Raw genomic sequence first — 576,716 nt, forward strand, 5'->3', positions numbered from 1 at the left:
TACTTTCGTATGCAGAACATTCTAAAAGAGGAAACAATAGAGTAACTTCTTTGCAGGAAGCTAACAAGAAATTACATGAAACTATATAAGAACTCAAAAAGGCCACTAGCAGTGACTCAGGTCTAGTGGGACTGGAAAGTCATATTTAGGGCATTTATGCCATGTGGTTTTTTATTTTGGGGCATCGTTTTTCCATTTATTCCATTTGGCTTAAGATTTCTGGGCATCTCTTTGCCATTTGTTTTATTTGGAGTGTAAATTTTGGCTGGTGATATTTTGGTATGGTTTGGTTATTTTGGTTTGAGCACACAGATTGGCTTCATTGTGCAGATATCTGTACAAACTGCTTGAGCTAAAATAGGAAGTGCTCCTTCTAAGCTTCCACCACCACCCCACACCTAAGAACCCCTTGGGAAAAAATTTTAAATGGCTGGTCAACCTATAGCTTATGATCCAATGACAAAGAGAAATGGCCTAAAAATATTAGATCTTTATTGCCACAAGATGGGAAAATGGACAGACGTTCCCTTATGTTCAGGACTTTTCTCCTATAATCAACAACATGGGGCTGATCAAAATAAGATCCTTACCTCCCAGAAGGACAATTCCTGATAGAACATTTTATTAGTTAGTCTGCTTTTGTTATCAGGGCCAATTTGAGAACTACCTGGTCTAAATTTTGGTTATGAAACTATGATCACAGAAAAATAAAGATTTTTGACAGTGTGGCCACAATATTCTTTAGACTCCAGAGAAAATTGATTAAATTTTTTTGAAATTGTCCTACTAGGAGAATATGTTTTCATCTTCTTGAGCCTTGAGACTATGGCTTTCAGGGACACCTATCTAGACCATCTCTAATTCCTGAAACTGAGAGCGGGAAATAAAAGGAAAAGAAGCCTTCAAAAACGTTTAAAATTCCAACTGTTATTTATAATCTAGTGAGTTTTATATTGTGCTATCTGATGCATAACTAAGTTTGGAAAACAAAGCTGTGAGATCTCTTGTTTTCATTTGGATATATGTATGTCTCAGTATGTGTGTTTGTCTTTGGATATTGTTGCTGATTTTGTAAATGAGCTCTGTTTAATTGGCTTTAAGAAAAGTAAGCACTTACAACTCAAGTAATTCTAAATACAAGAAAAATCAACCTAAATGAATTTTATGTTCACATGAACTGGAAAATATTTAGCATACCTGGTATTAATGTGCTTGTTGATCTTATTAATATAAGGGTCATTAACATTAAGCATAGCATTTTCTTTTTCTTTTTTTTGAAATTTTATTTATTTTTTATTTTTTATTATTTTTTTTCATTTATTTTTAAGCATAGCATTTTCATTGTGCCATGGTTTAATAAAAGTTAAATAAAATCTTGTTATAACAGCAATTATTGAACAGTATCTTCCTCTTACAGAGAAACTAAAGAGATTTTGGAAAATTAATGAATATGTTTGATGCCATCCTGAGATGTTCTCTATAAGGAATCAAATGTTTTTAGAAATTATCACTAGTATTTATGTTCATCAATGTATTGAATGCTAATATAGAGGATAGTTCATGGTTGCTTAAGGAAAGTAGGATGTGTGTTTTTAGTAAACAAAGTATGATGAATGGAATTTCATTTTGTTAAGGGAAAAAGAAGTAGGTTTGACTTACAGATGGCTTTTTCAGTATAGGAGAACAAATTAATAGGTACAGAAAATGATAGGAAAAAAAAAGGTTTATGGAAAGTGGACCCTGAGAAAAGAGTTTTATGCATGTTCAGAAATGACTAAGTTTAAAATAAATGTAATAGAGTAAATTAAAAGTAAGGAGGTGCAAAATGTGAATTTGACTTTTCTCTGTATTAAGAGGACAAGCTTTCTTCAGATGTTGAACTGCCTTTGATAACAGTTTCTTTACCTCTTAAATGATCTATTCCGTATTTGCCTTTCAAATCTTTTATTGTTTCTTTGGCTAAGTGAATCAAATTCTAATGAAACATTTTTTGACCTATAGCTAATTTGGGGATGCTTCAAAGGGCCCCTAAAGCATCCCAAAGCGAGATATTGAACTAATTAAGTTCATCTGGTACATTGAATTGCAGGGAAGTATTGTAAAATGAGTAATAAACATCCTCAGGTTATATAGTATGGTAAATGTTACTAATATAGATATCTTAGAAATTCTATGGAGTTTCTAAAATTCTGATACGTCCTGACAAAATATTATCAGTCATGATTCCAGTTACTATCTTAAAGTGTTGTTACAGCAGTAACCAGATTTCTTTGTCAATTATATTGTAGTCAGATTTTAAACGTGCCTTCTTAAGTCTTTTGTCATTATAGGCAGTAATGGTTATTTATTACTTATTTTAATAAATAAATAATATTGCTTTTGCAAAATGCTTCCTCTTCAAGAAGATTTATAGAAAGAACTTTTTGGATAAACATATGTTTCTTACTTTCAGACCATAATGCTGAACTGGGTAAGAAATTAAATGATTCTAATGGGAAACCTGATGGCTTCATAAAAATTAACAGAAAGATTTAATGAACTGGTGAATATGCTTATAACTTTTATGATTTCTATCTGAAAAAGTTATTGGTTTGAATATATGTTTTCTAGGTGTAAGGAGACCTTCCCCTCAAACTAATTATGACTTATGGTAATTTGGTAAAATTATCCTTTTGTAAGCAAAATAAAACATTTATCTTTTCTCTCTCTCTGATCCCTCTAGAGACTGGGAACTCTTAGATTTCCAGTAGCTTTATCAGATAAATTAGGAAGGCTATCTCACTAACAAGTACAGAAATCTCAAAGAATCTTAGAGCTCCTGAGATGGGAGAAATTCAACTAGATTTATTAAGCAAAATCTGTGATAAGCCCTTGGCATAACTTTCTTTTTTTAAAAATTAATTAATTAATTTATTTATTTTACTTTAAAATATTGTATTGGTTTTGCCATACATTGACTTGAATCCTCCATGGGTGTACATGTGTTCCCCATCCTGAACCCCCCTCCGACCTCCCTCCCCATTCCATCCCTCTGGGTCATCTCAGTGCACCAGGCCCGATGATGATAGGCACCCTGTATCATGCATTGAACCTGGACTGGCGATTCATTTCACATATGATAATTTACATGTTTCAATGCCATTCTCCCATATCATCCCGCCCTCGCCCTCACCCACAGAGTCCAAAAAACTATTCAATACATCTGTCTCTCTTTTGCTGTCTCGCATACAGGGTTATTGTTATCATCTTTCTAAATTCCATATATATGCATTAATATACTGTATTGGTGTTTTTCTTTCCGGCTTACTTCACTCTGTATAATAGGCTCCAGTTTCATCCACCTCATTAGAACTGATTCAAATGTATTCTTTTTAATGGCTGAGTAATATTCCATTGTGTATATGTACCACAGCTTTCTTATCCATTCATCTGCTGATGGACATCTAGGTTGCTTCCATGCCCTGGCTATTATAAACAGTGCTGTGATGAACACTGGGGTACACATGTCTCTTTCAATTCTGGTTTCCTCAGTGTGTATGCTCAGCAGTGGGATTGCTGGGTCATATGGCAGTTCTATTTCCAGTTTTATAAAGAATCTCCACACTGTTCTCCATAGTGGCTGTACTAGTTTGCATTCCCAGCAACAGTGTAAGAGGGTTCCCTTTTCTCCACACCCTCTCCAGCATTTATTGCTTGTAGACTTTTGGATAGCAGCCATTCTGACTGGCGTAAAGTGGTACCTCCTTGTGGTTTTAATTTGCATTTCTCTGATAATGAGTGATGTTGAACATCTTTTCATGTGTTTGTCAGCCATTTGTACATCTTCCTTGGAGAGATGTCTGTTTCGTTCTTTGGCCCATGTTTTGATTGGGTCGTTTATTTTTCTGGAGTTGAGCTGCAGGCATTGCTTGTATATTTTTGAGATTAATTCTTTGTCAGTTGCTTTGTTTGCTATTATTTTCTCCCATTCTGAAGGCTGTCTTTTCACTTTGCTTATAGTTTCCTCTGTTGTGTAGAAGCTTTTAATTTTCATTAGGTCACATTTGTTTATTTTTGCTTTTATTTCCAATATTCTGGGAGGTGGGTCATAGAGGATCTTGCTGTGATTTATGTCGGAGAGTGTTTTGCCTATGTTCTCCTCTAGGAGTTTTATAGTTTCTGGTCTTGCATTTAGATCTTTAATCCATTTTGAGTTTATTTTTGTGTATGGTGTTAGAAAGTGTTCTAGTATCATTCTTTTACAAGTGGTTGACCAGTTTCCCCAGCAGCACTTGTTAAACAGATTGTCTTTTTTTCACTGTATATTCTTGCCTCCTTTGTCAAAGATAAGGTGTCCATAGGTTTGTGGATTTATCTCTGGGCTTTCTATTTTGTTCCATTGATCTATATGTCTGTCTTTGTGCCAGTACCATACTGTCTTGATGACTGTGACTTTGTAGTAGAGTCTGAAGTCAGGCAGGTTGATTCCTCAAATTCCATTCTTCTTCCTCAAGATTACTTTGGCTATTCGAGGTTTTTTGTATTTCCATATAAATTGTGAAATTATTTTTTCTAGTTCTCTGAAAAATACCGTTGGTAACTTGATAGGGATTGCATTGAATCTATAGATTACTTTGGATAGTATACTTATTTTCACTCCATTGATTCTTCTGATCCATGAACACGGTATATTTCTCCATCTGTTTGTGTCCTCTTTGATTTCTTTCACCAGTGTTTTATAGTTTTCTATATAAAGGTCTTTTTTGTTTCTTTAGGTAGATATATTCCTAAGTATTTTATTCTTTATGTTGCAATGGTGAATGGAATTGTTTCCTTAATTTCTTTTTATGTTTTCTCATTGTTAGTGTATAAGAATGCAAGGGATTTCTCTGTGCTAATTTTATATCCTGCAACTTTACTGTATTTGTTGATTAGCTCTAGTAATTTTCTGGCAGAGTCTTTAGGGTTTTCTATGTAGAGGATCATGTCATCTGCAAACAGTGAGAGTTTTACTTATTCTTTTCCAATCTGGATTCCTTTTATTTCTTTTTCTGCTCTGATTGCTGTGGCCAAAACTTTTGGCATAACTTTCCTAGCCTTGAGGGTTTTTTTTTTGTTTGTTTTTTTAAGTTCAGCCTGAGACTCAGCAAAGCAAAAAAAAAAAAAAAAAAAAAAAAAGTCTATAATCAATTATGGCTCTATAAATCATCAGGTCAAATTTATTGAGACCAGACATTTTTCAAAAAAAAGCTAATCTTAATTTGGTTATATTTGGTAAAAATTAGGGTAATCTTAGGGAGAAAAAGATGTTTCAATAAATGTTAAATCCTAGTTTTGTTAATGGGGGTCTGTATCTACTAAGACTCATTTCCTGGTTAGTTCTTTACTATATTAACATAAACTTTAATTGAGTTATTAAAGGACACTCTAAGTTTGTTTCTGAAGTTTATCTTAGTAATGTATCATTGGACAAAGATCAGATCCCTCACAACCTCCAACCAGGACTGGAAAATAATTTAAGGGACTGTCTCCAACCCAAATGGAAAGATTATTTTTTAATCAGAGGAAACTATATTACACCAGGACAAGAGGAAGATATCAGAAGTAGACAGTTTGCCTAAGATGCTGGACCTGATTCATGATAATTTATAATATTTTCTTGACTTATTGGAGCTTCACACACAAATCAAATGTTTTCTATCATGTACACCATCCTATGCTAGTTTTAAAACTCAATCCAATTGTTGGGTTTATGGCTAATTACCTGCATCTAATACTTCTAAATTACCTTGGTGGTTTTCTCTACTCCAAGGCTCTAATTGGATGACCCTTAGGAAATTTATTTTAGAATAATGAGACTTCAGTCCTGTTCTATCTACTCATATTACTAGATGGGACCCTCTCAAATGGCCTATTGATAATACCTGCTCTGGCCTGACCATAGACTCAAATTTTCTTTTCAGGTCACTCAAACTCAGTCAGAATGATGACCTAAGTCTCAATCAAAAGCTGTAACCTCTCATCTGTTTAAAGGAAAACTCCCATAATAATGGGTTGGATCTATATGGTTAGCATCAGTCTGTGGTCATTTAAGCTTTAAGCCCCCCTCGCCCCGCCTTTATCTTGGGAACAAGTAAATTATACTAGAATAATCAACCTAGTAACACTAGGAAATCGGGCTAAGAGTCTTATATAATTTTCCTAAAAATAAAAAATATCAGTACAGAATAGACTAAGTAAAATGACCTAAGAATGTACTGTGGTACACTTAATGTAAGTTCTTGGCTTAATTCCCACTTAAATCTTTAATAATACTGCCAGTGATATTATTTGTATTTGCCAGTTTTACAAGATTGTTGTTTCTTGCAATTACCAAATATGTAACTGAGTCTCCAGTGAAAATAATGATGACTAGGAGACTTGCAGTGGTTGATGAAACATATAGTTCTGTATACAATCAATGATTGTATTAGTGTAACTCGATATGGGAAGATGCAATAAGAGAGAATATTTCCCTGGAAAGAAGACAGGTGTCCAGAGATCTTTAACTATTAAAGACCCAGTCCAGTGATAGCACATTGAGTGGCCTATCAGCAAAACCTTCTCCAGAACTAGAAATGAGCCATCCTAACAATGTGGGATGAAATGGTCATGAAATGCCCCCCAAATTATGGTCAAATTTATGACTATGAGGGGGGCCTTATCAACTACAAATTGGTGCTTGCCAAGGGCATTTACCATTTGTCTCTCTGGAGATTGAATCCTGTGCTGCTGCAACTATTGACCTGCAACATGTCTTGAAGGAAGTTCAGGGTGGAGAACGAGTGCACTTTGTGTTCCTGGTAAACTAGTGGAACGGGTCTTTAGATTGCTAGATATTTCCAGGAACTGCTTTCATAATCACAGTGTTTGTGCCTCCTCATATCTAGAAAAGCACTAAATCCCTGCATGGTGACATCAGCTTCTCACAATTAGCAGAAAACCTTTTGTAAAATAAGTGCCTGATTGCATGAACTCCTTCCTCACCAAAATCACATATATTGACATTCCCCAACTACCTCTTTGGGCCAGTTTCTCAGAGTTATCTGTACTGTCCCCTGGGCTCTGGTCGTCATTTTTTCCCCAAATAAAACTCATGACTCTTACGTTGTGCATATTTTTTTAATCAGCACCTCCTTCTAGAGTATTTTTAATTTCATTAATTGTGTTGTTCATTGCTGTTTGCTTATGTCTTATTTCTTCTAGGTCCTTGTTAAATTAGTTAAAAATTTCTTGCATTTTCTCCATTTTATTTTTGATCTTTTGAAAATTCTTTACTATGTTGTTGTTCAGTCTCTCAGTAGAATCTGACTCTTTGCCTTCCAATGGACTGCAGCATGAGAGACTTCCCTGCCCTTCAGTATCTCCCAGAGTTGCTCAAACTCATGTCCATTGAGTCAGTGATGCCATCCAACCATCTCATCCTCTGTCATCCCCTTCTCTTCCTGCCTTCGATCTTTCCCAGCATCAGGGTCTTTTCCAGTGAGTCAACTTTTCCCATCAGGTGGCCAAAGTATTGGGGCTTCAGCTGCAGCATTAGTTCTTCCAATAAATATTCAGGACTGATTTCCTTTAGGATTGACTGGTTTTATCTCATTGCTGTCCAAAGGGCTCTCAAGAGTCTCCTCCAGCATCACAGTTCTAAGGCATCAATTCTTCAGCACTCAGTCTTTTTTTATGGTCCAGCTCTCACATCTATATATGACTACTGGAACCATAGCTTTGACAATATGGATCTTTGTTGGCAAAGTAATGTCTCTGCTTTTTAATCACTGTCTAGGTTTGTCATAGCTTTTTTTCTGAGGAGCAATCGTCTTTTAATTTCATGGCTGCAGTCACCATCTGCCATGATTTTGGAGACCAAGAATATAAAGTCTGTCACTGTTTCCATTGTCTCCCCATCTCCCCATTGTCTCCGCCATGAAGTGATGGGACCAGATACCATGATCTTAGTTTTCTGAATGTTGAGTTTTAAGACAGGTTTTTCATTTTCCTCTTTCAACTTCATCAAGAGGTTCTTTAATTCCTATTCACTTTCTGCCATAAGGGTGGTGTCATCTGCATATCTGAGGTTATTGACATTTCTCCCAACATTCTTGATTCCAGCTTATGCTTCATCCAGCCAAGCATTTCTCATGATGCACTCTTCTTATAAGTAAATAAGCAGGGTGACAATATGCAGCTTTGATGTACTTCTTTCTCAATTTTGAACCAGTCTGTTGTTCCGTGTCCAGTTCTAACTGTTACTTCTTGACTTGCATACAGGTTTTTCAGGAGGCATGTAAGGTGGTCTGGCATTCTCATCTCTTTAGGAATTTTCCACAATTTGTTGTGAACTATATATGCATATAGATTATTTATTTATATAAATATATTTTATATCATGTATAATTATATGGTTTTTTATTACATATAAATACATATTTATGTTATTTATATGTTTATGTATACATACAAACATATATATCTGTGTGTGTGTATATATATATATATATATATATAGAGAGAGAGAGAGAGAGAGAGAGTTTGTTTTGGTTTGGTGTTTTTAATACCCCAAAGCAAAGATGTTTTTAAACTCTCTAAAAGAAGGAAGTAGATGGCTTAGAATAGCTCTCACTGACAAAAGGGCGGGAAGCAGAGCATTGACTAGATCAATTATCACTCATTGGAAGAAGTTAAGCAAAAAGTGACAAGTTTAAGGAATATGAAAAGTCTTTGTAATGCTGTAACGTGGAAGAAGAGAGACCATATTTGGAGAGGCTAAATGTTCATTACCAGCTGTTGTTGTTCAGTCGCTCAGTCATGTTTGATTCTTTGTGACCCCATGGTCTGCAGCAGCCAGGCTTCCCTGTCCTTCACCATCTCCTGGAGCCTGCTGAAACTCATGTCCATTGAGTCGGTGATGCCATCTCATACTCTGTCATCCACTTCTCTTCCTACCTTCAATCTTTCCCAGCACCAGGGTCTTTTCCAATGAGTCAACTCTTCCCATCAAGTGGCCAAAGTATTGGAGCTTCAGCTTCAGCGTCAGTCCTTCCAATGAATACTCAGAACTAATTTCCTTTAGGATTGACTGGTCTGATCTCCTTGCAGTTCAAGGGACTCTCAAGAGTCTTCAACACCACAGTTCAAAAGCATCAATTCTTCAGTGCTCAGGTTTCTTAATGGTTCAACTCTCACATCCATACATGACTACTGGAAAAACCATAGCTTTGACTGTACGGATCTTTATTTTATTACCAGTAGTCATGTACAAATGTGAGACTTGAACCATAAAGAAGGCTGAGCACTGAAGAATTGATGCTTTCAAATTGAGGGTGCTGGAGAAGACTCTTAAGAGTTCCTTGAACTATGTCCTGGCTATTATAAACAGTGCTGCGATGAACATTGGGGTGCACGTGTCTCTTACAAGGAGGTCAAACCAGTCAATGCCAAAGAAAATCAACCCTGAATATTCATTGGAAGGATTTATGCTGAATGAAACTCCAACAATTTGGCCACACTATGTGAAGAGCTGACTCATTGGAAAAGACCTTGATGCTGGGAAAGATTGAGGGCAGGAGGAAAAGGAGGCAGCATAAGATGAGATGGTTAGATATTATCACCAGCTCAATGACCATGAATTTGAGCAAACTTCTGGAGAGAGTAGAGGACAGAGGAACCTGGTGTGCTGCAGTTCATGGGGTTGCAAAGAGTGGGACACAGCTTAGCAACTCAACAATAACAAATGTTTATTAACTAACTGGTGAGGACTGTGGAGTCTAGGGGATCTGACACATGATTCAGGGTTGTTTGGTGATAAGGCACAGATCCACCTTTGTTTTTACCTAATAGGGGGAAAACTGATTCAGGGACCCCTGAAGGCCAGAAACTGCCGGGAAGTTTAGGACTATACTATCAACATGAGTGGAGGGGGACTTCTGGGATAACTGCGAGTCAGTCACTGGGTAGAAGCATGGTTCAACTCCAAGAAATGTAAGAAGGGGGCTCACCCAAAGGTGGTTGGTGATCCTCACTGAAGGAGGGGCCTCTGGTGGAGCTCTTGAACGGGGTGACTGGGGTGGGACAATCTCAAGGTGACTGAAGTTAAAGAAGGCTGCTGCCCTATGACAAACTCAGCCCAGACCAAAGGTAGTATTCAGGTGTGTGTGTGTGTGTGTGTTTTTTTTTTTTTTAATAGGAACAGGGAGGGAGTCCACCATGCTCAGAGAAAGGAAAGGCCATCATCCACAAATCCCTGACCTCTCTGGGCACTCAGCCCAAGCCTTGGCTGGAAGACTCCTTCATTCTTCCTCCCAGAGCTCCCCTCCTGCACTCCTCTGTGCTGCTCGGGATCAGTCCCTTCATCACAACCCGCACCCTGCCCCACCAGCCCTGTGCTACACCCCTCACACATGCTCCTGGCGCCTCTCTGAGCCATCCCAGAACTGCTTAATCCATATCTTATTCCTACACCCAGCGGGCAAACCCTCTGCCCTCAGCTCAGTGGGGGAGAGAGTCCTTGCAACACTTTCTCCCCTCCCGCAAGCCTTTGCAGCCCACAGTACCAGCAACCCCCACGCTGGGACTACCTGAAAGGGAAGCATCTCCTTCCTTCTCATTAATAATCTAATCGGGGCCCAAGAAAGGTACTCCATAAGGAAGATTCCGGGAAGAGTGCCCCGCATCTCGAGACTGGCCTTCCCCTTCTTCCAAATTCTCTTTGAACACTGGGTAGGACTCATGGCTAGGCCCTTCCGAGATGCTTGGGGTTAAACTTGACAGGCGCTGCGGGATGTGGGGGTTAGGGGTACCCACACCTGCGCACTCTAAGGGGTTCTGACCGTGGCTGTGGAATACAGTATACCGGTAGGGGCCGACGGTCATGATTGGATGACTGTCAGTCTGGGGTGCACAAGAGGCTGGGCCTCAGGGATGCAAAATCACAGCCCTGCGGGGAGGCAGAGAAGCACCGAGGCTGATATCTGAATAAACACGAACAAAGCGAGACGGAGGCACTGCCAGAACAGCCCCCACTCGGCCCGCGAGCGTCACCTCTCAGACTACTGCGTGGCGGCTGACAGGCTCCCGGCCCACCTCTGCCCCGCCCCGGCCTAGTTGCCCTCTCGCGGTTAACCCTTGCGGGCCCGTTTCCTGGAACGGCTGCCCAGCGCCTCCAGCGCGGAAGGAAGGACGCGGGCCCTCCGCCTCCCCCGCGTCCTGAGTAGGCGCCAGGCGTCGGGAACTGACCGTGGTGCTGAGCGCGCAGCTCGGTATCGGGCGTGGCTCCCAGACCTGCCAAGACCGCATACCGCGACACTCCCGGCCTCAGCGGTAAGTCGCCAAAGCCCCGAGGATGTAGGCGTGTGTGGAGTGGGGGAAGGGAGTGATTGGGAAATTTTTGTGCGATTTTCGTGCAATGGGCGGGCTGAATGGAGGAACCAGTGTCTGCACTCTGTCCACTCCCTGGTGCCCAGCGAAGATGATATGGTGTCCGGGAGCGATGATCTGTCTGAGCTAGGGAAGGGAGAAACCTTCTCGCGGATGGGGTCTTGGGAAAGGAAGAGTAAGACTGGAGGCCCATCTTCTCTCCACTGGGCAGGCCAGGAATATCCAGACACTCCCTTATAAAAAGTGGACCAGGACCTTCGGTCTCCAAAGGTCCCTTTGTCTCCCCAACATGAGGGTTGAATGAATTGGTAATGTTCAAAAACAGTGCAGATTCTGTTTCTGCTTTATCCCCAATCTCACACCCACCCCAGAACAGAGACTGTCCCTCCCCACAATGGCCTTCATTCCATCCATATGGAAGGTTTTGGCTTCGACAAGGTAGCCTATTACAGAGATAAACTACTGCTCCATACCTACCTTCTCCACCCCAGTGTCCAAGATGTACCTGGGTGGGGCTTCTCTCAGAAGCCCCTACTGTTATCACCACTCACCCCTTTGTGTTTCATGTTTGTCATTTCCTGGATATTGGGGGGTGGGGCAGGGGAAATCAGGGTAAATAACAAAACTATTAGCCAAATTTTTTGTATTTCCAAACTATTTCTGTTGCATACGTGTAACTCCAATGTTTTTATTTTGCTCCATGAAATACCCAATCATTTTCATGTTCAAAAATGAAAGAAAAGCATAGAATTACCTTACCAAAAAGAAAAGAAAATTCCAGGCAGTTGAGCTAGTTAGTCATAATGTAGAAAAGCAGCAAATGAAATTACTTCATTTTCTAGATTTGCAACAAGTTCACATGCATGTGCATGCTCTGTGTAAGATGCTTCAAGGGGAAGCTTTCACATATGGGAAGTCTCTGCCACCACTTTCTTTCCACTGGACCCTCCTCTGGCTCCTAACTGACCTCTCTGCCCTTTTGCCTCTACTTTACATTCTTATTCACAACTAGAGTGATCTGTTAAAACTAAAAATTGGTCTTATTGGCTGGGAAATAATGGGAGAGTATCTATCAGGTTCTCCCCTAAGAGGGTGTTTAGCCACAGGATAACAAAGCAGAATGTGCATTTTTAAAACTGAGAACCTGGACACATATGGCCTCTGCCCTCAGGAAATGAGAGTGCCAGCACCTGGGTGTCTAGATAAATCCTACTGTGCCCCTGAGAATTATCAAGAAAGACGACTGCTCAGCCTGACTCCAGTTGGGCTGGAGTTGGGTGGTGGATCCTCTGACCACTTAGGGAGCTCCCACCCATGTCACATATGGACTGCAGATTTCCAAAGAGTCAGGATCTGGTAAAGTATCTTAACATGGAAACTGAATGGACTGAACACACACTGAATTTCAGTGAAATAATCTTTATCATGCCTGGTTGAAGTTATTTTCCAGAGTACAGTAAGAAAAAGATTTTTCTAAAACATAAGAAAGGTAACTGCATAATCATAATATCACCAAAATTTCTTGCCATAGAAATTATACTACTTTCAGTTACAATTTTTCTAAGTTTGCATGAGCTATACTTTTGCTTTTAGTCTTCATTTTCATTTTACTTTTCAAATTTTATTACAAAACATATTTATTATTCAATTTTTAGATTTCCCATGAAGGGGAAATTGAGCTGTTGGTTCAAAGAATTTCTATCACAGTTAAGAACACAGGTTTAGTATCAGACAGTCTTGGGTTCAAATCCTAGCTCTGTTGCCACCTGTGTGAGGGCCAATCCATTGACTTTTCTGGACGTTAAATTCTCCTTTGTTAAATGGGGTTACAGCAGTATGTCCCTTATAAGCTTATGGGCTAAGCATTCTTCCTGGTTACCACTATGCTGTGTGGCCCAAAACCCATCAGGGCTGGGCTACAAAGGATTGGGAGAAATAAGAATGGGGTCTGCAGGTACAGGTTGGGAAAGGCTTGGGCACATGCTACATGCTACCCAATAGGAGGCAGAAAGGCAGCTGACCCACTGTCCAGGGTGCTGCCACCAAGAACTGGGGTATAGCCAGAGCCAAGCCTGGGTTCTGCAACTTTCCCTTGCATGGCGCCTGCTCCTTCTGCTCTCTGGTCAAAGCCGCAGGTGTTCCTCTACTGGGGAGGAAGCATTGCTAAGGGGTGGGAATGGGATGGAGGTAGTGACATTTGCCCCTGTGAGCCTCTGCAGTGCCACCTTTGCCACCTTTTCTCATCCTCTTTGGTTTTAATGTTGCCAGTTGGGCTGGGAGGCAGCCCCTCCACCCACCTCCCAGACCTCATGTCAAAGCATTTCTGAGACTCTCCGGAGGGAGCTGGTAAGCCTCTTTGGCAGTGGATGTGAAAGGCATGCATACTGACAGTCACTTGCTTGCACACCTGCTCTAGTCCTTCCTCACAGATTGTGGACTAAGGGAGAGTGAATCTAGGTGTTCCCTATGGAGAACCAAAGAAATCAACCCAAACTCTATAATCTCTCCCTGGTCAAACTGCCAGAAGACCAGCTGGCAGTCCCTTACTGCCAAGGACATGTGGAGACAGTGAGACAGATGGAGCCTGAGAGCTGGATACCTGTGAGGTCCAGCAAGCCAGGATGGAGGGACTGGCTCTAAGGGAGTGCTTTTAAACCCTGCCTTATTTTAGTGTTTTTTTTTTTTTTTTTTTTTTAAGAGTTACATTTTATTCAGTGGGCATTTTTAGGACTTCAAGCCCAGGAGGCAGCATCTCAAGTAATTATTAGAGAGCTGCTCCAAGGAATCGAGAGTGGGAACCAGGTTATATAGAGGATTTGCAACAAGGGGCAGGTGGTATTAATGTCAAATGATTTTGTTAATTAAAGAAAACCAGATATCCCAAGTTAAGGAGTTTAGTGCTTTTCTATATATGGGAAGATGCAAGAGTCTGGGCTCAAAAAATCATTCCTTTGATATGCACCTCAGCTATCTGGGGCCTGTATCCTGTGTTTTCACATCCTGACTGATGACTGTGACATCCTTTGATTACTGACACAGCACTGCCTTCTTTTCATGTGTTCTCATGTGTTTCCAAACTCACACAAAGGTAATACATTTAAGCTAGACCACTGCTTCTCACCCCCAAACCAGCTCTTAGCACAGGTCACTTCCTTCCCTTCATTCACCTCTCATCCTCTCCACTTCAGCTTTCCCTCTTTTATGATCCCCCTAATGGCATGTATCCAGGCCTCAGGCTTCTAGACTGTCTTTCTTTATTCAGTTGCTGAATCCTGGTGTTTCTTCCTTTGAAAGATCTTATGGCTTTACTCTCTTTATCATACTTATAGCTGCAGCCTCCATCTAGACCTTATCTCCTTACACCCGGCCCATTTTAGCTGCCTCTTGTGAGTCCCCTCTGTTCAGAGCCTGTCTCGTGGTTTAGTCCATCCTCCACTCAGACATCAGAAAAATGGTCTCAGATCACCAGATTCATTATGCCATTGCTCCCTCAGAAGACTTCTATAGCTCTTCATTGACTCAGGGTAAGGCCAGACTCCCCAGCTGTGCCAACAATGATCAACTTCTTAACACTCTTACCACCTTCCCACTCTCAATTCCGGGAAGACATCAATAAGCAATTCCAGCATTCTTTCCTATTGAGCTCAGACTGGGCATCAGAAACTTTCTCTGGGTGGCACTCCAGGTCAGTCAGTTAGGCTACACACAGAAGACAACACCTGCCTGCTGCCCCAGCTCATGAGGTGCTTTGATGGCCTGCCTGTCCATTCCTGGTCTCATGCTTGTCTCCTCTCTTTCGCGTTCTGCCACATTGCTGTCTCTCTTCTTCTGCACAAACTCTGTGTGCACCATGGAATGCTTGGTTGTGCCTTGCCTGCCTGCTGGGTACATCAGTCCTGAAGGGCACACATGTGTCTTCCCCTTCCACTGATGACCTATGGCACCCAGCCCTGGAAGCAGATTTCCTTTCAGCTTTGTTGCTTATATGAAGGAAGCAACTTACTTATTGACTTCTCTGCTTCATCCACTCAGAAGGGCCATGATACTCCCGCTAAGGATATGGTGCTATTGGTAGAGTGTAGGGCCTGGATATGAGAGGCTAACTTGCCCAGACAAGCTTTGAAAGGATTCTTGAGTGAGTCACAAGATCACAGTTACAGGAACACCAGACCCTGTCTGCTCTCATTTTGGCTCCAACTCTGTGTCTTTAAGCATGCGACTTAACTTCTCTGAGTATCAGTTGTCTACAAAGGCTGGAGCAGTAAGTGTGGGGATGGGACAGTTCCTATCTCCCCCTTCTCTTGCCTCCACAGAGGATCCAAGCTCAGATGTCAGAGCTCGGCTCCCATGCCTGTGTGAGTGGGGCAGGGGGTGGGGTATGGGGACAGGTTTTCTAGAATCACAAGCCTCCATCCTAGATATTGAGTGTCTCCTGCTTTCCCCCATAGCAGCAGAGACACTGCAGCATGGAGCTGAAGAGAGGAAAGACCTTCATCAAATCTAGCCTGCAGATTGACCATGAGAAACCTCCAGACCCAGCAACGACTGCCCTGACCACAGAGGATGCAATCTCACTGGGAGGGCAGCAGCTACCCCACAGTGAGAGGGGCCCCCAGGTCAGTCCCAGCACCCAAGGATACAACAGATGCTCTGATTGGGAAGCCCAGCCAGACACCAGTGGAGGGCCTGCAGCTCTCTGTGGGGCCACCTTCAAACTGGCTCGGAAGAGCAAGAATCACGACATTGTGCCCAGGGCTGACAGGGCAGCCACGGCTACAGGGCAGTTGGTGGGCAGTGCAAGTTTCCCAGGGCCCCCCAGCAGCCAGCGCATGATTGACTACCGCCACTTTGTGCCCCAGATGCCCTTCGTACCAGCTGTGGCCAAGAGCATGCCAAGGAAGAGGATTTCCCTGAAACGACCCAAGAAGTGCTTTCGTAACCTATTCCACATCCGCAGAAACAAGACTGAGAATTTGCCCTCACGGGCAACCGAGGGGCAGGGCTTGTCTTCTCCCAAGGGCCCATCAGAGACTGGAGGGCAGCAAGGCATAGCCTTCCTCCCCTTGGGCGAGGAACTGGGACTGGATGGCCAGTGCCAGGACCTGTCTGACAGTGAGTTCCTGCCCGACTCTTCCTTTGACCTCTGCAGGGCCCTGTGTGAGGACGTGGCCTCGCTGAAGAGCTTTGACTCACTCACAGGCTGTGGGGAGATCTTTGCAGATGAGAGCTCAGTGCCATCCCTGGAGCTGAACGAGGGCCTGGCAAGCCCTGCCCAGAGATCACAGACCTCTGACAGCAAGACTCCCAGGGGCCCCTTCCAAGGCAGCATAGAGCAGCTGGCATCGCCAGCTCAGAATGAGATGTCTGACTTTGCCAAGTTCTGGGACCATGTGAATCACTCGGTGAGGCAGCAGCAGCACGCCCTGCTAGGCCCGAGGCTGGGAGGCCCCCAGGTGTCAGAAACAGCTCAGCCCAGGCCAGATGCAGCTGGGCTGGCTGAGCTCCCCCTGTGCCCATGCAGGGATCCCCACAGCAGCTCTAAAGCCAGCTCCGTGGACACAGGAACCCCCAAGAGTGAGCGGCCGGAGTCTGTGTCCACGAGCGATGAGGGCTACTATGACTCCTTCTCACCAGGCCTCGAGGAGGATAAGAAGGAGGCCCCAAGCCCAGGCACACCCACAGCCACCTTCCCCCGGGACAGCTACAGTGGAGACGCCCTCTATGAGCTCTTCTATGACCCCGCTGAGGGCCCTGGGAGTCCGAGCCTGGATGATGACTTGTGCGTGTCTGAGAGTCTATCGGGGCCTGCAGTGGGAGCCCCCTTGTCCATGTGCAGCTTCCGTGTTGGGGCAGAGGAGAACCTGGCTCCCGTTCCAGGCCCAGACCTGCTCAACCAGGGCTTCTTGCAGAGCTCTTGGAGGGGCAGAGAGTGCCTGCTGAAGCTCTGTGACACCGAACTGGCCATCACCATGGGCATCATCAACTGGCTCCGCCGGGGCCCGGAGCTCCGCGCCGTGCCTGCCTCAGCTCTCAGAGAGCCGACAGCTCCCTCGGGAGGACTGGTGGAGAAACCAGGAGCTGGCTCTGAGAAGATGGGCCTAGGTCCAGTGAAACTGGATGGCAGGGGGACCCAGGCTTTAGATGCAGGTAGGATCTCTACGAGCTCTGCACCCAACAGGAAGGAGCTGTGGGCATGTTCAAGTCCCAAGGGCCTGCTTGCCGGAGTGAGCAAGGTCCTAGCCGGGGCCACACAGGAGACCAGGTCTTCATCCTGTGATCCCTCTCTGGAGTGTGTGCAGGTCTCTGGGGAACAAGGGACACCAGGCCACCCTGAAGGCTCTTTCTCCTCTGTAGGGTCTGAAGCCACCATGGCAACCAACACATCCAGGAAAAACAAGGTCCCAAACCCATCTGTCTGGCCTGGCTCCCAGGAGCCCAGGCTGCCTAGGAACCTTGGGTGTTTCCAAGGTCCCTGGAGGCCAGGTCCTGGGGGAAGCACCATGGATTCAAAACTCACCCTGACAGACTGTGTGGCCCAGGTGGAAGCCCTACAGATCAACCCAGACTGCCAGTCCCCTGCTGCTCAGCCCCCAAGACAAAACACAGGTAGTGGGCTCTGCGGGAAGCCTCAGGCTGGGGGCCCTGACGTTCTGCAACAGAAACAGCCTAATGGCTTCCCTAACCTGGCTGCCATCTGTAGCCTGCCCTCCCTGGCCAACCCACTCCACATCCCACAGGACCAGAGATGCCCAGGCAGCATTCTGGACCTGAGTCAGCTCAGGGAGGAGCCCGCCACGCTGAATGCCCAGGCCCATGTGTCTATGGAGGGCCGGCCCCTGCAGTTCAACTCAAGGGCTATGGAGCAGGCTGCACAGAGGGGCCAGCTGGACTTGTAGCGTGCCTCTGCCTGGGATCACTTGCCAGGAATCTGGCCCTCACTTCCAACAGCTAGTGAGAGGGGACCTCCCTCTGCAAGTGCCCAGAAACCCACTGCAGCTTTTTGGATCACAAGGGATCCTCTGCAACCAGCAGGAAGTAGGGGCTACCAGGACAGCACAACTGAGCCCCAGCTTTGAAACAGTTTTGCATCCTTGGGATCACATTCAGGAGAGTCTAAGACCTAAATCTCCATCCTTTGTTCCTGATGTGAGGACTGGAGGACCATACTGGGGGGAAGGGAGTGTCAGTATTCAGTCAGGCAGAGTGGGGCATTTTAACATGGAGACATCCGTGCCTAAACCCAACAGCTCTGCCAGAAGCGGTCCTGGGAAGCCCAAGGTCAAGGCCAACTGCAAAGCTGCCAGTGCTCGCAAGATGTTCCTCACTGATTTCCTCACACACACACACAAATGAACTGTCTAAACCCAGGTGTCTAAACATACCTTTGGCCACTTACCATACAGTATGTTGGAGAGAGGAACTCGGGCTTGAAACTTTCGGGGATGGAAACAGTACATATTGTAAAGGGCGCATATTGTGTGGATAAGTCTGAAAAAGAATTGAGAGTAATAAATGTGAGTGAGGAATCTGAGACTTGGGTAGAAGCTTGAGACTGGGGGTTAGCTCAGTAGTGTCTACTTACCCCACCTCCAGAATGAGCAGCCATAACCTGTGGCTGAAGGGCTGAAGGGCCCTGAAGGGCTGCTCTAAGGGAATCAGAAGCAGGACCAGCCATCTTAGCAAGAGCCTTGAACCAGCAGATGCCATGCATTCCTGTGCAACCTTGCCAGGGCCGGCCAGACCCAGGGCACCCTGAACAATGGGTGTTCCCTGTCACAGAACATCCCATACAAACAATGCTTTCACCCAGTTTGCATTCTATAACTGATCTGTGGGTGGCAAGATGGGAAGCTGTCTGATTCTCCACACTGCCATTTTCACAGTCCATGCTGCCAGCATCCTAGCCTCCTCTTGCAGGAAGGCTCAATTTTGAATGAAACTGTATCCCCCAACCCCTCAAAAAAAAAAAAAAATCACAACATTTGCACAGCACCAAACATTCAGAATCACAAAAGGAAAGGTGGCTTATATATCAGGAAGGGCAGGTGTCGGTCTGGCCAGCCTCAGGGCAGCAGACCAACAGCAAGCTCCTTGACAGGGTCCTCTATGATCAGATCCTGCCTCAGGTGCCCTGTTTCGTTGAGGTGCCAGGCTGGGAGAGGGGTAGTATGCTACAGGCAGCTATGAAACTGTTTCTTGAAGAGATGCCAGGGGCCCAGTGATGAGGGAGGAATTCCAGACAGAGGGACGCAGTCTGACCACAGGCTGAGGCCAGTCCCGATTGTCCGAGGCTTTGTTTTCAGGCTGGAACATGCTCCCTGGCTCTCATTAACTGTTACCTGTGGCCTGCTATGGGAGGATGAGGACAGCAAATGGGAGGCTCAAAGGGGCATGACAACGCTCCTGACCAGGCCCATTGAGACAGGACACACGGAAGGCTAGGGCCGGCCTTCCTGGGAAGCCACACTTGACCCTTCCTCCTAGGACGGTCACAGTGACAGTTCTGGGGCCTTGACATGAGCAGCTGATGCATGTCAGCTGCTTTCCTGGCTTCTGACATGGAAACCAAGGCCATGGTGTGGATGTGCCTTGCCCACATCATACTCAGCCAGCATGTGGGGCCTAGTTCTTGGCCGGCCCCACTGTGAACACCCCCTCAAGGCCCCCGCTCCTTCCTTCTTTTGGGACACAGGTGTCTGGGGCCTCTGGGTGCCAGGAGTGCACCTCCCTGTTACCTCATACTGTGCCTGAGCAGAGGGAGTACCCAGTGAATACTGTTGCAAGAATGAAATATCAAAAAGTTGTGCATGGTTTTCTGATTTCTTGCTGCCTGTGGGCCTGGGATCTAGAGAGCAACAGAGTTGGGTTTAACTTGGTTGAACTTCTGACAAAGACTTCCTTGATATGACACAGTGACTCATGGAGATATGGAAGAACCAGCCCAGCCCAGAAGTACTGGGAAGGGTATGAACCAAGGTGGTCTCAGGACTCAGAGGCCATGGCAAAGAGGTTGTACAGTGACCCAACCGCAAGGAAGCAGATATAAAGATCTGGGCCAAGCCTACCTGCCCAGTGGCTCTCAATCTGTGGAGGATCTTAAGCAATGCTGGCACCTCAGAGATTATCATTCAGCAATCTGAGTAGCTGACCCAGCAGTGATCTGCGAGACATCTTGCTGGGAGAGTGAAGGAGCCATGTGATCTTTTTGTGTTCTGTGAGTCAAGGTTCCCTCAGCCCATCTCTCTGTCTGTAACCCACTCTTCAGGCTGCCCTTCCCAGCAAGAGGAATCCAGGCAATGCCAGCCTGATTGGGCTCCACAGGCCTCAGGGGTGTCCTTGAGGCCTCAAGTGTGTCCTTGAAGTGACCCACTGCTAGGAAGAGAGGAACTTTGGGAGTCAGCTCCTGGGACAGGTGTCTAACCCAGGGATGAGTGTGGAAGAGCTCTGCACAGGGCATTTTCAGAACTCTGGTCAATTTCCAGTCCTTCTGTTCACACATGGCTGTAGAAGTTATAGAAAGTTTTTCCCATGTAAAGTCAAGTCCTGAGGAGAAAGTCCAGCTGTCCCCAGCTCTCAGCTGTCCCAGGGTCACATGGTGGTGGGGGCGCTGGGCTTCACCCTGGTGCCTGTGCACTGTGGTTCTGCCCTTCCAACCTGCTGAGGTTGAGTTCAGAAATGGGAGGTGCTGGAAGGGGTCCAGGCAGCCTTGCAGCTGAGCCTGACAGTAGGGTGGCTGGGTGGACCATGAGAGTGGGGAAGTGAGCAGAAGGTGCTGGAAAGGAAAGGGAAGTGAAGTCCAGCACAGGTTGGGGAAGACCCTGCAAATTACATTGGGGGTACTTCTTACGTTTCCTGGCTCTTCATTTTATTTATTTCTTTACTTGCTTATTTATTTTTATGACATGAGGACTGATACACCGAATACAGAACAGTGAAAACTAAGTTTCCTCTAATTCCTCTCTTACCCCTGTTGTTTTGATTCAAGATCAATTTCTATTCACAACAAGCAATCCAAACAATGCCAAGTGCAGAGCCTCAGCTTCCCTGTCCTTCTTGAAATTGCATGTGTCCTCAGACCCTTTCTGTGCCCATGACATAAATACACATGACTTGCACCATTTTTTTTTTACTGCCCACTGTATCATAGACATCTTCCTTGGACTTAGCAGGCATCAGCAGATGCAGGTTCTCCACTCTCTTGAACAGCTTGCACAGCAGTCTCCTGTAGGTGGCAAGTAATTTAGACACTCTGCTGTTGATGGATATTCAAGTTAATTTCCCATTTTAGCTGTTACAAACAATACTGCACTTCTTTTTTGCCTAAATGTTCTCTCTGAAAGTCCTCTTCAAAACTATGAAAGTGAAACTTAACAAGGAAAAGATGCATTTTTTAAAATGACCAGTGAATCCTGCTTCCATATCCCCACCTCAGTGCCGAAGTATCTTAAGGTCCTGGTGTTGTTAATGGCCTGAGCTTCATGCTCATACAAACACACTACATGCTTTCATCTTTGGAAGGGGAGAGGTTGGTTCTTTTGTTATTATGGGTAAGGCCTTGGAATTTGTCATTCTCCTCCTTACAAGAAAAAGGTGGACAAACTAAAAATCCATGATTTTCTTGACCTGTCAGAGAATGAGTCACAGAGCAAATAATTTCTCTGAAGCCTGGAGACACAGGTGCATCCAGAGAATGAGGCAACTGAGACCTGGATCAGAAGCTTCAAGATTATGAAGAACTGGTAGGAGCATTTAGGGAGAAATTTTGACAAATTGCTATGACTGAGTAGAAAGGTATAAGGGGCTTGGCAGTAAATGGGGTGCCCATACATTCATGGCTTTCTTCCAGAAACCATTCTATATTTTCAGGGTGAGGACAAACATCCCCTCATGGGCCTGGAAAAGAGAGAATAGCCTTTGTGAAACCCTCTATATCCTTCTCCTTAATAGGCCTATGTAAAGGGGAGAGACTTCCTAGGCGGGTATTTTGAAGCCTTTTCCAAGCTGAAAGAAGGGAATTCTACCCAATCCCAGATGTTTCCAGCCTTTCTGTCTCACTTAAGAAAAGCATGGACAGATAAAAAGACAGAAAGAAAAGGATAGTTAACCGGAAGAGGATTCCAAAATAAAAACTGGAAATGGTGAACCAGAAGGAACTAGGGTTTCATAAGGCTATACCCCACCCCGGCATCACAGGTCTACAAAAGATTGAGACTGATTACAAGCTTAGAAGATAAGGGCACATTCTCCTGCTTCCAACTAAACCTATCTCCACACTAAAAAGCCTTCAGTAATAAGGACTGTGGATTAAAACTAAAAGAGCTATAAGACAAAGACTCTCACTAAAGATCAGAGCAAAGGGAAGCCACAGAGAAATGAAGGGAAGGAAAAATGAGCCCATTACAGTAATACAAAGCCTCTGGTGCTTATATAAGAAATAAGGAAATAGTCTACCTCTTAGCCAGATTAACAAAACCCCTCATACCAAAAACCTGTATACTTCAGTACCTGTTACCCTATACACTCTCTGACTTTCAGCAGAAAACTATTTGCTAAAGGCAAAAGGAAAGAAAGTCTGGGGAACAAAGATATTGCCAGAACTAGCCACAGGTGTTGGAATTACCACATTAAAGATTATAAAATGAGTGATTAATATGCTAAGAGTTCTAATGAAAAAATAGACAAAATGCAAGAACAGGTGGTAATACAGCTGACAGGAAAAATTCCAAGAAAGAAATCAAAAGAAAATGTTAGACGTCAAAAACACTGTACATTAAATGAAAAATCCCATAAATGAGCTCATCAGTAGACTCACCATAGCTTAGTAAAGAATCTGAGTTTCTGATCTTCCCTGGGGGTCCAGCAGTTAAGAATCCACCTGCTGATGCAGGGGACATGGGTTCACTCCCTGGTTCAGGAAGATTCCACATGCCATGGAGCAAGGAAGCACATGCGTCACAACTGTTGAGCCCTCGCGCTGCTAAAACTACTGAAGCCCATGTGCCCACAGTCCCTGCACCACAAGAGAAGCCCACGCATCACAAGGAAGAGTATCCCCCCCCTCACCGCAACTAGAGGAAGCCTGAGCACAGCAATGGAGAGGCGGTGCAGCCAAAAATACATCAAAATGAACACATTTTAAAATTTAAAAACAACAATAAGAAGAAGAATCTGTGAGTTTTATTAGAAAATACCTGAGAGAAACAAAAATGAGACACAATATACCAAAACTTAAGGGATACAGAGAAAGCAGTGCTAAGAAGAAAATTTATTGCTGCAATGCATATGATAATAAAGAAGAAAGATCTCAATTAATAACCTAACTTTATATTCATAATTTAAGAAACTAGAAAAAGAAGAAAAAACTAACCCAGACCCAGCAGAAAGAAAGAAATAATAAACCTTAGAATGGAGATAAATACAATGCAGAAGAGAAAAAAACAGGAAAAAAGTCATCAAAATCAAAGTTGGTTCTTTGAAAAGATCAACTAAATAAACAAACCTTTAGTTTAGACTGAGACCAAATGAGAGAGAAGACTTAAAAGTATTAAAATCAGAAGTACATAAATGGAGATATTACCAATTTTATAAAAATAAAAAAGATAATAAGAGAATGCTATGAACATTTGTATCAACAAATTACATAATCTAGATGAAATGGACAAATAGCTAGAAATATATATCTATCAGAAATGAACTGTAAAAAATTAAAAACCTGAGTAGAATAGATCTATAACTAGCAAAGAGACTGAGTCAGTAGTTTTTAAAAAACCTCTCAATAACAAAAGGTTCAGGACAAGATGACTTAACTGGTGAATTCCATCAAATGTTCAAGGAAGATTTAACATCAATCACTCTGAAACTCTTCCAAACCTTTGAAGAGATGGGAACAGTTTGTAACTCATTCCATGAGGCCAACACTGCCCTGATACCAAAGCCAGACAAAGACACTACAAGAAAACTACATATCAACATTTCTTATGAATATATGATAAAAAAAATTCTCAATATTAGTGGCAAACTGAATTCAACAGCACAGTAAAAGGATTAAACACACCAAGACCGAGTTTTGTTCCTGAAGTGCAAGGATGGTTCAATATATGATAAACAAAATATGTAATCAGTCAGTCAGTCAGTTCAGTCTCTCAGTCGTGTCCGACACTGCGACCCCATGAATCACAGCATGCCAGGCCTCCCTGTCCATCACCAACTCCGGGAGTTTACTCAAACTCATGTCCATCTAGTCAGTGATGCCATCCAGCCATCTCATCCTCTGTCGTCCCCTTCTCCTCCTGCCCTCAATATTTCCCAGCATCAGGGTCTTTTCCAATGAGTCAACTCTTCGCATCAGGTGGCCAAAGTATTGGAGTTTCAGCTTCATAATCAGTCCTTCCAATGAACACCCAGGACTGATCTCCTTCAGGATGGACTGGTTGATCTCATTGCAGTCCAAGGGACTCTCAAGAGTCTTCTCCAACACCACAGTTCGAAAGCATCAATTCTTTGGCACTCAGCTTTCTTCACAGTCCAACTCTCACATCCATACACGACCACTGGAAAAACCATAGCCTTGACTAGATGGACCTTTGTTGGCAAAGTAATGTCTCTTCTTTTTATTGTGCTATTTAGGTTGGTCATAACTTTCCTTCCAAGGAGTAAACGTCTTTTAATTTCATAGCTGCAATCACCATCTGCAGTGATTTTGGAGCCCCCCCAAAATAAAGTCTGACACTGTTTCCCCATCAGTTTCCCATGAAGTGTTGGGGCCAGATGCCATGATTTTAGTTTTCTGAATGTTGAGCTTTAAGCCAACTTTTTCACTCTCCTCTTTCACTTTCATCAAGAGGCTTTTTAGTTCCTCTTCACTTTCTTCCATAAATTACTAAAGTTGAAGGATAAAAAGTCAACAAATATCAGTTGAAATTTTGAAAATACACTAAAAATGAACAGTCCAAAAAGGAAATCAATAAAATGATTTTTAGCATAAAAATAAAATACTTAGGAATAAATATAACCAAGGAGGCAAAACAATCATACATTGAAAATTATAAAATATTGCTTAAAATTTTTTAAGACACAAATAAGTAGAAAGATAACTTATGTTCATGGACTGGAAGATTTATTAATTTATTTATAGGAATTGAATTGAATCTGTCTTTATTATGAAAAGTATTGCTATTTGAACAATATAAAGCATTCAAATATTTAAACACAGGCTGTTTTCCACTTATTTAGACTCTCTTTAATTTATGTTTTACAGTTTTCATAGGAGAAGCCTTTCACTTTCTTGATTAATTCTGAAATATTTTATGTGATTTAAAAATTTTTATTGGAGTATAGTTGATGTACAACGCTGTGTTAGTTTCAGGCATAGAGCAAAGTGAATAAATTATAAATATGCATAAATTCACCCTGTTTTAGATTCTTTCCCCATATAGGTTAATATGGAATATAGAGTAGAGTTCCCTGTGCTGGGCTGCCTGTGTTATATAGTAGCTTCCCACGAGTTATTTATTTTACACATGGTAGTATATATACGTCAATGCTACTTTTTGCATTCATTACACTCTCTCTTGCTCCTGCTGTGTCCACAAATTCCTTCTCCACATCTGTGTCTCCATTTATTCCCTATAAATAGGTTCATCAGTACCATTTTTCTAGATTCCATATATATGCATTAATATATGATATTTGTTTTTCTAACTTACTTCACTCTGTATAACAGACTCAAATTTGTTCATTTTATGGCTTGAGTAATATTCCATTTGGGGCTTCCTTGGTGGTTCAGTTTTCCATTGCTGTGCTGGGAGAAATATCAATAACCTCAAATTTGCTGATGACACCACCCTTATGGCAGAAAGTGAAGAAGAACTAAAGAGTCTCTTGATGAAAGTGAAAAAGGAGAATAAAAAAGTTGGCTTAAAGCTCAACATTCAGAAAACTAAGATCATGGTATCCAGTCCCATCACTTCATGGGAAATAGATGGGGAAACAGTGGAAACAGTGGCTGACTTTATTTTTGAGGGCTCCAAAATCACTGCAGATGGTGATTGCAGCCATGAAATTAAAAGATGCTTGGAAGGAAAGTTATGACCAACCTAGATAGCACAATAAAAAGAAGAGACATTACTTTGTCAACAAAGGTCCATCTAGTCAAAGCTATGGTTTTTCCAGTGGTCGTGTATGGATGTGAGAGTTGGACTATAAAGAAAGCTGAGCACCGAAAAATTGATGCTTTCGAACTGTGGTGTTGGAGAAGACTCTTGAGAGTCCCTTGGACTGCATGGAGATCCTACCAGTCCATCCTGAAGGAGATCAGTCCTGGGTGTTCATTGGAAGGACTGATGTTGAAGCTGAAACTCCAATACTTTGGCCACCTGATGCGAAGAGTTGACTCATTGGAAAAGACCCTTATTCTGGGAAAGATTGAAGGCAGGAGGAGAAGGGGATGACAGAGGATGAGATGGCTGGATGGCATCACCGACTCGATGGGCATGAGTTTGAGTAAACTCCGGGATTTGGTGATGGACAGGGAGGCCTGGTGTGCTGCGATTCATGGGGTTGCAAAGAGTCGGACATGACTGAGCGACTGAACTGAACTGAACTGAACTGGTGGTTCACTGGTAAAGAATCTGACTGCCAATGGAGGAGATGCAGGTTCAATCCCTGGGTCAAGAAGATCCCCTGGAGAAACAGACGGCAACCCACTCTTGTATTTTTGCCTGGGAAATCCAACGGACAGAGGAGCCTGGTAGGCTACAGTCCATGGGGCTGCAGAAGAGTCAGATGCTACTTTGCAACCAAACAACAAAAACAATATTCCATTATATATATGTACCACACCTTCTTTATCCATTCATTTGTCAGTGGATGTCTAGGTTGCTTCCATGACCTGGCTAATGGAAATAGTGCTGCAATGAACACTGGGGCCATGTGTCTTTTTGAATTGTGGTTTCTCAGGGTGTATGCCTAGAAGTGGGATTCCTGGGTCATTGATAGATTTATTCCTAGTTTTCTAAAGAATCTCCATACTATTCTCCATAGTGGCTATATCAGTTTACATTCCCACCAACCAAAAGGAACCAAAGAGGGTTCCTTTTCCTTCACATCTTCTCCAGCATTTATTAATTGTAGGTTTTTTTGATGATGGCCACTCTGATTGGTATGAGGTGAAACCTCATTGTAGTTTTGATTTGCATTTCTCTAATAACGAGCAATGTTGAACATCTTCTCATGAGTTTGTTAGCCATCTGTATGTCTTCTTTGGAGTAATGTCTGTTTAGGTCTTTTTCCTACTTTTTGATTGGGTTGTTCATTTATTTGATTTAGGCTACATGAGCTACTTATATATTTCGGAGATTAATCCTTTGTCAGTTGCTTCATTTGCAATTATTTTCTCCCATTCTGAGGGCTGTTGCTTTATCTTGGTTATAGTTTCATTTGCTGTGCAAAATCATTTGAGTTTAATTAGGTCCCATTTGGTTGTTTTGTTTTTATTTCCATTACTCTAGGAGGTGGGTTCAAAGAGGTTCTTGCTATATATCTTCTAAAGTGTTCTGCCTATACTTTTCTCTAAGGGTTTTATAGTTTCTGGCCCTACATTTAAGTCTTTAATCCATTTTGAGTTTGCTTTTGTGTATGGTGTTAGGAAGTGTTCTAATTTCATTCTTTTACATGTAGCTGTCCAGTTTTCCAGGCACTAATTATTGAAGAGGCTGTCTTTTTTCCTCTGTATATTCTTGCCTCTTATGTCAGGGGTAAGATCCCCATAGGTGAAAAAGCTTATCTCTCGACTTTCTATCTTATTCCATTAGTCTATATTTCTTTTTTTTTTAATTATTTTTTTTATTAAAGATAATTGCTTTACAGAATTTTGCTGTTTTCTGTCAAATCTCAACATGAATCAGCCATAGGTATACATGTATCCCCTCCCTTCTGAATCTCCCTCCCATCTCCCGCCCCATCCCACCCCTCTAGGTTGATACAGAGCCCCTGTTTGAGTTTCCTGAGCCACACAGCAAATTTCCGTTGGCTAACTATTTTACGTATGGTAATGTAAGTTTCCATGTTTCTCTTTTCATATATCTCAGCCTCTCCCCATGTCCATAAGTCTATTCCCTATGTCTGTTTTTTCATTTTTTCCCTGTAAATAAAATCTCCAGTACCATTTTTCTAGATTCCGTATATATGCATTAGAATACAATGTTTATCTTTCTCTTTCTGACTTACTTCACTCTGCATAATAGGCTCTAGGTTCATCCACCTCATCAAAACTGACTCAAATGCATTCCTTTTTATGACTAATATTACACTGTGTATACGTACCACACTTCTTTATCCATTCATCTGTCGGTGGACATTTAGTTTGCTTCCATGTTCTAGCTATTATAAATAATGCTGCAATGAACAATGGGATACATGTGTCTTTTTCAATTTTGGTTTCCTCAGGGTATATGCCTAGGAGTGGGATTGCTAGGTCATATGGTCGTTTTATTCCTAGTTTTTCAAGGAATCTCCATACCATCTTCCATAGTGGCTGTACCAATTTACATTCCCACCAACAGTGCAAGAGCGTTTCCTTTTCTCTACACCCTCTCCAGCACTTATTGTTTGTAGACTTTTTGAAGATGGCCATTCTGACCAGTGTGAAGTCATTGTAATTTTGATTTTCATTTCTCTAATAATGAGTGATGTTCAGCATCTTTTCATGTGTTTGTTAGCCATCTGTATGTCTTCTTTGGAGAAATGTCTGTTTAGGTCTTTTCCCCACTTTTTGGTTGGGTTGTTTGTTTTTCTGGTATTGAGTTATATGAGCTGCTGTATATTTTGAAAATTAATTTGTTTCATTTGCTTTTATTTTCTCCCATTCTGAGTGTTGTCTTTTCACCTTGCTTTTACTTTCCTTTGCTGTGCAAAAGCTTTTAAGTTTAATCAGGTCCCACTTGTTTACTTTTGCTTTAATTTCCATTACTCTAGGAAGTGGGTCATAGAGCAACTTGCTTGATTTATGTCACCAAGTGTTCTGCCTATTGGTCTATATTTCTGTTGTTGTACTGCTAACATATTGTTTTGATGACTGTAACTTGTAGTATAGTCTGAAGTCAGGTAGGTTAATTCCTCCAGGTCCATTTTTATTTCTCAAGATTGCTTTGGCTACTCAGGGTCTTTTGTTTTTCCATAGAAATTGTAAAATTTTTTGTTCCAGTTTTATGAAAAATGCTGTTGATTTAATAGATATTGCATTGAATCTAAGGACTGCATTGTGTACTATTATTTTTCACAATATTGATTGTTTCAATCCAAAAACATCGTGTATGCCTCCATCTGTTTCTGTCGTCTTTGATTTCTTCACCAATATTTTATAGTTTTTGGCATACAGGTCTTTTGTCTCTTTAGGTAGATTTATTCCTAGGTATTTTATTCTTTTTGTTGAAATGGTGAATGGGAATATTTCCTTAATTTTTTTTTCTGAGTTTTCATTGTTAGTGTATAGGAATGAAAGTGATTTCTGTGTATTAATTTTGTATCCCATGACTTTACTAAATTCATTGATTAGCTCTAGTGAGTTTCTCATGGCATCTTTAGGGTTTTTTGTGTATAGTATCATGTCATCTGCAAACAGAGTTTTAATTCTTCTATTACAATCTGTGTTTCTTTTATTTCTCTTTCTTCATTGATTGCTATGGTTATGAATTCCAAAACTATACTGAATAACAGTAGTGAGAATGAGCATCCTTATCTTGTTCCTGATTTAAGAGGAAATACTTTCAGTTTTTCACCATTGAGAATAATGTTTGCTGTGGGTTTTCCATATGTGGCCTATATTATGTTGAGGTAGTTTCCTTCTATGCCCATTTTCTGGAGTGTTTTATCATAAAATGGTGTTGAATTTTGTCAAAAGGTTTCTCTGAATTTATAGAGATGGTCATATGGTTTTTAAATTTCAATTTGTTAATATGGGTCATCACATTGATTGATTTGTGTATATTGAAGAATCCTTGCATTCCTAGGATGAACCTTACTTGATCATATTATATGTATTCTGCTTGCTAGAATTTTGTTGAGCATTTTTGCTTCTATGTTCTTCAGTGATGTTGGCCTGTAATTTTCTTTGTGTATGTGTGTGTGTGTGTATGTGTGTGTGTGTGTGTGTGTGTGTGATATCTTTGTCTGGTTTTGTTATCAGGGTGATGTTGGCCTCATAAAATCAGTTTGAGAGTTTTCCTCCCTCTAAAATTTTTGGGAGAGTTTCAGCAGGATAGATGTTAGCTCTTCTATAAAAATATGATAGAAATCACCTGTGAAGCCATTTGGACCTAGACTTTTGGAAGACTTTTGATCACAGTTTTTATTTCAGTGCTTGTGACTGATTGGTTCATTTTTTCTATTTCTTTCTTGTTCAGTCTTGGAAGTTTATACTTTTATAAAAATTTGTCCATTGCTTCAATGTTGTCCATTTTATTGGCATTTAGTTGCACATAATACTCTTATGATCTTTTGTATTTCTGCATTGTCTACTATAACTTCTCATTTTTCATTTATAATTTTAATGATTTGAGTTTTATCCTTTTTTTCTTGATGAGTCTGGTTAATAGCTTCTCAAATTTGTTTATCTTCTCAAAGAATCAGTTTTTGGTTTTATTAATCTTTCCTATTCTTTTTTTTAATTTCTGCTTTGATCTTTATATTTCCTTCTACTACCTTTGGGAATTTTGTTCTTCTTTTTCTAGTTGCTTTAGGTGTGAGGTTAGATTGTTTATTTGATATTTTTCTCATTTCTTAAAATAGATTTCTATTGCTATGAACTTCCCTCTAATACTGCTTTTGCTGTGTCCCATAGGTTTTGGGTATTTGTGTTTTCATTGTAATTTGTTTCAAGATATTTTTAATTTCCTCTTTAATTTCTTCAGTGACCTCTTGGTATTTTAGAAGTGTCTTGTTTAGCCTCCATTTTTCTGGGTTTTTAACAAATTTTCTCCTAGAACTCTCATACAATCACATAGCATTTGTGGTACAAAAAACTGCCTGATACCATTTCAATTTTCTTAAATTTACCAAGGCTTGATTTGTGACCCCAAATGTGATCTATCTTAGAGAATGTTCCATGTGCGCTTGAGATAAAGTGCATTCTACTTCTTTTGGGTGGAATGCCTGGTAGATATCAATTAGGTTCATCTGGTTAAATGAGTTGTTTAAGGCTTGCATTTTCTTATTTTCTCTCTGAATGATCTGTCCTTTGGTATGAGTGAGGTATTAAAGTTCCCACTATTATTATGTTACTGTCAATTTCCCCTTTTATAGTTGTTAGTATTTGCCTTATATTTTGATGTACTCTTTTGTTGGGTGCATATATATTTATAATTGTTATATCTACATCTTGGATTGGTCTTTGATCATTATGTAGCATCCTTCCTTGTGTTTCTCAATGGTCTTTATTGTAAAGCCTATTTTATCTGATATGAGTATTGCTACTCACGCTTTCTTTGGATTTCCATTTGCATGGAGTATCTTTTTTCCAGTCACTCATTTACAGTCTGTATGTGTCCCGAGGTCTGAAGTGGGTCTCTTGTAAGCAGCACGTATATGGGTCTAATTTTTGTATCCATTCAGCCAGTCTGTGTCTTTTGGTTGGAACATTTTATCCATTTACATTTAAAGTAATTTTTGATATGTATGATGCTTTTAGTTGTTCAGTTATGTATGATCATATTAACATTTACTTTATTGTTTGGGTTTTTTTTTTTTTTAAAGTCTTTATCTTGTGTTTCTGCTGTGTTTCCTGTCTAGAAAAGTTCCTTTAGCCTTTGTTGTAAACCTTGTTTGGTGGCATTGAATTCTCTTAACTTTTGCCTGTATGTAAAAGTTTGATTGCTTTCTCCAATCTGAATGAGAGCCTTGTTGGGTAAACTCCAGGAGTTGGTGATGGAAAAGGAGGCCTGGTGTGCTGCGATTCATGGGGTTGCAACGAGTCGGACACGACGGAGCGACTGAACTGAACTGAATCTTGGGTGTAGGTTTTTTTCCCCTTTCATCACTTTCAGTATATCTTATCACTTTTTTCTGGCCTGCAGAATTTCTGCTGAAAGCTCAGCTGTCAACCTTATGAGGATTCCCTTTTATGTTATTTGTTGCCTTTTCCTTGATACTTTTAATACTTGTTCTTTGTGTTTAATTTTTGTTAGTTTGCTTAATATGTGTCTTCATGTGTGTCTCTTTGGGTTTATCCTGTATGAGACTCTCTGGGCTTCCTCAACTCTTGTGGCTTTACCATGTTATGGAAGTTTTTCACTAAAATCTCAAGTATTTTCTCAAAATTTTTTTTTTCTCTTCTTCTGGGACCCCTATGATTTGAATATTGGTGCACTTAATGTTGTCCCATGTATCTCTGAGACTCATTACTTTTCTTTTTTCCCCCTTTATTCTGCTCTGCTTCTGTTATTTCCACTATTTTATCTTCCAACTGACTTACCTATTCATCTGCCTTGTTACTCTGCTATTGGTTCCCTCTAGAATATTTTTAATTTCAGTTATTGTGTAGTTTATTGCTGATTGTATATTCTTTGCTTCTTCTTTGTCCTTGTTAAATATCCTCTCAATTCGTGCCTTCATTCTATTTCTCTGTGCCTCCATTTCATTTCCAAGATTTTACATCATATTTACTATCATTACACTGAATTCTTTTTCAGGTATACTGCCTCTGTCCTCTTCATTTGTTTGGTTTTGTGGGGTTTTGCCATTTTCCTTCATCTGCTGCATGTTTCTCTTTTTCATTTTGTTTAATTTACTGTGTTTGTGGTCTCTTTTCTGCAGGCTGCAAGGTCACAGTTCCCTTTACTTGTGGAGTCTACCCTAAGTGTGTGGGGTTTGCCTCGTGCCTTGGGAAGGCTTCCTGCTGAGGAGGGACTGGTGTCTGTGTTCTGGTGGGTAGAGCTGGATCTTGTCTCTTTTCGGGCAGTGCTATGTGCAGTGGTGTGTTTTGGGGTGTTTGTGAGTTTAGTATTGCTTTGGAAACCTTGTCTAATGGGTGAGTTTGTGTTCCTGTTCTGCTAGTTGTTTGGTGTGAGGCATCTAGACCTGTAGCTTGCTGGACTTTGAGTGGAGCCAGGTCTTGGTGTTGAGATGAAGAGCTCTGAGAGAGCTCTTGCCAATGAATATTCCATGAAGTTGGGAGTGATCTAATGATGAACATCCTGGACTCAGACCTCCCACCTCAGAGGTTCAGGTACAACACCTGGCTGGAGCACGAAAACTCCACAAGCCACACAGTATAGAAGAGAAAGAGCAAGAAAGAAGAAGAAAAAAATTGAACAAACACACAAACCAAAAAGGACAGATAAACACCCAAGACAAATGGTAAAAGCAGAGCTTAAAAAACAAAAACACAGAAAGAAACCCACAAATTTACACTCACAAAAAGAAAAGAGAAAAAAGAAAGAATAAAAAGAAGACTCAAAGAAGAGGAGAGCAATCAAACCAAAGAACAAACCCATAAATGAAAACAAACACTAGAAAGTGGAATAGCAAAAATACAAAATCTAAAACATGTGGAAAATGCAATGTAATGAAAAAGCATTTTATAAATAGGAAAAAATAAAATAAGTATATTTACTTAGAATTAAAAGCATAAAAAAGAAAAAAGTAAGTAAAATAATAAATATTAAAGGAAGAATTATAAAAGAGAAACAATAGAATGAAACAAAAAAGAAAAATATACATAGAAAGAGTGATAGTAAGACTATTCTCCTCAGCTGTCAGTGCCCTCACCCACTGTGAGCACCAGTCAATCTACCTACTTAGGAAGTCCTTTAATATTTCTATTAATAGGGAGGTCTCTGGACCTACCGTGGGCACAGTGGGTTCAGCTCAGGCTCATTCAGGTTTTGCCTTATTCCAACTTACCAATCTAATCATATGGACCACAGACTTGTGTAACTCAATGAAACTATGAGCCATGCCCTGTAGGACCACCCAAGATGGATGGGTCATGGTGGAGAGTTCTGACAAAATGTGGTCCACTGGAAAAGGGAATGGCAAACCACTTCAGTATTCTTGCATTGAGAACCCCATGAACAGTATGAAAAGGTAAAAATATAAGACACTGAAAGATGAACTCTCCAGGTTGGTAGGTGCCCAATATGCTACTGGGGATCAGTGGAGAAATAACTCCAGAAAGAATGAAGAGATGGAGCCAAAGCAAAAACAACACCCAGTTTTGGATGTGACTGGTGATGGAAGGAAGGTCCGATGCTGAAAAAAGCAACATTGCATAGGAACCTGGGATGTTAGGTCCATGAATCAAGGCAAATTGGAAGTGGTCAAACAGGAGATGGCAAGAGTGAACGTCGACATTTTAGGAATCAGCGAACTAAAATGGACTGGAATGGGTGAATTTAAATCAGATGACCATTATACTTATTATTGTGGGCAAGACCCCCTTAGAAGAAATGAAGTAGCCATCATAGTCAAAAAAAGAGTCTGAAATACAGCCCTTGGATGCAATCTCAAAAATGACAGAATTATCTCTGTTCATTTCAAACGCAAACCATTCAGTATCATGGTAATCCAAGTCTATGCTCCAATAGTAATGCTGAAGAAGCTGCAGTTTAAAGGCTCCTTGAAGACCTACAAGACCTTTTAGAACTAACATACAAAAAGATGTCCTTTTCATTATAAGGGACTGGAATGCAAAAGTAAGAAGTCAAGAAACACCTGGAGTAACAGGCAAATTTGGTCTTGGACGACAGAATGAAGCAGGGCAAAGGCTAATAGAGTTGCCAAGAGAATGCACTGGTCATAGCAAACACCCTCTTCCAACAACACAAGAGAGGACTCTACACATGGACATCACCAGATGGTCAACTCCAAAACCAGATTGATTATATTCTTTGCAGACAAAGATGGAGAAGCTCTATACGGTCAGCAAAAATAAGACTGGGACCTGACTGTGGCTCAGATCATAAACTCCTTATTGCCAAATTCAGACATAAAATGAAGAAAGTAGGGAAAATCACTAGACCATTCAGATATGAGCTAAATCAAATCCCTAACGATTATACAGTGGAAGTGAGAAATAGATTTAAGGGACTAGATCTGATAGGCAGAGTGCCTGATGAACTATGGATGGAGGTTTTTGACACTGTACAGGAGACAGGGATAAGACCATCCCCATGGAAAAGAAATGCAAGAAAGCAAAATGGCTGTCTGAGGAGGCCTTACAAATAGCTGTGAAAAGAAGAGAAGCAAAAGACAAAGGAGAAAAGGAAAGATATACCCATTTGAATGCAGAGTTCCTAAGAATAGCAAGGAGGACAGGAAAGCCTTCCTCAGCGATCAGTGCAAAGAAAAAGAGGAAAACAATAGAATGGGAAAGACTCGAGAGCTCTTCAAGAAAATTAGAGATACCAAGGGAACATTTCATGCAAAGATGGGCTCAATAAAGGACAGAAATGGTATGGACCTAACAGAAGCAGAAGATATTAACAAGAGATGGCAAGAATACACAGAAGAACTGTCCAAAAAAGATCTTCACGACCCAGATAATCATGATGGTGTGATCACTCACCTAGAGCCAGACATTCTGGAATGTGAAGTCAAGTGGGCCTTAGGAAACATCACTACGAACAAAGCTAGTGGAGGTGATGGAATTCCAGTTGAGCTATTTCAAATCCTGAAAGATGATGCTGTGAACGTGTTGCACTCAATATGCCAGCAAATTTGGAAAACTCAGCAGTGGCCACAGGACTGGAAAAGGTCAGTTGTCATTCCCACCCCTAAGAAAGGTCATTGCAAAGAATGCTCAAACTATCGCATAATTGCACTCATCTCACATGCTAGCAAAGTAATGCTCAAAATTCTCCAAGCCAGGCTTCAGTAGTATGTGAACCATGAACTTCCAGATGTTCAAGCTGGTTTTAGAAAAGGCAGAGGAACCAGAGATCAAATTGCCAACATCTGCTGGGTCATCGAAAAAGCAAGAGAGTTCCAGAAAAACATCTATTTCTGCTTTATTGGCTATGCCAAAGCCTTTGACTGTGTGGATCACAATAAACTGTGAAAATTCTGAAAGAGATGGGAATACCAGACCACCTGACCTGCCTCTTGAGAACCCTGTGTGCAGGTCAGGAAGCAACAGTTAGAACTGGACATGGAACAACAGACTGGTTCCAAATAGGTAAGGAGCAAGTCAAGGCTGTATATTGTCACCCTGCTTATTTAACTTATATGCAGGGTACATCATGAGAAATGCTGGGCTGGAGGAAGCCCAAGCTAGAATCAAGATTGCCGGGAGAAATATCAATAACCTCAGATATGCAGATGACACCACCCTTATGGCAGAAAGTGAAGAAGAACTAAAGAGCCTCTTGATGAAAGTGAAAGAGGACAGTGAAAATGTTGGCTTAAAGCTCAACATTCAGAAAACAAAGATCATGGCATCCGGTCCCATCTCTTCATGGCAAATAGACGGGGAAATAGTGGAAACAGTGGCAGGCTATTTCTTTGGGCTCCAAAATCACTGCAGATCATGATTGCAGCCATGAAATTAAAAGATGCTTGCTCCTTGGAAGAAAAGATATGACCAACCTAGACAGCACATTAAAAAGAAGAGACATTGACAAAAAAGGTCCATCTAGTCAAGGCTATGGTTTTTATAGTAGTCATGTATGGATGTGAGAGTTGGACCATAAAGAAAGCTGAATGCAGAAGAATTGATGCTTTTGAACTGTGGTGTTGGAGAAGACTCTTAAGAATCCCTTGGAAAAAAAAAAAAGAATCCCTTGGACTGCAAGGAGATCAAACCAGTTCATTCTAAGGGAAATCAGTCCTGAATAGTCATTGGAAGGACTGATGTTGCAGCTGAAACTCCAATACTTTGGCCACCTGATGTGAAGATCTGAATCATTTGAAAAGACCCTGATTCTGGGAAAGATTGAAGGCAGGAGGAGAAGGGGACAACATAGGATGAGATGGTTGGATGGCATCACCGACTCAATAGACATGAATTTGAGTAAACTCCAGGAGTTGGTGGTAGGCAGGGAGGCCTGCCGTGCTGCAGTCCATGGGGTCGCAAAGAGTCGGACACGACTGAGGGACTGAACTGAACTGAGCTTATGTTTGCATGCTCAGTCATTTCAGTCATGTCCAACTCTTTGCAACCCTATGGACCATGGCCCGTCAGGCTCCTCTGCCCTTGGGATTTTCTGGGTAAGAATACTGGAGTTGATTGCCATGTCCTCTCCAGGGGATCTTCCTGACCCCGGGATTGAATCCATGTCTCCAACGGCTCCTGCACTGCAGGAGGATTCTTTACTGCTGAGCTACCAGAGAAGCCCCATTCCAGCTTATACTTGCTTTTAGAGTCCACAGTGCCCTCAAAGCCCACAACCTCAAAAGTGGGGACACTCATTTTTTATTCCAATATTCCACAGATGCATGGTTTACCAAGCCAATTGCAAGGATTTAGTCCACTGCTCCTATAGTGGTACTAGCAAACTTCCTTCCTCTCTTTTGGACACATAGCCTTGGTGCTCACTTTTGGTTTTGGTCCCACCTCTGTTTGTGGGCCACCCTCTGTCATCTGTTCCCCATCCAGACAAGAGGGTGTGAAAGCAGTGGCTGATTACAGCTCACTTGCTCAGCTGGGCCAGGGAGAGGGAGGGTTATGGCAGAGACAACTGAGATGTGTGAGGAGTGCCTGCGGTGGCAGAGGCCTGCATGGAGTTGCTACAGCCTATGACGTGTTGTGAATTGGCCCCAGGTTGTGGGTTCCTCAGAAGTGCCAGGCTGCACAGGCCTCCTAAAGGTGTTGGCAGTGATTTGAGTCAGCCCGCAGTTTGGTGGCAGCCCCAGCACCCATCAGACCCATCTCTGGGGTTGGGAACAGCAGCTGCATCTTGCCCCTCTCTGGCAATGTTACAGGCAGATGTGGCAGCTGACATGTCCACCTCTGGGACTGGAGAACACAGCTGTGGCTTGCTGACACTGGTGCAGGTGGAGGCAGCAGCTGGGCTGCCCACCTCCTGGATCAGAGACTGCAGCCACAACTCATCCTACTTCTGACACTTGCAAAGGTGATACCTTGCCACCTGTGAGTGCATGAGGTTAGGGTGTCTGAGAGACAGTAATGTCTTGCCTCTCTGGAAGGTGCAGGTTTTTTCCTGGATTCCTTCAGCTGTGTCATACTAAAACCCTCAGATTTTCTTCACAGCAGTCAGCCCCAGTCCTCTCCCTGGGGTCTGAACTCCAAAGCCTGAGACTCAGTACCCAGCCTTCACCTGCCTCAGCAGTGAGCAGACAAGCATCTCAGGTGGGGAGTGCTGGTCAGCAGTGATCTCTGTACAGAATTCTTTCCACTCTGCTTTCTACATACCTGCCGCTGTGCTATCCTCTGAGGCTCCGAAGCCCCTTCCATCCTTGTCTGTGAGGGCTTTCTGAGTGTGTGCAGAAACTTTACCCCTTCACAGCTTCCTCCCAAACACTGAGGTCCCATCTTGAGTCCTCTGTCTCTTCTCTTTCTTATCTCTTTTACCTTACCCCATTATGTGGAGATTCGCTTGCTTTTTTGGAAGTTTGAGGTCTTCTGCCAGCATCCAGTTCTCTAGGAATTGTTCCAAATGCAGGTATATTTTTTGATGTATTTGTGGTGAGGAAGGTGATCGCTAAGGCTTACTCCCCTATCACCTTGAAGGTCTGGCCTCAGAAAATTTAATATTGCTAAAATGACAGTGCTACCTAAGCAATCTAGAGATTCAATGCAATCCCTATGAAAATCCCAATAGATTCTTTTTTGCAGGAATAGAAAAATCTATCTGGAAATTCACATGGAATCTCGAGGGATGAAAAATACCCAAAAGAATTCTGAGAAAGAACAGTTGGCAAACTCATACTACATAATTTGAAAATTTACTAAAAGGCTCCAGTAAACAAAACAGGTGTTATTGGCATAAGGACAGGCATGTAGATAAATGGAACATAATAGAGCCCAGGGAAAAACCTTCACATATTTGGCACCCTTTGACAGGAACGTCAAAACCATTCAAAGGAGAAAGGACCATCTTTTCCACAAATCATGCTGGAAAAATTGGATACCACAGGCAAAGGTATAAAGGTGGATCTTAACGTTATCAGTTGAGTTCAGTTCAGCTCTTCAGTCATGTCCAACTCTTTGCAACCCCATGAACCTCAGCACGCCAGGCCTCCCTGTCCATCATCAACTCCTGGAGCCTACCCAAACCCATGTCCACTGAGTCGGTGATGCCATGCAACCATCTCATCCTCTGTCATCCCCTTCTCCTCCTGCCTTCAGTCTTTCCCAACATCAGGATCTTTTCAAATGAGTCAGCTCTTCACATCAAGTGGCCAGAGTACTGGAGTTTCAGCTTCAGCATCAGTCCTTCCAATGAACACCCAGGACTGATCTCCTTCAGGATGAACTGGTTGGATCTCCTTGCAGTCCAAGGGACTCTCAAGAGTCTTCTCCAACACCACAGTTCGAAAGCATCAATTCTTCGGTGCTCAGCTTTCTTTATAGTCCAACTCTCACATCCATACACGACCACAGGAAAAACCATAGCCTTGACTAGACGGACCTTTGTTGACAAAGTAATGCCTCTGCTTTTTAATGTGCTATCTAGGTTGGTCATAACTTTCTTTCCAAGGAGTAAGTGTCTTTTAATGTCATGACTGCAGTCACAATCTGCAGTGATTGTGCAGAGCCCTCAAAAATTAAGTCAGCCATTGTTTCCACTGTTTCTCCATCTATTTGACATGAAGAGATGGGACCGGATGCCATGATCTTTGTTTTCTGAATGTTGAGCTTTAAGCCAACTTTTTCACTCTCTTATTTCACTTTCATCCAGAGGCTCTTTAGTTCTTCTTCACTTTCTGCCATAAGAGTGGTGTCATCTGCATATCTGAGGTTATTGATATTTCTCCCAGCAATCTTGATTCCAGCTTGGGCTTCATTCAGCCCAGCATTTCTCATGATGTACTCTGCATGTAAGTTAAATAAGCAGAGTGACAATATACAACCTTGACATACTCCTTTTCCTATTTGGAACCAGTCTGTTGTTCCATGTCCAGTTCTAACTGTTGCTTCCTGACCTGCACATAGGTTTCTCAAGAGGCAGGTCAGGTGGTCTGCTATTCCCATCTCTTTCAGAACTTGCCACAGTTTGTTGTGATCCACACAGTCAAAGGCTTTGGCATAGTCAATAAAGCAGAAATAGATGTTTTTCTGGAACTCTCTTGCTTTTTCGATGACCCAGCAGATGTTGGCAATTTGATCTCTGGCTCCTCTGCCTTTTCTAAAACCAGCTTGAACATCTGGAAGTTCACAGTTCACATACTATTGAAGTGTGGCTTGGAGAATTTTGAGCATTACTTTGCTAGCATGTGAGATGAGTGCAATTGTGCGGTAGTTTGAACATTCTTTGCAATGACCTTTCTTAGGGGTTGGAATGAAAACTGACCTTTTCCAGGCCTGTGGCCACTGCTGGCATATTAAGTGCAACACTTTCACAGCATCATCTTTTAGGATTTGAAATAGCTCAACTGGAATTCCATCACCTCCACTAGCTTTGTTTGTAGTGATGTTTCCTAAGGCCCACTTGGCTTCACATTCCAGGATGTCTGGCTCTAGGTGAGTGATCACACTATCGTGATTATCTGGGTCGTGAAGATCTTTTTTGTACAGTTCTTCTGTGTATTCTTGCCACCTCTTGTTAATATCTTCTGCTTCTGTTAGGTCCATACCATTTCTGTCCTTTATTGAGCATGAAATATTTCCTTTTGCATGAAATATTTCCTTTGCATGAAATATTTCCTTGGTATCTCTAATTTTCTTGAAGAGCTCTCGAGTCTTTCCCATTCTATTGTTTTCGTTTATTTCTTTGTATTAGTCGCTGAGGAAGGCTTTCTTGTCTCTACTTGCTATTCTTTGGAACTCTGCATTCAAATGGGTATATCTTTCCTTTTCTCCTTTGTCTTTTGCTTCTCTTCTTTTCACAGCTATTTGTAAGGCCTCCTCAGACAGCCATTTTGCTTTCTTGCATTTCTTTTTATTGGGGATGGTCTTGCTCCCTGTCTCCTGTACAATGTCACGAACCTCTGTAAATAGTTCATCAGGAACTCTGTGTATCAGATTTAGTCCCTTAATTCTATTTCTCACTTCCACTGTATAATCATAAAGAATTTCATTTAGGTCATACCTGAATGGTTTGATGGTTTTCCCACTTCATTTTAAGTCTGAATTTGGCATTCAGGAGTTCATGATCTGAGCCACAGTCCGCTCCCTGTGTTGTTTTCGCTGACCATATAGAGCTTCTCCATCTTTGTCTGCAAAGAATATAATAAATCTGATTTTGGTGTTAACCTTATACCACACACAAAAATTAATTCAAAAGGAATAAAAGAGAATTGAGTCAATATGGCAGAAGTGTAAGAAGATTTAGAGTTCACCTTTCCCCACATAGTCATCAAAAGTATATCAAGAGGGCTTCTCTGGTTGTATAGTGCTTCAGAATTCCCCTCTCAATTCAGGGCACATGAGTTCCATTCCTGCCCCAGGAAGATGCCACATGCCAAGGAGCAACTAAGCCCACACAGCACAACTACTGCCCATGTGCCAAACCTCCTGAAGCCCACATGTCTAGAACCTGTGCTCTACAGCAAAAGAAGCCACTGCGATGATAACAAACACTACAATGAAGAGTAGGTCCTGCTCACCAAAGCTAGAGAAAGCCCATGTGCAACAGAGACCTGAAACAGCCAAAAACAAACAAATCTTTAAAAAATTAGTGTCTTAAAAAAAGAATGCATCAATAAATGAAACAGCTCTCACAAAGCACCTGCTAAACACTAGCAGAGAACTGGAGACACTTAAAAGGGCAAGAAAGGTCCCCACATAACTGGGTAGGACCAAAGAAAGAAGGGAAAAGGATGAGAAAGGCAAGCAGGCCATAACCCATACCCCAAAGCGGGGAGCTGAAGAAGAGGAGAGATTCCTGCAACCAGGGGAGCCCCTCATCAGCAGACAGATCAGCTCGGACAGAAGGGGAGCTTTGGGGGTTCAGAGGAGAGCAAAGCAACCAGTGGCAGGTAGGACAGACCTGTATAGAAGGTCCAAGCCACAACACTGTGTGTCCCAGCTTGAAAAGTGTGTCCATCAGTGTGGATGGGGGCTGGGTGCTGGAATGTAGGATTTGGAGAGCAGATCCAGGGAGACGACTGGTCTTGGCTCTGAGGAGACAGCCTGAGGGGACAGGAGAGAGGAGCTCCACAACTAGGAATGCTCATGGAGGAAGCCCAGACAGCCACAGAAATGAACCACCATGCTTAAGTTACATGCAAAGGATGGGGCCACCATTGCATTCTCTCTGCCCACGTGCCAGCCCCTGATTCCCAGAGTACTAGGAAGGGCTCCTGGGGTACTAGGAAGTCAGCTCTCTTGAACCTGCAGCTGCTGTCTCCTCCACATGCCCTGTCCCCACTGAAGCTGGCTCTCACATGCCCATGGCTGCCAGCCTTGTGTCTCCCTCCACCCCCGCATTCCCCATCCTGGTCAGGGCTGACTGTCTTGAACATGTTGCCACTGGCTCCCCCCATGTGACCCATCCCCACCATGGAAGGCTCACAGGCTCCAGGAGCACCCTCTGGAGCAGACACCTGTGAGTGGCCCACACACCATGCTTTTATTGCTCAGTCCTGTCTCTTTGTGACCCCATTGACTAGAGCCTGCCAGGCTCCTCTGTCCATGGGATTCTCCAGGCAAGGATACTGGAGTGGGTCGCCATTGCTCTCCTCCAGGGGATCTTCCCAACCCAGGAAATGAATCCAGGTCTCCCGCATTACAGGCAGATTTTTACCATCTGAGCCACCAGAGAAGCCTAAACCTTTTTCTCAAATCCTGTCCCAGCTCCCTTATACCCATTATCCACTTAAGTGAAATTAACTGCTATGAATCTGTCCTGTCCACTCTGTATCTAATACCTAAAAGAGTGCAAGAGATGTTATGAGTGTTCATTAAATATTTGTTCACTGAATGAATGAATGAATGAATGAATATCTTAACAATAAAAGATGGCAGTGAGTTGTGACTGGGACAGAGATAATGGATCTTCTCTCTGAGAAAGATTTTTCTAGGAAGCAATTATATCAGTTAGTCAGTCAGTTCAGTCACTCAGTCGTGTCTGACTCTTTGCGACCCCATGAATCACAGCACGCCAGGCCTCCCTGTCCATCACAAACTCCCAGAGTTTATTCAAACTCATGCAATCGTATACCAATCACCAAAGAAGCTAAAAGTGCATTAAGAAATTTTTGATGAAACTTAATTGATACATTAGGGTATCTGCCTGTCCATAACCCTTTCTGGAGACACACTTATTTCATTTGGGGGTTGGGGACTACAGAGTCTGGGCCATGCACACAATGGTGGAGGTGAAATCACAGCTGAGCCCCAGGGGCCATGCGGCTAAGGAAGAAGAGCTGGAATCTCTCCTCACAGCTATACAAACCTGAGAATTACATCACCACAACCAGCTTTCTTATCTCATTCCCTGTAGAACATCTGAACAGTCATCAAGTGCTCTTGCAGCCAAGATGGGTCTAAGTTTAGCAACTGTGGACTTGTGAGCATGTACACACAGGATCTGAGCTGCCCCCATAGTGCCCACAGCGAGCCCAGATTCATGATTGCTGCAATTCTGGGACCTGACTTTAGTGGATCTATGCTGGTGGCCTGGTGAAAATAGCACCCAAGAGACACCAGGGCCAATTGCTAGCATGCTCATGGTTAAAATGGGGTCAAGAGCAGTGACAACAACAGAGTAACTAAAGAGTACAGGCCATGGGTGAAAGGTGACACATCAGAGCACGCTCACAGGTAAACATTTCTAGAGGAGGAATACTCAGTGACTTCTCTCCAAGTGAGAATGCTCCAATCCCTCCTGCCTCACACCAAAAATCAGAAACACAGCATGGAAACAGATCTGGGGGGAAGATCTCCCCCTCCCCAAAACTAGAGACCAAACCCCACCCCGACAGGGCAGTGAAAACCACAGAGAAAAGGGGAGGTACCACTCAATATGCAGGGCAGAGTCTGGTCACCACAATACCAGTCAAACCCCCTCTCAAGGGGATGATACTCAGTATACGCTAAAAAAAGAGGTGGCAAATATCTATATTAAAAATAGCCCTCACACCCCCAAAATAAATAAAGAAACCCATGCAGGCTACACTGCGAGATTCTCACATAAAAATAACCCTCCAAGACATTCTGAGGGTATGGCAGGAAGAGCCCTCAGAAGATTTAGCACAGGGCTGATGGAGAGAGAGATTCCACTCTTGGAGGGTGCACACAAGGTCTCACATGCACTGGGACCCAGCACAAAGCAGTACCTCCAAAGGAACCTGGGCTAAACCTACCCAGGGGTCTTAGAGGGACTCCTAGGCAGGCAGGAGTTGACTATAGCTTACTACAAGGACAAAGACACTGGTTATCAGAGTCCCCAGGGAAGATTAATTGGCATGATCTCTTCAGGAAGTCCCCATTTCAGCAAGACCCAACCTCATACAACAGCCTACAGGTTCCAGCAAGACAGGAACAAAGCCTTACCCATCAGCAGACAGGTTGCCTCAAGTCCTTCTAAGCTCAAAGTCATCCCCAACACACCGTGTGACCGGGCACTGTTCACCAGAGAGACATGATCTGCCTCTGACCACCAGAGAGCAGGCACCAGTTCTCCACCCGTGAAACCTGTGCAAGCCCCTGGGTCAAACTCACCCACCAGGGGTTAGGCCCCCAAAACCAGAGGAGCTACTATCACACAGCCTGTGAAAAGAAGACCACCAACATAGGAAGTCAGGCAAAATGAGGCAACAGAGAAATGTTGCAGATGAAGGAGCAAGATAAAAACCTGTAAGAACAACTAAATGAAGAGACGATGGGCAACCTATTGAGAAATAATTCATTGTAATGACAGTAAAGATGATCCAAAATCTTGGGAAAAGAATGGAGGCACAGATTGAGAGGATACAAGAAATTCTTAACAATGAGATAAAAGATCTGTAGAAGAAACAAACAAAAATGAACAGAGATAAACAACCAAAGTGAAAAATACACTAGAAGGAATTAATAGCAGAATAACTGAGGCAGAAGAATACATAAGTAACCTGGAAGACAGAATAATGGAAATCAGTGTCACAGAATGGAGTAAAGAAAAAAGAACGTAAAGAAATGAGGACAGTTTAAGAAACCTCTGGGGCAACATTAAAAGCACCAACATTTGCATTATAGAGGCCCCAGAAGGAGAGGAAGAAAAGAAACCTGAGAACATATTTGAGGAGATTATAGTCTGAAACTTCTCTAACATGGGAAAGGAAATAGTCATCCTAGTCCAGTAATCAGAGAGTCTCATGCATACATAAACTCAAGGAGATTTATGTACATACATAAACCCAAGCACCATGTAGATAAACGCAAGAAGAAACACACCAAGACTCATATTAATAAAACTAAAAAAATTAAATTCAAAGAAAAAATATTAAAAGCAACAAATAAAAGGGAATTTCCATAAAGTTACCTGTTATTTTTCAACAGAAACTCTGCACACCAGAAGGGAATGGCACAATATATTTAAAGAGATGAAAGGGAAAAATCTACAGCCAAGAATACTCTACCCAGCAAGGATGTCATTCAGATTCAACAGAGAAATCAAAATCTTTACAGAAGCTAAGAGAGTGTAGCACCACCAAGCCAATTTTACAAATACTAAAGGAATTTCTCTAGGCTGAGGGGACAAAAAAGGCCACAACTAGAAACCAGAAAATCAGAAATGGGAAAGATCACTGGTAAAGGAGACACACTGCAAAAGTAGGAAATTATCCACATATAAATATGTTATCAAAAGCAGAAACCATGAACAGAGGAGAGTACAAAGGCAGGAAATGGAAATTGCATTTGAAATGAAAAGAACAGCAATTTAAAACCATATATATAGTCTGCTACATCAAAACCTCATAGGAACTGCAAATCAAAAACTTACAATAGTTTTTTACACGCAAAAATGTAAAAGCAACTCTAACACAATACTAAAGGTGCTCATAAAAACACAAAAGAAGAGAACAAAAAAGGAAGGGAAGAAAAAAGACCTACAAAAACATACCCCAAACAATTAAAAGAATAGCAATAGGAACATACATATCAATTTACCTTAAAACTAACTGGATTAAATGCTCCAATCAAAAGACACAGACTGGCTTAATGGATAAAGTCACAGACTGGCTTAATGGATACAAAAACAAGATTCATACATATGCTGTCTCAAGAGACCCACTTCAGACCTAGGGACACATGTAGACAGTGAGGGGGTGAAAAAAGATATTCCATACAAATAGAAATGAAAAGAAAGCTAGAGTAGCAAGACTAATATCAGACAAAATAGACTTTAAAATAAAGACCATTAAAAAAATACAAGGAAGGATACTACATAATGATCAAGGGATCAATCCAAGAAGAAGATATAAAAATCTCATATCTTGGATCACTAATCAAACCTCAGTAAATTTAAGAAAATTGAGATAATATCAAGCATCTTCTCTGACCGCAATGCTATGAGAGTAGATATTAATTACAAAGCTAGAGTAGCAATACTAATATCAGACAAAATAGACTTTAAAATAAAGACCGTTAAAAACATACAAGGGAGGATACTACATAATGATCAAGGGATCAATCCAAGAAGAAGATATAAAAATCTCATATCTTGGATCACTAATCAAACCTCAGTAAATTTAAGAAAATTGAGATAATATCAAGCATCTTCTCTGACCACAGTGCTATGAGAGTAGATATTAATTACAAGAAAAAAACTGTAAGAAACACAAACACATGGGGATTAAAGAAAATATTTCTAAATAACCAACAGGTTACTGAAGAAATCAAAAGGGGAATAAAAAACTTCCTAGAAACAAATGACAATGAAAACATGACAACTCAAAACCTACGCGATGCAACAGAAGCAGTTCTAAGGGGGAAGTTTATAGTAATACAATTCTACCTCAAGAACTAAGAAAAACATTGAATAGACAACCAACTATACACCTAAAGTAACTGGAAAAAGAACAACAACAAAAAAACCCCCAAAATTAGTAGAAGGAAAGAAATCATAAAGATATGAGCAGAAATAAATGAAAAAGAAATGAAAGAAACAAAAGTAGAGATTAATAAAACTAAAAGCTGGTTCTTTGATAAGATAAACAAAACTGAAAACCCTCTAGTCAGACTCATCAAGAAAAAAAGAGAGAATAAAATCAACAAAATTAAAAATGAAAAAGGAGAGGTTACAACAGACAATGCAGAAATGCAAAGGATCATGAGATTATTATGACAGCTATATGTCAATAAAATAGATAACCTGGAAGAAATGGACAGATTCTTAGAAATGTTTAATCTTCCAAGACTGAACCATTAAGAAATAGAAATTATGAAGAATTACAAGCACTGAAATTGAAGCTGTGATAAAAAGTCTCCCAAAAAACAAAAGCCCAGGACCAGATGGCTTCACAGGAGAATTCTATCAAACATTTAGAGAAGAGCTAATGCCTATCCTTCTAAAATTCTTTCAAAAAATTGCAGAGGAAGGAAAACTTCCAAATTCATTCTATGAGGCCACCATTACTGTAATACCAAAACCAGACAAAGACAACACAAAAGAAAACCGCAGGCTAATATCATTGATGAATGCAGATGCAAATATCTTGAACAAAATTTTAGGAAAGAGAATTCAGCAACACATCAAAAAGCTCATACACCATGACTAAGTTGGATTTATTCCAGGGATGCAAGGATTCTCCAATATACGTAGATCAGGCAATGTGATATACCATAGTAACAAATTGAAAGATAAAAACCATATGATAATCTCAATAGATGCAGAAAAATCCTTTGACAAAATTCAGCACCCATTTATGATTAAAACTCTTAAAAAATGGGCATGGAAGGAACCCACCTCAACGTATTAAAGAACATATATGATAAGCCTACAGAAAACATTATTCTCAATGGTGAAAAACTGAAAGCATTCCCCCCTAAGATCAGGAACAAGACAAGGGTGTCCACTTTCACTACTGTTATTCAGCATTGTTCTGGAAGTCCTAGCCACAGCAATCAGAGAAGAAAAAGAAATAAAAGGAATCCAGATCAGAAAAGAAAAAGTAAAGGTCTCATTGTTTGCAGATGACATGATACTGTATATAGAAAACCTGAAAGATAGTATCAGAAAATTACTAGAGCTAATCAGTGAATTTAGCAAAGTTGCAGGATACAAAATCAATGCACAGAAATCACTTGTGTTTCTATGTACTAACAATGAAAAATCAGAAAAAACAACTAAGGAATCAATCCCATTCACCGTTGCAACAAAAAGAATTAAACATCTAGGAATAAACTTACCTAAGGAGATGAAAGAACTGTACACAGAAAATTAAAAGACACCAGTGAAAGAAATCAAAGACAACATAAACAGATGGAGAGATATTCCATGTTCTTAGGTAGGAAGAATCAATATTGTGAAGATGACTATACTACCAAATGCAATCTACAGATTTAATGCAATCTCTATCAAATTACCAACGGCATTTTTCACAGAACTAGAACAAAAATTTCACAATTCATATGGAAACAAAAAAGACCCTGAATAGCCAAAGCAGTCTTGAGAAAGAAGAATGGAGCTGGAGGAATCAAGCTTCCTGACTTTAGGTTATACTACAAAACTACAGTCATCAAGACAGTATGGTACTGGCACAGAAACAGAAATACAGTCCAATGGAACAAGATAGAAAGGTCAGGAAAAAACCCATGCAACTATGGGTACCTTATTTAGACAGAGGAGGCAAGAATATACAATGGGGCAAAGATAGCCTCTTCAATAAATGGTGCTGGGAAAACTGGACAGCTACATGTAAAAAAATGAAATAAGAACACTTCCTAACACCATACACAAAGATAAACTCAAAATGGACTAAAGACCTAAATGTAAGACCAGAAACTGTAAAACTTTAAGAGGAAAACATAGACAGAACATTCGATGAGATAAATCAAAGCAAGATGCTCTATGACACACCTCCTAGAGTAATGGAAATAAAAACAAAGGTAAACAAGTGGGACCTGATTAAACTTAAAAGTTTTGCACAGCAAAGGAAAGTATAAGCAAGGTGAAAAGACAACACTCAGAATGGGAGAAAATAAAAGCAAATGAAACAACTGACAAAGGATTAATTTTCAAAATATACAAGCAGCTCATACAGCTCAATACCAGAAAAACAAACAACCCAATCAAAAAGTGGGAAAAAGACCTAAACAGACATTTCTCCAAAGAAGACATACAGATGGCTAACAAACACATGAAAAGATGCTCAACTTTGCTCATCATTAGAGAAATGCAAATCAAAACTTCAATGAGATATCACCTCAGACCAGTCAGAATGGCCCTCATCAAAAACCCTTCAAATAATAAATGCTGGAAATGGTGTGGAGAAAAGGGAACACTCTTGTACTGTTAATGGGAATGTAAATGGATACAGCCACTATGGAAGATGGCATGGAGATTCCTTGAAAAACTAGGAATAAAATGACCATATGACCCAGCAATCCCACTCCTAGGCATATACCCTGAGGAAACCAAAATTGAAAGAGACACATGTATCCCATTGTTCACTGCAGCACTATTTACAATAGCTAGAACATGGAAGCAACCTAGATGTCCATCGACAGATGAATGGATAAAGAAGTTGTGGTACATATACACAATGTAATATTACTCAGTCATAAAAAGGAACACATTTGAGTCAGTTTTAATGAGGTGGATGAAACTAGATCCTATTATACAGAGTGAAGTAAGTCAGAAAGAGAAAGATAAATATTGTATTCTAACACAAATATACGTAATTTAGAAAAATGGTACTTAAAATTTTATTTACACCGCAAGAATGGAGATACAGACATAGAGGATAGACTTACGGACATGGGGAGAGAGGAGGGGAGGGTGAGCTGTATGGAAAGAGTAACATGGAAACTTAAATTACCATATGTAAAATAGATAGCCAATGGGAATTTGCTCTAAGGCTCAGGAAACTCAAACAGGGGCTCTGTATCAACCTAGAGGAGTGGGATGGGGATGGAGGTCAGAGGGAATTTCAAAAAGGAGGGGATATATGTATATCTATGGCTGATTCATGTTGAGGTTTGACAGAAAAATGCAAAATCCTGTAAAGCAATTATCCTTCAACAAAAAATTAATTAATTAAAAAAATGAAAGCTGGTTCTTTGAGAGGATAAAAGAATATTGATTAACTTTTAGCCAGACTCCTACAGAAACAAAGGAGAGGACTCAAATCGACATAATGAGAAATGAAAACAGAGAAGTTACAATGTACACCACAGAAATACAAAAGATTAAGTAATAGATGCCAATAAAATGGACAACCTAGAAGAAATGGATAAATTCTTAGAAAATTATGAACTTTCAAGACTGAACCAGGAAGAGCTGAACATATGAACAGATGGATCAAAAGTAATGAAATTGACACTGTGATTAAAAATCTTCCAACAAACAAAAGTCCAGGACCACATGGCTTCACAGGCTAATTCTATTAAACATTTAGAGACGTGCTAACACCTACTATTCTGAAACTCTTCCCGAAAATTGCAGAGGAAGTTACATTCCCAAGCTCATTCTATTAGGCCCAATAACAGCCTGACATTAAACCAGAGAAGGATATCACAAAAAAGAAAATTACAGGCCAATGGCCCCGATGAACATAGATGCAAGTGTCTTCAACAGAACACTAGCAAGCTGAAACCAACAACACATTAAAAGGGTCATACACCATGATCAAGTGGAATTTATCATAAGGATGGAGGTTTTCTTCAATATATCCAAATCCCTCAGTGTGAATACACCAGATTAACAAGCTGAAGTACAAGCACCATATGATCATCTCGATAGATGCAGGAAAAGCTTTCGGCAAAATTCAATACCCGTTTATGAGATAAGTTATCTTGAAAGCGGGCATAGAAGGAACATGTCTCAACATAATATAGGCCATTTATGGCAAACCCACAGCAGACATCATTCTCAATGGTGAAAAACTGTGACATATCCTCTAAGATCAGGAACAAGATAAGGATGTCCACTTTCTCCACTTTTATTCAATATAGTTTTGGAAGTCTTAACCATAGCTATCAGAGAAAAAAAAGAAGTAAACAGAATTCAAACTGGAAAAGAAAAAGTAAAACTGTCCCTGTTTGCAGATGACATTATGCTGTATATAGAAAATCCTAAAAATGCTATCAGAAAATTACTAGAGCTTGTCAATGAATTTGGTAAAGTTGCAGGATACAAAATTAATACACAGAAACCACTTGCATTTCTATACCTAACAATGAAAGATCAGAAAGAGAAATCAAGGAAACAATCCCATTCACCATTGAAATAAAAGAATAAAATACCTAGGAATAAATCTACCTAAGGAGACAAGAGACCTGTACTCAGAAAACTCTGATAACAATGAAAGATATCAAAGATGACATAAACAGATCGAGAGATATACCATGTTGCTGGATTGGGAGAGTTAATATTTTCAAAATGACTATACTACCCAAAGCAATCTACAGATTTAGTGCAGTCCCTATCAAATTATCAATGGCAGTTTTTGAAGAACGAGGACAAAAAATGTACAAGTTATATGGAAACACAAAAATAGCCAAAGCAGTCTTAAAGAAGGAAAATAAAGCTGGAGGAATCAGACTCCATAACTTCAGACTATACTACAAAGCTACAGTAATCAAAGTTTTTGATACTGGCACAAAAACAGAAATATAAATCAATGGAACCAAATAAAATTCAAAGATAAACCCATGCACCTATGGTTACCTAATCTATGACAAAGGAGGCAAGAATATACACAGGAGAAAAGACCATCTCTTCAATAAGTGGTGCTGGGAAAGCTGGAGAGCTACTTGTAAAAGAATAAAACTAGAATGCTCCCTAACACCATGCACAAAAATAAACTCGAAATGAATTAAAAACCTAAATGTAAAGACAGATACTATTAAACTCTTACAGAAAAACATTGGTAGAACACTCTTTGACATAAATGACAGCAAGATCTTTCTTAATCCACCTCCTAGAGTAATGAAAATCAAACATAAACAAAAGGGACCTAATTTGCTTTGCACAGCAAAAACAGCCACAACTAGAAACAAGAAAATCAGAAATGGGAAAGATCATTGATAAAGGCAGACACACTGTAAAAGTAGGAAATCACCCACATATAAATATGTTATCAAAAGCAGCAACCATGAAAAGAGGAGAGTACAGAGGCAGGAAATGGGAATTGCATTTGAAATTAAAAGAACAGCAACTTAAACAAAGACAACTGTCAGAATGGGAGAAAATACTTGCAAATTAAACAACTGACAAGGGATTAAGATTAATCTCCAAAAATACACAAATAGCTCATGCAGCTCAATATCAAAAAAACAACAACCCTCTTAAAGTGGACAAAAGAACTAAACAGATATTTCTCCAAAGAAGAATTACAGCTGGACCAGAGGCACATGAAAAGATGCTCAACACCGCAAATTATTAGAGAAATGTAAATCAAAACTAGAGTGATGTATCAACTTACACCAGTCAGAATAGCCATCATCAAAAACTTCACAAACAATAAGTGCTACAGAGGATGTGGAGAAAAGAGAAACCTCCTCAGTAGGAGTGTAAGCTGTTATGGAGAGATTTACTTTGATAAATTCTTGGTAAATACCTCCTTAGTAAATTCTTGGTAAATACCTCATTGGTAGGAATATAAATTTGTATGTTCTCATTATGGAGAATAGTATGGAGTTCCTTTAAAAAACTAAAAATAGAGCTGCCATACAATCCAGCAATCCCACTCCTGGGAATATATCCAGAGAAAACCATAATTTGAAGATACATTCACCCAAATATTCATTGCAGCCCTATTTACTGTGGGCAGGACATGGAAGCAACATAAATGTCATCATCAGAGGAAAGGATAAAGAAGATGTGGATCATATATACAATGGAATATTACTCAGCCATTCAAAAGAATGAAATAATATCAATTGCAGCAACATGGATAGATCTAGCAATTGTCATATTGTATGAAGTAAGTCAGACAAAGAAGACAAACATCATATGCTATCACTTATATGTGAGACCAAAAAAAGGTACAAATATATTTATTTGCAAAGCAGAAATAGAGTCACAGATACAGAAAACAAGCTTATGGTTACTGGGAGAAATAGGGGAGTGATCAATTGGGAGATTGGAATTGATGTATACACACTCCTATGTATAAAATAGATAACTAATGAGGACCTACTTCTATGGCACAGGAACTCATCATAACACTCTGTAATGACCTATTTGAAGCTGAAACTCCAATACTTTGGCCACCAATGTGAAGAACTGACTCATTTAAAAAGACCCTGATGCTGGGAAATATTGAGGGCAGGAGGAGAAGGGGACGACAAAGGATGAGATGGCTGGATGGCATCACTGACTCAATGGACATGAGTTTGGGTAGGTTCTGGGAGTTGGTGATGGACAGGGAGGCCTGGCATGCTGCAGTTCATGGGGTCACAAAGAGTCGGACACGACTGAGCGACTGAACTGAATGACCTATTTGGGAAAAGAACACCAAAGGCAGGACAAATACCAAGTACAAATACAAATACACACACACACACACACACACACACACGCACACACACCCCGACAACTGGGCATAGCATATTGAAATTGGGGAAACCAAAGGCAAAGAGAGAAATCTGAAAAAAAACCAGAGGTGACAGAAAGTGGACAACTTAAGTACAGAGAATCAAGTATAAGAATCACCTGAATCTCTCATTAGAAAACCATGAAAGAAATGTCAAAATAAGTTTTTCAGACAAAGAAATTCAGTTCAGTTCAGTTGCTCAGGCGTGTCCAACTCTTTGCGACCCCATGAATCACAGCAGGCCAGACCTCCCTGTCCATCACCAATTCCCAGAGTTTACTCAGACTCATGTTCACTGAGTTGGTGATGCCATCCAGCCATCTCATCCTCTGTCATCCCCTTCTCCTCCTGCCCCCAATCCCTCCCAGCATCAGGGTCTTTTCCAGTAAGTCAACTCTTCACATGAGGTGGTCAAAGTATTGGAGTTTCAGCTTCAGCATCAGTCCTTCCAAAGAACACCCAGGACTGATCTCCTTTAGGATGGACTGGTTGGATCTCCTTGCAGTCCAAGGGACTCTCAAGATTCTTCTCCAACACCACAGTTCAAAAGCATCAATTCTTCAGTGCTCAGCTTTCTTCACAGTCCAACTCTCACATCCATACATGACCACTGGAAAAACCATAGCCTTGACCAGATGGACCTTTGTTGGCAAAGTAATGTCTCTGCTTTTTAATATGCTATATAGGTTGTTCATAACTTTCCTTCCAAGGAGTAAGTGTCTTTTAATTTCATGGCTACAATCACCATCTGCAGTGATTTTGGAGCCCCCCAAAATTAAGTCTGACACTGTCTCCACTGTTTCCCCATCTATTTCCCATGAAGTGATGGGACCGGATGCCATGATCTTAGTTTTCTGAATGTTAAGCTTTAAGCCAACTTTTTCACTCTCCTCTTTCACTTTCATCAAGAGGCTTTTTAGTTCCTCTTCACTTTCTGCCATAAGGGTGGGGTCATCTGCATATCTGACGTTGTTGATATTTCTCCTGGCAATCTTGATTCCAGCTTGTGCTTCTTCCAGCCCAGCATTTCTCATGATGTCCTCTGCATATAAGTTAAATAAGCAGGGTGACAATATACAGCCTTGACGTACTCCTTTTCCTATTTGGAACCAGTCTGTTGTTTCATGTCCAGTTCTAACTGTTGCTTCATGACTGCATACAGGTATCTCAAGGGGCAGGTCAGGTGGTCTGCTATTCCCATCTCTTTCAGAATTTTCCACAGTTAGTTCATTGTGATCCTCACAGTCAAAGGATCTGGCACAGTCAATAAAGCAGAAATAGATGTTTTTCTGGAACTCTCTTGCTTTTTCGATGACCCAGCAGATGTTGGCAATTTGATCTCTGGTTCTTCTGCCTTTTCTAAAACCAGCTTGAACATCTGGAAGTTCACGGTTCACGTATTGCTGAAGCCTGGCTTGGAGAATTTTGAGCATTACTTTACTAGTGTGTGAGATGAGTGCAACTGTGCAGTAGTTTGAGCATCTTTGGGATTGCCTTCCTTTGGGATTGGAATGACAACTGACCTTTTCCAGGCCTGTGGCCATTGCTGAGTTTTCCAAATTTGCTGGCATATGGAGTGCAACACTTTCACAGCATCATCTTTCAGGATTTGAACTAGCTCAACTGGAATTTCATCACACCCACTAGCTTTGTTCATAGTGATGCTTTCTAAGGCCCACTTGACTTCACATTCCAGGATGTCTGGCTCTAGGTGAGTGATCACACCATCGTGATTATCTGGGTCGTGAAGATCTTTTTTGGACAGTTCTTCTGTGTATTCATGCCATCTCTTCTTAATATTTTCTGCTTCTGTTAGATCCATACCATTTCTGTCCTTTATCGAGCCCATCTTTGCATGAAATATTCCCTTGGTATCTCTAATTTTCTTGATAAGATCTCGAGTCTTTCCCATTCTGTTGTTTTCCTCTATTTCTTTGCCTTGATCGCTGAGGAAGGCTTTCTTATCTCTCCTTGCTATTCTTAGGAACTCTGCATTCAAATGGGAATTTCTTTCCTTTTCTCCTTTGCGTTTTGCTTCTCTTCTTTTCACAGCTATTTGTAAGGCCTCCTCAGACAGTCATTTTGCTTTTTTGCATTTCTTTTTGTTGGGGATGGTCTTGATCCCTGTCTCCTGTACAATGTCACGAACCTCCGTCCATAGTTCATCAGGCTGTCTGTCTATCAGATCTAGTCCCTTAAATCTATTTCTCACTTCCACTGTATAGTCATAAGGGATTGGATTTAGGTCATACCTGAATGGTCTAGTGATTTTCCCTACTTTCTTCAATTTAAGTCTGAATTTGGCAATAAGGAGTTCATGATCTGAGCCATAGTCAGCTCCCAGTCTTGTTTTTGCTGACTGAATAGAGCTTCTTCATCTTTGACTGCAAAGAATATAATGAATCTGATTTCGGTGTTGACCATCTGGTGATGTCCATGTGTAGAGTCTTTTCTTGTGTTGTTGGAAGAGGGTATTTGCTATGACTAGTGCGTTCTCTTGGCAAAACTCTATTAACCTTTGCCCCACTTCATTCCGTACTTCAAGGCCAAATTTGCGTGTTACTCCAGGTGTTTCTTGACTTCCTACTTTTGCATTCTAGTCCACTATAATGAAAAGGACATCTTTTTGCAGTGTTAGTTCTAAAAGGTCTTGTAGGTCTTCATAGAGCCGTTCAACTTCAGCTTCTTCAGTGTTACTTGTTGGGGCATGGACCACAGCCTTGTCTAACTCAAATAAACTAAACCATGCTGTGGGGGCCACCCAAGATGGATGGGTCATAGTGGAGAGGTCTGACAGAATGTGGTCCACTGGAGAAGGGAATGGCAAACCACTTCAATATTCTTGCTTTGAGAACCCCATGAACAGTATGAAAAGGCAAAATGATAAGACACTGAAAAATGAACTCCCCAGGTCAGTAGGTGCCCAATATGCTACTGGAGATCAGTGGAGAAATAACTCCAGAAAGAATGAAGAGATGGAGCCAAAACAAAAACAACAGCCAGTTTTGGATGTGACTGGTGATGGAAGCAAGGTCTGATGTTGTAAAGAGCAATACTGCATAGGAACCTGGTCCATGAATCAAGGAAAATTAGAAGTGGTCAAACAGGAGATGGAAAGCGTGAATGTCGACATTCTAGGAATCAGCGAGCTGAAATGGACTGGAATGGGTGAATTTAACTCAGATTACCATTATATGTACTACTGTGGGCAGGAATCCCTTAGAAGAAATGGAGTAGCCATCATGGTCAACAAAAGAGTCCGAAATGCAGTCCTTGGGTGCAATCTCAAAAACGACAGGATGATCTCTGTTCATTTCAAAGGCAAACCATTCAATATCATGGTGATTCATGCCTATGCCTCAACCAGTAATGCTGAAGAAAGAAATTAGCACAGATCAAACACTTGGATCTACATAAAGACACAAACCGGAAAAGGAAGAAATGGTAAAATAAATTATGTTATCTTTGTTACTAATTGATATACAAGATTTACTTAAAACAATAATTGCAGCAACATATTTTGCATTTATGGCATATGAATTTGTCACATGAATAACAGCAATGTCACAAGGCATGGTGGGGGGAAGAATTGAGCAAACTCTCTCATGAGTAGCTGCAGTCCACATGAAACAGTTAATGTGACCTGAAGGTGGACTTAGATTATTTTTAAATGCATATTTTAAACCCCAAGGCAACCACTAGAAAAGCTTTTAAAAGTAGGAATAATATACTAAGATGGAGACACAATTGAATCATATATTTAAAACCAGAGAAGGCATAAAAAGTGGTGGGAATGCTACAAAGAACAAATGCAATGGATATATGCACACTTACAAAAAACAGTAGATTTTCCTTCTCAGCAATCGCTTTAGTTGTGAATACCAGGTGAGAACAAGATCATGAGACTGTAGATAGTAAAACAAAAAGACTCGCATACATACTGCCTACAAGAAACTCACTGTAAGTATAATGACATCTATACCTTAGAAGTAAAAGTATGGAGAAATATATACCATGCTAGCAGTAATGAAAGGAAAATGAGAGCTTGTTAATTTCAGGCAGTCTGATTTTAGAACAAGGAAGACGGTCCGAGATAGTCTTTATATACAGTCATCCCTTGGACTCCATGGGAGATTGGATCCAGGACCACCCCCTTCACACATACACACATAGTGGATACCAAAATGCATGGGTGTTCAAGTCCCTTATATACAGTGGCTTTATACAGTAGGCCTTCCACATCTGTGGGTTCTGCATCTTCAGATTCAATCAAATTTGATCCTCAGTTGGTTGAATCTGCAAATGTGAAACCTATAGGTATGGAGGGCAGTTTGTAAATTATAAGATTCAATTATCTGAGAGGACATGATTCTAATCATATGCCCTTGACAATAGAGCACCATATTGCTGTATCTCACTGTCCACACTGTTTGCTGAATCCAGGATAGGTAAGGCTTGAGCTAAGAGACTGGAAGGAGACTCAAGGAGCCATTGGAACTGCAGACACATTTATTCTCTCCTGGCTGATGCAGTAGCCCTAGCAGAAGATACTCTATATTCTCTCCTCTCATGGCAGACCCAACGGACATAGCCGTGATGCAGCAGTAAATAAGTGCCACCACTTTCTTAGGTGGAGCTCACATATGTGTATAGCACAAAGTAGCCCAGGACGAAGCAAGTACCTCATGACATGCATGCATAGTGCTACAAATGCTCTCAGCTGTTACATAGTCATTATTTACAAAATGTGGGGCAAGAGAGCCTGAATATGCTATCTTGGCAAATTTGCTTTCTCCCCACAAGCATCAAAATACATACAGCAAAAACTAACAGAATTAAAATACTAGAATTGGACACTTCAACACTTCGTTGTCAGTAACTGATATTAATAGATCAAATAGGTAGAAAATCAGCAAGGATATATAGATGACCTATATTGTTGTTGTTTAGCTACCCAGTCGTGTCCAACTCTTTGGGACCCCATGGACTGCAGTACACCAGGCCTTCCTGTCCCTCACCATCTCCAGGAGTTTTCCCAAAGCAGGAGTTTTCATGTTCATTGCATCAGTGATGCTGTCCGGCCATCTCATGCTCTGACACCCTTTTCTTCTGTCTTCTATCTTTCCCAGGGACTTTTCCAATAAGTTGTCTCTGCATTAGATGACCAAAATACTGGAGCTTCAACTTCAGCATCAGTCCTTCCAGTGAATATCCAGAGTTGAGCTCCCTTAAGATTTACTGGTTTGATCTTGCTGTCCAAGAGACTTTCAGGAGTCTCCTCCAGCACCACATATTGAAGGCATCTATTCTTTGGTGTTCTGCCTTCTAACTGTACTATTGATCAACTCGATCTAAGTGACATGTATAGAACACCCCAGCCAACATCCCAGGGCTTCCCAGGTGGCACAGTGGTAAAGAATCTGCTTGCTAGTGCAGGAGGTGCCAGAGACGTGGGTTCAGTCCCAGGGTTGAGAAGATCCCCTGGAGTAGGAAATGGCAACCAGCTCTAGTATTCTTGCCTGGAAAATTTCATAGACAGAAGGGTCACAAAGAGTCAGACATGACTGAGCATGTATGTACATCATCCAACAGCCGAAGGCACATTTTTTATCAAGCACACATGGAACATTCACAAAAATAGATCACACCAGGGCTGTGAAACATTTTAACAAGCTGAAAAGAACAATAATCACACAAAGCGTGTTTCCATAGGGGTACAGGTTAACAACTCAGAGCCCACTGTACATGTTTACTAGGAGTGAACAGATAAGTGAAGGGATGGTAGCTGGCAGATGGTGGGAGCCAGGTCCCCACTGTTAGAGCTGAGGTTACAAATAAGCAAGTAGAGAAGGCTGACAAAAGGATTAGAGTCAGAGACACCAGTATGCACTCATGTTTAGCTTATTGTGGGTGCTCATGGATAAATGTAAAAGTAATTATGTGTGTGTGTATAGATGAACTAATAGTATACATACATATATTTTCTCTCTGTCCATTGAGATAGCAAAGAAGCAAGCACATCTCAGTAGCAAAAAGCACACCCAGCCTCTAGACCTTGTTTCCTAATACTATTTTGGGATAAAAGACTTTTCTTCTCTGGTTCAGTTTAGTTCAGTTTCTCAGTTGTGTCCAACTCTCTGTGACCCCATGGACTGCAGCACACCTGGCTTCCCTGTCCATCACCGACTCCCAGAGCTTGCTCAAACTCATGTCCATCAAGTTGGTGTTGCCATCCAACCATCTCACCTTCTGTTGTCCCCTTCTCCTCCTTACTTCAATCTTTCCCAGCATCAGGGTCTTTTCCAAGGAGTCAATTCTTTGCATTGGGTAGCCAAAGTGTTGGAGATTCAGCTTCAGCTATCAGTCCTTCCAATGAATATTCAGGGTTGATTTCCTTTAGGATTGACTGATTTGATCTCCATGATTAAATTCAAGGTCTGGGGAGAGAATGTACAAAGCCCAGAGCAACATAAAGTAATAAAGGACTCACAAACTCACACACTATGATGCAGTTTTGTCAGGAGGACACAGAAAACCACTGAAAGTGCTCCCAATGGCCAAAGCTGGAGCAAGTTGAGCCACAAAATGGACCATGGGATATTGTGTTATAGCTCAAAGATGTGTGAGCTGTACTTAGGACTTGCTTCTTAAGTCAACTGTGGAAAGAGAGCAAAAAGTAACTTTGCTCCCTATAATATACAGCAATTTCTCCCCACCTATCCACTTTACACACGATAGTGTATATATGTTGATGCTACTTTCTCCATCCATCCCATGCTATCCCTCCCCCATTGTGTCCACAAGTCCATTGTGTACCTCTGTGTCTCCATTCCTTCCCTGCTCATCAGTATCATTTTTCTAGATTCCATATATATGCGTTAATACACTTTATTTGTTTTTCTCTTTCTGATTTACTTCACTCTGCATAACAGGCTCTAGGCTCATCCACCTAGCTAGAACTCATTCAAATTCTTTCTTTGTTATGGCTGTGCAATGGGGGTAAGGGAGGAAGGCTTAAAAGGGAGAGTATGTAATCATGGTTGACTTGCTTTGTTGTATGGAAGAAACCAACACAACATTGTTAAAATTTAAAAAACAACAAAAACTATAAATAAATAAATACAAAAAAGAACTTTCTAGTGGACAAAGCTGGTGAGTATTCTCTTAGCCAGGTGGTCCAGGAGAAATCCTGCTGAGAGCATGCTCCCTTGACAGGAAATGATAAGAACCTACTGATTCTCTGTAATCTCCCTCCCCAAACCCACAAACCCAGTCTAACTACAAGAAAAATATCAGACCAGCCGAAACTGCGGGACACTCTATAAACAGTTGTCAAGATCATCAAAACAGGAAAAGTCTGAGAAACTGCCATAGCCCAGGAGAGACTACGGAGACAGGACAACCAAATGAATGTGGTATCTTGGATGATTCTGGAACAGGAAATGGACATTAAGGAAAGTCTCAGGAAACCTGGATAAAGTATTGCCGGGGTCCAGCCTCGGCAGGATCCAGGGGTACCCTCAGGATGAACGGTGTCGGCGAGAGAAAGAGAGAGAGAGAGAGAGAGAGAGAAAGAGAGTGACCAGATGGGGGGTGCAGCAGAGTCTGGCAATGCTTTATTTTTTACCGTGGCTTTTATACCCTAAATTAGTACATTTCTAAGGGGAAGATAGTTTAACATTACATCAGCTTGTTCTTCACGAAACCAGGGTGTTTTCTGCATACTTCTTTGTTTATGAGGGTCTTGTACATTATCTTCTGGCCTTGGGGCCTATTGACATTTTATGACCTAGGTGAATGCAAAGCTGTTTTCTGTAATCTATTCTTTAATGAACACAAAGGTCAGTCCTTTTGCAGAAGTTATCAGTTAAATTTATCTAAAAGGTTTACGACACAAAGACTGCAGCACCAGTGAGGCAGCCCCTGTTTAGCATTCCTGGTTAAAATGAACAATTCTAAACTCTTACTTTTCTAAATCTTTAACTATAACCACTTTTAGAATAATATTTTTATGTTCTCTAATAGGGCTTCCTCACCCCCCGAAGGGCTCTGTGCCTATTAGGGCCTTTCGTGTGATCAGGTTCTTTATGCTGTTCATGGTTAAGGTGTTGTGAGCAGTCATGTGCATTAGTATGCATTTGCCAAGCAGGCTAGAATGCCAGCAAAGGGGTCTAAATTGAAACACTCCTTTCATCCTGGATAATCTTATAGGATACCACCGTCCGGGGGACACATTGATTAAAGTTCTAAGTTGATTCTGTTTGGAGAGAGGTCGGGGAAGGCCTTCTACCTGTGTCACAGAAATTAGGGAGTAGTCTAATATAGCAAGCATCAGAAAGACAGAGATTATCTTTAATGTGAGCACCAGGGCAGCTTTTCGAAATCCCTGAAATCCTGATCTGCCTTGCTTGTCAGGTCTTCTCCTCATGCCCTTGTCATGGGTGGGATCTCATGTGCTGGCTCCCGGCAAAGTATGAAGTTTAGTTATCAGTGATGTTTAAATATTGGTCAATTAGTTGTTATAAATGTACTATAGTAATATAAGATATTAACATTAAGGAAGCAATGTAAAGCATATATGGGAATTCTCTGTACTATTGTAATTTTTTGCAACTTTTCTGTAAATATGAAACTTCTGAAATAAAAATTTAAATGTACATTTTTAAAAAAGTTAGCACTAGCACCACCACCTTCTGCCCATAAATGACAACAAGGAGTAAATCTGCTGATACTGCTCCTAATTGTGAATACACAGTCCTATTGTAGGCAACGGGCATAATAAATGAGATAATTATTTAATGGAGAAGGCAGACACAATCTCAACTATACTTGTTAGCATGCCCAATGAAGAGACAGTCCTCCTCCTATATAGCACATTTGTGCCATTTAGGTTAGCAAAAACAATATATATATATATATATATATATATATATATATATATATATATATTTTTTTTTACAAATAATGATAGCTCAAGATTCGACACTCACACTTATTGCCAAGGAGATTTCTCTCTTACTTTCTCTGTGTATGTGTGTGTAATTACACCTGTCTTCTGAGAGAAATCATTTATTTCCTATCATACCACTAAGATATCCACCCATATCTTAGTCAGCTCAGGCTTCCATAACAAAAGGCCACAGACTGGCTTAACCACCAAGATTGTATTTTCTCAAGGTTCTGGAAGCTGAGTTGGTTTCTCCTGAGGCCTCTCTTCTTGGCTTGCACTTGACCACCTTCTCACTGTATCCTCATATAGTCTCCCTTCCTTCCTTCTGCATCCCTTATGTCTCTTTGTGTGTCCTAATTTCTTCTTCTTAGAAGGATACCAATCAGGTTATATTAGAAAGTGAAGAAAGTGAAGTCGCTCAGTGGTGTCTGACTCTTTGTGACCCCATGGACACCAGGCTTCTCCGTCCATGGGATTTTCTAGGCAAGAGTACTGGAGTGGGTTGCCATTTCCCTCTCCAGGAAGTCTTCCCAACCCAGGGATCTAACCCAGGTCTCCTGCATTGTAGACAGACGCTTTACCGTCTGAGCCACCAGGGAAGACCAGGTTATATTAAGGTCCACCCAAACAGCCTCATTTTAACTCAATAACCTCTTTAAAGCTCTGTTTCCAAATGCCATCAGATTGCGAAGGGGTTAGAATTTCAACATATGAATTTGGGGAGACAACATTTAGCCCATAGTAGGGCATTGACAGTTGGTGGGTGAGTCTATGGGTGTTTTTTGTTGTGTTGGTTGGTGGTACTCGCATTCCCCACAATGAGATAGAAATGACCAGGCTTTGGCAGCCAACTGGCTCCTCACTTCTAACTGAACAGTGAGCTTGGGAAGAAAGTACTAAAGTCTGGTCTCCTTTTACAATCTGTGGCCAGCATATTGCCTACCTCGAAGAGATATCAGGACTTGGGGCTCAAGGACAGAAAGTCATCCATAAAGGTGGTATTATTTTTTAATGTCATGAGTCAGGGCCTCAGACTCTGCTCTCCACATTCTGCTGCTTCCATCACTTCACATGTGTGGAACAGTCATGAGGATTGAACCACTTGTTGATGGCACAGCCCTGGACTGAGCATTGCTGGTCAGTGGGCAGTCTATCTTCAAAATGTGGCCCATTTTTTGGGTGAAAATCTATTCGTGCCAACCGAACATTTTAAGGTAGAAACCCCAAATTGCTTTTTATCTCAGAGATTTTTAAATAGCTGTGTGTGTGTGTGTGTGTGACTCAGTCATGTCTGTGTCTGCGACACCATGGACTGTAACCTGATAGGCTCCTCTGTTCATGGGATTCTCCAGATAAGAATACTGAAGTGGGTTGCCATTCCCTTTTCTAGGGGATCTTTCTGACCCAGGGATCAAACATGGGTCTCCTGCATTGCAGGCAAATTCTTTACTGTCTGAGTCACTAGGGAAGCTAAATAGCTATAAAGGATATAATTCCCAGTGTATCTTAAAACTTGACATTTAAAAATAAAAAAGTGTATATCATGCTTTCAAATTTATTCATTGGAATCTAAGCACCTTAGCACTTTGGAGACTATCATACAATTTTTCTTTAATGAGCAAGATTTTCTTTAATTTACATTATTTCTTTGCTCATTGAACTTATTTTTTCCATTCCACTTCCTTGACAGAAATTTCTTCTACAGTTTTTTCATTGCTCCCCCATGTCACAGGCATTCTCACACAGATTAGTTATAAAGTAGAAATGTGTGGAAATTAAGAATCTGGGCCCACCAGGGTGAAGAGTGGGAGCCTGGCAGTGCCCCACACTGGTTTGTCAGGTGGCTTCAAGTAAGGCAGCAGAGAAGGCAGGTGATCCCTGGCCTCCTCCCCCACCCCCCCAAGTCACGGATCAAAAAAGCAGGGAGGACAAAAGAAAAGCCAGATGGGGATGATGTCAGGCAGAAATAATCCTGGGAGGAAGGAGGAGGAGAAAGCCATGGTGAAGGTGAAGAACAGCTCAGGCAGTCATGCAGGGTCTTGGACAGAGGGGGGCCCAGAGCCACGCAGGACATGGGGGCTGCCATAGGGGAGATACAGGTGGCAGAAAGGGATAAGAGGAGCCTGGAGACTGAGGGCTCAGGGGACCCTGATGGAGAACAATCAAAAGGAAGGCTCACTTCTAAAGCAGCATCTGTCTGTGCCTCACATATGCACTTGAGTTTGTATTAGCATCTGTATCTTCTATGCATGATGGAGAATGGGAGTTGCATTTTCAAAATGAATTTACTACAAACACAAATTTATTCTTATTTCAAACAAGCAAGGGAGAAAATCCTAGAAGTATTTTTCCTAGCAAGGATGAATATTTATACAATTTATATTTAAAGGAAGGAAACTATAACAAGAACAATGAAGTTATAGTAGGTTAATTATAAGTTGGTGAGCAAATTCAATTTTCTGAGATAAACATGGTAAATAGCTTGGTGTGAGATGAGGCAATTTTCTATAGCAAACATTCTGAGAAATTCAGTTTCCTATAACAATCATATGGGGTCTCAATACAATTTACAGGTCATGGGACGGTATGTCAACTTCATGATGATGAAATGGAAAAAAACATAAAAATTCACCTTAAATAGGTGCTTCACATTATGAACTAATAGTATAGATTTGTTGAAACAGTGCCTGACTTATAAGTACTGTATAAGAGCTACTGAATGAGATAACATAATAAAATGAAATATTTAATTTTTATCAATTGTACCTCTATAGTAACTAGTAAGTATTTCCCAACCTTCTTATTTCATTTCAAAGAATTGGTGTTATCAGCTGAATTGTGATGACAAATGTCCTATGTTGAATCTCTAATCCAGTTATACTATATTTGGAGATAAGGTCTTTAAAAAGATAATTAAGGTAAAATCAGGCTGTTAGAGTAAGTTCTATTGTAAACTGACTGGTATCCTCATAATAAGAGGAAGAGACCAGGCAGTTCCAAAGGAAAAGTCAAATGAAGATAAAACAAGAAGGCGGCTGTGTGTAAGCCATGGAGAGAGGCCTCAGGAGAAACCAAACCTGCAGACATTTCATTCTTAGGTTTCCAGCCTCCAGAACTATGAAAAATAAAATGTTGTTGTTTAAGCCACCGAGTCTGTAATATTTTGTTATGGGAGACTGAGGTGACTAAGGCAGATGGCATTCCCCAAAGCACTCAGTTATCAATTTTTTTCTTTACTCTCTGCTTTTCTCTTTGAGTATTATTATCATCTGTGGGTTTTTTGAGCTTATAATTCTACTCTTTAGTATTTTAACAGCTCTACCAAGTTGATCACTACCTTAAGTATTAAAACTTAATCAATCAGACTTTGCTCCAAATAATTTAGATGGCTTCCACCAATCCTATCTCACTCAAAAGCCTAAACCATGCTGATTTTTTATTTATGTCATTAAAAAGGCAATTAAAAAGAGGCTTCCTGCCACCTGGCTTGTTCCTTAATGGCCAGCTATGGGGGAAAAGGGTGAATGGGGCCCCGAAGCATCAAGAATTAACATGCTATATGGGCCAGGCCACCTTGGACATAGTGGGCGTCAGGTTCTGGCTTCTGGTGGCCATTATTCCTAGTAAGTATGATTGGGAAGCTAGGCTAAAAATAGTACTGTTGAAGGGGGAAGATCAAAATGGCAGGGTAGGAGGGTACTGGGTCACTGACCTTCATTAACACATGAAAATTACAACTACATACAGAAGTACCCTTGCTGAAATTGACCTGGGGACTAGAAGAGCAGCTCTTCTACAACCAAGGCTGAGCCAGTACCAGCTGGGGGGCATTCCTGCACGCAGAAGGGTGTTTAATTCCTGCACCCTCCAGAAGGGTGAAGCCAGCTCCCAGAGTGGTGACTGCCACTGCCTGAGCTCCCCTGACTGTGTGCACTTGGGAGAAGGAGGGTCAGTTCAGTGGTGTGGCACCAGCCCCTCTGGACCTGACCCGACCTCTAACCAAGGCAAGAGACTGAGGGAAGAAGTAAAGCCAGCACAGAAGTGCAGGCCCAAGCACGCAGGCCCCAGCTACTTCTCAACTGCCATCACACTGGAGAGAAACAGCACTGCCTCAGGGCTCCTGCTCCAGCAACTTTGGTTTGACCCCACCCCTATAGGTGGTGATGCCAATAGGCAAGGAAGAAGCCTTGGTAGCAACTGGCTCTGGCTGCAGCCCCTCCAACTCCAGCCCTACCTCCCACCAAGGCAGTAGCTGCCAACACAGTCCAGCTGCGCTCACTTCAGATCTAGCTTTCCTGCTCAAACCACTGGGCACACACAGACTGCATAGCAACACTCCCACACGAGGACACACCTCCAACTGAGATAAATAACAGTTGCACCTGATTTCATAGAGACACAGAGAGTTAAACAAAATGGGAAGACAGAGGAATATGTTTCAAGTGAAAGAAAAAGAAAAAACCCTGGAAAAAACCCTAGTGAAACAGACATAAAAAATTTACCAGATAGAGTTCAAAGAAGTAATGAGAATGCTGGCCGAGCCAGGGAAAACAATAGACAAACTCTGAATTAAATTTTCAGAGAAGTGAAAGATTTTTAGAATCTTAAAATTCTTAAAATTCTAAGATAGTCTTAGAATTTTAAAATGTAAAGAAGAACCAGTCAGAGCTGAAGAAAATAATAACTGAAAGAAAAATATACTAGAGGAAATTAACAACAGACTAGGTGATAAAGAGGGGCTTCCCTGGTAGATCAGTGGTAAAGAATCCACCTGCAATGCAGGAGACACAGGAGATGGGGTTTGATCCCTGGGTCTGGAAGATCCCCTGGAGGAGGGCATGGCAACCTACTCCAGTATTATTGCCCAGAGAATCCTATGGACAGAGGAGCCTGGTGGGTTTGCAAAGAGTCAGACACGACAGAAATGACTGAGCATGCATGAATGCAGTATATGATACATGAAAGCAATAACTTAAGATGAAGAGAGAATTCTAAAGGTAGCAAAAGAAAAACAGTCACATACAAAGGAAACACATGTGGGCATTAGCTATTAATAGTAGATTTTTCAGCAGAAATGTTGCAGGCTAGAAGGGTGTGGCATAATATAGTCAAAGTGCTGAAAGTGAAAAATATAACCAGGATACTCTACCCAGCAAGATATCATTCATAATTGAAGGAGAGACCAAGAACCTTTCAGACAAGCAAAAGTTAAGTTCATAAATAGTAAAGATCTTTCAAGAAGTGCTAAAGGATCTTCTTGAAGTGAGAAAGAAAAGGCTACAATAAGAAACTATAGGAGGGAGGAATCCCACGGGTAAAGGGAAATATATAGTAAAAGCACTTAAATAAGTTCAAACACTTAAATAAGTTAGTACAAAGGTTAAAAGACAAAAGCTGTAAAATCAATATAACTACAATAGACAGTTAAGGAATAGACATGACACTGTAAAATATAACATCAGATGTACATAAAATAAAGTAGAGGTGAGTAAAAAATGTAAAGCAGTTATAATGTGTTTGAAGTGAAATCACTATTACTCTAAAACAAGTAGACATAGTTATAGGTCAGCATAAATGAACTACATGGCAACCACAGATCAGAAACCTACAGAGACAAAAACTACAAACAAAGGAACACAGACATAACACTAAAGTATTTTTCAAGCTGCAAGGAAAGACTAAAAGAAAAAGAAAATAACTGAAAAGAACTATAGAGACAAATTTTTTAAATGGCATCAAGTACATACCCATCAACATTCACTTTAAATATCAATGCACTAATTGCTCTGATCAAAAGACATAAGGTGGCTGACTGAAAACAAACAAACAAGACCCATCTATATGCTGCCTATAAAAGACTCATCAGAGCTAAAGATACCACCAGACTGAAAGTGAAGGGATGGAAAAAGGTATTCCATGCAAGAGAAAATGAATAAAGCTGGGGTAACAACACTCATATCAGACAAAGTCGACTCAAAGCAAAGTCTGTAATTAAGGACACAGAAGGGCAATATATAATGATAAAAGCATCAACATAAAAAGAATATAACGTTCATAAATATATGTGAAGATAATGCTGAAAAACCTAAAAATATAAAGCAAGTATTAACAGGTAAAAAGGGAGAAGTTGACAATAGTACAAGAATAGTAGAAGACTTTCACACTAACTTACACCAATGGATGGATAATCTAGACAAAAAAATCAATAAACACATATGGTCAATTAATCTACAACAAAGTATGCACATATATATATAATTGGGAAAAGACAAGTCACTTCACAGATGGTTCTGGGAAAACTGGACAACTATGTATAAAAGAAAGAAATTTGGACATTTTCTAACTCCATATAAAAAGAAACTCAAAAACAAAGATCTAAATTTAAGACTGAAAACAGTAGAACTCCCAGAAGAAAACAGGCAAATCACTTCTGACGTTGTTCTGTTATGAAGTCATGTCTGACTCTTTGGGACCCCGTGGACTGCAGCACACCAGGCTTCTCTGTCACTATCTCCCAGAGTTTGCTCAAACTCATATCTATGAGTCAGTGATACTATCCAACTATCTCATCCTCTGTTGCTCCCTTCTCCTGCCATCAAGCATTCCCATCATCAGGGTTTTTTCTAATGAGTGGGCTCTTCACATCAAGTGACTGAAGTACTGGAGCTTCAGCTCCACCATCAGTCCTTCCAATGAGTATACAGGGTTGATTTCCTTTAGTATTGACTGGTTTGATTTCCTTTCAGTACAAGGGACTCTCAAGAATCTCCAGAATCACAATTTGAAAGCATCATTACTTCAACATTCAGCCTTCTTTATGGTCCAACTCTCACATTCGAACATGCTGGGGCTGCTAAGTCGCTTCAGTCATGTCCGACTCTGTGCGACCCCACAGATGGCAGCCCACCAGGCTCTCCTGTCCCTGGGATTCTCCAGGCAAGAACACTGGAGTGGGTTACCATTTCCTTCTCCAAAGCGTGGAAGTGAAAAGTGAAAGTGAAGCCACTCAGTCGCGCCCAACTCTTAGCGACCCCATGAACTGCAGCATGCCAGGCATCCCTGTCCATCACCAAATCCCGGAGTCCACCCAAACTCATGTCCATTGAGTCGGTGATGCCATCCAACCATCTCATCCTCTGTCGTCCCCTTCTCCTCCTGCCCTCAATTCCCCCCCCCCCCCCCCAGCATCAAGGTCTTTTCAAATGAGTCAGCTCTTTACATCAGGTGGCCAAAGTATTGGAGTTTCAGCTTCATAATCAGTCCTTCCAATAAACACCCAGGAGTGATCTCTTTAGGATGGACTAGTTGGATCTCTTTGCAGCCCAAGGGACTCTCAAGAGTCTTCTCCAACACCACAGTTGAAAAGGATCAATTCTTCGGTGCCCAGCTTTCTTTATAGTCTAACTCTCACATCCATACATGACCACTGGAAAAACCATAGCCTTGACTAGATGGACCTTTGTTGACAAAGTAATCTCTGTGTTTTAATATGCTGTCTAGGTTGGTCATAACTATCCTTCCAAGGAGTAAGCGTCTTTTAATTTCATGGCTGCAATCACCATCTGCAGTGATTTTGGAGCCCCCCAAAATAAAGTCACCCACTGTTTCCCCATCTATTTCCCATGAAGTGATGGGACCGGATGCCATGATCTTGGTTTTCTGGGTGTTGAACTTTAAGCTAATGTTTTCACTCTCCTCTTTCACTTTCATCAAGAGGCTTTTCAATTCCTCTTCACTTTCTGCCATAAGGGTGGTGTCATCTGCATATCTGACGTTATTGATATTTCTCCTGGCAATCTTGATTCCAGCTTGTGCTTCCTCCAGCCCAGCACTTCTCATGATGTACTCTGCATGTAAGTGAAATAAGCAGGGTGACAATATACAGCCTTGACGTACTCCTTTTCCTATTTGGAACCAGTCTGTTGTTCCATGTCCAGTTCTAACTGTTCTTCCTGACCTGCATACAGGGTTCTCAAGAGGCAGGTCAGGTGGTCTGCTATTCCCATCTCTTTCAGAATTTTCCACAGTTCATTGTGATCCACACAGTCAAAGGCTTTGGCATAGTCAATAAAGCAGAAATACATGTTTTTCTGGAACTCTCTTGCTTTTTTGATGATCCAGTGGATGTTGGCAATTTGATCTCTGTTTCCTCTGCCTTTTCTAAAATCAGCTTGAAAATCTGGAAGTTCATGGCTCATGTATTGCTGAAGCCTGGCTTGGAGAATTTTGAGCATTACTTTACTAGCATGTGAGATGAGTGCAATTGTGTGGTAGTCTGAGCATTCTTTGGGATTGCATTTCTTTGGGATTGGAATGACAACTGTGAGGTTTTTAAAATTTTCATTTATTTATTCATTTTTTAACACCCAAAACATTTTGATTGGGGCATAGCCAATTAAATATGCTGTGGTAGTTTCAGGTGAACAGTGAAGGGACTCAGCCATCCGTATATATGTATCCATTCTCCCCCAACCCCCACTCCCATCCAGTCTGTCACATACTATTGAGCAGATTTCCATGTACTGTACAATAGGTCTGTATTGGCTATCCATTTTAATTACCCCAGTGTGTACATGACCTTCCCAAAGTCCCTAACCATCCCTTCCCTTCAGCAATCTAGTTCATTTTCTAAGTCTGTAACTCTTTCTGCTTTGGGAGCAAATTCGTTTGTATCATTTCTTTTTATATTCCACATATAAGGGATGTCATATGATATTTCTCCTCTGTCTGACTTACTTTGCTCAGTATTACACTCTCTAGGTACATCCATGTTGCTGCAATGGCATTATTTTATTGTTTAATGGCTGAGTAATATTCCATTGCATATATGTACCACTTCTTCTGTATCCATTCCTCTATCATTAGACATTTAGGTTGCTCCCATGTCTTGGGTATTTTAAACAGTGTTGCAATGAACACTCGGGTGCATGTATCTTTTCAGACCATGTTTTTCTCTGGGTATATGGCCAGGAGTGGAATTGCAGGGTCATATGGTAGCTTTACTTTTAGTTTTTTAAGGAACCTCCATACTTGCCGGGGTCCAACCTCAGCAGGATCCAGGGGATACCCTCAGGATGAACGGCGTCGGCGAGAAAAGGAGAAGACACGTGAGACCAGCCTTGATAGGGCCAAGTCTGCGAGGGAGACAGAGAGAAAGAGCGCGCGAGAGAGAATGACCAGACGGGGGTGTTTGCAGGGACTGGCAGAGTCTGGCAATGCTTTATTTTTTACCGTGGCTTTTATACCCTAAATTAGTACATTTCTAAGGGGAAGATAGTTTAACATTACATCAGCTTGTTCTTCACGAAACCAGGGTGTTTTCTGCATACTTCTTTGTTTATGAGGGTCTTGTACATTATCTTCTGGCCTCGGTGCCTATTGACATTTTATGACCTAGGTGAATGCAAAGCTGTTTTCCATAATCTATTCTTTAATGAACACAAAGGTCAGTCCTTTTGCAGAAGTTATCAGTTAAGTTTATCTAAAAGGTTTACCACACAAAGACTCTGCAGCTCCAGTGAGGCAGCCCCTGTTCAGCATTCCTGGTTAAAATTAACAGGTTTAAACTCTTATTTTTCTATCTTTAACTATAACCACTTTTAGAATAATATTTTTATGTTCTCTAACAGGGCTTCCTCAGCCCCGAAGGGCTCTGTATCTATTAGGGCCTTTATGTGGTCAGGTTCTTTATGCTGTTTTATGATTAGGGTATTATAAGCAGTCATGCATATTAGTACCAAGGGCATAAACGCATTTGCCAAACAAACTAAAATACCAGCAAAGGAGTTTAAATTAAAACACTCCTTTCATCCTGGATAATCTCATAAAATACCACCACCGGGAAACTTGTTGATTAAAGTTCTAAATTGATTCTTACCAGGAAAGAGATCAGGGAAGGCCTTCTGCCTGTGTCACAGAAATTAGGGAGTAGTCTATTGAAGCAAGCATCAGAAAGACAGATATCATCTTTAAGGTGAGGGGGCAGCTTTTCAGAATCCCTGAAAACCTGATCCGCCTTGCCCGTCAGGTTTTCTCCCTCATGACCTTGTCATGGGTGGGATCTCGTGTGCTGGCTCCCGGAATCTGCCCCTTTTTTATTTTTTAAGACAGCCAGATGGATCTCAGTCACGAGCTTTTGAGTGCTCTGCTGGAGAGTTCTGACAATGCAAGGAAGGATTATAATGAGAAGTAAAATTAGGGCTGCTATAGTAGCATAACTGAAGATAGTTGATAGGATTTTTTTCCAGTAATAAAGTTAGAAAAGGTATGAAAAAATTCATTAGCAGCTCCTGCAGCAGTAAAGTCCAGGCGGGAATGTTCTAAGGCTTTTATCTGACCGTGAAGCTCTCCAAGATCTAAACTAATGCTGGAGCTATTCCATACACCTGAAATATGATTTTTAATTCTTTCCCAATTGTAATCTGTATCATTTACTTTCAGGGGTGTTACAGAGATCCACTGATAGTCGGCGTGACAGGATAGTGCTAACTTTACCCTTAAAGCCTGCAACTCAGTTCCAATATGCATGACTGCTTCTATTTTTCCTTCTAATTCCCTATCTATAATCTCTTGCATAGCTAGAGCTAAAGAAACATTTTTTTGACATATCATTGACATACTGAACAGTATGTACCTGTTGAGTCAATGATATCGCTGCCAGAGTGACAGAGGTAATTGCTGTTATCAAAGCTGAAATCCCTAGAATAAGTAATCCTACAAACCGTCGGGAATGCATTAAATCTTGTAGTTGTTGCAGAACGGCTAAACTGTAATTGTCATACCAATAGGCATTCACTGTCACGGGCACCATAAGATAAGGTGGGCGTTGCAGCACCACAAAAGAACAAATATTATATTGAGGGGTTAAACAGGATGAGAGCATGCATGGTTCACAGTAGACTATATTGGGTCCACCTGAATAATTCATTTGTATATGAAGTCTTTTTGAATCATTAGTAAACAAAAAAACGCGAGGGGAGGGTAAACAAGCCAGCACAGAATAGGTGGAATCATTTTCTGGCTGAGTTAAAGTAACAATGGAGGTGGCAGCAAGGGCTCTCCAAATTTCTGGTTGCCAAAAGGTTTTGCCCTTAGTAGTATAGGACAACATGGGGGGAACACATTGATTATAATGCCATCTGCTGGGCACCAATGGCCAAGGGAGGGAATCATTTTTCCAATTGCTAAACCTACTGACATGGTCAGAAACAGATCCTAGATTCTGACTTGGACTTGGATTGCTCCAGTCTTGTACTGAATAGTTTCTGCCTCTCGGTATTCTATAATCTATTCTCGAATTATAAGTACAAGATTTTCATACCAGATATCCCAAGCAGTTGTCTATAGTTTTCCATAAGACATCTGAAGGAGCAACATCAATACAATTGGGATATTTTGGTGGAGCATTAAGGAACAAGGATTTATAGGGGTCAAGGACCCCGGGCATATGGGCCTGTAATATCCAAACCAGCCAATCTCCTGTTTTCTCTGAAAATTTTGATGCTGGAGAATCTGTCAGAATTGCTTTCTTGGAGGCTCTAACACACCCCTCCTTAGAGGGAGTGATGAGATCACTTGTATGACTATGGGGGAAGTTAAAGCAAAGGGGAAGATCACCCGTTAATCCCCTAAAAGTATAGTTAAAATTGATGGGGTGTGATCTTTATCATAAGAAGTGTAGGATCCTCCCAAGAGATGAGGCTGGTCTGTGTTGACCCCTATAGGGTCGCTGTTCCAAGTAACTACTTGGAAGGTCAGGGGATCAGGGAAATATGCCCAGTATTTTTTTGAAGTAGAAGAGGTAGCACTTGCCTGACAAGACAATAAAGCAAGCATGGCAATAAAAACCCTTTCGGGAGAGGCTGAAGATCCCTGCAGGGAAGCTATTCCCTGTGCTTGATGACAGAGTGACTTAATTTGTCCCCATGTGAGTATGGAGGCTTGTTGAGTTGCCCGCGCAGGACGTCCTGGTGGTTTCCATTTGTTCTTCTGGGATCTCCACTGCCGGTTGTTTCAGAGTCTGCTGGACCTTCTAGGTGGGCGGTGGAGGCAGGGGCAGAGGAGTGTCCTTCTTCTTTTGCGGTCGAAGCAATGGGGGAACCGGATGTCTGGGGGACTGCGACATGGCGAATCAGTTTGTCCGGGATCCAAATTGGCTACTCAGCACCCTGGGGGAAAATACAAGCACACCCTTGGCCACTGGTTAGTAATGGGTCAGGACCCCTCCATTGTCCTGAAAGAAGGTTTTTCCATTTAACCAGAGGTTTTGTACTCTGCTGCTCTGGACTCCAATGTTGGAGCATTGCAGTAACCCCAAATGAATCAGTGTTTAGATTGTATATCACAAAAAGAGCATGTTGTAGAATCTGGTGAGGGGAACTATACTTAAATTCACCTTTATGTAGTTTTAAAATTTGAGTTTTTAGGGTCTGATGTGCTCTTTCTATGATGGCTTGTCCCTGTGGGTTATGAGGGATACCTGTGCTATGTTTTATATGAAACCTTGTACAACAGTCTTGAAAAGATTTAGAAGTGTAAGCAGGGGCGTTGTCAGTTTTAAGACATTAAGACAGTTAAGACACAAGTCTAACAGTGAGGGGTTATTTTTGGTAGAAGCAGAATGAGCTTTTATATGTACCATAATCTTAAATAACACTTATTTACTTTACTGAAGCATCAAAAGATTTTAAAAACAAATATAAATCACTTAAAGGCAAAGAAATTCATAATTTGTTATTGAAAGATTCATTCTAAGAAAACTTTTTTCTCTTAACATAGAGAGTAGACTAAATTCCAGTCTGTTACCAATTTACCGGATAGCAAACAAACAAAACTTTTCAGTTAATCTTAGAAAAGTCTTTTTTATAAATCTTGAAGAACTAGCAGTATTTTTTTTTTTAAAGGCATGAGAGTGAAACCATACAAGGCATGTTTAAAATCTAATTAAATTGTAATTGACAAAGTAGCCTGGTCATTGTTGTGACTTGTAACACTTTAACGTGATAACTAAAATTATAACTGACAACATTTTACCAGGACATATCAGATTTTCATGGATTTCACATAATTTCTAGGATATCTATATAAGTAACATCAACCATACAATATATCCTGAGAAGATTTATCACTCCTCCAACAATAATTCCCATGCAATTTAACATGTCAAATGAACTCAGGTAGTTTAATAGCTCTTTGGGATGTCTCAGGGGCCCTCTGAAGCATCCCAAAGTCAGCTAGAACTCAAGCTATTTAGGCAGTTTTGTCAATAAATATCAAAAGGGTTTATAGTACTCTGTCAGGTAGAATCATATAGATCACTGTGAAATAATATATTTACTTAGCCGAAGTAAAAAAGAAGATTTCAAAGGTAAACATAGAACAGATCACTTCAAAGGTAAAGATACTTAAAATCCATTATCAAAGGCCGTTCAACATCTCAAGAAAACTTGTATTTATGCACAAAACTCTTCCCTTGGAGTGCACTTTCCATCAAACCTTCTTAATACTTTCTGTACACATTGCTTTGTTCTCCCATCCTAAAACAGCCACCTGTAAGTCAGACTTACTTCCTTTTTTTTTTTTTTTTAATAAAATGTAACTTCATTTTTCATACCTTCTTTACTGAACACACACATCCTACTTTCTTTAAGCAACCAAGAATTTACTTTTATATTAACATTCTATAGATTGGTGAACATAAATACCAGTGATAATTTCTAAAAAAATTCTAGCGAACATCTCAGGATGGCATCAAACATTATTTATTAATAGTCTAAAATCTTTAGTTTCTCTGTAAGTTAGTATTCAGTAATGAATGTTTCAGAATCTTATTTTATTTGGAAATGACCTAGCTATTTAATAAACTTCTGTTATTAGTTTAGCACAACTTTAGAAATTTAAGTTACCAAAATCTAGAGAAACTGTTTAGACAGGCATTTTTAATCTTAATAAAGTTCAAAAGCTCATATCTCATTTACCCCCCCTTTTTTTTTTAAGTTTCTTTACTTGAGGTACTTTCCTTGCTGACAAACTTGTAACAGATATTACAATATAACAATATTTAACTTATAATAAACCTAGGCATAATGAAAATATTTTACTAGATGTTAATTTTTCTAAGACATGTCCATATTAGATAAGTCAACAAACATTAATATCAGGTATTTAATACTGAATATTTCCCAGTTTACCTGAACCTGGAATTTATTGTTTAATTTAGAATTATTTGATTTGTAAGTGCTTACCTTTTTTTTTAAGTCAATTAAATAGAGCTCATTTACCAATTAACCTAAAAAATATCACCCAGAGACAAAGACATACCAAGACATATTTAGACAGACACAGTGTAAGATCTAGCTTCATTTTTTAAGTTTGGTCATGAATTAGATATTACAATATAAAATTTACTAGTTTATAAACAAGTTGAAATAAATAAAAATTTTAAAGGCTTTTTCCCTTTTCCCCTCAGTCTCAGGAGTTAGAGATGGTCTAGATAAGCGTTCCTGAGAGCCCTGGTCTCAAGGCACAGGGAAAGAAAATCAAGTTCTAACAAAAAGCAAAGTGACCATCAAAAATCACAACACAGAACACAGAGTTAAAAAACACACACATAAACACACACACACACACACATAAACCTGGCAGTCCTCATCAGACACTCCCTTAAATACAAGAATACAGTCTCAGAAAACCTTCTATAGAGACACAGAACTTCAGATGTCTTCAAAGATTTTAAGAGGAGGAAAGGAAAAGGAGGAGGAGGCGGGAAAGGGGGGCAAAAGGGGTGGCCTTACAGACGTGTCCCGCCACCTGCAGACACCCAGGCATTACGGGACTTTCCCCTGGGCTTCCAGAGAAGGGAGGACTGGAACTCGGCCCTACCGGAATTCGAGTTCTCTGCCAAGAGGAGGTGATCAGTCTCCAATCCTCAGCTCAAGCTGAGGCCCTTTGACCAAATTCCTGCGTCCAGGACCGGGGGACTAGAAAAACGGGAAGGATAGGAAGGGCTAAGGAGAGGAAAGAGAGAGGGAAGGGGAGAGAGGTCAATAAAGTCTCTTGTTCCTTACCGGTCGGGGCACTCTGGCCAGTTGTCTGCGTCAGGAGGAGACCAGGGACAAAAGGGTCCCAGTTGCAGCCACTGGGTCTGGTCCATTGGCAGGCAAGCTGGCCTCTGAGTACCCCAAGTGGTCAGGATGTCAGTCTCAGTGAAGGAGAGTCCCCACCAGTAGCAGGAAGGGGGACCCCTTCCAGGGCCTGTAACTGGGCTTTTATAAATGAACTGTCCGAGGAGACACATGTGCTGACAAAGCAAGAGATCTCATTGGAAAGAGCACCGGGGTGGAGGGCAGGAGGGTAAGGGAACTCAGGAGAACTGCTCTCTTCTGGAAAACAAGGACATTGCTCTTGGACAAAGGTAGAAAAGGACTGAACACTGGTCTTTTTAACTTTAACTCCTCTGTAGTTAAGGAGTTGCATTATGATTCCAATAAAAAGCTGTCTTTCTTTTGACTCACTGTTACTCATATTTGTTACTAATTAGAAGAAGAAAAAAAGAGAAAAAAAGGAAGAGGCTTAATTTTAGAGAAGAAAGAACCTGAAACGTACCCACCTTTCTTACCCTACCTTTCTTATGTAGGGGGGCCTGTAGCGCCCTAGTGGGGTTCTAAAACCTGAAGCCTACCCACTTTCCTCACCCTACCTATCTTATGCAGGGGGCCCCGCGGCGCCCTAGTGGGGTCCTAGCTGTCCCGAAGACTGAACAATGGGGGGGATTACCTTTGGGTTCCCTGTTCGTGGCGCCACTTGCAGGGGTCCAGCCTTAGCAGGATCCAGGGGATACCCTCAGGATGAACGGCGTCGGCGAGAAAAGGAGAGAGAAGACACGTGAGACCAGCCTTGATAGGGCCAAGTCTGCGAGGGAGACAGAGAGAAAGAGCGCGCGAGAGAGAATGACCAGACGGGGGTGTTTGCAGGGACTGGCAGAGTCTGGCAATGCTTTATTTTTTACCGTGGCTTTTATACCCTAAATTAGTACATTTCTAAGGGGAAGATAGTTTAACATTACATCAGCTTGTTCTTCACGAAACCAGGGTGTTTTCTGCATACTTCTTTGTTTATGAGGGTCTTGTACATTATCTTCTGGCCTCGGTGCCTGTTGACATTTTATGACCTAGGTGAATGCAAAGCTGTTTTCCATAATCTATTCTTTAATGAACACAAAGATCAGTCCTTTTGCAGAAGTTATCAGTTAAGTTTATCTAAAAGGTTTACCACACAAAGACTCTGCAGCTCCAGTGAGGCAGCCCCTGTTTAGCATTCCTGGTTAAAATTAACAGGTTTAAACTCTTATTTTTCTAACTCTTTAACTATAACCACTTTTAGAATAATATTTTTATGTTCTCTAACAGGGCTTCCTCAGCCCCGAAGGGCTCTGTGCCTATTAGGGCCTTTATGTGATCAGGTTCTTTATGCTGTTTTATGATTAGGGTATTATAAGCAGTCATGCATATTAGTACCAAGGGCATAAACGCATTTGCCAAACAAACTAAAATACCAGCAAAGGAGTTTAAATTAAAACACTCCTTTCATCCTGGATAATCTCATAAAATACCACCACCGGGAAACTTGTTGATTAAAGTTCTAAATTGATTCTTACCAGGAAAGAGATCAGGGAAGGCCTTCTGCCTGTGTCACAGAAATTAGGGAGTAGTCTATTGAAGCAAGCATCAGAAAGACAGATATCATCTTTAAGGTGAGCGCTGGGGGCAGCTTTTCAGAATCCCTGAAAACCTGATCCGCCTTGCCCGTCAGGTTTTCTCCCTCATGACCTTGTCATGGGTGGGATCTCGTGTGCCGGCTCCGGCACATACTGTTCTCCATAGTGGCTGTACCAATTTATATTCCCACCAACAGTGCAGGAGAGTTGCTTTCTCTCTAAGCTCTCTCTAGCATTTGTCGTTTGTGGACTCCCACGGATAGTCACATGATTTTTAACAAGGATGTGAAGACTGGTCAACAAGGAAAACCTCTTCAACTAATGGTGATGGAAAAATTGGACATCCACATGCAAAAGAATAAAGATAAATCCTGACCTATACAAATGTTAACATAAAGTGGTTCAAATACCTAAACAAAAGACCTCATGATGTAAAACTCCTAAAAGAAAACATAGGGAGAAACGTTTATGACATTAGATTTGGTGATGATTTCAAATCCTATACCCACGAGGTGGGTGACCCGCACACTGGAGAATAATAATGCCAAAGAAGTTCTCACACTGTTGTGAAAGTTCTGAACCCCACATCAGGCTTCCCAACCTGGAGATCTGACAAAGAGACAGGGAATCTTCAGGGAATCCAGCCTTGAGGGCCAGCGGGATTTGTTTACAGGGCTTTCAGAGGACTGGGGGAAACAAATTCCAGTCTTGGAGAGCACAAACAAAATTTTGTGCACACAAAGACCCAGAGGAATAGAGACCCCACAGGAGACTGAAACAAAACTGCTTGCTAGTGTTGGAGGAACTCCTGTGGAGGTGTGAGTTGGCAGGTGCTCACCACAGGGATGGGGCACTGGAAGGTCCTACTTGGCATAAACCCTCTGGAAGTTCACCATTAACCCTACCATAGAGCCCATAGACCCCAGGGCTGGGTCACCTCCAGCCAAACAACTACCAGGAAGGAGTGTAACCCCACCCATCAGCAGATAATTGGATTAAAGCTTTACTGAGCAAAGCACTGCCCACCAAAGCAAGACCCAGTTTTCCCCATTACCAGTGCCTCCCATCAAGAAGCTTACACAAGCCTCTTAGCCTCATCCATCAGAAGGCTGACAGAAGAAGCAAGAAGCTTCTTCTTCTAAACTAAAACAAAAATAATATTACAGAAAGTTAATCACAATGAAAAAGCAGAAAGTTATGTCCCAGATGAAAGGACAAGATAAAACCCCAGAAAAGCAACTAAATGAAGTGGAGATAGGCAACCTTCCAGAAAAAGAATTTAGAATAATGATAGTGATGATGATCCAGGTTCTTGGGAAAAGAATGGAGGCAAAGAATGAGAAGATGCAAGAAATGTTTACCAAAGACCTAGAAGAAATAAAAAACAAGCAAACAGAGATGAATAATACACTAGAAGGAATCAATAGCAGAATAACTGAGCCTGAAAAATGGATAAATGACCTGGAGGACATGGTGGAATGTCCTCCATGGAGAATGGTGGAAATCACTGACACAGAACAGAGTACAGAAAACAGGCTAAGAAGAAATAAAGACAGTCTAATAGACCTCTGGGACAATATTAAACATACCAACATTCGCATTACAGGGATCCCAGAAGGAGAAGAGAGAGAGAAAGCTGGAATTAGAACTGCCATATGACCCAGCAATCCCACTTCTGGGCATACACACCGAGGAAACCAGATCTGAAAGAGACACGTGCACCCCAATGTTCATTGCAGCACTGTTTATAATAGCCAGGACATGGAAGCAACCTAGATGCCCATCAGCAGACGAATGGATAAAGAAGCTGTGGTACATATACACCATGGAATATTACTCAGCCATTAAAAAGAATTCATTTGAATCAGTTCTAATGAGATGGATGAAACTGGAGCCTATTATACAGAGTGAAGTAAGCCAGAAAGATAAAGACCAATACAGTATACTAACGCATATATATGGAATTTAAGAAGATGGTAACGATAAGTCTATATGCAAAACAGAAAAAGAGACACAGATGTACAGAACAGAATTTTGGACTCTGTGGGAGAAGTCAAGGGTGGGATGTTTTGAGAGAACAGCATCGAAACATGTATATTATCAAGGGTGAAACAGATCACCAGCCCAGGCTGGATGCATGAGACAAGTGCTCGGGCCTGGTGCACTGGGAAGACCCAGAGGGATCGGGTGGAGAGGGAGGTGGGAGGGGGGATCGGGATGGGGAATACATGTAAATCCGTGGCTGATTCATGTCAATGTATGACAAAAACCACTACAATATTGTAAAATAATTAGCCTCCAGCTAATAAAAATAAACGAAAAAAAAAAAAAAAAAAAAAGAGAGAGAGAGAGAAAGGACCTGAGAAAATATTTGAAGAGATAATAGCTGAAAACTTCCCTAACATGGGAAAAGAAGTAGTCAACCAAGTCCAGGACACACAGAGAGTCCCAGGGAGGCTAAACTCAAAGAGGAACACACCAAGACACATAGTAATCAAACTGACAAAAATTAAAGACAGACGAGAAAATATTAAATGCAACTAGGGAAAAATGACAAATAACAGGAAACTCCTATCAGGCTATCAACTGATTTCTCAACAGAAACTTTATAAGCCAAAAGGGAATGGCATGATATATTTAAAGTGATGAAAGGGAAGAACCTACAACCAAGAATACTCTACCCAGCAAGACTCTGCTTCAGATTTGATGGAGAAATCAAAAGCTTTCCAGACAAGCAAAAGTTAAGAGAATTCAGCACCACCAAACCAGCTTTACAACAAATGCTAAAGGAACTTCTCTAGGCAGGAAACACAAGAGGAGGAAAGACCTACAGAAAATAAACCCAAAATAATTAAGAAAACACTAATAGAATTATACATATTAATCATTACCTTAAACATAAATGGATTAAGTGCACCAACCAAAGACATAGACTGGTTGGGTGGATGAAAACATGTGCATGTATGCACCTCCAGTTACCACATCACTCTGCTTGACTCCCCAATTATATGTAATTATTTTATGTTGTTAAGTTAATCATTCTTTCCCATTATGGCTTGCAATTGTAATTATCTTTCTTTTTTTGGTCTGGCTATTGATTGTGAAAATTGATAAACATCTTTTACTATTGTGATTATATAATATCACCCACTTAATACCATTGTATCATGATTGGTCAGCAGAAAAATAGTAGAACTCTATATTACCAAATCTAGGATCTAATAGAAAAACCTGTAATCACTTTTGAAAATCCAGATGCATATCAAAATTATGTTGAAACTTTTTTGAAAAATATAAATGCTCAGATATTGTTTTTTTCTCCAGAGCTCCAAACATATTTCTAATGAGCAGTCATTTTTAAAAACAACTGAACTATGTGATGATCTTTTACTTTTACTTAGCTTCACTTTTTAAATTTCATATTCAGTGCTCCCATTTCATTTAGTTTATGTTCTCCAATTTCTCCATTTCTTTCTTTATGTTCTTTCTCAAGCCTTTATCAAGTGTAGTAGAAAAGAAATAGATAAAATAAAACTTATGAATATTTGCCTAGCTAAAAAATTATGACATTTTTATTTCATTTGTTTGACTTAGTATTAATATAATGCTAGATTTCTAATTAAAAAATAGATATGCAACAAACAACAAAGGTTTACTGTATAGCATAGGGAACTATAGTCAATATCTTATAGTAACCTATGATGGAAAATAATTTCAAAAATAATATATGTGCACTTGTATAACCAAATAACCTTGCTGTGCACCTGAAATATTTTAAGTCAATTACACTTCAATAAAATATACATATATTTTAAAAACTTATTGCATGAAAGGATACAGTCAACAGAGTGAAAGTGCAACCTGCAAATGGGAAAAAATATTTGAAACTTATATATCTTATATTTATATAAAAAGAACCATACAACTCAATAGCAAAAACAAACAATCTGATTTTAAAATGGATGGAGGAATGGAATAAACATTTTTCCAAAAGAAATATACAGATGACAAACAGGTATATGAGAAAGTGGTTGAAATCTAATCATGGGGGAAATGCAAATCAAAACCCCAATATGATATCACCTTACATCCATGGCCATTTTTTGAAAAGGAAATAATGAGAACATTGGTGAAGATATGGAGAAATTGGAATTCTCATACACTGTTGATGAGAATTTTAATGGTGCAGCCAATTTGGAAAGCAGTATGGAAGTTACACAAAAAAATTAAACATGGAATTATCAAATGATCCAACAAACTTCCTTATGGGCATTATCTAAAAGAATTGAAAGCAGGATCTCTAACAGATATTTGCACAACCATATTCATTGCACAGCCTTCCCCAGTGGCTCAGTGTAAAGAATCTGCCTGCAATGCAGGAGCCACAGGAAATGCAGGCTTGATCCTTGGGTGGGGAAGATCCCCTGGAGGAGGGCATGGCAACCCACTCCAGTATTCTCGCCTGGAGAATCCCATAGAAAAAGGAGCCTGGTGGGCTACAGTCCATGGGGTCTCAAAGAATTGGATACAACTGAAGGAACTTAGCTCTCAAGCAGGCATATTCACTACATAGCATTGTTCACCATAGGCAAGAGGAAGCAGCAACTCAATGTCATTTTACAGATAAATGAATGAAGAAAGTGTATTCAGCGATATATATACCACTGATCCTGTTCACAACGCCAATTGTCTCGCTGTTCACACTATTTGCCCTGATCGCTGAACCCAGGGTAGGCAGGCACGATCTAAGAGGCTGGAAGGAGACTTGAGGAGCTGCAGGGATTGCAGACACATGTATTCTCTCCTAGCTGATGCAGCAGCCATAACATAACCTAGCACAACACAAACTCTCTCCTGGCTGGCACAGTGGCCATAACAGTACTTTCTCTGGGTTGATGCAGCAGCTGTAGCAGTAGACTCTCTATATTCTCTCCTCTTGTGTCTGACCCAACGAACACAGCCCTGATGCAGCAGTAATCAGGGCCTTCATGGTGAAGCTCTTACAGACATACTGTAGGAAGTAACCCATGACCAAGTGAGCACCTCGTGACACATATGTGCAGTGCTATAAGTGATCTCAGCTGTTACATAGTCATTATTTACAAAGTATGGGGGGAGAGAGGCTGAACGTGACATCTTGGCCAATGTGCTGTCTCCCCACACTTCACCCCTCTTCAGGGTCTCTCGCCTCACATCCTCTGTGCAGTCCATCTTCTGTGATATTCCCTTGGTGAGTAACACTGACCTTGGGGATTTGCATCTTGCAACAGCAGTAGCTACAGCAACAAATAGTTACATCCCCAATACATAATAAAACCCAACACCAGGTATCACCTGGAACTCATGTTGCAGTCCTTGCCTTCATGGGGCTAGAAGAACCAATCACCACATGTGGAGTGCCTTTATCTTCCATGGCCAAGTCCAGTCCACTGTTTGTCCTTAGAAATCACAGGAAAACCTCCACAGAGGCAGCTCCACCCCTGAGGCTTTTCTATTAAGGATCCACAAAATCCCCCACAGGCATTGGCCCATCCCTTCAAGGAGGGGATATTTGTGGCGCTCACAGCCCACCCACAAAGTTCCAAATGCTTTCACACTGTTCTAAATCTGCAAGAGAGTCTGAGGGTAGTAGTACACCACAGGACACAGCCTATCTTTGCACAAATCAGCCCACAGTTGCATCTGCATAATCCAGAGGAACCAACACATATTCTGATTCTTTGGACACCCGTGCCAGGTCAGGCCCCCCTCTGGGGTCTTCACACTTTCAAAATGACATCTCACATGCATCCCTCTACTTCTCTCAGTAAAGACCCTCAAAACCTCCACAGGTGCCAGGCCCACCCCTGTGTCCCAGAGTCACAAAAGCCAAGTCACCAAGGTTTCCCCTCATCGTCACTTACCACCTCGCTGCCAGAGATGCTGCGTTCTTCATGACCACGGAGCTCTTGCTCTAATGCTAGTATACTTTGCTCTAGTTCTTCCAAATGTCTCATTTGTGTACCAGTGTACCATTGTGTAGGGCACTATACATATTTGCCTTCAAGGCAGTCAGGGAAATCCATGGTGCCAGAAGCAGTCGGTGCCACCGTGTTCAGCAAAGCACCTGTAACACCTTTTCAACGCTCCCTGGCTAACTATCTGCTGCCTCCCAGTCTTCCACCAGAGCCCATGCTGAGAGGATCGCAGCCACAAGATCGCACATGCCATCTGGTGGTCCCTGGCTTCCTCCATTCAGTGGAGCCTCAGGCTCCTCTATCTGCTGGGTATCGTGCCAACTACATCAGTTGTATCGCTGATCCCGTTCACAGTGCCAATTGTCTTGCTGTTCATACCATTCACACTGTTTGTTGAACTCAAGGTAGGCAAGGCTCAAGCTAAGAGCCTGGAAGAAGACTTGAGGAGCTGCAGGAACTACAGATACATTTATTCTTTCCTGGCTGATGCAGCAGCTGTTGCAGCAGCCATAGCAGAACCCAGCACAACACAAACTCTCTCCTGGCTGGCACAGTGGTCACAACAGTACTCTCTCCCCGTTGAAGCAGCAGCTGTAGCAGTAGACATGCTGTATTCTCTCCTCTTGTGGCTGACCCAACAGACACAGCTGTGATGCAGCAGTAATCAGGGCCTTCATGTTGAAGCTCCTACAGGCGAACCACACAAAGTAACCTGTGACTAAGTGAGCACCTCGTGACACGCATGCGCAGTGCTATAAGTGATCTCAATGTTACAGTCATTACTTATGAAACATGGGGCAAGAGAGCCTGAACACACCATCCCGGCTAATTTACTCTCTCCCCACAATGTGTATATTACATTATGGGCATCCCTCGTGGCTCAAATGGTGAAGAATCTGCCTGCAATGCAGGATACCTGAGTTTGAACCCTGGGTCAGGAAGATTCCTTGGAGAAGGGAATAGCTACCCACTCCAGTATTCTGGAGAATTCCATGGACAGAGGAGCCTGGCCATGGAGTTGCAAAGAGTTGGACACAACTGAGCTACTAACACACACACACATTCCATTATATATTAATATATACCAATTCAACCTTTAAAAAGAAGGAAATTTTGGATTAAGGCAGAGATGTATAAGATTACAGTATAGAAGAACATAAGCTCACCTCTTCTTCTGAAAACATCAAAAATAAAACTACAATTAAGTCCTCTATATACAAACCTTCAAGTTGTGAAGTTTCAAAGATGGGAACATGTTCAGAGAAAGGCTGAAAAGAGACAAGAGGAAGAAATAACTGAAAAACTGAAGAGATTCATGATGTAGGAAATAGTAAGGAGATTATCTGAGGAGGCACTGTTAGTTTATGAGACATAGGACCTGACCAGAGAACAGGACAGGAAGATTGCAGTAGCCATTGAGAATGCAATCCAGTGCTACTGTGTCACCAATGATAAGAAGAAAAGAGCTACTACCCAGACGTCACTGGATCATTTTTTCAAGAGTATAGACAGAATTTAATCCATCAAGGAACCAGAACATGTGCCATCAATGTCAAGCATGAGTGAAATTGTAGTCTGCCCTGTGTTTCCCATTGCTGATGATCTTCAGGTCTACCATCTCCCACCCGCTTTTCCTCCTCCAGGCAGTAACTCGATGCCGGCCCCTGAATGCCAGCTGTTGCACTGTACTACTGTACTTTTTAAGGTATTGTAAGAGGGATGGCACCCACTCCAGTGCTCTTGCCTGGAAAGTCCCATGGACAGAGGAGCCTGGCAGGCTACAGTCCATGGGGTGGCAAAGAGTCGGACACGACTGAGCGACTTCACTTCACTTCACTGTAAGATTAAAAAGGTTTTTATTTTTTGTGTGTGTGTTTGTTTTTTTATGTATAATTTGTGTGAAAAGTATTATAAACCTATTACAGTATAGTACTATATAGCTGTGTTAGTCGGGGGCTTAGGCTAACTTTGTTAAATTTATGAACAAATTGGACTTATGAACACATTCTCAAAACAGAGCTCATAAAAACAAACAAACAAACAACAACAAAAAAAAAAACCACAGAGCTCATTTGTATGTAGGGGACTTACTGTAATTACTGAACAACCACTGAAAGAAAACCTGCCAAGAAAGATACTGTACATCCAGAGATAAAGAAGAAACCACAATGAGATGGTAGGAGGGGCACAATCATGATAAAATCAAATCCCATACTCACTGAGTAGACAACACACAAACTGGAAAAAAATTACACCACAGATATTCTCCCAGAGGAGTGAAAGTTCTGAGCTGCCCCATGTCAGAACCCCCAGCCTGGGGTCTGGAAAAAAGAGGTGGAGCTCCCAGGGAATATGGCTAAGAAGGCCAGCAGGGTTTGATTGTAGGAATTCCACAAGACTGGAAGATCAGAAACTCCACTCTTGGAGGTCACACACAGAGTCTGTGCACTATGACACAGAGAAAATAGCCGTGACCTCACAAAAGAGAGGGCCAGACCTGCCTGCTGGTATTGGAGGGGATCCTGCAGAGGTGGTGTGTGGCTCTAGCTCACTGGTGGGACAACGACAGTGGTGGTCCTAGCTCTGGGTAGTGCTCACTGGTGTAAGCCCTCCTGGAGGCTGCCATTTCCTTGCCAGCAGCCTATGGGCTTCAGTGCCAGGACAGCTCAAACCAAGCAGCTCACAGGGCATGAGCGTTGCCCCACTCGCCAACAAGTGGGCTGCTTTGTCTACCTGAGCCTACCTCTGTCTACTAAGCACATGTCTTAACATGGCTCTGCTCATCAGAAGGAGATCCACCTCCATCCACCAGTGGGCAGGCTCCAGTCATTCCCACCAGGAAGCCTGCCCAAGCCTCTTAAACAGCCTCACCCACCAGAGGGCAGACTTTGAAGCAGGAAAAACTATACAGCTCAGCAGCCTGCAGAATAGAGACTGCAATCACAGAAAGGTAAACAAAATATGACAGCAGAGAAATATATGCCAGATGAAAGATCAAGATAAAACCCCGGAAGAAAAACTAACTGAAATGGAAATAGGCTAATAGTAAATACACTAGAAAAAGAATTTAGAGTAGTAACAGTGAAGATGATCCAAGATCTCAGAAAATGAATACAGGCATAGATCCAGAACTTAAAAAATAGCTTAACAAAGACCTGGAAGAACTAAAGAACAAGCAGAGATGAAGAATACAAAAACTGAAATTAAAAATACATTAGAAGGAATCAATAGCAGAATAACTGAGGCAGAAAAACAGATAAGTGACCTGGAAGATACAATGGTGGAAATCACTACCGCGGAACAGAATAAAGAAGAAAGAACAAAAAGTAATGAAGACAGTGTAAGAGACCTCTGGGACAACAATAAACACGCAACATTCATATTATAGGGGTCCCAGAAGAACAGAAAGAGATAGGACCTGAGAAAATATTTAGGAGATAATTGTTGAAAACTTCCCTAACCTAGGAAAGGAAACAGTAACAACTCCAGGAAGCACAGAGTCTCTCAGGCAGGATAAACACAGAAAGGAACATACCAAGAGAATAGTAACCAATTTAACAAAAAATAAAGATAAAGAAAAAATATTAAAAGCAATAGCAAAAATAAAAACAAAATATATAAGGGAATTCCCATAAGGTTTGCTGTTGATGTTCAGTCACTAAGTCATGTCCAGCTCTTCAACCCCTTGAACAGAAGCACTCCAGGCTACTCTGTCCTCCACTATCTCCCTGAATTTACTCAAATTTCTGTCCACTGAGTCAGTGGTGCTATCTAAACATCTTATCCCCTGCCATCCCCTTCCCCTATTGCCTTCAATCTTGCCTACATCAGGGGCTTTTCCAATGAGTAGGCTCCTCGCATCAAGTGGCCAAAGTATTGGAGCTTCAGCTTCAGCATCAGTCCTTTCAATAAATATTCAGGATTGATTTACTTTAGGATTTGACTGGTTTGACCTCCTTGCAGTCCAAGGGATTCTCAAGAGTCTTCTCCAGCACCACAATTCAAAAGCATCAATTCTTCGGTGCTCAGCCTTCTTTATGATCCACTTTGCACATCCATACATGACTACTGGAAAAATCATAGCTTTGACTATATGGACATTTGTTGACAAACTGATGTCTCTGCTTTCAAATATGCTGTCTAGTTTTGTTCTAGCTTTCTTCCAAGGGGCAAGGGTCTTAATTTCATGACTGCAGTCACCATCCGTAGTGATTTTGGATCCCAAGAAAATAAAATCTGTCACTGTTTCCACTTTTTCCCCTAGTATTCATCATGGAGTTATGGGACTGATGGCATGATCTTAGTTTTTAGTGTTGTTTCAAGCCAACTTTTTCATTCTCTTCTTTCACCCTCAACAAGAGTCCCTTTAGTTCCTCTTCACTTTCTGCATTAGAGTGATGTCATCTGCATATCTGAAGTTGTTGATACTTCTCCAGGCAATCTTGATTCTGGCTTGTGATTCATCCAGCCCAGCATTTCACATTATATACTCTGCATAGAAGTCAAATAAGCAAGGTGATAACATATAGCCTTGTCATATTTCTCTCCCAATTTTGAGCCAGTCTGTTGTTCCATATCTGGTTCTAACTATTGCTTCTTGACCTGCATATAGATTTCTAAGGAAAGTAAGGTAGTCTATATTCCCATATCTTTAAGAATTTTCCACAATTTGTTGTGATCCACATAGTCAAAGGCTTTAGTATAGTCAACAAAGCAGAAATAGATGTTTTTCTGGAACTCCTTTGATTCCTTCATGATCCAATGAATGGCAATGTTAGCAATTTGATTTTTCATTCCTCTGCCTCTTTGAAACCCAGTTTGTACTTGATTCATGTACATCTGAAGCCTAGCTTGAAGAATTTTGAGTATAACCTTGCTAGCATGTGAAATGATTGCAACTGCATAGTAGTTTGAACATTCTTTGGCATTGCCTTTCTTTAGGATTGGAATGAAAGCTGAGCTTTTCCAGTGCTGTAGCCACTGCTGAGTTTTCCAAATTTGCTGACATAGCACTTTAACAGCATCAACTATTAGGATTTTAAATATCTCAAATGGAATTCCATTATCTCCACTGACTTTGTGCATAGTAATGTTTCCTAAGGCCCACTTGACTTCATACTCCAGGATATCCAGTTATAGGAGAGTGACCACACCATCATGGTTAACCAGGTCATTAAAAACTTTTTGTATAGTTCTTCTGTTTATTCTTGCCACCTCTTCTTAATCACTTCTGTTCTGTTAGGTCCTTATGGTTTCTGTATTTTATTGTGCTCATCTTTGCATGAAATGTGCCCTTGATATCTCCAGTTCTCTTAAGAGATCTCTAGTCTTCCCATTCTATTGTTTTCCTCTATTTCTTTGCATTGTTCATTGAAGAAGCCTTCTTATCCCTCCTTGTTATTCTCTGGAACTCTGCATTCATTTGAGTATATCTTTCCCTTTCCCCCTTGCCTTTTGCTTCCCTTCTTTCCTCAGCAATTTGTAAAGCCTCCTTAGACAACCATTTTGCCTTCTTGCATTTCTTTTTCTTTGGGATGGTTTTGGCCCCTGCCTCCTATACTATATTATGAACTTGTATCCATAGCACTTCAAGCACTCTGTCTACCAGATCTAATTTCTTGAATTTATTCATCACATCCACTGTACAATCATAAGAACTCGATTTAGGTCACACCTGAATGGTCTAGTGGTTATCCTTTCTTTCTTCAATTTAAGACTGAATTTTTTTCCCTTTATTTTTTTTCCTTTATTATTTTTAATTGAAGGATAATTGCTTTACAGTATTGTGTTGGTTTCTGCCAAACATCAACATGAATCAGCCATAGGTGTACAAATGTCTCCTCCCTCTTAAACCTCCCTCCCACCTCCCTCCCCACCCCACCCTTCTAGGTTATTACAGAGCCCCAGTTTGAGTCTCCTGAGTCATATAGCAAATTCCCATTAGCTATCTATTTTACACATGGTAATGTGTGTTCCCATGTTATTCTCTCCATACATCCCTCTCTGTCCTTCCTCCCCCCTACCATGGCCATAAGTTTGTTCTCTATGCCTGTGTCTCCATTGTTGTTCTACAAATAATTTCATTAGAACCATCTTTCCAGATTCCATATATATGCATTAGTATAATATTTGTTTTTCTCTTTCTGACTTACTTCATTTTGTATACTAGGCTCTAGGTTCATCTACCTCATTAGAACTGACTCAAATATACAAGCAACTCATACAAGTCAATACCATAAAAACAAGCAACCCAATTTAAGGGTGGGAAAAAGACATAAACAGACATTTCTGCAAAGAAGACATACAGATGGCTAACAAACACATGAAAGATTCTCAACATTGCTTATTATTACAGAAATGCAAATCAAAACTACAATGAGATATCACCTCACACTGGTCAGAATGACTATCATCCAAAGTCTACAAACAATAAATACTCAGGAGAGTGTGGAGAGAAAGGAACACTCCTACACTGTTGATGGGAATGTAAATTGCTACAGGCACTATAGAGAATAGTATGAAAGTTCTCTAAGAAAGTAAAAATAAATCTACCTTATGATCCAGTAATCCTGGTCCTGGGCATATATCAGAGGAAAACGTAGATCCAAAAAGATAAATGCACTCTGATATTCATAGCAGTGCTGTTTACAATAGACAAGACACAGAAGCAACCTAAATGTCCATTGACAGATGGATGGATGAGATGGGCATATATACACAGTGGAATGTTACTCAGCCATTAAAAAGAATGGAATAATGCCATTTTCAGTAACATGGATGGATCTAGAGACTGTCATACTAAATGAGGTAAGTCAGACAAAGAAATATCATATAATATAGTTTATATGTGGAATATAAAAAATGGAACAATGGATTGGTTCAAATTTGGGAAAGGAGTACATCAAGGCTGTACACTGTCACTCAGCTTATTTAACTTATATGCAGAGTACATCATAAGAAATGCTGGGCTGGATGAAGCACAAGCTTAAATCAAGATTGCTGGGAACAATATCAGTAACCTCGGATAGGCAGATGACACCACCCTTATGGCAGAAAGTGAAAAGGAACTAAAGGGCCTCTTGATGAAGGTGAAAGAGGAGAGTGAAAAAACTGGCTTAAAACCCACATTCAAAAAACTTTAAAATCATGAAATCTCATCCCATCACTTCATGGCAAATAGAGGGGGAAACAATGGAAACAGTGATAGACTTTATTTTCTTGGGCTCCAAAATCACTTCAGCCATTAAAAGACTCTTGATAGCTATGACAAACCTAGGCAGCATATTAAAAAGCAGAGACATTGCATTGCTGACAAAGGTCCACACAGTCAAAGCTATGGTTTTTCCGGTAGTCATGTATGGATGTGAGAGTTGGACCATAAAGAAAGCTGATCACCAAAGAATTGATGCTTTTGAACTGTGGTGTTGGAGAAGATTCTTGAGAATCCCTTGGACTGCAAGATCAAACCAGTCAATCCTAAAGGAAATCAACCTGAATATACATTGGAAGGATTGATGCTGGAACTGAAGCTCCAATACTTTGGCCACCCGATGTGAAGAGCTGACTCATTGGAAAGACCCTGATACTGGGGGAAATTGAAGGCAGATGGAGAAGGGGAGGATAGAGGACAAGATGATTAGATGGTATCACCAATTCAATGGACATGAGTTTGAGAAAACTCCAGGAGATGGTGAAGGACAGGGCAGTCTGGTGTGTTGCAGTCCATGGGGTTGTAAAGAGTCAGACATGACTAAACAACAACAAAACCACAAAAAAGAAATGTGTCAGTACAAATGAACTGACTTACAAAATAGAAACAGACTTAGAGAACAAACTTATGGTTACCAGGGAGAAGGTTGAGGGGAGAGATAGATTGGGAGTTTGGGATTGACATGTACACACTATTATGTATAAAATAGAAATCCAACAAGGATCTACTTTATAACACAATGAACTTTTCTAGGTATTCTTTTTTTTAAATTTATTTTGATTAGTTGGAGGCTAATTACTTACAATACTGTAGTGGTTTTTGCCATACATTGACATGAATCAGCCACGGATTTACATGTATTCCCCATCCTGATCCCCCCTCCCACCTCCCTCTCCACCCGATCCCTCTGGGTCTTCCCAGTGCACCAGCCCTGAGCACTTGTCTCATGCATCCAGCCTGGGCTGGTGATCTGTTTCACCCTTGATAGTATACTTGTTTCAAATGCTGTTCTCTCAGAACATCCCACTCTCGCCTTCTCCCACAGAGTCCAAAAGTCTGTTCTGTACATCTGTGTCTCTTTTTCTGTTTTGCATATAGGGTTGTCATTACCATCTTCTTAAATTCCACATGTATGCGTTAGTATACTGTATTGGTCTTTATCTTTCTGGCTTACGTCACTCTGTATTATGGGCTCCAGGTTCATCCATCTCATTAGAACTGATTCAAATGAATTCTTTTTAATGACTGAGTAATATTCCATGGTGTATATGTACCGCAGCTTCCTTATCCATTCGTCTGCTGATGGGCATCTAGGTTGCTTCCATGTCCTGGATATTATAAACAGTACTGCGATGAACACTGAGGTACACATGTCTCTTTCAGATCTGGTTTCCTCAGTGTGTATGCCCAGGAGTGGGATTGCTGGGTCATATGGCAGTTCTATTTCCAGTTTTTTAAAGAAATCTCCACACTGTTCTCCATAGCGGCTGTACTAGTTTGCATTCCCACCAACAGTGTAAGAGGGTTCCCTTTTCTCCACACCCTCTCCAGCATTTATTGCTTGTAGACTTTTGGATAGCAGCCATCCTGACTGGCATGTAATGGTACCTCATTGAGGTTTTGATTTGCATTTCTCTGATAATGAGTGATGTTGAGCATCTTTTCATGTGTTTGTTAGCCATTCGTGTGTCTTCTTCAGAGAAATGTCTGTTTAGTTCTTTGGCCCATTTTTTGATTGGGCCATTTATTTTTCTGGAATTGAGCTGCAGGAGTTGTTTGTATATTTTTGAGATTAATCATTTGTCTGTTTCTTCATTTGCTATTATTTTCTCCCATTCTGAAGGCTGTCTTTTCACCTTATTTATACTTTCCTTTGTTGTGCAAAATCTTTTAAGTTTAATTAGGTCCCATTTGTTTATTTTTCCTTTTATTTCCAATATTCTGGGAGGTGGGTCATAGAGGATCTTGCTGTGATTTATGTCGGAGAGTGTTTTGCCTATGTTCTCCTCTAGGAGTTTTATAGTTTCTGGTCTTACATTTAGATCTTTAATCCATTTTGAGTTTATTTTTGTGTATGGTGCTAGAAACTGTTCTAGTTTCATTCTTTTACAAGTGATTGACCAGTTTCCCTAGCACCACTTGCTAAAGAGGTTGTCTTTTTTCCATTGCATATTCTTGCCTCCTTTGTTGAAGATAAGGTGTCCATAGGTAGGTGGATTTATCTCTGGGGTTTCTATTTTGTTCCATTGATCTATATTTCTGTCTTTGTGCCAGTACCATACTGTCTTGATGACTGTGGCTTTGTAGTATAGTCTGAAGTCAGGCAGGTTGATTCCTCCAGTTCCTTTCTTCTTCCTCAAGATTGCTTTGGCTATTCGAGGTTTTTTGTATTTCCATACAAATTGTGAAATTATTTGTTCTAGTTCTGTGAAAAATACCATTGGTAGCTTGATAGGGATTGCATTGAATCTATAGATTGCTTTGGGTAGTACAGTCATTTTCACAATATTGATTCTTCCAAACCATGAACATGGTATATTTCTCCATCTATTTGTGTCCTCTTTGATTCCTTTCATCAGTGTTTTATAGTTTTCTGTATATAGGTCTTTTTTTTTCTTTAGGTAGATATACTCCTAAGTATTTTATTCTTTTTGTTGCAATGGTGAATGGTATTGTTTCCTTAATTTCTCTGTTTTCTCATTGTTAGTGTATAGGAATGCAAAGGACTTCTGTGTGTTAATTTTATATCCTGCAACTTTACTATATTCATTGATTAGCTCTAGTAATTTTCTGGTAGAGTCTTTAGGGTTTTCTATGTAGAGGATCATGTCATCTGCAAACAGTCAGAGTTTTACTTCTTCTTTTCATATCTGGATTCCTTTTATTTCTTTTTCTGCTCTGATTGCTGTGGCCAAAACTCCCAAAACTATGTTGAATGGTAGTCATGAGAGTGGGCACCCTTGTCTTGTTCTTGATTTTAGGGGAAATGCTTTCCATTTTTCACCATTGAGGGTGATGCTTGCTGTGGGTTTGTCATATATAGCTTTTATTATGTTGAGGTATGTTCCTTCTATTTCTGCTTTCTGGAGAGTTTTTATCATAGATGGATGTTGAATTTTGTCAAAGGCTTTTTCTGCATCTATTGAGATAATCATATGGTTTTTATCTTTCATTTTGCTAATGTGGTGTATTACATTGATTGACTTGTGGATATTGAAGAATCCTTGCATTCCTGGGATAAAGCCCACTTGGTCAAGATGTATGATCTTTTAAACATGTTGGATTCTGTTTGCTAGAATTATGTTAAGGATGTTTGCATCTATGTTCATCAGTGATATTGGCCTGTAGTTTTCTTTTTTTTGTGGCATCTTTGTCTGGTTTTGGAACTAGGGTGATGGTGGCCTCATAGAATGAGTTTGGAAGTTTACCTTCTTCTGCAATTTTCTGGAAGAGTTTGAGTAAGATAGGTGTTAGCTCATCTCTAAATTTTTGGTAGAATTCAGCTGTGAAGCCATCTGGTCCTGGGCTTTTGTTTGCTGGAAGATTTCTGATTACAGTTTTGAAATCCGTGCTTGTGATGGGTCTGTTAAGACCTTGTATTTCTTCCTGGCTCAGTTTTGGAAAGCTATACTTTTCTAGAATTTGTCCATTTCTTCCAAGCTGTCCATTTTATTGGCATAGAGCTGCTGGTAGTAGTCTCTTATGATCCTTTGTATTTCAGTGTTGTCTGTTGTGATCTATTTTCATTTCTAATTTTGTTGATTTGGTTCTTCTCCCTTTGTTTCTTAATGAGTCTTGCTAACGGTTTGTCAATTTTGTTTATCTTTTCAAAAGCCAGCTTTTAGCTTGGTTGATTTTTGCTATCGTCTCATTTGTTTACTTTGCATTTATTTCTGCCCTAATTTTTAAGATTTCTTTCCTTCTACTAACCCTGGGGTTCTTCGTTTCTTTCTTCTCTAGTTGCTTTAGGTGTAGAGTTAGGTTATTCATTTGACTTTTTTCTTGTTTCTTGAGGTAAGGCTGTAATGCTATGAACCTTCCCCTCAGCACTGCTTTTACAGTATCCCACAGGTTTTGGGTTGTTGTGGTTTCATTTTCATTCGTTTCTATGCATATTTTGATTTCTTCTATGATTTTTTGGTTATTCAGAAGCGTGTTATTTAGCCTCCATATGTTGGAATTTTTAATAGTTTTTTTCCTGTATTTGAGATCTAGTCTTACTGCATTGTGGTGAGAAAAGATGACTGGAATGATTTCAATTTTTTTGAATTTCCGAAGGCTAGATTTATGGCCCAGGATGTGATCTATTCTGGAGAAGGTTCCATGGGCACTTGAAAAAAAGGTGACATTGATTGTTTTGGGGTGAAATGTCCTATAGATATCAATTAGGTCTAGCTGGTCCATTGTGTCATTTAAAGTTTGTGTTTCCTTGTTAATTTTCTGTTTAGTTGATCTATCTCTAGGTGTGAGTGGGGTATTAAAGTCTCCCACTATTATTGTGTTATTGTTGATTTCCCCTTTCATACTCATTAGCATTTGCCTTACATATTGTGGTGCTCCTATGTTGGGTGCATATATATTTATAATTGTTATATCTTCTTCTTGGACTGGTCTTTTGATCATTATGTAGTGTCCTTATTTGTCTCTTTTCACAGCCTTTATTTTAAACTCTATTTGATCTGATATGAGTATTGCGACTCCTGCTTTCTTTTAGTCTCCATTTGCATGAAATATTTTTTTCCAACTCTTCACTTTCAGTCTGTATGTGTCCCTTGTTTTGAGGTGGGTCTCTTGTAGACAGCATATATAGGGGTCTTGTTTTTGTATCCATTCAGCCACTCTTTGTCTTTTGGTTGGGGCATTCAACCCATTTACATTTAAGGTAATTGTTGATAGGTATGGTCCCATTGCCATTTACTTTGTTGTTTTTGTGTTCACGTTTATACAATCTTACTGTGTTTCCTGTCTAGAGAAGATCCTTTAGCATTTGTTGCAGAGCTGGTTTGGTGGGTCTGAATTCTGTCAGCTTTTGCTTGTCTGTAAAGCTTTTGAATTCTCCTTCATATCTGAATGAGATCCTTGCTGGATACAGTAATCTGGGTTGTAGGTTATTCTCTTTCATTACTTTAAGTATGTCCTGCCATTCCCTTCTGACCTGAAAAGTTTCTATTGATACATCAGCTGTTATCCTTATGGGAATCCCTTTGTGTGTGTTATTTGTTTTTTCTCCCTTGCTGCTTTTAATATTTGTTCTTTGTGTTTGATCTTTGTTAATTTGATTAATATGTGTCTTGGGGTGTTTCACCTTGGGTTAATCCTGTTTGGGACTCTCTGGGTTTCTTGGACTTGGGTGGCTATTTCCTCCCCCATTTTAGGGAAGTTTTCAGCTATTATCTCCTCGAGTATTTTCTCATGGCCTTTCTTTTTGTCTTCTTCTTCTGGGATTCCTATGATTCGAATGTTGGGGCATTTCACATTGTCCCAGAGGTCCCTGAGGTTGTCCTCATTTATTTTGATTCTTTTTTTCTTTTTTCCTCTCTGCTTCATTTATTTTCACCATTTTATCTTCTACCTCACTTATCCTATCTTCTGCCTCCATTATTCTACTGTTGCTTCCCTCCAGAGTGTTTTTGATCTCATTTATTGCATTATTCATTTTTAATTGACTCTTTTTTATTTCTTCTAGGTCCTTGTTAAACATTTTTTGCATCTTCTCAATCCTTGTCTCCAGGCTATTTATGTGTAACTCCATTTTGTTTTCAAGATTTTGTATCATTTTTATTATCATTATTCTAAATTCTTTTTCAGGTAGATTCCCTATCTCCTCCTCTGTTGTTTGGCTTGGTGGGCATTTTTAACATTCCTTTACCTGTTGGGTATTTCTCTGGCTTTTCATCTTGTTTAGATTGCTGTGTTTGGAGTGGCCTTTCTGTATTCTGGTGGTCTGGGGTTCCTTTTTATTGTGGACATTTCTCCCAGTGGGTGGAGTTGGATGATTGTCTTGTCAAGGTTTCTTGGTTAGGGGAGCTTGCGTCGGTGTTCTGGTGTGTGGAACTGGATTTCTTTTCTCTGGAATGCAATGGAGTGTCCAGTAGTGAGTTTTGAGATGGGTCTATGGGTTTGGAGTGACTCTGGGCAGCCTGTATATTGATGCTCAGAGCTATGTTCCTGCATTGCTGGAGAATTTGCGTGGTATGTCTTGCTCTGGAACTTATTGGCTCTTGGGTGGTGGTTGGTTTCAGTGTAGGTATGGAGGCTTTTGGATGATCTGTTATTACTTAATGTTCCCTGTGGTCAGGAGTTCTCTGGTGTTCTCAGGTTTTGGGCTTAAGTCTCCTGCCTCTGGCATTCAGTCTTATTCTTCCAGTAGCCTCAAGGCTTCTCCAACTATACAGCACTGATAATAAAACTTCTAGGTTAATGGTGAAAAGATTCTCCACAGTGAGGGACACTCAGAGAGGTTCACAGAGTTACATGAAGAAGAGGAGAGGGAGGAAGGAGATAGAGATGAGCAGGAGGATAAAAAAGGGGACTCAAGTGGAGAGAGACAGATGTGCACAGTAGTCTGTTCCCTAAGTGTTCTCCACTGCCCAGAACACCCACAGAGATTCACAGAATTGGATTGAGAAAAGAAGGGGGAGGGAGGAAATAGAGGTGATCTGGGGGAGAAAAAGGCGAGTCAAAAGAGGGAGAGAGTAATCATCACACTCCTGAATAAAAATGGGTACTGAATATTGGATTCTTAATTGTCCAAAATTGATATCAAATACTGAAAAACAAAGATTAAAAACCTAGAGTAGAGGTTAGATTCTTAAAAATACAATATGAAAAACAAAAACACAAAAAATTTAAGAAATATATATGAAGTTCACCTTAAAAATAGGGTCTTTTTTTTTTGCAAGGTTACAGTGAAATCAAAATGAAAATTAAGGAGTAACAGAGGAGTAATAGAGGACTTTAAAAGAGAATAAAAGAAAAAAAAAGAAACAAAAAGAAAGAAAAAGCTTTTAATTAAAAAATAGTAAAAATACATGAGAATGAAAATGAAAATTAAGGATTAATAGAGGAGTAATAGAGGACTTTAAAAGAAAATAAAAGAAAAAATTTAATTAAAAAATAGTAAAAATATATGAAAATGAAAATTAAGGACTAATAGAGGAGTACTAGAGGACTTTAAAAGAAAATGAAAATTCAGGAGTAATAGGGGAGTAATACAGAATTTAAAAGAAAATAAGAGAGAAAAAAATTAAAAAAAGGAAAAAAGAAAAGAAAAAAATTTTCTTTTAATTAAAAGAAATTTAAAAAATTTTACTTATAAAATGGCAAAAATACATCTAGGAATTTCTCTGGAGTTGTTGCAGGCAATGTGGGTTCGGTTCAGTTTCAGATAGCTCCTTGTTCCAGCTTACACTTCTCGATATCTATAGGCCCCTTCTGGTGTTAACTACAGGGATTTTAATCTGTTGCTCCTGTCACTTCTGAAGTGGTTCCCTTTGTTTATTTGGCTTCTGTCTGCTGGTCTCTTCAGTGTCTAATTTCTGCCCTGACACAGGCCGGCGGAGGTGGTCTCTTGTTTAGGTTCACTTGTTGAGTCGTGCTGCGGGGAGGGAGGGGCGCTTCAGACAAATATCACTGGCGTGTGTGGGGAGCCCTCGCAGTGTTCTGGCCACACTGGATTTGCCCCCGCTCACGGATGTGTGCTCTCCCCATCTACACTGCTCAGGGTCCCGGCTGCTCTACAGGGAGTGGGCCCTGAGTTGCGTGCGGTTCCAGTTTTCGGGTAATCCACAAAAGCGTGGACTCCGTTGGGCCTGCGTTTTGTGCCTTCCCCGCCCGAGCAGCTCAGGCCTCCAGGAGCTTGACCGGCGCACTCTCCCCGGATGCAGTGCGCCTTATCCCCTCCGCGGTCCCAGCCTCAGTTTCCCTGTGCGCTGGTTGGGTGCGCCTTGTGTCTGTTCTGGGGAGCTCGTCTCTAGCTGCAACCCTCCCGGCAGATGTCAACCATCCAGAATCTCAGGAAGTCTTTGGTTAGAAATTGGGAGCCTGTTTGCAGTTTGGTAGGGGGTGCCATCTCTGGGGCTGAGTTTGCCCCTCCCCCCCCCCACCTCTGGTGGGGAATGGGCCGGTCTGCAGCCGGCTAGCTCTTCTCTGGAATTGCTCAGCCTTTCTTTTGTTCTGTGAACGGCCGGCAGTGTGTTCGGTTAGCATGCTTTTCGCCCGTTAATTCTCTCTCTCTCTCGCTATCCCACAATTTAAGTTGATATCTCACGTTAGCTCTCTCTGATTGCCCTCAGGGCATTTGGGCCTGGTCCTTACCCTAAGCAATGCCGCCTGCTCCTCTCCATTCAGTCCCCACTTGCTGGTGGCGGATGCGAGCACCTGGGGTACTTTTCTGCTGGGAGTTGCTTTTAGGCATGTAATCTGTGGGTTTTATTTATTTTTCCTCCCAGTTAGGTTGCCCTCCGAGATTTGAAAACTTCCCCCAGACCCGCCAGTGAGAGGGTTTCCTGGTGTTTGGAAACTTCCTCTATTACAACTCCCTTCCTGGGATGGGTGTCCATCCCTAGCTCTTTTGTCTCTCTTTTTATCTTTTATATTTTCTCCTACCTCCTTTCGAAGACAATGGGCTGCTTTTCTGGGCGCCTGATGTCCTCTGCTAGCGATCAGAAGTTGTTTTGTGGAGTTTGCTCAGTGTTCAAATGTTCTTTCGATGAATTTGTAGGGGAGAAAGTGGTCTCCCCGTCCTATTCCTCCTTAGCTCCTTCCTCAGTATTCTATAATAATATTAAGTGGAAAAAAATTGGAAAAAGAATAAACATGTTTGTGTATAACTGAATCACTTTGCTGTGCACCTAAAACTAACACATTGTTAATTAATTATACTTCACTATAAAATTTAAAAAAATTTTATGGACTAAAGAAAAATTTTATTTTAAAAAAGGAAAATTTTTCAACCTTTGTCACCTGTGGCTGAGTCATGTCAATGTATGGCAAAAACCACCACAATATTGTAAAGTAACTATCCTCCAATTATAATAAATAAATTAATTTTTTATAAAAGGAAGGAAATTTTGTCGCACACAACAACATGGATGAACTTTGAGGACATTTTGCTAAGTGAAAGAAGCCAGTTGCAAAAAGATAAATACTGTATGAATATATGAGGCCCTTAGAGTAGTTAAATTCATACGAAGTAGAATAATAGTGGCCAGGAGCTGGGAGGAGGGGGAAATGATGAGTTGTTGTTCAATGGGTATAGAGTTTTAGTTTTGCAAGTTGAAAAACTCCTAGAAATTGTTTTCACAATGATATAGATAACAGTAACTGTATGCTTAAAAATGGTTAAGATGATAATTTTAATGGGAATTTTTGTTAACCACAACTTACTTTTTTTAAAAGACCAGGTCTTATATGATCCATTTACATGAAATGTCCAGAATAGGGAAATCCAAAGAGAAAGAAAGTAGATTGGTTACTCCTAGGACTGAGGAGTGGGGTGGGCATTTGGAGAAACAGCTAAAGACTATGGTGTTCTGGAGAGTGGGAAGGAAAGTAAAGGTAGAACTAGACTGTGGTGACAGTTGCAAAACTCCAAGATGAATTATGCGGTTTGTCCATCATATCTCAATAAAGCTGTGTAAAAGGGGTCGGGTGTACAGTGAGACCAGGAAAGGGGTCCATCGGAATGAGGAGGAGGTGGGGAGAGGACAGTGTGAAGAGAGAGAAGAGCTAGGCATAATGTGGTAAGTGCCAGAGACAGTGGAATCTATTAAAAGTAATGTTCACAAATTTTGCTTTTCATGTGTGGTATAATCTAATGTTTGCTTAAAAAACTTCAGTAAAATCTACATTATTTGCATATGCTTTAGGAATTGCATCTGCATGTGTGTTTTGGATGTAATGACTGCTGACTCTGACCCCAGGGAGACCCAGTGATCCTTGTAGCTCCCCCCGACTTAGTACAGCATTTGGCTTGTTGTAGGTACTCAATACTATTAGTTAGTTTGAAGAATGAATAAGTGAATAAATGAAAAAATGAAGTCTCTTAAATTTTCTATGCTGTTCAGTCTGCTTGGAGGAGAGTAGGCTTCCTCTAGCAAGATTAGAACAGAGAATTTGTAGCCTCCCCTCTGCCATGGCACTTTCCTTGCCTGTTTTTCCCAAATTATCTTCTGCTGATTTTCAACAAAGGACTGATGTTACCTTTCTCAGGGGCCTGGCATTCTACTGGGAAGGAAAACCTCTTCATCAAGCACCTATCTGGGCTAAACACCCTGCTAGATGTGTCACCTGTTTCTCTCACTTAATACAATAAACTACACAAAATGAAAACTACTAGGATCTCAATTAAGCGTAAGTGACTTCCCCAAGGTCACACGTGAGTAAGTGGGATATCCAGACATGAACCCGGATCTCCCTGCTCCAGAGCTTTCCCCACCCCTTTAATTTAATGAAAACCTCACATCCTCCAAGGTTCAACGTATTAAAGTCTTTAATTACAGAATTCTAGACGTTGGTGGGTGATGGTAGTGCAGGGAGACTCTTTGTGGCAGTCTTTCTCCTACATGAACCACATCCCATCATGAGTTTCACAGTGAAGACCAGCAGAGGTACTTAGAGCATTCTTTGAATCTGAAAAGCGGGTAGAAGAAAAGATCTGACCTCTGAAGAGGACAGGTCTAGTCAGGCTCTGGGGTAAGGAGCTGAGAGGGAGCGCATGAAATCAGGTCTTACCTACATCCTGACACACCCAACCTCCATCAGCATAAGCTCGCTGCCAAGGAGAGGATGTGGCTGACAATGGTGGTGGAAGCTGACCACACCCGGACAGGGCCAGTCATGAGGGAGAGTGCCTCATGGCACCTCCCTGACCCTGGAACCTGGGATTTGGGCTCCCTTGGTTGGTGCACAGGAAGTCCCCCTTTCCCCCTCCCTTCAAAGCCCCCAGGCTCACTCCCACACCTTGAGAAGCCCTACCCCTCCCACCCACATACATGAGTCACTCTGAAAGAACATTCTGTCATACCCACGTTTATGCGTGTAACAAACTTGCACTCATCTGCCCACCTGTGCACTCTCACACAGAGATGGCTGTGTCCTAGGCATGGATTCATAATTGCAAATAACAAACACCAACTCAGACCATTGGAAGAAAAGTAAAAGTCTGATGGAGCTTGAACATGATGGTACCTGACAGACAATACCTCGTTGGTAGAAGTCCCTGCTTGTGAGGGGAATGCCACTGTAACATGCTTGGGTTAGGCTGGGACCTGAGAAAGAGGAGGAGGGCAGAGAGAAGCAGAAGGCTGAGGCGAGGGCAGCACCGAGCAGACGTCTCCACACCATCCCCAGAAAAAGACCAATACAGTATACTAACGCATATATATGGAATTTAGAAAGATGATAACGATAACCCTATATGCAAAACAGAAAAAGAGACACAGATGTACAGAACAGAATTTTGGACTCTGTGGGAGAAGGCGAGGGTGGGATGTTTTGAGAGAACAGCATCGAAACATGTATATTATCTAGGATGAAACAGATCACCAGCCCAGGCTGGATGCATGAGACAAGTGCTCGGGCCTGGTGCACTGGGAAGACCCAGAGGGATCGGGTGGAGAGGGAAGTGGGAGGGGAGATCGGGATGGGGTACTTGTAAATCCATGGCTGATTCATGTCAATGTATGACAAAAACCACTATAATATTGTAAAGTAATTAGCCTCCAACTAATAAAAATAAATGGAAAAAAAAAAAAAGAAAGAAACTCAAGTCCGACTGTAATTTTCCACTAGATAGGAGAACACCACTCAAGCAAGCGGCGCAGTCCTCCAGTAGATCTTTCTCAACTGCTGCCCCCTCACACACACCCACGTGGACACACCCACTTCTCTGCTTTCAGATGACATCCTGCAAGCCACACTGAGCCTCCATTTCCAACGGGAGTGCATGGGTTCAAAGAAAGATCGAGAGCAGTAGATAAGAATCATAACCCCAAATTTCTAGCCATTTTCTTAAAGATTTGGACCATGTTTCTCCCTGGTGTCGTTCAGCTATCAGCTTTGTTTTGCCCCAAGGGTTTACTCTGATAGCCCTTTTTCTAAGCCCTTGACTTGCTCCCAGTCCCGGCTACTCTCGTACCTGCTGGGGTCCTCCTGAAGTTGATAACCACAGCAAAGCAGCAAGCGCCATTCAGAGCAAACCTGCTCCCCGTGGATCATGCCCGGAGAAGATGCTGGGCAGTTCCTGAAAATAGCAAACACAGACCTACCGTTTGGTCAGCAGTTTTACTCCTGGAGCTATACCCAAGGAAAATGAAAACACATCCTCACAGGAACTTGTACCCAAATGTTCACAGCAGCGTTAGTCAGCATTGCCAAAGGATGGAAATGAGCCGACACCCATCAGCTGAGGAGCACATCAGGAAAACAAGGTGTGCTCAGACACTTGAAAACTACTCAGAAATAAAAAGGAATGACGCTGATGCAAGCTACAAAATAGACACATCTTGAAAACATTATCTAAATGGAAGAAGCCAGTCAGTCACAAAAGACAATATATTGCAGGATTCCATTTATGTGAACTACTCAGAGCTGGCAAATCCAGAGAGAGAGAGAGATAAATCATTGCCAGGAACTGGGGAGAGAAGAGAGAAGTAGTCCATTTGGGAAAGCTGAAAATTAGAGGGTGATGACAATTGCACAACTTTGTGAGTATACTAGAAATACTGACTTGTGCACTTTATTTTTATTTATTTAGTTATTTTTGGTAGTAGAGTCTGGCAAATCTTTATTTTTTTACCGTAGCTTTTATATTCTAAGTTAGTACATTTTTAAGGGGAAGATAGTTTAATATTACATCAGCTTGTCCTACACGAAACCAGGGTGTTTTTTGCATACTACTTTGTGAGAGTCTTGTACATTATCTTCTGGCCTTGGGGCCTATTGACATTTTATGACCTAGGTGAATGCAAAGCTGTTTTCTGTAATCTATTCTTTAATGAACACAAAGGTCAGTCCTTTTGCAGAAGTTATCAGTTAAATTTATCTAAAAGGTTTACCACACAAAGACTCTGCAGCTCCGGTGAGGCAGCCCCTGTTTAGCATTCCTGGTTAAAATGAACAATTCTAAACTCTTATTTTTCTAAATCTTTAACTCTAACCACTTTTAGAATAATATTTTTGTGTTCTCTAATAGGGCTTCCTCACCCCCGAAGGGCTCTGTGCCTATTAGGGCCTTTCGTGTGATCAGGTTCTTTATGCTGTTCATGGTTAAGGTGTTGAGAGCAGTCATGTGCATCAGTACGCATTTGCCAAGCAGGCTAGAATGCCAGCAAAGGGGTCTAAATTGAAACACTCCTTTCATCCTGGATAATCTTATAGAATACCACCGTCCGGGGGACATATTGATTAAAGTTCTAAGTTGATTCTGTTTGGCGGGAGATCGGGGAAGGCCTTCTACCTGTGTCACAGAAATTAGGGAGTAGTCTAATATAGTAAGCATCAAAAAGACAGAGATCATCTTTAAGGTGAGCGCCAGGGCAGCTTTTCGAAATCCCTGAAGTCCTGATCTGCCTTGCTTGTCAGGTCTTCTCATGACCTTGTCATGGGTGGGATCTCGTGTGCTGGCTCCTGGCATCTCCCCCTTTTTTATTTTTTAAGACAGCCAGATGGATCTCAGTCGTGAGCTTCTGAGTGTTCTGCCGGAGAGTTCTTTTAGGGGAGGCTGAAGATTCCTGTAGAGAAGCTATTCTTTGTGCTTGATGGCAGAGTGACTTAATTTGTCCCCATGTGGGTATGGAGGCTTGTTGAGTTGCCTGCTCAGGATGTCTTGGTTGCAGGTCATGAGGCATCTGATCTTCATTCAAAGATAGATTATTTCGGGTTCTCTGTTTGTGGTGCCACTTGCTGGGGTCCAGCCTCAGCAGGATCCAGGGGTACCCTCAGGATGAACGGCGTCAGTGAGAAAAAGAGAGAGAGAGAGAGAGACCAGACTGGGGGTGTGTAGTAGAGTCTGGCTGACTTGTGCACTTTAAAAAGGCAAATTTTATGGATGTGGATTGTGTCTCAGTGAAACTCAGTAAACTCAGTGCTACATATGCACACACAGAATAATACATATAAAGACATATACATGTGTGTGTCTATGTTGGGATCATAGATATTACTAGGCCTTTGGTCTTCTCCATACATAGATTTACTTTATTTACTCCATATATTTAATTTTACTTAATAATATATTTCTCCAATAAGTGAAAATATATGGAAAAATATATGGAAATAATATGTGGAAAATAAATATATGGAGTAAATAAATACTATGTGGAATAGACAAGATCTTCAAAGCACAAATTTGTAATGTCAGTAACTGAGAAGTATAACTAAATGAAATTACTCTACTAGTGCATTGAATCTCTTTGACCCTCACCGAATCTGTTTTTGTAAATCTACAAACTTTTACCATGTACCTAAAGAGGACATATTTTCAATATATGCTATCAGTTGCCTATAAACTGAGGGAAGAAGAGTAAGTATTCAGGGGAAAGGGACAAATAAAATAACTTAAAATAATTTCTAATAATTTAAAATAAATAAGAGAAGGTTCTTGCCATACTGGTGGTACTCTGTGTACCACAGGTTGAGAAGCATGAATGACTCAGTTCCCTGTATCTAAACTGACCAAGAGAAACAAGATGAACCAGGGACAGAAAAAGCAGGTGAAAATTAAATTGCTGTGAGGGAAAAGACTTAAGATACAGAGGAAAAAGAGGGAAAAAAAAAGGGCTTTCCAAACTAATATAACAGAGAGGCAAGAAAATGGAAATTACAGAAGATGATACAATAAGAAGGTAGGATGAGCATTTTATTGGACTAGCAGAAAGAAAGAGGGGGAAATGGGGCCGAAGCAATATTTGAAGAAATAAAGGCAGAATTTACCAAAATTCATTAATAATATGAATCATATTCAGGAAGTTTAATCAGTATGAAGCAGGATAAATAAAAAGAAATTCATATACACATCATAGTGGAACTTAAGAAAACGAAGCAAAGAACAGACATTAAAAGAAAGCAGAAAAAAAATACATAGATGACCTTCAGGAATTAAAGTGACAGATTTCTCAACAGCAGTAGTGAACATGGGAAGCCAGTACAGTGTACTGAAAGAATGTAAGTGTCAACTTGGGATTCTATGCCAGTTAAAAGCATTCTTTTAAGAATGGTAGTGAAATAAAGACATTGTCAGATATATAAAAATAAAAATTCTCCATTAGCAAGCATACACTATAGGAAATTCGGAAATTACTACTTGACAGGAGAAAAATCACCCAAGGTAGAGATGCAGAAAGGAATGAAAGGCAGCGGGAATGGCATGAGTGCATCTGAACGAATACAAACTACGGAAAACAAGAATAGTACTGTCCGAGGCACTTAAAACACGAGGAATTCACATCCATGACAGCAATAGGCACTGTTGGCAGAGATGTAAATGGAGTTTAAGTCCTAAGATCCTTCATTATCTAGGAGGAGAGTAATGTTGTCAGTTAACAGTATGTTCTGATGATTTTAAAAGGTATGTTATAATTTCAGGGTGACAACTAAAAATAAAAATATATATAACAGAAGAAAGAACATAATTTATTACATTAAATGCAAATGGATTAAGTGTTTCAGTTAAAAGACACTAGATTTTTAAAAAGAGAAAACCACTGTATGCTGCTTATAAGAGAGACACCTAAAATCTAACCCAGGGGTTTAAAAAGCTGAAAGTAAGATGGCAGAGTGCATACACCTTGTATTCCTGCTCCAAACCTTGTCTTGTGTGGCGTGCAGAAGTCAGAGGCACTTTGTTAAGACTGGACAGGAGGTCACTTTCATGACAAAGCAGGACCAGGAGCCTCCCCGCTCAGCGTCAGAGCTTTCTAGTGGGAGGTTGATGGCCATGGCCCTGGTTCCATGTCTGTGATCTGCCCCTGGCTGGGCTCTGCTGCCTCCTCCTGTGGGCTTCCAGGGTTGCTGCTGCCTTCTCAGTGACCTGAATGCTAAGCCAGTGCCAGAACAATGCTGCTTCTAGGCTTTGCCCTTCATTCCCTGCAGGAAAGCTGGAAAATTCTGCAGTGTTTGATCTAGGGCTCAGGGAAGTAAACACAGCCTCACACACTCAGAATCAGAATCCACTGATGGGAATGTCTTCGCTACTCTGCAAACATTGTTGGTGCCTCCCTGCCCCATGCAAGCTCCTCATCTCCTATACTGTCCTGGGCATCAGGCCTCTTCACTGACATGCAGAATTGCTGAATGTAAAGAGCCTTAGTAGAAGCTGTCCCAGGCTTCCCATGTGGAGAACACTGGGACTGGTTTTGTAGAAGGAATGACTGAATCCCTCTGGGCAGCAGTAGCAGACCACCTTTGGGCAGTGAAAGGAAAGAGCTCTGCTCCTCTTTTACCTTCTGCTGACACACAACACTCCATGCCAGCCATCCAACATGTGGGATTTTCTAACCAACAACTAACTCTCTGTGGCTCCAGCTGGATGTCTACAATTCAATTCAATTCTGACATCATCTACCTGCAGTTAGTGAGGACTCTGTGCAGGTCAAGGGCTCAGTCCCATAAGACTTTCTCCTGCTTCAGACCTCAATCATAAGTCTGGCTGTCACCTGTGACTCTGATCAAATGTTTGTAAATCAAAGGTTTCTAAGACCTTCTCCTCAAGTTCAACCATTTGCTAGAGTGTCTTCAAGAACTCAGGAAAACAATACTTCCTAGAAACCAGTTTATTACAAAAGGAGACAGCTCAGGAGCAGCCAGGTTGGGGGGCGGGGTGAACAGGATGCAGATGGGAAGGAGAAGGGTGGTCCCCTGCCCTCTCTGGATGCACCAGCCCCAGATGGTTCACCAAACCAGAAACTCCGAACCTCATCCTTCAGTGATTCGTTTTTGGAAACTTCTTTACATAGGCATAATTGATAATGTCTCTGGCCATTGATGATTAATTCAACTTCCAGCTCCTTTCTCCTCCCCAGAGGTCATATAGGTGTTGAACAAATCAATGCACACACTCAACATCACCTTTCCCCATGCACCTCCCAACTGTTTGTGACTGATGTGCTGTCCCAGTTTGAAGATGCAGCAACTGCAAAGTAGGGGGTTGGGACTCGAGGCCAGGGCTGTGTAGCGCTACCAGGTTCTCCCGAGGGACTCTGAGGTCAGGGTCAGGTGTTGAGATGCCTGGTGGTCAGGGCCCAAGGATAGCCTCAGCTCTCCTCTGCCAGTCCTGGAGACACCCAGCCCAGCCCAGAGTGGAGCCACATGTGCTGGGAAAGCCCATGATACAGGCATCCATTCCAGGTAGAAAGCCCCTGAGCTGTATTTATCAGCAAGAACTCAGACTTAAGCAGGGTCCAGAGAAAGGAGGCATACCTTCCAGCAGCCACCCTGTTCCTCACCAGTGCCTGCACATGTGGCAGACCCAGACAAGTGCTAGTGTGAGTGTCTAGGGGCCCAGGAGAACAGCCAGGTGACTTTGGCACTTTCTGACACCTACCCCTGCCGGAACTGCCTGACTGGAGAGCCTGTGGTCACCTGTGGGTCCTGGGCAGAGCAGGCTGGAAATGGGCCCCCAACCCCCAGGCCATCTGATCGACTCTGCTATGCTGCTGGGTGAGTTTGCCCGGCACCTCAGGCTGCTGCTATTTTTTTTTTTTTTTTGCCAAAAGCATCTTCAGTTCCTTAACACTAGGGAAGTAAAGTCATTATGGCTCTTTTCCTCCTCTGCTCAACAGCTGGCAGGCCTGTGCACTCACTGAAAAGCATGTCCAACCCGGAAAAAACAACGTTCTTGCTGGGAGCTGCAGAATGAACAGACCGTGCTGTGGGCAAAAGAAAATGCCCCCCAGCTGGATGCCAACTCTCCTTAGAAGGAAAGGAACCTGGCCTGGGGCCACCACTTATAATGACAAATTTTCTCCCAGAGTCATAAAAGAAAGCACTTTCAGCCTGGAGCTTCAGCTTGAATTTTCCAGAAGCTGAGGAGGCATTTGCCTCTGTGAGTTGGAAAAGGAGCTCTCCAAGAGACAGCGGGCACCAGAAAAAGAGGCCCCTCCACATAGGCTTTTCAACCTGGATCAGTCACCAATTCCAGGCCCTACTGGGGTCTTAGGAGAAAACTGTTACATCAGGTAAAAGTAAGTAATAGTGTGAATATGTGCTAAGTTGCTTCAGTTGTGTCCGACTCTGCAACCCTATGGACTGTAGCCCACCAGGCTCTTCTGTCCTTGGGATTCTCCAGGCAAGAATACTGGAGAGGCTTGCCATGCCCTCCTCCAGGGGATCTTCCCAACCCAGGGACTGAACCCGTGTCTCTTCTGTCTCCTGCATTGGTGGGAGGGTTCTTTACCACTAGCGCCACCTGGGAAGCCCAAGTAATTATGTAGCTAACATATATGGAACATGTTCTTTAGATCCATTGTCTATCTTAATCCTCGCAATTGCCCTATAAGGGGAGTATTACTATTATCCCTGTTTCACAGGGAACTGAAATACAGAGAGGGTTAGCAACTTGCTCCAGGTCTCACAGTAATTATGTGTCTGAGTCGGGCTTGTCAGGCAGCCTTTCACTTCAGGGCTTAGGACTTCCGGGCGCACTGGAGTCTGCTGGGTCTTTCTGGCAGATGTGGGGAGGGGCAGACAGTGACCAGAACCACTTGAGGGGATCAGGACTGGTTTTAGCTGTGTGATCCTGCCTGGTTGAAGCTGGGTGATCAGCATTTGTAAGGCTCTTGTCTGTGCCCCTGGAGTGGAAGCCTAAAGTCAGTGGGTAGGGAGGAAATGTGTGTGCAGGGGGAAAGCAAGGGGAGCAGGAGCCCACTGGAATTTCTGGGACCAGCTGGAACCCAAAGGTCCAATGTGGATGACTGGCATCCTGCGGGCAAAACTGGTGCCCTTCTCCAGGGGAGAACCCTTCTGGCCCAAAGTTAGTAAGGGTCCTGCAGGAGCTGCTGCCCACACCCTGGTGAGCCAGAGGGGATGCCAGCATTTGTGAGAACTTGCACCCTCTGTGAGTGTGAAAAGGGCATGGCACCGCTTTGCTTCCTCATCCCAAATCACACACTGTCTCTGGTGACTATCAAAACACAGATGGCTCCTGTGGTCCATTCACCCTGAAGGCCTTGCTGCACAGGGACCAGTGGCCAGCAGGCATGGGTATACCCCCATGTCCGGGTCTCTTTACGCTAACCTGGGCCTCCTAAACTTGGGTCTCCCCAAGCCCATCTGGGTCACCCCATCCCCCTTGGCCAAACCCAGAACTTGAGCCTTGCTCCCCAGAGAGCTGAAACCCCTCCCCGTCTTTTCTCACTGATCTCCGCTCTCCCCAGGCACTACCACCGTCAGCCACAATTCAAAGGCTCTATGCGTCTCAACTCCTGGAAATCCTAGACAGAAGAAGCCAGCCTCTGCCCCAGGTGGTTGCTCCTTTCCACCTGCAGGGCCAGTCTTGGCACCTGGGAGGATGTTCCAGGGTGGCTGAGTCTGCCCCAGCAGCGGCTCCTGAGATGAGAGCTCAGTTTGGGAGGAAAAGCAAGCCCCGTGCTTCTGAAGGACACACCTGGCTGGGGAGTGGGAGCCCACCTGTGGGCTGGAGGCCCACGGAGGAGGCTGTGGTGGCATGGGGTCAAGATCACCTGTGTGGGGCAGAGGCAGCTGATCAGGACACGTCCACCTCAGCCCCTTCCCCACCTTGACTGGTGTGGCAAAAGGGCCCAATGTATCAGCCTCAGAGGCTGCGGGTGGGGCCAGACAAAGGTGAGCAGGAGCAGCCAGCCTGGTTTCACATGGGATGCCCACTCCTGAGGTGAGGATGGGGAGCTGTGGAGGACACGCTCCTGAATAATATATGGATTGGACCCTGCTCCTTGTTCCTGACACAGAGCTCCTAAATGCCTTGGAATTTCCTGGGTGATAGTAGAGATTTTTCTTCTAATGAAGTGAATCTGAGTGGGCTCCAAGACTGTGCTGCTTATACCAGAAAAGCCAAGCCATGATTAAAAGCTTGGAAGTTTTGGCCCCATCCTGTAGTCTCCCTAGGAGAGAGGGACTGGAAATGGAATTAATATTCAGTCACACCTCCATAAAAATCCCAGAAGTATGGGATTCAGCTTGCATTTCTTGAGTTCTGCCAGCCTTCTAGCAAATCATCCAACCCAAGGAGGGAGCTGTGGGCATGTCAATGTGTAGGCGGTGTGTCAGTACCATGGGGACAGTCTGGTCTTGCAACTGTCCTCTGAAGAGGGAGGGGCAGTTTAGTGAGACTGAGCCCTGCCTATTGGAATGGAATGATGGGTAGATAGTGTCAGAACTTTATTTTTGGGGGCTCCAAAATCACTGCAGATGGTGACTGCAGCCTTGAAATTAAAAGACGCTTACTCCTTGGAAGAAAAGTTATGACCAACCTAGACAGCATATTAAAAATCAGAGATGTTACTTTGCCAACAAAGGTCCATCTAGTCAAGGCTATGGTTTTTCCAATAGTTGTGTAGATGTGAGAGTTGGACTATAAAGACAGCTGAGCGCTGAAGAATTGATGCTTTTGAATTGTGTTGGAGAAGACGCTTGAGCATCCCTAGGACTGTAAAGAGATCCAACCAGCACATCCTAAGGGAAATCAGTCCTGAATATTCATTAGGACTGATGCTGAAGCTGAAACTCCAATACTTTGGCCACCTGATGTGAAGAACTGACTCATTTGAAAAGACCCTGATGCTTGGAAAGATTGAAGGCGGGAGAAGGGGATGACAGAGGATGAGATGGTTGGATGGCATCACCAACTCAATGAACATGAGTTTGAGCAAACTCTGGGAGTTGGTGATGGACAGGGAGGCCTGGTGTGCTGCTGTCCTTGGGGTCGCAAAGAGTCGGACACAGCTGAGCAACTGAACTGAACTGAACTGAGTGTCAAGACTGAATTAAACTGTGGGACACCACCTGGTTTTGCAGAGACTTGCTTGGTATGTGAACACTTACATGCATGGTTCAAAAGTATTTTGACTGTGTGAGTAAAGTTAACACTGGTCCACACTCTGGAAGGTGCCCTTGGCCACCTGATAAGAAAGCAAAGAAGCTCAACATCTACAGTAAGTATTTGTTCACATCTGGTTTAGGGACACTCTCCACACCATGGAGAAGGTGCTGTGGTGAGGGAGAGGTGGGAGGAGTGTGGGGGAAGAATGTAACCACAGTAGGAGGCTGCCCACTGATGAAAGCCTTGGAGCTTCTGATGGGCAGGTCCCTGGGCCATCCTACCCCCAAAGACGTTTGGGGTCTGGCTGTCGAGGGACCAAGGAAACGTCCTCAGTGGACCTTCCCCGGCTGTTCCTGTGAAGGACGTGCAGGAGTCCTGAGGACGGAGTCCTGCTGTCACCTCACGGCCGGGCAGCGGCCACCTGTGGGTCAGCCCATGCCTCCATGCTGGGTGGTGTATGCCTGCCTCACCAGACAAAGCTGTGTGGACTCTGCTGATCAGCCAGCCCCCCGGGATGACTGCCAGGGCACAGTGTCAGGGCCGTGACAAGGTCCAGCACCCAGGGGCCCTATTTCATGTCTGTTCCCTCATGCACTCATTCAGGACCCCCGCCACCTACAGGTCCTGGTGAGAAACCTGATCCCATAGAGGCTGGAGTCTTCCTGAGGCCACAGGAGACTTGGGGTTGAAGCACACACTGACCCCAGCCCTGCCATCCCTTCTGTTCTATCTGGCAGACTTTCCAGTGGTGAGAGGAGAGGACCTACCCTGGGCCTTTCTTCTGGCAGCTTGGTGCCAGCTACCCCCATGCATGCTGAGGCCCCGCCATGCCCCTTGACTTGGCTGCATCCCCAGGGAAGCCCCCTCCTTGTCAGCTGAACCCAGTAAGTTCACAATACAACCCTCATCCTCTCTTCATGCAGTAGAAAGTCAGTCTGACCTGGGAGGTCAGACTCCTACAACAGAGGGGATGATTTTTACTTCTGAGCCTCTGTTCCCTCATCTGTGAAGTGGGTTACTGATGGAGGTCAAGTGCAGCTTGGTATGGGTCTGGGTGCCAGGGAAGGCCAATAGGGCTGGCCCTAACCCTATCTGTGTGGACATGGACAGGTCCCCTAGGGCCATGAGCCAGGGACCATCACACAGCCACATACACAGGACATCCTGAACAACACATAGCATGACCCTCCATGTCATTTCTTCACCCGAGTCTAAAGGTTCTTGTGAACACAGCCTCAACTGTTGCTAAATTGCTGGCATTTTGAAAATTATGTTTTCTGAGTGAGAGAATTGATTCACAAAAGCCCAAATGCACACTGGGCAGAACCTTCTAAATTTCATCTGTTTCCCGCTTTGTGCAGGAGGATGGTTCACCAAGACTTTCAGGTGCACGCCCTCTGTGGTGAGCGGGGTGGGTGGGCCCTCATTCAGTCGTTTTGTTCTGCCTGAGCTCCCATCTAATGTATTGGGATGATTCACACACACACTGCCCCTCTGTAAAGCCATCTCACACAAGTGCATACCCAAGGTGGCTGGCAGCCAGGCACAGCCTGAATTATGAGCTGATTTTCCCTGTGTACCCTGTTGCTAAGAGCAGCCTTGGCCTGGATCCCAGGGGTAGGGACCCAAGTCTGACTTACTGCTGGCCCTGGGCCATGGGGATGGGGAGGGGCCCACCATGTGGTAAGGGTGTGAGGAGAGAGTACTGCTGTGGACTAACCCTGCCTCTGGTGTCTGCCCCACCCATCCCCTGCCCGTGGACCCCAGGGTGGCCTCCAGGGCAGGTGGGCTGCTCAGCTCAAGATTAGCTTCCTGGCCTGGCCCATAAGGACTGGGTTCTGCCGCATAGAGCAGTGGAACCCAGGCCCTTTGCTCCCCAGCAGCACGGTCTTCCTCAAAGGAGGACCCAGTCTCACTCTGTCCACCTATCGTGCCAGGAGTCACTACTATGCAACTGATGCTTCCCTCAGGGCCAGGCTTGCCCCTGAGACAGGAGACAGAGTTTATAGCCTGGGCAGACCCACTGTGGGAGGTAAGGTTGCAGCTCAGAGGACCTAGACTTCTCATTCTGACTTATTCTTGCTCCAATTGAACCTGGGAGTCCTCCTGGTCCTCCTGGAGGAGGCAGAAAGCCCTGCCATGGGAACAAGGCCAATCAGCCTGCAAATGTGGCCACAGCCCTGCTGCAGCCCCAAATCAGCATAGGCTGAGCCTTCTCCGCCCTGGATCAGGTGCCACTCTCAGACCCAGAACCCTAGCCAGGGCCGTATTCAGAGCATGCAGCCCCTGGTCTTCTGAGCCTGAAATAAAAGCCACTTGTTTCCTAGCGGGTACAAGGTGCGCAACTTCATCATGTCTCATGGCCCTTTTCTCCTACGCAGTCATCTCCTTCCTCCACCCCTCTCTCCCCATCAGGCCTGGGAACACTCCCCCCCACCCCTCGCATCTGCTGCACACAAAAGCTCATTCTGGACTCTCTCTTTGAGACCAGGCAGCAGTGGCATCACCCTGGAGACCGGCGCCTTCTGGCCCAACTCCTCCATGCTCTCCTCTGCCCAGTCCAGTCCGCCTGTTGGCTCAACTCAGTCCCAAGTAAGCTCCCAGGCCACAGAAGCCCTGCCTGCGGTCCTCGTCAGCTGCTATGGGTCCTCTCCTGTGAAGCTTGGAGTCTGATGTGTCTCCTGGTCCCTCCAGGGGCCCTGCTGGCCCCAGATCAAGGTCATTTCCCTTGCTGACATTGCTCTGCACTTGCCTTCAGCCCTGTGTTCGGTCCCTTCTCCAATCCTTCCAGGCCTCGAGCTCAGGCCCCTCCCCACACTGTCACCCAGGAGCTGCTCCAAAAACTCACCCCTCTTCCCAAGGCACAGCCCGCACTACATGCCAGGGTACGTGGACACAGATGCACGTGGCAACACCTCTTTGAGGATCATGACACATACGGGTAGTAACATAATTCTGTAATACGTGCAGACACAGTAACACAGGAGCTGGACATGCTGGAGTGACTGGTGCACCCGGCTTTGCAGAGTGACTCAGGCCTCAACAATAGGAGGCAGTAAGCACCCCAAAATGTAGGGGTATAATGCAATCTTTTATTATTACCTTTCCCAGTTCTGGGGGCTGACAGGAACCAGCTAGAGGTTCTTGGTGGGGAAGAAGGAGTGGGGAGGCCAGGCCCAGTGAACGGAGCTGCTCAGGGGAGGGCCTGCCTTGCACACTAAAGATCCCACTTCTCACTGGTGTCATTTATCACCAAAGCAAAAATAAGATGAATCAAATAACACAGGTGTATATAAAGGGAAGAGCCTGGCCCCAGAGGTAACTACTCCTAACAGGTGGGTATAAAAGCTGACTCTGTCTGTCATCCCTTCTTTTATCAATACCCACTCTCCTTGCCAGGTCCTTGGAGGGGACTCCCAGCTCAGTGGAATGCATTTACCTCACCCAAGGCTCGAGGCTTATGCTGACACCTCCACGTACATCCACAGCAGCCCTTGGAGGCAGGTGTAATGATGGTCCCATTTTACAGATGAGGAAACAGAGGCACAGAAGAGTCAAGTAACCTGCCTCAGGGGCTTCCCTGGTGGTGCAGTGGTAAAGAATCTTCCTGCCAATGCAGAAGATACGAGTTTGATCCTTTGGTTGGGAAGATTCCCTGGAAAAGGAAATGGCAACCCACTTCAGCAAATTTGGAAAACTCAGCAATGGCCACAGGACTGGAAAAGGTCAGTTTTCATATCAATCCCAAAGAAAGGCAATGCCAAAGAATGTTGAAACTACTGAACAATTGCACTCATCTCACACATGAGCAAAGTAATGCTCAGAATTCTCCAAGCCAGGCTTCAACAGTATGTGAACCAAGAACTTCCAGATGTTCAAGCTGGATTCAGAAAAGGCAGAGGAACCAGAGATCAAAATTGCCATCTGTTGGATCATAGAACAAGCAAGAGAATTCCAGAAAAACATATACTTCTGCTTCATTGACTATACTAGAGCCTTTGATTGTGTGGATCACAACAAACTGGAAATTCTGAAACAGGTGGGAATACCAGACCACCTTATCTGCCTCCTGAGAAATCTGTATGCAGGTCAAGAAGCAACAGTTAGAACCGGACATGGAACAAAGGACTTGTTCCGAATTGGGAAAGGAGTACATCAAGACTGTATATTGTCACCCTGCTTATTAAACTTTTATGCAGAGTACATCATGAGAAATGCCAGGCTGGATGAAGCACAAGCTGGAATCAAGATTGCTGGGAGAAATATCAATAACCTCAGATGTACAGATGACACCACTCTTATGGCAGAAAGTGAAAAGGAGCTAAAGAGCCTCTTAATGAAAGTGAAAGAGGAGAAAAAGCTGGATTAAAACCCAACATTCAAAAAACTAAGGTCATGGCACCTAGTCCTGTCACTTAATGCAGATAGATGGGGAAACAGTGACAGACTTTATTTTCTTGGGCTCCAAAATCACTGTGGATGGTGACTGCAGCCACGAAATTAAAAGATGCTTGCTTCTTGGAAGAAAGGCTATGACAAGCCTAGATAGTATATTAAAAAGCAGAGAAATTACTTTTCCGACAAAGGTCCTTATAGTCAAATCTATGGTTTTTCCAGTAGTCATGTATGGATGTGGGAGTTGCACCATAAAGAAAGCTGAGCGCTGAAGAATTGATGCTTTTGAACTGTGGTGTTGGAAAAGACTCTTGAGAGTCCATTGGGCTGCAAGGAGATCAAAGCAGTCAATACTAAAGGAAATCAGTCCTGAATATTCATTGGAAGGATTGATGCTGAAGCTGAAGCTCCAATACTTTGGCCACCTGATGTGAAGTGCTGACTCATTTGAAAAGACCCTGGTGCTGGGAAAGATTGACAATAGGAAGAGAAGTGGACGACATAGGATGAGATATTTGGATGGTATCATCAACTTAATGGACATGAGTTTGAGAAGGCTCTGAGTGTTGGTGATGGACAAGGAAGCCTGGTGTGCTGCAGTCTATGGGGTTGCAAAGAGTCGGACACAACTGAGCAACTGAACTGAACTGAACCCACTTCAGTATTCTTACCTGGGAAATGGACAGAGGAGCCTGGCGGGCTACAGTCTATGGGGTCACAAAAGAGTCAGACACGACTTAGCACCTCAGCATCACCAGTAGCAACACCCTGCCTCAAGCCTCACAGCCAGCCTTGGCTGAACCCAGAACTGTGCCTCCAGCAGGACTCCAGGCTACCTCTGACACAGCAGCCAGGGTAGACGGTGCACTTGGGGGGCCCTACACCTGAGGAACCCCACCACAGAGCATCACCAATCAGGATTTGCCTCAGAATCCTGAAGTCATGGCTCCATGTCACACACAGACCTTGGCTACCAGGCCTACCTTCTGACGATCCTGCTCACACACCCACCCTCGCTCTGTCCACTGTCAGCGGCGGTCTTCTCCCTGCTAATATCAGCTGTGACCGTGAGCTGAGAAAAGTCATGCCCAGAGGTGGCACAGGCATCCCACGGCAGTGGCACACACTAGCCCTGCTCCAGAAATTCAGGGGTTGGATGAGGGAAGGTGGTCCCAGACAATGACAGGACAGTTCATCCCAGCACGTGAGGGATGACTGAAGCACAGGACACAAAGAAGAGAAGGGGCAGGAGGAGGTGGAGGGGCAGGAGGGGTTGTGGGCGAGGGTATCCATCCTGCTTCTGAGGCTCCTGCATGCCCATGTTCCAACACACCCCTATCTGCCTTTCATCCCAGCTCAACCCCTTGAAGGCTTTCCTCAGCCTTGACCATCCCTGTGAGCCCCTCCCCACCCAGGGTCAAGTTGTCTTGCGACCCTTAGTAATTTCCCTGAGGATTTGGGGGTCCCTGAGACACATCCACACTGCTCCTGGCTTGAGGGCTCCACCAGCCAAGACAGTAAAAGAAGGCTGCTGTTGTTCCCAATTAAAGACTCTGTGGGCAACTCCTTCCCGCTTTTCCCCTTTGTATTTCTTTTTCTTCTCTTTCACTTTGTAATAAACCATCCACAGTGTCAGCCAAAGACTGCACGGACACATTTCTTTGCAGTTCACAAGCCGTGACTTCAGGGAGCTGCACAGAGGCTTGCTGAGGGTGCTGAAGGCTTGGGGCAGAGCTGGGGGAGGGCAAGTTGGTCATACTCTTGCCAAATTCTCTAGCTGACTGGGTTCAGAATGCCCCCAACCTCACCTGCATTGCATTCAGCCCTGTCCTGGCTCCTGGTGGTGGGGAGCTGGAGGCAGATAGCATCCTGCCAGAGGTGCCCAGGGCCCTGGTCTGTAGCTGAGTCATTTCCCCAGAGATTTACCGCCCAGCTCTGCGGAAAGCATGGCGCAGTCCTGCTGGAGGGCCCGGGCCGGCTCTTTCTGGGACACCAGTGACATTCTGCGTGAGATATGACACAGCTGGTACCCTTCCCTGAAGGGTTCTCCTGAGTGAAGGTCCCTGAGCCAAGCACCAAGCCCTGTCCCTTCTCTCTGAAGAGCCGCTTCCTCCCCAGAAAGGGATATACATGGGTACCCGGAGGCCCCAGGGAGGGTGTGGATTGTTTGTAGGGCAGAAAGAAGCCACTGAGTTGGGCCAGAAGGAACCAGACTTTTGAGACCACTTCAGGGGCCTCGACAGGGAAAGTGGTTGGAGCAGGGCTGAAGCAGTTGGGGTAGCTGGGGAGGGTAGCATTGAGGTGCATTCGGGAGGTGCAGCCCACAGGAAGTGCTGGTAAAGTGAGTTGTAGGGCTTTGGGAAAGGGAGGAGACTGATTTTTTGCCTGATTAAGTAGAGGAGTAAGACTGTTACTCAGTGACACAGGAGGAACCCCAGGGAAGGTGCCATTTGGGCGGTATGGGGAACAAGGATTCAGTTTTGAATGTGTGAAGTTTGGGGTCCAGTCCCAAGGGACAGCAGGGTACCTACCCTCTTGAAGCTCACACCTGGGGGAGATAGAAGATCACAGAGCAGGGATTGTGTGTGTAGGGCAGCTGATGGGGGACCTGAGTTGCAGGGTCATGCGAGTACTCACCCGTGTCCACGCCTGAACCTAGGGAAGAGCAGGATGGCACAGACACTCTCCCAACTGCAGGGAGCCGGCCTGAACGTACAGGCCCCTTACGGCCCTAAGAGAGAACAAAAGGTCTCTCTTTGTCTTGCCACCCCTTCTTGTTAAAGTATAGACTGGCATTTGTCTCCTTCAGGGAAAAAACACACCGGTGACCTTTTGCCTGTTTTTCTGGTGCTGATAAGCTCATCATGCTCGAAACCTGTTTTCCATCTAGATTATGTTCTATTGATGAAGCCTGTTTTCTATCTAATGTTCTATTGATCTTAATCATGTTGGGCGCTAGGGTAATTAATGCTTTACTGATCTTAAGTGTGGGAATTTAAAACATCTGTAGCTCTGCACGTATGCAAACCCTCGATCTATTCTTAGTAACTCCTGTTAGCGTATATACAGGCGTGGTATTCTTCAATAAAGTTGGCGGAGTCAGACGCAAGTGGACTCCATCTCTCTCAACCCCATCTTTCTCTTTCTGAGTCTTATTTTTCCTAGGTACTCTGGTAATTGTGTTCTCGACCAGTTCGTTTGCCGGCAGGCTCCGGCACCAACCTCACGGTGCTTGAGGTCCTGTCCTTGCCAACGCGGCTGCGGGTGTGCGCCCCATCCACCTGCCTTCTCACGGTGCTTACTCCTGTCAGGGTACCTCATATCTGGCCCTGTGCTTGCTGCTTCCAGAGTGTCCCGGCCTTACATGCTCCCCAACTCCCAGCTGCCCTGCGACACAGCAAGCCCCTTCTCCACATGAAGGATCACCTCTCAGCAGGAAACAGGCCCTTCTGCTGCGGTCCACCAAAGCCTGGGTGTCCCTGCCCAGAGATAACTGCACTTCCCCCAGCAGGACGGGGACTCCTGGGTGCAGAGGGATTGAAGCATGGGCTCGATGAGCCCCAGGCCCCTGGCACAGGTCCCCACTCCCAAGGCCCCCTGGAAAATGCTGATCTCAGTAAGCGAGTGTGGGGAGGATTCATTGCTCCTAGAATTGGCAGTCTTGTCTTTGGTGTGGTCCCAATCTGCCACCTGAGGGGTGCTCCGTGCTTGAAGGGCCTCAGAAGCCTTATTTAGGCAGAGCAGGTCCTCCGTGGCAAAGGGAAGCTGCCACGATAGAGAAACACTCGAAGCCTGTTCTTCCCTGACGCTTGCACATACAGTAGCTGCACAGGCCCCTCAATCCCAGGACGGTTGAGAGCACAGAGGCTGGAGCAGCTGCACTCGATGCTCGGCCAGCCTCTGCTTGGATCCACTGCCCAGGGCACCAGTCACAAGCTGACCGCTGGATGGGCAGAGCGGTCCACAGCACCGGCTTCCTGGAGGAGTCCTCTGGCCCTGTCCTCACACCGAGGCTCCCACCTCACCTCCCACCCCTCTCCTACCTGCTGCCTGAGGTACAGATGCTCGGGCTCCTTTGCATGCATCCCCTCTTTAAGGGCCCTCTTTTCCTGGACCTTCATGTGACTGGCTCTGCTCCAGCATTCAGAGAGGTCTTCCTGAGAGCTTCCTCTCCTCCCTCACCCCTGCACCTTTTACCTCAACGGTGCTTAATCCAAGCTGTCATTTTCTATGTGTTGATTTGTTCGCAAGGATCCTCTCATGGTGGCAAAGCAGACTATCTTCAATGCCTGAATCATGCATGCACAAACCAGGTACTCAGTACATATTTCTGGAATACACTTATTTTACTGGGTTGATCTGAAGTGACTATGAACTGTAGACAAGAGTACGGGAAGATCTAGTTCTCCCTCTGAGATGTCTGCAGCCTGGCTGGGGCTTTCAGCGGCCACACAAAGGTGCCGCATGGGAACTGGGGCAGAATCCCTGCCTTTCCCATCCAGCCACATTCACCCCCTCACAGCCACCTTGGAAGGGGCGGGCCATTCTCCCACGCGGGTCAATAAAAAATCCACTGACTTCAGGGCTAATGGGGTTGAGCCATCATGGCGGGAAGATAAGGCAGTGAGGACAACAGCCTTGCAAGCTGGGGCTACCATCAGCCCCATTTCAGGGAGGAGAACACTGAGGCACATGGGCTTGGGTGAGCCGCTCAAGCACACACTGGCTGCAGAGCCAGGCTCTTGGATCCCAGGGCTTCCGCTTTCACCCCAGCCTGGATTCTCCACTGTCCTTACACAGAGCCGCCCATCTTGCACACACGCAGATGTGGTGGGGGCTGGTGGCAGGAGAGCACGGGGAGGCACCGCAGGGCCGTGTGGGGTGGTCCTGAGCAGGAGAGGCCCCACTGCTCGGGTGGGGTGGGGTCAGCCTGCCTTCTCAGACAGGGAAGGAGGAGGTCAGCTGGTGCTGATCTGGGGTGGGGTCCACCCTCAGCCATTGTTTCAGGAGGGTGGTCCACGATGGGGAGCCCAGAGTTTGCAGCTCTGGGCTTGAATCTTGCCTCCATTTTCACTAGGTGTGTGAACTGGGGAAGAGACACGGACACCTGTCTCAGTGGTGCTGTCCTGCCTGGCTGTTACTCTCTGTGCCTCTGTGCCCCTTCCAAGCAGTTGTCCCAGAACAACTCTCAGCCCTGGAAACAGGCTCTACAGGGCCACCTTCTCTGAGACCAAACCCTCATGGGAATCCTTATGGAATGTTCTTTCCAGCTCTGCTGCCCTCAAGGCCATGCCAGGCCAACGTCCAGCAGGGAGCTCTGTGGACACCCTAGCCTAGCTCCCCTGCCCAGAAGCACCTCCTGCCTGAATCTCTAGCCCCTTTCAAAGTTCCTTCTGGGAAGTTTCCCAGAAACCTCAGCCCCATGGCTCACCCCTGCTTTGCTTGGCCACACGGACCCTGGCTGCACCCCAGGCTCCACTCTGGGAGCATCTCTCCCTGACCATCAGTTTCCAGCTGTTCTCAGTGCTACTGGGGACCACACCCCCCCGCCTCCCCTTGCACCCTCACCCAGGTGCTTTATCTCTGGGATGCTGGGTTTCCTCACCTGGTAACACAGAAGCGCAGATGAGTCTCCTCATCGATGTGCCCTTCCATCTGTTCTGTTCATTGCCAAGGAGTGTGCCCACCTTCCCCTGAAGGTTGCTTTCCATTGTCTCCCAGGTACCTCTTCAGTGCAAAGGCACCCAGGAAGTGCGTGTGCCTGGTCACGCCTCTGCCTTTCATGGGGGATAGATGTGAAGAAAGGGATGAGGGGAGTCACAGGGGTCTTAGAGAGACAAGAGGACAGCAAGTTGAGGTAAGAAGCTCTCTGATGGGAGTGGAGTGGTGTGGATTGGGATGCCGCGGTGCCCAAGATCACAGACAAGACGCGTCCTGTCTTTGGAATGATGCTTGTTCACTTCAAGCAGAGGTGGTGAGATCAGGTGTGTGAGCTGCCTGGAATGGAGGAGCCCCTTGTCCTGCAGTTGTGGCACCTGTGGTTGGGGAAAGGCAGGAAGGAATGGGAACGGTGAGGACAGGACAAATCCTTTGCTCAGCCTCCAGGCTCCCATACCCTCTTTCATGCAAAACAGTTCTCCTGGAACCAGGAAGCTCAGGCACCCTCCCAGGGGCTTTGCTGAGTTCCTCACGGGTGTGTCAGCCTCTGCCTGGCTCTGCACTCTTGGCCAGGTGTTCTCCATCTGCGCTCATTGGGAAGTTCTGACATCAAGGTCCACCCTGGCCACAAGCACTCAGCAGGGTGCACCTGCTTCCTTCTCCTGATGGCCCTTGAGGGAAGCTGGAGTGGGCTCCCCTGGGCCTTCTCCAAGGGGATGAGAGGCTTTACTATCCCCACCACCTTGGCCCTCCCATGTGCCAACTTTAGGATCTCAATTCAGTCTGGAGGCCCCTGCAGAGCATTTGACATGATCCCATGACCCCTGGAACATCTGATTCGCAGAGTTGGGTGTGAGAGGGCCAAGGTGGTGGGGGGCAGGAGAACCTCTCTCACCAGCACTGCCTTCCAGGCTAGCCAAGAGAGAACACAAATGCTCCATCGGCCTGGGCTCACCCCTAACAGCTGTGCCTACCTGACTGTCTGAGCTGGCCCTTGGCAGATTTGTACTTATGTTAAGGACCATTTGGTTTCGACTGAGGCCAAAGAATGGAGTCATTTGTTGTCACCCACTCTCCAGCCTTCAGGAGCTCTCTTAAATTCTGTTTCCAATATGTTCTTAATTTGTCCCACATTTGGAGGCAACCGTGCAGGCAGGCCATTCCTACCAAGGCTCACTGAAGCTTCCTGAAGGTTCACTCTCTCCCCCGCTCAGTTCCTTAGAGCAGGCACACTATGGGAGACTCAGGCAACTCTGGACTTTACCTCTTGGGAGCTGATGGAGGCCCAGGGACCTAAAGGCAGAGGCAAGGGCAGGCCAGAGGCTAGGAGAAAATTGCAAGTGGGGCTGCAGCACATTCAGGGAGGGCATTCAGGCACCAGGATCAGCCTCTCCAAACAGGTAGTTTCTCTTGTTGAATGTTAACCACACCTGCTGAGGCTGCCTCTCCTGGCATCCGCCTGTTCCCTGGATCAGCACCCCTTCACCTGCCTACGAATTTGTGACCTACTCCATATTCCTCCTAACACTCCTGTGCTGCCAGACTAGCTGGAGGGAGCAGTTTGTGTCCTTTGTGACCCAGACCCTGACTGGGGCATAGGTCCATCTCTGTGTGCTCCTGGGGACAGAGGAATAAATAGAGTGTGGCAGGGCACACCAAGGGATGCACAGGCTGGTCCCCAGCTGTCTGCCCAAGCCCATCCTCTTCCCTTACCACAGTGCCTCGGCATCTAGTGCGATGTTTTCTCTTTGACCACTCCCCACATTGCTGAACCTGCAGTGTGTGACAGTCTTGAAACTGGAATCACAGAATTTAAACATGGTGAGCTCGGCTAATTAGAAACCTGCTGTGCCCATCCCTCTGCAAATCTAATTGTCTACTTTTAAAAAACAAAAACCAAAACAAAACAGCACAATTTTCAGAGATGTTTTAGGTTCACAGCAAAAATTAGAGGAAGGTACAGAGATTTCCCACATACCCAGCCTCTACACGTGTTCAGTCCCGTTGCTCAGTTGTGTCTGACTCTTCGCGACCCCCTGGTCTGCAGCACACCAGGCTTCCCTGTCCGTCATCAACCCCCGGAGCTTACATGTGTAGCCTCCCCCTTTATGAACATCCACCACCACAGTGGCACAATTATCACAACTGATGTATTTACACAGACACATCATTATCATCTGAAGTTCAGAGTTCACATTAATTAGGGTTCACTCTGGGTGTTTTACATTCTATGGGTTTTGACTAAAGTGTAATGACATGACATACACCGGTCACTAGAGTATCACAGTATTTTCACCATCCTAGATATCCTCTGTGCTCTACCTATTCATCCCCACTTTGTTCTAAACCCCTGGCAACCACTGATCTTTAAACTTTTTGTCTTTTAATAACAAAGGAGCGAGCATACCCTTTAACTCCATAATGCAGTCAAGTACTTCTAAAACTTGTTCTCTGGTGAAAAACTCAGATATGGACATGAGTTTGAGCAAACTCCAGGAGATAGTGAAGGACAGGGAAGCCTAGCCTGCTGCAGTCCGTGAGGTCACAAAGAGTTGGACAAGGCAGAGCAACTGAACAACAACAAATGACCACATCTGACTTATTTCCCCTTGGACTGCTGAGGGATTAAATGCCACAAGCTATGGCAGGGACCTATTCCGAGACTGGGACATGGTAAATGTTTGGTAAATGGAACTACCACAATGGTAATTTGCTAGCTTGGGGTCTGCCCCTCTGATAAGCTATGAAGTTGACTCAGGCCCCACTTCATGGGCCTCTGAATGTCCCAGGACAAGCAACAGCAGTGTCACTTGGGAGCTTGTTAAAATAAATATCCAGGCCCCACCCCAGATCTGCCATCCAGAAACTTTGGGTAGGCCCGGCAGCCTATGTTCTAACACATCCACCAGGTGGTTCTGATGCTTAAGTCTGAGAACCTGCCATCCAAGCATAAAGGTCAGATAACTGTAGACTCTGTGGCCAGCGAGATATGTATTTTCACTGGACCAAGGTGCTAAAGGGGCTTTAGCACCTTAAGGCAACAAAGAAGAGGCAATTAACATTTGCTGAGCACCTCTGAGGGCTTCACTGGTGGCTCAGCTGGTAAAATATCTGCCTGCAATGCATGAGACCTGCCTGGGTTCAATCCCTGGGTCCGGAAGATCCCCTGGAGAAGAAAATGGCAACCCACTCCAATATTCTTGCCTGGAGAATGCCATGGACAGAGGAGCCTGGAGGGCTACAGTCCATGGGGTCGCAAAGAGTCAGGCATGACTGAGCAACTAACACTTTCTTTCTGAGGTTTAACTTCTCCTTTAAATTCCACATAAGGCAGGTCTTCGTCTCCCAAGTTTAAGAAAAGGGCTTAGAAGGGGAGACCGAGATTCTGCAATTCCTTTGCTTCCACCACCAGGAGCCTCAGGGACATCTTCTCACAAGGTCCATGGATCCCAGGAAACAGACAACCAAAACTTTCAGGTGATCTCAAGGCTGCCTCTGCTCCCACACCCCACAAATTCTAGCCTCCACGCTTTCTGCCCTGCTCTGACTGCTCTGAGGATCTGGGAGAAGCAGAGAGAGTTCGGTGTGGGGGGAAAGCACAGTCTGCCAGGCAACACTGGACAGGTACTGCTGACCAGGAATGGCATTCAAGGGGACCAGAAACTGGGTGAGGGGGCAGGCATGGACAGGGGCATGCAAAGCCAGTCTGAGCAGGCGCTAAGCCTCCATGAGACTCATCCCAGAGGTGGTGGGCTTGGAGCAGGACTGTAGTATGACACCCATGAGCCCTTGGCACTTGTATTTCTTTGGGCTCTTCCAGCATAAAATTATTTTTTAAAAAATTATTTTTTACAACTGTAAATCCAGGCTGGATGATGATTCTCAGGTCTTTTCTTTTAATTTGAAGAGAAATTAAAATAAACACATCTGTGTTTGTGCATAGAAATCTTGTGGCCATCTTGGCTAATGGGAGCATGTCTCCTGGGCGGGCCTCATCTCCTTAAAACCCACGAAGAAAACATTCAGGACTTCCCCTTGCTGCTTAGCAGAAGACAGCTCTCCTCTACCCGCTGGCGGATTCTCCATTTGCCTCCTACATGCCGGAGCATATATCTAGAAAGGAGGGGAGCCAGAGTGGGTCCTGGACCCAGAATTTGGGTCTAGGGACTCCAGTCTACACTTGCCTTTCCTCTCACTAGGGGCCTGATCGCCTACGTGTTGCTGAGCGTCTCTGGGATCCAGTTTCTTCAACTGGCAACTGAGAATGCTGGGCAAACGCCCTGAACTTTCTCGAGATCTTCGACGGAAAAGGCCGCCCTCCCCACGGAAGGGCAGGGACTCCACAGGTGAGTCGCAGGTCGCTGGCGCGCGCGCCGCGTAGAATTCGGATACACGCCTCTGTGTGGTGTTTGTGCAGAAGTGCGGAGCGCGTTCTTTCTTATTAAACACTCCCAGGCTCCGGGTCTGCCCGGCTGGCACCGGGCGGGTGGGGGGGGTGCTGCTCCCTGGGGCGCCGAGCCTCGTCGGCGGACAGCTCCGGCGTGTCTGTGGGTCTCGGTCGCGGCAGTGGCCCTGGGGTGCTAGAGCGGCCGGACGCGGGAAGGCGGGGCGTCTGGGCGACGCGGGCGGGACGAGGGCTGGACGGGGCGGGGCGCGCGGCGGCTTTAGCGGAGCCGGACTCCGCCGCGCGGCTCTCGGTGCTGCGAGCGGGCCACCATGCTCAGCGTCGTGCACTTCCTCCGGAGCTTATTTAAGGTGAGACGCGGCATCCCCCTGGCCACTGCGGGCGCTGGGCGCTGGGCGGGGTCTGGGAGCAGAGCTGGTGCACGCCGCTGCGCCCCGAGCTTACCGCTGGGCCCTCCCTGCCGCCCCCAACTTTCTAAAGTGCCGGATTGGGAGAGCGGGGCCGCCCGATTCGGGGAAGGAGAGGTGCCCATCAAAGGTAGGTTGGATGGCAGCCCAAGGTCAGCATTGGTGAGGTGGACGCCCAGTGTCCGGCCTCCCTGGCACCTGCTCACCCTCGACACGCAGGGCACAAGTCAGCCTCGGTTCCTCCGAGCAGGACCGCCGGTTCTGGGAAGGACAGCTTGCGCCGGATCCAGTCATGCCCAGGAAGTCTTTGATATTTTATTACCCAGGCTGAGGGTACCCGAGGTACCCACAGAAAACCAGCGGGGTTGGGGCATCGTTTTGAGAAAGGATGTCTAAGCGGGGGTAGGAGAACGGCAACCTGGGGAGTTTTAGACTTCTGCATGAAGGGCCCCTCTACCCAGGCCGGAATCTCCAGACGACTCATTAGTGCGGTTTCTCTGGGGCGCCCTTACCTTCCATGCCCTGATGGGGACCCCATGGTGAGCAGTTGGCTGCAGATTGCCTAGCTCCACCTCCACAGGTGAGAAACCTGGGACCGTGGTGGGAGGCAGGATGGGGGTGGATTGGCCTGAAACCAACCGCATAAAAAAGAAGAGGCAAAGAATTGTTACCAGAGTGACAGCCCCTCAGTAGGCAGCCAAACGCTGGGGCCTGCCAGAGCCTGGGACTGGCCATGGTGGGAGGAGTTGCTCTACTTGGCTGTGAGACCACTTTCTCCTAGAGTGCAGACCGAAGGGTCCAGGTAAAGTTCTCTGGCTCTGAGAGCCCTGGGGAAAGTGGCGGGATGCCAAATGACCTAGAGCTGCATCTGCAGGAGCCCTGCCCTCAGCCAGTCTGGAAGAGCAGCCTGCATATCAGTTCACACCACTGTGTGTAATTAATGCATACAACATCAGGAGGGGAGAGGGATGGAGCCTTTCAGCAACTTGTATTAGTGAGTGATGTTCTTTGGTGTTCTTTGAAGAACAGGGGAAGGTGGCAGGTGTCAGGGCTATAGCTCTGAACACACAACCCCCTCACCCTCCTTTGCATTCTGATTCTGCTACTGACAAGCTGTACAGTCTTGGTGCAATCACTTAACCATGTTGGTCTTTGTTTTCCTATTTGAAAAGTGTGGACAAGAATCCCACACCTTTCTAGGTGGCTATGAGAGTCTTATTACAAACCATACATGTGTTTTAGAGCACTGAGCCAAGGACCTTGGTCCTTCTCCACCCATGGCAGTGGTCGCAGGCCACCCAGGTGAGGGAACGTTTGCTGGGCAGAATCAGGAGCACAGGAAACAGGCAAGGGTGACTTGGGAGGAGGTCACTGGACCTCCCAGGGCCTTGCCTGCCTGCTGAGTGGAAGCCTCCTAGGAAGGGGGTCCTTTGACTAACTATTGTCATGGGACACACTCTCCTCACATTCCTAGCCTGTCCCCAGCAGCCGCTGCCTACCGTAGTGTCCCCAGAGGTCTTAACACATCTCAGACCTCTCTCTGTGCATACCATGGGAATGAGTAGATGTGCCTCTCAAAGGATGTCCCTTTCTGCTGCCCTGCAGAGCCACCCTTGGGAGGAGCCTTGAATGCCACGGTAGATAGTCCACTTCTGGCTGTGCAGGTATATCTTGCAGAACCACCATATAAAGACCATTCACACATGCTTTTCCTTTAGACACTGGTCATAAGGAATGCCCCACTGGGCCACAGGAGTGGGAAGTAGAGGGAACCACCTCCTGACCTCTCCTGAGCCTGGGCCTGTACTGACCACTTGGTGATAAGTAACTGACTTGGTTATTTGCCTGATCAAGAATGCTGCTCCATCCTAGGGAACTCAGATCACTGGAGTCCCACAGTCAGACTCTGATAATAGAGACACAGTCTCCACCAAGGTCCAGGAGCAAAAACAATCCATCAAACCCCAGTCCCCAGCTGAGACTTCTGTTGGGATTTGTTCCGCTCCAGGCACTGTGGGAACCAACAGGATGTCACAGTCTTGTGACAGAGCCTTACACAGTGCAAGAAGAGCAGAGAACCTGCTCATGGCCTTTGGGATCACCCAGCAAATGAGTTGGAGCAGCAAACCTAAGGAAAAATAAGTTGCTTCAAAAATCCAGACACCTGCCTAGCACTGTGCATCTTTCTTGAGGGTCAGGTGCTGAAGTCCAGCAGCATGTCTTTCACTTTCAAAAGGCTTTCCAAATGTTCCAGACAACTGAATACCTCTGCTGCCTGCCTGGATGTTTCACTCTCTATTTTCATACTATGCATGTGCTCAGTCATATCCTACTCTTTGCAACCCTATGGAAAATAGCCCACCGGGTTCCTCTGTTCTTGGAATTTTCAAGGCAACGATCGATACTGGAGTGGGTTGCCATTTCCTTCTCCAGAGGATTTTCCTGACCCAGGGGCTCATCGCCTGTCTCTTCAGTCTCCTGCACTGGCAGACAGATGTTTGTTTTTGTCACTGTGCCACCTGGGAAGCCTCTCTGTTTTCATTTTTAAATTAATTTTTATTGGAGAATAGAATATTGTGTGAGTTTCCATTGTACAGCAACAGAATCAGCTATATGTATACATATATTCTCTCTTTTTTTGGATTTCCTTCCGATTTAGGTCACCACAGAGAACTGAATAGTTCCTCGAGCTATACAGTATGTTCTTATTAGCTATCTATTTTATACATAGTATCAATAGTATATATCTAAATATGTATATATATGTACATATGTATGTATCAATTCCAATCTCCCAGTTCCTCCCATCCCTCTTTCACTCCTTGTGTCCATATGCTTGTTCTCTATGTCTGTGTCTCTCTTTCTGCTTTGCAAATAAGATTGTACCATTTTTCTTGATTCCACATATGTGCATCAATATATGATATCTGTTTCTCTCTTCTGATCTCACTCTGTATGACAGTCTCGCGGACTCTTTGCCCCACGCTCCAGTCCACATCAGGGTACCTTGCTAATTGCTGCTCTACAAGTCCTATCAGTTTGGTGGTACCATAGATTGGCATGAGGTCTTTAGGAGTAGGAAGGTCAAAGTCTCTGCCCACTAAATTATGGCTCAGAATCAGCAGTGCCCTGAAGCAGGGTGGTGAAGCTCTGCTGCGCCTCTCATAGGGAAAGTGACTGATTTGTGCTGGTCCCCAGATCAGCAGTTGAGACAAGAAACACATATACACACAGGTACACTTTTAGCCAAACCCATGGACAAGGACTGTAAGAACATCTGTTCCATTTAAGGAGATTGCTTGTGGGTCAGGAGACTCCAAACAGTAGAATGTAAAATGGTCTACCAGCGTTTTCAAGACCCCACGCCTTCTGAACAAGCTGAGCTGGGATGTTGAACAGGGCTGCAGTAGGAATTCCCTCTCCTCCACTGTGATTTCTTAGTCACCAGAGGTGAAGTATTGCTTTTGATCCCTGTTTTGGAGGGGCGGGGGTGTTCAGAGGCTTCAGTTAGCCTTTCTTCCCGCAGTGTCTCCACGTCGTGAGTGAAGAAATGGAGGTGGGGTTTCCACCAGGGACTGAGCGTGTCTTTGCCAGCTGAGCACTGTGGAGCTGGGAAAATCTCTGGAGGACAGATTCAGGACTCCAATGGGCTACCATGATGTGGACGCATCGGAAGGCTCCGTTTATGACCTGGCGTGCCTTCCACTTCTCACAGGCCACAGATTCCTATTAGAACGGAGCCAGTGTTCACTAACCTCTGAAATGTCCAGGTGGTTCTCTGTATGGAGCCTTCAGAAAATCATAGTACTACTTGCTTAGTATGCTATTGCAGGTAACCAGCCTCCTCATTGAAGGAATTCTGGGTCTGTCGTCTCAAACCTGGGAGTTAGGCAAGGGACGATGGAGTTTAACCAGTAAATATTTATTGAACATCTACTATCTTCCAGACACTGTTTTAGGCACAGTAAGAACTTTTTTTTTTTTTTTTTTGCATTTTCCCCAAAATATTGTGAATGTGCTCAGTCGTTCAGTCATGTTTGACTCTTTACAACCCCAAGGACTGTATCCCGCCAGGCTCCTCTGACTTTGGGATTTTCCAGGCAAAAATACTGGAGTGAGTTACCTTTTCCTACTCCAGGGTATTGTCCCAATGCAGGGATCAAATCCACATCTCCTGCATCTCCTGCGTTGGCAGGTGGATTCTTTACCACCAGGGAAGCGCTTTCAGTATTACATGAGTCCAGCAGGACCCCATGGGTGTTGCCCATCCATTTCAGTCCTGGTACCCCCAAAGAGCTGTGACATCAGAACATTCATGTTGGCTTCTGGCACTTTAACACTGCTTCTCATCCTCTGTCATCCAATCAGCCACTGCCCCGTCTGCCACCACCAAAGACAGCATTTCTCATCACCGTCACCAGGTGATAAAGAATAGCACTTATGGCAGTTTTCCAAGATGTTGACATTCTCCTTGCCAAAGTAGGTCTCTGTGCCTCTGTGTCTTTTGGCTTTATAGGGGACACACTTAGGGGGTTGTGAGCAGATTGCTCTTGGTAAATCCACCCCAACACTCTGTCCCTTAAGATATTTAGACTCCTTCAAGGAATTTCTTCCTTGTCCATTTCAATTTGAGCCAATATCAAACTGAGGTTTTATGCAAGCAACAGGTCACCTGCTGGAGCACATCTTGGGCCCTGGAGCCAGCTTGCTGCCTCCAGAACGAGCGCCTGCACCCATGTGAACATTATTCCTGACCCACAGAGCTGCTCTTCCCTCCGTGGCCAGACGCTCTTGCAATCCATTCCCATCTGTCTCCCCAGATTTTTGCCAGTGCATATTGGCAAAGTGATAATTTTCTGAAACATGAACCTTTTCCTCCATAGTTTGAGTTGGTAACTGGTTCCCATGGCCATGCTGAGATAAGACTCTGTGTTTTGTTCTGGAGGCAGGGAAGGGGGTGGGGGTGGACATGAGGGGCACAGGCCTCACTTCACAGGGGAAAGTGATCACAGGTTCTTGCAGCAGTCAGAGAGAGGATCAGGGGCTGAGTAGGTTTGTGAATGTCTTAATAGATGGCCATTGCGAAGGCCAGGGGTCTCAGTCTTTTCTGGACGATGCTCTGACTTTCATTCAAGGAACAAGAAAGCAGTCATTCAGCTCACCAATCCACACACTGATAGAATCAGGATGATCTTGGTTCAGGCATATCTCAGTTCTGGGGCTGCAAAAGAGAGGAAATACTTTATGTTCAGTCAGAGAGTCCTGGGAGCTCAGGGGTTTGAGTTTGTTGTCCTCTGTCTTTAGTCTGGCTGGGGCAGTTAGGAATGACAGTCACCCCACAGTGCTGGAGCTCTTCATGCCTTCCCCTCAGTTTTCATAGCAAGGTCACTTTCTCCCCCAAAGTCCCTGGTAGACTTAGACACAGCTGATTGAATTAGGGGTTCACCATGCATGCAGTGAGGTGCTGCAGTTTTGTAACTTAATGCCCAATATATTTTCACTGCCTTTGGCCTAAAATTGATGGATTAACCAATCTTAGCACTTCTCCCCCTGCTCCTTTCTTTAAGGGTCTGTTATCTATAATCACTCTAGTAACAGTTTCTTTATTAGTGAAGGCTCTTGGTGGCAAGACAAAAATGAACTCCAGTTAAGTGGAAAAAGAAAAGGAACTATCCCGTCAAGGTGTGGGTAACTTCCAGGATCCAGCCTGGGCAGGGATCAGGAGAGGTGGGGCATGGTCAGTCCTGCTCAGCAGGCTGACTGCTGAGATGCCTCTGGCGGGGCTGTATCCAGACACTCAGTTCTGCCGCTCCACTCTGAGTGTCTCCACCTCCCCCTTGCAGGCAGTTAGGTCTGTTCTCAGGATCCACTGTCCTGCCTGGAGCTGAGCCCAGGCTGCCCTCTGGAGGGTGGGGACAGAGGAAATCTGCCCCCTTTCTGTTTCCAAGATGGAAGGGTCCCAGTTTCTCAGTTGTCCTAAGAGCCCCTCCTACCTGAGTCAGGACTGCTGTTCAGATGCTGGGTAGGAGAGCAGTAAATGCCCCCATGAAGTTAAGGAGAAGTCCCACCAGGTCTCAGCCTACCAACCTTGGTGGTGAGGGGTGTGTACCCCAGTTCCTAGGGGCATTTACTAGGGAGTCACCCACATGTTTCAGCTCTTCTGGGCAAAGGTCACAATAGGCACCTGAAAGCCACAGAGACTCTACCCCCTGAGAGGTCATGAGAAGGCTGTCCCCTGAGTCCTAAAGAGGCTGGTCCCTTGGGATGACAGAGAGTGAAGTGGGCAGCTCTGGGAATCAGCTGCCTTCCAAGAGACCCTCAGTACCAACCCAGGGCTGCCACTTTCCCATCACCCAGGACTCTGCCATCCTCGGCCACGGTGCTGCTCAGGGGCCTGGTGCTTCCTCTCTGCCCTGGGGCCATCTCTCCCACATTGCCCTTCAAAAGCCTCAGATGTGGCCGGAGGCCAGAGGCCACCTGGGCTTTTGTTCCGGAGCCTCCTTCCACTCCCTCCGCCAACTCAGGGAACATCCCTGACCTCACCAGCTCCTCTCCATCCAGCTGTTCAAAATATACTTCCCAAACACCTCCATATTCTGAGTCCTGCCGTCTCCCTCTGAGATGAAGGCTCTGAGAGGCAGGGCTGGGGTTTGGAGCATAATGTCCTGGGAAATGCCAGCCAAACCTGAGAATGAGTTCACCTGCAGAAGCAACACCTTGGCCAGGTCAGTGTCTCACATGATCCCCTTGTCCAGGGGACCTTAGTTGGCCAACCAGGGCTGTGGGTTCTAGAGACATGCATTCCCACAACCTCCATTGCAAGCTTGGGCCAAGCTCAGCTCAGCTCTCTGGACTCTGGAGGCCTTGTCTCCCCCTGTCTGGGTGCCTGTTCTCCCCTTGGCCACCAGCCAGTCACAGCAGTCCTTTCAGGACCAGCCTGAGACTGCAGCCACTCTTTATAACATCAGGGAGGTACTTTTGGTACGGTCAGGGCTTCCGGGCCCCAAATGTTTTGTCGGCTTCTCCTACCAGATAGAACTGGGCAGTGTCCCAGTGTCCTGAGACGTGCTCGTCTTTCGGAAGTCCTTTCATGGTTTCCTCATCACTGAAATAGGCAATCTCCTCCTTGCCAGTTGTAATACTGTGAGGTTCATTGGCTGCTCTGAGACCCTCCTGGGTAACCAATGTGAGCCGTCTTAGGAGTGGGGGTGGCCTGTGAGGCCTCGCTGCCTCTCATCTGTTGATTCATGTGCCACATTCGAGGAGTAGGGCCCTGCCAAGGGTGCCACCACACCACGCCAGCTGCCACACCTTATCACCTCCTCCAGGAAGTCTTCCTTGATGCTTCCTTCTCTGTGTTGCCTTTGCAGCTCAGCTTCCTTCAGTCTTAGGAGCATACTGAATTATAATTGTCTCTCACTTCTCCATGCACATGTTCATTTAAATATAATTTTACTAAGGATCAACTTACTGTATATTTCTATTTTGTACTGTCCTTAGAAGATTCCATGGCTACACAGTATCATTTCCTTTTTTTCTCTAAGTTCCCAGCTTTTCTGTTTATTCTCATGTATGACATGCCACAGACAATGACAAAAAAACAAGCCATTTCATGCCCCATGTACAACAGGGCTTCCAAGTACTTAGTAATTAATGGATATACTAATTCAAAACTCACCACTCTGGATACTGGGAGGTAGATTCATGAGTGTTCATTTTATTATTATTTCATAGCATATATAAATATATTTTTGCTTTTGTGTATCATATATTGCATGTGTGCATGCCCAGTTGCTCACTTGTGTCCAACGCTTTGTGATCCCATAGACTGTAGCCCGCCAGGCTCCTCTGTCCATGCAATTTTCCAGGCAAGAATACTGGAGTGGATTGCTATTCCCTACCCCAGGGGATCTTCCCTGACCCATGGATTGAACCCGTGTCTCTTGAGTCTCCTGCGTTGGCAGGAGGATTATTTACCACTCTGCCACCTGTGAAGCCTGTGCCACATATTGCATAATTTAAAAATCGACCAGTTAGTAAATCAATCAGTGCAAACAGGAAATAGGAAAAAAAAAAAAATAGAGAAATCCTCTTGTTCTTAATGAACTGTTGTCCATGGAGGATCCAGCATGGGCTGGGGGAGGAGAATGAGAGAAGGACCCCTTCCTCAGTTATCGCCCCTGGGCTGCAGCTGAGCCCTGGATCTCCTGCCTGTCTAGATACCCGAGCACTGCAGGGGGGAGGGTGACATCCAGGACTGGATGGAGCCGTGCTCAGTGGCATCTGATTAAGTAAATGACAGGGACATTATTTTGCAGCATGAGTGACAGGTGAACGGACTGCTTCCTTCATGGCTCAGGCTGATGCAGCCAGGGCCCTGTGTGCCTGACACCCGAGGCTGCAGCTTCCAGCAAAGCTGCGCATCAGAATCACCAGCCACACAAACTGAGTGGGTCAGAATCCAGACCCGGGGCCCAGCCCCAGCTCCTGAGCTTGCAGATGATGCCAGGGCATGGCTAAGCTCAGAAGCACTGCTCTGCAGACCCTGGCGCTGCCTGCACTCCCCACTAGGACAGGGCCATTCTCAGGGATTCTCTGGACTGAAGAGAGCCGAGACCAGACCGCAGGCTTCCCTGTGACCTTCACACCGCTCTAATGTCCCTGAGGGGGGCATATGCTCCCCTGTGGACGGGGTGTGACCAAGGCTGACTCCCAGCAGTTTTCTGCTGTGGATGCCCCCTCCCCAGGCAGCCCCAGTGCTATGGGTGTTCGCATGCACCGTGTGCACCAAACGGGCAGTGTGTCCCTCCTGGAAGCTTTTTGCCATGAGGTGAGGATTTCCTGAGTCTAAGAAGGGACCTTGGAGCAGGGCCTGGGCTGGGAAGATGTACTGTGTGGTGCTGCCCCTCCTCCTGGGCCCCTGGCATTGGTGGTGGGCCTGGGGGCCGGGGCAGCATGGACCAGCTCTCCCATGGGGCTCAGGCACCTTCATGTGAAACTCTTCCACTTCTAGGGATGTTGTGAAAGTTAAATGATAATAAAAGCAGGGAAAAACCTGCAATTACCCAGCATAGATCAAGCTCTCAACCATTCTTACTCACCTCCTGTGCTTTTCCTTGCCCACCTCTGTTTCTCTCCTCAAAACGATTAGTTTTCCTTGTAACCAGTGGAGCTGAATGGAAGCCCATCTCCTGATACACGGTCACATGGGGTTGCTGCTCAGGCAGACGCTACACCAGCCTGCAGCTCCTGACATAGGTACAAGTTGCATTTTCACAGAAGAGCTCGGACCCTATGCCCAGAATAGTTGGTGAAGCCAGTCCTTGGAGAAGCCCAAGTCCTGGAAAGGGGTGTGAATATTGAGCCTTGTGAGAAAGTGGGAAACAACTGAATGGAGGTTTCCTCCATTCAGTGGAGCCATGAAGGAATCCTTGCCTCGGAATACCACTTAGTGAGAGAGGAGGGGGCCGCGGGGACACACCCCAACCATATGGGTTTCCAGAGAATTCTGAGAGTGGCCAGAATGCTGCATGGTTGCATTTATCTAAAATGCCTGTCCATACTCCTGAGTCTCTAGTGACAGAAAGCAGAGCGTGGGACAGGTGGGGACTGGACCTCAGCTGGTGGGGACGTGAGACATCCGTTGTCTTCTCTGGTGATAGTTTCATGGCGTATACCACGTCAGAAACCCTCAAGTCCTACCTCCGATGTGGGCAGTTTACCTCGATAGAGCCAGGGTCTCTCTCTGGGGAAATAGGACTGAAATCTCTTAGCTAGAGCATCTCAAGGCACTCCTCCCTGCTTAAAAATGATCCCCTTTCTCTCTTCACCCCCTTTTTGAGGTGCCATTGGCACAGACTACTGTGGTTTGGGGGCAGTGATGGCCAGTGAGATGGAGGCCTCGTCTGGGATAGAGTCAGGGGATTCTGGTTTTGGCAGTGGAGGTGTCCTTAGATCAAGGGTGCATTGGCTGGGTGTGTCATTTCTGGCTTGTCCTGTAAAAGGTGTAGGGCTTGGGGTGCTTGGTCATCTAGTGCCTCCACCCCGAGAGTCAGGCACTGGGCTCCTGGGAGTGTGGAGTACCTCCCTGCAGCTGTGTGAGGTGATGTTGGTAAGGACTTGCTGCTGGAGTTGGCTTGTAGGTGAGTTTGGAGAGGTTTAAGGAAGCAGGGATGCTGTAAGGAAGCATAAAGAATTCTGTGATTGAGTAATTCAGTAAATCTCACCCGGGGAGGGGAGGTATGACTGGTCTGAGGCTAAACCTGGGATTGATGAAGCAGCAGACATCGCCCAGAATAGCCAGCTGTATGCGCTCCGTGACCTGGAGTGTGTGTTCCGTCTGAGCCCAGGTGTGAACACGGAGGGGCTTTGTCACGACCCCGGAGTGCCTTGCCTGATGCTGTTGCTTCATGACGTTGTTCACACTCCGCAGAAGGACGCTGGGCTCCGCTGTGGCGCCGGGAGGGCTCCTGTGTGTCATGGTCACTGTTGTCCTTCTTGCTTACTGGAAGTGAGCTGGGTGGATATCCAACCCCCGAGAGCTTTATCACAGATGCTTGTCAAGGCCCTTCCTGGTCCCAGTGACCCAACTCTCCTGAGGGTGCCCAGCAGGCATTTGGGAAAAGCCTTGGGGTGATTCTGTGCTTCTGTTGTGGACCATGGCACAGAGCCCGGCTTGTATTCTTGACTTGCTGAGCCCAGCAGAACAGGTGCTCTGAGCCCCTCAGCCCCACCCAGCCAGCTCCAGCCTCCCGAAGCAAGTCCGCCCCTCCCACCCAGGACGCGGGCCTTCCCAGCACTGCCGCTGTCTGCCTGCTGCTCCGTGTGGACCAGGGGGCAGCTAGCGACACTGCCTCTGTCCCAGAGCATCTGCTTCTCACTTGGTGTCTGAGTTCCTCAATTGGGAAAAGCCGGAAGGAGATACGAGAGACCTTGTAAGACAGGAGTTTTCTATCATCACGGTAGACTTGGGGGCACCCCAAATCCTGACTGTGAACAGGGTGATGACTGTGGCTCAGACATCCAAATTCTGTTTCCCTGTAAAATGAGAGTAACAATCTGTCAGATCATGAAAGTCAGTAAGCTCACATTTGTAAAATGTGTGGCCTGTGTACCTTGAATGTAGAAGACTCAGGCCCCTCAGAGGACTAGACGCCAAGGTGGGAGCATGTTTGGTATTCGGTGCCCTTCTGAGGCTGCCTCAGTCTCTCCTCTCTGTGAGTTCTGGAGTTTATAAAATGCCAGGAGAGGATTCATCAGGGAAAACATTGGCTTAGAAAAGACACAGCCTCCACCCTGAGGGTGGTGAGTAAGACGCAGAGGGTGGTGGGACAGGTGGGAGGGCGGCCTGTGCGGCCCCACCCCTGTGCCTGCAGCCTGCTGCCCAGCTCCACCTCCCCTCCTGATCGTCCCAGGGACCATGCAGCCCTCCCCCTCCCCACAGGCCCTCCCCTGGCCTCAGTCTCAGGAACAGGGCTGGAACTGAGCCTCTGGATAGGGCTGGTGTGGCTGGTCACTTCTGGCTGAAGCTGACCAGCCAAATGGACCCCACAGGTGTGCAAAAGGCCATGTGGGAGCAGGGACTCCTCAATGCAATGGGGAAGGAGGCTGGACCCAGGACATTGACGGTCGGCTGGAAGGAGCACTGAGGGCTCAGTGTCCAGGCAGGAGAAGGGCTGAATTTGCAGTTTGATGGAGTTTGCATGAGACAGGAGCTTTCTCCAGGTCACGTGTGCTGCCCGTACCCCCCACCATGTCTCAGGACCACCCTCTGAAGCAGCTGGAAAGGCAGGCTTAGATCCAATCTGAAGGGCCCCAGGCTCTGGCCCACTGTTCTGATTTGATCACAGAAGTGCACCTTATTCATTCCAACTACAGCATTTGCCAAGTCCTTTTTCACCCCAGGCCCTCTGCTTGGGAGACTAAGCCATGAGTGAGACAGAGTCTGGCCATCCAAGCACCTCCAGGAGGTGGTTCTAAATTCTCTTGAGCACCAGGTCAGTAGCTGAAACCTGGGTATGAGGAGATGGGTGGGTTATGTGTGTTGTTGGGACAAAGTCAGACACTGTGCATGGGAGATGTGCCACAGTGAGGCTGCGGGGAGGGTCTGGAGGGGTCGGGGTGCTTGGGCGATCAGGTGCCAGGATGGAGGGCACTGAGCCCTGAGGGGGGGTGCAGTGCCCAAGGGACCTGGCCAGGGACGCTGCCTGGAGGACGGTGGGCCTTTCCTCCAAGAGGCTGAGCAGGCCCTGGACCTCTGATCCACCACCCCAGCCAATGCAAGCTTGGAAAGTTTTTGCCAAGGCACAGGGGTGAGAAAGGAAAGGCAGGCCTGCCAAGTGAGGAGGTACTGCCTGCCTGTGTGTGCCGCAGGCCAGGTGCCAGCCCTCCACGAGGTGGGGGAGGAGAGGGCTGCCGCGAGGCCTCGCCTGCTGCCTGCACCTCTGCCTCCTTGTTCGTAGCCCCAGTGTTTATTTCTGTCTAAAACAGGTCCAGTGCTGGCCCGTGGAGGGGCCCCTGAAGAGGGTGCTGGGATCTGGGGAAGCTCTGGCTTATCGCAGGGGCCTTGGAGAAGACACCCTGTATTCACCCTGTGCCACAGAGAGACAGGATGTGCAGGGAGATGGGTATGTGCCAGTTCTCTGGGTGCTGTTTGCAGAGTCTTCCCCTTTGCTGTTCACAGAGGCACCTCTGACCAGGGCCCCATGTCCAAGCAATAAGGTGGGGGTTTGGCAGCCACACTGCTCACAGGGTCACTCCAAAGGACTGGCCGGGCCACCTTCTTGCCAAGGACCCTGAGGGAGGCTCACCTCAACCTCTCTCTTGAGATGTACTGCAGCAAGTCACCTTTCCTGGAACTTAAGACACACTTCTCAGAAAGCAGCTTGATTCTTCTAAGATCAAGATGCATTTATAATTGATGTGTACATTTAAGAATGATTTCCTCTTCCTCTCGGAAGCTGTCATTGACTTTGTGGCCTCTCAGTTGTAAGTCTCCCACGTGAGCAGGACACACAGTGCATGCGTCTCCGGGGGCCCCAGCCCCGCCCAGCCCGGGAGGCAGAGGCCTTCCGGGAGAGACCTGCACTCCCAGGGCATCCTCAGAGGGACACCTTTCCCAGCATTCCCGGAGAGACCCCACCAGCCCCCGGGCCTGCCCCACGTCTCCCTAGCAGTGAGTGTGATCACCAGGATTTTGCGCCTGATGGACAGAGCAGCGGCCACCTTCTGGCTGAGCTTCCCCTGTGTCCCTCTTTGTGCAGGCAGTCACCTCTCAAGGCACCTCAAGGGAGCAGGCATTTCCGGTGACCCATGTGTGTCTGCCGGAGAGCTGCCGACACAGCCAGTCATCACATTCAAGGACTGTTTTTCTGGGAGCTGGATCTATTCTCCTCCAATGAGGCTGGTTCCAAGACCCACCCCCAGCTTGCCTGTGGCCTCCGACCAGCACTAAATGGCTGCTGATTGGATTCCCAACTCCAGATCCTCCAAATTGGCCACGTTCTTCTCTCCCTCTGGTTCAGCTGCATGTGCCCTAACACAGTAGAACGTGGCCAGTGGGCAGGGGAACAGACTGTAGGGGTGGCAGAGCCTCTAGGAGGGGTGCAGCAGGCAGGCAAGTGTCCCTCCTAACAGCGGCCTCATTTGTAGATGAGTCAACTCGGGTGATAAGCTGTTGGTCCTTTAATGGACCGGAACCTGGTGGTTCTGAGAGTAAGGGAGAGAAAGAGGCTGACATCCCCTGGTTTACGCGGAAAGCCAATAGAGTCCTGTTCTTAGGGCTCGCGCTGCTGCACGTAGGCACCAGGCGCCCTCTCGAGTAGGTGACGGCACCGTGCGCCTTCTCGAGAGGGGCTTAGAAGCCCGGGCAAGAAAGTGAGCTCAGCGGGCCTCCGCGCTCCAAGGAATTAGCCAGAAATAGAGAGAGAGAGAAAGACAGAAAGAAGGAATAGAAAGAAAGAAAGAAAGACACGGGGACCAAACCTCCGATGGAGCAAAGGTGTTTTAATCAACATGGCGTGGGCATATATACTGTCTTACAAGGTGGTTATTCTCAGCAAAGACAAAGATTAAAATTCCAGACTTACAAAACATAAGATGATCCCTATCAAAGAGAGAGTTGCAAATGATCACCTTTTACCATATGGCTCATAAAAAGGAAGAGGGTACTTATCACTGTAATGAGAAATGCCTGGATTCCTCAGCCCCGGGAAAGGTGTGCCTCTCCTCTTAATTCCTGAATATTCAGGAATCAATAAGGGCCGGAGGGTTCCTGACAGATCCAAAACAGCACACAGGAAGCCTCTTGTTAAATGCTTCCTGACAATAAGCAGAGGAGTGAAGGCAGAACAAAACCCAACATTGACGCCCCCATTTTTCTGCCATGCTGGGAAGCCTCCAGCAATCTAGGCTTTCCAGTGAGACCCTGTGTGATGATGTTCTGGGCTACCAGGGCCTCTGCCGTACATGTGCTTCTGTGTCCAATGGAGAAACCCCCCTCCCTGCACAGGCATGGTGTGCTCCAGACCCACCATGAGTCTTGGAGCAACCTAGGACCCCCTTGTGCAGGCCCACCTGGGGCTGCCACATGCACATCCCACTGTGAGAGGTTCTCTCCGTCCCTCTGAGTAGGTCTGTCTCTGAAACTGGAGCAACAACCTGCTGAAGCCCCTGTGCAGGGCTGCAGAGAGGGCAGGAGGAAGTGAGCTCCTCCAGCTTTGTGCAATCTGTAGAGACTGTGGATGTGCAGGTATGTTTGCACATGGAGAAGGCTGGGTACTGACTGAAGCTGGGATGGAACCATCTCCCTGCTTTTCTTCTGTCTGGTGGCCTTGGGTGAGGCAGGGTAGGGGGAGGCATGACCAGAGACATGCAGGTCAGAAAGGACATGAGTTAGGGCTCATCTGTAGATGGTGACAGGCATCACCAGACCGCCCCTCGTGGGCAGTCTGAGCTGGTCCCTGTCTCTTCACTCCAGTGTTGGAGGAGAGCCTGTGAAGACCCCTGGGTCAGCCCTGCCTGGCGTTAGTAAACTGTGTGGTGGTGTTTCTCAGGCAGTTATGTCTTCTCAGGGAAAGGAAGGCTACTCTCTTCCCCAGAAGAGACACAGCCAGGAACCATGGGCAGGAATATACTTTGGCTGGGACCTAGGAGCAGCAGTTCCTTTGTCTCCAGGAGACTTGCTCTGTGGCAGGTGAGGAAGGCCAACCCCACACACCTGCTAGGAAGGAACTGCTGCCAGGCCTTGGGTGGGTGGCCTCACTGCCTCGAAAGAATGAGGCAGCGCAGGCAGGGGCCTGCAGGGAAGCCTCAGGGCAGCAGGTCAGAGGCTGGCTCAGGGTACTCACATGAAGAGACGCAGTCGCATCACCACCATGAACACACAGCCACTGTAACGTCCCGACTACTGCCATTACCGGATCATCTGTGACCCGGAGAACCCACCCTCCCTCTCTGGAGATCCAGTAAGCCTCACACGAGACACCACTAGGTACCAGAGTTGGGGAGTCAGAAAGACCTTTCCAAACTCAACCACCACCACTTAGCAGCCTGGACAAGGAGCTGTTCTGAGCTTCAGTAAGGAAATCTGCAGAGAAAAATAAGAACACCAGCAACATTTTAGGAGGAAACACTGTATATGAGGTACGTGGAGAGCATCTCATGCGTCTCTGCCATCACATGTTATTTTTATCATGTTGTTTAGTTGCTCAGTCGTCTCCGACTCTTTCTGCGACCCCATGGACTGTAGCCCGCCAGGCTTCCCTGTCCATGGGATTTCCCAGGCGAGAACACTGGAGTGGGCTGCTATTTCCTTCTCCAGGGAATCTTCCTGACCCGGGGATTGAATGAATATGTGTCTCCTGTGTTGGTAGGTGGGTTCTTTACCACCGAGCTACCTGGGAAGCCCTGTTTTTATAACAGGGAAGGCAAACAACAGGAGAGACAGTTTTCACTCAGGGGTGTACTGTGCAGCTGCCCTCTGGCAGGCTCAGTGCTAGGGGCTGGAGTCCTAGAGGGGCTGTCATGCTCCCCCTGGGGGAGCCTGGAGTCTAGCAGGAGAGACAGGTAGGCCCATGACAGCAACAAGGGCAACAGCAGCTTCACCTCCACAGCTAGGGATTTGACAGGGAGTGGTGGGTGCTGGAGAACCCAGGAGAGGAAGCACTCAGGGAGAGGCCTGAGGAGCCAGCTGGGTAGGAGGCACTAGTGTGAGGCCCCATGCACTCATATGGATTCCTGATACCCAGGGAAAACTGAAGAGTGAGCAGGGGAGCCTGTGGAGAAGGTGGAACAACGTGCCTGAAGGTAAAGAATCAATGCTGGGGACATCTTAGGAGATGCCCAGGTGTAAGGAGGGACTGGGATAAGTGAGGACGCAGAGCAGGGCCCCGGTGGGCTGAGCCTGGGCGTTCGTATGGGCAGTGGAGAGCCCGGGCGTGACACCAGTTGTGGATGTGCTGAGACCTGAGGCAAGGGCTGGGGGGCACAGGAGCCCACCCCTTCTCAGGGCAGGATGTCCTTGTCCTGCTCAGAGCCCAGGAGCAGGACAGAAGAGGGCTTAGTGGGGAAAGGGTAGAGCCACCGCAGCCAGCAGGACAATATTAGAAGATTCTTTGGTCTCCTGGGCCCAGAGCAAGATCCTCTCCCCTAGGGATCCTGGGCCTGCCACCTGTACATGCCAAGAAGTCTCTCAGGTTTCAGAGAAGAAGCCGTCTCCTTCTGGCAGCCTGACACACCCGGGTTAGGAAACTTCCATTATGGTTCACCTGGCGAGAGCCCACGAGTCGGGTCCCTTGGATTTCCTGGCTTGGCATTTTCCACTAGATACCTCTGCACGGCATCACAAGGGACTCCCTGGCTGCCCCACACCCATCCTAAGGACCAGGCTGGGGTCTTCTGGAGGGAATTCCACACAGGTGCCCACACTCTGATGTTAACAGGCATATGGGTGATAATGAGCCTGTGATGGCAGAAAATTCAGAACAGATGTGAGAGGAAAGAGGGTTGAGCCACCCAATTACATCATGAGTAATTGGGTGGCTTCAGACATAGCACTTGACCTAATTCCATCTTTTCATCTGTAAAACACTGCCTACTTCACAAGCTTATTGTTTGGACTTAGCTACAAGGTGAGATTTGAAGGAGGCATGTAATGCTGACACTTTTCCTTTCCAATCTTCATCACATGACAGACTACAAAGCACAGAGGTCAGCTTTGACTCAACTCTTCCACTGGACACCGTGAGAAAATCATGGTCCAGGGTGGAGCTGCCGAGACATGTGTGGGCTGAACCAGATGTCTGTGAGCATCAACTTTCAGGCCGACAGCTTCTCTCTTCTTCTTGAACTGTCTTGGGTTTCCATGGCACCTTCTGCCTCTCTACAGTGTGAGTGGGGCAGAACTTGAGGAGTGGGCGTGTCAGGAGCACCTTCATTTGCGTCCTCTGTTGTGTACAGGCTACCTGAACCCTAGCAACATCCCAGCCACTGTGGGAATACAGTATGGGTCAGGTGAATTGAGGGCACAGTCATAATAAAATACGATGAAGTCAGCCTTGAAAAATGGAAAGGCTGGTGCCAGAACATCTGAATCCTAGTCCCAGCTTTGCTGTTACCTTTTTGTGTGATTCTGGGCAAGTCACTAAACCTGTGGGACAAGGGGTTTCAGTTCTCTCACCTGTCAAATGCAAACATCCTCTCTCCTGCTCACCTCATGGGTTTTTGTGATGATGCAACTGATGATGCAAGTGGGAATTGCTTGGGAAAAAAATATATCCAATACAAGAGAAATTATTTTAGAAATTATGGGGTATCCAAACAAAATGGTAATAAAATTATGTCATAAAATAATACTTAGGGCCGCCCCCTCAGGATTCCTCTGATCATGCCAGCAGGAAGGGCACCTCCCCTCCCGTCACACAGGCGGTGGCTTCTGCACCCTGGGCGAGCCCGCACACCTGCCTGCACCTGCACCTACACCTACAGGGCTGCTGGCTGCTTACCTGTAGTTGTGGACTGTTGTGTAAAGAGAAGGACTGACCATGTTTACTGAGGAGAAAGGGCAAAAAGAGTGGTTAAATGTACAGGAGAGGGGCAGGGGTTTTCTGAGTGAGAATTGTGAAGATCAGGGTGTCACTGCAGGAACGTTAGTAATACCCAGAGCCTGACACGAGAGGGTGCCTTTGTTTTTGTTTTTTAATTGAAGGTGGGCATGAAGGGCTGCAGCAAGGCTGCTAAGGCAAGTGCATTTATGGGTAGGCTGGAGATAGCGGGTCTTATCTGATGACCTCTTTTCTCAGGAAGAAGGCAAAACCTTCCCCCTGGTGAAGCAGTGTGGGTATATGATGCCTCCTGCAGGGAGACGTGGTTGAGTGCTCTCTGAAGTTCATTGCAGATAATAGTGCTCCAAGGTTTGGTTCTGGACTCAGCATGTGTCTGTAACCACCTGTGTTCATCCCCAGTGACAGTGTAAAAATCTGCTCTTTGGGCTTTCCTGTCCTTTAACATGCTTTCCTCAGCCAGAGGAGTGTATGGCTCCTACATGTGATTTTGTAATAAAGCTTTAATTTTGGAATAGATCTAGCTTCCCAGCTTCCTGGGTGGGTCAGTGGTAAAGTATCTGTCTGCCAAGCAGGAGACTCGGGTACAATCCCTGGGTAGGGAAGATCTCCTGGAGAAGGAAATGGCAACCCACTCAAGTATTCTTGCCTGGGAAAAGAGGAACCTGGAGGGCTACAGTCCATGGAGTTGCAAAGAGCCTGATGTGACTTAGTGACTAAACAACAATTAGGATTATAGAAAAATTGCAACAGTGCAGAATTCATATGTACCCTATACCCAGTCTGCCCTGTTGGTGACATTTTACATGTCTGGTATATTTGTCACAGTGAGTGAATCGATTTTTATAAAGAGTTACTTATATTTTATTTCTTTATTTCCAAACATTCTTGGTACGGCCTTTTCCATTACCTTTGAGCATGGGAAGAATTCTTGTTTACTCATGATTTAGGAACTTGAATCACTCATTTGAATCGTCTCCCTCACTTTTGGGAGTTTCTCTATTTCTTATCTCCTATGGATGTGGGAAAAAGTGCTGTAGAGGAAAATAAATATCAACTGGAATTTTATCAAGTCAATATGACCCTGGTGTCAGTTATATGTGTTTTTTTTTTTTTTTTAAGTGTTATTACCTAGTAAATGCAGTTTGACAGAAATCTTTTTAAGAAAATGGTTTCTTTTCACCTTGCTTATAGTTTCCTTTGTTGTGCAAAAGCTTTTAAGTTTCATTAGGTCCCATTTGTTTATTTTTGCTTTTATTTCCAGTATTCTGGGAGGTGGGTCATAGAGGATCCTGCTGTGATTTATGTCGGAGAGTGTTTTACCTATGTTCTCCTCTAGGAGTTTTATAGTTTCTGGTCTTACATTTAGATCTTTAATCCATTTTGAGTTTATTTTTGTGTATGGTGTTAGAAAGTGTTCGTTTCATTCTTTTACAAGTGGTTGACCAGTTTTTTTTTTTTCTTTAAATATCTGGTAAAAATTACTAAAGAAATTTCCTTTGGGGGAAAAATACTTAGTACTGATTCAATTCCTTTAATAGCATTCACTATTTCTCTTTCTTTTTGAGTTATTTTTGGTAGATTATTTATCTCTATGTGGCTATTAAGTGTGTCCAGAGAGTTAGCTTGGCACTAACAAAAATGGTCTGTTTGTGGGTCTACGTGATTTAATTCTTTGTCTCTATTTGGTTCCCTCAATCTAGTATCCTTATACCGATATCACACTCTCTTGGTTACTATAGCTTTAGTCTCTAAAGTCTTGAAATCCAGTTGCATAGTACCCATTTGTTCTTTTTAAAGACTTTTTAGCTATTCTAGGAAATTTGTATTTCTGTATAAATTTTAGAATCACATTATGATTTCTACAAAAAAGCCTGCTAGAATTTTGTATGGGATTACACTGACTACAGATCTTAGCAATATTGAGTCTAGTTTTGTTAAATTATATTTTTCTGAGGATTTTTCCATTTCATCTAACACTTCAAATTAATTTTCATAAAGTTTCTTAGGAATATTGTTAATGTCTGCAACATGTATGATGACACCCTCCTTCTCATTCCGCATATTTGTTATGTGTACCTTCACTTTTCCTTGACCAATTTTTTTCAGAGGGGTTTGTGAATGTATTAGCTAAGGTATTCCTGGTTTTTGAAACAACAAGCAAAAAATGTGATATTATAATTTATTTCTCTAAATAGGCTTATCTAGTCAGCAGTTGTTTTCCTCTAGGTGATGATTCAGGAACCCAGGCCTTTTCTATATTTCTACCGTCTTCATAACATGGTTTCCAGGATTGCTTTGTTTGCCTGTATAATATTAAAAAATAATATTATAATAAATATAATAAAAATTTTTTTTAAAAAGGTGAAAGAAAGTTAATGGGCCAGGGTTGAGAACATTGCCTGTCACTTTATCTCACATTCCATTAACCAGAACTCAGCTGCAAGGCTATAATATTCAGGCAGTGCTGGGAAACACTACTGAGTTGTGAACCTGGAAAAGAATAGGAATAGGTTTGTACAGCTATCTTATGTATTCTACAGTGATTTTCATCAGCACTTTTGAAAGACTTATTCCTTTGCTGGACCTTGATGTTACACACTGGTCTTCTATCTTATTATTAACAGTTGTCGCTCTCAGCTTTGCTACATTCTTTCTTATCCTTAACTGTATTTTTTTATTCATCTTTCAATTTCTTGAAAAAGATGTTTAATGTATTAGCTTTCAAGCTTTCTTTTATAGTATTTAAGGCTTCAAATTTTCTCCTGAAGTAATGCTTTAGCCACAGCTCATGTTTTCATCTGTGGTATTTTCAGTTTTCATCAGCGGTATTTTCTAATTAATCCAGTTCAAAACATTATCTAATTTTCATTGGTATTCCTTCTCCAATCCTCAAGTTACTTTAAATTGTTACTTACTTTCTAAATATATGGAGATGAGTCTTTATTATTGATTTCTAGTTTAAGTGCATTGGAAGAGAGAATGTACACTGAATTATTTCAACCTTCTGAATTTTATAATTATTATAATATTTTTCTCTACTTTTTGGGGAAGATACACACTCCATTTCCATTCTTTTAATATTTGTCCAAGATTTATAATATGCATATTTAACTTACCAAACTAAGTGATTCAATTTCTTTGTCTTCCTAAGAGGTAATATTGTACAATGATCATTAATTTTTTAACTTTACTTACTTCTTTGATATTGTTATCCTGTATTTTCCTACTATGTTTTCATTTTAACACTACTAGATGTTATTATTGTTATTTTATAGTCCATGTGCAGTTTTATTTACCCATTTATTTGCTACATTTTTTGTTCTTCATTCTTTCTTTCAACTAGAGTTACTCTCCTGTCTGTAAATTATTCTTTAGGTTTTCCTTAATGAGAATCTACTAGGGGTGAATTTTCTCAGGTTTTTGTTTTCTTAAATTGTACATTTTTATTTATTTGTTTTTTAAATTGAAGTTTAGTTAAAATACAATGTTCAGCCAAAGTGATTCAATTATATATATATATATATATATATATATATATATATATATATATTCTTTCACAGACTCTTTTCCATCATAGGTATTACAAGACATTGACTATAAGTCCCTGTTTTATACAGTAGATCCTTGTTGGTTATTCATGTTATGTATAGTAGTGTGAATCTGTTAATCCCAAATTTCTAATTTATCTCTCCCCCTCTTTTCCCCTTAGGTTACCATAAATATGTTTTCTATGTCTGTGAGTTTGCTTGTGTTTTTATAAGTAAGGTCATTTCTTTAAATTCAACATATAAGTGATATCATATGATATTTGTCTTCCTCTCTCTGACTTAATTCCCTTGGTATGATATACTCTAGATTCATCCATTATTACAAATGGCATTATTTCATTCTTTTATGGCTGAGTAATATTCTATTATATATATATTTACATCTTCTTTATCCATTTGTCTGCCGATGGATATGTAGTTTGCTTCCATGTCCTGACAGCTCAGTTGGTAAAGAATCTGCCTGCAGTGCAGGAGACCCCAGTTCAATTCCTGGGTCAGGAAGATCCACTGGAGAAGGGATAGGCTACCCACTCCAGTATTCTTGGGCTTCCCTTGTGGCTCAGCTGGTAAAGAATCTGCCTGCAATGTGGGAGACCTGGGTTAGATCCCTGGGTTGGGAAGATGCCCTGAAGGGAAAGACCACCCTCTCCAGTATTCTGCCTGGAGAATGGACTGTATAGTCCATGGGGTTACAAAGAGTCAGACTTGACTGAGCAACTTTCACTTTCATGTCCTGGCTATTGTAAGTAATGCTGCTATGAACACTGGAACTGTGTATTTTCAAATTAGAATTTTCTTCAGATGTATGCCCAGGAGTGCAATTTCTGGATCACATGCTAGCTCTGTTTTTAGGTTTTTAAGGAACACCCATACTGTCCTCCGTATCAGATATACCAATTTCCATTCCCACCAACAGTGTAGGAAGGTTCCCTTTTTTCTCCACACCCGTTCCAGCATTTATTTGTAGACTTTTGAAGATGGCCATTCCTATTGGTTTGAGATGATACCTCACTGTAGTTTTGATTTGCATTTCTCTAATAATTAGCAATGATGAGCATCTTTGCATGTACTCTTTGGCTATCAGTATGTCTTTCTTGGAGAAACATCTATTTACATCTTCTGCCTATTTTTTAAATTGGGTTGAGTTGTATGAGCTATCTATGTATTTTGGAAATTAAGCCCTTGTCAGTTGCATCATTTTCAAGTATTTTCTCCTACTCCATAGATTTGCCTTTCATTTTGTTGATAGTTTCTCTTGATGTTTAACTAGGTCCCATTTGTTTATTTTTGCTTTTGTTTCCTGTTACTCTAGGAGACAGATCCAGAAATATACTGATGTGATTTATGTCAAAGAGTGTTCAGCCAATTGTTTCCTCTAGTAGTTTTGTGTTATAGTATCCAGTCTTACACTTAGGTCTTTAATCCATTTTGAGTTTCTTTTTGTATATAGTGAGAGAATATTCTAATTTCATTCCTTTACAGGTAGCTGTCCTCCTTTTCAAGATTGTTTTGGCTAATAGGGGTTTTTTGTGTGTCCGTATAAATTAAAAAATTTTTTTCCAGTTCTGTGAAAAATGCCATTGGTAGTTTCATGGTGATTGCATTGAATCTGTGATTGCATTGCCTTGGGTAGTATGGTTATTTTAACAATATTGATTCTTCCAATCCAAGAACAGGTATATCATTCCATCTGTTTGTATGGTCTTCAATTTCTTTCATCAACATCTTATACTTTTCAGAGTACATGATTTGTGCCTCCTTAGGTTGGTTTATTTCTAGGTATTTTATTCTTTTTGATGCAATGGTAAATGGGATAGTTTCTTTATCTTTCTCACATTTCATTGTTAGTGTATACAAAATACAAAATATTTTTGTATATTAATTTTATTCGGCAACTTTGCCAAATTCGTTGATGAGCTCTAGTACCTTTCTAGTGGCATCCTTCCAATTTTCTACATTTAGTGTCATGTCACCTGCAAACAATGGCAGCTTCACTTCTTTCTTTACAATTTTGATTTTAAAGTTATTTTTCTTCTGATTGCTGTGGCTAGGACTTCCTAAAACTATGTTGAATAAAAATGATGAGAGTGGGCATCCTTGTCTTGTTCCTGATCTTAGAGGGAATGTTTCATCTTTTCAACATTGAGTGTGAATTTAGCTGTGTGTTTTCATCTATGGCCTTTATTATGTTCTCCCTATGGCCATTTTTTTGCAGAGTTTTAATCATAAGTGAATGTTGAATTTTACTAAAAGTTTTTCTGCATCTATTGAGATGCTCATGTGGTTTTGATTCTTCAATTTGTCAATGTGGTGTATCATGCTAAATGACTTGGCGGATATTGAAAAATCCTTGTATCCCTAGGATAAATCCCACTTGATCTGGGTGTTTGATTCCTTTAAAGTATTATTAGAGTCAGTTTTCTCATATTTTGTTGAGGATTTTGGTATCTATGGTCACAGTAATATTGGCCTGTAATTTTCTTTTTTATGATATCTTTGTCTAGATTTGGTATCTGGGTGATGGTGGCTTCATGGAGCCAGTTTGAAAGTGTTCTTTCCTCTGCAGTTTCTTGGAATGAGTTCAGAAGGATAAGTGTTAACTCTTCTGTAAATGTTTTATAGAATTTGCCTGTGGAGCTATCTGGTCCTGGATTTTCATTTTTTGGGAGTTTTAAAATTACTGATTCAATTTTAGTATAATTGGCCTTTTCATATTTTCTATTTCTTCCTAATTCTGTCTTGGGAGATTCTACCTTCCTAACTTAACAATTTGTCCATTTCTTCTACGTTGTTCATTTTATTGGTGTATAGTTGCTCATAGTAGTCTCTTATAATCCTTTGTATTTCTGTGATGTTGATTGTAACTTCTCCTTATCCATATCTGATTTTATCATTCTCTCCTTTTATGTTGATGTGTCTGACTAAAAGTTTACCAATTTTGCTTATTTTTTTAAAAAACCAGCTTTTAGTTTTGTTGATTATTGTTCTTTTAGTCTCTATTTCATTTATTTCTGTTCTGGTTGTTATGGCTTCTTCCCTTCTTATACCTTTGAGATTTGTTTGTTCTTCTTTATCCAGTTGCTTTAGGTATAAGGTGAAGTTATTTATTTGAGGTTTATCTTGTTTCCTAAGGTAAGCTTCTCTGGCTATAAACTTTCCTCTTATAGCTGCTTTTCTTGTGTTCCCTATGTTTTGGATCTTTGTGGTTTTGTATTCATTTCTTTCTAGGTATTTTCTATTGATTTGATTTCATCAGTGGTCCATTGGTTATTTAGCTTCCTTGTGTCTGTGTTTTTTTTTTTTCAGTTTCTCCTTGTAGTTGGTTTCCAGTCTCATAGCATTGTGGTTGGAAAAGATGCTTGAAATGATTTGTTTTTTTAAAAAATTTACCAAGCCTTGTTTCGTGACCCAGGATACAATCTATTCTGGAGACTATTCCATGTACACTTGAAGAGTGTGTATTGTGAGGCTTTGGGATCAGTTCAGTCGCTCATACATGTCTGACTCTTTGTGACCTCATGGACTGCAGCATGCCAGGCCTCCCTGTCCATCACCAACTCCCAGAGTTTACTAAAACTCATGTCCAATGAGTTAGTGATGCCATCCAACAATCTCATCCTCTGTCATTCCCTTCTCTTCCCACCTTCAATCTTTCCCAGCATCAGGGTCTTTTCTAGTGAGTCAGTTCTTCATATCAGGTGGCCAAAGTATTGGAGTTTCAACTTAAGCATCAGACCATCCAATGAATATTCAGGACTGATTTCCTTTAGGACAGACTGGTTGGATCTCCTTGGAATCCAAGGGACTCTCAAGAGTCTTCTCCAACATAACAGTTCAAAAGCTTCAATTCTTCAGCACTCAGCTTTCTTTTTTTTTTTTTTTCTCAGCTTTCTTTATACTCCAACTCTCACATCCATACATGACTACTGGAAAAACCATAGCTTTGACTAGGTGGACCTTTTTTTGGCAAAGTAATGTTTCTCTGCTTTAAATATGCTGTCTAGGTTGGCCATAGTTTTTCTTCCAAGGAGCAAGCATCTTTTAATTTCATGGCTGCAGTCACCATCTGCAGTGATTTTGGAGTCTCAAAAAATAAAGTCTGGCACTGTTTCCATTTTTCCCCATCTATTTGCCATGAGGTGATGGGACCAGATGCCATGATCTTAGTTTTCTGAATTTTGAGTTTTAAGTCAACTTTTTTACTCTCCTCTTTCACTTTCATCAAGAGGCTCTTTAGTTCTTCACTTTCTGCCATGAGGGTGGTGTCATCTGCATATCTGAGGATATTGATATTTCTCCCGGCAATCTTGATTCCACCTTGTGTTTCATTCAGCCTGGCATTGTGCATGATGTACTCTGCATATAAGTTAAATAAGCAGGGTGACAATATGCAGCCTTGACGTCCTCCTTTCCCAATTTGGAACCAGTCCATTGTTCCATGTCCAGTTCTAACTGCTTCTTCCTGACCTGCATACAGATTTCTCAGAAAGCGGGTCAGGTGGTCTGGTATTCCCATCTCTTTAAGAATTTTCTAGTTTGTTGTTATCCACACAGTCAAAGGCTTTGGCATAGTCAGTAAAGTAGAAGTAGATGTTTTTCTGGAACTCCCTCACTTTTTCAATGATCCAACGGATGTTGGCAATTTGATTTCTGGTTCCTCTGCCTTTTCTAAATCCAGCTTGAACATCTGGAAGTTCATGGTTCATGTACTGTTGAAGACAGGCGTGGAGAATGTTGAGCATTACTTTGCTAGTATGTGAGATGTGGCATTGCCTTTTTGGGGGGACTGGAATGAAAATTGACCTTTTCCAGTCTTGTGGACACTGCTGAGTTTTCCAAATTTGCTGGCATACTGAGTGCAGCACTTTCACAGCATCATCTTTTAGGTTTTGAAGTAGCTCAACTGGAATTTCCTCCCTCCACTAGCTTTGTTCATAGTGATGTTTCCTAAGGCCCACTTGACTTTGCATTCCAGGATGTCTGGCTCAAGGTGAGTGATCACACCATCATGGTTATCTGGGTCAAGAAGATCTTTTTGTGTAGTTCTTCTGCGTATTCTTGTCACCTCTTCTTAATATCTTCTGCTTCTGTTAGGTCCATACCATTTCTGTCCTTTATTGTGCCCATCTTTGCATGAAATCTTCCCTTGGTATCTCTAATTTTCTTGAAGAGATCTCTAGTTTTTCCCATTCTGTTGTTTTCCTCTATTTCTTTGCATTGATTGCTGAGGAAGGCTTTCTTATCTTTCCTTGCTATTCTTTGGAACTCTGTATTCAAATGGGTATATCTTTCCTTTTCTCCTTTGCATTTAGTTTCTCTTCTTTCCTCAGGTATTTATAAGACCTTCTCAGACAACCATTCTGCCTTTTTCTATTTCTTTTTCTTTGGGATGGTGTTGATAACTGCCTCCTGTACAATGTCATGAACCTCCGTCCATAGTTCTTCAGCAACTCTGTCTATCAGATATAATCCATTGAATCTGTTTGTCACTTCCACTGTATAATCGTAAGAGATTTGATTTAGGTCATACCTGAATTGTGTGGTGATTTTCCCTAATTTCTTCAATTTAAATATGAATTTGGCAATAAGGAGTTCATGATCTGAGCCATAGTCAGCTCCCGGTCTTGTTTTTGCTGACTATATAGAGCTTCTCCTTCTTTGGCTGCAAAGAATATAATCAATCTGATTTTGGTATTGAACATCTGGTGATGTCCATGTGTAGAGTCTACTCTTGTGTTATTGGAAGAGTCTTCTCTTGTTCCCATCAGAACAAGACCCAGTTTCCCCCTCAATCAGTCTCTCCCATCAGGAAGCTTTCATAAGCCTCTTATTTTTAACTATCAGAGGGCAGACAGAATGGAAACTACAATCACAGAAAACTAACCAAACTGATCACATAGACCACAGCCATGTTTAACTCAATGAAACTATGAACCATGCCTTGTAGGGCCACCCAAGATGGACAGGTCATGGTGGAGAGTTCTGACAAAATGTGGTCCACTGGAGAAGGGAATGGCAAACCACTTCAGTATTCTTGCATTGAGAACCTCATGAACAGTATGAAAAGGCAAAAAGATAAGACACTGAAAGATGAACTCCCCAGGCCATAGGTGCCCAATGTGCTACTGGAGATCAGTGGAGAAATAATTCCAGAAAGAATGAAGAGATAGAACCAAAACAAAAACAACACCCAGTTGTGGATGTGGCTGGTGATGGAGACAAAGTCTGCTACTGTAAAGAGAAAAACTGCATAGGAAACCTTGAATGTTAGGTCCATGAATCAAGGTAAATTGGAAGTGGCCAAACAGGAGATGGCAAGAGTGAACATCGACATTTTAAGAATCAGTGAACTAAAGTGGAATGAAATGGCTGAATTTAACTCAGATGACCATTATGTCTACTACTGTGGGCAAGAATCCCTTAGAAGAAATGCAGTAGCCATCATAATCAACAAGAGAGTCTGAAATGCAGTACTTGGGTGCGGTCTTAAAAATGACAGCATGATCTCTGTTGATTTCCAAGGCAAACCATTCAATATCACTGTAATTCAAGTCTATGCCCCGACCAGTAATGCTGAAGAAGCTGAAGTTGAATGGTTCTATGAAGACCTACAAGACCTTCTAGAACTAACACCCCCCCAAAAATGTCCTTTTCATTATAGGGGACTGGAATGCAAAAGTAGGAAGTCAAATACGTGGAGTAACAGGCAAATTTGGTCCTGGAGTACAAAATGAAGTAGAGCAAAGGCTAAAAGATGCTTTGGGATGGAGTGCTTTATAAACATTACTTAAGTTCACTTGATCTAATGTGCCATTTAAGACTTGTGTTTCCTTATTGCTTTTCTGTCTGTATATCTGTCCATTGGGCCTAAGTGGGATGTTAAAGTCCCCCACTATTATTGTGTAACCATCAATTATTTACTTTATGTCTTTTACTATCTGCCTTAAAAATTCAGTATTCCTATGTGGGGAGAATATATATATACAATTGTTATCTTTCATTCTTAGATTGATCTCTTTTGTGTGTGTGTGTGTGTTTTACTTTGTCTTTATTTATTTATTTTTCATTTATATATATTAGTTGAAGGCTAATTACAATATTGTAGTGGTTTTTGCCATACATTGATATGAATCAGCCATGGATTTACATGTGTTCCCCATCCTGAACCCCCTACCCCACCTCCCTCCCCATCCCATCCCTCTGGGTCATCCTAGTTCACCAGCCCTGCGCACTTACCTGAACTGGTGATCTGTTTCACAATTGATAATATACATGTTTCAATGTTATTCTCTCAAAACATCCCACCCTCGCCTTCTCCCACAGAGTCCAAAAGTCTGTTCTGTACATCTGTGTCTCTTTTTCTGTCTTGCATGTAGGGTTATCATTACCATCTTTCTAAATTCCATATATATGCATTAGCATACTGTATTGGTCTTTATCTTTCTGGCTTACTTCACTCTGTATAATGGGCTCCAGTTTCATCCATCTCATTAGAACTGATTCAAATGAATTCTTTTTAATGGCTGAGTAATATTCCATGGTGTATATGTACCACAGCTTCCTTATCCATTCGTCTGCTGATGGGCATCTAGGTTGCTTCCATGTCCTGGCTATTATAAACAGTGCTGCGATGAACATTGGGGTACACACGTCTCTTTCAGTTCTGGTTTCCTCAGTGTGTATGCCCAGGAATGGGATTGCTGGGTCATATGGCAGTTCTATTTCCAGTTTTTTAAGAAATCTCCACACTGTTCTCCATAGCGGCTGTACTAGTTTGCATTCCCACCAACAGTGTAAGAGGGTTCCCTTCTCTCCACACCCTCTCCAGCATTTATTGCTTGTAGACTTTTGGATAGCAGCCATCCTGACTGGCGTGAAATGGTACCTCATTGTGGTTTTGATTTGCATTTCTCTAATAATGAGTGATGTTGAGCATTTTTTCATGTGTTTGTTAGCCATCTGTATGTCTTCTTTGGAGAAATGTCTGTTTAGATTTTAGATCTTTGGCCCATTTTTTGATTGGGTCATTTATTTTTCTGGAATTGAGCTGCAGGAGTTGCTTGTATATTTTGAGATTAATTTTTTTGTCTGTTGCTTCGTTTGCTATTATTTTCTCCCATTTTGAAGGCTGTCTTTTCACCTTGCTTATAGTTTCCTTTGTTGTGCAAGAGCTTTTAAGTTTAATTAGATCCCATTTGTAAATCCACATACCTATGGACACCTTATCTTTGACAAAGGAGGCAAGAATATACAACGGAGAAAAGATAACCTCTTTAACAAGTGGTTCTGGGAAAACTGGTCAACCACTTGTAAAAGAATGAAACCAGAACACTTTCTACTATCATACACAAAAATAACTCAAAATGGATTAAAGATCTAAATGTAAGACCAGAAACTATAAAACTCCTAGAGGAGAACATAGGCAAAACACTCTCTGACATAAATCACAGCAAGAGCCTCTATGACCCACTTCCCAGAATATTAGACTTATCTCTTGATCATTATGTAGGGTCCTTTGTCTCTTGCAACAGTCTATTTTAAGGTCTATTTTGTCTGATACAAGTATTACTACTACTCTGGCTTTCTTTTGATTTCCATTTGTGTGGAATTCCTTTTTCCATCTCCTCACTTTCAGTCTGTGTGTGTCTTTAGATCCAAAGTGAGCCTCTTGTAGAAAGTACATAGACAGATCTTATTTTTGGATCCATTCAGCCAGTCTGTGTCTTTTGGTTTCAACATTTAGTCTGCTTACATTTAAGGTAATTATTGATATGTATGCTTTTATTGCCAGTTTGTTGTTGTTTAGTATTTGTTTTTGTAGGTCTTTCTCCCTTTTTTTCTCTTGCTTTCTTCTCATGATTAAAATAAAATGATTGTCTTGTATGGTAGTTCCTTTTTAAATATTTGTTTGTTGTGGATGCACATTTATTTTGGGTCATTGTTGCTGTGCTTAGGCTTTCTCAAGTTGCGACAAATGGGCACTACTCTTTAGTTGTGGTGGAAGCTTCTCTTTGTTGTGGCTCCTCTTGTTGGAGAGCACAAGCTCTAGGGCACATGGGCTTCAGTATTTGCAGCATATGGGCTCAATAGTTGTGGTTCACAGGCTCCAGAGCTTGGGCTCAATAGTTATGGGAGAAAGGTTTAGTTGCTCTGTGGCATATGGGGTCACCCCAGAGCAGGGATTAAACCAGTGTCCTTTGCATTGCAAGGTGCATTCTTAACCACTGGACTATCAGGGAAACCTTCTTCTCATGATTTGATGACTATTGCTAGTATTATGTTTGGCTTTCTCTATCTTTTCTGTGTGTATATATATTAAAGGTTTCCGGTTTGTGGTTACTTTGAAGTTTTTTTGTATATACACAAATATATATATATATACATATATATATATATATATATACACACACACATATATATATATATATATACATATATATATATATATATATACACACACACATATATATATATATATATATACACACATACACATATATATATATATACACACACACAAATATATACATATAAAAGTTGCTTATTGCTTAATTTAAATTACATTTTAAATACCATGCATTTGTAATATTTTCCTCAGGATTACTGTTTTGATGTCATATTTTATATCTAATTATTTAGTGTATTCCTTAGCTACTTATTATGGATACAGATGATTTTACTACTTTTGTCTTTTAACCTTCCTACCAACTTTTTTGTGGATGAATTTCTTACCTTCATTGTAAGTTTTCCTTTACCAGTGAGCTTTTCCATTTTGTAATGGTCTTGTTTCTTATTGTGGCCTTTTCTTTTTCATTTAAGAAGTTCATTTAATATTGGTTGTAATGCTAGTTTGTGTGTGTGTTTATTTGCTCAGTCATGTATGAGTCTTTGTGGCCCCATGGACTGTAGCCCGCCAAGCTCCTCTGTCCATGGAATTTTCCAGGCAAGAATACTGAAGCAGGTTGCCATTTCCTACTCCAGGGGATCCTCCAAACCCAGGAATTGAGCCCACATCACTTGCGTCTCCTGCATTGGTAGTTCAATTCTTACCACTAGCGCTACTTGGGAAGCCCAAGATGGTTTGGTGGTGCTGAATTCTTTTATATTTTGCTTGTCTATAAAGCTTTTGATTTCTCCACAGCTTCCTTATCCATTCATCTGCTGATGGGCATCTAGGTTGCTTCCATGACCTGGATATTATAAACAGTGCTGCAATGAACATTGGGGTGCACGTGTCTCTTTCAGATCTGGTTTCCTCAGTGTGTATGCCCAGGAATGGGATTGCTGGGTCATATGGCAGTTCTATTTCCAGTTTTTTAAGAAATCTCCACACTGTTCTCCATAGCGGCTGTACTAGTTTGCATTCCCACCAACAGTGTAAGAGGGTTCCCTTTTCTCCACACCCTCTCCAGCATTTATTGCTTGTAGACTTTTGGATAGCAGCCATCCTGACTGGCGTGTAATGGTACCTCATTGTGGTTTTGATTTGCATTTCTCTGATAATGAGTGGTGTTGAGTACCTTTTCATGTGTTTGTTAGCCATCTGTATGTCTTCTTTGGAGAAATGTCTGTTTAGTTCTTTGGCCCATTTTTGAATTGGGTCATTTATTTTTCTGGAATTGAGCTTCAGGAGTTGCTTGTATATTTTTGAGATTAATCCTTTGTCTGTTTCTTCATTTGCTATTATTTTCTCCCATTCTGAGGGCTGTCTTTTCACCTTACTTATAGTTTCCTTTGTAGTGCAAAAGCTTTTAAGTTTCATTAGGTGCCATTTGTTTAGTTTTGCTTTTATTTCCAATATTCTGGGAGGTGGGTCATAGAGGATCTTGCTGTGATTTATGTCGGAGAGTGTTTTGCCTATGTTCTCCTCTAGGAGTTTTATAGTTTCTGGTCTTACATTTAGATCTTTAATCCATTTTGAGTTTATTTTTGTGTATGGTGTTAGAAAGTGTTCTAGTTTCATTCTTTTACAAGTGGTTGACCAGTTTTCCCAGCACCACTTGTTGAAGAGGTTGTCTTTTTTCCATTGTATATCCTTGCCTCCTTTGTCAAAGATAAGGTGTCCATAGGTTCGTGGATTTATCTCTGGGCTTTCTATTCTGTTCCATTGATCTATATTTCTGTCTTTGTGCCAGTACCATACTGTCTTGATGACTGTGGCTTTGTAGTAGAGTCTGAAGTCAGGCAGGTTGATTCCTCCAGTTCCATACAGAGTGAAGTAAGCCAGAAAGATAAAGAACATTACAGCATACTAACGCATATATATGGAATTTAGAAAGATGGTAACGATAACCCTGTATGCAAAACAGAAAGAGAGACACAGAAATACAGAACAGACTATTGAACTCTGTGGGAGAATGTGAGGGTGGGATATTTCAAAAGAACAGCATGTATACTATCTGTGGTGAAACAGATCCCCAGCCCAGGTGGGATGCATGAGACAAGTGCTCGGGCCTGGTGCACTGGGAAGACCCAGAGGAATCGGGTGGAGAGGGAGGTGGGAGGGGGAATCGGGATGGGGAATACGTGTAAATCTATGGCTGATTCATATCAATGTATGACAAACCCAGTGAAATGTTGTGAAGTAATTAGCCTCCAACTAATAAAAAATTAAAAAAAATAAAATAAAGCTTTTGATTTCTCTATAAAATCTGAATGGGAGCCTTGCTAGGTATTCTTGGTTGTATGTTTTTTCTTTTTCATCACTTTAGAGATATAGAGAGGGAGAGATAAACTCCCTTCCAAAATTTCTGATGAAAAATCAGCTAATAGCCTTATGGGAGTTCCCTTCTATGTTATTTGTTTCTTTTCCCCTGCTGCTTTTAGTATTCTCTCTTTATCTTTGATTTTTGTCATTTTAATTACAATGTGTCTTGGTGTGTTCCTCTTTGGGTTAATCCTGTATGGGATTCTCTGCACTTCATGGATTGAGTGATTGTTTTCTTTCCCAGATTAGGGAGTTTTTCAGCTATTACCTGTTCAAGTATTTTCTTGGTCCCCTTCTCTCTCTCTCTTCTCCTTCTGGGACTCCTGTAATGTGAATGTTAGTGTGCATGTGGTTGTCCCAGAGGTCTTTTAAACTGTTTTCATTTCTTTTCATTCTTTTTTCTGTTCAGTGGTAGTGATTTGCACTACACTATCTTCCAACCCATCAGTCTGTTCTGCTGAATCATTTAATCTACTATTGATTTCTTCTAGTGTGTTTTTCATTTCAGTTATTGTATTCTTCATCTCTATTTTGTTGTTCTGTATCTTTTCTAACTCATTGTTAAAATTTTCTAACTTCTCATTCTGTGCACCCATTCTCCTCCCAAGATCTTTGATCATCTTTACAATCATTCAGTTCAGTTCAGTTCAGTTCAGTCACTCAGTCGTGTCCGACTCTTTGCGACCTGTATGCAGGTCAGGAAGCAACAGTTAGAACTGGACATGGAACAACAGACTGGTTCCAAATAGGAAAAGGAATATGTCAAGGCTGTATATTGTCACCCTGCTTATTTCACTTATATGCAGAGTACATCATGAGAAACGCCGGGCTGGAGGAAGCACAAGCTGAAATCCAGATTGCTGGGAGAAATATCAATATCCTCAGATATGCAGATGACATCACCCTCATGGCAGAAAGTGAAGAAGAACTAAAGAGCCTCTTGATGAAAGTGAAAGAGGAGAGTGAAAAAGTTGGCTTAAAGCTCAACATTCAGAAAACTAAGATCATGGCATCTGGTCCCATCACCTCATGGCAAATAGATGGGGGAAAATGGAAACAGTGCCAGACTTTATTTTTTGAGACTCCAAAATCACTGCAGATGGTGTTTGCAGGCATGAAATTAAAAGATGCTTGCTCCTTGGAAGAAAAGCTGTGGCCAACCTAGACAGCATATTAAAAAGCAGAGAAACATTACTTTGCCAAAAAAGGTCCATCTAGTCAAAGCTATGGTTTTTCCAGTAGTCATGTATGGATGTGAGAGTTGGACTATAAAGAAAGCCGAGTGTCGAAGAATTGATGCTTTTGAACTGTGGTGTTGGAGAAGACTCTTGAGAGTCCCTTGGACTGCAAGGCGATGCAATCAGCCCATCTTAAAGTCCTGGGTGTTCATTGGAAGGACTGATGTTGAAGCTGAAACTCCAATACTTTGGCCACCTGATGCGAAGAGCTGACTCATTGGAAAAGACCCTGATGCTGGGAAAGACTGAGGGCAGGAGGAGAAGAGGACGACAGAGGATGAGATGTTTGGATGGCACCATCGACTCGATGGACATGGGTCTGGATTGACTCCGGGAGTTGGTGATGGACAGGGAGGCCCATTACTTCAAACTATGTCTTGGGTAGGTTGCCTATCTGCATTTCACTTCATTCTTCTTCCAGCTTTTTATCTTATTCCTTTATCTGGAACGTGTTCCTCTGTCACCTCATTTTGTCTAAGTTACTATTTGCATGTTCTTTTCTTACTTTTTTTAAAAAACTATTTGCATTTTTATTTATTTGGCAGGCTGTTTATGTTTTTCAACCTTGGAGAAGTGGCCCTTTGTAGAAGGCATCCTGTGCAGCCCAACAATGCTCTCCCTTCTTGTCACCCAAGCTATATGTTCTAGACAGCCCCCCTAAGAAGGGTTAGTGAGCCCTTCCATTATGGTGAACTGATGATGTGGGTGGTCTGATAGGCTTGATTGGCCCCTAGTCTGTTTGCTTGCCAGGTCCTGCCTCATAAGTATGTTGCTGGGTGTTGTTTAGCAGTGCCTGATCATGAGGTGGCTGGCTGCAGAAGCCTAGGGGGCCAGAGGGATAGTGCTGGCTCACTGGTGGGTGGAATCAGGGCCCTGAAGACTCTGGAGCAATTGCCAACCCATTGACAGGTTAAGTCAGATCCTGGAGTTAGTACTAGGCTACTGGGAGGCAGAGCTGATTCCTGCAGGACCCAGGGATCCCAAAGCTCATTTCAGATTGTGGCGGGGGGCAGGTGGGGGTGGGGGTGGTATGGTATTTTGCAACACCGTTGAGTATGGGGTCTTGGGTGTCCCAAAGGTTGTATTGGTCTTCTAGTGGAAAGGACCAGGGCCCAGCTGGTCTCAGGTTAGGGTCTTGCATGTGTTGCAGGATCATGGTTTTCTTACTTCTGGTGTCTGTCTCTGAGTGAATGAGGCTGGTCTAGAGACTTGTACAGTCTTCCTAGAAGGAGGGACCAGCGCATATCCATTGGTGTGTAGAGCTGGGTCTTGGCCCTCTGGTGGGCTGGGCTATGTCTGAGGCAGGAACAGGGAGGGCTGGTGTGTCCATAGAAGGATGCCAGCTTTTTACTCTTTGGGCAACCTGTCTGATGATGGGTGGGTCTGTGTCCCTGACTGGCTAGTTGTTTGGCCTGAGGCACCCCAGCACTAGTGCTTACAGGCTATTGGCAGGCTCTTGGCATTAATGAGCCAAGAGATCATCTGCCAGCAACATCAGTGTTCACATGGCTGAATGTTCCCCACAATGTCTGCCGTAAGTGTCTATGCCCCAGCATGAGTGACAGCTGGCCCCAGCCTTCCCAGGAGATTTTCCAAGACCAAAAAACTCCTATAAATTTATGATTTTTACCCCTGTTCCCACTATGCATGAGATTTTATGTGTGCCATATTAGAGTGAAATCTCTTTTTTTCACCAGTCTTGCAGGACTCCTGCAACTAAGCCCCATTGCTATTCAAAGCCAAATGCTCTGGGTGCTCATGTCACTGGTGTCAGAACCCAGACTGTAAAACTATATGTAGGGCCCCAAATTCTTATTCCTGTGGGAGAACCTCTACAATATAATTATTCTCCAGTTTGTGGGCTCTATTCTGGCTTATGTTATTTCTCTTATCAGTCTAACTCTATAGTTAGTCATTTCCCTTTCTCTGACTGCATTTAAGATGCTCCACTCCCCTTATTTGAAGTTTTTCAGTTTCACTTTGATTTTTCTAGGAGTAGATTTCTCTTCTTATTTATTGAACTTGAGATTTGTTGGATTTCTTAAGTGTATGCATGGGTGTCTTTATCAGTTCTACAAAATTGTCAGCCATTAATTCTGCAAAGGCTTGACTATGCTAAAGCCTTTGACTGTGTGGATCACAACAAACTGTGGAATATTCTTAAAGAGCTAGGAATACCAGACCACCTTATCTGCCTCCTGAGAAACCTGTATGCTGGTCAAGAAGCAACAGTTAGAACTGGACATGGAACAACAGACTAGTTCAAAATTGGAAAAGGAGTACTTCAAGGCTGTATATTGTCATTCTGCTTATTTAACTTATATGCAGAGTACATCATGCAAAATGCTAGGTTGGATGAATTCCAAGCTGGAATCAAGATTGCTGGGAGAAATATCAACAACATCAGATATGCAGATGATAGCACTTTAATGGCAGAAAGTGAAGAGAAACTAAAAAACTTCTTGTTGAAAGTGAAAGACGAGAGTGAAAAAGCTGGCTTAAAACTCACAGTCATAAAAACAAAGATCATGGCATCCGATCACATCACTTTGTGGCAAATAGGTGGGGAAAATATGGAAACAGTGTCAGATTTCATTTTCTTAGGCTCCAAAATCAATGCGGAAGGTGACTGCAGCCACGAAATTAAAAGACACTTGTTCTTTGGAAAGATAGCTTTGACAAACCTACACAGTGTATTAAAAAGCAGAGACATCACTTTGCCAATAAAGGTTCATATAGTCAAAGCTATGGTTTTTCCAGTACAAATGTGAGAGTTGGACCATAAAGAAGGCTGAGTGCCAAAGAATTGACACTTTCAAACTGTGGTGCTGGAGAAGACTTGGAAAGTCCCTTGGACAGCAAGGAGATCAAACCAATCAATCCTAAAGGAAATTAACCCTGAATATTCATTGGAAGGTCTGAAGCTGAAGCTCCAATACTTTGGCCACCTGATGTGAAGAGCTGACTCACTGGAAAAGACCCCGATGCTGGGGAAAATTGAGGGCAAGAGGAGAAGGGGGCAACAGAGGATAAGATAATTGGATGGCATCACTGAACAACAATAATTCTTCAAACCCTATGTCCTTGCCATCATCTTTCCCTTTCCTTTTGGAAATTTGGCTTAAATGTGTGTTATACTTTCTCACATTATCCTTCATGTCTCTCAACCTCTCTGCCATAATTTCCATCATTTTTTCTCTTTGCTGTGTTTTTCTAAATTACTTTTGATTGATTCTCTGATTCATTAGTTTTCTCTTTAGCTATATCTAATTTCTTGTTAAAGCTGTTGAGTTTTTAAATTTTTATTTATTTATTTATTTATGGTTGTGCTGGGTCTTTGTTGCTGCATGCAGGCTTTCTCTAGTTGCAGTGAGTGGGGGCTACTCTTCCTTGCAGGGTGTGGGTTTCTCATTGTGGTGGCTTCTCTTGTTGCAGAGCACAGGTTTTAGGCTCTCAGGCTTCAGTAGTTGCAACATTCAGGCTCAGCAGTTGCAGCACACAGGCTCGAGAGCCCAGGCTCTGTAGTTGCGATGCACAGGCTTAGTTGCTCTTCAGTGTGTGAAATCTTCCTGGACCAGAGATTGAACCTGTGTCCTTTGCATTGGCAGATGGATGCTTAACCACTGGACCACCAGTGAAGTTCAGCTTTTGAGGTTTTGGTTCTTTTTATCATTTATCTTTTAGTTTCAAGGGGTTTTAATTTCTAGGAGTTAATTTCTAGTTTCTTGCTCCCTGTATGTACTTAAGCTTGCCTTTCCCTGGCTGCACAGGTGGTAAAGACTCTGCCTGTAAAGCAGGAGACACAGGTTTGATCCCTGGATTGGGAAGATACCTTGGAGACAGGGCATGGCAACCCAATCCAGTAATCTTGCCTGGAGAATTCCATGGGAGAGAAACCTGGTGGGCTACAGTCCATGGGGTTGCAAAGAGTCAGACATGACTGAGGGACTAACACTTTCACTTTCTTTCACTTTGTTTCTTTAAACATAATAAATGTACTTGTACTTTCTGATGCATTGCATTTGTTGTCTTCTTTAGTCCTCAGTACCATTCTGTGAAATATTATACCTGTCACAGAGATGAGAACACTGAGATGCTTGTTTCAAGGCCTATTGTTTCCTTTTCTACCATCTACTGTCAGCTAGAAACTGAAGCTCAGAGAAATTGCTTTGAACCAGAGAAAAGTCTAGAGTTTTATCCCTCCTGAAGATATATAGAGGAGTTGCATCTGCCTGACAGACCTTCCTTCACATATGAAAAAGAGACAGGGCTATTTTATATGGAATAAGGTTTTGTGGAGCTAAGACTTTTGTCTCCAAGACTCACTGTGTCAAATACATCCCTGTTACTACAGTGCTTAAAACAAGACTCAGTACATATTTGGAGATTACATGATTCAGTGTTCTAGGTACATAGCTGAGATGCAAATATTCTTGCATGAATAAATTAATAAATTACTGGAATAGCAATAACAATGAAAACAGACTCATTCAAGTTGCATTTGCCTGTTGAGTGTTTATCAATATCTGTGTGTAAATAGCTAGATCGATGGTTTACAAGCCAGGGTCAGCTTGCCCCCATGGGCCAGCTGTGTTTTCTGGCCTTCCTAATCTTCCCTGGAGGCTGCTGTGAGCTGAACTTATCAAAAGTACCTAATGCTCTAACTGATAGTAAAAGGCCCTTAACAAATTTTATTTCATTGTTCTATCTTTTATTTCCTATAGAATGAGACACAAAGTCTCAGTTTAAATGCAGTTGGTACAACGGATGTATATGAGCCAACCTGTGTCATGCCATTCAATGATTCATTCATTCATTCAAATGTGTATTGGGCAGCTTCTGTGTATAAGACAGAGTTCTAAGTGCTAGGCAGGCAGGCATGAATAAGGTAGACAAAAACTTTAACTTCACCTGATGTACGTTACCAAAATTATAGCACCATTTAGGACTATTAATCTTGTCCCTTAGGACTATTAACTATTAAGGACTACTAATCTTGGTTGTGCCTCTTTTGCAAGCTTTTACCCATTTTTCCTTATGTCTAGAATCTGGAAATTGCCTACTTTCAATCCCCTTACCTTAGTAAATCAATTTTCCTGGTGTCTTCTGTATTCTATGCAATAGGTATGAACATCTAAGGTCTAAGAAGTCGGTAAGACCTTTGCAGAGTTAGGGCTTGGAAGAACTGTTCCTCATTTGGAGGAAAAAGCTACTTGGATAGATGAAGGAAAGGTGGCAAAATCAGCTTCAGTGCTTCTTCCCACCACAAGAGATGGCCTTGTTGTATTTTAGTACCAGGTTACCTCTCCATCATCCCCCCAGGAGCAGTACACAGACATATACCCTGCCATGCACATCTATGCACAAGTTCTCCTCTTGCATCTCCTGGACTTCTAGCCCCAACCCAAAATGTATGGCCTGTGTAGATTCTGCTGCATCCAAAGTCCACTCCAGACCCAACTCCTCAGGAAGTCCTCTGCAGTCACTGGCCCCAGGCTTTGAGGTCCATGCACCCCGTCTCAGCCTTCTTTCTCACCTTCTAGTGCTCATTCCCTACCCTGCTGCCAGAGTGGATCACCTCAGTCCCAAATGTGTTGGTTTACTTTGCTATTTGAAGGCACTGACTTGCCGGTGAAGGCCAGAGCCCTGAGCAGGGCATGCTTAGCCCTTTGCAGCCTGATTCCTGCCTACTGGTGAACCTTTTTATCATATTTTTTAGTCATTCCCAGTGAATGTTCCAACTGTGCTAATTACTCATAACTTCACACTATGTTTTACAAGTACATTTAAAAATTTTTTATTTTATACTGGAGCGTAGTTGATTAACAATCTTGTGTTAGTTTAAATGATACAAATGAACTTATCTACAGAACAGAAACAGGCTCACAGATTTCGCAAATGAATTTATGGTTACCAGGGAGGAGGGTAGGAAATGAAGGACAGATTGGGAGTTTTGGACTGACATGCAACTACACTTTTTTTTGTTTCTTTTAAAAAATTTTTTAAATTAATTAATTTATTCTAATTGGAGGATAATTTCTTTACAATATTGTGGTGGTTTTTGCTATACAGAGACATGAATCACCCATGGGAGCACATGTGTTTCCCCATCCTGAATGCCCCTCCCACCGCCCTGCCCATACCATCCCTGGGTTGTCCCAGAACACTAGTCTTGAGTGCCCTGCTTCATACATCGAACTTGCACTGGTCATCTATTTTACATATGGTAATATACATGTTTCAATGCTATTCTCTCAAATCATCACACCCTTGACTTCTCCCAAAGTCCAAAAGTCTGTTCTTTACATCTGTGTCTCTTCTGCTGCCTTGCATATAGGCTCATCATTACCATCTTTCTAAATTCCATATATATATATGCATTAATATACTGTATTGATGTTTCTCTTTCTGAGTTACTTCACTCTGCATAACAGGTTCCAGTTTTGTCCACCTCATTAGAACTAACTCAAATGTGTTCTTTTTCATAGCTGAATAATATTCCATTGTGTATATGTACCACAACTTCTTTATCCACTCATCTGCCAATGGACATCTAGGTTGCTTTCATGGCCTATTTATTGTAAACAGTGCTGCAATGAACACTGGGGTAAATGTGTCTCTTTCAATTCTGGTTTCCTCGGTGTGTAGGCACAGCAGTGGGATTGCTGGATCATATGGCAGTTCTATTTCCAGTTTTTTAAGGAATCTCCACACTGTTCTCCATAATGACTGTACCAGTTTGCCTTTCCACCATCAGTGTGAGAGTGCTCCCTTTTCTCCACACCCTCTCCAGCATTTATTGTTTGTTTAATTTTTGATGGCAGCCATTCTGCCCTGCATGAGATATACCTCATTGTGGTTTTGATTTGCATTTCTCTAATAATGAGTGATGTTGAGCATCTTTACATGTGTTTATTAGCCATCTATGTGTATTCTTTGGAGAAATGTCTGTTTAGTTCTTTGGCTCATTTTTTGATTGGCTTGTTCATTATTCTGGTATTAAGCTGCATGAGCTGCATGTATATTTTGGAGATGAATTCTTTGTCAGTTGCTTCATTTCCTATTATTTTCTCCTACTCTGAATGCTGCCTTTAGCCTTGCTTATAGTTTCCCTCATTGTGCAAAAGATTTTAAGTTTAATTAGGTCCCATTTGTTTATTATTGTTTTTATTTCCATTACTCCAGGGAGTGGGTCATAGAGGATCTTGTTGTGATTTATGTCAGAGAGTGTTCTGCCTATGTTTTCCTCTAAGAGTTTTATAGTTTCTGGTCTTACATTTAGATCTTTAATCCACTTTGAGTTTATTTTTATGTATGATGTTAAAAAGTGTTCTAGTTTCATTTTCTTACACGTGGTTGACCAGTTTCCCCAGCACCACTTGTTAAAGAGATTGTATTTTCTCCATTGTATATTTTTGCCTCCTTTGTCAAAGATAATGTATCCATAGGTGCATAGATTCATCTCTGGGCTTTCTATTTTGTTCCATTGATCTATATTTCTTCTTTGTGCCAGTACCATACTGTCTTAATGATTGTAGCTTTGTAGTATAGCCTGAAGTCAGGAATGTAAATTCCCTCAGTTTCATTCTTCTTTCTCAAAATTACTTTGGCTATTCAAGACTTTTTTGTGTTTCCATACAAATTGTGAAATTATTTGTTCTAGTTCTGTGAAAAATACATTGGTAGCTTGATAGGAGTTGTATTGAATCTATAGATTGCTTTGGGTAGTATACTCATTGTCACTATACTGATTCTTCCAATCCATGAACATGATATATTTCTCCATCTATTTGTTTCATCTTCGACTTCTTTCATCAGTGACTTCTTTCATCTTCATATAGGTCTTCTGTTTCTTTAGGTAAATTTATTCCTAACTATTTTATTCTTTTTGTTGCAATGGTGAATAGGATTTATTCCTTAATTTCTCTTTCTGGTTGTTCATTGTTAGTGTACAGGAATGCAGGGGATTTCTGGGTATTAATTTTATATCCTGAAACTTCACTATATTTATTGAGTAGCTCTTGTAATTTTCTGGTAGTATCTTTAAGTGCTACCTTTCTATGTAGAGCATCATGTCATTTGCAAATACTGAGAGTTTTACTTCTTCATTTCCAATCTGGATTCCTTTGTTTCTTTTTCTTCTCTGATTGCTATGACTAGGACTTCCAAAATTATGTTGGATAGTAGTAGTGAGAGTGAACACCCTTGTCTTGTTCCTGATTTTGGAGGATATGCTTTCAATGTTTCTCCATTGAGGAAAATGTTTACTGTGGGTTTGTCATATGTGGCTTTTATATATTGAGATATGTTGTTTCTATGGCTGGTTTCTGGAGAGTTTTTATCATAAATGAGTACTGAATTTTGTCAAAGGCTTTCTCTGCATCTATTGAGATAATCATATGGTATTTATCTTTCAATTTGTTAATATGGTGTATCACATTGATTGATTTGTGAACATTGAAGAATCCTAGCATCCCTGGAATAAACCTACTTGCTCATGATGTATGATCTTTCAAATATGTTGTTGGACTCTGTTTGCTAGAATTTTGTTGAGGATTTTTTCACCTATGTTCATCAGTGATCTTGGCATGTAGTTTGCTTTTTTTGTGGCATCTTTGTCAGGTTTTGGTGTTAGGGTGATGGTGGCCACATAGAATGAGTTTGGGAGTTTACTTTCCTCTACAAATTCCTGGAATTCTTAACTCTTCTCTAAATTTTTGGTAGAATTCCACCTGTGAAGCCATCTGGTCCTGGGCTTTTGTTTGTTGGAAGATTTTTTTATTACAGTTTCAATTTCTGTGCTTGTGATGGGTCTATTAAGATTTTCTGTTTCTTCCTGGTTCAGTTTTGGAAGGTTACACTTTTCTAAGAATTTTTCCATTTCTTCTAAGTTGTCCATTTTATTGGTATGTAATTGCTCATAGTAGTCTCTTATAATCTTTTGTATTTCTGAATTGTCTGTTGTGATTTGTCAATTTTCATTTCTAATTTTATTAATTTGAGTCTTATCCCTTTTTTCTTGAGTCTGGCTAATGATTTGTCTATTTCATTTGTCTTCTCAAAAGAACCAACTTTTAGATTTGTTGATCTTTGCTATAGTCTCTTTCATTTCTTTTTCATTTATTTCTGCTCTGATCTTATCTCTTTCCTTCTACTAATTTTGGGTTGCTTCTGTTCTTATATTTATAGTTGCTTTAGGTGTAAAGTTAGGTTGTTTATTTGATGTTTCTCTAGTTTCTTGAGGTATGCTTGTATTGCTATGAACCTCCCTCTTAGCATTGCTTTTACTGAATCCCATAGGTTTTGGGTTGCTGTGTTTTTATTTTCATTTGTTTCTATCCATATTTTTATTTCCTTTTTTATTTTTTATGTGATCTGTTGGTTATTCAGGAGCATGTTGTTTAGCCTCCATATGTATGTGTTTTTAATAGGTGTTTTCCTGTGGTTGACATCTAATCTTACCTCATTGTGATCAGAAAAGATGCTTGAAGTGATTTCATTTTTTAAAATTTACCAAGGCCAGATTTATGGCCCAGGATGTGATCTATCTTGAAGATGGTTTTCTGTGCACTTGAAAAAAAAAGGTGAAATCCATTGTTTTGGGGTGAAATGCCTTGTTAGACCTAACCCATTGTATCATTTAAATTTTGTGTTTTCTTGCTAATTTTCTGTTTGGTTGATCAATCCATAGGTGTGAGTGGGGTATTAAAGTATCCCACTATCATTGTATTCCTGCTAATTTCCTCTTTCATACTTGTTAGCATTCACCTTCCATACTGAGGTGCTTCTATGTTGGGTGCATATATACTTATAATTGTTATACCTTCTTCTTGGTTTGATCCATTGATCATTATGTAGTGTCCTTCTCTGTCTCTTATCATGGTCTTTATTTCAAAGTCTATTTTATATGATATGAGTATTGTTACTCCTGCTTTCTTTTGGTCTCCATTTGCATGAAGTATATTTTTCCAGCCCCTCACTTTCAGTCTGTATGTGTATGTAGGTTTGAGGTGGGTCTCTTATAGACAGCATATATAGGGGTCTTGTTTTTATATACATTTGGCCAGTGTCAATCATTTTTCCTTTTCATACTGTTCATGGGGTTCTCAAGGCAAGAATACTGAAGTGGTTTGCCATTCCCTTCTCCAGTGGACCACATTCTGTCAGACCTCTCCACCATGACCCATCCATCTTGGGTGGCTCCACACAGCATGGCTTAGTTTCATTGACTTAGACAAGGCTGTGGTCCTGTGATCAGATTGGCTAGTTTTCTGTGATTATGGTTTTAGTGTGTCTGCCTTCCGATGCCCTCTCACAACACCTACTGTCTTACTTGGGTTTCTCTTACCTTGCACATGGGGTGTCTCTTCACAGCTGCTGCAGCAAAGCACAGCCGCTGCTCCTTACCTTGGATGAGGGGTATCTCCTCACCGCCACCCCTCCTGACCTTGAACGTGGAGTAGATCCTCTCGGCCTTCCTGCACCTGTGCAGCCGCCGCTCCTTGGACGTGGGGTAGCTCCTCTTGGCCACCGCCCCTGATGTCGGGCGTGGGGTGGCTCCTCTTGGCCGCTGCCCCTGACCTCGGGCATGGGGTGGCTCCTCTTGGCCGCTGCCCCTGACCTCGGGAGTTGGGTAGCTCCTCTTGGCCACTGCCCCTGACCACGGATGTGGGGTAGCTCTTCTTAGCCACCACCCCTGACCTTGGGCGAGGGGTAGCTCCTCTCAGTCATGCTTCGGGTGAGGTCCGTCACAGCCACTGTGCTAAGATACTGAAAGAGGAACTCCCCAGGTTGGTAGGTGCCCAATATGCTACTGGAGATCAGTGGAGAAATAACTCCAGAAAGAATGAAGGGATGGAGCCAAAGCAAAAACAATACCCAGTTGTGGATGTGACTGGTGATAGGAGCAAAGTCCGATGCTGTAAAGAGCAATATTGCATAGGAACCTGGAATGTTAGCTCCATGAGTCAAGGCAAATTGGAAGTGGTCAAACAGGAGATGGCAAGAGTGAATGTCGACATTCTAGGAATCAGCAAACTAAAATGGACTGGAATGGGTGAATTTAACTCAGATGACCATTATATCTACTACTGTGGTCAGGAATCCCTTAGAAGAAATGGAGTAGCCATCATGGTCAACAAAAGAGTCCAAAATGCAGTACTTGGATGCAATCTTAAAAACAACAGAATGATCGCTTGTTTGTTTCCAAGGCAAACCATTCAATATCACGGTAATCCAAGCTTATGCCCCTACCAGTAATGCTGAAGAAGCTGAAATTGAATGGTTCTATGAAGACCTACACGACCTTTTAGAACTAACACCCAAAAAAGATGTCCTTTTCATTATGGGGGACTGGAATGCAAAAGTAGGAAGTCAAGAACACATGGAGTAACAGGCAAATTTGGCCTTGGAGTACAGGATGAAGCAGGGCAAAGGCTAATAGAGTTTTGCCAAGAGAACACACTGGTCATAGCAAACACCCTCTTCCAACAAGACAAGAGAAGACTCTATACATGGACATCACCAGATGGTCAACATTGAAATCAGATTGATTATATTCTTTGCAGCCAAAGATGGAGAAGCTCTATACAGTCAGCAAAAACATGACCGGGAGCTGACTGTGGCTCAGATCATGAAGTCCTTATTGCCAAATTCAGACTTAAACTGAAGAAAGTAAGGAAAACCACTAGACCATTCAGGTATGACCTAAATCAAATCCCTTATGAATATACAGTGGAAGTGAGAAATAGATTTAAGGGACTAGATCTGGTAAAAAGAGTGCCTGATGACCTATGGATGGAGTTTCGTGACATTGTACAGGAGACAGGGAGCAAAACCATCCCCATGGAAAAGAAATGCAAAAAGGCAAAATGGTTGTCTGAGGAGGTCTTACAAACAGCTGTGGAAAGAGGAGAAATGAAAAGCAAAAGGGAAAAGGAAAGATATTCCCATTTGAATGCAGAGTTCCAAAGAATAGCAAGGGGAGATAAGAAAGCCTTCCTCAGCGATCAATGCAAAGAAATAGAGGAAAACAACAGAATGGGAAAGACTAGAGATCTCTTCAAGAAAATTAGAGATACCAAGGGAACATTTCATGCAAAGATGGATTGACAAAGGACAGAAATTGTATGGACCTAACAGAAGCAGAAGATATTAAGAAGAGGTGGCAAGAATACACAGAAGAACTGTACAAAAAAGATCTTCATGACCCAGAAAATCACGATGGTGTGATCACTCACCTAGAGGCAGATATCCTGGAATGTGAAGTCAAGTGGGCCTTAGAAAGCATCATTATGAACAAAGCTAGTGGAGGTGATGGAATTCCAGTTCAGCTATTTTAAATCCTGAAAGATGATGCTGTGACAGAAAGCTGTGAAAGCGCTGCACTCAGTATGCCAGCAAATTTGGAAAATTCAGCAGTGGCCACAGGACTGGAAAAGGTCCGTTTTCATTCCAGTCCCTCAGAAAGGCAATCCCAAAGAATGCTTGAACTACCGCACAATCGCACTCATCTCACATGCTACTAAAGTAATGCTCAAAATTCTCCAAGCCAGGCTTCAGCAATATGTGAACCGTGAACTTCCAGATGTTCAAGCTAGTTTTAAAAAAGGCAGAGGAACCAGAAATCAAATTGCCAATATCCACTAGATCATTCAAAAAGCAAGAGAGTTCCAGAAAAAAATCTATTTCTGCTTTATTGACTATGCCAAAGTCTTTGACTGTGTGGATCACAATAAAGTCTGGAAAATTCCGAAAGAGATGGGAATACCAGACCACTTGACCTGCCTCTTGAGAAATCTATATGCAGGTCAGGAAGCAACAGTTAGAACTGGACATGGAACAACAGACTGGTTTCAAATAGGAAAAGGAGTAGGGCAAGGCTGTATATTGTCACCCTGCTTATTTCACTTATATGCAGAGTACATCATGAGAAACGCTGGGCTGGAAGAAGCATAAGCTGGAATCAAGATTGCCGGGAGAAATATCAATAACCTCAGATATGCAGATGACACCACCCTCATGGCAGAAAGTGAAGAGGAACTAAAAAGCCTCTTGATGAAAGTGAAAGAGGAGAGTGAAAAAGTTGGTTTAAAGCTCAACATTCAGAAAACCAAGATCATGGCATCTGGTCCCATCACTTCATGGCAACTAGATGAGGAAACAGTGGAAACAGTGTCAGACTTTATTTTTTTGGGCTCCAAAATCACTGCAGATGGTGACTGCAGCCATGAAATTAAAAGACGCTTACTCCTTGGAAGGAAAGTTATGACCAACCTAGATAGCATATTAAAAAGCAGAGACATTAGTTTGCCAACAAAGGTCCGTCAAATCTATGGTTTTTCCAGTGGTCATGTATGGATGTGAGAGTTGGACTGTAAATAAAGCCGAGTGCCGAAGAATTGATGCTTTTGAACTGTGGTGTTGGAGAAGACTCTTGAGAGTCCCTTGGACTGCAAGGAGATCCAACCAGTCCTTCCTCAAGGAAATCAGTCCTGGTTGTTCCTTGGAAGGACTGATGCTGAAGCTGAAACTCCAGTACTTTGGCCACCTCATGCAAAGAGTTGACTCATTGGAAAAGACCCTGATTCTGTGAGGGATTGGGGGCAGGAGGAGAAGGGGATGACAGAGGATGAGATGGCTGGATGGCATCACCGACTTGATGGACATGAGTTTGGGTAAACTCCAGGAGTTTGTGATGGACAGGGAGGCATGGCGTGCTGCAATTCATGGGGTCTCAAGAGTTGGACACAACCGAGTGACTGAACTGAACTGAACTGGCCAGTCTCTGTCATTTGGTTGGAACATTCAACCTATTTACACATAAGGTAGTTATTGATAAGGAAGATCCCATTACCATTTACTTTTTTTGGGGGGGTTCATTTTTATAAACCTTTTCTGTGTGTCCTGTCTAGAGAAGATCCTTTAGCATTTGTTGAAGAGCTGGTTTGGTGGTGCTGAATTCTCTGTTTTTGCTTGTCTGTAATGCTTTTGATTTCTCCTTCATATCTGAATGAGATCCTTGATGGTTAGAGTAATCTTGGTTGTGGGTTTTTCTCTTTCATCACTTTAAGTGTGTCTTGCCATTCCCTTCTGGTCTGAAGAGTTTCTATTGAAAAATCAGCAGTTATCTTTATGGGGATCGCCTTGTGTGTTTTCTTGCTTTTCTCTTGCTGCTTTTAATATTTGCTTGCTCTTTGTGTTTAATTTTTGTTAGTTTGATTAATATGTGTCTTGGTGTGCTTGCTTTGGGCTTATCTTGATTGGGACTCTCTGGGTTTCTTGGACCTGGGTGGCTGTTTCATTCCCCATTTTAGGGAAGTTTTTGACTATTATCTCCTGAAGTATTTTCTCGTGCTTTTTTTTTTTTTTTTTGGTCTTCTTCTTCTGGGATACTTATGATTCGAATGTTGGGGTGTTTAACATTGTCCCAGAGGTCTATGAGGTTGTCCTCATTTCTTTTAAGTCTTTTTTCTTTTTTCTTCTCTGCTTCATTTATTTCTACCATTCTATCTTCCACCTCACTTATCCTCTCTTCTGCCTCATTTATTCTACTGTTGGTTACCTCCAGAGTGCTTTCAATTTCAGTTATTGCATTGTTCACCATTGATTGACCCTTTTTTTATTTCTTCTGGGTCCTTATTAAGCATTTCTTGAATCTTCTCACTCCCTGTCTCTAGTCTATTTATCTGTAATGCCATTTTGTTTCCAAGAGTTTTGATCATCTGTACTATCATTATTCTGAATTCTTTTTCGGGTAGACTCCCTATTTCCTCCTCTTTTGTTTGGTTTGTTGGGTTTTTATCATGTTCCTTCACCTGTTGGCTATTTCTCTGCCTTTTAATTATGTTGAGATTGCTGTGCTTGGGGTGCCCTTTCTGCAGGCTGGAAGTTTGTGTTTCCTCTTATTGGTGAAGTCTACTTCCCGTGGGTGGGATTGGACCAGTGGCCTGTCAAGTTTTCCTGGTTCATCAAAATTGTGTGTGTTCTGGTGGGTGGAGCTAGACCTCTCCTCTCTGGTTCAATGGAGTGTCTAATAGTGAGTTTTTGGGTCTCTATGGGTGTGGCATGGCTTTGGGCAGCCCGTCTTTTAATGTTCTGGGTTGTGTTCCTGTTTTGCTGAAGAATTAGCATGGCGTGTCTTGCACTGGAACTTGAGCCTTCTGTGGAGCTTGGTTTCAGTGTAGGTTTGGAGACTTTTGGGTGAGCTTTTGTCTATTGGTGTTCCCTGGAGTCATGAGTTCTCTGATATTCTAAACTCCTGGAGTTAAGCCTTCTTCCTCTGGGTTTCAGTCCTTCTCTTACAGTAGCCTCAAGACTTCTCTATCTGTACAGCACAGATGATAAAACCCTTAGATTAATGGTGAAACAACTCTCTACAGCCAGGAACACTCAGAGAGATTCACAGTTATATAGAGAAGAGAACAGGGAGGAGGAAGATAAGGGTGACCACGAGGAGAAAAGGGAGAGTCAAAAGGGGAGAGAACATTCAAGCCAGCAATGAAATCCCTCAGTGCTCTCCACAGCCAGGAGCACCCAGAGAGATTCACAGAGTTATATAAAAAAGAGAAGAGGGAGGAAGGAGATAGAGGTGACCCAGAGAAGAAAAGGGTGAGTGAAAAGGGGAGAAAACTATCAAACCAGTAATCAAATCCCTAAGTGAAAATAGATATTGAAGATGAGATTCTTAAAGATACAAAATTGATAACAAATATCAAAAAGCATAGATTAAAAACCTAGAATAAAGGTTAGACTCTAAAAAATACAATATAAAAAATACAAAACAAAATTGATCACAAAAATTAAAAAGAAAAAATACATAAAAATATATATATATGGAATTTGTATTTTAAAAGGCAGTTTTTTCTTGAAAGGTTATAGTAGGCTATAAAAATGAAAGTTAAAGGAGTAACGGGTGGAAAGGGAGGTGGGAGGGGGTATCGGGATGGGGAATACATGTAAATCCATGGCTGATTCATGTCAATGTATGACAAAAACCACTACAATATTGTAAAGTAATTAGCCTCCAACTAATAAAAATAAATGGAAAAAAAAGAACTAATTTTTTTAAAAAATTAAAAAGTAATAATGGTAAAAATATATCTAGGAGTTTCTCTGGAGCTGTTATGGGCAGTGTGGGGTCAGTTCAGTGTCAGATAGTTCCTTGTTCCAGCTTGTACTTGTTCTCAAGGTCTATAGTTGCCCCTCAAATGCACAGTCTCAGCATTAACTGCAGGGTTTTAATCCTGTCACCTGTCACGTCCGGGGCGTTCCCCCCTTCTTTGTTTATTTTGGCTTCCTCTATTGCAAGACTCTTCAGTGTCTAATTTCTGCCCTGACACGAGGGGGCGATAGTGGCCACTTATTTAGGCTCACTTGTTCTGCTGTGCTGTGGAGAGGGAGGGACCCTGCAGACAAACAGGGCTGGCACGTGTTGGGGGGTGCTCACAGTGGGTGGACCACACTGGTTTGGCACAGTCCATGGTGGTGTGTCCTTCCTGTGTCCACACTGCTCAGGCTCCAGGGTGCTCTGCAAGGGCACTGTCCCGAGTGGGCCCTGCATTTCCTGCACTTCCCAGTTCTAAGCTGCTCAGGTTCTTAGGCGCTCTACAAAAACAGACCCAGATGGGCTGTGTGTTTTTGCCCTTCCCAGGTCCAAGCTGTTCAGGCAACCAGGTGTCTTCAAGCGCACTGTCTCAGGTGGGCCCTGAATCTTATGTACCTCCCTGGTCCCAGCCACCCAGTTTCCCAGGTGTGCCAAGAGGGCACAGTCCCAGGTGTTCCATGTGTCTCCTCTGGGGACCTCATCTCAGGTTGTGGTACTCCTGGCAGATGTGAACTGCCCAAGATCCCAGGAAGATTTGTGTAGCCACGGGCAGCCTGCTCACAGTTTGCTGGAAGATGCAGTCTCCAGGGCTGAGATTGCAGTGGCCCCTTGCCGTCCTACTCTGGCTGTCGCATACCTGCCTCTCTGCCTCCAGGGATGGGGGGCGTAAATGGCAGCCAACTTGTTCTCCTGTGTTTTTTGCCAGAGGCACAACCTTTCATTCTGTGAGCATGCCAGGGGGCACCATGTGGCATTAGAGTCTTTCACAAGAAATGTCTTTTTTTTTTCTTGGTGATCCCACAGTTTGGGTTGCTGTGTCACGTTAGTTCCCTCAGCTTGTCCTCAGGGTAGTCAAGCCCAGTCCTTACCCTAAGGACCAACAAGGCAGCCCGCACCTCTCTGCCCAGCCCCCACACGTGGCTGGGGAAGGCAAGCATCTGATCGCCACTTCTCTACTGGCGATTGCAGTTGGTGCATATCCTGTGGGGTTTTTCACTCCCCAGTTATGTTGCCAGGTTTGAATAAATTATTGAATTCTGGAGAAGGAATAAATTCCACTTGTCTGTAAACTGTTAGGCAGTGTTTTCTAATAATTCATGCCGTGCCAGCTTTGACTCTTTCTGGCTTTGTTCTGGCTTCTCCCAGAGCTGGTGCAGCACAGGGGACATGTGTCACCTCGGGAACCATAAGGTTGAATGGGGCAGAGCTTCTTAGGCCGCCCATGAGCCAGCGTAGCCTGGGCAGGGTGAGGAGACACAGCTTTGCTCAGTCCCGCAGAGCAGGAGGGTGGAGCTGAGGGAGGAAGGCCTATGCTTCAGGGACTGTGGCCACACCTGGTGAATCAGCCCAACCAGAACAGCCCTACAGAAGCACATGCTGGTGCAACAAATGCCCAGAGGCTCCGTCTAGTCTTCTCAGAGTCCCTTCCTCCCTCCCCAGTCTGGGCATGTTCCCTGGTTCTCTGGAGAAGGCACTCTTCTGGAGGAGGCCACACTTCATTTCACTTGTGCTCCTGGACAGTGGACCTAGCAGGTGAGAAAGGCCACAAACACTTCTAAGAGGCAGCTACTCTTGTGTCTGGGGAGGGACTTTCTGATGAAGTCTGGATGGCAGAGTAGATTTAGAAAGTTTACAAAGTCCTCTTAGTGCTCTCAGGACTCTGTGGATGGCCCTGTCCTGCCTGGATATCAGGGAGGTGTGCCAAGCACAGTCCCCTGGGGCCATGGCAGGGCACAGACACACCCTCTAAGGGTACATCTGACCTGTGCATATAGTGTCAGAAGTTTGAACCTGGGTCTCTGTGTTACAAACTGTGGATATAACAGGTCTGTTTGCTATCGATGTGATTGTGTGTACATGAATGCCTGCTCAATCATGTCCAACTCTTTGTGACCCCATGGACTTGGGCCTGTTTGGCCCCTCTGTTCATGGAATTTTTCAGGCAAGAATATTGGAGCAGGTTGCCATTTCCTATTCCAGGTGATCTTCCTGACCCAAGGATAGAACCCGAGTCTCTTGCATCTCCTGCGTAGGCAAGCAGATTCTTCACCACTGCACCACCTGGGAAGCCCATGGATATGATTACTTTCTATAAAAGCTGTTTATTGAGCTAAACTAAGCTTTAACTTAAACAGAAATGATAGTGTGATGTTTACCCACATGCTTATTTGGGTTCTTTGTCTCAACAGTTGCCCACCCAGGACTTTTGCTTAGTTCTATAATCATAGCAGTCAGGAAAGCCTTCTTCACTTTACATACACCCTGCAGGATGTTTGACTTTTAGAGTTTATGAAGACAAAGGACTATTGAATGAGCTCTGAACCCCTGGGCTGCAAACTCAATCCATTAGTCACTTCCAGTCTTTTTTCAGTGAAGAACCACTGAGACAACTGGAAAGAAAACAGGAGGACAATGCAGGTGAGGGGCAGGGCCCTGTCCACAGAGGTCACCGCTGGGAGGGGGCTTGGGAAAGAGCAGGGATAGAAAGGCAGGCAATTTTCCTATTATTTCATTTCCTTCTGCATTCTTGGCTTTGTTCGCATAATGAAGCATCTATTTGCCTTTCTAAATTTTAGAAAAAGCAACTTTTTCTGGAGGGGAAGAGCTGGTGTGAATCCTTAACAACTCACCTAGTCTGGGTTTTGCCCTGTCCCGATGCCATCTTCTGCAGCTCCCTGCATGGCTTTCCTCCCAGGCAAGGGTGGGCAGGTCCCAGGCTTATTGGCTGACCAAATTCAGTCCCTACACGTGCAGTTGTTCAAGGTCCTTCCCCCCTCCATTAGCTGTTATTGTGTTATTGTTTTCCTGGAGATTTTCCCTAGAGATTATAACTTTTTTTTAAAATAGCTTTTGGGGATATAATTTATACACAAGAGAATTCACCACCTGTAAGTGTACAGTTTGATGAGTTTTGACAAATGTGTACACTTTGCATAGTTATCACTACAGTCATCGCATAGAACCTTTCTCCTTGCAACAGAGCTCCCCGCTGCCCCTTCCTAGTAAATATCCATCTCACCTCCTGTCACTCTTGGTCTCCTTTCATTCTGGACTTTCACATAAATTGAAATGGTAGAGTGTAGAGCCTTTGGTGCCCTGACTTCTTCCACTTAGTACACTGCTTCTGGGAACCAGCCACACATGTGAGCATGAGAAATCTGTTCCTTTGTTGTGGCTGTTCCATCGGGTGTCACTGTTGTTTGCCACACTAGTCCGTGGATATTTGAACTCTTGCTAGTTTGGCTATGAATACTTCTTCTATGAACTTCTGTTACGAATACATTTGTTATGAACACTTGCTTACAAATCTTTATGTAGACATTGTCCTTACCGCCACCTTTTTTTTTAAACCTAAGAAGAGAAGTGCTAGGTCACAGAGTAAGCATTGTTAAACCTTATAAGAAACTGCCAAATGCCATTTTACGTTGCCACCAGCAGTGTGAGAGCTCCGCTTGCTCCAGACCCTTGCCTCACTTGGTATTGTCATTTTTTTTTTAAATTTCAGTCATTCCCATGGGTGTAAAGTGGTATCTCATCATGGTTTTCATTTATATTTCCCTGATTATTAATGATGCTGCATCATTTTGTGTGCTCATTTGCCATCTGTATAATCTTTTTAATGAAGTGTCTCTTAAGACTTTTTGCCCATGGTTTTATTGGGTTATTTGTCTTATCATTGAGCTATAAGAGATCTTTGTATAGTCTGGATACAATTCTTTGTCAAATGTATAGTTTGCAAATATTGTCTTCCAGTCTATGGCTTATTTTTTCATTTCTTTAATAGTGACTTTTAAACAGCAGAAGTTTAAATTTGGATTAGGGTTTCAAATGTTTTGCATCCTATTTTCTTCATTCAAGACCATAAATATTTTGTTATATTTATTTCAAGGAGTTTTATGATTTAGCTCTGACACTTAGATGTATGGTCTATTTTGAGTAAACTTGGTGTATGATATTAGGTGGGGAGTTGTGCATGTTTTGCATTTTGATATATCGTTATGGTTCTAGACCATTTATTTAAAAGACTGCTATTCTTTTTTTACATTGAATTACAGTATTTTGCTTTTCTGTAGTCTCTTCTTTTCAATTATTTTTCACCTAAAGTGCTATAAAATGTAGTACTTCATATAAATGTTAGTAGATGATCTTTTGTTCTTTCTCTTTTACTGTAATACTTGCAATAGCCTCAACTTACCATCACTTGTGTTGCATGGAGCCATCCAACCTGGTGAATGGGAGAGTTTTTATGTAGAGTAGACCCTATTTGTTGGTGTCCAAGCAGAAACTATTCTCCTGGCAGTGATGGTCAATAACCATTACAATATTTGATTGTGCAATGCCCACAACATATGGACTGTGTGTGTATATCAGAAGGAAACTACTCTTCAATGAGTACATACTGTCTTCCAGGTACCTAATTTAATCTTCATAACAACAGCCTGAGATGAGAATCTCATTTTGCAGTTGACAAATAGGAGGCTTAGAGAGAATAATTAACTGACCCATAGCAAATACACATCCGAACTTGGATATAAAGCCTTTTTCTTTCTGTAATGCTGCTTCTATTTTACTGGCAATCTTCACTTTTTTTTTTTTTAAACCATACTAATTGTATGTGCTGCAGTCCATGGGGTCGCAAAGAGTTGGACACAACTGAGCGACTGAACTGATTGACTGAATTGTGTTTGCCAGGGTTCTCCAAAGAAACAGAACCAATAGTATATATGAAGATATATATGAGAGGAGATTTATTATAGGTATTGCTTCATGTGGTTATGGAGGCTGAAAAGCCCCACAATTTGCTGCCTGCAATTGGAGAACCAAGAAAGCCAGTGGTTTAATTCAGTCCAGGTCCAATGGCCCAAGAATCAGGGAGCTGACAGTGTAAATCCCAGAATGAGTCCAAATATCTGAGAACCGGAGTGCCAATATCTGAGGGCAGGAAAAGGCAGATGTCTCAGATCAAGCAGAGAGAGTCAATCGCCCAACCTCTCCCATTTTATTCTATTCAAGCCCTCAACAAGTTGGATATCGCCTGTCCACACTGGTGAGGCCAACCTTATTTACTCAGTCTACCCATTCAAATGCTAATCTCTTCCAGAAATACCCTCACAGATTCATCCAGAAATAATGTTTCACCAGCTATCTGGGCATCCATTAGTCCCCTCAAGTTGATACATAAAATGAACCATCATACTAATGATATTTTAGAACCAAATATCACTTACCAAATGGGGATGCATTTGCAAATGAAGAGAAGCCAGGCCTTGGGGAAGATAGCTTAAGGGTGAGCCTTGGAGACCATGAAGAGCATCTACATCTGGGATTGTCCATGGTCAACAGAGTCCTCAGCTCCGTTTGGGTCTGCACTGGCAGCTACTCTTGCTAGGGCCTGTAAGCTGGTTCAGTGGAATTCAAGTCTGTATGGAAAAACGACAACCATCTTCCAGGGTGGTGGGTAAAATGCCTGGCATGTCAGTCAGTCAGTCAGTTCAGTCACTCAGTTGTGTCCGACTCTTTGCAACCCCATGAATCGCAGCACACCTGGCCTCCCTGTCCATCACAAACTCCCGGAGTTTACTCAAACTCATGCCCATCGAGTCGGTAATGCCATCCAACCATCTCATCCTCTGTCGTCCCCTTCTCCTCCTGCCCCCAATCCCTCCTAGAATCAGGGTCTTTTCTAATGAGTCAACTCTTCGCATGAGGTGGCCAAACTACTGGAGTTTCAGCTTCAGCATCAGTCCTTCCAATGAACACCCAGGACTGATGCCCTTTAGGATGGACTGGTTGGATCTCCTTGCAGTCTGAGGGACTCTCAAGAGTCTTCTCCAACACCATAGTTCAAAAGCATCAATTCTTTGGCGCTCAGGTTTCTTCACAGTCCAACTCTCACATCCATACATGACCACTGGAAAAACCATAGCCTTGACTAGATGGACCTTTGTTGGCAAAGTAATGTCTCTGCTTTTTAATATGCTATCTAGGTTGGTCATAACTTTCCTTCCAAGGAGTAAGCGTCTTTTAATTTCATGGCTGCAATCACCATCTGCAGTGATTTTGGAGCCCCCAAAAATAAAGTCTGACAGTGTTTCCACTGTCTCCCCATCTATTTCCCATGAAGTGATGGTACCAGATGCCATGATCTTGGCTTTCTGAATGTTAAGCTTTAAGCGAACATTTTTACTCTCCTCTTTCACTTTCATCAAGAGGCTTTTTAGTTCCTCTTCACTTTCTGCCATAAGGGTGGTGTCATCTGCATATCTGAGGTTATTGATATTTCTCCCGGCAATCTTGATTCCAGCTTGTGCTTCTTCCAGCCCAGCGCTTCTCATGATGTCCTCTGCATATAAGTTAAATAAGCAGGGTGACAATATACAGCCTTGCCCTACTCCTTTTCCTATTTGGAACCAGTCTGTTGTTCCATGTCCAGTTCTAACTGTTGCTTCCTGACCTGCATACAGGTTTCTCAAGAGACAGGCCAGGTGGTCTGCTATTCCCATCTCCTTCAGAATTTTCCAGAGTTTATTGTGATCCACACAGTCGAAGGCTTTGTTGTAGTCAATAAAGCAGAAATAGATGTTTTTCTGGAACTCTTTTGCTTTTTCAATGATTCAGTGGATATTGGCAATTTGACTTCTGGTTCCTCTGCCTTTTCTAAAACCAGCCTGAACGCCTGGCATGTAGCAGGTGCTAAATCATTGTCAGTCTGATGGTCCTGATCTCCAGGATATAGAAGGAAAGAAGAATATACTGTTGACCCTGAACAACAGAGGCATTAGGGGCACCGACCCTCCAAGCAGTTGAAAATTGAATGTAGCTTCACAGTTGGCCACTCATCCAAGGTTCCAGATCCATGGATTCAACCAACCTTAGTGCATATTTACTGGAAAAGAATTCACGTAGAAGTAGACTTGTGCAATTCGAACTCATGTTGTTCAAGGGTCACCTGTAGTTCCTGTAGGATGTCAGTGAAAGGAAGAATATAAGGTTTGAGGCACCCATAGTGAACCCCATAAATGCCAGCTACCATACCCTAATGTCGCCAGGAGACAAACATTCTTGCAACAGTGTACTTCCTGTGTGCCCTTGAGCATGGCCTTGTATTTTTTAACCAACAGCACACTCAGTAAAACCTGTGTGCCCTTTGCCTCCTGTGAAACAAAGGACAAGCAGTGTTCGGACAAGTGAATTGCAGCAGCTTTGGGCTGGCTGTAGTCTGGAAGCACAGGGCCTCCTGACACCCAAAGGCTTGCTTTCCTGTGTGGTCATGTGGGGACAGGAGGAGACAGTCCGTATGGAGCAACAGTGAAGAACAGTGACCTTGGAAGCAGGGGGTTGGAGACCTGGCCACCCTGCAGACTTGCTAACTTTTCCCCAGCATCACTTGTGTTAGTTTTAGAAAAAGGGTAAAAGGCCCAATATCATTGAATACATACTGTTTGCTGGGCGTTTTACACCTACTATTTCAGTTGATGCTCAAACATGCATACATGGTCTGGCTTGTTTTCCCTCTGTCTTACAGAAAACTGAGGTGCAACCAAGTCAAATGCCTTTCCCACAGACCTACAGTTAGGTGTTAGCTCCTTCTCAAAACAGTCTTTTAATTTTTCTGAAACACCATGCTGCTGCTAATTCAAAATAGGGGATGGTAATAAAACACAGAGTGATTGTAAAGATAGTGAGATAATGAATACACAGATGGCAAACTGTCAGGCACAGCAGACCTGTTTTAACTGTGTTTGTTTTTTTTAGATTTAAGAAACTAAACGAACCACTCTATTAACTGTATGGTGAATGTGCCAGAAGAAACATACAAGTCCAAACAGAACAGAGGATTTTGTGTGTGTATGCTGAGATTAATATTTAAATACCCAAATAGGAAACAAAATACATTTTCTTTTATTTGTAGGGTAGTTGTTTCATTCTATCCACATTTTCCCCCTGTGCTATGGACATAAAAATGTTATTATTATGCCCCCAGGTTAGAGCCCTAGTTGGGCCAGGAACATGGATAGGTCTTCTGAATACTGTCCTGGGTTGAAGGTAAGACGTAGGCATAGCCAAGCCCTCACAGGCGGGCTGATGGGGCCAGAACGCGTTCAAGCGCAGCACACTGTGCTGCATGTTCACACGCCGTCCAGTCCCTCCTGGGGGCCTGGGAACGGGCTTCCCACAGGCATGGGCCAGGATGAAGGAAGTCAAATACTTGCTCAGATCAGGGAGTCTGAGGGGGAAGTACACGTGAACTCTGTATTTGTCTGCATACCCTAGTGCCAGACTCAGAGCCTGGCATGGAATAGAGACTCAATTCTAGAAGGTGAATGAATAAATTGGAAAATGAAGGAAGGAAGAGTAATCATGGAGTTGAGCTTGGGAGAGCTTCATGCAGTGGCAGTACTGGTTAGGTTGATGAGTTGATCTGAGAAGAGGGAGAGGGTGGAGAGGACAGATCCTTCAAGACCAGGACACACATCTGAGAGGAAGGTGGCAGGTGTGAGAGACATGAGAATGACAGGTAGATAGATGGGAAGGAATCTGCTCCTTTCTCTGGATTCAGCTAGAGTCAAGAGTAGGGGAGGATTCTGCAGCTCACACAGTCCATGCTAGGTGGAGCTGGGTTTAGGCAATGGGACTGAAGGATGCTGTGATTGCCTGCGGCTTGCTGTGGGCTCAGTGGTGTGGGAGTGCCCCAGGGAAATCTCCCCCAGCTCTCAACATAAGCATGTACCTCATACTCCTCTCATACAGTGTCTCTGGATTCATAGAACTCTTCACACAGCTTTGTTGCTTGTATTGTAGCTCCTGCAGCTCAGAGCCAGCAAGGGAGTGTCAGAGCTTTGTCACATCCAGAATCTGACTTCTGCCCCAAGACTGCTGCCTTCCTCTTCTGCTTTTAAGCATAAGATTACTTTGGGCTTGCCCAAGTAATCTCTTTATGTTGTTGTCAGCTGATTAGTAATCTTAATTATATCCTGAAAATCCTTTCTATCCTATGAAAGTGAAAGTGAAGTCGCTCAGTCATGTCTGACTCTCTGTGACCATGGACTGTAGCCTGCCAGGCTCCTTCATCCATGGAATTTTCCAGGCAAGAGTACTGGAGTGGGTTGCCATTTCCTTCTCCAGAGGATCTTCCCAACCCAGGGATCAAACCCGGGTTTCCCGCATTGCAGGCAGTCACTTTACCATCTAAGTCACAGAACACATTCATGGACATAATTCCCAAGGCCAAAGCCTGGGGTCAGAATCCTGCTCCCACACTAATGGGGGAATCAGAATTGATAACAAGCAGTTACAACACACTCTAGTGAATGCTACGAGGAGCGTACACACAGTGCTCTGCAGGATGGGGAAAGTCTCTCTAAGTGAAGCAAGGGCAGCTTCCTGGAGGAAAACTGTCTAAACTGAACCTAGTACAGTGGGTGGAATTTAGCAAGAGGGGAAGGTCCCAGGCAGAAAGAATAGCTTGTGTGTTTGGAGTTCATAACTGCCGACCTGTGGAACTCACTGCAGGGAGCCAGAGAGACAAGGGACGGTGGAAAGAAGGTGAGAGCCCCCAGAGTTTCTTAGCATGGGGCTGGAATGCTGAGATCTTCGTTTTAGAAAGCTGTGTGCTGGCACTATGGAAGTGGAGAACATTTATCTAGGGAGGAGGGTGGCACACCAATTTTCGTAACCAGGTAAAGCTGATGATAGCTTGAAAAGTGAAAATGCCAATGGATGGAAGAGAAGTGAATGTGAAATGATTTGAACTTGCGTATGAAAGGCTAACAAGTTACAAGTAAGTCCCAGATTCCTGGCTGGACGACTAAATGTATTATGGTACTATTCATGGAGACTGGAGGAGGAATAGGGCAATGGGAAACATGGGTTCTATTTTAGCAATGTTTAATAGTTTAAGGTGACTATGAGATATTGATTGGTGATTCCTCTACGCAGATCTAGGATAGTGATCAAAGTTTGGGAGTCCTCAGTGAGTGACTGAAATCGCCTTCCAGAACTTCAAGTGTGGGAAGAGCAGAGGACCTGAAAAATGACTTTTAGGTGGTAGGAGGGAGGAAGAGCCCAGCAAAGGGGGAGGAGACAGCAGGCGTGGAAGAGAGAAATCCAGGTGGTGGGAGGGAAAAGAGTGTCAAGTACCTTTGGGAGGTCAGGTGAGATGAAGACCGAAAATGCCCCCTGGGTTTAGCACCAGCTAAGAGTAATTCCACTGGGAGGTGGGTGGGGTCAGGTGACAGGGGTTAAAGACTAACATGTGAGCTAAGTGTTGTAGCAGGAGAGAGTCAAGGCCGAGGAAGCTGGGAGGAGGCTAATTTCATTATTTCCTTTGCAGATGATGCTTTATTATTTTTTTCTAGGGTTTTATTTTAAATGAAAGAACAAAGATTATGCTTCAGTGCTGTTGGGAAGAAGCCAGTGGAAAGGTAAACAGACAGAGAAGACAAGATGAGCAATGGAGTTTGGAGGGCCTAGGTGAGCAGGAGATGGTGTGATCTGGACCATAGACAGGTGGAAGGGAACAGAACTACAATTGCACTAGGAAGGAGAAGGCAGTGTGTAAAACTCCAGGGAAATGTAAAGGATGGGAGACAAAAATTTGAAGGTAATCCTGAGTGACAAGTTTGTAGCGTCTGTGAAGGAGGAGGTGAGAAAGGAAGAGGAGTTGTAATGTGGGAGAGAGAATTCTTGCCTGGAGAATCCCATGGACAGAGGAACCTGGCAGGTTACAGTCAATAAGGTCACATAGATTTGGACATGACGGAAGCAACGTTGCACACACAGTGGAGCAGTGGGCCTGGGCAGAGAGGAGCTCTGAGAAGCCTGTGGAGAATGTGGGAGAGTGCCTGTTGGGGAAATAGATGAGGGTCACAGAGCAGCCGTGAGTGCCCAGGCCTGTGAAGCCCAGCATTCCTGTTCTTCCCACTACATGAAAAATCTTTTTAGTGCAATAGAAAGAGATTTTCAAGGAAGTTTCAATGTAATCCACATAAGCAATATATTTCTCCCTTGCTGTATATTTTAATTAGAGTAAGGGCTGGGGCAAGGAACAACTAATTCCTTTCTCCCTCACCCCCAGGAGACCTTGCCAAAGTGAGCATGGCACTCTTTTCTTTTAGAGGCCTTAGAATCCTTCTCATTTTATTTCTGGTAGCTGTTATCAGTCAATGAGAGCTGAAATATGATGTAAAGTCAAATTTGCTATCCTTGGGTCATTAAGTATCTGGGAGGTGCATTTATTTATTAAAACCAAACAAACATTTCCTAGGCATTGATAATTGTAAGCAATAATATATATTTTATTTGAAATTTGAAAAAATGTAATAATCAGTTCATTCATGAAGATTTGTTTTTAGTACCTTCTATTTGCCAGTCACAGTGCCTTCAGGATTAAAACAATGAACTAGACTAGAAATAGACCTTTTTAGCAAAGAGTTTATTGGGACAGAGTATATATATAATAAATGAAATAACTGTTAAAGACCATTGACAATATAACCAAAATAGATGTCCTACAATGATATATAATTTAGGATATAAGTAGTATAATTTTTATTTGTTTGAAATAAATAAATTCAAAATAATTTTTATATGTTCAAAAGACAAAGATATCAAGTGAGTCTCCTGGTATTTATATTAAATAGTATGGGCTCTGTAGAAAACATAGAATTTGTAAAGAAACTTCATAAAAACATGGTGAATTTTATAGATACCAAAACCAAAAATAGTCTCCTGGTAGAAGGATCAGCCATTGTGGATCCTTCGGGTCAGTCATTCTGACTCAGATTGATTGCTTTCCCACATCTTTAGTGATATTCTGGAATCCTACCATTCACAGGACAGGGGATGGCTCACAGCATTACTAACTCATCACATTAAAAACTATGAATCAGTGCTTGGGCAAAGTGTTTAAAATTCATAGGAATAGAATGTCTCTCCATTTATGTGTCTTCTCTAGTGTACTTCATTCATTCTTGAAAGACAGCCTCACTATAGAATTCTTGGTTGACCATTTTTTTTTCTTTCAGCAATTGAAAAATATCCAATTCCTTCTTGCCTTCATAGGTTTAGATGAGAAATCCACCGTCACTTAGTTTGTGTGGTTACTATAAAAATTGTCATTTCTCTCAAGTTATTTTCAGGATTTTGTCTTTAGTTCAGTTAGGCTGTGATTTGGCATGGAATTCTTTCTGTTTATCCTACTTGGAGTTTTCTCATCTTCCTAATTCTGTTTATGTCTTTTGCCAAATTTGAGACGCTAATCAGCCATTATATCTTTGAATAATTCTTCAGTCCCATGCTCTCTCTCCTCTCCATGTGAGATTCTGATGATGCTCTTTTCATATGATCCCACAGGTTCCCAATACTATTAATATTCTTATTACCTATTTTGTCTCTATTGCTCAGATTGGAAAAATTCTGTTGATCTGTCCTCAAGTTTAATGATTCTATCCTGTGTCATCTCCACTCTATACTGAGCCTATCCAGCAGATTTTTCCTTTCTTTCATTTTATTTTTCAGTTCAATAATTTCTACTTTGGCTCCTTTATTATTACTATTATTATGGCCATCCCTTGTGGCATGAAGCATCTTAGTTCCCTGACCAGGGATCAAACCTGTGTGCCCTGCATTGGGAGCATGAAATCTTACCACTGGATCACCAGGGAAGTCCCAGTTCCTTTTTATTTAAAAAAAAAAAAAAAAAAGATTTTCCTTTTTTTAATATTGTTGAGGGTTTTTTAAATTTTTCATTAGTTTCAAGAAAATTTATAATTGCTTTAATTGAAGCATTTTTATAGTGACTCTAGAATCTTTGTCAAATAATTCTGACATCTGATTCATCTTGGTGTTAGTATCTGTTGATTGTCCTTTCCCATTCTCATGGTGATCTTCTAGTTCTTGATATGACTGGTGATATTCTGTTGCATCCAGGACATTTTAGGTATTATATGACTCTGGATCCAATTTACCTTCTCTTTTTGGCAGGCAGTCTCTAACTGAGCTGCTCTGTTAGGGTAGGCTGGATGTGTCTGTCAGCTTCCTGCTGGGCCTTTCATTCATTCATTTCACCCAGTGAAAATGGAGCCCTGACTGACATTGCCTCCTTGCCTGGAGGTGAGTGGAAGCAGAGTGCTGAGTCATACCACTTTGTTGCTGCAGCGAGGGGTGGAAGCTCAAACTGAAATTTCACACTTAAAGTTTAAAAATGTTTTCCATGAAGATCTTGGGCATATTCTTACATATTTTATTAGGTACTGAAGTATGTTTTTTATTGCTTTTATAAAAAAATAACTTTTTAAAATTATACTTTCTAACTAATCTATGATAGAAACATAGTAGGTAATATGGATCTTATTAACATATAATATATATAGGTTATTAATACATATAATACTTACAGGCTTGCCTAAAAATGCCTTTGGAATTTATATCAGAAAGTATGTAAATTATAATAAACTCATTTCTTCCTTTGCAATTCCTATATATTGTATTGAATCTTTCTGTCTTTTGTATAGGATAGGATCTTTAGTACAATGTTGAAAGTATCATGGCAACCATCGTCTTATTTCTAATTTGAAAAGATATTTTCAGAGGTTAATTGAGTATGATGTCTTCTGTAGACTTTTTAGAATACCCTCCATTAAATCTTGAAGTTTCTTTCCATTTTTATACAAGGAGTAGATGTTGATTATTTCATAGTCTCTTTCTGAATCTATTGAGATAACAGTATGTTTTCTTTCCCCTTTATTTTTGTGGTAAATTTAATCTATTTTTGTGGAAATAATTCCAACAATTGGTCTTGAAATGCTATTTTTTTTTTACATTAGACTTCTTTTGCTAATATTTTGTTTAGAATTTTTGCATTTATATTTGTAGATGAGATTTATGTTTTGTGCTACCCCTGTTGAGTTTTTCTGTCAGCATTATACCATCTTTATTTAAAGAGCTGAGGAACAATCCTTCTTTTTCAGTTCTTTGGTGAGACTGGAATTATGTATTTCTTGATTGTTTGGTAGAATGTTCCTTTAAAACCATCAGGGTGTGGTACTTTCTTTATGGGATGCTTTTTCCTTTTATGAAAGGAATTTAACATGTCACTGAATGCCTTCTTGTTCTCAGTAACTGTACTAGATTCTTATACACGAGCTTGTTAAATATGCACATCAACCCTGTAAGTAATCATCCCTATCATTGGAGATTGAAGAAAGTGAGGTGAAAAGTGTATGCCATTTCTCAGGGTCCCTCAGCCAGAAAGTGATGGACCAGACGTTTGAATCAAAATCCAGATGTCCAAAAAATGTAGTCATTCCTTTCACACATTGCAGAGAGACTTTATAAGAGACAAAGACAACTTGTAGTGTCATCAGATCCTCACAGCCTGGGCTCAGGTCTGAAAAAGTCTTGCTGCAGGCTAGTAGATAGAACCACCTCTGCTTTTACATGTTTAGTTGATAGTGACCCTGTGCATTTCTTAATACTTCTTCCTCTGTTTAGTTTTGGGTGTTAATTATTTTATAAGTGTAACTTTATAGAATTTAATTTTGTAGGTTCACATGCAGTTGTAAGAAATAACAGAGCATTTCCCACAGAAACTTTACCCAGCTTCCCACAATAACAATACTTTATCAATCTATAGTAAAATATTACAACAGGAAATATTCTACTGATCTGGAGCACATCTCCCCAGTGTTACTTGTACTTATTTGTGTTTGTGTGTGTGTATTTTGTTCTATGCAATTTTATCATATGTAGATTAGGGTACTCTCAACCACTGCCAAAACACAGAAGAGTTCCATCACCAAAATATTCTTCATGTTGCCATATAACCACACCCACATTCCTCAAACACTCACTCTTCTCATCCTTAACCACTGACAACCACAGACAAGCTGTTCATTATTTACATGATTTTATAATTGCAGGAATGTTTAACAAATACATTTCTATAGCAGACAACGTTTCGGGTTTAGTTTTGTTCATTGAGAATACTTCTTTGGAGATTTACCCAAAGTATTGCATTTATTAATAGTCCATTCCACATTATGGATGTACCACAATTTACCTGTTCACTTTTTGAAGGATATTTAGGTTGCTTCCAGTTTGGGGTTATTACAAATAATTCTGCTATTAACATTTGTGTACAGATTTTTATGTAACTGCTGGGTCATTTGTTAGTTGCTTGTTTAGTTTTATATTAATAAATATAATTGCCAAGCCATTTTCCCCAGTGACTGTACCATTTTATATTCCCACTAACCATGGATGATTGATCCAATTTCTCTGCATTCTCACCAGCATTTGATGTCACAACTTTTCATTTTAGCTGTTCTGATAAGTTCATCTCATATGCTCATTTCCCATCTGTCTATCACCTTCAATGGAATTTCAGTGCATCTCATTTTCTAACTGAATTCTTTTTGTGCTGTGGGGTTTTGAGTGTTCTGTGCATATTCTTGATACTAGTCCTTTGTCATACACGTGACTTGCAAATATCTTCTCCCTTGTCTGTAGCTTGTCTTTCCATCTTCTTAGCAGAGCCTTCCACAGATCAAAAGTTTTAAATGTTGATGAAATTCAATTCATCAGTTTTTCTTTTTACATATGGGGTTTTTAGTGTCAAATCTAAGAACTATTTGCTTAGCCTTAGAGGCCAAAAATTTGCTCCTACTCTTTTCTAAGGGATTTTTTTCTTTTGCTAAAGGCGTTATATTTTACTTTTTAGTACCTGAATCATTTTTAGTTAAGTTTTCCTGTATTTGTGAAGTTTATGTCAGCTTTGGTTTTTGTAGGTGTTTTGCCTGTGGGTATCCAATTCCAGGATCATTTATTGAGGAAGCTAGTATTCTTCCTTTGAGTTGCTTTGCACATTTGTCAAAAAAACAGTTGGAAATATTTGTGTGGGTCTACTTTTGCTTTAGACTTCCCTGGTGGACCAGTGGTTCAGTGGTAAAGAATCTGCCTACTAATTACAACTGCATATTTGATTCCTGGGTTGGAAAGATTCCCTGGAGAAAGAAATGGCAACACATTCCAGTATTCTTGCCTGGAAAATCCCATGGACAGAGGAGCCTGGTGGGTTATAGTCCATGGGGCCACAAAAGAATTGAACACAACTTAGTGACTAAACAACAATTTTTGGTTTACCTCTTTTGTTCCATTTATGTACATGTCTATTCTTCTGCAATACCACGTACCTTGATTACAGATGCACTATAGTAACCTTATTATAGTGTAGGCTAACTCCTCCCACCTCATTCCTTTTTAAGGCTTTTTCAAAGGCCTATTCTAGGTCCTGTGCCTTTCTATATAAATTTTAGAGTAATTTTGTCTATGTCCAAAAACCTTTGCTGTGATTCTGATAGCACTTATATTAGACCGATAAATAAATCTGGGGGAAAATGACATCATTATTGGACTTCCCTGGTGGCTCAGATGGTAAAGAATCTGCCTGCAATGCAGGAGACCCAGGTTTGATCCCTGGGTTGGGAAGATCCCCTTGAGAAGAGAATGGCCACCTACTCCACTATTCTTGCTTGAGAATTCTATGGACAGAGGAGCTTGGCAGGCTATAGTCATTATTTTATTTAGTCTTTCAATCCATGAACACATTATGTCTCTCCATTTATTTGGGTCTTTGATTTCTTTCATCATCATTTTGTAATTTTCAGAATATAGATGGTTTATATATATTGTTAAGTTTATTGTTAAGTAGTTCACTTTCTCTGGCATAATTATAACTAATATTGTATCTTTAATTTCAGTTTGTACATGTTCACTGTTAATATATAGAAATGTAATTAATTTGGGGGTGTTGAAATTATATGTTGCAATTTTGCTAAACTTACTTATTCATTCTAGAAATGTTTTGTAGATTCTTTGGGATTTTCTAGGAGATGACCGAGCCATTCACAAAAAGGACATTTTTATTTCTTCCTCTCCAGTTTGTATATCTTTGTTTCTTCTTCTTGTTAGTATGTATGTGTGTTGAAGATAGGGGCTAAAATTGGCTAGAGTATCTAGAATTATGTTGAATAGAAGTTGTGAGAGTGGAAATTTTTGCCATAAACCCAATCTTGAAGGTAATGAATTGTTTTCCACTATCAAGTATGATTTTATCTGTAAGTTTTTTATAGACGATTTTGTTAGTCAGTTTTCTCCAGAGGAACAGAGCTAATAGGTTGTATAGAGATATGTATCCAGGGAGATTTATTATAGGAATTGGCTTATGGGGTTATGGAGATGGAGAAGCCACACAGTTTACTGTCTGAGGGCTAGAGAATCAGGAAGGCCAATGGTAGTGTAATTCAGTCTAAGTCTTAAGGCCTGAGAATCTGGGGAGCCAATGGTGTAAACCCCAGAGTCCAAAGGCCTGATAAGTAGGATCTCTGATGTCCATGGGCAGTAGATGATGGACATCTCAGCTCAAAACAGGGAATTAACTGGTCCTTCACTTTTTTATGCTATTCAGTCCCTCAACAGATCAGATCATGCCCGGTGAGAGTAGACGCTTTTTATTCAATCTGTTGAGTCAAATGCTAATCTCTTCCAGACACACCCTCACAGACACAGCCAGAAATAATGTTTTAGCAGATATCTGAGCACTTTCTAACCCAGTCAGGTTGACATATAAAGTTAGTCTTCAAAGTGCTTTTTATCAAGTTGAGGTAATTCTCTGCTATTCCTAATTTCTGGAGAGTTTTTATCATAAATAAGTGTTGAATTTTGTCTAAATACATTTCTCCATCAATTAATATGGTTTATAATTTTTTTAATAGCCTGTTGATATGTTGGTCTATAGTGATTTCTTTTTGAATGTTGACTCAGACTTGCATACCTGGAATAAATCCTTCAGGCTAATGATGTGTGATTCTTTTTTACATATTGCTGAACTCTATTTGATAATATTTTGCTTAGAAATTTTTGCCTCTAAGTTCATGATGATACTAGTCTATAGTTTTTTCTTCTTTTTTTTCATTTATTTTTATTAGTTGGAGGCTAATTATACTTTCTTTGTCTAGGTTGGCATCAAGGTATATGGTCTCATAAAACAATTTGGGAAATTACTTTCTATTCTTGGTTGAGTTTTGGTACTTTGTAATTTTTGAGGAATTGGTCCATTTGTTCAATATTGAGTTTATGAGCCTAAAGTTATCTGTAATATTCTCTTATTATCCCTTTAAGAATTGCAGAATGTATAGCTCCTGTTTCATTCTGGAATTTGGTTTTGTGTGTGTATGCATTCTCTCTATATTTTCATTGGTTTTACTAGACGTTTAGCAATTGATATTTCAAAAAAAAGTTTTTGTCTCATTGAATTTCTTCATTTTTGTCCTGTTTTTAAATTTATTGAATTTTACTTTTAAAATTATATACTTTTGCTTGCTTTGGATTTATTTTGCTCCTATTTTTCCTAGTTTGTTAAGGTAGGAACTTAGAGATTTGAGGATTTTCCTCTTTCTAATATAACAGTCTAGTGCTACAAATTTCTGTCTCAGCACTGTTTTAGCTTTTCATGTGTTGTATTTTCGTTTTCATTCAGTTCTGTGTATTTTTTAAATTTTCCTTGAAACTTTCCTCTGACTCATGGAAATGTGTTTTGTTTTTTTTTCCCCAACTGTTAGAGCATTTTCTTACTTTTCTGTTGTTTATTTCCAGTTGATTCTAATATGGTTAGAGGACACTCTATGATATCAATTGTTTCAAATTTGTTATATTTTGTGACTTAGGAGAGGGTCTGTCTTGGTACATGTTCCACGGGTGTTTAAAAAGAATATGTATGTATTCTACTGAAGTTTTGTGGAATGTCCTAAAAACGTTGATTAAATCTGGTTGACTGATTGTGTTGTTCAATTATTCCACACCTTCGCTTGTTTTTGGTCTAGTAGTTCTATAAACTGCTGATAGTTTTGCAGTCTCCAAGTATAATTATGGATTTTTCTATTTCTTGTTTAAGCTGTGTTTTGGTTTCATGTAGGTTGAAGCTCTGCTGTATGTTGCATATATACTTATTAGTTCTTTCTATTGGATCTCTTTTCTTCATCATTATTAAATTTCATTCTTTACCTCTGATAACTTTTTTTCTCTGAAGTTTACTTTTTCTAGACAGCATATATAGTTGGATCATTTTTATCCACTATGCCAATCTGTCTTTTAAATTTTATATTTAGACTTTTTCCATTAAAATAATCATGGGTATGTAAGGCTTAAATTTGCTACTTTATTTTTTTTAGGATTTATTTATTCTTGGCTGTGGTGGGTCTCTCTTCCTGCATACAGACTTTCTCCAGTTGCGGTGAATGGGATCCACTCTCTAGGTGCGCTGCATGGGCTTCTCACTGTGGTGGCTTCTCTTGTGGAGCACTGGCTCTAGTTTTGGGAGTTGCAACACATGGGCTCAACAGTTGTGGCTCATGAACTCTAAAGCACTGGTTCAGAATTGTGGCCCATGGGCTAAGTCGTTCTGTGGCATGTGTGATCTTCCTGAGCCAGGGATAGAACTGGTGTCCCTTGCTTGCAAGACAAATTCTTAACCACTGGACCACCAGGGAAGCCCTGTTACTTTATTGTTTCCTGTCTCACTGTTTTTCTTCTCTTGCCTTCCTGGGTGTTACTTGAACATTTTACTTATACTGTTTTTGAGTATATCTCTTTATACAGTTTTCTTTAAAACTTACTCTAGATATTACAATATACACATGTTAACAAAAAATTGCATGCAGTATAGATATTTTACCATTTCTAGTGGAGTTGTTGTTCAGTCACTAAGTTGTGTCTGACTCTGCGGCCCCATGGACTACAGCATACCAGACTTCCCTGTCCTTCACTATCTCTGAGATTGTTGAAATTCATGTCCATTGAGTCAATGATGCCACGCAGCCATCTCATCCTCTATCGCTGCCTTCTCCTCCTGCCCTCAATCTTTCCCAGCATCAGGGTCTTTTCCAATGAGTCAGTTCTTGGCATGAGGTGACCAAAGTACGGGAGCTTCAGCGTCAGTCCTTCCAAAAAATATTCAGCCTTGATTTCCTTTAGGATTGACTGGTTTGATCTCCTTGCTGTCCAAGGGATTCTCAAGAGTCTTCTCCAGCACCACAATTCAAAAGCATCGATTTTTTGGTGTTCAGACTTCTTTACGGTACAACTCTCACATCTGTATATGACTACTAGAAAAAACATAGCTTTGAGTATACAGACCTTTGTCAGCAAAATGATGTCTCTGTTTTTTAATATGCTGTCTAAGTTTGTCACAGCTTTTCTTCCAAGCTACTTTTAATTTCATAGCTACAGTCACTGTCCACAGTGATTTTGGAGCCCAAGAAAATAAAATTGCCACTGTTCCTATTTTTTCTTCATCTATTTCCTATGAAGTAATGGGACCAGATGCTATGATCTTAGTTTTTTGAATTTTGAGTTTTAAGCCAGCTTTTTCACTCTCCTCTTTCACCTTCATCAGGAGGCTCTTTAGTTCCTTTTCATTTTCTGCCATTAGGGTAGTATCATCTGCATAGCTGAGGTTGTTGATATTTCTCCCAGCAATCTTGATTCCACCTTGTGCTTCATCCAACTGGCATTTTGCATAATGTACTCTGCATATAAGTTAAATAAGGAGGGTGACAATATTCAGTCTTGACATACTCCTTTCCCAATTTGGAACCAGTCAGTTGTTCCATGTCCATCTCTAACTGTTGCTTCTTGACCTGCATATAGATTTCTCATGAGGCATTTAAGTGATCTGGTATCCCCATCTCTTTAAGATTTTTCCACAGTTTGTTGTGATTCACACAGTGAAAGGCTTTAGCAAAGTCAATGAAGCAGAAGTATATGTTTTTCTGGAATTCTCTTGCTTTTTCTATGACCCACTGAATGTTGACAATTTGATTTCTGGTTCCTCTGCCTTTTCTAAATCCTGCTGATACATCTGGAAGTTCTCGGTTCACAAGCTGTTAAAGCCTGGCTTGAAGGATTTTGAACATTAACTTGCTATCATGTCAAACGAGTGCAATTGTGTGGTAATTTGAACATTCTTTGGCATTGCCCTTCTTTGGGATTGAAATGAAAAATGACCTTTTCCAGTCCTGTGGCCATTGCTGAGTTTTCCAAATTTGCTGGCATATTGAGTGCAGCAGTTTCACAGCATCATTTTTAGGATTTGAAATAGCTCAGCTGGAATTCCATCACCTCTTCTAGCTTTGTTTGTAGTAATGCTTCCTAAGGCCCATTTGACTTCACTCTCCTGCATATCTGGCTCTAGGTGAGTGACCACACCATCGTGGTGATCAGGTCATTAAGACTTTTGTTGTATAGTTCTTCTGTGTGTTCTTAACACCTCTTCTTTTTTTTTTCCAATTATTTTTATTAGTTGGAGGCTAATTACTTCGCAACATTGCAGTGGGTTTTGTCATACATTGACATGAATCAGCCATGGAGTTACATGTATTCCCCATCCCGATCGCCCCTCCCACCTCCTCCCCCCCCACCCGATTCCCCTGGGTCCTCCCAGTGCACCAGGCCCAAGCACCTGTCTCATGCATCCCACCTGGGCCGGTGATCTGTTTCACCATAGATAATATACATGCTGTTCTCTCGAAACATCCCACCCTTGCCTTCTCCCACAGAGTCCAAAAGTCTGTTCTGTACATCTGTGTCTCTTTTTCTGTTTTGCATATAGGGTTATCATTACCATCTTTCTAAATATATATATGTGTTAGTATGCTGTAATGATCTTTATCTTTCTGGCTTATTTCACTCTGTATAATGGGCTCCAGTTTCATCCATCTCATTAGAACTGATTCAAATGAATTCTTTTTAATGGCTGAGTAATATTCCATGGTGTATATGTACCACAGCTTCCTTATCCATTCGTCTGCTGATGGGCATCTAGGTTGCTTCCATGTCCTGGCTATTATAAACAGTGCTGCAATGAACATTGGGGTGCACATGTCTCTTTCAGATCTGGTTTCCTCAGTGTGTATGCCCAAGAGTGGTACTGCTGGGTCATATGGTAGTTCTATTTCCAGTTTTTTAAGAAATCTCCACACTGTTTTCCATAGCGGCTGTACTAGTTTGCATTCCCACCAACAGTGTAAGAGGGTTCCCTTTTCTCCACACCCTCTCCAGCATTTATTGCTTGTAGACTTTTGGATAGCGGCCATCCTGACTGGCATTAACACCTCTTCTTAATCTCTTCTGCTCTCTTAGGTCCTTGCTGTTTCTATCCTTTATTGTGGAGTACTGAAACTTTCTGTTTACATCCTTTTACCAACGAGTCTTTTAAAGTATAATTGTCTCAACTATTTCCTCCATATATACTGAGCACCATAACAGATAAAGGTACAGTTTTTACTTCAACAATCAAGTATGCTTTATTAAATTCATGAGGATAGTCTTTTATATCTACTTCTATTTTTGTCTATTCTGTCATTCTTTCCTTTCTAAAGTTTCAAGTCTTCTTTTATAATCATTTTCTTTTCTTTTGGAGAGTTTAATTTAGACATTATTTTATGATCTGCTAGCAGCAAATTATCTTAATTTTCCCTCACCTGATTCATTACTGAAGGTGTTCAAATGGATATTGAATTTCAGTTAAGTGTTCTTTTGACAGCACTTGAGAAATTCATCACTTTATTCGGCCTCTGTGGTTTCATGTGATGAAAGGCTGTCTTTCAAATTAACTTTCCTTTATAGATAATAGGTGGAAGCTTTCCTCTGGTTGCTTTAAGATTTTTTTTCTTTGGTTTCAATTTGGTTTCAGAAGCTTAATTATGATGTATTTTGGTTGGGTTTCTTTTCATTTTTTCCTATTTATAATTCATTCAGGTTCGTTAATGTATAGTTTGTCTCTTGCCAAATCTGAGAATCATTCAGGCATTATTTGTTTAAAACTATTTCAGTCCTTCCTCTTTCTCCTCTTCTTCCAAGACTTCAATGACATAAATATCCCTGAGTCTATAGTCTGTTTTCTCTGTTATTCAGAATTCTATTAACTTGTTCTCAAGTTTCCTGATTCTATTTTTGTTCCCTTCATTCTGCTGTTTAATCTACATATTCAGTTTTATTTCATTTCAATAAATAAATGGAATTTATTTATTTTATTTCCACTTGTTTCTTTTTATAACCCTTTTTTGATATTTTACAGTTTTTCCATTTGTTTCAAGTATATTTATGGGTATTTGTTGAAGCAGTTTTATGATGGCTGCTTCAAGATCTTTTACAAATTGTTCTGATTCTTCTCAGTAGTTGCATCAACTTAATGTTTTTTCCCACTTAAGTTGTGGCTCTTGGAATGACAAGCACATTTTATTGTATTCCATGCACTCTGGATATTACGTTAAGACACTCTTGATCCTATTTAAATCCCTTTAGCAAGAATTTTCCTTATTTGTGTTTAGTTTGTAGGTCTGGGCTATTTTATTGGCTGCAGTTCCAATGACAATTTAGTTTTCTGAACTTTTGCAATGCTGTTCTGACTGTTTAACTCTTCAGCTTGAGTTCTCCCTTGACCCTTGTTAGTACTGTCTGCAGTGTCCAGAAATGGCTTCTTTGGGCTTCCTGGCTTTGTTAGGTGGGTATAGGCATCCCAACCCATAGAAAAGAGAGTACTCCCCCTGGCTGTTTTCCAATGACCCAGTGCTGGTGGGCTTCTCAGTCCCTCTCTTTGCCATTGCTGTTGATAGAAAGAAGTGCCTACCTGGGCCACGTTGTGCCCCTGGGAAGGGCTGGAACCATGGGGTCTGGGAGGGTCTCTGCTGTTGGGTGGAGGATTGGGAGACACTGGTGCTACGTTGCTTTCTGCTGCTGGGTAGAGGGGCAGAAGAAACCAGCACTGTTGGCATCATCTGTGCAGGCAGAGGGTACACCTGCTCCTGGCAGGGGCTGGTTTGGCTTGCTCAGATTCTGCTGCTGGCAGATTGACCCCTTGTGTTGCTGATGGATGAGGGAAGGGGTGGTCATGGTTTGAGCTACCTGGGATCTGTTGTAGCTACTATTTCAGGCAGGTCAGGATACTGCTGCCGCAAGGATAGATCTTCCTTCTGGGCTTTCCCTTCCTGGAACTTTGGGCAGAGTGTTCTGTGTTTTCTTAGAGTCTGCATTTTTCTATTTGGCATCCATTAATTACAGGACAAAACTAATGGCTAAATTGTTTACATCTTCCCTAAGATTCAGAGCCCATGCTCTGAACCACCTCCTGACCAAATGCCGACACTGCCCTAAAGCTACCTGCCCTAAATCCCCCCCAGGGCCAACCACTCTCTCAGAGCCTGCTGTAGTTATTCAGACTTGCCAGCGCTAAGCTGTTTACCTTGTCTTCTCTTGTTTCTCTTGGAAGCCCCAGTGAAGGCTATATCCTAGACTTTCCCCTTGTTCCTTCTGCCACCTGAGCCACACTGGCGCGTCCCCACAGGCCCTCTGCAGCATGGCGCGCCTCTTCCTCTCAGAGGCTGTACATAGCTAAATCTTTTCTTCAGGGGCATGCGCCTCTCCATGTCATCACTGAGTCACCTCCCTGAGTTAGAGTTCTGTGCATACACGTGAAGTGGAGCAAGCTTTTCTCCCTTCTCTTCTTCCTTCTTCCTTCTCCCTTTTCTTCCTTCTCTCCTGCTCCCCATCTCCTTGCCTCCCTTCATTCCTTCCTTTCTTTTTGCCTGTTGATGGTTCCAGGTTGCCGTTCTCCCTGGTTCCCAGCCCAGAATATTTCAGAGATAAAAAGAAAACTTAGGAACAAACTCTAGACCTTATTTAAATCTTGTGACTTGGCAGCCCTCCTTTGGCACTGCCTGGAAGGGGATAGGGAGTTCCACCTCATTACTGCCAGGAGAGGTTGGGAATCCTGGTTCCCCATTGATGAGATAAAAGCTGTCACCTGAAGAGAAACAAGCACTATATGTTTTTGAGATGACACTGATAGCAATGACTATTGGAAATCAATTAGTATGAAAATACTGATTGAGATTATTCTGCATATCAAGACTTGCAACTAAGCTCTATGGGGAATATAAAGAAGTAATTGACGTGGCCCTTTTTACTGGAGTTGAAGGTCTGTTTGAATGATTAACAGATTTACCTACAATGCATATTATATAAAACAAATCAAATTGTTTCCAAATATTTTTAAATTATAAAGGTAATTAACTAAAGCACTTGATGTGATAAATAATTTTGAAAAAGAAATAATTTTAACTGTAACAAAAACATTGTTCTTTTGTACATTTCATTTTAGAGTTTTTTGTATTTTTAAAATGATTTATAATCATATATTTTAGAAAATTCTAGCTTACATTGTTATATATTTTCTCTACTATTCAGTAGCCTTTATAAATTAGATTTTTAATGGCTGTATAATTTTCTATTGAGTGCATATTGTTTAATTTGATTAATCATTTCCCTATTGTTGAATACAAGCTACTTTCCTTTTAAAATGTTCCAAATAGCACTTCCATTAACATGTCACATTTCAGAGTCTTTCCTTAAGTTGGAATATCTCAAGTGAGATTACTTGGTCAAAATATGACCTTTTTGATTGTTCCTTACACATAATTTTAGCATTCGTTGTACATATTCCCTGAACAACTCTTAGTGGTGATCTATTGGTGATATTCTATTTCCCCCATTCCTTCCACATTTGTTAACTGGAAATTTTCTGTAAGGAAGAGCATTCTATTCTCCCCTGTTTTTTTAATACATTCAGTCACTTATCCATACCAATGTGAGCTTATGGGTATCCTTGGAGTTATAATTCAATAATATGGTTATCGATTTCATTACTTAAATTGTTCCAGATTTCGGGGAAATTCAGTTTAGTTCAGTTCAGTTGTGTCCAACTCTTTGCAACCCCATGGACAGCAGCATGTCAGTCTTCCCTGTCTATCACCAACCCCCAGAGCTTGCTCAAACTCATGTCCATCAAGTCAGTGATACCATCCAACCATCTCATCCTCTGTCATCTGCTTCTCCTCCTGCCGTCAATCTTTCCAAGAATCAGGGTCTTTTCCAGTGAATCTCTTCTTCGCATCAGGTGGCCAAAGTATTGGAGCTTCAGTTCCAGCATCAGTCCTTCCAATGAATATTCAGGACTGATTTCCTTTAGGATTGACTGGTTTGATCTCCTTGCTATCCAAGGGACTTTCAAGAGTCTTCTCCAACACCACAGTTCAAAAGCATCAATTCTTTGGTGATCAGCTTTCTTTATGGTCCAGCTCTCACATCCATGCATGACTACTGGAAAAACCATAGCTTTGATTAGATGGGGTCATGGTGGAGAGTTCTGTCTAAACTTGATCCACTGGAGAATGGAATGGCAAGCCACTTCAGTATTCTTGCCTTGAGAACCCCATCAACAGTATGAAAAGGCAAAAAGATATGACACTGAAAGATGAACTTCCCAAGTCAGTAGGTTCCCAAAATGCTACTGGAGAAGAGTGGAGAAATAACTCCAGAAAGAACAAAGAAGATGGAGCTGAAACAAAAACAAAGACCAGTTGTGGATGTGACTGGTGATAGAAGTAAAGTCTGATGCTGTAAAGAATAATATTGCATAGGAACCTAAAATGTTAGGACCATGAAGCAACATAAATTGAAAGTGGTTAAACAGGAGATGTCAAGGGTGAACATCGACATTTTAGGAGTCAGTGAGCTAAAACGGACTGAAATGGATGAATTTAATTCAGATGACCATTATATCTACTACTGTGGGCAAGAATCCCTTAGAAGAAATGGAGTAGCCCTAATAGCCAACAAAAGAATCCAAAATGCAGTACTTGGGTGTAATCTCAAAAAAGAATGATCTCTGTTCATTTCCCAGGCAAACAATTCAATATCACAGTAATCCAAGTCTATGCCCCAATCACTAATGCTGAAGAAGCTGAAGTTTAATGGTTCTACGAAGACCTACAAGACCTTCTAGAACTGCGTGCGTGCACACACACACACACACACACACACACACACACACACACACAGATGTCCTTTTCATCATAGGGGAATGGAATGCAAAAGTAAGAAGTCAAGAGATACCTGGAATAATAGGCAAGTTTGGCCTTGGAGTACAAAAAGAAGCAGGGCAAAGGCTAACAGTTTTGCCAAGAGAATGCACTGGTCCTAGTAAGCACCCTCATCCAGCAACACAAGAGATGACTCTACACATGGACATCACCAGATGGTCAAAACTGAAATCAGATTGATTATGTTCTTTGCAGCCAAAGATGGAGAAGCGCTATACAGTCAGCAAAAAAAAAAAAAAAAAAAAAAGGAAGCTGACTGTGGCTCATATCATGAACTCCTTATTGCAAAATTCAGATTTAAATTGAAGAAATAGGGAAAACCATTAGACCATTCATGTATGACCTAAATCAAATTCCTTATTATGATACAGTGGAGTGTATATTTATATTTTTAAATGATTTATAATCATACATTATATAAAATTCTAGCCCACATTGTTATGCATTTCCTCTACTATTCAATATCTTTTATAAATTAGATTTTTAATGGCTGTGTAATTTTCTGTTGCATGCATATTGTTTAATTTGATTAAGCATTTCTGTATTGTTGAACACAAGTTACTTTCCTTTTAAAATTTTCCAAATAACACTTCCATGAACATGTCACATTGCAGAATCTTTCCTTAAGCTGGAATCTCTCAAGTGAGATTACTTGGTCAAAGTATGACCCTTTTGATTCTTCCTTATACATAATTTTAGCATTCATTGTAGATGATCCCTGACACAACTCTTACTGGTTACCTATTGGTGATTTTCTATTCCCCCACTTCCATATCCCCAGTGGAAGTGACAAATAGATTCAAGGGCTCTTCAGGCTCTGAGTGCCTGAAGAACTATGGATGGAGGTTCATGACATTATATAGAAGGTGGTGATCAAAACCATCTCCAAGAAGAAGAAATGCAAAAAGGCAAAATGGTTGTCTGAGGAGGCCTTACAAATACCTAAGAAATGAAGAGACGTGAAAGGAAAAAAAGGAAAGATATATCCATCTGAATGCAGAGTTCCAAACAATAGCAAGGAGAGACAAGATAGTCTTCCTAAGTGATCAATGCAAAGAAATAGGGGAAAACAATAGAATGGGAAAGACTAGAGATCTCTTCAAGAAAATTAGAGATACCAAGGGAACATTTCATGCAAAGATGGGCACAATAAAGGACAGAAATGGTATGGCCCTAACAGAAACAGTAGATATTAAGAAGAGGTGGCAAGAATACACAGAAGAACTATTTAAAAAATATCTTAATGACCCAGATAACCACGATGGTGTGATCACTCACCTAGAGCCAGACATCTTGGAATGTGAGGTCAGGTGGGCAGGTTTGGGGTTTGATTCTAAATGTGATCTTGCCCCCTCATGCTGTCTTGTTGGGGGCTTCTCCTTTGCTCTTGGATGTGGGGAAAATTGGCTTCTTAGTAATAAGAACATTACTTAATATGAAGTTATTATATTAAGTAATATATCAGGTCTTTAAACCCATAAGCACCATATTACCTTTAGGTCTTTGTTGATTTCTTTCACTGATTAAAAAGCCATCCTGATGAAATGCCGGTATACAAGTCCTGAATATATTTCATTAGATTTATACCTTAAGGATATAATTTTTGGCTACTATGGTAAATGCTGTTTTTACTTCAAATTCTAATTGCTCACCACTATTGTATAGATTTGCAATTTATTTTGTTTCTTGATCTCAAATATTTCTTCTACCCTAGTCTCTCGTCTTCTAAGATTCCATTTATGCCTCTGTTGGATCATCTTATACTGGCCTTGAATGTTTGGGTTTCCTGTCTCCTCAAATATTGGGCCAGCAGTTTGCTCTGCAACCTCAGCTCTATGATGGCTCCAAAAAAGTTATAAATGTTAAGCTAATTTGGCTTTTTCATTAGAAGAGTGAAATGATGCTCCTTTGGGCTCTTTCATATCAGATCAGAAGGTAAAATGAGAATGCAGTTTTTAAAATGCTAATCTATTCATATGCCTTCATTTATAAATGAGTGTTCTGAGGTGCAAAAAGGGGAAGTAAGCCACCTAAAGTCACCCTGTGGTAGTAGTTTGGCACAAATTCAAGTTCTCATCACAAGGGAAACCACTAAGTTTTTACCTCTCAAAGTTGTCATTAAATGCCCACTTTCCCCTGGGCTACTTTCTCACAACCTGGGGCACTCAGCGGTGCAAGGTTTGGGGGGCATACGAGACACCAGAGTTAACAGAAAAGAAAACCGCATGACTGCAGTGGCTTTCTGACTGCTTTCTCCTAGTAGCTAGGGTTACTTTAAAGTTGCTCATCATGTTGCTCACTGTTTTAAACTACATTGGCTTCCTCTTTGAACTCAGAGTACAGTCCAACTCCTCAATCCACCTATGAGTCCCACAGTACTGGCCTTTGCCTCCCTTTTCCTTCACCATGAGGCCCACTGTTTTTGTTCCCTTGAGCCAAGGTCTCAGGACCTCGGAATCTTCACAAGGCCTGTCTCTCAGCCTGGAACGTTCTCCTCCCCAAGCATCCCCAGGCTAGCCCACTCAGCCTTTATGACTCTGCTTGCTCACCTCCTGGAGAGCCCTTCCTTAACCTCTCATCACCCTGGGCTCTCTGCCTTCCTAACCCTCCTCTTCATTTGTAGTTACATTTGCACATGTTCCTTGCTTGATGTTCATGTGTGTCTTTGGGGGCAGTGATGAGATCTGCTTGGTTTGCCTGGACACCTCCATGCTTCGATGTTATTAAACGACACTGATAACTGTGACACAATGTGTAAGTGAAAACAGAGTTGTGGTGTCAGAGATGAGTACAGGGTAGCAAAAACTTCACTTAGAAGAAATAGAGATTCCAAGTTTAAGCAATATTATATCATACTTGTTTTTCTCTTTCTAATTTACTTCACTCTGTATGAACTCTACTCAATGCTCTGTGGTGACCTAAATGGGATGGAAATCAAAAAAGGGATGTATAGTAATTCGACTACATACACACCTTCAAGTTGTGAACTTTCAAAGATGCAAACATGTGCATGCTAGTTGCTGTACTGTACTAGTGTACTTTTCAAGGTACTGTGGCAGTCGCTCAGTCGTGTCCGACTCTTTGCGACCCCATGGATTACACAGTCCATGGAATTCTCCAGACCAAAATACTGCAGTGGGTAGCTGTTCCCTCCTCCAGGGAATCTTCCCAACCGAGGGATCAAACCCAGGTCTCCTGCATTGCAGGCAGATTCTCTACTAGCTGAGCCTCAAGGTACTGTACTGTCAGAATAAAAATGTTTTCTTTATTTTTTGTATTTGTTTCTTACATATGCATTATTTGTATGAAAATTATCATAAACCTATTACAGTACAATACTAAATATCCAACTGTGTTAGTTAGGTGAAAGTGAATCATGTCCGATTCTTTGTGACCCTAGGGACTATAGCCCACCAGGCTCCTCCATCCATGTGATTTACCAGGCAAGAATACTGGAGTGGGTTGCTATTTCCTTCCCCAGGGGATCCTCCTGACCCAGGGGTCGAACCCGGGTCTCCCACATTGCAGACTGACTCTTTACCATCTGAGCCACCAGGGAAGTTGGGTATGTAAGTTAACTTAGTTGGACTTATGAACACATTGAACTTAGGAATGTGCTCCCAGAACAAAACTTTTCATATATAGGGGACTTACTGTATGTATACATACAAATGATTCACTTAGCTGTACAGCAGAAACGAATTCAACATTGTAAAGCAACTGTGCTGCTGCTAAGTCACTTCAGTCATGTCCCACCAGGCTCCTCTGTCCCTGGGATTCTCCAGGCAAGAATACCAGAGTGGGTTGCCATTTTCTTCTCCAATGCATGAAAACGAAAACAGGTTGGATGCATGAGACAAGTGCTCAGGGCTGGTGTACTGCGATGACCCAGAGGGATGGGATGGGGAGGGAGGTGGGAGGGGGATTCAGGATGGGGAACACCTGTAAATCCATGGCTGATTCATATCACTGTATGGCAAAGACCACTACAATACTGTAAAGTAATTAGCCTCCAACTAATATAAATAAATGAAAAAAATTTAAAAAAAAAAGGAAAGAAAACGAAAACTGAAAGTGAAGTTGCTCAGTCGTGTCCGACTCTTAAAGATCCCATAGACTGTAGCCTACCAGGCTCCTCCATCTGTGGGATTCTCCAGGCAAGAGTACTGGAGTGGGTTGCCATTTCCTTCTCCAAAAGCAACTGTACTCCAATAAAAATTTTAAAAAGAAAAAATGGAGAGCTCTGAGGACTAGTGTTTGCTACTTGTCTGCACAGTGGCCTTCCTCACCAACTCGCCATTTCATACTTCACCTGGTGCCCATGAAAGGTCATTGCTTATATCACAGCTCACATGTACACCCTTGAGACCTTCCACACCCTGTAATCACTCATCATCCTCTGTGTGGACAGTTGTTGTTTATGTCATTAGTGGAACACAGTTCATCCTTGCTCATTGTATATGGCTCATTCTCTTATTGGTTCACAACTGCTCTGCTAGTGAAAACGTTTACATCAGATTGAGACTTGAACCCATGTGCTGGAACTCAAATCCATTCAGAGCCCAGCGTGGGACTTGAACCCATGTGACTGGAACTCGAACCCAGCCAAAACCCTGTTTGGGATTTGAACCCACGTGGCTAGGACTCAAACCCAGCCAAAACCCAGTTTGTGCCTTGAACCCATGTGCTGGGACTCGAACCTAACCAAAACCCATGGTACCTGGTTTCAGGACCTAATGAAGATACGGTTCTTAATGTCTCATCACAGAAAGAATTCCTTGAGAGACAAAGTGATAGGTAAGAAGTGAATTTATTCAGATTCAGAGAGGAGCACACTTCACAGATAGAATGTGGACCATCCCAGAGGGCGAGTGTGGTCGTGAAATATGATGTGCTTGGTTTCGATAGGTTGGGTAATTTCATATGCTGATGAGTGGGAAGATTATTCCAACTATTTTGGGGAAGGGGTGGAGATTTCCAGGAATTGGACAACCACCGACTCCTTGGTCTTTTGACAGTGCCTTAAAACTGTCATGGTGCCTCTCAGTTCAGTCACTCAGTTGTGTCCAACTCTTTGCTGTCAGGAGTGTGTGATTTCCTTGGTTCTGTCTCACAACAAAGATTTGAAATGGCAGACCAGTGTAACAGCTGTTACAGCTCAGAGTTTTATTTAGCAAACAAAGGATAGTACACCCTTGAGGCATGAAGGCAGACTGACCCCAAAGGAGAGACCTCAGTCCGTGGCTTCCTCTTTTTATACATTTTGTCTCCTCCCCCTGAGCCTGCTCTATGCAAAGTGGGCTAGCCAGGAAGGGGGTGTGTTTGTTTCACCTGAGGTTCTCACTCTGGTTCATGGATTTTCCTTTGTTCCATTTTCGTGGGATCTTCCCTTTCTTTTTATTTTAGCCACCTCTATTTTGGACTCATTTTTCCTATTCTAACTACCTAACATTCCCCCCTCAAGAGATGGGAGGCCCAATTCTTTGGGAAAAGGGATGTCGATGTCTTTCTGGCTACTTCTCACTGAGCTAGGATGGCGAGGGGCATTGGGCCTCCCCCTCTTGCTAGTCTTAAGCCTCAGAGTTCTTATAGTGGTGTTCGTCTAAGGATGAGTGATAGATATTCCATGGTCGGGTGTAGTTTTATATATCCTTGTTGAGCTAGCACTGCATTTTGTGGCTTGTTGACCTTGGCAGAGACAAAATGGGTAAACAATTGATAATACCTGGAGCAATCATAAGCAGTATCAATATGGTAATAACAGGGGCTAGTAGGAAAGTGAAAGTTAGTTGCACAGTCGTGTCTGATCCTTTGCAATCCCATGGACTATAGCCCACCAGAACTCCTCTGGAATTCTCCAGGCAGGAGTACTGGAGTGCATTGCCATTTCCTTCTCTAGGGGATCTTTCCAACCCAAGGATTGAAGCCAGGTCTCCTGCATTGCAGGCAGGTTAGTAGGGGCATTAGCCAACTCCAAATTCCCCCTTGCCAGGAGAAAGATCCCCCAAAGAGAGACTGTAGCCACCCCGAGGACTCTCCAGCTCATTCTTTGAGATCCTGTAAGATCTGAATGTTTTTCTTGAGGACTGTGAGACTTTCTTCAACTTGGCTGGAGGTATTTACCCAGAAACGACATGTCTTATTCAAGATGGCTCAAGTCTCTCCTTGTTCAGTGACCAGAAGATCTGTCTCCTGTCTATTTTGGACTACAACCCCTGCCAAGCCAAGTTGGCTCTTTAAAGCTATCCTGAGAGTGCTTATTGCCAGAAGCTTAATTTTGGGGGTGTTCATTAGAGTGGCACTCATTTGTAGTCCTGAATAGGTACCCAAGAGCTGCCAGGGGCTCACAGGCGTATTCAGTGTCCTCATCTGTTTTCTTCCATGGCTTGACCCATGAGTAGTGAATCAAGGAGTCATGCCCTGGTACTTTGACTGCTATTGGGGTAGAAAGTATTACAGAGTAGGGGCCTTTCCATGTGACCTGGAGATGAGCCTTTGGGGACCCACCTTTCCAGACTTTAATTAGGACTTGAGTCCCTGGAATGTATAGTGGTGGCTGTTTAGAATCTTTTGGGTCCTGGTTAACACACCATAAGCATATTTCTTGTTCAAATTGTCCAACAGCCATGGTATAAGACCAGAGGGTCCAAGCCTCTGGATCTAGAAAGAGGTCATTGCCATAAACAAAAGATCTCCAAATAGCATCTCATAAGGGCCAAGACCAAACTATTCTTAGGGGCAACACAAGAGTGGAGGAGTGCTATTGGTAAAACCTCCTTCCATCGGAGGGAGGTCTCCTGGGTTATCTTTTTTATCTTTTTTTTTATATATATAATTTTAAGAACTGGTTGGCTCTTTCTAATTTTCCTGAAGGCTGAGGCCTCCAGGCACGATGGAGGTAAAAAGTAAAAAAGCAAGACAGTTTCAGAAAAAACATCTATTTCTGCTTTATTAACTATGCCAAAGCCTTTGACTGTGTGGATCACAAGAAACTGTGGAAAATTCTGAAAGAGATGGGAATACCAGACCACCTGACCTGCCTCTTGAGAAACCTGTATGCAGGTCAGGAAGCAACAGTTAGAACTGGACATGAAACAACAGACTGGTTCCAAATAGGAAAAGGAGTACGTCAAGGCTGTATATTGTCCCCCTGCTTATTTTACTTATATGCAGAATATATCATGAGAAACACTTGGCTGGAAGAAGCACAAGCTGGAATCAAGATTGCTGGGAGAAATATCAATAACCTCAGATATGCAGATGACACCATCCTCATGGCAAAAAGTGAAGAACTAAAGAGCTCTTGATGAAAATGAAAGAGAAGAGTGGAAAAGTTGGCCTAAAGCTCACATTCAGAAAACTAAGATCATGGCATCTGGTCCCATCACTTCATGGCAAATAAATGGGGAAATAGTAGCTGACTTTACTTTTTTGGGCTCCAGAATCACTGTAGATGGTGACTGCAGCCATGAAATCAAAAGGCACTTACTCCTTGGAAGGAAAGTTATGACCAACCTAGACAGCATATTAAAAAACAGAGACATTACTTTGTCAACAAAAGTCCATCTAGTCAAGGCTATGGTTTTTCCAGTGGTCATGTATGGATGTGAGATTTGGACCGTGATGAAGGCTGAGTGCCAAAAAATTGATGCTTTTGAACTGTGGTGTTGGAGAAGACTCTTGAGAGTCTCTTGGCCTGCAAGGAGATCCAACCAGTCCATCCCAAAGGAGATCAGTCCTGGGTGTTCATTGGAAGCACTGATGCTGAAGCTGAAACTCCAGTAGTTTGGCCACCTCATGTGAAGAGTTGACTCATTGGAAAAGACCCTGATTCTGGGAAAGATTGAGGGCAGGCGGAAAGGGGATGACAGATGATGAGATGGTTGGGTGGCATCACCGACTCAGTGGCCTTGAGTTTGGATGGAGTCCGGGAGTTGGTGATGGACAGGGAGGCCTGGCGTGCTGCAGTCCATGGGGTCGCAAGGAGTCGGACACGACTGAGCGACTGAACTGAACTGTCTGAAAGCTCGAGTCAAGGCTGTGAGCTCAGCCAACTGGGCTGAAGTCCCTGGTGGCAAAGATTAAGCCTCTATCGTCTTGAAATTGGAGACTACTGCATATCTGGCTCTTGTTTTTCCATCTAAGACTAAACTGCTTCCATCAGTATACCAGATTTCCTCAGGATTGGTTAGAGGATCTTCTGACAATCCCTCTAGGGGTTTTGTCCAATGGTTCAAAGTTTCTATGGTATAGTGAAAGGGGAAGAAAGCCCTCAGCAGTAGGCAGGAGGGTAGCTGGGTTAAAAACCTCACAAGGGGTTATAATCAGGCCTGGACTTTCCATCAGCACTACTTGATATCTGAGGACCCTTTGATCAGACATCCATAAATTGCCTCTCCTATTCAGAAGTTGTTTCACTTGGTGACTGGCAAAAAGAGTTTGCCCCAAGAGAGAGTTTTAAAGTCTCTTCTATCAGCTTCTATAGCTGCAAGACTTTGAAGGCAGGGAGACCAAACTTGGGTGGTTGGGTCAAGCCTCTTGGTTAAGTAAACTACTGGCTGGGGCTCAGGTCCCAACCTTTGAGTTAATACTCCCAAGGCTATTCCTTCCTTTTTGTGGACATATAATTGGAATGCTTTTTCTGGGAGCCTGGCAGTCTCAAGGCGGGTGCTTGAGTTAAGACTTGTTTTAATGTAGCCTCTGCCTCCTTTTGGGGAGTTCCCCACATCACTGGGATTGAATCACCCCGGCCCTTTAAGCTTTCATGTAAGGGCTGGGCGATTAGACCATATTTGGGTATCCAAATTCTACAAAACCTGGTTAGCCCCAGGAAAGCTCACAACTGTTTTCAAGTCATGGGGGAAGGCAACTAGAGGATTCCTTGTACTCAGTCAGAGGACAGATTCTTGGACCTGTGAATAATCTGAACTTCTGGGTAAGAGACTTTTGTCTGGATCATCTGTGTCTTTGCATGGGAGACTATCTCCTCTCTGCCAAAAAGTTTAGAACCTGAATCACATGTTCTTGGGCATTTCCCTCATCTGCAGATTAGTAGGTTGTCTATATATTGCAATATTTTTCCATTTGGTCCCAGGTCCAGGTCTAGGAGATCCCAGCTAAGAGCCTGTCCAAACAGGTGGGGGCTATCTCTGAACCCCTGAGGTAATACTTCCCAAGTCTTTTGTTGGTTTTTCTCCTGGAGCCTCCCATAGTTTCTGGTCCCTCCCTATTGGAGAGGGCATAATGGGTTCCTCAGTAGTACCAGGAGCTGTGGGGCTCTAGGGGCTGAAAAGCTTCCCATCATGGGTGGCCCCCAGCTTAGTGAGTACATCTCTTCCCAATAAAGAAGTAGGACACTCAGGGACCACCAAAAACTGGTGGGAAAATTTGTCTGTCCCAGCAACAAAGACATTCTCGGGTGAATCTTTATGTAATTGCTTTTCCTGTAGCACCCAAAATGGTACAGGTTTGGGGGGAGAAGGCTCTGGAGCAGGAGGTCAGGACAGAGTATGTTGCCCCTGTGTTAACCAATTTATTCTCGGATCTACCTTCCAGATTCAGTTACACCCTTGACTCCAGGCCTGTGATGGTTATCTGTGGCAGGTAGGCTGGCTGGAGCAGACTGAACCACTGTGAGGGAAGGCTTGGCACTTGACATTGAGACTTGGGTCCCCAGGGCAGAGTGCCTCCCAGTGTCCCAATTGACGACATTTGTAGCAAGCTGTTTTAGGAGGCGTACCATATTTTGGACACTCTTTGGTCCAATGTCCCACCTGGCTACAGATTAGGCATTCATCTCGCACCTCATTCTTCAAGGACTCGGGGTTTGCCATAGGGCTTCCCAGGAGGGCAGCCAGCACCTGGGTGTGACTTGTCTCTTTCCTTCTCTCCCTTTTCTGGGCTTTGGCCTCCCTCTCCTGTTCTCTGTTATAAAAGGTATTGGTGGCTGTCTGGACCGTCTCTTCTAAAGAGGCAGCAGAGACTTGCTGCTGTAGCTGTCGTAACTTTATCTTTATATCTGATGCACATTGGGGCAGGAATTTGTCCTTTAAAATCACTTATCCCTTGTAAGATTCTAAGTCCAGACTGGTAAACTTCTGGGGGGCCTCTTTTAGCCATTCCAGAAAGGGAATGGGATTCTTGTTAGGCTCCTGAGTTATTGCTGAGATCCGGCACAGCCCCACAATAGGCTTCCTTCCATTTCCATGGGTGGACTTCCTTAGAGGTGAGTCTTTCTGAAGCTTATCCTACCCAGTACTGTTGTAACCTGAGAGTCAAGCATCCCCAGGTCAAGGTGGAGATCCCCAGGCAGGTTAAGGCATGACAACTGCCTGGAGGTTAAATCCCCAGGCAAGTTGAGGCATGTCAGCCTCCCAAGAATTAGGTTCCTGGCAGGTTGAGGCCTGGGTATGTCGATCTCCTGGGACACCTGGGCTGGGGGATCCATGAGCAGGTTGAGGCATGGCAACCTTCCAGGGACCAGATCCCTGGGCAGATAGAGGCAGGTTGACATCCTGGAATCTCCAGGCTAGTGGATTCCTGAGCAGGTTGAGGCGTGGCAACCTCCCAGGGACCAGATCCCTGGGCAGGTCGAGGCAGGTCGACCTCCTGGGATTCCCACTCTGGAATTGGGCATCTCCAAGGTCTCCAGCATGACTAATGCTTGGTCAAATTAAGGGGCTGTAATCTTAGCTCGTTGCCAGCTTGTCTACACCAGATGGGAATAGACACCCCGATGTAAAGCAACCCAAGCCTGTGCCCTGAGACTGGAAACCTGGCAAGTAGCCACAAACCTAATCCTCTTATCACTCTGAGGGAATGTGAGTCACTGATTTTCTCCCCTAGTCCTCCCCTAGTCCCATAGTTCCCCACTCCCCTAGTCCATAAGAGAAACATTTCATTTTCATAGACCACTGTAGGTAATAACAGAAGTATTAACAAAGGAGTGGGTTATCTGCTCCTGTTAGGGGCATTAAAAGTATTTTGTTAATAGGCTGGGTGGAATGAGGTTGCCTACAGACAGGTCAACCAAAACAGAAGTGTGCTTCTTTCTGAATCTGAACAAATGTACCTCTTACCTATCCCTGTGTCTCACAGTTAGACATCAAGAACCTGAGCTCAATAGGTCCTGAAGCCAGGCACCACGGGTTTTGGTCGGGCTCGAGTCCCAGTCAGGCACATCTGAGCGACTAAGCACAGCACAGCACACAGTCCCCGTCATGTGGGTTTGAGTCCCAATCTTAGTTGTGAAAGTTGTGAAAGCACAACTTTCAGAAATGGGAAGATGATGACCTGCCCAATACTTTGTAAACAGTGGCATAGAGAGAGGAGCTGAAGGACAGGAGGAAAAAGCAGTGGGAAGATTGTGCAGAGGAACCCCCTTCATAACCTGCTGGAAAAACTGCTAACTGCCTGACCTGTGCCCACAGTTTTCATTGGCCTGATCCTTGGCACAAAGGAGATTAAGGGCAGAAGAACCCTCACCACCCACTTGGGCAACAGTTATTACTAGGGTGAAAAGGATGCTGTAGCCTTCAGGACACACTGGGGAGTAGCCCCTGCCAGAGTCCATTAGTTGCACCCAGTGCTGCTCGCCTGTTCACAGGGAGTTCAAGGAAACAAGAAATGAGAGACTGGAAAGGAATTAAGATTTTGTTAGCCATATGTCCTTCCAGCCATAGGGACGAGGACCTTCAACTTTAACCAGAGGTCCTCTGGAGTCACGTGAGTTTCTGCCAAGTTTGTTTTTGCTGTCCCAGGTTCAGCATTCTGGGCTTCTCGTCAGTTCCACTGCGCTGGGTTTCCTTCACATTCAATTTCCACAGCAGGAGCTTTTACCACGCTGGGCTTCTGGGCTTGGTGTCCTCCTCACTGGGGCTGAGCTGGGGTTGCTTCAGTCAGGTTTCATCCAAGTCATGGCACCAGATATGTCAGGAGGGTGTGTAATTTCCTGTTATTCCTCACCACAACAAAGATTTGAAGTGGTGGGCCAGTGTTGCAGCTCAGTTACAGCTCAGAGTTTTATTTGGCAAACAAGGGATAGTACACCCTCGAGGCATGAAGGCAGGTCGACCCCAAAGGAGGGACCTCAATCTGTCCTGGCTTCCTCTTTTTAAATGATTTGTCTCCTCCCCACTGTGTCTGCCCTATGCAAATTGGGTTAGCCAGGAAGGAGGTGTGTTTGTTTCACCTGAGGTTCTCACTCTGGTCCATGGATTTTCTTTTGTTCTGTTTTCACTGGCTTTTCCCTTTCTTCATCTTTTGGCCACCACCATTTTGGGCTCCTTTTTCCTATTCTAACTACTTAACATTGTGACCCCATGGACTGCAGCACCCCAGGCTTCCCTGTCTTTCACCATCTCCCAGAACTTGCTCAAATTTATGTCCATTGAGTCAGTGATGCCATCCAACCATCTCATCCTCTGTCATTCCCCTTCTCCTCCCACCTTCAATCTTTCCCAGCATCAAGGTCTTTTCTAATGAGTCAGTTTCCTAATGAGTCTTTTCTATCGGGGCTTCTGGGTGTGTCATTTAGATTGCTGATTGAGATCAAGGTCTAATCAAAGTTGACTTGTTTGCCTTCTTGGACACATTTGATTCTAATCAGTTTATGTTGTGTCCTTGGGTTATGTCATTCTTTCAAAAGCTGTGCCCTTCCCCTTTCCCTCCTATTACTTTAGGAGGGACCTTGTGTTGTGTGTCTCTTACTTAATACAGTTTCTGGCACACAATAGTTTCTAGTAAATGACAACTTCCTAAGTGACTCTGAATCCAGAATTTTGGCAAATGCATCTGTGCTTTGCCAGAAAAATCAAATGAAGCATCAGATAACTACAGGGCCTTTGAAAAATAACTTCTGTTGTATATGGAAACTCAGCCTGACAGTGCAAAATTTGGGCTAGTTAAAGGAAAGGCCAAATGAATTCTGGAAATATTCTAAATGAACATAACAGTACATAATAGTATAACTCCCAGAGTCATATTGTAACTCACATTGACTGCCTGAAAGGATTTTCAGGTAGAAGTTCCTGTCACCTTGTCTAACATATGGTTGAGAGGTACATACTTTGGGTACAATGAGATAGAAAATGCTCAAGTCCTTGAACAGTGTAAGGAATAATACATCCCCTTTGGAACCTTGTCACTGTGAATCATTGACATGGAAACCAGTGCCTTTCAGAGAATAAGAAGATAAACCTGATCAGCTCAGTTTCAAATGTCAGATATTTGTATTTGTAGGGAGTAAGTGAACAAATGTGACTGTGGCAATATGGAAATTTGGTCTGGGTCTTATGATTGCACATTACACAGTCCTCCAGCTTCTTGCCATGTTGCAACACACACCCATGGTTGGACAGTCACTTGGGCTTAAATCAAGGTAGTTTAAACATTCTTTGGCATTGCCCTTCTTTGGGATTGGAATGAAAACTGACCTTTTTGAGTCCTATGGTGACAGCTGAGTTTTCCAAACCTGTTGGCATATTGACTGCGGCACTTTAACAGCATCATCTTTTAGGATTTGAAACAGCTAAGCTGGAATTCCATCACCTCCACTAGCTTTTTTTGTAGTAATGCTTCCTAAGGACCACTTGAATTCACACTTCAGGATGTGTGGCCCTAGGTGAGTGACCACACCATTGTGTTTATCCAGGTTATTAAGACACTTTGGGACAGTTCTGTGTATTCTTCCCACCTTCTTAATCTCTTCTGCTTCTTTTAAGTCCATACCATCTCTGTCTTTTATTGTGCCCATCTTTGCATGAAATGTTTCCTTGATATCTCTAATTTTGTTGAAGAGATCTCTAGTCTTTTCCATTCTATTGTTTTCCTTTATTTCTCTGCATTATTCACTTAAAAAGGTTGTTCAATCTCTCCTTGCTATTCTCAAGAACTCTGCGTTCAGTTGGGCATATTTTTACCTTTCTCCATTACTTCTCTGATCTCTTCTTTCCTCAGCTATTTGTAAAGCCTCCTTAAACAGCTATTTTCCTTTTTGCATTTCTTTTTCTTTGGGATGTTTTTGGTTACCACCTCCTGCGCAGTGTTATGAACTTCCAGCCATAGTTATTCAGGCACCCTGTTTATTAGATATAATCCTTTGAATCTTTTTGTCACTTCCACTATATAATCATGAGATCTGACTTAGGTCATACCTGAGTGGCCTAGCAGTTTTCCCTACTTTCTTCAATTTAACTCTGAGTTTTGTAATAATGACCTCATAATCTGAGCCACAGTCAGCCCCAAGTCTTGTTTTTGCTGACTGTATAGAGCTTCTCCATCTTCAGCTGCAGAGAATATAATCAATCTGATTTTGGTTTTGACCATCTGGTGATGTCCATGTGTAGAGTCTTCTCTTAGGTTGTTGGAAGAGGGTGTTTGCTATGATCAGCGTGTTCTTTTGACAAAATCATTAGCTTTTGCCCTGCTTCAGTTTGTACTCCAAGGCCAAACTTGTCTGTTATCCTGAGTATCTCTTGACTTCCTACTTTTGCATTCCAATCTTGCATGATGAAAAGGACACCTTTTTTGGTATTAGTTCTAGAAGGTCACTTTCATGAAAGTGAAAGTGTTAGTCGCTCAGTCCTGTCCTACTCTTTGCGACCCCATGGACTGCAGCCTGCCAGGCTCCTCTGTCCATGGAATTCTCCAAGCAAGAAGGCTAGAGTTGGTTGCCGTTTTCTTCTCCAGGGGATCTTCCTGACCCAGGGATTGAACCTGAGTCTCCTGCATTGCAGGCAGACTCTTTAATGACTAAGTCATCAGGGGAGTTTCATAGAGCCATTCGATTTCAGCTGCTTTGGCATCAGTGGTAGGAGCGTAGACTTCAATTACTGTGATATTGAATGGTTTGCCTTGGAAATGAATGGGGATCATTCTGTCCTGTTTGAGACTGCACTGAAGTACTGCATTTTGGACTCTTTTGTTGACTATGAGGGCTACTCCATTTCTTCTAAGGGATTCTTGCTCACAGTAGTAGATATAATGGTCATCTGAGTTAAATTCACCCATTCCGGTCCACTTTAGTTCACTGATTCCTAAAATGTCAATGTTCACTGTTGCCACCTCCTGTTTGACCACATCCAGTTTACCTTGATTCATGGAGCTAACATTCCAATTTTCTATGCAATATTGTTCTGTACAGCATAAGACTCCTTTCGCCACCAGACACATCTTCTAATGGGGGTCATTTCTGCCTTGGCTCAGCCTCTTCCTTCTCTCTGGAGCTATTTTTCTCTCCACTCTTCCCCAATAGAATATTAGACACCAACTAACCTGGGAGACTCCTCTTCCAGTTCCATATTTTTTGCCTTTTTGTATTGTTCTTGTGGTTATCAAGGCAAGAATACTGAAGAGGTTTGCCATTCCCTTCTCTAGTGGACCACATTTTGTCAGTACATTTTGCAACACAATTGCATTCATTTCACATGCTAGCAAGTTAATGCTTAGTAACCTTCAAGCTAGGCTTCAACAGTACATGAGCTGAGAACTTCCAGATGTACAAGTGGGGGTTAGGAAAGGCAGAGGAACCAGAGATCAAATTGCCAACATCCACTGGATCATAGAAAAAGCAAGGGAATTCCTGAAAAAAAATCTGCTTCATTGATTACACTAAAGCATTTGACTCTGTGGATCACAACAAGCCAGAAAATTCTTAAAGAGATGGAAATACCAGACCACCTTACCTGACTCCTGAGAAATCTATATGCAGGTCAAGAAGCAGCAATCAGGACTGGACATGGAACAATTGACTGGTTTGAAATTGGGAAAAGAGTACATCAAGGCTGTATATTGTCACCCTACTAATTTAATTTCTATGCAGAATACGTCATGTGAAATGCCTGGCTAGATGAATCACAAGCTGGAATCAAGACTGCCAGGAGAAATATCAACAACCTCAGATATGCAGATGGTACCACTCTAATGGCAGATAGTGAAGAGGAGCTAAAGTGCCTCTTGATGAAAGTCAAAGAGGAGAATGAAAAGCTGGCTCAAAACTCAGCATTCAAAAAATGAAGATCTTGGCATCTGGTCCCATTATTTCATGGCAAATAGATGGGGAAAAAATGGAAGCAATGACAGATTTTATTTTCCTGAGCTCCAAAATCAAGGCAGATGGTGACTGCAGTCACAAAATTAAAAGACTCTTTCTCCTTGGAAGGAAAGTTATGACAAACCTAAACAGCATATTAAAAAGCAGAGACATTACTTTGCTGACAAAGGTCTGTATAGTCAAAGCTATGGTTTTCCAGTAGTCAGGTATGGATGTGAAAGTTGGGCTCTAAAAAAGGCTGAGTGCCAAAGAGTTGAACTGTGGTGCTGGAGAAGGCTTGTCAAAGCTCCTGGGAGAGCGAGCAGATCAAGTCAGTCAATCCTAAAAGAAATCAACCCAGAATATTCATTAGGACTGATGCCCAATACTTTGGCCCTCTGATGCGAAGATCCAACTCATTAGAAAAGGCCTTGATGCTGGGAAAGATTGAAGACAGGAGGAGAAGGGGCTACCAGGGGATGAGATGGTTAGACGGCATCAGCACTGAACTCTTATAAGGACCCTTGTGATTACATTGGGCCCACATAGTTGATTCAGGATTTTCTCCTCAAGATTTTTAATGTAATCACATTAGCAAAGTCCCTCTTTCCCTAGATAGTAACAATCACAAGCCCCAGGGATTATAACATGGGCAATTTTTGGCAAAAGGGGGCATTATTCTTTCTAGAAGAAATGATAGGAAAATGTGACTTTAGGTTGCAAAAACTTTAAAAACTTGAAACACACACACACAAAACATGATCTGAAGAAAATAAATCCATGGATTTGGCTTCATCAAGTTAAAACATTTTGCTTTAAGGAAATGTTAATAAAAAGGCAAGTTGCAGGCTGGAATAAACTATTAATATTTGAAAAACACGTATCCAACAAGAGGTTTACATGTACAATATATACAGAACTCTTACAACTCAATAAGAATGTAATCCAGCTTTCTTGTTATTGGAATACAGTTACTTCACAGTACTGTGTTAGTTTCTGCTCTATAACACCATGAATCAGCCGTATGTATACATATATTCCCTCCCCTCCACCCCATCCTACTCCTGTCGGTCATCACAGATCACCAAGCTGACCGTCCTGTGCTATCCAGCAGCTTCCCATTAGCCATTGTACACATGGCAGTGTTTTCTCAGGGTATATGTCCTGGGTCATATTCCACTTCTATGCTTAGTTTTTTTTAATTTGTTAGTTCTCCACAGTGATTGTATCAATTTATGTTCCCACCAACAATGAAAGAGGGTTCTCTTTTCTCCATACCCTCTGCAACATTTATTGTTTGTAGATTTTTTGATGATGGCCACTCTGGCTGGTGTGAGATGATACCTCATGTATTTTTGATTTGCATTTCTCTAGTAATGAATGATGGTGAGCATCTTTTCATGTACCTCTTGGCCATCTGTATGCCACATTTAGAGAGATGTTTATTTAGGTCTTCCACCCATTTTTTGACTGGATTGTATGTTTGTTTTGTTTTTTATATTGAGTTGTGTGAGCTGGTTGTATATTTTGGAAATTAATCCTTTGTCTGCTTCATTTGCAAACGTCTGCTGCTTCATTTGCAAATATTTTCTCCCATTCTGAGGGTTGTCATTTCATCTTGTTTGTGTTTTCCTTTCCTGTGCAAAAGCTTTTAAGTTTAATTAGGTCCCATTTGTTTATTTTTTCTTATTTTAATTACTCTAGGAGATGGGTTGAAAAAGATCTTGTTGTGGTTTATGCCAAAGAGTATTTTTCTTATGTTTACCTCTAACAGTTTATAGTGTTTGATCTTACATTTAGGTCTTTAATCAATTTTGAGTTTATTTTTGTATATGGTGTTATTTTTATTGTTTGCGCTGTTTGTGCTAGGTTGAGTCTGACTCTTTGTGACTCCGTGGACTGCAGCATGCCAGGCTTTCCTGTTCTTCACTGTCTCCTGGAGTTTGCTCAAATCAATGTCCAATGACTCAGTGATACTATCCAACTATCTCGTCCTCTGTCATCCCCTTCTCCTTTTGTCTTCAATCTTTCCCAGCATCAGGGTCTTTTTCAATGATTTGGCTCTTCACAACAGATGACCAAAGTATTGGAGCTTCAGCATCAGTCCTTCCAATGAATATTCAGGGTTGATTTCTTTTAGGATTGACTGGTTTGATCTCTTTGCAGTCCAAGGGTCTCTCAAGAGTCTTCTCCTGAATCACAATTCAAAGGCATCAATTCTTCAGCACTCAGCCTGCTTTATGGTCCAACTTTCACATCTGTATATGACTACTGGAAAAACCATAGCTTTGACTATGTGGACCTTTGTTGGCAAAGTGATGTCCCTGCTTTTTAACATGCTGTCTAGGTTTGTCATAGCTTTTCTTCCAAAGAGTTTTTAAATTACATGGCTGCCGACCATCTGCAGTGATTTTGGAGCCCAAGAAAATAAAATCTGTCGTTGCTTCCACTTTTTCTTCTTCTATTTGCTATGAATTGATGAGACTGGATGCCATGATCTTAGGTTTTTGAATGTTGAGTTTTGAGCCAGCTTTTTCACTCTCCTCTTCCACCTTCATCAAGAGGCTCTTTAGCTCCTCTTCACTTTCTGCCATTAGAGTGGTATCATCTGCATATCTGAGGTTGTTTCTCCCAGCAATCTTGATTCTGACTTGTAACACATCCAGCCTGGAATTTTGTATGATGTACTCTGCATATAAGATTTGTAGTGTTCTAATTTCATTTTTCACATGTAGCTGTCTGTTTCCCAGGACCACTTATTGGAGAGGCTGTGTTTTCCCCATTGTATATTCTTGCCTCCTTTGTCATACATTAGGTGGCCATATATGTATGGGTTTATCTCTGGGCTTTCTATCCTCTCTCTCTGATCTGTATTTCTGTTTTTGTGCCAGTTCTGTACTGTCTTGATTACTGTACCTTTGTAGTATAGTTTGAAGTTGGGGTGCCTCATCCCTCCAGGTCTATTTTTCTTTCTCAAGCTTACTTTGGCTATTTGGGGTCTTCTGTATTTTCATACAAATTATAAAATTTTTTGCTCTATGTCTATGAAGAATGCCATTGGTGATTTGAGAGGAATTCTGTTGAATCTACAGATTTCTTTGGGTAGTATATTCATTCTCAGTATATTGATTCTTTAAGTCCAAAAAACATGGTATATTTCTTCATCTATTTGTGTCCTCTTTTTTTTTTTTTTATCAACATTTTATAGTTTTCTGAGTACAGTTCTTTTACTTCCTTGATGCATGCATCTTCAGTCGTGTCCAACTCTTTGGGACTCTATTGACGGTAGCCTGCCAGGATCCTCTGTCCATGGAATTTTTCAAGCAAGAATACTTGAGTGAGTTGCCATTCCCCCTTCCAGGGGATGTTCCCATCCCAGGAGTTGAACCCATGTCTCCTGTGTTTCCTATGTCAGCATTCAGGTTCTTTGCCACTGAGCCACCTGGGTAGCCCTTTAGGGAGGCTTATTCCTAGGTATGTTATTCTTTTTGTTGACACGGTAAATGGGATTATTTCTTTAATTTCTCTTTCTGCTCTTTTATTGTTGGTGTATAGGAATACAAGAGATGTCTGTTCATTAATTTTGTATCTTTCAACTTTACCAAATTCAATGATTGGGTCCAATAGTTTTCTAATGGCATCTTTAGGATTTTCGATGTAGGGTAACACATTATCTGGAAGCAGTGGTAGTTTTAGTTCTTCTTTTCCAATTTGTATTCTTTTTGTTTCTTTTTCTTCTCTAGTTGCTGTGGTGAGGACTTCCAAAACTGTTGAATAAGAGTGGTGAGAGTGGATATCCTTGTGTTATTCCTAATCTTAGGGGAAAGACTTTCAGTTTTTCATCACTGAGAATGATATATGCTGTATATTTGTCATATATGGCCTTTATTATATTGAAATAAGTTCCCTCTTTGCCTATTTTCTGGAGAGTTATTATCATGGATAGATGTTGAATTTTGTCAAAGAGCTTTTTTGCATCTATTTAGGTGATCATATAGTTTTTATTGTTTAATTGTTAATATGATGTTTCACATTAGTTGATTTGCATTATTGAAGAATCTTTACATTCCTGGGATAAATCCCACTTGATCATGGTGTATGACGTTTTAATGTGTTGTTATATTTTGTTTGCTAGTATTTTGTTGAGGATTTTTTTTTTGTCTATGTTAATCAGTGATATTGGTCTATTATTTTCTTTTTTAGTGATATCTTTGTCTGGTTTTGATATCAGAGCAATGGTTGTCTTATAGAATGAGTTTGGAGTGTTCCTCCCCCTGCAATTTTTGGAAGAGTTTGGGCGAAAAAGTGTTAGCTCTTCTCTAAATGATAGAATTCACCTCTGAAGCCATCTGGTCCTGGGCTTTTGTTTGTTGAAAGATTTTTACTTATAGTTTCAATTTCACTACTTGTGATTGGTCTGTTTGTATTTTCTAATTCTTCCTGGTTCAGTCTTGGAAGGTTGTACATTTCCAAGAATTTATCCATTTCTGGGTTGTCCATTTTATAGTATAAAATGTTTGTAGTAGTCTCTTATTATCTTCTGTATTTCTGTGGTGACAATTGTGATTTCTCCTTTTTCATTTCTAATTTTATTAATTTGAGTATTCTCCCTTTTTTTCTTGAACAATCTAACTAAACATTTGCCAAGTTCATTTTTCTCAAAGAACCAACTTTTACTGATCTTTGCTATTGTTTTCTTCATTTCTATTTCATTTATTTCTACTTTGATCTTTATAATTTTTTTCCTTCTACTGACATTGGGTTTTCTTTGTTCTTCCTCTAGTTGCTGTAGGTAAGGATACATTGTTTATTTGAGATATTTCTTGTTTCTTAAGGTAATATTTAATTACTGTAAACTTCTTTCTTAGAGCTGCTTTTGCTGCGACCCATAGGTTTTGTGTGTCATGTTTTCATTGTCATTTGTTTCTATGTATTTTTATTTCCTCTCTAATTTCTGCAGTGATTTCTTGGTTGTTTAGCCGTACACTGTTTCACCTTCATGTGTTTGTGTTCTTTAGTTTTTTTTTTTTTTCTGTAACTGATTTCAGATCTACAGCATTGTGGTTGGAAAAGTGCTTGATACAATTTCAATTTTCTTAAATTTTCTGAGTCTTGATTTGTAATCCAAGATGTGATCTATCCTGGAGATTTATATCTAGGATATATAAATAAGTCTTTATACTTCATGAGAACACAGGCCAGTTTTTTTGAAATTGGCAAAAAATCTGAACTGACATTTCACAAAGAAGATGTACAAATTGAAAAAGCATATGAAAAGATGCTCAACATCATATTTCAATGTGAAAGTGAAGTTGCTCAGTCATGTCTGACTCTTTGCAACCCTGTGGACTGTAGCCCACCAGGCTCCTCCGTCCATGGGATTCTCCAGGCAAGAATACTGGGGTGGGTTGCCATTTCCTTCTCCAGGGGATCTTCCTGACCCAGGTATCGGACCCAGGTCTCCCGCATTGCAGGCAGATGCTTTAACCTCTGAGCCACCAGGGAAGCCCAATAGGAAAATGCAGATTGAAACCCCAGTGAGATGCCATTTCATACCCACTAGCATGGTTAAGATTTTCAAAACTGACCATAGCGATGTGGGTGAGAGTGTGGAGCATCTGGACTGTCATATATTGCTGAGGGTGGTGTAAAACAGAATGGAGAACAGTTTGCAGTTTCTTAAGAAATTAAAAATATACCCCTACCATATGGCCTGGTCACTCTGGTTCTCAGTACTAACTCAAGAGAAATGAAAGCACACATACTTATTACAGCTTTATTTGAAAAGCCAAAAACTGGGAACAACTCAAATGTCGCTCAGCAGGTGAGTGGATAAACACATCGTGATATATCTATACAACAGAACACTGCTCAGCAATAAAACAAGTTGTTGACAAATGAAACATACACAAGTCTCAAAATAACTATGCTGAGTGAGAAAAAACAGACAAAAAATACACAGTATGTGATTCTATTAATATGGAATTCTAGAAAATGCAAGCTAATCTATAGTAACAGAAAACAGATAAAGATTCCCTGGGGATGCGGTGAGGGAGGATAAGATGGAGGAATTACAAGCATCATGAGGTAACTTTTAGAAGCAAGAGAAATGTTCATTATCTTGCTTGTGGTCAGGGTTTCACAGATGTATGTAAACACATTAATTATTTACACTTGAAATATATGCAGTTACTTATGTCAATTCTACCTCAATAAAGTTGCAGAAAAGTAGTGAAAGTAGGGAAGAAAGGAAGGAAGAGAAGAAGGAGGCAAAGAAGAAAGGAAGGCAGACAAGCCAGAGTGTTTGATCTGGCAATGCAGAGGTCATTAGGGACCTCTGCCAGCCTGATTTCAGTGAGTGAATGGAGAGACAGCCAGACTGCAGTGAGCAGCAAGCAGGAAACTTCTGATTCTACCACATTGCATTCTATGTATTTCTTAAAATACTCACTGCAACAAAAACACAGAAATAAAGCATACATTCCTTTAAATAAATGGTGTTAAACAAACCATTGTTGAGTTCACATTAAAAAATAAACAAATCCCAAGGAGAAAAAAAGAGAAAGGGAGCTGAAAAGAGTGAAATATGGTGATAGGTAGAAACCCAAATAAATGCTCACTGGTTAAACTCTCTGGTTAAGTGATTGAAATATTGGATCTTAAGAATCCAGCTACACATCAGTTATGGATAAAACACTTAAGGAACATAAAAAGACTGAAAACAAAAGAATGGAAAAATATATACTAGGCAAATGCTAACCCAAAGAAAGTTGGTTAAGTTTATTAGAGAATACAGCCTTTAAAATATAAACCTTTACTAGGGATGAAGAGAGTTGCTGTTCAGTCACTAAGTGGTGTCTGACTCTTTGCAACCAGATGAACTGCAGTGCACCAGGCTTCCCTGTCCTTCACTATCTCCTGGAGCTTCTCAGAGTCATGTCCACTGAGTTGGTGATGCTGTCTAATCATCTCAACCTCTCCCACCCTGTTCTCCTTTTGCCTTCAGTCTTTCCCAGCATTAGAGTCTTATCCAATGAGTCAGCTCTTGCATCTGGCAACCAAAGTACTAGAACTTCAGCATTAATCATTTCAAAGAATATTAAGGGTTAATTTCCTTTAGGATTAATCCATTTGAACTCCTTGTCCAAGGGACTAAGAGTCTTCTCCAGCACCACAATTCAAAAGCATCAATTCTTCAGCCTTCACCTTTCTTTATGGTCCAACTCTCACATCCATATATGACTACTGGAAAAACCACAGCTTAGATTACACAGACTTTTGTAGGCAAAGTGATGTCTCTGCTTTTTAATATACTGTCTAGGTTTATCATAGCTTTCCTTCCAAGGAACAAGCATCTTTTTATTCCATGGCTGCAGTCAGCATCCACAGTGATTTTGGAGTCCACAAAAATAGTCTGTCCCTGCTTCCACCTCTTCCTCTTACTATTTGCCATGAAATGACCAGGCTGGATGCCATGATCTTAGTTTTCTGAATGTTGAGTTTCAAGCCAGCTTTTTCACTCTCCTCTTTCACCCTCATCAAGAGTTTCCTTAGTTCCTCTTCACTTTCTGCCATTAAAGTGGTATCATCTGCATATCTGAGGTTGTTGATATTTCTTTCATGTTGCTATTTCTTCTAGCAATCTTCATTCCGGCTTGTGATTCATCCAGGCCAGCATTTCACATGATGTACTCTGCATAGAAGTTAAATAAGCAGGGTGACAATATACAGCCTTGTCATATTCTTTTCCCAATTTGAACCAGTCCATGTTCCACGTGCAGTTCTAACTGTTGCTTCCTGACCCACATACAGGTTTCTCAGGAGACAGGTAAAGTGGTCTGATACTCCCATCTCTTTAAGAATTTCCCACAGTTTGTTGTGATCCACATAGTCGAAGCTTTTCATAGTCAATGAAGCAGAAATATATATATATATTTTGAATTCTCTTGCTTTCCCTATGATCCAATGAATGTTGGCAATTTGATCTCTGGTTCCTCTACCATTTCTAAATCCAGTTTGTACATCTGGAAGTTCTTGGTTCATGCACTGCTGAAGCATAGCTTGAAGGATTTTGTGCGTAATCTTACTAGTATTTGAAATGAGCATAATTATAAAGTAGTCTGAACATTCTTGAGGCTTTCCTGGTGGCTCAGATAGTAAAGAGTCTGCCTGCAATGTGGGAGGCTCTGGTTTGATCCCTGGGTCAGGAAGATCCTCTGGAGAAGGGAATGGCTACCCAGCCCAGTATTCTTCTCTTGTGAATTCCACGGACAGAGGAGCCTTGGTGGGCTACACGCCACAGGGTCACAAAGAGTCGGAAAAGCCTGAGTCACTTTCACTTTCACTTTCTTTAGCATTGCCCTTCTTTGAGATTGGAATGAAAACTGACATTTTCCAGTCTTATTTAATAGTAAAAAAAAAGCCAGAACTTGTGTATGCATCTACTAACATAACACTGAAACATGTAAAATGAAAGATGACAGAATTAAAGGAGGAAACTGATAAATGCAGCACTGACCTTGAGTGGCCGTGGCCTGCAGCGGCTTGAAATGGGTCTTTGGTTCCCAGCCAGAGACTGAATTCAGGTGGTGGCGGTGAGAGCACTGAATCCTAACAAATTGATCAGTGGTCAGTGACCAGGTCCTGGCCCCTTTGCTTTGCAGAAAAGAATTCCCACAAAGTATTAGGAGGGAAAAAGAGTACATGTGGATAGACACGTGGGCAGGCTCAAAGAGAGAGTCATTGAATCATGTCCTCATGGTAGTTTGAATTACTCTTTTAGGGCATTTCTTCTGGGCTTCCTCTGGCCAATCACTTTGATTTGCCTGGTTCTGAGTCCATATTTGGTGTATCTTAGGAACTTCTCATGTGTGTGTGTTCATCTCTTAGCCAAGATGGATTCCAGTGAAGAGGTTGATGGGTAGGCTGACATCACCTACTATGAGCTGACGACCCCTCCCTTTTTGACCTCCAAGGTGCCTTTCTGCACACATGTAGCCAGGGAGGTCTCCTTGAGTTCAAGAATGAGGAATATGTGGTCTTTCATCTTATCTGGGCAGGGCCTGGCCTCCTCCATCATCCTGCTTTTATAGGGTTTTTTCCACAGGGGAGAAACTCCAGACTGGGGCCCATCTGTCTCCTGTCTCAGCACTACAGTGGGTGAGTTAACCTACTGCTCTTAATAGCAGACGAAAAACTAGTCAAAATGCTGAGGCCTTGACAAGGATTTAACACACAACAAGCCTCATGAGCACTTACTAAACGCTGAATGAACATTAGAGAATATTCGATCATTCCACATACCTGTGGAGCATTTATGAATGGGTGGAGAGTTACAGAACCAAGTCCATTTTTTGTCTCATTTTTGTCTCAAGCCAGAACACTGAGACAGGAGGTTTGCAGCAGGGGAAAATTTATTCCTTTATTTGCAAAGCAGCCAAGTGTGAAGACAGGAGACAAAATCTGGGAAGCCAGGGCCTCTGGATATTTAGGTGCTAAAGAATAAAGCTTAGGGAAAGGTGATTGGAAAAGGTGTGATAATGTCATCATCCTGTACATTGATAACTAAGCTGCCTGTCTCTTCAAGTTCAAAAAGTCACTGAGTGGACACTCCTGCTTGAAGTGTCCGGGGCTCCCATCCAGTCTGAACCAGCTCAGCTTGAGCTAGATGCAGCTGACTCCCAGTTTCCGCAAAACAGTCAGGCAGAAATCTTATTGTTTAGGTTTATTGCCACTGGAAGGACATGCAAGTCTTTTGTAGCAACAATTAAAATAACTTTGATTAATGAACACAGATTACATGTGAAATAGATTTAACTAATGATTACCCATGGTTCAACAGGAACTTGTACTGTGCAAAAAAGCCAATTTCAACTAATTTCCAAGAATCATACAGACAACACTCTGATTACAATGTAACTAAATAGAAATCAGAAACAAAAAGATAACTAAAACATACTTCTAAATAAATTATGCGTCATACAGCAAATCATAATGGAAATTAGAAAACAATAGAATTGCAAGATAATATAATACCACTTATTAATACTAATGGCTTGAGACTGAATTTGTATTTAAAACAGATATTATGTTTTGTCATCAAGTACTTTAAAGTCTGAATGAGAGATGAAGCGTAGAGATAAAATGCAAACTGTTGTTGAGGAGTTTGAGAAGAAATTGGGGCGCTGTGGGAAACGGGGCAGGAATTCTGAGGGAAGCAGGTTTGTTGCAGGTGATGGAAGCAGTGACAGCCAGGAGGGTGGGCGCGGGGCGCTGGAGCCCATTGCAACGCTCATTCTCATCTCCCTGACGTACCGTCTGCCAACCCTTCACCCCTCTGAAGAAACACCCTCTGTGTGCAGCTCTCCAGTTCTTACAGAAGAAAGTCCAGACAGTTCACCCTAGTGTTTGAAGCCTCATAAAGTTATGGAAAGAACACAATCAGGAGGTGCCAGGCCTATGACAAAACAGGGAGGGTTTTTCTGCTTTAAGCAGAAAACATACAAAGTTGATCCACTCGTTATCCCCAGAAAAAAACTCTAAGCTTCAGCAAAAAGAGTACTTTTGCCTGTAAATTCAACTCCCAGACCATTGTCAACTGAAAAATAAACCTGGCCTAAAAGTTGAGAGTTGGGTTTACTCAGCGGAAATTGTGAGGACTTCAAGCCCGGGAGACAGTATCTTGGGTGATTCTGAGGGGGCAGGGAAGGAGTTTATATATAAACGATACAGAAGTTTGCAGCAGGGGCATTGTCTCACTGTCTCTCCCTGTGCACAGCTTGTTGAACCCACGGTAGGCAAGACACGAGTGGGGAAGCGGAAGAAAACTCGGGGTGTCACAGGCACTGCAGATACGTTTCTCCTCTCCTGATGGGCACAGCAGCTGTGGCAGCAGACACACTGCATTCTCGCCTCTCATGGTCAACCCAGTGGACACAGCCATACACAGCCACAGTGGCATCTCAGATCATGCTCATATAGGGCATTGCATGTGCTTGGTACTGTAAATGATCTCAGCTGTTACATAACCACGTATTTACAAAACGGAGGGCAAGAGGAAGAGGCCGTGGGGCCAGGGAGCCTGACCACCACCATCTCTGTTAATTTGCTCTTTCTGAATATTCGGGCGGATAATCTGAATATTAAAAGATCACTGTTAATTAAAGAAAACCAGATCTCACACATCAAGGGATTTACCACTCTTCTATGTAAGGGAAGATGCAAGTATCTGGGCTTACTGAAATCATTTCTTTCATATACATCTCAGCTGTCTGTGGACCAGATTCTGATTATTCACATCCTTAATTCCTCATTTACTGTAAGGGGTGGCAGATATGGCAGATGGCTGCCACTGGTACTTTCTTGCATCCCCCTTAGCTCCTCAGTGCTTACCAGGGAGGAAGTGGCTGATGGCTGCTGGAGGGCTAGTATTACTTTTCCTGGTCTCAGAAATTTACATTTGGAAGACTAGAATCCCTGATAGCTGTGACATACAGGATATGGTAAGAAATATTTCATTTCACACCATCCCTTAGACATAACCTTGAAATTATATGGATTTGTGCTTAGAAATTACGTATTTGAGAATTACTCCTGAATCAACTAAGGAGGAATAAACTTTCTTCATAAGATTTAGAATCTAATATTCAATTGAATAAATGCTTTTTTTTAAAAAAAATTCTTCATATTCAGCATTTATTTGCTTTGTTGTTGTTGTACGTCAGTAGCCAAGTTATGTCTGATTCTGTGAAACCATGAACTGCAGCATGCAAAGCTTCCCTGTCCCTCATCATCTCCCGGAGTTTGCCCAAGTTCATGACCACTGAATCGGTGATGCCATCCAACCATCTCATCCTCTGTTGCCCTTTTCTCCTTCTGCCTTCATCTTTCCCAGAATCAGGGTCTTTTCCAGTGAGTCGGCTCTTCACATCAGGTGGCCAAAGTACTGCAGCCTCAGCTTCAGCATCAGTCCTTCCAATGAGTATTCAGGGTCGATTTCCTTTAAGATTGACTGGTTTGATCTCCTTGCTGTCCAAAAGACTCTCAAGAGTCTTCTCCAACACCGCAGTTCAAAAGCATCAGTTTTTTGGTGCTCTGCCTTCTGGAGTGTAAAGCTCCAGTTCTCACATCTGTACATGACTACTGGAAAGACCATAGCTCTGACTGTATGAACCTTTGTCAGCAAAGTGATGTTTCTGCTTTTTAACACACTGTCTAGGTTTGTCAGAGCTTTCTTGCCAAGAAGCAATCATCTAATTTCATGGTTGAAGTCAGCATCCTCAGTGTTTTTTGAGCTCAAGAAGAGGAAATCTGTCACTGCATCCTCCTTTCCCCTTTCTATTTGCCATGAAGTGATGGGACCAGATGCCATGATCTTAGTTTTTTTTAATACTGAGTTTTAAGTTGGCTTTTTCACTCTCCTCCTTCACCCTCATCAAGAGATTTTTCAGTTCATCTTCACTTTCTGCGATTAGAGTGGTATCATCCGCATATCTGAGGTTGTTGCTATTTCTCCTGGCAATCTTGATTCCAGCTTGTAACTCATTCAGCCTGGAATTTCACATGATGTGCTCTGTGTATAAGTTAAATAAACAGGATGACAATAAACAGCCTTGTCATATTCCTTTCTCAATCTTTAACCAGTCAGTTGTTCCATACAGGAAGCAACAGTTAGAAACTTGCATGGAACAGGTTTCTCCAGAGACAGGTAAGATGGTCTGGTATTCCCATCTTTTTAAGAGTTTTACAGTTTGTTATGGCTTTAGCATAGTCAATGAAACAGGTAGATATTTTTCTGGAATTCCCTTGGTTTCTCTATGATTCAGCAAATGTTGGCAATTTGATCTCTGGTTCCTCTGCCTTTTCTAAACCCAGCTTGAACATCTGGAAGTTCTTGGTTTGTGTAATGCTGAAGTCTAGCATGCAGGGTTTTGAGCACAAGCTTATTAGCATGGGATATGACTGCAACTGTCCAGTGGTTTGAACTCACTTTGGCACTGTCCTTTTTGGTAACTAGGATAAGGATTGACCTTTTCCAGTCCTGTGACTACTGTTGGGTTTTCCAGATTTGCTGACATATTTAATGCAGCACTTTGATAGAAACATGGCTTAGGATTTGAAAAAGCTCTGCTGGAATTCCATCACCTCCACTAGTTTTATTGATAGCAGTGCTTCCTAAGGCCCACTTGACTTCCCACTCCAGAATATCTGGCTCTGGGTGAGTGACCACACCACTGTGGTTATCCAGGTCATTAAGATTTTTTTACACAGTTCTTCTGTGTATTCTTTCCATCTCTTCTTGATCTCTTCTGCATCTGCTAGGTCTTGACCATTTCTGTCCTTTATTGTGCCCATTTTTGAATGAAATATTCCTTTGATATTTCCAGTTTTCTTGAAGAGATCTCTAGTCTTTACCCTTCTGTTGTTTTCCTCCATTTCTTTGCATTGTTCATTGAAGAAGGCCTTCCTGTCTCTCCTTGCTATTCTCTGGAACTCTGCATTTAGTTGGGTATACATTTCCCTTTCTCCCCTGCTTTTCACTTCTCTTCTTTCTTCAGCTATTTGTAAAGCCTACTCTGACAAACACTTTGCCTTCTGGTTTTTCTTTTTCTTTGGGATGGCTTTGTTCGCTGCCTCCTGTACAATATTACAAACCTCTGTCCATAGTTCTTCAGGTGCTGTTTACTAGATTTAATCCCTTGAATTTGTATATTCAAGGGATTATACTTGAGTAATTACTTCCACTGTATATTCATAGGGGATTTGATTTAAGTCATACCTGGCTAGTCTAGTGGGTTTCCCCATTTCTTTAGCTTATACCTGAATTTTGCTATGAAAAGCTGATAATCTGAGCCACAGTCATCTACAGGTCTTGTTTTTGCTGACAGTATACAGCTTCTCTATCTCTGACTACAAAGAATGTAATCAATCTGATTTCAATATTGAACATTTGGTGATGTCCACGTGTAAGGTCATCTCTTTTGTTGTTGAAAAAGGGTGTTTACTATGACCAGTGTGTTCTCTCAGTAGAATTCTCTTAGTCTTTGCCCTGCTTCATTTTGTACTCCAAGGCCAAACTTCCCTGTAACTCCAAGTATCTCTTGCCTTTCTACTTTGGCATTCCAATCCACTGATGAGTAGAACATCTTTTTTTGGTGTTAGTTCTAGGAGGTCTTCTAGGTCTTCACAGAACTGATCAGCTTCAGCTTCTTCTGCATTGGTGAATTCTTCTTCTGCATAAACTTGAATCACAATGATGTTGAATGGTTTGCCTTGGAAACGAACTGAGATCATTCTGTCATTTTTGAGGTTGCACCCAAGTACTGCATTTCTGACTCTTTTGTTGATTATGAAGGTTACTCCATTTCTTCTTCGAGATTCTTGCTCACAGTAGTAGATATAGTGGTCATCTGAATTAAATTCACTCATTCCTGTCCATTTTAGTTACCTGATTCCTAAGATGTCGATGTTCGCTCTTGCCATCTCCTGCTTAATCACATCCAATTTACCTTGATTCACGGACTTAACATTCCAGGTTCCTGTACAATACTCTTCTTACAGCATCGGATTTTGCTTTCATCACCCGACACATCCATGACTGAGCATCGTTTCTGCTTTGGCCCAGCCGCTTCATTGTTTCTGGGACTATTAGTAGCTGTCCTCCTCTCTTCCCCAGTAGCATATCGGGCACCTTCTGACCTGGGGTCTCGTGTTTCCGTGTCATATCTTTTTCCCTTTCTACACAGTTAGTGGTTCTCACAGCAAGTATACTGGGGTGGTTTGTCATTCCCTCTGCCAGTGGACCATGTTTTGTCAGAACTCTCCACTATGACCCGTCCATCTTGGGTGGCCTTGCACGGCATGACTCACAGCTTCATTGAGTTATGCAAGCACCTTTGCTATGACAAAGCAGTGGTCCATGAAGGGGATTTATACACTTTAAGGACTATTAAAGCTGGATTTCCAGTGCTCTTGCATAGACTATACAAGTTTTGTAATCTGGGAGAGTTTGAGTTTATGTGCTCTGTCATATCCGACTCTTTGCTACCCCCATGGACTGTAGCCCACCAGGTTCCTTTGTCTATGGGATTTTTTAGGCAAGAATAATGGAGCAGAATGCCATTTCCTTCTCCAGGGGATCTTCCTGACCCAGGGATCGAACTCATGTCTCCTGTGTTTCCTGCACTGTTGGTGGATTCCTTATCCACTGAGCCACTGGGGAAACCAAGCCCCAATACCAGTTTTGTAACCTGGAAGAGTTTAGAAAATTTTTTATTTTTACTAAGACAGAGTGAGACCTCTTGTCTGAATACCTGGAAGTCAAAGAAAGGCTTGACCCTGATCAAGACCCAGGCAATGTCCAGTAAAGGGATGCTGAGCAGAGGCCAGGGACAGGAATGAGACCTCCAGCATCTTGGCATAGTCTTGGTCATTTGGAATTTGGGATTTTGGAATTCTTCCAAAAGGCCTGAAGCATGTGAATATTGATACCAATATGAGTCTATGAGGTGACATCAAACTATGACAGTGTTGAAAGAACTACTGAAATGCTCTAAAGTCAGGGTGTCCCTTCCCAGTTTAATAACTGGTCATCAAGGTGAGGGAACAGAGGTGCTTTTGAAGGCAGGAGTTACTGAGAAGGAGCCTGTAGCTGCCCCCCTGCCCCCTGTTCAATTCTCTGTTCATGAAGCACAGACTTGCCATTACACAGCCCTCCCTGCTTGCCAACGCATATTCACATCAGACCTTCTTGGCCTTGCCAGGCCGTGGGAAGTCTGTAGGCCAGAGGCTATGTTCCTGATGTACAGTGAGGGGCTTGCCATCTGGAAGCTGGGCCTCTGGAGCAAGTGTCCACAGCAGACTAGGGGGACTTCCTCTCTTGTCTTGGATACCCCAAGGCCACCACAAAGCCCTCCTTCCCAGATGGTTTGATTTTTAATGTTTCTTTTCCTATTCCCAACTCCTTCCTGCTTTGCAACATATTTGAGACTATATGATACTAAATTATCTGATGCTAAGATAGTATCATATTATTTTTTATTTTCTGAATCTACCTTTTAGTTTATATACCTTACACATCACCATCACATTCTTTGGTGTTTGTCTGCTTTTCTCCTCTCAACTGAAGAAGATTAAAAACACATTTATTTTGAGAAACCTGTAATGACAAGTCCTCAGAATATGTACTTAGGAAGGACTGGTTGCATGACTTTTGTACAAAATTTGTGTGAGAGGAGCCTTAGCTGGAAGTGTTTGTCCTGCTCCTGGCCTGGGGAATCTTTGAACATTAGATAACTAAATGCTGGGTAGCATTATCACAAATTTCAAAGTGTTGCTTTGTATATGTAGCATGTATAGTACATGCTACAATCGGGATATGTGGGTGAATCTCTAAAATACTGTGCTGAGAGAAAGAAGCCAGTCCTCAAAGAATACATTCTGCATATTCTGATCATCTGAAACTTTTAGAAAAGGCAAATCTAGATTGTGTGGCAGAAACAGGTCACAGAGAGGAAGAGAGGTGATGAAGAGTGATTGGAGAAGAGCAGGGACATTTCTGGGAAAAGGAAATACTCAGGATTTTTATCATATTGGTAGTTACTGGGTTTTCCAGAAAAATTTGTTCAGGTTTTCAGGTTATGGAAAAATGAAATTTTTGGCCAATCTAATACACGGGCGTATACATTTGTCAAAAAGCTCAAGTTTGTATACTTTTAAGAAGATGCATATAAATGATGTTATAGCAAGTTGATTGAAAAATGTGTAATGAGAGAAGGACAGTATGAAAATACTAGCACCTACTTTTCCTCCTGTTCTCAAAGCTATCTTGGGCATTTATAACATCTTGATACATGACTGCAACTTCAATAATCCTTGTGTGTGTGTGTGTGTGTGTGTTCTCTTGTTCCTTTGGCAGCAGCAAACGTAACTCAGAAAACACTTCTAAGTGAATGAACTTTGACTTTAATCCAGCTGGTTGCATAAGAACTAACAGAACACAAAACAAACATATATTCATTTGCTCTTTCTTGCTGAAATCATGAGGCAGAGATATGCTCCTCACCATGACTCACACATTTTGTTAACTAAACTGCCCATGCTCATTCCACTTATTTTAATTACGGTTGCTCTAACCATGTGCTACACTTTTTCCCTATTGTGTGGGTTTGACTCCATCACTTCTTTTCTGTGTTAATAAAAGGTAGCTTTTCATATTTATCTCTCTTTCAAGGGGCACGTGGGGAACTAATGAGACATTTCTAAGCCTTCTTCCTTCTGACGGAGGCAGGGACAGTGTACGTGTGTACAGATGTCCTTAGGCCTTGTCTCTGATCTTCTCTTCTTGCCCTTCCAGACTGCAGAGCCAAGTGACCTGCCAGGTCATGGTGACATTGAAGATAAGCAGCTCCCCTCTCCTCCCGCAGAACCAGGGGAACAGGAATGGAGCCAGAAAACAGACCACGATGATTCTGAGACACTGTCCCACCAGAGTGAAAGTCAATCAGACACCAAAACTGATCCCTTTGAAAGTGCTTCTGACACAGAGTCCCTGCCTGGTGACCTCCTAGAGGGAATCTGCCTCCCCCCACCCGGCACCTCCGAGGACAGAAAAGCACACAAGGGCTGCTTTGACACCCCAGTGTCTGGAAACCCTCAGGAGCAATATTTGACAGATGTCCCTGGGCTTGACCCAAAGGAGGAAGTAGATCTGTGCCTTGACTTCAAGGAAGAGTCTCACAAGAGTGCATTACCAACCTTTGCTACAGTTGCTGGAGAAGTGAGCGCCATCCCCCAGGAGGACGTGGCTGGCCCAGAGCTAGAGTTGCCCCCAGGCAGGGCTGCTCTCCTTACGCGGGACTGTGCACCAGGGTGTACAGGTAGTTACAGCCCCCCACCAGCAAAGGTGGTGACTGTCCAAGACATCACAGGGTTCTCTGTTCTTTCTCCTCAGAAATCCAGGTCTGAGAGTCATCTGCGCACCCCACTGGTCTGGCCCCTCCTTCTTTGGTGTGCTGAACAGAGCCAGAGCTGGCCGAATATCCACAACAGGGAGAGGGGACGCCCGCTGAATAGCACAGCTCCTCTGGGAGCCAGGACAGGGAAAAAATGTCCTCCAGACCCCACATCGAAGACAGGCTTGCTCTGCTCCCAGTCCAGCTTTGATGCCACCTGCTGGCTTCCTTTAGGGACATCCTGCCTCCTACATGCCAAGTTTCACCATAGTGCCCCAGAAAATACTGATGATGAGGGCAGGGCACTCCCGGGGCACTGCTGTTGGCTCACAAGGACTCTGAACAGGGCCCACTCTGTAGCAGAATTTCCCTTAAGAAACTCTGAGGATCCTTTAGGGCAGAACTTTGTGAAGTTTGGGACCCATCTAAAGGAAGGGACGGAAGCAGAACGGGCTCCAATAACACAAACCCCTCTTCACCCTGTTCCCACCCAGCTGTCTCACGTACTTCCTACTTCCCAAAGGAAGGCTCTTCCTTTGAAGGATCAGTACAAACTCAGGGCTCTGAGCTGGAAAAGGGCCTCTCAAGACATGCCCTCTGAATGTCTTTGGCTGGAAAACCAGTTAGGACAGGATTCTAGGTCCTGCCCAGTCTCTTCATGCCTTACTGCAGAGTTGGTGGGCCTCACCGCAGAGGAAGAGCCAGTGCCAGTAGAGTGCAAGCCCAGACACGGCCCAGAAAGCAGACCAGAGGAGCCCCGAGGCCCTGGCCAGGCACCAGATGCTGAGGACGTGAGTGATGTACAGAAGCATCTTCAGGACATTTCTGCTGAGCCAGGAGACCAAACCAGCAATTACACATCAAAGTATATCCTCAGTGAAAAAAGAAAGCCATCTGCTACGGCCAAGTTCCCACAGCATCCCAGCAAGAGCGGGTCACTGGTGTTGAACAGAGACTGGGGAGTTTGCTCCAGAGGGAGCGATAATTCCTATGCTCCAGAGACGACCCTGAAATCAAGCAGAGCAGACACTTTAAAGGAAGCAGAAGACGTGATTGTTCCAGATCCCAGCTTCACAAAACATGCCTTGCAGGGGTTTTCAGGAGTCGCAGCAGCCAGCATGTCTCACTGCAGCTGTGGGGATGAGGAGTGTGAACAGGGGCACAAGGGTGATACCACACCCTTTGCAGAGGGCCTCCAGACAGAGCCCAAAGCAGACACGTCTTCTAGGGGCACGCTCATCATTATAGCTGTTGAGCAGAAAGGGCTGCAGGCCACCAGGAGGAAAATGGGTCCTCTGCTAAAAACACAGTCCTGTGAATTTCCAGAGGAAAGACCAGGGTCTCCCCACAGTGCTGGAGCGACCCCCTGTGAGTCTCCTCTGGCTGGGAAGCCAAAAACTTGTGGCAATGAGTGTGTTTGTGAGCTGCCAGCAGCCTGCAGCCTGCGAGGTAACGATGGGGCTCTTCGGCAGGTGGCCCAAGCCTCAGAGCTTGGGATAGTTCTGATCCCCCAGGCTGCTTCGGAAGATTGGCCCCCGGGGAGGAAAAAAACGCTTTCCCAGGATCGCGCGGGGGACATGCTGAGCACAGGGGCGCCTATGGAAGAGAGCCAACCTGGGGCCAGCCAGAGGTCCAGGACTCCAGCGGCCAGGGAGGAAGCTGCTGGGGAGCCCGAGGCCTGGGGCCCTCACCCCGCGGGCAGCCGAGGGCCCCCGAGCCCGGAGGAGACGCGAGGGGTGTGCGCAGCAGAGGGCGATGCAGACACCGACAAGCAGCCCGGCGCCCAGGCCCGCGCCGGTAAGAGTGCACTCCAACAGCCCAGACCGCCCCACCAGCTCCGCCACGCATCGCGGGAGCCTGGAAACTTCCTGGCGTTTCCCAAGGTAATCTCCTTCCGAAAAGGCAAGCCCTCTGCCGGCGAGAGCCCGGGAGGGGACCACCCTGGGGGTTCCTCTGGCCTCGAGGAACTGTGCTCCGACCGTCAACCCCCAACGGGCAGCGCGCAGAGCGCCTCGGGCCAGGCTGGGACTCCTTGCAACGCGCACGCCAGCACCTTTCCGGTGATCGGCCTCCAGGGCTCAAGTCAAGGAGTCCCAGGGCTGATGGAAGTGGGCCGCGTGGAGATGCCCAGGGACCTGGGTAGCAGAAGACAGTCCTCAGAAAGGTGCGACGCCAAGAGACTCAAAACTCCAGAGAAAAGACTCAGGGCGAGGTTGGCCTCAGCTCATAAGACCTTTGCACATTTTTTTGAGTCAAGAGTTTTAGAAAAAGAGAACACTGGTGAATGTTCTCCATGTTCTTTCAAGGACCAGAAGGAAAAGGGCAGGTTGCGCCAGAGTTCCTGGCGCACATTTCTGAAAAGCAAAGATGCCCAAGGGCCCAAAAGACCCTCCTTAGTAAGTCTGATTCCAGGACCAGAAATCTTGAATACCCCCAGCCATTTTCCACCAGAGACCAATAGCGACTGTGAGAAGCAGGCGGAACACAAGGAGAGCTGTGTTTTTAGAGATCACTGGACACCGACACATTCCCCCACACCTTTGTCATCCAGCAGTTTGGCTTCTTCAGATAACAGGAGAAAAAGTGAACCAACTATCAAATGTACAAGTACCCGGGAAAGTGGTGAATACCTACCTCTGAGTACCTTTCCTGAAAAGTCTTGGCCTTTGTCACCCACCAGTCCTGGGAGGCAGCAGGCTGGGAGCAGCCACACCCTTCCCTCAGGCTCCACCTGCTACCTGGCACTTGGAAGCCAAAGAGTGCCCTGTAAGCCCCTGAGCCCCAAGCCCCAGAGTCCCAGGCCTGCCCAGCAGGCAGATTTCCACTACCCTGAAAAGGGTAGGGCCATCTCAGTGGTTTCTCTTGGAAGCTACAGCCATGTGGACAACAGCTCAGAGGCCCCTGGAAGCCCCAAGATGTCCCAGGCCTGGATACGCCTCCTACTTTCTCTGCAGGCATTAGACCAGGGTGAGCAGAAGGAAGAGAGCAGGAAAAGAGGCCAGCGTCCCTGTGGCCTAAGCACAGCACCCTCACTCAAGGACCTTCTTGGAAGTGAGGTGAGTTATCTGTGACTCACATCAATCAACTCACATTCTTTCACTTCTTAAGGCAAGAGAAGGAGGGGACCACACAGGACATTTTCCTAAGTGTGGGGAGGGAAGGAGTAGGAAGGCCAGTCTGTCTTCCATGGAGCTTGCCCCACTTACACACACGAGGGTCCCACCAGAACCAACACAGCCAGACTGATCTCTTGAAATTTGGCAAACTAATAAGTGGGAACTGCATTTTGCTGTAATTCTGTGTGGTCTCTGTTTTCCCTATGTAATTCAAGCTATCTGAATTCCCGTTTGTATCAGTGACCTGTTCATAGTCTGGTTATTTTGTATCCGGTGGTTGATGTAGGCTTTTACCTGTCAGCTTTCATTCTTCTCCACTGTGAAATTTTAAAAGGAAATTTTCCAACTTTGTTTTCTAGTGTGTTTATGGGTTTATTTCTGAAATCTAACCTGATCCAGTTTAACTTGTTTGAATATAAGGAGAGATTAGTGGTGCTTCTGAAATTCCTAGTGAAATAAAACGTTCTCTCCCCCAAAGCAAAGGCACCCACCCAGGATAGGGAACAGGTGCTGGGTCAGGCACAAGAAGAGGGATACAGCTTGGGATTTCTCTCGTCAGGCTGCCCTCTGAAGGAGGGAACAGCTTTTTAAAAATCCCAGAAAGAGTAGTGTTGGGACTGTGAAAGCAGACCTCCCTTTTCCTGCCCACTCCTGCACCCATTTACCCTCGCTCTGTTGCTTCTTTAGACAAATAGATGTGATGTCTCTGCGTGCCCAGCACTGTGCTGGTGCAGAAGGGCCAAAGGTTCAGCATTAGCCTCAAGCAGGGCCAAATGCAGCCTCCCACCCCCATGCGCCGCCTCTGGGGTCCTGGTGCGCCCAGCCCTTTAGCAAGCTGGCTGTGGTCTCCCTGCGGCAAGCGTCAGTCACCCTCGATGTGCACCCTTCCCCTGCACTCAGGCGCTCCAGCTTTCCTGTATGTTCTGATTCACAAGCACATGTGGCCTGCTCTCTCCTCCTGTTAAGATACGAAAGAGGAACAGGAACGAACATTTATTCAGCATCTGCTTAGTGTCTGGTCCTTTCCTGGGCACTTGACAATCGTCTCACTGTTTGCTGAATACATGCAGGCTCTCTGGGTGTTTGCTGAGGGCCCCACACCTGCTCCCCCCTTGGACGACACTTCTGTGCGCAAGGACAGCCCGAAGGCCCTGTGTGCTATAACCGACAAGTCTGGGTGCTCACTGCAGCCACCAGGCTCTTTGTGGGCTACTTGGGAGGAGGCGAGCTGGGACTGTGAGCATTCACAGGGCATTCCCAACGCACTGGAATTAGACATTTCGCATTCAAAAGTGAGGACTACCACCTGAAATTACATCACTTTATTCAACATATGTCCTCATCTGTAAAGTGTTAAATATTAGCTTTCAAAGATTTTTTTCCTATTGTTTTGCTTATTTTTAATTATTAGTAAAATCAAAAACAAAGCCAGTACAGATGTAGAAGAGAAAAGGTAACAATTTCCCTTTAAAGCCCCCAGTCACATTCCACAGAAGGAAATAGTGTCAGCAGTCTGATGTATGTTATTGACATTATCTCCACGCATCAACAGGATTTTAAGGAGGGTGGCTGAGCTGGTAAAGAATCTGCCTGCAATGCGGGAGACCTGGGTTTGGTCCCTGGGTTGGGAAGATCCCCTGAAGAAGGGAACAGCTACCCACTCCAGTATTCTGGCCCGGAGAATTCCAGTCCATGGGGTCACAAAGAGTCAGACACGATGAGCATGAGCAACTTTCACTTTCACTTTGGGGAAAAGAGGCAGGTCATACACATATACTATCCTGTAGCTTTCTTGTTTACTTTAATAAAGCAGCAAATACAGACCTCCAGGGGTTTTATATACATTGTTCTCTAGTTGAAACTGGCATGCTATTTCATAGCATCGCTATACTGTATTTAGCTAATTATTTTTCTATTGATTAATATTGAGGTAAAATCAAGTAGTCAGAGTAAAATCAAGTAGCCCAAAAAGATTTTTAGTACCTAAATAATATAATCATAAAACTGATTTAGTAGTGCTGTACATATTAATGTGTATATATGTACACAGTGGGAAACAGCATTCCCTTCAGACTGTCCCTGTGTTATGGGAGGAGCAGATGTGGGGGCTCAGTCATGTCTGACTCTGTGTGACCCTATGGACTGTAGCCCACAAAGCTCTACTGCCCATGAAATTCTCCAGGCAGAAAGACTGGCATGGGTTGCCATTTCCTCCCCCAGGGGATTCTCCCAACCCAGGGATTGACCCAAGTCTCTTGCATCTCCTCCACTGGCAGGTGGATTCTTTACCACTGTGCCGCCTGGGAAGCCCTCAAGTGCGGGAGCCTCAGCAAACTCCCAGACAGCCTGCACGCTGTGATGGCAAAGGACGCAAGAAGGAGTCAGGCATGAAGAGGATGCTGGAAAGATGTGCGTTCATTTTCCTCTTTCTATTTCAAACCTCACAGGAGGAATGAGAACTCACATCCTGTGCATCAGAACGTGTACATGGGAAGGAGAGGGGAGAAAAGCTCTGAAAAGTTTGCTCTCTCTAGCTGAAGCCCTGGGAAACCTTGGGCAGAAACTGAACTTAGAGCTAGAGGTGAGGCTCCATCTAGTGGTTGCTCCTGGGAGAGCAGGCTGTAATTGCAGGAGAAATTTGCAAGGAATCCAGGGGTGTTTCCATTTCTTCATTCCACAGTGCTCTTAAGAAGCAAGAGTTCTCATTTTATTCCAGAACTACCACTGTTAAATCTTCTTCCAGATTTTATTCTGGAACCATATATTTAACATGGTTATGATCATGTCATCTATGTTATTGTTCAGTTGCTCAGTCATGCCTGACTCTGCAACCCCATTGACTGCAGCACGCCAGGCTTCCCTGTCCTTCACCATTTCCTGGAGCTTGCTCAGACTCATGTCCATCAAGTCGATGATGCCATCCAACCATCTCAAACCTCCATCACCCCCTTCTCCTTCTGCCCTCAATCTTTCCCAGAATCAGAGTCTTTTCCAATGAGTCAGCTCTTCACATCAGGTGGTCAAAGTATTGGAGCTTCAGCTTCAATATCAATCCTTCCAATGAATATTCAGGGTTGATTTCCTTTAGGATTGACTGGTTGGATCTCCTTGCAGTCCAAGGGACTCTCAAGAGTCTTCTCCAACACCACAGTTTGAAAGCATCAATTCTTCGGTGCTCAGCCTTCTTTATGGTCCAACTCTCATATCCATACATGACTACAGGAAAAAACATAGCTTTGACTATATGGACCTTTGTCGATAAAGTAATGCCTCTGCTTCTTAATACACTGTCTAGATTTGTCATAACTTTTCTTCCATGTAATCTATAGAGGCTTTAACTTCCTGTGATTTCACATCCTGTAGTTTGTTCCTTTAGAGTTCTTTTAATTTGAGATATGCAGCATCATACATAAAAGCCTAGTGCATAAATGTGTAGACAATATATTGCTGTGAAACAAACATTGAGTAACCTCCACTTGAGTCAGAACACTACAGCCCTTCCTGGTCCAAGAGTCCTTCCTTCCATAGGCTGTGCCAACTTCTATGGTATTCACTTCCTTGCCTCATTATAGTTTTACTGCTTACCTTTGTGCCTCCAAACAATGTAGTTTATTTTTGCCTGTTTTTGAACTTTAAGCACATGCAACCTTATGTGTTCTTTTATTCCTTATCCATTTGATTTACTCTAATTTTGCTAAGACCTGTCCTTGTGCTGTGTGTCAAAAGTTCTTTCATTTTCATCATTAGGTACAATAACTTTGGATCAGCATTCCATGGTGTATGTATCAGTCAGCTGTTGCTGCCAGGAAACTTTGTGCCCAGGTGCCTACTGCATGAGCCTGTGCCTTTCTGTTGGATGTGCCTCCTGGGAGTGAAATGGCTGGGTCATTGGGGTTGCTTATCTTCAGCTTCACTAGCTTTACTAGACACCACCAGATATTCCAAAGTGACTGTGCCCGTTTACACTCACTCCATAAGAGTTTCCTTCTCCCCATAGTCTCATTAGCATTTGCTTGATATTGTTAACCAATTTTAACCATTCTGCTAGGCAGGTAGAGGTAATCTGCATTTCCCCAATGTCTAAAGAGGGCTTCCCAGATGAAACAAATGATAAGGAATTCATCTGCCAATGCAAGAGACGCAAGAGATGCAGTTTCCATTCCTGAGTCAGTAAGATCGCCTGGAGAAGGAAATGGAGAACCACTCAGTATTCTTCCTGGGAAATCTCATGGACAGAAGAGCCTGGTGGGCTACAGTCCATGGGGTTGCAAAGAGTCAGACACAACTGAGCGCTGCACTTAGTGTCTAAAGAGGCTCAGTTCAGTTCAGTCGCTCAGTCATGTCCTACGCTGCAACCCCATGGACTGCAGCATGCCAGGCTTCCCTGTCCATCACCAACTTCTGGGGTTTGCTCAAATTTGTGTCCACCGAGTCAGTGATGCCATCCAACCATCTCATCTTTTGTCATCCCCTTCTCTTCCTGCTTTCAATCTTTCCCATCAGGGTCTTTTCCAATGACTCAGTTCTTTACATCAGGTTGCCAAGGTATTGGAGCTTCAGCTTCATCATCAGTCCTTCCAATGAATACTCAGGACTGATTTCCTTTAGGATGGAGTGGTTGGACCTCCTTGCAGTCCAAGGGACTCTCAAGAGTCTTCTCCAACACCACGGTTCAAAAGCATCAATTCTTTGATGCTCAGCTTTCTTTATGATCCAACTGTCACATCCATACAGGACTACTGGAAAAACCATAGCTTTGACTACACAGACCTTTGTCAGAAAAGTAATGTCTCTGCTTTGTAATATGCTGTCTAGGTTGGTCATAGCTTTTCTTCCAAGGAGCAAGCATCTTTTAATTTCATGGCTGCAGTCACCATCTGCAGTGATTTTGGAGCGCAAGAAAATAAAGTCTGTCACTGTTTCCATTGTTTCCCCACCTATAAGCCATGACGTGATGGGACTGGATGCCATGATCTTAGTTTTTTGAATGTTGAGTTTTAAACCAACTTTTTCACTCTCCTCTTTCACCTTCATCAAGAGGCTATTTAGTTCCTCCTTGCTCTCTGCCATAAGGGTGGAGTCATCTGCATATCTGAGGTTATTGATATTTCTCCCAGCAATCTTGATTTCAGCTTGATTTCATCCAATCTTGATTTCATCCAGCCCAGCGTTTCGCATGATGTACTCTGCATATAAGTTAAACAAGCAGGGTAACAATATATAGCCTTGATGTACTCCTTCCCCAATTTGGAATCAGTTCATTGTTCCATGTCTGCTTCTAAATGTTGCTTCTTGACCTGCATACAGATTTATCAGGAGGCAGGTAAGGTGGTCTGGTAGTTCCATGTCTTAAGAATTTTCCAGTTTGTTGTGATCCACACAATCAAAGGCTTCCATAGTTATTGAAACAAAAGTATATGTTTTTCTGGAATTCTCTTGCTTTTACTCTGATCCAGCAAATGTTGGCAATTTGATCACTGTTTCTTCTGCCTTTTCTAAATCCAGCTTGAACATCTGGAAGTTCTTGGTTCACATACTGTTGAAGCCACACTTGGAGAATTTTGAGTATTACTTTGCTATCATGTGAGAGGAGTGCAATTGTGCGGTAGTTTGAACATTCTTTGGCAGTGTCTTTCTTTGGGATTGTAATGAAAACTGACTTTTTCCGGTCCTGTGGCCACTGCTGAGTTTTCCAAATTTGTGGGCATATTGAGTTAACAGCATCATCTTTTAGGTTTTGAAATACCTCAGCTGGAATTCCATCACCTCCACTAGCTTTGTTCATAGTGATGCTTCCTAAGGCTCACTTGACTTCACACTCCAGGATGCCTGGCTCTGGGTGAGTGATCACACCATCATGGTTGTCTGGGCCATTAAGATCTTTTTTGGATAGTTCTTCTGTGCATTCTTGCCACCTCTTCTTAATATCTTCTGCTTCTGTTAGGTCCATACTGTTTTTGTCCTTTATTGTGCCCATATTTAAACAGTCCATGGAATTCTCCAGGCCAGAATCCTGGTCTGGCTAGTTGTTCCCTTCTCCAGGTGATCTTCCCAACCCAGAGATCAAACCCAGGTCTCCTGAATTGCAGGCAGATTATTTATCAGCTGAGCTATGAGGGACACCAAGTATGCCTATCTTTCTTGTCTCCCGCTTTCTTCCACCTTCTCTGCCTCTGCCACCCCTGAGACAGCAAGACCAACTCCTCCTCTTCCTCCTCCTTGGTCTATTCAAGGCAAAAATAATGAGGATGAAGACTTTGATGATGATCCACTTTCATTTAATAGTAGTAAATATCATCAAATTAAAAGACACTTACTCCTTGCAAGGAAAGTTATGACCAACCTAGATAGCATATTAAAAAGCAGAGACATTACTTTGCCAACAAAGGTCCATCTAGTCAGGGCTATGGTTTTTCCAGTGGTCATGTATGGATGTGAGAGTTGGACTATAAAGAAAGCTGAGTGCTGAAGAATTGATGCTTTTGAACTGTGGTGTTGGAGAGGACTCTTGAGAGTCCCTTGGATTGCCAGGAGATCCAACCAGTCCATCCTAAAGGAGATCAGTCCTGGGTGTTCACTGGAAGGACTGATGCTGAAGCTGAAACTCCAGTACTTTGGCCACGTGATGCGAAGAGTTGACTCATTGGAACACTCTGATGCGGGGAGGGATCAGGGGCAGGAGGAGAAGGGGACGACAGAGGATGAGATGGCTGGATGGCATCACTGACTAGATGGACATGAGTTTGAGTGAACTCTGGGAGTTGGTGATGGACAGGGAGGCCTGGCGTGCTGCGATTCACGGGGTCGCAAAGAGTTGGACACGACTGAGGGACTGAACTGAGCTGAACTTGCATGAAATGTTCCCTTGGTATCTCTAATTGTCATGAAGAGATCTCTAGTCTTTCCCGTTTTATTGTTTTCCTCTTTCTTTGCATTGATCATTTAAGAAGGCCTTCTTATCTCTCCTTGCTATTCTTTGGAACTCTGCATTCAGATGGATATGTCTTTCCTTTTCTTCTTTACCTTTCACTTCTCTTCTTTTCTCAGCCCTTTGTAAGGCCTCCTCAGACAACCATGTTGCTTTTTTGCATTTCTTTTTCTTGAGGATAGTTTGATAACCACCTCCTGTACAGTGTCACAAACCTCCGTGCATAGTTCTTCAGGCACTCTGTCTACCAGAGTTAATCCCTTGAATATATTTGTCACTTCTACTGTATAATTGTAAGGGATCTGATTTAGGTCACACCTGAATGGTCTAGTGGTTTTCCCTACTTTCTTCAATTTAAGTCTGAATTTTGCGATGAGGACTTTATGATCTGAGTCATAGTCAGCTCCCAGTCTTGTTTTTGCTAACTGTATAGAGCTTCTATACACCCTTTAAATGCTTTTTGACCATTTGGATATTCTCTTTGGGGATGTGTCTGACCTAATACCTTGTCCACTTGTCAATGAAGTTGTTTTTTACTTACTGATTATACATATTCTGTATACAACTGCTTTGTTGGTTAAATGTGCCATCAATATGATTTCCCACTCCATGGCTTGTCTTTTTCCTTCTTTGGTTATATCTTTTAATGAACAGAAATTCTAGATTTCATTGTTTTCAAGAGTATCCATCTATTCTTTACCCCCAGGTCATGACTAGAATTCCTTAAATTACCTTTTTAATAAAACTTTCATGGACTTACTGTTTACATTTAGGTCTCTGAGATGTCTACAGCTGACCTTTGTGTTCCATTGACCTTCTGTCCATCCTTGTTAGATGTATATACTGTTGCTGTCCAGGTGACCACATCCTCTCACCGTGTTCTTCTTCAATTTGATAAATATTTGCTGAACACCAACTGTGGACCAGGCAATATCCTAGGCACTATGGATATAGTATTGAAGAGTGTATAAAAAGATCTCTGTCCTCAAGAGAAGGGCAGGAGATGAGAGTGAGTAAGTAATTGAGCAAATAAGATTATTTCAGATATTTAAAAGACTATTAACACTGAGATGTAATTAAGAAATCACAAAGGTTAATGGGCTGGGGCTCCCTTGGCTTAGAAGTCTGAAGTCTGACAGAGCCTCTCCGGTGGCCCTCGCAGGTCCAGTGCAGCTTCTCAGTGATGAGGGAGAGCTTCCTTAACTACAGACAGCCATGTAATTTAGCCCTCCACAGTGTCACCTTACATCTGGGATATTCTAGCATATTTGTGTGTGTGATGGAGAACAGGAGGAAGCAATCCTTGGGAGTAAAAAGGTGCTGTCTGTATGTAGAGATTTTTAATTTCAGGTAGAGGGACAGAGAACTTATGATTCCAGGGAAAGTAAATTTTAGCATCTTATTTATAATCTTATTTTTACATAGATGGGTTTGTGCTCCTGGATAAGGGGGCTTGGAAGGAGACCAAGATCAAGAGGGAGCAAGAAAAGAAATGGGAGCATAAGCTTAATGAATGCTGAGTGGTTTACCTGACCTTCTTCCGTCCTCTTCCCTGACTTGGGTAGCAAGGATCCACAGTGCTATTTCTACTTAGAGATTTTAAGTGAGGGTGGGGGGAGTACAATGTGAACATTTTCTAACCTTGAAAAATCTTTTGTATTCTAAAATTTATATGGAGAAGCACAGACCCTAAAATAGCTAAAATGGTTTTGTAAAAGTAATAAAGTGAGAGGAATCCATCTGCCCGATATTAGTTAGGGCTACTTAATCAATTGTGATATTGGGGTAGTGGTAGACATATAGATCACAAGAAAAGAGTAGAGAACCCCAAAGCAGACATATACACATATACTCAACTGGTTTCTGATGCAAAAACAATTTAGTGGAAGAACAGTAGTCTTTTCAACAAACAGTGTTAAGGTATTTGGACATCCATAGGGGGAAAAACTAAACCTGAACCTCATACTTTATTCAAAAACAATTCAAAATTAATTAATCACATATTTAAATGTAAAACATAACACTATAAGACTTTTAGGAGGAAATCTTTGAGATCTAGAAGATAATAAAGAGTTCTTAGTCACAATACCAAAGTTACATCCATAATGGAAAAAAATAATAAATTGGACTTCATCAAAATCAAAACCTTTTGCTGTACAAAGAAACACTCTGGTAGGAGGATGAAAAGCTAAACCACACATTGGGGAGACTTTATTTGCAAACCACATATCCAACAAAAGAGTAGTTCTAGAATATAAAATCTCAAAATTCAACAGTAAAAATACAAATAATCCAACTAGAAAACAGACAGAAGACATTTAACCAGAGAGTATATACAGATGGCAAATGTGCACATGAAAAGACCGTTAACCAAAAAAGAAATGCAAATTAAAAACGCAATCAGAACATTACAGCATACTAACACATATATATGGAATTTAGAAAGATGGTAACAATAACCCTATATGCAAAACAGAAAAAGAGACACAGAAATACAGAACAGACTTTTGAACTCTGTGGGAGAAGGTGAGGGTGGGATGTTTCAAAAGAACAGCATGTATACTATCTATGGTGAAACAGATCACCAGCCCAGGTGGGATGCATGAGACAAGTGCTCGGGCCTGGTACACTGGGAAGACCCAGAGGAATCGGGTGGAGAGGGAGGTGGGAGGGGGGATCGGGATGGGGAATAAGTGTAGATCTATGGCTGATTCATGTCAATGTATGACAAAACCCACTGAAATGTTGTGAAGTGATTAGCCTCCAACTAATAAAAAAATTAAAAAAAAAAAAACGCAATCAGAATGATTAAAATAAAAATATGTGAGGACCCCAAATACTGGTAAGGATGTAAAGAAACAGTATCTTGCATGTTTCTGGTAGGAATGTGAAACAGTACAGTTACTTTGGAAAGGGGCTGGCAGTGTCTTATGAAACTGAACCTGGGTTTATTGTACGACCCAGCAATTGCACTTGTGTCTTTATCTCAGGAAAATGAAACTTAGTTTACACATAAACTTAATCCATAAGTGTTCATAGTAGCCCTAAACTGGAAACAACCCAGGTATCTTTCTGTGGGTAGATGGTTAACAAAGTGTGGTACATCCGTACCGTGAAATAGTACTATAATATTATACAGTCATAGTAGTATTATAGCATAGTGGTAGTATTCCACAGTATGAATAATAGTGAAATACAACTTCAGTGGTTCTCCAGAGAATTATTGTGAGTAGGAAAAAACCAATACCAAAGAGTTATATACTATAGAAATCCATCCATATAACATTCTTAAAATGAAAAAAATATAGCAATGAAGAATATATTAGTCATTACCAGAGGTTGGAGAGCAGAAGTTGGGTGAGGTTATAAAAGGGCAACCCGAGGATCCTGAAGTGATGACACTGTTCTGTGTCTTGATGTGGTGGTGGATAGTTGAATCTACGCATGGGATAAAACCACATAGAACTAAGTATATAATACCACGCACATACATGCATAATACCACGCACATACATACGCACCACATGCACACACAAGCGCACATACAAATGACTGGAGGAAACAGAATCTCAGTGAGATCTCTGGGTTGTATCAGTGTCTCATCCTGGTTGTGATACTGCACTGTACCATTGTGAGAATCCGTGTACAGAGTACACTGGATCTCTGTAGTATTTGTTACATCTGCATGAGCATCTATAATTATTATATCAAAATTAAAAGTTTAATTAGAGAAAAACATTTATATCATTAGTTTAATGACTACATGGAATTCATTTGTATGTATGCATCCAATTCTTAATCAGTTTTCTACTGTTTTGAACTGTTAGGTTGTTCACAACTTTTTAAATAATTCCACAGTGAACAATCTTGTAAATAAGCTTTCAATTCAGCTCAGTAGCTCAGTTATGTCCGGGTCACTTTGTGACCCCATGGACTGCAGTACGCCAGGCTTCTCTGTCCATCACCAACTCATGGAGCTTACTCAAACACATCCATTGAGTCAGTGACATCATCCAACTATCTCATCCTCTGTCATCCCCTTCTCCTCCTGCCTTTAATCATTGCCAGCATCAGGATCTTTTCAAATGAGTCAGTTCTCCATATCAGGTGGCCAAAGTACTGGGGTTTCAGCTTCAGTGTAAGCTTTAGAAAATGCTTTATTCTCCCTGTTTTTTAGGGTGGGTTTTTTTTTCCTTTTACTTTAAGAAAAGTTATCAAAATTATGCATGCACATAGTTATAAAATAAAATGGCACTTACATTGTGCTTCTCAAAGTTTAAGGTTCATCTAGATCACCTGAGCTCTGCTGGGAGACAGGCTCTGACTAGACGTGCAGGTGGGACCTGACAATGCAGTGCTCACCAGCTCCCGTGTGACAGGGCACTGCTGATCCCCCCACCACGGCCCGACTCGAGAGTAGTGAGGAGTCAGAAGACTTCCTCTGAAAACAAGACAGCCATCTGCTTGTCCCTCCCTCACCCACAGACAATCAAGTTAGATTTCAACAACAATGTTAAACTGCTATTTTGATTTATTATTTAAAATGTTATCTATTAACCTCCAGTTGTGGTCATCATGAAGAATCAGCATCTCAAATTTTTGTCTCCTTTCCATTCCTATTCAAATAATATTATCTTTTTTACTGGTTAAATCAGTTAACAAGTGTTTATATCACCATGGACATGAAAGTATTATTCAATGTAGAGCCAAGTAGTGGATTATAGTGACTTTTTTTTCCTGGAGTTAATAATGACTGCAGTTTTTGCATGTGTGATTTTCTTTGTCTGTCGTTCAATTTAACTCTCCATCAGGTCATCTACAAACCATTTTATAAGTGTTCAAACATGTCAGTATTCTATCAAGTCTCTCCTTTCTTCTGGGGGCTTTCCTCTTGGAAACCTCTGACCTCCTGCTATAATTCCAACGACTTGTTCTCCAGGGATTCTGCATAATTTTCCTCCTGATTTCCTGTTTCTTGAATCCTACATCTATCTTTACTTCTTTATTATGCTCAAAAATATCTTCCTTAAGAAAAAGTACATAGGAGGTATAGACATAGAGTTTTTTGAATGTCTGCAGAAAAACTCCTTTTTTAACTTTCATACTTGATGGATGCTTAGGCTTTATGTAGGATTCTGGGTTGAAATTACTCTTCAAAAACTTCTCTGGAGGTCCAGTGGTTAAGAGCTTCCAATGCAGAGGCTGTGGGTTCAGTCCCTGGTCGAGGAACTAAGATCGCACATGCCATGGCAAGCCAAAAGATAAAATAAAAAGGGAGTAAGAACTAAATTTTTTTTAAAGGTAAAAAAAAAAAAAACCTGAAGACATTTCTTCACTGTGTTCTACCATTGAATGTTGCTGGTGAGAAGGACCATGGCATTTGTGTATGGCTTGGGTTTTTATTTTTAATTTAGAAGTCTTTAAGGGTTTTTCTTTTATCCCTGTTCTTCTGAAATATCTTAGTGATAATCCTGGATGTCAGTTTTTTTTTATCCACTGAGCTCAACATTCATTGTACCCTTTCAGTCTAGACACTCAACCTTTACTATTGGGAAAAAAGATATGTATTATTTACTTGATAATTTCCTTCTCTGCTTTTCCCCTGGAACTCTTGGTAGAGGTTGTAACTTCTTGATAGGGCTCTAATAGTCTTCATATTTCTACATTCTCTCTTCATCTTTGTTTTATTAATTTTTTCGAGAGATTTTACTCATTTATTGCCAGCATTCCTATTGAATTTTTCCATTGTTCTCTAATTTTTTTTTTAATTTTTATTTATTTATTTTTTTGTCATACATTGATATGAATCAGCCATGGATTTACACGTATTCCCCATCCCGATCCCCCCTCCCACCTCCCTCTCCACCCGATTCCTCTGGGTCTTCACAGTGCACAGGCCCGAGCATTTGTCTCATGCATCCCACCTGGGCTGGTGATCTGTTTCACCATAAATAGTATACATGCTGTTCTTTTGAAATATCCCACCCTCACATTCTCCCACAGAGTTCAAAAGTCTGTTCGGTATTTCTGTGTCTCTTTTTCCGTTTTGCATATAGGGTTATCGTTACCTTCTTTCTAAATTCCATATATATGTGTTAGTATGCTGTAATGTTCTTTATCTTTCTGGCTTACTTCACTCTGTATAAGGGGCTCCAGTTTCATCCATCTCATTAGAACTGATTCAAATGAATTCTTTTTAACGGCTGAGTAATATTCCATGGTGTATATGTACCACAGCTTCCTTATCCATTCATCTGCTGATGGGCATCTAGGTTGCTTCCATGTCCTGCCTATTATAAACAGTGCTGCAATGAACATTGGGGTGCACGTGTCTCTTTCAGATCTGGTTTCCTCAGTGTGTATGCCCAGAAGTGGGATTGCTGGGTCATATGGCAGTTCTATTTCCAGTTTTTTAAGGAATCTCCACACTGTTTTCCATAGCGGCTGTACTAGTTTGCATTCCCAGCAACAGTGTAAGAGGGTTCCCTTTTCTCCACACCCTCTCCAGCATTTATTGCTTGTAGACTTTTGGATAGCAGCCATCCTGACTGGCGTGTAATGGTACCTCATTGTGGTTTTGATTTGCATTTCTCTAATAATGAGTGATGTTGAGCATCTTTTCATGTGTTTGTTAGCCATCTGTATGTCTTCTTTGGAGAAATGTCTGTTTAGTTCTTTGGCCCATTTTTTGATTGGGTCATTTATTTTTCTGGAATTGAGCTGCAGGAGTTGCTTGTATATTTTTGAGATTAATCCTTTGTCTGTTTCTTCATTTGCTATTATTTTCTCCCAATCTGAGGGCTGTCTTTTCACCTTACTTATAGTTTCCTTTGTAGTGCAAAAGCTTTTAAGTTTCATTAGGTGCCATTTGTTTAGTTTTGCTTTTATTTCCAATATTCTGGGAGGTGGGTCATAGAGGATCCTGCTGTGATTTATGTCGGAGAGTGTTTTGCCTATGTTCTCCTCTAGGAGTTTTATAGTTTCTGGTCTTTACATTTAGATCTTTAATCCATTTTGAGTTTATTTTTGTGTATGGTGTTAGAAAGTGTTCTAGTTTCATTCTTTTACAAGTGGTTGACCAGTTTTCCCAGCACCACTTGTTAAAGAGGTTGTCTTTTTTCCATTGTATGTCCTTGCCTCCTTTGTCAAAGATAAGGTGTCCATAGGTCCGTGGATTTATCTCTGGGCTTTCTATTCTGTTCCATTGATCTATATTTCTGTCTTTGTGCCAGTACCATACTGTCTTGATGACTGTGGCTTTGTAGTAGAGTCTGAAGTCAGGCAGGTTGATTCCTCCAGTTCCATTCTTCTTTCTCAAGATTACTTTGGCTATTTGAGGTTTTTTGTATTTCCATACAAATTGTGAAATTCTTTGGTCTAGTTCTGTGAAAAATACCGTTGGTAACTTGATAGGGATTGCATTGAATCTATAGATTGCTTTAGGTAGAATAGCCATTTTGACAATATTGATTCTTCCAATCTATGAACACGGTATGTTTCTCCATCTGTTTGTGTCCTCTTTGATTTCTTTCATCAGTGTTTTATAGTTTTCTATGTATAGGTCTTTTGTTTCTTTAGGTAGATATACTCCTAAGTATTTTATTCTTTTTGTTGCAATGGTGAATGGTATTGTTTCTTTAATTTCTCTTTCTGTTTTTTCATTGTTAGTGTATAGGAATGCAAGGGATTTCTGTGTGTTAATTTTATATCCTGCAACTTTACTATATTCATTGATTAGCTCTAGTAATTTTCTGGTAGAGTCTTTAGGGTTTTCTATGTAGAGGATCATGTCATCTGCAAACAGTGAGAGTTTCACTTCTTCTTTTCCTATCTGGATTCCTTTTATTTCGTTTTCTGCTCTGATTGCTGTGGCCAAAACTTCCAACACTATGTTGAATAGTAGTGGTGAGAGTGGGCACCCTTGTCTTGTTCCTGATTTCAGGGGAAATGCTTTCAATTTTTCACCATTGAGGGTAATGCTTGCTGTGGGTTTGTCATATATAGCTTTTATTATGTTGAGGTATGTTCCTTCTATTCCTGCTTTTTGGAGAGTTTTAATCATAAATGAGTGTTGAATTTTGTCAAAGGCTTTCTCTGCATCTATTGAGATAATCATATGATTTTTATCTTTCAATTTGTTAATGTGGTGTATTACATTGATTGATTTGTGGATATTAAAGAATCCTTGCATTCCTGGGATAAAGCCCACTTGGTCATGGTGTATGATTTTTTTTAATATGTTGTTGGATTCTGTTTGCTAGAATTTTGTTAAGGATTTTTGCATCTCTGTTCATCAGTGATATTGGCCTGTAGTTTTCTTTTTTTGTGGCATCTTTGTCTGGTTTTGGAATTAGGGTGATGGTGGCCTCATAGAATGAGTTTGGAAGTTTACCTTCATCTGCAATTTTCTGGAAGAGTTTGAGTAAGATAGGTGTTAGCTCTTCTCTAAATTTTTGGTAGAATTCAGCTGTGAAGCCATCTGGCCCTGGGCTTTTGTTTGCTGGAAGATTTTTGATTACAGTTTCGATTTCCTTGCTTGTGATGGGTCTGTTAAGATCTTCTGTTTCTTCCTGGTTTAGTTTTGGAAAGTTATACTTTTCTAAGAATTTGTCCATTTCATCCAAGTTGTCCATTTTATTGGCATAGAGCTGCTGGTAGTAGTCTCTGATGATCCTTTGTATTTCAGTGTTGTCTGTTGTGATCTCTCCATTTTCATTTCTAATTTTGTTAATTTGGTTCTTCTCTCTTTGTTTCTTAATGAGTCTTGCTAATGGCTTGTCAATTTTGTTTATTTTTTCAAAAAACCAGCTTTTAGCTTTGTTGATTTTTGCTATGGTCTCTTTAGTTTCTTTTGCATTTATTTCTGCCCTGATTTTTAAGATTTCTTTCCTTCTGCTAACCCTGGGGTTCTTCATTTCTTCCTTCTCTAGTTGCTTTAGGTGTAGAGTTAGGTTATTTATTTGGTTTTTTTCTTCTTTCTTGATGTAAGCCTGTAATGCTATGAACCTTGCCCTTAGCACTGCTTTTACAGTGTCCCATAGGTTTTGGGTTGTTGTGTTTTCATTTTCATTCATTTCTATACATATTTTGATTTCTTTTTTGATTTCTTCTATGATTTGTTGGTTATTCAGAAGCGTGTTATTTAGCCTCCATATGTTTGAATTTTTAACAATTTTTTCCTGTAATTGAGATCTAATCTTACTGCACTGTGGTCAGAAAAGATGACTGGAATGATTTCAATTTTTTTGAATTTTCCAAGACCAGATTTATGGCCCAGGATGTGATCTATTCTGGAGAAGGTTCCGTGTGCACTTGAGAAAAAGGTGAAGTTGATTGTTTTGGGGTGAAATGTCCTATAGATATCAATCAGGTCTAGCTGGTCCATTGTGTCATTTAAGGTTTGTGTTTCCTTGTTAATTTTCTGTTTAGTTGATCTATCCATAGTTGTGAGTGGGGTATTAAAGTCTCCCACTATTATTGTGTTACTATTAATTTCCTCTTTCATACTCGTTAGTGTTTGCCGTACATATTGCGGTGCTCCTATGTTGGGTGCATATATATTTATAATTGTTATATCTTCTTCTTGGATTGATCCTTTGATCATTATATAGTGTCCTTCTTTGTCTCTTTTCACATCCTTTATTTGAAAGTCTATTTTATCTGATATGAGTATTGCGACTCCTGCTTTCTTTTGGTCTCCGTTTGCATGAAATATTTTTTTCCAGCCCTTCACTTTTAGTCTGTATGTGTCTCTTGCTTTGAGGTGGGTCTCTTGTAGACAGCATATATATAGGGGTCTTGTTTTTGTATCCATTCAGCCAATCTTTGTCTTTTGGTTGGGGCATTCAACCCATTTACATTTAGGGTAATTATTGATAGGTGTGGTCCCGTTGCCATTTACTTTGTTGTTTTGGGTTCACGTTTATACAACCTTTCCGTGTTTCCTGTCTAGAGAAGATCCTTTAGCATTTGTTGAAGAGCTGGTTTGGTGGTGCTGAATTCTCTCAGCTTTTGCTTGTCTGTAAAGCTTTTGAATTCTCCTTCATATCTGAATGAGATCCTTGCTGGATACAGTAATCTAGGTTGTAGGTTATTCTCTTTCATTACTTTCAGTATGTCCTGCCATTCCCTTCTGGCCTGGAGGGTTTCTACTGATAGATCAGCTGTTATCCTTATGGGGATCCCTTTGTGTGTTATTTGTTGTTTCTCCCTTGTTGCTTTTAATATTTGTTCTTTGTGTTTGATTTTTGTTAATTTGATTAATATGTGTCTTGGGGTGTTTCGCCTTGGGTTTATCCTGTTTGGGACCCTCTGGGCTTCTTGGACTTGGGTGGCTATTTCCTTCCCCATTTTAGGGAAGTTTTCAGCTATTATCTCCTCGAGTATTTTCTCATGGCCTTTCTTTTTGTCTTCTTCTTCTGGAACTCCTATGATTTGAATGTTGGGGCGTTTCACATTGTCCCAGAGGTCCCTGAGGTTGTCCTCATTTCTTTTGATCCTTTTTTTCTTTTTTCCTCTCTGCTTCATTTATTTCCACCATTTTATCTTCTACCTCACTTATCCTATCTTCTGCTTCCGTTAGTCTACTCTTGGTTCCCTCCAAAGTGTTTTTGATCTCATTCATTGCATTATTCATTTTTAATTGACTCTTTTTTATTTCTTCTAGGTCTTTATTAAACATTTCTTGTATCTTTTCAATCTTTGTCTCCAGGCTATTTATCTGTAGCTCCATTTTGTTTTCAAGATTTTGAATCATTTTTATTATCATTATTCTAAATTCTTTTCCAGGTAGATTTTCTGTCTCCTCCTCTTTTGTTTGACTTGGTGGGCATTTTTCATGTTCCTTTACCTGTTGGGTATTTCTTTGCCTTTTCATCTTGTTTAGATTGCTGTGTCTGGAGTGGGCTTTCTGTATTCTGGAGGTCTCTGGTTCCTTTTTATTGTGGAGGATTTACCCCGTGAGTGGGGTTAGACGATTGGCTTGTCAAGGTTTCCTGGTTAGGGAAGCTTGCGTCAGTGTACTAGTGCGTGCAATTTGATTTCTTCTCTTTGGAGAGCAATGGAGTGCCCAGTAATGAGTTTTGAGATGGGTCTATGTGTTAGGTGTGTCCTTGGGCAGCCTGTATGTTGACGTTCACGGCTATTTTCCTGCGTTGCTGGAGAATTTGCGTGGTATGTCTTGCTCTAAAACTTATTGGCTCTTGGGTGGTGGTTGGTTTCAGTGTAGGTATGGAGGCTTTTGGACAGTCACTTATTACTTAAAGTTCCATGTAGTCAGGAGTTTTCTGGTGTTCTCAGGTTTTGGGCTTAAGTCTCCTGCCTCTGGATTTCAGTTTTATTCTTCCTGTAGTCTCAGGACTTCTCCAACTATACAGCACTGATAAGAAAACTTCTAGGCTAATGGTGAAAAGATTCTCCCCCGTTAGTGACACCCAGAGAGGTTCACAGAGTTACATGAAGAAGAGGAGAGGGAGGAGGGAGATAGAGATGAGCAGGAGGAGAAAAAGGGGGACTCAAGAGGAGAGAGACAGATCTACGCAGCTGTCTGTTCCCAGAGTGTTCTCCGTAGCCCAGTCACCTACAAAGATTCACAGAATTGGATTGGGAAGAGAAGGGGAAAGGAGGAAATAGAGGTGTTCTGAGGTAGAAAACAGAGAGTCAAGATTGGGAGAGAATAATCTTCGGTTTAAAAATAGGGCTTCTCTCTCTCTTTTTTTTTTTTTAAGGTTATAGTGTATTGAAAATGAAAATTAAGGAGTAGTAGAGGAGTACTAGAGGACTTTAAAAGAAATAAGAGAAAAAGAAAAATAGAAAATAGAAGAGAAAAAGGAAAGAAAAAAAAAGAAGAAGAAAAAAAAAGGAAAAAGAAAAAAAAAAAAAAAAAGAAAGAAAAAAAAAATTTTTTTTCCCCTAATTAAAAAAATCGTAAAAATCTATGGAAATGAAAGTTAAGGAGTAATGGGGGAGTAATAGGGGATTTTAAAGGAAAATAAAAGAGAAAAAAGAAAAAATAAAAAAAAGAAAAAAAATAATAGAAAAGAAAAAATAAAAAAAGAAAAAAAAAAAGAGAAAAAAGTAAAATTATATCTAGGAGTTTCTCTGGAGCTGTTGCGGTCAGTGTGGGTTCGGCTCAGTTTCAGATAGCGCCTCGTTCCAGCTTACACTTCTCCATATCTACAGGCCCCTTCCGGTGTAGTCGGTGTTTTCTAGACGGATTTTAAACTGTTGCACCAGTCCCTTCTGAGGCGGTTCCCTTTGTTTATTTGGCTTCTGTTTGCCGGTCTCTTCAGAGCCTCATTTCCGCCCTGACACAGGCGGGCGGAGGTGGACTCTTATTCAGGTAGCTAGTTCCGTCGCTCTGCGGGGCAGGGAGGGGCTGGCACTGTGGGGACGGGTTTGCGCCGCGGGGGCGGGCTGGCGCTGCCGGGAGGGGCCGACGCTGCTTTCTCCGTCTGCGCTGCTCAGGCTCTCGGCTGTTCTATATGGAGCGCGCCCCGCGCTGCGCGAGGTTCCAGCGCTCGGGTGTTCCACAAAAGCGCGGAAGGAAAAGCTGCGCCTGCTCTCTGTGCCTTCCCCGTCAGAGCGGTCCAGGCAGCCAGGGGCTTGGTGGGCGCACTCTCCCCAGGTGTGGCGTGCCCACTCCCTTCCGCGGACCCAGTCTCAGTTTCCTCTGGCGCCAGTCGGGTGCGCGCGCCTTCTGCCCTCCGCGTCCCCAGCCCCAGTCCCCGCCCGCGCCGGTCGGGTGCCTGCGCGCTGTGTCTCGCCGCGACCTTCCCCTCCCCGCTGCCTCCTGCCTCCGGCGGGGCTGGGCCGGTCCGCAGCCTGCGAGCTCCAGTCCGCAGCCTGCGAGCTCTTCTCTGGATTTTCTCGGTCTCCTTGTTCTGCGAACGGCCGGCAGTGTGTTCCGGCCGGTTAATTTACTCTCTCTCCTTTGGTCTCCCACAGTTCAAGTTGGCAACTCACAGAAGCTCCCTCCGACTGCCCTCAGGGCACTCAGGCCCGGACCCTACCCCAAGCAATGCCGCCTAAGATTCCCTTCCCGGGACGGATCTCCGTCCTTAGCTCTTTTGTCTCATTTTTAATCTTTTATATTTTGTCCTACCTCCTTTCGAAGATAATGGGCTGCTTTTCTGGGCGCCTGATGACCTCAGCTAGCGATCAGAGGTTGTTTTGCGAAGCTTGCTCTGCGTTCAGTTATTCTTTTGATGAATTTGTAGGAGAGAAAGTGGTCTCCCCGTCCTACTCCTCCGCCATCTTGGCTCCTCCCCCCATTGTTCTCTAATTTTATTTTGTGGTTAAAAAAAGCTTTTTTGATCATATTAATTATACATGCTCCTTTTAAAGAATTGCAACAATACATAAAAAATATGTAGAACATTAAAAACTCCCTGTAGATTAACAGTTAGAATATACAAACAACTCATACAATTTAAGATCAAAGAAACAGACAACCCAATCAAAAAATGGGCAGAAGACCTAAACAGACATTCCTCCCAAGAAGACATACAGATGGCCAACAGACACATGAAAAATGCTCAACATCACTAATTATTAGAGAAATGGAGATCAAAACCACAATGAGGTATCTCTTCACACCAGTCAGAATGGATCATCAATAATAAATGTTGGAGGGGTTTGGGAAAAAGGGAACCCATGTATACTATTGGTGGTAGTGTAAATTGGTATAGCCACTGTGAAGAACAGTAAGGAGGTTCCTTAAAAAACCAAAAATAGAGCTGCCATACAATATAGCAATCCTACTCCTGGGCACATATCTGGAGAAAACTCTAATTTGAAAAGATACATGAGCCCCAGTGTTCATAGCAGCACTATTTACAACAGCCAAGACATGAAAACAACCCAAGGGCCCATCGACAGATGATTGTTTTAAAAAGATATGGTACAGATATACAATGGAATATTATTCAGCCATAAGAAATGAAATATTGTCATTTGATGGATGGACATGGATGGACCTCGAGAATATCATACTAACTGAAGTAAATCAGAGAAAGTAAAGTATTATATGGTTACTTATATGTATAATCTCAAAATGATACAAATGAATATGTATAAAACAGACATGAAAACAGATTATGATTTCCATTATGATTTCCAAATTATGATTACCAAAGTGGAAAGGGAGTTGGGGAAGGATATATTAGGAGCTTGGGATTAACAGATACAAACTACTGTGCATAAAATAAACAACAAGGATTTACTCTGTAGCAGAAGGAACTATATTCAATATCTTGTAATAACCTATAATACAAATAACCTGAGTATATACATATAAAAACATATATATATATAACTGAATCACTTTGCTGTGCTCCTGAAATTAACACAATATTGTAAACCAACTATACTTCAATAATAATTTTTTTTAACTTATTAACTTTTTATTGAAGGTTAATTGTTTTACAGAGTTTTGCTGTTTTCTGTCAAACCTCAACATGAATCAGCCATAGGTGTACATGTATCCCCTCCCTTTTGAACCCCCCTCCCATCTCCCTCCCCATCCCACCCCTCTAGGTTGATACAGAGCCCCTGTTTGAGTTCCCTGAGCCACACAGCAAATTCCCATTGGCTATCCATTTTATGTATGGTAATGTAAGTTTCCATGTTACTCTTTCCATACATTTCACCCTCTCCTCCCCTCTCCCCATGCCCATAAGTCTATTTTCTATGTCTGTTTCTCCACTGATGCCCTGTAAGTAAGTTCTTCAGTTCCATTTTTCTAGATTCCATATATATGTGATAGAATATGGTATTTATCTTTCTATTTCTGACTCACTTCACTCTGTATAATAGGTTCTGCTCAGTAATATTCCATTGTATATATATATACCACAACTTCTTTATTCATTCATCTGTTGATGGACATTTAGGTTGCTTCCATGTTCTAGCTATTGTAAATAGTGCTGCAATGAGCAATGGGATACACGTGTCTCTTTCAATTTTGGTTTCTTCAGGGTATATGCCTAGGAGTGGAATTGCTGAGTCATATGGTCATTTTATTCCTAGTTTTTTAAGGAATCTCCATACCATCTTCCATAGTGGCTGTATAAATTTACATTTCCACCAACAGTATAAGAGTGTTCCCTTTTCTCCACACCCTTCCCAGCATTTATTGTTTGTAGACTCTTTGATGAGGGCCATTCTGACCAGTGTGAGGTGATACCTCATTGTAGTTTTGATTTGCATTTCTCTAGTAATGAGTGATGTTGATCTTTTCATGTGTTTGTTATCCATCTGTATGTCTTCTTTGGAGAAATGTCTGTTTAAGTCTTTTCCCCACTTTTGTTTTCTGTTTTTTTTTTTTTTTAATTTTTTTATTAGTTGGAGGCTAATTACTTCACAACATTTCAGTGGGTTTTGTCATACATTGATATGAATCAGCCATAGATTTACACTTATTCCCCATCCCGATCCCCCCTCCCATCTCCCTCTCCACCCGATTCCTCTGGGTCTTCCCAGTGCACCAGGCCGGAGCACTTGTCTCATGCATCCCACCTGGGCTGGTGATCTGTTTCACCATAGATAGTATACATGCTGTTCTTTTGAAACATCCCACCCTCACCTTCTCCCACAGAGTTCAAAAGTCTGTTCTGTATTTCTGTGTCTCTTTTTCTGTTTTGCATATAGGGTTATCGTTACCATCTTTCTAAATTCCATATATATGTGTTAGTATGCTGTAATGTTCTTTATCTTTCTGGCTTACTTCACTCTGTATAAGGGGCTCCAGTTTCATCCATCTCATTAGGACTGGTTCAAATGAATTCTTTTTGACGGCTGAGTAAAATTCCATGGTGTAAATGTACCACAGCTTCCTTATCCATTCATCTGCTGATGGGCATCTAGGTTGCTTCCTTCTGCACTACAAAAGAAACTATAAGTAAGGTGAAAAGACAGCCGTCAGATTGGGAGAAAATAATAGCAAATGAAGAAACAGACAAAGGATTAATCTCAAAAATATACGAGCAACTCCTGCAGCTCAATTCCAGAAAAATAAATGACCCAATCAAAAATGGGCCAGAGAACTAAACAGACATTTCTCCAAAGAAGACATACAGATGGCTAACAAACACATGAAAAGGTGCACAACATCACTCATTATTAGAGAAATGCAAATCAAAACCACAATGAGGTACCATTACACACCAGTCAGGATGGCTGCTATCCAAAAGTCTACAAGCAATAAATGCTGGAGAGGCTGTGGAGAAAAGGGAACCCTCTTACACTGTTGGTGGGAATGCAAACTAGTACAGCCACTATGGAAAACAGTGTGGAGATTCCTTAAAAAACTGGAAATAGAACTGCCATATGACCCAGCAATACCACTTCTGGGCATACACACTGAGGAAACCAGATCTGAAAGAGACACATGCACCCCAATGTTCATCGCAGCACTGTTTTCCCCACTTTTGATTGGGTTGTTTGTTTTTCTGGTATTGAGTTGTATGAGCTGCTTGTATATTTTGGAAATTAATCCTTTGTCAGTTGTTTCATTTGCTTTTATTTTCTCCCATTCTGAGGGTTGTCTTTTCACCTTGCTTATACTTTCCTTTGTTGTGCAAACACTTTTAAGTTTAATCAGGTCCCACTTGTTTACTTTTGTTTTTATTTCCGTTACTCTAGGAGGTGGGTCATAGAGGATCTTGCTTTGATTTATGTCATCGGGTGTTCTGCCTATGTTTTCCTCTAAGAGTTTTATAGTTTCTGGTCTTACCTTTGGTCTTTAATCCATTTTGAGTTTATCTTTGTGTATGGTGTTAGGAAATGTCCTAATTTCATTCTTTTGCATGTAGCTGTCTAGTTTTCCCAGCACCATTTATTGAAGAGGCTGTCTTTGCCCCATTGTATATTCTTGCCTTCTTTGTCAAAGCTAAGGTACCCATAGGTGCATGGGTTTATTTCTGGGCTTTCTACCTTGTTCCACTGGTCTATATTTCTGTTTTTGTGCCAGTATCATACTGTCTTGTTGGCTGTAGCTTTGTAGTATAACCTGAAGTCAGGCAGGTTGATTCCTCCAGCTCTTCTTTCTCAAGAATGCTTTGGCTAGTTGGAGTCTTTTGTGTTTTCATATGAATTGTGAAATTTTTTGTTCTAGTTGTGTGAAAAATGCCATTGGTAATTTAATAGGGATTGCATTGAATCTGTAGATTGCATTTGATAGTATAGTCATTTTTCACAATATTGATTCTTCCTATGCAGGAACATGGAATATCTCTCCATCTGTTTATGTCATCTTTTATTTCTTTCATCAGTGTCTTATAATTTTCTGTGTACAGTTCTTTCATCTCCTTAGGTAAGATTATTCCTAGATGTTTAATTCTTTTCTTGCAATGGTGAATGGGATTGATTCCTTAATTGCTGTTTCTGGTTTTTCGTTGTTAGTATATAGAAATGCAAGTGATTTCTGTGTATTGCTTTTGTGTCCTGCAACTTTGCTAAATTCACTGATTAGCTCTAGTAATTTTCTGATACTATCTTTAGGGTTTTCTATGTATGGTATCATGTCATCTGCAAACAGTGAGAGCTTTACTTCTTCTTTTCCAAATCCCTTGCATTCCTATATACTAACAATGAAAAAACAGAAAGAGAAATTAAGGAAACAATACCATTCACCATTGCAACAAAAAGAATAAAATACTTAGGAGTATATCTACCTAAAGAAACAAAAGACCTATACATAGAAAACTATAAAACACTGATGAAAGAAATCAAAGAGGACACAAACAGATGGAGAAACATACCGTGTTCATGGATTGGAAGAATCAATATTGTCAAAATGGCTATTCTACCCAAAGCAATCTATAGATTCAATGCAATCCCTATCAAGCTACCAACGGTATTTTTCACAGAACTAGACCAAAGAATTTCACAATTTGTATGGAAATACAAAAAACCTCGAATAGCCAAAGTAATCTTGAGAAAGAAGAATGGAACTGGAGGAATCAACCTGCCTGACTTCAGACTCTACTACAAAGCCACAGTCATCAAGACAGTATGGTACTGGCACAAAGACAGAAATATAGATCAATGGAACAGAATAGAAAGCCCAGAGATAAATCCACGAACCTATGGACACCTTATCTTTGACAAAGGAGGCAAGGATATACAATGGAAAAAAGACAACCTCTTTAACAAGTGGTGCTGGGAAAACTGGTCAACCACTTGTAAAAGAATGAAACTAGAACACTTTCTAACACCATACACAAAAATAAACTCAAAATGGATTAAAGATCTAAATGTAAGACCAGAAACTATAAAACTCCTAGAGGAGAACATAGGCAAAACACTCTCTGACATAAATCACAGCAAGATCCTCTATGACCCACCTCCCAGAATATTGGAAATAAAAGCAAAACTAAACAAATGGGATCTAATGAAACTTAAAAGCTTTTGCACTACAAAGGAAACTATAAGTAAGGTGAAAAGACAGCCGTCAGATTGGGAGAAAATAATAGCAAATGAAGAAACAGACAAAGGATTAATCTCAAAAATATACAAGCAACTCCTGAAGCTCAGTTCCAGAAAAATAAATGACCCAATCAAAAAATGGGCCAAAGAACTAAACAGACATTTCTCCAAAGAAGACATACAGATGGCTAACAAACACATGAAAAGATGCTCAACATCACTCATTATTAGAGAAATGCAAATCAAAACCACAATGAGGTACCATTACACGCCAGTCAGGATGGCTGCTATCCAAAAGACTACAAGCAATAAATGCTGGAGAGGGTGTGGAGAAAAGGGAACCCTCTTACACTGTTGGTGGGAATGCAAACTAGTACAATCAATCTGGATTACTTTTATTTCCTTTCCTTCTCTGATCGCTGTGACTAGGATTTCCAGAACTATGTTGAATAATAGTGGTGAAAGTGGACACCCTTGTCTTTTTCCTGATCTTAGGGGGAATGCTTTCAGTTTTTCACCATCGAGACTAATGTTTGCTGTAGGCTTATCGTATATGGCCTTTACTATGCTGAGGTAGGTTACTTATATGCCCATTTTTAAAAGAGTTTTTAATAATAAATAAGGGCTGATTTTGTCAAAATCTTTTTCTGCATCTATTGGGATGATCATATGGTTTTTGTCTTTCAATTTGTTAATATGGTATATCACATTGTTTGATTTATGTATATTTAAGAATCCTTGCATCCCTGGAATAAACCCAACTTGATCATGGTGTTTGATGTGTTGCTGAATTCTGTTTGCTAAAATGTTGTTGAGCATTTTTGCATCTAGGTTCATCAGTGATACTGGCCTGTAGTTTTCTTTTTTGTGTGTTGTATTTGTCTGGTTTTGGTATCAGGGTGATGGTGGCCTTGTAGAATGAATTTGGAAGTGTTCCTTCCTCTGCAATTTTTTGAAAGAGTTTTAGAAGGATAGGCATTAGCACATCTCTAAATGTTTGATAGAATTCTCCTGTGAAGCCATCTGGTTCTGGGCTTTTGTTTTTTGGGGAGATTTTTTGATCTCAGCTTCAATTTCAGTGCTTGTAATTGGGTTGTTCATAATTTCTATTTCTTCCTGGTTCAGTCTTGAAAGATTGAACTTTTCTAAGAATCTGTCCATTTCTTCCAGGTTATCTATTTTATTGCTATATAGTTGTTCATAATAGTCTCTTGTAGTCCTTTGTATTTCTGCATTGTCTGTTGTAACCTCTCCTTTTCCATTTCTAATTTTGTTGATTTGATTCTTCTCTCTTTTTTTCTTGATGAGTCTGGCTAAGGGTATGTCAGTTTTGTTTATCTTCTCAAAGAACCAGCTTTTAGTTTTATTAATCTTTACTATTGTTTCTGTCATTTCTTTTTCATTTTTTCTGCTCAGATCTTTATGATTTCTTTCCTTCTTCTAATTTTGACGTTTTTTTTCTTCTTCTTTTTCCAGTTGTTTAGGTGTAAGGTTAGGTTGCCTATTTGATGTTTTCCTTGTTTCCTGAGGTAGGATTATATTGCTATAAACTTCCCTCTTGGAACCGCTTTTGCTGCATCACCATAGGTTTTGAGTTGTGTTTTCATTGTCATTTGTTTCTAGCAATTTTTTGATTTCCCCTTTTCTTCAATAACCTGTTGGTTATTTAGAAATCAGTTGTTTAATCTCCATGTGTTTGTGTTTCTTACAGTTTTTTTTCTTGTAATTGATATCTAGTCTCATAGCATTGTGGTTGGAGATGATGCTTGTTACAATTTCAATTTTCTTAAATTTACTGAGGTTTGATTTGTGACCCAAGATGTGGTCTATCTTGGAGAGTATTCCATGTGAACTTGAGAAGAAGGTGTATTCTTCTGCATTTGGATGGAATGTCGTGAAGATATCAGTGAGCTCCATCTCTTCTAACATATCATTTAAGACTTGTGTTTCCTTATCAATTTTCTGTTTTGATGATCTGTCCATTGGTTTCAGAGGGGTATTAAAGTTTCCTACAATTATTGTGTTACTGCTAATTTCTCCTTTTATGTCTGTTAGTGTTTGTCTTATGTATTGTGGTGCTCTTATGCTGGGTGCGTAGATATTTGCAATTGTTATGTCTTCCTCTTGGATTGATGCCTTGATCATTATGTAGTGCCCTTCCTTATCTCTTGTAATCTTCTGTATTTTAAGGTCTATTTTGTTTGATACAAGGATTGCTACTCCAGCTTTCTATTGCTTCCCATTTGCATGGAATATATTTTTCCATCCTCTCACTTTCAGTCTATATGTGTCTTGAGGTCTGAAGTGGGTTTCTTGTAGACAACATATATATGGGTCTTTTTGTATCCATCTAGTCTGTATCTTTTGGTTGGAGCATTTAATCCACTCATTGGTTATTGATATATTTTTGATAGATATATTTTGATATTGATAATTATTGATAGATATATTGATAATTATTGATTATTGATAGATACATTCCTATTGCTATTTTCTAATTGTTTGGGGTTGATTTTGTATATCTTTTTTCTTCTGTTGTATTTCTTGACTATATAAGTCCCTTTAATACTTGTTGTAAAGCTGGTTTGGTGAATTCTCTTAACCTTTGCTTATCTGAAAAGCTTTTTATTTATCCATCAATTTTGAATGAGATCCATGCTGGGTACAGTAATCTTGGGTGTAGATTTTTCCCTTTCAGTACTTTAAATATATGCTGCCATTCCCTTCTGGCTTGCAGAGTTTCTGCTCAAAAATCAGCTGTTAAGCGTATGGGGTTTCCCTTGTAGGGTACTTGTTGCTTCTCCCTTGCTGCTTTTAATATTCTTTCTTTGTGTTTAGTCTTTGTTAGTTTGACTAGTATGTGTCTTGGTGTGTTTCTCCTTGAGTTTATCCTGTATGGGACTCTTTGTGACTCTTGGACTTGAGTGGCTATTTTCTTTTCCATGTTGGGGAAATTTTCAACTATAATTGCTTCAAAATTTTTCTCATACCCTTTCTTTTTCTCTTCTTCTTCTGGGACCCCTATAATGCAACAGTTGGTGCATTTGATATGGTCCCAGAAGTCTCTGAGATTGTCCTCAGCTCTTTTGATTCTTTTTACTTTATTCTGCTCTTCAAAAGTTATTTCCACCATTTTATCTTCCAGCTCACTGATTCGTTCTTCTGCTTCAGATATTCTGCTATTTATTCCTTCTAGAGTATTTTTAATTTCAGTAATTATGTTGTTTGTCTCTGATTGCTTATTCTTTAATTCTTCTATGTCATTGTTAGTTGATTCTTTCATTTCTCCGTTTTATTTTCAAGGTTTTTGATCATCTTTGCTATCATTATTCTGAATTCTTTTTCAGGTAATTTTCCTGTTTCCTCCTCATTTACTTGGACTTCTGTGTTTCTAGTTTGTTCCTTCATTTGTGCAGTATTTATCTGCCTTTTCTTTTTTTCTTTTTTGTTAAGTTATTGTGTTTGAGGTCTCCTTTTCCCAGGCAGGTTGAATTCTTTCTTTCTTTTGATTTCTGCCCTCCTAAGGGTGATCCAGTGGTTTGTGTGAGCTTCACATGCAGTGAGATTTGTGCTGAGTTTTTGTTTGTTTGCCTTTCCTCTGATGGGCAAGGCTGAGTGAGGTGGTCCTCCTGTCTGCTGATGGTTGGGTTTGTATTTTTGTTTTGTTTGTTGTTTAGATGAGGCGTCCTGCACAGGGTGCCATTGATGGTTGGGTGATGCCCGGTCTTGTATTCAAGTGGTTTCCTTTGTGTGAGTTCTCACTATTTGATACTCCCTAGGGTTAGTTCTCTGGTAGTCTATGGTCTTGGAGCCAGTGCTCCCACTCCAAAGGCTCAAGTTTTGATCTCTCGTTCATGCTGTAGGGACTGCAGCAAGGGGTCAGACATGTCCCAGTGTGAGGCAGCTCTTAAAGACTCTCCTTGCTCTTGTTGCCCTCACTTCCTGAAGCAGCCATTTGAACTGGTGGCAGTGGCCAAGCCATTAAGAATGCACAGCTGTATTGTAAACACTCCAGAGGTCCAGTTCTCATCCTCGTCCACCCCATGCAGTCCCTACCCCTTCCTCACTCCTCAGTAATAATTTTTTTAAAAGCCCTGTAATCGTACACTTTTGTGGTAGTCATCCTAACATTTTGGTGGCCATCATTTTGTTCTTCCTTTCATACAAACACGCTTTAACAAAGCCACAAATACAATTTGACATAAACAGGATCTCATTTGTGTTGTGTTATCACAGATGGCCTCCCTGCTGTCCTCCCACCTCAGCATCACTGCACAGTGACCTCCATTAACATGAGCCTGCAAGCTAGTGAAATGCATTCTATATTTTCTCCAAGGTATTATAATCACAAACAGATGCATACATGTGTGTACATGCATACACATCTATACAAACACCTTAGATGCCTTTCCTGTGTCTTATGTTTACCACCTAATAACATTCACATTCATGGAAGTATCTCCACAGTACTTGTAATTCTAAGTAATAACTGCGTAATATTCCATGGTATAATCTCACTTTCCCTGGTGGCTCAGACAGTAAAGTGTCTGTCTGCAATGCGGGAGACTTGGGTTTGATCCCTGGGTCAGGAAGATCACTTGGAGAATGAAATGGCAACCCACTCCAGTATTCTTGCCTGGAAAATCCCATGGACAGAGTAGCCTGGTAGGCTACAGTCCATGGAGTTGCAAAGAGTCAGACAAGACTGAGCAACTTTACTATTCCATGGTATAAGTGTATCAAAATTTATTCATTTCACCTGTGGATAATGACACACTTTGTTTCCAATTACTGGCAGCTACAAATACTGATTTAGAAAACCCCTTTTTATATATTACCATACAGAGTGATACATTTTTGTAAACAGAAACTTAGTAGGGGGATTGCTGATGATTATAAGAATTTCAATAGATTCCACATTGCCTTCCAAAAAGGCTACAATATTTTTGGTAGCTTTTTATATTTCTCCTAACCTCCATGAATAATGAGCATTATAATCTTGTAATTCTTGGTTTTGGTTTGATATTTTTGCTGATGTTTTATATTCTTATTTTGATTCAGTTTTTTTAATACATTTAACTACAATTGCTTTTTCTTACTCCCTCTTGCTCTTTTTTAAACTTTCATTTTTAAATATTTGTAGATCACAGGAAGCTGAAATTTAATACAGAGAGGTTCAGTGTTCCCTTTACCCAGTTCCCCAAAAGTAATATGCTGTGTCACTATAGAATAACATCAAATCCAGGAACGGACACTGAAAGAACATGTGTGTATGTCCCTCTGTACCATTTTATCACATGTGTAGATTCATGTGGCAGCTACCACCAGCCATATACTATTCCACCAGCCTCAGACTGCACTCCTTTGCAGTCAAAACTTCCCTCCCTTTCCATAACCACTTTCAACCACTAATCTGATCTCCATTCTATGATTTTGTCATTCAAAAATATTACCATCTGAAATTTGCTTTTTTCACTCAGCATAAATCCAGTGATTTCCATTGAGTTGTGTGTATCCATTCCTTTTTACTGCTGATTATTATTCCATTGAATGACTTTACCATATTTTCCTTAATCAGTTACCTGTTGAAGGACATTTGGGTCACATCCAGCTTGAGGCTGTCACAAATAAAGCTCCCATGAAGATTTTTGAAGAGGTTTTTTTGGTGGGCAAAGGTTTTCATTCCTCTGGGATAAATGCCCTCCCCCCCCCCACCACATCAGTGTGACTGCTGTGTTGCATGATATGCATATGTTTAGTTTTTTTTTTTAAGTGTCAATTTTTTTCCAGTGTGCTGTACCATTTTACATTCCCACCATCCATATGTGAGAGACCTTGTTTTCAGCATCCTTGCCAACATTTGAAATTTTTAATGTTTTTCACTTTCAGTTCAGTTCAGTTCAGTTTAGTCGCTCAGTCGTGTCCGACTCTTTGTGACCCCATGAACCGCAGCACGCCAGGCCTCCCTGTCCATCACCTACTCCCAGAGTCCACCCAAACCCATGTCCACTGAGTCGGTGATGCCATCCAACCATCTAATCCTCTGTTGCCCCCTTCTCTTCCTGTCCTCAATCTTTCCCAGCATCAGGGTCTTTTCCAATGAGTCAACTCTTCGCATCAGGTGGCCAAAGTATTGGAGTTTCAGCTTCAGCATCAGTCCTTCCAATGAACACCCAGGACTGATCTCCTTTAGGATGGACTGGTTGGATCTCCTTGCAGTCCAAGGGACTCTCAAGAGTCTTCTCCAACACCACAGTTCAAAAGCATCAATTCTTCGGTGCTCAACTTTCTTCACAGTCCAACTCTCACATCCATACATGACCACTGGAAAAACCATAGCCCTGACTAGACAGACCTTTGTTGGCAAACTAATGTCTCTGCTTTTTAGTATGCTGTCTAGGTTGGTCATAACTTTCCTTCCAAGGAGTAAGCATCTTTTAATTTCATGGCTGCAATCACCATCTGCAGTGATTTTGGAGCCCCCCAAAAATAAAGTCTGATACTGTTTCCACTGCTTCCTCATCTATTTGCCATGAAGTGATGGTACCAGATGCCATGATCTTAGTTTTCTGAATGTTAAGCTTTAAGCCAACTTTTTCATTCTCCTCTTTCACTTTCATCAAGAGGCTTTTTAGTTCCTCTTCACTTTCTGCCATAAGGGTGGTGTCATCTGCATATCTGAGGTTATTGATATTTCTCCTGGCAATCTTGATTCCAGCTTGTGCTTCTTCCAGCCCAGCATTTCTCATGATGTACTCTGCATATAAGTGAAATAAGCAGGGTGACAATATACAGCCTTGACGGACTCCTTTTCCTATTTGGAACCAGTCTGTTGTTCCATGTCCATTTCTAACTGTTGCTTCCTGACCTGCATACAGGTTTCTCAAGAGGCAGGTCAGGTGGTCTGGTATTCCCATCTCCTTCAGAATTTTGCACAGTTTATTGTATCCACACAGTCAAAGGCTTTGGCATAGTCAATAAAGCAGAAATACATGTTTTTCTGGAACTCTCTTGCTTTTTCGATAATCCGGTGGATGTTGGCAATTTGATCTCTGGTTCCTCTACCTTTTCTAAAACCAGCTTGCCCCGAGCACTTGTCTCGTGCACTGGGATGACCCAGAGGGATGGGATGGGGAGGGAGGTGGGAGGGGGGTTCAGAATGGGGAACACATGTAAATCCATGGTGATTCATGTCAATGTATGGCAAAAACACTACAATATTGTAAAGTAGTTAGCCTCCAACTAATAAAAATAAATGAAAAAATAAAAAAATAAAATAAAAATAAAACCAGCTTGAACATCTTGGAGTTCATGGTTCATGTATTGCTGAAGCCTGCCTTGGAGAATTTTGAGCATTACTTTACTAGCATGTGAGATGAGTGCAATTGTGCAGTAGTTTGAGCATTCTTTGGGATTGCCTTTCTTTGGGATTGGAATGAAAACGGACCTTTTCCAGTCCTGTGGCCACCACTGAGTTTTCCAAATTTGCTGACGTATTGAGTACAGCACTTTCACAGCATCATCTTTCAAGATTTGAAATAGCTCAACTGGAATTCCATCACCTCCACTAGCTTTGTTCATAGTGATGCTTTCTAAGGCCCACTTGACTTCACATTCCAGGATGTCTGGCTCTAGGTGAGTGATCACACCATCGTGATTTTCTGGGTCGTGAAGATCTTTTTTGTACAGTTCTTCTGTGTATTCTTGCCACCTCTTCTTAATATCTTCTGCTTCTGTTAGGTCCATACCATTTCTGTCCTTTATCGAACCCATCTTTGCATGAAATAATCCCTTGGTAGCTCTAATTTTCTTGAAGAGATCTCTAGTCTTTCCTATTCTATTGTTTTCCTCTATTTCTTTGCATTGATCACTGAGGAAGGCTTTCTTATCTCTCCTGGCTATTCTTTGGAACTCTGCATTCAAATGGGAGTATCTTTCCTTTTCTCCTTTGCTTTTCACTTCTCTTCTTTTTGAAGCTATTTGTAAGGCCTCCTCAGACAACCATTTTGCTTTTTTGCATTTCTTTTCCATGGGGATGGTCTTGATCCCTGTCTCCTGTACAGTGTTATGAACCTCCGTCCATAGTTCATCAGGCACTCTGTCTATCAGGTCTAATCCCTTAAATCTATTTCTCACTTCCACTGTATAATCATAAGGGATTTGATTTAGGTCATCCCTGAATGGTCTAGTGGTTTTCCCTACTTTCTTCAATTTAAGTCTGAATTTGGCAATAAGGTGTTCATGATCCAAGCCACAGTCAGCTCCTGGTCTTGTTTTTGCTGACTGTACAGAGCTTCTCCATCTTTGTCTGCAAAGAATATAATCAATCTGATTTCAGTGTTGACCATCTGGTGATGTCCACGTGTAGAGTCTTCTCTTGTGTTGTTGGAAGAGGATGTTTGCTATGACCAGTGCATTCTCTTGGCAAAACTCTATTAGCCTTTGCCCTGCTTCATTCTGTACTCCAAGGCCAAATTTGCCTGTTACTCCAGGTGTTTCTTGACTTCTTACTTTTGCATTCCAGTCCCCTATAATGAAAAGGACCTCCTTTCTGGGTGTTAGTTCTAAAAGGTCTTGTAGGTCTTCATAGAACCGTTCAACTTCAGCTTCTTCAGCATTACTGGTTGGGGCATAGGCTTGGATTACTGTGATATTGAATGGTTTGCCTTGGAAATGAGCAGAGATCATTCTGTCATTTTTTAGATTGCATCCAAGTACTGCATTTCGGACTCTTGTTGACCATGATGGCTACTCCATTTCTTCTAAGGGATTCCTGCCCACAGTAGTAGATATAATGATCATCTGAGTTAAATGCACCCATTCCAGTCCATTTTAGTTCACTGATTCCTAGAATGTCGATGTTCACTCTTGCCATCTGCTGTTTGACCGCTTCCAATTTGCCTTGATTCATGGACCTAACATTCCAGGTTCCTATGCAATATTGCTCTTCATATCATCGGACCTTGCTTCTATCACCAGTCTCATCCACAACTGGGTATTCTTTTTGCTTTGGCTCCATCCCTTCATTCTTTCTGGAGTTATTTCTCCACTGATCTCCAGTAGCATATTGGGCACCTACCAACCTGGGGAGTTCCTCTTTCAATATTCTATCATTTTGCCTTGTCATACTGTTTATGGGGTTCTTAAGGCAAGAATACTGAAGTGGTTTGCCACTCCCTTTTCCAGTGGACCACATTCTGTCAGACCTCTCCACCATGACCTGTCCATCTTGGGTGGCCCCACATGGCATGGCTTAGTTTCATTGAGTTAGACAAGGCTGTGGTCCTTGTGGTCCTTGTGATCAGACTGGCTAATCTGTGATTATGGTTTTAGTGTATCTGTCCTCTGATGCCCTCTCGCAACACCTACCATCTTACTGGGTTTCTCTTACCTTGGACGTGGGGTATCTCTTTACGGCTGCTCCAGCAAAGCGCAGCTGCTGCTCCTTACCTTGGACAAAGGGTATCTCCTCACGGTCACCCTCCTGACCTTGAACGTGGAGTAGCTCCTCTCAGCCCTCCTGCAACCGTGTTGGATGGGCGTTGCTCCTCTCGGCCTCTGCCCCTGACCTCCGACGAGGGGTAGCTCCTCTCGGCCAGGCTTCTGCACGGTCCGACGCAGCCAGCACGCTTCTGGACTGCACATTGTCTTCCTGACATTTCATTGACGTCCTGGTGGCTCAGACGGTAAAGCGTCTGCCTACAATGCGGAAGACCCGGGTTCAATCTCTGGATTGGGAAGATCTCCTGGAGAAGGGAATGACAACCCACTCCAGTATTCTTGCACCCCCCCCCAAAAAAGGGGGGGGACTCAAAGGTAGGTGTAGTAGTGATCAATTCCCTCAGCTTTTATTTTTCTGGAAATCTTTATCTCTCCTTTATTCTGAAGGATAACTTTTTTGGATAGAGTATTCTTGGTTGGCAGATTTTTACTCTCAACACTTTGCATATATCATCCCACTCTTTTCTGGCATTCAAAGATTCTGTTGAGAAATCCACTAGTAGCCCTATGAGATTCCCTTGTAAGTTACAAGCTTATTTTCTCTTGATTATTTTAAGATTCTCTCTTTGTGTTTGATTTTTGACAGTTTTATTATAATGTGTCTTGGAGAGGTTCTGTTTAAGTAGATTTTGTTTGGTAACCTGTAAGTTTCGTGAGTTAGGTTATCAAAATCTTTCCTCACATTTGGGAAATTCTAAGCCATTACATATTTTATTGTTTAATATTATTTATTTATTTGGCTGCATCTGGACTTAGTTGCAGCATATAGTATCTTTGTTGCATCATGCAGGATCTTTTTCATTGAGGCATACAGACTCTATTTGTGGTGTGTGGGTCAGTAGTTGCAGCACACAAATTTAGTTGCTCAGCAGCATGTGGGATCTTAGTTCCCCAACAAGAAATCAATCCATGTCTCCTGCATGGCAAGGCAGGTTCTTAACTGCTGGACCACCAGGGAAGTCCCAGCCAGAATTCTTTTTCTTGTCATTATAACTTTTAAAATTTACTCTCTTAGCAACTTTCAAAATATGCAATACAGTGTTAACTGTAATTGCCGTGGTGTATAGTACATGCCCCCCTCCCATGGATCACAGCCTTGACATGGTGAATGGGCTTGCATAACTCAATGAAGCTATGAGCCATGCCATGCAGAGCCACCCAAGATGGATGGGTCATAGTGAATAGTTCTGACAAAACAGGGTCCACTGGAGAAGGGAATGGCTACCCACTCAAATATTCTTTTCTGGAGAACCCTTTGGACAGTATGAAAATGCAAAAGGAAAAAAATGACACAGGAATATGAGTCCCTCACATTGGAAGGTGTCCGGTATGCTACTGGGGAAGAGCAGAGGGAAATTACCAAAAGCCCCAGTAAGAATTAAGTGGCTGGGCCAAAAGGAAAATGATGCTCAGCTGTGGCTATGTCTGGTGGTGAAAGTCCAGTGCTGTTAAGGACAATATTACATAAGAACCTGAAATGTTAGGTCCATGAAACAAGGTAAATTGAACCTGGTCATAGCAAGATTGAACATCAACATCTTAGGAATCAGTAAACTAAAATGGACAGGAATGGGTGAATTAAAATCAGAGGATCATTATATCTATTACTTTGAGCAAGAATCATTTAGAATAAATTGAATAGGCCTCATAATCAACAGAAAAATTCAAAATGCAGTACTTAGGTGCAATCTCAAAAATGACAGAATGATCTCAGTTCATTTCCAAGGCAAACCATTAAACATCACAGTAATCCAAGTTTATGCCCCAATCACTGATGTTGAAAAAGCTGAAATTGACTGGTTCTATGAAGTACAACATCTTCTAGAACTAAAACCAAAAAAAAAAAGATGTCCTTTTCATCTTAGGGGATTGGAATGCAAAAGTAGGAAGTCAAGAGATATCTAGAATAACAGGCAAGTTTGGCATTAGAGTACAAAATGAAGCAGGGCAAAGGCTAACAGAGTTTTCCCAGAAGAACACGCTGGTCATAGCAAACGCCCTTTTCCAACAACCTAAGAAATGACTCTACACATGGTCATCACCAGATGGACAATACCAAAATCAGATTGATCATATTCTTTGCAGCCAAAGATGGAGCAGCTCTATACAGTCAGTAAAAACAAGACCTGGAACTGACTGTAGCTCAGTTCATGAGCTCCTTATTGTAAAATTCAGACTTAAATTGAAGAAACTAGTGAAAACCACTGTGCCATTCAGGTATGACCTAAATCAAATCTCTTATTTTATACAGTGGAGATGATGAATAGATTCAGGGGATTAGATCTTGTAGACAGAGTGCCTGAAGAACTATGGACAAAGGTTTGTAACATTGTACAGGAGGCAGTGACCAAAATCTTCCTGAAGAAAAAGAAATGCAACAAGGCAAAATGATTGTCTCAGGAGGCTTTACAAATATCTGAGGAAAGAAGAGAAGTGAAAGGCAAGGAAGAAAGCGAAAGATATACCCAACTGAATGCAGAGTTCCAGAGAATAGCAAGGAGAGATATGAAGGCCTTAAATGAACGATGCAAAGACATAGAGGAAAACAATAGAATGGGAAAGACTAGAGATCTCTTCAGGAAAATTGGAGATATCAAGGGAACATTTCATGCAAAGATGGACACTATAAAGGACAGAAATGGTAAGGACCTAACAAAAGCAAAAGAGATTAAGAAGCAGTGGTAATAATATGCAGAAGAACTATACAAGAAAGGTCTTAAAGACTCAGATAACCACAATGGTGTAGTCATTCCTAGAGCTGGACATCCTAGAGTGTAAAGTCAAGTGGCCTTAGGAAGTCAAGTGCACCATTGGAAGCATTACTTTAAACAAAGCTAGTGGAGGTGACAGAATTCCAGCTGACCTATTTAAAACCCTAAAAGATGATGCTGTTAAAGTGCTGCCCTCAATATGTCAGCAAATTTGGAAATTCAGCGATGGCCACAAGATTGGACAATGTCAGTTTTCATTGCAATGCCAAAGAAGGGCAATGTCAAAGAATGTTCAAACTACCATACAATTATACTCATTTCACATGCTATGCTCAAAATCCTTCAAGCTAGGCTTCAGCAGTACATGTTTGAGAACTTCAAGATTTATAGGCTCTGTTCAAAAGAGGCAGAGGAACCAGAGATCAAATTGCCAACATTCGTTGGATCTGGAGAAAGGAAGAGAGTTCCAGGAAAACATCTACTTTTGCTTCATTGACTACACTAAGGCCTTTGACTGTGTGGATCACAAAAAACTGAAAAGTTCTTAAAGAAATGGGAATATCAGTCCACCTTACCTACCTTCTGAGAAACCTGTGTGTGGGTCAAGTAGCAACAGTTAGAACCCGACATGGTACAACTAACTGGTTCAAAATTGGGAAAGGACTACAATGAGTATATTGTCACCCTGCTAATTTAACTTCTATGCAGAGTACATCATGCAAAATGCTGGGGTGGATGAATCACAAGGTGGAATCAAGATTGCCAGGAGAAATATAAACAACATCAAATATGCAAATGATACCACTCTAAGGGCAAAAAGTGAAGAGAAACTAAGGAGCATCTTGATGAGGATGACAGAGGAAAGTGAAAAAGCTAGCTTGAAATTTATTACTAAAAATACTAAGATCATGGCATCTGGTCCCATCACTTCATGACAAATAGAAGGGGGGATAGTGGAAACAGTGACAGATTTTCTTTTCTTGGGTTCTGAAATCACTGCAGATAGTGACTGCAGCCATGAAATTAAAAGATGCTTGCTCCTTGGAAGGAAAGCTATGACAAACCTAAGACAGCATATTAAAAAGCAGAGACATCACTTTGCCAACAAAGTCCACATAGTCAAATATATGTTTTTTTTTCAGTAGTCATGTGCAGATATGAGAGTTGGACAATAAAGAAGGCTGAGTGCCAAAGGAGGGATGTTCTCAATTTGTGGTACTGGAGAAGACTGCTGAGAGTCCCTCAGACTGCAAGGATATCAAACCAGTCCATCCTAAAGAAAATCAATCCTGAATATTCATTGGAAGGTCTGTTGCTGAACCTGAAGCTCCAATACTTAGACCACCTGATGCAAAGAGTCGACTCATTGGAAAAGACCCTTTTGCTGGGAAAGATTGACGACAAAAGGAGAAGGGTGCGGCAGAGGATGAGATGCTTAGATAGCATCACCAACTCAATGGACATGAATTTGAGCAAACTCTGGAAGATAGTGAAGTAAAGAGGAGCCTTGTGTGCTACAGTCCATTGTGTGGTAAAGAGTCAGACACGACTTACTGACTGAACAACAAAGACAGCATATTACATCCACAAGACTTTTATAACTTGAAGTTTGTACCTTCTAACTCCCTTCACTCCTTTCATGCACCTTCCCATCCCCTACTTCTGGCTACCACCAGTCTTTTCTATGTATCTATGAGCTTTTGTTTTTAGATTCCACATATAAGTGAGATCATAAAATAAATCATAAATCTTTCTATGTCTGACTTACTTTGAAAATAGCCTAATGTACTCAAGGACCATCTATGTTGTCACAAATGGCAAGATTTCATTCTATCTTAAGGCTGAATAATATTCCATTGTATATATACCATATTTTCTTTATCCATTCATCTATCAATAGATTGTTTCTGTATCTTAGCTATTGCAAATAACTCTGCAGTTGAACACAGCAGTGCATGTATCTTTTCAAGTTACTGATTTCATTTTCTTTGAATATCCAAAGGTGGAGTTTCTGGATCAGATTTCTACTTCTAATTAGAAGTTTCTACTTCTAATATTTTGAGGAACTTCTAAACTGTTTTCTGTAGTGGCTGTACAAGTTTACATTTCTACCAACATTGCACATGCGTTCTCTTTTATCCTCATACTCGCCAACACTTGGCACTTCTTGTCTTTTTGATGATTCTAGCAGGTGTGAGATGATATCTCATTGTGCTGTGGATGTGCATTTCCCTGATTATTAGGTCTGTTGAGTGCCTTTTCATGACCTATTGGCCATTTCTATGTCTTCTTTGGAAAAGTGTGTATTCACACCCTACCCCCATCCACTTTTTAATCGAATTGTGATGGGTTTTGTTTTTGTTTTTGAGCTGTGTAAGCTCTATACATTAATATACTTTAGATATTAACCCTTTATTGGATATATTATTTGCAAATACTATCTCACATTGAGTATTGTTACCTTTTCGTATTGTTGACAGTTTCCTTTGTTGTGCAGAAACTTTACTGTTTGATATAATCCCATTTGTAAATTTTTGCTTTTGTTCCTTTGTTTTTGATGTCAAATCCAGAAAAATTCTTCACTACACCCAATGTAAGGAGTTTACTGCCTATGTTTTCTTCTAGGAATTTTATGGTTTCAGGTTGTACATTCAAGCCTTCAATACATTTAAGGTTGATTTTTGTGTATGGTAAAAGATATTCTTTTGCATGTGGATGTCTAGTTCCCAGCACCCTTTATTGAAAACTGTCCTCTTCATCACATATTCTTGGCACCATCATAGATTCTTGGCTCCTCTGTCATAAATTAATTGATTATATATGAGTGAGTTTATTTCTGGGCTTTTTTTCTGTTATACTGATCTATATGTCTGTTTTTATCTCACTATTGTTTTGATTAGAGTACTTCATTATATAGTTTGAAATTAGGAAGCACAATGCCTCCAGCTTTGTCCTTCATTCTCGAAGAATTGCTTTGTCTATTGGGATCTTTTGTGATTCCATACAAAGTTTAGGATTGTTTGTGCTATTTCTGTGGAAAATGTTTTTGGAATTTTAATAGGTATTGCATTGAAACTGTAGATTGCTATAAGTAGTATGGCCATTTTAACAATACTAGCTCCTCTAATCCATGATCATAAAGCATCTTAACATGTGACATTAATCTTCTTTGATTTTGTTCATCACAGTCTTGCAGTTTTCAGTGAACAAGTGTTTTATCTCTTTAGCTATATTTTAATGTATTTTTAATTGGAGGGTAATTGCTTTACAGTGTCATATTGGTTTCTGCCGTACAGCAATGTGAATCAGAAATAAATATGCACATATCTCCCTTGCTCACACCCCCTCCATCTTACCCCTCTAGGTCATCATGGAGTACTAGGCTGGTCTCCTTGTGTTACACAGCAGCTTCCCACTACCTATCTACTTTGTATATGGTAGTGTATATATGTCAATGCTATTCTCTCAATTTGTCCCTCTCCTTCCCCGACTGTGCCCACAAACCCATTCTCTACGTCTGTGTCTCTATTCCTTCCCTGAAAGTAAGTTCATCAGTACAATTTTTCTAGATTCCATATATACACATTAATATATAATATTTGTTTTTCTGTTTCTGACTTACTTCACTCTGTATAACAGGCTTTGGGTTCATCCACTAGAACTGACTCAGATTTGTTCCTTTTAATGGCTGCATAATATTCCATTGTATATATGTGTGTCTGTGTGTGTGTATCTCACAACTTCTTTATCCATTCATCAATCGATGAACATCTACGTTGCTTCCATGTCCTGGCTATTGTAAATAGTTCTGCAATGAACATTGGGATACATGTGTCTTTTTGAATTGTTTTCTCAGGATATATGCCCAGTAGTGAAATTGCTGGATAATACAGGGCTTAAAAGTCTTCAGGTCTAGCAAGTTTCTACCTGTTGCTGTAAAACCAGCTGATTAAGCTTGGGTTCATGGTCTCTTGCAAGGGGCTGTGTTCAGCTCAAGGTCAGACTACAAGATGTCTTGCTTCCATACTCACTAAGGTAGCTGTTAACAGGCCTCAGATCTGTGCTGGCTGTTGACTTGGAGACAGTTTCTTGCCACACGAGCTTCTCCACAGCCCTATTCACAGTATGTCATCTGACTTCTTCCACAGCAAGGGGTCCATGAGAGGCACCCTCAAATGGAAGCTACAACCTTTTTATCACCTAATCTTGGAAATGACATTCCATTACTTCTGCCAAAGTCATTCATTAGAAGTAAGTCACTAAGTCCAGCCTATATTCAAGGGGAAGGGCTCATACAAGGGCCTTCACCAAGGTGGTGAGGTCTTTGGGGCCGTCTTAGAAGCTGCCCACCATACTGGGTGATGCTGGTGGTTTTACAAATACTGCTTGAATTAATAGCCTCAAAACAAAGACTTTTTTACTGAGAAAATCAAAATTCCTTGGTGAGTGAATGGATATATGGCCCTAGTAGCACCCCCAAGGTGGGGAAATGGGGAGGGAGGGGGGCTGTTTTCCATTAAGCTAGTGGAAAAAATAAAGGTGAAATTTTCCAGCCAGGACTCCCTCTAAAGGGCTATAGCCAAGCCATGAAAATGGTAATGTTCCAAAATTCTGATAAAGCAAAAGTTGAGGATCAATCTTTCATTGACAGCATCAGAGGTCCCAGCCAATAACTCACGTACAAGCTGGTAGAAGCCTAGGGGATGGCACATTGGAAAAGTCCAAATTTCTTTTGTTCAAAAATAAGTGATCTCATATCTAGCGGCAGTAACCATGTTCCTGTGGACGCCTCAGCATGAGGGTAGCCTGGCTTCCTTCTGGGCAGCTTTGTGTCATTTACTCACTGAAAGTCTTAGGAGGACAGCTTCTTTATGTACCGTACATAAAATGCACAACAGAGAGTCTTGCATAAAGATATGCTCATTAACTTCCATTCCCTTTGCAAGAACTTTGAGAATTATAAAAGAGCCTAAGGTGCAGTCCTTGCTTAGTTAAGGAGATGTTATTTCCACCTGTAAAACAACAGGAATTCTTACCATGTAGAATTGTGAAAAGGATATGGGATTTAGAATCAGAAGAATACAGCTGACACTTAACAATGCCAGGGTTAATAGCGCCTACTCTCTGCATAGTGGAACATCCAAATATAACTTAACAGTCAGCCCTCCAAACCCACAGTTCCACATCTAGGGATTCAGCCATCCATGGATCCTATACTGCTGTAGCATTTACTATTGAAAATAATCCACAAGTAGATCCAGGCAGTTCAAACTCATGTTGTCCAAGGATCAACTATCTAATTACACACAGAGTTGTGTGAACTTGGGTTATCACTTAAGTTTTCTGAGTTTCTATTACCTTATTTACAGGATAATATGTTTGTGATTTCTAGCTAGAGTGAAGTTGACAGGAGGGATCTAAGTAAAGCACTTTTTAAACTGAGAACAATATTTGGGTACCAAAAATACACCGTGATTCTTTACCTTGGATGCATATTAGAATCACTTGCCAAGCTTTGAAAAGTCCCAATTCCCAGGCTGTACACCAAAACCACTCTGTAGTAATTATGCCTCCACTTCCTCTTCTTTCTCCACGTGTGTGTCTGTGTCTGTGTGTATACGTGAACATACAAAGCCTCTTGAAATAGTTAAGAGAAATTTCACCTTTGTTTCCACCAAATAGTATACACAAAGTACTTGGCGATGACATTCCAAAGTGGGGATGTGAAGGAGGTGTCCACTAGAGTGGGACTGGGGGTGCTCAAAGAACACTTGGGAAGAAAGGTTTCTGCTTCTTTGATTTGAAAGCACAGAGAGATGGTTGTGCAACATGAAGCCAAAGTATTCTGTTAGTGTGGACAAATGTTACTTTGAAATTCAGTTAGGGTTCCTGAGTGGATGACGGCAACCCAGACAAAGTGATGGAAGCATAGGTGCCTAAGGAAGGTGCAGTGTGCCCACGTCTAGTCAATGTCTGTGCTAAGTAAGGAGTAACAAATGCCTGTGCATCTCTGTTCAAATTCTGTTCTCAGGGAGTATTGTTTAGGCAAGAACTTTCTGCCCCAACCACTGACCCTTAAAAAATATTTCTAATGAATTACTTTCAAGACCTAATTCTTTGATCAAGGAGGAAGACTTGATGCTTTGAAATAGTCTTGAAAATAGAAAATTTCAACAGAAACAAGGTTTCTTTTGTTTCTAGTCTTCACATTTTCCAAAATTACTGTGAACAAAGTACTTCACTGCAATCTGTATTTTGGGGATTAACCAAAACATAGAAAGAAACTGAACACAGAAAGAACACTGTGCTCACTCAGTATGTCTCCTCTCTGTTCTCTAGAACCACATGCTGTGGGAAGAACAACCAGGCAAGAAGCCCAGTTGCTTCCAGGGTCTGAAAGCTTTTCACACTGAGCCAGCTCCGGGGCCATTCTCTACTGCTGAGGTGGGGACATGGATTCTTCCCTTCGTTTCTGCAGAAGACGTCCCCCCGGAGACTCCTTCACAACCCATGAGTATCCCTCAGCACTCACACATCAGTTTAGATGACCTGTGGCTGGAGAAGACACAGAGGAGGAAGTTGAAGAAGCAGGCCCAGTTTGAAAGGAAAACGCATGCACACAAAGAAGGAGTCCAAGTAAGCTGCTCACATGCCATAGTCATCGGACGTGACCTGGTACCTCTTCCAATGCAGCAGTTTGCCTTTCCTGCCCCCTTTGCACCTCTGCCCTATACAGTCTGCAGGAGAAACATTGTGTAGTGATGTGTCTGAGAGCCACAGAGGCTGTGGCTCCCCCTTCCCGCTTTGCAGTGTCCACCCCTGTGCAGGTGATGGAGCAGAACTGAAGACGGGGAGGCCTGCCCTTAAGCCCCTCCCATAGTAATGACCATTCAGTGAGGACCCATTCTGTGTCAAACATTGTATTAGACACTGGACAGCATTAGTTCTAATACTCGTAAAGGTGCATGACATTCTGATATAACAATCTCAGTTAAACAAAATTATATAAAGAGAATTAGATTTTTTCTGTAGAGTGACACCATGATTTTTACATGAAATTGTCACCTATTTAAAAATGACTTAATAGTTTATGAAGCATACCTTTTACACAATCCCTACTCTGTTTCTTATTCTTTCCCTTTATAAAATATCAGTTTTTTTTTTATTATCAAGTATTTGTGAAGTACACATCCCTGAGTCTCACATCATCCCTGATATCCACTTTTTAAAAAATTGAGGTGAAATTTACATAACATAAAATGAACCATATTAAAATGTACAATTCAGTGGCATTTAATAGATTCACAAGATTTTTCAGGACTTACCTTTATCTAGTTCCAAGACATTTTTGTCATCTCAGAAAGAAACTTCCCAACTATTAAACAGTCACAGCCAATTTCCCCTCCCCAGACCCTGGCAAGCACTAATCTGATTTTCATTCCTATGGATTTACCTATTACCTATAGATATTTCATGCAAATGGAATTATAATATGTCATCTTTTGTGCCTGACTTCTTTCACTTAGCATAATCTTTTTGAAGTTCTTCTCTGTTGTAGCATACACCAGCACTTGGTTCCATCATGTGGATATGTTTGTTTTTGTTATTCATTCATCCGTTGATTGGCATTAGATTGTCTCCACTTTTTGACTGTTTTAAATAGTGCTGTCAGTAACATCTGTGTATAAGCTTTTGTATGTATACATGTTTTCTGTTCTTTTGGATACATACATAGGAGTGGAATTGTTGGGGCACATGGTAATTCTATGATTAACTTTCTGAGGAACTGCCAGACTTTTCCACACCATTTTATATTTCTATCAACAGTGTAGAGGGTTGCAAGTTCTCCACAGTCTTCCCAACACTTGTTGCTTAGTATTGTGTTATTTTGTTTAAATTATACCATCCTAATGGGTCTGAATGGTACCTAATTGTGGTTTGATTTGTATTTTCTTAGTGACTAATGTTGAGTATATTTTCGTATATTTATTGGCCTTTTGTATGTCTTTTTTTTTTTTTTTTGGAGAAAAGTCTATTCAAGTCCTTTGACCATTTTTTAACTGGGTTATTTTTCTTTGTTGTTCAATTGTCAGAGCTCTTTATGTATGCAGATACTAGACCACATGAAATAAATTATTTACAAATATTTTCTCCCATCTGTAGATTGCCTTTCATTTTCTCAATAGTGTCTACTGTTGCGTGAAAGTATTTAATTCTGATGTAATCCAGTTTATCTAGTTTGTCTTTTGTTGCTTGTGAATTTAGTGTAATGCCTAAGAATCCATTACCAAATCCAAGGTCATGAAAGCTTATTTTTATACTTTCTTTTAAGAGCTTTTATACCTTTTCCTCTTACATTTAGGTTTTGTATTCATTTTGAATTAATTCTTGTGGTTTATGTGAGGTAGGGTTCCAACTTCAAACTTTTCCATGTGGATATCTTGTTGTCTTAGCACCATTTGTTCAATAGACTATTCTTTTCCTCATTAAATGATCCTGACACTCTTGTAGAAAATCAAATGACCTTAGACATATAGGTTTATTCCCAGACTCTCAATTCTATTCGATTGGTCCTTGTATCTGTCCTTCTGGCAGTATCACACTATTTACCATAACTTTCTATTAAGTTTTGAAGTTGGGGTTCGTGAATCCTCTTTGTTATTTTTTAAGATTATTTTGCCTGTTTGCTGTCCCTTGCAATTCCAAATGAATCTTAGGGTCAGCTGTTTCGTTTCTTGGGGGTAAAAAAAATGAAGGCCATTGAGATTTTGGTAAGTTTAAATTGAATCTGTAGATTACTCTGGAGAGTATTACCTTCTTATATATACCAAATTTTTAAATCTATGAACACAGGGTGTTGTTTTATTTTTTAGGTATTATTTAGCTGCTTTTCACAATGTTTTATAATTTTCACTGTACAAGTCTTGCACATCCTTGGTTAAAATATTTCCTATGTATTTTATTCTTCTTATGATATTGCAAATAGAATTGCTTTCTTAATTTCACTTTGGGATTTGTTCATTGCTAGTGTATAGAAATACAATACAATGGATATTTGTGTATTGACCTTGTACATGCAGATTTGCTGACTTTGTTTATTAACTCTGAGTATCTTTGTGTATTATTTAGAAACTTCTATATATAAGATTAAGATACAGATCCTATACATTTTTTTAGAATTTATATCTTTGCATTTAATTTTCTTAGGGAGTTGTAAGCAGCACTGTGTTCTTAATTTTATTTTTCACAAGTTGATTCTTACTATATTAAAACATTACTGACTTCTGTGTGTTTGTACTATAGCCTGTGACCTTGAAGAATTCATTGATTGGTTCCAGAAAAATTTTTTTAAAGACTCCTTGGGATTTTCTATCTAAAGAGTAATATCTTCTATGGGTGAGGACAATTTTATTTTTCATTTCCTAATTTGTATGATTTTTTTTCCCATTGACTTATTGCAATGGCTAGGAATTCCAATACTGTGAATAAGAGTGGGAAAAGTGGATATCCTTGCCTTATTCCCTGTTGTAATAGGATAAATTTCCATTTTTTCACTCTTAAGTATGATGTTAGCTGTAGAACTTTTATAGAATCTTGTTGAGAAATTTCCTCTCTATTCCTAGTTTGGTGAGACTTCTTTTTTAATCATGAATGTGTTAGCTTTTTTTCCAAAGCTTTTTCTGTTGTTTACCGATGTGATCATTTTATGTTTTTATCTTTAACCTCTTGATGTGGTAGATTATCTTAATTTTTTGGTATGTTGAATCAGCCATCTCTACTTGGAATAAATACCACTTGGTTGTGCAGCATATATAGAATGTATAATTTTTATAAAGTCCTTTATTAATTTGTTGATATTTTGTCCAGATCATCTCTATCTAAGTTCACAAGAGATATTGAGCTGGAGTTTTCACTTGTGTTCTATTTTGCCATAGTTTGGGTATCAGGATAATATGAACCTCACAAAATGAGTTGGAAAGTAATTCTCTTTTCCTATATTCTTAAATAGATTGTGTAAAATTGGTTTTCTTTGCTCTGAATTCTACATTAGTATTAATATGATCACTTATTTTTTGGTTAATGTTTACACGTGTCTTTTTTCATCTTTTTACTTCCAACCTGTCATTGATTTGAATTTCTTGTAAGCAGCATTGTTGGATCTTTCTATTTTATCCATTCTGCTCATGTTTGTTTTTTAATTGGTATATTGACAGTTAGCATGTGAAGTGATTATTATATTAGGGCTTAAGTCTGCCAATTTATTACTTGTTTTCTGTTTCTTCTGTTTCCCAATATTCTTTTCTGTCAGGTACATGAACAGTTTTTAGGATTCCATAATAATTTATTTGTAGTATTTTTGAATATATTGTTCTGTATGGTTTTCATAGTGGTTGCTAGAGGAAAATGACCACCCCTCCAGTATCCTTGCCGGGAGAATTCCTTAAACAAGGAGTCTGCCAGGCTCCAGTCCATGGGGTTGCAAAGAGTCGGACATGACTGAGTGACTAACACTACTACATTAAAAGCATTACATACATACATAAGCTATCACAGTCTACTGTTACCAACATTTTACCACTTCCAATGACCTTTAGTAACCTTAGTTCCACTGAGGTTCATTTACTATCCCCACTCAGTCATGTCCAACTCTTTGCGACCCCATGGACTGTAGCCCACCAGGCTCCCCTGTCCATAGGGATTCTCCAGGCAAGAATACTGGAGTGGGTTGCCATGACCTCCTCCAAGATCTTCTCCAGGAGATCTTCCTAACCCAGGGATCAAACCCAGGTCTTCCTCATTGCAGGTGGATTCTTTACCATCTAACCACGAGGGTAGCCCATGAATACTAGAGTGGGTAGCCTATCCTTTCTCCAGAGAATCTTTTCAACCCAGAAATCAAACCAGGGTCTCCTGCATTGCAAGTGGATTCTTTACCAGCTGAGCTACCCACTATTAAAATACAATTCTCTTGTGTTTTCTCTACATACATTTTTTTTGAAGTATAGTTGATTTAAGTCCAATATTATGTTAGCTTCAGGTATACAACACGGTGATTCAATGGTTTTATAGATTACACTCCATATTTAGTTATTATAAAGTAATGACTGTATTTCTCTGTACTGTATATCTTTGTTGCATATTATTTTATACCTAGTATTTTGGTACCTCTTAACCCATTTTTTCCTATCTTCCACCTCCATTCATCCTCTCCCCACTGTTAACCACTGATGTGTTTTCTGTATCTTTGAGTTTTTTGTTTTAGATTCCACATCTAAGTGAAAATATACAGTATCTATCTTTCTCTTTGGGACTTATTTCACTAAGCATAATACCCTCTAAGCCCATCCTCATTGTTGCAAATGGCAAAATTTCATTCTTTTTATGGCTATTATTCTAATATATATATTTACCACATCTTCTTTATTCATCTGTTGATGAACACTGTTTGCTTCCATACCTTGCCAATTTTAAACAGTACTGACATGAACATTGGGGTACATGTATTTTTTTGATTATTTTTTTGTTTTCTTTAGATATACACCCAGTAGTGGAGTTGCTGGATCACAGGGTAGTTTTATTTTTAATTTTTTAAGGAACTTCTGAAAGGTTGTTGCTGACCCATGAAAAGATGCCAGGATTCTTGGCCTCCGGAAGAGAAGAATTCAATCTGGGGCCAGAGACGAGGCTTGATTGCTCAGAGCTTTTGTGCAATAGAGTTTTATTAAAGTATAAAAGGGGTGGAGAAAGCTTCTGACATAGACATCAGAAGGGGGCAGAAAGAGTGCCCCTCACTAGTGTTAGCAATGGAGTTATATACTTTTAATTAGTTATTACAGTGAATCAAAAGTATGTCTGGGGGTTGTAAAGACCTTACTTAGACCCATTCTCATAATTTACATTTTAAGATAACAGGATTGGCCAGGAGGTTTTTTCCAGAGACTGTGCTCAAGCAGGATACATGATTGTTATATAATCCTAAGGAATGTAGAGGAAAAACAAATGTTTGTCTTTTCCTCCTCCTTAAGAATTCCAGACCCCTCTCTCCTTGGGGACCCCCGGACTTCTTATCAACCTGCCTAGGAATTGACTCTCTCACTTCTGTGTGGTTTTCCGTAATGGCTATACCAATTTACATTGCCGCCAAACCTGTATTATGGTGGCCTTTTCTCCACATCCTCACCAACATTTGTTATTTGTTGTCTTTTTGACAACAGCCATTCTGACAGATGTGAGGGGATATCTCACTGTGGTTTTTTAATTAATATTTATTGGAGTATAGTTGATTTACTATGTTGTGTTTATGCTATGCAGCCAAGTGAGTCAGTTATACATACACATGTACCCACTCTTTTTTAGATTCTGTTCCCAAGCAGGTCATTGCAGAGTATTCAATAGAGTTCCCTGTGCTATTCAGTAGGTTCTTATTAGCTCTCTATTCTATATATGTGTTTGCTTATGCTCAGTCATGTCTGACTCTTTGTGACCCCATGGACTGTAGCCAACCAGGCTCCTCTGGCCATAGAACTTTCCAGGCAAGATAACTGGAGCGGATTTCCATTTCATATTGCAGGGGATTTTCCTGACATAGGGATTGAATCCATTTCTCTGGCTTCTCCTGCACTGGCAAGTGGGTGTGTTTTCCACTGTGCACCTGGGAAGCCCATTCTATATATAGCAGTGTGTATATGTCAGTTCCAGTCTCCCCATTCATCCCTCTCTCTTCTTCCCCCTGATAACCACATTTGTTTTCTACATCTATGACTCAACTTCTGTTTTGTAAATATGTTCATTCATAACATTTCTTTAGATTCTATGTATAAGCAGTATCATATACTCGTCTTTGTCTGACTTATTTCACACAGTATGACAAGCTTTAGGTCCATCCATGTTGAAGCAAATGGCATTTTTTAGTTCTTTTATGTCTGAGTAATATTCCACTGTATATATGTACCATCTTCTTTATCCATTTCTCAGCCAATGGACATTTAGGTTGCTTCCATGTCCTGGCTATTGTAAATGGTGCTTCAGTAAACATTGGGGTGCATGTATCATTTTAAATTATGGTTTTCTCCAGATACATGCCCAGGAGTGGGATTGCTGGATCATATACTGACAAAATATGGCAAAATGTGGTCCATTGAAGAAGGGAATGGAAAACCACTTCAGGATTCTTGCCTCGAGTACCCCATGAACAGTATGAAAAGGCAAAAAGATAGGACACTGAAAGATGAACTCCCCAGGTCAGTCGGTGCCCAGTATGCTACTGGAGATCAGTGGAGAAATAACTTCAGAAAAAATGAGGAGATGCAGCCAAAGCAAAAACAATACCCAGTTGTGGATGTGACTGGTGATAGAAGCAAGGTCTGATGCTGTAAAGAGCAATATTGCATAGGAACCTGAAATGTTAGGTCCATTAATCAAAGCAAATTGGAAGTGGTCAAACAGCAGATGGCAAGAGTGAACATCGACATCCTAGGAATCAGAAAACTAAAATGGACTGGAATGGGTGAATTTAACTCAGATGACCATTATATCCACTACTGTGAGCAAGAATCCCTTAGAAGAAATGGACTAGCCATCATAGGCAATAAGAGAGTCTGAGATGCATTACTTGGCTGCAATCTCAAAAATGACAGAATGATCTCTGTTTATTTCCAAGGCAAACCATTCACTATCACAGCAATCCAAGTCTATGCCCCAATGAGTAACACTGAAGAACCTGAAGTTGAACGGTTCTATGAAGACCTACAAGACCTTTTAGAACTAATGCCCAAAAAAGATGTCCTTTTCATTATAGGGGACTGGAATGCAAAAGTAAGAAGTCAAGAAACACCTGGAGTAACAGGCAAATTTGGCCTTGGAGTACAAAATGAAGAAGGGCAAAGGCTAATAGAGTTTTGCCAAGAGAATGCACTGGTCATAGCAAACATTCTCTTCCAACAAGACAAGAGAAGACTCTACACATGGACATCACCAGATGGTCAACAATGAAATCAGATTGATTATATTCTTTGCAGTCAAAGATGGAGAAGCTCTGTACAGTAAGCAAAAATAAGACTGGGAGCTGACTGTGGCTCAGATCATGAACTCCTTATTGCCAAATTCAGACTTATATTGAAGAAAGTAGGAAAAACCACTAGACCAAGCAAGTATGACCATACAGTGGAAGTGAGAAATAGATTTAAGGGACTAGACCTGATAGACAGAGTGCCTAATGAACTATGGATGGAGGTTTGTGACATTGTACAGGAGACAGGGAGCAAGACCATCCCCGAGAAAAAGAAATGCAAGAAAGCAAAATGGCTGTCTGAGGAGGCCTTACAAATAGCTGTGAAAAGAAGAGAAGCAAATATACCCATTTGAAAGGAGAGTTCCAAAGAATAGCAAGGAGAAATAAGAAAGACTTCCTCAGTGATCAGTGCAAAGAAATAGAGGAAAACAATAGAATTGGAAAGACTAGAGATCTCTTCAAGAAAATTTGAGATACCAAGGGAACATTTCATGCAAAGCTGAACTCAATAAAGTAAAGAAATGGTATGGACCTAACAGAAGCAGAGGATATTAAGAAGAGGTGGCAAGAATACACAGATGAACTATATACAAAAAAGATCTTCATGACTCAGATAATCATGATGGTGTAATCACTCACCTAGAGCCAGACATCCTGGAGTGTGATGTCAAGTGGGCCTTAGGAAGCATCACTATGAACAAAGCTAGTGGAGGTGATGGAATTCCAGTTGAGCTATTTCAAATCCTGAAAGATGATGCTGTGAAAGTGCTGTACTCAGTATGCCAGCAAATTTGGAAAACTCAGCAGTGGCCACAGGACTGGAAAAGGTCAGTTTTCATTTCAATCCCAAAGAATGCTCAAACTACTGCACAATTGCACTCATCTCACACGCTAGTAAAGTAATGCTCAAAATGCTCCAAGCCAGGCTTCAATAATTTGTAAATCATGAACTTCCAGATGTTCAAGCCAGATTAAGAATAGGCAGAGGAACCAGAGATCAAATTGCCAACATGTTAGATCATAGAAAAAGAAAGAGTGTTCCAGGAAAATACCCATTTCTGCTTTATTGACTATACCAAAGCCTTTGACTGTGTGGATCACAATAAACTGTGGAAAATTCTGAAAGAGATGGGAACACCAGACCACCTGACCTGCCTCTTGAGAAATCTGTATGCAGGTCAGGAAGCAACAGTTAGAACTGGACATGGAACAACAGACTGATTCCAAATAGGAAAAGGAGTACGTCAAGGCTGTATATTGTCACCCTGCTTATTTCACTTATATGCAGAGTACGTCGTGAGAAATGCTGGGCTGGATGAAGCACAAGCTGGAATCAAGATTTCCAGGAGAAATATCAATAACCTCAGATACGCAGATCTCCCGTTATGGCAGAAAGTGAAGACCTAAAGAGCCTCTTGATGAAAGTGAAAGAGGAGAGTGAAAAAGTTAGCTTAAAGCTCAACATTCAGAAAACTAAGATCACAGCATCCGGTCCCATCACTTCGTGGCAAATAGACAGAGAAACAGAGGAAACAGTGGCAGACTTTGTCATTTTGGGCTCCAAAATCATTGCAGCTGGTGACTGTAGCCATGAAATTAAAAGATGCTTACTCTTTGGAAGAAAAGTTATGGCCAACCTAGATAGCATATTAAAAAGAAGAGACATTACTTTGTCAACAAAGGTCCGTCTAGTCAAGGCTATGGTTTTTCCAGTAGTCATGTATGGATGTGAGAGTTGGACTATGAAGAAAGCTGGGCGCCCAATAATTGATGCTTTTGAACTGTGGTGTTGGAGAAGACTCTTGAGAGTCCCTTGGACTGCAAGGAGATCCAACCAGTCCATCCTAAAGGAAATCACTCCTGAATATTCATTGGAAGGACTGATGTTGAAGCTGAAATGCCAGTACTTTGGCCACCTGATGCAAAGAACTGACTCATTAGAAAAGACCCTGATTTTGGGACAGATTGAAGGTAGGAGGAGAAGGGGACGACAGAGGATGAGATGGTTTGATCGCATCACCGACTCAATGGGCATGAGTTTGAGTGAACTCCGGGAGTTGGTGATGGACAGGGAAGCCTGGCGTGCTGCCCTTTGTGTCCATGGGAACACAAAGAGTCGGACACGACTGAATGACTGAACCGAACTGAACTGTTTTTTCATTTTTTTTTTAAGGCATCGCCATACTGTGTCCATAGTGGCTGTACCAATTTATGCTCCCACCAACAGTGTAGTAGGTCACTGTGGTTTTGAGTTATATTTCACTAGCTATTAGCCATCTTGAGCATATTTTCACGTTCCTTTTGGCCATCTATATGTCATCTTTGGGAAAATGGTTATTCAGGTCCTCTGCCTTTTTTTTAATTGGGTGTTTTGGAGTTTTTTGATACAGAGTTATATGAGATGTTTATGTTTCTTATATAAACTGGTTATCAGACATATCATTTGGAAGCATCTTCTCCCATTCAGTAGGTTGCCTTTTCATTTTATTGATAGTTTCCTTCACTGTGCAAAAGCTTCTAAGTTTGATGAGGTTCCATTTGCTTATTTTGGCTTCCCTGATGGTTTGTGGGTAAAGTATCCATCTGCAATGCAGAAGACAGAGGAGATGCAGATTCAATCCCTAGGTCAGGAAGATCTTCTCAAGTAGGAAATGACAACATACTCCAGTATTTTTGCCTGGAAAATTTCATGGACAGAGGAGCCCGGTGGGCTACATCCATGAGGTTGCAAAGAATCAGAAATGACTGAGGATTCACTACACCCACAAATTCTTGCCTGAGGAGACAAATCATATATATATATGTGTGTATATGTATATATATATATATGTGTGTGTATGTGTATATATGTATATATATGTGTGTGTATATATATGTATATATATAAAATTTCAGTTCAGTCACTCAGTTGTGTCTGACTCTTTGCGACCCCATGGACTGCAGCATGCCGGGCTTCTTGTCCATCACTATTACCTGGAGCTCGCTCAAATTCATACCCATCAAGTTGGTGATGCCACCCAACCATCTCATCCTCTGTCATCTGCTTCTCCTGCTGCCTTCAATCTTTTCCAGGGTCAGGGTCTTTTCCAATGAGTCAGTTCTTTGCACCAGGTGGCCAAAGTATTGGAGCCTCAGCAACAGTCCTTTCAATGAACATTCAAGACTTGATTTCCTTTAGGATGGACTGGTTTGATCTCCTTGCACTCTAAGGGACTCTCAAGAGTCTTATCCAACACCACAATTCAGAAGTATCAATTCTTTGGTGCTCAGCTTTCTTTACAGTCCAACTCTCACATCCATACATGACTATTGGAAAAACTGGAAAAAGCTTTGACTAGACGAACCTTTGTCAGCAAAGTAATGTGTCTACTTTTTAATATGCTGTCTAGATTGGTCATAGCTCTTCTTCCAAGAAGCAGGCGTATTTTAATTTCATGACTACAGTCACCGTCTGCAGTGATTTTGGAGCCCAAGAAAATGAAGTCTGTCACTATTTCCATTGTTTCCCCATCTATTTGCCATGAAGTGATGGGACCAGATGTCATGATCTTAGTTTTTTGAATGTTGAGTTTTAAGCCAGCTTTTTCCCTCTCCTCTTTCACTTTCATCATGAGGCTCTTCCGTCCCTCTTCACTTTCTGCCATAAAGATAGTGTCATCTGCATATCTGAGGTTATTGATATTTCTCCCAGCAATCTTGATTCCAGCTTGTGCTTCATCCAGCCCATCATTTCACATGATGTACTCTGCATAGAAGTTAAATAAGCAGGGTGACAATATACAGCTTTGACTTACTCCTTTTCCTATTTGGAACCAGTCTGTTGTTCCATGTCCAGTTCTAACTGTTGCTTCTTCACCTGCATACATATTTCTCAGGAGACAGATAAGATGGTCTTATATCCCCATGTCTTTAAGAATTTTCCAGTTTGTTGTGATCCACACTGTCAAAGGCTTTGGGGTAGTCAATAAAGCAGGAGTAGATTTCTTTCTGGAACTCTCTTGCTTTTTCTATGATCTAACATGTTGGCAATTTGATGTCTGATTCCTCTGCCTTTTCTAAATCCAGCTTGGAATCCATCTGGAAGTTCTTGGTTCACGTACTGTTGAAGCCTCACTTGGAGAATTTTGAGCTACTTTGCTATTGGTGAGATGAGTGCAATTGTGCTGTAGTTTGAACAGTTTTTGGCATTGCCTTTCTTAGGGATTGGAATGAAACTGGTCTTTTCCAGTCCTGTGGCCACTGCTGAGTTTTCCAAATTTGCAGGCATATTGAGTGCAGCACTTTCACAGCATCATCTTTTAGGATTTGAAATAGCTGAAGTGTAATTCCATCACCTCCACTAGCTTTGTTTGTAGTGATGCTTCCTAAGGCCCACTTTACATCACACTCCAGGATGTCTGGCTCTAGGTGAGTGACCACAAACAATCGTGATTATCTGGGTCATGAAGACCTTTCTTGTATAGTTCTGTGCATTCTTGCCATAGCTGCTTAATATCTTCTGCTTCTGTTAGGTCCATACCATTTCTGTCCTTTTTGAGCCCATCTTTGCATGAAATGTTCCTTTGATATCTCTAATTTTCTTGATGAGATCTCTAGTCTTTCCCATGCTTGCTAAGGCCTATGTCAAAGAATATACTGTCTACATTTTCTTCTAGGAGTTATATACTTTCTGTTCTTATATATAGGTCTTTATCCATTTTGAGTTTATTCTTTATATGGTGTGAAGAAATGTTCTGATCTCATTCTTTTACATGTAGCTGTCCAGTTTTCCCAGCACTGCTTGTTAAAGAGACTTTTTCTCTGTTGCATATTCTTACCTCCTTTGTCATAGATGAATTGACCATATGTACATGGGTTTATTTGTGGGCTCTCTGTGATATTTCATTGATCCACATGTCTGTTTTTGTCAATACCATGCTGCTTTTTTTCTTTTTTACTGTAGCTTTGAAGATTAGTATGAGGTCAGGCAGCATAATACTTCCAACTGTGTTCTTTTCTATCAAGATTGATTTGTCTATTTGGAGACCTTTGTGGTTCCATACAAATTAGGATTATTTATTTGTCTTTCTTCTGTAAAAAATGTTATGGGTACTTTGATAGGCATTGCATTAAGTCTTCAGACTCCTTTGGGTAGTATAGATACTTTAACAATATTACTTCTTCCAGTTCATATATATGTGTGTGTGTGTGTGTGTGTGTGTGTATATATATATATATTTCCATTTTTAATATATTTCCTTTCCATTTATTTGTATCATCTCTAATTTCCTTTATCAATGTCTTATAGTTTTCAAAATATATGTCTTTATCCTCTTTAGTAAATTTATTCTTAGAAATTTTATACTTTTGATGCAATTGTAAATGGTAGTGTTTTCTTGCTTCTCTTTTTCATAATTAATTATTAGGGTATAATAGAAAAGCAGTGAATTTCTGTATATTAATCGTATATCCTGCATCTTTATTGGATTCATCTATTCTAAAATTTTTTGGTGGAGATTTTAAAGTTTTCTATATGTAATATCATGTCATCTGCAAATATGACAGTTTTACTTCTTTCCTTCTAATTTTGGTGCTTTTTTTCCTTATTTGCTATGGCTAATACTTCCTATACTGTGTTAAGTAAAAGTAGTGAGAGTGGGCATTCTTGTCTTGTTCTTTATCCTGAAGGAAAAGATCTCAGGTTTTCCCCATTCAGTATGATGTTAGGTGTGTTAGTCATAAATGGCCTTTATTATCTCAAGAAATTTACCTTTATACCAACTTTGGTAAGTTTTTATCATGAATGGAGACTGAATTTTTGCTAATGCTTTTTCTCCATCTATTGGGAGATTATGTGACTTTTATACTTTATCTTGTTTTTTCTTATAGCCCTGTTGTACAGGAGGCTTTCTGCCAATTTCCAGTTAGTTTTCAGTGGTAATTGTTGCACATGTAGAGGTATTTTTGATGTGTTTGTGGGGGTAGATGAGTTCCACTTCCTCCTACTCTGCCATCTTGATCAAGTCCCTTATCCTTCATTTTGTTAACATGGTGTATAACATTGGTTGATTTGTAGATAGTGAATCATCCTTGCATCCCTGGGATAAGTCCCACTTGATCATGGTGTATCAGTATGATCCTTTGTTATGTAATTTTGAATTTAGTTTGCTAATATTCTGTTGAGGATTTTTCCATCTGTGTTCATCAGAGATGCTGGTCTATAATTTCTAATTTTTGTAGTGTCTTTGTCTGGTTTTGCTTTCAGTGTAATGCTGATCTCATAGAATGAGTTTGGGAATGTGTTATCCTTTCAATATTTTAGAATAGTTTGAGAGTAGATATTAAGTCTTCTATAGATGTTGAAGCTGAAACTCCAATACTTTGGCCACCTATGCAAAGAGCTGACTCATTTGAAAAGACCCTGATGCTGGGAAAGGTTGAAGGCAGGAGGAGAAGGGGACAACAGAGGATGAGATGGTTGGATGGCATCACTGACTCAATGGACATGAGTTTGAGTAAACTCCAGGAGCTGGTGATGGACAGCGAGGCCTGGTGTGCTGCAGTCCATGGGGTCGCAGAGTCGGACACGACTGAGTGACTGAACCGAACTGAAATGTTTGGTAGAAATCCCCAATGGCTCGGCAAATAAAGATTCTGCCTGCAATGCAGGAGACACAAAGGGTACCAGTTCAATCCCTGGGTCGGGAAGATCCCTTGGAGGAAGGAATGGCAACCCACTCCAGTATTCTTGCCTGAAAATTCCCATGGACAGAGGAGCCTGAGGGCTACAGTCCAAAGGGTCCAAAGAGTTGGACACGACTAAATGACTAAGCACACACACACAGAATTCCCCTGTGAAGCCTTCTGGCTTTGGACTTTCATTTGTTGGGAGTTCTTGACTATCAATTCAGTTTCAATACAAATAGTCTGCTGAGATTATCCATTTCTTCCTGACTCAATCTATGAAGATTATGTGTTTCTAGGAATTTATGCATTCCTTCTAGGTTATCCAGTTTGTTGGTATGTAACTGTTCACAGTATTCTCTTATGTTTGTTCATACGTCTCTGATACTGGTTGCAACTTGTCCTCTTTCATTTCTAAGTTAGTGTATTTGGATCCTCTGTCTTTTTTCTTTTTTAAAATATCTATCTATCTATTTATTTTTATTGTGCCAGGTCTTAGTTGTGGCATATGTGATCTTTAGTTGCAGCATCTGGGACCAAGTTCCCTGACCAAGGATTGAACCCAAACTCCCTGTGTGGGGAACACAGAGTCTTAGCCACTGGACCACTAGGAAAGTTCCCTCTTTTTCTTAATGAGCCTGGCTAAAGGCTTATCAATTTTGTTTATCTTTTTAAAAAACCAGCTCTTGCTTTCATTAGTTTTTTCTATTATGGGTTTTTTTTTTTTTATCTCTACTCTGATCTTTTTTATTTCCATCCTTCTGCTGATTTTGGGTTTTGTTTGTTCTTATATTTCTAATTCCTTTACATGGTAGGTTTGGTTATCTATTTGAGATTTCTCTTGTTTCTTGAGGTAAGGCTGTATTGATATAAACTTCCCTCTTGGGAACAGCTTTTGCTGCTTCCCATACACTTTGGAAAGTTGTGTTTTTAATTTTCATTTGTCTCAGGGTGTTCTCTGATTTCCTCTTTAATTTTTCTTGGTTGACTTATTGGGGTTTTAGTACCATGTTGTTTAGTCTCTACATATTTGCATTTTTTCCATTTTTCTTCCTGTAATAGGTTTCTAGTTTCATACCACTGTGATCTGAAAAGATACTTGGTATAATTTATGTCCTCTAAATGCGTTGAGACTTGTTTTGTGGACCAGCATGAGAAAATTCCATGTGCATGTGAAAAGCATGTGCTCTTGAATGGAATGTCCTATAGATATCTATTAAGTCCAATTGATCTAATGTGTTATTTAATGTCATTGTTTCCTTACTGATTTTCTGTTTGATGATGTGTCCATTGGTGTGAGGTGTTAAAGTCTCCTACTATTATTGTATTACTGTCCATTTGTTTCCTTTATGTCTGTTATACAAGACACTGCTATTAACTGTATTTGCCATGCTGCACCTTACATGACTTATTTTATAACTGGAAGCTTGTATCTTTTGGCTCCCTCATCCAGTTTGCCTACCACCTACTCCCTGCCTTTGGCAAGTACACCAGTCTATTTTGTCTCTATTAGCTTGACTTTTCTTTTTTAAGATTTCACATATTCAATACAAGTAAGATCATACATTCTTTTTCTTTCTCGTCTCACCTATTTCACTTTGCATAATGCACTCAAGGTCCACCCATGTAAAATTTTAATTTTAGCTATTGTCTTTTTCATGTCTAATGTTTCCATTGTATTCTATTTTGTATCTATTTTTGTGCTATTATTTTCAATTCATTTCAGAGTGTTCACATGCACTTCTTAGAGCACAGTTATATGAGCTTCTTTAAAATCTTTTACAATTCCAACACTGTGTCCTCTTGGTGCTGGGATTTGTTGATTGAGTTTCTCTTATAAGTTATTGAGATTTTCATAGTTCTCTGTGTATCAAATAATTCTGGGTTGTATCTTAAACATTTGGAATATTACATTATGAGCCTTAGTTTCTATGAAGAATAATAATTAAGTTTTTCAGGTAACTGATCCAGTTTAGGGTAGAAGTTCTTACTGGCCTTTAGGAGCTATATTTCTTATGTCAGTTAAAATTTTCAAGGTGTTTTCAGTGTTATTTTGATAATGTGGATCACTCTGCGGCTAGTCTGAGACTTATAAAATGGTCTACTCCATAATTTTGTTCAAAAATTTTGGTTCTCAGTGATTTTAGTATTCTGTTTAGGGTTTCAGTTCAGTTCAGTTCAGTCACTCAGTCGTGTCCAACTCTTTGTGACCCCATGAATTGCAGCACGCCAGGCCTCCCTGTCCATCATAAACTCCCAGAGTTTACTCAAACTCATGCCCATTGAGTCGGTGATGCCATCCAGCCATCTCATCCTCTGTCGTCCCCTTCTCCTCCTGCCCCCAATCCCTCCCAGCATCAGGTCTTTTCCAATGAGTCAACTCTTTGCATAGGTGGCCAAAGTATTGGAGTTTCAGCTTCAGCATCAGTCCTTCCAATGAACACCCAGGACTTATCTCCTTCAGGATGGACTGGTTGGATCTCCCTGCAGTCCAAGAGACTCTCAAGAGTCTTCTCCAACACTACAGTTCAAAAGCATCAATTTTTTGGTGCTCAGCTTTCTTCACAGTCCAACTCTCACATCCATACATGACCACTGGAAAAACCATAGCCTTGACCAGACATACCTTTGTTGGCAAAGTAATGTCTCTGCTTTTAAATATGCTATCTAGGTTGGTCATAACTTTCCTTACAAGGAGTAAGCGTCTTTTAATTTCATGGCTGCAATCACCATCTGCAGTGATTTTGGAGCCCCAAAAATAAAGTCTGACACTGTTTCCACTGTCTCCCCATCTATTTCCCATGAGGTGATGGGACCAGATGCCATGATCTTAGTTTTCTGAATGTTAAGCTTTAAGCCAACTTTTTCACTCTCTTTCACTTTCATCAAGAGGCTTTTTAGTTCCTCTTCGCTTTCTGCCATAAGGGTGGTGTCATCTGCATATATGAGGTTATTGATATTTCTCCCGGCAATCTTGATTCCAGCTTGTGCTTCTTCCAGCCCAGCATTTCTCATGATGTACTCTGCATGTAAGTGAAATAAGCAGGGTGACAATATACAGCCTTGACGTACTCCTTTTCCTATTTGGAACCAGTCTGTTGTTCCATGTCCAGTTCTAACTGTTGCTTCCTGACCTGCATACAGGTTTCTCAAGAGGCAGGTCAGGTGGTCTGGTATTCCCATCTCTTTCAGAATTTTCCACAATTTATTGTGATCCACACAGTCGAAGGCTTTGGCATAGTCAGTAAAGCAGAAATCGATGTTATTCTGGAACTCTTTTGCTTTTTCGATGATCCAGTTGATATTGGCAATTTGACCTCTGGTTCCTCTGCCTTTTCTAAAACCAGCTTGAACATCTGGAAGTTCTCGGTTCACGTATTGCTGAAGCCTGGCTTGGAAAATTTTAAACATTACTTTACTAGAGTGTGAGATGAGTGCAATTGTGCGGTAGTTTGAGCATTCTTTGGGATTGCCTTTCTTAGGGATTGGAATGAAAACGGACCTTTTCCAGTCCTATGGCCACTCTGAGTTTTCCAAATTTGCTGGCATATTGAGTGCAACACTTTCACAGCATCATCTTTCAGGATTTGAAATAGCTCAACAGGAATTCCATCACATCCACTAGCTTTGTTTGTAGTGATGCTTTCTAAGGCCCACTTGACTTCACATTCCAGGATGTCTGGCTCTAGGTGAGTGATCACCCCTTGTGATTATCTGGGTCATGAAGATCTTTTTTGTACAGTTCTTCTGGTTATTCTTGCCACCTCTTCTTAATATATTCTGCTTCTGTTAGGTCCATACCATTTCTGTCCTTTATTGAGCCCATTTTTGCAAGAAATGTCCCCTTGGTATCTCTAATTTTCTTGAAGAGATCTCTAGTATTTCCCATTCTGTTGTTTTCCTCTATTTCTTTGCATTGATCGCTGAGGAAGGCTTTCTTATCTCTCCTGGCTATTCTTTGGAACTCTGCTTTCAAATGGGAATATCTTTCCTTTTCTCCTTTGCTTTTAGCTTCTCTTCACAGCTATTTGTAAGGCCTCCTCAGACAACCATTTTGCTTTTTTGCATTTCTTTTCCATGGGGATGGTCTTGATCCCTGTCTCCCGTACAATGTCATGAACCTCCATCCATCCATTGTTAGATCCATACAAGGACAGTTTGGCAGTAAGTCCAGGAGTTCATAAACAACTTTATGGTATCATTTTCTTGATCTTTTTCCTTTCTGTATTCTTCCAGACATGTCTTGGCTTTCAGGAGTCCCCCTTTGCCTAAACTTTTTGCTATAAAGCTAGGCTTTCATTTTCCCACTCTGCCTTATCCTTCCTGTAACTATGTCTGCCTCTGGAGCCAAGTGGCAGGAGGACAGAGAGGGAAAAAAGGAATAGGGCTTCTTCCCACATGCTTTTGGGGCTACATTTCTCCTGGTCATAAAGAATCCCCTTCCTCAGAGTTTTAGGGGCCTTCCTGGCCATCACTGCCATACATACTGATATAACAGGATTTCCTGGGAGTCTAGGATGGAAGTAAATGATAACATAGAGGAATTGCCCATTTATTCATATCCTCAGGGTCTCTTTCCCCTTTCTTCAGACTAGAGAGGACTTTTTGGAGTACCTTTGGTCCATAGTCAGTCTTAAGCTGCTTTTGAGGTCAAGAACCACAAACAAAAAAAGGTAACTCACAACAGGATTAACATAGTTTCAAATACTGGCTTTGTACTCCAAACCATAAACTATTATTTATTTATAGCCCTTGGGAAACTGACTTATATGTCCTCCCAAGGTTTTTAGTTGCATTCAAAATGAGGAGATGGAATGAAGTATTATACTCCCTAATCCTTGTTTCTGTATTTATGTTTCTATAAATCACTAAGAGAATTTTCTAAGCGCTGTTTGCTTACTTTGTGTGGAATACAAAAGAAAATGGAACATTTATTTGATTAATACTAAAATTTTAAATAAATTTGATAACTTTATAAAGTAGACAAAATCTGCAGGGACCAAGTTTATTTCTGGATAATGGAATGATAAAGAAAGGGACAATATTCTTGTCCTACCAAGCCCCCATGCAACACTGGTCCTTACTGTCTGAAAGGTAGAGCTATGAGGTGTCAGAGACTTCATTGGGTTGCATTTTAATTAAACACTCCTGCAAGAATATAGCTAAAACAATGTCTTGCTTTGGAGAAATGTCAGGCTGTGTGGGCTGACCAGCTGGCATAATTTGGGGTTTGGAGACCTGCTGACAGTCCTCATTTCACATTGTTGAATGACAATCTATTCTGCCATGGTTGCCACATATGGCTGTACAGATTGCAGACTACTGATTCCAAGAGAAACTTTTCTTTTTCACGGATTTTGAAGTGAATGGCACGTCCCGGAGCTGTGTGCATTTTGGCTGCTTGCTCTGCTCACAGCAAAGTCCTGGGCAATTAGGAAAATCAGAATGTGGCAATGACAGCATGTTATCTCTTTTCTTCATTTACTCTCTGCCTCTTTTCCTTTTCTCCCAGTGTTGGAGGAAGATGATCATTGCCTCTCCAGAGTCTTTGAATCTCCCTGGAAGAAGCCATCCATTCTCGCAGAGTGCCCCAACAGGATTGAACCACATGGGCTGGCCAGAGCCCACACCTGACATTGGTGAGTTACATGACTCTCTCTCTTTTTTTCACACTCCAGTGTCCTGACAAAAAGAACAAGACATGAAATCATGTTGTTGACAGCTGCATTTACTTGTCTGGCAGAAGTAACTTGAGTGTGAGAAATAGATCACTGTCTTTAACACTTTCAATTAGGAAGAGGTTCCTAGTACCCAGATAAAGGAATTCTTGGCTTGAGGGAGATTCCATTATTGAATTCCTAGACCTGGCTCCATTCATTTATTTTGAGCAGAACTACTGACCATCCCTTGACACTTATAATAGAGTATAACTTACAGAAGAAATAATTACAGACAGAGTTATCTAATCCACTGACAAGGCTTGGGTATTTCTCCTTCTCGGGGACAAGGCTCTTGAGTTTTTTGGCAGTCTTTCTGAGTCCTTTTCCCAAGTGAAGTGAAAGTCGCTCAGTCATGTCCAACTCTTTGCAACCCCATGGACTGTAGCCTGCCAGGCTCCTCTGTCCATGGAATTCTCCAGGCAAGAATACTGGAGTGGGTTGCCATGCCCTTCTCCAGGGGATCTTCCCAACCCAGGAATAGAACCCAGGTCTCCTACATTGTTGGCATATTCTTTACCAACTGCCCTTTCCCCAAAAGTGGCAAAAGCATCATATCATCATATCACATATTTGTCCATTAAAGGGCTGATTTTTGTGCCAGAAGGAAACTGGGCCCCAGTGAGAGCCAGGAGTTGGTGATGGACAGGGAGGCCTCGTGTGCTGCAGTCCATGGGGTCGCAAAGAGTCGGACATGACTGAGCAACTGAACTGAACTGAACTGAGAGCCGGGATGCAGCCTCTTCATGTACAACCACCACCATTCCTGAACTGAACCCAGGAACAGCTGGACATGATGAAAATGCCCAAAGCTCTGAGTACAAGGACAGATATTAGATCTCAGGTACAGATAGCATTAGATGGCAACCTTATGGTTTAGAGGCATCCAGCTGACTGAAGGAAGAGGCCAAATATGGTGTGTGCATGCTAAGTCGCTTCAGTCATGTCCGACTCTGTGTGACCCTATGGATGTAGCCCGCCAGGCTCCTCTGTTCATGGGGTTCTCCAGGCAAGAATACTGGAGTGCGTTGCCATGCCCTCTTCCAGGGTATTTTTCTGACACAGGGATCAAACCTGCATCTCTTATGTCTGCTGCATTGGCAGGCAGGTTCTTTACCCACTAGTGCCACCTGGGAAGCCCAAATATGGTGCTTAAAAAGGATAAATAAGAGTAAAAGCCTTAGGCAGGTTTGGAAAAACAAAATGGCTATACATATCAAACATGTACTTTTCTAGACTTGGGGATGGGGACAGGGCAGGTATTCAAGGATGTCTGTAGTTTGATCCTATCAGAGCTAAAACCTGTAGAAAGTCAGTGAGATTTCCAAGTGAGTCCTGATTGTTAGAGCATGTTCTGTGCTGTGCTGATGAGTCTGCTCTGATGCAGACCTGAGACCTGACCTCTGGATCTGACTAAGCGCATACTGGGTGTGGTCCTGCAGGAGCTGGCTACTCAGTTTAGCTACCATGATTGTTTTCCATTACCAAATGTCTGTGCCTATGCTGCATTGTGCTGTGGACTTTTATTCTTCCCCAGATAAGGTTATAATCTCAAATTCACTGTAAGCAAAGTCATGAAAATTGACTTGACAGCTGCTGAAAGAATCCTTAAGTGAAGGGCTGGAAAAAAATATTTCATGCAAACGGAGACCAAAAGAAAGCAGGAGTCGCAATACTCATATCAGATAAAATAGACTTTCAAATAAAGGATGTGAAAAGAGACAAAGAAGGACACTACATAATGATCAAAGGATCAATCAAAGAAGAAGATATAACAATTATCAAAGAAAAAGATAATTCTAACATAAACTCTTCATTAAGTCTTGGAACAGTTTAGAGGCTTATGGAAGGGACAGTAACAGGTAAGCATAGCATTTTTCCTGGGATAATCCTCATTTTGGCTCTTGAAATTAGAACATTTTTACAAATTCATGCTTAATAATCATATTCCTATTATTTTGGGGCCTCATTTGAATTAATTAGCAGATGAATTTATTGCAGAATAAGAGATTTTTAAAAGCTTCAGTGACAAGTCTTACAGCATAGCCATGCCAAGGACACTGCTCTGAAAGTCAGAAGTCAGGGCTCTGGCTTTAGCTGTCTGTCATATAGAGGTGAGAAATTGGGCACACCCCTCCATTTCTCTATCTCATACTTCTTTTTACATAAAAAAGAGTATAAATCCTGTATTCTCCAGATTAATATGAGGGGTAGCTTGGGTCTCTGTAAATATTTAGCTTAGGAAAGCTTTCATTTCTTAAATTATTTCTTCTACTCCAACTTTTCTATTCCAAACTTCTGTGATTTCTTTCTACCCCAGATTCTATCCCTAGAATCTCATTATTTTTATTGTTTTATCCTTTTCCTCTCAGTTCTGAGAGAATATCTCAGTTTTATCTTCAACCTTGTTTTTCTGGTTTACCTCATCTACTGTTCATTGCCTCCATTAATATTTGTGATTCAGTGATGTTTTTAATCTCCAGGCAATCTTTCCAATGTCCTCTTGAAGCTTCTTAAAAACAGAAAGTTGGGAATTTTGTAAAATTTTCTGTTGATGTTTTATAAATCCATTTCCAAGTTCATATGTTTTTCTTTTAACTGGTAACTTTTTTATAGGTGAAATTTCTCTATTTGCTTGTCTTTATAGACATCAGCTTTTCCCCAACAATGGCTAGTTGCCAAGTAGCACTGGTGACACCCTTTCAGAGATTGTTATAGGTTCCTCTTAAAATCCTTCAAGCACAGCTGAAGCAGGAAGTTAAGCTTTCCTATAATGTGTATCACAGGTTCCATCACCCGGAGTGGGGGAGCTTTAAGCAGTCCCAGCGAGATCTTTGCCTCTTTTCAGAACTTAGCTATGTTTCATAGAGTAGTCAAGAATTAGCACGATGTGAGAGCATGCCAGCCTCTGCCCCACAGGCAGGTGCCCAGGATAAAGTCTACTACACCCACTCCTCTCTGAGTGCAATCAGCAGGTCCAGATATGATGCTGTGAGCCCCAACATGATGCATACAGCATCATGTAAAGCCCTCTGCACCCACAGAACATGTGTTGAAAAGACTATTTTCCACTTTGAATGGTCATGGCGCCTGTAGTTGATCATAGATGTTTGGATTTACTCCTGGACTGTCAATTGTATTCCATGATCTATGTCCATTCTTGTACTAGTAACCACACTGTCTTGTTTATATTACTTTGTAGTAATGTTTGAAATCAGGAAGTGGAATCTACTTTCCCCTTCTTTTTCAGGAATGTCTTGGCTCTTTTGAGTCCCTTCCAGTTCCATATGACTTTTAGAATTAGTTCAGTCTCTCAGTCATGTCTGACTCTTTGTGATCCTATGGACTACAGCACTCTAGGCTTCCTGCATTACCAACTCCCAGAGCTTGCTCAAACTCATGTCCATCGAGTTGGTGATGCCATCCAACCATCTCATCCTCTGTCACTCCCCTGTCCTCCCGCCTTCAATCTTTCTGAGCACCAGGGTCTTTTCCAATGAGTCAGTTCTTCATAACAGGTGGCCAACATTTTGGAGTTTCAGCTTTAGCATCAGCCTTTCCAATGAATATTCAGGACTGATTTCCTTTAGGACTGACTGGTTTGATCTCCTTGCAGTCCAAGGGACTCTCAAGATTCTTCTCCAACACCACAGTTCAAAAGCATCAATTCTTTGGGACTCAGCTGTCTTTATGGTCCAACACTCACATCTTTACATGACTACTGGAAAAACCATAGCTTTGACTAGACGGACCTTTGTCAGCAAAATAATGTCTCTGCTTTTTAATATGCTGTCTAGATTGGTCAGAGCTTTTCTTCCAAGGAGTAAGCATCTTTTAATTTCATGGTTGCAGTCACCATCTGCAGTGATTTTGGAGCCCAGGAAAATAGTTTCTCACTGTTTCCAGTGTTTTCTCATCTATTTGCCATGAAGTGATGGGACCAGATGCCATGATCTTAGTTTTTTGAATGTTGACTTTTAAGGCAGCTTTTTCACTCTCCTCTTTCACTTTCATCAAGAGGCTTTTTAGTTCCTCTTCGCTTTCTGCCATAAGGGTAGTGTTATCTGCATATCTGAGGTTATTGATACTTCTCCCGGCAATCTTGATTCCAGCTTGTGCTACATCCAGCCCAGCATTTCTCATAATGTACTCTGCATAGAAGTTAAATAAGCAGTGTGACAGTATACAGCCTTGACGTACTCCTTTCCCAATTTGGAACCAGTCCATTTTTCCATGTCTGGTTCTAACTGTTGCTTCTTGACCTGCATACAGATTTTTCAGGAGGTAGATAAGGTGGTCTGGCATTCCCATCTCTTGAAGAATTTTCCACAGTTTGTTGTAATCCACACAGTCAAAAGCTTTGGTGTAGTCAATAAAGCAGAAATAGGTGTTTTCCTGGAACTCTCTTGCTTTTTCTATGATCCAATGGATGTTGGCAATTTGATCTCTGTTCCTCTGCCTTTTCTAAATCCAGCTTGAACATCTGGAAGTTCTCGATGTTTAGAATCAGGTTATCAATTTCTGCAAAGATATTATTTGGGATTCTGATGAGGATTGCACTGAATCTGCAAATGAGTTTGGGGAGCATTGTCATCTTAACAGTGTTGAGTTTTCTGATCTATGAACATAGGATTTTTTCTCATTTATTTATATCTTTTGTTTCTTTCAATGACAGTGTGTCATTTTCGGAATACAAGTTTGTACTTCCTTTGAAAATTCATTCCTAAGTATTTTATATAATTTTTGATGCTTTGAGAATGAAACTATCTTCTTAATTTCATTTTCAGAACGGTCACTAAAAGTGCATAAAAATACGATTGACTTTTGTATATTGATCTTATATCCTGCAACCTTGCTGAACCTCTTTATTAGTTCTAGATTTTTAATGGATTCCTTAGGATTTTCTACATATAAGATCATGTTATCTATAAGCAGAGACAGTTTTATTTCTTCATTTCCTATCTGAATGGCTTTTTTTCTTGCCTAATTGCCTTGATTAGAACCTGCAGCACAGTACAGTTGAATAAAAGTGGCAAGAATAGATATCCTTGTTTTTTCCTGATTTTAGGGGAAAGCATCCCATCTTCACCCTTAAATAAGATGTTAGCTATAGGTTTTTCATAGATGCCCTTTATTGAGTAAATAAAGTTTCCATATTCCTAGTATGTCAAGTTTTTTATCATGAGATAGTGTTGGATTTTTTTTAAACATTTACCCTTCTGTTGAGATAATCATGCACTTTTTGTTTTTAATTCTGTTGATATGGTATATTACATTAATTTTCAGAGGTTAAACCACCACTGCATTTCTGAGATTAATCTCACTTGGTCAAGACATGTCATTCTCATTATAGTTTGCTGAATTTGGTTTGCTAGTATTTTGTTGAAGATTTTTGTGTCCATATTTATAAAAGATATTGATCTGTAATTTTCTTTTCTTTTAATGTCTTTGGTTTGGACCTCATAAAATAAGTTGAGGAATCTTCCCTCAATCTTCTTTAATAGTTTGTAAAGAACTGGTATTAATTCTTTTTTCAATGTTTGGTAGAATTCAAGGGTGAAGCCACTTGGAGGTGTGGGCTTTTCTTTGTACGCAGTCTTATTACTGGTTCAATCCCTTCATTTGTTATAGAGCTAATCAGATTGTCTATTTTTCTTGAATAAGTTTTGGCATCTTGTGTCTTTTTAGGAATTTGTATATTTCACCTAAGTCATCTAACTGGTTGGTGTACATCAATGTTCATGGTCTTCTTTTATAATTATTTTATTTCTGCAAGGTCAGAAGTTGTATTTTAGTGCTCTGATCTTAGGTAGGTGTATATATGTTTATACTTTTATCTTCTTGATGGATTAACTCTCTTATTGTAATAAAAAGCCCTTCTTTGTCTCCAGCATCTTTTGTTTTAAAGTCTATTTTATCTGATGTCAACAGAGCCACTCCAGCTTAATAAAGCTTCAGATGTATATTAGCTTAATCCATTAAGATAATTAAATATTGTCCTATATAGCTCTACTCCTTTTCTCCTCTTTGTGGAATTATTGTTACACGTATTATATCTATTAATGTTACAAACCCAACAATGCATTGTTAAAATTATTACTCTACCATCTGTCATTATTTTCCTAGCTATTAGAGCTTTGTTCCCACATACCTTCTTTATGCTAATATTAGCAGATATAATCTACATTTATTACATTTCTATTTGTTGTAGGAGGAACAATACTTTAGATACATATTATTTTATACAATCACTTTTTAAATCAGTTAAAGAAAAAAAGGGGAAAAATAACTTATAGTATCTTTTATAAATACATAATTACCTTTACTAGTGCTCTGTTTTTGTTCATGTGCATTTGAATTACCATCGAGGGTAACTTATTTTCAGTCTGAAGAACTTGGGTATTTCTTGTAAGTTTGGTCTCCTAAAACAAGTTTTCTCAGAGTTTACCTGAGAAAGTCTATTTGCATTTGTTTTTGAAAGAACTCTTTGCTGGATATAGAACTTTTGATTGAAAGGCTTTTTTTTTTTTTTTTCTCTTAGTAATTTTATTATTATCGCACTGCCTCTGGCCCTCAGTTTCTGCTGGGAAGTCAGCTGCTAATCTTTCTGGGGTTCCCTTGTAAGTTATATATCATTTTTCTCTTGCTGTTTTCAAGATTTTTCTCCTTGTCTTTTGCTTTCAGCATATTTAGGATGATGTGTCTGTTTGGGGGTGTGTTTCCATTTATCCCACTTAGAATTTTTTGTGCTTCCTAGACACGTTTGTTTTTTGTTTCTCAGTAAATTTTGGAAGCTTTCAACTATTATTTCTTTGAGTTTTTTTTCTCCTTTCTCTCTCTTCTCTTGCTGGTACTCCCATTATCTACTCATGGCTGGGAAAGGAGCACCCTGCCTGGTCCCCACCTTTAAGAAATCCTTCCACCCAACAGTGACAGTGCTAGGGCTAGTCCTTATTTCTCTGAGACTGTGTTCACTTTTTTCACTCTTTTTTCTCTCTGTTCTTCAGTTTGCATAATCTCTATTTATCTCTTCAAGTATGCTACTTCTTTTTTCTGTGATTCAAATCTACTATTGAGACCCTCTGGTGAATTTTTAATTTTAGTTATTGTACTCTTCAACTCTAGAATATCCATTTTCAAAAAATAATTGCTATTTATCTATTGATATTCTCTATTTGCTGCAACATGTGTTTAAAAAACAAATTTCAACTGAGTAAATTTGAAGATCTATTTGCCTTTATTCAATAATTCATAGAAGGGGAAAAAAGTGGAAACAGTGACAGATTTTATTTTCTTGGGCTCCAAAATCACTGTGGACGGTACTGCAGCCATGAAATTAAAAGATGCTTGCTCCTTGGAAGGAAAGCTATGACAAACCTAGACAGCATATTAAAAAGCAGAGACATCGCTTTGCTAACAAAGGCCTCTATAACCAAAACTATGGTTTTTCCACTAGTAACATATAGATGTGAGAACTGAACCATAAAGAAGGCTGAGCCCCAAAGAACCGATGCTTTCAAATTGTGGTGCTGGAGAAGACTCTCAAGAGTCTGTCAGACAGCAAGGTGCTCAAACCAGTCAATCCTAAAGGAAACCAATACTGAAGCTGAAGTTCCAAACTTTGGCCACCTGATGCAAAGAGCCGACTCATTGGAAAAGACCCAGATTCTGGGAAAGATTGAGGGCAGAAGGAGAAGGGGGTGATGGAGGTTTGAGATGGTTGGATGGCATCACCAACTTAATGGACATGAGTTTAAGCAAACTAGGAGATAGTGAAGGATGTGGAAGCCTGGCATGCTGCAGTCCATGGGGTTGGTAAGACCTGGACACACCTTAGCAACCGAACAGCAACAATAATTCATGAGTCAGAATAGCATCCCACCAAACAAGTAGAAAGGAGTTTCTGAGGAACTGGACAAGTTGGAAAGTTTTTATAGGTAGAAAGAGAGTAAGACAAAGAAGTTAAAAGGACAGATTGTTTCAGGCACTCTGTCTATCAGATCTAGTCCCTTAAATCTATTTGTCACTTCCACTGGATAATCATAAGGGGTTTGATTTAGGTAATACCTGCATGGTCTAGTGGTTTTTCCTACTTTCTTCAATATAAGTCTGAATTTGGCAATAAGGAGTTCACGATCTGAGCCACAGTCGGCTCCCGGTCTTGTTTTTGCTGACTGTATAGAGCTTCTCCATCTTCAGCTGCAAAAAGTATAATCAGTCTGATTTTGGTGTTGACCATCTGGTGATGTCCATGTGTAGAGTCTTCTCTAGTATTGCTGGAAGAGGGTGTTTGCTATGACCAGTGCATTCTCTTGGCAAAATTATTAGCATTTCCCCTAGTTCATTTTGTACTCCAAGGCCAAATTTCCCTGTTACTCCAGGTGTTTCTTGACTTCCTACTTTTGCATTCCAGTCCCCTATAATGAAAAGGATGTATTTTTTGGGTGTTAGTTCTAGAAGGTCTTGTACATCTTCATAGAACCATTCAACTTCAGCTTTTTCAGCATTACTGGTTGGGGCATAGACTTGGATCACTGTTATATTGAGTGGTTTGCCTTGCAAATGAACAGAGATCATTCTGCCATTTGTGAGATTGCATCCAAGTACTGCATTTCAGATTCTTTTGTTGACTATGAGGGCTAGTCCATTTCTTCTACAGGATTCTTGCCCACTGGAGTAGATATAATGGTCATCTGAATTAAATTCACCCATTCCAGTCCATTTTAGTTCACTGATTCCTAAAATGTCGATGTCTAAATGTCTAAAGAATTCCTAAAATGTCTCTTTCCATCTCCTGTTTGGCCACTTCCAATTTACCTTGGTTCATGGACCTAACGTTCCAGGTTCCTATGCAATACTGTGTTTTAGAGCATCGTACTACTTCCATCACCGGTCACATCCACAACTGGGTGTTGTTTTTGCTTTGGCTCTGTCTCTTCATTCTTTCTGGAGTTATTTCTCCACTCTTCTCCAGTAGCATATTGGGCACCTATCAACCTGGGGAGTTCATCTTTCACTGTCCTATATTTTTGCCTTCTCATACTGTTCATGGGGTTCTCAAGGCAAGAATACTGAAGTGGTTTGCCATTCCGTTCCCCAGTAGACCATGTTTTGTCAGAACTCTCCACCATGACCCATCTGTTTTGGGTGGTCCTACATGGCATGGCTCATAGTTTCATCGAGTTAGACAAGGCTGTGGTCCATGTGATCGGTTTGGTTAGTTTTCTGTGATTGTGGTTTTCATTCTAGTTGCCTTCTGATTGATAATGATAAGAGGCTTATGGAAGCTTCCTGATTGGGCAGAGACTGACTGAGGTCTTGTTCTGATGGGCAGGGCCATGCTTCATAAATCTTAAATCCAATTTTCATTGATGGGTGGGGCTGTGCTCCCTCCCTGTTGTTTGACCCAGGCCAAACTATGGTGGAGATAATGAAGATAATGGTGACCTCCTTCAAAAGGTCCCATGCACACTGCAGCACTCAGTGCCCCCGACGCTGCAGCAGGCCACTGCTGACCCTCACCTCTGCCGGAGACTCCCGGACACTCAGAGGCAAGTCTGGGTCAGTCTCCTGTGGGGTCACTGCTCCTTTCTCCTGGGTCCTGGTGCACACAAGGTGTTGTCTGTGCCCTCCAAGAGTCTGTTTCCCCAGTCCTGTGTAAGTTCTGGTGGCTCTTTGGTGGGGTTAATGGCGACCTCCTCCAAGAGGGTTTATGCCATACCCAGGTCTGCTGCACCCAGAGCCCTTGCCCCTGTGGCAGACCACAGCTGACCCGTACTACCACAGGAGACACTCAAACATTCAAAGGCAGGACTGGTTCAGTCTCTGTGGGGTCTTCTGGTGTGCACAAGGTTTTGTTTGAGCCATCTGAATGTTTCTGCCAGGTATGGGGTTTGATTTTAAACTGAATTTCACCCCTCCTACCATCTTGCTGGGGCTTCTCCTTTGCCTTTGGACGTGGGTATCTTTTTGGTGGAAGTATCTTTCCTGTCAACAGTTGTTCAGTAGCAAGTTGTAATTTTGGAGTTCTTGCAGGAGAAGATGAACACACATCCTTCTATTCTGCCATCTTGCAAACCTGGAAGGGAAAGGCAAAGGAGAAAAGGAAAGATATACCCATTTGAATGCAGAGTTCCAAAAAATAGCAAGGAGAGATAAGAAAGACTTCCTCAGTGATCAATGCAAAGAAATAGAGGAAAACAGTAGAATGGGAAAGACTAGAGACTCTTCAAGGAAATTAGAGATACCAAGGGAATATTTCATGCAAAGATGGGCACAATAAAGGACAGAAATGGTATGGACCTAACAGAAGCAGAAGATACTAAGAAGAGGTAGCAAGAACAAGATCTTCATGACCCAGATAACCACGATGGTGTGATCACTCACCTAGAGCCAGACATCCTGGAATTCAAAGTCAACTAGGCCTTAGGAAGCATCACTACGAACAAAGCTAGTGGAGGAGATGGAATTCCAGTTAAGCTATTTCAAATCCTAAAAGATGATGCTGTGAAAGTGCTGCACTCAATATGCCCATAAATTTGGGAAACTCAGCAGTGGCCACAGGACTGGAAAAGGTCAGTTTTCATTTGAATCCCAAAGAAAGGTGATGCCAAAGAATGCTCAAACTACCACACAGTTGCACTTATCTCACACGATAGCAAAGTAATGCTCAAAATTCTCCAAGCACGGCATCAACAGTAGATGAACTGTGAACTTCCAGATGTTCAAGCTGGATTTAGAAAAGGCAGAGGAACCAGAGATCAAGTTGCCAACATCTCTTGGATCATCAAAAATGCAAGAGAATTTAAGCAAAACATCTACTTCTTTATTGACTGCGCCAAAGCCTTTGACTATGTGGATTACAACAAGCTGGAAAATTCTTAAAGACATGGGAATACCAGACCACCTTAACTGCCTCCTGAGAAATCTGTATGCAGGTCAAGAAGCAACAGTTAGAACCGGACATGGGACAATGGACTGGTTCCAAATCAGGAAAGGAGTACATCAAGGCTTTATATTGTCACCCTGTTTATTTAACTTATATGCAGAATACATCATGCAAAATGCTGGGCTGGATGAAGCACAGACTAGAATCAAGATTGCCGGGAGAAATATCAGTAACATCAGATATTCAGATGACACCACCTTTATGGCAGAAAGTGAAGAAGAACTAAAGAGTCTCTTGATGAAAGTGAAAGAGGAGAGTAAAAAGTTGGGTTAAAACTCAACATTTAGAAAACTAAGATCATGGCATCCATTCCCATCACTTCATGGCAAATAGATCAGGAAACAATGGAAACAGTGTCAGACTTTATTTTTGGGGGCTCCAAAATCACTGCAGATGGTGACTGCAGTCATGAAATTAAAAGACGCTTGTTCCTTGGGAGGAAAGATATTCTCTAGATTCATCCATGTTGCTACAAATGGCATTATTTCATTCTTTTTCATGATGCAGTAGTATGTATGTGGTATATACACAACGGAATATTTCCCATGGTGGGGGCGGGGCAGCTACATCTCACTGCACCAACTTTTGTCCCTGATGTTCCCGGAACCTCAAGTAGTAAGCCTTAATTTCAGCTGCCATCACCACTGTGGCCTTAGGAAATGTGGATCCCTTTGCAACCAGAACTCAGTGAAGACACTCAACTCTTCCTTAAACAGTAAGTGCAAAGGCCCTCAGGCAGGAAAGAGAGACAGCAAGGAAGCCACCACGGCTGGAGTGCAAAGAGCAAGGGAAAGGAAGTGACGACAGAAAGTGGAGAATAGAGTGGGGAATACACAGGGTCTTGCTGGACTCGCTGATTGTGAGAGAAGCTTCTGAAGGATCTGAATCAGGAGCAGGGCATGATTTATATCTTAATTCAGAGCTCCCTCTCTGGCTGTTCTGTGGAAGTCAACAAACTGAAGCTGTCTTCCAAACACAGCGTGGCAGTGGTAGCAGTAAAGTAAAAGAAACGGGCACCTTGGACACTTATTTTGGAGGGAGAACCCACAGATTTGCTGACAGACTGGGAGGGTGTCTCCTGATCTGTGGCTCATCCCTCCCACAGAAGTTCTTCCTACCCACAAGGGCTAGGTTCACAGGCCTCAACAGGACAACCAAACAAGAACACAGATGGTGACTCTCCTTGCAGAAAGCCTACACTAAAGAGCAAGGGGGAGTCAGAGGAGGGCTGCTCTTTCCAAGGACGGCAAAGAATGGAGGCATGGGTGGGAAGTGTGCATATGGAATGATCAAGGATTCCCAGAGAAGTTGGGGGGGGGGGGGCCCTTCAAGGTGCAGATTTAGCTGAGTCGCCCTGCAATGCCCATCAATTGAACTTCCAAAACACTAGTATTGCCTTCTGTTTGTGCAGAGTTCTATACTCTGTACATAAACGCTGCCATGCCATTGTCCCAGCCCCCTGAGTTGTTAGGGTGGGTATCGTATGAAGAGATAACCCAGGGCCTGTAAGAAGAGGAGATGATATCTATGAAGAGGCAGGATCCCTTATGATACAGACCTAGGCACACACATCGCTTAGGGAAGGAGATAGGCTACAGGAAATCGACCCCAAGTGGAGGGAAGCAGAGAGAATGACCACTTTTCTAGCATTCACCCTACACCAGCTAGTATGCTAGGGCATGACAAGGACCTCTCGTTTCATCCTCACCATCGTTAATACTTATGCTGCTTTACAACCAGCTCCCTAGAGCCTGCAGGACTGGTGAGCCTGGGAATGGGGGCTGTCAGCAGCCCTGCTTAGCCCTTGTCAGTAGATACTGGGACGTCTTCTCACACTTCTCACTGATCGTCACGCTTGTTTGGAGCAGTGGAGGTACCTCACCCTCCCTCTAGACACACTCCAAGACCCTACAGAATGCTCACGGGTGTGTGGCAGCGTTGGAGGAAACGCTCCGTTCTCCAATCCCCGCCTCCGCAACAACAAAATTCGAGAAACCCTAGAATCCTGGGCTCTCGGCTCTATGTCATGTGCTTTGTGACCCATTTTCGTTTGCACCTGTTTCTGGACTTTCCCAGACACTTTCTCAAATTCTTTGGCGTGGACCGTGAGTCTACTTTTGCTGGCAGAGCACCGCCGGCAGACTCCTGCTGGCCCGCTGGCCCGAGGGGCGTCAGTGCCGAACGTTCCCCGCGCACCGCCGCGTGGCAGACCGGGAGAGGAGGGACGCGACTCCACCAAGCGCGCTCCCCGACCCGGCTTGCAGGGCTGAGCGTGGCCTTCTGCCTACGCTCCTGCCCCAGACGGGCAAGGACGCGTTGGATCCTAGAGGGGGTAAAGCCAGCGCCCGCCAGCTCTCCTCACCGCCATGGTTGCGGGGTGTCTGGGACACCTCCTTCCAAGGATGCCCCAGTCCTAAGCCACGCGCGCGAATGCCGGCAGCAGGGCACGGGCCTGCGGGGACCGAGAACTGCCCGGGGCCCAGCGCGCCGCGCCCGCCGCCGCCGCCGCCGCGGCCGCCCCAAGTCTGCGTGCGCGCCTGCGTGAGCGCGTGCTGACCGAGCCCGCGACCCGCACCGGGGTCGGCGCCGCGGCTCAGCGCCCGCCCGGCGGCCGGGAACGGGCGGCGAGCACGGGCGGCGAGCACTTGAGCCGCGTCCTGCCCGGTGGACACCTGGCCTCGCCCGAGCCGCGTGCGCCCCGCGCCCGCTGAGGGTCCCCGCCGCCGCGGCCGCAGAGCCCCAGCGGTTGGCGGCGGCCGGGAGCCTCCTTAGCGGAGCCCCATGATGTCAGCTGGCCCGGAGCGGCGGCCGTGCGGCGGCGGGGATGGGGCCGAGGACGCCGCGCGACCGTCTGCACGCCCCTCGCCCGGTCCGGGCCCTGGCTCGCTGGCCCCGTCGCCCGGCAGCCCCGGCGCCGCCGCGGCCCAGCCGCCCGCGAACCTGTGGCTGGAGCTGGGACCCGCCTGCACGAGAGCGCAGCAATGCCCGAGCGAGTCGAGCGGGCAGACGAGCGGGGACCTCGGCACGAGCAGCAGCAGCGGCGGCGGCAGTAGCGCCGGGCTGTCCCCGGGCTCCGACTCGGACAGCAGCGGCGTGGTGTGCGGGGGCCGCGGCGGCAGCGGGGGCATGCGCGGCGCCCTGTCCCGCTCCTGGAGCCTGGAGAGCCTGCGCTCGGCCACCGCCGGTAAGGGTGCCGCCGCCGCCGCCCCTCGCGCCGCCGCACCCCTTCCGTTCCCCGCGTCAGTCCGTCTAGAGCGCCTTCTCTCCATCCCCCTCGAGACGGTGTCTCCGCCTGCCCTTTCCTCCTGCACTTTTTCTGTTGCTCGTTTCCATCTTCCGGTTCCTTGGTTCCTATTGCTTCGCTCTTCCGAATCCCTCTTTTATCGGGTTTTCTTCTGATTTACCACCACCACCGCCCACCACCCTCGTCCCTTCTTTTAACCACTTCTGTTACAGCTGAGCCTAGTCGGCCCCCTCCCCCCTCGTAGCCAGGCGCGTCCTCAACTCGGAAATCGAGTGTTTACGGTGAGAATAGAATGTGATCCCTTGATGTGCTGTTTCCCTTCTCCAAACGTTCTTGACCAGATGGCACAGGTCTGGCTTTCCGAACTGCAGCTCCTTGGGTTCTGTAAAATAGGAGAGAGGAGAACGCTCTCTGGCTAAGGGTGGACTGGATTCAGTGTGTGTGGTCCTGGCTCCAGGACTGAGGCTCTCCGCCAGAGGAGGGGCTCTCCTCCTGGACCCGCGGAAACTGCGTTTGCCGGAGATGGGATTGCTGTGGTGTCCCCTGGGACTGGTGGGTTCCTCTTAGGGCTCCCTTTCATATCCTAGGGACCGAGTTCTGGGTGCAAATTGATAGGAAGATATTGACCCTAAACATTAATTAAGCAAGGAAGCCCAGAGTGGTGACCCTTGCTTAGTTGTTAAACTATAATCTTTATGTTTTACTTAGAAACATTCAAGTTAGTTTTGAGCCCTTGCAGTGAAAGCTATGAAGGAAGACAGATGCTGCCTGGGAAACGGAGGTGGTGCACCCATTATGCTCCTGGGTGGGGGTTGGGGTGCAGCCTGTGAAAGCCTGGGGCTCCAGATATTCAGGGTTGTCCTGTGGCATCCCCTCCCGCGTCCTTGTCCCGTTCCTGTCCCCACCTTCCTGGATGGAGCACAGGCCAGGTTGAGGAGGAGTAGAGGTTGGCTTGAGTGTAAGAGGACCAAGAATGGCAGATAGAGGGTTTGAACTCTGCTCTAAAATCAGTAGACTTGAAGAAGGATGCCCATTCACCTGCATTGAACACTCCATGACTCTAAATCTGTCTTGTCTCAGAACACACAGGTGAAACTCAGAAAAGTTGAATGACTCAGCTGTTGATGTACCCTCCAACTAAAGGCTTTTCAGAATTCTGCAGCTCTTACTCCCTCCCATTCCAGTTCCCTTGAAACTTTCCTTCCTCTCTGGAGTGCTTAAATAGCCCTCAGTTTAAGAAAATCAAACGAGATCAATACCAAAGGGGAACTTTAAGCAAATTGGCAAATGAACCCTTTCTTCTCTTTGCCCAGATAACTTTCCTTTCACTTCTACAGTCAAGTGAATTACTGTTCCTCCTCAGTAATGGCAGACCTGCCCAAAGAGCCCCTGGAGAGGGGGAAGGTTTGTGTGGAGTGTAGCCCTGGTGGCCCCCAGGGCAGGCGAAAGTCGGATGAATATGGCAGAAGCCTAGGTTTATTAGATACTCCTGAGATCCGTGGACTGTCTGGACTAGGCTGGGAGAACTGAGGCAGCGGGGATGAGCCGAGAGATAACAGCTGTATGTGCATGAAGGTGTAGGGTGGGTGGATATGGGAGAAGGTGGGTGAGGGGAGACAAGGTAAAAGCTAAGGCCCAGAAGGCTTCTCCTCGAGGGGCTCAGAGTTGCCCCTGCAGTGGCAGGGGAGGGTTTAAAGCAACATGATACTGGAAGAGTTGACATGAGAATCCTCAGGCCTTGACTTTCTGCCTTGTTTTGGGAGGCTCTGCATGGGTAGTGCTCTGTACCAGAGGTGTGAAAGGGTACATGAACCCTGTATAGCTGTGGGAGTCTGTGGAATCAGCTCTTAACTGAATTTCTGGAGAGAATTAAGTCCTAATGTCCCTAATGTCCAGAGACACCCATTATATGCAATGAGTGAATTCTATTCTTTTAGAATGGATATAACATCCTTGGTAGCATTCAAATAATTTTGGGGGTATCTGTAGTTCAGTTGAGGAAATCTCATTGGAAAGGCTGCCATAGAGGAGAACTTAATGGGAAAAAGAAAGGGAAGGTACATTTGTTGAGTATCTTCTACATATGCCAGGCATAAGGCTCCATGTTACTTCATTAACCACATAAAAATCCATTGCTCTCCTACAATTCAGATAGAAAAATAGGGTCAGAGAGATGTAGTAACATACTCAAAGTTTCCCAGCTAGGTCATGTTTGACTAGGATAGCTCAGTTGGTAAAGAATCCACCTGCAATGCAGGAGACCCTGGTTCGATTCCTGGGTCAGGGAGATCCCCTGTTGAAGGAAAAGGCTACCCACTCCAGTACTGTTGGGCTTCCCTTGTGGCTCAACTGGTAAAGAAACTGCCTGCAATGCGGGAGACCTGGATTCAATCCTGGATTGGGAAGATCCCCTGGAGAAGGAAAAGGCTACCCACTCCAGTATCCTGGCCTGGAGAACCTCATGGACTGTATAGTCCATGGGGTTGCAAAGAGTTGGACATGACTGAGCGACTTTCGCTTTCAGGCCTGGATTGGTGTGTCTTCTCAGGGGACTCTGCTAGGTTTGAAGTGGAGCCTATGCCAGGCCCAACAGAGAAAAGCAGAATCCTGGGGGAGTTCACACGTTGAAATAATGTCTTGGCTACTTGCCTGGTCACTGTTGTCTTTATTCAACAGCCAGGGCTAGTTTTCTGGGTCCCAGGTACCCCCATTTTCAAAATGAGGAGATTGATATCTAAGGTCTGACTTCTTTTCTAATCAACTCCATGATTCTAGTCAGAGATGTTGATTTAAGGTGGGTTCCTGCTAGTGAGTTGGCATTTATCACATATTGTATTTCTTTTTGAATGGTCTGTGACTCTAAGACAAAGTACAGGTGCATTGCATTGAGCTGTGTTTATTGCTTACGTAAGATTCAGAATTACCAGTAAAAGAGCCTTAGCAAAACCTAAGTATTGGTGTTGTGATTTTTGTGATAGAGAATATTGCTAAACATTTTAAAAGCTGTCAGCAAGAGCCAGAAAGGCTCATAATTGAGACCGGAATTGCAGCTAACCTGCAGGGCAGAACATTAGCAGAAAATCCAGCAGAGAACTGTAGGTAGACATTCTGTGTTTCCAAAGACTTCTTGAATTTTAAATATCCGATCTTGACATTTTCCACTGTAATGTTACTTATCCTGATTTGAAGAAGGCTTTCCTTAAAGGCAAATTTTGAAAATACAACATAGTTGACAGAGTAAAATTTCCATGGCCCTTCTTTCTGCTCCCTGTTCTCATCTCCCCTTAAGCGTCTATAGCCTCTGTAGCCCTCCGCTATGCTATCACACTGCTGTTACTTGGCTGAGGTTTTTAAAATTCCTCTTCTGGATGTTTTGTCTCACAGGCTTAATTCTTAGTTCAGGCTGCTGGGGTTGACAGTTCTTACTACATGTGCTTTTGCATGATTTCTTGGGAGAGAACCCATGCTACATCTGCATTCTTCTTCAAGCCCTGGAGGTGGTTTTCTGGCTCAGAAGGGAATCAGACTCATAAGAAGACTTTGCCTCTCTTACAGTCAGACATTTACTTAACACATCATTTTCCGGGTACAGCACTAGGCACCGGAGATGGCAGACAAATCGTCCAAGGTCATTGCCCTTGAAGGAATCACAGCAGAGAGAGATAGGCAGTGTCAGCTCATTATGATAAGTGCTCTGACCGAAGTTAACACAATGGTTTGATGTACCAGAATCACTCTCAGTAGATAATTCTGTAGAAGGAGTCATAGAACACAGAAGAGTGGTCATACTCATAGTTCTAACATATTACAGTGAGAGGATTCAAATTAAAACCTAGGCAAAATGTACATAGGGCAGAGTTCAGGAGAAATCAGGCACAGGCTTCCAAATACACCCTTTCGTAGAATCCCATGGACAATGCTCGGTTCCCCTAGCAACATGGTGACAACATGTAGGAAGTACTGCCAACCAGGGAAGCTCACCCAAGCCTTGAGGTCTAGGGTTTTCATGTGCAGTCAGTCACTTAGGCATGCAGCATGCGTAAGACCGACCGACCTTATTTAATCTTCAGTCCGTCCCGAGGCCACTAATACAGTGTAGCTCAAGGGCCCTAGCACAATCATATAATTAGTATAAACTATCTGGCATGTTCCAAGGTCCCAGGTATGAAAGACTGCTAGTGGCAGGAATATTTTAAGGACTTAAGAGTCAGTCTTCCAGGAGCCAACTGAAAATCAGTCCTTTCTTCAGAATATGCAAGTCTTGAACATCTTTGTCTTTACAGATAAGGAAGTGCAGAAGCAGTGTGCCAGACCCAACTTATTATGGGGGGCAGAGACAGGGAGGAAGTGGTTTAGAGAGATGTCAGGAGGAGGTATTGCCTGAGACTTATTGCCTGCAAGTGAACTGTGGTGAGGACTAGAAAGAGCTTTGAGGAGAAAAGGCTGGCATAAACAAATGCAGAAAGATGTGGGAAGGAATGTCAGCACCTCAGTCAGGTGCTGACTGAGCACCTGCGCTAGGTACTGTGGCTCAACATGCAGCAATTGCAAATAGTATTGAATGAGGAGCATAGCAAGAGATGAGGCTGGAGCCAAGAAGACCACACTGTGGCTGTGTGCTGGAAAATGTGGACTGACAGTTCTTGGAGCCATGGAAAGGTTTCAAGCAGACAGTTGATATGACCAAATTGCTTGCACACTTTTTTCCATCTTTCAGTATTTTTCTTAAAGTTATACACAGTAAAAGTTACTCTCTTTAGCATATAATGCTGTGAGTTTTGACACATTTAAGCAGCTGTATAACCACCACCACAATCAAAATATAGAACTTTCATCTCTAAAAAACTAGAGCTGCCTCTTTGCAGTCAACCCCTTTGCCCACCTCCAGTTGCTGGCTAGGCTATTCTCTATACAGATGGCTTTGCCTGTTCCAGAATGTCATATAAATGGAGTTATATCATATTTTATTTTTGGTCTGGCTTTTCTCCCTGACATAATGCATAATGCATATGTTTTTGCATGTATCAGGAATTGATTTTCTCCTTTTAATTGCCAAATAATATGCCACTGAATAGATGTACCACAGTTTGCTTATTAGTTCACTAACTGATTGACATTTGGGTTATTTCCAGTTTTTGTCTATAACAAATAAAACTTCTGTGAACATTATTGTATGAGTGTTTCTATGGAGGTAAGTTATGTTTCTCTTGGGTAAATACAGTGGAGTGAATTGTATTTGGTAAATGGTCAGTTCAGTTCAGTTGCTTGGTCATGTCCAACTCTTTACAACCCCATGGACTGCAGCATGCCAGGCTTCCCTGTCCATTACCAACTCCCAGAGCTTGCTCAAACTCGTGTCCATCGAGTCAGTGATGCCATCCAACCATCTCATCCTCTGTCATCCCCTTCTCCCCCTGTCTTCAGTCTTTCTGAGCATCGGGGTCTTTTCTAAGGTGTTAGTTCTTTGCATCAGGTGGCCAAAGTATTGGAGCTTCAGCTTTAGCATCAGCCCTTCCAATGAATATTCAGAACTGATTTCCTTTAGGATTGACTGGTTTGATCTCCTTGCTTTCTAAGGGACTCTCAAGAGTCTTCTCCAAAACCACAGTTCAAATGCATCAATTCTTTAGCACTCAGCTTTCTTTATAGTCCAACTCTCACGTCCGTACATAACTACTGGAAAAATCATAGCTTTGACTAGACAGACTTTTTTCAGCCAGATAATGTCTCTGCTTTTTAATATGCTGTCTAGATTGCTCAGAGCTTTTCTTCCAAAAAGTAGGTGTATTTTAATTTCATGGCTGCAGTCCCCATCCACAGTTATTTTGGAGCCCCAAAAAATAAAGTCTGTCACTGTTTCCATTATTTCCTGATCTATTTGCCATGAAGTGATAGGACTGGATGCCATGGTCTTAATTTTTGAATGTTGAATTTTAAGCTAGTTTTTTCACTCCCCTCTTTCACTTCATCAAGAGGTTCTTCAGTTCCTCTTCACTTTCTGCCATAAGGGTGGTGTCATTTGCATATCTGAGGTTATTGATAGTTCTCCCAGCAGTCTTGATTCCAGCTTGTGCTTCATTCAGCCCAGCATTTCACATGATGAACTCTGCATTTAAGTTAAATAAGCAGGGTAACAACATAAAGCCTTGATGTACTCCTTTCTTGATTTGGAACCAGTCCATTGTTCCATGTCTGGTTCTAACTGTTGCTTCTTGACCTGCATACAGATTTCTCAGGAGGCAGTTAAGGTGGTCTGATATTCCCCTGTCTTTAAGAATTTTCCAGCTTGTGATCCACAGAGTCAAAGGCTTTGGCATAGTCAATAAAGAAGTAGATGTTTTTCTGAAACTCTCTTGCTTTTTCTATGATCCAGCAATTTGATGATGATGGCAACTTGATCTCTGGTTCCTCTGCCTTTTCTAAATCCAGCTTGAACATCTGGAAGTTCTCGGTTAGGGTTAGCCTCCCTTGGAGAATTTTGAGCATTACTTTGCTAGTGTGTGAGATGAGTCCAGTTGTGTGGTAGTTTGAACATTCTTTGGCATTGCCTTTCTTTGGATTGAAATGAAAATGGACCTTTTCCAGTCCTGTGGCCACTGCTGAGTTTTCCAAATTTGTGGGCATATTGAGTGCAGCACTTTCACAGCATCATCTTTTAGGATTTGAAATAGCTTAACTGGAATTCCATCACCTCTTCTAGCTTTGTTCATGGTGTTGCTTCCTAAGGCCCACTTGACTTCGAATTCCAGGATGTCTGGCTCTAGGTGAGTGATCACACCATTGTGGTTATCTGGGTCATGAAGATCTTTTTGGTATAGTTCTTCTGTGTATTATTGCCATCACTTCTTTTTTTTTTTTTTTTGCCATCACTTCTTAATATCTCTGTTTCTGTTAGGTCCATATCATTTCTGTCCTTTATTGAGCCCATCTTTGCATGAAATGTTCCCTTGCCATCCCTGATTTTCTTGAAGAGATCTCTAGTCTTTCCCATTCTATTGTTTTCCTCTGTTTGTTTGCATTGTTCACTTAAAAAGGCTTTCTTATCTCTCCTTGCATTCAGATGGATATATCTCTCTTTTTCTCTTTTGCCTTTCATTTCTCTGCTTTTCTCAGCTGTTTGTAAGGCCTCCTCAGACAACCATTTTTCCTTTTTGCATTTCTTTTCTTGGGGATGGTTTTCATCACTACCTCCTGTACAATGTCACGAACCTCCATCCATAGTTCTTCAGGCACTGTCTATCAGGTCTAATCCCTTGAATCTGTTTGTCACTTCCACTGGATAATCATAAGGGATTTGATTTAGGTCATACCTGATTGGTCTAGTGTTTTTCCCTACTTTCTTTAAGTCTGAATTTTGCAATAAGGAGTTCATGATCTGAGCCACAGTCAGCTCCTGGTCTTGTTTTGGCTAACTATATAGAGCTTCTCCATCTTTGGCTGCAAAGAATATAGTCAGTCTGATTTTGGTGTTGACCATCTGGTGATGTGTATGTATAGAGTCATCTCTTGTGTTGTTGGAAGAGGCAGTTAGTTATGATTAGTGTGTTCTCTTTGCAAAACTCTGTTAGCCTTTGCCCTGCTTCATTTTGTACTCCAAGATCAAACTTGCCTGTTACTCCAGATATCTCTTGACTTCCTACTTTTGCATTCCAGTCCCGTATTATGAAAAGGACATCTTTTTTTGACGTTAGTTCTAGAAGATCTAGTAGGTCATCATAGAACAGTTCAGCTTCTTCAGCATTACTGGTTGGGGCATTAGACTTGGATTACTGTGATATTAAATGGTTTTCCTTGGAAACAAACAGAGATCACTTTTCATTTTTGAACAGAGATTATTTGTTATTTATAAGAAATCCCAAACTTTTTTTCAAAGTAGCTGCCATTGAAGTTTGGCAGTTACCATTGCTCAGAATCTTGTCCATGCTTAGTATTGCGTTTTTTCACTCATTCTGTTAGGTATGTAATGTCTCATTTGGCTTTAATTTGTAGTTTCCTAAAGACTATTGATGTTGAACATTTTTCATATGCTTATTTTCTATATTATGTCTTCTTTGGTGGAAGTACCTGAATCTTTTGCCAGTTTTTCTTATTATTGGGTTTTGAGAGTTCTGTATACTGTGTCCTGAGTACAAGTACTTTGTCAGATATATGATTTGCAAATGTTTCCAGTTGTGGCTTGTATTTTAATTCTCTGATAGTTTCTTTTGCAGAGAAAAAATTTGTAATTTTAATGGAATTTAATTTATAGTTTTTCTTTTATGTATCATACATTCAGTGTTATAGTCAAGAAATCTTGACTGAACTTGAGGATGTGAAGAGTTTTTGCTGTGTTTTCTTCAGGAACATTTTGTAGTTTTACATACTATACTTAGATCTTTGATCCATTTTGAGTTAGCTTTTTAAGATTTGAGATGAAGGTGAAAGTTCTTTTTTTGCATGTGCATGTGCAAACGTTGCAGCACCATTTAGTTCAAAGACTTCTTTCTCCACTGAATTGCCTTTGTACCTTTGCTGAAAACCTGTGTTTTCAGCAAAATCTGTGTTTGTGTCCGAACTCCCTATTCTTTCCCACTGATCTAAGGGTCTGTTCTTTTGCCCATACCACATGATTCTTGATTGTTGTAGCTTTCTAGTATGTGTTAAAATCAGTTATGTAAGAGAGAGAGCTTTGTAAACATTGACTCCATGAAGTCAGCCTTAACTACTTATAGTGTCTGGTTACATTTGACTAAATCAAATCATTTCCAAATATGTCATTCTAGGCAAAGGTTTGATTGCATAGCCAGTGTTCCAGGTATTCCTTCCATTGACAAGGAGGATAGATTCTTATTGAACCTACACAAATAATTATATTGCTTTGAAAATAAGAATACTTAGTAAGAATTTTTAAATTCTGGAGAGGCCAGACAGGGAGAAAAAGATACCATTTACAAATGTTTCTTTTAACTTTACAGACTATACTAAGTGGCAATTTATGAGTTAAAGATAATGTGAGAAGAACAAAAGAGGGTTCTTGTACATCTAAGAGATAGGACATTAAAATGAAAGATCTGATGAGACTTCATAATAATAATGTAATGGACAAGGAAATTTAGTTGTTTCTGCAGTGTACAGAGAAAGATAATGAATTCAATCAAAAAAACCTGAGACATCATAACTATAAACATAATGACTAACTCTATTCTTAAAGAAGGCCATTAACATCACATCTAATTTATTAAAATGGATTAACATTCACAGGGAATCTGTACAGAAGGTGATCTTTACAGAGGACAAAGCTTCAGGATGTAAAAATCCTAACCAAATTATATTATGAATATGGCAAGTATACAGTTAGAATATGCCAAAAATATCTAAATATAGATTCAATAAGTCTGAATCAGGTCTGTATATTAGCATCTGTATATTAATAAACATCAATAAAGCAAAGAACTGAAGAACCTCTTGATGAGGGTGAAAGAGGAAAGTGAAAAAAAACTGGCTTAAAGCTCAGCATTCAAAAAACTGAGATCACGGCATCTGGTCTCATCACTTCACGGCAAACAGAAGGAGAAAAAGTGAAAGCAGTGACAGACTATTTTCTTGTGCTCCAAAATCACTGTGGACAGTGACTGAAGCCACAAAATTAAGACGCTTGCTCCTTGAAAGGAAATGTATGAGAAATCTGGATGGCATATTAAAAAGTAGAGACATCACTTTACTGACAAAGGTCCATATAGTCAAAGCTATGGTTTTTCCAGTAGTTATGTGTGGATGTGAGAGTTACCATAAAGAAGACTGAGCACTGAAGAATTGGTGCTTTTGAACTGTGGTGTCGGAGAAGACTGTTGAGAGTCCCTTGGACATCAAGGAAATCAAACCAGTCAATCCTAAAGGAAAACAACCTGAGTAGTCGTTGGAAGGACTGATGCTGAAACTTCAATACTTTGGTCACTTAAGTGGAAAAGATCCTGATGCTGGGAAAGATGGAAAGCAAAATGAGAAGGGATTGGCATAGAATGAGATGGTTAGATAGCATCACCTACTCAATGGACATGAATGTGAGCAAACTCCAGGAGATAGTGAAGGACAGGGAAGCCTGGTGTGCTACAATCCATGGAGTTGCTAAGAGTCGGATATGACTTAGCAACTGAACAACAATAAAGGGAAAGCCATGGAACTCTTCTGGCTTGATAGCTCTTCCCATTTGACTCATCAGTATCAAGTAGGCCTAAATATATCTCGCACTTGACTTTTTTATAAGGTGAGGGAACAAGTGCATTATGATTTTCCAGGAGCCCTCTGGGAAATCACAAGACAGTTTTAGGTGGAAAAGTCATCATTTAGGATTTAATTTTGGAAACATAAAATATCAAAAATTGTCACAAGATTTGAACACTGATTAAGTTGGATCTGGGTTACCGAGAACGGTACTTGGCTAACTAATAAAATATTTCTAAAATAAACATTATTGTAAAGAGCCTTATCTATTTCCTAACTAAGAAACTTTTGTTTTCTTAAATAATCAAAGTCATAACAAAGTCTACATCAAGCACAAAGGAATGATTTTGATAATACATAGAATCTCTACTTTGTAGGCAGATTACACAGAAAGCAATTAATAACCTTCTACAACCTCTTACTAAGAGCAGACCAGTAGGGAATTCCCTAGTAGTCCAATGGTTAGTACTCCATGCTTCCATTGCTAGGGACCCATGTTAGATCTCTGATCAGAGAACCAAGATTCTGCAGGCCATGTGGTGTGGCCAAAAAAAAATTAGCTGACCAATAATCTTAAGAAATTGTTTTCCTTTTAATAGAACATCAAAATCTTTTTTTATCAGTATAATATTATATACTAAAGTTCCTTTTGAAAATCTTACTTAAAAACTCATCAACTCCTAGTCAGCTTTGACCATGACATAGACTTTCTGTATCTACAGATACAGATGTAGCTCTGCTCTATCTCTTATAGCTGCTGCTGCTGCTAAGTCGCTTCAGTTGTGTCTGGCTCTTCGCGACCCCATAGACGGCAGCCCACCAGGCTCCCCCGTCCCTGGCATTCTCCAGGCAAGAACATTGGAGTGGGTTGCCATTTCCTTCTCCAGTGCATGAAAGTTAAAAGTGAAAGAGAAGAGTACTGGAGTGGGTGGCCATTGCCTTCTCCGCCTCTTATAGCAGAGCTTCTCAAAGTGGAAAAAATGAACACATTGATTAATAGACCTAACTATATGCAGTCTCTCTGTAGCATATAAAAATAAAAAGCAAGAGTACATAATCTTAACTTCTATTTAGTATCAATGATGCAGTATTCTATCTTACTGAAATTATCTAGATACCTTTCCCACTCAACAGTTAACTCCAAGGTTGAGTTACTTAAAGCTGTTAGAAATTATCTTCAAGCTGACATACTTACTGTTGAAAGTTTATCATAAAAATGACTCAGTTTGGGTAGGTACAAATGTACATTTTTTTATAATCTTAAACATTTAGTATATATGATGCTAGCTTATACAATCAGTATGCCCATATATGTTTAGGAAGAACATACCCAAGCAAAATTAAAATTTACAAATATATTATTTAACATGGATAGTTATTTAACACAAAGAAGACATAGCTTTGTTTATTAAACCAAATATTAAGCTAGTCTTATTTGTCAAAAGATTTACCTAAATTTACTTGAAGTGTTTCTTTGTTTCTATGAGAATATCTCTGTTTTTCACATTAAAAATACTTGAGATTCAATTTCCTTAACTTCTGGTAACATTTGGAATATTCAACTTATATAAATATTTCTTTCTAGGCCAATCAGAATAAAGCTTCTTTAAGAGATCTTATAATCTCGATTTCCCTGGTGGTCCAGTGGTGAAAAACCCATCTGCCAATGCAGGGAATGTGAATTCAGTCCCTGGTCCAGGAAGATTCCACATGCCACGGGGCACTGCCCTTACTGAGCCTACACATCTAGAGCCTGTATTCCACAAGGAGAGAAGTCACCTTAATGAGCAGCCTGCGCGCCGCAACTAGAGAGTAGTCCCTACTCCTTGCAACTAGAGTAAGCTCACAAGCAGTGACAAAGACCCAGCACAGCCAAAAATAAAACAGTTTTTAAGAGATTTTATAATCTAATTCTGGGTGCATTTTAAAACATGAATTTAAGTGATCCAGGCTTCCAGACCTGTCATCTAAGCATCTCTCTACCCACCCTCTGTTGTCGGTAGCTCAAAGAACACTGCTGAAAGACTGCAGATGAGAAAGAGAAAGAAGAAATGCCATTTTAAATAAGAATTGTTCTATTTAATCCTCATAACAGTTCTATTTTATAAAGAAAAATGAGAGTCCACAGAGTGTACCAAGTGGTGATCACATCACACAGACGATTGATCAGGTAGCTTGAAATTGATCTCTGGTCTATTGGTTTACCATGTTTCTTCCATTCCATCTGCGTCTCATCTGAAATGCTTATTTGATCTCTTGAGCTGTGAGGAAATTGCTGTGTGACAAGGTTGTCTAAGGCAATTACCGTGAAAGTGAAAGTAGAAACACACATCCCAGAGTGTGGCCTAGATTACAGCACTAGTTGTGAGCAATGTTAAGTGGAAAAGTAACTTTTTCTACTTGTAGCTTACTTCTACAATCCAAAAGATTGTGGATCCCAATCAGATAACTTTGGGGAAGGCAGGTCAAACATCTCAGAGCCTATGATTTTCTTATCTACATTGTAGCACTTTCAAAGTTCATTTGACTCCAGAATGTGTGTGTGTGTGTACGCACACCACACATGTCCATCTGAGGGACACATTTGGGAGATGCTGACCTTGTGCTCACATTTTTCTGCTCCACCTGCACTGTAGGGTGCTCCTAGCCTCCCCTGGGCTCCTATTGCCAGAATGGTTAGATAGTCAGGTGAGAGGTTATAAAAGAGCCTTCTGAATTACACTCACTGATAATCAGCCGATAGTAGTGCCAGCAAATAATTTGTTTTGAGGGGAGAAGGCAGATGAAGGCAGATGTGGAAACATTTCAGAAAGTTTCAGAAAATAATCTGGACAACTCTCTGAATTCATTAGTCTTAACTGAGAACCTGAATTGTGTAAGATACAGTGAAAAAAAAAGTTGGGACCCATAGACTAGAGGCAAGTGATATAAAAGGAGAGATGTAAAAGCTTAAGCAAAAGAAAAGGTGTGGTGTACAAAAGCTGAGACGCAACCTGGCCCAGCAAGAGCCTGGGAGTTAGTCAGTAGTGGGGGTCTGTGAGGGCACTCGCTGCTCTCCTCCATGCCAGCTTCCTTCTCTGTCTGCTGTGGAAAGCAGTGTCTTCCCAGGAAGCCAGCACAATCATAATTGCCTCTATGAGCTGGGCAGACAGATGTTCCAAGAGGTATCTACTGCAAGGGAGCTTCTAGTCTCATTAAAAAGATGCTATTTATACACAGGAAGCCATGAAGACACTGATTGTTAGAAATCACAGCTCAGACAGGACTGCTGAGCCAGTTGAAGTGGAGAGGCTCCCTGAGAGCTGGTGAGATGGGCTCATTGGGGTCTGGGCTGCAACTCTTCTGTGGTCAGACTTCAGAAGGGCTGGTCTGGACTACAGGACAGATCTCAGGACACTGCCCCCCACCCCAGCAATAGAGCCAGACTAATTTGGGGCCCAGCATAACCAACTGTGAGACCTCCTTAGCCACACAGTCCCTTTCAGCAGTGCCTCTGCTTCACATTCAGGCTGCAGCCATCTGCCTAAGAAAACAGGATTGTAAAGGGGCTAGTGTGAGACACAGGTGAAATTGGGGGAAAATAATTGGCAAGAGATGCTTAATAAGTGTCTGCACCTGCTCTCTCTCCCAGAGCCTCTCCTGCTGTGGGCGGTTCAGCGGGAAGAGTACTTCTCTGCACAGGCACCAGGAAAAAGGGGCCTCTTTTAGCCTCTTGTCACCCATCTCACTCAGCAAGCAGACTTTTCTGTGCTTCCTGCATGTCTTCCTTCTGATGTATCTGCCACAGTTCCAGCAGTCCCATGACCCGTGACAGGGATGCAGCCGCCCACATGTGGCCAGGCAGCAAAGGGCTGGGCCAGCCTGGGCACTAACTTGCCTTGTGTTGCTGGTACAGGCCCGTGCCCAGGCCGTCCCAGGCCAGCAGGGAGTCTGTGAGCTGCGTTTCACTGTCCTGGACCCAGGTTCACCTGGGCAGGAGCACAGGGAGGCAGCTCTGGGAAGTCAGAAGGTAGCCCAGCATCTCTGGCTTCCAGAAGAGGCTCCTCAAACAACCCAGTTGATGGTGAATCTCCTTCCACTGTGGAATGACCTCCACGTTTTTAAAATTTATTTTTAATTAATTGAAGGATAATTGCTTTACAATATTGCTTTGGCTTCTGCCATACAGCAACATGAATCCGTCACAGGTACAGATATTTCCCCTCCCTCTTGAACTTTTCTCCCACCTTCCACCCCTTCCCACCCTTCTAGGTTGTTACAGACCCCGTTTTAAGTTCCCTGAGTCAGACAGCAAATTCCCGTTGGCTATCTTTTTACATATGGTGGTGTATGTGTTTCCATGCTACTCTCTCCATTCATCTCACCCTCTCCTTCCTCCCCAGCTCATTTGTCCATAAGTCTGTTCTCTTATGTCTGCATCTGCATTGCTGCCCTGAAAATAGGTTCACCAGAACCATCTTTCTAGATTCCATGTATATGCCTTAATATATGATACTTGTTTTTCTTTTTCTGACTTATTTCACTGTGTATAACAGGCTCTAGATTCATCCACCTTATTAGAACTGATGTTCTAATAAGCGTTCCTTTTTACGGCTGAGTAACATTCCACTGGGGCTTTCCTGGTGGCACAGATGGTGAAGAATCTGCCTGCAATGCGGGAGACCTGGGTTTGATCCCTGGGTTGGGAAGATCTCCTGGAGGAGGGCAGGGCAACCCCCTTGAGTATTCTTGCCTGAAGAATCCCCACAGACAGAGAAGCCTGGAGGGCCACAGTCCATGGGGTCAAAAAGAGTCAGACACAACTGAGTGATCAAGCACAGCATAGCACAACATCCCATTGTATATTCCATGTCCCACAGCTTCTTTATCCATTCATCTGTTAACGGCTATCTAGGTTGCTTCCATATCCTAGCTCTTGTAAATAGTGCTGCAGTGAACATTGCAGTACATGTGTCTTTTTCAATTTTAGTTTCCTCAGGGTATATGCCTAGGAGTGGGATTACTGGGTCATATGGTAGTTTTATTCCTAGTTTTTTAAGGAATCTCCGTACCATCTTCCATAGTGGCTGTATCAATTTACATTCCCACCAACAGTGGAAGAGTGTTCCCCTTTCTCCACACCCTCTCCAGCATTTGTTGTTTGTGGATTTTTTTCTGATGGCCATTCTGACCAGTGTGAGGTGATACCTCACTGTAGTTTTCATTTGCAGACCTCCACATTATTGATGCTGCTCCTCACTGGGTTCCTGGCAGAGCCTGCAGACTCTCGGCAGTGGGCATTAGCTATGTCAAGGCCACATTGACTATGGGATTTTAATGGAAAAGCAGCTTGTGAATGTGGTGATAGATGTGGATTAATGTTCAAAGCATCAAAATTGACCTTTTAGTTTATTTTTAAAGAAATAACCTGTAGGAAGCACTGGGCTTGGGATCTTGGATCTCAACTGTGCCTCTTACTGTGAGGAGCGAGCAAGCAACCTGATTCTCTGCCCTCAGGCTTCTCATTTGTAAAATCAGAACCATAACATGATTCTGAGGATTTTCATGAGAATTAAAGGAAGTAATGTGTGCAAAAGTTACTAATTTATTGCCTAGCACAGAGGAAGTAGATGCTCAATAAATTCATGGAATAAATGATTTAATTCTTGGTAGAAAAACAAGCTGAGTAAATCCTCTGTGGATGAGTAGGTCAGTCTATGCCCCAGTGAGTACCCAGGGAGGCTGGCTGACCCCTGGCAACAGACTCAGCCGAGAGAGGCCAGAGGCAGGCGAGGCTCCTCTCACTCCATGCCCCTGAAGTCCACCCCAGGGGACAGGAAGGACTTCCTTAGGTTAGAGGCTTCCTGTTGGCCTTGGAGGCCAGAACTCCCAGCTCAGGCTGCATCTGAGTAGGCTGTGTTCCATATCTGGAAGCATCTTGGGCTGGAAATTAGTATCACACATGAAGTTATGATACGTGGACTCAAAGAAATGAAATTGGATCTGGAGTTCAGATTTAAAGAATTAGTTTTTATTGATCTTTAGTATTATAAAATTAATATATAATCATTATGGAAATTTTAGAAAAAAAGTCACTTGAAATCTCCCAACCCAGATAACATTTCTATTAACATTATGGTATATATTGGCCAATCTTTATTTTGGGTATAAGCCTTTCATTAACAAGATGAAACTCATAGTATTGTTTCATGACCTGTTCCCCCCGACCACCGCCACACACACACACACACACACACACACACACTATAACATGCTGTGGGCTTCTCTAGATGTTATTAAATATTTCTCAACAATATTATTTTCATGGCTACATGTTAGTCCATTTTATAGACATGTCATGGTATTTTTAGTTAATACATTGTTGTTGAGCATTCAGGTTGTTTACAACTTTTTAGTATGTTAAACTCTTTACTGGGTATCTTTGTAGCCTTTCATCATTATTTTCTTAAGATAAACTTCTAGAATTGTATTTTCTGAGCAAAGCATGTAAAATTTGAAGGTTTCTGATACGCCTGAATTAAATTTTGTGGATCTTTGAAGACGAGATTTGTGTGGCTGTGCTGAGCCTTCGTTGCTGGGCGTGGGCGCTCTGGTCGCAGTGAGTGGGGCCAGTCTCTGGTTATGGTCGTGGGCTTCTCACTGCAGCGGCCTCTCCTGTTGCAGAGCACAGGCTTTAGGCATGTGGGCTTCGGCAGCTGTGGCGCTCGGGCTGATTTGCTCCAAGATACGTGGAATATTTCCAGACCAGGGATCAAACCTGTGTCCCCTGCACTGGCAAGATTCTCAACTGCTGGAGCACAGGGAAGTCCCTTAATTGTGGTTTTATTTGCCATTTAGTGTGAATCCCTAGAACAGGATCATCTTCTATAATTTCAGTAATATAGTAGGCCTGATATATTTGTGTTAGGGAAATATGCTGTATTATAAATAATGTATTTTGTAAAGTAGCAGTAAGCATCAGTGTGATTTAAAAAAATCTGAGAAGAATAAATGTAAAGGAATGGAACAAAATTTCCCACAACCTCTCTTCCCAATTAGATCCATTCTTAACATTTTAGTATTTTTTCTTCCAGATTTTTTTTCTGTGCACTTACACAGGCTGAGATCATCCTATAGTCCCATTTGGTATTTGTGTTGGTATGGTTTGTGTGCAGTGAAATATGCTAGACTTGTCTCCATCAGCTCTCTGCTCCCAGGACACATGTTCTAGCCTCCGTGTTCCTGATACCACACAGCACTGTCATGAGCACCAGGCAGATGCTCATACAAATAAATAGCAAGCACAGTGGATCATTTCCCCTGCATGTTCACCTTTACCTGGGACTTCCTAACTTCTGCGATGTGCTGGGATCCAGTCAGATTTGCAGCTGTGGAGTTTAGAGATGTTAAATTTTGAGGTGAGCTTTTAGAGGTTGACAGATTCAGAAGAAAAAATTATATATAAAATGAATTGATATCATACAGACCTAGTTCAGCCTTCTTCAGTATCTGCTAATACTTAATAAGCAAAGAAAAATTAAATCAGCGTTTCTAGATTTTCCTCTGTTGAGAAAAATATACTGAATAGCCGAGGATTAAACAGCAAGCCTGTTTTGCTTTTAACATTTTTGTATTTTCAGCCTAAACTTTTTGAATCCATTTCTTCTTATTAGTTGAATCTAGAGATGCCGATTTAACTTCTTTGCTTATCAGCAGATACTAAAGAAGGTTTTCTAATGGAGTAGACCTAGCACAGGCTTCAAAGTCATACCTGTTTGAGGTCAAGTCCTGTCTCCAGTCTTTGTGAATTCTTTGGCTCAGGTGCATTATCTAATCTGGAACCTGAAATTTTCTTCTCTCTAGAACAGGATTAATGACACTTAACTGAAATATTGAAAGTAAAGTTCCCAACAGTATTTGGAACATATTAAATGCTTAATCAGCATTTAACTTGCCTTCTGCTTTCCCTAAGTACCATTGTCAGTGGTTATCTAAGACTGAGGCCATCCCCGGAAACACCAACTGTGACCAAGAGCTGTGGGTGGGAAAAACATAGGCAGCTAATCCACATGAATAATGATCTCCAGGTGTTAACTGGTTAAGTTCTTGAACACATTCTTAATAGCAGTTAGTTTTATTTTTTTTTCCTAATGAAAATTGACTGTATTTGAAATTTAGGCTTCTTTCTACTTAGCTCAATTCTGCTTCTTTTCTCTTCAATCTCTGTGGCTGGGAGGGAGAGTATGATTTGTAAACGATTTAAAGAGGTATGTAAAAGGTTTGTGGGCAGTATTTTGGGTATTGTTTTAATTTTTAAAAAATCACCAGTCTGACATTTTACAGAGCAAGATTCCATGATTTCTTTGTTAAAATAAATATTTAATTTCTTATTAGTTTCTTGATGAGTTTACAGCTTTGGACTACAGCTAGCATTTTTTATACTGGTAAAAATAAAATTACAGCTTCCAGTTCTGCAAGATGATGAGCTGAGATAACAAAAACCTCCTGCTATAAACCTTTCAATGTACTGGATAAAATACAACAAAAATTAACTGCACAGCTCAACACATAGGAATGAAAGAGAAGTCTCAGGTGCCAGCACTAGGAGACTCTAAAGACAAGAGTTAATAATATCTTCTGACGCTGGGGCTTCCCAGGTGGTGCTGGTGGTAAAGAATCCACCTGCCAATGCGGGAGATCTAAGAGATGTGGGTTCTGATCCCTGGGTGGGGAAGATCCCCTGGAGTAGGAAATGGCACCCCACTCCAGTATTCTTGCCTGGAAAATTCCATGGCCAGAGGAACTGGCAGGCCCCAGTCATGGCACCACAAAGAGTTAGACACGACTGAGCATAGCCTTCTTCTATTTTTCCCCCTGACACTGCAGCTAATGGGGAGGAGCAGTGCATTTAATGGGAAAATGTAGAAGCTAGAGTTGCGGTCGTCTGCTTGGGAACAGATCAGTCCTTAGACTGATGTGAGGCTGGGAAATGGAACTAAAAACCTTATACAAAACTGAGACTCACTAAGAGGTGTACATCAGGGTGGAAGAGTGGATTTTTTATTATACTCAGTTCTTGCTATCTCTGTTTAGGTTCTGACTGAGGGGGAAAAAAACCTCTCCTTGAGAATGTGAAATATTGGGCCTGTACCATACATGACTCCAAATTTACCTCAGTTCATTGCTGAGACCCTACAAATTGGGAAATCACCTAAAAGTTAGTCCCTGTTTAGTGATAACCCAGGGCATTTGAAAAACATTCATGTATTTAATGAATGTCCAAATAGGAGAAGATAGAATAAGAGAAATATCTGAAAGATGCATAGCTATGAATTTTCCAAAATTCATTAAAGTTTTGAATCCTTAATTCAATAATGACAACACACTACTCATCATAGTGAAACTACAGAACTCTAAAGATGTTGTTGCTGCTGTTTAGTCTCTTAGTCTAGTCTAGTGACTGAGTTTAGTATCTGACTCCTTTGAGACACCATGGAGTGTAGCCTGCCAGGCTTCTCTGTCCATGGGATTTCCCAGGCAAGAATACTGGAGTGGGTTGCCATTTCCTTCTCCAGAGGATCTTCCCGACCCAGGGATTGAACCCAAGTTTCCAGCATTGGCAGGCGGATTCTCCACCACTGAGACACCAGGGAAACCCCTAAAGACAATTGTTCACTCACTCAGTCGTGTCCAGCTCTTTGTGACCTGATGGACTGCAGCACACCAGGCTTCCCTGTCCTTCACTATCTCCCAGAGCTTGCTCAGGCTCATGTATATTGAGTCGGTGATGCCATACAACCATCTCCTCCTCTGTCGTCCCATTCTCCTCCTGACAGCATCTCCTCCTCTTTGCCAGCATCAGGGGCTTTTCCAAAGAGTCGGCTGTTTGCATCAGGTGGACAAATTATTGGAGCTTCAGCTTCAGCATCAGTCCTTCCAGTGAATATTCAAGGTTGATTTCCTTTAGGATTGGCTGGTTGGATCTCCTTGCAGTCCAAGGGACTTTCAAGAGTGTTCTCCAACACCACAGTTCAAAAGCATCAATTCTTCAGCGCTCAACCTTCTTTATGGCCCAACTCTCACATGACTACTGGAAAAAGCATAGCTTTGACTATGCAGATCTTTGGCACAGTATAATGTCTTTGCTTTTTAATATGCTGTCTAGGTTTGTCGTGGTTTTCTTCCAAGGAGCAAGTGTCTTTTATTTATTTTTTTTTTAATTAATTTATTTTAACTGGAGGCTAATTACAGTATTGTAGTGGTTTTGCCATACATTGACATGAATCAGCCATGGGTGTACATGTGTTCCCCATCCTGAACCCCCCCTCCCACCTCCCTCCCCATCCCATCCCTCTGGGTCATCCCAGTGCACCAGCCCTGAGCACCCTGTCTCATGCATCAAACCTGGTTGGGCTATCTGTTTCACATATGATAATATACATGTTTCAATGCTATTCTCTCAAATCATCCCACCCTCACCTTCTCCCACAGAGTCCAAAAGTTTGTTCTTTACATCTGTGTCTCTTTTGCTGTCTCGCGTATAGGGTCATCGTTACCATCTTTCTAAATTCCATATATATGCGTTAATATACTGTATTGTATATTTTTTCCTCCTGACTTACTTCACTCTGTATAATAGGCTCCAGTTTTATCCACCTCATTAGAATTGATTCAAATGTATTCTTTTTAATGGCTGAGTAATATTCCATTGTGTATATGTACCACAGCTTTCTTATCCATTTGTCTGCTGATGGGCATCTAGGTTGCTTCCATGCCCTGGCTATTATAAACAGTGCTGTGATGAACATTGGGGTACACGTGTGTCTTTCAATTCTGGTTTCCTCAGTGTGTATGCCCAGGAGTGGGATTACTGGGTCATATGGCAGTTCTATTTCCAGTTTTTTAAGGAATCTCCACACTGTTCTCCATAGTGTTTGTACTAGTTTGCATTCCCACCAACAGTGTAAGAGGGTTCCCTTTTCTCCACACCCTCTCCAGCATTTATTGTTTGTAGACTTCTGGATAGCAGTCATTCTTACCGGCATGAGATGGTACCTCATTGTGATTTTGATTTGCATTTCTCTGATAATGAGAGATGTTGAGCACCTTTTCATGTGTTTGTTAGCCATCTGTATGTCTTCTTTGGAGAAATGTCTGTTTAGTTCTTTGGCCCACTTTTTGATTGGATCTTTTATTTTTCTGGAATTGAGCTGCAGGAGTTGCTTGTATATTTTTGAGATTAATTCTTTATCAGTTGCTTCACTTGCTGTTTTCTCCCATTCTGAGAGTGTCTTTTTACCTTGCTTATAGTTTCCTTTGTTGTGCAAAAGCTTTTAAGTTTCATTAGGTCCCATTTGTTTATTTTTCCTTTTATTTCCAATATTCTGGGAGGTGGGTCATAGAGGATCCTGCTGTGATTTATGTCAGAGAGTGTTTTGCCTATGTTTTCCTCTAGGAGTTTTATAGTTTCTGGTCTTACGTTTCAATCTTTGATCCATTTTGAGTTTATTTTTGTGCATGGTGTTAGAAAGTGTTCTAGTTTCTTTCTCTTACAAGTGGTTGACCAGTTTTCCCAGCACCACTTGTTAAAGACATTGTCTTTTCTCCATTGTATAGTCTTGTCTCCTTTGTCAAAGATAAGGAGTCCATAGGCGCGTGGATTTATCCCTGGGCTTTCTATTTTGTTCCGTTGATCTATGTTTCTGTCTTTGTGCCAGTACCATACTGTCTTGATGACTGTAGCTTTGTAGTATTGCCTGATGTCAGGCAGGTTGATTTCTCCAGTTCCATTCTTCTTTTTGCTTTGGCTATTCGAGGTTTTTTGTATTTCCATACGAATTGTGAAATTATTTGTTCTAGTTATCTGAAAAATACCGTTGGTAGCTTGATAGGGATTGCATTGAATCTATAGGTTGCTTTGTGTAGTTATTCATTTTCTCTATATTGATTCTTCCAATCCATGAACATAGTTTATTTCTCCATCTATTTGTGTCCTCTTTGATTTCTTTCATCAGTGTTTTATAGGTTTCTATATATAGATCTTTTGTTTCTTTAGGTAGCTTTATTCCTAAGTATTTTATTCTTTTCATTGCAATGGTGAATGATATTGTTTCCTTAATTTCTCTTTCTGTTTTCTCATTGTTAGTGTATAGGAATGCAAGGGCTTTCTATGTGTTACTTTTATATCCTGCAACTTTACTATATTCATTGATTAGCTCTAGTAATTTTCTGGTGGAGGCTTTAGGGTTTTCTATGTAGAGGATCATGTCATCTGCAAACAGTGAGAGTTTTACTTCTTTTCCTATCTGGGTTCCTTTTATTTCTTTTTCTGCTCTGATTGCTGTGGCCAAAACTTCCAAAACTATGTTGAATAGTAGTGGTGAGAGTGGCACCCTTGTCTTCTTCCTGACTTTAGGGGAAATGGTTTCAATTTTTCACCATTGAGGATAATGTTTGCTGTGGGTTTGTCATATATAGCTTTTATTATGTTGAGGTATGTTCCTTCTATGCCTGCTTTCTGGAGGGTTTTTATCGTAAATGGATGTTGAATTTTGTCAAAGGCTTTCTCTGCATCTATTGAGATAATTGTATGGTTTTTATCTTTCAATTTGTTAATGTAGTGTATTACATTGATTGATTTGTGGATATTAAAGAATCCTTGCATCCATGGGATAAAGCCCACTTGGTCATGATGTATGATATTTTTAATATGTTGTTGGATTCTGTTTGCTAGAATTTTGTTAAGGATTTTTGCATCTATGTTCATCAGTGATATTTGTCTGTAGTTGTCTTTTTTTGAAGCATCTTTGTCTGATTTTGGTATTAGGATGATGGTGGCCTCATAGAATGAGTTTGAAAGTTTACCTTCATCTGCAATTTTCTGGAAGAGTTTGAGTAGGACAGGTTTAGCTCTTCTCTAATTTTTTGGTAGAATTCAGCTGTGAAGCCGTTTGGTCCTGGGCTTTTGTTTGCTGGAAGATTTCTGATTACAGCTTGATTTCTGTGCTTGTGATGGGTCTGTTAAGATTTTCTGTTTCCTCCTGGTACAGTTTTGGAAAGTTATACTTTTCTAAGAATCTATCCATTTCTTCCAAGTTGCCCATTTTATTGGTATAGAGTTGCTGACAGTAGTCTCTTATGATCCTTTGTATTTCAGTGTTGTCTGTTGTGATTTCTCTATTTTATTTCTAATTTTGTTGATTTGATTCTTCTCCCTTTGTTTCTTGATGATTCTGGCTAATGGTTTGTCAATTTTATTTATCTTCTCAAAGAACCAGCTTTTAGCTTTGTTGATTTTTGCTATGGTCTCTTTTGTTTCTTTTGCATTTATTTCTGCCCTAATTTCTAAGATTTCTTTCCTTCTACTAACCCTGGGGTTCTTCATTTCTTCCTTTTCTAGTTGCTTTAGGTGTAGAATTAGGTTATTTATTTGACTTTTTTCTTGTTTCTTGAGGTAAGCCTGTATTGCTATGAACCTTCCCCTTAGCACTGCTTTTACAGTGTCCCATAGGTTTTGGGTTGTTGTGTTTTCATTTTCGTTCGTTTCTATGCATATTTTGATTTCTTTTTTTATTTCTTCTGTGATTTGTTGGTTATTCAGAAGCATGTTGTTCAACCTCCATATGTTGGAATTTTTAATAGTTTTTCTCCTATAATTGACATCTAATCTTACTGCATTGTGGTCAGAAAAGATGCTTGGAGTGATTTCCATTTTTTAAAATTTACCAAGGCTAGATTTATGGCCCAGGATGTGCTCTATCCTGAAGAAGTTTCCATGAGCACTTGAGAAAAAGGCGAAATTCATTGTTTTGGGGTGAAGTGTCCTATAGATATCAATTAGGTCTAACTGTTCCATTGTATCATTTAAAGTTTGTGTTTCCTTGTTAATTTTCTGTTTAGTCGATCTATCCATAGGTGTGAGGGTGGTGTTAAAGTCTCCCACTATTATTGTGTTATTTTTAATTTCCCCTTTCATACTTATTAGCATTTTCCTTACATATTGCGGTGCTCCTATGTTGGGTGCATGTATATTTATAATTGTTATGTCGTCTTCTTGGATTGATCCTTTTATCATTATGTAGTGTGTCCTTCTTTGTCTCTTTTCACAACCTTTATTTGAAAGTCTATTTTATCTGATATGAGTATTGCTATTCCTGCTTCCTTTTGGTCTCTATTTGTGTGGAATGTCTTTTCCAGCCCTTCACTTTCATTCTGTATGGCTGCTGTCACCATCTGCCGTGATTTTGGAGCCCAAGAAAATAAAGTCTTTCACTGTTTCCATTGTTTCCCCACTTATATGCTGTGAAGTGATGGGACTAGATGCCATGATCTTAGTTTTTTGAATGTTGAGTTTCAAGCCAGCCTTTTCACTCAACTCTAAAGACAGTGAAGTGAAGTGAAGCCACTCAGTCGTGTTCGACTCTGCGACCCCATGGACTGTAGCCTACCAGGCTCCTCCATCCATGGAATTTTCTAGGCAAGAGTACTGGAGTGGGTTGCCATTTCCTTCTCCAGGGGATCTTCCCAACCCAGGGATTGAACCCAGGTCTCCCACATTTTGGGTAGACGCTTTACCGTCTGAGCCACTAAAGACAGTAGGAGATACTAAAAGCAACCAGAAAGAGAGAGAGAGAAGCCAGATAATCCACCAAAGAACCATATTAGATGGAAAGCCTAGTTGGTAACAGCTTCCCTCATAATTCAGTTGGTGAAGAATCTGCCTGCAATGCAGGAGACCCCAGTTGATTCCTGGGTCAGGAAGATCTGCTGGAGAAGGCTACCCACTCCAGTATTCTTGAGCTTCTCTTGTGGCTCAACAGGTAAACAATCCACCTGCAATGCTGGAGACCTGAGTTCGATCCCTGGGTTGGGAAGATCCCCTGGAGAAGGGAAAGGCTACCCACTCCAGTACTCTGGCCTGGAGAATTCCATGGACTGTATAGTCCATGGGGTCGCAAAGAGTTGAACACACCTGAATGGCTTTCAGTTTCACATAATAACAGTGGAAGCCAGGAAAATAATAACTTCAATAATAACTTCAGAGCACTTCAAAGTGCCAAAAATTCATACCTCAATGAAGCATCATTCAAGAGTGAGATTAAAATAAAGACTTTAAGGCTCATTCTCTTTTCTAATACAAGATTAAGGCAGTATATTTTCCTCTAAGCAGATTAAGTTGCATTCTAGAGATTTTCATATTTTAATTTTCAGTTCAAAATATATTCTAATTTCTGTTGAAATTTCTTCATTGGCCTGTGTGTTATTGAGAAGTGTATTATTAATTTATATATATATATATATATTTCTAATTAGGTTTTTATTCTTAACTTCTGACTTGCATTGGCAGAGAAAAGATCTGCATAATTTCAACCATTTGAAATTTACTGAAATTTTGTTGATTTTCACAGCATTTTCAGTGTTTCATATATACTTGAAAAGAATGTATATTCTGTCTTTATTGGATTCAAGATGTGTCATTTAAGTCTTCTTGCTCTATTTATTTGCTTGCTTTTTTTTAGCTGCAGAGAGAAGCATGCCTAAATCTTCCACTAGAATTTTTAATTTTTCTATTTGTTTACATACTTAGAGGCTGTGTTTTTTAAAGCATACAAATTTAGGTTTGGTTTTCTCTTCCTTAAATAATACCTTTTTGGCATTATTAAATGTTCTTCTTTATCTGTAATAGTGTATACTGCCTTAATGTCTACCTTGATATAAATACAGGTGCATTAGCTTTCTTTTGGTTAGTGTTTGCATGACGCATCATTCTGTTAACCTTTATCTGACTTTAGCTGTATCTCTTAAAAATAGCAAGTGGATTTTTAAAAAATCCAATATGAAAATCTCTCTTTTTTAATTGGTATATTCAATGTGATTAATGATATATCTGGATTTGGATCTTCCATCTTAATAAGTATGCTTCATTTATTCTATTTTGATTTGCTTTTCATTTCTTTTTTGGATTAACTATTTTTTATTTTTCCTTTTTTTAATCTTCTGTTAGCTTGATAGTTATAAACTTTATTAGTTTGTAGTGGTTACCCTAAAGATTATAATTACCACTCTCTTATCAAAGTCTAATAAATAAAATTAATACTCTTAACATCCTCATAGACAATACAAGGACACTAGAATAATCTTCTGCTGACTTGTAGGCCATCATTGTCACATATTTTAATTTTACTTTAATTGTATATTTTTAATCTATGTATTTTTAACTCAGCAAAACACCACTGTTTTGTAGAGTTAGTGTTTGTTTTTATTTTCCCATATATTTACATTTTTCATTGCTCTTCATTTCTTCCTGAACCTCAAGTTTCCTACTTGGATCCTTTTCCTTCTGCCAGAATAAACATGCCAAATATTTTCTTTAAAGTATATCTGCTTGAGACTCTTTCAGTTTTTCTTTGTTAGAAAATGCCTTCCTTTTACTTTAATTCCTTTATTTTCTGCATATAGAAGTTGACATTTCGAAGATATCATTACATTGTGTTCTAGTTCTCATTGTTTTTGTTGAACATCAACTGTTGGTCTAATTTCTGCACATTTACAGTTTTGTTTTATTTTGTTTCTTAATTTTTTGCTGCAACATGGGACTTGTGGGATTTTAGTTCTCCAACCAGGTATTGAACCTGGGCCCACAGCAACAGTACCAAGTCCTAACCACTGAACTGCTAGGGAATTCCCTAATTTCTGCACATTTAAAGTCAATCTATCTCCTCCCCAGCTCCTTATGAGATTTTCTCTTTGCCTTAGATATAGTTTGTTGTTGTTGTTTTTATTTTTTCATTTATTCAGCTTAGAATTCATAGGGCTTCTTGAACTTGTGATTTGTTGTTTGTCACCTATTTTGGAACATTCTCAGCCATTCTTTTCAAACATTTATTGCTTCTAGCATGTTCTCTCTCATATGCTGGAACTTCAGTTACATGTGGGCCTTCTCAGTGAGAAGTGAATTTACTGTGTCTGTTACTATCTCTCTGCTTTCCATCATTTTATCCCTATTTTATTCTCAATATTTTTGTCTGACCTAGTTTCGCTCTTCAGTTGTATCTAACTTTATATTAAACCCATCTATTGAGCCCTTGATTTCAGTTTAAATGTACCATTTGTTTCTTTTTTTTTTATGATCTTAACTCCCTGCTGAAATAGTCAATCTTGCCTTTTATCTCCTTGAACCTATATATTAATTTTAAGATCTGTGTCTTATAACCAGTTTCTGGTTGTAACCAGAAAATAGCCAGTTTCTGGATTGCCTGTGGATTTGTTTCTGTTGAAGTTCTTTCTTTTGTTCATATTGCCTTTCCTTTACATGTGCCTGGTTATATTTATGATGAACAGACTATTTGCAGAATTGTTTATCGAAATAATTTTGGGCTTAGGATGATATACCTTACCCCAAAGGGGATTCATATTTTCTTCTGCCAAGTAACTCTGGGAAGTAGTACTTTGCCTTACCTTAGTCCAGTTTCAAATTATTCAAAGCTGAGCCAAATCCTACAAGGGCCTGTCTACCTAATTTGTCCCCACTCCAAGCATGGAGTCCTTCGAAGTCCCAGCAGAGAAAGTCCCCACCCTCACGCTCTTTGGAGGGCGCTTGCATCCATTTTCTCTCCCTCTAACCTCCTGGGCTCATCAAAAGTATTGTCCCACCCTCCAGCCATTCCTCTGCTTTGTCAAGTGCGATTCAGCACCCCCTTTCCAAGGGAAGGACACCCATAAATACTTAGTTTATTTGCTTGAGCCTGTTCTCTGGATCCTGACCTCTGTGGATAGTTCTCACGTGTCTTAAAGCCTGTATATTATATTTTGTCTAATCTTTCTAACTGTTCTCCATAAGTGGCTTGTGTGGGTTACAGTCACCACCTCCAGAGCAGAAACACCGTATCATTATGTTTTTGAGGTCTACCTGTGCTGCTGTTCTGTTCTCACCATTTTCTATGATTTTGTCTATGATTTTTTGTCACATTTTACCAAGTATTCCATTGATGAATACCCAGATTGCCTTCAACTGGCTACTGCCACAATTGATTCGACAAAAAATATAACATTGAAATGTTTCTTTATAAGCTGTGGCATTTGGGAGAACATATATCCAGGAAGAAATTGTTGGACCATGGAGTATCTGTATTTATCTTAATCTGTATTAATTAAGTGCTGCCAGGATTATTGCATCCCTCCACCAGGAGTATGAGAGTACTATATCCCACACCATCACCAAAACCTGGAAAATACCAGCTTTCTAATTCACCTCAAGTCTAGTGGAAATAAAGTGATCTCATCATTTTAATTTGCATTTATCTGATTCTAATTTTTCAATTTGAGTTTCTACATTTTTCTTATCGATTGCAAGAGTTACTTTTGTATTTAAATGCCACCCTTTGCTGGATACAAATATTGCAAATATAGTCTCAATCTGTCATCTTACTGCAGTCTTATTCATAATGTCTTAATTGATCAATATTGTTGGCTCGCGGAAGAATTGATGCTTTTGACCTGTGGTGTTGAAGAAGACTCTTGAGAGTCCCTTGGACTGCAAGGTGATCCAACCAGTCCATCCTAAAGGAGATCAGTCCTGGGTGTTCATAGGAAGGACTGATGTTGAAGCTGAAACTTCAGTACTTTGGCCACCTGATGCGAAGAGCTGACTCATTGGAAAAGACCCTGATGCTGGGAAAGATTGAGGGCAGGAGAAGAAGGGGACAACAGAGGATGAGATGGCTGGATGGCATCACCGACTCAACGGACATGGGTTTGGGTGGACTCCGGAAGTTGGTGATGGACAGGGATGCCTGGCGTGCTGCGGTTCATGGGTCACAAAGAGTTGGACTCGGCTGAGTGACTGAACTGAACTGAACTATGACTTGTGCTTTGTCCTATTAAGAACTTACTGCCTTATTTCTCTTATATTATAAGCATTTAATTTCATATTTTTATCATTCATTTATGTCTTTAAATCACTTGGAGTCCACTTTTGTATAATGTGCTGCTAGGAACCCAGTTTGATTTTTCTCCATCTAGTAATCCCGTTTTCCCAACACTAGCTATTGACATTCTGCTCTTTCCTTCTTTTTTCATTTCTTTTCATTTCATTTTCATTTTTAATGGACTTCTGTCTTTTATTAGTGTGTTACCAACCAGTCATTTGAGTATTATTCCCCTAGCCTCACTTTCCCCCAAATCCTGTAGCTTTTCTTGCATGATTTTTACATAGCATGGTGATTTTATGTATGTTGCATTATAGTAGAACTACCCTTATTCGGACATTTTCATAATAAAATGAGTTCTTTTTACTTTTTAAATTAATATGTAAAAAGAAATTCTCTATTATTCCAGTTTTGCAAAAAGATTTTTTTATAAGTAAGCATTAAACTTAATGCCTTTAATATACTTTTTCAGAATTGATTGAAATATCTTTTGGTTTGTTCCTCTTTTTGTCTACTATTGTGATGAGCTTCACTGATCAATTATCTAATGTGGAACCATGCTTACCCTTCTGGGTAAACCCTTATTTAAGCATTATGCATTATTTTTAATGCACTCTTATATTGGTGAGTTAATATTTTGTTTAGGATTTTTACATCTACTTTTATAAAGGGGATCTGAACCTGATTTTTTATTATCATGTATTCCTTTATTTGGTTTTTGAATCATAGTATACCAGCCTCAATTGAACAGTTTTTGTTCTTTTTCTACTTACTAGGACAACTTGTATAAGATATGAATTAACTTATTTTTGGCTGTGCCTTGTGGTTTGTGGGATCTTAGTTCCCCCAATAGGGCTTGAGCCTGGACGCTGGTCAGTTGAAGCACAGAGTCTTAACCTCTGGACCACCAAGGAATTCCCTGAATTAACTCTTCTTTAAAAGATTGATAGCCTCCTGTATAAAACCATCCAGGCCAAGAGATTTGGGACAGAAAGGTTTTTTTTTAACCATTTTAATTTCTTAAATTGTGTTTCTTAAATGGCTTGTTCACATTTTCCCATGCCGTTTTATTTACATTTTATCATTTTATTTACATTTTAAGGAATTTATTCATTTTACTTAGGTGTTCAGATTTAAAATTGAATGAGAAACCAAAACTACATACAACCATAAGTAGAGGGAAAAGATACATGCTGTTAAATGGGCAGGAAAGTCAAAGCCAAAAAAGAAACCCTGGTATATAGCAAAAGACAGATAACTTTGATAACATTAAAATATAACACTACTTCAAAAGACTTTCTAGACAGTGTGACTTTTCACAGACTAGGAAGTAGAGCAAGTCACAGACTAGTAAAACTACTTAGAGTATCTTGTAAATGGCAAAGATTGGTGTAAAGAATATATGAAGAACTTCTGAGAGTGGATAAGAGGAAGCTGGGAGTCACCATGACAGTGGGCATATGGTACGAATACACAGTGCTTAATAGAGCACCTAAGTAGTCAGTACACAAGCCCAGCCTCACTGATGACAGGAGGGTCAACAGGAGGACCCCTCTCTCACCCTTCAACTTGGCAGACACCACGTGGGCAGACACCTCAGCACGGATACTGACACATCAAACACATGCACGTGTCAGGTCAGGGTGCTAATGGTTCTGTGGAATTTGACCCAGGCCAGGTTCCATCTTGGCCTATTCCATCCAGACATCCTCACTGCACCCTTCCCCAAGCTCTCAGGTATTGTCATCCCTGACAGCATCCTGCATTCTGGACTTTCCTTGGGTGGAAGGCTTGTTCCTGAGGACCTGGTTAGTCTGTCTTCTTCTCTTGTACACAGTGTCTGAGGATGGCCCAGAGCAAACAGAGAGACCACTGTTCATGATGGCAACTGTGTGTGACAAAAACAAAGGGCTAGAGATGGGCCTTCCTTCATGGGAAGCCACAGTCCTGAAGGACCCCTGCCGAAGGGGGCATGGGACCCACAGCTGAAAGCTGGAATCTAGTGTCAGACACTTGCCAAACGCACATGCATGCCCAGCATGTGTCAGGCTTTGTGTGAGCTGTTGGAATACAGTTAGAAACAAGAAGTTGTTCCTTCACAGAAAGTTTGCCCTAGTTGGGGAAAGACCAGCAAGAGGGAATGTAAAAACACATTACCAAGAGTAATTGCAGAGGGTGATATTCTTAGTATTTCTGTAGAGAGAAGTATGGGATGCTGTGTACATCAAAGAAGGAGAAATCTAACCAGTCTGGGTGTCCCAGAGAACATATGAAAAGCCATAGCTAACATCGTACTTAATGGTGAGAGACTGAAACTTTCCCCTTAAAATCAGGAACAAGGCAAGGATGTTTACACTCACTACTTCTGTTCAACAGTGCTGGAGGTTCTAGCCAGAGCAAATAGGCAAGAAAAAGAAATAAAAGGCATATAGATTGGAAAGGAAGAAGTAAATCTATATTCACAGATGACATCTGTGAAATTTTAAAGAATATACATACAATACACACACACTTAAAGCTAATAAATGAATTCCAGAATATAAGATCAACACACAGAAATGAGTATTTCTGCACACTAGCACTGTACAGTCTGAAAATGAAATTAAGACAATTCCATTTATAATAGCATGAAAAATTAAAATTTTAGAAATGAATTTAACAAAAATAGTGCAAGACTTGTACACTGAAAACTACATCAAAAAATTAAAATTTTAGGAATCAATTTAACAAAAGTCATGCAATACTTGTACACTGAAAACTATAAAACATAACTGAAATAAGACCTAACTAAATGGAAAGACACCCCATGATCAACAGATTTAATATCACCCCTGTTAAAAATCTCAGCTGCAGAAATTGACAAGCTGATCCTGAAATTAATTCATATAGAATTTCAAGGGAACCAGAATAGCCAAATAACCTTGAAAAAGAACAAATACTTCCCAATTTCAAAACATACTACAGAGCTACAAGAATGAAGACAATATAGCACTGGCATAGATAGACATACAGGTTAAAGGAATCAAATAGAGAGTCTAGATATAGCTCCATATATGTATTCTCAATTAATTTTTAGCAAGACTGTTGAGGTCATTCGCTGGATGAAGAAATAGTCTTTCCACAAATGGGATTGAGACAACTGGATATGGACATGCATAAGAATGTAATTAGGCCCTACCTCACACCATATTAAAAAATTAGCTCAAAATGCATCATAGACCTAATATAAGAGCTAAAACTTCAGAACCCTCACTGCACAGGATGAGATGTAGGAGATACGGCTCATAACAGTAGCACAGGAGAAAAGCTGCTAAAAGACTTTAGTTGACATCTGAAGGAGTCAGCAATAGGATGGAGGGACTGAGCAAATGAGGACACTCTTCCCCGTGTTGGACTGAACTATTTGAAGTCTGATAATAGAGCGATTGGTCAGGCCATAACTAGGACATTGCTGATGTGTGTACTATTGATACAGTGTCTGAAAGGCAGAACACCCTGGATGAAGTGTGTTCAGAAGAGTGACCATGCTCACTCGGCCAGATCTGTCCCCTGTGTGTATATAGTAGTGCTGTCTCTTTCCCTAGGAAGTACACAGATACCGACATTACCAGTTCTCTGTATACCATGAAGTGAGCAAGATTGAGAGTCTTTTTGCCTCCCATCTGTGGCAAATTGCCTACTATCTGTTCCTGACGGAAGTCTGAGTTGACCTTTCCACATCAGGTCAATTTCTCTAATCCCTAACATATAGCTATTGCTCTGTCCAAAATAGACTCTAAAGAATCAGCATGCTTGTCCCTACTTGCATGTCTCCACTCATCTACTTAGTAACCTCATTTTGAGTTCCTTCCCCATTCTTTTCTGTCTCTCCAAATTGTACCTACACTTCACTGCTCAGTGAGACCCTCCCCTTCCTCCAAGAACTGTTCGCTGACAGTACCAGCCCTCATCTCTCTCTCTCTCTGGGTTTCTCACAGATCAACCATAACACTCCCACGAGGCCTAGACAGCTTCTGGGACAGAGGTGAGTCAGTCAGTGACATGGGTCTTGGGTCGTGATGAAAGGGCCAGTACCTCTTCCTCATTTCCAGCTTGGCTAGTGTTATTTGTGTTGGCGCCTCACTGTTTCTCATCCATTGATTGTTTCCCTAGGCAGACCGCTCCACCTCCATAGATAATAATAGGAATATGAAGTACACAATTGTAGTTCAAGAATGCCTCGTTCCACTGACTCTTTTATCTGGAAAAGAGGTTGTGTGAATCCAAAACGTGTGCTGAAATCAGGAGCCAAAAATATTTCTCATCAAACAGGTTAATTCCACAAGGCTTTGGAGTCTTTTGTATTTGTAGCCACCTTCTCTGTCTTTGTCTTTCCAAAATTTTCCAAATAAATCTTTCTTCTCCAGTGGGGCGAGGCCCTCTGGATCTTCCTGAGGGTTCAGAGCTCCTCCCACTCCTGATCCTGCCCAGAAGCCTTTCCTCTCCCTTTGTCTATCCAAAACCCCAGCTGAATTTAAGGACAGCCCCAGTGTCTCTCATTCTTGGAAACATCCTCCGCCCACAACACCTCTTCCTTGTTTCTAGTACAAGGGCATGTCTGTAATCCCTTGTCATTTGGATTTACTATCGTATATATTCATCTTGGTTTCTCAGTGGAAATAGCTTGCTCTGGTTGGTTGTGGCTAAACTTCACATCCCCTCCTTCCGCTTATTCTAAGACACAACCTCTCCAACCCTCACTCAGTTCTTTATTTATGAAACAATGGTGATTCCTGTCTTATACTGTCTGTGTGAGGTAAAACAATATATGTTAAAATTCCTGCAGCATCGTAACTTCTCAGTGAATGTTAGTTTAGTGTCTTCCTTCTTGAGCATGAGAACCGTCTCTTGAAATTTCTCTAGTAAGCTCTGCAACTGCTCTAAGCAGAGTTCTGGTCATTGGTGAGACACTCATAAACACTGATTGATGGGATTGCATGGTTCATTGAGTCCCCAGAAGCACTAGGATGAGTTGCCTGTGGGTAGGTGGGTGAAAAAAAAGTCTAAAAAGCACTCTGTCCAGATTGCTGGGTCAGTGAAAGAGACAGCAGCCCAGCAGCCTGCCAGGGTCTGCCATGTCCCAGAGACTCTGATGACGCTGATGTTAAAACTGGGATAATCGCTTTTGAACTCTGAGTTAGCCAGCATTGCCTTGCTTTGGATAGTATGTGACAGCAGTTGCTAGAACGCTACTGAAATGCAGAAACATTGAAGAGAAAATAATATCTGACAACCTAGCCTGAAATTCAAACCTAAGCACAGTTACATATGCATTAGCTGAGAGTTTTCAGATCCATTTTCTGGGAAATTGACTGCTGTGAAATGGATGGGCTTCATTACAAAGAGCTAAAATAACTGGACAATAATGATTTAGAAATATTCATGTAGGGATCCTTTGTAAGGAGTTTTTTGTCAAAATGGGACTTTTTACATCTGAAAGCTTTCAACAAAAGAACATTTTTGGCGGGGGCCATGGAAGTTGCCTGCCTTATCAGTAAAGAGAGGATGTTGCAGCCGTGAAGCCAGCAGCCACTTACAGCCACCCTAACTGTGTACCTTGAGGGGATTCAGGCTGGAGGAAAGCAGGATGCTGGCCCCTGATAGCTGAGGTGCATATCAAAGGAGTGCATATCAATAATCCCAGACTCTTGCATATTCCCATACAAAGAAAAGTGCTAGATTCCTTAACTTGAGATATCTAGCTTTCTTTCATTAATAGTAATCTTTTGATGTTCCTACTATCTGCTTTTTTATTGCCATAATTCCTATGTATCCTGGCTTTTCCCATACCTCTTAGGAGCAGTCCCTCAGAGTGATCAGAAAAGCTGTCTCCCAGGCTTAAGTTCTCAGTATATCCAACGAATAAAATGTAATTCTCAACTTTTAGGTTGCCCTTTTTTTGTTCAGTGGACAAACAGGGCCATCAATGGAAGGGAGCTTCACATAGGGGCTCCCAAAGCCCCCAGGGGGCCAGACCTGCCTGGGGTGGGCAAGGGGCAGAGGATAAGAAATTGAGGAGGCTGGGCAAGCGTGGTGCCAGCTTCTGGTACATCTTTGGAATTATTGTATATCTGTTCATTTTAAAACCACATTCTAAACTGTTTCCATTTTATGATTGTCTTTCCCTCAGAGTGAAAATCAAGGCCCAGGAAGGGAAGGGGGTGAGGAAGCTCACCCAGTGGCAAAGCTGATCCCTCCTCATCACACCCTGAGAGCTGGTATCCATAGTCCTTCCAGGGCCACATCCCAGGTCCTGCTCCCTGCTGTGTGTTTGAGGCTATTTGCACTTGCCAGCCCTGCCTCCCACCCCAGTGTACACAGTGGTCTCTGTCTTACCCATGTCCTTTCAGAGCCCAGGTCCAGATCTCTGTGCTAACTCGAGAATGAAAAATGGTCTGCATCCAGGGGACGTTTCATTTAAGACCTTCTAGAGAGGGCAAGATCAACCCCCTCACAACCTGCCCCCAAACCTGGTGTAGATGTTGTCAACTGAACAAAAAACGCACAAGCTTAAAGTTAAGAGATGTTTTATTTGGTGGACAAAACTGAGGACTTAAGCCCAGAACACAGCACTTCAGATGACTCTGAAAGACTGTTCCTAAGAGGCAAGGGGTCAAGGGTAGAATATATAGGAGTTTTTGCAACAAACCAGTTATAAACACTTCTTTAAGAAATAGCTGGGAACTTTAATGTGAGCTCTAGTCTAGGTATTATTGAACTAATGTTCATTTTCTTACATTTGATCGTGGTACTGTGCTCATCTAGCAGAATGTCATAGCTGTAGATGCATGCTGAGTACTGGGGTGACTGTTATCATGGCCACATCTTACCTTTAAGTGGTTCAGCAAAAACAAAGTGTGTGACAAATGTCACATAGGTGTGGGGAGAGAATGTGTTGGAGAGAGGACTAGAAGGGCATTATTTAAGGTACAGACTCGCTGCTAGGAGATAAGTCCTGGAGATCTAATGCACAGCATAGTAATTATGATAACAATAATGTTGTAAACTTAACAGTTGCTTTATTGCCAAGAGAATGGATCTTAATTATTCTTACCACAAAAAATTATAGTTATGTAATTTGATGTAGGTGTTAGGTAACTCTACAGTGTGGTCAACATATTGCAATATATAAATGTATTAATATCAAATCAACATGTTATACACCTTAAACTTTCACAATATTATGTGTCAATTATATCTCAGCTTAAAAAAAAAAAACAGGGAGACAAAGCAAATGTGGCAAGATCTCTTTTTATACAGCTATAACCTAAGACCCCGGGTCCCCTCTTAGAACTGCCTTGTTAGCAGTTAGGAAGATTTGTGTCCCAGAGGCTGTGGGCTGTGCTGGGCTGGGGAGCTTGTGATACTGAGGAGGAAGGAAAACTACATATCCATAGGTTAGCAGTTTAGCATTTGAAAGATTGAAAAGTTGTATTTCATGAGTCATAGTCACATGCATTAAGAAGGAGTTCTGGGATCTGTCTAATAAAACATTAAGCAAATATCGGACTTCCCTGGTGGTGCAGTGGCTAAGAATCTGCCTGCCAGTGGTCTGGGTCTGATCCCTGGTCTGGGAAGATTCCACATGCCGCAGAGTAACTAAGCCTGTGAGCCACAACTACTGAGCCCATGCTCTAGAGCCCAAGAACCCCAACTACTGAACCCGAGTGCTGCAGCTGCTGAAGCCCACACACTGAGAGCCCATGCTCCGTAACAAACAAGCTGCCACAGTGAGAAGCCCGGGCATCACAGCACAGAGTGGCCCCTGCTCACCACAGCTAGAGAAAGCCGCGTGCAGCGCGAAGACTCGCACAGCCAAAAATAAACACGTTTCTTTAAAAAACGTTAAGCAAATCGCATTTTGTTGAGACTGTTTTGTCTGATTTATACAACTTGAACCTCTTTTTATTATGGGGGGCAAATTTCTTCCTCAGCAGATTGACTGTGAAGGCACAATGGTGGAGCAGTACCACCTGCAAGCCTCAAGGGAGAGAGAATCACAACAGGAGAGTGCAAGAGAATTTAATCCAGATAGTCCTGTGTTCAAAATCTGAGCTCAAGCACTTACTAGGAAAAGCACTGTTCTCTGCCTCCACTTCTCAACTTTCAAGTGAGATTGAATGAAACTTGTTTACTGAGTTGTTAGGAGAATTAAGCAAGATAAATGAAGTAAAATACATAGCTTAATGCCTGCCATTTTATAAACAATCAGTTCTCAGTGGTTTCATTTCTTCTTACATTAATGTCATGAATCATATACATACAGATATGTATATAAGTTAAAATTTGAAAAGTTGAATCTTCGCATGTATGTCTATGTATATGTTCAGAATGTGGATTAGAAAGATACATGCCAAATTATTGATAGTGTTTTATACAGGGACTGTGGTGGGCAGTCTTCCACTATGCATTTTATGTACTCACTGTTTAAAATTTTTCACAATGAAAAGCTGATTTGTTTCATATAAGAGAAAGAAAGAAAAGCTGAACTGTCTTTTAAATGTACTAGAGGTGGGAATGGATTGCCTGCTATTGAAAGAAATCTTGCAATGAATCCTTTTCTAAATCCTTTACTTCTTCTAATCATCTGTAATCAAGACTTTATATGTAGAATTTTTTAGTAAAGTGCCCTAGATTCTGATTGGTAATGGGACTAGGCAGGATGGGAGAACAGAAACTGATTTAAAAATCTGTCCTCAGGGCTCCCCTTGGCTGACCCCACCTTGACCTCCCCACTTTCTTCTAAGAGCATAGCACGTATTGGGCTCTGCTAGGAAGGCCCTGGCTGTGTTATCCAGCCCAGGGGTCCCCTCTTCCATCCCGTGACACTGTTTATGTTTACACTCCTGAGATAAGTAGGCTATGGTAGTTATGTTCATAGAACTAAGGCTAGTCTTTGACTTAGGAGAAGAGTATCACCAAGAAAGCTAAAAGCCATTCTTATTTAACATTAACAACAGTCAAGAACCCCTTCATTATTACTCCTGTCACTCCCCTCATCCCTAATTGAACACTTAAGTTTTTAAGATTTTTTTTATGTAGGCCATTTTTAAAGTCTTTATTTGTTACAATATTGCTTCTGTTTTATGTTTTGGTTTTTTGGCCACAAGGCACGTGGGATCTTAGCTCCCTGATCAGGGATCAAACCTGCACCACCTGCATTGGAAGGCGCAGTCTTAACCAGTGGACCACCAAGGAAGTCCTTTTAGTCTTAATTTTGGAAAACTTTACAACTTTGAGAAAGGCTTTTTCCTGATGCAAAATCAACCTTCCTATAGCTTTTTTCTGTTGTTCATTCTTTGAAGTAATTCAAACAAAATTTTATTCTTCTTAAATGTGCCAGCCTTGCAAATGTCTGAAAATCATTCTCATTTCCACTGTTTTCCAACTCTTCCCTTTGCCAGGGTAACCATCAGTATTTCCTGATGTTCATAGATGTGTCATTATCCTAGCTTCCTTCAACTAGGCGTGGCCATATTTGTCAGAGTTCCTCTTGGAAGTTTGTGGCCAATAGTATTCCAAATGTGTCCTGTTGAGCACAGTGGAACCAACACCTCAGTGGATCATCAAGTATTACATCAAAGATCTGAGTATCCATCTAAAGAAGTTAGGGAAAGAGTAGCAAGTTAAATTCAAAATTAGGTAGAAAGGAGGGAATATTCAATGTGAGAGAAGAAATTAATTAAATGAAAAGCAAATATATGATAGGACAAAAAAAAAATTGTTCCTGTGCAAAGTCTAGTTATTTTTTTAAGTCTGTAGTTGATAAACCTCCGGAAAGAGTAGTGGGAAAGGCTGTTTTAGGTCGTTCCCCAGTGTCATCTGATAGCAATGTTTATATTTTTTTAGTGTCTAGTTGTCTATGGAAGAATTTGTCTGGTAGTAGTTATTCACTATTACAAAGCCCTTGACATAAGTATTTATGGAGTGGTTGAGGGAGATATTTTGACAGTCCCTGTCATGGGAAACTAAGTTTTAATTGGCCTTAAACACCTCTATCTAAGAATAATAGAGGATGGTTACGTCAGAGTGAATGTTACTGTTGTAACAGATTAATTTATTTGCATCTTTAGAATATAGTGAAAGGAAGTTATCATCTTTACAGAGCCCTACATCTTTTCACCTTAAAAATCAAATTCATGTTTGTGTTTTAAAGGCAGATCCAAAATGAACAGTTCTTTTTTAAAAAGTTAAGTTAAGACAGATCTTCCAGAAGGAAAAGAAAAGGGACACGGACAAATCAGTAGATCAGAGGTATGCGTGTGTGTGTGTGTGTGTGTGTGTGTGTGTGTGTGTGTGTGTGTGTGTGTGTGTGTGTGTGTGTGTGTGTGTGTGTGTGTGTGTGTGTGTGTGTGTGTGTGTGTGTGTGTGTGTGTGTGTGTGTGTTAGAAACTTGAAGCCATAGGACTCAGCCTGTGTCTCAATCCTGTTGCCATTTTCTCTGTAACCTGGTGAAGCTCTAGGATACAGCATTCTCTCATGTAAAATGAAGACAAATAACATAGTTCACATGACAGAGGAGTAAATGAAAATATTTTTTGAAGGTGAACCTGAAGGTTTTAGATGATATTCCCTTGATAGTAAAAACAAAACAAGCCAGGCATTTTAGCCCACTTGGTCTTTTCAGCCCTCTTTATCCCACCTTGAACTCCACTTCCCCTTTCCCAATGTATTCTACGTTTCAGCAGGGTGAAAACCCAGACAGACAGGACTTGTATGAGAAATATTTTGACAAGGGTAGGAAAGAAGCCTTTGGCAAATTTATTTCATCTCTCTGAAAGGATATGTTCATTTGAATAGACAGTGTCAGTGTTGATAGGAGGGATGATAGCAGACGAGAAACAAAATGCAATTTCTGGAAAGTCTGGATGTTTTCAGCAATATTTCAGGACTTGAGCCCTGAAGGTCAAGACTTTAGACTTGTGCCTCTGTGTTAACATCTCTGACTAGCATTGCATGCTGTTAATGTCCCCCAGTTCCTATTGACTTCAGTTCTCAAACTGATGTCTCAGATGGGTCAGGAGCCCATGGAAGCTGGAGTGGCTGGGAGTGGAGAGAAAAAGTGAGACCAGATAAGCCATACGCTTTGGGTGCCGTGGTGAGGATTCTGACTCTTCCTCTGAATTAAATGGCAGCCTTTGAAGGTTTTAGGCAGAGGAGTGATGTGATCTGATTGTATTTTACCAAGGGTCACTTTGGTTATTCTGTAGGGAATGATGGACTCAAACAGTGAGACCAGCCAGGAGGCTGTTGGGTCATCCATGGAGGAGAGGCGTTGATGTGACCTGCACCAGGGACAGAAATAAGAAAAGTGGTTGAGTTCTGAATAACAATGTGAACAGAGCTGATAGATTAGGATGTGAGTTGTGAGAGAAAGAGAAGAGTCCAGGAGAACTCCAAGATTTTTTTATTAAAGTATAGTTGATTTACAAGATTGTGTTAGTTTTGGGAGTACAGCAAAATTATTCAATTATGTGTATGTATACATATATATTGTGCTTCCCAAGTGGTGCTAGTGGTAAAGAATCTGCCTGCCAATGCAGGAGATGGAAGAGACATGGATTTAATCCCTGGGTCAAGAAGATCCCCTGGAAGATAGCATGGCAACCCATCCCAGTATTCTTGTCTGGAGAATCCCATGGACAGAGGAGCCTGGAGGGCAACAGTCCACGGGGTTGCAAACAGCTGGACATGACTGAGCGACTGAGCACACACAGTAATTAGAGATGTTGAGCATCTTTTCATGTGGCTAGCCATCTGGATGTCTTCTTTGGAGAAATGTCCATTTAGGTCTTCTACCCATTTTTTGATTGGGTTGTTTGGGTTTTTTTGTTATTGGGTTGTATGAGCTATTTGTATACTTTGGAAATTAAACACTTGTCAGTCGCATCATTTGCAACTATTTTCCCATTCCACGGGTTGTCTTTTTGTTTTGCTTACGGTTTCCTTTGCTGTGCTTACAAATTTTATTAGGTCCTATTTATTTTTGCTTTTATTTCTTTTGTCTTGGGAGACTAACCTAAAAAACATCACTGTGATTTATGTCAGAGAATGTTTTGCCTATGTTCTCTTTTAGGAAGTTTATGGTGTCATGTCTTTTTAAGACATTCTGAGTTTATTTTTGCATGTGGTATAAGGGAGTCCTGACTTCATTGATTTTATATTTATGGCTGTCCAGCTTTTCCAACACCATTTGCCAAAGAGACTTCTCTCCATTGTATATTCCTTTCTCCTTTGTCAAAGATTAATTGATTGTAGGTGTGTGGGTTTATTTCTGGGTTTTCTATTCTGTTCCATTGATCCATGTTTCTGTTTTTCTGTTAATACCATGCTGTTTTGATTGCTGTAACTTTGTAATATTGTCTGAAGTCTGAGAGGGTTATGTCTCTAGCTTGTTCTTTTTCCTTAGGCTTGCTTTGGCAATTCTAGGTCTTTTGTAAATTTCAGGTAAATTTTAGGATTATTTGTTCTAGTTCTTTTAAAAATGTCCTGGGTAATCTGATAGGGATCACATTAAATATGTAGATTGCTTTGGGTAGTATGGACATTTTAACAGTATTAGTTCTTCTAATCCAGGAGCATGGGGTATCTTTCCATTTCTTTGAATTATCTTCAGTTTGCTTTGTCAATGTTTTATAGTTCTCAGCATGTTTTATACTTTTCACCTCCTTAGTCAGATGTATCCTTAAGTATTTTTTATACAGTTATAAAAGGAATTTTATACAATGTAAAAACTTTCCCTTTCTGGTATTTCATTGTTAGTGTCAAGAAATTACAACAGATTTCCATATGTTAATCTTATATCCTGCTACTTTTCTGAGTTAACTTATCAGTTCTAGTGGTTTCTTTGTGGTCTTTAGGTGGCTTAGTCAGTAAAGAGTCTGCCTGAACTGCGGGAGATTTGGGCTCAATCCCTGGGTCAGGAAGATCCCCTGGAAAAGGAAATGGCAACTCACTCCAGGATTCTTGCCTGGAGAATTCCATGGACAGAGGAGGTTTGTGGGCTACAGTCTCCATGGGGTCACAAAGAGTCAGACATGACTGATTAACACACACATATATAGTATCATGTCATCTGCATATAATAACAATTTTACCTCTTCCCTTTGAATTTGGATCACTTTTGTTTCTTTTGCTTGTCTGCTTGCTGTGATGACAACTTCCAATACTATGTTGAATGGAAGTAGTAAGATTAGACAACTTTGTATTTTTCCACATTTTAGTGGGAAGGCTTTCAGCTTTTCAGATTTATGTTGGTTGTGGGTTTGTCATAAGTAGTTTTATTATGCTGAGATGTATTCCCTCTATGCTCACTTTGCTGAGAGTTTTTATCATGAATGAATGCTGAATTTATTATATGCTTTTTCTACATCTGATGAGGTGATCATGTGGTTTTTATCTTTTCTTTTGTCAATGTAGTATATCACATTGACTGATTTGTGTATGTTGGACCATCCTTGTTACGGTGGAATGAATCCAACTTGATCATCGTGTATGATCCTTTTCATGTGTTGTTGCATTTTGTTTGCTGACATTTTGTTGAGAATTTTTGCATTTATATTTTTCAAAGATATTGGCCTGTAATTTTCTTTTTTGGTAGTGTCTTTGGTTTTGGTATCAGGGTGAAAGTGGTTTCATAAAATGACTTTGGGAGTGTTCCCTCCTCTTCAGTCTTTTGGAAGAGTTTGAGAAGGATCTGTGTAAGTTCTTTATAGGGTTATTAGAATTCCCCTGTGAAGCCATATATGGTCCTGAACTTTTGTTTGCAGGGAGTTTTTTCTTTTTTAATTACAGATTCTATTTCACATCTACTGGTCAGTCTCTTCAAATCATCTATTTCTTCTTTGATGGGCTGTATGTTTCTGGAAACTTGTCTCATTCATCTAGATTGTCCAGTCTGTTGGCTTATGATTATTTAGAGTATTCTCTTATTTTTTTTTTTTTGTATCTTTGCAGTCTCTGTTATTTCTCCTCTTTTATCTATTATTTTGTTTATTTGGGTCCCCTCTCTTTTCTTCTCAGTGAGCCTAGCCAGAAGTTTGTTGATTTTGTTTATATTTTCAAAAGCACAGTTCTTGGTTTTATTGATTTTCTTCTATTATCTTTAAATATCTATTTTGTTTATTTTCTCTCTGATCTTTATTAGTCCTTCCTTCTGCTGACTTTGAGTTTTGTTTGTTCTTCTTTTTCTCTTTACCACTCTTTCATGTGGTACCGTAGTTGTTTACTTGATGTTTTTCTTATTTTCTAAGAAGGGCCTGTATCACTATGAACTTCCCTCTTAGGACTGCTTTTGTTGCATCCCATAGACTTTATATGGTTGTGTTTTCATTGTCATTTGTCTCGTTATTTTTTAATTTCCTCTTTGATTTCATCATTGATCCATTGGTTTTTAATAGCATGTTGTTTAGTCTCCATGTAATCATTTTTTTCTCATTTTTCTTTTTGAGGTTAATTACTAGTTTCATGCCATTGTATATGTTTAGGCTTGTTTTATGTTCCTGTATGTTATCTCTCCTAGAGAATGTTTCATGTGTGCTAGAAAAATGTGTGTTCTGTTTTTTTGTGGGGAGGGAGGGATGTGATTCCTGAAGATAATAATTAAATAAAACTGTTCTATTGTGTTGTTTAGGGTGTCTGTTTCCTTATTGATTTTCTATCTGGAAGAACTGTCTATTGATGTCAGTTGGGTGTTACAGTCTTCTATTATTATTGTATTTTCATCGAGTTCTCCTTTTATGTTTGTTAGTATTTGTCTTCTATAAGTCCTCCTATATTGGGTACATATATTTATTTTTTTATTGAAGTGTAGTCTATTTACAGTATTGTATTAGTTTCTAGCATACAGCAAAGTGATTCAGTTTTATATATATACAATATATATTTCATTTTCTTTTCCATTGTAGTTTATTATAAGACAGTGAATATAATTCCCTGTGGTATTAAGTAGGACCTTTTTTAAAAATCCATTTTATGTAGAGTGGTTGGTATCTGCTAATCTCAAACTCCTAATCTGTCCCTCCTCCATTTCCCCTCTGGTAACTATAAGTTTCTTTTCTATGTCTGTGAGTCTGTTTCTGTTTTGTAAATAAGTTCATTTGTATCATTTATATTGGGTGTATATTTGTTAATGAGTATAATATCCTCTTTATATGTTGATCTTTTTGTCACTATATAGTGTCCTTTTTTATCTTTATGGCCTTAGTTTTAAAAGTCTATCTTGTCTGATATGAGTTTTGCTACCCCTACTTTTTTATCATTTCCATTTGCATAAAATATCTTTTTCCATTCCCTCATCTTCAGTCTATGTGTGTCCTTCACCCTAAAGCGGCTTTCCTGTAGGCTGCATATTGTATGTTCTTATTTTACTATACAGTTTCCACTCTATGTATTTGATCAGACAGAGCATTTGGGCCATTGATATTTAAGGCAATTATTGATAGGTATGTTTTTATTGCCACTTTAAACCTTGTTTTCCAGTTGATTTTGTGTTTCTTCTTTGTTCCCTACTTTTTCCTTCTGTGGTTTGGTGGTTTCCTTTTGTATTGTTTGAGTTCTCTTCCAAGGTGTTTTTTTCTGAGCAACTGAAGGAATGCGTCTGTGAGCTGTTGAGATATGGATGCCTGTGAGCTGAGCAGGTGTTGGTGGATGGGCAGCTCTGGGCATGTTAACCTTGAGATGCCCTTCAGACTGAAGAGCAAGCAGGTGGTTGGAACTGTGAGGCAGGAGTTGCAGAGAAAGCTCTAGGCTGGAGAACTTGAGTGAGTCTTCAGCATCCCGACTGAAGACTGGGCAGGAAAGGCGCGGCCTCATGTCACCTGGCACTGCCTGGCAGTGTGGGTCACTGGCTCCAGAGCACATCTTCAGCCACCTAAGGGAAGCTGTTACAATGACCGCAGCACCAGAAGGTCCAAGTCTGCACATGTGGACCCAGAGTGACTGCGGCCAACAGCAGCCAGCTCACACTGACAGTTACACAGTCATAGGCCTCGGAGCACAGAGGCGGAAATACCTTTCACTGTGAAGTCACATATTCACACAGCATAAATCAGGACACATTGCAAGAACACACTTCAATTGATTCTGTGGACAGAACAGTGGAAATGAAATCTACCAATGTTTCATTTACATGTAGAATATGAGAGGCTTATTTATAAACCTACTACATCCTCAAGATCCAGGAAAGACTATTCTGATTCAAGAAACTGTAATCACTGTGAAAAGAATTACCTCAGCAATTACTTGGGACTTACGACTAAATATAATGTTTCAAATATTACATGCTAAACTGACTATTTGGGGGGGGGGGCTCCAAAATCACTGCAGATGGTGATTGCAGCCATGAAATTAAAAGGTGCTTACTCCTTAGAAGGAAAGTTATGACCAACCTAGACAGCATATTACAAAGCAGAGACATTACTTTGTCAACAAAGATCTGTCTAGTCAAGGCTATGGCTTTTCCAGTAGTCATGTATGAATGTGACAGTTGGACTATAAAGAAAGCTGAGCACAGAAGAATTGATGTTTTTGAACTGCAGTGTTGGAAAAGACTCTTGAGAGTCCCTTGGACTGCAAGGAGATCCAACCAGTCCATCCTAAAGGAGATCAGTCCTGGGTGTTCATTGGAAGGGCTAATGTTGAAACTGAAGCTCCAACACTTTTGCCACCTGATGCGAAGACCTGATTCATTTGAAAAGACCGTGATGCTGGGAAAGATTGAGGGCAGGAGAGGAAGGGGATGACAGAGGATGAGATGGTTTGATGGCATCACTGACTCAATGGACATGAGTTTGGGTAAACTCTGGGAGTTGGTGATGGACAGGGAGGCCTGGCGTGCTGCGGTTCATGGGGTCACAAAGAGTCAGACATGACTGAGCAACTGAACTGAACTGAAACTGAAGAATTAACCTCTGAAGGAAGGAGCCTAAAGACACCCACAATAGCAATTATAAAGAAATGATCATCAAATTAGTCTAAACCACAAATTTCCTCAGGTCTCTCCAATCTAGCAATATATGTATCTATAATTGCTATTTAAAAGGTGTGAATATACGTTAGGCAGGATTTTTTAATAACAGGCTAAAGAAAAGCCAGATGAATGTTCTATCTAAGCTAAAGAGAAGTTCAGATCGTCCAAACAAAAAGGTCCAATAGAATGAGGTTAGATGTGAAGACCAGCAAACATTTAGGGGTCCACTGTGCATGGGAAGATGTAGCAACTTTTGAAAAGTTACTTCTACTTGAAATTGGTGCTGGCAAGCTCACCCTCCATGAGTTAAGCGTTAAAGCTTCACATGCTTACATTGTTTAAGGACAACTCACAATGAAACAAAGCCAATTTTATTTTTAATTTTATTTTATCATGGTTAAGCACATTTAACATGTAATCAGATCATGAGCTCCTTAATGCAAAATTCAGTCTTAAATTGAAGAAAGTAGGGAAAACCACTAAGCCATTCAGGTTTGACCTAAATCAAATCCCTTATGATTATATGGTGGAGGTGATGAATAGATTCAAAGGATTAGATCTGGTAGACAGAGTGCCTAAGAACTATGGATGGAAGTTCACAGCATTGTACAGAAGGCAGCAACCAAAACCATCCCAAAGAAAAAGAAATGGAAGAAGGCAAACAGCTGGCTGGCTGAGCAGGCATTACAAATAGCTGAGAAAAGAAGAGAAGCAAAAAAGGCAAGGAAGAAAGGGGAGAATATACCCAACTGAACGCAGAATTCCAGAGAATAGCAAGGAGAGATAAAAAGGACTTCTTAAATGAACAATGCAAAGAAATAGAGGAAAACAATAGAATGGGAAAGACTAGAAATCTCCAAGAAAATTGGAAATATCAAGGGAACATTTCATACATGGATGGGCGCAATAAAGAACAGAAACGGTAAGGACCTAACAGAAGCAGAACAGATGAAGAAGTGGCAAGAATACACAGGTGAACTGTACAAAAAAAGGTCTTAATGACCTGGATAAAAATGATAGTGTGGTCACTCACCTAGAGCCAGACATCCTGGAATGTGAAGTCAAGTGGGCCTTAGGAAGTATTGCTACGACAAAGATAGTGTAGGTGTTGGAATTCCAGCTGAGCTTATTTTAAATCATAAAATACAATGCTGTTAAAGAGCTGCACTCAATATGCCAGCATATTTGGAATACTCAGCAGTGGCCACAGGACTGGAAAAGGTCAGCTTTCATTCCAGTCCAGAAGAAGGGCAATGCCAAAGAATGTTCAAACTACCATACAGTTGCACTCATTTCACATGCTAGCAAGGTTATGCTCAAAATCCTTCAAGCTAGACTTCAGCAGTACATGAACTGAGAATTTCTAGATATACAAGTTGGGTTTAGAAAAGGCAGTGGAACCAGAGATAAAATTGCCAACATTCATTGGATCATAGAGAAAGCAAAGGAGTTCCAGAAAAACATCTACGTCTGCTTCATTGACTACGTTAAAGCCTTTGACTATGTGGATCACAAGAAACTGTGGAAAATTCTTAAAGAGATGGGAATACCAGACTACCTTACCTGCTTCTTGAGAAACCTTTGTGCAGGTCAAGAAGCAACAGTTAGAGGGTGGGGAGGGAGGTGCAAGGGGGTTCACGATGGCTGGGACACATGTACACCTATGGCCGATTCATGTTAATGTATGGTTAAAACCATCAATATTGTAAAGTAATTATCCTCCAATTAAAATTAATTAATTAATGTTTTTAAAAAGAAGCAACAGTTAGAACGGTACATGGAATAACTGACTGGCTCAAAGTTGGGAAAAGAGTACGACAAAACTGTATAATGTCATCCTGCTTATTTAACTTTTATGCAGAGTATATCATGTGAAGTGCCAGCACCCCAGCTTGTAATTCATCCAGCAATGAATCACAAACTGGAATCAAGATTTCCAGGAGAAATATCAGCAACCTCAGATATGCAGAAGATACCACTCTAATGGCAGAAAGTGAAGCGGAAATAAAGAGCTTCTTGATGAAGGTCAAATAGGAGAGTGCAAAAGCTGGCTTGAAACTCAACATTAAAAAAGCTAAAATATGGCATCTGGTCTCATCACTTCATGGCAAATAGAAGAGGGAAAAGTGAAAGCAGTGGCAGATTTTATTTTCTTGGGCTCCAAAATCACTTCAGATAGTGACTGCAGCCAAGAATTTAAAAGACGCTTGCTCCTTAGAAGGAAAACTAGGACAAACCTAGACAGAGTATTAAAAAGCAGAGATATCACTTTGCCGACAGAGGTCCATCTAGACAAAGCTATGGTTTTTTCAGTAGTCATGTACAGATGTGAGGGTTGGATCATAAAGAAGGCTGAGCACTGAAAACTTGATGCTTTCAAATTGTGATTCTGGATAAGACTCTTTAGAGTCCCTTGGACAGCGGTCAAACCAGTCAATCCTAAAGGAAATCAACCCTAAATATTCACTGGAAGGACTGATGCTGAAGCTGAAGCATCAAAACTTTGGCCACTTTGTGTGAAGAGGCGACTTGCTGGAAAAGACCCTGATGCTTGAAAAGATTGAAGGCAAGAGGAGAAGGGGGCAGCAGAGGATGACGTCGTTAGGTAGCATCACCAATTCAATAGACATGAATTAAGTAAACTCTGGGAGATAGTGGAGGACAGAGGAGCCTGGCTTACTACAGCCCATGGGGTCACAAAGAATTGGGCACCACTTAGTGTCTGAACAATAACAACAATGCCCTCCTAACAGAATTTTAAGTGTATCGTTGTTGACTGTAGGTCCAATGCTATTCACAGATCTCAAGAGCTTGTTCATCTTGCTTAACTGGTACTTTATGCCCATTTATTAGTGACTCTTGTTTGCCCCTCCTCCTGGTCACTGGCAACTACATTCCATTCTCTGATTGATTTTAGATAATCAACTATAAGAATCAAATTCTTATAAGTAGAATTATGCAGTTTTTGTCTTTCTGTGACTGATCTAGTTCACTTAGCATAGTTTCCTCAAGTTTCATTTGTATTGTAACATATTGCAAAATTTCATTCATTTTTTAAGATTGAGTCGATCTTTCATTGTATATATATATACCACATTTTCTTTATTCATTCATCTGCTGCTGGACATTTAAGTTATTTCCACATCTCGGTTATTGTTGCAATGAACATGGGAATCTAATACCTTCTTGAGTTCCTGAATTCAACTCTTTTGGATAAATATTCAGAAGTGGAGTTGCTAGGTGATATGGCAGTTCTATTTTAATGTTTCAAGGCTCCTCCATCCTCTTTTCCATAGCAGCTACAGCATTTTGCATTCCCACCAAGAGTATGCTAGAGTTCCAATATCTCCACATCCTCTCCTCTCATCATCTTTTGGTTTGTATATTAGTTTCATAATAACCATGGTGACAGATATGAGGTGATATATTGTTGTGGTTTTGATTTGCATTTCTCTGATGATTAGAGACTCTGAGCATTTTTTTTTCATACTCATTGGCCATTTGTATGACTTTTTTTGGAAAAATATCTATTTAAGTCCTTAGCCCTTTTTTTTTTTTTTTGAGTTTTCAGGCTTTTTGACATTGAGTTGTAGGAGTTCCTTATATATTTTGGAGATTAACCCCTTATCAGATATGTGGTTTGCAAATATTTTCTCCCATTTCATAGCTTATCTTTTCACTCTGTTGATTGTTTCTTTTCTGTGCAGGAGCTTTTTAGTTTGATATAATCCCACTTGTTTATTTTTGGTTTTGTTGCCTATTCTTTTGGTGTCATCCATGAGATCATTGCCAAGACAAATATCATGAAGCTTTTCCCCTATGTTTTCTTCTAGGAGTTTTACTGTTTCAGGTATTATGTATAAGATATTTTGAGTTCATTTTTGTTGTAAGGTATAAGATAAATGTTCGGTTTCATTCTTTTTTATGTGGCTATCCAGTTTTCCTAACATCATATGTTGAGGAATGCATATTGTGTATTCTTAGCACTCTTGTCAAAGATCAGTTAACCATACATGCATAGGTTTATTTCTCGGTTCACTGTTCTGTTCCATTGGTCTATATGTCTTTATTCCAGTACTGCATTGTTTGAAGAACTTCATAATATATTTAAGTCAGGATGTCTGTTCTTTCTTGGCACTGATTTGACTATTTACAATCTTTTGTGCTTCCATGTGAGTTGCAGGGTTGGTTTTTCTTTTTTATTTCTGTAAAATAAAACGCCTAATAAATTTTCATAGAGATTGCATTGAATCTGTATATCACTTTGGGTAGGATAGTACAATAATATTAAATAGTCTAACCTCAGATATGCAGATGACACCACCCTTATGGTAGAAAGTGAAGAACTAAAGAGCCTCTTGATGAAAGTGAAAGAGGAGAGTGAAAAAGTTGGCTTAAAGCTCAACATTCAGAAAACTAAGATCATAGCATCCAGTCCCATCACTTCATGGCAAATAAATGGGGAAACAGTGGAAACAATGGCTGACTTTATTTTTCTGGGCTCCAAAATCACTGCAGATGGTGATTGCAGCCATGAAATTAAAAGGTGCTTACTCCTTGGAAGGAAAATTATGACCAACCTAGACAGCATATTACAAAGCAGAGACATTACTTTGCCAACACAGGTCTGTCTACTCAAGGCTATGGTTTTTCCACTGGTCATGTATGGATGTGAGAGTTGGACTATAAAGAAAGCTGAGCGCAGAATTGATGCTTTTGAACTGTGGTGTTGGAGAAGACTCTTGAGAGTCCCTTGGACTGCAAGGAGATCCAACCAGTTCATCCTAGGGGAGATCAGTCCTGGGTGTTCATTGGAAGGACTGATATTGAAGCTAAAACTCCAATACTTTGGCCACCTGATGTGAAGAGCTGACTCATTTGAAAAGACCCTGATGCTGGGAAAGATTGAAGGCAGGAGGAAAAGGGGATGACAGAGGATGAGATGGTTGGATGGCATCACCGACTCGATTGACATGGGTTTGGGTGGACTCTGGGAGTTTGTGATGGACAGGGAGGCCTGGCGTGCTATGGTCCATGGGGTCGCAAAGAGTCGGACACGACTGACGACTGAACTGAACTGAACTGAATCCCTGAACACAGGATGTCTTTCCGTCTGTGTCTTCTTTTATTTCTCTCTTCAATGTTTTTTTTAATTTATGTTTATTTATTTGGCTGCATCGGGTCTTAGTTGTGGCATCTTTCCTTGCATCATTCAGGATCTTTCGTTGCAGCATCCAGACTCTAGTTGTGACAGGTGGGCTCTGGAGTGTTTGAGCTAAGTAGTTGCCAGACTCAGTCTTAATTGCCACTCAACATATGGGATCTTAGTTACCTGACCAGAGATCGAACCCACACGCCCTGCATTGCAAGATGGATTCTTAACCACCAGACCACCCGGAAAATCCCTGTTTCTGTCTTCAGTGTTTTGGTTTTCAGTAGACAAGTCTTTCACCTCTTTAGTTAAGTTTATTCCTGAATAAGTATTTTATTCTTTTTTGGTGCTACCATAATAAGGATTGTTTTCCTAACTTCCTTTTTCAGAAAGTCTTTGTAAACATGTACAAACACAGCTGATTTTTGTACATTGACATCATATCCTGCAGTTTTATCAAATTCATTTATTACTTCTAACAGTATTTTTATGGAATATTAAGTTTTCTGTATATAAGATCATGTTCAGTTGCAAACAAGGATAGTTTCACTTCTTTCCCAATTTAAATGTCTTTTTTCTCCCCCAATTGCTTTGATTGAGATTTCCATTACTGTATTGAATAGAAGTAGTGAGAGTGGGCATCCTTGTCTTGTTCCTGATCTTAGAGAAAAAACTGTAAATTTTTTGCCATTGAGTATGATGTTGGCTGTGGGATTTTCATACATGGCCTTCATTTTGTTAAATTACTTTCCTTTTATTCCTAGTCTGTTGAGTTTTTTAACCATGAATAGGGTGTTGAATTTTGTCAGACACTTTTCCTGCATCTAATGAGATTATGTGATTTTTAAAAATTTTTTAATTGAAGGATAATTGCTTTACAGAATTTTGTGGTTTTATGTCATACATCAACAAGAATCAGCCTTAGGTACACCCATGTCCCCTCCCTCCCAGAACTCCCTCTCAACTCCCTCCCCACCCCATCCTTCAGCCTGTCACAGAGCCTCTGTCTGAGTTCCCTGAATCACACAGCAAATTCCCATTGGCTATCTGTTTTACAAATGGCATTGTAATCTCTATGTTACTCTCTCCATACCTCTCCCCCCTCCCTCCTCTCCTCCCACCTTGTCCATAGGCCTGTTCTCTATGTCTGTCTCTCCATTGCTGCCCTAAAAATAAATTCATCAGTGCCATCTCTTCAGATTCCATATATATGTGTCAGTATATGATATTTCTATTTCTCTTTCTTTTTTTTTTATATATTTCTCTTTCTTACTTACTCCACTTTGTATAATGGGCTATAATTTGTTCCACCTCATTAGAACAGAATCAAATGCATTCCTCTTTATGGCTGAGTAGTGTTCCATTGTATATATGTACCACAGCTGCTGCTGCTTTTTTATTTTTTTTAATTGTTGGCAGGTAGGAGTGATTTTTTATTTATCTATTTTTTTCATTTATTTTTATTAGTTGGAGGCTAATTACATTACAACATTGTGGTGGTTTTTGCCATACATTGACATGAATCAGCCATGGATTTACATGTGTTCCCCATCCTGATCCCCCCTCCCACCTCCCTCCCCATCCCATTCCTCTGGGTCTTCCCATTGCCCCAGCCCTGAGCACTTATCTCATGCTTCCAACCTGGGCTGGCGATCTGTTTCACACTTGATAGTATACTTGTTTCAATGCTATTCTCTCAGAACATCCCACCCTCGCCTTCTCCCACAGAGTCCAAAAGGCTGTTCTATACATCTGTGTCTCTTTTTCTGTCTTGCATATAGGGTTATCGTTACCATCTTTTTAAATTCCATATGTATGTGTTAGTATACTGTATTGGTGTTTATCTTTCTGGCTTACTTCACTGTGTATAATGGGCTCCAGTTTCATCCATCTCATTAGAACTGATTCAAATGTATTCTTTTTAATGGCTGAGTAATATTCCATTGTGTATATGTACCACAGCTTTCTTATCCATTCATCTGCTGATGGGCATCTAGGTTGCTTCCATGTCCTGCCTATTATAAACAGTGCTGCGATGAACATTGGGGTACACATGTCTCTTTCTGGTTTCCTCAGTGTGTATGCACAGAAGTGGGATTGCTGGGTCATATGGCAGTTCTATTTCCAGTTTTTTAAGAAATCTCCACACTGGTCTCCATAGCAGCTGTACTAGTTTACATTCCCACCAACAGTGTAAGAGGGTTCCCTTTTCTCCACACCCTCTCCAGCATTTATTGCTTGTAGACTTTCAGATAGCAGTCATTCTGACTGGCGTGTAGTGGTACCTCATTGTGGTTTTGATTTGCATTTCTCTGATAATGAGTGATGCTGAGCATCTTTTCATGTGTTTGTTAGCCATCTGTATGTCTTCTTTGGAGAAATGTCTGTTTAGTTCTTTGGCCCATTTTTTGATTGGGTCATTTATTTTTCTGGAATTGAGCTGCAGAAGTTGCTTGTATATTTTTGAGATTAATCCTTTGTTGCTTCATTTGCTATTATTTTCTCCCATTCTGAAGGCTGTCTTTTCACCTTGCTTATAGTTTCCTTTGTTGTGCAAAAGCTTTTAAGTTTCATTAGGTCCCATTTGTTTATTTTTGCTTTTATTTCCAATATTCTGGGAGGTGGGTCATAGAGGATCCTGCTGTGGTTTATGTCAGAGAGTGTTTTGCCTATGTTCTCCTCTAGGAATTTTATAGTTTCTGGTCTTTACATTTAGATCTTTAATCCATTTTGAGTTTATTTTTGTGTATGGTGTTAGAAAGTGTTCTAGTTTCATTCTTTTACAAGTGGTTGACCGGTTTTCCCTCACCACTTGTTAAAGAGGTTGTCTTTTTTCCGTTGTATATTCTTGCCTCCTTTGTCAAAGATAAGGTGTCCATAGGTATGTGGATTTATCTCTGGGCTTCAATTTTGTTCCATTGATCTATATTTCTGTCTTTGTACCAGTACCATACTGTCTTGATGACTGTGGCTTTATAACATAGCCTGAAGTCAGGCAGGTTGATTCCTCCAGTTCCATTCTTCTTTCTCAAGATTGCTTTGGCTATTCGAGGTTTTTTGTATTTCCATACAAGTTGTGAAATTATTTGTTCTAGTTCTGTGAAAAATACCGTTGGTAGCTTGATAGGGATTGCATTGAATCTATAGATTGCTTTGGGTATTATACTCATTTTCACAATATTATTCTTCCAATCCTTGAACACGGTATATTTCTCCATCTATTTGTGTCCTCTTTGATTTCTTTCATCAGTGTTTTATAGTTTTCTATATATAGGTCTTTTATTTCTTTAGGTAGATATACTCCTAAGTATTTTATTCTTTTTGTTGCAGTGTACCACAGCTTCTTTATCCATTCATCTGTCGATAGACATCTAGGTTGCTTCCATGTTCCAGCTACTGTAAATAGTGCTGCAGTGAACATTGGGGTGCATGTGGCTTTTTAAGTTTTGATTTCCTCAGGGTATATGCCTAGGAGTGGGAGTGCTGGGTCGTTTGGTGGTTTTATTCCCAGCTTTTTAAGGAATCTCCATACCATCTTCCATAGTGGCTGTATCAGTTTACATTCCCACCAGCAGTGTAAGAGCATTCCCCTTTCTCCCCACCCTCTCCAGCATTTATTGTTTGTAGACTTTTTGATGATGGCCATTCTGACTGGTGTGATGTGGTATCTCATTGTACTTTTGTTTTACGTTTCTCTAATAATGAGTGATGTTGAGCATCTTTTCATGTGCTTATTAGCCATCTGTATGTCTTTGGAGAAATGTCTCTTCAGGTCCCTTTCCCACTTTTTGATTGGGTTGTTTGCTTTTCTAGTATTGAATTGTATAAGCTGCTTGTATATTTTGGAAATTAATTCTTTATCAGTTGTTTTCCTTGCTAATTGTTTTCTCCCATTCTGAGGGTTGTCTTTTCACTTTGTTTGTAATGCTGTGCAAAAACTTTTAAGTTTAATTAGATCCCACTTGTTTATTTTTGTTTTTATTTCCATTACTCTGGGAGCTGGGTCATAGAAGATCTTGCTTTGATTTAGACATCAAGTGTTCTGCCTATGTTCTTGTCTAAGAGTTTAATAGTTTCTGGTCTTACATTTAGGTCTTTAATCCATTTTGACTTTATCTTTGTGTATGGCATTAGGTAGTGATCTAATTTCATTCTTTTGTACATAGCTGTCCAATTTTCCAAGCACCACTTATTGAAGAGGTGATCTTTGCCCCATTGTATATTCTTGCCTCCTTTGCTAAAAATAAGTTACTCATAGGTAGTATGGGTTTATCTCTGGGTTCTCTGTCTTGTTCCATTGGTCTATATTTCTGTTTTTGTGCCAGTACCATACTGTCTTGATGACTGTAGCTTTGTAGTATAGTCTGAAGTCAGGAAGGTTGATTCCTCCAGCTCCATTCTTTCTCAAGACTGCTTTGGCTATTTGGGATCTTTTGTGTTTCCATATGAATTGTGAAATTTTTTGTCCTGGTTCTGTGAAAAAATCCATTGGTAATTTGATAGGGATCACGTTGAATCTGTAGATTGCATTTGGTAGTATAGTTATTTTCACAATATTGAGTCTTCCTACCCAGGAACATGGAATATCTCTCCATCTGTTTATGTCATTTTTTATTTCTTTCATCAGTGTCTTATGGTTTTCTGTATGCAGGTCTTTTGTTTCCTTAGGTAGGTTTATTCCTAGGTATTTAATTCTTTTTGTTGTAATGGTGAATGATATTGATTCCTTAATTACTCTTTCTGGTTTTTCATTGTTAGTGTGTAGGAGTGCAAGTGATATCTGTATTGACCTTGTATCCCACAACTTTGCTGAATTCACTGATTAGCTCTAGTAATTTTCTGATAGTTTCTTTGGGGTTTTCTATGTGTAGTATCATGCCATCTGCAAACAGTGAGAGTTGCACTTCTTTATGCCCATTTTTTGAAGCGTTTTTACCATAAATGGAAGCTAGATTTTGTCAAAGGCTTTTTTATACATCTATTGAGATGATCATATGGTTTTTATCTTTCAATTTGTTGATATATTGTATCACATTTATTCACTTGCATATATTGAATTCTTGCATCCTTGGAATAAACCTGACTTGATCATGGTGCATGAACTTTTTAGTGTGTTATTGGGTCCTGTTTGCTAGAATTTTGTTGAGGATTTTTGCATCTATATTCATCAGTAATATTGCCTTGTAATTTTCTTTTTTGTGTGTTGTCTTTTCCTGGTTTTGGAATCGGGGTGATTGTGGCCTCATAGAATGAGTTTGGAAGTGTTCCTTCCTCTGCAGTTTTTTGGAAGAGTTTCAGAAAAATACGCCTTAGCTCTTCTCTACATGTCTGTTAGAATTCCCTGTGAAGCCATCTGGCCCTGGGCTTTTATTTTTTGGAAGAGTTTTGATCACTGTTTCAATTGCAGTATTTGTAATTGGGTTGTTCATAATTTCTGTTTCTTCCTGGTTCAGTCTTGGGAGGCTGATGTTTTCTAAGTATCTGTCCATTTCCTCTAGGTTGTCTGTTTTATTAGCATATAGTTGCTCATAATATTCTCTTATGCTTCTTTGTATTTCTGTGTTGTCTGTTCTAACCTCTCCTTTTTCATATCTAATTTGATTGATTTGATTTTTCTCCCTTTTTTTCTTGATGAGTCTGGCTAGTGGTTTGTCAATTTTGTTTATCTTCTCAAAGAACCAGCTTTTAGTTTTATTAATCTTTGCTATTGTTTCCTTCATTTCTTTTTCATTTGTTTCTGCTCTGATTTTTATGATCTGCTGACTTTGGGGGTTTTTTTGTTCTTCTTTTTCCAGCTGCTTTAGATGTAGAGTCAGGCTGTCTCTTTGATGCTTTTCTTGCTTCTTGAGGTGTGATTGTATCCTCAAGATACAAGATAAACCTCCCTCTTAGAACTGCTTTTGCTGAGTCCCATAGGTTTTGTGTCCTCATGTTATCATTGTCATTTGTTTCTAGGAATCTTTTTCTTTTCTTATTTCTTCAGTAACCTCTTTGTTATTTAGTAATGTATTGTTTAATCTCAAAGTTTGTGGGTTTTGCAATTATTTTCCTGTAGTTGATATCTAGTCTCATAGTGTTGTGGTCAGAGAAGATACTTGATACAATTTCAATTTTCTTAAATTTACCGAGGCTTGATTTGTGGCCCAAGATGTGCTCTATCCTGAAAGATGTTCCATGTGTACTTGAGAAGAACGTGTATTCTTCTGCATTTGGATGGAAAGTTCTGAAGTTATCAATTAGGTCCATTTGGTCTAAAGTTTCATTTAAGGTTTGTGTTTCCTTACTGATTCTCTGTAAGGAGATTTTGATAATCTAGCCACTGTTGAAAGTGGGGTGTTAAAGTCCTCTACTATTGTGTTGCTGTTGATTTCTCTTCTTATGCCTGTTAGTGTTTGCCTTATATATTGAGGTGCTCCTATGTTGGGTGCATAGACATTTACAATTGTTATGTCTTCTTCTTGGATTGATTCCTTGATCATTATGTAATACCCTTCTTTGTCTCTTATGATATTTTTATTTTAAAGTCTATTTTATCTGAAATAAGGACTGCTACTCCAGCTTTTTTTTTTTTGGTTTCCATTCTCATAGAATATCTTTTTCCATGCTTTTACTTTTAGTCTTTATGTGCCTCTAGGTCTGAAGTGGGTCTCCTGTAAGCAGCATATGTATGGGTCTTGTTTTTATATCCATTCAGTCAGTCTGTATCTTTTGGTTGGTGCATTTAATCCATTTACATTTAAGGTAATTATTGATACATATGTTCCTACTGGCATTTTCTTGATTGTTTTAAGTTTGTTTTTGTAGGTCTTTCCTCTCTCTTGTGTTTACTGGCTATGTAAGTCTCTTTAGTATCTTTTGCAAGGTTGGTTTGGTGGTGCTGAATTCTCTTAACTTCTGCTTGTCTGTAAAGCTTTTGATTTTTCCATCAATTCTGAATGAGATCTTTGCCAGGTACAGTAATCGTGGTTGTAGGTTTTTCTCTTTCAGTACTTTAAATATATCCTGCCATTCCCTACTGGCCTGCAGAATTTCTGCTGAAAGATCCGCTATTAATTGTCTCATGCATCCAACCTGGACTGGCAATCTGTTTCACACTTGATAATATACATGTTTTGATGCTGGATGGGGAGGGAGGTGGGAGGGGAGTTCAGGATGGGGAACACATGTAAATCCATGGCTGATTCATGTCAATGTATGACAAAAACCACTACAATATTGTAAAGTAATTAGCCTCCAACTAATAAAAATAAATGGAAAAAAAATAAATAAAAATAGGTGAAAATCCTCTTACTTGAAAAACATTTTCGTTTAAAGAAAAAGAATCTTCATTAATTGTATGGATTTTCCCTTGTATTACCTGTTGCTTTTCCCTTGCTGCTTTTAATATTCTTTCTTTGTATAATCTCTGTTAGCTTGATTAATATGTGTCTCAGTGTGTTTCTCTTTGTGTTTAACCTGTAAGGGACTCTCTGTGCTTCTTGACTTAATTGACTGTTTCCTTTCCCATGTTGGGGAAGTTTTCAACTATAATTTCTTCAAAATTTTTCTCAATGCTTTTCTTTTATTCTTCTTCCTCTGGGACCCCTATAACTCGAATGTTGGTGCATTTAATATTGTCCCAAAGGTCTCTGAGGCTTTCCTCAATTCTTTTCATTCCTTTCCCTTTATTCTGCTCTTCACCAGTTATTTCCACCATTTTATAAATGGAAACCCACTCCAGTATCCTTTCCTGGAAAATCTCATGGACAAGAGGAGCCTGGTGGGCTGCAGTCCATGGGGTCGCAAAGAGTCGGGCACAACTGAGTGACTAACACTTACTTACTTATCCTCCAGCTCACTTGTCCATTCCTCTGCCTCAGTTATTCTCCTTTTGGTTCCTTCTAGAGTATTTTTAATTTCAGTAATTGTGTTATTCATCTTTGTTTGCTTATTCTTTATTTCTTCTATATCCTTGGTGATTGTATTAACTATGTTAAATGCTTCTTGCATTTTCTCCATTCTATTTTTAAGTCTTCAGAGCATCTTTACTATCATTATCCTGAATTCTCTTTCAGGGAGATTACTTATTTCCTCTTCGTTTATTTGGTCTTGTGAGTTTCTACCTTGCTTTTTTTTTTTTTTTTTTTACCTTGCTCTTTCATTTGTGCTGTATTTCTCTGTCTTTTCATCTTTTTTTTTTTTTTTCTAGCTTGCTCCACTTGAGGTCTCCTTTTCCCAAGCTTTAGGGTTATATTACTTCTTCTTTTCGATTTTTGCCCTTGGAGGGAAATTTTGGTTGGTGGTTTGTGTTGATTTCTTGTTGGGGGTGACTTGTGCCTGTGTTCTAGTGGGAGGCAATCAAGTAGGTAATTACAGAAATACTGGGACATGTACACATATACACTTCCACACATACAGTTATAACCGAAGCGTTCTAAAGAAAAGAGTACAAGAGATTGACTTGGTGAGCAAGGGAAACCAGAGGTGATATAAACCAGTTGAAAGCAGAGTTAGCTAATGCTCAGTCTGGAAATCTGAGCTTGAGCAGGGGACCAACTGGGGAATATAGCATGGGAAGTGAAGTGAAAGTTGCTCACTCATGTCTGACTCTTTGCAATCCTGTGGGCTACACAGTCTATGGAATTCTCCAGGCCAGAATACTGGAGTGAGTAGCCTTTCCTTTCTTCAGGGGATCTTCACAACCCAGGGATTGAACCCAGGTCTCCTGCATTGCAGGCAGATTCTTTACCAGCTAGCATAGAGAGCTCAGCAATTTAACTTACTTGGTGAAAGAAGAAAGAGTGAAGGAAAAAGGGAGAATAAAAAAAGAGAGAAAGAGAAAATAAAAAGGAGAAGGGAGGGAAGAGAGAAAAGGAAGGGGTGGAGAAGAGTTTTTAAAAATTTTTAAAAGAGAGAGAAAAGTAGAAATAGAAAAACAAAGATGAATAGATGTATGTGGAAAAGATTTGTATATATTCAGGAATAGCTATGGCCAGTAAAAACCAGTAGGAAAAGCAGTTGAATATATCAAAAACAAAATCAAAAAAACTCATCAAGAAAAAAGAAAAAAAAATAAGAAAGAGAGAAAAAAAAGAAAAAAAACTTAAAATGAATTTTTTTCCTTCTTCTTCTAAGGAAAACTCCACAGCAGCACAAAAGGCTAATATGAAAGTGGAAATGTGTAAGGGTAATGAACCGTGTGATTTATAAGAAAAAAAAAATCTTAAAATGAAATTTTTTTTTTTAACAAGGAAAACTCCACAGCACCGTTAAAGGCTGCTGTGAAGGTGGAGATATGTTGGGGGAATAAACAGTGTGATTTATAAGAGAAAGAAAAAAGAAAAAAAAAATTTTAAGTTTCTCAAGGTCATAGTTCTTGGTTGTGGAGTTTGGCCCTGTGGATGGGGTCGGGTTAGTGTCCTGGTTGGCGGAGCTTGTGCCTGTGTTCTGGTTGATGGAGCTGGATCTCCTCTCCCTGAAGGGCAGTGCAGTATCCAGTAGTAGGTTTTGGAGTATCTATGGGTTCAGTATGCCTTTGGGCAGTCGTTTTAGCTTTTGCGGTGTTCAGTTCAGTTCAGTTCAGTCACTCAGTCGTGTCCAACTCTTTGCGACCCCATGAATCACAGCATGCCAGGCCTCCCTGTCCATCACCAACTCCTGGAGTTTACTCAAACTCATGTCCATCGAGTCGGTGATGCTGCTGCTGCTGCTGCTAAGTCACGTCAGTCATGTCCAACTCTGTCTGACCCCATAGACGGCAGCCCACCAGGCTCCCGTCCCTGGGATTTTCCAGGCAAGAATACTGGAGTGGGCCGCCACTTCCTTCTCCAGTGCATGAAAGTGAAAAGTAAAATTGAAGTCGCTCAGTCATGTGTCGGTGATGCTAGGCACGTCTATTTCAGCAGCTGCTTCAAAGTTGCCCTCTCAGCATAAATGCAGTGTCGCCAGCCTCCTACTTGTCCCTGGGATCATTGCTGGGGTTTCTGTTCCCCTGTCCTGCCCTGCACTGCTGGCTGAAACTTGCTAGGTAGGTGCTTGTGTGGATCCTTTTGCATTGCAGCAACTTGTGTGGGCTTCCCTCAGCCCCCAAGCTCACCCCCTGTGTTGCAGGGCTTGCGTGCACTTGACTCAGTTCCTGAGGTCCACCCTCTGTGTCGCAGCCTTGTGAGCACTTGTCTCGGCTTCCGGGGCACACATTCTGCGCCGTGGGGCTTTTGTGCACTTGTTTCAGCTCTCCGAGCTGGCCCCTGTGTCACGGGGCTAGTGTGGAATTGTTTCGGCTCCCCGTGCCTACCCTCTGCCTCATGGGTTTTATGTGCACTTGTTTTGTCTCACCTGCACTCTGTCGCGGGGGTTATTTGATCTTTCAGCTGTCCCAGGAGGGTTGTGTGTGCTACCCAAGTTTGTATGCCTCCCCTCTACCGGCACCCCAGTCCCTCCCTTTGTGACAGCTGTTTGCCCTGTCACACTTGCTACCTGGGCCTGCCCTCTGTGCTGCAAGGGTTGTGCACTCTGGTTGGGTTTGTCTGCTTCGTCACACTCAGCTGGGTTTATATGCCACTCCACTTGGAGGCTTGGGGTCTTCTGTGTCGCCTGGAGGTTGCTTTGTAGAAGTTGTTCCATATCTTGATGAGTTTTTCATGTATTTAGGGGAAGGCTGGCGATCTCCCCATCGTAACTCCTCCACCATCTTCTTCCATCTCCTGTGATCCTGTGATTTTTTTATCCTTTATTATGCTAATGTGTTTTCACATTAATTGATTATCATATGTTGAATCATCTTTGCATCCCAGGGATAAATCCTACTTGGTCATGGTGTTGTTATTGTTCAGTTGCCAAGTCGTTTCCAGCTCTTTGCAACCCCACGGACTGCAGCATGCCAGGTTTCCCTAACCGTCGCCATCTCCTGGAGTTGACCCAAGTTCATGTCCATTGAATTGGTGATGCCATGCAACCATCTCATCCTCTATACCCTCTTTTCTTTCTGCCCTCAGTCTTTTCCATCACCAGGGTCCTTTCCAATGAGTCAGAGGTTTGCATGAGGTAGCCAAAGTATTAGAGCTTCAGCTTCAACATCAGTCCTTCCAATGAATATTCAAGGTTGAGTTCCTTTAGAATTGACTGGTTTGATCTACTTGCTGGCCAAGGGACTCTGAAGAGTCTTCTCCAGCACCACAGTTCAACAGCATCAATTCTTCAGTGCTCTGCCTTCCTTATGGTCTGGCTCTCACATCCATACATGACTACTGGAAAGACCATAACCTTGACTATATGGACCTTTGTTGACAAACTGATGTCTCTGCCTTTTAATACACTGCCTAGGTTTGTCACAGCTTTCCTGCCAAGAAGCAATTATCTTCTAATTTCATGGCTGCAATCACCATCCACAATGATTTTAGAGCCCAAGAAGAGGAAATCTGTCACTGCTTCCACCTTTTCCCCTTCTATTTCCTATAAAGTGATGGGACCACAAGCTGGCTTTTTCACTCTCTTCTTTCACCCTCATCAAGAGGCTCTTCAGTTCCTCTTCTCTTTCTGCCATTAAAGTGGTATCATCTGAATATCTGAGGTTGTTGATATTTCTCCTGACCATCTTAACTCCAGCTTGTAAACCATCCACCCTGGAATTTCACTTGATGTCCAAATTAAATAAACAAGGTGACAAAAAACAGCCTTGTCATACTCCTTTCTCAAATTTGAACCAGCCAGTTGTTCCATATCAGGTTCTAACAGTTGTTTCTTGACCTGAGAAACCAGGTTTCTCAGGAGACAGGTAAGATGGTCTGATATTCCCATCTCTTTAAGAGTCTTCCACAGTTTGTTATGATCCATGATTCTTTCAGTGTGTTGTATTGTGTTGAGGATTTTTGCATCAATATTCACCAGGAATATTGGTCTGTAGTTTTCTTGTCAGAAAAATATGTCTTTGTCTGGTTTTGGAATCAGGGTAGCTGTGGCCAATGAGTTTGGAAGTGTTCTTTCTTCCATTTTTTGGGGTATTTTGAGAAGGGTTGGCATCAGTTCTTTGGGGGGGCAAAGCAGCTTTTAAATACATAAGATTGTCCTATTAAATTTAGCTTTAACAGTTTACATGCTAAAAGGAAATTGTATCATTTTTTAGAAAGTTTTTAAAAGTTTGATTTGTTTACAATAACTGCCCAGAATGGGAGTCTGAACTAGACCTGCCTGCTAGTGTTGGAGGGTCTCTTGTGGAGGTGTGGGTTGGCTGTGGCTTGGACAGGGACAGGGACAAAGGCAGCAGCAATCCTGGAAGGTGCCCCTTGGAGGTCACTGTTAACCCTACCACAAAGCCCAGGGCTAGGCACCTCAGACCAAACAACAGGGGAGGGAGTGCAACCACACCCCTCAGAGGATAATTGAGTTAAAATTTTACTGAACACAGCCCTGCCCACAGAAAAACAGAGCAAGACCCAGTTTTTCCAACTGCCAGTCCCTCCCATCAGGAAGCTTACACAAGCCTCTTAGCCTCATCCATCAGAGAGCAGACAGAAGAAACAAGAAAAACCACAGTCCCACAGCAACTAGAATGATAACTGCCTCACAGAAAGTTAATCAGAATGAAAAAGCAGAAGGTTATGTCCCAGATGAAGGGACAGGATAAAACCCCAGAGAAACAACTAAATGAAGTGGAGACAGGCAACTTTCCAGAAAAAGAATTCGAAATAATGATAGTGAAGATGATCCAGGATCTCAGAAAAACAATGGAGAAGACACAAAAAATGTTTACGAAAGACCTAGAAGAACTAAAGAACAAATAAACAGAGATGAATAACACATTAGAAGGAATCAGTAGCAGAATAACTGAGATAGAAGAATGGATAAGTGACTTGGAAGACAGAATGGTGAAAATCACTGCCACAAAACAGAATATAGAAAAAAGAATGAAACAAAAATGAAGACAGCCTAAGAGACCTCTGGGACAACTTTAAATGCACTAATATTTGCTTTACTGGGGCCTTAGAAGGAGAAGAGAGAGACAAAGGACCCAGAAAAAGATTTGATGAAATAATAACTGAAAACTTTCCTAACATGGAAAAAGAAATTGTCTACTAAGTCAACCAAGAAGCACAGAGTGTCCCAGGTGAGAAAAACCCAAGGAGGAATACAACCGAGACACATAGTAATCAAAATGACAAAAGTTAAAGGTAAAGATAAAATACTAAAAGCAACAAGGGGAAAATGACAACATACAAGGGAACTCCCATAAGGTTATCAGCTGATTCTTTGAGAAACTAACCAGAAGGAATGGCATAATATATTTAAAGTGATGAAAGGGAAGAACCTACAACCAAGAATACTTTATCCAATAAGACTCTGTTTAAGATTTGATGGAGAAATCAAAAGCTTTCCAGACAAGCAAAAGTTAAGAGAATTCAGCACCACCAAACCAGCTTTACAACAAATGCTAAAGAAACTTCTCTAGGCAGGAAAACGTAAGAGAAGGAGAAGACCTACACAAAATAAACCCCAAACAATCAAGAAAATGGTAATAGGATCAAACATATGGATAATTACCTTAAATGTAAATAGATTAAATGCACCAACCAAAAGACATAGATTGGCTGGTTGATGAAAACATGTGCATGTATGCACTTTGACGTACCACATCACTACTGAACCCCCAAAATTGTATGTAATTATTTTATACTGTTAAGTTAATCATGTTTCCATTATGACTTGCAGTTGTAATTATCTTTTATTTTTTGTCTGGCTGTTGATTGTGAAAACTGATAAACATCTCTTACTATTTGATTATGTAACTATTATTCTCTTAATACCATTGTATCATGATTGGTCGATGGAAAAATAATAGAATTCTTTATCACTAAAATTACCATTCATAGTAAAAACTGGAATCATTTTCCAAAATCCAGATGCATACCAGAATTATCTTGGAATTTTCTGAAAAGTCAAATGCCCAGGTATTGCTTTTTTAATCTCTGAATCTCCAGATGTGTTTCTAGTGAGCAGCCATTTTTAAAAACAACCAGACTATATGATGATCTTTTACTTTTATCCAGTTTATTTCATGTTTTCTATTTCATATTCTCCCATTTCATTTAGTCCATGTTTTCCAGTACTTCCATCTCTTCTTTTTGTTGCTGTTCTTTCTCAAGCCTTTATCAAGTATAGCAGAAGAGCTTTTGTATACATTTTATATGCATATAAATAGTATGTAGAATATATGTATTTCAAAAAATGTATGAATTTTTGTCTATCTAAAAAATATGTGACATTTTAATTCCACTTATTTGAATTAATATGAATAGAATGCTAGATTTCTAATTTATACCCTCTCAAATGTTTGATATAGTTCCATGTATTTTGGCATCTAATATTACTACTAAAAGTCTAGAAAGCTTATCATCTTAGTGATTTGTTTTTAAAAATAAATTTTAGGCTTTAAACTTCTAATCCAATTCTGCAAATATAAAGAGATACTGTTGTAAAAAATATAGGAAATTAACATGTGATACAGTATTATTAACTACAGATTTTGTTCAAATTTCACAAAATTTCATGCTAGTGTCCATTATTTGTTTTCATACCTTATTCAATATTCCACACTGTATTTAGTTGCATTGAGCTGCATGCAACAGATTCTGGTAAATTCTGTTTTCATTTTTATTCTGTTACAAGTATTTTCTAATTTTCCTTGTCATTGCTTCTTAGAGACACTCATCATTTAAAAGTTGACATTTAATTTCCAAATACCTGGGTTATTTTAAGTATCTCTGATATTAATTTCTTATTTTGATATCAATTTCTCACTTAAATGCTTTCTTCTCTGCAATCACCCTTTGTGTGTTTTCAGTTTTCTAACTTAGCCAAAGATCTGTCTTGGTAAATGTCACATTGCACTTGAAAATATGTGGGTTATTTTCAAATATCTTTTGATACTGATGTCTAACATAATTCCACAGTGATCAGAGAACAGACTCTGTATGACTTCTGTACCTTTAGACCATGAAATTTTTGCACCTTGTTTTATGTCCCTGTCCAGTGTCTCCTAGTTTATAGTCTATGGAACTTGAATAGAATTTATATCCTACTGTTGTGTGAAAATTGTAATTATGTTGAATTGGTTCATAGTGCTTGTCAGGTCTACTATATCCTTCTACTTTCCTGTATATTCATTTTATTAATTTTTGAGAACTTGATACTGAAACTCCAACTAAAAATCTTAATTTATGTGCTTAAAAAATAATTGTAAGATATTGTGGAAGTACATGTAACTTTGTTCTGTATTTTTCAAGTCTCCTGTAAATGTGTTATCATACTTTAATAATTTAAAAATTAAAAAAGAAAGAGGAAAAAATAAGAAAAAAAAAAAAGAATCCACCTGCTGATGCAGGGGACATGGGTTTGATCCCTGGTCTGGGAAGATTTCGCATGCTGTGGGGCACCTAAGCCCATGTGCTGCGACTAAGCCAACATGCCCTGGAGCCTGTGCTCTGCAACAGGAAAAGCCACCACAAGAGAAGCCTGCGGACCTCGACTAGAGAGCAGCCCCACTTGCTGCAGCTAGAGGAAGCCTACGCACAGCGGCCAAGACCCAGTGCAGCTAAAGAGAGAGACAGGGAGGGAGGAAGAGAGAAAGAAAGAAACTGCAGAGCCTGAAAGGCAAATGTTTTTTAAACATGGGCAGAAGACCTGAATATACATTTTTTCCTAAACATACAGATGGCCAACAGGCACATGGAAGAATGCTTAATGTCATTAATCATCAGAGAAATGCCAATCAAAACCATAATGAGATATCACCTCCTACCTGTCAGAATGGCTATCATGAAAAAGACCACAGATAACAAATGTTGGTGAGAATGTGGAAAAAGAACCCTCTTATACTCTTGGTGGAATGCAAATTGGTGTAGCCACTGTGGAAAGCATTATGGAGGTTCCTCAAAAAACTAAAATTAGATTTACCGTATGATCAATTCCACTGCTAGGTGGAATATCTGAAGAAAAAGAAAACACTAATTCAAAAAGATACATGCAGTTCAATGTTCATAACAGCATTATTTGTAATAGGCAAGATGTAGAAGCAACCTAAGTGTCCATGAATAGATAAAGAAGATGTGGTGTATATATATATGTGTGTGTGTATAGTGTATGTGTGTGTATATATATATATATATATATATGAAATATTACTCATAAAAAAGAATGCTAGAATGCCATTTGCAGTAAGATAGATAGACCTGGTAGGTATTATGCTTAGTGAAATAAAGTCAAAGACAAAACTATATGTTACCACTTGTATGTGGAATCTAAAAAATAAAACAAACAAATGAGCATAATAAAATAGAAGCAGACACACAGATATAGAGAACAAACTAGTGGTTACCAGGGTGAGAGAGGAAGGGGAGGCAAGATAGGGGCAGAGACTTACAAGGTACAAACTACTATGTATAAAATAAATAAGCTGCAGGGATATATTGTACAGCACAGGGAATATAGCCAATATTTTATAATAACTTTAAATGGAGTATAATCTGTAAAATTTTGAATCTGCATATGATATACCTGAAACTAGATCAATATTATAAATCAACAATATCCCACTTATAAAATGTACTGGCACACTTGAAAAAAAATAACTGCCCAGCTAAATCTACCATGAACAATCATGATGTTTAATTTTTTGCACTGAAAATTATTATTAAAGTAATGCATGATATGATTTCATTGCATAGCAGAATATTAAACTGAAAATGAAATTTTTCATTAAAGTATTATGTGACATAATTTCATTATATTATAGAGTATTATATTGATTTACCAAAATTTGTAATTTGCCTTCTTTGGATTTGTATTCCAAAAGTCTGTGATTTAAAATATTATATTGTGGGCTCATTATGTTAAATTAAAAAATCAAAGTCATTACCTAAATTTTCCACTTCACATTTGTTGACCATAAAATAGCATGTATCAAAAATCATGTTTCACTTACAGCTAAAGCATGACATGACACATTTTAAATGTAATTGCTTTTTGAAGTAATTGTAACCGAATAGCATCTTTTATACATGAAGACCTGTAATTGACTGATTTCCCTGGAACTTAATTCTTTGAATAATAGGGAATTGGGGCAGCAAACAGCCACACGTAGCAGGATGGTAGGCCACAGGGAGGCAAGAGGCTATGTGCTCATGGAAGCCAGAAGCTCAGAGGCCCTGGAGAAGTGCAGGCAAGAGGGTGGGCATTTGGGCAGATTTTAATCCTGCTTCTGCTGCTGACTGCCTGTGAGACCTTAGCAAGTGTCTTAACCTCTGTGAGCCTCAAGAATGATCTGTGTAACGTGTCTAATAATACCTGTTTCACAGGTGGACTTGAATCTGATAGGTTAGTAGGCAATACATTATAAATTCTCAGTAAAAGTTATTTTACTCTCACCTGTAGAGAACAGGGAGGCTGGGGAGAACAAAAGATGGTCACAGTCTTTCCTGTGAGAAAACCCTGAGAAATAAGACTTGATGTGCAGAAAGGGTTCAGATTTGATGCCATAGACATTGGAAAGTTTTCTTTGCTGAATGAAAAAGTACTCAGGGGCTTAAAAAAGCAGACTTTGTGCAACCTAAATCCAAAATCTTGAGTTAAGGGGATCTCTGAATATGATATGGGATCCTGGAACAGAAAGTGTATTAAGGGGAAAACTGAGGAAAGTATGAAGTGAAGTGAAAGTCGCTTGGTCGTGTCCAACTCTGCAACCCTATGGACTACACAGTCCGTGGAATTCTCCAGGCTAGAATACTGGAGTTGGTAGCTGTTCCCTTCTCCAGGGGATCTTCCCAACCCAGGGATTGAACCCAGGTCTCCCACATTGCAGGCAGATTCTTTACCAGCTGAGCCACAAGGGAAGCCCAAGAATGTTGGAGTGGGTAGTCTATCTGGTTCTCCAGCAGATCTTCCCAACCCAGAAATTGAACCAGGGTCTCCTGCATTGCAGGCGGATTCTTTACCAACTGAGCTCTCAGGGAAGCCCTGAGGAAATTATAGACTTTAATTAATAATGTATCAATGTTGGTCCATTAATTATTAGTAATGTACCCTATCAATTAAGATCTTAATGAGAGAAACTGGGTGTGAGTTATACAGGAACTCTTTGTACTGTCTGCCTGACTGTTCTGTAAATCTCAGACTTTCTAAAAAGTAAAGCCTACGGACTTCCCTGGCAGGCCAGTGGTTAGGACTCCATGCTTCCACTGCAGGCAAAACAGGTTGGATCTCTAGCTGGGGAACTAAGATCCTGCATGCAACATGGCCAAAAAAATTTTTAAGTATATTAAATATAAAAAGTAAAGTCTATCAAAAAAAATTTTTTTTTTCTTTCATTTAACATGAAAGCTGGGCCAGATAGAGTGGAAGGCAGACAACAGCACTGGGCAGAGGCAGCAGAGCAGACAAGGGCACATGGGGAGAGACCAGTCTCATGCAGAGGACAGACTGGCGTGGGGGGCTGCAGCATCCACTCCCTCTCTCTTCTGGGTCAGACCGGGCTGTCAGTACATATGGAAAGTGGCTCTGCATCTGGTCCCAGCTGAGAGGCAGTGCTAGGCAGCAGGGAGGTTAGGAATGAGTGAATGGACAAATCCCCGTCTGCTTGCTCCCTAAGCAGCAAACACAGACCTTTCCGCCCTTGTCTGAATTGCCATCTGCAGGAACCCTTCATATAGGAGAATCCTTCATATAGGATTTAAATAGACTCAGTCTGGTGAAAACAGCCCAGAGATCTGGGTGATTTGGGGAAAGGAACTTTACCTCCCTGGGCCCCAGCTTCCTCACCTACAGAACTAGGTGCATAGTGTAACCTTCTTTGTTTGTGTCACTGGGATGTGGTGAGAAGCCCAAGATGCTGAAGTATGAGTGTTTACTCTTGTTGCTCAGCATGGGACTACCTAGAGCAACACTGCCTGCACCAACCATCCTCCTGTTGCTGTCCCTTCCTTCCCCTGTTCCTGGAATCCTGGAACTCTTCCATGTCCTTGAACAACCCCTGACTTGCTTCTCGGGCCTGAGGTTGTCCCCGTCACCTAGAACACTCTTCACACTTCCCCAGCCTCTCACACCCCCAGGTAACCCCCAACACAGGGTGGCCAGGACCTCCCACACTTGGGCAGGGGCTCCTGAGCTTGCTGCTTCATCACTTCTTCACTCTTTCTGCCCTGTTTCTGCTGGACTCTGACCTCCAGGAGAGCAGGGTGTGTGTCTGTCTTCTTCACACGAAGTCCTCAGAACCCCTTGTGTGTCTGGAGACACAAACACCGTTGGCACTGAACACTTTTCAGTGAATTCAGAAACAAGCAAAGATGTAATAAGTGGAAGCCCCTAACCAGTGGGTTCTGGGGGAGCGATGAAGGCTGCCAACACCCCCAACATTCTGGCATTCCTGTTTCTACTCTAAGAGTGTGTGCCAGGCCCTTTAGGCTTTCCTAAAGGGGCCTTGGCAGCCACCCCAAAGACTGTCTGCCCTGACTCTGCTGGAGCAGAATTTCCTGAGAATTAGTAAATCACTTTGTTAAGAACTATCTGAGAACAGTGGGTCTCAGGCTTTGAGTCTGCACCAGTTGAGCCCATAGGGGCCCGATCCAAACTTTCTGGGGAGGGGCAAGAAAATGTGTCTCTGACAAGTTCCCAATGGATGCTGATGGCCTGGGACCCACTTTGAGAACTGCTGTTCTCTAGGGCAGCACACAGTAGACTTCCCTCTTTGGAAGAGCCACAGCTTTTCCTTGTAGGTGGAGAGACAGAGGATTGTTTGGATGCCGCAGTCAATGGGTCACAAAGAGTTGGACACGACTGAGCAACTGCGCACACACACGCACACCAGGGTTCTTAGCTGTGTTGCTGTCTAAATGTTCTAAAGTATTAGGTTCCCAGAATGGATCAGACAGCTGGCTTGTCTTCCTACATAAAAATTAAAAATCCAAAATCAAGACTGATTTTGTCTTGACCATGCCATGGTCAACTTATGTTTTGCCTATTAATTTGTTCACTGAAGATGCGTGCAGAGAACAGGACCACACCTTTTAATGCCTTCGTGCACATTAACTGCACATGAACCTCTCATGATGCCTTGCATGTAAAAAGGAGTTTGAATGCATCTCAGAGGACAGAGGACTGTCTGTGTTCCCTGGCTGCTTGCAGACCAGCCAGGGCCTGGGTGTCCTGACTGCCGTCCTGGGTTGGTCCTCCCACTGCCGCCTCCTCTCATACTCCTGTGAACCGCCTCCTACTTCCTTCCTTCACGCAAACACCCACTTTGCTCCAGACCCTGTCCTGAAAGCTGGACATTAGATGATGATAAAAACATGGGGAGACTCATGTCGAAACTGCTTTCTTTTTCTCTCAGGCTGCAAACTTGCTAAATAAGCAATCATTTTGTGAGCTGCTGAGACTCCAGCTAGGACTGGCGAAGAAAGAGCCAAGAAAAGTAGTAACTCTTACAAGGACTCTGTTCTGTTCCCTCAAAGGGATGATTGATTTTTAAATTCTCCTAGAAGAAGGTGTGGCAGTGAGAGAAACAAACTTTGTATCTTTTAAGAAGTATACTTTAGTATTTACAGATTAAATTATATGGTGTCTAGGATTTTTAAATAATGCAGCACTGAGAGAAATCAAAGATCTATGTATGGAGAGAGAGTCCACAGATTGGAGGATTCAGGAGAGTAAAGTGAAAATGAAACTGTTAGTCGCTCAGTCGTGTCCCCATGGACTGTATAGCCCACCCGGTGCCTCTGTCCATGGAACTCTCCAGGCAAAAATACTAGAGTGGGCAGCCGTTCCCTTCTCCAGGAGATCCTCATGACCATTCATCTCCAAACTGATACATGGGTTTGATAACTATTTCTATCAAAATCCCAACAAGTTTTTTTATAAATATAGACAAGATTATTCTAATATTTATACAGGAAGGCAAAGGAACAGAAATAGCTAAAATAGTTCTAAAAAGAGGAATAAAGTAAGAGGAACCACTCTACAAGATTTCAAGGATTATTATACACACAACTACAGAAAACAAGACTGTGTGATATTGGAGAACAAACAAGTAAATTAATGGATCAGAATAGGGAGTCCAGAAATAGTGCCAAACAAGAATAACCCACCAATTCTTAAAGCAGCTTTATTGAGATATAAGCCATATACCATACAACTCACCCTTGTAAAGTATAAAATTCAGTGGTTTTTTGCTATGTTATTAATTTTTTTAATTGTGATACATATATATTTTAAAATTTTCCATTTAATATGTGACATTATTTTCACAATGTGTGCAACCATGATCACTATATATTGCAAAATTTTTTCATCACTCCAGATAGACACTCTGTAACTGAAAGCAACTGTAAGCAACTCCCTGTTTCCGTCTACCTTTGACCCCTGGTAACCACTAACCTATTTTCTGTGGCTAAGAATTTGCCTATTCCAGGTACCTTATATAAATGGGATCATATATGTGTCCTTTTGGGTCTAGATTATTTCACTTAACAGAGTACTTTCCAGGTTCATCCATGTTGTAGTATTATCAGAACATCCTTCCTTTTTATGGCTGAATAATATTTCATTACATGTAAATATCACATTTTGTTTACCCATTTATTTGTTGATGGACGTTTGGATTGTTTCCACCTTTTGACTATTGTGAATAATGCTGCCATCAACATTGGTATTTTAGAATCTGAGTCCCTGATTTTCGTTCTTTTGGGTACATACCTAGAGGTGGGATTGCTAGATCATATGGTAATTCTATGTTTTGCTTTTTTGAGGACCTGCTGAACTCATTTCTACAGCAGCTGCCCTGTATCTTTTTTGAGGAAATGTCTACCCAAGATATTTGCCCATTTTTCCAAGATCAGACAAGATCAGGCACATTCAGGGTGGTATGGCCGTTTTTAATACCCACTTTAAAATCAGTTTGTTGTTGTTTCTGTTGTGGTTCTTTGATTGTAGGAGTTCTTCTATGTATTTCTGGATATTATTCCCTTATCAGATGGATGATTTACAAATATCTTCTCCCATTCAATAGGCTGCCTTTTCACTTTCTTAAAAGTATCCTATATGGTACAGAACTTCAAATTCTTGACATTGTCCAGTTTCTCTATTTTTTGTTGTTGTTCCCTGTGCTTTTGGTGTCATATACAAGAAATAATTTCCACATCCAGTGTCATAAAACCTTTCCTCTGTTTTCTTCAGAGTCTTACAGTTTTAGCTCTTATGTTTAGGTCTTTGATCCATTTTGAGTTAATTTTTGTATATGGTGTTAGATAAAGACCTAACTTCATTATTTTGGATGTGTGTATCCAGTTTCCCAAAACAATTTATTGAAAAGACTGTCATTTTCCTCACTGACTCATCTTGGCACCTTTGTCAAAAATCAATCAACCTTTTAGGTGATGGTTTATTTCTGAGGTCTCTATTCTAGTCTGTTAGACCAATAGAATATATGTCTGTCCTTGTGCCAGTACCACACTGTTTGATTACTGTGTCTTTGTAGTAAGTTTTGAAATCAAGTATTGTGAGCCCTCCAGCTTAATTTTTTCAAGATATTTTTGGTTAGTCAGGGTCCCTTGAGATTCCATATGAATTTTGGAATGAGTTTTTCTACTTCTGTAAAAATGCCATTAGGATTTTATGGAGATTGCATTGAATCTGTAGACTGCTTTCAATAGTACTGTCATCTTAACAATATTAAATCTCTTAATCCATAAATATGGAACGTCTTTCCATTTATTTAGGTTTTCTTTTCATGGTTTTCAGCAATGTTACAATTTTCATTGTACAGATCTTTTACCTTCTTTTACCTAATACTTATTCCTAAGTATTTTATTATTTTCAATGCTACTATAGTGAAATTTGAAATTTTTGTTTCTTTTCAAATTGTTCACTGCAAGTATATAAAAGTAAAACTGATTTTTGTGTGTTGATTTATATCCTGCAACTTTGTTGAATTTATTTATTAGCTTTAAAATATGTTGTGTATCTTTAGAGTTTTCTATATTTAAGATTGTATCATCTATGAGCATAAATAATTTTCTTTGTTGTTTCCAATTTGGATGATTTTTATTTCTTTTTCTTGCCTAGCTGGGCACACCTTGCAACGCTGTGTTGAATATAAGCAGTGAAAGCAGGCAACCTTGTCTTGTTCCTGGTCTTAGGGAAGAGCTTTCAGTTTCTCACTGTTAAGCATGATGTTAGCTATGGATTTTTCACATATGGCCTTTATCATGTTGGGGACATTCCCTTCCCATCCTGTTTTGAATAGGATCATGAAATAGTGTTGAACTTTGTCAGTGCTCTCTCATCAACTGAGATGACCATGTGGGGTGTTTTTTTCCCTTCATTCTCTTACCGTCTTATATTATATTGAATTATTTTAATATGTTAAACCATTCTTGAATTGCCAGAAATATATCCAAATTGGTTAAGATATGTAATTCTTTTAATATATAATCCTTTTTCAGAAGAGTTTGAGAAAGATTAATACTAATTGTTGTTTAAATGTTTGGTAGAATTCACTAGTGAAACTGTCAAATCTTGAGTTTTTCTCTGTTGGGAAGTTTGTGATTCAATTTCCCTGCTTATTATAAGTCTATTCAGATTTTCTATTTCTTCTTGAGTCAATTTTAGTAATATGTTTTTCTAAGAATTTACTCATATAACCCAGTTTATCTAATTTGTTGGCTGATAGTATTATCTTATAATTCTTTTAATTTTTTAAAAATTGATAGTAAAATCCCCACTTGGCAAACAGAATTTTGGCAAAAGTACAGAAGCAGTTCAGTAGAGGAAATATTTTTTTTTCCAGAAATAGTGCTGGAACAGTTGGACATCCATAGGCAATAAAAATGAAATTTCACGTAAATCTCACATTTTATACAAAAAAAAAAAAGCTAAAATGAATCATAGGTTCAAGTGTAAAAAGTAAAACAATAAAGGTTTTAGAAGAAAACATAAGTGAAAATCTTTTGGAACTAAGATTTGGTGAAGTTCCTAGATGTGACTCCAAGAGCATCACCCATAAAAGGAAAAAGTGGTAAATTGAACTTTATCAAAATTTAAAACTTTTGCTCTGTGAAAATCCTTGTTAAGAGGATGAAAAGATAAGCAACAGACTGAGTGAGAGAAAATACCTGCAAACCATATGTCTGACAGAGGACTCATATCTAGAATATATACAGAACCTTCAAATCTCAACATAAAACAATAAACAATACAAATAGAAAATGTACAGAAACATGAAGAAATACTTCATTGGAAAAGATATGTGAATGGCAAATAGGCATATCAAAAGATGTTCAGCACCACTTGCCTTTCGGGAAATGCAAATAAAGACCAAGATGCAATATTGTTAGATGGATAGGTAGCACCACCAACTTGATGGATATGAATGTGAGCAAACTCCAGGAGATAGTGGAGGACAGAGGAGCCTGGCTTGCTACAGTCCATGTGGTCGCATAGCATGACACAACTTAGCAACTGAACAACAACAAGCGATATTATACACCTATCCAAATGCCTGGTAAGGATGCTGGTAAGGATGCTGAGAAACTGGATCTTTCATCCTTTGTAGTGGGAATGTAAAATGGTACAATCACTCTGGAAAATAGTTCAACAGTTTCTTAAAAAAAGAAAAATTTTTTTTCAACTGTTCTATTGATCTCAGCGATGCAGCAGCAAGTGGTGGTGTGAAGCAAGATCTTAATTCCCTGCCCAGTAGTTGAACCTGGGTAGCCTGGATGAGAATCAGGAATCCTAGCCATCAGACCAACATGGGCTAGAGGCTAGAAGCTAGAAGCTATTTTTCCCTGATCTTTGCCCCCAGTGAAAAATGCATTTCTCATGGAGGCAGAAACTGTAAATGCAGTTACAAAGTTTATTATTAGAGATGTAGCACAAGTGGGAGAGCACATAGAGAAACAGTTTTTAGTTAAGACAGAAGCAATGCAGAGATGCACACCCAGAGAGAAAGGGTGTGGACATCTCCGCTTATGAGGAGTGCAGTAAAGAGGTGGTTAGTTATTTATATAGGGCAGTTCTTCCGGGTTGTTGTCTTCCGTCAGGCCAATTATCTGGATTCTTTTTCCACAACTGACCTACCCTGGGACCCTCCCCTGGGGTATGCACACACCCCTCAGCCAAGATAGGCCTTTCAATGAAGGCTTCTGGGAGGAGCAAGGTTCATTATGGCCTGGCATTATCTCTTAACTTTTGACCCACATAATTTGATAGCTCAGTTGGTAAAGAACCCATCTGCAATGCAGGAGGCCTGGGTTCAATCCCTGGGTTGGGAAGATCCCCTGGAGAAGAGAAAGGCTACCCACTCCAGTGTTCTGGCCTGGAGAATTCCATGGACTGTATAGTCCATGGGGTAGCAAAGAGTCGGACACAATCGAGCAATTTTCACTTTTGAACTACAAGGAGCCTCTCTGTGCACATGTAATCTCTCCCTTGTCCCAAGAGAAGGGGGTGTGGAGATCCCTTAATCCTTTGCTCAAATAGGGTTTTTCCCCTCTTTGTCCTTGCCACGACTATTACACTAAAGTGTTTACAAGAGACCAGCACTGGCTGTTTACCCTGTTTCTGTTGTTACTTCCATTTCGGAGGGCAAATAGGAAGCTGATTGTAAATGCCTTAATTGGAGCCCACCTAACTCTTATCTCAAGAAATGCTGTTAGTATCCAGTTTGAAGCCCACTTTTATCCCTCATGAAATGTGAACAGGAGACCAGTTGTAACATCTCACCTGGAGCTCATCTATTTCCTATACCAGTATGACTCAGCAATTGTACTCCTGGGCAATCACATTTATCTCAGAAAATGGAAAACTTATGTCCACCCCAAAACCTATACATGAGAGTTCCCAGTAGCTTTATTTGTAACAGCATAAAATTGAAATGTATGGTTTTGAGAGTTGGACTATACAGAAAGCTGAGCGCTGAAGAATTCATGCTTTTGAACTATGGTGTTGCAGAAGACTCTTGAGAGTCCTTTGGACAGCAGGGAGATCCAACTAGTCCATCCTAAAGGAAATCAGTCCTGAATATTCATTGGAGGAACTGATGCTGAAGGTGAAGCTCCAATACTTTAGCCACCTGATGTGAAGAACTGACTCAATTGAAAAGACGCTGACGCTGGGAAAGATTGAAGGCGGGAGGAGAAGGGGACAACAGAGGATGTGATGGTTGGATGGCATCACCGATTCAATGGACTTGAGTTTGAGTAAACTCTGGGAGTTGGTGATGGACAGGGAGGCCTGATGTGCTGCAGTCCATGGGGTCACAAAGAGTCAGACACGAGTGAGTCACTGAACTGAACTGAACCTGAAAATTGAAAACTACCTGGATGTCTTTCAATGGGTGAATGTTTAAACAAACGTTTACATCTATTGCATGGAGTACTGCTGCTGCTGCTAAGTCACTTCAGTCGTGTCCGACTCTGTGCGACCCCATAGACGGCAGCCCACCAGGCTCCACCGTCTCTGGGATTCTCCAGGCAAGAACACTGGAGTGGGTTGCCATTTCCTTCTCCAATGCATGAAAGTGAAAAGTGAAAGTGAAGTCGCTCAGTCTTGTCCGACTCTTTGCAACCCCATGGACTGCAGCCTACCAGGCTCCTCCGTCCATGGGATTTTCCAGGCAAGAGTACTGGAGTGGATTGCCACTGCCTTCTCCGGCATGGAGTACTAGTAAGCAATAAAAAGGAATGAAGTAAAAATAGAAGCAACCACTTGGATGAATCCCAAGGACATTTGCCTGAGTGAAAAAAGTCAACCTCCCAAGCTTATATAATGGTTGCTGTGGTGGTTACACAAATCTACACAGGTATAAAATGACAGAACAATTTACAGGTCTTATACCATGGGCAATTTCCTGGAGTCATATGAAATATAATCATTGGGGGAAACTGGGTGAAGAGGACACAGGATCGCTCTGCACTAGAGTCTCAACACCCTATACTTTACATTTATTTCAAAATAAGATTTTTTTCGTGCTGTAGAGGAGAAGGTATGACAGACATCCTTGGGTGGACTATAATCTGTTTTAGATATGTATTGTAGTTTAAAAAAAATAGTCCTCATCTTATTTAGAAATATATATTATAATATTTACAGATGAAACCATGTCTTGTCTTGGATCTAGTGAGGAAGCAATGCTAAATGATGGAACATTCATGATGATGAAACAAAACTGCCCACATGTTGAGAATTATCGAAGCTGGGTGATGGGTGTACAAGGTTTCTTATACCATCATGTCTCCCTTTGTACACATTTGAAAGTTTCCATAATAAAACAGTTTTCAAATGAAATAAAAGTTATGAGAGTTCCTTGGGATTCCTGACTGTGTATGTCAGTAAAAGCTCCCTGCTCCCAAGGTGGGCTCAAGACCATTTGGTCTCCAGGCACAGACCTGGGGTTGCTCAGGTCAGTTCAGGACCACATCATTAGCATAACATAAGACACCGTGGTCACATATAGGATATTCCAAGGGTTGTAGGAGCTCTGTGCCAGGAACAGGCTGAACATCAAGCATCTATTTCTTATTATAAATCACAGTATTACAGATTCCAGCCACACACGATAACATAAAAAGCATTTCCAAGTGTGTTAAAAACAAATGTCTAAGTGAAAGTGAAGTCACTCAGTTGTGTCTGGCTGTTTGCAACCCCATGTACTGTAGCCTACCAGACTCCTCCGTCCATGGAATTTTCCAGGCAAGAGTACTGGAGTGGGCTGCCATTTCCTTCTGCAGGGGATCTTCCTGACCCAGGGATCGAACCCAGGTCTCCCACGTTGCAGGCAGACACTTTACTATCTGAGCCACCTGGGAAGCCTAAATGTCTGAAGAAAAATATAAAACATGAAAGGAGAATATCTTTATAACCTTGAGGTAGAAAAGAATTTCCTAAACGCACAAAATATAAACCAGGATTTCCCTGGTGGTGCAGTAGGTAAGAACCCGCCTACCAATGCGGGCGACAGAAGTGCGATCCCTGGTCCAGGAAGAGCCCACATGCCGTGGGGTGTACCAGAGCCTGAGTGCCGTGACTGCTGAGCCCACGCCATGTCGCTGCTGAAGCTTGTGCGCCCTGGAGCCTGTGCTCTGCAACGAGAAGCCACCGCCGTGAGGAGCACGTGCACCGCAACTAGAGCAGCCCTCCTTCAGCAGCGAAGACCCAGCGCAGCCGGAGACAGACACGCAACTGTATGTCCATGCACTAGGAATGAAAGAAATTCTGCAAAATATAAACTATACATGATAACATTGGCAAATTTGTCTATATTAAAATGAAGAACTTCTTGCGAATCCCCTGGAAGTCCAGTGGTTAGGACTCTGAGCTTTCACTGCAGGGGGCCTAGGTTGGATCCCTGATTGGGGAACTAAGATCCCACAAGCCATATGGCATGGCTAAAAAATAAGTAAATAAATAAATAAAGAACTTCTGTTCGTCAAAAATACCTTAAAGAAACAAGGCATTACAAACAGGGAAATTATACTTGTAGCACAGATGGGTGACAAAGATTTAGAATCCAGAATAAAGGGAGGAAAGTATATGTATATAAAACTAGACTCACATAGAAATATATATTTTTACATTAATGATTATATTAAAGATAAAACAACTCAATAGACAGACACTTCACATTAAAGGAAATACAAATAATCCATAAACATAGATGCTCAACTCATTAGTAAGCAGAGAATTTTAAATTAAAATTAAGATCTTAAAATTCTTAAAATTTAAGAATTTTAAATTTAAAAAATTTTAATAAAAATTTTAAATAAAAATTAAGATCCCATCTCATACCCATCAGCCTGTCAAAAATGAAAATGTCCAACAATGCCCATCCCAAGAGTTGGGAGGATGTAGAGTGGTGAGAACATTCATACACACTGTCTGAAGTCTAAACTGGTAGGATGGTTTAGGGAAGAGTGTGGTATACCCAGGACCTAGGGATGTCGCCCCTAGCTGTCTATACCCAGGAGCATGAATTCACACCACAGGTAATGATTTCATCCAACGGGGGCAAAAATCTTAGCTGTTACAATAGTTTGTGATCCTCCAAAGAGCCACAGAACTTTAAAATATACAGTATATTTGTGGTATTTTCTTTGGGGTGAATAGGAAAACAATGTATAAGAGGCTTTTTGGATGGGGACAGTCCCTTGAAAAGGAGTTGGGAAACTGGGAGAAAGTCTGGGGTGTGTGCCCTGGAGGCATGTGGGTCTGCATCACCATCCTCTGTACCAGCGACAGACTGGGAACCGCCGGCTGTCTGCAGCAGTGCAGCCTGCCTGCAAAACTGACAGATACTCACATAGTGCAAGACTGTTCATCAGGGAGACTGAATCAGTCACAGCTCCATGAACTGCTGGGTGAAAAAGCCAATCAGAGAAGAAAAGGTCAAACCATGCAAAACTCAGCAGAAATACATGCCAAAGCAAAGAGAGCCTGGGTATAGTTTTAAAAAAGCTTGAAACACTGGATAATTCTAAAGGAGAGAGTGGGGAGTGGGACTGAAGTGGGATATACAGGAGTGTGAATTCTAAGAGTCTGTATTTTCTTAAACAGGATGATAAATATCAGGATGATAAAAATGTGTTTATTTTATTAATTTTCAAACAATATTTGCATCTGTATACTGTATATTTCTTTGGAGATACACATATTTAATAATCAGTCATTACAGTATGGTACTGGCACAAAGACAGAAATATAGATCAATGGAACAGAATAGAAAGCCCAGAGATAAATCCACGAACCTATGGACACCTTATCTTCGACAAAGGAGGCAAGGATATACAATGGAAAAAAGACAATCTCTTTAACAAGTGGTGCTGGGAAAACTGGTCAGCCACTTGTAAAAGAATGAAACTAGAACACTTTCTAACACCGTACACAAAAATAAACTCAAAATGGATTAAAGATCTAAATGTAAAAACAGAAACTATAAAACTCCTAGAGGAGAACATAGGCAAAACACTCTCTGACATGAATCACAGCAGAATCCTCTATGACCCACGTCCCAGAATATTGGAAATAAAAGCAAAAATAAACAAATGGGACCTAATGAAACTTAAAAGCTTTTGCACAACAAAGGAAACTATAAGCAAGGTGAAAAGACAGCCCTCAGAATGGGAGAAAATAATAGCAAATGAAGAAACAGACAAAGGATTAATCTCAAAAATATACAAGCAACTCCTGCAGCTCAATTCCAGAAAAATAAATGACTCAACCAAAAAATGGGCCAAGGAACTAAACAGACATTTCTCCAAAGAAGACATACAGATGGCTAACAAACACATGAAAAGATGCTCAACATCACTCATTATCAGAGAAATGCAAATCAAAACCACAATGAGGTACCATTACACGCCAGTCAGGATGGCTGCTATCCAAAAGTCTACGAGCAATAAATGCTGGAGAGGGTGTGGAGAAAAGGGAACCCTCTTACACTGTTGGTGGGAATGCAAACTAGTACAGCCACTATGGAGAACAGTGTGGAGATTTCTTAAAAAACTGGAAATAGAACTGCCGTATGACCCAGCAATACCACTCCTGGGCATACACACCGAGGAAACCAGATCTGAAAGAGACACGTGCACCCCAATGTTCATTGCAGCACTGTTTATAATAGCCAGGACATGGAAGCAACCTAGATGCCCATCAGCAGACGAATGGATAAGGAAGCTGTGGTACATATACACCATGGAATATTACTCAGCTGTTAAAAAGAACACATTTGAATCAGTTCTAATGAGATGGATGAAACTGGAGCCCATTATACAGAGTGAAGTAAGCCAGAAAGATAAAGAACATTACAGCATACTAACACATATATATGGAATTTAGGAAGATGGTAATGATAACCCTATATGCAAAACAGAAAAAGAGACACAGAAGTACAGAACAGACTTTTGGACTCTGTGGGAGGAGGTGAGGGTGGGATGTTTCGAGAGAACAGCATCAAAACATGTATGTTATCTATAGTGAAACAGATCACCAGCCCAGGTTGGATGCATGAGACAAGTGCTCGGGCCTGGTGCACTGGGAAGACCCAGAGGGATCGGGTGGAGAGGGAGGTGGGAGTGGGGATCGGGATGGGGAATACATGTAAATCCATGGCTTCTTCATGTCAATGTATGACAAAACCCACTTCAATATTGTAAAGTAATTAGCCTCCAACTAATAAAAATAAATGAAAAAAAAATAAAATAAAGATAAAAAAAATTAGTCATTAGCATTTTTAGGGCTTTATACCATGTATAAAGTATGATAAGGTATATCATCTATATCTGATACACTGGTAAGTGATTTTGAATCTAATTCAACTGGGGGGGTCTTGGGTGTCTTGCCACTGGACATAATTGTGTGTCCTTGTTTATGGAACTGGTGGGGACTGAATGGTAAGTGATGTATAGTGGTGGTGTGAAGTCAACCAGTGCACTCTTTCAGCCAGATTATGTTTTTGCAGCAAGAATGGCTTGAGAATCTGGTTCCCTGACCCCGCCTCTCCTCTCGAAGAAGGACTGTTCATCTCTGAAAGGCGTGTCTCCTTTTCCGTGGGTCCCCTCCCTCGGTCCTCTTTGGCAGCTTCTCTCTCTCCTTCCAGCCCTCCCTGATGGCGCTCTGGACATGGCCCTGCGTGGAGATGAGGCGGGCAGTGAGGAGGACCTGTATGAGGATGGGCACAGCTCCAGCCACCACTACAGCCACACTGGAGGGGGCGGCGAGCAGTTGGCCATCAACGAGGTACAGTCGGGGCTGCGTGGGTGGACAGGGCTGGGACGCGCGACCCGGCCAGGGGAGCACCTCCAGCACGCTCACGCAGGCCCGGACAGCCACAGACTGCGCTCCGAGCAGACGGCAGTGGCACGGTGTGCACGCGTCACAGTTCCAGTCTGTGCCTCTCGCTTTGGAACATGGTGTCCACGAGCGGAGCTTGTCAAATCTGAGGTCCCTCCTCTCTGCCTTCATGGGGCCTTCAGGGAACCCAGAATAGCAGGTGTGGTACCCAGCACCTATGATATAAGCCCGTAATACCATCCTCAATGGAAGATCTGCTTGGGAGGAAGGAGGACAGGGGTTAGCCCCTTAAATGATTTAAAATAGCCATGAAGTAATGATTTCTTCAAAATCCATTATTCATAAGGATTAAGCATCCAAATAAATTGATTTTTCCAATATTTGAAGCCTTTAAGTGCTTCTGATAAGCTATTTTGAGTAGAAGGGGCTCCAAAACGATGTCATCTTAAGCATAATTCACAGAAAATGTTTTGCTTTTCCTTGATGATTCAGCTGCCCTTCTCAGTCCTGGGGCTCAACCGTGGTGGGAGGACGTGTACTGTGGGGGAGAGCCTCCCACCCCTGGATCAGAACTCCTCCCTGCAGTGACCAGACACATAGATTTGAGCAGGTAGCCCTGTGAGCACTGGTTTGTTGAACTGTAAAATAGGATGACCATGTGGTTGCAGGAGGACAGACTGAAATAACAAATGTAAGTAACATGGCATGCAGTAGGTTCTTGGTCTCCAATAATGAGGATGATAATGCGGAAGCAACAGTAAGGTAAAGCTTTCCAGGACTCTGAAAAGGTGTGGGGTTATCTGATTGGCCATCAGCGCTGCCTTGTTACAGCTCTTGTGTCTGCTTTTTATAGCCGTCTCCTATCTGGTGGTGGAATCTGGCCGGTCACATCGTGCTGCTGGCTGGGGACGTGCCTTTTCAACCCTTGACAAATTGTCCACTCTCAGATGCTTTGGATGAGGAAAGCTGAGAGCCAGGAGTGCTCTAGAAGAACAAATAATCTCTGATGTGGGGCAGGAGATGTGGGGCATTTCCATCTACATTTTGATGGAAATGAAGGCAATTTGGACTATGAATTGTATGGGACCTATTTTGACTGCTTAGAGAATTTGTTTCCTGTTTGGTTCAAAGGTCCTGCCTGGCATTTGAGGTTACAGAGTGGACAGGGTGGTGATGTTGTACTTATGTTTAGAACCCTCAGTGCTTCCCAGGTTCTGGTCTTCCCCGGACCCTGTGAGAGCCCCCGGGATGGAGGGGGAGACAGAGGAGGCCCAGGGCGGGCTGCAGAGCCCCTCCAGTGATGCAGTGAGCTGACTCGGGGCAGAGACCGGGCTGCCCTCTCCATGAGACCCACCGGCACGTCCAGACCCTGATGTACAAAGTCCTTCCTGACACTGGCTAGTGGAGGAGCTGCTGCAGGTTATTCTGTCTCAGCCTCTGTTTCCTCAATGTGGGGTAGATGTTGCACCCATGCCCACTGGCATGTCGGAGTCATGGTACCCAGGTGTACTGGATACTCAGGAAAAGCAGTATTTGTTATGATTTGTTGGCAGCATTCACGAGATTCACCTTATCGGGAACTCCAGAGACGTCAGAGTTGAGTCTCCGGGGACAGGCTGGTTCACCCAGCCTTGTGAGGGCAGCGCGTCCTCCTCTGCATCCCCGGCCCCTCTCATGCGCACGGCTCTCACGCGTGTGGCAAGAAGGCTTGCTGGGGCTCGGCGTGGGTTTCAGGCTTGAAATAACAGAAGCCACAGGTGTCAGAGAAAAGTCCACACTAAATAACATCACTTGTATTTTCTAAGAACATATGAGTGTCATGCTCTAAATTGGGACCCTTTTTTATTCCTGGTGACCTAAGAAGGAGTGATCACTCCTCAGTTTCCTAAGCAGGAGGGAACGGAAACCACCTGGGCTGAAGAGCAGGTACATCTCAGGGGACTGTGAAGCCCTTTTGTGTTCTGAGTGTGTGAGGAGTGCGTGTGTGTGACCACAGAAGGGTCTGGATGGGCAGCGTTCGCCTGTGTGTTCTGTGCCTGTGACATTTACTGCGTGTGTGTGTCAGGCAGTGTCCCAGCCTCGGGACAGAGCTGTGCAGAGGATGCAGTCCTGCTCTCAGGGAGCTGACAGTGGGGTGGGGGCAGACAGCGCCCGTCTGTATAGGTGCCTGGCTTTTACTGCATGTGCCCTCGTGGAAGGAGAAGGGGCACAGCGGTGTCTTCTCCCCGTATTTCCTGCACCTGACTTGTGCCTCACACCTCGTGATGGTCCAGTTCGTGCAGGATGAGTTAGTGTCAGGGCCCAGAAGTGTCCCCTCTCGTCACTGTCCCCTCCAGATGCCTGTGACCGGGCCCAGGCCTGGGCCTGCCTGTCTGCCCAATTTCTACCCTCCTCCCATTCTCTCCCTGCCTGTATGGCTTCAGCCATGCCCTGCTGAGCCAGAGACATCCCTGAGGTCAGGCTTGAGGACATTCTTACCCCAGGGATTTTTTTTCTGAAGAGTTGAAGGCTGAAAGTAGGCAATGTCTTTGTAAGACATGGTTCCCTTTTCATTTCAACCCCCACACCAAGTTGTGAGAGAGAACCAGAGGATGGTAGTCACAGCTCCCAGCTAGGAGGCCTGGGATCTCCTGGTGGCCACTCACTGCCCTGCAGACAGCAGTGTCTCCCCTCTGGGCCGGGCCAAGCTGCAATGTGGGATGGCACGCATGGGGAGTGGGGCTTGCCCCCAGCTCTGACCACTTGCTGCATGGAGCTAAGGGCTTTCATGTGTCTGGCTCCCCTCTAAGCACTTGTGTATCGAGCTGCTCTGATGGCCCTGCTCCAGGAGGGCAAGGCAGACTGGGGGCAGCTCGTGGATCATCCTGCTGAAATAAGATGACACCCAGACTAGAGGGCAGACAGACATAAAGCTTGTACTCCAACCTGGGGCTTAAAATGTTTTTTAAGGAGTTTTGCCAATAAGTAAGCCAGCACAGCTTTCCTGACATGACTCAGACAGTAAAGAATCTGCCTGCAATGTGGGAGACCCGGGTTTGATCCCTGGATTGGGAAGATCTCCTGGAGAAGGAACTTGCAATCCACTCCAGTATTCTTGCCTGGAAAATCCCATGGACAGAGGAGCCTGGTGGGCTCCATCCACGAGGTAGAAAAGAGTCAGACACAGCTGAGTGACTAACTCCACACAAGCAGCACTGCAGGTAGGAAGCAGGACTGGCCTGGCCCACAGAGCCACAGAGTCACCAAGGGCAGAAGGTAGTCTGGCCTTCCTGTGGCTCCTAGCACTTATTGGTGGAGCATTTAGAGAACGCCACAGGACTCAAGGCCAGCTTGCGACCACCCCTCCATGGAGGGGGTCTGACCCCCCTCTCTCCAGGAGTTTCTGTCTTCCCCAGTGCCTGTGACCCTGGATATCTGTCCCCAGACCTGACATGGTTCTTGCACCCACTCCGCAGCCCCAGGGAGGAGCCCAGTACTGGTCAGTGCTCTAGGCCTGCAAGTGTCCATGGCCAGCAGCCCAGGGCAGCCTTCCTCTTCCCTCAGCTCCCAAAGCCTTGCCCCCATCTCCACAGCAGTCCTGCCCCCTCACAGACCTGCACACTGATCCACGCCACCAGCCTGGTGGGCCAGGCCCTGCTGCCTCCTCCACTTACCTTCCTCTCCCTGGCTTGGATCCTTCCAGCCCAAACCCCTCGGGGGCCTCGGCCTTTGCTTTCAAGCTTTTTTTGGCTTTGCTTTTGGTCATGAAATACAGAAAGCCTGTTGCTGTTGTCTTTCCTGCCATGTACCCAGATCACCGGGATCTGAAGCCCGGGTGCCCAAGGTTGGGCAGAGGCCACCTCTCAGTCCTCTGTCCTGGCCCAGGTTCAGAGGTTCTTCTCCCACTGAAACTCTGCCGGGCTGCTCAGCTGTGGAGGGGACAGAAACCTCATCCCAGAACTGGGCCAAGACTGAAGTCCTAAAGCATGCCCCCGGAGGCCAGGTAGGTCTTGCAGACCCATAGCACTCGGTACTGCTCTGACCAGCGGCCTGAAGACACACAGCCCTCTGCGCCCTCTTTCCTGGGTGTCTGATGGCTCTAGAACCACAGGGGCAAAATGACCCGGGTCAGAGGTCTGAGCCATTCCCCACCAGAGGCATGGGATTTGGGGTGCAGGGAGCCCCTACCATCCTGGTAAGAGGTTGAGAGAGAAAATCTTGAACCAGTTTTTTTTAAAGAACTGGGCAGGAGCAGAAGACTGTTTTCCCTTACTAGACAGATAGGTAGAGCCAGGCTAAACCTTCAGATCTGCAGGGGGCAGACAGCCCATCTGGATATATCCCAACCCTCCTCTGCCACACCGACAGGTATTTCACCTGTACTGTTCAGCAGGATGGTAATGTCTTCAGGTAACCTCATCTCTCACATGCATGTAGAACTGGCACACACACAGAATCTGAACACACAGTCACCCACAAGGGAACACCCCGCCTCTGCACGTCATCCCACCATGGGTTCCTCCTACTCCAGGAGCCACAGAGCTGAGCCTGGAGCCTGGACACCTCTGCCCACATCTGAGATGCGCTGCAGTTTCCTTGGCCCCCTCAGCTGCAGCCTTCTGACCCATTGGAGGGGCACAGTGACTGTGACAGAGCTCCTCATGTGGATGGAACAAGAGGCTTGTATGTGAGCTCTGAGCCCTGCAAGGTTAAGACTGCAGGCTCTGACTGGGAGGCAATAGAAATCCCTAAGTACTGGACATAGGGTTTTTTTTTTTAAGCTGCTGAATAAAATTGGCCCCTCAAAAGTCAACTCAAAATGGATTAAAGACTTAAATGTAAGACCTGAAACCATTAACCTCCTAGAAGAAAACAAAGGGAAATCTTCTTGGCATTGGTCTAGGCAGTGATTTTTGGATATGACACATTTGAAAAACACAGGACTGCGAAAGCAAAACTAGGTGGGATTGGATTGCATCAAACTAGAAAGCTTTTTGCACAGTAAAAGGAAACCCTCAACAGACTGAAAAGGCAGCCTATGGAATAGGAGAACATATTTGTAAATATAAAGGGTTAATAGGCAAAATCTCTTAAGGGACTCACAACTTAATAGCAAAACAAACAAAAACAAATAACCCAATTTAAAAATGGGCAAAGGGACCTGAATAGACATTTCTTGAAAGAAAATACTCAATGTCACTTGACATTTCAATATCAAGGAAAGGCAAATCGAAACCATAATGAGGTATCACCTCACACATTAGAATGGCTGTTATTAAAAAGACAAAAGACGGTGTTAGGGTGGAGAATAGGAAACCCTTACACACTGATGATGGGAATGTAAATTGGCACAGCTACTTTGGAAAACAGTATGGCGATTCCTCAAAAAATTTAAAATAGAACTATTATATGATCCAACAATCCCATTTCTGGATGTATATCCAAAGGAAATGAAATCAGGATCTCTCAAGAGATATTTGCACTCCCATGTTCACTGCAGCATTATTCACAATAGTCAAGACATGGAAACCTAATACCTAAATATTAGGTATTATACTTAATATCCAGATGAATGGATGGAGAATGTGTGTGTGTGTGTGTGTGTGTGTGTATAATTCAGCCTTAAAAAAGAAGGAAATCCTGCCCTTTGCAACAATGTTAACGACCCCTATGCTACGTGACACGGAAAAACAAATACTGTATAATTTCACTTATATGTGTAATCTAAAAGTCAGACTCATACAATCAGAGTAGAATGGTTGCTAAGGGCTGAGGGGCGGGGGAAGAAATGGGAAGACGTTGGTCAAAGAGTACAAAATTTTAATTATACAAGATGAATAAGTTCTGGGGATCTAATGTACAGCATGATGAGTATAATTAACAATACTGTACTTAAAATCTGCTAAGTAGTTAGCTCTTACGTGTTCTCACCACAGACAAAATGGCACCTCTTTGAGGTGATGGAAATGGTAGTTAATTTGGTTGTGGGGGTAATTTTATAGTGTATGTCTAATATCCAGTCGTGCGCCTTAAATATACACAATCTTTGTCAGTTGTACCTCAGTGAAACTGGGTAGGAGGGTCGGCAGCTGAAGAAGCCAGATGCTCTCTCATAGGAACAAAATGCTGCGCTGATGGGCAAGGTCAGTAAGCAGATGTCCTGAGTCAGGGCCTTCCTGGAGCACCTCAGCATGGATCGCTTTCTATCCAGAATTCAAATTCCTGGGCGAGCTTCTGACAGCAAATTGTCTGACTTTTCAGAGCCGCACTCACTAGTCTGTGAAGTCGGGGTCAAGGACAGTCCTTGGTGTTAGGACTCAGAACCCTTGGCCTCCCGCGCCCCGAGCGCCACCCTGGGCTTCTGTGCGCGCGGCCGGTTAGGAACCGCGACCGCTGAGACCACTAGCGAGGAGGCGCTCCGGACGGAGCTGGGAGCACGCCGGGTCGCCCGGCCCCACCCCCTGCCCCACCCACGCCGGTGCCGGGTGGCTGGGCTGGGGCCGGGGGGAGCTCGGCGCGCGCGGCTAGCGAGAAGCCGGGGCTGGAGAGTGCGGCGGCTCCGCCCCACTCCGGGCGCGCCGGCAGCCCCGCAGCCGCCCTATCGCGGCGGGATCTCGGGGCGCGCGGGGCCGAGAGGCCGGGCGCCATGGCCCGGGCCCCGCAGTCCCGGCGCCGCCCCGCGCCGCCTGGGAGCGTCCTGCGCGCCCTCCTGCGCTGCAACCTGCCCCCCGGCGCCCAGCGCGTGGTCGTCTTCGCCGTCCTGGCACTGCTTGTGCTCATCAACGTCGTGCTGATATTTCTGCTGGCCTTCCGCTGACCGCCGGGGTGAGTGGCGCCGGTGCGCATCTTTCCTGCCGCCCCCAGCCCGCTGTGGCCAGCAGCCCGCGGTGCGGCCGGGGTAGCCCCGCACTGCCGGCCGCCGAGGGGAGGCCTCCGCCGCAAGCCCCGGGTGCTAGGGCCCGTCTGTGTGTGTATCCCCTGGGATGCGGCAGGGTGGGTGACTCAGGGACAAGGTGACACATGTGCCACGTCTGTCGCGCGCGTGTGTGTAAAATGGCGCGTCTGAGTGTGTAACTGAGGATGCAGATGCAGCTGTGGCCGCGGCTATCTGGTTGTCAGGGAACCTTGCACATGTGACCGCTGTGTGAGCAGATCTGGACATGCTTTTCTTTTGGGTTGAGATGTCTGAGGATGAGTGGTTTTCTCTGCTCCTGTTATCTGCAGTTGCTTTCACCATTTTAGGTCTTAAGTGGTCTCAGTCAGCATGCCCCCCAGCAAAGGCACAGCCGCCCCCCACTCTGCGCCTTGCAGGTGGGCATTCTGAACATCCCCACGCCCAGGATGCTTGCGCAGGGGGGCCGTGGGAGCCAAGCCCTGTTCCCAAGACTGTCGGAGTGGAATCCTCCAACAGCCGGCATGCGTGAGACAGTGAGCAGGTGGGGCAGGGTGGGGAGGGTGACGGGTGATTATCAGGGGGCACTTTGAGGCAGAGCCTGGCTTTCCCAGGCCTGTCAAAAAATCTCAGAAGCCCAAAAAGATATCCTGCCCCGTTCCTGGCTTGTCCTAGTCTTGAGGTTGACTCCCCCTCACTGGTACAGTCCCCCACCTGCCCCCACATAAAAACCTCACACCTCAGATGCAGCCTGTGCTCTCCATTACCAGGCCAAGGGTAAGCCCAGACCCTCGCTGCCGGGCCTGCCTAGGTTGAGTTTCGGCTTCAGTGCAGCTGCACTTCAGAGCGACAGGAAGGGCCCCCGTCCAGAAGCACGCCAGTGTTGGCTCTGGTGGCCGCTAGGCTGTCCTGGAGGTAGACTGCATCTTTGACCCCTTGGAGCTACATTTTGTGTTGGTGACATCACACAAATGGTTAATGGTGCTCATCTAAGCACCTCCCATTTGTGGATATACAGGGGAGCTTGGTGATCCAGCTCCCTGTAACTCTGAGCTGATGGGGACCAAGGCACAAGGGAAATGACGGAAGTTGCTCATGGGAACGGCCCAGCAAGGTGCTGGGACTCGAAAGTGACCACCATGGGCCTCTAGGCGACCGATCAGGATGAGTATGGAGTTGTCCATAAAGGTGTCAGGAATCCTGATCTCTCCAGGAAGCCATGCCTCTTTGCCCATAGCTGGAGCCCTTCCAGCTGAGCAGAAAACCACCTGTGGAGAAGCCGCGCCTCTCTGCAAAGACTGGCAAGAGCAGGAAGCACTGGCCACTCAAGAGGGGCTTTTGTTTAGGGCTCATGTGAGGGAATATGGAGACAAGGGGAGATGCCTGACCTGGTTCCTCTGGTGGGAATAACCTAGAGTGTCTGCAGTACTTCCTCCCTGTGTGGGGACCAGTGTGTACAGTTTCTGTGACCTGAGGATGGACAGCATCCACCTGTCACTAGCAGGTTGTTCTGAGATCGGAGTGTAGCATCCCATTAGCCAGCCCATGAAAGTGCACTGGCAGACTTGCGCTGGGGGACTTGCAGGAACAGGGAGTCTCAGAACACTCACTTGTCCGGGATCAAATCTACAAAGCTTAATAAACAAGAAGCTTTGTTCCCTGCCAGATCCAAACTTCAGGTTACCTAAGCAGCTCCAGGGGTGAATCCTCCCCAGTCTCTGTAACTCATCGCTCAAAACATACAAATCTTCCCCAATAGCCTCCATCCTGATGGGCACAGTCACCCATGGTCACTGTCCCTGCACAGGGATGTCCTCCTGCACCCATGTCCACACTGGCTCACCCAAACCACCTTTGAGCCACTTTGCTTCCTCCTGGTCTGGGGCCAGACCCACCAAGACCTGGATGGCAGCCTGCTTGTGCTAACTGCCCAGGCTGAGGCCTGCTCCCAGGCTGCAGCTGGCCAATTCCTCTTGTTTGGCCTCGCCAAGTCCACTTTTCTCATCCTGGCCACACTGCAGCCAGGAGGTTTCTCCCTGCAGGAAAGGACAAACCCATAGTAGGTCTTCTTAGCTGGATGAGTACAGTGGTGTCTTGAGGAGGTCTGTGACCCCCAGGATTCGCCCAGTGCTCTGAGCCCAGGGTCCCTGGGTGGACCACGGAAATGTGCAACCCGTGAAGAGCTGCTGCTATGAGAGTGGGTGTGCCTATAAGCTGTAGATTATTCTGAAAAGTGGTTTCACTGGGGTTTGGAACAGGCTTAAACCCCACCCACCAAAACATAAAGCACCTCATGGTAGTCTCTGAACATGCTTTCTCAGGCCCTACCCTGGAGGCAAGGCCCAGTTTGAATGGGCACCAGTACCTAAGCATCCCTCCCACCTCCCACCCTGTCCCTTTGGGACACTGTGGAGACAGCAAGTGGAACTGAGGTGGAGACAGCCAGTCTTGCCAGTTCCTGTTTTGGTGGGAGGATTACCATGCACACCACCCTAGGAGCACCCAGAGAAGGCCCCCCAATGGGCAGCAGCTCAGAAGAGGAAGCAGCACAGAGGGCCTGTCTGGTGATGCCCAGAGAGCCAGCCCAGGTCCGTGACAATGAGAGCCAACACTTGGTCCTAGTAGAGGGGCATGGACCTCACCTCCTGGGCAGCCCCAGTCCACTCCTCCTCCCGCCCAAAGCTCACAGAGCCGCTTGTCATTCACAGACCAGATACTGAACCCGCGTGACATGAAAGCAGGAGTCAGCCTGATCTCAGGTGGCCTCGGCCTGCAGTGGCTTGAAGCAGGGTTTTGGTTCCCTGCCAGAGACTGAGTTGGGTCACAACAGTTAGACCACGATCAGTGGTCAGTGACAAGGTCCTGGCCCTTCAGCGTTGCAGAACAGGTTTCCCACAAAGAGAGCAATAAGAGAGTAATGAAATAAGTGAAATGTGTGCTGGGAGGAAGGAGAGTCTAGTACGTGTGGGTAGACACACGGGCACAGTCAGTCACACCCTCATGGCAGTTGGAACCACTTTCACGGGGCATTTGTTCCAGGTCTCCTTTGGCCAGTCATTTTGATCTGCCTGGCTCTGAGTCTGTATTTGGAGTATATTGGGACCCTCCCATGTGCCTGCGCATCTCACCGCAGAGGCCTATGGGTAGACTTAGCATCACTCCCCTTTTGACCTCCAAAGAGCTTTCTAGTCAGGAAGGTCTCCTTAACTTCAAGAATGAGAAATGTGTGGTATCTTATCTTTATATGGGCAGGGCTCAGCCTTCTCTCTTTGTCCTGCTGATGGATATTTTGGAGTTCCTGTCCACAGGGAATAAACTCCTAATTGCTCACCCTGGCGGGGGGGCGGGGGCGGTCTCCCTCCTGCCTCAAGCCCGGTGTGAAACAGAGCTCTGAGCACAAGGACTGCCTGGGAGGGGAGCATCCCTCCTGATGTGATTTCTGATCATGTGGGAAAGAGGGACCACACCAGTTATTTCCACAGAGAGAAATCAATGTAGAGAATTATTCAGCAGGTATAAAGTAGCTGACTCAGTCACCACGTGCTCAAGAACAGCCCTGAGGGTTCTGTTACAGAGATGGCAGTTTTACGATGGAGCTTCACCTTTAGAGCTGGGGAATAAAGGGAAACGGCTGCAGTCATTAAGAGGGAGAATCCTGTGGGCTGGAGATCTAGAACTCTGAGGAGAGGTACTGCTCAGCTGGTGCCAGGGGTGCCATGAGACTGGTTCTACAAGCGTTCAAAAAACTCTGCAGACGAGATCCAGCTACTGCAGCGGCTGGGCACTGCCAGACCCAGGGAAAGAGGCATTGCTATTGGTCAGGAGGCTTCAGGCACTGCGTGTCCACAAGAAGCCACTAGGAAGGAGCGAGGCCCCTCTCTCTGCAGCTCTGAGGTCCCCTCCAAGGCCACAGTAGGAGCCCCTGGGCGGGGGAGGGGGGGGGCAGGGAGTACAGCAGAGATGCAGCTGGTAGTGCCCTGGGCCAGCATCCCAGAGCGCAGCAGAGGCACAGGGGGAGCGGAGAGCCAGCAGCTGAATCCCGGCCCAGTGGGGACGGGAGGAACGTGTGCCCTGTGCAGGGCGGGAGCAGCATGCTCACACTCAGATTTGATGGCTCCCCAGGATTCCAATGATGAGTTCACTGCCAGTCTAGACAGTGCATATCTAGGCACATGCCCTGGGCACAGCCCCGTCCCCCTGAGGAGCCTGGGGGAGCCTCCGTCAGTCCCCTCCTCTGTGAACAAGCCAGGATCCCCTCTTTCCAGGGTTGGGGGACAGAGGGCAGAAGGTAGGGGAGCACCTTTACCCTGACACGCCCTCCCCGGCTCTCTCCACAGCTCATTAGCGATGGCAGCGTGGTCTGTGCCGAAGCACTCTGGGACCATGTCACCATGGATGACCAGGAACTGGGCTTCAATGCTGGAGACGTCATCGAAGTGATGGATGCGACCAACAGAGAGTGGTGGTGGGGCCGCGTCGCGGATGGCGAGGGCTGGTTCCCAGCGAGCTTCGTGCGGGTATGGCCCGGCCCCGGCTTCTCTAGGCCCGAGAAGAGCCCACAGCTGGCTCGGAAACGCAAGCTTGAGTGTGCTCTGGGGTCTCAGGTGCTGGAGGTGGATGTCTCACCTGGACTGCAGGCTCAGGGCTGAGTGGGCGTCCCAGGAAGCCCAGCCTGGGAAGTGAGACCCAGCCTTCCTCCTGCGCCACCACTAACTGCACCACAGCCCTGCCCTCTCTCCCAGAGTCCTCAGGGGCCAGAGAAGGATGGGTCAGAGACGATGGGCCCCTCTGGGGGCAGAGGGTCTGCATGTTAGAATACCACTGCCACAGGCAGCTGGGCCTCCCAGGGTTTCCAGAGTGCTGTGCAGACCATCTGCGCAGATCCTGTCAGTTCTGACTTTCACAGCAGTCCTGGACTCTGGGAGCTGTCACCACACCTAGGAAACTGAGACAAGGACAAGCTCAGTCTTTAACCCAGGAGATCACAGGGGGCAAACCCAGACCTAAGGCAGCCTTTGGTCTCTGGGGAGGAAACCCTGGTGCAGCCTCCAAAAGGCAGGTGGAGGGCAGTGGGGAGGGGAGGCCCCAGGCCCTGAGGTTCATTGCTTCTCTTGGCCCAGACCACCTGGGTTAACAGCCCTCTCTGCCCCGAGCCTTTCCTGGTTATAGTGTCAGAGCCAGCAGGGCCACGCCACCTGTCCACTTGCTTCACAGCCCCCAGTAGGCCCAGTGTGAGCAGGTGCTGGTTCAGAACCCCTGTAGTGAGCATCTACACCGTTCTAACGGGAGCCGGGTGCCTTTGGCCCACCATCCCCGTCCCTCTGGGCATTACTCGGGTGATGCGGGATCTTCCTGCCCTGTGCTGCTGTGAGTGCTCCGAGTGTCCACTCCCTGCCGTCAGCGTGTGGGATGCTGGGCGCTGACCCCGGGGGGACTCTGACTGGCTGTGTCGCCTGCAGCTGCGGGTGAACCAGGACGAGCCTGCAGACGATGAGGCGCTGGGGCCTGGGCGCCGAGGGGCTGGGGATGGCGGGGACGCCGAGGCGCAGGGCAGCAGGGACCAGATGCGGACCAACGTCATCAACGAGATCCTCAGCACGGAGCGAGACTACATCAAGCACCTGCGGGACATCTGCGAGGTGAGGCTGGAGGCGGGCGGGCGGGCGGGCTGGCGGGGCGGGGGCCCAGAGGGGGGCCTGACCACTCGCACCCCCAGGGGTACCTCAGGCAGTGCCGCAAGCGGGCAGACATGTTCAGCGAGGAGCAGCTGCGCACCATCTTCGGGAACATCGAGGACATATACCGGTGCCAGAAAGCCTTTGTGAAGGCGCTGGAGCAGAAGTTCAACCGGGAGCGGCCGCACCTGAGCGAGCTGGGCGCCTGCTTCCTGGAGCACGTGAGCACACCGGCCCCGGGCCCAGGCCCCTGCTCTGCCCATCTCTGCTGGGGGCTCGCCCTACCCCACCGGCCCTGGCCCCAACTGCCCTCTCCCTTCTACTCTGTTTTAGAAGTGTCACCGCTTCTGAGGGTCAGCGTGGGGTGAGCCCCAAGGAAGAGAATGCTCCTTGGAGCAGGAGGGCCTCGGCTCTGGCCCTGAAAGGAACTGCCTGGGGCAGAGGCGGGCTGGGCACCCTAAGGATATTCCTAGCAAATTCTGGGCTTCCTCACACAGTAAGCACACTGGAATTTGGGTTGAAGTAATCCTTATTTCCACTCTAAACGCCGGTTGAAATTTAGCCAAGGTTCACTGGACTGGTCTGGGCTAGCTGGACTCATTTTTATCCCTCTCCTGTGGCAGTCACACGAGGCTGAGCAGAAGATGCCTGGCCCAGCCCATCAGGGACGACCCGTGCTCCTTTCTGGCTACCAGCAGTTGGGGTGGGGAGGCCCTGACCCCTCTTGCCAGTAGCGGATGGAGAGCTGAGGAGGGAGACCTCAGGAGCCGGTGGTGTGTCTGGGCACCTGAGCAACTGTGGGATTTGGGTCCATTTATCAACAGGCAGAGTTGTGACGGGGAAATGAGAACTAGGGCAGGTCTAACAAGGCATGCTATCAGCATTACCCAGTGTGACCATCACAGCGGCCTGTCAGGCAGCCAGCTGCTGCCTGAGTTCATGAAGTCCTAGGCTGCTGAATGCCAGACCTGGTCTTCTGGCTCCAGGTAGATGAAAGACACACACAGGGAGTCTCCCGTACGACACACACGCAACACGGATGTCTGTGTCGCGTGGTACTGAAAAAGGAAGACAGTGGCTGTCTTCAGATGTGAAGCCAGAGCTTTGTCAGGAGGAAGCAAAACACTGGGCTGAGAAGAAAGACAGCCTGGAAGGCACAGACATTGGCCCTGGCACCCATTTCATCTCAATCTCCCTCTCTCTCCTTTTTGGCCTTTCTTATTAGTATCATTGATTTCACCTCAGAACCTGGCATACCGTCAGAATATCTGCTGAGAGCCCAGGAGAGAAAGCCAGGTGGCAACAGGCACGTCTGTACCTGAGTTTTCTGGGGTCTTTCATGTCCTTGGGCATGATTCTGCATAGCTTATGCCCAAAGAAGCAGGTAGACAGAGCCTGAATCCCCTGCACTCTCTCCCACCCCTTTCCCAACACTGCCCATGGCCTGGGGGAGCAGGAGACTGTCTTCTCACCCTGAGCTGTGCCTGCAGCAAGCAGACTTCCAGATCTACTCAGAGTACTGCAACAACCACCCCAATGCCTGCGTGGAGCTCTCACGCCTCGCCAAGCTCAGCAAGTATGTGTACTTCTTCGAGGCCTGCCGGCTGCTACAGAAGATGATTGACATCTCCCTGGATGGCTTCCTGCTGACGCCCGTGCAGAAGATCTGCAAGTACCCTCTGCAACTGGCAGAGCTGCTCAAGTACACGCACCCCCAGCACAGGTAGGAGGGTGCTGGGGGAGAGGGGTGGCTCTCCAGGCCTTGGGTCAGCCCATTTGTTGAGGCTCGTAGTGTGCTGGGCAGTGCTGCAGGCACTGGGGCAAGAGCACAAGCTTAAAATATACAACAATCCCTGCCTTCATAAGCTATCCTTGAAGTGAAGGAAGAGGCCATGAATAGGGTATGAAGTTCTGCTCTGTGCCTCGTTTATGGAGAAGATGGGCGTGTGCCCTTGACAAGTGTAGAAGTGGCCCAGGGGCACAGCCCTAGAGGGAAGCAGCTCCACAGGGGCTCCAGCATGTTCCCAGCCCCTCTGCTCTCGATCCAGTAAGCCCTCTGCTGTCTCTGTCTGGCCCCAGGGATTTCAAGGATGTGGAAGCTGCCTTACATGCCATGAAGAATGTGGCCCAGCTCATCAATGAACGGAAACGGAGACTTGAAAACATCGACAAGATTGCTCAGTGGCAAAGCTCTATAGAGGACTGGGAGGTGAGGATCCCATACCTCAGAAAATACCAAAGGGCTTGGCCCTCGCATTAAAACCATGCTTGCCCCTGAGAAATCGTAAGAGGGAGCTGAAGCAGGGAGCCACGCTCCTGGGAACCAGCAAACAGGCTGGTGTCAGGAGGGAGAACTGGGCCTCTGCTGGGCCAGCCGGGCCCGTCGGGCCCGTCTCCAAGGACCAAGCCTCAGGCGCTGCTCCCAGAGGAGGCTTGCTGGCCTCCTTCCTGTTGAAGAGCTCAGGACACGTGTAATATGCCACATGCTCCTCCCAGGGTGCAACCAACCAGCCTCCAGAGACAGGCTGGTCCCCCAAGTTTGAGTTAACTACTGGGGTTCTCAACAGAAGTGATCAGGTTTGCCACAGCATGACCAGAAACAGATTATCTCAGTCAGAGCCTCTCAGTTCTGTTTTCCTGGCATACACAATCCCCTCGCGTGGGCCAGTCTCACCTTTTAGGGCAGCATGGAGGCCTGAACTAATGATGACGTTCCTGACCTGTGCTTTCCACTCTCACTCACCAGCCAAAACATCTATGAAAAAACAGATTCATGGGCCCCACCCTACAAATACGGAATTAGAATTCCTGGGAGTGGGGCTGAGTGCTATGGTTTATGTTTTGTTTTCAGTGTTTGGGTTTTGCTTTCCTGATGATGGGTTCTGAGGCCCAGCCCTGGCTAAGGGTCCCCACAAACTCACTTATCCCAAACTGAACGGCTGCCAACAGCACCTGGCTGTGATTTGCATTTTCCTGGAGGAACCAGACATGGTGCAGCTTCATTTGAAATTGTAATGTCTGATGATGGGACTTAAGGTACACGGAGCTGGAAGAAGACCTCCTTAGCCTCTTAAAAGACTGGCCTTGGAAGTGACTTTCAGCCAAGTTTAATTATCCTCTAAGAGTGGCGCTGTCCAATCAGAGTGCCATGTGAATCACAATAGGGAATTTTATATGTGCAAGTGGCGTAGTTGGTAAAGAATATGCTTGCCAGTGCAGGAGACACAAGAGATATGGGTTCAATCCCTGGGTTGGGAAGATCCCCTGGAGGAGGAAGTGGCAACCCACTCCAGTATTCTTGCCTGGAAAATTCCATGGACAGAGAGGAGCCTGGTGGTCTATGGTCTATGGGGTCGCAAAGAGTCAGACATGACTGAGAGCATGTGTGCACATACAGCCATCTTAAAAGTGAAAAAAAAAAAAAAAAACACAGGTGAAACGAACTTTAACAATGTTTTGTTTAACTCAACATATCTAAAATATCAAGTCAACATATAAAATGTCATTGGTGAAATAGCCACAGTCTTTATTTCATACTAAGTCTTTGAAATCAGATTATCTTTTACTTTGATGACATCTCAATAGGGACCAGCCACAATGCAAATATGCCACTGGCTGCTGTAGGGCCTCACTTAGCAGAGACAAAAACTTATAGGCCAGAGCACCTTTTTATAGGCCAAACCACACCCCCACCCCCCGCAACTTCCTTGGGCTTTAAGAGCAACCCCTCTGGTCTGCTGCAGGCCCTGGCCCAGTGGGGGCCACAGCAGACAAGACCGACAGTGACCACACCAACTCAGCAAGAGGCAGGACGCAGAACCCAGCAGAGCCTTGCTCTAAGCCCCAGGATGGGGGCACTCAGCTCACGGCTCCCCTTGGGTTCCCCAGGGGGAAGATCTCCTGGTCAGGAGCTCGGAACTCATCCACTCGGGGGAGCTGACCCGTGTCACACAGCCACAAGCCAAGAGCCAGCAGAGAATGTTTTTTCTCTTTGACCACCAGCTCATCTACTGTAAGAAGGTACCAGAGTCACTCTCCCCTGCTGGATGGGCCTGTTAGGAGCAGCTGTGGAGGGAGTGAGGCTGAGGGCTGGAAGCAGCTGCCCCAAGAAAACGAGCTGCGCACACACAATTCCTCTCTGCCCGGGGCCCTGTGTACAGGAGGCCCTTCGCTGGTCAGGCCCTTTGGGCCAAAGTCCGGGGCGGGCGGTCTCTACAGAGGGAGCCCAGTGCCCCAGGGACCAGAGGGTGACCCTCACAGTCTGACTGGTGCCCAGTGCTGGTAAGAACACCCTCCTTGCTGATAATGCCCTGTTTGGGCCTCAAGCCAACTCTTCTCTCCCTGCGAAGCTCAGCTTCCCCTCCTGAACCCTGGGATCTTCTGTTCAGCTGCCTCCAGGCCTCCTCTTTGTTTGTTTGTTTTTTCATTTATTTTTATCAGTTGGACGCCAATCACTTCACAACATTTCAGTGGGTTTTGTCATACATTGACATGAATCAGCCATGGAGTTACATGTATTCCCCATCCCGATCCCCTCTCCCACCTCCCTCTCCACCCGATTCCTCTGGGTCTTCCCAGTGCACCAGCCCCGAGCACTTGTCTCATGCATCCAGCCTGGGCTGGTGATCTGTTTCACCATAGATAGTATACTTGTTTCAATGCTGTTCTCTCTGAACATTCCACCCTCGCCTTCTCCCACAGAGTCCAAAAGTCTGTTCTGTACATCTGTGTCTCTTTTTCTGTTTTGCATATAGGGTTATCGTTACCATCTTTCTAAATTCCATATATATGTGTTAGTATACTGTAATGGTCTTCATCTTTCTGGCTTACTTCACTCTGTATAATGGGCTCCAGTTTCATCCATCTCATTAGAACTGATTCAAATGAATTCTTTTTAACGACTGAGTAATATTCCATGGTGTATAGTACCACAGCTTCCTTATCCATTTGTCTGCTGATGGGCATCTAGGTTGCTTCCATGTCCTGGCTATTATAAACAGTCAGGCCTCCTCTTTGCTGCTGGCTTCTAATCCCTCTTGAAAACGGGCCCAAGTGGCCGGGCAGCCTCCCGAGTGCTGGCCCTGGCCCAGTCCTGGCAGACTGCTGTTTTTCTCTGTTGCGCAGGTGGGTCCTGCCTGCTGCCTGTAACCACAGCTGCTCCCCCTGTGAGACTGAGTGTTCAGAGATCCCCAAGCCACTGAGTAACTGTCAACTGAAACAGCGGCTCCTAGCCATGGTTTCAGCACGTGGTTGTGGGCCGAGCCAAGCTTATTGTCTCTCCTGAAAGAACTCTCTGCCGGGGAGGTGGGTGATAGCCCACCGGCCCTTCCAGTCTCAAGGCAGAAAATGAGGCAGGGCCTTAGATGTGCTCAGGAGAGTGGTTTAGGCCAAGGGGCTGGGCCAGGGGCTCACAGTGTCTCTGGCAGGACCTTCTCCGCCGTGATGTGCTCTACTATAAGGGCCGAGTGGACATGGACAGCCTGGAGGTGGTGGACTTGGAGGACGGGAAGGATCGAGAGCTCCACGTGAGCGTCAGGAACGCCTTCCGGCTGCGCTGTGGGCCCTCTGGGGAGAGCCACCTGCTGTGTGCCAAGAAGCCCGAGCAGAAGCAGCGCTGGCTCAAAGCCTTTGCCAGGGAGCGGGAGCAGGTGCGGCTGGACCAAGAGACAGGTGCGAGACCCCACTCAGCCTTGCTCCACTTGAGGGCCCACCCGGCGCTTTTTGCATCCTGGGTGCAGGGAAGTCGACATGACCTTGCAACTGTGAGGCAGGTCTCACACCGGAATACCTCAGGGTTTGTGAGGTTCTGGGACATGTCTTGGTTGCGACCCTCGGTGTGGGTCTGCATGCCTGCTGAGGGTCGCTCCAACATGCTCACATGCACACACTCTAGAGGGCAGGGCCTCTGCTCAGCTGGAGTGGCAGGTGGACACTGGCCTCCAGAAGCCTCCCCCTACCCCACATGAGCACGCCATCCCCCCACTGCATTCCCCTCCTGTCCTTGGTCCTCCGGCCATCACAGCAGGCAGTGACCAGGTGAGTCCTTGATATGGCCAAGAGCCTCCCCTAGAGTGCCAAGAAAGGACAGTAGCCACCAGCCACATTGGTGAGTGGATCAGGCTGAGTCATGGGGGAGGGAAAGGGAGGCACCCAGAGGAGCTCCTCAGAGCATTTCCTCTGCCTGGATGGACAAAGCAGGCAGATTGGTGAGTCCGTGCGGCCTGCTGGGCCCCCAGGCACTGTGGGCTGGGCAGGGCACACACCAATTGTGCTGGTGCCAGAACAAGAGGACCATGGGCAGGCGAGATGGGAAGGCGGTTGTGTTCTCACTGGAAAGCGGGTGTCTCATCTGTGGCCCCCTCCCAGGCTTCTCCATTACCCAGCTGCAGAGGAAGCAGGCCATGCTGAACGCCAGCAAGCAGCAGGCCATCGGGAAGCCCAAAGGTAAGCGGGTGATGGTTCCACCTCCACCCACAGCAGCTCAGCCCAAAGCAGGGCCAGCACCTGGGTCTTCAGAGGTGCCCACTGCCCTTTACAGGTGGGTGTTCCCAAGTTGGTTGAGGGACCACCGATGAGGAAGGCTGCAGTGTAGGTAATTGGTGGACGCTCCTGCTCGCCATCCCCTCAGACCCTTGTGAGCAGCACCATCAGAGCCGGTGCTTTCCAAGGCAGGATTGCTTCCTGGCAGCCAGCCTCGCCAAGGAGCTGACAGCCCGTTCCCACAGACATCACCATGAGAGCAGCTCCACACCCCACACCTTCCAGTCCCCTCTGGTTAGCCCCCTGCAGGCCACGGAGGGCCGCCCAGGCCCTTGGATGTGGACAACCCCAGGGGAAGCAAAGGGGGATGTCTGAAGCAGCCTGGGGATGGCCCATCCCACCCCTGCAGGCTCTGCCCTGTATCGCCTCACTCCTAAGGCACCTCTGACCCCGACTCTTCCCCTGCCAGCCCTCGGCCGACCCTACTACCTGACACGCCAGAAGCACCCGGCCCTCCCCACCAGCCTGCCTCAGCAACAGGTCCTGGCGCTGGCAGAGCCCAAGCGAAAGCCATCCACCTTCTGGCACAGCATCAGCCGGCTGGCACCCTTCCGCAAGTGAGCCCGTGCCCCATCAGTGGCACCATCTGGACCTGCCTGGCCAGGGGGCCTGCAGCTCTTCCTGCCTGAGGCTCACCACATCCGGCCCTCTGTCCATTCTGCAAACTGCAAGTTAGCAGGGCTGAGTGTGGGATCTGCTCAGAACCGCCCACAGGCTGGCGCGTGTGAGAATGGCCGCTGTGGACCCTCTTCGCACATCTGATCATCCCTCCTGCTCCTGTTCTCTCTGGGCAGGAGCCCACCTCTGCCTTCATCACCTGCAGAGCCAGGCTGTGTACCTCTCTGCCCTCCTGTTCTCTTCACAGGCCCCCAGCTGGTGGGCCAGGCAGCCTGCATCCCTTGTGGGTAGGAACCAGGAATTCTGGGCACAAAAACATCTGGCCCAGAGCCCACCTGTTACTTACTCCCAGTCCCTCTGTAGACACTCCTGGCTGCTGGACACCCTCTCTTCACTTGTCATGTGTTTGTTTATAGTGGAAAGAAAACAGAACCATAGTCAACTGAATACTTCTGTCAGGATTTGTAACCAGTCCACCTGCAGCTGTGGGGTGGTTCCAGTCTGGATTTTGTTGTTAAATTCCAACACTAGAGAACTGTTAGTGATATGGAAAGACTGCCTTACCCTGAGTGAGTGAGAAGCCATAAGGACTGAAGTCTGTGCCCAGCGCCCAGGACCGACCCACCCAGGAGCTGGTGGGCACGCAGGTTGGAGGGAAGCCCGCAGCCCGTGGAGGAGGGCCACCCAAGAGTGTGGCCAGGGCCTGGCTTGGGGCAAAGCGCAGAGCCGCCCCTGTGGCCCCTGGGAATTCAGCAGCATGTACAGTCACTCTTGCACTATACCTTCTCCAAGCAGAAACCACATTTAATTTCATAAAGAAACCTGTGAAAAATAACCTGGCTGCCAGCCCTTGTTTTCTGTTGGTGTCTATCCATTTTCTCCTCCCTCCCCGTAACCGCTGCACTTCCAGCCTCTCTTTAGACTACAGGAATCAGCCGGGCCACCCAGGCTTTGATGGAGAGCAGCTCAGTGTTCAGAGGCTCGGGGAAACTAGGAGCTGCCTCAGCACCTCTGTCCCCAGCTGCTTCTAGAGTCTGTTTAGCTGAAGTTATCAGCAGTGTGAGTTTGGGGGACAGGCAGTCTGTTACCTTTCTGGGTCTGAGCTTCCTCTTTGGGGAATTGGGGAAGGATGTGTCTTCTTTCCAAGAGGGCTGAGGCCACAGGACCAGGAGAGGGTGGCTTCTCTCCCCTTCCCCACAGCCCGCCACCTTCACACTTGTACACACTGCCAAGGTCACTGGGGCTGAGCCTGAAACCCCTGGATTTTCTAAGGTGAGAGATGCTACACCACCTCCCATCCAGGCCAAGCCACCTGGAGGCAAACCCTATAAGGAAAAAGCATGAAAATCACAATATGCAACACAAGTCAATCTTTATTGAAAACTGCAGTATTAATACATAACAATTTACAGTAAACGTGCTTTTAAGAATTTTAAATCTGAGCTCATCTACTCATCAGATTGCATAAAAAATTAAAATAGTAAGAATTTACACATAATGGAATTGGCTCAGGATGGATGTTCCATTCCTTTGTATTGATTGACACCTTAGTTCAATGCAAAGGCGGGGGGTGCCTTTAACACTGGAAGACAATGCTGACTTAAGTTTGTAAAAAGTACTAAGAGAATGGTCTAAAAAAACAGTATTCAAAACTCATTAAAAAAAACAACAACAACAACAACCGTTTCCTAGTCAGTAACAGTGGCTCCCTTGGGTCTCCCTTGAGTGGCATCACAGCAACCCCCCAGGAACACAGGAGAGCTGGCCTTCTACTAACCACTGGTCTGCACGAAGACCTACAGGAGACCAACAGGGCTCAGGAGGCCAAGGTCAGACCCTCATCATCTCTCAACACCTGCGTCCTGGAAGCACAGTCTTCCCGTGCTCACTGCAGGTTCCCTGCACAGGGGTGCCAGACTTTCCTGTCTCTGTCCCAAGTGACTGGAGGTTGGTCCTGGGGATTCAGGTAAGATTACAGCAGAGGTTTTCTGTTCTTCAAGTCAATAGGGTAGGGAAAGAGACAAATCCTCTGAAACATCAACTCTGCAACTTTCTACCTGAAAAAGATCAGACCCTCCTCTGCAGCATGTCATCTGCAGGCTCCTTGCAGAAAGCTCAGGCTGAGTACTAAACAGCTCAGGAGAAAAAAACATGCCAACATTTGAAATGTGGTAGACAGGGAGTCACGCTGGCCACCGTTCCCCTATGCCAACCATTCCCCTCTAAAGACACACCCCCTCCTTAGAAAGCACCAAGAGAAGAACCAGAAGCTGTCCCCGCCTCAAGCCCCACATCCTTAAGCCTGCCCTTGCATGGCCAGAGGATGTCAGACAGGTGTCCTGTCCTGTCTGGGAGATGCCCAGGCTGGCAAGAACTGGGGCGTCAAGCCGTTAGCTGCCAGATAGGGAGAAGGTGGCCCAACTGGTCACAGTAATACTGTTTCCATATGTCTGCCAAGTCCAGGTGAAGAAGTCTGGGTCTCCTTCTTTAACAGCAGGCCCCAACATGGATGCATCCAGGGTCAGCTATGCTCTCACCACCCTCTGGCAGGACAGCACTGCGGGACGGGCACACCCCGAGCCCCCAGATCCTCTTCCTGTGTGTGAAGTGCCAACGCCAGCGGAGGGGGAAGCACTGACAGCCCAGTCTGGGAGGGGGGCACACACCGACCAGGTTCCCAGCCCGAGGCTCAGGACCACCCTTGGCTCCTATAAACACTACATTTGCATAGCGCTCAAGAAACAGTCACGTGATGTAACTGGGAGGCCTAGTAACCAAACCAACAAAAATGTTCAGAGAAGATGGAAGATCCTGAAGCGCCTCTGTGCTTGTTACCATGAGTGGCCCTGGCCCTGATGCTGGCCGCACTCCTCAGAGAGAGCAAGCTGATGGGACCGTCACTCATCAGAAAACGTTCAGTCACCCGGCCCAGATCCAAACAAAAGAAACATCTCCTTAACCTTAGAGAAGGGCTGTAGGACAAAATTTTTAAAAAATACCCATGATGGTATCTGTTTACAGAATTAATTCCTTTACTCGCCTGTCTCAATTTCTAAAATAACTGTAATTTAGCTGAAAGACTCTCAAATTAAGAATGTCACATACGAAAAATGCAAAATTTCTCTGAATATACTATTGTGCTTAGGATATCAAATTATGCATTTTATAACAGAAGCTCTATTCCTTAATTTTACTGGAACTAAATGCTGCTAAAATTACAACATATGATAGTTTTGTTACTATTCATTATGTCCAGATTCTCACCTGCTAGACACGCTCTACCTTTCATATTTGATAACTGATGCCCTGACAGTTTCAAAATTGAAAAGATTTCCACACATAGGTATTCCATAATGCAGAAGTATTTGATGAAGTTTCCCAGCTCAACGTCACAAAAGGGAAGTAAGATTTTTTAGAAATTAAAGGGGGCAAAGTATTTTTAAGTTGATGTAAATGGGGAGAAAACACAACCCACTCTTTTTTTTTTTCTCTTAAAAACACCACTTAATTCAGTGCTCATGAAAACACTCAGCCTGTGTGTCTCAGACAATCCTGAAGAAACAGCCTATGTAACTCCTCATAACTTCCTCCTGAATTCAAATGACTCTAACCCGTGTGTGTGTGTGTGTGTGTGTGTGTGTGTGTGTGTGAGAGAGAGAGAGAGAGAGAGAGACTGGGACTTTTAAAAAGTTATACAAAACTCAGTTACTACACTAAACTGGGGAGACCCACTTCTCTACTACTGGATCAGTTCTGCCCTGGAGCCATTAGAACATTACCAACCACCCACTAAACAAAGAGAATAACCAACAAAGAGTTGAAGTGGACATGGTGTGCCTGGGGTAAATAACTGCTGCACACACAGACACACACACACACACACACACACACACAAAGGTGGGTTAAGTGCTCTCCAATTTAAAGTACTTATCAGTAAACATACTATGTTACAGACAGTAGAAATAAATCTTCTGTTTACAATGATCCATGCAAAAATATTCCTAAACTTTTTATAAAATAAAACGTGAAAAAGAAAATTATGATGAATACTTACTATAGAAAATATGGTTACCAAAGGCTGGGCGGTCAGCTGTCCCACTCACCAACCAGGGCTGAATGCCAGCCCAGTGCCAGAGCCCTGACCAGCTGCCAGGGCCGTAAGAAGAGTTAAGGTCCCCTCCCAGCCACGCCCCACAGCACTCGAGACGACGACGGGGTGGGGCAGGGGCACCCCCACCCCCGGCAGGCTGCTGAAAGGCAACAGAGCCTCGCCATCCCCACCTCCTCTGAGGACAGACACACACAACCATCAATACGGGTTGGGCACATTTAAGCAAAAAAAAAAAAAAAAACAAAAAAACATCCTCTTGGCTTCTTATGTACAATATTCAGACTTTAAACACAAAATCCTTTCCATAATAACAGGCAAACCTATTCTGACTGGCAAACATATTTCAATGTTGCCTGGCCCTTTGCTGTCCACACTTGCTTTGTGCCAAGTATCCTCAGCCACAAGAAGAGATGGTCGAAGGGGCTCTCAGATGACAGGCCACAGTCACTCCCCTCACACCTCCCGTACCCATCTCCACAATCCCCTCCAAATGGTCTCAGGACAAGCCCCATCAATTGGGGGGCCCGAAGACAGCTACAGCCCTGCCTCTCTACAAGAAACCATCAGTATCAAACTTTTGTTCCCTTTTAATAGTTCTTAAAATGTACAGCTTTCTTCCTAACACACAGTTGATATCTTTGCCCTTCTCTGTGGGAGGGAGAACAGCAATTCCTACATATGTTTTCAGGTTACTAAAACATTTCTCAGGGGGAAAAAAAAATAGGAGTAACTTTTCCTAAGCTAAATAAAGGAGAGGCCAATACCTCCTCCAACTGTGGCTGTTTCTCTTTCACATATCTTCCATCCCAGGAAAATAATTTAAGCTCTACACAGGACTTTTCCAATAAAGATATAGAAAACATCGTATCCATCTGTAAGTGACTTGTAACAAAAGTTTAGAGAGCATTTAGAGAAAACGGCTTTGCTGTTCTATCACCTACTGTACTGGAACCCTACTCTCGTCTTTCGTGGTAATCCCTAAGAACACCCACATCACACAGACCCCACAAGCCTAAATGGAAAGAAAGCCATTCACCTGACTGCACCCCAAGCAGCGTTGGGCCTCCCCACACTCTCCCCGCGCCTGCAACTCTCTCTCACTGTGGTCAGCGTCAAAGGAACAGATGGCTGGAAAGTCGAAGTCCACGTATCCAACTGGCAACCCACATCAACCCCAAAAGGCTGAAAAATCATCGAAGAGATCTCAGATGCTCTATGAAGAAATTCACTTTAACACTTATAACTTTAAGACTTTGCATACATTACAACAGTGCGTTAGTGATACAAGTTGTAAAATACTTTTCCATTCCTTTGGATTTTGCATATGATGGTTCTGCATCAGTCACTGCAGGTAGATTGAGCAAGCTTTGTTTTTGTGTTTTGTTTTTTTTTAACATGCATTCAACTACATATGATTCAGGATAGATTAATACTCCCTTTTATCGTTACAGTTAGCTAAAAAGTTGCCTGTCAGCCCACCAAACAGGATCTGCTGTAAGACGAACCCAAAGAGTCAGCTGGAGACGGAGGGCGCGGGGACCTGCTGGGCTGGCTGCAGCAGTGTTTAGCTAAGTGTCGAGAGCATTACGAAGAAAGTCCTGGTTGGAGGCACAAGGCCTGCAGCACCAGCTGTGGGACCTCCATGATGTGACTGCACAGCTCCATCCGCAAACCTGAGGGCGGGGAGAAAGACGGACACACAGTCACACACAGCTCCTCCAGCGCCACTGCTCTGAAAAGGAGCTGCTTCCACCGGAGGAGAAGGCAATCCACTACGACAAGAGCGGGCAGCAGCAAAGGAGGTGACTGCCTGGCTTCTGAGGAACTCCCAGTTACAGCTGGGATCCTACTTCCGACAGGAGGCGGGCGGGAGACCAGAGCACAGCCCAGGTAAGGAACATAGTGCAGGGGTCACAGCAAGAACTCAAATGGTCTCCTCTTCCTTCCTTTCTTTGTAGAGTCCCAATAAAGACGAAAAGTTAAACGTGGCACTGCCTACGAATCATCAGGTATCATTTTCCTTATCACTGCTTAAATTGTCATAGATCTCCCTCCCACTCTCCACTTTAAAAGAATGCACTTTAGTCACAAAGCTAGGCCTGGGCTTCATTGGTCACTTACGTTTGCAGGGTGATCACCACTGAGGGGGCACATAGCTGTAGGTGGGCGTTCCTGGGGCCCGATACGTGGGCACAGTGACAGGGTGGGGAGCAACAGGAGTTGGGGAGTGGGCAGTCAGCAGGGTACCTAGAGGGAAGAGCAAGCATCTCAGTGGAGGGCAGCACGCCCCTTGCCCCAGTACCCCCAACAAAGAGCACTCCTGCCCGACCCTCGTGGCAAGGAGAGAGGCAGACAGGAAGGGGGATGGCTGTGACCCACAGTGCTCTCAGAAATCCTGATCATACACAAGTCAAGGCTGTATAAACAGCAAGCTCACTGACGGCACGTTTGCAGAAGCCTCTGTGCCTCCCCTTCACACAAATATACTGAATTATTTCTGCAGATGAGATAATAAAAACAAAACAAAAATATTATTTAGTCTTAAAAAGGAAGGAGATTTGTCACATCCTACAATATGGATGAACCTTGAGGACATTATGCTCAGTGAAATAAACCAGTCACAAAAGACAAACACTGCCTGAGTCCACTTATATGAGGTCCCTAGTGGAGTCAGATGGATGGTACAGAAAGGAGAATGGTGGTTGCCAGGGTCTGGAACAGAGGAAAGGGAGAGGTGCTTGATTTATAGGGCTTCAGTTCTGCAAGATGAAAAGCTCCAGAGATGTGACACAACAGTGTGATAACACCACCGACCTCTACACTTGGAAATGGTTAAGATGGTAATAAACAACTGGGAAGGAGGGAGGGAAGCAGGGAGATTTCCCAACTGTGCAAACTTCTGAGTACCTTAAGCTAAGCTTATTTTCCCTATAAATACAGAAAACTCAGCAGCTATCTGTGTCCACTTATAGCCAAGCACCACCTGAAACCTCACAGCCTCACCCGACAGCTGCTCAGCCCCCTGCTCCCTGCGTGCACCCACACCAGGGCCTGCCAACCCCTCTCTCCATGTGCCTCAAACACTTAGTTTCTATCTGTGCCAGACTCTCCTTGGCCTCTGGGGTAAGTGTGGGAAAACCAAATAAAATAAGAGACTCTGAGCAGAAACATACACGGTATCCTGAACCACCTTCCTCTCTGACATTTTCCTTATGCTCAAGTAAAGTCTACAAAACAAAGAGGAAACCATGTATTTCTTTAAAAATCGCAGCCATGGGCAATCCAGTGTGCTGTGTGTACCTGGCCCCCCTGCACAGGTAACTTACATTCCCACAGGAGGTGACCTCACTCCTAGACATTTAACCAAGCCCTCAGATGCTCCAAGATTCCATGGAGATAGGTCAGTCCAAGCCATGGATCTCTTCTCTCTTTGGTTTATTTTCCTGACCTAGAAGAAGCCTTGGAAATAGTCTACGTGTATGCCAAAGGATTTCTATAAGCAGCTCTCAGCTCTGTGAACACAAGACTGGCTTTCTGCAATTCATGAGAACATCCCCATTAAGACAACCTGGCCTGCACTGGTAGCCCACACCAAAGGGAAGGACCAAGAGGGTCAGACCCCCAGATCACAGAATACCCCCACTTCTGCTCAAGCTTTAACGTGCTCACCACAGGGATTTGGCCACTCCTTGTCCCTACAGCCAGGTACCTCAGTTCATCAAATCTGGAGAGGGCTACCCAGTCATGTCTATGGAAAAGGTACTTGGCTCATGGTTCTAAACCCCACACTCAAACTCAACTGAAGGAGAAGGGAAAAGAAAGGAGAGGAAGTAAAGAAAAAGATAACATGCCATTTCCTCCCAAAGGATCAGATGTCCTTTCACACAACTCTAGCAATGAAAAGTCAAAGCCAAGGGTCAGAGTTCTGATGACCTCTCCCTTCCCCCAGCCCTCAGGCTATTGCAGAGGAGGCACCCCGGGGCCAAGGACTCACCCGCTGACATGGCCATAGTGGTCCCCGCCACCATGCCCATGGTGACCCCGTTGCCTCTTGGCGGAGGGATGGGAGCAGGGTACACCGTTGCTGGCATGCCGTTGGGCTGCACCACTGTGGTGTGGTGGATGACGTGAGGGGGTGCTGCATACAGGGGCTGGGTGTAGTACGTGCCTTGCTGGGGAAAGAAGAGAGACAAATGTCACAGGGTCCCACACTCTGGGTCGGAGCCCCGAGGAGCCAATCCATCCCCACACACAGTGACCAGGAGACCCCTCCTGACACCCACAGCGCACCCCAGGCCTACCTGTGCATACGGGCTCTGCTGGGGGTAGGCACTTCGCACGGGGTACACGGCAGTCTGGTAAGGGTTGGGGGAGGAGGAGTACGGCGGCACTGCCCCGCTGGTGGGGGAACAGGACACTTTGTAAGGTGTGCCAGGAGTGTAACCTGAAACAAAAGTCCAAAGCCTTAATTCAGACCCACACATGACCTGGCCCAGGGAGGGAGCAGGTGTGCGGCAAGGAGCAGGCATACTGGATACCTCCACTACAATCTGGCTGCATTTCTTAAACTTGACGTGCAAGGATGTGTGTGGGGTGGGATGGAGGCAAGGGAGAACATTTGCTGAGTATATATTCACACAGAACAGGAAAGAAACACCCATCTTGTCGGAATATGTATTAGCATGCCATTCCTGGAGCACAATGTGGCATTAAAAGTATGTGTGTCTTTTAAGCCCACCATCTGTTTCTAGAAATTTGCTTAAAGAAGGAAGCACATGAAAAGATGCTCAACACAGCGAGTCTCTGCTGTCACTGTTGATATTCAGTCGCTCAGTCGTGTCCGACTCTTTGCGACCCCATGGACTGTAGCCCTCCAGGCTTCTCTGCCCATGGAATGTCCCAGGCCAAGTATACTGGAGTGGGTTGCCATTCCCTTCTCCAAGGGATCTTCCCAACTCAGGGATCACACCCAGGTCTCCTGCTTGGCAGGCGGAATGTTTACCACTGAGCCCCCTGAGAAGCTCTATCACCACAAGTGTCATTGTTGTTCGATCGCCAAGCTGTGTCAGACTCTGAGCCCCCATGGACTATAGCCCAAGAGGCTCCTCTGTCCAGGCAAATGCCAATCAAAACCGCAATGAGGTATTGCCTCACACCTGTGAAAAAGGCTATTAATAAATTAAGAACATAAATAACAAATGTTGGTGAACATGTGGAGGAAAGGGAATCCTTGTACACAGCTGGTAAGAATGAAAACTGGTGTAGCCCCTAGGACAGTATGGAAGTGTCTTAAAAAACTAAAAACAGACCAACCAAATAAACCAACAATTTCACTGTTGGGTATTGTGCCAAAGAAAATGAAAACACTAATTTGAAAAGATACATGGATCCCAATTTTCATAGCAGAATTATTTACAACTGTCAAGATATGAAAGCAAACTAAGTGTCCATCAACAGATGAAGATGTATTAAATGCACACACACACACACACACACACACATATGCAGGCACACAATGAAGTATTACTCAACCATTAAAAAAAGGATAAAATTTTGTCGTTTGCAACAGCACGGATGGACTTGGAGGGTATGATGTTTAGACAAACTGCATGATATCACTTATATGTGGAATCTTAAAAAATACAAACTAGTGAATACAACTGATAAACCAGACTCACAGATACAGCACCAGTGCCTCACTGGGGAGGAGAGGGAGGAGGGGACAGCATAGCAGAAGGGGACTGCAGAGGTATGAACTGTTGTGTATAAAGTAATCTACAAGGACACACAGGGAATACAGCCAACATTTCACAGTAACTAGAAATGGAATATAACCTTTAAAAATGGTGAATTGTTTCACATTAAAAAAGAAATAAGCATAGATTTAAACAGTCTCAATGGTAAGCATGCTCATCCCCAGTGTTGTTAATTGCAGCAAAAATAAAAGGAAAAACTTGTCAAACAGTAGGGTTTTATGGTAAAGACTCCTGGGTCTAAGGTAGCAGTTGAACACATAATCTTGCCTTTGTCCCCACCCAAAATTACAATAAAGCAGATTAATAAATAAAAAGACATAAAGCCATAAAGATAAGAAGGGAAGAAAAGACATTTTGGAATCTAAAAATCTTAGAACCTTTAAGAAGCAGAAATGGAAAATGACTTAGCAAACTCAGAAAAGCTACACTTTTAGCCAGCAGTGAAGAGGGTCAAGCAGCAGCCTGACAGCAGAAAAGCCCCTCCCCAAGACCTAGACCCCCTGGAGGAGGGCAGGGCAGCCCACACAGTGTTCTTGCCTGGAGAATCCCATGGACAGAGGGGCCAGGTGGGCTACAGTCCATGGGGTAGCAAAGAGTCAGACACACCTGAGCGACCAAGCACACACACACAAGACTTAGAAACTGTCAGCACCTGTTTCCAGGAAGTGATGAAGAACCACAATCTGGAAGACTGGTTGAGAATCTATCTGGTAAGCTGTAAGCCGCCTGGCTCCCCTTCCTTACTCCCCATCCCAACAGAGAACAGTTTTTCTCCAGGGAAGGTAAGAAAGGGTCTCTGAGCTTTTACATTCACAGCAAATTTATTCATACAGACTAAGCCCAACAAAGCTAGTGGATGTGATGGAATTCCAGTTGAGTTATTTCAAATTCTAAAAGATGATGCTGTGAAAGTGCTGCACTCAATATGCCAGCAAATTTGGGAAACTCAGCAGTGGCCACAGAACTGGAAAAGGTCAGTTTTCATTCCAATCCCAAAGAAAGGCAATGCCAAAGACTGCCCAAACTACCGCACAAATGCACTCATCTCAGATACTAGCAAAGTAATACTCAAAATTCTCCAAGTCAGGCTTCAACAGTACGTGAACCGTGAACTTCCAGATGTTGGAGCTGGATTTAGAAAAGGCAAAGGAACCAGAGATTAAATTGCCAACATCCTCTGGATCATCAAAAAAGCAAGAGAGTTCCAGGAAAATATCTACTTCTGTTTTATTGATTATGCCAAAGCCTTTGACTGTGTGGATCACAACAAGCTGTGGAAAATTCTTAGAGATGGAAATACCAGACCACCTGACCTGCCTCCTGAGAAATCTGTATGCAGGACAAGAAGCAATAGTTAGAACTGGACATGGAACAACAGAATGGTTCTAAATCAGGAAAGGAGTATGTCAAGGCTATATATATTGTCACCCTGCTTATTTAACTTATACACAGAGTACATCATGAGGAATGCTGGACTGGATGAAACACAAGCTGGAATCAAGATTGCCAGGAAAAATATCAATAACTTCAGGTATACAGATGACACCAGATAGCAAAAAAGAACTAAAGAGCATCTTGATGAAAGTGAAAGAGAAGAGTGAAAAAGTTGGCTTAAAACTCAACATTCAGAAAACTAAGATCAAGGCATCTGGTCCCATCACTTAATGGCAAACAGATGGGGAAACAGTGACAGGCTTTATTTTTGGGGGCTCCAAAATCACTGCAGATGGTGACTGCAGCCATGAAAACAAAAGACACTTGCTCCTTGGAAGAAAAGTTATGACCAACCTAGACAGCATATTAAAAAGCAGAGACATTACTTTGCCATCAAAGGTCCATCTAGTCAAAGCTGTGGTTTTTCCAGTAGTCATGTATGGATGTGAGAATTGGACAATAAAGAAGGATGAGCACTGAAGAATTGATGTCTTTGAAGTGTGGTGCTGGAGAAGCCTCTTGAGAGTCCCTTGGACTGCAAGGAGATCTAACCAGTCCATCCTAAAGGAAATCAGTCCTGAATATTCATTGGAAGGACTGATGCTGAAGCTAAAGCTCCAATACTTTGGCCACTTGATGCAAAGAACTGACTCACTGGAAAAGATTGAAGGCAGGAGGAGAAGGGGACGACAGAGGACGAGATGGTTGGATGGCATCACCCACTCAATGGACATGAATCTGAGCAAGCTCCGGGGGCTGGTGATGGACAGGGAAGCCTGGCGTGCTGCAGTCCCCATGAGTCACAAAGAGCTGGACAGGACTGAGCGACTGAACTAAACTGAAGCCCATCAGCAAACTGTGGTACAACCAAACAATGAAATACTACTCAACAACCAAAAGGGTAGAAGTGCTGGTACACATATTAATTACATGGGATAGATCTCAAAAAAAGAAAATAAGTAAAAGATGTCAGACAAAGTGACACATGACATGAAACTCCAAGAGAGACCAACATAATCCACACAGAAAACCAGTGAGTGGTACCCAGGGGTCAGAGGGCATGAGGGCAGCTTCCACGGGAACACTCAAGTGCAGTGGTGTCACACTTCTGTGTACAATCTGTACACGTGTCTAAACACACCAAACTCTGCACTTTTAAGGATGGCTCATCTGCAAATTGTATCTCAATAAAAGTGCTTTCTAAAAAGTCTGGGAAACCATTTCTCATTCACAGGAATAGAGCCACTGTTTTGTTCCACTACCTTCTGCTATTTTTCAGGCAACTTCATAATTCCATTTTCCCAAAGCTTTATACCTTTCTCAGCAAAGAACTGTCCCAGGTACCTTTTATAGTCTTCCAGGGAACTGAAATTTTTTCAAGAGAGAGAATTTTGTAAAGACCAAAATAAATGGAAATCCAAAGGCGTAATGCCTGGTGAATCTGGTGGATGAGTCAGCACTTCCCAGTCAAGCTGTAACAATTTTTACCTGGTCATCAGAGAAACGTGTGGTCTTGCATTGTCCTGATGGAAGATCATGCATTTTCTGTTGCCTCGTCCTGGGCACTTTTTGTCAAGTGCTGCTTTCAGCTGGTCTAGCTGGGAGCAGTACGTGTTGGAATTGTTTGGTTTTCTAAAAGGAGTCCGTAACAGAGGACTCCCTTCCAGTCCCACCATACAACATCACCTTCTTTGGATGAAGACCGGCCTTTGGCATACGGTTGGTGATGGTTCATTTCACTTGCCCCACAATCTCTTCCGTTCCACATTACTGTACAGTATCCACTTTTTATTGCCCATCACAATTGTTTTTAAAACAAAAGACGGAATGTTTTCATTATGTTTAAGTAGAGAATCACATGTGGAAATATAGTCAAGAGGTTTTTTATCTTATGTGGGACCCAAACATCAAAGAGATGAACATAACCAAGCTGGTGCAAATGATTGTCAATGCTTGATTCAGATATGTTGGCTGTCTCCTGAGTAGCATGATGTTCATTGCTCTCAATGTCTCAGTTTGACTGCTATCAACTTCCACTGTTAGACCTGGCCATGGAGCACTGTCCACCGAGAAACTACCCTGAAATTTCACAAACCACTTCGGACACATTCGATCAGTCACAGCACCTTTTCCATATACTGCACAAGTCTTTTTTTGCACTTCAGTTGCGTTTTTACCTTTCTTGAAATAATGAAGCACGATATGCCAAAAATGTTGCTTTTTTCCCTACCATCTTCAATAATAAAATGGCTATAGAAAAATTCACCAATTTTGATAAGCTTTTTAAAAAATGTATGCTGATATGATAGCTGTCACAATACAATCTAACAAAATTGTTTTGAATGAAGTTAAAAACAACTAAGTGCTCCTAGAACTTACCTTATGGGGAAACAGAAAAAAAAAAACTTTTTGGCTAACCCAGTATTTTGAAATTCATTAAATATGATATAAGTAAAAACAATGCCAAAATTTGAAGACACCAAGCTTTAATACCAATTCTGGGTTAAAAGAGAGGAGAATAAACAGACTTTCAGGATCTGGAAAAGCAATTTTAAAGACAAGAGCAGTTAAGTCCCTCTCTCTAGCTGCTCACCTAGCAGCATTTAAGAGAGATAAAAAAGGAAAGTGATGGTTTCACAATTATATACATATAAAAATCCATCACACTGAAGCTTTAAATATGTGTACTTAACTGTACATCAATTATACCACAATAAGGTGGCAAAACATTTTCTTTAATTATGAAGAAAACGGTAATTACAAAAGGCACCAACTTCTAACCAAGCAACCATGCACTGACACTCCCAGAAGACGGCTCAGTAACAGCTCCTAATCAGAGAAGGAAATGAGACAGCGGCGCCTGGTGGACGCGTTTGCGACCAGTCACAGATGGAAGCACTGTTATTACGGCAGAGTGGCTATTCACCACCAACACCAGACGCCATGCTCAGGGCCAAGAAGGACCCATCAGAGGAGGTCAGAGCAGGCCCAGCCCCCTCGACGACAAGGCGCTGCCTTCAGGGAAAGAGCACGCTGACAGAGCAGCACTGACACGGCAGACAAAAGTAGGAGCAGGCGGTCTCAAGAGTGGAAGGCTGTGAATGAAGGCAAAGTATGTCTGGACAGCTTCCTCTTCCCATTTCTCAAAACCATGCAGCAGCAACATCCTTGAGTTAATAACTCACAGAACACTGCTAAACGTGGTCCCAACGGCCTGAATTAACAGACCCTCACAGGAGTCTACAAAGCGGCAGACCTGGGTTCGATCCCTGGGTCAGGAAGATTCCCTGGAGAAGGAAATGGCAACCCACTCCAGTACTCTTGCCTAGAAAATCCCATGAATGGAGGAGCCTGGTGCAGGCTACTGTCCATGGGGTCACAAAGAGTCGGACACGACTGAGCGACTTCACTTTCACAGGAGTCACTAAACTTCTATCTGACCAAAAGGATACCAGTTTTTTATAAAAATGTCAATCAAAATAGTCACAGAATTGCATATTTAGAGAACAAGTGCTAAGGCTTCAAACTTGAAAATCACATTCAGAACCTCTGGGGCTAGCAGTTTTCATAGGTTGAAAAGAACCAGCAAGGTGCCCCTTCTTCACTGTACAATTAAAAAATATCCATGACATAGATGTAACAACTGGAAATATAAATACTGACTGTAGTATTTGATATTATTCAAGAATTACTGTTATTTTTCTGGGTGTGTTGATACATATTTTAAATTCATCATTTAAAGATAATATTGTAAAACTGACGACCATGATGTCTTGAGACTGGCTTCAAACAACATAGGGGAAACTGATGGGAATACAGATGGAAAAAAAAACACCTAGAAGCTATTAACTGCTATGGCCAGGGAATGGGCAGGTGGACCCCATACTGTTGTGTACTTGGGTATATTGTAACTGCTGAGGTTACGGTGTGGGTAAGCGGATCATACTGCTGTGTACTTATGTATTTTTGTATTAGAAAATTTTTACAATAAAAGGTTTTTCAAAGTGTTTTACAAAGGTGATGTAAACTTATGGATTAAAACAGATGAGACATAATGAATTCAACTTTTTAAACAAATTCAACATGTAAATTTTGAATAGATCTTGTTTCCAATTTTTTTTTTTAATTTTTGGGACAGCTGGGCAAATTTAAATATGAGCTATCAAATAACTGAGAGAATTACAGCATCTAAGTATGATAATTATTGTGGTCATGTAGTGGAATGTCTTCATTATGTTAAGGGCCATACAGAAGGACAAAAGCCCGAAAGACCAACTCTGATCTTGTTCAGAACACACACGCTCTCTCTCTTTCACACGGTAGATAAAGCACACGTGGCAAAATGGTTAACTGATGAATCTCAGTGCTGGATATTACGGATTCACTATACTGTTCACCCAATTATTCTGCATATTTGAAAATGTTTTGTAGGAACATAAAGTGAAAAAAATAATGCCTTCGGATTGTGGCACACAGCTCAGAGAGGATCTAAGAAAACGTGCCAGGAAACAACAGTCATGCAGGAGCTAAAGGGACAAGGAAGGAAGCGAGCAGAGGTCCACCACTACTAAGAAATGAACACGAAAGCTTGCTGAGCCTTTAAGAAGGCCATTAATTTAGGACAGCATGGTCTTTAGCAATCTAATCTGATTAGCTACAAAAGCAAATAAAGGTAAAATATGCCAATGGTCAATACATACAGCCAACGTTCTATAGAAAGGCACAGCTCTATAGGATGAACTATTTCATAAAAAGAACAGAAAATGGAGAAACTGTTTGAGTAAGTGAAAACGCACAAGCAACACGTCCATGACCTGAAAGAACAATCAGGAGAAAAGAGCCTCTAAAAACCATTCAATATTCAACACTGAACAGTCACAGTTCAACATTCCTAATAAGAAAGTCCATGACCATTCTGTCACTATGCTAACTTCAGCAAGAGCCTGCAGCTTGGACTGAACAGAAAAAGGAAGCTGTTCACCTAAACAAGCCTCAGGGACACAGTATAAAGCAAAGTTCGGAAGATCTAAGTGCACACCCCTCCAGAGTCTGAGCCTCTGACTCAGAAGCACTCCTTCGCCCCACCACACCCACTGAAAAAAGGTGAAGTCCTTTATTTACCACAGTCAACGGTAGGCCAACATAAGATGTCAAGCTTTTTTTTTTAAAAGAGAGGCTAGAGGCCTACTGTGGCAGAGGTCCATCCAGCTGGACTGAGATCTCTTAATCACCTGAAGTGTCCTTTTTAACATCTGCCTCATATGTACAATTTACTGAAGATAAAAGATGACTAACAGTGTACTTAAAATGTGCACATCTCATATGTGTAAATTTCACCTAAAATCAAAACCTAAAAGAACTGTTAACAAATATAAACAATATGCATGCTGAAATAAATGGGGGAAAGTGTATCAATGTCCACAGCTTACTTCAAAACACACGAAAAAACAAGGCACATTTCAGGATGGACGGAGTAAAATGTTTAATTTTAAAAGTTGATTTTAAAGTTTAACTGTAGAACCCTGACAGTCCATTTATCGATGTTCACGGAGTTTTTCCAGCTTTTATGTATATTGGAAAAACAGTCACCCACTATTTCTACTAATTATAACAACAATATATTATCCTACTGCTTATTCTTATAACTGTGAACTATGTCCTAAACCTAGAAATTGATTTTGGTTTTTTGTATGGGCACAAATATTACATCACTTTTTATCCAACACTGGAGACAAATCAATTTCAAGGGATGCAAACATGCCTCTCAATTAAAACCCAATTGTGTGTAGACACATTCCTTTTTCTTTTATACAGCACTAGATTAACTGTGTCACAACAAACAACCTCAACAGGAGTCTTACAAACTTAAAATTAAAAAATACAAATAAACACATATACATCTCATAATATCAATAACAGAAAGGCCTTTGTGAAGTAATTTTTAGATGTGCCAATGACTCAAAATACAAAACCAAATACATTCATTGCTTGGTCTTTCAAAAACAGTAACAGCTTTCCACACGCTCCTTTCCTAGAGATCATTCATAAGGATACCACACCGACAACACACTAATCACAGCCTTGCTCCTCCTCACTCTCAGGAAACACTACCAACAGGCCGACCTTCTCTCTGGGCAGAACTCACGCACAGACAGGACCATGGCTTGCAGACTGCGAACTCTAAGGGACAGAGCTTTTTACTCCGAAACAGATCATTCCCCCACCAAAGTACTGCATACCACACAGATTTCATATACTAACTTTCCAAGAATAAGACATTTACTTAGGAAATATGGAAATTCAGAAACATATAGAACATGTGAGGAGGAAAAACCTGCATCAAACATAGCATCATGAAATCTCAGAACCGGGAGACAGAATACCAGAGACAAGCCCAGCTCAGTCAACCAAGCATCAGAAAGATACTGGGTCTTCCTGGTGGTCCAGTGGTTAAGAATCCACCTGCCGATGCAGGGGACAGGAGTTCAATCTCTGGTCCAGGAAGATCCCACACGTAGAGCAACTAAGCCTATGCGCCACTACCGAACCTGTGCCCTAGAGTCCGTATGCTGCAACTGCTGAAGCCACACCCTGCAGCCTGTGCTTCACAAGAGCAGCCACGGAAATGAGGACCCTGTGCACCACAATGAAGAGCAGCCCCCAATGCCCATGCACAGCAACAAAGGCCTAGTGCAGCCAATAAATAAACTTTTTTAAAAAATATAATGACAAAAAAAAAATATGACATTCTCACACACACACACACAAAAATATACATACATATATATATATATATATATATATATATATATATATAATGACATTCTCAATGGCAGCAACAAAACTGGCAAATAATTCAGCAATGTTCCCAAAATTTTAAGGGGAAATAACTGTTAGCCTAGAATTCTATATCCAGACATACTAACCATTAACTGTGAGTGCAGAATAAATTGTCTTCAGACATGAAAAATCTCAAAACTATGATTTTCCAATATTCTCTTGAGAGATTACTGAACGAAGATCCTCCACTAACACCGAGGAATAAACTAAAAAAGTAGACAAAGAATCAAGTGGAAGGGAAGAGGTGCGAACTCCCTGGGATGATGGAGGAGGAGGAGGACCCAGGGTAAGCCCCAGAGCACAAAGGCCAGAAGATGAGAGAAGGTTTCAAAAAGACATCACCAAGAGGGGAAAACACAAACACCTTACATGGCCTAAAAAGCTGCGAAGAGATTCCACCCCTGGGCGGAAGTTGAGGGTTTAATTAACTAGGTAGTTATAGAATCTAATAAAGGACACTAGGCCCAGGGAAGAAAAAAGCAATTGCAGAAGAAAACAGCCACACACCCACAGTAGTGGTGTGTGACACCACAGTCAGTGTGCGACACTGACACGGTCACAGTAACAGAGAGAGGGTGGGAGCTACTCTCCAGTTGCAGGGCACAGGCTTCTCACCGCAGTGGCTTCTCCTGCTGCAGAGCACAGGCTCTAGGGAGCTTGGGCTTCAGTAGTTACAACATGCGGGCTCAGGATTTACTGCTCCCAGGCTCCAGAGCACAGGCTCAATAGTTGCGGCGCACAGGCTTGGTTGCTTCACAGCAGGTGGGATCTTCCCAGATCAGGGATCGAACCCACGTTCTCCTGCACTGGCAGATGGATTCTCTACCACTGAGTCACCAGGGAAGCCCTATCCATTTTAAATACAGCAATGTGCACATGTCCATCCAAACTCCCTAACTATCCCTTCCCCACATCAACCACAAGTTCAAAGGGAAGCTTAATTTTTAAACAAATCTGGGATCTTACTTCATGGACATAAATCTGAGTTTAAACAGAAAAAAGGCAGCATATCATAAAGCCTTTCCACTTATTTAATATCCCTCTCAAACAAATAGTAAGACCAGTTAAACACTGAAATAAACCAACGGTTTAATCAACCCATTACTTTACTAGGTAGATCTGCACTTACATAACTATTTGCATACTGATCTCAATTTTAAGCTTCTTTCTATTATACTACCAAACTGTCCTCCAAACATGTTTCCCTAATGTATCCACCACCAAGCCATGCATGGAAGCAATCACAGAAGCCTTTGCGTCACTTTTAGCAATGTTTTCATCTTATATGAAGTTAGTTACAGATACTGCTGGCTGTATATGGGAGTAGAAAAGAATCCTGAATGTGTGCCTGAATGTGCCTTGGGAGTACAACCGCGTGTTTGCTGCTAGAATCCTCAAATAACACAGCTGAGGAGACATAATGATGCATTAAATAAATGCCAAAAATGACACGTCTTTCCCAGGAGTGACCAGTCAGGATTTGCGCCGCATCTCGCTAACACAACAGCCTGAACTCCTTCCAATGTATCGTTCTGATTCCAAAAACGGACACTCCTCTCCGGATGCACACGTAGTCGGCCTACTATGCTTGTTCATGAGAATGCAATTAATATCACCCTCATCTCCAGATTCTGAGCAATGGAATCTTTCAGCAAAAGACATGACCTCTCATCGTTAAGGTTCTCTAAACCCTCCCTATGTCGCCCTTGTAAGAAGTAAGACATAAACAGTGTTAGGGCTGCAAAAGTGCTTTAAAGGCCACATACACATACACACTCCATATGCTGCACATCAGCTTTGTCTGAAAATCTGGTGGTGAGAGAACCAGAAGATTGAGAAAGCAGCAGAAATGGAGAAAATTTTCTTTTTTTCACAGTGACAAATTTTGACTTAAGAGATAAGAAAAAAGGAAATTTGAAAATTCAAGCTATAAAAATACTGAGAGGATCTCAGAAAAAGCAGGGACATAGCTGTAGCTCAGACTCCAGTCAGGTGGCTAAAAGCACTCAACGGGACGCTGCTGGGACTTTCAAAGTACCATTTTTTTTGCAAATTTTACACACATCTTTATTCCCAGCATCTCCTAACCATCTGAAGATCTGGCAATGCTGGGCCAGCAGTGTGGCAGTCGACAACCACCCAGCACTCAGCAGGGGACACCCGCTCAAACAAGGCAGGTCCTCTGGGCAGCCACCTTGCCCATCAGGCCCACTAACTCCCACCTGCAGGCCCCAGCTTCTGGGTTAGAGGGACAGCTTGAGAGCAGTCTTGGAAAAGAGGCAAGAAAGGACCCACCTCCCCACAAGAAAGAAGAGGAACGGCAGCTGCTCTGCAGGCTGGCATGAGGAGAAAGCAGTCAGACAGCAGCACCAGCCCCTACACACCAGACTCCCTCTGCAGGCCAAGCAAAGCAGCCTGACCAGCCTCAAATAAACCTGAGGCTCTTTGTGGAAAAGAATAAGAAAAAACTGGAAGCTTTTAGTACATTTTTACATTAACTTGTACCATAGAGAAAATGACTACAAGTGAGCTACACTGGAGAATTCTAGAACAATGACACTTTCTGGAGGCCTGCATGCACGATCACATATAGCAGAAAAACTAGTACTTATACAAAACATAACTTGAATTCATTCCTACCACCATACAGAAAAGTTAGCCTAAAATGGGTCATATATCTAAAAGTAAAATCTAAAACTGTAAAACTTCTAGAAGAAAACTGTTGTGATGTTGCGTTAGGCAAAGATGTCTTAGAAATGATACCAAAATCATGATCAATAAAAGAACAAAATGATAAACTGAACTTAGTTAAATTTTAAACCTCCTTCTCTTTTAAAGATGATGTTGAGGCTGAAAAGAGCCACAGACTATGAAAAAATATTTGCAAATCATATATCTGCTAAAGAACTCTCAAACCCAATAAGAAAACAAACTTAGAAACAGACAGGCAGAAAAAGATGTACACATTTAACCAAAGTCAAACAGGCACATGAAACAAGGTTTAACATCATTAGTCATTAGATAAGTTCAAGTTAAAACTGCATTAACATATCACTACACACTCACTAGCATGTCTAGAATTAAACAGGATGACTACCAAGTACTGGCAAAGACGTAGACGAATTTGCACTCTCCCCTACTGCTGGTGGCAACATACGACGTCACAACCCCTTTGGAAGGCAGTCTGGCAGTGTTACACAGTTAAACATGTACCTGCCTGCCTGAGGCACTTATTCAGAGAAATGAGAGTTCATGTTCATATAAAGAATGTACACAAATAGTCATAGCAGTTTCATCTGTGACAGCCCCAAACTGCAAACAATCCAAACGTTCATCAACTGGTGAACAAATAAACAATTAGTGGTATTTCTGTACAACGGAACAATAATAAGAAATGAACTACTGATATAAACTACAACGTGGATGTCAAAAATTGTCAATGAAAGCCAGCACCCTCCAAAATACATTTTATATGATTCCCTTATACAAAATTTTAGATTAACTACAAGTGATCTGCAGTGAGGGAAAACAGATGAGCTATTTCCTGGAGCCTAGGCAAGGTCACGCAGGGGCAGGAGAAAACTTCTGGGGATGAGGAATGAGTGGACACATGAAACTGAAAGGATGCCATACATCATATTGAGCACCCTCTAAATACATGTAGCTTACTGAGAGTTAGTCATACCTTCAGACGTGGTTTTTAGAAAGTTAAACAAGATGAGATGTCTTACAAAAGGAGACAGTAGCACCATTTAGCTGTTAAAGAACACAGTGAATAGTGACAGGGAAATATACTGCTTTATCCCAGGGAAGGGATGTTCCCTTACAGATCCCAAAAGATGGCACAAAGTAGCAGGTATTCTAGTCCAGGTGTATGAGAAAGAGTGCGAATAAAAGCCATGCAAAAACAAAAGAAAAATATTTTTTTGGAAAGAACAGGTCAGTGTGGCAAAGACCTAGGAATTTTAAGTTGGAGACTCTAGGCTTCACTGTGTCTTAAGAATCACGGGAAATCATACTGCAAACATTACTCTGGTATAAGGCCAAGGAACACGAAGTCAAGGAGAGAAAGCTTGGAAGCAAAAAGACCAAGCCAAGAAGGTCTTTCTTTGGGTGTGAGCTACAATGCGAACTAAGGCAGTAAGAATGGGATTGGAGTGGGAGACATGGGCAGAAGGAAGGAAGAATCTTATGACTATCAAACCAAGAACTCAGGACAAGGACACTGCTGCTCTCTCCTCTTCTGTCAAGTTAACTCTGTGAGGCTACAGGTTCCAAGGGACAAAGATGCACCCCACTAGACTCATGAGGCTGAGCCTTTGGGTCAGAGAGTAGGCCACCACAGTTGCAGCAGAATCATAAAGTCCACTCTGGGTGAATAAAGTCTGGAATGCACCAAAAGCAAAATGAAGGCTCATAAAGGAAAGTCCCATTTAAGAAAAACTATCTTTACAAGGTCCAGATTCAAACAAATTCCACTTTCAACTGTACTGATTTCTAAAATCTGAAAATATTCCTATGGACCTTACACAGAAAATAAGACTTTCTTTTAAAACCATAATCAAAGTGCTAAAGTGCTAGAGAGAGATCAGTTATCTCTAAAAATGTTAGTAACATGGAAATTCTACCCATTAACATGGCAAGATGATCTTTAGTTTCTAGTAATCAACACTATTTCATAAATACATACAAAGTCTGGCATAAATAGTTACTTGTACAAAGCTATGACTGAAATGAAGTTCTGTGTTGTGGAAGGACATCCAAAATGCAATGTACAAGGCTTTAAGTGCAATAAGAATTAAGTTTTTATTGTACTTATCAAGAAGCCTAATCCTATGAACCAAGAAATCAATACAAACCCCAAATTCCAATTCTATAACCACTCTTCCTGAAATTCATCCCCTTTACACTCTCCCACAGTCACATTAACAGAACACTTTTACCACCCAGCACATGTGGGCTTGCATACCTGCTTGGAAGGTAGGATTCGCTCCAGGGTACATGTTGGGGGAGTAGGCAGGAGCTGCTGCTGCATAGCCCACTGGGAAACCAGCTGGAGAAAAATAAAGAACAGTGCAATTTTAGAACCACAGCTCCCAGAGGCCTGCCTGCCCTCACCTTCTTCGCCACGCCTACCGGACTCAGGTCAGGAGCCCAGCAGTGGTGTGGGTGAGCAGCAAGCCGTCTCCAGGGCCCCTTCCTCAGGGCTGTGAGGGGCCACGGCCACAAACACGCCGTTCCAGCCCATGAGCGAATGCCTACAGCTTTCTGTGACTGAAAACACTCGACAGAAACGGAATTAAATGAAGAAGGAAAAACAGAAACCCAAAGTGAAGTAAAAAAAACTCATGCTATTTCTGGCAGTTTTACTCTATAGAGTTTATTCACATAGCTCATTACTTAGCAAGATTAGTAAGAGTGCTAAGAGCTTCATGCACTAAAGAGGCTTGAACCATATACAAGTGTGTATACACATGGAACTGGGAAAAATCCAACCTCACAATCCATTTGCAAGCAACCTGAATTTTATTAATACAAATGAGGGATCCTTAATATGACTGAATTATAACCACTTATCAATCATGTGAACACAAAAGAAATTTCAGTCAAAACCAGAGGGGCCTCAGTTGTCTGCTCTAGGGCCCTCACAGTTCAACTGGACCCAGTTACGAGTCACTGGGGCATTACAGGGCACAGAGTCAAGATCTGCTAGTCTTCACTAATGACACAACTAGTTGTGAGGAGCCATAATCCCTTCAGGAAATTCTAATTTGCAGGGCTCCAATCAACAAGGTTGAGAACCACTGTCCCTTCCTGTTCCTGCCCACTGTTCTGGCCACAAAACTGTCCTCCTGGAAATGCCCCTTGGCAAGCACCATGAACTATCTCCAACATCTACTCTACTTCCTGCTGGCACACAGGGGCTGGAAAGCTAAATATTACATTCTTCTCTTGCAAGAAATTGGAAGTGATCTCAAATCCTAATCACCTCATGAAAACAAAACCTTCAGAATAGCAAAAAATACCATTAGCTGAGTAAAAAAGACAGCTTTTCACAAGAAACATACTTGCAAATTATTTAGACAACGGGAAAATACACTTAATATGCAAATAATTTTTAAAGTTAAAAAAAAAGAGAAAAAGCAATCAACAGAAGACATGAACAGAGAAAACTGCCAACCACACTTCTGACTTCAGACTGGTGCAAATCCAAAAGCAGACAACACACTGCTGGCAAGGCTGTGGGGGAGACTACAGACTCTCACACTTCTGGTAGGAATACAAAGCAGTGGGATTTTTTTCCTACAGAAGAAGGGAAATCAGCAGCACCTTTAAAATTACACTTGCATTAGAAGATGTAGTATATATACTGTGAAATATTATTTGGCCATTAAAAGAATGAAATAATGCCATTTGCAGCAACATGGACAGACCCAGAAGTCGTCATACCAAATGAAGCAAGACAATGACAAGTATCATGTGGTACCTCTTACATGCGAAATAAAAAAAAAATAATATAAATGAACTTATTTACAGAACAGAAACAGACTCACAGACTTAGAGAAGAACTTATGGTAAACAAGAGTAAAGTTGTTGCTATATGTAAAACAGATAACCAACAAGAACCTACTATATAGCACAGAGAACTCAGCTCCATATTCTGTAACAACCTAAATGGGAAAAGATTTTGGAAAAGGATACATGTACATGTATAACTGAATCACTTTGCTGTAGACCTGAAACTAACACAACAATGCTAGTCAACTATATTCCAATATAAAATTAAAAAAAAAAATTTTTTAAAGAATAACAGGAAAAAAATTACATCTGCATGCACTCGCTCCATTTCCACAAACACAATCCACTGCAGTATTACTGGAATAGCAAAATCCTTCAAACAACATATCCATCCAAAGAACTGGCTGAATTAAACTATGAAAACCCCACAACTTGGGAGATGTATGCAGCAGTATTACGTAAAACACAAAGAACAAGGCAAAACTTTGTGAACTGACAGGGAACAATGATTAAGCTGACAAAGCAAAGCGTACACCACCACCTGCACCTCCATTCCAGAAGCCTATTCAGCCTCAAGGAGGAAGGAGGCTGACAGCGCCCCGCAGCAGCACACTCTCGGGCCACTTCTGCCTGCCGGGACCTCCCCGGCCGACGCCACCGCAGGGCTCACCGAGCCAGCTGACGCTGCACACGTGACCACAGTCCTGAGTCCCCCTCCCCAGTGCTGCTTCCACCACCAGATCCTTCACAAGTGTCCTCCACAACAGTGACGTCTGCACACCTAATTCCATCTCAGTGTACAACACCCTTTGTGTAACAGAGGAGAAATTAGAATATATGGACACAGTTGGCCTGGGGGCATGGTATGGCTGAATGTCAATGTGCCCTCCAAAACTTATTTTTTGAAACTCTAATCCCCAGTGTGGTGGTATTTGGAGAAACTCAGTTGTGGTAGTCATTTCACAACATATACATACATTAAATCATCACATACACTTTAAAAAAACCCATGCGGTACAAGCTAAATATATACAATTTTTTCTTATCAATCATACCTCAAATTGGGGGGCAGGGGGAGACAGCAACTGGACCACTTCTACTTTTTAATACACCATGTATTACATTCCATGAAAAAAATACTAGGGATGGTAAGGCACAGGACCATATGTGGGTGAAAAAGATAACAGACCACAGATCCAGAGACTGCAACGTGGTCTTTAAAATCACTCTGTATTTCTCACTTTGAAAACCAGAGCTCAGGCTTGCCCTGAGCTGCTGCAGCCGTTCTGGAGACCTGCGCACAGTGTTTAAGTCTTTGGTCCCTCATCTTGCCCCTGCCCTCCCCCACCCGGGCTTGCTCCACCGTAACGCAAAGTCCAGAGGGGGATCTGGGAGCAGGAGCTGCAGAGGACCTGGCGGAGCTGCAGCAACCCTCCTCCTGAAGTTGCGGGGCGGGGGGGGGGGGTGGGGTGTGCCCTGGGCAAGGTCCCAGGGCTGTACCCACGGGGGTGAGACTCAGTCTCCTAGTCTCCTGACCTTACAGTGGTAGTAACAGTGGACTACTCAGTCATGTCCAACTCTGTGCCACGGACTGTAGCCCACCAGGCTTCTCTGCCCATGGGGTTCTCCAGGCAAGCATACTGGAGTGGATTGCCATTCCCTTCTCCAGAGGAACTTTCCAACCCAGGAATCCAACCCAGTTGGTCTCCTGCATTGCAAGCAGATTCTTTCCCATCTGGGCTACAGGGAAGACTACCTATCTTACAGTAGGTTCCAGTAATATTTAATTGAATCTCAGGCTCTAGGGATTGAAACTGGTCCACAGGCTTGTGGAACCCTTGATTCAGCCAAGACCCTCTGTCCTCCTTCCTCTCTTAGATAAAGTACCAGGGAGGAGGGGACTGAGATGGGACCAGAGGGACCCCTGAAGCGCTGGCCTCAGTTGACTGAAGAAGTCAGGACCCGCACTGTCACAGGTGCCAGAGGCCTCTTAGGGCAGAATCCAGGGGGACAGTCAGGAGGTGGTCCCTGTCTCATCAAGGGAATATTGATCACCAAAGGGGTAGGGAGCAGGCTGATCCTGCTCCCTAAAAAGATGTGCTCCTTCTTCCCCTTGGCGGGTGAGCTTTAAGGCTCCAGTCGCCCCCATCCAGCTCTTTCCAGGTCCGATGCACCTCTGGCAGCCTTGCAAGTCTGGCTTCCAGTTGCAGAACTCCCCAGGCCCCAGGGACAATCTAGGCTGCAGAGATGGTCCCTGCAGGCTCAAGTCTAAGAAGTGTTGCCCCTTCGGTGTGGAAGTGGAGGGAGAAAGGGTGAATGTAGTGGTAAAGAGGGGTGAGTGCCCTAGGAGCCTCTGAGAGAGAAACCCCAGCCCCCTGCAACTACCCATTGATGCTACATGTTTTCAGAGCCTTTTGAGAAGAGGTGCCTCTTCCCTTACTTCTGTGTTGAAAACTATGCAAAACCAACTTTTCATCCTCTTGCTGCTTTGCCAGAATTTTTTTTTTAATGTTGTTCTTGGCTTACTTGGTTTTCAGTTCCCTAAATAGCAGTTTTGAGCTGTCCAAGCTATTTAAAAGTGTTCTCCTTAAATTGAGACTAAACCCTACTCTTTTGGAAAAACTACCTTCACTTCAAAGGAGATATTCTTTTCTTCCCATTCCTTCCTTCCCTGATGGTCCAGCGGCTAAGATTCCGTGCTCCCCATTCAGGGGGCCCAGGTTCTATCCCGGGTGAGAGAACTAGATCCCACACGCTGCACCTAGCAGTCAGCATGCTGTGACTAAAGATCCCACATGCTGCAACTAAGACCTGACACAGCCTAAATAAAAAAAATTTTTTAAATGAAGCCGAAGTCAAACAGCTCGTGAGCACTAAGCAAAATAAACACAAAATAAAATCACATCTAGTCATTTCACAGTAAAAACACAGATACGTTAAAAGCAGCAAGGAAATACTAATTTCAAAGAAACAAAAATGACAGAAACCAGAGGACAACATAACTAACTACCTTTAAACTGCTGAGAGAAAATAACTGCCAACCTAAAATTGTACACTCAGTGTGGCAGGCAAAAAAAAAAAAAAAAAAAAGGAACTCCTCAGACTCCTCAGAAGAAATATCATCAAATCCCTGGAACCTATAAATGCTATTTTATTTGGGAAAAGGTTCTTTGTAGACATAAGCTAAGGATCTCAAGATACTCATCACAGATTACAGGTGGTAGGGGCCTAAACCCAAGTGTCCACACTATGAAACACAGATGAGAAGGAAATGATGTAACCATGAAAACAGAAGCCGGAATGACATGTCCACAAAGCAATCTATGTCAAGGAATGCTGAAAGCCACCAGAGACTTTAAGAAGCAAGAAAGGATTCTCCCCTCCAGCTTCCACAGCCTGTGAGGCCCTGTCACACCTGGATTTTGGCTTCTGGCTCCCACAACTGTGAGAGAATCAATTTCTGTGGTTTTAATAGCAGTCACAGAAAGCCAGTACACTCATCAAAAACAGGCTCAAAAATGAAAGCAAAATAAAAACATTTTCACAAAGAAAATTCACTGCTAGCAGACATGCAGTAAGAGTCGGGTAAGAGGGGGAAACTAAAGGGATTTATCCCAGTAAAAGGAAAATGATCCCAAACAAAAAACACAGATACAGAAAGCAATGAAAATAATAATGTGAGTTAATGTTGACTGCACAAAATAAAAACAGTAATGATACACAAAAGAAGAGAGGGAGCAAAATGTGTTGTAATTGTTAGAGTCATCACTAAATAGTAATTTTTTCAAAAATTAACAGAAGGAAAAATTTAATGTAAAATATTTGGTTAATCCAAAAGAAGAAAAAGAAAGTGGACAAAACAAATTACAGGAGCTATAAATTAGAAAACAATAGTAAGATGGTGTATATGAACCCAATTATTGTCATCCCTCAGTATCCTAGGTTCCAGGACATGATACCCAAAATCTACAGGTATGAAGGACAGTATGTCAGCTATCAGTAACTACAATTAGAAGATGTTCCTTTTTTCCCATTAAATGTAAATTTTAGAAAATTATGGACAAACCTCTCCATCTGCTCGTATTAAAGTATAAGGTAAGGTAAGGTGAAGTCACTCAGTCGTGTCTGACTCTTGAGACCCCACGGACTGTAGCCTACCAGGCTCTTCCATCCAGGGGATTTTCCAGGCAAGAATACTGGAGTGGGTTGCCACTTCCTTCTCCAGAGGATCTGCCCGACCCAGGGATGGAAACCAGGTCTCCCGCATTGTAGGCAGACGCTTTACCGTCTGAGACACCCGGGAAGTCTCATTAAAGTATAAAAGTATAGAATGGTATAAAAGCATAAAATGGTATAAAGGCACTTTCTTTCCTTGTGATGTCTTGCTTTTGGTACTAAAGTTATCCTAGCCTTAAACTTCTACAGGCACATTATTTTGCTGTGTTTAACTCCAATTTCCGTGCAAAATACCTGGAGTGGCTTACTAGTTTCTATACGGAACTTTTGCTGATCCAGAGAGTTTTATCAAAGTCAAGGAGACCAAGATACTAAAAGAAAGGCAAGAGACAGGTATAAAGAAATGAATAAAATAAGAATCAATTATAAAATTTTAAACATTTAAAATTTTAGAAGTTTCCTTTTATATTTAACTTAAAGACCAAAAACAAAAAACCCCTAAAAAAGTACACAGTACTGGTATATGACAGGCAATCAATATTTCATTACATAGTCTATCATGTAATGCTAACACCATCAGGTTTTACCTATTCCCTGATTTCAGATCTACACAGGATTCTCCTCAGCAGATTATCTGGAACTCTGTTTAAACTAGTACAAATACATTAAAGACAAGAGGTCTTACCACTAAATTATCTTTTACCAATTCTAGAAAATCCTGTCACTATTTTCCTTCTAGTCTCTCTACTTAGTCCTTCTGGAGCTTTTAATTCTCCTCTAAACTTCTCACCCTAACACCTCTATTTCTTAACCAGTCTACTTCCCCTCTTCCTTATGCTGCATGCTGGTCCCTCCTTTAGCAGTGTTTTGCCTGCGGTTTAACTGGAATTTTGTTCAAATTCTTTTTTTTTTTTTTCATTTCAGTTCCAGTTGGTTCTTTTTGCTATGATTCTTTCTTTGGCATCTTCAGTTCCTATCAGCACGCTTGTCTGATGTGGTTTCTACCTGACGTTTTACTCCTGCTCTCTATCACGACTGGTGACTCAGGCATGATGCACATCACGGTGTTTATAAGGATTGCGACGTACCAGGCAGAACCGTGTGGGAAGCCCGCCCGACCTGGCCTGCGAACACCTGCCCTCACACAGTTCTGCGTCTGCTGCTGTCAGGGGCTTCAGGGGACAATGCAGCTCAGAGACTATTTTTTTGTTAGTTTCTCAATTTATGGACCCCTTGGAAGGACAAGTGATTCAAAGCAGAACCCAAACATCCTTGAATGGTTACAAATTCTTAAAAAAGACTTCTTCCTTCCCAGAGCACAAGCTGAAATGAACTGCTCCATGGAACCAGTATGGATTGATCTACTTACCTCTCTTATGGGCGTATCACCCTCTGGAGGAATCAGACTGATGAGGGGTCCCACTCCAAATCCCAGCCTTTCAAGAGCGGAGACTTCACTTCTTCCCCCAAAGGGTTGCTAAACCCCACAAAGAACAAATGCCCCTAGGGTAGGCAGATCAACTCAATGGCAAGATACTCTGGTTTTTACGTCACCTTAATACTTAGCTGTAGAAATGTCTTACTTTCTTGCAAAAGTTCAGTGAAACATTTTTGAAATGTTTCTTCAATTTTTCAGGGGTTTTGAGCAACAGGGTTTTAAGAGTATCTGTCCCACCATATTATCTAAATCCAAAATTGTAATATTACATTATTCTTTTCAATTAGGGCAACCATTTGTTATTTTTGACCACCAACTCCTATTCTCCCAAATTTTGCTTCACCCTATTTCAGCCCATGTTTGACTAGTAGGCTTCACTGAGGTGGAGAATGTGGCTCAGGCCTAAATTCATCAGTAGACTCCCCTCCGGATCCAGAGTGCTGGCATGAAGAGAAGAAATCCCACGGGGCTTTCCCACAGAGCCAGATGAAGAGACTCACAGCCAAGGGAGGGGCTGAGCGCCACACAACCACAATCGGGAGAAGTGCGACCTGTGCCTACACCGTGACAACACTGAGGAAGTGAAGCTGAGCACAGGAAGTGAAGAAACCAGACCTGGCCCCTACCCTGGCAGCCGCCAGATCAGGCTCTGACCAAAGCCAGCCCAAGCTCCTGATTTTTCAATTCCATGAACTGACACATTTTCGTCCTTATCTAAGCCACTTGAGCTGGGTCTGTCCATCAAAAGCATTTTTAAAGACATAGAAATGGACCATGTAATTCAAAGTTTAATAATGGAAACAAAATTTTACATGCTTACCTGGATAACCAATTCCTTTGGCATTTGCATAGGGTACCCCAGAAGAACCCGGGCTATAAACAGGATTCATGATTTCAAGAACTAAAAAGGGAAAAAAAGTGATTTAGCCAAGCACTTTTGTTCTCAGGTTTTTCTCCATCACCAGTCTCAAAAAAGCAGGTAGCAAGAGGCCTTTCTCTAATCTGCTATGAAATGCAGAAACAAGGCACTCCATGCTGCTGCTAACCAACAGAGAACAGAAAAGGAATGCCAAAGCCCTAACGGGTGCCCACCAGGACACTGTATGCTTTGCTTTATAACTCTCGAGTCCTTCAGAAGCTAAGGGAAAAAAGCGTTCTCCATGCCCCTGTTTTTCAAAACAGTTAAAAAAAAAATAAACCTATAAATAATCTGAACGTCTTTATTACAGAGAACAGTCTTAACCAGATCTATCCAGCGCATGAAATACCATGCAGCTGCTTTTTTTAAGTGTTTAAAAACACAGGATGATATAACAATAACTGGGTAAAAGGGGAGGGAGTACAATACTTTAATGCAACATGATCCCAAATGTGCACCTACACATACAGGCAAAGTGCACCTCCAGCATAGACAGAAAAAAATCTGGGAGAATAAAGCATGAACCGTGACTGCCTCTAGATGGAGTGGTTTAACGTTCTTCTTGCACCTCTCTCTACTTCTGAAACAACTTATGTTAAATTATATATGTCCTAAAAATAAATAAAATATATGTGTATTTCCTAAAAGAGACAAATTAGCTACAGCACTGCAACTCTACCAACCCAGTCAATGTTCTAGAATTCACAATCTTCTTTGCCTGACAAGTTCAAGAATCTGCACAGCTACAACCATGATTTTATCCCTTCCTCTGAATTTTATCACCCAATGTATTCTTGAAGTGTGGGTTTAATTAAGACTATTCAGTATTCCTTATCCAGTAAGTCAATCACTGACTTACTAGGTAGTAAGGATTAAAGGGATCTTAAATTTAAAAATAAAAACAGCAATGGCGGGGGTGGGGGGGTGGTTATGGGAACTCTGCACTTTCTGCTCAGTTTTGCTCTGAAACCAAAACTGCTCTAAAAAAATAAAGTCTATTTAAAAAGAAAAACAGGCAGTTCTCTGGTGACCTCACCATTAGAATTCTGCGCTTTCACTGCCACGACCCAGGTTCAATCCCTGGCTGAGGAACTGATATTCCACTAGCTACGTAGTGTGGCCAAAAAAAAAAAGAAAAGCATAAAGTGTACATGTATTTGCCAGTGTCTGCCTGCCCCACCACATCCTCAGCTAGAATGTAGACAGGAAACTGGAACTTAGTCCTGTTTGCAGTAGGTCTAGCACCAAAGACAACGACACATAAAAAAAGGTGCCACCACCTGCTGACTTTCTAAAGGTCACATGCACTTCACAGCACTCGGCATCAAACTCCACTGCAAAGGCAAGATACAAAAACACACCGCTCCAAATTTCTACCTCACCTTACTGACTTAGAATAGTTACAACCAAGCAGTTCAGTACACACAAAAGTACACCTGGTCAAGTCCTTAGCCTGTGCGGTAAGTTCTAAAATAGAAACTAATTGGGGATATCAGTGATTGGGACATTCATTACCTAAATAACTGTCTTATTTTTTAACTTCCTAACCAAAAGGCAGAACAAAATTTGACATGACATCCACAACCACAGCTAAGACAGAAATCTAGATCAGCGCTGTCCAGAAGAACAAGGATGAAGATGTTCCCTATCTGTGCTGTCTAGTATAGCATCCATTAGCTATAAATACAAGTAAACAATCAGCGCCTGAAAAATGTGGCTAGGATGAGATTCGATTTTTTACTTAACTTCAGTCTAAATTTAAATAGTCATGTTTGGCTGTAGGCTACCATACTGGACAATGCAAATCTACAGAACAGATTAGAAGGAAACAAGGAGAGCAAAGCATAAGTAGAAGACATGAAAACCAACTGTATTTTACATCACAGTTTAAGAAGAAACAAATTGATAACTTGTCAATCCCCATTAGCTTGCACTTTTAACCCATTCTTGGTGGATCTGCAACATAAGATGTGGAGATTTTTCACATATTTCATCTACTTCTCTGGCACAACTATCATTTCTAGAGAAGTGAATACTTTTCAATACTCTGTTTCTTCTGTGCCAGGATCTAATTTCCTTTTCTTAACTGAGTAAGTAAAGCACTACACAGAGGCCACAGAGGGAGAAAAGACAAGTCACAGTCCCTATTCTGAGTTCACCACCTAGAAAAGTGCGGTCCCACAGAACTTTCTGTGAAGATGGAAATGTCTGCTCCGTCCACATGCAGCAGTCACTAACAGCTACCTGAACACTTGAAATGTGGCTAGACCAAGGGCCTGCACATTAGCTGGACTCTGAACTGTAACATGTAGGTGGTGGGTACTGTACGGACAGGCAGGGCTGCAAGTCAGAAGACATAAACAATGACGACTCGGGGCCAAGGAGTGTAAAGGGCCATAAAGGAATACAGGGTTGTAAGGGTTGACTGGGAAGAGCAAAACTTTAATGCAGGAGGAGAGGAATGGTCAGGAGTAAATTACAAAGGTGGTATAGGCTCTCAACAGGCAGGATCTTGAAAAGCCACAGAAATTAGAAAATGCAAGACGCACCTTAGGGACACTTTGCAGCTGGGCTTGTCTGGAGCTTGGGCTACATGTGAATCAACAAAGATGACTACAGAGACACAGGTTAGGTTGGAACTATCACATGGAGACCCTTAAATGTGGGGCTGTGCGGGAGATGTCAACTGGTAGGCAAGGAAGCTGATGAGGAGCATAGCAGTTAAAGACAGGAGTTACCAAGAGAAGTGAAAACACATATCCACACAAAAACTTGTACCTGAATGTTTGTAACAGAATTATTCATCACAGCCAAGAACTGCAGACAGCTCAAAGCACTGAATACCACAAAGGCTTCCCTTTCACAACCTTACAGTCTGAACCACTAAGAAAATCTCACCCTACATTTGCCACTAAAAAATGTACAGAATTACACTCGAATTCTAAATACCATATGTCCAAACTACCCAGAAGTTGTATTTCCTAAAAGCTTTTATGTTTCCCAAGAGACTAATAACTATTTCCTAAAGTGATTAAGAAGTTATAATTAAAACTTAAAGGTAAAAAAATAACAGGATTAATGAAAGAAAACGTTGCAGTTCCCACTTCAATGAAAAGGTTTGCACAAGGTCTATGAACAATACCGTAACAGCTTCTTAAGTTACTTGTTCAAATGATGAGATTCCCCCAAGATGACGAGCCTCAAGGGCAGGGAAAATAGCTTATTCAGCCCTGGCCCCCTGCATCTCACTTGTCCAAAGATAGTTCATATTCTCTGAATGTTCTTTAATAAAAGGAACTGTCAAATAGAAAATACGGGAATCTTCATAGCAATAAACATGAAATTGACATGATTGTATAAAATCTAATTTAGAACTGCTAGAATATATGCTTAATGATTGCTGTTCAGTGATTAAATCATGTCCGAATCTCTGCAATCCCATGAAATGCAGCTCACCAGGCTTCCCTGTCCTTCGTTATCTCCCAGAGTTTGCTCAAATTCATGTCCACTGAGTTGGTGATGCTATCTAACCATCTCATCCTTTGTCGCCCCCTTCTCATTTTGCCTTCAATCTGTCCCAGCATCAGGGTCTTTTTCAATGAGTCAGCTCTTTGCATCAGATGGCCAAAGTACCGGAGCTTCAGCTAAAATTCTTCCAATGAATAATCAGGGTAGATTTTCTTTAGGATTGACTGGTCTGATGGCCTTGCAGTCCAAGGGACTCTCAAGAGTCTTCTCCAGCACCACAATTTGAAAGCATCAATTCTCTGGCACTCAGTCTTCTTTATGGTCCAACTCTCACATCTGTACATGACTACTGGAAAAACCATAGCTTTGACTATACAGACCTTTGTGGCAAACTGGTATCTCTGCTTTTTAATACACTGTCTAGGTTTGTCTTAGCTTCCTTCCAAAGAGGAAGTGTCTTTTAATTTCATGACTGCAGTCACTGTCTGCAGGGATTCTGGAGCCCAAGAGAGTAAAATCTGTCACTGCTTTCCCAGATGCCACAATCTTAGTTTTTTTTAATGTTGAGTTTTAAGCCAGCTTTTTCACCCTCTTCTTTTACCCTCATCAAGAAGCTCTTTAGTTTCTCTTCACTTCCTGCCATTAGGGCTGTATCATCTGCATTTTTTTTTACATTGTTGACATTTCTCCCAGCAATCTTGATTCCAGCTTGTGCTTCATCCAAGCCAGCATTTCAAATAATGTATTCTGCACAGAAATCAAATAAGCAGGATGACAATATTACAGCCTTGACATACTCCTTTCCCAATTTTGAACCAGTCTGTTGTTCCATGTCTGGTTCTAAGTGTTGTTTCTTGATCCACATAGATTTCTTAGGAGACTGGTAAGGTGGTCTGATATTCCCATCTCTTTAAGAATTTTCCACAATTTGTTGTGACCCACACCGTCAAAGTGGGTCTTTAGCACTGTCAATTAAGCAAAAGTAAATGTCTTCCTGGAATTCCCTCACTTTCTCTATGATCCAATGAATGTTGGCAATTTGATCTCTGGTTCCTCTGCCTTTTCTAAACTCAGGCCTTCTTAAGTGAACAGTGCAAAGAAATAGAGGAAAAAGATAGAATGGGAAAGACTATAGATCGTGTCAAGAAAATTGGAGCTATTAAGGGAATATTTCATGCAAGGATGGACACTATAAAGGACAGAAGTGTTAAGGACCTAACAAGGGACAAAAAGATGAAAAAGAGGTGGCAAGAGTACACAGAAGAACTGTACCCAAAAAAGGTCTTAATGACACACATAACCACGATGGTATGGTCACTCACCAAAAGCCAAACATCGTAGAGTGTGAAGTCAAGTGGGCCTTAGGAAGCATTACTACAAATAATCAGTGGAGGTGATGGAATTCCAGCTAAGTTATTTCAAATCCTAAAAGATGATGCTGTTAAAATGCTGCACGCAACATGCCAGCAAATTTGGAAAACTCAGCAGTGGCCACAGGACTGGAAATGGACAGTTTTCACTCCAATGTCAAAGAATGTTCAAACTACCATAATTGTGCTCAGTTTATTGATTAGCGGACATGAATGCTAAACCCACTGACCAATCTTAACATCACTAAGAGCAAACTACTTATTTTTTTAAATTTTTATTTATTTTGGCTGTGCTGGGTCTTCACTGCTGCTCAAGCTTTCCTTTAGTTGTGCTGGGAGGAGGCTACTCTCCAGTTGCTGCTCCAGCTTCTCATCTGGCAGCCTCTCTTGTTACAGAGCACAGGATCTAGAGCATGTGGGCTTCATAGCTGCCACTCCTGGGCTCCAGAGCACAGGCTCAATACTTGTGGCACACAGCCAAGTGGGATCCTCTTAGATCACGGATTGAATTCATGTCTCATTGCATTGGCTGGTGAATTCTTTACCACTAAGCCACCAGGGAAGCCCCCCAAGCTACTTACTACATGCATCCTCATCTGAGGTGTACTGCTACAAAAATACTAAAATCTGAATCCAATGCACCCTATACATCTAACTCCCAGGTAACTCCTGGGAGGAGTTACAGAAATATACTGAACACCATAAAGGGGATCAGACAAAGCCAAAAGAAGGGAATCTAGAGGGCAAGGGGTCCAATTTCTTCAGTAAGTCAATGGTCTGGGAAAAGGCAGGGAGTAGAGAGAAGGATGGTTCTAGATTAACATAGATTTAATAAAGGCTACAGGAGGTTTTTGTTTGAATCATGATTTTAAGATAGAAAAAATTACAAAAAGGTATTTTAAGGACTGAGGGATACAAACAAACATGGGCTAGGCATCAAATGGCATTAAACAATCATTAATTTTGTTATATGTGAGAATAGCATTTTGTTATGTAAAGATGCATTGATTTTTAGAAGTACGTATTAAACTGTACAAGGGTAAAAATGACACGATGTCTGTAATCTAAAATATTTTTTTCTTTTTATTTTAATTGGAGGCTAATTACTTTATAATATTGTGGTGGTTCTGCCATACATTCACATGAATCAGCCATGGGTGTACATGTGTCCCCCATCCTGACACCCCCTCCCACCTCCCTCCCCATCCCATCTCTCAGGGTCATCCCAGTGTACCAGCCCTGAGCACCCTATATAAATGGGACTGAGATGTTGGGTATATGGCTGTATGTTGTATTTGCATATTTTTTAAGTAATGAAAAGTTAAAGGTTAAAAAACACCATCACCACTCTGCCTGGGATTCTAGTGCCTTTGGTCACCCAGAAACCACCGACTTCCCAGTCTGATTTGGTATGGGCCAAGGATCCCAATTTCAAGGCTAGAGCCAGAAAGAAAGAAAGAAAGTGAAGTCGCTCAGTCGTGTCCGACTCTTTGGGACCCTATGAACTGCAGCCTACCAGGCTCCTCTGTCCATGGGATTCTTCAGGCAAGAGCACTGGAGTGGGTTGCCATTTCCTTCTCCAGGGGATCTTCCAGACCCAGGGATCGAATGCGGGTTTCCCTCATTGCAGGCAGACGCTTTAACCTCTGAGCCACCAAGGAAGCTAGTATCACTTTCTTTCTTTTTTTTTTTTTTTAAAGTTTCTCATTTGTAATGACGAAAATGTCAGATTTCCTATGGGTGGTTTGACACCTGCAGCAAAATAGGTAAGTCTCAGATTAGGGTTTAAAAAAGATAACAGCAAAAATTTCTCAACTTGAAATCTGATAATCCTCAGAGGGAAAGTATATTTAACATCCATCACTGTACTAGTTTCTCTAGTCTCAAAATATACCATGACCTAAACAAAGTTCCTACACAAAACAGAAATTCTAAAACTTTAAAAAAGAAAAAAGAAAGTGAAGTCGCTCAGTCGTGTCCGACTCTTTGCTACCCTGTGTGGACTGTAGAGGCCTTGTGTATTATTTTTCTTCCTACCAAGGAAACTAAGGTCAAGGGGCTTTAATTCTCTCTGACAGCAATACACAAGATAAAATCCGTTCAACACAATCAACACTGGAAATTCTGGGTAATTTCATGACAACATCAAGAAGAGCACATAATAAGATAGACTCTGAACGCCTCCAAACTCGATCTTCACTATCAAGGTTTCCAATCTATTGGGAGACATTCGCATATTTCTGCACAGAACTTCAAAGATACAGACATAAAGTGGAACACAGGCATAAGAAAAGTAATCATACCTCTATTAGGCTGGTGTGCTGTTGTTTTAGAATTGCTCTCAACTGATCAGTGAAAAGAAGCTATTTATGTAAGACAAGTTTGTGAGGCAAAAATTTGCCTTTAAGCTACAGAACATATAAAAAAAAACTTTAAATAATATTCTTTATATGCACTTAAGCTTCTTTTTCCCAATTCTAATTTTCTACCTCTATGGCATTACACTCATTTTCTCGTTTCAAAATTCATATAATTTTGACATCACAATTCTGTCTAACGTTAAAACGGAAAGGAGTTGAATGGCAGCTATAGAGTAGAATACTAAGTAAAACTCAACAAATCTATCCGAGCGGGATAAGACGGCAGGGGCAGTAATACCAACAGCAGCTTCCTCCGCCCTCCTGGCTTGTAGGATCCTTCCACTATGCCGAAGAGCAGGAGACAGGAAGAGGGGATGCTACCTGCTCCGCGTGTCTAGAGTGACTGCTACACAGAACATAGAGGAAGGCTGCAGTTTCCAACTCTTAAAGCCTGCAGGGACCTCTACCACACCTTCAGTTCAGTTCAGTTGCTCAGTCGTGTCCGATTCTTTGCGACCCCATGCACTGCAGTACGCCAGGCTTCCCTGTCCATGGCCAACTCCCAGAGCTTGCTCAAACTCATATCCATCCTGTCGGTGATGCCATCCAACCATCTCCTCTGTTGTCCCCTTCTCCTCCCGCCTTCAATCTTGCCTAGAACCAGGGTCTTTTCCAATGTTCTTCACATCAGGTGGCCGAAGTATTGGAGTTTCAGCTTCAACATCAGTCCTTTCAATGAAATTTCAGGAGTGATTTCCTTTCGGATGGACTGGTTGGATATCCCTGCACTCCAAGGGACTCTCAGGTCTTCTCCAACACCACAGTTCAAAAGCATCAATTTTTCAGTGCTCAGCTTTCTTTATAGTCCAACTCTCACATCCATACATGATTACAGGAAAAACAGCTTTGACTAGACGCACCTTTGTTGGCTCACCTTAGCTTGTCCATTTAGTCACAAATACGACTAAACGGAACTAATTATGCAAACACATACTAAAGCAAGTCCACCCTATAAACCTCAAAAGAAACAAAAAAACTTCACAATGTGCACCATAGTACCTTCAACAACAGAACAATTAGCCTAATTCTTTCCTGTCAAAGCAAAAATAACCCGGTCCTTGTTTACTTAACCTAAGTTCTAAAACGTGTCCCTACTATTATTGCTAAGTTTTTCACATACTACTTGAGAAAATAATCTTAAAAATTACACAAGGGTGACTTGAGAATTTAAGGAGGGGGAAGGAGACAAACCTTTTCACTTAAAAAAAGTCTTGCTTGGCAAAATACTCCAAAATACTTTTATGTATGACTGTAATGAAGTATTAACTCATCCAATCCATTAAATGCACGCTTACGTACACTATAAAAGAGGAAGACCCTATTCGTGGACGCTGTAAAGGCGCACCTCTCTTTTGAAGTTAACCAAGGCTGGGCCACGATACGTCCTTTCTGGATAAAACATTGAAAGCCTTTCAAGCTAAAGCTTCTGCCAGGCAAATGGAATAATGTTTACTTTGTAAGAAAAGTGGATAGTTTACACACTGGAAATGATGAAGATCCTACGAACAGAAACGCCACCCCACTGCTTCCCCATTCCTGATCTGATCACCTGGACATTAAAAAAAGACCCAGAGAACACTGTTGTGCAACAAACGCCGCTCTCGCCGGCCCGGGGGCAGGTTCCCCGCTGCCCACGCCGCACCTGCCCGCGAGCCCGGTAGCCCAGCCCCGCCTCCCTCCGGCAGCACCCGCCCGCCCGGCCCCGCGGGACAAAGCGCCGCCGCGGGCCCGACCTTGGCGCCGCCCAAATCGGCCGCACAAAGCGCCGCACTTCCGGCCGCGCACGCCGCCGCCCGCCCCGCCCGCACTCACCGCGCCGCGGGGGCAGACTGGGCCTCAAGTGATCAGAGCTCGCCCGCCCAGGGCGCGCTCAGCGGTCGGGCTCGGTGAGAGGCGCGCGCTGCGTAGGCCTGCTCCGATGCGGGGCTGAGCCGCGAGGCCCGGGTCGCCGCCACCGCCGCTTACCCGGCCCGCGCTCCCGCTCGCCCCGCTCTGCCCGGCCCGCCTCTCCGCAGCCCGCGCTCCTCGCCGACGCTGCGCTGCCGCCTAGCCCAGACCTCACTTCCGCCTGGAGCCCGCCTTGGCGGGGGCGCGCCGACACGTGACCCGACGGCGCCTTCCGGGCTCCGGGTCGGCGTGCGCGCTCCCGCCGACGTCCGAGAGGCGACGGGACAGGGAGGCTTCCGGGAACTGTCGCGTACTGGGACCGTCGGGCCGAATTTCCGTGGTCTCGGCGTTTGGAGCGTACAGGGCGGGGGGTTTCAAACAGAAGTCAAACGGCGCCCGGAGGATATCTGTTGACTCGAATAAACGCTCATGTGGAATGTTTTTCCTTACGCCATCTTGGGCTCCTACGCTCGTGGCTTGGAAAGGGCACAATGGAACATAATTATAGTGGAACATAATCATTAACTTCTTAAGGGAGAAACATGTATTCGGTTTCGGGTTTTTAAATAGCTCCGCACTACAGAAACCCTTGTGTAATGCAGGCGCGGCGGTGGGGGCTCGCTCCTCCCCAGTGCCAGGCTCCGGTCCCCCGGCCTGTGTGGTCGGCTGTCGGCTTAACGGCCAGGGCCGGGGCGCCGGGACCTCCCGAGCTCGCGCGCTCGGCGCTCTTAGCGTTCGCCGTTCTGAGTGCTCTGCATTCATTAAGTCACTTAATACAATAAAGTCGTTATAACGAGGCAGTTAAGGCACGAAGAGGTTGGCAAGTTTCTTCGAGAGCCGACCAAATTGAAACCCGAACGTCTGACTTCAGGGCACTTGCTCTTAAATGGGGACTTTGGGGTTTGCGCTTTTCCAGAGCTGCTCTCAACTATGTCTGTAACGTTACTCAGGCCCACGGGTTCCCTGCGTGATCTGAGACCCAATGGTTGTGCCTTGGAGAAAGGTGGAGGAATCCTGTGGTCTCTGCTCAGCTGGGAGGGTCCAGGCAGTCTATCTTTGCCTGACCAAGCCGAGAACACCTACTACAGTTCCTAAAGACTGTTTGGTTGGCATCTCTGAGATATAAGTGCACGTTAAAATGCTACCCACTGCAGTATTCTGGTGCTTTCCTTGTGGCTCACTTGGTAAAGAATCAGCCTGCAATGTGGGAGACCTGGCTTCAATCCCTGGGTTGGGAAACTGCCCTGGAGAAGGGAAAGGCTACCACTCCAGTATTCTGGCCCAGAGAGTTCCATGAACTGTATAGTCCATAGGGTGGCAAACAGTTGGACATGACTGAGTGACATTAACTAAGATAGTTGCAAAGGACTTGGTTTTTGTCACACTATGGAAGATGGTGGCTTTAAATACAACTAGATGTTACTCTTAACCGTTGTAATATAGACACTGTGGTGATTTGAGTCCCACTGAAAGGTGAAAGTGAAGTCGCTCAGTCATGCCCTGCTCTTTGCCACCGCATGGACTCTAGCCCACCAGGCTCCTCCATCCATGGAATTTTCTAGGCAAGAGTACTGGAGTGGGTTGCCATTTCCTTAGTTTCCATTTTAAAAGTACATGAATAAAGGGCTTTTCTGGTGGTTAAATGGCTAAGAATTCACCTGCTGATGCAAGGGATGCAGTTCGATCCCTCCTCTGGGAAAATCCCACATGCAGAATAGCTAAGCCGGAGCAGCACAACTACTGGGCCTGCTGGCCCTAGATCCTGTGCTCCACCTTAAGAGAAGCCATTGCAATGAAAAGCCCATGTACCCTAAGGAAGAGTAGCCGTTGCTCAGGGAAACTAGAAAAAGCCCAGGCAGTTTAAGGAAGACCCAACAAGCCAGTGATAAAAATTTAGAAATACATGAATCAGTTCTGTAACAGTACAGAATTCCATTGTGCTTTTTCTTCTTAAACTCCTGCTTGCATACCACTGTCGGCACAGAATTTAACCCTAATATTAATATATTTGTGTATTGAGCCTCTTTATTTTTTTAAATCACTTGTATCTGTCAGGATAGGTAGGAAATGCTGCAGTAACAAGCCCCAGATCTCAGTGTTTTCACACAATAGAGAAGTTTATTTCTCACTCAAACATCAGATCTGAAGCAAGTGGAATCATCTAAAAAACTATACTAACAATAAGAGCAACCAGTAATTATCAAAATGAGAAAAAATAATCTAATCTATCTAAATTAACAACGAATTAGAAGATACAATGGAAGAGAAGATCCATTTTATACAAGGTTGATTACTTATAGACAAAATAAAACAATATACAAAAATAACAATAATACCCAGAAATAAAACTTGCATAATAGTTGTGAAAGGTCTATGTGAATAAAATTTAAAATACCCACCAAATCACACCAAAAAAAAAAAAAAAAAAAAACTCTTAAATACATGGAGAAAAACATATTATTCTTGGATACTTTTTCTAAATTTATGAATTTAATACAATTCCTATCAAACACCAATAATTACTTTTAATTAGGTAAAGTGATTCTGATTTACACATGAAAAAATCAACAAGAAAAATCAAAAGCAAGAGTATCTGAAGAATTCCCTGGCAGTTAGGACTCAGCTTTCACTGCCCAGGACCCAGGCTCAGTCCCCGATTGGGGAACTACGATCCTTCAAGCCAAAAAGTAAAAGAATATTTGCCAGGAAAACATTGAAGGCAAAGAGTAATAGTAAGGGGGCTACTACACCTATCGAAATAAGAAAACATATTTAAAAGCCTCAGTCAACAAAGCAGTGTGTCACAGATGCATGAATAGACACATCAATGAAATAGAACATTCAGAAATACACTCAAATTATTTTCAGAAGTGATATCTGATAAAGGTAGCATCTCAAGTCACTGTGAAGAAAGATGGACTATTTAATAAATGGCATTGGGATGGAAACAGCCATCTGAAAAAATATAAAATTGAATCTATAGCTTACCGTACCTGAATAAAATCCAAATCAAAAAAGATACAAATGTACAACAATGGAATTATAAAAGAACAAGAATTAAAAAAAAAATTTTTTTTATCTTGGAGTAAAAAAGCCTTTTTTAAAAAATCAAACTTTAAACTTTTTATTTTCTATTTGGGTACAGCCGATTAACAATGTTGTGGTAGTTTCATGTGAACAGCTAAGGGCCTTAGCCTCAAATATACACGTATCTGTTCAGTAGGAAGTTAGACAAAAGCAACAAGGGGAGGCCTGGCTGAAAGGGATGCAAGCTCATCTCTGAACTCCATCTTAGACACACCCAGGAGAGCTCATTGGATAGGCTGCAAAATAAACACAGAGACTTTTCAACTTTTGCGTATATGTCCTAGGCACTACAAAATAACCACAGGGGCTTCTAAAAGTAACCTTAGGCAGTTAGGAACCCAGTAAGGGATCATGAATATTCTGCATCTAATTAAAACAGACTGAATCATGGGAAGACCTAAACAGCATAGTCTACTGTTATATAGCGTATGCCCATTTGCATTCCCTTTCATTGATTGGAGGTGAGTACAAGCGCTACTTTGCACAGGCTATAACCAAAAGGAGGAGACTGGAAGTATGAAAGGAGGAAGGCAAGAAGGATCAACAGGAAGAATGAGGAGGATTCCTTTGGGGTGGGCCTGCTCTCATGTCATTGACTGTGTAATAAAAGATCTGTCTGCTTGAGCTGAACTAAGCTGTAACTTGTCAGTTGTTTTACACCGTTTAACCCATTGCTCCAAATTTTTGTTGCAATGAGACAAGAACCCAGGAAGAGAAGTAAACTGATCTGACATACCATTCTCCCCCGAACCTCTCTCCCATTCAGGATGACACATGACGTTGAGCAGAGTTCCAAGAAAACCTTTTTAAGCTGCCTATCAAAATCTAGACATCATGGGTATGAAAAGCTTTGGTTTGACAAAAAAAGCACCATGAAAATAGCCAAAAGACAAATGATTAACCATTTGTCTTTGATTAATATTAACATTAAAAGACAAATGGGCTTCCCTTGTGGCTCAGCTGGTAAAGAACCAGCCTATAATGTGGGAGATCTGTGTTTGATCCTTGGGTTGGGAAGGTCCCCTGGAGACGGGAAAGGCTACCCACTCCAGTATCCTGGCCTGGAGAATTCCATAGACTGTATAGTCTTTGGGGTTGCAAAGAGTCCGACACGACTGAGTGACTTTCACTTTCACTTTAAAAAACAAATGATTAACATTAACAAATAGCTCCAACACATACCATAGGCAAAGGACTAATCTCCTTAGTATTTAAAGAGTTTCCCGAAGTCAATAAGAGAAAGCCCTAAAATCCAATAAAAAAATGAGGAGAGTTCACAGAAAAAGAAATAAATGTCTCTCAATTACATGAAAAAATAAAAAGATTCAACCTCACTCATAAAAAGAAAGTTAAAACTCTTTGAGAGAGGATTTCCCTGGGGGTCCAGCGGTAAAACTGCATTCCCAACGCTGGGGGCTTGGGTTCAGTCCCTGGTCAGGGACCTAGATTCCACATGTCACAACAAAGAGTTCACATGCCACAACTAAAGATCCTGCAAGTCACAACGAGTATGGAAGATTTTGAGTGCTACAACTGAGACCTGGTACAGTCAAATAAATAAAAGAATAAATATTAAAAAAAAAAAAAAACTCTTTGAGATAGCATCTTTTCCCCTCTTAGATTGGCAAGTACCAAAAAGAAATTTTGACATACTCTTTTGACATACCAAAAGATACTCTCTATTGGTGAGGCTGTGGGGACGCAGACACATAGCTGGATTGCAGAGGGGACCATTCAATAATGTATATCAAGACAAATATTGACTTCCCAGGTGGCTCAGTGGTAAAGAAACTACCCACCAATGCAGGAGACTCAGGTTCAGTCCCTGGGTGGGAGGATCCCCTGGAGAAGGAAATGGCAACCTGCTCCAGTATTCTTGCCTGGGAAATCCCGTGGACAGAGGGGCTGGGTAGGCTACAGTCCATGGGGTTAAAAAAGAGTCAGACACAGTTTAGCAGCTATACAACAACAACAAATCAAGAAAAGTATGCAGAAGAAAAATTTTCATTCTACAATTCCACTTCCAGGAGTTTGTCTACAGAGATACTCTCTGAAGTGTAAAATGAAATAGGTTCAAGCTTATTAATTGCAGCTTTGCTAGGAGTTGCAAAATGTCTGAAAACAATCCCAGTGTTTGTCACAATGGGACTGACTGAATAATTGACTCCATAACTCAAGATAGAAATGAGCAGCTTATGTATATACTAAAATGGAAATATCTTCAAGGTAAACTGTTAAATGGACAAAGCAAAGAGTAGAACTGTTGCCATGGGCTTAAATGTGTCACCTACTTTCAATTCGTGTGTGGAAGCCCTAAACCGCCCAGTGCCTCAAAATGTCTGTATAGGGCTTTAAAGAGGTAATTAAAATGAGGTCAGTAGGGTGGGCCTTTATTCAATCTGATTGGTGGCTTTATAAGAAGAGGAGATTAGGATACAGACAATATAGATCTATGAACAACCATGTGAGGACACAGTGAGTAGGCGACCATCTGCAAGCCAAGGAGAGAGGAGAAGGGCCTCAGGAGAGGCTAAACTTGTTGGCACTTTCATCATGGACTTCCAGTCTGCAGAACTGTGAGAACATCAATTTCTGTTGTCTAAACTGTCTTCTCTGTGGTATTTGTTATGGAAGACTTAGCCAACTGATTTAACTGTGTTAAAGAAGATTGTGTAAAAAGAGGAATTGAAAATATATATATTTGTATTTACTTGTGTGTCAACACAAGTAATTTTAAAAATCCAAGAAAGTAGCAGTGGTGCTTACCTGTGATGAGGTTATGGACTGAGTGGACCCTGGGAAAACCTGAGATGCAGATAAAAAGGAGCACTTTCTTTCTTTTTTGTTTTTTTAATCCCCCTTATGTTTTATTTCCTTATTTAGCCCCACCACACAGCTTGGGGGATCTTAGTTCCCTGACCAGGGATTGAACCTGTGCCCCCTTGCAATGGAAGCATGAAGTTCCAACGACTGGACCATCATGGAATTCCCAAGAAGTATCATTTTCAAGGTTTGTTTCCATTTTGAACTACATGAATGTATTCCCCTTCAAGAATCACAGCTTTGTCTTGGCAAAGGGGCTTGCATAACTCAGTGAAACTATGAGCCATGCCATGCAAAGCCACCCAAGACGGATGGGTCATAGTGAAGAGTTCTGACAAAACGAGGTCCACTAGAGGAGGAAATAGCAACCCACTCCAGTATTCTTGCTGTGAAAATCCCAGGAACAGTGTAAAGAGGCAAATGGATATGATACCAGAAGATGAGGACACCAGGTTGGAAGGTGTCCAGGATGCTACTTGGGGAGAGCAGAGAGCAATTACTAATAGCTTCAGAAAGAATGAAGTGACTGAGTCAAAGTGGAAATGACATTGAATTGTGGCTGTGTCTGGTGGTGAAAGTAAAGTTTGATGCTATAAAGAATGATATTTCATAAGAACCTGGAATGTTAGGTCCATGAATCAAGGTAAATTGGATGAGGTCTGAAATGATTGAACGTTGACATTTTAGGAACAAGTGAACTAAAAGGGACAGGAATGGGTGAATTTAATTCAGATGACCATTATATCTACTACTGTGTGCAAGAACCCCTTAGAAGAGATGGAGAAGTTCTCATAGTCAATAAGAGAGTCTGAAATGCAGTACTTGGGTACAACCCCAAAAATGACAGAATGATCTGTTTTTTTCCAAGGCAAACCACTCAACATCACAGTAATCCAAGTCTATGCCACCACCACTGATGCCAAAGAGGCTAAAGTTGACCAGTTCTATGAAGACATACAACAACTTCTAGAGTTAATTTTTGTCATAGGGAATTGGAATGCAAAAGTAGGAAGTCAAGAGACACCTGGAGTAACAGGCAAGTTTGGCCTTGGAGTACAAAATGAAGCAGGGCAAAGGCTAACAAAGTTTTGTCAAGATAACACACTGGTCATAGCAAACACTCATTTCCCACAACCCAAGAGATGACTCTGCACATGTACATCACCACGTGGTCAATACTGAAATCAGGTTGATTATGTTCTCTGCACTGGAAGCTGGAGAAGCTCTCTACAGTCTGTAAAAACAAGACCGGGAGATGACTGTGGCTCATATCATGAACTCCTTATTGCAAAATTCAGGCTGAAATGGAAGAAAGCAGGGAGAATCACTGGGATTCCCAGGTGGCTTAGTGGTAAAGAATCTGCCTGCCAATGTAGGAGACACAGAAGATGTGGATTTGATCCCTGGGTCAAGAAGATCCCTTGGATGAGGAAATGGCAATTCACCCCAATATTCTTGCCTGGATAATCCCATGGACAGAGGAACCTGTAGTCTACAGTCCACAAGGTCACAAATAATCATACATGACTGAGTAACTGAGCACGTGGAAAACCACTAGGCCATTCAAGTATGACCCATTAATAGGTCAGTTCCCTATGATTACACACTGGAGGTGATTAATGGATTCAAGGGATTAGATCTGGTAGACATGTTATTGCCTGAAGAAATACGGATGGAAGTTTGTAACATTGTACAAGAAAACTGAAAGCGAAAGCCACTCAGTCGTGTCTGACTTTTTGTGACCCCATGGACTACACAGTCCATGGAATTCTCCAGGCCAGAATACTGGAGTGGGTAGCCATTCCCTTCTGCAGGGGATCTTCCCAACCCAGGGATCAAATCCAGGTCTCCTACATTGGTAGTGACCAAAACCATCCCACAGAAAAAGAAATGCAAAAAGGCAAAGTGGTTTGTCTGAGGAGGCTTTACAAGTAGCTAAGGAAAGAAGAAAAAAAAAAAAAGGCAGGGAGAAAGGGAAAGATATACTCAAATGAATGCAGACTTCCAGAGAAGAGCAAGGGAGATAAAAAGGGCTTCTCAAATGAACAATGCAAAGAGATAGAGGAAAATAATAGAATGGGAAAGACTAGAGATCCTTTCAAGAAAATTGGGGATATCGGGGAACATTTCATGCAAGGATGGGAATGATAAAGGACAGAAAAGATAAGACCTACTAGAAGCAGTAGAGATTAAGAAAAAGGTGGCAAGAATATACAGAACTATACCAAAAAAGGTCTTAATGACCCATATAACCACGATGGTGTGGTCACTCACCTAGAGCCATACATTGTGAAGTTTGAAGTCAAGTAGGCCTTAAAAAACATTTCTGTGAACAAATTTAGTGGAGGTGATGGAATTCCAGCTATTTCAAATCCTAAGAGATGATGCTGTTAAAGTGCTGCACTCAATATACTAGCAAATTTGGAAAACTCAGCAGTGGCCACAGGACTGGAAAAAGTCAGTTTTCATTCCAATCCCGAAGGGCAATGCCAAAGAATGTTCAAACTACTATATAATTGCACTCACTTCACATGCTAGCAAGGTTATGCTTAAAATCCTCCAGGCTAAGATTCAGCAGTATGTGAACCAAGAAATTTCAAATGTACAAGCTGGGTTTCAAAGAAGCAGAGGAACCAGAGATCAAATTGCCAACATTCATTGGATCATGTGGAAAGCAAGGGAGTTCCAGAAAAACATCTGCTGCTGCTTCATTATCTATGCTAAAGCCTTTGACTATGTGAATCATAACAAACTGTGGAAAATTCTTACACAGATGGGAGTATAAGACCACCTTACCTGTAGTCTGAGAAATTTATATGTGCATTAAGAAGCAAGAGTTAGAACCAGACATAGAATAGTTGACTGGTTCAAAATTGATGAAGGAGTGTGACAAAACTACATATTGTCACCCTGGTTATTTAACTTATATGCAGAGTACATCATATGAAATACCAGCAACCCAGCTTGTGATTCAGTGATGAATCACAATCAAAGGAAAAGTGGGGAGGGAGAAAAAACACCTTCTTCCTCATCCATGAGTAGACGGACGTCAGGTTTCCGTCATCAGTTCCTCTTCCGGGTTGGGCAGGAGAGTTTTATTTTCCATACATGGTCAAGCCAGGACTGTCATGGCACTATGAAATTGTGATGAATCACAAGCTGGAATCAAGATTACCAGGAGATATATCAAGAACCTCAGATATGCAGACGATACCACTCTAATGGTAAAAATTAAGAGGAACTAAAGAGCCTCATGATGAGGGTGAAAGAGAGTCCAAAAACTGGCTTGAAACTCGACATCAAAAATAACTCATATTATGGCATCCAGCCCCATCACTTCACAGCAAATAGAAGGGGAAAGAATGGAAGCAATGACAGATTTTATTTTCCTGGGCTCCATAATTACACGGTGACTGCAGCCATGAAATTAAAAGACACTTGATCCTTGGAAGGAAAGCCATGACAAACCTAGACAGCGTATTAAAAAGCAGAGACATCACTTTGCCGACAAAGTTCTGTCTAGTCAAAACTATGGTTTTTCTTGTAGTCATGTACAAATGTGAGTGTTGGACCATAAAGAAGGCTGAGTGCTGAAGAATAAATGCTTTTGAATTGTGGTGCTGGAGAAGACTCTTGAGAATCACCTGGACTGCAAGGAGGTCAAACTAGTCAATCCTAAAGAAAATCAACCCTGAATATTCTTTGGAAGGACCGATGCCGAAGCTGAAGCTCCAGTATTTTGGCCATCTGATGTGAAGAGCCAACTCATTGGAAAAGACCCTGATGCTGGGAAAGATTGAAGGCAAAAGGAGAACGGGGTGTCAGAGAATGAGATAGTTAAGTAGCATCACCGACTCAATGGACATGAATTTGAGTAAACTCTGGGAGATAGTGGAGGACAGTAGAACCTGGCATGCTATAGTCTGTGGGGTCACAGTCATATGCAACTTAGCGACTGAACAACAACAACAGGGATGCATCACATGTTATAAAATTAAATTAAAAAGAAATAAAATTTTCATATTTTGAAGAATATAAAATGGTATAATCATTTTGGAAAAATGTCTGGTCATTTCTTTAGAAAAACACACACCTATACACCTATCCTGTCAGCCAGCAAATTGAAGGTATCAGCCAAAGAGAAATGAAAGCATTCTTCCATGCAAAGAGTTGTACAGAAATGTTCATAGCAGTTTTATCGAGAACAATGAAAACTCAGGATAAGACAACATGGAGAACGGTAGCGATTCAGGCTCAGGGGTGTGCAGGCTGCTTCCAGTGCTTGCACCGTCTCGGGAATCCAAGAGTTTGCAGGAATTTGGCAAGCCAGACTTTGTTAAACATGGAATTATAGGAGCTTGATTTAAAAACAAAAGGAATAAATACAATTCAAACTTTCCTAATTACTTTCTTGTTGCCTGTTCCCTAAAGTTTTGGGGAGCCCTGGGCTTTGCCAGGTGGAAACTCTGAGCCATTATATTAATATTTGGCTGTGGGCTCCCTTCCTGTGTCCCTTTCACAGTACTGCCTCTAGAGGCTGAAATGCACCATGGCAGGAATGCAACTCATGGGATAGTAGTGATCAGGGCTTGATTTCTTGCTTTGTTAATTTTATGGATTTATGAATATGATTGAAATAGTATTAACAATACAGATTAAGAATTTAAAGGGGTAGTATATGTAGGTGTCATACCTTGAATAGCACAAAACTATTCTTCTAATATTCAAAAGCTATTACTATCTCATTCAACAAGTTATTTGAAGCTCCAACAAGGAAAGAAGTGACTTATTAGAGTGGGATGCTTGTGAGGCTTACAAGCAGTGGTGTGAGAGGGAGAACTTAGTGGGCTACAATTTTACAATCAAAGGAAAAGTGGGGAGGGAGAAAAAACACCTTCTTCCTCATCCATGAGAAGACGGACGTCAGGTTTCCGTCATCAGTTCCTCTTCCGGGTTGGGCAGGAGAGTTTTATTTTCCATACATGGTCAAGCCAGGACTGTCATCGCACTATGAAAAAATAATTTCAGGTCTCAGTACAATGAGGGTCTTTCACTTTGAAATGTCACCTTCCCGTGAATTATTTTTTATGTGTGCAGAGAGCGTGTGCTAGGGGTCATCAACACTGAGCTCAGTGAGAAGGATATGGATCTTGCTACCATTGTTTTATTGTTTTGGGTCATGTCTCATGCTTCTGATGTATGGTTTTATTGCTAAGCCAGGCTGCTTGGTTTTGTGCCTAAGTATACCTGCTTTCTTGAGTAATCATTAACCTACAGGGGTGTCTCATACTTTTTTCTGCTTTAATCTCCAAGTGGGATTAACTACTTAATCACCTGCTTTGTCCCTTTACTCTGTCCCTATCACTTCTATTGAGTATTTCACTAAAAATCTTTTTAAAATTGATCACTGAAAATCAATATTTCATTTGTTTTAATTTGCACTTGTCAGATTCCAGCCAAGAGTCATTTAAAAATATTTGTTATATTTTTTATAGGAAAGATTTATTCATATACCCTTTGCCTGTTTTTTTAATTGGAGTCAATGTTTTTTCTTGTCAACTATATATAAATTGAGGGTTTAGTAGGAAAATACTGTTTTCTGTTCACTATCTAGCTGGAGGCAACGTTTTGGAGAGTGTATAACTCTGTTCTGGTTTTGCACATTGGGGTGAACTCAGAGATCTATGTCTCTTCCCTTCCAAGACCCTGTTAAGGTAAAAGAAAAGGTATTTTAAGAATTATTTTTCAATATTTATTTATTTGACTGCACTGGGTCTTAGTTGTGGCATGTGGGGTCTAGTTCTCTGACCAGGAATCAAACTCAGGGCCCGTGCTTTGGAAGTTCAGAGTCTTAGCCACTGGACCACCAGGGAAGTTCCCAAAAGTTTTTCTGGCTGCACTGGGTCTTTGGTCCTGAATGTGGATTTTTCCTGGTTGGGGCAAGTGGGGGCTACTCTCTAGTTGCAGTGTGTATTGCACGAGCTTCTCCTTGTTCTGTGTTCCACTGTTGAGGCTTGAGGGCTTTAGTGTGCTGACACAGGCAAGCTCATGGGTTTAGTTGCCTCACGGCACGTGGAATCTTCGCTGAACAGGGATCAAACCGGTGTCCCTGCATTGGCAGGTGGATTCTTAACCACTGGACCACCAGGGAAGTCCCCCAAGAAGGTCTTTTTAAAAGTCCCGAATAGTTCTAGAAAATAAGTTAAAGGACGCTCAGTTAACTGAAAATTTGAGATAACTGATCATGAAATAAAGCAATTGGGGTTGGAGGCTTCTGATTCAAGATGGCAGATCAAGAACATACTTTTCCATTTCTCCTTAGACTTTTATGAAATAGATGATAAATGTTTAAAAAATAATAGACATCAGAGAAAACTGAAGCAGCAGTAGAGGCCCTGGTGCATGCAGTTGGGGAGGGAAGGGACTCATTTTCAAGTGGATAATTCAAATAGGCAGAAAAAGCTGCAACCCAGAGCAGGTGTGATGGGGGCAGAGGGGAAACGTGATGAGAAATGAACCTGGAAACAGGAATAGTAACTTCAAGGCTGCCTGTGCCACAGCTGGACCTCATCTGTCTTCCCCATTCTTGTATGATGGTAATTTCATATATACAGTGAACAAAAACCCAACTGATCTCCTCAGAAGAAATGAACTCAACTGAAGAAAGCCAAGACTTCTCAGTAGACATTGAGGGCAAAATAAAGTCAAATTTAAGTGTACAAAAACTTGTTTCCTACCAATAGAGGCAGTTTCAGCACTTCCTCATAGTAGGAGCAAAAGTGTATCAGGTTTGGTGGAAGAGCTTCCTGATCTGGGTTGGACTTTGCTTTGACTTGCCCCAGAGTCTGTTCTCACTAGAATTGTATGTCTGTTGGGAGGGATTTGGGGTACTGATGAAAACTGTGAAGCTGGTGAAGTTCTACTGCTCTACCCCAAGTGGTACCTCTGCTTTAGAGAGATAGACAGATACTACAGATTGCCAGGGGAGGGGGTGGGGCAGTAATACATAAATAGAACAGGAGCAGTTCTGATTCATTTAGAACAGGTAAAGGAAGTGGGAAATAAAAGAATGTCTATATGTCTATTACCACCTGTTGCTTGGAAGATTCTCATTCCAGATTATGTGGGGTGTGGCAGGGAGATGACATTTTACTTCATGTCCTATTTTTAAATTTTTAAAAATTTATTTTTGGCTGTGCTGGGTTTTCGTTGCTGGCCTCTAGTTTCAGCGATTAGGGGCCACTCTTCTTTGTGGTGTGTGGGTTTCTCGTTCTGGTGGCTTCGCATGTTGAGGAGGACCGGCTCTAGGCACTCGGGTCTCAGGAGCTGCTGCCCTCTGGCTCTAGAGCGCAGGCTCTGCAGTTGTGGTGCATGGGCTTCATTGCCCTGCAGCATATATAATCTTCTCAGACGAGTGATCAAACCCGTGTCCCTCGCATTGGCAGGTGGATTCTTAACCACTGGACCACCAGGCAAGTCCCATGTCTTATCTAGATATTCTTTTTTAACCACAAGAACTTACCACTTGCAGTTTTTCAATATAAAGCAGTACTAGTAATTGGGAAGTAGGGCTAATCAGGTCATAGTGTGGTTTGCTTGAGTTGAGTACCACACAATGAATGGAGCCAAGGAGCCAGGCAACTGATGGAAACAGTTCCAGTGTGGTTGTCTGAAGCACACCTTTCAGTATTGGCCACATATTCAGTATTGGGAAATGTGTGACTTACCCAAGGTTAGCTTTCTCCCTACTGAACTTTTCTTGTCAGCAAGCTTGGACAGAAAGCCAATTTTACTAAAGCAGAAAACTTACTAACAGGTGTACCTGCTCCAGTTCCCAGACATCTATCTACCTACAACTGGACTCAAGTACTACTTTTTCTTGTTAATTTGTTAAAGTGGTTTTTAAGTTGTTTCACTGATTCATTAAAGAAAATTTCAAAAGTACAGAAAAGTAGGAGGAAGAAATAAGTCATCTGGAGTCCTGTCACACAAAGATGATATGCCAGTGTATTTTTCAGTTCAGTTCAGTCGCTCAGTCGTGTCCGACTCTCTGTGACCCCATGAATCGCAGCACGCCAAGCCTCCCTGTCCATCACCAACTCCCAGAGTCCACCCAAACACATGTCCATCGAGTCGATGATGCCATCCAACCATCTCATCCTCCGTCATCCCCTTTTCCTCCTGCCCTCAATCTTTCCCAGCATCAGGGTCTTTTCCAACGAGTCACCTCTTCCCATCAGGTGGCCAAAGTATTGGAGTTTCAGCTTCAACATCACTCCTTCCAATGAACACCCAGGACTGATCTCCTTTAGGATGGACTGGTTGGATCTCCTTGCAGTCCAAGGGACTCTCAAGAGTCTTCTCCAATACCACAGTTCAAAAGCATCAGTTCTTCGGTGCTCAGCTTTCTTTATAGTCCAACTCTCACATCCATACATGACCACCGGAAAAACCATAACCTTGACTAGACAGACCTTTGTTGGCAAAGTTATGTCTCTGCTTTTTAAAATGCTGTCTAGGTTGGTAATGACTTTTCTTCCAAGGAGTAAGTATCTTTTAATTTCATTGTTGCAATCACCATCTGCAGTGATTTTGGAGCCCAGAAAAATAAAGTCAACCACTGTTTCCACATCTATCTGCCATGAAGTCATGGGACCGGATGCCATGATCTCAGTTTTCTGAATGTTGAGCTTTTTTTTTTTTTTCGAATGTTGAGCTTTAAGCCAACTTTTTCACTCTCCTCTTTCACTTTCATCAAGAGGCTTTTTAGTTCCTCTTCACTTTCTGCCATAAGGGTGGTGTCATCTGCATATCTGAGGTTAGTGATATTTCTCCCAGCAATCTTGATTCCGGCTTGTGCTTCTTCCAGCCCAGTGTTTCTCATGATGTACTCTGCATATAAGTTAAATAAGCAGGGTGACAATATACAGCCTTGATGTACTCTTTTTCCTATTTGGAACCAGTCTATCCTTCCATGTCCAGTTCTAACTGTTGCTTCCTGACCTGCATACAGGTTTCTCAAGAGGCAGGTCAGGTGGTCTGGTATGCCCGTCTCTTTCAGAATTTTCTATTGTGATCCACACAGTCAAAGGCTTTGGCATAGTCAATAAGGCAGAAATAGATGTTTTTCTGGAACTCTCTTGCTTTTTTGATGATCCAGTGAATGTTGGCAATTTGATTTCTGGTTCCTCTGCCTTTTTAAAAACTAGCTTGAACATTTGGAAGTTCACGGTTCACGTATTGCTGAAGCCTGGCTTGGAGAATTTTGAGCATTACTTTACTAGAGTGTGAGATGAGTGAAATTGTGCAGTAGTTTGAGCATCCTTTGGCATTGCCTTTCTTTAGGATTGGAATGAAAACTGACCTTTTCCAGTCCTGTGGCCACTGCTGAGTTTTCCATAAATGCTGGCATACTGAGTACAGCACTTTCACAGAGTTATCTTTCAGTGTATTTTTGAACCTTCCTAATCCAAGCTCTGAAAGATATCTAACACTGAAGGTAGTCAGAGTTATACCTGTAGCTCTACTGAGAGAGTCAGCATCCTCCAAGATACTGAAAGAGTATGTCTGTCACTCAGTTTCCCCTAATGTTAGCATCTTACATAACCGTGCTACAATTGTCAGAACTAAAAATGGCTAATAATTACTATTAACTAAAATAAGAATTTGGAATTTATGAATTCTTTCACTGACATCTTTTTTTTTTTTCTTTTCTGTTACAGGATCCCATCCAGGACACTACATTGCATGTGAGTTTCTCAGTCTTTCTTTGTTTTTCACTACTTGAGTTTTGAGGAATACTGGAGAAGCATTTTGTGGAATATCCCTCAAGTGAGATTTGTCTGATGTTCTTCTCATAGTTAGACTAGGGTTATGCTTTTTGCGGTAAGACTGTAGGAAAAGTGACCTTGTCATTTTGTCATATCAAGGGTAAATACTATAAAAAAGACATTGCTGTTTATGTTAACCTTGATCATGTGGTTGAGTAGTGTTTGACAGGTTTCTTCACGGTGAAGTAATTTTCCTTTTTGCCAACACGTACCCTGGGAGGAAATGACTATGCACAGCTCATGCTCAGGGGTGGGTGAGTGGCGACTAATAAATCCTCTGGATGGAGTGTGATTCATTAGAATTCTTCTATAAGGAAGACTTAGCTCCCTTCCCAAATAATACATTTATTTATTTACAGCAGAATAGACTCTAGTATACTTACTTTATATTCTAAATTGTAACTGTGCCAGGTTTGGGCACTGGGAGCTCTGGCAGGTTGAGTCCTTTGTCCCTTGACAAACCTACACGTATTTTTGAGCTTTCCCGACTGCAGGCGCTACGGGATGCTGCAGACTCAGTCGTTCTTTCCCTGCCCCAGTTCTAGAGTCATCGGTATCTTTCAAGAGCCCTGCCCAGCTCCTTTTCCGGGAAAGTGGTATTTACAAGCAATATCAGGGGAGTCTACTGTTCCTTTTCAGATGAAACTGAAGCCTGATGCTCCCGCCCAGCCGGCCCCCCATTAGTCAGGCTCTTTCGAGCCCCGCCGCACCTCCGGCCTGCCTCGCGTGCCATGCGCATGCGCGCCGGGGAGGCGTGACGTCTGACGGCGGCCAGGACGCCAGCGAGAGGCCGCCGGAGCCGCGGAACCCGGCGGTGTCCTTTCGCTTCGGACGTGTTTCTGTGCGCGGTGGTGGCCGGAGGCTTTGCAGGTGAATATTCCTGCCCGATTTCGCCGACCCAGACCTCCTCAGGCCGGGCCCACCCACCCCGCGCCCATCCGAGGAGACCCCAGGCCCGCGCCCCCCGTTCCCCACCCCGGCGGCGGTCCCTCCGGAGCCTCCTTTGGAGAGGCCCATCAGCGCCTCCCAGCCCCGCCCGAGCCCTTCCCCTCCCCCTCCTTTCTCCTCCGTTTCCCCCTCCTTCTTTGCTTCCCTCCTTCCCCCGGTCCCTCCCAAGCTTGTCCGAGAGCCGCCGCCCTCGCCTCCGCCAAGCGGATCCCCCTTGCGGACCGTCGCGCTCCGCCCCTGCGATCCCTCGGAGCCTCTCCTGTAGCCGTCCGCCCGTGGCTTCTCCAGAGGAAACCCCCCTCCCTTCGTCCCTTTTTTCTCTCCTTCTGGAGCCTCCCTTGGAGCTCCCCGCCCGTGCCCCATCCGGACTGACCCCCCAGCGGCTCCTTCCCTCCCTCTCTGGAGCCGCCCCTGGAGCCGCCCGGCCAGCTGGAGAGCTCCTGCTGCTGCCCGGCTTCCTGGAGGTGCTCCCGCCGACCCGCTGCCCGTCTGCAGTCTGGGCGCAGAACTCCGCCCCTGCTGTCCCGCCGGCCCAGGGGATTTGGACTCTCTGGTTCTCCTCCCACCCGGAGGTCTCATCCTCCTTAAGAAGGAGTCTGGAATGGCATTGAAGCTTTGCGCTCGCGTGTGGGGCCCTTCTCCGCTGGGTTTCTTTCACCTACTCTCGGTTTTGCAGTGTCTTAAGTTTTAAGTGCTCCTAGTTGTAGTTTGTCTTTTTTTGACATTTGGTTGTCTCGCCTGATAAGTACATTAGGAATCTCAAGGATCAGGGGTTTTCATTTCGCATCGGAGTAGTGTTTTTTGTTCTTTTAACTCAAAAGTAGAGTGACTTAACACAGGAAAGTGTTTATAAATGACCGAATAGTAAAATTCCAGGTTTCCAGGGTGAGCGGGGAAAGGAATGAGATGAGCCGGTCACAGTATCAAAACATCTAGGGGAACATGATTAATTCTAAACCATGCTGGAATTGACTGTTGACTGTGACTCCTGAGAAGCTTTCGTTTTTTTAAATGTCTTTTCTGAATGGGACCGGGTAGAGCCACTGCCAGGCGGAGCAGCGCTTTTGTCGAAAGGAAAGGAAGTTCCTGGGTCTTGACGGACTTGGAGGAGACCAGTTCTGGTGCAGGAAGTGACTTGTCTCAGTCACGAAGGGAGGGGGAATTAGGGCCCGGAGCTAATTACCTGTTAACTGCCTGTTTGTTTACGACCCTTAATGTTTGTCTGACAAATAATGACCAAAGTACAATAGATGTGTTTATGTCCATGTGCAGCAAGACTGCTCGTTCAGCTGGTCCTCTTGTGCTCAGCTTGGCCCCTGGGCCCAGGAAGTTCTTAACCCTGGGCTGGGTTGGACTGGTCTGATGGTTATTGATAGAAGGTGGTTGTTGGGGAGAGAGCTGGGCTGGTGCTTGTCTGGTCTTCCCTTGTGATTAGTGTTTACTCTTGTGTGGTAGTGATGACTTAACTAATGCCCCGGTCCTTCCCCCCACTCCCCCCCCCCCAAATCTCTGAGAGCAGGAATCAAACATATGTTGCAGGATTATCCTGGCACTTGAGAGTGTCTGGCATAATATAGGTGGTCAGTAAATGCTTACTGAAGGAGGTTGCAGAAAAGAACTCAGAATCTAATACCATTTCTTTACTAGCATGTTTTTAATGGTGTTAGCATATTCTGTAAGTAAATAACCTGATAATCTCAGGGACTGAATTTCTGAAATGTGTAGGTCAGTGGTGTAGAAAGAACAGATACCCTTCTTGAGGTAGTCATATTACTTCTTGGGAAAATAGAGGTTTTTGTTGATTCACTCTAGAAGGTTTGCTATACTTATCAGGTTGCTATCCTACATTAATATTTGGGTTCTTTCTCCTGTCCTCTTTTTTCTTTCTTACTGAATGTCTAAAGAAATTAAAGAATTACTTTATTAGTGTCAGTAACTACCAAAAACAGCTGAGTAAAACGTTACAAAAGGACTTCCCTGGTGGTCCAGTGGCTAAGACTCTGCACTCCCAATGCAAGGGGTTGGGGTTCAGTGCCTGGTCAAGGAACTAGATTAGATCCACATGCTGCAACTAAAAATCCTGCATGCTGCAATAAAAATGAAGATGGAAGATCCTGCATGCCACAGCTAAGATTGGCACAGCCAAATAAATAAATATTCTTTAAAAAGTTACAAAGAGTGGGCTAGTTGAATCAGTCATATTTTATTGGCTGTATATTTGCTTCTGAATTTGATCCTGAGTACAGAGTGTTGAACTTTCTTGCCTCTTTGTTTTAGTCTGTCTGTCCTTTGATGAGTGCTTGTATTGGGTCTGCTATTAAAAATTGATTGCTGTGTGAAATGGCCAACACCAAATATGAACTGACCTCTGAATGATAATAGATTACCCAATCCTTGTCCCCTGTGTTGGAGTCCTTGAAGAACAAAGTTTTCCTCCCTTTTGATAAGGAAGTAATTTTACTGCTAAAATAGTAGTTCCTCTGAAAGTGAAAGTGTTAATCACTCAGTTGTGTCCAACTCTATGGGATCCCATGGATTGTCTCCTCTGTCCATGGGATTTTCCAGGCAAGAATACTGGAGTGTGTTGCCATTCCCTTCTCCAGGGGATCTTCCCCACCCAGGGTCTCCTGCATTGCAGGCAGACTCTTTACCGTCTGAGCCACCAGGGAAGCGCCTAGTAAGTAAATTTCCTGATAATCTCAGGGAGTGAATTTGTGAAATGTGTAGGTACAGGAAGAACAGATATCACTTTTTATTTTGCCCAGCTGTACGACTGTGGGATCTTAGTTCCCTAGCCAGGGATTGAACTGCTCTTGGCAGTGAGAGCTTGGAGTCTTAACCACTGGACTGCGAGGGAAGTCTCCAGATACCACTCTTGAGGTAGTCATATTCCTTGGAAAGGTAGACAGTGCTAACTAAATGAGCCAGGCAAAGTGGACTTTTAGTTCAGAACTGTCAGATTCCAAAGGCAATATTCTTTCCATCTTTTAAATTGGTCCCCTTTAGGATTCAGTGATTTTTAAAGTGATTTGAGTTCATATTCAAAGTGACTTGAGGAATTCCCTGGCAGTCCAGTGGTTAGGGCTGGGTGCTCTCACTACCCCAAGGTTGGGGGAGGGCAGGGTGTGTGTTCTGGGTTTGATCTCTAGGTGGGGAACTAAGATCCCATAAGCCAAGAGGTGCACCCCCAAAAAATGAAGTGTTGAATATGATTTGTATTTTTAAGACTTTTTGTAGGTTTTATTGGTAGGTGAGTAACGTGGCTATTTTGCAGCTAGTTTGCTGGTACTGTGCCCTGTAGAACCAATGAGTTTTAGTTTATGCATTAGATCCTGCTCCAGGGTATAAATAATAGCTTCCCTGGTGGCTCAGAAGGTAAAGAATCTGCTTGCTGTGCAGGAGTCCTGGGTTTGAGCCCTTGGTGGGGAAGACCCCCTATAGAAGAGAATGGTAAGCCCCGCCAGTATTCTTTCCTGGAGAATCCACGGGGAGCCTGGCACGTCAGAAAGCTATTACTGTTTCTTCAGAGACTAATTTAGTTAGGTATTCTGGGAAGGGTTTTTTGGTTTATGTTTTTTTTCTCCCTTCTACTATGTGTTCAAATTTTGACAGCCAGGGGCATCTTAGTAGGTCTTCTAAGCCATTTGAGAAGCAGCCTGATGTGCTTCTGTCTTCTAGAATGTTTTGGGCAAGTTTTAGGTGGATGGTGAGGAAATAATAGCAAAAATAGTAGTAATAATTGCTGTGGGAGTAGCTACCATTTGTTGGTTTTAGTAACTGTCATGCACTATGCAAGCACAAGCTATTTGACCCAGTTTTCCAAACATCTTATCCAAGTAGGTATTAGTATTCTCACTTTATAGATGAAGAATCTAAGGCTTGGAAAAGCTAAGTAACTTGCCCAAGGTGATTTATAAGTGATTGAGCCAGGATTTAAATGCGATTCTTTTGACTTCAAAGTCTGAAGCATTAGGTTCTATGAATTTTTAAAAGCATATTATCAGAATCATACTTTATGATTTTTGATTCCTAAAGATATACTAAGTTTCTCCCTCCATTTTGAAAGCAAAGAACTATTAAAATCAGGTAAATGTTGTTCATTTAAGGATTTTTAAAAAATATATTTAAGAATAATTAAAATTATTGCCTACATGTTCACATTTATCAAAATAATGCATATACATAAATTGAAAATCCAAATAGCACTTTAAACCTAAGAGTCAAAAACCCACTCCCTTTCCATTAACTTGAGACAACTGTTTCACCTTTTTTTAGCTGCCTTTTTTATATTTGAGATACAATAACATTGCTATTGATTTAGGTGTAATCTTTGACTTCCTGCCATGGAAGACTTTTGCCTCCTGTAAGTGCACTTACTGAGTTTACCAGAGTCTCTTAAGATAATGTCAGTTTCTGTCCGTTTCCACTGTCCTTCAATCTGGACTGGTTTCTTTTCTAGGCCTGTGGCACAGTTATCTTCCTGTGACCTTCCTTCACCTTCATCCTGGGCAGTTTCTTTCCCTTTGTTCATTATTGGCTCCCTAGTTCCTCTCTCATTATGGTGGAATACCTTCTTCACTAGGTTCTGGAAACAGAGTCGAGTACGTGGAAGGTAAATCTTAAGTCTTTGAGCATGTGTGTAAATGTCCTTATTTTATCTATTTGATTAATAATTTGGTATGGAATTCTGGCTTGAAAATAATTTTCTCTCAGCATTTTGAAGATACTGATCCATTGCCTTCCAGCTTCCAGTATTGTTGATTAAAATGCCCTTATGCTTTGCTTATCCTTTATGTGATTCCACTCCCCACCACCCCCCACACCCACCCCCCACCCGCCCCGGAAGTTTTAAGTTCTATTTTTTGTCTGTAGAGTCTGCAATTTCTTTCTTTCTTTTTTTTTTTTGAGTCTGCAATTTCAATTTAAACCTTACTGAGGATCTTTTAAAGTTCATCTTGCTGGACACTCATTGAAGCTTTTGTGTCTAGAAATGCATTGTCATCTTCTGGAAAATGTTTGTATAGTATTTTTTCTCTACTTTTTTCCAGTGGTTTATTTATGAAACTCTCCTGTAAGCAGAATGCTGTATATCCAGGATTATCCTTTATTTATTTATTTATTTCATTTCTTGGCCTTTTTTTTTTCCCCTTTCGGAGAGAGTTCTTCCATCATGATCTTTTATGCTCTTCTATTTTAGATTTGATTAATCATTTTAAACTGAGAGCTCTAAATGTTCCTATTTTAGAACATTTTGTTTCTTGGCTACAATATTGTGTATCATTTCTCTGATAACAGTATTAGGTTGGTGCAGATGTAGTTGAGGTTTCAGACCATGAATTTTAAATCATTATAACTAGGCTTAAGTACGTCTTTTTTAATCAAAGTAGAAACCATTACAATCAGCACATTTTTGTCAATGAGAAATAAATTTGTTTATTCCTGTGGCATAAAAATCCATGCTTCAGGAATTAATGAACTCTTGGAAAGCATTTTCTGCCTCCTCCTGGTCGTGGAAGTGTTTTCCCTACAAAAAAACTGTCGAGATGCATGAAGAATGGTAGTTGGTTGGCATGAGGTCGGGTGAATATGGCGCAAGGGGCAAAACTTTGTAGCCCAATTCATTCAACTTTTGAAGCGTTGATTGTGCGACATGCAGTTGGGTATTGTCGTGGAGAAAATTGGGCCCTTTCTGTTGACCACTGTGGGCTGCAGGTATAGCAGTTTTCAGCGTATCTCACCGATTTGCTGAGTATACTTCTCAAATGTCATGGTTTCGCCAGAATTCAGAAAGCTGTAGTGGATCATACTGGCAGCAGATTGGTAAACAGTGACCATGACCTTTTTCTGGTGTAAGTTTGGCTTTGGGAAGTGCTTTGAAGCTGCTCCTCGGTCCACCAACTGAGCTGGTCTTCACCAGTTGTATAAAATCCACTTTTTGTCACATGTCACAGTCAGGTTGCAAAATTGTTTGTTGTTGCTGTGTACAGTAAGAGAAGACAAACACTTCAAATCAACCATTTTTTTGATTCGAGGTCAGCTTATGAGGCACCCACTTATGGAGCTTTTTTATCTTTCCATTTTGCTTCAAATGCCTAATGACTATAGAGTGGTAGACGTTGAGTGCTCTGGCTACTTATTCTGTAGTTTTAAGAGGATCAGCTTCAGTAATGGCTCGCAGTTGGTTATCAACTTCTCATGGCTAGCCACTGCAATCCTCATCTTCAAGACTCTTATCTCTTTTGTAGAATTTCTTGAACCACCATTGCACTGTACATTCATTAGCAGTTCCTGGGCCAGATGGGTTGTTGATGTTTCGAGTTGTCACCACTGCTTTATGACCTGTTTTGAACTCGAGTAAGAAAATAGCTCGAATTTGCTTTTTGTCTAACATCATTTCCATAGTCTAAAATAAATATAAAATAAACAGCAAGTAATAAGTCATTAGCCAAAAAACATAAATTGAGAAATGCACATTAAGATGATGTATAACATAACCATTTTTATTTAAGAATGTATTCCAGTATCAAATGGCAAAGTTCAACAGTGAAAAACTGCAGTTACTTTTTCACCAACCTAATAACTTTTTTTTAAAGTTTTCCTTTGCTCCCTGCAATTTTTCCTAATTCCTGTGAAAGTTTCAGTTTTTTTTTTTAATCTTATATTTTTTAGTCTCTTATCTCAAGGCTTCCTCAGATGCCGGAACATACATGCTGTATTCAGACTCTCAGTCAAATCCTACTCTCTTTAGCCATATCGATGGTAGCCCACCAGGCACCTCTGTTCAAAAGATCCTCCTGGCAAGAATACTGGAGTGGGGTGCCACTCCAGGGGATATTCCTACTCCAGGCCGTCTTTCCGACCCAGGGATCAAACCCGTGTCTCTTATATCTCCTGCATTGGCAGGCGGATTCTTTACCACTAGCACCACCTGGGAAGTCTGAACATGAATACTGTTTCTATTCAAGATGTTAAAAAAATTGACTGAAAGTTTATATGTTAGTTTAAAGTTTACTACTTGGTGAGCTTTCTTCTAGGGTTTTAGGCAGAGGTCACTTGTTTCATAGAAAAAAAAAAAGATCCGTATTAATGAGTCTTGGGCTGTGCCCTTTGCCCACACCCAAAGAGTCTGGGAGTTAAGTAAAGGAAGAGAACACGAAGTTCAAGATGTTCACTTACTCTGTTACTCTGCTAAGTGTGGCCTTTCACTCCCACTCTGAGCTATCCCTGGCGTCACCAAGACTAGATAAACCCTCTGTGTTTCAGCCTTTCCAGAAAGGAAATCCTCAGGATTGGGGAGGATAGTAGCCTGGATGTGTTAGAGGGCCTAGTGACTCTTCTTAAAGACGTTCAGTAAATTATGACCATCTACCCCACCTTTAGAATTATCTCATGCTTCTAAATCCTGAATCTTCACAGTGTTCTGTGACTAGGGTTGGCTTGCTGTGTTTTGATTGTTAGCACATGAAAAGCAGAGAAAGCTAAATTTTATATTTATTAGTTACTACTTGTTCATTTGCTTTAGACCTTTCACAATGTTCTTAGCAGCTCATCTGCTTTTGTTTCTGTTGCCGTTCTTTTTGCCTTTGTGGATTTATGCAACTAAAATTCATCTCATGAGAAAGCAGATTAGGTGTTTAAGTTGTCATTAATGTTGAAAATACCTAAGCAGTCACCAGGAGGGGTGATCTTCACATTATTAATAGGTCGTTTGTCTTGGATTCTCATTTTAATGTCACTGTTGTGTTTTCTCTCTTTGAAAGTAACTCTCATGTGAATTGAAGTGTTTAGTGACAAGAAATGTGGATTTTCTAGAAATATGTAATATTTCTAAGTACTGTAGATGGAAAAATGGGAAGATGGATGTTTAAAGTCTGCCTTTTTTCTTTTTCCCTTCTGAGCACTGAGTTATCCTATCCTAGGTAACATCACGGCAGGACAGGCTAGCAGGATCCACGACCAGGAATTGGTCTAGGCTGATGATAAACCTGTTTGGGGCAGTGGCATGTGAATACTCTACAAGACTGAGGGCAAGTAGGCTGAGTGATAGGCAGTATTCCCTCCTCCTCTGCTTTGTGATCAGGGTTCAGGGTATATTGGAGGGGCTTGGCGGGGGACAGACTCTAGATAAAAAGACGTAGCTGTGGTCCAGCATCGGTAAGGCGGATCATTCAGGAGCAGATGAGGCAGCTGTTTCTGTTTGTGTCCTTGTTACCCTTGGTGTCTCTTGTTTGTGTGGCCCAGTGTTGGGGTCTGTGTTGTGTTATGTCTCACTTACGGGTTGGGAGCCAGGGTTTGAGGATGCTCCTGCTGATGAGGCAATATGCTCCAGGTAGTGGTGTGATATCCAGCATGGTACCTGACAGAAGCGGCTAGCCTCTTTAGTGGAGATAAAGAGCTTGTTTTTTAAGTTTTTGGTTGGTTTGTAGCCTGTTCCTACAGTCTTCGCTGCTGCCTATGTTTCAGTACATTTGAGTCCTTAACTCAGAACTCTAGACTTTTTGTCTTAAAAAAGAAATTCTAGGGACTTCCCTGCTGGTCCAGTGGTTAACACCTTGCCTTCCAATGCAGAGGGTGCAGGTTCGATCCCTGATCGGGGAACAAAGATCCCATATGCCCCATGGCCAAGAAACCAGGACATAAACAACATAAACAATATTGTAAAAAATTCAATAAAGACTTACGTTAAAAAAAAAAAAAGAAATTCTAACATCTTAGACTTTGTTATTTGTAAATAACAAATGTCTCTTACTGTTGATGCTGTAACTTTGAGTGATTTAGTAAGGGGAAGGAATTACACAAATCAGATTGTTTGACCTGTTTTTTTTAGCCACCATCCCCTTCATTGTGAAATTGAAGTCAGAGTGTATGTTTTCTCAAGCACATTCTATAGTGATGTGGCTGTATGGCTTGAATCATTTTTAACTTCGGATGCCTTTAGCCTCAGTTGGTTCTAATGAACTGTAATTATTGTGTTCACATTGGCAATTGTGTTGTCACAGTTTGGCCATTAAGTACCCTTTAGCTGATTGACTTTTTTCCTTGAGAGCACCTTTGTTTTTTTGACAATAAGTCATCATAGGCATATCTTGAGGTATCTTGTCCCTGAATTGTAAGCAGCTCATTTTCAAGGAATACAGGTTCCTTTTAGAGGAGACCAGTATTAGAGATAAATATCTGGGCATGTAAGATTGTTCCATATAATGACTAAGGGTAGACAGGATGATACAGATAAGAAGATATCTGAGTCTGCAGAACAATTACCCCTTTTCAAAAAGTCATGAGTTTCTTTTTTTTTTTTTTCTTCTTTTTCTTCTTCTTCTTCTCTCAAAAAGTCATGAGTTTCTGTTGCTAAATTTCAGTTCAAGTTTCTTTCTACCTTGTAATAATCTACTTTTCCCTTTCTTCATTAGTTTTGAACTATTTAGCCATGCAAGAGATACATTTATAATGTTGTCCTCTCTATGTAGACGTTTTTTTTTCCGTTTTAGTCCTGTTTTAAATCTTGCCTCAAGTGGCCTGAAATTGATTTTCAAGTTGGGTTTTCAGTTTTCTCTTGTTGACATCCCCTTGAGTCACATCTACCTGAAAAGTGAAAGAAACCCAGCCTCACTCCCAAGCAAATGCCAGAGAAAACATAGGCACGATATCTGGCAACTCAAATGTTGATGCATACAGTTAGTAAATAACTGGGAAGTTCTCAGTCCTTAAGGAACTCTCTTTTTAAGTCTTTATCTTCCTGGATGCTAGTGGATCCAGGATGTTAATGTTCAGTTCTGGATTAATCTGGATGTTAATTATCAGTTCAGTTCAGTCACTCAGTCATGTCCAACTCTTTGCAACCCCGTGGACTGCAGCACGCCAGGCTTCTCTGTCCATCACCAACTCCTGGCGTTTGCTCAAACTTGGGGTGTTAATCTTACAGTCACATAAAGTTGGTCTTGGATTCTTGAAGACCTGTGAATAAATGAAGCTGCTCTTAATTTCAGTGTTAGGCTGAGCTGCTATTTTGACTATTATGAATGCCAACAAATGTAGCCAAATGAATATCAATCATTAGAGATTTTAGAAAATTTACCGCAGAAGTTTGGGAAACTCCTTCCTATTGCTCCACATTTTTACACTGTTCACTTGGTTCCACATCTACTAGCAAAGTTGTATGGCAGCATTTCAGTCAGGTTTTATGTTTGTATTGTAAACTATGTGGCTCCCAATACCTTCAGGTAATTTTTGGCCTAATCCCAACTATTTTTCTTTTCACGTGAAAAGGAAAATAAACGAGTTTCTGTTAAGGATTGTAGGAAGTTTTAGTATAAATATCCAGGATTTGGCATGAGTGAATACCCTGCAGTTTTATGTTTTGGGGTAATAATATCACTGCAGAGATGTGATGCTATCTATAACATCCATCCCCTGTCTTTTTAACTTCCAAGTTTAATCTTTTTCTTCCATTAGAGTATCAACTAACACGAAAGCAGGGCTTTTGACTTGGTCACTGCTTTATCCTTAGTGTCTGCTGCAAGGCTGGACACACATTACGTGTTCAAAGAATATTTGTTGAATGAAAATATAATAGTGTTATTTCTCTGCCTCAAATCCTTTTGGAAGTAAATGATTGTTTTAGGGATGCTACAGGCCACCTGTCTCAATTCTTTTGGCACCGGGGACTGTTTTCATGGAGTAAGGGCCAGCAGGCTATGGGTAGCAGGCTCTGCTTGTCCGCCACCCACATCCTGCTGTGTGGCCCCATGCCTAACAAGTCACAGACCACACCAGTCTGCTTCCTGGGGATTGGGGACCCTTATTACAGGCTGCAAATTGCAGAAAACTAGTTCAACTCAGTTTAAGTAATGACGAAACCCATCATTTTGCTTAATGGAAAGCCTTGTATTAGCGGGAATTTTCCTGGTTGGGTGAGTCAGTGGCTCAGCAGTTAGCATTGCCTTCTCAACAGTCAGCTGCCTCAGGCATGTACCCTCACCATCAGCAGCAGTAAGCAGCACGCACACCCTCTGGGAGAAAGAAGAGACTGACTTTGTGCATCTAGTTCATCTGGGACTGGATGTTTGAGTGCCTAAATGTGAAAGAGAAAGATGAAAAAAACATCCTTTCTTTCCTGGTGAAGACAAACAGCGTGAATTGGCAAAAACTTCAGGGAGACTAAGGACATTCATTTTGAAGATGCTGAAATACAGGATGACTTGCGAGCCGTACTTAGACGTGGGAAACATGAAATGAGGAAGAACTCATTTGTTCTTTTGAGGTGGCTACTTGGGCTTGTGCTCTGTTTTGCCAACCTTCCAAAATGTTTGTGTCTTAAGAGAATACCTTAAAAATGCTAAAGTAGAAAACAAAAGTAGCTCATAATTTCAGCCTCCAAATAATATCTGTTGATTTGTTCAGTCCCTGGCCTGGGAAGATTCCACATGCCATGGGGCAACTTAAGCCTGTGTGCCACGACTACTGAGGTCATGCTCTGGAGCCCACAAACTGCAGCTACTGAGTCTGTGTGCCAGAAGTCCTGGAGCCCGCACACCCTAGAACCTGTGCTCCACGATAGGACAGCAGACCTTGCTCACCACAGTTAGAGAAAACCCTCAGGCAGCAGTGAACCCAGTGCAGCCAAGAAGTAAATAAATAAATAAAATGATGCAATATTTGCAAATTGCAGAGAGTTGTAATAAGCCTGAGTATTGTCCCCTTTTCTGACACTCAGCATCGCCTCACTCCTCTCCTCAGAGGCGCACATCATTGGCAGTTTGCTGACACCTTCCCGAAAGCAGTTGTGCTGGTGGATATCAGCCCTGTATGCTCATGAGCACAAACCGTTCTGCTTCAGTCCTTTCACATCTGTATGATGATCTGCCGTGTGTGGAGGGGCCTCTGGTTGGGGATAGTGTTACACATGTGTGGGTGAAACTGCGTGTGTATCAAGGAGGCATATTCCTAGTAATGGTGAGGTTGTTCATACATTCAGAGTGTATGAATATTTAAAATTTGGATGGATAACGTCAAATTCTCCTCCCAAAAGATTACAATAGTTTTCATTCCTGCCATTATGCTTTCTCCTTTCTGGGTATCACAGTTTTTTTCATTTGTGGCTCTGTAATAGGTAATGTTGTTAACTCGTGATTTGAATTTTGCTATTTGAATTGAGAGAGAAATGGAGAGCTTATGAGTTTTTTGCCCATTCGTGTTTCTTTTTCTCTGAACTGCCAGATGAGTGCTGTTTCTTGTTATAAGTCGGCTTTATAAGTGAAGGAAATTAACTCTCTGCTGCCATGTATATGGTTGTAAAATATATTTTTCTTTGTCTTTTATTGGTCTTCTTAACTTTTGCCACTCAGATTTTTATTTTTATGGAGTTAAAGTTATTAGACTTTTTTTTTTTTTGGTGAGTTCTGCTCTTTGAGTTTTTTGTTCTGCTCTGACCTGGCCACTCCACCTGCTGACACCCATGCACAGCCAACTGTAACTGGGCTATGTAAAGTCATTAGGGCACGCCTGGCCACCCACTCCAGTACTCTTGCCTAGAAAATCCCAGGGACGGAGGAGCCTGGTAGGCTGCAGTCCATGGGGTCACTAAGAGTCGGACACGACTGAGCGACTTCACTTTCACTTTTCACTTTCATGCATTGGAGAAGGAAATGGCAACCCACTCCAGTGTTCTTGCCTGGAGATTCCCAGGGACAGAGGAGCCTAGTGGGCTGCCATCTATGGGGTCGCCCAGAGTCGGACACGACTGAAGCGATTTAGCAGCAGCAGCAGGGCACACCCAGGGTAGAGCTTAGGCAGCTGGACCCCAGAACCCCACGATTCCAGGTACGTTAGGAGAAGTCACAAGTTCTTGACAGAGCTGAATCTTTGTGTTCTGGGGCTGCTTTATGTCTATTAGACCTAAGTGGAGTTAGACTTGGTAAGGTGGGCAGGATTGTTGTTTTCCAGTTGCCAAGTTCTATCTGACTTTTTGCGACCCAGTGGACTTCAGCATTCCAGGCCTCCCTGTCCCTCACCATCTTCCGGAATTTGCCCAAGTTCATGTCCATTGAATCGGTGATGCCATCCCACCATCTCAGGCTCTGTCACCTTCTCCTTCTGCCTTCAATCTTTCCCAGCTTCAGTGTCTTATCCAATGAGTTGGCTGTTTGCATCAGGTGGCCAAAGTATTGGAGTTTCAGCATCAGCCTTACTTTTAAAAAGGTGGGCAGGGTGCTGAGGCTAAAAACTAGAATGTTTGTGTCAGGGGTTATATTGGCCCTGTTAACAAGGTATTAGGTAAATTCCAGATGGCCAGTGAGATAAAATGACTTTGGTCCTTTACCCAGCTGAAAGGAGTAAGGACAGAGAGACCAAAGGACTGTGATTTTGTGATATGATAAGAAACATATGAACTTCTAAAACACTGGAATTTTCTGAGAGATTAGAGGCATTAGGAGGTTTTTTTTTTTTTTTTTAATTCATAATAAACCCCTTTCAACCATACTTGAGTTTATACTAATGAGATGACTCTTGGTGTGGGGTGGGGTGGGGATGTGAGGTGCACCTAGGTGACTTCAGGATGGGGCTGGTTGCCAGAGGAACCAAGCTTGTGATGAGAAGGTTAGAGCTTTCAACCGCATTCCTGGATCTCCAGAGATGGCAGAGAGACTGCCACTTAATCACCAGTGTCCAGTGATGTAATCATGGATACCTAACGGAATCTCCTTCAGTTCAGTTCAATTCAATTCAGTCGCTCAGTCATGTCCGACTCTTTGCAACGCCATGAATCACAGCACGCCAGGCCTCCCTGTCCATCACCAACTCCCGGAGTTTACCCAAACTCATGTCCATTGAGTCGGTGATGCCATCCAGCCATCTCATCCTCTGTCATCCCCTTCTCCTCCTGCCCCCGATCCCTCCAAGCATCAGGGTCTTCTCCAATGAATCAACTCTTCACATGAGGTGGTCAAAGTATTGGAGTTTCAGCTTCAACGTCAGTCCTTCCAATGAAAACCCAGGACTGATCTCCTTTAGGATGGACTGGTTGGATCTCTTTGCAGTCCAAGGGACTCTCCAAAGAGTCTTCTCCAACACCACAGTTCAAAAGCATCAATTTTTTGGCACTCAGCTTTCTTCACAGTCCAACTCTCACATCCATACATGACCACTGGAAAAACCATAGCCTTGACTCGACGGACCTTTGTTGGCAAAGTAATGTCTCTGCTTTTTAATATGTTATCTAGGTTGGTCATAGCTTTCCTTCCAAGGAGTAAGTGTCTTTTAATTTCATGGCTGCAATCACCATCTGCAGTGATTTTGGAGCCCCAAAAAATAAAGTCTGACACTGTTTCCACTGTTTCCCCATCTATTTGCCATGAAGTGATGGGACCAGATGCCTTGATCTTAGTTTTCTGAATGTTGAGCTTTAAGCCAACGTTTTCACTCTCCTCTTTCACTTTCATCAAGAAGCTTTTCAGTTCCTCTTCACTTTCTGCTATAAGGGTGGTGTCATCTGCATATCTGAGGTTATTGATATTTCTCCCAGCAATCTTGATTCCAGCTTGTGCTTCCTCCAGCCCAGCGTCTCTCATGATGTACTCTGCATATAAGTTAAATAAGCAGGATGACAATATACAGCCTTGACGTACTCCTTTTCCTATTTGGAACCAGTCTGTTGTTCCATGTCCAGTTCTAACTCTTGCTTCCTGACCTGCATATACGTTTCTCAAGAGGCAGGTCAGGTGGTCTGGTAGTCCCATCTCTTTCAGAATTTTCTATTGTGATCCACACAGTCAAAGGCTTTGGCATAGTCAATAAAGCATCTCCTTAGGAACCCATAAATGACAGAGTTCCACTGGTCACATGGAGATGCTGCGAAGTAGTGCCTGGAGAGGCAATGGAAGCTCTGCTTGCACACTTTGTGCTTTTCATCTCATCCATTTGGCTGTTCCTGAGTTGAATCCTTTTATAATAAACAGAATATTGTAAAGTGCTTTCCTGAGCCATAGCAGATTATTGAATCTCAGGAGGGAGTCAATATATATTTATATGAGTTTATATTTATAAATAAATCAATTTATGTGTATAAATCTCCCAATTTGTATATCAGAAATACAATAGGCCTAGGACTTTTCTTGAAAGTGGGAACACTCTTGTGGAACTGAACCTTTAACCGGTGAGGTCTGATGCTAACTCCACATAGTGTTGGAATCCACCTGAATCAGTAGACATCCAGTTGGTGTCCTGAGAATTGGAGAATTGGTTACTGGTATGGAAAAACCACACACATTTGGTGTCAAAAGTGAGTAAAAACAGCTCATATGGGTCATTCTCTTTTCTGAATATGATTTTGAACCTGCCTGTTTTTTTTCTGTAGGTGAGAAAATGGCATTTGTGAAGAGTGGATGGTTGCTGCGACAGAGTAAGTATAGGACATGAGCCCCTTGTGGTTTAGAGTTGCCTTAGGACTCATCTTTTATTTCTGTGGCTGATACTGCTGACATTTACAAATAAATAACAAAGTCTTATTAATGCTGTTGCTCTGGATTTCCTCTTGCAGATTTTTAGATTTCTGTGAACTGTTTTTCTGCACACATGAAGCTGCTTCTTGGTTGCTGCCTTGACAGAAACCAGGGGATAGTAGTCCCTGCTAATTTTTCTTACTAGCATTCTGTATTATTAATGGCTGACCTGAGGTTCCTAAGTCTATCCAAGCTGAGCTGGTATATTACTGTGGAGGTACTGCTTACTGTAGGAAATAGCTGTCTCATCTAGGAATTGAATAGTGATGAGATTCTGAAATACTGCAGTCTTCAATTATAGATTAAGATTTGACCTGAGGGAGTGCATTTACCTAAAACCAAATCTTTTTTATCTCCAAAAGGACTCTGGAGAAGAGACTCAGTTCTTTCCCTATGAGATTGAGTTCATTTTCTTAGACTCATCTCTATGGGCCTGACAGTCTAGTCTAGGATTCTGCAGTCAGGGCTTTGATGGCAGGTGTGATGCTTGGCTGGCACTCCCCGGCCTAGTGATTACACCTGTCTGTATTTGGGTGGCTCTCTTCAGTAGTTTTTGCACAGCGCAGGTGCTGCCAGTCAAATAGATACTGGATGCCAGTTATTTATCAATTTGGGCAAGTGCTGTGGTTGCCCCTCTCAGCAAGGTGGGTGCTTGATAGTGGTCAAAGAAATTCGGAAGGCAGCTGTGATGAATATTCTTTTGATACCTGCAGTGGACATGGGAGATATGGAGAGGCACATGCAATGGAATTTGTGCACATTGGCCAAGAATTGGGATTTATAGAAACAAAAGATTAGGTATAGATAGGTATAGATATGGTGCAGGGATGACCTTTAGTTTTCCTTTTTGGCTGACAGGAAATTAGAGTTTTATAAAGTTAAATGCCTAGTCCAAGATGACAGATGAAAGGATGCATTCTCACAAACGGATAGACTGTGATGGATGCATGCTGGATGGGAGCCAGGCCCTGGGAGTGGGTGTGTCCAGCATCTGAGCCTGCCTTTGCATAGCCTCAGGCAGGGAGACTCTCCTGCACTGTGGGCTGTAAGGGAAGGTGAATGTTAGAGAAAAGTATACATGAAGGCCTTTCAAGAAAAAGAGAAAGATATTTTCCAGAAGAGGAAGGTATTACTGTTATTTCTAAGTAGAGAGTTTGTAGTACAACATTTTCTAATCAATCTAGCAGTTAGATACTGCTCAGGAGGTCTAGATATACCACATGGAGAGTTAAATGCTAGACAAGTTTCATTAGCTCAAAATTTATTCAGCTTTTTTTTTTCTTCTTTTATGTTCTGAAACTTAAGTTGGCAGCGTTCTCAGTAGGAGTGAAATTCTCATCTTAGCGTATGCTGCCTGCAGCCCTGGTGCAGCACGAGTGTTCGTGCAGTCCGGGTCTGCTTTCACTTCCATTTTCATAGACTGCCCTGGGCAGGCAGATGCAGCTATACTTTTGGAGCAAGAGGAAAGTTTCTTTCGTTTCTGTTACCTGTGAGTCAGAGGACAAAGCCACTCAAAGCCGACATTTCCACTTTTTCTCAGGTACTATTTTGAAGCGCTGGAAGAAGAATTGGTTTGACCTGTGGTCAGATGGTCACCTGATCTATTATGATGACCAGACTCGGCAGAGTGTAGAAGATAAGGTCCACATGCCAGTGGACTGCATCAACATCCGCATGGGACATGAATGTCGGGGTAAGTGGTTTGCAGTGTCCAACTTCTGTCACCTACCCGTCCCCATTCTTGGTGGGAGTGATTACTCTTTCTTAGCCATTTTGCTTTCATTTACAGATCAGAGAAGGGTTTCCTGTAGGCAGAGGTAGCCAGATGAAACCAGACACCTGGATTATAACCCATATGGGCCGGCAGATTAATTTTCTCCTCTGAATAGACCCATCAGTCCACATTTCTGTTCTCTCTCATGAAGAAAGTGGTGGAGAACTAAGGAATCAGAGTGCTGGGAACCCCAAGAAGGATGGAGCTACTCTAGGTAGTTAGATTTTGTGACTCAGAAACTGGCTTATTGGTAACAGCTCCAGTTTTTTAAAATCTGATGTCTTTCCCAGAGTTACCTCTTATATAAATTTTGAAGGAATAGTTTTTTAATAAGCACAGACTTTTCTGTTTCTAGTTAATGGCATATGTGGACTTCCCTTTTTGTTTTATTAGCTCTGGAGTACAGAGTCCACTGTAGTAACCATTGGTGTTATAACATCCTGCCCATATAAGTTCTTGAAACACAAGTTTCTATGGACTACTTGTTGAAATTCTTACTTGAAATTCTTACTTGAACCAGGCTCAGATATCATAGGTCTTATACTTCTTGGTGTACACAGATAAACTTTATTTCTTTTTATGAGTTTTTTTGTTTGTTTTAAAAAAGTATTTATTTATTTTGGTTGTGTCGAGTCTTAGCTGCCGCACGTGGGATCTTTGTTGCCGGGTATTTTGTTGCAGCATGCAGACTTCTCTCTAGTTGTGGTGCATGAGCTGTAGAGTGTGTGGGCTTAGCAGCGTACAGTCTGTCTGGTTGTGCCACACGGGCTTTTGGTCGGGCTTAGTTGCCCCGTGGCATGTGGGATCTTAGTTCCCTACCCAGGAATCAAACCCCCATTCCCTGCATTGGAAGACATATTCTTAACCACTGGACCACCAGAGAAGTCCCAGAGATACTTTGAACATCTGATTTTCATTTCTAAAGCAGCGATGTAGTTTGATGCTTCCTGTGAATTAAAGAAGTAAGTATTCTAGTAACTGATGCTTTGCAACACTTTTCATTGTGCTTATTCTTCTAATGTCTGGGCTGTTCTGTGTATTACCATATGTGGATGCCCTCTTGGAGAGGCTTTCTTGTTTCTCCTGTAGGAAGTTTAATTAGTACGGAGTAATGATTCATGTGTTTGGTTCTGTAGGGCAGAACAAAGATGTTTTATAATTACAGTGTTCTGAAGTACTGGTCCTTTGCTTATCTGAGCTATTAAGAAGAAATCCTTGGGGAAAAAAAGTGGTGTTAATATTTCTATATATTTTTTATAGATATTCAGCCACCAGATGGGAAGCCAAAAGACTGTATGCTGCAGATTGTTTGCCGAGATGGAAAAACCATCAGTCTTTGTGCAGAAAGCACAGATGATTGTTTGTAAGTTTTTTCTGATGTGTTTAACTTAAAAAGTACTTTCTGTTTTAATTTCCAATTGCAGGAAAGGAAAAGAATGGGAGTTAAGTTTTCCTTTCGGCAGCAGAATAAGTGACTTAGAGGTGTGTGAGATAAATGTTAACAGTGTCTTAGTCCATGTCTGATGCCCTGATGCTAGCTTCTGCCTCTGCAGTGTCCTGGTATAGTGAGAATGGCAGAAAGTATTAGATATAGTCACTTTGCGTTCTTTTGTCATTACTAGATGTGAATTGAATGATGGGCACGACTAAGTGGGTTCTTTTTTTTTTTTTTTAAGTGGGTTCTTAAATCTTGTGATTTTTTTGGCTGTGCTGCCTGGCTTGTGGGATATTAGTTCCCTAACCAGTAATCAGACCTGGGCCCACAGCAGTGAGAATGCAGAATCCTAACCTGTGGACTAGCAAGGGATTACCATTAAAGCTTGTTATTGTAATGTAAATATCTTTTTATTTTTTTCTTTCTTTCTTTATTTTTTTTTTTTATTATTATTATTTTTTTTTCCAGTGGGTTTTGTCATACATTGATATGAATCAGCCATGGATTTACATGTATTCCCAATCCCGATCCCCCCTCCCACCTCCCTCTCCACCCGATTCCTCTGGGTCTTCCCAGTGCACCAGGCCGGAGCACTTGTCTCATGCATCCCACCTGGGCTGGTGATCTGTTTCACCATAGATAGTATACATGCTGTTCTTTTGAAATATCCCACCCTCACATTCTCCCACAAAGTTCAAAAGTCTGTTCTGTATTTCTGTGTCTCTTTTTCTGTTTTGCATATAGGGTTATCGTTATCACCTTTGTAAATTCCATATATATGTGTTAGTATACTGTAATGTTCTTTATCTTTCTGGCTTACTTCACTCTGTATAAGGGGCTCCAGCTTCATCCATCTCATTAGGACTGGTTCAAATGAATTCTTTTTAATGGCTGAGTAATATTCCATGGTGTATATGTACCACAGCTTCCTTATCCATTCATCTGCTGATGGGCATCTAGGTTGCTTCCATGTCCTGGCTATTATAAACAGTGCTGCGATGAACATTGGGGTGCACGTGTCTCTTTCAGATCTGGTTTCCTCAGTGTGTATGCCCAGAAGTGGTATTGCTGGGTCATATGGCAGTTCTATTTCCAGTTTTTTAAGAAATCTCCACACTGTTTTCCATAGCGGCTGTACTAGTTTGCATTCCCACCAACAGTGTAAGAGGGTTCCCTTTTCTCCACACCCTCTCCAGCATTTATTGCTTGTAGACTTTTGGATAGCAGCCATCCTGACTGGTGTGTAATGGTACCTCATTGTGGTTTTGATTTGCATTTCTCTGATAATGAGTGATGTTGAGCATCTTTTCATGTGTTTGTTAGCCATTCGTGTGTCTTCTTTGGAGAAATGTCTGTTTAGTTCTTTGGCCCATTTTTGATTGGGTCATTTATTTTTCTGGAATTGAGCTGCAGGAGTTGCTTGTATATTTTTGAGATTAATCCTTTGTCTGTTTCTTCATTTGCTATTATTTTCTCCCAATCTGAGGGCTGTCTTTTCACCTTGCTTATAGTTTCCTTTGTAGTGCAAAAGCTTTTAAGTTTCATTAGGTCCCATTTGTTTATTTTTGCTTTTATTTCCAATATTCTGGGAGGTGGGTCATAGAGGATCTTGCTGTGATTTATGTCGGAGAGTGTTTTGCCTATGTTCTCCTCTAGGAGTTTTATAGTTTCTGGTCTTACATTTAGATCTTTAATCCATTTTGAGTTTATTTTTGTGTATGGTGTTAGAAAGTGTTCTAGTTTCATTCTTTTTTTTTTTTTTTTTTTTTTTTTTCATTTTTTTTTTTTTTTTTTTTTTAATTTTTTTATTAGTTGGAGGCTAATTACTTCACAACATTTCAGTGGGTTTTGTCATACATTGATATGAATCAGCCATAGATTTACACTTATTCCCCATCCCGATCCCCCCTCCCACCTCCCTCTTCACCCGACTCCTCTGGGTCTTCCCAGTGCACCAGGCCCGAGCACTTGTCTCATGCATCCCACCTGGGCTGGTGATCTGTTTCACCATAGATAGTATACATGCTGTTCTTTTGAAACATCCCACCCTCACATTCTCCCACAGAGTTCAAAAGTCTGTTCTGTATTTCTGTGTCTCTTTTTCTGTTTTGCATATAGGGTTATCATTACCATCTTTCTAAATTCCATATATATGTGTTAGTATGCTGTAATGTTCTTTATCTTTCTGGCTTACTTCACTCTGTATAATGGGCTCCAGTTTCATCCATCTCATTAGGACTGATTCAAATGAATTCTTTTTGACAGCTGAGTAATATTCCATTGTGTATATGTACCACAGCTTCCTTATCCATTCATCTGCTGATGGGCATCTAGGTTGCTTCCATGTCCTGGCTATTATAAACAGTGCTGCAATGAACATTGGGGTGCACGTGTCTCTTTCAGATCTGGTTTCCTCAGTGTGTATGCCCAAAAGTGGGATTGCTGGGTCATATGGCAGTTCTATTTCCAGTTTTTTAAGAAATCTCCACACTGTTTTCCATAGCGGCTGTACTAGTTTGCATTCCCACCAACAGTGTAAGAGGGTTCCCTTTTCTCCACACCCTCTCCAGCATTTATTGCTTGTAGACTTTTGGATAGCAGCCATCCTGACTGGTGTGTAATGGTACCTCATTGTGGTTTTGATTTGCATTTCTCTGATAATGAGTGATGTTGAGCATCTTTTCATGTGTTTGTTAGCCATTCGTGTGTCTTCTTTGGAGAAATGTCTGTTTAGTTCTTTGGCCCATTTTTTGATTGGGTCATTTATTTTTCTGGAATTGAGCTGCAGGAGTTGCTTGTATATTTTTGAGATTAATCCTTTGTCTGTTTCTTCATTTGCTATTATTTTCTCCCAATCTGAGGGCTGTCTTTTCACCTTGCTTATAGTTTCCTTTGTAGTGCAAAAGCTTTTAAGTTTCATTAGGTCCCATTTGTTTATTTTTGCTTTTATTTCCAATATTCTGGGAGGTGGGTCATAGAGGATCTTGCTGTGATTTATGTCGGAGAGTGTTTTGCCTATGTTCTCCTCTAGGAGTTTTATAGTTTCTGGTCTTACATTTAGATCTTTAATCCATTTTGAGTTTATTTTTGTGTATGGTGTTAGAAAGTGTTCTAGTTTCATTCTTTTTTTTTTTTTTTTTTTTTTTTTTTTTTTTTTTTTTTTTTTTTTTTTTTTAATTTTTTTATTAGTTGGAGGCTAATTACTTCACAACATTTCAGTGGGTTTTGTCATACATTGATATGAATCAGCCATAGATTTACACTTATTCCCCATCCCGATCCCCCCTCCCACCTCCCTCTTCACCCGACTCCTCTGGGTCTTCCCAGTGCACCAGGCCCGAGCACTTGTCTCATGCATCCCACCTGGGCTGGTGATCTGTTTCACCATAGATAGTATACATGCTGTTCTTTTGAAACATCCCACCCTCACATTCTCCCACAGAGTTCAAAAGTCTGTTCTGTATTTCTGTGTCTCTTTTTCTGTTTTGCATATAGGGTTATCATTACCATCTTTCTAAATTCCATATATATGTGTTAGTATGCTGTAATGTTCTTTATCTTTCTGGCTTACTTCACTCTGTATAATGGGCTCCAGTTTCATCCATCTCATTAGGACTGATTCAAATGAATTCTTTTTGACAGCTGAGTAATATTCCATTGTGTATATGTACCACAGCTTCCTTATCCATTCATCTGCTGATGGGCATCTAGGTTGCTTCCATGTCCTGGCTATTATAAACAGTGCTGCAATGAACATTGGGGTGCACGTGTCTCTTTCAGATCTGGTTTCCTCAGTGTGTATGCCCAAAAGTGGGATTGCTGGGTCATATGGCAGTTCTATTTCCAGTTTTTTAAGAAATCTCCACACTGTTTTCCATAGCGGCTGTACTAGTTTGCATTCCCACCAACAGTGTAAGAGGGTTCCCTTTTCTCCACACCCTCTCCAGCATTTATTGCTTGTAGACTTTTGGATAGCAGCCATCCTGACTGGTGTGTAATGGTACCTCATTGTGGTTTTGATTTGCATTTCTCTGATAATGAGTGATGTTGAGCATCTTTTCATGTGTTTGTTAGCCATTCGTGTGTCTTCTTTGGAGAAATGTCTGTTTAGTTCTTTGGCCCATTTTTTGATTGGGTCATTTATTTTTCTGGAATTGAGCTGCAGGAGTTGCTTGTATATTTTTGAGATTAATCCTTTGTCTGTTTCTTCATTTGCTATTATTTTCTCCCAATCTGAGGGCTGTCTTTTCACCTTGCTTATAGTTTCCTTTGTTGTGCAAAAGCTTTTAAGTTTCATTAGGTCCCATTTGTTTATTTTTGCTTTTATTTCCAATATTCTGGGAGGTGGGTCATAGAGGATCTTGCTGTGATTTATGTCGGAGAGTGTTTTGCCTATGTTCTCCTCTAGGAGTTTTATAGTTTCTGGTCTTACATTTAGATCTTTAATCCATTTTGAGTTTATTTTTGTGTATGGTGTTAGAAAGTGTTCTAGTTTCATTCTTTTACAAGTGGTTGACCAGTTTTCCCAGCAGCACTTGTTAAAGAGGTTGTCTTTTTTCCATTGTATATCCTTGCCTCCTTTGTCAAAGATAAGGTGTCCATAGGTTCGTGGATTTATCTCTGGGCTTTCTATTCTGTTCCATTGATCTATATTTCTGTCTTTGTGCCAGTACCATACTGTCTTGATGACTGTGGCTTTGTAGTAGAGTCTGAAGTCAGGCAGGTTGATTCCTCCAGTTCCATTCTTCTTTCTCAAGATTATTTTGGCTATTCGAGGTTTTTTGTATTTCCATACAAATTGTGAAATTCTTTGGTCTAGTTCTGTGAAAAATACCGTTGGTAGCTTGATAGGGATTGCATTGAATCTATAGACTGCTTTGGGTAGAATAGCCATTTTGACAATATTGATTTTTCCAATCCATGAACACGGTATGTTTCTCCATCTGTTTGTAAATATCTTTTTAAATAGCACTGACATCTGTATTATATAGCCTTTTCTGTCTTTTGATGGTTCTTACTCCTATTTGCTCTCTCTGAAGAAAGAGTATAGAAATACAAGAAGGAAAGCCCAACTTTATTAGTTCTTATCCCTTAACATCCCATAACATCCCATTAATGTAGGACGAGAATCTTGAAAACTCTGATTTTTTTTTTTTTTCTGTCCACACTTCACCACTACCATAGGTTAACTCTGGACATTTTGAGAAGTCATTAACAGAGGTTATAATAATATTCCTGTATATTAAAATATTCATATGTATATGACATTTTTATAAAATCCAGGTGGCCAGTTTGTTAGAGTGCCTGACCCTGCATTTTACATATATGCTTACCCTCAATATAGGCATGCTAAACTCTAGGGTTTATTTTAAATGCCAGATGTAGTTTCTTTTTTACGTTCTTATTTAGTGAATGATGAATGTCATTTTCTGGAAGAGGTGTAACTTTCATAAAGACGAATGGAGAAATGAACACATCTAGCCAGTTTGCTACTTTCTTATAAATTGGATCTATATATATTTTTACTAGTTAATCATTTAAGCTTATGTATATTGAATACTTACTTTGGTCTGGGCTCTGTGCTGACTGCTTTATATATGTTGTTTAATCCTCACTTTATAAAGAGGATTGTTGTTGAGTCGCTCAGTTGTGTCCGACTCTTTGTGACTCCATGGATTGCAGCACACCAGGCTTCCCTGTCCTTCACTGTCACCCAGAGTTTGCTCAGACTCATGTCCATGGAGTCGATGATGCCATCCAGCCATCTCATCCTCTGTCGTCCCCTTTTACTCCTGCCTTGTCTTTCCCAGCTTCAGAGTCTGTTCCAGGAGTCGCCTCTTTGCATCAAGTGGCCAAAGTATTGGAGCTTCAGCATCAGTCCTTCCAATGAATATTCCATGAATATTGATTTCCTTTAGGATTAACTGGTTTGATCTCCGTGCTATCCAAGACACTCTCAAGAGTCTTCTCCAGCACCACAGTTTGAAGCAACAGTTCTTTGGGCTCAGCTTTCTTTATGGTCCAACTCTCGTGTCTGTCCATGACTATTGGAAAAGCCATAGCTTTGACTAGATGGTACTTTGTTGATGAAGTGAGGTCTCTGCTTTTTAGTACACTGTCTAGATTTGTCATAGCTTTTCCTTCCAGAGACCAGGCATCTTTTAATTTCATGGCTGCAGTCACTGAAGTGATTTTGGAGCATGTGGGATCTTCCTGGAGCAGGGATTGAACCCATATCTCTTGCATTGGCAGACACATTCTCAACCTCTGGACCACCAGGGAAGCCCCCTCCCAGCAATCCTGATTCCAGCTTTGGATTCACCCACACCAGCATTTTGCATGATGTACTCTGCGTATGAGTTAAGCAAGCATGGGTGACAACATGCAGCCTTGACGTACTCCTTTCCCAATTTTAAACCAGTCCATTGTTCCATGTCCAGTTCTAACCATTGCTTCTTGGTCTGCCTGCAGGTTTCTCAGGAGACAGATAAGGTGGTCTAGTAGTCCCCTCTCTTTAAGAATTTTCCACAGTTTGCTGTGATTGACACAAAGGTTTTAGTGTAGTCAATGAAGCAGAAGTAGATGTTTTTCTGAAATACCTTTGCTTTTTATGATCCAGTGGCTATTGGCAGTTTGATCACTGATTCCTCTGCTTTTTCTAAATCCAGCTTGTACATCTGGAAGGTCTTAGTTCATGTACTGTTGAAGTCTAGCGTGAAAGATTTAGAGCATTATCTTGCTAGCATGTGAAATGACTGCAATTGTATGGCTACCTTAGAATGGCTGTTACCAAAAAGACAAAACATAAGTTGTTGGGTGAGGATGTGGAGAAAAGGGAGTCCTGTGCACTTTTGGTGGGAATGTAAATTTGTGAAGCCACTATGGAAAACAGTATGGAGGTTCCTCAAAAAAACCAAAATAGAACTAGCATATGATTCTAAAATGCCACTTTTCAACATATATTTGAAGGGGATTAAATGGTTGTGTTGATGAGATAGCTGCACCCTTGTGTTTCTTGCATTATTCATAGTAGCCAACACATGGAAGCAACTTAAGTGTCTGAAGAATGAATGAATTGGTAAATAAAATGATATATATACAAACACACACAGACTTGCACATGTGTGGGCAACAAACTATTAATCAACTATAAAAAAAGAAACGCTGCTTTCACAAGTATATAAATGGATCCTGAGGGCCTTATGCTAAGTGAAGTAAGTTAGAGAAAGAAAAATGACTGTATTTCTCACTTATATGAAGAATCTAAAAAAGCTAGACATGACTGAACAACTAACACTTTCATTTTCATAGAAGTGGAGAGTAGAATGGTGTTTACTTGTGGTTGAGGGAAATGGTGAGATGTTGGACAAAGGGTATAAGCTTCCAGCTGTAAGATGAGTAAGTTCTCGGCATCTCTTGTATAGCAGTGATTATAATTAATAGTTCTGTCTCATATACTTGAAAGTTAAGATAGTAGATTTTAAATGTTGCCACCAAAGAAGTAAAAAATTAATCACGTGTGTAGGGGTAGAGGTACCTTATTGTAGCAATCAATTTATGTTATATGTGATTCAGATCATCATATTGTACACCTTAAACTTAATTTGTTATATATCAGTTTCTCAAATACCAGCATTACTTTTAAGTGCAAAATACTGCTGACCTTCTAAATCTCATATGTGGAACTTTATGTAGCCATTTAAAAAATCAAATATTAATAGATCTGTGTGTATATCATGACCTGATAAAGTATAGGTTTAGTATAGTTAATTAAGCATGGTGCATTTTACATTTATTAAAAAGTGAAGGACTTCCCTTGTGGTCCAGTGGTTAAGACTCAATGCCTCCACTATATGGAGTGTGGGTTTGATCCCTGGTCAGGGAACTAAGATCCCACATGACCGTGGCTCAGCAAAAATTAAAAAAAAAAAAAGGAATAACTTTCATATAGGTTATAGTTTAAATATTACATATGTATCAATACTGTAGATTTTTTTCTTTACATATTATATATTCCTAGTGCATGTCTTAAGTGAGGTGACTGAGTGAGTCTTGAGGCAAGGGCTAAGTTCAGTCGTTCAGTTGTGTCTGACTCTTTGTGACCCCATGGACTGCAGCACGCCAGGCTTCCCTGTCCATCACCAACTCTTAGAGCCTACTCAAACTTATGTCCATTGAGTTAGTGATGCCATCTAACCATCTCATCCTCTGTTGTCCCCTTCTCCTCTCGCCTTCAATCTTTCCCAGCAACAGGGTTTTTTCAAATGAGTCAGTTCTTTGCATCAGGTGGCCAAAATATTGGAGTTTCAGCTTCAGCATCGGTCCTTCCAATGAATATTCAGGACTGATTTCCTTTAGGATTGACTGGTTGGATCTCCTTGCAGTCCAAGGGACTCTCAAGAGTCTTCTCCAACACCACAGTTCAAAAGCTTTGGTGCTCAGCTTTCTTTATAGTCCAACTCCTACATTCATACATGACTACTGGAAAAATCATAGCTTTGACAGGACGGACCTTTGTTGGCAAAGTAACATCTCTGTTTTCTAATATGCTGTCTAGGTTGGTCATAACTTTTCTTCGAAGGAGCAAGTGTCTTTTAATTTCATGGTTGCAGTCACCATCTGCATTGATTTTGGACCCCCCAAAAATAAAGTCTCTCACTGTTTCTATTGTTTTCCCATCTATTTGCCATGAATTGATGGGATCAGATGCCATGATTTTCCTTTTCTGAATGTTAAGTTTTAAGCCAACTTTTTCACTCTCCTCTTTCGCTTTCATCAAGAGGCCCTTTAGTTCTTCTTCACTTTCTGCCATAAGGGTGGTGTCATCTGCGTATCTGAGGTTATTTATATTTCGCCTGGCAATCTTGATTCCAGCTTGTGCTTCATCCAGTGCAGCCTTTCACATGATGTACTCTGCATGTAAGTTAAATAAGCAGGGTGACAGTATACAGCCTTGAAGTATTCCTTTCCTGATTTGGAACCAGTCTGTTGTTCCATGTCCAGTTCTTACTGTTGCTTCTTGACCTGCATACAGATTTCTCACGAGGCAGGTCAGGTGGCTGAGAACCCCATGAACAGTATGAAAAGGGCTAAAAGTCTATTTTTAAAACAATGTTTTTGAAAAATTCCGATGCCACTGCAGGTTTGAGAACCATTGAGATAGATGTTGGGTTGCTGCAAATAAAGTACCTCTTTCTTTTTCTTTTCTTCAGGGCCTGGAAGTTTACACTCCAGGATTCCAGGACAAACACAGTAAGTTGCTAATGGCAGTCACTTACAATGTTTTCTCATAGTCTTGCTGTAAAAAACAGAATAGGAGGGTAAGAGGAAAATGGGGGAAGAGGGCTTTTTTTTTTTTTTTTTTTGTCACCTGGCCCTGAATGAGCAAGCAGAGATAGATAGGCTGTGTTTCACTGACAGTGAGGAAGCTGGATTTTGGAAAACATTTTGGCAGGAGCCGATCTAACACAGGCACATTGATCCCAGTGTTATTTTTTAGAAATGTCTGTGTCTCACAAAGATTTACAGCACTTTGAATTCTGCTGTAGTTTGCAGAGAAGGTACACAAGGGATTACAGGGCCCTTTTCATGTATAGCATCTCAGCCTGTGAAATAGACATTTTTGAGTCTTGTACTTGTCTCTAGTTTCTTTTGACTTTAGGAGGTAACTGAGACAGTAAACCCCATTTGTAAAGGCTAGTGGTACCATCTTTGTGTCTGTCAGGGAGTCAAAGGCAGTTCCCTCTGTGGTCAACATTTTCTTTGATTCTTCAGATAGGATTTTATTTTTTCCTTTATTTCTCTAGGAGGAAAAGAAACAGATAGATGGAGCTTTTTAAATGATTTGTACAGGTGGTAAAAGAAAGTAAAAAGACTTAATATTCAAATGCTATTTTTTACTGCTTTTGTTATCTCAGGATTATTTTTCCTCCTAAGCTTACTCTAAAACTCCCATTACCTTTTCTTTGATGAAAATCCTCTACTCAAATGAAGTTATTTAGTATTGATCATTCATAGGGACAAGAGCCAAGGGGATTCTCTATGTGGATTGTTTTTAAAGGAGCACATATATTTTTGTTTTCCACTGGGGGGTAATTTAATGAAAGATTTAAGAAGTTTTTAACGTAGAAACCAGATTGTGAGTGCAGGACATATCCCTGCCTGCTACATTTTAGACTGTAGGACTTTGATTTGTGAACAGAAGGCTTGTTGAGAGTGGGTAACATCTGTGAAAGGGCCTGGGTGGCCCTGGAGGCTCTGTGGCTCTCTTGGGCAGGGAGAACTTTTTTACCCCCTGCTGGTGACTGGGGAGGACCAACCCTCTGTACCTCAGAGGGCGCTGAATGCAGGGTGGCGGCAAGGAGAAGCCCATCTTGCTAGTCAGTGCTTCTCAGAGAGTTGTTATATTTCTTCTTCAAAGATCAACTTTTTGGCCTTTAATTTTTCTTTTTTCCCCCCACAATTTCTCTCCTCTCAAGGCTTATGTTGGCTCAGAAGTCATGTATGATGAGACAGCTGTGGCTTCCTCTCCACCTCCCTACACAGCGTATGCTGCACCAACCCCTGAGGTAGGGAGCAGATCTTCACTTTACAGAATCCACCTGAGGGAAACTTGGGGTCTCTGTGCTACCATCCTTTTAAAACTGAAAGAAAGATTAAAAAAAACTGAAAGAAAACTCTGAGAAATCAGAGAAATTAGAAATGTACTTGAAACCCTTTTCTTCTTTAAGCTTTTTTCTATCTTTAACAGATTATCTATTGTCGTCTTTTGCTTTCATAAAACAACTGCTTTATATAATCTTCACGTTCATATTTTCAAGATAGACCCAAAAGTGAATCATGGTATTAATAATATGATTCTGATTATATAAGTTTATATTTCATTTTTTTACTTGAATACTCTTTATAATCAGAAAAAAATGCTTTTTTAATTTGAAGAAACAAAACCAGAACCTTAAAATCACATGCCAAATCCCTTTGGTTGTGTGCCCTAATAAGAGGTGGCAGGTGTTCAGTGCTGCATATAGAAGTCTCAGTTGTGGGAGGCACTTTTGCTTTTTTTTTTCTTTTTTTCACTTTTAATTTGGAAATAATTGTAGACTTACAAGAAGTTGCAAAGATAATATGGAAAAATCTCATGTACTTTTTACCCTGTTCCCCTAGCTGTTACATGGTAAATAAAATCAAAACCAGAAGTTTGAAATTGGTATAGTGTTTATGTCTGGTTCTGTCATTTTATCATGCGTGTAGATATGTATATCTACTACCTCATTCAAGATGTAAAGCTGTTTATAATATCCTCTTCCTACTGCTGCTGCTAAGTCACTTCAGTTGTGTCCGACTCTGTGCGACCCCATAGACGGCAGCCCACCAGGCTCCACTGTCCCTGGGATTCTCCAGGCAAGAACACTGGAGTGGGGTGCCATTGCCTTCTCCAGTGCATGAAAGTGAAAAGTGAAAGTGAAGTCCCTTAGTCTTGTCCGACTCTTAGTGACCCCATGGACTGCAGCCTACCAGGCTCCTCCAACCATGGGATTTCCCAGGCAAGAGTACTGGAGTGGGTTGCCATTTCCTTCTCCAATGCATGAAAGTGAAAAGTGAAAGTGAAGTTGCTCAGCCGTGTCTGACTCTTCTCTACCCCATGGACTGCGGCCTACCAGGCTCCTCTGTCCATGGGATGCTCCAGGCAAGAGAACTGGAGTGGGTGCCATCGCCTTCTCCGCCTCTTGCTACTACACTGTCTTACAGTCACACCCTCCTTCCCCTTCCTTAACTGCTGTCAATCACTGATATGTTGGCCATCTATATAATTTTGTCTTTTCCACAGTGTGTGTAAATAGAATCATATAGTGTGTGATCTTTTGAGTTTCATGTTTTTACTCAGCACAGTGCCCTTGATTCATTTTTAAATTGCAACATTCAAATTGTTGCATGTGTCAGTAGTCTGTTCCTTTTTATTGCTGAGTGGTATGCCATGATATGAGTGTACCACATTTTGTATTGAGAGACATTTACCTGTTGGGGGACATTTTGGTTGTTCTAGATTTTGGCTGTTACCAGTAAACCTACTGTGAACACTCACGTACAGATTGTTGTGCAGACATAAAGTTTTATTTCTCTGGAATAAATGCCCCCATGCAGTTGCTAATATATATTCAAGTATATGATTAGTTTTTTAAAAAGCTGGCAAACTGCTTTCCAGAATTTTTCTGCCATTTCACTTTTCCATCAGTAGTGTGTGAGCGAGTCATTTTCTCTGTATCCCACCAGCTTTTGGTATTGTCAGTGTTTTTTATTTTAACTGTTCAATAGGTGTGTAGTGATATTTCTTTGTGATCTTTTTTTTTTTTTTTTTAATTTTTTTATTAGTTGGAGGCTAATTACTTCACAACATTTCAGTGGGTTTTGTCATACATTGATATGAATCAGCCATAGATTTACACTTATTCCCCATCCCGATCCCCGCTCCCACCTCCCTCTCCACCCGATTCCTCTGGGTCTTCCCAGTGTACCAGGCCCGAGCACTTGTCTCATGCATCCAACCTGGGCTGGTGATCTGTTTCACCATAGATAGTATACATGCTGTTCTTTTGAAACATCCCACCCTCACCTTCTCCCACAGAGTTCAAAAGTCTGTTCTGTACATCTGTGTCTCTTTTTCTGTTTTGCATATAGGGTTATCGTTACCATCTTTCTAAATTCCATATATATGTGTTAGTATGCTGTAATGTTCTTTATCTTTCTGGCTTACTTCACTCTGTATAAGGGGCTCCAGTTTCATCCATCTTATTAGGACTGGTTCAAATGAATTCTTTTTGACGGCTGAGTAATATTCCATGGTGTATATGTACCACAGCTTCCTTATCCATTCATCTGCTGATGGGCATCTGGGTTGCTTCCATGTCCTGGCTATTATAAACAGTGCTGCGATGAACATTGGGGTGCACGTGTCTCTTTCAGATCTGGTTTCCTCAGTGTGTATGCCCAGAAGTGGTATTGCTGGGTCATATGGCAGTTCTATTTCCAGTTTTTTAAGGAATCTCCACACTGTTTTCCATAGTGGCTGTACTAGTTTGCATTCCCACCAACAGTGTAAGAGGGTTCCCTTTTCTCCACACCCTCTCCAGCATTTATTGCTTGTAGACTTTTGGATAGCAGCCATCCTGACTGGTGTGTAATGGTACCTCATTGTGGTTTTGATTTGCATTTCTCTAATAATGAGTGATGTTGAGCACCTTTTCATGTGTTTGTTAGCCATCTGCATGTCTTCTTTGGAGAAATGTCTGTTTAGTTCTCTGAGACTGGGTCCGCGGAAGGGAGTGAGTGCGCCACACCTGGGGATAGTGTGCCCATCAAGCCCCTCTTTGTGATCTTAATTGCATTTCCCTAGTCGCCCGTGATGCTGAGCATCTTTTTGTGCTTATTTGCCGTCTGTATATGCTGTCCAAGTAAACTGTGTCTTCATGTCTTTTGCTCAGTTTCTAATTGTTTTAATTATTTTTTTACTGTTGAGTTTTGAGAGTACTTATGTATATGTTTGAGATTGGAATAATCCTGTCAGATATGTGATCTGTAACATGTCTTTTTATCCTCTTACAGTGCCTTTCACAGTTTTTAATACAGTGTAATTTATTAGTCTCTCCTTGTGTGGACTGTGCTTTGTTGTCACATTTAATGCTTCACCTGGACCATGTTTCCCGAGGTTTTCTCCTGTGTTATCTTCTGACAGTTCATAGTCCTCGGGTTTACATGCAAGTCATTTCCAGTAGCAGTGAATTTTTTTTTTAAATTTATGTATTTACTTATGTTTGTTTTTGGCTGTGCTGGGTCTTCATTGCTGGGTGTGGGCTTCTCTCTGTGGCAGGGGAAGGCCACTCTAACTGCAGTGCGTGGGCCCCTCATCATGGTGACCTCTCTTGCTGTGGAGCGTGGGCTCCAGGGCTCGCTGGCTTCAGCAGTCGGGGCACGTGGGCTCAGCAGTTGCAGCTCCCAGGCTCTAGCACGCACAGCACACACGCAAGTAAAGCTTGTGCTCATGTGCTCAGTCGTGTCCGACTCGCCTGCAGCCCGTGGACTGGAGCCCTCCAGGCTCCTCCGTCCATGGGAATTCCCAGGCAGGAACACTGGGGTGGATGGCCATTTCCTTCTCCAGGGGATCTTCCTGACCCGGAGATGGAATCTGTGCCTCCCGTGTCTCCCTCGTGGCAGGTGGAATCTTTACAGCTCAGTAGTTGTGGTGCATGGGCTTATTAGTCTTTTTTCTTTCAATGTACGTATTACTTTGAAGCATGTTTCTCACAGACAGCGTGTAGTTTCTTGTAGGCAACATGTAGTCGGGTCACCCCTCATCTGACAAATTTTATCTTGTAGTTGGTATAGTTAGGACATTTACGTTTTTATTGTGTGAGTTTAAGGTGTACTGTGTTACTTTGAGGCCTTTATATAGTGTAAATGAGTGCCAGTGTGGCAATGTTTATTACTTTACATAATACAATATGATATTACTGTCTCTAGTCATTATATGGTGAATTGGATCTCGAAGTTTATATAATACTTGTTTCCAAGTTTGTATCAAAGCACATCAGTCATCCTTTCCTGTAGATCATTTACATATAGTGTGATTTTGATACATTAAGCATGCTGTTTTATTGTTTGTGTTTTTGGTTCTATTTTTCATATCTCTGTTCTTTGACTTAAGCCTTTTGTGAGTTATTGGAACATGTCTTATTTTGTTTTACTTATTTTTATTTTTTTCGGCTGTACCACACAGCTTGTGGGACCTTAGTTCCTAGACCGGGGATGTGACCTGGGCCCTTAGCAGTCAAAGCATGGAGTCCTAACCACTGGATCACCAGGGAATTCCCATAGAACATGTTTTAGAATTATTTTGATTTATCTGTAATGTTTTGAGTTTCTCTTTGTATTTCTATTAATATTTTAGTGGTTGTTCTAGTTATTATACATATATACGTGTTTTTCAGTCAAATGATCACATGTTATCAAGTGCAGTGAGTGTCAAACCATTGCGTCTATAATTGTATTTATTTATTTTTGGCTGTGCTGGGTCTTCGTAGCTGCACAGGCTTCTCTCTAGTGGCAAGTGGGGCCTACTCTGTAGCTGCGATGCGCAGGCCTCTCACTGCAGTGGCTTCTCGTTGCAGAGCAGTACCTCTGGGGTGTGGGGCATCTTTAGCTGCAGCACACGGGCTCAGTAATTGAGGCTTCTGGGCTCTAGAGCACAGGCTCAGTAGTTGCAGCGCGTAGGCTTAATTGCTCGGTGGCATGTGGGACCTTCCCAGATCAGCTATTGAACCTGTCTCTCCCACATTGGCAGATGGATTCTTTACCACTAAGCCACCAAGGGAGCCCAAACCATTACCTCTAAGTTCCCGTTTTCTCTCTCGTTTTATGGTATCATTGTTTTAAGTATTTCTTTTACATGTATTGAGAATCAGATGGTGTATAAAAAAATTTGGCTGTCAAACTTAGAAAAATAAAGATGTGGTTTTTATTATATTTACATGTATCCCGGTGTGACCATCCTTTCTTACCTCCTGATGTTTCCAGATTTCTTTTTTTATCATTTACTGTCTGTTTAGTGAACTTCCTCTGGTCATTTTCTTAGGACAGATCTGCTAGCAACAAATTCTCCATTTTCCTTCATTTGAGAATGTCTCAATTTCATCTTTTTCTCTGAAGAATGTTTTTACTAGTATAGAATTCTGAGTTGACATTTCTTTCATCACTGGGGAAATGTGTGCTTTATCCTTTGGCCCTCCTGATTTCTGATTTGAAATTTGCTGTCATTTGAATTCTTACCCTTAAAGGCAGTGCATGGTTTCTGCTTGCTCTCTTTGTCTTTGGTTTTCAGAAGTCTGCCTGTGAAGTGTATATTTGGGGGTTAATCTTATTTGGTGTTCATTCAGTTTCACACAGGTTTATGTTTCTTGCTAAATTTGGGAAATTTTAAGCCATTATTTCTGGAATTTTTTTTAGCCCCATCCTCTTTTGTCTTCTAAAACTAATGACACAGATGTTAGATGTCCTACATGTTTAAAAGTTTTTGATCTTTTTTTTTTTTCTTTAATCTGTTTTTTCTCTGTTCTAACTGGGTAATTTCTACTCTTTATATTCATGTTCATTGATTATTCATCATCTCTGTTGTTGAGTCTCTTCATTGAACACTGTATTATTTTTTTATTTCTAAAATTTTTATTTGGTTATTCTTGATATATATCTTTATATAGCTTTTGCAGAGACTTTTCTGGTTTTGTGAAGACTTGCTGTGTTTGTTTTAAATGTATTTCAGATGTATCCTTGATCACTTACTGAAATATTTTAATGGCGCATGCTTGCTCAGTCTCTCAGTAATGTCTGACTCTTTGTGACCCCATGGACGATAGCCCACCAGGCTTCTCTGTCCATGGAGTTTTCCAGACAAGAATACTGGAGTGGGTTTCTATCTTCTATTCCAGGGGGTCTTCCTGACCCAGAGATTGAACCTGCATCTCCTGCAGTGGCAGGCGGATTCTTTACCACTGTGTCACCTGGAAAGCCAAGGTCATTACTACCTGTCTGTAATTTCTCTTAATGGTAGCTGCTTTAAAGTCCTTCCTAGGTAATTCCAACATCTTTGTTATCTTGGTGTTGGTCTCTTTTGTCTTTTCTCATTTCAGTTTGAGATCTTCCTGGTTCTTGGTATGACAAATTACTTTTTATTAAAACCTGGAAAATTTAAATAGTATAAGACTGAATCTATTCAAGTCTTGCATTTTAGCAGAGCTCCTTCTAATGCTTCTCTGGTGGGTGAGGCTTGCTTTGTCTCTTCCACATAAGGGGTGGAAGTCCAGGTTTTCCGCTGGATCCCAACTGACTGTGGTCCCTTGTCACTGCCAGCAGGGCTGGGGATTCAGGCCCTTCTCTAGGTCTGCTGACACCAGCCTGCCTGGGAGTTGGAGGGACTTTTTCTGCTGTTTCCCATAAGCCTCTGTGTAATGCATAGCCATGGTTACTGGTAAGAGGTTGTGAACGTACTTGTTCTCCACTCTGTCTCTGTTGGTTCTGCTCCAGCAGGATGGGAAGGGGCGCCTTGCTTCCACTGGGCGAAGATGGGGGTTCTGGCTTCCCGCACGGTCTCCACTGGCACTGGCATGGGACTGGGGCTGCCATGTCTCTGTCTTACAGGGGTGATATTTCCAGCTTCCCACGTGCCCTTGTCTGACACTGTTCACGACGGGTTGGGCGAGAGCCTTTCTCCAAACTTGACTTCGCTGGTGGAACTAACAGCTGTTTTTGTGTTGTTTGGCTGGAGTGGAGCAGTTATTGCCTAAAAATGGTCTCTCTCGCTAGATTACCCTTTTCCTTCCCAGGTTCTTTGGGTAGACCCAGCAGGCTTTCTTTGAGGCAGACAAAGAAAGGTCTGCACATACTGACATTTCTATGTTGCCACTTCTACATTATCCAGTCTAGGATGTAGGAGGCAGAAAGAAAACCCAGGGGACTCACTGCATGTCCTTCTTAGGGTCATGAAGTCAGCAGACAGTTGACCGCCTTCTCTCCACCTTTCAGAGTCTCCTTACGTTTGTTGTATGTGTAGTGTCCAGGGTGTTCAGTTGTATACAGCAGGAAGAATAGGGAAAACATCTGCATCTATTTTATCTTCCAAAGGCATAAATCCTGTCTCCTGCTTTTGTAAGATAACAGACTCAGATCTCCATATGCATTTGCCAGGCTGCAGCCTTTGTCACATAGGAACAATAATTGTAATTGTCTTTAAGCACATCTACCTTACCACCAGCTGTGAGCTCCTAAGGGAGGCCAGGCCTTTTGTCTCCATGCTTTCGGGTCCTTTACTTGGTCAGTGGAAGCAGTCCACTGCTCATTTCTGGCTGTGTGCTTTCATAGGCATGTCCTGTTGGAAAACTGCCAGTCACCTGTCCAGGCCTCAGTCTCCAGACTCCTTGGTAGCCTCAGTCTTTTATACTCTCCTCACAGGAACCTCTGGAAACTGGACTGGGGAGGGTTTTGTGGGAAGGGTTTTGCCACTAGGTTGGCTTCACCAAGAGAAAACTGATGTTGGATGAATCTCATTTATTACTTAGTCCAAACTGATCATTTTCAAGATGAACAAAATAAGGCCTACAGTAGTTAGATAGATGACTTACTGAAGGTTAGGATAATGGTAGAGCTGAATTGAAATTGGAGTCACTGGAAAGTCCAGTTCTCTTTTTTGTTGTATTTTTCTGCCTTCTTTATTTTACAGCCTGAAAGTAGATTTCAGTTATGGGTTTGTATTTTTAGAATCTTAAAGTATATAAGCACACTGTCTCATATTCTTTACTTTTTTAATAGACTGTCAAACTTTATAGACTGGAACTTGGAGAACCAATTTTTTTTTTTTCATTTATTTTTATTAGTTGGAGGCTAATTACTTTACATTATTGAAGTGGGTTTTGTCATACATTGACATGAATCAGCCATGGCGTTACATGTATTCCCCATCCTGATCCCCCCCCTCCCACTTGCCTCTCCACCCGATTCCTCTGGGTCTTCCCAGTGCACCAGGCCCGAGCACTTGTCTCATGCATCCAACCTGGGCTGGTGATCTGTTTCACTATAGATAATATACTTGTTTTGATGCTTTTCTTTTGAAACATCCCACCCTCGCCGCCTCCCACAGAGTCCAAAAGTCTGTTCTGTACATCTGTGTCTCTTTTTCTGTTTTGCATATAGGGTTATCATTACCGTCTTTCTAAATTCCATATATATGTGTTAGTATGCAGTAATGTTCTTTATCTTTCTGGCTTACTTCACTCTGTATTCAGTTTCATCCATCTCATTAGAACTGATTCAAATGAATTCTTTTTAATGGCTGAGTAATATTCCATGGTGTGTATGTACCACAGCTTCCTTATCCATTCATCTGCTGATGGGCGTCTAGGTTGCTTCCATGTCCTGGCTATTATAAACAGTGCTGCGATGAACATTGGAGTGCACGTGTCTCTTTCAATTCTGGTTTCCTTGGTGTGTATTTCCAGAAGTGGTATTGCTGGGTCATATGGCAGTTCTATTTCCAGTTTTTTAAAGAATCTCCACACTGTTATCCATAGTGGCTATACTAGTTTGCATTCCCACCAACAGTGTAAGAGGGTTCCCTTTTCTCCACACCCTTTCCAGCATTTATTGCTTGTAGACTTTTGGATAGCAGCCATCCTGACTGGTGTGTAATGGTACCTCATTGTGGTTTTGATTTGCATTTCTCTGATAATGAGTGATGTTGAGCATCTTTTCATGTGTTTGTTAGCCATTCGTGTGTCTTCTTTGGAGAAATGTCTGTTTAGTTCTTTGGCCCATTTTTTGATTGGGTCATTTATTTTTCTGGAATTGAGCTGCAGGAGTTGCTTGTATATTTTTGAGATTAATCCTTTGTCTGTTTCTTCATTTGCTATTATTTTCTCCCAATCTGAGGACTGTCTTTTCACCTTGCTTATAGTTTCCTTTGTAGTGCAAAAGCTTTTAAGTTTCATTAGGTCCCATTTGTTTATTTTTGCTTTTATTTCCAATATTCTGGGAGGTGGGTCATAGAGGATCCTGCTGTGATTTATGTCGGAGAGTGTTTTGCCTATGTTCTCCTCTAGGAGTTTTATAGTTTCTGGTCTTACATTTAGATCTTTAATCCATTTTGAGTTTATTTTTGTGTATGGTGTTAGAAAGTGTTCTAGTTTCATTTTTTTACAAGTGGTTGACCAGTTTTCCCAGCAGCACTTGTTAAAGAGGTTGTCTTTTTTCCATTGTATATCCTTGCCTCCTTTGTCGAAGATAAGGTGTCCATAGGTTCGTGGATTTATCTCTGGGCTTTCTATTCTGTTCCATTGATCTATATTTCTGTCTTTGTGCCAGTACCATACTGTCTTGATGACTGTGGCTTTGTAGTAGAGTCTGAAGTCAGGCAGGTTGATTCCTCCAGTTCCATTCTTCTTTCTCAAGATTACTTTGGCTATTCAAGGTTTTTTGTATTTCCATACAAATTGTGAAATTATTTGGTCTAGTTCTGTGAAAAATACCGTTGGTAGCTTGATAGGGATTGCATTGAATCTATAGACTGCTTTGGGTAGTATAGCCATTTTGACAATATTGATTTTTCCAATCCATGAACATGGTATGTTTCTCCATCTGTTTGTGTCCTCTTTGATTTCTTTCATCAGTGTTTTATAGTTTTCTATGTACAGGTCTTTTGTTTCTTTAGGTAGATATACTCCTAAGTATTTTATTCTTTTTGTTGCAATGGTGAATGGTATTGTTTCCTTAATTTCTCTTTCTGTTTTCTCATTGTTAGTGTATAGGAATGGAAGGGATTTCTGTAAATTAAGGGATTTAATTTTATATCCTGCAACTTTACCATATTTGTTGATTAGCTCTAGTAATTTTCTGGTAGAGTCTTTAGGGTTTTCTATGTAGAGGATCATGTCATCTGCAAACAGTGAGAGTTTCACTTCTTCTTTTCCTATCTGGATTCCTTTTACTTCTTTTTCTGCTCTGATTGCTGTGGCCAAAACTTCCAACACTATGTTGAATAGTAGTGGTGAGAGTGGGCACCCTTGTCTTGTTCCTGATTTCAGGGGAAATGCTTTCAATTTTTCACCATTGAGGGTGATGCTTGTTGTGGGTTTGTCATATATAGCTTTTATTATGTTGAGGTATGTTCCTTCTATTCCTGCTTTTTGGAGAGTTTTAATCATAAATGAGTGTTGAATTTTGTCAAAGGCTTTCTCTGCATCTATTGAGATAATCATGTGGTTTTTATCTTTCAATTTGTTAATGTGGTGTATTACATTGATTGATTTGCGGATATTAAAGAATCCTTGCATTCCTGTGATAAAGCTCACTTGGTCATGGTGTATGATTTTTTTAATATGTTGTTGGATTCTGTTTGCTAGAATTTTGTTAAGGATTTTTGCATCTATGTTCATCAGTGATATTGGCCTTTAGTTTTCTTTTTTTGTGGCATCTTTGTCTGGTTTTGAAATTAGGGTGATGGTGGCCTCATAGAATGAGTTTGGAAGTTTACCTTCTGCAATTTTCTGGAAGAGTTTGAGTAAGAGAGGTGTTAGCTCTTCTCTAAATTTTTGGTAGAATTCAGCTGTGAAGCCATCTGGTCCTGGGCTTTTGTTTGCTGGAAGATTTCTGATTACAGTTTCAATTTCCTTGCTTGTGATGGGTCTGTTAAGATCTTCTATTTCTTCCTGGTTCAGTTTTGGAAAGTTATACTTTTCTAAGAATTTGTCTATTTCTTCCAAGTTGTCCATTTTATTGGCATAGAGCTGCTGGTAGTAGTCTCTTTTGATCCTTTGTATTTCAGTGTTGTCTGTTGTGATCTCTCCATTTTCATTTCTAATGTTGTTAATTTTGGTTCTTCTCTCTTTGTTTCTTAATGAGTCTTGCTAATGGTTTGTCAATTTTGTTTATTTTTTCCAAAAAACCAGCTTTTAGCTTTGTTGATTTTTGCTATGGTCTCTTTAGTTTCTTTTTCATTTATTTCTGCCCTAATTTTTAAGATTTCTTTCCTTCTACTAATCCTGGGGTTCTTCATTTCTTCCTTCTCTAATTGCTTTAGGTGTAGAGTTAGGTTATTTATTTGACTTTTTTTTTGTTTCTTGAGGTAAGCCTGTAATGCTGTGAACCTTCCCCTTAGCACTGGTTTTACAGTGTCCCATAGGTTTTGGGTTGTTGTGTTTTCATTTTCATTCATTTCTATGCATATTTTGATTTCTTTTTTGATTTCTTCTATGATTTGTTGGTTATTCAGAAGCGTGTTATTTAGCCTTCGTATGTTTGAATTTTTACCAATTTTTTTCCTGTAATTGAGATCTAATCTACTGCACTGTGGTCAGAAAGATGACTGGAATGATTTCAGTTTTTTTTAATTTTCCAAGACTAGATTTATGGCCCAGGATGTGATCTATTCTGGAGAAGGTTCCGTGTGCGCTTGAGCAAAAGGTGAAGTTGATTGTTTTGGGGTGAAATGTCCTATAGATATCAATTAGGTCTAGCTGGTCCATTGTGTCATTTAAGGTTTGTGTTTCCTTGTTAGTTTTCTGTTTAGTTGATCTATCTGTAGTTGTGAGTGGGATATTAAAGTCTCACACTATTATTCTGTTACTATTAATTTCCTCTTTCATACTCGTTAGCATTTGCCTTACATATTGCGGTGCTCCTATGTTGGGTGCATATATATTTATAATTGTTATATCTTCTTCTTGGATTGATCCTTTGATCATTATATAGTGTCCTTCTTTGTCTCTTTTCACATCCTTTATTTGAAAGTCTATTTTGTCTGATGTGAGTATTGTGACTCCTGCTTTCTTTTGGTCTCCGTCTGCATGAAATATTTTTTCCAGCCCTTCACTTTTAGTCTGTATGTGTCTCTTGTTTTGAGGTGGGTCTCTTGTAGACAGCATATATAGGGGTCTTGTTTTTGTATCCATTCAGCCAGTCTTTGTCTTTGGTTGGGGCATTCAACCCATTTACATTTAAGGTAATTACTGATAGGTGTGGTCCCGTTACCATTTACTTTGTTGTTTTGGGTTCTCGTTTATACAGCCTTTCTGTGTTTCCTGTCTAGAGAAGATCCTTTAGCATTTGTTGAAGAGCTGGTTTGGTGGTGCTGAATTCTCTCAGCTTTTGCTTGTCTGTAAAGCTTTTGAATTCTCCTTCATATCTGAATGAGATCCTTGCTGGGTACAGTAATCTAGGTTGTAGGTTATTCTCTTTCATTACTTTCAGTACGTCCTGCCATTCCCTTCTGGCCTGAAGGGTTTCTATTGATAGATCAGCTGTTATCCTCATGGGAATCCCTTTGTGTGTTATTTGTTGTTTCTCCCTTGCTGCTTTTAATGTCTGTTCTTTGTGTTTGATCTTTGTTAATTTGATTAATATGTGTCTTGGGGTGTTTCGCCTTGGGTTTATCCTGTTTGGGACTCTCTGAGTTTCTTGGACTTGGGTGGCTATTTCCTTCCCCATTTTAGGGAAGTTTTCAGCTATTATCTCCTCGAGTATTTTCTCATGGCCTTTCTTTTTGTCTTCTTCTTCTGGGACTCCTATGATTCGAATGTTGGGGCGTTTCACATTGTCCCAGAGGTCCCTGAGGTTGTCCTCATTTCTTTTGATTCTTTTTTCTTTTTTCCTCTCTGCTTCATTTATTTCCACCATTTTATCTTCTACCTCACTTATCCTATCTTCTGTCTCCGTTATTCTACTCTTGGTTCCCTCCAGAGTGTTTTTGATCTCATTCATTGCATTATTCATTTTTAATTGACTCTTTTTTTATTTCTTCTAGGTCTTTATTAAACATTTCTTGCATCTTTTCAATCTTTGTCTCCAGGCTATTTATCTGTAACTCCATTTTGTTTTCAAGATTTTGGATCATTTTTATTATCATTATTCTAAATTCTTTTTCAGGTAGATTCCCTATCTCCTCCTCTTTTGTTTGACTTGGTGGGCATTTTTCATGTTCCTTTACCTGTTGGGTATTTCTCTCCCTTTTCATCTTGTTTAGATTGCTGTGTCTGGAGTGGCCTTTCTGTATTCTGGAGGTCTGTGGTTCCTTTTTATTGTGGAGGTTTTACCCAGTGGGTGGGGTTGGACAATTGGCTTGTCAGGGTTTCCTGGTTTGGGAATCTTGTGTCGGTGTTCTGGTGTGTGGAACTGGATTTCTTCTCTCTGGAGAGCAATGGAGTGTCCAGTAATGAGTTTTGAGATGGGTCTATGTGTCAGGTATGACTTTAGGCTGCCTGTATGTTGATGCTCAGGGCTATGTTCCTGTGTTGCTGGAGAATTTGCGTGGTATGTCTTGCTCTGAAACTTACTGGCTCTTGGGTGGTGGTTGGTTTCAGTGTAGGTATGGAGGCTTTTGGACGGTCTCTTATTACTTAATGTTTCGTGTAGTCAGGAGTTTTCTGGTGTTCTCAGGTTTTGGGCTTAAGTCTCCTGCCTCTGGATTTCAGTTTTATTCTTCCAGTAGTCTCAAGACTTCTCCAACTATACAGCACTGATAATAAAACTTCTAGGTTAATGGTGAAAAGATTCTCCCCCGTTAGGGACACCCAGAGAGGTTCACAGAGTTACATGAAGAGGAGAGGGAGGAGGGAGATAGAGATGAGCAGGAGGAGAAAAAGGGGGACTCAAGAGTAGAGAGACTAATCTATGCAGTTGTCTGTTCCCAGAGTGTTCTCCATAGCCCAGACACCCATAGAGATTCACAGAATTGGATTGGGAAGAGAAGGGGAAAGGAGGAAATAGAGGTGTTCTGAGGTAGAAAACGGAGAGTAAATTGGGAGAGAGTAATCAACACACTCCTGAATAAAAATGGGAACTGAATATTGGATTCTTAAATGTCCAAAATTTATATCACATACTGAAAAACAAAGATTAAAAATCTAGAGTAGAGGTTAGACCTTAAAAATACAATATTAAAAACAAAAACACAAAAAATTTTAGTAATATATATGAAGTTTGGTTTAAAAATAGGGCTTCTCTTTTTTTTTTTTTGCAAGGTTATAGTGAAATGAAAGTGAAAATTAAGAAGTAGAGAGGAGTAATACAGGACTTTAAAAGGAAATAAAAGTAAAAGAAAAAAAAAAAAGAAAAAAGAATAAAAGAAAAAAAAACAAGAAAAAACATTTTTTTTCCTAATTAAAAAAATTGTAAAAATCTATGAAAAGGAAAGTTAAGGAGTAATGGGGGAGTAATAGGGAGAGAAAAAATAAGAAAAGAAAAAAAAATTTTTTTTAATTAAAAAAAAAAAGTAAAAATATATCTAGGAATTTCTCTGGAGCTGTTGCGGTCAGTGTGGGTTCGGTTCAGTTTCAGATAGCTCCTCGTTCCAGCTTACACTTCTCGATATCTACAGGCCCCTTCTGGTGTAGTCGGTGTAATCTACAGGGATTTTAATCTGTTGCACCAGTTGCTTCTGAAGCAGTTCCCTTTGTTTATTTGGCTTCTGTTTGCCGGCCTCTTCAGTGCCTAATTTCCGCCCTGACACAGGCGGGCGGAGGTGGTCTCTCATTCAGGTTGCTAGTTCCGTCGCACTATGGGGAGGGACTGGCGCTGCTTTCCCCCGTCTACACTGCTCAGGCTCCCGGCTGTTCTATATGGAGCGTGCCCTGCGCTGTGCGTGGTTCCAGCCCTCGGGTGTCCCACAAAAGCGCGGAACAAAAAGCTGCGCCTGCTTTTTGTGCCTTCCCCATCAGAGCAGCTCAGGCAGCCAGGAGCTTGACGGACGCACTCTCCCCGGGTGCGGCGCACCCACTCCCTTCCGCGGTCCCAGTCTCAGTTTCTGCCCGCGCCAGTCGGGTGTGTGCGCTTTCTGCCCTCTGCGTCCCCAGCCCCAGTCCCCGCCCGCACCGGTCCGGTGCCTGCGCCCTGTGTTTAGCCGCGACCCTCCCTGCGGATGTCGACCATCCAGAATCTCAGGAGGTCTTTGATTAGAAACTGGGGCCTGTTTGCAGTGCGGTAGGGGATGTGGTCCTTGGGGCCGAGCCTGCCCCTTTCCCCTCCCCCCTGCCTCCTGCCTCCAGCGGAGCTGGGCCGGTCCGCAGCCGGCTAGCTCCTCTGGACTTGCTCGGTCCCTTTGTTCTGTGAACGGCCGGCAGTGTGTTCCGGCCGGTTAATTTTCTCTCTTTTGCTGTCCCACAGTTTAAGTTGGTAACTCACAAAACCTCCCTCCGATTGTCTTCAGGGCACTCAGGCCCGGTCCTTACCCTAAGCAGTGCCGCCTGCTCCTCTCCATTCCGCCCCCACTTGCTGGTGGCGGATTCAGGTGTCTGGGGTACTTTTCTGCTGGGAGTTGCTTTTAGGCACGTTATCTGTGGGTTTTATTTATTTTTCCCCTCCCAGTTTGGTTGCCCTCTGAGATTCAAAAACTTCCCCCAGACCCACCAGTGCAAGGGTTTCCTGGTGTTTGGAAACTTCCTCTATTAAGACTCCCTTCCCCCGACGGATCTCCGTCCCTAGCTCTTTTGTCTCTCTTTTTATCTTTTATATTTTGTCCTACCTCCTTTCGAAGACAATGGGCTGCTTTTCTGGGCGCCTAATGACCTCAGCTAGCGATCAGAAGTTGTTTTGTGAAGTTTGCTCTGCATTCAGTTGTTCTTTCAGTGAATTTGTAGGGGAGAAAGTGGTCTCCCCGTCCTGTTCCTCTGCCATCTTGGCTCCTCCTGCCTGGAGAACCAATTTTAATACATTGCAGGTGGTTTTAAATTGTGTTTAAAAAAATTGAGGTATAATTGACATGCAACATTATGTTAGTTTCCAGTGTACAACATAATCTGTATTTGTATATATTGCAAAATAATCATTGCACTAGGTCTGGTTAACATCTGTCACCATATCTGTTTGTATATATTGCAAAATAATCACTGCACTAGGTCTGGTTAACATCTGTCATCATATGTAAAGAATTGTTTTCTTAAATGTTGAGAACTTTTAAGATCTACTCTCTTAGCAACTTTCAAAGACGCAATATAGTAGTATAGACTATAGCCACCATGGTGTGCATTATATCCCCATGGCTTATTTATTTCATGACTGGAAGTTTGTGCGTTTTGATTCCCTTACCCAGTTTGTTCATCCCCTGTCCACCCTGCAACCCCACCTCTCTGGTTCTCCCTTCTGTTTGCCAGCTACCAGTCTGTTCTCTGTATTGTGAACTTTTTTTGTTGTTGTTTTAAATATAGATTCCACATACAGATGAGATTGTATGGTATTTGTCTTTGACTTCTTTCAAAAACTCAGGGTCTATCCATGGAGGCAAAAAAGACAAGATGTCCTTTTCTAATGGTAGAATAATATTCCATTGTATATTTGGACCACATTTTCTTTATATGTTTGTAAGTTGATGGACACTTTACATTGTTTCCGTATCTTAGCTATTGTAAATAATGCTGCAGTGAACATTGGGATACAGATACCTTTTTGTGTTAGTGTTTTTTTTTTTCTTTTGAATAAATACTCCGAAGTGGAATTCCTGGATCAACTGGTAATTCTATTCTTAATTTTTTGAGGAACTCCCTTCCATTATTGTTTTAGATACAGGAGGCGCCAGACAAGATAAAATCTTATCATGATTGTGTATGAGAGTTCCCTTTTCTTCACATCCTTGTCAGCAGTTGTTATTTTTTGTCTTTTTAATAATAGTCATTCTAACAAGTGTGAGGTGATACTCATTGTGGTTTTGATTTGCATTTTCCTGATGATTAGTGACATTGAGTATCTTTTCATGTGCTTGTTGGCCATCTGTATTTCTTCTTTGGGAAGATGTCTGTTTAGTTCTTTGGTTTGTTTTTTAATCAGATTGTTTTTTGCCTTTGAGTTGTATGTGTTCCTTATATATTGATACTTTAAATATTAACTTCTTACCAGATAACATGATTTATGAATATTTTCTCCCATTTGATAGCTTGCCTTTTCGTTTTGTTGACGATTTCCTTTGTTGTTTAGGAGCTTTTTAGTTTGATGTAGTCTCACACTTATTTTTGCTTTTGTTGCCTTTGATTTTGGAATCAGATCCCAAAAAATCATCACTGTAACCAGTGTTCAGGAGCTTATCACCTATGATTTTTTTCTAGGAGTTTTAAGGGTTTCAGATCTTACATCTTTAATCCATTTTGAATCAAGTTTTGTGTATGGTATAAGATACCATGTATGTTCAAATTTCATTCTTTTGCATATGGCTGTCTTAACTTTATCAGCACCATTTATTGAAGAAACTCTCCTTTCCCCATTGTTTTGTATATTTTTGGCTCCTTTGCAGTAAGTTAGTTTACCATATATATGTGGGTTTGTATCTGGGCTCTCCTGTTCCATTGATTCTGTGTCTGTTTTTATGCCAATACCATACTGTTGTGATTACTTTGTAGTTTAGTTTGAAATCTGGAAGCATGCCACCTTCAGCTATATTCTCCTTTCTTTGGCTATGTTTGGGATTTTCCAGGCAAGAATACTGGAGTGGGTTGCCATTTCCTTCTCCATGGGTCTTTTATAGTTCCATACAAATTATAGAATTATTCTATTGCTACAAAAAATGCCATTGGAAATTTGATAGGAATTGCATTGAATATGTAGATTATTGGATACTATGGGCATTTTAATAATTCTTCCAATCCATTAGCTTGGAATATATTTTCATTTACTTATATTTTCAATATCTTTCATCACTGTTGTATAGTTTTCAGTGTATAGGCCCTTCACCTCCTTGGTTAAATTTATCCTAGGCATTTTATTGCTTTTTTGTTTTGTTTTATAATTTTCATTTTATATTAGAGTATACTTGATATACTTAGATATCAAGTGTACTTATATTAGCGTATACGTGACTATAATCCCACCACCTCTAGAATGAAAACCGCAGTCACAGAAAGCTCACCAAAATGATCACAGGGATCAAAGCCTTGTGTAACTTGGTGAAATTGTGAGCCATGCTGTGATGGATAGATGGGTCATGGTGGTGAGTTCTGATAAAACGTGATCTACTGGAGAAGGGAATGGTAAACCCCTGAAGTATTCTTGCCTTGAGAACCCCATGAACAGAATGAAAAGGCAAAAAGATATGACACCAGAAGATGAGCCTCCCAGGTCAGTAGGTGTCCAATATGGTACTGGGGAAGAGTGGAGAAGTAGGTCCAGAGAGAATGAAGTAGCTTGTCCAAAGAGGGAATGAGGCTCACCTGTGGGTGTGTCTGGTGGTGAAAGTAAAGTCCAATGCTGTAAAGAGCAGTGTTGCATAGGAGCCTGGAATGTTAGGTCCTTGCATCAGGGTAAATTGGACATGGTCAAGAAGGAGATACCAAGAGTAAACATCAGTATTTTAGGAATCAGTGACCTAAAATGGATGGAAATGGGTGAATTTAATTCTGATGACCATTGTATATACTACTATGGTCAAGAATCCCTTAGAAGAAGTGGATTAGCCCTTATAGTCAACAAGAGTTCAGAATGAAATATTTGGTTGCAGTCTAAAAAATGACAGAATGATCGCCGTCTGTTTCCAAGGCAAACCATTCAACATCACAGTACTCCAATCTGTGCCCCAGCCACTAAAGCCAAAGAAGCTGAGGTTGACTGATTTTATGAAGACCTACAAGACCTTCTAGAACTAACACCTGAAAAGTGTTATTTTCATCATAGAGGATTGGAATGCAAAGGTGGGAAGTCAAAAGATGCCTGGAGTAACAGGCAAGTTTGGCTTGGAGTACAAAAAGAAGCAGGGCAGAGGTTGAGTTTTGCCAAGAGAATGCACTAATCATAGCAAACACCCTCTTCCAACAACACAAGAGATAACTCTACATGTGGACATCACCAGATGGTCAATACTGAAATTAGATAATGTTCTTTGCAGCCAAAGATGGAGAAGTTCTTACAGTCAGCAAAAACAAGACCTGGAGCTGACTGTGGCTCAGATTATAAGTTCCTTACTGAAGAATTCAGACTTAAATTGAAGAAAGTAGGGAAAACCACTAGACCATTCAATTATGACCTAAATCAAAGCCCTTATGATTATATAGTGGAGGTGATGAATAGATTCAAGGGATTAGATCTGGTAAACAGGGTGCCTGAAGGACTGTGGATGGAAGTTTGTAACATTGAATAGGAGGTGGTGACCAAAACCATCCTAAAGAAGAAGAAATGCAAGAAGGCAAAGTGGTTGTCTGAGGACACCTTACAAACAGCTGGGAAAGAAGACAAGCAAAAGGCAAATGAGAAAGGGAAAGATATTCCCAATTGAATGTAGAGTTCCAGAGAACAGCAAGGAGAGCTAAAAAGGCCTTCTTAAGTAAACAGTGTGAAGAAATAGAGGAAAACAACAGAATGGGAAAGACTAGAGATTTCTTCAAGAAAATTGTGAGATACCAATTTCATGCAGAGATGGGCACAATAAAGGACAGAAACAGCAAGGACCTCACAGAAGCAGAAGAAATTAAGACGGTGGCAAGAATACACAGAGCTATACAAATAAGATCTTAATGACCTGGATAACTACACTGGAGTGGTCATTCACCTAGAGCCAGACCTCCTGGAGTGTGAAGTCAAGTGGGTCTTAGGAAGAATTAATTACTACAAACAAAGCTAGTGGAGGTGATGGATTTCCAGCTGAGCTATTTCAAATCCTAAAAGATGATGCTGTTAAAGTGCTGCACACAATATGTCAGCAAATTGGGAAAACTCGGCCTTGGCCACAGGGCTGGGAAAGGTGTTTTCATTACAATCCCCAAGAAAGGCAGCACTAAAGAATGTTCAGACTACTGTACAGTTGTGCTCATTTCACATGCTAGCAAGGTTATGCTCAAAATCCTTCAAGCTAGGCTTTAGGAGTACATGAACCAAGAACTTCCATATAAACAAGTTGGGTTTCGAAGAGGCAGAGGTACCAGAGATCAAATTGCCAACATCTGTTGGATCATAGAAAAAGCAAGGGAATTCCAGAAAAACATCTACTTTTGTTTCATTGACTATGTTAAAGCCTTCGACTGTGTGGATCACAGCAAACTCTGGAAAATTCTTAAAAGAGATGGGAATGCCAGACCACTTTACCTGTCTCCTGAGAAACCTGTAAGTAGCTTAAGAAGGAAGTTAGAACCAGACATGGAACAGTGGATTGGTTCAGAATTGGCAAAAGGAGTATGTCAAGGCTGTATATTGTCACCCTGCTTATTTAACTTATGTGCACAGTATATCATGCAAAATGTAGTCTGGATGAATCCCGAGCTGGAGTTAAGATTGCTGTGAGAAATATCAACAACCTCAGATATGCAGATAATACCACTCTCATGGCAGAAAGCAAAGAGGAACTAAAGAGCCTCTTTGTGAAAGAGGAGAGTGAAAAAGCTGGCTTAGAACTCAACATTCAAAACATTCAAAAGATCATAGCATTCGATCCCATCACTTCATGGGAAACAGAAGGGGAAAAAATGGAAACAGTTACAGGCTTTATTTTCTTATGCTCCAAAATCACTGTGGATGGTGACAACAGCCACAAAAGACGCTTGCTCCTTGGAAGAAAAGCTATGACAAACCTAGACGGTGTATTAAAAAGCAGACATCACTTTGCAGACAAAGGTCTGTATAGTCAAAGCTCTGGTTTTTCAAGTAGTTATGTGGGGTGTGAGAGTTGGACCGTAAAGAAGGCTGAGTGCTGAAGAATTGATGCTTGTGCACTGTGGTGTTGGAGAAGACTCTTGAGAGTGTCTTGGGACAGCAAGCAGATCAAACCAGTCAATCCTAAAGGAAATTAACCCTGAATATTCATTGGAAGGACAGAAGCTGAAGTTCCAATACTTTGGCCACCTGATGAGAAGAGCTGACTCATTGGAATAACACTCTGATGCTGGGAAAGATTGAGGGCAGGAGGAGAAGGAGGCAACAGAGGATGAGCTGATTGGACCCCATCACCGACCCCAGTGGGTATGAATCTGAGCAAACTCCGGCAGATAGGACAGGGAAGCCTGGCGTGCTGCAGTCCATGCGATGGCAAAGAGTTGGACATGACTGAGCAACTGAACAACAACATACTTGATTTACAATATTGTATTAGTTTCAAGTGTACAACAAACTGATTCATCTGTACATATATGTACGTCTATTATTTTTCAGGTTCTTTTCCCTTATAGGTTATTACAGAGTTTTGGGTAGAGTTCCCAGTGCTATACAGTAGGTCCTTGTTGATTATCTATTTTATATATAGTAGTAGGTTTATCATGGGCTTCCATGGTGTGTTAGATGGTAAAGAATCTGCCTGCAGTGCAGGAGACCCTGATTTGATCCCTGGGTTGGGAAGATCACAATTTATTGTTTTGATGCAATTGTACATAGTATCATTTTCTTAATTTCTCTTTCTGAAAGTTTGCTCCTAGTGTATTGAAATTCAGATTTCTGTTTATTAATTTTGTATCCTGGAACTGTACTGAATTCATTTTATTCTTACAGTTTTTTTATAGAGTCTTTAGGGTTTTCTGTATTGACAGTTTTATCGGGTTGGCCAAAAAGTTCATTTGGTTTTTTCCCATACCATCTTACAGAAAAGCCCCAGCAAACTTTTTGGCTAACTCAGTACTTCTTCCTTTCTAGTTTGGATGCCTTTTATTTCCTTTTCTTGTCTAAATGGCTCTGACTTGGCTTTCTGATGTATGTTGAATAAAAGTGGGTACAGTAGGCATCATTGTCTTGTTCCTGATCATAGAGAAATTGTTCAGCATTTCACCATCCATTGAGTGTTGATGCTAGCTATGGGCTTGTCATATACAGCTTTTCTTATGTTGAGGTATGTTCTCTTTATAACCATTTGGTTGAGAGTTTTTATTGTAAATGGATGTTGAATTTTAAAACTGTATTTCTAATGGGCTTATATCTTTTTCAGCAGGCATATGGCTATGGTCCATACAGTGGTGCATACCCACCAGGAACTCAAGTTGTCTATGCTGCAAATGGACAGGCTTATGCTGTTCCCTATCAGTACCCATATGCAGGTAACTCACGCCAGCCTTTCATTCCTGGTTTCTCGTCATTTAGTGTGTAGATCACTGAAGCCTGAGGAATTTTTATTTCTCAGTTTAGGGGTAAGTGAACTGTAATTTTTCTGTAATTTAAAACTGTAATTTAAAAAAAAAAAAAAAAGAAAAAAAAAGGAAGCATTATATCTTTTCACACTACTTTACAAACTTAGAGTAGGCTTGATTTTTAAAACTTTACTGTTGTATTCAGATTCATCCCCAAGATGAGAATTTGTACTTATTGAAATACACTTTCATTAAGAAATAACCTAAGAGTACCGTTTTAAGGAATAGGAGGTAATCTTTCTCCTGTTTTTTTCCTTCTGGTTTTATCTTTCAAAAATGATCACTACGGAGATGATGTTTCATTTTGCAGATGAAGTAGAGGCATGGAAAGGCTTATATTTACTCCTTTCATTTTCATCTCAACCTAAAACAAAGTGTTAGGTGTGAGTGACTGACCTGTGTAGATAGCGTCAGAGGAAATCAGTCCTGAATATTCATCAGAAGGACTGATACTGAAGCTGAAGCTCTAATACTTTAGCCATCTGATGCGAAGAACTGATTCATTGGAAAAGACCCTGAGGCTGGGAAAGATTGAGGGCAGAAGGAGAAGGGGACTACAGAGGATGAGATGGTTGGATGGCATCACCGATTTGATAGACATGAGTTTGAGCAAGCTCTAGGAGTTGGTGATGGACAGGGAAGCCTGGCTGCTGCAGTCCATGGGGTCTCAAAGAGTCGGACACGACTGAGCGTCTGAACTGAACTGAGATAGCGTCGAGTCCTGGGTGCAGCCTGGGCAGGGGGACGTCTGTAGGATAGAGGTCAGGAATATGCTGGCAATGGTGCTGGAGCGTACAGCCAGGGCAAGGGTGACCTGAGCTATGTGACTGATGGCCTGAAGAGTGAGACCATACCCAGACCCCCGTGAGCAGGTGAAGTCAGGCAGGTGCAGTTCTTGGTGAGTATGGCATGTCACAGCGACACACAGGAGAGTGAATTGATGAATGGATTGGAATGGGAGCCCAGAGGGTGCTGCGAGATTAGGAATATAGCACAGTGCCTTTTCACAGAAGCAGTGGAAGGACAGTGTTACCAGAAGAGTGAGTGGTCACTGATATCAGTGCCACAAAGAAGCCAGTGGGGTTGCCACAGAGTCTGGATTTGACGGCCCTAGACTCACAGTTAGTGGTGGTTAGTGGTGCATTAGCACCTAATAGAGAGTTTCTCCAGTTACCTGTTTTGGGAATCTGATACTGATCATTAAGGTAGTGTAGACTCTGAAGAATTTTGCCTTGGTTGATTTTTTGTGTGTGTCAAGTTGAAAATCAGTGAAATAATGATACTAAAAAATGAGCTATTTGTCTATCCTCTGATCCTAGCACAGCTATTTTTGTTTAATTATTTTCTTCTTGTAAAATAATAGTTTCATCTTTGTTATCTTATACTTTTTTGGAGCTTGTTTGCTTTATTATGTTTTGTTTTGTTAATGGCATTATGTTACTTTTTACATTCCATTCTCATTTAAAAATTTTATATATTTTGTCCAGAGTGCTACATAATCTTTGTAAGTATTTTTAATGATTGCATCCTATCATATGGGGTAATATTAAGTCTTCTAGTACTTATTGGCTGTTTACTTTTTCTTTTCAATTTTTCTGTCATAGATATTGCTTTGATTGTTTCTAATCAGTTTGTTTTTTATTCCTGTTAAATATGTCTTAGAATACATTTCTGATTTCTGTGTGTTAATATGTCAAAGGGCATAAACATTTTGTTTTTGATACATTTTAAAATTATAAAAGTTTACAGTAAGGACAGTAAATGAGCTGTTAAATTTACCTGTTACCAGCCTCAGCAGGTACAGCATCTTGTTTCATCTGTACCATTTTTCCCCGGCTCTGGATTGTTTTGAGGGAAGTTTACACTTTATTTCATTTCAGCTGACAGTGTTGCAGTAGCTCTTGACGCTGTGCGTTTACTAAGATGTTTCCCGGAGTAGCTCACCAGCTTACAGTGCACCCCGGGACTGCTGATGTGCTGGCTTCTCTGCAGTTGCATCAAGATTGCTTGCTGTTTCTGTTGTGCTCTGAAAGTTCTGATAACCTCCTTAGGTCTTAACGTGGAGCCAGGTTGCCTTAGTTTACATTTCTGATGACTGGCAAAGATAAAGATTGTATAATTGTTTATGAATTAAATTTTCCCTTGTATTAATTATTTTTTTCCCATTTATTTTGCGGTTTGTGTTCAGTTTTTAAGTCCTGGCCTATTCGTCTGATGAGAGCCAGACTTTTATTCACCTCCCTAGGCCATAGATGTCCCTAGCTGTTTCTTACTCTGTGGAAGAGCAGAAGTTTTGTGCTTGTGAAGGCAATTTCTATACATAGGATTCCATTCATGCCTTTGACTTGCATCATGAACGACGAGACGGCATTCTCGGTGCAACCTCAGACAACTTGCTGCTGAGGGCTGAGTGCAGTTGGCAGGCATTTGGCATTTGCCTCGTGACAGCCAGATGCCTACCAACCAGTTTTAAAAGTGCTGTGTGCACACTGCCGGTGTGCTTGCTGTGGATGGCTGCTCCGCTGTGGTCGTCCCACGGCAGCATCGTGCTGGTAACCAGTCAGGAGCCCTTCATCCGCCTTTCCAGGACACTGGTGCTTTGCCAGCTTCATGACACTCTGCCGGGCAGTGTCCACAGGGGCCCTTGTTGCACAGAGAAGGTTACAGGCCTTCTCTTTAACATTACTGGAACTGGTGTCAGTCAGCCAATCTAAAAAGTGCTGTGTACACACTGGAAGTATTCCGTTTTAATTTTCCCACACTAGCAGACATTTGTTCAGTTGTCTCTTAGTCTGGGCTTGAGGTCTTTGGTTTGAGTTGGCTCCTTTGGTTGGAGTCCTCTGTTTCTGTCTTGTCCAGATGGTACTCATGACACGTAATTGCTCTGCAGTTTCCAGGGGCCAAGTCTAGATTTTGTAATTCTCAGTTTCTTGGTTTGATAGTGATTTGTAAAAGTTATCTGCCTTTGTTTAGTCTTTCCAGGATCTTCCCAACCCAGGAATCGAATCCAGGTCTCCCGCATTGCAGGTGGATTCTTTACCATCTAAGTCTCCAGGGAAGCCCAAAAGTATCTGACTTAGTTGTTCTTAAAATATCTAACAATATCTTCCTTTTCTACATTCATGTTTGGATCATTTATGTAAAGATTAAATTAGGTAATTAAAATAAGTACAGTTTGGAAATGTTCCCCAGCTGACTTTGGTAAAGACTTAGCTTTTGGTAGGAACAGAGGTGAGCTGCAGGAGAAATTGGCTCCTGGTCATGCAGTAAGGGGGTCCTTCTGTGGAGCTAAAGCTGGAATGCTGATTTAGATTTTCCAGGGGTCTTTAAATTAGGTCAGCTACAGGGTGCTACTGTATTACATTTTACTGGTTGATGAGATTTTTAAAATTTTAAGGCTGTGATTATGAATGCTACAGTTTACCAGTTATGTAGTTTAAATACTACATAAAAAAGCTTTGCTTCTAATGCTGTTGCCTGTACTTGATACGCCTTCAGGTTTATAGTGGCCCCACTTTCCTTCTCTGTGGCTTTGACGCGTCTCTTCCCTTCGTACCTGGGGCGCTGGTGTCTGGGCGCACACTGTAGCCGGAGCACCCGGGCTGGCGGGCACTCCCTGCGCTCAGGCCCCAGGTGCCTCCCTCTTTGCCTGTGTATAGAACACGGTGACTGCAAGCTCAGCTCCTAGGGTGGTTGTGAGGATTAAGTGAGTCTGTACTTAGAAATGCTTGTAATACTGTAAGTGCTTAGACTGGTAAGCACTTATCCTTTAGTATCTTCATTCTTCATGGACATATCACTATTGGATCAATTTCTCATTTTCCTCGGGTTGAACTGTTAAGAGCATAGTGGGTCAAGGAGGAAAGTTAACACTGTATGTGAGGAAATTTATTTATAGTTGTGCTGGGTCTCCGTGGTTGCATGTGGGCTTTTTCTGGTTGCAGAGACTGGGGGCTCTTCTCTTGTTGCAGAGCGCAGGTTCTAGGGCATGCGGGCTCAGTGGCTGTGGCTCGTGGGCTCTGGAGTGCGGGCTCAGTAGTTGTGGCACATGGGCTTAGCTGCTTTGCAGTATGTGGAATCCTCCTGGTCCAGGGATTGAACCTGTGTCCCCTGCATTGGCAGATAGATTCTTATCCTCTGCACCACCAGGGAAGTCCTGTGGGAACAATTTTAAAGCTAACTAGCTTTTGGACAACATATTGTGAAATATGGAAGAAAACAAACATTTCCAATTGAGAACTTTAATTGTGCAAATAATTTTAAACTTGTTTAAAGTTTGTTTTTTAGATGTTTTCCCTCTGACAAATATTTTTTCTCCATAAAGGCATAACATTAAAAATAAAGAGCAGATTATGTTAGCAGATTTAAGGTTTCATTTAAAAAGTTTCCATGAATACCAAGAAGCTGTTTAACTTCTCGATGAGGCTTCGTGGCTCTCCCGTAGTCTCCAGGCTGTGTGTGTCCTGTGCTCCTGGTCTGCTGCCGTCCCGATGAGCACAGTGCGGGGGCTGAAGCGGACATTGCAGCTTCACCAGGATTCTGCTCTCTGTAGTGTCTGGGACTGCGGACCTTGGGAGACTGAGCATCTTGATTTTCTCTTAGTTCCATCTTAGATACAGGGTGTCCGCCTCGCTCGGCCAAGCCGAGTCCCCTTCGCCTGTGGTGAAGGAGAGCTGGGGAGCACTCACTGAGGTCACCCCCACCCCCAGCTCTCTGAGGGAGACAAGTCTGTGGGAGGAGTGCTGTGCATGGAGAAACCTCAGGCAAGTGAGCGGTCTTTCTGAGTGAATGTTGAACTTCACAAACTGCTCCTCAGGAGTCTGTTCTTTCCTTCTTTCTAGGACTTTATGGACAGCAACCTGCGAACCAAGTCATCATCCGTGAGCGGTATCGAGACAACGACAGTGACCTGGCGCTGGGCATGCTGGCCGGGGCGGCCACGGGCATGGCCCTGGGGTCTCTGTTCTGGGTCTTCTAGAGTCCTCGGAACCTCGACGTGCATAGCTTCTGATACCCCGTGTGCAATAATATGATTTGCAGGGCATTTCTGTTTGTTACAAATATTTTTAGTAATAGATTTAATAGTTCTTTTGAAAGTAGTGACAAAATGCTTATAAGTACATAGAAGTGCCGCAGAGAAAGCTTTAGACTGCTGTTTAGCTAACATGTGGACTATTTGGGGGCACTGGCTCATTTGAGGAGTTTCCTTATAAAACTCTCGCAATACTTTATTTAAACACACCTGTTTTGAAAGGCCGTTTTGTTTTTAGAGTTAGGTCTTAGTTCTTAAGGGATAATTTATTTTAGTGTTTTGCTGGTAACATGGTGATGTATGAGTGAATGAATGACCCTGGCGAGAAAAACTGCAGCTTCTTTGGTTTAATGTCAGACTTTCAAACGTCAGACCAGAACTGGCTGCATGTTACTTCAGGAGTTACAGGCTGGAACCTTCTTTAGGCAGCGGGGTGATATCCCACAGCCTCTGGGACTGGCTAGCAAAGCCGACTGCTCAGGATGATGGACGGCATGGCAGTTTCCCCCTTGAAAATGATGCTTTTTCATTTTATTCTTGTTTGTTTTTGGTAGTGATACTTGGAAAGCATCCCAGATTAGGAGTAGACTTGAGTGTCAACATTTTAGGGCTTTATCATTTAACACTTGAAGAAGGCACAACAACTGCAAAAAAGTGTGTGGAGGTAGATTTAGTTTTTTCAGAGGCATCATGGTTTTAGTGTTAGCTTTGAGCATTTTTTATTGCCACTTCAGCCTACTTATAGCTTATTTTTCTACTTGTTGAGAAAATAATATGAAGAGAATGGTGAGGAAAGTGAAATGAGAGCCATAGTTGCAGTGGTCCTGTTCCAGGGGACTGGGCTGCACTGAGGGTGTGTGTGATGTCCTTCTGAAGGCTGGTGATGGGCCCATCGCCTGTCCTGTGTGGGTCTGGGCACTGCTGCTGCCCCGAGCTCTGTGCTGCATGGTGGGGGAGCTCAGGTTATAGACGGGAGCTTCGGCCCAGAGACATGAACGGCCTGCTCAAGATACTCTCCACCTGACCAGGACACCGGCCTTGCTTTTATTTCTGACTTTAGTGTCACAGAGAAGCTTGAACCATTTAATTTTGAGCCCCAACTTAAATGTGAAGCTCTGAAAAACCAAGGGCCCTGCATTTCTGTAATTTTCTTATTTCTTTATGTAAATTTTAAAACTTCAGTTATTCCAGTTTTTTGTCCTGCATGTTTTAAAAAATGTACATTTACAAAGGCACATCGAAGGTCTCTGCCGCTATACTCCATGTGGCCACGTTTCCATAAAATACACTCCTGGTAGCCCAAATTCTGTTTTTATTTCGTGTGGCCAGTTACAAACACAGTGTTTTGTTCCATTTATCAGTCCACTCCACCTCTAAGGCAGACTTGAATAGATCTATCTCCATCTGAAAACTAGATGCCAAATGAACTTTGTGGTGACCATAGGTCTGTTTCCCTAGCCAATTCTACTGTACCTGTTGACACTGGAGAGCTGTTTCCAGCTGAAAAGAAGTATACTTGGCTGTCATTTCTTTGGATGTGTCATGTGGTGGAAAGTTGCCAGATGCGATGTGTGACAATACTGGTTTTGATGGTTAAGAATGTTACTTAGTTTACATCATATGTAATAAGAATAGCTTTGGTCAGATGGTAATCATTATTCAAGCTGTATCCTTTACAAGCAAAATACTAAACTCAGTTAATTTTGAACTAGGAATTACTGGAACGACAGATACTGAGTCATGTCCCTGAAATGCCCTTGAAGCAGATGGTCTCCCTGAGTTCCGCCCCCTGACAGAGTTGGGGCGCTGTGGACTGAAGTCCTGACATACATGTGCTCCCCCATCTCCAGTCCCTGTCCCTAGCCGGGCAAGCCACGTTGGGCGACTGTAGTTGAGTCTGGAAGTTCACTGCCCTAGCGACTTGATCCTGAGAGGAAATGTGTGCTCGGCATAAAGATGGGCTGAGATGCTTCATTCCCCTGGCTCCAGTTCTCATAGATGCCAATCTTTTGGTCACCTCGATTAGGAAGTCCTAAATCAAGAAGTTAGGTGAGTTGGAAGGAACTTGTTCACTTTAACGAAAGTAAAATATTTAGTCAGCATTTTACTTCCATGTGTAATTTTAAATATTTGGCTGTTGATATTGCACACATGCCAGTCTGCTTGTTTCTTTGCTCTGTTCGTTTAATTTCTTGAGTTAACTTCAGGGTTAGATTTAAAGAGAAGGGAGAGATGAGTGACTGTGTTTCAGATCAACATTCATGAAATGGGCCAGACTGGGATGCAAGATCTGGATCATGGGATAAGTTCCTACCACTGAAACAGAATGACCCATGTTTGTTTTCTACATTAATTGTGATTCTGTACGATCTTTTCCTCCTTCCCAAGTTTATAGACAATGGCATGGAATGCAGTTCCATTTTTTTCCCCCGTGGGTTGATCTTTTCTTTTCTCTTCTGATTGCTTGCCTGTTTCTAGTATTCTGTGGTGTCCTCTGAACCAGTTTTTCCCTGTATATGCAAATTGTATGTTTATAAGTGAAAATGTTAATACATTAAATGATTGTTAACCTTAAAGCATATTTCAGTGACTTCTACTGTTTTTTTTTTAATTCAGTTTATTTAAACTATAAAGATTAAAAACAGTTCATGCATTTCTCCCATCTCTCACTATCTCCTCTGGCAAACACCAATCTTTTTTTTTTTTTTCAAATTATTTTGTAGTAACATAGCTTTTTCTGCTGCTTCACAGGCAATAAGAATGCCATTTAGTGAGCTTTCCCTAAGTGCTAGGGAATGTGTTGTCACATCAGAAAACAATAACTCATTAAATTCCTGTCTTAACTCTGTCAGTTCAGTTCAGTTCAGTCGCTCAGTCATGTCCAACTCTTTGCGACCCCATGAATCGCAGCATGCCAGGCCTCCCTGTCCATCACAAACTCCCGGAGTTTACCCAAAGTCATGCCCATCGAGTCGGTGATGCCATCCAGCCATCTCATCCTCTGTTGTCCCCTTCTCCTCCTGCCCCCACTCCCTCCCAGCATCAGGGTCTTTTCCAATGAGTCAACTCTTCACATGAGGTTAGTATTGGAGTTTCAGCTTCAGCGTCAGTCCTTCCAAAGAACACCCAGGACTTATCTCCTTTAGGATGGATGGTTGGATCTCCTTGCAGTCCAAAGGACTCTCGAGTCTTCTCCAACACCACAGTTCAAAAGCATCAATTTTTTGGCAGTCAGCTTTCTTCACAGTCCAACTCTCACATCCATACATGACCACTGGAAAAACCATAGCCTTGACTAGACGGACTTTTGTTGGCAAAGTAATGTCTCTGCTTTTTAATATGCTATCTAGATTGGTCATAACTTTCCTTCCAAGGAGTAAGCATCTTTTAATTTCATGGCTGCAGTCACCATCTGCAGTGATTTTGGAGCCCAGAAAAATAAAGTCTGACACTGTCTCCACTGTTTCCCCATCTGTTTCCCATGAGGTGATGGGACCAGGTACTGTGATCTTAGTTTTCTGAATGTTGAGCTTTAAGCCAACTTTTTCACTCTCCTCTTCAACTTTCATCAAGAGGCTTTTTAGTTCCTCTTCATATTCTGCCATAAGGGTGGTGTCATCTGCATGTCTGAGGTTATTGATATTTCTCCCGGCAATCTTGATTCCAGCTTGTGCTTCCAGACCAGCGTTTCTCATGATGTACTCTGCATATAAGTTAAATAAGCAGGGTGACAACATACGGCCTTGACGTACTCCTTTTCCTGTTTGGAACCAGTCTGTTGTTCCATGTCCAGTTCTAACTGTTGCTTCCTGACTGGCATACAGATTTCTCAAGAGGCAGGTCAGGTGGTCTGGTATTCCCATCTCTTTCAGCATTTTCCACAGTTTATTGTGATCCACACAGTCGAAGGTATTGGTGAGGTCAATAAAGCAGAAATAGATGTTTTTCTGGAACTGTCTTGCTCTTTCGATGATCCAGCGGATGTTGGCAATTTGATCTCTGGTTCCTCTGCCTTTTCAAAACCAGCTTGAACGTCTGAAAGTTCTTGGTTCACATATTGCTGAAGCCTGGCTTGGATAATTTTGAGCATTAATTTACTGGTGTGTGAGATGAGTGCAATTGTGCAGTAGTTTGAGCATTCTTTGGGATTGCCTTTCTGAGGGATTGGAATGAAAACTGACCTTTTCCAGTCCTGTGGCCACTGTTGAGTTTTCCAAATTTGCTGGCATATTGAGTGCAGCACTTTCACAGCATCATCTTTCAGGATTTGAAATAGCTCAACTGGAATTCCATCACATCCACTAGCTTTGTTTGTAGTGATGCTTTCTAAGGCCCACTTGACTTCACATTCCAGGATGTCTGGCTCTAGGTGAGTGATCACACCATTGTGATTATCTGGGTCGTGAAGATCTTTTTGTACAGTTCTTCTGTGTATTCTTGCCACCTCTTCTTAATATCTTCTGCTTCTGCTATGTCCATACCATTTCTGTCCTTTATTGAGCCCATCTTTGCATGAAATGTTCCCTTGGTATCTCTAATTTTCTTGAAGAGATCTCTAGTCTTTCCCATTCTGTTGTTTTCCTCTATTTCTTTGCATTGATTGCTGAGAAGGGCTTTTTTATCTCTCCTGGCTATTCTTTGGAACCCTGCATTCAAATGGGAATATCTTTCCTTTTCTCCTTTGCTTTTGCTTCTCTTCTTTTCACACCTATTTGTAAGGCCTCCTCAGACAACCATTTTGCCTTTTTGCATTTCTTTTCCATGGGGATGGTCTTGATCCCTGTCTCCTGTACAATGTCACCAACCTCCATCCATAGTTCATCAGGCTCTCTGTCTATCAAATCTAGTCCCTTAAATCTATTTCTTACTTCCACTGTATAAGGGATTTGATTTAGGTCATACCTGAATCCCTACTCTCTTCAGTTTAAGTCTGAATTTGGCAATAAGGAGTTCATGATCTGAGCCACAGTCAGCTCCAGGTCTTGTTTTTACTGACTGTATAGAGCTTCTCCATCTTTGGCTGCAAAGAATATAATGAGTCTGATTTTGGTGTTGGCCATCTGGTGATGTCCATGTGTAGAGTCTTCTCTTGTGTTGTTGAAAGAGGGTGTTTGCTATGACCAGTGCGTTCTCTTGGCAAAACTCTGTTAGCCTTTGCCTTGCTTCATTCCATACTCCAAGGCCAAATTTGCCTGTTACTCCAGGTGTTTCTTGACTTCCTACTTTTGCATTCCATGTGAAGGAACTACTCCATGTTCAAGGTCAGGAGGGGTGGCCATGAGAAGATACCCCTCGTCCAAGGTAAGGAGCAGTGGCTGCACTTTGCTGGAGCAGCCGTGAAGAGATACCCCACATCCAAGGTAAGAGGAACCCAAGTAAGACGGCAGGTGTTAAGAGAGGGCATCAGAGGGCAGACAGACTGAAACCATAAAAACAGAAAGCTAGCCAATCTGATCACAGGACCATAGTCTTGTCTAACTCCATGAAACTAAGCCATGCCGTGTGGGGCCACCCAAGACAGTTGGGTCATGGTGGAGAGGTCTGACAGAATGTGGTCCACTGGAGAAGGGAATGGCAAACCACTTCAGTATTCTTGCCTTGAGAACCCCATGAACAGTATGAAAAGGCAAAATGATAGGATACCGAAAGAGAAACTCCCCAGTTCGGTAGGTGCCCAATATGCTAGTGGAGAAATAACTCCAGAAAGAATGAAGGGATGGAGCCAAAGCAAAAACAATACCCAGTTGTGGATGGGACTGGTGATAGAAGCAAGGTCCGATGCTGTAAAGAGCAATATTGCATAGGAACCTGGAATGTTAGGTCCATGAATCAAGGCAAATTGGAAGTGGTCAAACAGGAGATGGCAAGAGTGAATGTCGACATCCTAGGAATGAGCAAACTAAAATGGACTGGAATGGGTGAATTTAACTCAGATGACCATTATGTCTACTACTGTGGGCAGGAATCCCTTAGAAGAAATGGAGTAGCCATGATAGTCAACAACAGAGTCCAAAATGCAGTACTTGGATGTGATCTCAAAAACAACAGAATGATCTCTGTTCGTTTCCAAGACAAACCATTCAATATCACGGTAATCCAAGCCTATGCCCCAACCAGTAACTCTGTAAAGGAGGTATTTATCTGGGTTACACTGAATGAAACTGACACTCAGAAGTTAAAATTCTTTTCTTGAGAGCACACAGTTAGCTTCCTGAGCTTGGCAGTGTGGGTTCAGTAACTTTTCAGATATCTTTGGGTACGACTTTGTGTTTTTGTTGTTTTGTTTTAAAGAATTATTTAAAATTTTCTTTCATTTCTGAACTACTCTCCTCTGGGCTTTTATGTTTATTTCATCTGTTGCAGACTTTGATTAAATTGTGATGTGTGGTTGCCTGTCATAGTTTAAGATGAGGAATCTTCATACTAAAAGCTCTAAGTCTCTTAGTTTCATTTCTTCAGAGAAGAATTCTCTCGTATTTTGCCCAGGGACAGTTATTTCTGGATATGGGGGAGGGGTGACACTCCACACAGACTTTGTAAGCTGTTTTACTTTTCAGCTGGACTTAATTCTCATCTTCTGTCATGCTGTCTCTGGCTGTTTTTTTTTTTTTAATGTTTTAGTTGTTTTTGAATAGGTGATATATATATACACACACATACGTATACATACACACATACATACATACATAGATTCAAAATGAAATAAAGATTCACTAAAGGGTCTTCTATCTGCCCATTTCCTACCTTCTCTTTGCTTAACCACTCATACTGGTTTATTTATCCTTCGTGAGTTTTTCTTCATGCATATATAAACTAGTACAAAGATAAATTCTTATCTTTCTGCTTTTTTTTTTTTTTTAATGAGAACAGATAGTATATACCCCAGTGGTAGTCAGACGTTTTAGTCTCAGTATCCTATAGGGTTAAAGTTTTGAGGCCTCCCAGGAACTCTTTATTTACCATATTAGACCAAATAAACTCTTTATTTACCAAATTACCATATTACCAATTTATCATTATTTACCATATTAGAAAATAAAGTTGAGAAATTTAAAAACTTTACAAAATGGTAAACCCATTGTATTTGAAAAATAGACTTTATAAAAAATATTTTCCAATACAAAATCAATGAGGCCAAGTGTTTTTTTTTCCATTTATTTTTATTAGTTGGAGGCTAATTACTTTACAATATTGTAGTGGTTTTTGCCATACATTGACATGAATCAGCCATGGATTTACATGTGTTCCCCATCCCGATCCCCCCTCCCACCTCCCTCCCCACCCCATCCCTCTGGGTCTTCCCAGTGCACCAGCCCTGAGCACTTGTCTCATGCATCCAACCTGGGCTGATGATCTGTTTCACCCTTGATAGTATACTTGTTTCAATGCTGTTCTCTCAGAACATTCCACCCTTGCCTTCTCCCACAGAGTCTAAAAGTCAGAGAAATGCAAATCAAAACCTCAATGAGGTACCATTACACGCCAGTCAGGATGGCTGCTATCCAAAAGTCTACAAGCAATAAATGCTTGAGAGGGTATGGAGAAAAGGGAACCCTCTTACACTGTTGGTGGGAATGCAAACTAGCACAGCCACTATGGAGAACAGAGTGGAGATTCCTTAAAAAACTGGAAATAGAACTGCCATATGACCCAGCAATCCCACTCCTGGGCATACACACCACGGAAACCAGATCTGAAAGAGACATGTGTAGCCCAGTGTTCATCGCAGCACTGTTTATAATAGCCAGGACATGGAAGCAACTTAAATGCCCATCAGCAGACGAATGGATAAGGAAGCTGTGGTACATATACACCATGGAATATTACTCAGCCATTAAAAAGAATTCATTTGAATCAGTTCTAATGAGATGGATGAAACTGGAGCCCATTATACAGAGTGAAGTAAGCCAGAAAGATAAAGACCAATACAGTATACTAATGCATATATATGGAATTTAGAAAGACGATAGCGATAACCCTATATGCAAAACAGAAAAAGAGACACAGATGTCCAAGTGTTTTTATATTTGAAAAATTTTAGCATCTGGTTTAATAGCTGGATTTATCTGCTTATGCATTCAGTCTGGTTTTTTGTTTGTTTTTTTGATTGAAGGATAGAAGGAAATAAGGCCTCATGTAGACACAGAGTTGGAGAACCTTGCAGATCCTCTGAAAGGGTCTTTTGCACCCTCAGAGATCATTGGATCATACCTTGAAAACTGCTGATATATCCTGTTTTATCCTTTTTTTCTTCACAAAATATCTGAGGTATTTCTATATCAGTACGTAAGGAATTTGCCCATTCATACGGTTTTATTGGGTTGGCCAAAAAGTTCGTTTGGGTTTCTCCCTAAAATGCTACGAAAAATCTGAACAAAGGTTTTGACCAGCCCAGTACTTTCACTAACAAGGAATGAAGTATATTGTTCAAAAGTGACTCATCTTAGTGTGGGGCTTGTGGAGGTATTGTGATTTTTTTGACCATGTGGAACTAGTGGATGACAAAGTTATTTGGAGCATATCTGGAGCTTCTCCATTGGTTGGTGCCTCTAGGATCACACCAACACCTGAGATTGGGATTAGAGAATGGTATGCACAGAGGCTGACTGCTGTGATAAGCCAGCTTGGGGGCTGAAGGCCAAAATCTATTGCTCAAGTCTGCATCCATGAGGCCTGTGTGGCCTTTTGCTCCTGGTAGTCATGTGGAGATAAGGGCTGCTTCCGTCTGGTACCTTGCAGTCTGCAGGGAGCGTCTGCATCCTGCTGGAGGAGGATAGAGAGGAGCCCTTCTCGGCTTGGCAGTGGTGCTCAATCTTCTCTTATTCCGGTGGCGAGAGCTAGTCACGTGGCCCTGGTGCCATGCGAGGGGTCTGGGGAGCTGTGAATCTGAGCTCAGGAAGAAGTTGCCCTGGCTGCAGCTCCTGATGAGCCAGAGTAAATGGTAACTACTGATGGTCCCCTATCCTTAACACTCAGTGGAAGTCCTATTAACCCTCACTTGTACAGTATTTACTGGTTAATAAAGTGGATAGTTGCAAATTACATGTAAATTGTTGGTTCATGTAATACAAATGTCGTTTGGTCACAATTTTTTTATTGCTCCATTATTTCTTTCCCTTCTTACCAACTGATTGGCAGGTTTGCACCTAGAGAAAGACATTCACCCTTTCCAACAAGGGGTATAGTCATTACCTCCATTCTTTAATACATTAAATTCATTCAGTCTATCAAGTAATCACTGAGTATCATGGCAGATTACATCCTGGCTCCTCACTATTTCCGCTCCCCTGGTTCTCTGTGAGTTACATATTCTTGCCTGTTGCTCTGTTATTTCTGGGGTCTCTTCTTGGACTGGGAAGAATAGGCCTCCCTACCTCACTTGAGATGTGGGGTGTGGCGATCTTTGGCTCAGAAACATTGAGGTCCAGACTCTGGTGCCCAGGGGCTGATGAGAAGTGCATGTCTCTGAGACTCAAGCACAAAGTCCTGAGGGGTCCAGGGTAGGCTGGAGTCTGCACTTCCACTGGCCCCCAGGGGGTTCTGTCCAGCCTTGACTTTTCCCTGGTCTTAGCTTCCCAGTGCCCTACTTGACCTGAACACTTCTGCCTTCCTCTCACCTCTCCAAGGAGCATCTTCCCTCCTGCACTCTTGAGTGCCTGCTGACAACCTAGGAAGCCTTTCTCCCCCTTCCAGCTAAGCGCTCTGATGAGAGGAGTGACCCAGTGGGACACAGTGAGGGATGGGTGCCTGGCACTGATTTGCATGTCTGTCTGGCCTTTTCTCTGCCTGGCTGGTGGGAAATTAAATCAGAAGTGCTTCCCTGTGGGGCCCAGGAGGGCTGGTGACGCTGTGCCATCCAGGTGACCTTCCACTGCCCAATGGACAATGAACCTGGTGTGCTATTTAGCCTCTCAGGCAGAGCCTGCCTGGTTCTTTCAGTTACCCATAAGAGGCCAGGTGAGCACCTCCTGGGCAGGGAATACATTCTGGGTGCAATGGGTGACTGAGGCCTAGAGTTTCTGCAGGGAGGTGTCCTGGGCAATGTGCCATGGAGGCTGTTTATCCCACTTTCAGCCACCTCACCTGTCCAAATAGGTATGGCAGGTACAAGAGCAGTCTATAGCCATCCCACAGACATGCAGTGGGGACCAGGACTTGGGGCTAGCACTGTGGGAACATAGACAGCATGGGCTCTGCAAGTCTCAGCTACTTCTTCCATACTGAAAGTTGCTCAGTCTTGTCTGACTCTTTGCGACCCCATAGACTGTACAGTCCATGGAATTCTCCAGGCCAGAATACTGGAATGGATAGCTGTTCCCTTCTCCGGGGGATCTTCCCAGGTATCGAACCCAGGCCTCCTGCATTGCAGGCAGATTCTTTACCAGTTGAGCCACCAGAGAAGCCCATTTCTACTATAAGGTAAGGGTAATAGTGGAAGTTCCACCCCAGAGGACACAGTATTAACACACCCATCCCTTCTCTTCCATTCCACTTCTAAACAGTGGTTCTTTAGTGGCCGATGGGAACCTATTAGAAACACACATTCTCAGGCTCGGCTCAGAAACTTGAGTCACCAACTGGCCCTTAAATTGGTTCCACTGCAAGTTCAGATCTTGAGAACCACTGGTCTGGAATAGACTTGTTCACATCCTTTCTTCCGTCTCCCCCATGCTTTCTGTCCACCTTGGGAGCAGCTGCACTTCTCCCTTGCCACAGCTGGTTCTGAGAGTCACCACTGGGTGTCAGAGCAGCCCCAGGAATGTCCCTGCTGTCTCACCTGCTCTCAGGTCGTTTCACTGTCTGCTGTGTCTCCTGGGGCTTCCCAGACAGCCCAGAAGAAGAGGAAGTGCTTGGATCAGGGCATGGGGTTGATTGCAACATCTCAAAGCCATGTACCCATGCTTTGCTTCCTTGTCACAGGCTTGGGCTGAAGCACCTGCTCCACGGCTCTGCCTCCAATGTTTCCGGGCTGAGAAGGGGCCTCGGAGGTCCTGGGAGGCCAAGGGGCCTGCCTGAGATCACCGCTGAGCTTTGTCAGGGTGAGGGCTTTGCCCCGTCCTTTCCTCTGTGTGAATTGGCTCAAGCCCACTCAGAGCCTACCCTCCCATGTGCTCAACAAACACCTGCATCCTGCTCAGTGCCAGGCACAGTCCTGGGCCAGACAGATAAGGTGGCCACCTTGTGGAGCCAGCAAGGACTCAGCAACCACCCTGCCGCAGTGATGCTTGGCCGAGCATCAGCAGGGCCTGCAAGGGACAGTAGGGGTTTTGCTGGGTTTCCAGAAAAGGACAAGGCAGTGCCCAGGCCCACAGGCAGGACAGGCTGGGAGAGAGTGGGACTAGACACTGGGCAGAGGCACGGTAGCCCTTCGGGATAGAGACCTTGGAGAAGCGCATGGGGGCCATTGGCAGCTATTGAGTGGGACGTGGGCCAAGCCTTGGAGTAACGGCACATGTTGTAAAGGAGCATTGACAGGACTTGCTGAGGGTCAGCTGGAGAGCAGAGGGAAGTGGTTTCTGACTGAGTTCCTGGTGTTCCCAGAGACGAGGTGGGACTGGGGCAGAGATCCTGGAGAGTGGCACAGAGCAGGGAGCAGAGGTGGTCTCGGGAACGACCGAGTGACCAGCCAAGCAGCCAAGGTGAGCGAGAAGGAGGCTGATGGTGTGGGGGGGCGCATGTAGAGGGTAGCTAGGCTATAGGAGGGGTGGACACAGTGTGGTCAGGGGAGGTGGCCGTAGAGGTTTGGCAAGTGGAGGTCGTCAGTATCTTGACATGCTTCAGTGGAAAATGGAGAGGGCAGGAGTGTTGGTTTGGGACAAGGCCTGCACACAGACCCCCCCACCCCCATCCCAGCTTTCCATCCCCAAGCCCCTATCTCAGGGGCCCGGCCTCAGGCATTAGGGCTCTCAGCCAGCTCTGAAGCTGCTCTTCCTCTGGAGATGAAGCCTCTGAGCACACCCGGTGATGTAAGCTGAGCATCTTTGAGAGTGCAGGACACGTGGACTTCATCTCCTTTGAGACCCTCGCCAAGGGGGCACTTGAGGAGGATGAGAGGTCCAGGGGCCAGGAGCCACAAGGAGACGCTCAGCTGTGCACACACAGTTTGTGTGTGTGTGCTCTCCAGGTGGCCCCCTCACGGTGCACGCACATTTGAGTTGGAGGTGGGCATCACCATATTGCCGTTTGCTGCCAGGTTGAGGTCTGGCCTGAGTTGTATCCACTCTGAGTGTCTGGGCCAGGCTGTCCCTGGTGCCTGTGTGCCCCATGCCGCAAGGTCTGTACGAAAACCCTCATCAGCAGTGCAGGGAGGCAAGTGTCTGCTCAGCGGGGACCAGGGAGCAGAGCCCTGGGGAGAGATGTGCCCAGCTGCTTCCTTTCCTGCCCTCCGCCCCTCTGAAGCCTCAGCAGTCTCATCTGTAAAAGCAGGGATGGCAGCAGCTGCCCCAGAGCTAATATGCAGGAGACTCTTAAAGAGTGTCCAGCATAGCTGAGCACCCTGTGTGCAGCTCTTAGGGCTGTTTTCACAGGTGAGGACACCGAAGCCCAGGAAGGCGGCCCAGTCAGGGCTCCTGTGACTGTCCCCTCTCCTAGAACTGGGCTCCAGCATGTACTTGTAGCTGACATGGAGCTAGGTGCTTAGTACTGGTGGAATTCACTAACATTTGTTGAATATTCAGGGATGAAAAGTAGCATCTTACTAGACCAACACTTGGGCCAACGAGTGACCACGCTGATGAAGGAGTGACGTCAGCTTGTCTTGGACTGAAGCGGCCAGTGTAGACAAAGTATAGACAATGTAGACTGACTGGTCAGTTTTTCCAGACTACATCATGAAGCAGCAGGAACTCTGGTATCAAGTAATGGGAAAGGCCTCTGGTCCCATAGCTGTGGAGCCCTCAGCACTGTAGACTTCCCATTTCCCCCAGGATTCGGGCTGCACACCTTCCCAGCACTGGACTATCTCAAGCCTCCCTTCTTTTCAGCCACAAGGGGCTTCTGGCCTCGGATCCTTTGCATTCACTATTATCCCTGCATGGACACTGTTCCCTGCCCCAGTGTCATCCCTCTTCACTCTTTGCACTTGCTCTTCCTACCCCCGGACGTTCCCAGCCCCAGTGCCCCCCGCCCCCCGACCCTTCTTCACTCACTGTCTTCCCAGTGTGGACCTTGCTCCCTACCCAATGTCTTCCCACTCCCCACCCTATTCTGCCTCCCTCACAGCACGCATCTGCTCCCTGGGTAGTTGCAGCTCATCTTTCAACTCTCAACCAAAAGAGCACTTTCTCAGGGAACCCCACCTCCTGCCCCGAACTTGGAGACAAGCATCTCATTTCTCTCATGGTGCTTTCCTTTTCTTCTCTACTCCGGGGGCTCCTCCTTCAATACATGTATATTTTTGTAATTATCCAGTCAAGACTCTTGGTCACTGAGTGGAAAATACATGTACATTTTTGTAATTATCCAGTTAAGACTCTCGGTCACTGAGTGGAAAATACATGTACATTTTTGTAATTATCCAGTCAAGACTCTCGGTCACTGAGAGGAATTTGTCTCTGTTCCTTTTCTAGCTTCAGCCTCCTGTGGCAGCTGGGGGACTGGAGATACTGAATGAATGAACTCCCATTTGTGTATATCTCAACTTTCTTCCTATCACTTGCAAGGAGAAGCCACCAGAGACCAGAGCCCATAGTGGCATTGAGGCACTCTGAGGAAATTTGAAGAAGCCTGCTTGAAAGGGGATCTTTGGGATCTCCATTCATGTGGACTGCCTATGTGGGGGGCTTAGTCCCCACGATGCCAAACGTGTGTGGTCCAACTTTCTTCCATGCCCACTGCACACCCCGCTTCCAGTCTGGAAGTAGCTGGCACTGGCCCTATGGGGAGGCCAAACTTTGCCTTCTAAAAGGAGAGTTTACTTATATTTAAAGAAATTTACTTCAATGAAGGATTTCCTTCTGCCATTTGCCTATTTGTTTTACATATATTTTGTTCCTCCCTTATTTTTTGTGTGTGTTTAGTTGATTTTTTTGTGGTGTACAATAGGATTCCTTTCTTTTTTTTACTTTTCTGTGTAATTTTTAGTTATTTAAAGTGGTTACCTTTAACAATTAACAACCATAGAGATACCAAGCGAATATTTCATGCAAAAATGGGCTCAATAAAGGACAGAAATGGTATGGACATAACAGAAGCAGAAAATATTAAGAAGAGGTGGCAAGAATACACAGAAGAAGTGTACAAAAAAGATCTTCATGACCCAGATAATCCCAATGGTGTGATCACTCACCTAGAGCCAGACATCCTGGAATGTGAAGTCAAGTGGGCCTTAGAAAGCATCACTACAAACAAAGCTAGTAGATGTGATGGAATTCCAGTTGAGCTATTTCAAACCCTGAAAGATGATGCTGTGAAAGTGCTGCACTCAATATGCCAGTAAATTTGGAAAACTCAGCAGTGGCCACAGGACTGGTAAAGGTCCATTTTCATTCCAATCTCTAAGAAGGGCAATCCCAAAGAATGCTCAAACTACTGCACAATTGCACTCATCTCACACACTAGTAAAGTAATGCTCAAAATTCTCCAAGCCAGGCTTCAGGATTATGTGAACTGAGAACTTCCAGATGTTCAAGCTGGTTTTAGAAAAGGCAGAGGAACCAGAGATCAAATTGCCAACATCCGCTGGATCATCAAAAAAGCAAGAGATCTCCAGAAAAACATCTATTTCTGCTTTATTGACTACGCCAATGCCTTCAACTCTGTGGATCACAATAAACTGTGGAAAATTCTGAAGGAGATGGGAATCCCAGACCACCTGACCTGCCTCTTGAGAAACCTGTATGCAGGTCAGGAAGCAACAGTTAGAACTGGACATGGAACAACAGACTGGTTCCAAATAGGAAAAGGAGTACGTCAAGGCTATATATTGTCACCCTGCTTATTTAACTTACATGCAGAGTACATCATGAGAAATGCTGGGCTGGAAGAAGCACAAGCTGGAATCAAGATTGCTGGGAGAAATATCAATAACCTCAGATATGCAGATGACACCACCCTTATGGCAGAAAATGAAGAGGAACTAAAAAGCCTCTTGATGAAAGTGAAAGAGGAGAGTGAAAAAGTTGGCTTAAAGCTCAACTTTCAGAAAACTAAGATCATGGCATCTGGTCCCATCGCTTCATGGGAAATAGATGGGGAGACAGTGGAAACAGTGTCAGATTTATTTTTTTGGGCTCCAAAATCACTGCAGATGGTGATTGCAGCCATGAAATTAAAAGACACTTACTCCTTGGAAGGAAAGTTATGACCAATCTAGATAGCATATTAAAAAGCAGAGACATTACTTTGCCAACAAAGGTCCGTCTGGTCAAGGCTATGGTTTTTCCAGTGGTCATGTATGGATGTGAGAGTTGGACTGTGAAGAAAGCTGAGTGCCAAAAAATTGATGCTTTTGAACTGTGGTGTTGGAGAAGATTCTTGAGAGTCCCTTGGACTGCAAGAAGATCCAACCAGTCCATCCTGAAGGAGATCAGTCCTGGGTGTTCATTGGAAGGACTGATGCTGGAGCTGAAACTCCAATACTTTGGCCACCTCATGCGAAGAGTTGACTCACTGGCAAAGACCCTGATGGTGGGAGGGATTGGGGGCAGGAGGAGAAGGGGATGACAGAGGATGAGATGGCTGGATGGCATCACCAACATGATGGGCATGAGTTTGAGTAAACTCTGGGAGTTTGTGATGGACAGGGAGGCCTGGCATGCTCCGATTCATGGGGTCGTGAAGAGTCAGACACGACTGAGCGACTGAACTGAACAATTGTTTCAATTAAACAAATTTTATTTGAATAATATCAACTTAGTATCAACAATATAGAAATACTCTGCTTGTATACCTTTCCATCCCTTACATTTTATATCATTATTGTTACAAATTACATCTTCATAGATTATTTTCTCATTGATGTTGATTTTTAATTATTGTTTTATGTAGTTGCCTTTTAAGTCATATAAAAAAAAGAGTTATAAACCGAAAGTGCAATAACATCAGCCTTTATATTTACCTATATAGTCACCCTTGCCATTGTTTTTCATTTTTTCTAACTTTAAGTTAATGTCTAGGGTCTTTTCATTTCAGCATGAAGGTTTCTCTTAACATCTCTGGTAGTGTAGGTCTACTTGTAATTTACTCCCTCAGTTTTTATTCATCTGAAAATGTCTTAATTTCACTTTCATTTTTGAAGGCTAGTTTGCTGGATATAAAATTATTGGCTGACAGTTCTTTTCTTTCAGGACTTTAAAAATGCCATCCAACGTCTTCTGGCCTCCATGGTACAGGTGGAATATCAGCTGTTAATCTTATTGAAATCTCTTGTACGTGATGAGTCTGTATAAAGCATTAAGCATTCTTTATGTTTGGCCTTTGATAATTTACTGTAATATGAGTTGGTGTGGATGTCTTATTCAGCATGGTATTTGTTGAGCAACTTGAATGTGTATATGCATCAGCAGCTTTGGGAAGCTTTTGGCCATTATTTCTTAAGAATTCTTCCTGCTCCATTTTGTTCCTTTCTGTCTTCTCCTGAAACTCTGTTATGCATATGTTGGCATTTTTGACTTACACAAGTCACTCAAGCTTATTAATTATTCTCCATTCTTTTTTCTTTCTGTTCCTTTAGTTCAGTTCAATTCAGTTGCTCAGTCATATCCGACTCTTTGCGACCCCGTAGACTGCAGCATGCTAGGCTTCCATGTACATCACCAACTTCCAGAAATTGCTCAAACACATATCCATTGAGTCAGTGATGCCATCCAACCATCTCATCCTGTTGTCCCCTTCTCTTCCTGCCTTCAGTCTTTCCCAACATCAGGGTGTTTTCCAATGAGTCAGTTCTTTGCATCAGGTCTCCAAAGTATGGGAGTTTCAGCTTCAGCATCAGTCCTTCCAATGAATATTCAGGACTGAGTTCCTTTAGGATGCACTGGTTTCATCTCCCTGAAGTTCAAGGGACTTTCAAGAGTCTTCTCCAATACCACATTTCAAAAGCATCAATTCTTCAGTGCTCAGCTTTCTTTATCATCCAACTCTCACATCCATACATGACTACTGGAAAAACCATGGCTTTGACTAGATGGACCTTTGTTGGCAAAGTAGCATCTCTGCTTTTTAATATGCTGTCTAGGTTTGTCATAGTTTTTCTTCTAAGGAGCAAGTGTCTTTTAATTTCTTGGCTGGAGTCACCATCTGCAGTCATTTTGGAGCCCCCCAAATTAAGTCTCTCACTGTTTTCATTGTTTCCTCATCTATTTTCTATGAAGTGATGGGACTGGATGCCCTGATCTTCGTTTTTTGAATGTTGAGTTTTAAGCCAACTTTCCCACTCTCCTCTTTCACTTTCATCAAGAGGCTCTTTAGTTCCTCTTCGCTTTCTGCCATAAGGGTGGTGTCATCTGCATATCTGAGGTTATTGATATTTCTCCCAGCAATCTTGATTCCAGCTTGTGCTTCATCCAGCCCAGCTTTTCTCATGGTGTATTCTGCATATAAGTTAAATAAGCAGGGTGACAAAATACAGCCTTGATGTACTCCTTTCCCAATTTGGAATCAGTCTTTTGTTCCATGTCCAGTTCTAACTGTTGCTTCTTGACCTGCATACAGATTTCTCAAGAGGCAGGTCTGGTATTCCCATCTCTTGACGAATTTTCCACATTTTGTTGCTATCTACATAGTCAAACACTTTGGCTTAGTCAATAAAACAGAAGTAGATGTTTTTCTGGAACTCTCTTGCTTTTTTGATGATCCAACAGAGGTTGGTGATTTGATTTCTGGTTCTCTGCTTTTTCTAAAACCAGCTGAACATCTGGAAGTTCATGGTTCATGTCCTAGTGAAGCCTTGGTTGGAGAATTTTGAGCATTACTTTGCTAGCATGTGAGATGAATGCAATTGTGTGGTAGTTTGAACATTCTTTGGCATTGCCTTTCCCTTTCTTTGGGATTGGAGTGAAAACTGACCTTTTCCAGCCCTGTGGCCACTGCTAAGTTTTCCAAATTTGCTGGCATATTGAGTGCAGCACATTCACAGCATCATCTTTTAGGATTTGAAATAGCTCACCTGGAATTCCATCATCTCCACTAGCTTTGTTTGTAGTGATGCTTCCTAAGGTCTGTTAGACTTCAAATTCCAGGATGTCTGGCTCTAGGTGAGTGATCACACCATCATGATTATCTGGGTCTTGAAGATCTTTTTTGTATATTTCTTCTGTTCCTTAGATGGGTTCATTTCAGTTGCCATATCTCCAGGTTCATTGCTTCTTTCTTCTGCCTGCTCAAATCTTCTGTTGAAGACCTCTAGTGACTTTTGTTTCAGCCATTGTGCTTTTCAATTCCAGAAGTTTGGTTTGACTCCTTTTAATAATTGTATCTGTTGATATTCTCAATTTGCTTACATAGTTGTAATTTGATTTCCTTTGGTTGTTTTCCATGGTTTTCTATAAGTCATTGAGCATATTTAAGATAGTTTATTTAATGTTTTTGACTAATATTTCCTTCCATTGTCTGGGCTTCCTCAGGAATGGTTTCTGTCAAATACTTACTTTCCTGTGAATTGACTTTTCCTCTGTATGATTTGTAATTTTGTTGTTGGTGTTTTTGAGAGCTGGGCATTCTGAATATTATAATATGTTTACTCTGAAAATTTGTTTCTTCCCTCTTTAAAGACTGCTGAGTTTAGTTGTTGAGGGCTGACCATCATTTAGTGACTTTTCTAAATACACACAAACGTGTATATATACACATATATATGAAGATAGATGGCACTAAATGTACATAAGGAAATATATTTCACCTGAAATGAGAATATCAGTTAACATAAAATATAAAAAAGAATAAAAGCAATGTTCTGGAAGTGAAAAGCACAATAGGTGAAATGAAAATCACTAGTCATTCAACAGCAAATTTGACTAGGCAGAAGAAATTGTTGATAACTCTAAATCATAATTGTACATCCTTCCTTTTAGTTCTATTTACCTCTCCTATTTAAAAATGTTGCTGTTTTTGATATAAGATGATTTCTGTATTAGTCACCAAGTATAATTTATGTTATTTAGAGACAAGTATAATCTATTGTATATGTTTATATTTCTTCTCTTACTGTTTTTCTTTTTTATTTCTTCTTTGATCATTGCCTTAATGTTTGAAGTACTGCAAGTACTAGCCTTAGTCTATCTTTAAGTCTGTTTATGACAAATTATTTTAACTTTCTTTCATTTCCAAATACCTTTATTTCCTCTTTGTTCCTGAAGGATAATTTCACTAAATATAGAAAATTATATTTGGAATTGCCTTAGCATTATGGCAGAGGAAGATACTCTTTGTCTCTCTCTTTCAATCTATAGCCAGTAAAACATACATAACTCAGCAAACGTACCTCTGGCCAAAACACCAGGATGCCAGAGAATAGGTAGACGGACTGGAACACATAGAGAAGGTGGAACTGTGGAACAGTGGAGTTGGTGCCTGCAATCCTGGTCCCCTGGCTGAGGCTGCTGAGCCACAGCCCCAGGGAACCTGGCAGGAGTAGGGGAGGTCGTGCACAGGGCTCTGGCCTCCTGGCTGCTGTAGCCTTGGTAACTGGGCAATAGCAGCAGTGGGGCCTGGGACTCCCACCCCTCACAGTGGTAGAGTCTGCAAACCTGACAATACCTGACACAGTAGAGGCTCCTGTGACCCTCCCACCCCCCCCCTCCCCTTGTGGAGCCTGTGACCCAGGAGATCCTGGACATGGTGGTAGAGCCCACCATCTTGGTGCCCCAGGCAGCATGTCGGCAACCTGGCAGCAGCAAAGCACCAGTTTCCCCAAGGCAGCAAACAGTGATGATGCCTCTGGGTGACACCTCTGACTGAGATGGTGCAGAGCTGGAAAGTGTGACTCACACGTATAAGCAGAGGCCTCTCAGGTAAGAGAAACCAAGAACATATATTCAGCTACTGGAAAGCAAAAGAAAGGCCCATGATTTCTAACATGCTGAATACTTAGAATCAAGTTTTTTAAAAAAGCTTTATCTAAATTAGAAAGATTTTCACTACTTTGGATATGCTGGTGAGGAACAAAGTCTCTTTGCTTTACCAAAGAGACTGAAACTTTAAAAAAACCAAACAGAAATTGTAGAGCTGAAGAACTCAATAAATGAGATGAAGAATGCCTTAAAATCATTGAAAACAGAGCAAACCTAATGGAAGAGAGAATTAGCTGAGCTTGAAGATATAAATCTATAAATGATGCAAGCAGAATAGGAAAGAGATTTAAGGCCTAAAAAGATGGAAAATTCTACAAGAGCTATCAAACTCTTTTAGGAAGGAAAACATCATGGTAATGGGCATCCCAGAAAGAGAAAAGAGACAGAGGGAGGATAGAGTTCAAAGAAATAATAGCTGAGAACTTCCCAAACTTGGGGAAGGAACTGAATATATAAGTCCATGAAGCTAAGATAATACCTAATTACCTCAATGCAAAAATATTTTTTTCCAAGACACATTATATTAAAATTATCAAAAGTGAATCACAAAGAAATTTTGAAGGAAGCCAGGGACCAAAGGATGGTAATCTACAAAGGAACCTCCATTAGGCCATCAGCAGCTTTCTCAGCAGGAACTCTTAGGCTGGGATGCAGTGAAATGACATTCTCAAAATATTGAAAGATTAAAGCTGTCATCCAAAAATATCCTACTTAAGCAAAATTTTCCTTTAGACGTGAAAGAGTAATAAGGGCTTTCAGAGATGAATAGAAACTGAGAGTTCATCAAAACTAGATTTATAAGAAAAATTGAAAGGAACTTTCTTATGAGTGATGAAAAGGCAAAAGTACCCAAACTTTGAGTTAAGGTGATAGATAGAATCAGAAAATTGCAACTCTTCCTCAGAATAGGTTTTTTAAACACTTTGTCAGAGCATAAAAGCTAAAGGGAAAAAGGCAGAAAAAAATCATTATAGATACTTAAATTTAGTAACAAACTCATAACATAAAAAGGAGTAATTTGAGACAATAAAAAAGCCAAAGGGGAAAAGGAAAATGATGAAACCCAAATAGACAAATGAAGACAAGTTGCTGTCAGCAGCAAAAGAACTGCTTCATCTGTGAGACGTTTTATACAAACCTTACGGTAACCACAGAACATAAACTTAGAGCAAAGACATGAAATACAGAGAAAGAGAAAACTAAAAAGACAATCACAGAAAAAGACCAAACCGAAATAGCAGACAGAAAAAACAAAAGAAACAATGGAGATACAGAGCAACCAAAAAAACATAAAATGGCAGTACTTATCCCTCGCATAGCAATGATCACTCTATGTAAATGAAGTGAATTAACAAATCAGAAGACACAACATTAGACCTAACTAATGCTGCCTTCAGGAAACTCACCTCAACTCTAAAGACAAATGCAGGCTCTAAGTGAAGGGATGAAAGATGATACTCCAAGCAAATGGCAGCTTAAAAATACCAGGTTTAGTCATTCTTGTATCAGCCAAAACAGACTTCACACCAAAAAAGGTAAGAAGAGATAAAAATGGACAGTATGTAAAAATAAAGGGGAAAATTCAATAATAAGACATAACAGTGATGAATATATATGCACCTAACATAAAAGCACCAAAATATATACAATGATTTTTAACACACATAATTAAAGAGAAAGTTACAGCAGTACAATAACATTAGGGAACTTTAACACTCTAGTTACATCAATGGATTGCTCATCTGGACAGAAAGTCAACAATGAAACAGCAGCCATTTTAAATGAAACATTAGACGAGATGAACTTAATAGGTTTATACAGAACATTCCATCTAAATGCACCCTAATACACATCCTTCTCAAGTGCCTATGGAACATTCTCAAGAGTAATTCCTATCTTGCGACATAAAACTCATCTAGTTAAATTTGAGAAGATTGAAATCATATCAATCTTTTCTGTTCACAGTGTTATGAAACTAGAAATCGACTATAAGAGGAAAAATAATCAACTATATGCTGGAAAAATTACAAATATGTGGAGACTGAACACCGCGTTATTGAACAGCTATTGAGTAAAAAATCAAAGGATAAATCTACATTTCCTGAAGACAAATGAAAATGAAATACAACATAGGAAAAAATCTATGGGATGCAGCAAAAATGGTACTAGGAGGAAAGTTATAACAGTCCAGGCCTACAATAAGAAATAAGCAAAAATTTAAATAAGCAATCTAACCTTACACTCACCTTGGGACTTCTCAGGTGGCTCAGTGGCAAAGAATCTGCCTGCCAATGCAGGAGATGCAAAAGATTTGATCCCTGAAGTCAGGAAGATCCCTAGAGTAGGAAATGGCAACTCCAGTATTCTTGCCTGGAAAATTCCATGGACAGAGGAGCCTGGTGGGCTACAGTCCATGGGGTTGCAAAGAGTCTCACATGGCTGAACACACACACACACACACACACACACACACACACACACACACACAACCTTACACCTAAAGAAACTAGAAAAAGAAGGCCAGACAAAGCCCAAAGTCAGTAGAAAGTAGGAAAAATACAGATCGTAGCAGTAATAAATGAAATTCAGACTAAAGATAAAATAAAAAAGATCAGTGTAACTAAGAATTGGTTCTTTGAAAAGAAAAAGAGAATTGATAAACCTTTGACTAAAAAAGAGTGAAGGCTCTGAAAAATAACATCAGAAATGAAAGAGGAGAAATAACATTCATAGAAATATAAATGATTATGAGGGAATATTATGAACAACTATATGCCAACAAATTGAACACCCTAGAAGAAATGGACAAATTCTTAGAATCATAAAACCTTATAGGTGAATCATAAATATAAAATCTGAATAGCCCAATCACTAGTGAAGAGATTGAAATGGTAATCAAAAAACTGCCCCCAAACAAGATGGCTTTACAGTTGAATTCTACCAGTCAAAGAAGATTTAAGATCTATATGTCTCAAAATATTAAAAAAAAATTAGAGGAGTGAATGCTTCCTAATTCATCTTATGAAGCCTAATACCAAAATCAGACAAAAAATAAAATTACAGGTCAGTATCTCTAATGAACATAGATGCAAAAAGCCTCAACAAATGATTAGCAAACTAAATTCAACAATACACTAAAAGGATCCCCAAATCAAGTAGGATTTATTCCAGGCATGCAAGGATGGTTCAACATCCACAAATCAATCTACATGCTACATCACAGTAACAAAATGAAGGATAAAAATCATATGATCATCTCAATACATACAGAAAAAAGCATCTGACAAGATTTGAAACCCATTTATGATTAAAAAAAAAAAACCTCTCAATAAAATGGGCATAGAAGAATGTGTGTCTGTGTGTGCACTCAATTGCTTAGTCATGTCCGACTTTTTGTGACCCCATGTACTGTAGCCCACCAGGTTCTTCTGTCTATGGAATTTTCCAGGCAAGAATATTGGATCAGGTTGCCATTTCCTACTCCAGGGGATCTTATCTTACTAACCCAAGAACTGAACTCACATCTCTTGCATCTCCTTCATTGGCAGGTAGATTCTTTACCACTGTGTCACCTGGGAAACCCAGAGAGGAATGCATCTCTACATAATTAACATCATGTATGACAAACCCACAGCTAACATTATAGTTAATGTTGAAAAATTGAAAGCAATCCCTCTAAAGTCAGGAAGAAGGCCAGGATGCTGACTTTCACCACTCACAATTGTATTGGAAGTCTCAGCCAGAGCGATAAGGCAAGAAAAAGAAATAAAAGTCATCAAATCTGGAAAGAAAGAAGTAAAACTGTCACTATTTGCAGATGACATATTTTAAAAAAATATTCATTTTTAATTGATGATTGCTTTCAACACTGGCTTGATTTCTGTCATACATCAACATGAATTAAACATAGGTGTATATATGTCTCTTCACTCTTGAATCTCTCTCTCACCTCCCTAGGTTCCCACCTCTTTAGGTTATTACACAGTCCCAGTTTGAATTTCCTGAGTCATACAGTAAATTCTCATTGGCTATCTATTTACATATGTTGGGGTATATGTTTCCATGTTACTCTCTCAATTTATCTCACTCTCTCTCTCTTCTCCCCGACCCTTGTCCATAGTCTGTTCTCTATGTCTGCATCTCCATTGCTGATCTGCAAACAGGTTCACCAGTACCATCCTTCTAGATTCCATGTATGTGTGTTAATATATGATATTTGTTTTTCTCTTTCTGACTTACTTCACTCTGTATGATAGGCTCTAGTTTCGTCCACCTCATTAGAACTGACTCAAATGCATTCCTTTTTATGGCTGAGTAGTACGGCATTGTGTATATGCACGACAGCTTCTTTATCCACTCATCTGTCGATGGACATCTAGGTTGCTTCCATGTCCTAGCTATTGTAAGTAGTGCTGCAGTGAACATTAGGGTACAGGTGTCTTTTTCAGTTTCTTCAGGATATAAGCCTAGAAGTGGTATTGCTGGGTCATATGGTGGCTTTATTCCTAATTTTAAAAGGAATCTCCATATAGTCTTCCATAGTGGCTGTATCAATTTACATTCCCACCAGCAGTACAAGAGGGTTCCCTTTTCTCCACATCCTCTCCAGCACATGTTGTTTGTGCATTTTTTGATTATGGCCATTCTGACCAATGTGAGGTGATATCTCATTGTAGTTTTGACTTGTGTTTCTCTAATAATGAGTGATGTTGAGCATTTCTTCATGTGTTTGTTATCCATCCATATGTCTGGAGAAATCAGATGACATGCTTTTAAAAATTTTTTATTTATTTTTATTTTTTGGAATATAATTGCTTTATGATGTTGTCTTAGTTTCTGCTGCACAACGACATGAATCAGGCATAAGTATACATATATTCCTTCCCTCTTGATTCTCCCCCACCCCCTCCTCCTTTCCATCCCTCTAGGTCATCACAGAGCAACAAGCTGAGCTCCCTCTGCTATACAGCAGCTTCCTGCTAGCAATCTGTTTTACACGTCGTAGTGTATGTGTCATTGCTAGTCTCTCAATTCATCCCACCCTCTCCTTCCCCCATATCCACAAGTCCATTCTCTATGTCTGCATTTCTATTTCTGCCAAGCAAATAGGTTCCTCAGTGCCATTTTTCTAGATTCCATATGTATGTGTTAATATACAATATTTGTTATTCTCTTTCTGACTTAATTCATTCCATATAACAGGCTCTGGATTCATCCACATCACTACAACTGACTCATTTTTGATCCTTTTTGTGGAAAATATTCCATTGTATATATGTATCATATCTTTTTATCCATTCATCTTTGAATGGACGTCTAGGTTGCTTCCATGTCTAGCTATTGTAAATAGAACTGGAATGAACATTGGGGTACATGTGTCTTTTTGAGTTATGATTTTCTCAGGGTATATGCCCAATAGTGGAATTGCTTGCTTGGTTATGTGGTAGTTCTATGTTTAGCTTTTTAAAGAACCTTCATATTATTCTCCTCATTTCACATGCTAGCAAGATAATTCTTAAAATCCTTCAAACTAGGCTGCAACAGTATGTGAACCAAGGCCTTCCAGAAGTAGAGCCTGGATTTACAAAAGACAGAGGAACAAGAGATCAAATTGCCAACATCCATTGGATCATTGAAAAAGCAAGGGAATTCTAGAAAAACATCTACTTCTGCTTCACTGACTATGCTAAAGCCTTTGACTGTGTGGATCACAGCAAACTGTGGAAAATTCTTCAAGAGATGTAAATACCAGACCACCTGACCCGCCTTCTGAGAAATCTGTATGCAGGTCAGGAAGCAACAGTTAGAACTGCACATAGAAAAGGGGACTGGTTTGAAATTGGGAAAGGGGTAAGTCAAGGCTATATATTGTCATTTTGCTTGTTTAACTTCTATGCAGAGTACATCATGTGAAATGCCAGTCTGGATGAAGCTCAAGCTGGAATCAAGATTGCTGGGGAAAAGAAAGTGAAGAGGGACCAAAGAAACTCTTGATGAAGGTGAAAGAGGAGAGTGAAAAAGCTGGCCTAAAACTAAACATTCAAAAAACTAAGATCATGACATCCACTTCCATCAGTTCATGGCAAATAGATGGGGAAAGAATGCAAACAGTGACAGACTTTATTTTCTTGGGCTCCAAAATCACTGCAGATGGTGACTGCAGACTTGAAATTAAAAGATGCTTGCTCCTTGGAAGATAAGCTATGACAAACCTAGGCAGTGTACTAAAAAGCAGAGACATTACTTTGCCAACAAAGGTCCATCTTGTCAAAGCAATGGTTTTTCCAGTAGTCATGAATGAATGTGAGAGTTGGACCATAAAGAAGGCTGAGCACTGAAGAATTTATGCTTTTGAACTGTGGTGTTGGAGAAGACTCTTGAGAGTCCGTTGGACTGCAAGGAGATCAAACCAGTCAATCCTAAAGGAAATCAACCGTCAATATTCATTGGAAAGACTGATGCTGAAGCTGAGGCTCCCATACTTTGGTCACATGATGCAAAGAACTGACACATTGGAAAAGACCTTGATGTTGGGAAAGATTGAAGGCAGGAAGAGAAGGGGATGACAGAGGATGGCATCACCAACTTGATGGATATGAGTGAGCAAACTCCAGGAGATGGTGAAGGACAGGGAAGCCTGGCATGCTACAGTCCATGGGTTGCAAAGAGTCGGACACAATTGAATATTAAGCAACAACAGACATGCAGATGACATCACCCTAATCGCAGAAAGCAAAGAGGAACTAAAGAATCTCTTGTTGAAGGTCAAAGAAGAGAGTGAAAAATTTGGCTTAAAACTTTTTTTTTTTAATCACTTTGAAATAGTGATAGAGTTTATTTTCTTGGGCTCCAAATCACTGCAGACGGTGACTGCAGTCATGAGAAGGGAATGGATACCCATTACAGTGTTCTTGCCTGCAAAATCCCATGAACAGAGGAACCTGGTAGGCTATAGTCCATGGGGGTCACAAAAAGCTGGATATGCCTCAGTGACTAAGCAAAAAAAAAAAAAGGCATGATGGGTTTTGAGTCATTGTGTTTTCATTGTCTTTTGTTGCCGTGTATTGTTTTAATTTCCCCTTTAATTTCTGCAAAGATCACTTGGTTATTTAGTGGCATATTTTTAACCTCCATGTGTTTGTGTTTTTCGTAGTTTTTTTTTTCCCTATAATTGATTTCTAATATCATAGTGTTGTGGTCAGAAAAGATGCTTGATACAATTTTTATTTTCTTAAATTTTCCTAGGCTTGATTTCTGACCCAAGATGTGGTCTATCCTGAAGAATGTTCTATGTGCACTTGAGAAGAAAGTGTATTCTGTTGCTTTCAGGTGAAATGTCCTGTAAATATCAATTAAATCTATCTGGTCTATTGTGTCAGTTAAAGTTTGTGTTTCCTTATTTATTTTCTGTCCAGATGATCTGTCCATTGGTATAAGTAAGATGTTAAAATTCCCCACTATCATTGTGTTACTGTTGATTTCTCCTTTTATGGTTGGTTGGTAGCATTTGCCTTATGTATTGAGGCATTCATATGTTGGGTTCATAAATATTTATAATTATTATAGCTTCTTGATCATTATGTATTGTCCTTCCATATCTCTTGTAGCAGTCTTTATTTTAGAATCTATTTTGTCTGATATGAGTATTGCTACTTCAGCTTTCTTTTGATCTCCATTTGCATGGAATATCTTTTTCCATTCCCTCACTTTCAGTCTGTATATGTCCCTAGGTATGAAGTGGGTCTCTTGTAGGGAGCACATATACAGGTCTTGTTTTTGTATCCATTCAGCCAGTCTGTGTCTTTTGGTTGGGACATTTAATCCATTTACATTTAATATAATTATCAACATGTTTGTTTATCAATTGTTTTGTGTTTGTTTTTGTGGGTATTTTTCTTCTCCTGTGTGTCCTGCCTAGAGAAGTTTCTTTAGCATTTGTTGTAAAACTGATTTGGTGATGCTGAACTCTTTTAGCTTTTGCTTGTCTGTAAAGCTTTGATTTCCCCATTAAATCTGAATGAGATCTTTGCTGAGTAGAGTAATATTGGTTGTAGGTTTTCCCCTTTTATTACTTTAAAGATATCCACTCCCTCTGGCCTGCAGAGTTTCTGGTGAAAAATCAGTTGATAGCCTTATGGGGATTCCCTTGTATGTTATTTTTTCCTTTCCCCTTCCTGCTTTTTTAAACATTTTTTTGTCTTAATTTTTTTAAACATTTGATTTATATGTGTCTTGATGTGTTTCTTCTAGGGCTTATCCTGTATGAGACTCTTTGCTTCCTGTACTTGAGTGGCTATTTCCTTTTCCATGTTAGAGAAGTTTTCAACTATAATCTCTTCAAATATTTTCTCAGATTCTTTTCTTTTTCACTTCTTCTGAAACCCTTATAATTCAAATGTTGCATTAATATTTCCCATAGGTCTCTGAGTCTATCCTCAATTTTTTTTCATTCTTTTTTCTTTATTTTACTCCTCAGCAGATATTTCTATTACTCTATTTTCCAGCTCACTTATTCATTCTTCTGCCTCAATTATTCTGCTAATGATTCCTTCTAAAGTATTTTTAATTTCAGTTATTATATTGTTCATTACTGTTTGTTTATTTTTTAGTTCTTCTAGCTCCTTATTAAATATTTGTTGTATTTTCTTCATCCTACTTTTGAGATTTTGGAACATCTTTACTATCATTACTCTAAATTCTTTTTCAGATAGGTTGCCTATTTCCTCTACATTTATTTGGTCTGGTAGGTTTTTACTTTACTGCTTCATCTGTAACATATTTTTCTGTTGTCTCTCTCTCTCTTTTTTGTGATTTTTTGGGACTGTGTTCCTGTTTTACTAGTTGTTTGGCCTGAGGTTTCCAGCAGTGGAGTTTTCAGGCAGTTTGGTAGAGCTGGGTCTTGGTGTTGAGATGTGGACCTCTGGAATACCTCACTGCAATTAATATTTCCTGGAGCCTGAGATTCTCTGTTAGTCCAGCAGTTTGGATTTGGCACTCCCATCACAGGAACTCAGACCCAATCTTTGGCCCATGGACTGAGATCCTGCAAGCCACAGGTTGCAGAAAAAAAAAAAAAGGAAGAGAAAAATAACCAAGAATAAAAATAAAATATACTTATGAAACTAACAGGTATAACAGAAAAAAAATAGACTATATGTGAAACAATCACCTGAGGGTAAAACTGAACTCCAATAGCAAAGAACAATAAGAAAAAAAGAAAAACAAACAAACAAACAGGAAAAAGCCAGGGGAGAGGGCTTAGCCAGGGAAGGGCTTAGCTGAAGGTGGGGTTTAGGTGGGGGCAAGGTCGAGGTTCAGGACCCATGCCACCGGAAAGGCCTTGGGTAAGTTGGAGGGCAAGGCCCAGGCTAAGCCCATCCTGGCAGGGGCCTCTGGAGTGCCTCTGGCCTTAGGGTGTGGAGGACTAGTCCTGGGGTCTCAGCAGATTCCCTGGGATCAAGTGGGTGGGGCAAGGAATGCCAAGCACCTTCCCCCTGTCCTCCAATTCCCAAGGGTCCCTCCTTGGCAAGCATGTCCCTTCCGGCTTGTAAACCTCTCCTCTTCCCTCCCCCAGCTACCTGGCATGTGTGCTGGTCCTGTCTGGCCCTATTTCTTCTCCCGTCCTTGCTTTCTCCCACATCCTCCCCAGTCACTTGGGGGTTCCTCGTGTCCACCTGGTTGTCAGAGGGCCCACACCAGCGCCTTGACATTGTTTTATACATAGAAAACCCTAAGGATTTCAACCAGAAAACTATTAGAAATATATGAATACAGTGAAGTTTCAGGCTATAAAATAAACATTAAAAAAATCTGTTGCATTTTTATATGCTAATAATGAGCTAGCAGAAAGAGAAATTAAGAAAACAATTTCACATAATTGTAACAGGCAAATAACATACTTAGGAGTAAATTTAACCAAGGAGGTGAAAGACTCATACACTTAAAATTGTTATACATTGTTGAAAGAAATTGAAGAAAACACAAATAAATGAAAAGATATCCCATGTTCAAAGGTTAGAAGAATTAACATTGTTAATTAATGTTGTTGTTAAAAGTGCCCTTTATTCCAATAGTAATCTACAGATTAAATGTAATCCCTATCAAAATCCCAAGGACATTTTTTCACATAAAAGAAAAATTCTAAAATTTATACAGAACCACAGCAGACCCTGAATAGCCAAAGCAATTCTGAGAAAAAAGAACAAAGCTGAAAGTATCCCATGTCCTAATATTAAGCAATATTATAAAGCTACTATAATCAAAGCAGTACAGTATACTAACACATATATATGGAATTTAGAAAGATGGTAACGATAACCCTATATGCAAGACAGAAAAAGAGACACAGATATATATAAAACAGACTTTTGGACTCTATGGGAGAAGGCGAGGGTGGGATGTTTTGAGAGAACAGCATCAAAACATATATATTATCAAGTGTGAAACAGATCGCCAGTCCAGGTTGGATGCATGAGACAAGTGCTCAGGGCTGATGCACTGGGAAGACCCAGAGGGATGGGATCGGGAGGAAGGTGGGAGGGGGGTTCAGGATGGGGAACACATGTAAATCCATGGCTGATTCATGTCAATGTATGGCAAAAACCACTACAATATTGTAAAGTAATTAGCCTCCAACTAATAAAAATAAATGAAAAAAAAAATCAAAGTATGGTGTTTATTGGTAGAAAGAAGAGGTACAGAGATCAATGGAACATAATTGAGAGCCCAGAAACAAACCCATACATATAGGAACAACTAACTTATAACATTTCAATCCTGAAGGAAATCAGCACTGAATATTCACTGAAAGGACTGATGCTGAAGTTGAAGCTCCAATACTTTGGTCACCTGATGCAAAGAACTGACTCACTGGAAAAGACCCTGATGTTGAGAAAGATTGAAGGCAGGAGGAGAAGGGGATGACAGAGGATGAGATGACTGGATGGCATCACCAACTCAATGGACATGAATTTGAGCAAAGTTCGGGAGATAGTGAGGGACAGGGAGGCCTGGCGTGTTGCAGTCGGTGGGAGTCCACAAAGAGTTGGACACGACTGAATGACTGAACAACAGCAGCATGGTGTTGGAAGAAAAAAGAGATACATAGATCAGTGGAACAGAGCTGAGAGCCCAGAAACAAACCCATACATGTAGGAAGTGCTAACGTATAACATAAGAGTAAGGAAACTACGATGGAGAAAGGACGGTCTTCTCAATAAATAGTGTTGGGAAAACTGAACAACCAGATGTTAAAAAATGAAGCTAGACAACTATTATACACTATACACAAAAATCAACTCAAAATGGTTTAAATAATGTAAGACCTGAAACTATAAAACTCCTAGAAGAAAATATAGGCAGTATGCTCTTTGACATAGGTGATAGCAAAATATTTCTAGGTATATCTCCTTAGACACAGGAAACAAAAGCAGAAATAAACAAATTAAACTAAATCAAACTAAAAGCTTCTGCACTGCAAGGGAAACCATAAACAAAATAAAAGGCTGCCTATTGCATGGGAGACACTATTTGCAAATCATATACGTGATATATATATAAAGAATTCCTACAACTCAACAGCAACAGTAAACCAAAACAATCTGATTAAGCAATATGTACAAAGAATTCATACAACTCAGCAACAACAAAACCCCCAAATAATTTGATTAAGCAATAGGCAGAGGACCTGAATAGATGTTTTTCCAAAGAAGACATACAGATGGTCAACAGGCACAGGAAAATATATTCAACATCACTAATTATTCAGTTCAGTTCAGTTCAGTGGCTCAGTCGTGTCCGACTCTTTGCGACCCCATGAATCGCAGCACACCAGGCCTCCCTGTCCGTCACCAACTCCCAGAGTTTACTCAAACTCATGTCCATCAAGTCGGTGATGCCATCCAGCCATCTCATCCTCTGTCGTCCCCTTCTCCTCCTGCCCCCAATCCCTCCCAGCATCAGGGTCTTTTCCAATGAGTCACTCTTCACGTGAGGTGGCCAAAGTATTGGAGTTTCAGCTTCAGTGTCAGTCCTTCCAATGAAGGACTGATCTCCTTTAGGATGGACTATTTGGATCTCCTTGCAGTCCAAGGGACTTCTCCAACACCACAGTTCAAAAGCACCAATTCTTCTGCGCTCAGCTTGCTTCACAGTCCAACTCTCACATCCATACATGACCCCTGAAAAAACCACAGCCTTGACTAGATGGACCTCTGCGGGCAAAGTAATGTCTCTGCTTTGTAATATGCTGTTTAGTTTGGTCATAACTTTTCTTCCAAGGAGTAAGCGTCTTTTAACTTCATGGCTGCAATCACAATCTGCAGTGATTTTGGAGCCCCCCAAAATAAAGTCTGACACTGTTTCTACTGTTTCCCCATCTATTTCCCATGAAGCGATGGGACCAGATGCCGTGATCTTAGTTTTCTGAAAGTTGAGCTTTAAGCCAACTTTTTCACTCTTCTCTTTCACTTTCATCAAGAGACTTTTTAGTTCCTCTTCACTTTCTGCCATAAGGGTGGTGTCATCTGCATATCTGAGGTTACTGATATTTCTCCCGGCAATCTTGATTCCAGCTTGTGCTTCTTCCAGACCAGCGTTTCTCATGATGTACTCTGCATATAAGTTAAATAAGCAGGGTGACAACATACAGCCTTGACGTACTCCTTTTCCTATTTGGAACCAGTCTGTTGGTCCATGTCCAGTTCTGACTGTTGCTTTCTGACCTGCATATAGGTTTCTCAAGAGGCAGGTCAAGTGGTCTGGTATTCCCATCTCTTTCAGAATTTTCCAGTTTATTGTGATCCACACAGTCAAAGGCTTTGGCATAGTCAATAAAGAAAGAATAGATGTTTTTCTGGAACTCTCTTGCTTTTTCAACGATCCAGCAATTTGATCTCTGGTTCCTCTGCCTTTCCTAAAATGAGCTTGAACATCTGGAAGTTCATGATTCATGTATTGCTGAAGCCTGGCTTGGAGAATTTTGAGCATTACCTTACTAGCGTGTGAGATCAGTTCAATTGTGCAGTAGTTTGAGCATTCTTTGGGATTGCCTTTCTTTGGGATTGGAATGAAAACTGACCTTTTCCAGTCCTGTGGCCACTGCTGAGTTTTCCAAATTTGCTGGCATTTTGAGTGCAGCACTTTCACAGCATCATCTTTCAGGATTTGAAAAAGCTGAACTGGAATTCCATCACCTCCATTAGCTTTGTTCATAGTGATGCTTTCTAAGGCCCACTTGACTTCACATTCACTAATTATTAGGGAGATGCAAATCAAACCACAATGCAATATCTTCTTACTTCTGTTTGAATGGCTATTATCAAAAAGATAAAAGGGGTGTGCTAGGATATGGAGAAAAGGGAACCTTTGTACACTATTGGTGGGAATGTAAATACATGTGGCTATTATGAAAAACAGTATGGAGGTTCCTTAAAAAATTAAAAACAAAACTACTAGATGATCCAGCTATCCCACTTCTGAGAGTTCATGTGAAGAATATGAAAACAGTAAATTGAAAACATTATTTACAATAGTCAAGATATGGAAGCAACTTATGTATCAATCAATGGATGAATGGATAAAGAAAATGTGGTATTTAAGTACAATGGAATATTACTCATCCATAAAAGATTAAATACTATAATTTGATACAGCATAACTGAATCTTGAGGTGTTATGCTAAATGAAATGAGATAATGTATGTTTTCATACAAATGTAGAGTATAAATACGAATGAAAAACTAAAGTATTAGTAAGTGAACGTATCAAACCAACAAAAACAGACGTAGATATAGAGAATAGAGTAGTGGTTACCAGCGGTGACGGGGTGGGGCAGACAGGATAAAATGCTTAAATGGGATTCACTATTTGGTGATAGATAGAAAGTAAATTTTTGGTGGTTAGCATGTTGTGGACTGAGGAGGGCATGACAACCCACACCAGTATTCTTGCCTGGAAAATCCCATGGACAAAAGAGCCTGGTGGACTACAGTCCAGAGGGTCACAAAGAGTTGGACATGCCTAAGTGACTGAGCATGCATGCATGCATGCTGTAGGCTATCCAGAAATAGAAATATAATATTGTACACATAAAATTTATATACTGTTATAAATCAATGTGACCTCAATAAAAAATAAAATGTCCTTTCAGAAAAAAGTCACCCTTGGCAGTTTTTTTGTTTCAGCACTTGTTAGATATTGTGCCACTTCCTTTGTCCATTATGGTTTCAGTGGAAATGTCCTGCCATTCTAACTGTTGTTCCTCTATAGGTATCATGTTGTTTTTCTTTAGTGCTTTCAAGATTCTTTTCTGTCTGTAGTTTTCAGAGGTTTAATTATGACATATCTTGGAATGGACTTATTTGGGTTTATCTTGTTTGGGATTTTCTCAGCTTCTTAAATCTGTGAGTATGTGTTGTTTATCAAATTTGGCAAGTTTTTAGCCATTATTGATTTGAGTATTCTTTCAAACCCACTTTCTTTCTCCTCTCAGTGACTTTGAAGATATGAATGTTAGCTCTTTTGATCTTTTCCCACAGGACTCTGAGGCTCTATTAGTTTAATTTATTTTCTGCATTCTCCCTTTTGTAAGTTCTATTGATCTGTCTTCAGCTTCACTGATTCTATCTTCTGTCATCTTTGTATTACTGAGCCAATTCAGTTAGTTTCTTATCTCTGTTATTGAAATCTTCAACTTTATAATTTCTACTGGTTTTTCAAAATAGCTTTTACTATAATTTTTCTGTTTTTTACTTGTTTCAAGATAATTTGGAATTTACTGTTAATTTGTTTATTTGGCCACACTGTGAAGCTTGCGGGATTTTAGTTCCTCGACCAGGGATTGAACCCAGGCCCTGACAGTAAAAGTGATGAGTCCTAACTGCTGGATCATCGGGGAATTCCCTGCAACTTCTTGTAATTTCTCAGCGCATCTTGGCATCTCAGGCCCACCAGCACAAAGATGAGTTTTGGGTCCCTGGCTTAGTGCAATGTTTCCCTTCAGCTGTCTCAGTGTCTCCCAGTCATGAAGGGGCCTCTCCGGCTCAAGGGCATACAAAAGCCTCTTTGCCTGTCTTTGCTCAGCTCACTCATTGTAGTGGAAGCCCTCTCCTTTGTGCTTCCCAACACCTCTCTGCTGCCCCTGGGTTATTGGTGGCCAGGGCAGTCTCAGGCCCCAACAGTGAAGAGGCTCCCTGGCCTGGGCTGCTTGTTGTAACTGGCCACTAGGGTTGAAGAGTCTCAGGCCTGGCCAGGAAGAAGTGGGCCTCCTTTGCTGCTAATTGTCAATGGGCTCTTTCTTGATCAGCCACATTGCCTGGGGTGCTGACTTGATTGGAGGGACTCCTGTTACATCCAGAAGAGGCCTGAACCTTCCTGTGCCACCTGTTCTGTTTCAGTTGGGAAACATCAGGTCTGGGGCACCTTTTGTTGGGTGGAGGGATGTAAGATATATGTATGCTTTTCCAGTCCTAATTGGGGTCCTAAGCTGGTTTTTCTCCTTCTTACTACATTTCAGAAATCTCCTTTGCTGCTTTTTGTGTTATTTCCAGGGTTTATAATTACACTTGGTGGAGATAAGCAGGGAGAATTGGGTCTGTGCCATCTTGTGCAGACTGGTAGTTCTCTCTGGCTTTTTTTTTTAAAGTACACTTTTCTCTTTTGCTCTTTCTATTTGAGTGATAAAGAAAAAAATATATATTTTTTGACCACATTGTGCAGGTTGTGAGATCTTATTTCCCAACCAGGGATTGAACCTGGGTCCTTGGCAATGAAAGCACAAAGTCCTAACCACTGGAGCACCAGGGAATTCTCCATCAAAAAAAATTTTTTTAAACATTTTCCCCTCCATGACTTGGAGGTTATACATTCTAGTGTTTATCCTTAAGTCTGCATAACAGACTTGATTAAGTCAAATTTTCCTCCTCAATGAGGCTGGATCCCTAGGATGTTTTAACTCCTATCATCTCCAGACATTCTCATCTGTTAATTTCTAGTAGTTTAGTTCCATCTTTTTTGTCATTATTATTTTTATGGTAAACAGATATGTATACTTTCTACATTTGCTATTTCTTTGTGCATCCTGACTTCTTGTATCCCCTTCTCCTTTCTTCTGCGTGCAATCTCTTTCCTTCAGTAATCATTCTGTTGGGTATGCGAATGATAAACTTTCCCTGTTTTTGTCTGCAAGTATCTTTATTTTCCTATCACTCTTGAATGAGTGTTTGCAACTTAGAGTAGAAGACTATGTTGATAGCTATTCTTTTTTTTTGGATCAACATTCAAGGTATTTCACAATCTTTTGTGAAAGTTTGTGTTTTGGGGCTTGCTTTCAATATAATTTCTCTTCATTTTGTTAGTAATGTATCTTTTTTCTCTAGTTACTTCTTTGTTTTTTCTTTGTCTTTGCTTTTTATCAGTTTCATTACAACATGTATAGTTTAAACATATTTTAATTTATTTTGAAAGTCATGATTTAAGCATCTGAAGATTTCCTTTGTTTATTTATATTTATTTATTTTTAATTGAAGTATAGTTAATTTACAATATGTTAGTTTCAGGTGTACAACAAAATGATTGTTATACAGCATATATATCTATTTTTTTTTCAGATTCTTTTCCATTATAGGTTATTACAAAATATTGAATATAGTTCCCTGTGCTATACAGTTGGTCCTTGTTTGTTACATATCTTATATATATTAGTATGTGTATGTTAACCCTAAACTCTCCATTTCTCTCTCCTCTCCTTTCCCCTTTGGTAAACATAAGTTTGTTTACTATGTCTGTGAGTTTGATTCTGTTTTATATATAAGTTCATCTGTATCACTTTTTTTAAGATGTCACATATAAGTGACATTTTTTTGTCTGGCTTACTTCACATAGTGTGATAACCTCTAGGTCCATCCATGTCACGACAGATGGCATTATTTCATTCTTGTTTATGGCTGAGTAATACTCCATTTTGAGATTATACGCAAGTACTGCATTTCAGACTCTTTCAAAAAATTTTTACAACTTCTAGTATCTGGTATGTTGTAAAAAAGTGTGCTTACTGACTGTTTAATAAAATAATAAAAGTTGATCATACATTTTCTTTCTTTATTTTTATTTTATTTATTTATTTATTTTCCATTTATTTTTATTAGTTGGAGGCTAATTAATTTACAATATTGTAGTGGTTTTTGCCATACATTGACATGAATCAGCCATGGATTTATATGTATTTCCCATCCCGATCCCCTCTCCCACCTCCCTCCCCACCCCATCCCTCTGGGTCTTCCCAGTGCACCAGCCCCGAGCACTTGTCTCATGCATCCAACCTGGGCTGGTGATCTGTTTCACTATAGATAATATACATGTTTCGATGCTGTTCTCTCAAAACATCCCACCCTCGCCTTCTCCCACAGAGTCCAAAAGTCTTTTCTGTACATCTGTGTCTCTTTTTCTGTTTTGCATATAGGGTTATTGTTACCATCTTTCTAAATTCCATATATATGCATTAGTATACTGTATTGGTCTTTATCTTTCTGGCTTACTTCACTCTGTATAATGGGCTCCAGTTTCATCCATCTCAATAGAACTGATTCAAATGAATTCTTTTTAATGGCTGAATACTATTCCATGGTGTATATGTACCACAGCTTCCTTACCCTTTTGTCTGCTGATGGGCATCTAGGTTGCTTCCATGACCTGGATATTATAAACAGTGCTGTGATGAACATTGGGGTGCACGTGTCTCTTTCAGATCTGGTTTCCTCGGTGTGTATGCCCAGGAGTGGGATTGCTGGGTCATATGGCAGTTCTATTTCCAGTTTTTTAAGAAATCTCCACACTGTTCTCCATAGCAGCAGTGCTAGTTTGCATTCCCACCAACAGTGTAAGAGGGTTCCCTTTTCCCCATACCCTATCCAGCACTTATTGCTTGTAGACTTTTGGATAGCAGCCATCCTGACAGGCGTGTAATGGTATATCATTGTGGTTTTGACTTGCATTTCTCTGATAGTGAGTGATGTTAAGCATCTTTTCATGTGTTTGTTAGCCATCTGTATGTCTTCTTTGGAGAAATGTCTGTTTAGTTCTTTGGCCCATTTTTTGATTGGGTCATTTATTTTTCTGGAGCTGAGCTGCAGGAGTTGCTTGTATATTTTTGAGATTAATCCTTTGTTGCTTCGTTTGCTATTATTTTCTCCCATTCTGAAGGCTGTCTTTTCACCTTGCTTATAGTTTCCTTTGTTGTGCAAAAGCTTTTAAGTTTCATTAGGTCCCATTTGTTTATTTTTGCTTTTATTTCCAATATTCTGGGAGGTGGGTCATAGAGGATCCTGCTGTGATTTATGTCGGAGGGTGGTTTGCCTATGTTCTCCTCTAGGAGTTTTATAGTTTCTGGTCTTACATTTAGATCTTTAATCCATTTTGCATTTATTTTTGTGTATGGTGTTAGAGAGTGTTCTAGTTTCATTCTCTTACAAGTGGTTGACCAGTTTTCCCAGCAGCACTTGTTAAAGAGGTTGTCTTTTTTCCATTGTATATCCTTGCCTTCTTTGT

At 42.0% G+C, this 576,716-nt stretch overlaps 4 protein-coding genes across 6 annotated transcripts; 3 read left to right on the forward strand and 1 right to left on the reverse strand.

Moving 5' to 3' along the window:
- The first annotated feature begins 11,191 nt into the window (after window positions 1-11,191).
- On the forward strand, window positions 11,192-18,913 carry AMER3 (APC membrane recruitment protein 3). 2 transcript variants are annotated; one of them, XM_043894445.1, is made up of 2 exons: window positions 11,192-11,331; window positions 15,837-18,913. In XM_043894445.1, the coding sequence occupies exon 2, from the start codon at window positions 15,855-15,857 to the stop codon at window positions 18,282-18,284; it is 2,430 nt and encodes an 809-aa protein (XP_043750380.1). In that variant the 5' UTR covers window positions 11,192-11,331; window positions 15,837-15,854; the 3' UTR covers window positions 18,285-18,913. The 2 variants fall into 2 exon arrangements, with proteins under 2 accessions (XP_043750380.1, XP_043750381.1); XM_043894446.1 differs by having other exon boundaries at window positions 15,840-18,913.
- Window positions 18,914-128,738: 109,825 nt separating this feature from the next.
- On the forward strand, window positions 128,739-425,629 carry ARHGEF4 (Rho guanine nucleotide exchange factor 4). Its single transcript, XM_043894094.1, is given in 15 exon segments — window positions 128,739-128,841; window positions 240,157-243,810; window positions 287,776-288,072; window positions 307,623-307,749; window positions 404,897-405,036; window positions 416,299-416,478; window positions 417,421-417,600; window positions 417,678-417,857; window positions 419,127-419,359; window positions 419,716-419,845; window positions 421,525-421,656; window positions 423,063-423,306; window positions 424,003-424,080; window positions 424,586-424,677; window positions 424,680-425,629. Coding segments are annotated over 15 exon segments (5,832 nt in total). The 5' UTR covers window positions 128,739-128,802; the 3' UTR covers window positions 424,806-425,629.
- Window positions 425,630-426,149: 520 nt separating this feature from the next.
- FAM168B (family with sequence similarity 168 member B) lies at window positions 426,150-465,297 on the reverse strand. The gene is made up of 7 exons (XM_043894095.1): window positions 465,058-465,297; window positions 455,889-455,969; window positions 447,905-447,988; window positions 433,207-433,349; window positions 432,900-433,077; window positions 431,027-431,152; window positions 426,150-430,578 (listed from the first exon to the last, which is right to left on the reverse strand). Exons 2-6 carry the CDS (start codon window positions 455,956-455,958, stop codon window positions 431,040-431,042), a joined length of 588 nt encoding a protein of 195 aa, XP_043750030.1. The 5' UTR covers window positions 455,959-455,969; window positions 465,058-465,297; the 3' UTR covers window positions 426,150-430,578; window positions 431,027-431,039.
- Window positions 465,298-481,617: 16,320 nt separating this feature from the next.
- On the forward strand, window positions 481,618-540,745 carry PLEKHB2 (pleckstrin homology domain containing B2). Of its 2 annotated transcripts, none has more exons than XM_043894342.1 (8): window positions 481,618-481,742; window positions 497,173-497,217; window positions 498,858-499,010; window positions 500,352-500,454; window positions 509,739-509,778; window positions 511,005-511,094; window positions 532,934-533,042; window positions 537,974-540,745. In XM_043894342.1, exons 2-8 carry the CDS (start codon window positions 497,181-497,183, stop codon window positions 538,108-538,110), a joined length of 669 nt encoding a protein of 222 aa, XP_043750277.1. In that variant the 5' UTR covers window positions 481,618-481,742; window positions 497,173-497,180; the 3' UTR covers window positions 538,111-540,745. The 2 variants fall into 2 exon arrangements, with proteins under 2 accessions (XP_043750277.1, XP_043750278.1); XM_043894343.1 differs by having other exon boundaries at window positions 532,937-533,042.
- Window positions 540,746-576,716: the final 35,971 nt, after the last annotated feature.

The sequence above is a fragment of the Cervus elaphus genome, chromosome 33 (assembly GCF_910594005.1).
Source record: "Cervus elaphus chromosome 33, mCerEla1.1, whole genome shotgun sequence".
Lineage (NCBI taxonomy): Eukaryota > Metazoa > Chordata > Mammalia > Artiodactyla > Cervidae > Cervus > Cervus elaphus.

Coding starts and splice junctions, on each gene's coding strand:
- AMER3 (XM_043894445.1), top strand. CDS start 15,855: ATGGAGCTGAAGAGAGGAAAGACCTTCATCAAATCTAGCCTGCAGATT.
- FAM168B (XM_043894095.1), bottom strand. CDS start 455,958: ATGAATCCTGTTTATAGCCCGGGTTCTTCTGGGGTACCCTATGCAAAT. Junction 433,078..433,206: donor AGCAGAGCCCGTATGCACAG/GTAGGCCTGGGG, acceptor TTCTTTCCCCAG/CAAGGCACGTACTACACCCA. Junction 431,153..432,899: donor CACTATGGCCATGTCAGCGG/GTGAGTCCTTGG, acceptor TCTTCCCTCTAG/GTACCCTGCTGACTGCCCAC.
- PLEKHB2 (XM_043894342.1), top strand. CDS start 497,181: ATGGCATTTGTGAAGAGTGGATGGTTGCTGCGACAGA. Junction 499,011..500,351: donor CATGGGACATGAATGTCGGG/GTAAGTGGTTTG, acceptor TATTTTTTATAG/ATATTCAGCCACCAGATGGG. Junction 511,095..532,933: donor ATGCTGCACCAACCCCTGAG/GTAGGGAGCAGA, acceptor TATCTTTTTCAG/CAGGCATATGGCTATGGTCC.